The 544,743-nt window shown below is 41.4% G+C and overlaps 3 protein-coding genes and 1 long non-coding RNA gene across 5 annotated transcripts; 1 reads left to right on the plus strand and 3 right to left on the minus strand.

Annotated features, from left to right (window-relative positions):
* Nucleotides 1–80,815: 80,815 nt before the first annotated feature.
* TMEM80 (transmembrane protein 80) lies at nucleotides 80,816–102,949 on the minus strand. The gene is made up of 5 exons (XM_089653582.1): nucleotides 102,190–102,949; nucleotides 94,633–94,649; nucleotides 91,093–91,186; nucleotides 88,269–88,361; nucleotides 80,816–81,722 (listed from the first exon to the last, which is right to left on the minus strand). Exons 1-5 carry the CDS (start codon nucleotides 102,206–102,208, stop codon nucleotides 81,517–81,519), a joined length of 429 nt encoding a protein of 142 aa, XP_089509708.1. The 5' UTR covers nucleotides 102,209–102,949; the 3' UTR covers nucleotides 80,816–81,516.
* Nucleotides 102,549–161,378, plus strand: DEAF1 (DEAF1 transcription factor). Of its 2 annotated transcripts, none has more exons than XM_089653580.1 (12): nucleotides 102,549–102,951; nucleotides 113,582–113,670; nucleotides 113,776–113,905; nucleotides 115,582–115,728; nucleotides 117,574–117,713; nucleotides 119,287–119,352; nucleotides 126,847–126,973; nucleotides 128,212–128,340; nucleotides 134,214–134,428; nucleotides 143,950–144,012; nucleotides 151,240–151,329; nucleotides 158,878–161,378. In XM_089653580.1, exons 1-12 carry the CDS (start codon nucleotides 102,795–102,797, stop codon nucleotides 158,968–158,970), a joined length of 1,446 nt encoding a protein of 481 aa, XP_089509706.1. In that variant the 5' UTR covers nucleotides 102,549–102,794; the 3' UTR covers nucleotides 158,971–161,378. The 2 variants fall into 2 exon arrangements, with proteins under 2 accessions (XP_089509706.1, XP_089509707.1); XM_089653581.1 differs by having other exon boundaries at nucleotides 151,243–151,329.
* Nucleotides 161,379–169,007: 7,629 nt separating this feature from the next.
* Nucleotides 169,008–305,506, minus strand: DRD4 (dopamine receptor D4). The gene is made up of 4 exons (XM_089653583.1): nucleotides 304,613–305,506; nucleotides 282,574–282,686; nucleotides 246,988–247,559; nucleotides 169,008–169,930 (listed from the first exon to the last, which is right to left on the minus strand). Exons 1-4 carry the CDS (start codon nucleotides 304,850–304,852, stop codon nucleotides 169,728–169,730), a joined length of 1,128 nt encoding a protein of 375 aa, XP_089509709.1. The 5' UTR covers nucleotides 304,853–305,506; the 3' UTR covers nucleotides 169,008–169,727.
* A 53,752-nt stretch (nucleotides 305,507–359,258) lies between these two features.
* On the minus strand, nucleotides 359,259–367,933 carry LOC149445657 (uncharacterized). The gene is made up of 2 exons (XR_016306360.1): nucleotides 367,677–367,933; nucleotides 359,259–360,456 (listed from the first exon to the last, which is right to left on the minus strand). It is a non-coding gene; the product is annotated as an uncharacterized LOC149445657 (long non-coding RNA).
* Between the last annotated feature and the right edge of the window lie 176,810 nt (nucleotides 367,934–544,743).

Below are 544,743 nucleotides of genomic sequence, written 5' to 3' on the forward strand. Positions count from 1 at the left end.
ACACTGTTCCTCCCACTGACACCAGGGATGGGGAACTAATTCTCCCACTGACACCAAGTATGGGGCACTAAATTCTCCCACTGATCCCAGTGATGCAATTTTATTTACACTCAATAACCACCAAGACTATGGTGTTTACTCCAAGGCCAGATCTAGGGGGGTGCTGGGGGGTGCCCCACCCTAGATTTTAGCTGTGCCCCCCCAGTTCTCTGAGAGTGCATGAGCCAGTCTTATACAGACAGTTGATTTAAGGGGGACTCTGATGGGGACCTTGATGTAATGGGGCACTCTGATGGAGGCAGTTGTGTAAGGAGGACTCTGATGGGGGTAACTGGTCATATGTAAGGGGAACTCTGATGGAAACATCTGATTTAAGGGGGCACTCTGATGGGGACCCTGATGTAAGGGGGAAAACTGATGGGAACCCAATATAAAGGGATTCTGATGAGGACTCCTGATGTTAGGGGGCTATTAAGGGGGACTCTGACAGGGGCATCTGATATAAAGGGGAATATGTTCTGTTTAATCATCCTATTCTACTGAGGCTAATACATACTAGTGTTTCCCAGGTGATGGTACAGTAACAGACAGTCAGAGACTCACACGTTGACATTCTGCCCCCTGCTTTTTTTTACTGCACCCCCTGGGGCCTGGGGAACTTTTATTTAACTGCTGGGAGTTACAGCCCATGGGATTATTATGTATGCACCCAAAAGTATTTAAAGTGATTTTTTTTTTACTGAAATAAAAAAAAAGATGTTAGACTTACTTGCTCTGTACAATGATATTGCACAAAGAGGCCCCTCACTAGTGGTCCCCCACCGGTGCTATCCACTTCTTCTTGAAGGTGCCCCCATAGTAAACATGTGCTATGGGGCAGCCATTGGATGTGGTTGCATAGTGGTTGGGGTGTGGTGAGACATGCTGTATACATTTTGCTGCAATGTGATTGCTACAATGTATATAGACTTGTCTGCTTCCAATGTTAACTTGCCGACGGACAGTCAGGGGGGGAGTAAAACTGCAGATCAATTGCCTTAAACTTTTCACCATCAGTCCTTCAAAAGGTGAAGCCTTGCTTAGGCTGTATAATATGGGCTACTTTGCCACTGCTGACACTTCTCCAGCGGCATAATCATGCAGGAGAGCCTTCCACTTACCTCTATGGAATTGCTCCCTCGCTGCCCCTGAATTCTGTCAATCCTTGCCCGCTAGCAAAAGGCCAGTGGGGGAGTGAGAACCTATTGGCTGCCCAGCTAGCAATATGCTGTTTTCATATAGACTGGTGAATGGGCTCTTGGCAATCCTGACCCTGGCAAGTTGTTTCCAGTGTCAGGATCGCCTTTGTGACATCATCCTTAGATGTTACTTACAAATTAATGAATAAGGCAACTCCTTGCGGCATGCTGTATGCCCACATATTTTAGAATTTGATTATTGCTGTTATTATTATTTCTATATGAATGATGGAGTAAAGAAATATGTCATTCACATGTAAACATGGAAGTCAGTTGGCAATGCACTTAACTTACTGTAAGGTTTTTGTTTGTCCTTGCATACCCAAAAACTGAGTCCATATGCAAATGTCTCATCCACACACCAATCTGTTACTGGTCATATGAACACAATTCAAGTTGCAGCATTTTATGTAATGCACTATAAATGAATAGAAGGTGAATCAGAGAGAGCAATAGAGTGAATGGACCCGGTGGGAACTCAAGTGCAGAAACTCACTGCCAAGTCATTGAGTGCAATAAGAGGCAGCAATTCAATGTTCAGGCATTTATCCAAAAGAGAAATATTAGTTCTGGATGAACTTAAAGTATATCTATACCCAAGAACAAAAATGTAATATATTGCAGCTCTCCAGTCATTAGATGTGCTGGCTGCATTTGTTCTCTTATATCACTCTTTTTGTCATTTATTATCATCTGTGGTCCTGTCAATAACACATTTCATGTCCTAGGATGACAGCACTGACTGTATCTATGCAAGAGCAGCTTTGTCACACTAGGAACAGACAACAGAACACACATGGGGGAGGTGTTTTGTAGTCCAGTGTTAATGATAAGGGTCAGAACAGGCAGAGAACAGAGGAAGGTGTCAGCTCACATGATTTCTGGCATGTATTTCCTTCACTTTCTATGGTATATTTAACAAAAGGGAGCAAATAAGAGAAATTCCTTGTTAGGGTTTACATACAATGTAAATATAAATCCTAATTGGATGACATTTTTTTGCATCACATAAACAATTGGCATGCTTTCTCATAAAACGTTTTTTTTTTTTATTCTTTATTTAGTGGTATGACACAGGTAGAATAAAAATGGTAACTTCGCAAAACTGACAGACAACAATAAACATCAGTTACAGCATCCAAGAGTACGTACAATGCTCTATAAACAGGACTGCCCAAAATAACTGACCAAGGTTCAGGTAGTAAATGGACCATTGTCCATAAAGCGGGACTACGGTCTTTAAGGGCCTTTTACAGCATGTCCCAGTGGCTACAACTGGAAAGGACTTGTCCCATTAATGGTCATGTCTAAACCTTTTGTTTTCACCTTTTTTTTATCTCGGTTCTGTTAATCTCCTCCAACCTTTTTCCACCACTTCCCATGTACATGCATTCACTCCAAAAGGCTGCACAATTATTTCTGTGGGCCAGCTTCCAGATGGTGACAGTGGTGGAAGAAACCCATGCAATATGTGTCAGCTGCTTGTAGTCTCCATTGGGGCACATGTGACAGGGTGACAATGCAGGAATACAGTTTGGAGACAGTTCTTAGCTCATAGCAGTATGTGTCTGAACAAGGACTTTCATAGTAGATCACCTAGTAATATGTTGAAGCTCAGCTCTGGGCTTCTGTGAATGAGAAACTACAAATGCTGATAGCCTTTGCGGTTGTCGACTTGTAGTTCTCAATGAATGGTGCTGTGAAAGCTGTGATAGTTCATTGATCCTTCCTATCGGTAAGTATTGACTTGCCCGTATGAGGTACAAGAGTAATAAAGAGAATATTCTGGTGGATAGAGAATAAGTGACTACTTTGCACATCAATACACTGGGGGTAAAAAACAGTTAACCTAAAACGTCCATAATATTCAATAGTCCGTAGTCATTAAATGACAGATTATTGTGCACAGGTGGCTGCTATCCTCAGAGTTTGGCCAGTTCTGTTAAAAGATATGAGGAAAGAAGAAAGAAGCGCCACCTAAGGGCAGTAATAAAATCAACAGTTTAGTCATAGGGATTAAAAACACTCACAAGATGTGAAGTAAGAAGGTTGCTCATCATAATGTCAGCAGCATTGGCCCCTCATCTCTGTCCTGCAGGCACCACCAGAGGATCCTATCAGCTGTGGATAGCACACAAATGCTTGGATGCCTTGTGGAAACCAGAAAGTCTGGACAAACTAGCATGGAGTGCACGGGCGGGTGGGGCGTCACCAGGAGAGAGAGAAGACAGGTGTTTGGTTGACCTGCTAGGATAATGCATCTGAGAAGGTTTGGTTAAGTCTGCTGGTTGGATTTTCCCATTCTTTCTCAAAAGGTTACTACCCACTGCAGGTCATACCATATAAAAGTAGCTCACTTGTGAGCCAGGACCAGCGGCGGACTGACCATTTGGAAACTCGGGCACTGCCCGAGGGCCCGGGGTCAGTAGGAGGCCCCATGAGATGCCCTTGGTACCTTTTTCATAGGCTTTTTTGAGTTTGGGCAAGGACACAGGGGCCCCATGATCTCCTATTGCCCGGGGGCCCCATGAGTTGTCAGTCCGCCCCTGGCCAGGACTTAGGCTGTGGAGAGTTCTGTCATTCAAGATATAGCCATTATTCTGTCAGTCTGAGCCCTCATCTGGGGACCCAGTTGGGGTTCCCTATGGTTTGTGGAACCTGAGGACCTACATGGACTTATAGTTGCAAATTATGGGCTTACCTTTTGTGGATGATCACCAGATTATGGACTCTAAGGGATTACTTACTGCCTTTTGTGGATTTACTGCCCAAATAGACTCTTGCCTTAAAAGAATTGTTTTCATGAACTTGCCATCTGCCTAACGTACAGTCACTTTACAGGGAGCTCTGCACAGTAAAGTGTGTGGAAGACATCTTTGAGAACTGTTTGTGTGTTACCTGCGACTATCTCAGTAAAGGATCTTTGTTGTTTATTTGAATTGCCTGGTCTGAAGTGTCTCTAAAGATGTACAACGCATGGTGTATCAAAGAACATTTGTGTTACTTGCATATTCAGTCAACCAGCCAGGGAATGGGTGACAGGCACTGGTGAAAGAAAATCTAGTAGTGAAGAGGTGTTATGCTTGGCCTCTTCACTGGCAATTTGCATACTGGGACCATCCTAGCTGCACAGTGTGCCTAGGGATCTAGACAGAAGTCACGAGAGAAAGAGATGCATAGGGCCTGAGGAGAGAGGACGAGCATAGAGTAGTACAGTTATGAACAATTGCATTTCCTGTATCCAATAGCAACAGCTGGACATGTCACTGGGAATGAGGTGACAGGATTGCTGAGTTGCTGAAGTCCGGTACATGCTCTGCAGTACCGACTCAGAAATGCTGCACACCTGGGGTAGTAGTGTTCTCTAACAGAGAACAGTGTTCTCAGGACCTCCTTCTATCCTGCTCCCTGGTCTCCTCCTCCCATGCACGACTGCAGGACTTCTCCAGGTCCTCCCCCATCCTCTGGAACTCACTGCCCCAATCCATCAGACTGTCGCCTTCCCTATTCACATTCAGGCGCTCCCTCAAAACCCATCTCTTCAGGGAAGCCTACCCCACCCTCACCTAATGGCCATCCTCCCTCATTCCTCCCACCACTTCATCCCCCTCAGCCACTTCCTACTGTACCTTTACCCCCTCCCTCCTAGATTGTAAGCTCGTAAGAGTAGGGCCCTCTTACCCCTCGTACGTTGTTTGTTGTTGTTGTACTGTGCCATGTATTGTCCCCCCTATTGTACAGCGCTGAGCAAACCCTTTGGCGCTATATAAACTCGTAGTAATAATAATAATAATAACAGTAGCTGTGTCCAGAGTTCTTAGTGTTAACAGTGTGAGGTGTTTGGCCACAGGTTACAAAAGAGTTAACTGTGCCAGTTGGCGCTCGCTGCTGAGTTGGGAGATCTGCCTTAATGCTGATTTCACATTACCATAGCTCCCTGCCTATGGTTTAGTCATTAGTGACTGCAGTTCCACAGTGTCCCAACTGGGTGCCTTGAGTCCCACCCATAACCAGAACAGTAATATAGGAGTAATCTTCCAATGAGGAGTTGGGTAAGCAGCCATCTTGAGTAAGGGAAGATGATGGTGTAGCATTTATTTCCTGGAATCTATCTGACCTTAGCTCAGGCGTGCAGGCAGGAGGGTGTGCTTATCCAAGAAAGCCCTTCCTCCCCTCTTCCAGATGAAAGGAAAAAAAAATGACTCTTGAGATGTATGACAATTTTGGCCAGAAACCAGGAAGCAAGTGGAGAATTGTAAAAAAAAACAAAAAAACAAAAGAATTGTAAAAAAACAAACAAACAAAAAAAGTTTAAATCAAGTAATTATAATGTGCCTTCCTACCTATTTACAGAAGCTGACAGCATAAGGATTAAAACAATGTTGACTGAGAGAGCTTAGTTCTGCATTAATGATTAGGATCTGCTAGGAAGCCCAACTCCACTCAAATCTAATATTTCTGTTTTTGGCAAGTTTTATGGGGATATATTACCAACCACTTTCTTAAAGTGACACTAAACTCTGGTTTGAAAAAATATATCTTATATTCAAGTATGTATTCTTAGCTTTAAAAAGTACATTCTATTGCTCTGAGCCTCCTGCAAATCTCCAAATTATTTATTTTTTGTTTTTGCTGTTGTCATGTGACTTCCTATTAGAGGGTGGCTATGTTCATTCTCCATGAAAGTAAGAGAGACACTCTTTAACCACTTCCTACCTGGCCACTGCACATAAACGGCCAGGTGGGAGCTTCGCCGTTCTGAGTGGATGTTCAGGAACGTCCTTCAGAACATGCGCACAAGTCTGGCCTCGTGGCCGTGCAGCTACGCACTCTCAGTGTGCCTGTGTCCCCTGGATACAGCATAACACTGCTCGGCAGAAGGGCCCTCTGATTGGCTCTTTTGATCAGGTGTGTTCAATTTTCAATGATTGGTACCATAGCTTGTAGACTCTATAACGTCCAAACAGACCAAATAATACACACTGATTGGGATTATTTTTGCCAAAGCAATGTAGCAGTATACATTTTGGCCCAAATTTATGAAGAAAAATTACTTATTTGCAAAATTTTATAACAGAAATGAAGAAAAATGCATGTTTTTTTTTTTGGCCTTTTTTAATTTAGAGCGCAAACCCAGTGCTAATTAAATATTACAAAAAGAAAGCTCTATTTGTGTGAAAAAAAGGACACAAATTTAGTTTGGGTAAAGTGTTGCATGACTGAGTAATTATCATTTAAAGTGTGAGAGCGCTGAAAGCTGAAAATTGGTCTGGGCAGGAAGGGGGTAAAAGTACCCGGTATTGAGGTGGTTAATCTCACTCTCAAGATGGAATAGGGGCTATGGGATGTGTAGTCTGCATGGAGCAGTGCACATGACCACAACTGGGGTGCACTGCTCATTCTAAACAAATGGAAGTGAGAGAGAAAAGGAGAGGTTCTGGAGCTCACAGAGGATGTTATAAGGAGGCAGATAAACACAGTAAGAAACAATTTAGAAAAAATAAATTACAGGTCCAATAAGTAGATAATAAAATAATAGAATATTGTTTACTGTCACTTTAAAAGAGAAGTATGGCTAAAGCTCTTTTGGACATACTTCTCTTGTGTCACATTGGTGAACTTGGTTGTACTCTCCTGTAAACCGAGTTCAGCAGCCACAGAGCCACTCCAGTCTCTGGCTGTATCCCAACAATAACGCTGGGATCCATCCAGATGCCTGACTGGCACCTGGCTCAGCTTCTCAGCACACCTTTGAGAGCCTGAGCATGATACATCTGCCCCCTCCACAGCCCCGCTCCAGTGAGCGCTGGAATGGCAACCAGTGGTCACATGAATGTTCAGTTCTCAGGCTTAAAGCCAGCAGGGCACAGCTACAGCATTGGACTGATACTGCAGCCATATGAGTGAGTATGTGTTTTTTCCTGCACTTCTCCTTTAAATCTCCTGGGGCTTTAGTGATGGTATTTTCCAATGTAGTATGCTTCTGTTCTGTTTCAAATGTGGCCCTGTGCATTGACATACCTCCTTAGGCCCAGTCCGTCTGGACAGTATGGTCACCTTCTGACTTGGCACCATTCACAGGCAGCCTAACTCTTCAAAAAGATACTAAAGTTTAATCCAACACAATTTTAACTCATCTGATTGTAGTACATAGGGTGTTTTTCATTCTTTTGAAGTGTAAGATGGCAATTACTTTCCTAACCCTGCCTCTTTGAATAACTAACACTGACTGAGGGAACATGGAAAAATGGGGAGGGTCTAGCTAGGACTAAACAAACCAGCATTAAATAGAAGGGGAGGGTAGAGGAAGATACCAAAATGACAATAGTAAACAAGTTGTAATGGTTCAAAACTGTCAGTAGATGTCAGCATACTACAAAACAATACACATCCTAATGCAGTTCAACACAGAAATATTTATGAAAGTGGGGCAGAACATCATCTCTCCTTTCTAACATGGTGCCATAGCTAATCTGACCTTCAGTCAAACTTGGACTTTGGAATTATTATTCAAGATTCCATTGGAAGAGTTTGCTTTGTAATAACTGGTGAAATATAGAACAAACAATAGTCCACCACAGAACTCCCTAACAGATATTTCATCTGGATTGAACTTGCTCACAAATGAGCAAAGCTGATCAGTTTTGTGGATGGAGTTGATGTCAACATAGAGAACAATTCTCCCAACACATGATTAATAACTAAAGGGGTACATAACAAGCTCTATCAGTCCTCGAATGGTGAATTGTCAAAACTTCCAAAAGGGCTCTGAACTGTCCTGTATGAATAAAACAGAACACTCACTCCCTTTTCAAGTTTACTTATTAAAATTAAGAGCAAGGTACAGAGAGCCGAGCAATCAGCACTCACGTTTCCTTGCTCTCACTGCAGTAAATGAAAAAAACCCTCAAATTTACTGTATCTTAAAACGGAACTACACTGCATCTGAGCACCACATATCAAAAAGCTATTTAATTCATTTTTATTATTCAAAGCAAAATCACCCATCTATTCATGTCTCCATGCTTTATTTTTCTGAGAAACCCTTTGAAAAACACCACGTAGCTTTTCTAGATGTGGCCATCTTTAGTAAGGGCAGATGATTCATGTAGCATTGACTTCCTGGAATCCATCCACCCTTCATTCAGGCATACAAGCAGGAGGGTGTACTTAGCTGAGAAAACCCCTCCTCCCCTCCAGAAGACTCCTGAGATGCATGACATCATTTGCCTAAGCAAGGAACCAGGAAGTAACTACAGAAATGACAAGAAATATAGCTTTAAAAAAGTAAATATGATATACTTTCCTATCTATTTACTAATGCTAGCAGCATAAGGGTTAAGAAAGTCAATGTTGATTGGGAGAGTGAAGTTCCACTTTAAAGAAGAATTCCAGGCACAGATTGTTTTCGTAGTTACATATATAATAGTGTGCATATGCCATACCTGTAGGATCCCTCTAGAAGCTGGAAATCAATTGGCACCTCTACTCCACTAGCTTCTGGATCCCATGCCAAGTAGGATTCGACGAGGTGGAGAATGTGACATCATCAACCCACCACTTCACCTCATTCAATCAGAAAGCGCATTGCAGTTATTGAGAATATACAAAACATTCTTTGAACAGTGCCTGTTCTGAGGGGCTGACCATCCTTGTTCACAATGCAGTAGGGCAGCCACTTGGCATAGGACCTTGAAGCTAGTGGAGATCCCTGTACAGTGATTTCCAGCTTCTAGAGGGAACATACAGGTTTAGTATACGTATAGTTCAAATGGTTCAGGATGGACCAATATCTATGTCAAAAATGCCATACCTGGAATTCTTCTTGAAGCTGGCCTACACGGTTAGATTTTTGCTCAAACATACGTAAAAAAGAAATCATACTTCAGAACATTCGTCCTTGCCTTCATTGAGTCAACTAATTAAGTGTTCTTGCATGGCAAGACCACTTACTGTTATCTCACATATATATTCTTATTATTATAGCCAAATTTACCACCCTAACTCCTCCCACAGTTTTTACACTACATAGACAGTAATATACCGAAACGTGTGGATTGTTCCCGATTGGTGTGCTATTACTTTGTGGAACGTTTCGCCGAATGATTCACGAAATATCGGCGTTTTTGTGGTGAAATTGGTCCCATAGGAATGAATGGCGGAATGTTCAAAACTAGAGTGGGAGCTGACAAAACCTTTTCACAGTTACTCCAGCCACTCCAACCACACAACAGTTACTCAAGCCACTCCACCCAGTTACTCCGCCCACTCCAGTTGTAGACTACTTCACTACTTGTGTGAACACTTCACACAATTTCCCCAGAAATTGTAGCTTTTCTAGTTTCATTTGAAATCTCTCAAAGGGTAAGTTTATCTTTTTACAAAAATTAAAAAGGTGGCCCAACTCCAAATATTCTCTCTAGACCTCACTCCACATAAAGGCTGTGATGACCCATGCTGTTGGTGTAGTGTTCCATATACTGCAATACATGGCCATGGGGAGAATATCCATGTTACCAATGAGAAGCGCTTCTTTCTTCTAGAACACCCTATCAGAAGAAAAAGCCTCAGATTGGTCAGCATGGTCATGTTGCTGCACTGACAAATGAGCACTTGCCAATGCGAGCATTATGATATATACTCACTCCTGGACTGTTTATTGCAGTATGTAGTATCTGGACCGCTACACAAGCAGCACAGAGCACCATGGGAATGGCCAGCATACATGGAATTAGTTTACCTTTTCATTTTTTATTAAAAGGTGACCCTACTCCTGTTTTTTTTAAATTGTGACAGCAAGTGGGGAGGAGAAGATTTCCCGCTAGCTGTCACAACGAGGATTGGGGTGGGGGGTGGAGGGGTGCAGAGGCCGGTCTATTTGTAACATGTTAAACCCTGAATATGGGTGTAACATGTTACGAAAGGTGAACTTATCATTTAAACAAGCTTTCATTACAATATATCCAAATTTAATTATTCACAGTTACAAATTTGTTCATTTTAGAAGAATCCTTTACATTTGTAGAAATGGACATCGATTTGACCCCATTAACCATTGTAAAATGAAATAAACTTTCCTAAAAGAAAACATGTTTAACTACAGGTAATCTGATTCCTGTAAAAAAAACTGTGTTAGAGAATGCTATTTCTGTGGAGACTGCTTTTTCAGTCCCAGTCCAGCAGTCTATGAGTATGACGCAGCTAATAACAAATCTGTTTAACTTAGTTACTTGGAAGAGTAGTTGACTTTAGCTGACATTCACAGCCTCTCTGACTTTTCCTCTGACATCCCCACGCATTCAGTGGTATAAGGACAGACACAAGCAATTTATGTCCAGATAAAAATAACATGACCATAAAACCAGCACAAATCCACACAGGTGAATGTTCCTAATTCTGTATACTAAACACACCCATTAATGCTCATTTGGCATAGTCTATTGTGTTTTACTGGTATGTATATTTAGAGTACACTACATTCCACATAAAGGTCTAGTTGTATATAAAAAACTGCATTGAAGAAGCTCACTGCTGGACCTTTCAATAATGTCAGCATTGCATAAATAATTCCCAAAATAAAGAAATTCCATTATACCATTAAATATACAAAAAATAGCCCCATAAAATACCATAAATTCCAGGATAACATTTTATTAAAAAAAAAGGCTTTGAGCAACTTTGCCTGGTCTGGAATGATGTCAAGCATTTCTTCTGGCCTACTTCAGACATTTACATGGTTGTGTCATTTCTGAGCCACAATGACAGTACAAGAAGTGGATGCTGACTGTGGCCTTAACAAAGATTCCAATGTATTTAATGAATGAAGAGCAGATAATGTGATCTCTGTGAAGGGTTCCGACCTTCCAGAATGTCCTATGAGCTGTTAAATCAGGGGCACTCATCTGCAAATGTCTGCTTTTAGCTCTAAAGGTGGAGCTTTGGTTCATTCTCTACTAAAGTGCAATTTTTGATCAGTGAGGCCAAAAAAGCCAACATTGTAGGACTGAGTTTTTCTATGGACTGGCAAAGTACAGCGTAGTGTTAAGCCTGAGTACAATTATTTAAACAAATATTCTTGTATATTTTGTCTGTAGGCAAGTGTCTACTTTATATTATGAGTATTTGTGTTAAACCAGACCTGGGCAAATTGCAGCCCTCAGGCCACATCTGGGCCATGATACCTCCACTGTCAGCATGCTTCTCTGAGCCTGTCAGCTTAGAAGATCTGGAGGAACTGATTGGCACAGTGGGGATGCTTGTTCCTTGCGGGATAGTGCTGCGTAGGAGACCGCCTGACGATCTCCCATCACTCTGCTACTGGCCAACGCATTTCTTACTGTGTTAGCGCCTGTTCTTCACTTTGAAGTGTGGTGGAACATACAGACTTCCTTCCCTCTGTGACAGCGGTGATCCTGTACACAGCCAATCAGCACTCACCCAGCTACCCTATGCTTGCAGCTGCAGTCTTTGTCCCCCAGGATGGCAGTGATTCATCCCACTCTCCCACAGCAGGTGCCAGTTAGCTACTTGATCCTCCTCCCTCTGTGACAGCTGACCCAATCATCTTCCCTGTATAGTTGCCAGGTGACCTGTATTTGGAAGACAAAATCAAAAATCGGTGTTCAAATACACTACATAAAATATGCAAAAAACAATAACCCTAAAGATTGACACTTAAAAAGTCACACTTTCACCCTTGAAAGACCAAAATGAATACTTAAACCCTCTTAGTGTCAGTGAGTCTTCTCAATTCTTTTTTTTCTTCAATATAATTATTCAAAAGTATGGTCGATTTCCACTGTGTACCTCCAAAAAAAATATAAGAGACTGGATAGTGTATTATCCTCAATATTCAAATGGTCATAACATATATGCATAAATTGCCAATATGTGAAAAACTGTGAAACACGTGGCAAAGTGAAAACCCCCCGTGAGCATTTCTATGTGGCTAGAGTAAATACTCTTACCCTAAATAAAATAACCAAAAGCCTTTAGGATAATAATCCAATATGCAATCTCCAAAAATTTCTCCAAGATTATTCCATAATCGCTATGCAAGATATTGGACTATCCCATGTTCTCAAGCATGATATAAGGAAACACTTCACAGGGCCGTCCATAGATTACCTCTTAGAAAGAAAGAAAGAACTATATAGTGTAGTGTTCAGATTAAATAAATCAAGGCTTTAATAAAATATGCTTACATCAGTATATAAATAAAATCGCATGTATTCTCATATGACAGGATCTCCAAGCAGCTTCCAAGAACGCTTGTATTAATATCACATTAGTAAAGATGGGCGCTCCGCTACTACCGGTCAATGTGTAACGTCCGACGTCACGTCCCTTGACGCATTTGTCACTTCCTGACTTCCTCATTGCTTATGAGGAAGTCAGGAAGTGATGAAACGCGTCAAGGGACGTGACGTCGGACATTACACATTGACTGGAACTAGCGGAGCGCCCATCTTTACTAACATGATATCAATACAAGCGTTCTTGGAAGCTGCTTGGAGATCTTCTCATATGAAAATACATGCGATTTTATTTATATACTGATGTAAGCATATTTTATTAAAGCCTTGATTTATTTAATCTGAATACTACACTATATAGTCCTTTCTTTCCTTCTGAGTGGTAATCTATGGACGGCCCTGTGAAGTGTTTCCTTATATCATGCTTGAGAAAATGGGATAGTCTGGTAACTTGCATAGTGATTATAGAATAATCTTGGAGAAATTTTTGGAGATTGCATATTTGTATTTGGAAGACAGCCTTGATATGTTCATATGTGTAAACATCCACAAACTATAAAAAGGCAGGACAGTGGGAAAGCCAACAGCACCACATACCCAAATACAGATTGATCAAAATTCAACAAGGTGCTGGATTTTTTAAAGCCTACATATGGGGATCTGTGGGTTTTTTTTTAGCCACCTGTGTCGCTTTTATGGGTGACCCCTGATTTGGGGAGTACACAACTTGGAATTTGTATGGAGACCCCTCTGGTGTTTTACTGCTGATAGTAATGTCCTTCCTGACTGATAGGATCAATTTCTTTCTATGTAACCAACCTGTCCTCGCTTATCTCACCACCAGATCCAGGGAAATAAAGCTCTCCACACAGAAGTGTAAAAGCAGTATTTCTAAAAGTTTAATACAAAGCAAGAGATGATATACAAAAACGCAAAAGGTGTTTCTAAGTCAGGATAAGAACAGAAACTGCAAATGGCTGAGGGGTACCACCATATAAGGTGCATCCGTTTAGAGATAAAAAAAAACTTACCGCTTACATGTAAGCTGTTACATATCTGAAATGGAGGCATTATACACAATGGATGCCAGTTTAAAGATATATCTCATTATAGTTCCTCCCTTCTGTAAAGAAAAGGGATGGAATGGATGGAGGAAAGAAGGAATGAAGGAAGCGGTGGGAGGAAGAAAGGAAGGAAGGAAGGAAGGAAGGAAGGAAAGGAGGGGAGGAAGCAAGGAAGGAAGGAAGGTGACCTACTTCTGGGATCTGAGACTACCTCCTCCTTCTCTCCCTATACTGTCAGCCGACAGGGAGACTTTCACGGGGCCCCCTACTGACCCCGGGCCCACGGGCAATGTCAGAATGGTCAGTCTGCCCCTGTATATATCCATGTACAACACTCATAATCAGTAATAGACTCACACAGCCCGGTCAATGCTTCACTCATTTGTTCTATTTTTGATTAATTTATGAGCACCTGTTAAATCAATGCAACATTCAAAAGGCCCACCTTATGTTTCATTTCATTTTTTTCATCTATTCTTAGTGGTATTTACTTGTACAAAGTTACCACTTTGTACAAGTAAATACAAACTTACTTACTACAAACTTACTACAAAACTCCTCCCCTTCATTTAATTTGTTGCCTAAATGTAAGCACCACTCAGGTTCCATTATAACTCCCAACACTTCAAATTTAGGCCTTGTAGTAACATTTGCAAGGATAATACTCAGATTACCAATAAACATTAATGTCACATTTTTATGAGCAGCATACAAAGGAATGTTCATGGTTTCAGGGTGGAGCATGCTGCAAACCCAAAAGCTCTCGAATCCTAAGAGCTTGGCATTCCTGTACTTAAATTTCAGCACTGATATATTTTCAATCAATTATATTTTCTGCTCCTTTTTTATTAGTTCAGTGTCATTCACAGTCTCACTGTTATGGCCACAAATTGGCAGCCATTCTTCTGGGACATAATAGCAGTGGCTAGCCCAGTAAGTCCCTGAAAAAGTTATCACTGAGAGACAACCAATCAAAAGAAAGTTCTTCCAAGCCATCTCTGGATGAAGCAGCATCCTAAAGGTTGGAGGGCTTTGATAGGTTTGTCTCCTTTCCTTGTTCTGTCTGTTGCTCCTGGTTCTTTGGTGGTTCTGGGATCTTCTTTACTGATGAACCACGTATCCAGACGTTGGAATAAGCAGTCAGAACAGCGGTTCTTGTCACAGCCGTCACTATGGTGGGTTCCCCATACAATGGATCTATGGTCTTGTGTCTGTGAAGTTCTTTAACCACCACCCGATCTTCTGGCTTGTATGGATGGGTTAGATCATCTGTGGGAAGAGGAAACGAGAGAGACATCACCGTATACATCATTCAACACCCTAATTAATTCTTGGACATATCTCTCCTTGATTAATTCTAAATCACCTGGCATAACTACCAAAGGGCCTCTTGTCCAGGGAGTGGGGAATGGCCTGCCCATAAGAAATTGAAAAGGGAAAAGTTTAGTGACATTATTAGGTGTCATCTTCATCTCAGCCAGAACAGCTGGCAGGTACACCTGCCATCCCTTAAATGTCCCACCTGTTGGATTCATTCATTTTTCCTTAAGGGTCCTATTTGCCTGTTCTACCTGAGCAAATCTCTGTGGGTGGTAGGGTATGTGAAACTTCCAGTCAATGCTCATCAGTTTGGCTACCTGTTGTGTGACCTTTCAGGTAAATGCTAGTCCTTTGAGTCTATACTCACTGGACATCTCCATCGAGGGATGACTTCCTTGCAAAGAATCTGTTCTTTATTTCATCTCTCAATACCTGCCAACCCCAATGTCCTATGCCATGGAACTGTGCTATGATAAGAGGAGCACTGTGACGTGGGAGTCCTATTATACCTTCCTTTGACATTAGACCATTTGCCTCTAATGTCAACCCTTTTTGCTGCCAGTGTTTTACATCCTTCTCAGTTGCTGTATATTGTAGTTCTTTAAGGAGAGAATGTTCTGGTAGCATAGGTGGTTCTAGATTGGCCACAGACATTTGTGAGTTTTGTAAGAGTTGTTGCTGTAGTGTGGCATTCTTAGCAGTGTAGTGCATTGGCTTTGGCTACAAAATCAGATAGATGTGTATGCCTTACATTTGATTACCGCTATGGACCTAGGTTTATGAATGGCGTATAAAAGTTTATTTATTAGGTCCGCATGTCATATTCCTTTTCCATCTGCAGTAGTGAATCCCCATCTCTGCCATATTTTCCAAAGTTATGAACAACCCCAAAAGCATAACTAGAATCTGTGTAAACATTTACATCCTGATTCTCAAAAAGTTCACACGCTCTGGTTAAGGCTATCAGCTCTGCTGCTTGTGATGACCTGTAAGGGAGGGGTAGTGCCTCATGAACAATATCGGGTAACTGAACCACTTTATCCCGAACAAACAATTTAGCATAGCTAATGGACCTGAGTTAGAACCTGCATACAGTTGCAAGAAAAAGTATGTGAACCCCTTGGGATTACGTGGAGTTTTGCATGAATGGGGCATAAAATGTGCTCTGAACGTCATCTAAGTCACAACAATAGAAGAACACAGTCTGCTGAACATAATACTACACAAACGTTAGATGTTGCCATGGTTTAATTGCACATAACATGTAAACATTCACAGTGCAGGGAGGAAAAAGTATGTGAACTTTTGGACTTAATAACTGGTTGACCCTCCTTTGGCAGCAATAACCTCAACCAAACGTTTCCTGTAGTTGCAGACCAGACCTGGACAACGATCTGGAGTAATTTTGGACCACTCCTCTTCACAAAACTGTTTCAGTGTAGCAATATTCTTGGGATGTCTGGTGTGAATCGCTCTCTTAAGGTCATGCCACAGCATTTCAATCGGGTTGAGGTCAGGACTCTGACTGGACCACTCCAGAAGGTGTATTCTGTGCTGTTGCAGCCATTGTTTTGTTGAATTACTTATATGCTTTGGGTCATTGTCCTGTTGCATCACCCATCCTCTGCGGAGCTTCAGTTGGCGGAGAGATGGTCGTACGTTTTCCTGCAAAATGTCTTGATAAACTCTGGAATTCATTTTCCCATCAATGACAACAATCCGTCCAGGCCCTGAGGCAGCAAAGCAGCCCAAACCATGATGCTCCCTCCCCCATGTTTTAAAGTGGGGATGAGGTTTTGATGTTGGTGTGCTGTGCCTTTTCTTCTCCACACATAGTGTTGTGTGTTCTTCCCAAACAACTCAATCTTGGTTTCATCCGTCCACAGTATATTTTGCCAGTAGTGCTGTGGAACATCCAGGTGCTCTTTTGCAAACTTCAAACGTGCTGCAATATTCTTTTTGGACAGCAATGGCTTCCTCCGTGGTGTCCTCCCATGTACTCCATTCTTGTTTAATGTTTTCCTTATTGTAGATGTGTCAACAAAAATGTTAGCATGTGCCAGAGATTTCTGTAGGTCTTTAGCTGACACTCTGGGATTCTTCTTTACCTCATGCAGCATTCTGCGCTGTGCTCTTGCAGTCATTTTTACAGGATGACCACGCCTAGGGAGAGTATCAACAGTGCTAAACTTTCTCCATTTGTAGACAGTCTTTCTTACCATGGACACATGAACATCAAGGCTTTTGGAGATACTTTTGTAACCCTTTCCAGCTTCATGCAAGTCAACAATTCTTGATCGTAGGTCTTCTGAGAGCTCTTTTCTGCGAGGCATGGTTCACATCAGACAGTGTTTCTTGAAACCAGTAAACCCAAAACAGGTGTGTGTTTTTTAAGGGCAGGACAGCTGTCAGCAACACATCCAATATCATCACACTGATTGGAGTCAAGGTTGGCTCACTCCTGGCTCCAATTAGCTCTGGGAGAAGTCATTAAACTAGGGCCTCACATACTTTTTCCTCCCTGCACTGTGAATGTTTACATGTTATGTGCAATTAAACCATGGCAACATCTAATGTTTGTGTAGTATTATGTTCAGCAGACTGTGTTCTTCTATTGTTGTGACTTAGATGACGTTCAGAGCACATTTTATGCCCAATTCATGCAAAACTTCACGTAATCCCAAGGGGTTCACATACTTTTTCTTGCAACTGTATTTCACTTCCAAATTAGCAGTTGATGTCACAATTATCTCATAACCACTTGCCCTTTGTGCTGTCATGTGCTGCGTAGTAAGATTCTTAAGGACATGCAGTACATGATGGGATGTGTGAAGGATGGTTTGATGTCCCAGAGTCCCACTCATTGAGTCCTCCACCGCCATGGCACAGACGGCCAGGGCTCTCAGACATGCTGGCATTCCCTGTACCAAACCAGTAGCCTACTTTTGAAAAATATTCTACTGGCCTTATGTGTCCTCCATGATCCTGAGCGACCACAGCCACCATGGTTTTAGAATTGTCATGAGCATACACATGAAAATCAACATTGTAATTTGCTAAACCCAGAGCTGGAGAGGAAACTAGTGTGAACTTCAAGGTTTGGTAGGCATTGGTGGATTCTTGGTCCCACTTAAAGAGGTTTGGAGCCTCAGTTCTAGTGTGCTTAAAATGCTTATGGTAGGCACCTTTGTCCAGTCAAACCCTGAGCCCATTTCATATCCCCAAAGTCCGTCAATTATTAATTTAATGTCCTGTTGTGAGCACTGTCTGCCCTGTGTGGCTCTCTTTAAATCATTCATGTAGGCAGTTACATTCTTTCTGAGATCTGGACTTCATATCCCATTTAGGGTCCCCTAAAAATCATGGGAAAGCTTCCTTATCTCCCAAACAAAGTCCCCTTATTATGTCCATAGGAAACATATCCTTAGACCCATCTCTAGGAAAGGGACTACTGCTTTTCATGCCCAGGGACCACTTGGCAATATTCTGTATGAAAGGGACCATACAAAAATCATCCCATGGCGATACCCTTATCAAATATTCCTTACAAGTTAACCTGGACAATTCATGATTTTCTTTTTTTTCTTTTTTTCTCTTAGAAATCTCACTTAACACTTTATGCGGAGGTTTAGGAATGTTGGGCAGAGGTCCCTTACCGTGGAGTATACCCATCTTGAAGCAAAACAGCAGTTAGGCAAAGCACTAAATATTACAGTGTCAGTTTTTATTCTCTTCACTGGAGAGGCTGTACTGCACTCACATAGAACACCGACAAAACCTCTCCACAGTTCAGGAGCTTAACACTTAAAAGCACAGACACTGCAATAACCCTATTCTGTTACTTTCAAGCACCTCTTGCTTTCACCAGGTCCCGGTCACAGGGTGTTAAACCCCGCAAGGTGGCAATGCAACTGGCACTTTTGCAGCAACACAAATTTTCTACATAACAGTTTTTTAACATGCAGTAATTAAGCACTTATACTTCTAAAATGGCAAAGATAAGGACTCCTGTGAATTCACAATATTATTATTCCTGCCTAGGCAATTTTTCCAGAGGTTCATGACCTCTGACAATTTCCTTTGAGGTTCCAAATCTCAAGTAATCCCCGTGAAACCCAGCAGTCTCAAATGGTTAATTTCGCTACTATATACCTGGGTTTCAAGGGGGTACAATCAAGGTAAAGTCTAAGACTTATTGCTCAGCTTACTTAATAGGCCATGCCTTTGTCCCAACTTCTGACACCAAATTGATAGGATCAATTTCTGTCTATGTAGCCAACCTGTCCTTGCTTATCTCACCACCAAATCCAGGGAAATAAAGCTCTCCACACAGAAGTGTAAAAGCAGTATTTCTAAAAGGTTAATACAAAGCAACAGATGATATACAGAAACTCGACACACATTTCTAATTCAGGATAACCACTGAAACATTACACTCTTATCAGTATAGATACGTGAAGAACAGAAACTGCAAATGGCTGAGGGGTACCATATAAGGTGCATCCGTTTACAGAGAAATGAGAGTACTGTTGAGCAATAAAACTTACTACTTACATGTAAACTGTTACATATCTGAGTTGGAGGCATTATACAAAATGGATGCCAGGTTAAAGATATATCTCCTTACACTGGCAAAGCCTTTTAAGGAGAAACATATTGAAGTCACTACCTGAGGCTGTTTATTCACATTGGACTATTCTGTGTATATCTCCAACTATTTAGGTATGACTGTTCTTGATTTTATGGTGTTTTATATATTGTTTCAATAATATTTAGTATTTTTTATATTTTAATGCTTGGGCACCTTACAAATCCTGCTCCTGCTCCTGCTTTTATGTGTAAAATACAGTGAATGTGTATTTTGCTGTTTTTCATGCTATTCCTAAAGGCTGATAACTTTTACATATGGGCATTGCATAGTACTGCTTTTGTTATATGCAACGCATATAATTCTCTGCTTTTGTTCTTTGTATGTAAACACTACTCAGGTCTGCTTCTCGTCTTCTGTATGCTGGGTATAATTTTTGTGTTCATTCTTTTTTTTATATGTATTGATGCTGTACCACTTCTTTTGCTCTGTATGTTGGATGTAAATCTTAGTATATGTTATTATACCTGTATGGATATTGCATGGTACTTCCATCCTAGAAGTGATTCTTGGCATCTGTTCTGTCTTTGTAGTCTTCCATGAATTATGTTCCGTTCTAGTAGGGCTAGAGACCTCTGTGATGTGTGACAAGAGGAGTGGGTTTAACTACCATGATATCACTTAAGTCTTAACATAACCATGACTTCTAAACCTTGCTACTAGATCTCAAACTGAACTCATTATTAGCTTGGACTGTGAAAACCCTCTAGTTCAACCCAACTGCTGTTGAAGAAACAATAGTGCTATCTAGTTTTGACAGGCAGAAAGTGATCACTCAGGCTTGTAGTAGGATAAGCCATAGTTTCATCTCGAAACAGCTAGGTTTACCTGTTTACCTTGCAGCATGTAGGCTAGTTTTATTCTCAAGCTGGTTCCTTTCTAAGTTGGGTGGACCTATAAAGGTTACCAAAGTTAAGGAATGCCATAGCTGGCCATGGCTACTGCTGGCATTATTGATTTTGAATGCTTATTGCAACTCTATAAAAAAAAATTCACCTTGTGGAAAAATAGAATTAATCATTTCCTATCCCACCATCCATGCCTCCAATTTCTCTTGCAGAGCTACGCTAATACATTTTTTGGGAGTGTCAAATGCCTAGTCCACCACCAGATGATGTGGTTCTGCTCATCAACTATTACATCTTTACACCTCTGCAGAGACACAGCGACCTTGGGAGTATGCTAGAGACACGGAAATAACCGAGTTTCCCCATGGGGCTTGTCACCCCCTACAACCAACCCCTCCTTTCCTTCCTGTATTGTCTTTCATGGTTCACAGTCTTAATTTAATTAGTACAATAAAAGGTACAGAATCTTTCTGCTGGCCATATTTAACTACACTTCAGTTTCATGATTTTCTTCACTATCATGTTTGATCAGATGGTTATGATGGGGTGGAATCAGGGTGGCTGTTTGTGGGGTTGTACAGTCCCATGGCCGTCTAGTGGAATCACAGGCATCTGGTGTTCCCAGAATTGTTTTGGATACCGAATGTCATTCAGCCAGCATAGAACTACAAGTGAGTGAAGACTAAAGGTAGAGATGGTGAAGCAGGCAAGTATTAAGTCTTTACTTTCACAAAGTGCCTTTTTCTATGCTTTTTTTTCTGGGGGGTCAAAGTTGTTTTTAACATTACAGGCTAGTATGGTTTATTCTGACTTTATTAATGCAAAAAAGGAACTATTTCCTAACAACATTAACTGTGCAGCAAACACCTGCTTCTGTGGGATGGTATAATTCTGACAATTTCATGTATGCAAGCTTGGAGCAAATAAAAAGCTTTTATTTTTATGTCTGTCTTGCAGTGCCCAAGTAACCAAGAAAACACAATTCATGCAGTGACACGCTGCCTTTTGATCTTCTATAGGCTGCTATAATTTATTGCAAAGTTATCCAATGCAGACAGGAGTTATAGGATAACTTCAGTTTTTGTACTTTTTCTGGGGTATGTGATGCCCAGGTAACAAAAAATAAAAACTGCAAGAAGAGACAGAACCTGTTAAGTGGTATAGGCTGGTTTCATTTACTGTGAAATTTTAAAAAGGTGGAGAGGAATTATGGAACTATTTTCCAAATAAAAAAAGAATGCTGAAAAGCTGCAGACTAAAGTGATACTTTTAAATGGCCACCTTAAAGCGGTAGTAAAGTCTGGGAAAAAAACCTTCCCCCTACAAGTTAAGGATAGTATGCCACCCATTCAGAGCACAGTGCACATGTGCCTGTGACGTCACCGACTGCTACAAATGTGAATATCTCCTACACAGTGTACATTTAGGAGATATTCTTTTACCTACAAGCAAGCTTTAATATAAGCTTACCTGTAAGTAAAAGTGACCAAGCAGTGTTTGCTACCACACTAAGTCCCCACACACAGCTAATGGGTAAGGTAAAATCTACATGCTTGGAAAGCCAGTTTGTAAATGGATAGAAAACCGGCTAAAAGGCCTTATTCAGAGAGTAGCGATTAATGATTCATACTCTGAATGATCTAAGGCAGTGTTTTTCAACCTTTTTTGTGCAAAGGCACACTTTTTTCATGAAAAAAATCACGAGGCACACCACCATTAGAAAATGTTAAAAAAATTTATTGAAAAACTTTTTGACTTGAGGGCCGCAATGGGTTCATATATTGGACCCGGGGGCCGGACCAAGAGTAGATGAATGATGTGTATGTGTCATCCATAGTAAATATAGTAATATTCCCCCATAGTAAGCATAGTAATTAATCCCCCATATAGTAATTCATCCCCCATAGTAATTCATCCCCCATATAGTAATTCATCCCCCATAGTAATTCATCCCCCATAGTAATTAATCCCCCATATAGTAATTCATCCCCCATAGTAATTCATCCCCCATAGTAATTAATCCCCCATATAGTAATTCATCCCCCATAGTAATTCATCCCCCATATAGTAATTCATCCCCCATAGTAATTCATCCCCCATAGTAATTAATCCCCCATATAGTAATTCATCCCCCATAGTAATTCTTCCCCCATAGTAATTAATCCCCCATATAGTAATTCATCCCCCATAGTAATTAATCCCCCATATAGTAATTCATCCCCCATAGTAATTCATCCCCCATATAGTAATTCATCCCCCATAGTAATTCATCCCCCATAGTAATTCATCCCCCATATAGTAATTAATCCCCCATAGTAATTCATCCCCCATATAGTAATTCATCCCCCATAGTAATTCATCCCCCATAGTAATTCACCCCCCATATAGTAATTCATCCCCCCTATAGTAATTCATCCCCCATATAGTAATTCATCCCCCATATAGTAATTCATCCCCCATAGTAATTCATCCCCACTATAGTAATTCATCCCCCATATAGTAATTCATCCTCCATAGTAATTCATCCCCCATAGTAATTCATCCCCCTATAGTAATTCATCCCCCATAGTAATTCATCCCCATAGTAATTCATCCCCCATATAGTAATTCATCCCCCATAGTAATTCATCCCCCATAGTAATTCATCCCCCATATTAATTCATCCCCCATATTAAGTACCCAAGCCCCCCCTGTGTCAATTCACTTACCTTTGCTCCGCGCGTTCCTCTCTCCGTTCCGGTGTAGCATGAAAATCTGTCTCCTATGAGGATCTGTCCCCCTCGAAGTATCTGCGCATGTGCCAGTTTCAGGCATTAGCAGCCGATCGGCGATCTCCGGCACATGCGCAGATACGTCGAGGGGGACAGATCATCCTGACAGTATCACGCTCCGCGGGCCGGATTAAAAGGTCCGCCGGGCCGTATACGGCCCGCGGGCCGTAGTTTGCCCATTGCTGTTCTAATGATTGGTCTATTTGTGAGCCGAGGCCACATGTTACGGATGAAATTGCAATTTTTCCCACGGCACACCAGACAATATCTCACGGCACACTAGTGTGCCGCGGCACAGTGGTTGAAAAACGCTGATCTAAGGTTATTAGTGGTGTACCCAAAGGTTCAGTATTGGGACCCTTACTTTTAATATATTTTTAAATTATAAAGAGTCTGGAATTAAAAGTACCATTTCAGTCTTTGCAAATGACACCAAGCTATAACATCCTTACAGGATGTCTCCAACTTACACGCCGATTTCAATGCACTGTTTAATTGGGCAACTATGTGGCAAATGGGGTGTAATGTTGATAAATGTAAGGTTATGCACTTGGGGGCTAAAAATATGGTATGCATGCATCATACATACTAGGGGGGGGTACAACTGGGGGAGTAAATGGTGAAGACGGCTGTGGGTGCTCTGGTAGATCATAGGCTTAATAATAGCATGCAATGCCAAGCTTCGGTTTCCAAAGCGAGCAAAATCCTTTCTTGTATAGAGAGATATGGACTCCAGAGAGAGAGAGATCATTTTGCCCCTGTACAAATCATTAGTAGCACCTCATCTGGAATATGCAGTTCAGTTTTGGACACCAATTCACAAAAAAAATATTGGGGAACTGGAGAAAGAGCAGAGAAAGGCAACCAAACTGATAAGTGGCATGGAGGACTCAGAGCTCAGAAGGAGTTCAGGAAAAGAGATTTAATCTCCAAATACAGAAAGGCTTCTTCATAGTAAGAGCTGTGAAAATGTGGAATATACTCCCTCAGAGCTGGTTCTGGCCAGTTCAGTAGATTGTTTTAAAAAAACCCTGTATTATCCCAAATGCACAAAATATAACTAGATACTAATATTTATAGCTAAAGTTGATCCAGGGAATATTTGATTGCCTGTTGATGGATCTAGCTGGTTTCTGGAGTTCACGGGGACCTCTGGAGCTTCAGGTACAGTTGCATACTTGAGATACAATACATTATTGCTTTTGAGGCTAAAAATGTTTTAGCCTTATAAGGAAGGGTGTGTTTTTAACCGTATATCCATAAACTGGGATGAGTTACATTTGTGTCTGTCTGTGGGTACGCTGGGGAGAATTTCATTCACTTCCTGGTTCTGTGATGACCAAACAAGACATGTAGGGTGTCTGCGTGACTGGGATATAAAAGCATGGTCAAAAATAAAAACATTGCCAGAAGTTCTAACTCTTCCTCATACTGATGTATTTGTCTTTTTGTATGTGTCTTGATTGGAGAGATGATTCATTCCCATGGCTTCCTATCCTGACAGGAAGCAAAGGGAAGAGCAGCACCATTCATTCCACTGGGGCAGTCAAGGTGCAGGGATATGATTTTGATGTCCTTCCTGACTCACAGTGTGGGTTGAACAACCACCATCTAATATAAAACCTACAGTCAGGTGCAGATTCCTACTTTCTTTTTTCCAGGCTAATTGCTATGTTTCTCCCATCTCCTACCTCTGTCAGATGACTAGCCTTAGTACCACACTGACAGGATCAGCTGTCATACACTTACAAGTTACACAATGGCTAGAGGTAGAGACCAAAGAGAATGTGTGCATATTTTGTATTAGTACATCTAGAACTAACAGAGCAGGGCAAGCCATTCTCCTATTCTACAAGCAGTTTGGCTGTAGATGTACAGACCCAGTAAGCAACATGATGTGTGGTTGACTATGTACCACCACTGGAAGTCCTAACATCTTAGGCCATTGCCTAGTATTGTCAAGAATTTATGGCCTACAGCAGTTGCTGCTCTTTGGTCCAGCTCCACCAAAATAAGTTGTATGATATCTCTGGCCCAATAGCAATACAATTTCTGAGCCATTGTCCAATCATAAACTCCAATTACATAAAAGTACTGGGTAAGGAGGAAAGTGTACTGTCTAGGCATGATGGCAACTGAGAGTATATTGTATTCAAAGTGCTGCATGATGTAGACTTTTACATGTATAAAGCATGTATTGACTTTGTATATGCTTCAAATGTTCACAGAAGAGATACGAGCGGCTGATCATTATAGTGTTCTGATCACACGTCCTCTTTTTCCAGTTTGTAGATGCTAGACCAAAGAACTAACTATGTGTACTTTGAGTGCTGCCATCTCTGCATAGATTGTTGAGGATGGGGCCTGGCTATCCTTCAACTTCCACACGCAGTGGCCACATGCATGGCTTGTGCTATGCCATGGTGCAGTATTTTTAGTGGTTAGGGAAGTGAGGTTTAAGTCAAAGAACAAGGCTGGAGTACTATCAACTTATACAGCAAAAGTAAAATTCACTTAAAACACAATAACGACGTAGCAATTATTAGAAATATTGATCATATTGAAAGGGATAGTCAATCAAAACTGATATTTTAGCTTTTGGTAGGTGGTGGAGAATTGACCTAGCGGAAATCTTACATCCTTTGGAGACTCTATTGGTGAGATGCTTGTGCTTGGGTTCCTGGATCTGTAGATCTACTATGACCTTCTTCGGAAGTCTCACAATCTTAAAACATATTTACTTATTTTATATTATGTAGAAAGCAACAAGAATTTCTGGAATACACAGAGGTGGATCGGAGCATCTAAAGCTCAAACCAAAAGCACCATTTACAAGAATTATAGCTCAGAGATCTTACTGTTGGAGCATCAGACATATAAGAATCCAATAGCTGATTCAACCCACCGGGTATTAACTTAGGGTGAATTGGTCCTATAAAGCTATGCACTACTTAACCTATCTCAACCCTGGCGTCCCCCCAGAGGCTGCTAAAAGTTTCTTGAGCTTTGAGAAACTTCTGCCTCTCAAATAAGTAATCTTTGATACCAATTATCTTTCTTTTCAATGACTACCAGTGTGGGCGGGTCTTTCTCCCAATGACCACCAGTGTCCTTCTTCTGTCACTGAGCACCAATATAAAGGAGCATTTTACTGATCAGCAATGTAAGAGGGCACCATAACCTGAACTGTCTATGTTTTTTTTATGGTTATTAACTTATTTTGTTACATTTCATTATTAATATTGAAAATAAAAGGTTTGTATAGAGTATCTATTGGATAAACCAGTACATCACATTCCTTAATTGTAGATAATTATTAGCCGGGGTTCCCTGAGACCTGAAAAGTATTTCAAGGATTCCTCTATAGCCATGTGAAGACCACACTATATATATATACATTACGGCTTTCAAGTGGTACACTGAGATGATGCTTGCAGCTACAGACATCATCCTGGTATTGTTTTTTTCAGTAGGTAATCCGATTTTTTTGTAAAAGCCATCCTAGCAGCTAATTAGCTGTAGGATTACTTTTACAGGTGGCAAGAGCGGTTGCTCCCCCCTCTGTGCCACCCACTTGGGCCTCTCCGGCCTCTCCTTCCCCTGGAGAACCTGGAACTGAAGCCAGCAGTTCCACTAGCTTGCCATAGAGCTTTTTGAGGACCGGAAGGGCCCTGATAAGCTCTATGGTATAGGAAACTGGAAATGACCTGTACTTTGCCACTTCTAGTTTCCCCGGATGTAAACAGTGCCATTTTTAAATTGGGAAAGCATTTGGTCACACCGATCTTGGTGTGATAAGATGCTTTTAAAGGCAGGGGAGGCCATAAAGAGTACCTGTCACTTCCTATTGCTGTCACAAGGGATGTTTATATTCCTTGTGACAACACTAAAGGTGATCAGAAAATTTAAAGAAATATTGTAAAAACAAAAAATAAAATAAATAATAATAAAAAAAAAAATGACAGCTCCTGCACAAAGGTGAATGCATCTGTTGGTCCCACATGCATGCATAAATGGTGATTGCAACACTTATGTGAGGTATTTTTGCAAATGTCAGAGCGAGAGCAATAATTCTAGCACCAGACTTCCTGTGTAACACTTCACTGGTAACCTGTAAAGGATTTTAAATCGCCGGCTATGGAGATTTTTAAATACCGTTGGCGCCATTCTGCAAGCGTGCGCAATTTTAAAGCATGATATGTTAGGTATCTGTTTACTCGGTGTAACACCATTTTTTATATTTTACCAAAAAAATTTGATATTATTGTGCTTTTGTGCATTAAAATTAATTAAAGTGTATTTTTCTCAAAAAATTTTACTTTAGAAATTTCAAAACCCACCATGTTATTCACTAGGGCCCTTGCTAAAAAATATATGTTTGGGGGTTCTTAGTAATTTTCTAGCAAAAAAAAAGATTTTTAAATGTAAATAAAAAGTGTCAGAAAAGGCCAGGTCTTAAAGTAGATATTTTTAAAAAGTTGAAACCGGACGCTCTAAATTCGGCTCAGGGCCAGGTGAGATGTTGTAAAGTATAATACATGAAAACAAAAGTAGCTAATGTGCTAAAGGTGAACAGGGCCAAACAGTTATGAGCTCCTTTTCTGCTGGCAAAGAAAGACACAAAAATTAAAGGCACAAAGACCTACATGGAATATTTTTTGCACTGTATAATAAATGCATCTTTGTATCACGAGCAGGAAACACAACACTAATGACAGAGCTGCAGGAAAATAACCGATACAGTAGAAGATACACAGTGGGTACAGAAACAGTAAGTCCTTTGTATGCAACGTGAGAAGAGAAAACTGGGCCATCTTTCTCATGGCTGGAATGTCCTATTTCACTTGTCAGATCAGTAGGAATTTACATTTTCACTCACTTGAAAAACATCTTTACTCTATTTACTAAAAAGGATTTTTTTTTCTAAATTGTAAGACTGACAGTAGTTTGAACTGCACCGGTTTGTGACATTGTGCAAAAATATTGTTGTGGCTGATCTTTGAAAACTGGTACAAAAATTAAACTGTGTCAGTTTTCATAATAGCCAATCAGATTTAATACTTTATATTTGTAGTGAAGATTTCTGGATAAAAGGTCAGGCCTGATAGGATGGTAGTGGGAAAATTAAGCATTTACTCTTTTCTTTTTCTGGAAGAGCTTTGTGGCCAGATTGATTTGCCTGACAGTGTCGCTTTAAGAAAAACTGACAAGTACAGGTATTTTTGGAGGAGACGATGCTTTAAATGCCTGAATCCCCTACTTATGCCTGTAAAACATACTGTAAGTATTATGTGTTTTGTAACTCCTTAACAACTGTTCATTTATTAAAAATAGTATTAGCAATCAGACTATGACAACAAAATTCAAGTAACAGAGGCCAATGTAGGCAGAGAACCAGGGGCAGACTGACAACTCATGGGGCCCCCCGGGCAATAGGGGATCATGGGCCCCTGTGTCCTTGCCCAAACTCAAAAAAGCCTATGAAAAAGGTACCAAGGGCATATCATGGGGCCCCCTACTGACCCCGAGCCCTCGGGCAGTGCCTGAGTTTCCAAATGGTCAGTCCGCCCCTGCAGAGGACATGTTGTGTATCTTTACAGAAGAAACACAGTCATCTAACCACCTGACCTCCAGCTTTATCTATAGTCTTGCACAGTTGCACAGGTTCCACTCTTGTGCTAAAATGGCTTGCTCTCATTTTACTGCACAATTCTCAGTGTGCATTACAAGCTGCAGAAAATCAGATAGAGCTTCCTTGTGTCATGGCCGTAGGATGTCCAGCATCATCTAGCTATTTCCTCCCAAGCCTTAAACAGTTGCTGCCCGGCCTATAGCCAGACGGTTGCCGGGCGAACAGCTCGTCCCTTCGGGTGGAAGCCATATGGATGGCTTCCTTTCATGCCATCCATTGTATACAAGTGTGTCTAGCTGTGAATGGTCACAGTGATCACATGCACAAGCTGGGCCAAACACAGCCCAGCTGTGTCATGTGATTAGCCGCGGCCAAATCACAGCTAAGCACAAAAAACCCCCCTGAATGAATCGATTTCATTCAGGTAAATGCTTGCTTATAGCAAAGTAATTCTTTGCTATAAGCAAATTGTGTAAAAAAAATAAAATAATACTGATCACTTCCCCAAAGTAGTACAATATTACTATGGTAACATTATACTACTTTGGTCATAGTGAAATCTGAAAAAAAATCTTAAAAATAGAGAAAAAAATGTAATAAAAAATAAAAAAAAATAAAAATTATCAATTTTTTTTTTCCATACTGTCACCAGTCAGTGTTCGTGATCACCGCCACACCAGTTATATGATGATGCTGTACTGCACTGGTGACAGTATGTAAAAAAAAATAGTGAAAATAATTTTTTTAATTTCTTAATTTTCCAAAAAATTATGACAAAAAAATGACAACTTCAAAAACTCGCAATGCCTCTTATGAAATACGTCAGACTGTCTACTTTGCAAAAAGGGGTCATTTGGGGGATATCTGTACTGTTTTGACATTCTTGGACCTCATGAAATTAGATTGGCCGTCAGTACTTCAGGAATGATCAATTTTCAGATATATACCATAGTTTGTGAACTCTATAACTTTCCTTCAGACTAAATAATAAATACTGATTTGGGTTATTTTCACCAAAGACATGTAGTAGAATACATCTCGGCCTAAATTTATGAAGAACAATTATTTATTTGTAAACTTTTATAACAGAAACAACGAAAAACGTGTTTTTTTCAAAGTTTTTGGTCTTTTTTTGTTAATTTAGCAAAAAATAAAAACCCCAGCGGTGTTTAAATACCACTAAAAGAAAGCTCTAGTTGTGTGAAGAAAATGATAAAATTTTAGTTTGGGTACAATGTTGTATGACCGCGCAATTGTCATTCAAAGTGTGAGAGCGCTGAAACCTGAAAATTGGGCTGGGCAGGAAGGGGGTAAAAGTGCCCGGTATTGAAGTGGTTAAACCTTCTACACACGGGCATATTCCGCAGGAACCGGCTGACTTTCAGCCTGTGTGTACAACTGTCCATCCTACAGAAGTCCGTCTAACGACTGGCTTCTGTCAAACAGACATGCTGAAAAACCTGCATCCGACTGTTTGTACAACCCACTAGGTTGAACAAAAAAAAACCTTTCTATTGTAAACTGGCTTTACTGCCCCTTGTCCACCCCTTCCAGTTGCAGTTCTCTCAATAATGGTGGCTCAGCATCACATGTGTGCATTACCTAGAGAAATCTGCATGCAAAGGAGAGGAATGACAACTTTTCCAGGTTGACATCCACCCATCAAAGCATTTTGATATCTGCATAACTCCTCCCAAGAGCTAACCCACTGTTTGCATCAGGTTGAGGGCTCTTAAGAGGAGTACAGAAGTAGGGTGCTGTGATGTTCTCAGGAAGCTATGTACAGCGCCTTACTGGCTCCTCCCACAAACCATCATTACCGCATTGCATAGAGGCCCAGTGATGACATCCGTTGGTTTAAAATAAGGTATGTAATAAAAATGGAAACATTTTATTTAAAAATTTTATTAATATGTTTTTGGGGAGGAGAAAGAAGGCAAACTGTAAGAGAAAACTTCAATTTCCATTGTGTTTTTCAGCGTGTTTGCACTAGTGTGAATGTCAGAAATGCAGGTACAGTTTGATGGACCCTTGGCATCTGTATTTGCTAGCATATCTCTAACCATAGATGGTTGCATACGATGACTATTTAAGACTAGGTCTGTGGTAGGAAAGGGGGACGTGATACAATCTGAGATGCCTTTCCTTTATTAAAACAATATCAAGGTGTCTATTCAAGGTATTTTATCTGTTTTTGTTATCTACAGGTGCCCCATAGACAGGATCCTTGCCCAGCCCAGTCAACAAATGCTGCATCTGATATCTGTGGCCATCTTATAGAGCACAAAGGAGAGACAAAGGATATTATTCTAGAGCAACAACCAGACTTCAGATGATTAGAATTGGATCGGTCAAGACATTTTCTTTTGATCTGGTGCAGTGCTCATAGAAATAGAAATATTAATGAATCACAGAAAGATATACTAATAAAATGAGTGACAATGGTGAAAGTACGCAGAAACAATTGTTATAAGTGAAGCGCTCTAAAAGTGGAGCTAAGGTGAATCTTAATAACTGATAAAAAGTGTTGCTCTGAATAACAGCAAAAGGTGGACAAAATAACACTGTAATAGTGACAATAGTGAAAAATATAAATAAAATCATCGGACAAGGAGGCATGTCTGCATTGGTTGGGCAGCGAGATGCGAGCTGAGGAGTACTGAGCTATTCCCTTCAAGGTGGGGCTGTGCTTGTTTGGTGATGGTGGAAAGATCTGCTGGAGTCATCCCTTAAGTCTGTGTGAGGCCAGTGGTGTTTTATTCACATACTGTGAGCATCACGGTGGACGAGCCTGACCTGTGGAGGAGCTTTTTAATTATAATGCGCATTTCATATGCACTTCTGGTGAGTGCATTCAATAGAAGTAATTTATCAGGGATACATTTTGGTCTATTTATTGATATATTTACTTGGATGATTTTATTTGTATTGGACATTGCACTATTGTGACTATTACAGTGTTGTTTGACCACCTTTCGCAGTTATTCAGCGCAATACTTTTTATCAGTTATTATGGTTCACCTTAGCGCCACTTTTAGAGCGCTTCAATTATAACAATTTTTTCTGCGTACTTTCACCATTGTCACTCATTTTATTACTATAACATGCTTTACTTGTCAAACACTCTTCTCCAGTGCACTTTTTATTGCCTTACAGAATCAGTAAAGTAAGTATGAAACCTGTCATTGGGTCGCTGAATGGGGCTTGTACTGTATACACTGTACAGATAATGATTCTACAATGTACTGAACTGAAACCTGTTCATCAGATTACTGAATGGGGCTCGTACTGTATACAGTGTGGTAGTAATGATTCTTTAATGTCCTCATGGACCACCCTTCACCACTGATATCAGGAACTTGTCTATATATGCATTAGTTTTTTTTTACTAGAGTTCCAAATCTGATGCAGCTCTGCTCAGTAACCAATCACCATGCAGGTTTTTTTTGTCAAAGTCTAAAATGACATTAAACCCACATAATTGAAAACACTTGTAGCGCTACCCTCTAGTGAGGCACTGTGTTTTTAGGTCCCCCTAAGCTCCACACAGCCAGGCAACATGCATTTTCCACACTTGTATCCACAGTCAGTGAACAGTCCATGAGCCTGGTTTATGTTATTTTAATAAAGGAAATAACTTGGATAGGGATTATGGGATGCCCAACTTGACTGAATCAATGCATGGGGACAACTGCCTTCCTATTTACAGAAACAGATCCTGGACTGTTGTTTTTTTTTTAAAGCATCCATTGTTCACGAATCAGTAGCAACTGCCCCTTACAGGCGAGAGACTCTCAGCCCCTTTGAGAGTTAGCTTAGAGTGTTGCAAACTACATGCAGAGATGTCTCCTCTTCCCTGTAGAACTGCTCCCAGCTCCACAGCCTGCAGGCACAACCTGCCCTCCTGGCTGATCTGAAGATCTCCCAGGACAAGGATAAAGGATTAAGCAAAGAACTGTCCTTTGAAATCTTGCTATACGTGGCAGCTTCTCCCCATGATGCTGAATGGATCCTCCTGAGCCAGCCCAAGCCCAGCCTGGAGGCCAGCCCCCCTAGATCTAGGGAACCCTTCCCAGGCCACTGACAGCCACCTGTCAGGGCAGGAGCTGAGGAACGGACAGGCAGGCCTAACAATGTAACGCACTGGCTGACGACAACCACCACCCACAGACCGAAGTCCCTCAGGGCGCGGAGTCTAAGTCCCAGGCTGCCCTTCACCAGGGCCCCTGATGGTGGGGATGGACTTGACGCAGCCAGGAACCAGGTCGCGGCCCCCGAGACACCTCAGCTGCGGTAATGGCCGCCGCCAATGGCGTGTAGCTGGTGGAAGAGACAAAAGAGTAGTCAGACAAGCCGGGGTCAACAACAACAGGACAGAACAGTACAGGACAGCAGACGAGAATCACAGGTCACGAGCCGGGTTCAGCAACAGAGGGTCAGATCAAAGGAGAATACAAAGAATAGTCAAGACAAGCCGAATCAGATACCAGGAGAGTCACGAGAGTCAGAACAGAGTAACAGCAACACAAAGACACAAGACACAAGTGCAAAGAGCATGTGCGGGCCACAGGCTTATATGTCATCAGCCACACCCCTCTGGAGGATGGACCACAGAAACCTGAAGGCATAAAAGGGCTCCCATCATGCACAGCAGAATCCAAGATGGACACCAGCACATGAAGTAACATAACCACAGGGAAAAGGTAGGACCTTGACACCACCTCAGCACTCCATCTTCCACAGACTCTCACACTAGCCTGACTCTCCCATATTTATGGGTTGGCCTCACCACTCTACCATGGCCTCCAAATCTGGGATTGGTTAGATTCCCATAAACATGCAGATTAGGTCCCCACCCCTTTCACCCCCTGGTGGAGGCAATAGAATCCTAACCTGTTAAGCCATCCAGCCTGACCTGCAGTAAACCAACCTAATTACAGACTCACACAGTTACCGTAAGTCATACGCAATATATACCTACACTACCCTACTAGCACACTATAGGGTGCTACACTATCAATACATGCTATATTACAGCTGTTCATATTCACTCAGTCACTATGGTATTCATTTTCTGTATTCTGTACAGAAACAATTGAGTACTGTCCGTGATACTATTTTTATTTGCACTAACATACAATTTTGAGGACAAGCTTTCGGGGAGTGTCCCCTTCTTCAAGGTCCAAGCAGTGCTTGTCCTCAAAATTGTATGTTAGTGCAAATAAAAAAAGTATCACGGACAGTACTCAATTGTTTCTGTCGCAAATGCACTAATACGGCTACAATCACCTCAAGCAAAATGGAAGATACTGTATTCTGTAAAAACCTGCTGTTCTCTATCTCCCTCTCCTGTCCATGTCCTCAGTGCAGCTGTAGTGTTGGCAGCTAGTGCACATGCACAGTTTTCAGTGTATTTTCTATCCTGAGCATTTCCTCTCTATCACATATAAGCATCCCCTGTTACTATAGAGTCACACATGTATACACAGTGGTAAATAACAGCCCACTCCCTCCCTCCTCCTCCATGCCCACTAACCAGCTAAACACAATGGGATGGGATATAACATCTTGATTGATGGAGGCTTCTCCTCCCTATAATTCTAAGACATAGGCTGGAGGGGCGTGACACAGCCTGTGATTGGCAGACATCCACCCACACCATGTTATTGCCAAAAATAATAAAGATTTGGTTTCAAATATATATTTGTATGGCAATTTATAACAGTTTATTGATAATAATTATTTATTCTTACTCTGTATCCCAAAGGCTGTTTTTTTTTTATTTTGAACATGTGACCAGCAGCAGAGGACTAGAGCTCCTCCTGCCACTGTTTTCCTGCACACAGGCTGTGAAAGAGCTGGGTCATCTGACAGCTGTAGACTCACCAGCCACTATATTAGGTACACCTGTTCAATTGCTTGGCAACACAAATTGATAATCAGCCAATCACATGGCAGCAACTTAATGCATATAGGCAGGTAAACATGGTGAAGACAACTTGCCAAAGTTCAAACTGAGCATCAGAATGGGGAAGAAAGGGGATTTCGGTGACTTTGAACGTGGCACGGTTGTTGGAGCCAGATCGGCTGGTTTGATTATTTAAAAAAATCTACTGAGATTTTCACACACAACCATCTCTAGCGTTTACAGAGAATGATCCGAAAAAGAGAAAATATTCAGTGAGTGGCAGTTGTGTGGACAAAAATGCCTTGTTGATATCAGAGGTCAGAGGAGAATGGGCAGACTGGTTGCTGCAACATTCAGATGGTAGGGTCAGAATTTGGCGTAGACAATATGAAAGCATGGATCCATCCTGCCTTGTATCAATGGTTCAGGCTGGTGGTGGTGTAATGATGTGGGGGATGTTTTCTTAGCACTAGCAAGGTGTACCTAATAAAGTGGCCGGTGAGTATCAATTAGGAAACAGGTACATAATATATTTTTTTAAAAACAATTACAATGCCATCATCCACGTACACAAAGAGAATGGATAGTGCAAATTAACCACTTCAAGTCCGGACACTTTCACCCCCTTCCAGTCCAGGCCAATTTTCAGCTTCAGTGCTATCACACTTTGAATGACAATTGCGCGATCATGCAACACTGTACCCATATGAATATTTTAGCATTTTTTTGAGACAGATAAAACTTTATTTTGGTGGTATTTATTCACCACTGGGATTTTTATTTTTTTTTGCTATATAAATGAAAAAGTCCAACATTTTTTAAAAAAAGTGTTTTTCCTATAAAATTTTGCAAATAAATAATCTTTCTTCACAAATTCTGGCCATAATGTATTCATCTATCTTTTTAATAAAAAAATTACCAAAATTAGTTTATAACCAAAAATGATAATTTTTCAAATTTTGTTTTACATTTTTATTTTATTTTTTTCTATTATTATTTGTTTTTTTTTTAACATACTGTCACCCTAGCAGTATAGTGTCACCTTAGTGACACTGTACTACTTGCGGGGGGTGATGAAGATTTTTTTCTTTTTTTATACTGATGCTTTTACACCCATAAAGGCTCATTTCTCCTTCTCTCTGGCTGCATTGCAGCCATTGAGAAATACTGTGAGAGCTGTGATGGTCACAGCTTGTCATATGGTACAAGGCTGTTGTTAATAGCCTTGTACCATGTGACCTCTGTGATCATTCACAGATTTCACAAGTAATAAGCAATGATGTCAGGAAGTGACATCTTGCTTACTACTATTCATGTGATCACTGATTAGCCAATCAGTGATCACATGAATCAGGAGCTCACACAGAGGTCTCATACAGCGATCGGTGTCAGGTCGCGGTGCCGTGCGCTCCCAATGAGTGCACACAGGCAAATTAATGCGGGTGACATTTAGAAACATCAACCCGCTTTGACAGTGCTCCTGTCTGACTGTTTATGTACATGGGCCAGGCGGGAAGTGGTTAAACAGTGTGAGTTTAGTATCACTTTAACTGAACAAGTGGAAGTTAGAAGTTGATTGGCTGCCATGCACATGCACAATTTTGCACACAAGTAAATCAACCCCTATGTCTTCATAACAGAATCTCAGTGGTTGCCTAGAATGAAGGTTCCTGAGGATAATTGTAAATACCCACACATACAGAAAGTTTGGAGTTTTAGGTAAATACCCACATATAAAGAAAGTTTGGAGTTTTAGGTAAATACCCATATATGCAGAAAGTTTGTAATTGTACATAAATACCCGTATAGAAAGCATAATTAGTTCCAGCGCTATTTTTACCACTGAAATCCTGAGACATCACTTGCCTTAAACACGTGGAGATATTGTTTTATCAAGACAACAGGATGACATACGCAATCTCTAATTAGAAGTGCCAGAGGTGTGTGTTGTCTAATACACATTTTATTGCTGCCTGAGAAATAGAATGTAACTTATGTGAGGGTGTTACTGATTACTCATATGTACGACATCGGAGTTCACCTGTAAAGTAGTCACATGACACCCAGTAGTCATCTGAAATTTTACGAACAATTGTGGGTGAGTTGTGCATTACTTAAAGCTGAACTCCAGCCATACCTTTAGTCTTGCACCAGTCACAGCTGTATAATATTCTCTCCCGTACTGAAATTGCTTATTCTGATTTTACTGAACACTGTAAGATGCTCATAGTATGCATTCGCAGCTTCAACAAGTCAGATAGAGCCCACTACATTTCCTGGCAGGAGGACATCCAGCCGCATCTAGCACTTTTGTCCCGAGTCTGTCTCTGGCCCACCCCTTTTATTCACTGGATTTCAGTTCTTTCAATCATGAAGGCTCAGCAGCACATGTGATTGTTATCTAGGGAAGTCTGCATGCTGCCAGAAAACTGTCATTTGTACGGGTCATATCTGTGTTTGGGGTATTCCCTGCCCTGCGTTTACACAGCCCTTGAATATGTGGTGGACTTGCACACATGGGTTCAGGTACCAGTCTGACCATGCCCAAGTTCATTACTAATGGTGAGCTTTAGAGGGTTCCTAAGGGTTCAGCTGTATACTTCTACGTCTTCTAAACTGGTGCTTTCTTAACGGAGGTGCATATCTTCTCTTGCTACAGTTTTCATAGCGTAAATAGGATAATTTCTTGCTTCTGTTTTGGCAGTGACAACAGTAAGGGGAAAAGGAAGTCTATCAATTGTATTTCACACTTTTCTTCAATGAAATTGCATAGTAAATCATATTTGGAATAGCATGGAGGAAACAAAATGACTTCTGATATCACATATCGTTCCAGGTTCGGATGGGTTAACATGGGACAAGAAGGCAACCCTAGATAGAATGTTACATGGTTGGCTGCACTCGTTGTGCTTCTTCCTTCCTTACCGGTGAGGTATCGGCTTTTGTAATCAGCTCGCGATGACAGACTACAGAGGACACCTTCAGAGAGGAAGCTGATTAACTCCAGCGGGTAACACCTGAGCCTTGACATAAGCCTCTTCAAATATGTCTCTTTTAAATATTTTAAAGCAATGCTGGCCAGTCCAGCTTCTTGAGTTGCGGATGATTACATCCCTGTTCACCCCAGCCCCTGTGCCATGGCCATCTACAAACTACAGACTACATGTCCCTGATAGTGTGTGGTTAGGATGGCATTAATTCAGCAAGTTTTAAGAGGTAAAGTGCATGTCTGGGCAAAATAAAAACATCTCTGCAGTACATGCATTTTTCTCCATGTTTCATCTCTTTAAAAAAGTTGCAGGTACAGAAATTTGCCTTTTTATCCTACCAGAATTTCAGTGAGCTCCTAACTTTTTGTATTGAGCTGACAATGCTGCCTCTGCTGCACTGAAATCCCAAGAAGTATTGTAAGGCAAGGCGCTCTGTAGTCCAGTAGTGGAAAACTCATATGAGGCTGACTTAGATTATTTTTAAAGGGTCAAAACGCTGAGCATGTACTGGATAATCTTACGGAATAGGAATTTTTTTATGCTGCCCAGACATACACTTTAATTCAACCACATTTGCTATTTTATCTAATAATAGTTTTCCTCAACAATATACAGTACTGTGCTGCTGCATTTGTAGTATTTTGCTGAATTTATTTTTGTATTTTTGGGAATTCTGTAGCCAACGGTTGTTTCTAGGTAGACTAACTGTACCTCAAGCTTTTCCATTTTGGACTTCAGGCTGGATGGTATTCTGAGTAATTTCTTCCCTGTTGATTGTCCAAACCACTCACTGGGCTCCCTGGGATCAAGTCATCATCTGAAGTGTGGGTTGGTCAATATTTCAAGGACATCTTGTACTATCCCAAGCAATACCCATATAGAAGAAGTGGAGTCTTGGGTCCTGCCGAGGGAGCCACTCCTTGGAGTTTAACTGGGGGGTTTGCCAGGTGGCTTTTCAGCCCAGCAATGTTGTTGGCCATATGTTTACCATGATCAATTGGGTCACTTACAGATTCTTGTTCCCCTGAGGAAGAAATACAGTCTTTTCGAAACACGTTGGGAGTTAAGAGAATTGTACTCAACTTGCTCTGATAAATATCAAGGCCAGATATATTGTTTTTGTTTTTATCTATGTTATTTTAACATGTTTCTAATAAATGACATTTTATAGATTTACAGCAAAATGCCTAAAATGTCCAATTTAAAATAGTAAAGTATATTTAAAGGTTCAGGGATGTTGGCATTCATAATTGAGGTTTGGACATTTGGTTATTGTTTTTGTACCTCAACAGAAGTGATCATATGAGCATAAAGTGCATTATCTCTACCACATATTTTTGAAGCTTACTCCAGCAGAATGTGCTACAGAGGCATCATTCTGTGTTAAGGATGTTTCATACCCTGGCCAATAAGTGGGCCTGGGGAACTTGCTGTTATATGCTGGAAGAACTATTAAATATCTGATTCAATTCCTGTTCTGACTCTTCTCTTCTGAGATTTTGCCCTGTGACAATGCCAGGTTCGTCAAGTCAGTTTCTTCCATGTCTAGGCCTAGTACATAAAAGGATGCAGGGGTCTCCTCTCCTGGTAAGAACACTTGAATGTGTGGGTGTGGGAGAAAAGAGCCTACTGCCTAAAGAAAGCAAAGCTGCAACTGTTCCCCATATGGACTTTTGGAGTGGGAAGTTAAACACAGGAACCTTTAGATGGTGTCCTGTCTTGGGAGTGAATATTAAGATACCACTTGATACCAGAGCTCTGCAGGTACCCAGACAGGACAGTCTGTGATTCTGAAGGAAAACATGAGAGACTGACAAAATAAAGACATGGTCTAATGTTTGAAAACCAGTGTTCTTGGAGATGTCCCTAGGATTCATCAACCTAGTGACATATCATTCAGGTGTGTAATGTGTGCAGCACACACGGGCCCCAAGCGATGCGGGGCTCACTGCCCTCACACATTGCACAGCCAATGCATGGAAATGCTGTTCTGTTTCCTGTTCTGTGTCTCCACAGTCCCATGCCCCTTCTCCATGCAACAGCCTTTAGCATCTGGTTCATCCCCAGCATAGACAAACTCCAAAGTCAGTTGAAGATGTCTGATATTTTTCAGTATGATTTGCTTAAAGTAAGGAAAAGATGCTTTCTTACTCAAAATAAATTTGTGATTTGTAGTGCTGATATGTACCCCAGTGTTTCATGGGAATTCTAATTTTAGGGCTAGGTGCAGCTGAAGAAACAACCTTGCTTGATTATAGAAAGGAAGAAGGAAGGTGGTGGTTGTGTGATTTGAATACTACAGATAAAAATACAGGAAAATGTACCTAACCTAAAATAAGCAATCTATACAGAAACCAGAGTAAAATTATAATGCATGTGTAAATTATTATTATTATTATTATACAGTATTTATATAGCGCCAAAAAGTTTGCTCAGCGCTGTACATTGTAGTAGGGGACAGTACATGAGACAATACAGTAACAATACAATACACGAGGGGTTCGAGGGCCCTGCTCTTTGGAGCTTACAATCTAGGAGGGTAAATAATGGTAAATAATATTTACCATTAGTAAACATGTGCTTTGTACACATTTACTTATCCAGTGGTATTAGTAGCAATCACTATACAATATTATCCTATATAACAGTCTCCTCCTGACTTGTTCTACTGATGAGCCTCAAGAAATACCCAATGCTTCTGGATATGGGGCTTGTGTTACATTCACCGTCTACAGTTCAGGTACCTGAGGCACCTATTACAAGGCCTCAGCACAGTCACAGAAGGGTAAGATCATGCTTAGCCCTGTGCAAGTTTCAGCTTTCAGAAAGGCAGTACTTAAGCTGGCCATACACTGATCAAAACTTGGCCCGTTCAGTATTGTTTGATTGGATTCTGTCAAAGTGATATATTGGAAAGTTTTTCTCTATCACTCAGCTGGTGCAGCTGCCAGAATACAATGGGGATTCCTCCATTCACCTTGTTTGTGTGTATGGCCATCTTTACACAGGAATTTTGGAAGGCTTTAGAGGCAGTGTCAGGGAACAGAGGTATGGGAAACAGCAGGTCTTTTTTATGTCTGCCAAACGTGGGGTCATTTAGATAAGGTCACCCAGAGAGATTTACTGTAAGGATGGCGCTGAACCTAAAACTTCTCCGTGTATATCAAAGGATTTGAAGACATTTCAAGTCTTTCCACAATGCGGCCAAGTAAGTGTTTATGACTCTTATCGTAAGCTCCTGGATTCTGTAATTCCTCCAAACTCCTTCAAGTGTTCCACAGCTCATACCTATTCACAAGACAGCATGGTGGTTAAGTCATTAGCTTAGTAGCTCTGTGGTCCTGGACAGTGGCATAACTACAACCATAGCAACTCGTGAGGCTATGGGGGTTTGGGTTCAGGGGAGAGAAATCCCATTAGCAAGGCTGCTGAAACTATTTAAACTGTAAAGTCTCCAGTCTAGAAAAGCTAAAGTCAGTGGTACTCATCAGGATCAATATGAGTCACAGATATCTGGCTACTGCCGAGCTACTCTCAAATTAACCCTGTATGCCTTATGAAGTTAAAAAACCTAATAATGTCTCCTCATCAAAAACCCGATAAGATAGCTGAGGTTTGTAGTCCTGCAAAAAAAAAATTTAGTGATGGTTTTTATTAATGTTACTTCAACTTTTGTTACAATCCAAAAGATAAGGTGGCACTCAGGGGGTTTGAAAGGTGAACACTCATGGATATGATTTATTTTGGCATTTCAATGAGGCAAGTTCATCTTCCTCAGAAATTTCAAAATAAACAGTAATTTGACTTTCAGGCCCTGTGATTGCCTCCTTGTCTTTTGGATTATATGTATCTTATGCTTTTGCTGAGCACCCAGGCCCATTTCCTCTCAGATATTTGTGCAGTGGCAACCACTGGATTATACAAAACTCGTGGTATAGGTATATTGTACAGTATGTTAACTAACACACGTCACAGTTGACCAAAGTGAAATGTTTCTGAAGGGATCCATCAATTTTGTTCTTTGGATCATTAGCTACACCCTTTGTTCTGGATTCAAGTTTCTATCCTATACCTTCACAAAAATCAAGGTATGTCTGTGTTTCTGTAGCATTTCCTCAAGGTGTTCTGGTCTCCCCCACCCAGTAAAACACTGGTTGGTAGATTGGTATGTGTTTTAGCCTGTATGAGTGATAAAGACCTAAGAGTATAAGCTTTTCTAGGATTAATATGATTCACTCTATGATCTATATAGTTTAAAACACTGGACAATGTCGGAATTATGTGATTGTAGGAAATTAACAGCATTAGAGGTGATTATTATGGAGCCTAGCACTATAGGTATAAGTTACCTTAAGTATGCATCATTGATTATACCATGTGGTAATTAGCAACAATATTTAGGAAAATTATAATGAAAAAATCCTACTATGAATGAAAAGGCGTTTGCAATTGTGATTTAACCAATTAACAAATGAAGCCTGTTTACATATAAATAGCTTTCTTGCTAAATACAATAAATGTAGATCCTGTTCCCCTGTGTTTTATGAGGATTCATGTACATTTTACAATATTCCCATTGCACATAATATATTTAAATTCCAATCCACATATTTGTAAATTGTGACCTGAAAAAAAGAGAATAATGGCTTTAAAATAGTTACATTAAAACCTAAGTATATACAGTAATGTTAAAGTATATGACAACTGAAGTATATGACACTTTTAATCATGAATAATCATGTAATATCTTATATAGGAATTGTCAGATTTGGACTTTAATTTTTTCCTACAGTCTTTATAACCACTGACAGTTACATCAATAAATGTGCAGGGAACTTATTTCTAACCTCTATGTTAAGCCCATATTATTTCACTGATCACCCAACACAAAGACCATATTCTAAAATACTTTGATTTACCATCATTAACTGATTCTGAAAATGCTAAATGTTTCATTGATTGTTTTAACCTGCAATAAGGGAAACAAAAACTGACATCCTGCCTTGAGCTGCCATTTCAAGTTTCCAAGTGTTTTTTTTTCATAAAACAAAGAAGAGGAATGGGATATATATTTTAAACTGAAAGGTAATCATTGGTTAAAAGGGATGAAAATCTAGATGTCCCCTCATGTCGCCACAAGATGTTGAATACATTAAATATTGTATAACTTATTAAATATTTTATCATCATGTAATGTACAACAAAAAAATCAGCTGTGCTGTGTTTCTTAAGTACAAATTAAGAAAAAACAAACACATACCACCGACATTTACTGTGTTTCTAAACCAACATATGGAGATGGTATCGATTTTAGTAGATCATTAGTGATAAAAGAGTGAAACTTTGGAATATGAATTAAAATATATTTTAGAAGAAGATACTTTTTTTCAGAGATAAATAATATGTATTAGAAATGACACTATGAATCATGCACACTAAGTTAATATGTACAGTATGATAAATATGCGAGATAATTGGTGTATGACTACTGTGTAAAGAAACATAATTGTGTAAGAATTATGTATTTGTCGGCTTTTATACTTATTATCTGGAGAAGTTTTACACAAAAGAAAACTCTTACCATGTATTACGTAGGAAACATAACCACAAACTCCCTATTTTTAGTATACTTGAGTTTTGCCTGTGGCTATCTTATGAAAGAACACCACTGCACCTGTTCTTACAGTTTAATTGGTGATAGCTTTTTAAATTCTAGTGATCAACTGACATGTCTAACCTAAAACTGCAATTATAGTATATTTGTATTGTAGGTATCTTAATATTTCTTTTTTTCTTGGTGTATACTGTCTACAGAGGAAGTTTCCATAGATCACATATCTCCTCATCAGCTAAATGCCACTATATCCTTTTTATTCTGTGACCTAAGTCTCTCATTACCTTGTCATTCTGATCTTTGTTTGTCTGACTTATATAGATAAAAGTGTCTCAATCTCTTCACTCAGATTTTTTCAAGATAAATCTATGCTTACTACCCATATGAAAGATTCACTCAAAGTTGCTCATCATGTTTCTCTAAAGACACTTTTAGAATATATACAGTTGTCTATTTGAGAATTAACCTAAAAATTGAGTACCATTTTCAGCTTTTTAAAATGTATCAAATATTATAAAAAATGCAGCGCTCCAAGACATCTAATTTACTGCATCAATACCTCCAATTTGTCATACTATGTACTGCAGTTATGTTCTTTGGTCTTTATTTTGACTATTTGATATTTATCACTTGATGTGATTTGGTTCACTTATACATCATCCATTCACCTATTTATTCGTCACTCACTGACGACACTTGTGTTACACTATTTAGCGCATTTATTTGCGCCTTTTTCTTATGCACTTGTCACTTTCTCAATACTTAGTGCTGCATTTTTTATATTATTTGTTTATACGAGGATACAGGGGTTCATCCTTTCTGCCAGCAGCTGATTTTATTTGAGCGCTCGCTTTTCTTATGATTTTAGTTCTTAAATGTATCACTATCCCACTTGGGGATCCAATTAGCTCACATTCTCAGGAAGGACAACTTCCAAGTTATAAAAATAGCCATGCTTGGGGCTTCTGACTGTTTTAACAGGAATGGTCCGAGCTTACTGATATGGACAGTCACTAGATGGTCCTTGATAAGTCAATACATACAATAAAGCTGAACTCTAATCAGCACATAAAAATAAGGTCCCCCTTTCTCCCAACAGCAAGGGTTAATTGTATGTTTTGCCTAGGGATGGAGGAATAAGTAGGACTGGTCCCGTCAAGCCACTACTCTTTGCTAACCATCTGGTCATGTCCTCCCCAACATCCTCATGTACAATGCAATACCAACAGTGCCACGTGTTATGGCTTGTCCTATCACGCCACTCGTCTTTGATAACCATCTTGTTATGGCCTCTCCAACATCCTTGTACCTTTTGTCACCACATTCAGGGTGCTTGGACCACAGCTGCAAGGGAAGCCCTCTCGTCAACTCGGCCTCCAAGCAAGGCACGTGACAGTTTAGCTGCCTCTTAACACAATAGCCCATCTGCCCTCATTTGTCTGTCTGAATGAGGCCTAAGAGTTGTGAAACAGACTTCCACAGGAGTTAGTTGTGGCAAACCTTTTAGATTGTTTTACAGAGGCTGTATGGAGTTTATTTAATAAAATTGGAGAGTGCAAAATCGGGTGCAGCTCTGAAACCAATCAGTTTCCAGGTTTTATTGTCAAAGCCTAATTGAACACGCAGAAGTTAGAAGCTGATTGGCTACCATGCCCAGCTGCACCAGATTTTGTACTCTCCAGTTATAGTAAATAAACCCCTAAGTGTTTCTAAATTCACAAAATACAGCCGGCTATTGATATTTTAAGTAATGACACTGTAGATTGTTAATCCTATGACTATTTTATTGCCTTATTGAATCAGGAAGGAAATGATTTCCCTGTTGAATCAAACTGGACCATACCTTATAAGGATATTTTGCCTTCCTCTGCAACAACAGTGGGTTTAGAGTTCTGAGTATACAGGTTTTTATTGTTCTTGTCTTTTCCTTGAACACAAAATGCCTTTTTTCAACCTGGCAAACTATGTAACTATATTTGTGTTGTATTTGAGAGACACACATCAGGACATGGACCCACTATGCCATGTGGTCTTTTTCGAAACATAGGAGTGCCAGCACTGTGACATACTGTATACAGTATGACCTATTCCCCCATGTACTGCAGAAGAGACTAAGACTCACCTAAAGTAGCACATCTCTCATGTGTGCATTATACATAGCAAACAAGTTGTAAACTGATCAAAGTATTTATAACTAGCTAGGCATCTGCACAGTTGGAGTGGTAGTTCACTAAAAGCACAATGTAAAATACTAAAATTCCCAAGTATTCGGCCCTACTAGTCAGCAAAGAGGACCCACTAAACCTGTTTCTAATTTATAATAAAACTCACTTGCATGTATTCGCAAATACAGTGTAGATGCAAGTAACGCATTGTGTTAGGGTACTTCTGTGCTATCTAGTTCTGCTCTACGTTATGGGAACCCAACGCTGGAACAATAGGTACCTAAAGATCAGCATCAATAGCTATCAAAAGATGTCTAGACGCACAAATACATAACAGTAACGCAGCATATCCATTTTTGTTGTCTGGCTGAGCCAGTACAACAGTCTTACTTTTCCTGAATACCTGTTATATCCAGTCTGTCATCACATTGCAGGGTCATATGTCAAGCAAGAGTATTGTTCCATACAGAATAAACTTTCAGAAAAATCCTTTTTTGTATTATTTTCTTTTTTTTATTTCCTGGCTGCCTTTGTTTGTTAAAGCTGTAAATCACTGCTCACTTTTGTTTCAGGAGAATATACCAGAAGAAATAAAATAATCACTTGTATAGAACTGCAAGTAGGCAAGAGCAGGGGCGGACTAACCATTTGGGAACTCGGGCACTGCCCGAGGGCCTGGGGTCAGAAGGGGGCCCCATGAGATGCCCCTGGTACCTTTCTTAGGCTTTTTTTGGTGTGGTTTGAGTGTGGGCAAGGACACAGGGGCCCCATGATCCCCTATTGCCCGGGGGCCCCATGAGTTGTCAGTCCGCCCCTGGGCAAGAGGCTACAGTATATTAAATAAAATGTATGTAAAGCCAAAAGCAGTTTACTAATGCCTTTGTTTGTACTCAAAATTGGTGTGTGCTGTAAATTACCTCCAGCATTGTTCCTGCTTCTATTTGCTGGAGGCTGCCATTTTGCTAAAGTCCAGAGCCCCTGAGCAGCAGTAAATCTTTAGCCAGCAGATCGGCCTCTAGTGGCTCTGATTTTAGGCACAGTGCGAAAAAATAAAGAGCAACTGAGCAAGTGCAGAGCAGAGCGAGACAGTGTAGGTACTTACTTAATGTTTTACATTAACTATAACTGCAAAAGGGGCCAGCTTAAAGTGATCTAGCATGATTTAATTCTCTGACAAAAATTCCACTTTCATGCAGCTCCGTATTTATTAACACATCATAAAATAATTTTGTTTTCAAATGCAAGCAATGTATGTGCTCGAATTTGACTTAGTATCAGCCTCCAACAGTCCAAGTAAAGCAGAGCTCAGACTGCCAGAGGGAGAGGTAGCACATCAGCTGTGCTGCATTGCAAGAAGCATGCTAGTAGGATAAGAGAGCAGAGTAATAGAGAAATGAGCTCATCGATGTGCTGCTTCTTCTTTTACTGTCCAGTCGCAGGATAAGGAGGAGGCCTGTAATTGAATGTAAACCTGCAGCAGATAGGTCCTTGACAGGCAGGGTTGTGATGTGTAGCAGAGCTCTGTTGCAGAAGTGAATGGACAGAATCCTTTGCAACATTAAACAGCTCCCTTACATGTAATTCATCTTTGTATTTATCTTTCTCCTGGAGTTTAGTTTAAAGGATGTTTTTTGATTAATACATAACTAAGTTTATATGGTTATTTTATGTCTGCTGTACTTTTGCATTCTGAACTGCAGTGTGCTGGACCACCTCTCTATTATTCGTTATCATTGAACAATATACAAGTGCGTAACACGGTTGTCGGTAACCCGCGGCTCCAGAGCCGCATGCAGCTCTTTTTCACCTTGGCTGCGGCTCTGGAACACACTGCCCACCAGGTGACAGGCAATAGGGCAGCAAAGGGCAAACTACGGCCCGGCGGACCTTTTAATCCGGCCCGCGGAGCTAGGCTCCTCTCACAGTCCGCCCTGAAGACCGGTGTAGCATGAAAATCTGTCTCCTATGAGGATCTGTCCCCCTCGATGTATCTGCGCATGTGCCGGAGATCGCCGATTGGCTGCTAATGCCTGAAACTGGCACATGCGCAGATACGTCGAGGGGGACAGATCCTCATAAGAGACAGATTTTCATGCTACACCGGAACGGCGCGGGAACACGGCGAGAGGAACGCGCGGAGCAAAGGTAAGTGAATTGACACAGGGGGGACTTGGGGACTTAATATGGGGGATGAATTAATATGGGGGATGAATTACTATAGGGGGGATGAATTAATATGGGGGATGAATTACTATGGGGGATGAATTACTATATGGGGGATGAATAACTATATGGGGGATGAATTACTATATGGGGGATGAATTACTATGGGGGATCAATTACTATATGGGGGATGAATTACTATATGGGGGATGAATTACTATGGGGGATGAATTACTATATGGGGGATTAATTACTATGCTTACTATGGGGGAATATTACTATACTTACTATGGATGACACATACACATCATTCATCTACTCTTGGTCCGGCCCCCGGGTCCAATATATGAACCCATTGCGGCCCTCAAGTCAAAAAGTTTGCCCACCCCTGCAATAGGGTCTTCTGTGTGCCAGGCGCCCGCTCCCCTCCCTCCTCTCGGGCGGCCGCCCCAAAAGTCGGGACTCTGCAGCTAGCCCAGCAATGGGCAAACTACGGCCTGGCGGACCTCTTAATCCGGCCCACGGAGCGTGGCAAACATTGGCTGTCAGGATGTAGGCGGGGCAGCGTGACGAACTCCTCTCCTCTCACAGTCCGCCCTGAAGGCCGGAATGGCGCGGGAACGCGGCGAGAGGAACGCGTGGAGCAAAGGTAAGTGAATTGACACAATATGTGGAATGAATTACTATAGGGGGGATGAATTACTATATGGGGGATGAATTACTATGGGGGATGAATTACTATATGGGAGATGAATTACTATGGGGGATGAATTACTATGGGGGATGAATTACTATGGGGGATGAATTACTATATGGGGGATGAATTACTATGGGGGATGAATTACTATATGGGGGATGTATTTTCAGTTTTAAAAATGTGGCTCTCAAAATAAATTTCAATCGTGGTTTTGGCGAGATTTGGCTCAGTTGAAAAAAAAGGTTGCCCACCACTGACCTAAGGCTATGATTGTGATTATGACGATACACTGTGGCCCTGATTAACCCTTTGCTTACTGGGCCCTTAAACCCCCTTCATGACCAGAGCGCTTTTTTGCAATATATGCAGTGTCGGATTTGTTTTAAATGTTGCAATGGTTTTGTGGCTCCCAGTCTTTTTTTCCCTCTCGGAAACGGGTCCAAGTGGCTCTTTATGTCTTAAAGGTTGCAGACCCCTGGCGTAACAGAACAAAAACTGCATTAAGAACATTTACTGCTTTGTGGTTTTAGCATTTGGCTTGCCCTTTAAAATCTGGAGTGAGTGTTAGGGCAGTGAGTCAGGTGCAGGCCGCACACTACAGGATCTTGTTTTGATAGGCGTTTGGCTGACAACGCTCATTTTTCTGCTGCTTGCTGTTAACTCCCTAGTTGGGTGTGAAGCATACCACTTACAAGTCAATGTCCTGTATCGTCACTGTTATTAAACATCTTTATTTATCATGGCAGAAAATCTGCAGGGCACAATATAAGGTTTCATAAGATTTCCCAGTTATTAAAAAAAAGTGTATTAACTTTATTTCCTAGGGAAGAGGAGTGGACAGGGGCTGACAGGGCATGCTGGAAATTGTAGTGTGCACAGGTTCTGTCCTATGTGATGTACATGCTTGCAGCAACCTAAATAAAGAACTTATTACACAACACTGGAAAGTAAACCTCAGCTCCTACTGTCAAATACAGTAGGGCTTTTGTTCCAAATCATTTCAAGATCTGGCTGTTTTAGCTAATTAAAGTTGCTGTAGACATTTAGCCAAATAAAAGCTAAAAAACTGCACGTAGTAAGTACAAGGTATTTTTTGGTCAAGTCTAGAAAGCAGACAGCAGGGGTCTTCATCAATTATTAGAGTAAACCTGTTGGGGGGAGAATGTAGGAACTACCCCTGCAAACCTTATTCTAGAACTTCTAGTTGCTTGGCTGTTATGATGACCCTCTAGAGTTCATATTTTCTGAGTCACTGACACTGACCCAAAATTAGCTTGCAGACCAGGAATGTAAGAAAACAGTTGGAAGTCCTTCCCTACAGACAGTCCTACTCAAAGTAATGGAAAAAAGGATCATAATGAGAACCAGGCAATTTGCATTGTCAAAAGGAGTGGGTAACAAATTAAGTATCCATGTGTCCCTCATGACTGGTTTCCTAAAATATATCTAAAGCCCAAACTTTTTCTTCAGTTTTGGATAAAGGGGAATATATAACCCTGATGTAGGTTTTTACCTTCTAGCGCACGTGTGAAACACAAGGTCTGTGGGCTAAATCTGGCTCCCCAGACCATTTCATGTGGCCCTCGCACTTCTCCTGCAGCTATGGCTTAAAACTCCTTCACCAGCTCCTGCGCTTTTCCATACAGCCGCAGAGAGGCTTGTCTCTGACTGTCCCCCCCATCTCACCAGTTGGCAGAGAGGAGGAGAAGGACAGAACTCCCCCTACAGATCCTGTGCCTCTCTGTGCAGTTGCAGTACACCCTCACCTCTGCCTCCCCTGGTCCCAGCATTCAGCAGACTCCAACAGCTGACTCCAGCCCTCCTCTGGTTTTCCTCCAGACCCTGCACTTTATGCTTTCCATCTCCACCGCCAGCTTCTTCCTGGCAGCAGCTCAAATTAAGTGGGGTGCACTGTGATGTAAAGGAGGGCGGGGGACTCTTGACGTCTGATGTGGGGGGGTTGTCTAGACATCTGCTTATAATTATTATGAGAATATTGCAATTGTATGCCAGTTAAAAAGGAGGGTCGCAGACTTTAACCACTTGGCAACCGCGCTATAGCTGAATGAAGGCTACAGCGCAGTTGTCCAGTTCTGGGAGGGTGTTATATGATGTCCGCCCAGAACACACCATCCCGCGCTGCCCAAGTGGCGTGCACCCAGCGATCTCTGTGATTGCTGTGTCCATAGGATCATAACAGCCTTTTACCACATGATCAGCTGTGTCCAATGACACAGCAGATCACCGGGTAAATGCAGTTGCTGGTTATCAGCTGCACTTTCCTCAAGCTGTCACAACATGAGGAAAGTACTGCCGATTACTGGCAATTGTCAGAAAACAGATCGGCACTGATCATCATGGCACTGATGATCAGTGCCCAGCAGTGCCACCCACCTGTGCCCAGCAGCACCACCCACAAGTGCCAAGCAGTGCCACCCACCTGTGCCCAGCAGTGCCACCTACCTGTGCCCATCAGTGCCTAGCAGTGCCAACCACCAGTGCCCAGCAGCGCCCCCCATCAGTTCTGCCCAGCAGTGCCAGCCAGCAGTGCCCAGCAGTGCAGCCAGTCAGTGCCCAGCAGTTCCATCAGTCAGTGCCACTCATCAGTGCCCATCAGTGCCGCCTATCAGTGCCCATCATTGCTGCATATCAGTGCCAGTCCATCGGGGCCGCCTATCAGTGCTGCCTATCAGTGCCCATCAGTGCTGCCTATCCGTGCCACCACATCAGTGCCACCTATTAGTGTCCATCAGTGCTGCCTATCAGTACCCATCAGTGCTACCTATCAGTGTAGCTTCATCAATGTACATCAGTGAAGGAGAAAAATTACCTGTTTGCAAAATATTATAATAGAAACAAAGACAATTATTTTTTTCACATTTTTTGCTATTTTTGTTTATAGCACAAAAAATAGAAACACCCAGTGGCGATTAAATACCACCAAAAGAAAACTCTATATGTGTGAAAAAAATAACAAAAATTTCATATGGGTACAGTGTTGCATGACCTCGCAATTGTCATTCAAAGTGCGACAGCGCTGAAAGCTGAAAATTGGCCTGGGCACGAAGGGGGTATAAGTGCCCGGTAGGCAAGTGGTTAATGGAGAACACCAGGGCAGAATCATGTTCTGTCTGAGCAGTCTCCAGTAAAGTTTCTTGTGGATGATACCAGTGGTGTGCAACCCTCCATTTCAGACTTTTATTGTCTGCTACAGGATTGTGAGTAGGCTCTGGGTCGGTCTTCACCTGCCCTTCATAGCTTAAGGTGTCCATTTATGAACCAGCGGTAATAGATCGCTGCTCAGTTCTCTGGCATTCTCGGAGAACACAGTTCTCCTGTGAATGCAGTTTATGAAGCAGTTCTCCAAACGAAGGGAGAACGATCTCCAAACGCTGGAGAACGGTCTACAAACTCTGGAAAACGGCTGATTTTACTATAATCTCGCGAGATTATAGTAACAGATCAGTTTACTAAGCAGAGGTAAATTATCTCTGCTTAGTTTGCGGTCCCTCTGATTCTCCAGCTCTAGGCTGGAGAATCTGGAGGGAGAACACAGATCTCCAGCGAAGGGCTGACATGATCTCCTGAGTGTCATAAACTGTGAATGACCAGAGAATAGCTGAGATCCGTTGAATCGCAGCTATTCTCTGTGTCATAAAAGGACACCTAAGTCTTAAAGAGGAACTCCAGTCTCCTGTGTAAAAATGTAAAGTCAGCAGCTACAAAAAGTGTAGCTGCTGACTTTTAATAAACAACCACTCACCTGCCCTACGATCCAATGATGTGTTCACACCAGCTGTTGTCACTTCTCATCTTCTGTCTGTAGCATGGCATCTTGACTGTGGGCAATCGGCTGTGACAGCTTGAGGCTTCACAGCTGGGTGTCCACTGCACGAGCCGCACTGCGCATTGTGAATGGTCCTGCAGGTGTCAAGGACCTGTGTCCCAGAAGACTGCGGGGAGAGGGGAGGAGAATTTCCACTTCTGATCACCTTGGATTCTGTGTATTATATAAATAATATGCAAAGGATGACTGCAAAATATAGGAATCTATTTATCAATGTTTTCATCCAAGATTTACACAACTTTCAACCATGTATCACCCATTTTTACATTAGCTTCAATTAGAAAAATGTGTTCATCTTGGGTGAAAGTAGTGTGGATTTTAAGTGGAAACAATACACAGATATAATCTCAGAACTGGAAATTTTTACTAAATTTTGATTGTGAGAGTTGGAAACGTTCAGCACATTGGAATGCCCTCTAGTTTAATAGACTTACTGCCATGGTGCTCAGCTTATGGGATGCAGTATATATGCAGGCTGTTCTTAAGATAAATCTTTTATTTTTAATTCTCTAATCAATATTATTATTTATTATTATTATAAATACTGTATAATAATAATAATAATAATAATAAATAATAATATTGATTAGAGAATTTTAGAAAAATTAACCAAAAAGCACTGCTCAAATATCCTTTGCACAAATACATTGAGAAAAAACAGTGTCCAGGCCCTGTTTGCATCTGGCTGTGTTCGCTACAGTACAGGGCAATGGAGCTGAACTGACATTGCTAGGAAGATTCAATGAACCCTAAGAACAGCTTGGCTGCTGTGTACTCAGGTGTTGTGCACCACAGATGAAGCCAACAAGACATACTCTATAAATATAAGTTCTAATGTAGCTTGTACACAGGATTCTTCACACTGTAAGGAATGTCCAAGTATCTCCTTTTGCCATGCATCAAATTGGTTTTGAAGAAGCTTTGGTGTTCCATTAATGTGTATGTATACATAAGTCATGGCAATGCCACTACATAACAAAGATAAGTGCTCAAAGACAGTTATGTATTTCCAAAAACACCTGCAATTGTTATTATTGTTCTGATACTATTATGACATAATGCACCATGCAGTATTATGAGGACTAAAAATTTACATCACTATTTGCCCCAGTGGAAGTTAAATGAATACTAATGAACAAGCAGTCAGTAGAAACCTCACTGGTAAGTTTTGAACATAAAAATGTGTGGTAGGGTGGCTCCAAAATTGCATAGTTATGCTAAGGGTTTCAGATTTGTTCAACTGACCTTGAAAAGACTGAACATGTGTGTAAGAGGAGCTCTGTACACATTGGAAACAGAAGGCTATTACATGCACATGCTCATAATTCTGAGCAAAGGCTTACTGCAAGACGGGTACTGGCATGCACGCGCAAACAAATTAGCATGCGAGCAAAAAAAAGTAATTGGCATATGTGTACACCCACATCAGGTATTGGCACTGACACCAAATGGCCTAATCAAGCTGGACTATGACATGAACAGATTACTGAGTGGTCTACAGCTGCTTCCTGCTTACCTGAGCCTTGACTTGCTATACCTGTATACCTGTGTTTGACCCTGCTTGCCCCTGACCTCTGTTCCTGTCTAGCGCTCCTTTACCTAGCTGCCTGGCTGTGTACCAATCACAGCTTGTATCTTGACTCTGCCTCTGCCGGATGTTCCTGTACCTTGCTGCTCAGCTGGTGATGACCTTCTGGCATCCGTACTGGCTACGTCATCACTATTAGGGGTGTTGGATAAGAGATGAAGGAGAAGCCCCCTCTCCCACTAGATATCCACCAGGTATGTGACAATATACAATATGTGGTGACCCAATGGCTCAGAGCAGGGATGAAGGAGCTACATGAGCCAGTGCCATGGTCCATACAGGAGGTAGCCTGTTGATCTTGGGTCCGTAGTGACGCCCTGAGCAATATATATACAGTATCTCATGGAAGTGAGTACACCCCTGACATTTTTGTAAATATTTTATTATATCTTTTCATGTGACAACACTGAAGAAATGACACTTTGCTACAATCTAAAGTAGTGAGTGTACAGCTTGTATAACAGTGTAAAGTTGCTGTCTCCTCAAGATAACTCAACACACAGCCATTAATGTCTAAACCGCTGGCAACAAAAATGAGTACACCCCTAAGTGAAAATGTCCAAATTGGGCCCAAAGTGTCAATATTTTGTGTGGCCACCATTATTTTCCAGCACTGCCTTAACCCTCTTGGGCATGGAGTTCACCAGAGCTTCACAGGTTGCCACTGGAGTTCTCTTTCACTCCTCCATGATGACATCATGGAGCTGGTGGATGTCAGAGATCTTGCGCTCCTCCACCTTCCATTTTGAGGATGCCCCACAGATGCTCAATAGGGTTTAGGTCTGGAGACATGTTTGGCCAGTCCATCACCTTTACCATCAGCTTCTTTAGCAAGGCTGTGGTCGTCTTGGAGGTGTGTTTGGTGTCGTTATCATGTTGCAATACTGCCCTGCTGCCTAGTCTCCGAAGGGAGGGGATTATGCTCTGCTTCAGTATGTCACAGTACATGTTGGCATTCATGATTCCCTCAATGAACTGTAGCTCCCCAGTGCCGGCAGCACTCATGCAGCCCCAGACCATGACACTCTCACCACCACTATAGGCAAGACACACTTGTCTTTGTGCTCCTCACCTGGTTGCCACAACACACGCTTGACACCATCTGAACCAAATATAGTAATACCTCGGTTTAAGAACACCTCGGTTAAAGTAATTTTCGGTTTACAAGTTCAGTAAATCCACTGAAAATAATGCCTCGGTTTACAAGTTTTGTATGAATTTTTTTCGCAATACGAAGTGTATGTCAGTGCTGATTTTTAAATGCAATTGCTGGCTTTTTTTTTTCTTCACTATAGCTCACAGAATTAGCTGTCATTGAAACTAAAAAGAAACATTGTTTGCCCCCCCCCTTTCCTGACCTGCCAGGCTGCATGCTCTGAAAATGTCTGGTATGGATTTTGGGGAGGACCCCCACGCCATTTTGTTTTAAATTTTGGCTTGGGAGTTCCCCTCAAAATCCATACCAGACACGAAGGGCTTGGTATGGGTGGGAAGGGGGACCCCACGCAGTTTTTTAAATAATTTTTTTAATTGCCGGCAATTCTTCTACATTCAGCTGTCAGTGGGGAACCCCGCAGACAGCTGAAATATTAACACATGGTTGTCACTACTAAAATGCCGTATGACTTGATAAAATAACTCATGCAGTATTTATTAGTGTTTACTTTTTTCTGATCTCCGGAACAGATTAATTGGTTTTCAATGCATTCCTATGGGAAACAGCGTTTCGGTTTAAGAATTTTTCGCTATAAGAAAAGTCCTGCAGAACGAATTAAATTCTTAAACCGAAGTAATACTGTAAGTTTATCTTGGTCTCATCAGACCACAAGACATGGTTCCAGTAATCCATGTCCTTAGTCTGCTTGTCTTCAGCAAACTGCGGGCTTTCTTGTGCATCATCTTTAGAAGAGGCTTTTTTCTGGGATGACAGCCATGCAGACCAATTTGATGCAGTGTGCGGTGTATGGTCTGAGCACTGACAGGCTTACCCCCATCCCTTCAACCTCTGCAGCAATGCTGCCAGCACTCATACCTCTATTTCCCAAAGACAACCTGTGGATATGACGTTGAGCATGTACACTCAACTTCTTTGGTCAACCATGGCGAGGCCTGTTCTGAGTGGAACCTGTCCTGTTGAAGCGCTGTATGGTCTTGGCCACCGTGCTGCAGCTCAGTTTCAGGGTCTTGGCAATTATAGTCTAGGCCATTTTTATGTAGCGCAACAATTCTTTTTTTTCGGATCCTCAGAGAGTTCTTTGCCATGAGGTTCCATGTTGAACTTCCAGTGACCAGTATGAGAGAGTGAGAGCAATAACACCAAATTCAACACACCTGCTCCCCATTTACACCTGAGACCTTGTAACACTAACGAGTCACATGACACCGGGGAGGGAAAATGGCTAATTGGGCCCAATTTGGACATTTTCACTTAGGGGTGTACTCACTTTTGTTGCCAGTGGTTTAGACATTAATGGCCGTGTGTTGAGTTATTTTGAAGGGACAGCAAATTTACACTTTATACAAGCTGTACACTCACTACTTTACATTGTAGCAAAGTGTCATTTATTCAGTGTTGTCACATGAAAAGATATAATAAAATATTTACAAACATTTGAGGGGTGTACTCACTTCTGTGAGATACTGTATATATATATATATATATATATATATATATATATATATACACATACGGGAAGTTAGTCCCAACATAATTTATAGCATTGCCATCTTCTAATGTTGAGAAACACTGGTGTAATATTTCTACTACTGTCACAGAAATGCATGCATACACTAAAGAGGGTAGGGAAATGTTGCCTTATAAGACCGTCTCTTTCAGGACTTTATTTACAGGCAGTAGAGATAGCATTGAGTGTATTCTCATATTACAATTATGCATTTACACATTTAGGCCCCATGTACACGGGACATTTCTGAATGATGGAAATTGACTGCTGGAAAACGTAGGTTAAAAAACGTCTCTTTAGCCGTGTTTGCATAATGCGTTTATACGCGTTTGCGTTTAGAAGCGTTTTTTAAAGATAAGCACAGGAGAACCTCCCAAATGCCCAGAATGCACTGAAAAGTGGTAAATTATTAACTATTTCAGACTGTTTCAGAGAAATACAGAGAGTAGAAGCAGAGACAGCAGTTTATGTTGAGATAATTAGGTGTGAGTTGCTCATTAACATTTATTTTGTTTCCAAGGATGAGAAAGGTGTCTGGTGGAGTGAGTCATTAAGGTCAACTGGCAGGAGGTCTTCATGAGGATTTTGAGGTGAGAATGGGCAATAACATATCAGAGAGGTGTGAATTGGTCATTACAATGTGAGACAAGCTTGGTAGGAACATCCTGTTAAGTGTTTTGTCCATCTGAGCACCTTGAAAACTCTTTGCATGCATTTTCATGATGAAAAAAGGCTCTGGACAGCATTGGGAACTGGAAGAGTTAAAAAAAAAATCAAACGCTTACAAATGCGATTTGCCACGTTTAGACGCATTTACAAGCATTTTGCATTTGAAACGCTGATAAAATCGACATCTGAACGCAAGTTTGTTGCTTTCAAAAAAACGACTGTAAACTCAACTGCCTGTAAATGACTGTAAACGATGATGTGTACATGGACACATGGGAAAACATTAGGGAGAGTTCAGGGCATGCTGAAAAAAACACTGAACAGCTCCTGAACGTGAGTTTATCAGCTGCAGTGTACATGAGCCCTTACACACATTATCTACACCCTGTTCCAAATTATTATGCAAATTCTATTTAAGTGTCACAAAGATTAAATATTTTGTTTTCCAGTTTAACTCATGGATGGCATTGTGTGTCAGGGTTCTTTTGATCACTGAAAACAATCTCGGACACCTGTGATAATTAGATTGGCCGGTGAGCCCAATTTAAGGAAAAACTACTAAAGGAGGGTGTTCCACATTATTAAGCAGAGCACCATTTTCAAGCAATATGGGGAAGAAAAAGGATCTCTCTGCTGCCGAAAAGAGTGAAATAGTTCAATGCCTTGGACGAGGTATGAAAACTTAAGCGTGATCATCGCACTATTAAGAGATTTTTGGCTGATTCAGAGCACAGATGGGCTCGTGCAGATAAAGGCACATTGAGGAAGATTTCTGCCAGATCCATGCATCGGATCAAGAGAGCAGCTGCTAAAATACCATTACAAAGCAGCAAACAGATATTTGAAGCTGCTGGTGCCTCTGGAGTCCCACGGACATCAAGGTGTCGAGTCCTCCAGAGTCTTGCAACTGTGCATAAACCTTCTATTCAGCCACCACTAACCAATGCTCACAAGCAGAAATGGCTGCATTGGGCAGAAAAATACATGAAGACTAATTTTCAAACAGTCCTGTTCACTGATGAGTGCCATGCAACCCTGGATGGTCCGGATAGATGGAGTAGTGGATGATTGGTGGACAGCCACCCTGTTCAAACAAGGCTGCAACGTCAGCAAGTCGGTGGTGGAGTCATGTTTTGGGCCGGAATCATGGTAACAGAGCTGCTCGGCCCCTTTAGGGTCCCCGAAGGTGTAAAGATGACCTCTGCAAAGTTTGTGGAGTTTATGACTGACCGCTTTCTTCCCTGGTACAGGAGGAAGAACTATGCTTTCCGTAATAAAATCATCTTCATGCATGACAATGCACCATCTCATGCTGCAAAGAATACCTCTGCATCAATGGCTGTTATGGGGATAAAAGGAGAGAAAGCCATGGTGTGGCCTCCATCCTCCCCTGACCGCAATCCTATTGAGAAGCTTTGGAGCATCCTCAAGCAAAAGATCTATGAGGGTGGGAGGCAGTTTACATCCAAACAGCAGCTCTGGGAGGCTATTCTGACATCTTGCAAACAAATTCAAGCAGAAACTGTCCAAAAACTCAGAAGTTCAAGGGAAGCAAGACTTGTGAAGCTGCTATCAAATAACGGGTCCTATGTTACAATGTAACGTGACCTGTTAAAATGTTTAAAAAGTTAAAATGTTGTTAAAAGATTGATTGAAATAGCTTTTGATTTCAGTAAATATGCTGCAAACACAACAAATGACAATTTTCAGTTCTTTACAACCTATAAAGTGTTTTGAAACTTACTGTGCGTAATAATTTGGAACAGGGCATTGTAAGTGTTACATCAATTATTTAGGTAAATGAGAAAAATATCATTTGCATAATAATTTGGAACAGGGTGTACTACAGTAACCATGCTAGACATATAGCAACAGTGGGTTGGACTTCTCAGACTCAACCAGCAAACATATTTTAAGAATTCATATCACAACGAGAAACACGAGGATGAATTACTAAAGGATTTGAGATAAATACCTGTGTAAGAATTCACTTATGCCATTGTAGCGGTAACCCTGCAGGGGCCGCTTGATGATGCTTGTCCCCAGTGGTTATATACACACACACATACACACTATATTGCCAAAAGTATTGGGACACCCCTTCAAATCATTGGATTCAGGTGTTCCAATCACCTCCATGGCCGCAGGTATATAAAATCAAGCACCTAGGCATGCAGACTGCTTCTCCAAACATTTGTGAAAGAACGGGTCGCTCTCAGGAGCTCAGTGAATTCAAGCATGGTGATAGGTTGTCACCTGTGCAATAAGTCCATCGTGAAATTTCCTTGCTACTAAATATTTCATAGTCAACTGTAAGTGGCATTATAACAAAGTGGAAGCAACTTGGAACAATAATAACTCAGCCACAAAGTGGTAGGCCACGTAAAATGACAGAGCGGGGTCAGCACATGCTCTAGAGCACAGCGAGCAGAAGTCACCAACTGTCTGCAGAGTCAATAGCTAAAGACTTCAAACTTTGTGTGGCCTTCAGATTAGCACAACAATGTGTGGAGAATGGGTTTCCATGGCTGAGCAGCTGCAAACAAGTGTTACATCACCAAGTGCAATGCAAAGTGTCAGATGCAGTGGTGTAAAGCACTCAGCCACTGGACGCTAGAGCAGTGGAGACGTGTTCTCTGGAGTGACGAATCATGCTTCTTTATATGGATGTGTCTGATTTTGGTGGTCGCCAGAAAAACAGTACTTGCCTGACTGCATTGTGTCAAGTGTAAAGTTTGGTGGAGGAGGATTACAGTGTAGGGTTGGGTTGGGCTTGGCCCCCTAGTTCCAGTGAAGGGAACTCTTAAGGCGTCAGCATACCAAGACATTTTGAACAATTACATGCTCCCAACTTTTGTGGGAACAGTTTGGGGATGGCTCCTTCCTGTTGCAACATGACTGCGCACCAGTGCACACACCAAGGTCCATAAAGACATTGATGAGTAAGTTTGGGGTGGAGGAACTTGACTGGCCTGCACAGAGTCCTGACCTCAACCCGAAAGAACACCTTTGGGATGAATTAGAGCGGAGACTGCAAGCCAGGCCTTCTCGTCCGACATCAGTGCCTGACCTCACAATGCACTTCTGGAAGAATGGTCAAACATTCCCATAGACACACTCCTAAACCTTGTGGACAGCTTTCCCAGAAGAGTTGAAGCTGTTATACCTGCAAAGGGTGGGCCAACTCAATATTGAACCCTACGGACTAAGACTGGGATGCCATTAAAGTTCATGTGTGTGTAAAGGCAGGCGTCCCAATACTTTTGGCAATATAGTGTATAAATATATATATATATACACTCTGGTGTGAATAGGAATAGACACCCTAATTGAATAACAATGGCTTAGATGTGAAGAGGTCCCTTTAAATAGAAATAGCAATTTGAGTCCTGAGATGTTTAAAGTTCCTGATGTGATAGTAGCTGTTGTCTTCTGCTAGCAATGGTGAGACACATATACAGGAGTGAGCAATGGTAATTCAACGAAGATAACAGATAGGCTGTGGTAAATGCTCACAGCAAAGATCTCTTGGTACTGAGGTGTAAAGGTGGCTGCATGCAGTGTCTCTAGAGTGTTGTCAGAAAGAGGTTGGGCATCCACCCGCTCATCAATCCCATGGATAGCACGACCTCCTAGAACAGGGTTCTTGCAAAGGTTCTTGGCTGTTCGCAGGGAAGTGCAGAGTTACTTCCAGACAGCCTGTCAGTGTGGCAAGCAGAGATGACTTGTTGAAGACTGGATAGAGACCGTCCCGATAAAGAGAAGCTGATGCGATCCCGGTGTGGTGAACGGCATCACTGCTCTACTGAACTGGCATGCAGAGTTTTGCAGTAGTAGCCAGTAATCTGTGTCGGGCGGAGAACAGCAGTTCCCCTATGGTCAGTTCTGAATTTTGCTCCAAGAGAGCAAGCCAGTTCCTTGTTGTTGAATATATCTGCAACCTTCTGGTTCCCTAGCTTTCTGGTAGTTGTAATACTCAGAAATACAGGATGTATTGGCTACACGACTACAGGTCCCATGATCCTCTGCTGTCAGAAGAACTGGATCCACTCTGCTAACAGGAAGTGATGTAGCAGTCCCAGTACCGGGTACTGGGGGAAAATGATTACCATAGTCACATCTGTAAATGTCCCTGAATGGAATAATGATATATCCAGCACCTGGCTACACAATCATATGCAGTTTTGATATAAGCATTTTCTCATCACAAGATTGGTTAAATTAAGTGAATAGTAACACAATTTATTGTGTGACAATTCTCAAATCCTCTGTTAAATCAGTCTCAGTGTTTTAAGCTCAGCTTTCTAATTATAGGGTGGGCAAAACATTTCACCCTTAAAGTACATGAACAGCATAAGCAATAATATCCAGGACTTCTCCAGAGCCTCTCCCATCCTCTGGAACTCTCTACCTCAGTCTACCAGCTATCTCCTATTCTGGCTACTTTAGGTAATCCCTGAAACTCATCTCTTCAGGGAAGCCTATCCAACCTCCACCTAACAATTGAAATGTTAAGTCTTCCATCAGCTCATCCCTTACAGATATTACCTTTTGTACCACTTTCCCCTCCCTATTAAATTGTAAGCTCTAATGAGCAGGCCTCTCTTAACCCTCTTGTATTTTATTGTATTGTAACTGTGCTGTATTGTAAAGTGCTGCACAAACTATTGGCACTATATAAATCCTGTATAATAATATGGAATCACACAATATGTTGAAAGCTAAAATCATCAGCCCACGGGTTTCATTGTACCCAGTTTTCTGTGTAATATTTTCTCATGACCCATACTTCCTCAAAATCAACCACCTAACTTTCCAGAACATTATATATTCAATCTATGTTTTCATAGTGGGATTTTCTTGGTTTTGTCTTCTCCTCCTGTCTCTGTTCTCCACACCTTTTTTCCTGGAATAAGTGTTTGATAGGTGATTCCTATATTGGTCTGATGCTCATTCAAATCTAAAAAAAACTACAATCCATGCACATATTAGTGCCTCCTGAGTGTATTATGTAATCTTCCTGAATAAGGGTAGATCAAGTTTAACTGTTTCAGATTGATGAGCACTGAAACTGTTGAGAAATATCCTTCAGTCCAGCAAATGTTCCTACAAATCTTGGTGTACACCAATGTGTCTCCAGTGCTTAATCTTCTACAGATAAAGTATGGCAGAGAAAAGCCACCAATCTTTTGTAAGCTCAGTGCTGGATAGTGTCAGAACCTACAGTGTTGATTACACTGTTCTGGGATCATGGGAGGAGGTCACATGCTCTGCCATTCTCAGAACACTGGGTGTTTCTGGAAGTAAAAGTTGGTTAGGGACAGGGGCGGACTGACCATTTGGAAACTCTGGCACTGCCCGAGGGCCGTAGGGGGCCCCATGAGATGCCCCTGGTACCTTTTTCATAGGCTTTTTTGAGTTTGGGCAAGGACACAGGGGCCCCATAATCCCCTATTGCCCGGGGGCCCCATGAGTTGTCAGTCTGCCCCTGGTTAGGGATGAACACTTTTCAACAAACGAAAGGTTTAAACCATGAGTCAAAAAAAAAAGTCAAAGTAGCAAAAGAACTGCACGTAGTAACGATCTGCCTTTATTTTGATGAACCCTTGGAAGAGAATTTGTGCAGGACCCCTCTCCAAGACAGATGAAATAAATCATTCAGTCTTATACTTACATTTTATCTTGTATTAAAACTGGACTCAATTTCTTATAGTGTAAGGTTAGCTGAAGTGTTTTCGGTTGATTTACTAAAGGCAAACAGGGTGTTTACTTTGCAAGGGATGTTGCATTTTGTAAGGGAATTTGCCCCAGAGCTTAGTGAATAAAGTGAAGATCTACTGACTTCATCATCTAATCATGCGCAAACCCAATGGCTGCTTTTTTTATCTTCCTTTCAGAGGATTGGGTATTCCTTGAAAAGTTAAACTACACCACATTCATTAAACTCTGCAGAAAATTCTCTTGCAAAGTGTACAACCGACTTGCCTTTAGTAAATCAACCCCTTTATCTCAAACATTCACTCGTGAAGAAGTAAATGTTTTTTTTACATTACCCTTAATATGACTGAATATTTGAAGTAAACAGACTATACCACATTGCACTATGCCACCAACTTAATATGTTTTCAAGCACTGGAAGCGTGTTTAGGCGACTTGCAGGAGGAATAGAGTACAATCAGACAGGTAACAAGGGAAGCTGCAGCTATTAGCCTTAGGGTTACACACACATACGACTGTTTACTTGTGTTCTACCAATTTAGTTGGAGGTCTGCTTTAGTTCTGTGTCTCTGCGACACATTCAACAATGCAACCATGGATAGAAAACTGGCTAAAAGATTGTATTCAGAGAGTAGTGATTAATGATTCATACTCTGAATGGTCTAGGGCTAGATCCCCAAGGTTCAGTGTTAGGACCCTTACTTTTTAATGTATTTATAAACGATATAGGGTCTGGGATTAAAAATACCATTTCAGTCTTTGCAGATGACACCAAGCTGTGCAGTGGAATAATGTCCTTACAGGATGTCTCCAATTTACAAGCCGACCTCAATGCACTGTTTAATTGGGCAACTATGTGACAAATGAGGTTTAATGTAGACAAATGTAAGGTTATGCACTTGGGGGCTAAGAATATGCACGCATCATACATACTAGGGGGAGTACAACTGGAGGAATCAATGGTGGAGAAGGATGTGGGGGTTCTGGTAGATCACAAGCTTAATAATGGCATGCAATGCCAAGCTGCGGTTTCTTAAGTGAGCAAAATCTTCTCTTGTATTAAAAGAGGTATAGACTCCAGAGAGAGATATATCATATTACCCCGGTACAAGTCATTAGTAAGACCTCATCTGGAATATGCAGTTCAGTTTTGGGCACCAATTCACCAAAAGAACATTGGGGAACTGGAGAGAAGGGCAACCAGACTGATACAAGGCATGGAGGAGATCAGCTATGCGGAAAGATTAGAGGAACTGAATTTATTCTCTCTTGAGAAGAGGAGATTAAGGGGGGATATTATCACCATGTATAAATACATCAGTGGTTCATATAGTGAACTTGTTGTAGAGGTCATCAAAGAGGACAAGGGGGCTCTCCTTACGTCTGGAGGAAAATAAATTTAATCTCCAAACACGGAAAGGTTTCTTCACAGTAAGAGCTGTAAAAATGTGCAATAGACTCCCTCAAGAGTTGGTTCTGGCCAGCTCAGTGGATTACTTTACAAAAGGCCTGGATTCTTTCTTGGATACACAGAATATAACTGGTTATTAACATTTATAGGTAAAGTTGATCCAGGGAATATCTGATTGCCTCTTGGGGGATCAGGAAGGAATTTTTTCCCCTGCAGGAGCAAATTGGATCATGCTTTGCTGGGTTTTTGCCTTCCTCTGGATCAACTGTGGGTGTAGGATTATAACTTTTTTTTTTTTAACTGGATGGACCTTTGTCTTTCTTCAGCCAGACTAACTACGTAACTATGTAACATTCAAAGACAAGTTATATCTATTTAGAGCAGAGTATATATTTGCAAAACAATATTTTGGTTGAAAGTTCCTAATACAAGTCTCACTCTTTCTAGTTTTACAGTACAAGTAGAAGTATTCTTATGTTGGCATACATGTGTGAATCCCAAGCCCTGAAGCCCACACCAAGTCTATGACTAAGCGCTGCCAGCATGAGGAAACTCGTTAGCTTGTTTCACAGTCTATGATCCTTGTCCAGACGCCAGCTTCCTTCGCTGTTCCAACCTGTATAAACTTTAAACTTCAAGTTACCAGTTTTTTCTGTCTTGTTCCCTCTTAAAAATTATATTTACCCTTCCCATACTTTTCAACATTTCATCATGAAACTAATATTAGTTATAGTACAAGAGTACAAGTGTTTTAAGATAAAAAGACTGTTTTGTATGGATGTCCCTTTAATTACATTGTGTAATCATGAATTCTGAAATAAGGTAGGCTAACAAGCTTAAATGGTTTCCCACCACAGCAAATCTAAGCAATTTGCCTCAACACACTGCTATATTTCCTATACAAAGATTTGCATTCATGTGACAAGTTTAGAATTTCCTAGTTTAGCAGGACATAAGCTATGAACATCTGGTCCCTAGATTTGTATATCATTGCAGATCACCTCTGCCTGCTTACAGAGAAAGATGAAGGTGTCTCCATAAAAACAAAGCTGGGGTTCTGCAACAACTAAAGCAGGCTGGTAGCAGAGGATTACCAGATATCTGGTATTATTTCTTAGACCTTAAACTCGAATGGAGGTCTTTTGAGTAGTCTCTCTAAAGCTGCATTCAGATTTGTGCGACTTTTCATGCCACTTTGAACATTAAAGTCGCATGACAAGTCGCAGCCCATTCTTCTCAATTGCAACTGTTCAAATCAGTTCAACTTAAAGTCGCAGTGACTTTGAAAAGGTGCCTGCACTGCTTTGATGCAACTTTGATACAGAGAGTGTAATGTCAGATCAAATTCGCACTAGAAATTGTGTGACTTTGAAGATGCACACGTGTGAATAAAGCCTAAAGAGGACCTTCTCTAGCTTCACTACTACAGCTCTGTCTCCATAGTCATCCACTTTCTTTGAAAGAACTTCCTTACAGTACTTTGAAAAAGTATTCATACCCCTTGAAATTTTCCACATTTTGTCATGTTACAACCAAAAACGTAAATATATTTTATTGGAATTTTATATGATAGACCAACACAAAGTGGCACTTCATTGTGGAGTGGAAGGAAAATGATAAATGGTTTTCAAAATTTTTTACAAATATATATCTGAAAAGTGTGGCGTGCATTTTTATTCAGCCCCCTTTACTCTGATACCCCTAACTAAAATCTAGTGGAACCAATTGCCTTCAGAAGTCACCTAATTAGTAAACAAGTCCACTGTCCACCTGTATGTAATTTAATCTCAGTATAAATACAGCTGTTCCTTGAAGCCCTCAGAGGTTTGTTAGAGAACATTAGTGAGCAAACAGCCTCATGAAGGCCAAGGAACACACCAGACAAGTCAGGGATACAATTGTGCAGAAGTTTAAAGTAGGGTTAGGTTATTAAAAAATTGGTTTAGATCAAAGCATATTCATGTGTTAGAATGGCCTAGTCAAAGTCCAGACCTAAATCCAATTGAGAATCTGTGGCAAGACTTGCTGTTCACAAACGCTCCCCACATCAAATTTAACAGAGCTTGAGCTATTTTTCAAAGAAGAATGGGCAAAAATGTCCCTCTCTAAATGTGCAAAGCTGGCAGAGACATCCCCAAAAAGACTTGCAGCTGTAATTGCAGCCAAAAGTGGTTCTACAAAGTATTGACTCAGGGGGGCTGAATACAAATGCACGCCACACTTTTCAGAGATTTATTTGTAAAAATGTTGCAAACCATTTATCATTTTCCTTCCACTTCACAATTATGTGCCACTTTGTGTTGGTCTATCATATAAAATCCCAATAAAATGCATTTACGATTTTGGTTGTAACATGACAAAATGTGGAAAATTTCAATAGGTATGAACACTTTTTCAAGGCACTGAATATTCTAAACTCCTTTCAGATTTAGGATGGTTGCTGTAACAAATTTAAAATGAAAGGTTTCTTTATTCTACCTTTGATCATCTGTACCTCCTGGGCCTGGAGCTGAGCAAGTACAGTCTGTTGTAAAACAAGAAAAATTCCCAGCTCACTTACCAACCAGCCTGCAGCAAACTGAATTGTCCTGTCTAACAGTTCACATTAAAACCAGGGGTTTAGTTTGCATGCATTTACAAATATATGCGTAAGCTGAAGGGCCATTTCATGGCACACAAGTGTACTGCAGTCCAAACACTATACATTTTGAGAGTATCCAAAGTTGGCGCAGATATATATTAATGGATGGATTAAAGGCAAGTATGCATAGAGGGAGTCTACCCCTCCCTAAAGGTACAGGGACACACTGTACACCCAGCAATAGCACAATGACAGCGCAGGTATCTAATACGTCCCTTCACCAATTAACCAACAGTACAAACAAATGGCAACCACACCAACCTATAACTGGCCTTTGCAGCAAGGAGGACATGGAAGGGCGACACATGTCAAAAACAACAGAGAAAAATTCCTAGCTCACTTACTACTTACCAGCCAGCCTGCAACAAACCGAATTGTCCTAACATTTCAAATTAAAACAAGGGGTTTAGTTTGCACACATTTGCAAATATATGCGGAAGCTGCAGGGCCACTTCACAGCACCATAGTGTACTGCAGTCCTAAATTTTGAAAATCTCTGAAGTTGGAGCATATATATAATAATAGGTAGGGGTGGGCTCCCACCAGGCATACCTTCCCTTAATCTATCCATTATTAAATATGTGCTCTGACTTTGGAGACTCTCAAAATTTAGTTAGAACTGCAGATAATACTGGGGCGCCATGAAGTGGCCCTGCTGCTTATGCATATATTTGCAAATGTGTGCAATTTGAACTGTTAGACAGGACAATTTGGCTTGTTGCTTGCTGGCAGGTAAGTGAGCTGGGAATTTTTCTTTGTTGTTTTTTGACATGCTTCGCCCTTCCATGTGCTCCTTCCTGCAAAGGCCATAGGTTGGGTGGTTACCATTTGTGTGTACAGGCTGTTCTAAACTTTTACCTTTTGGCAGATTCCATGAAAGGACTATAGGACACTGCTGTTTCCTGCTCTTCTCAAAAGAAGTATCAAAGTTTCCCACGGGCTATACTGTATTTTTGTATCTCCAAGCTGTTCACGTTTATAGTCTCCTCAAATCCTGCTCTTTTTCAAGCCTTACACATTTTATAGGACATTTGCTGAAGGAGATATTCATTTGCTTCCCTGTTCACCTGCAGAATCTTGAGTCCAATCCTTTTGTAAGCTTACACATGGTTTATATCCTTCTCATTCCCTTCACACAAAAAAGTGTTTGGGCAAGACAATGGGTTGCTCAGGCCTAAGCACAGCTCCCTGGAAGGAAGATGAGAAGATCACATGCTTCCCCATATCCAAGCGTTTCTGAGGGGGTGCGGGACCATATGACCACTCCGATGCTCAATGAACAGATGTTAAGTATCTGTAATGACTCCCAATGGAAATTTTTTAAAATATGGGAGCCATGGTTGACATATGCTTTTCCCACGCTCCCCCCCCCCGCCTAGTCTGGGTTTGTGATGTTGTTCGGTATTGGCGTTCCCGGACCACTTCTGGTTTTGTCTTCTTCCTTTTCTACTCATTTTTCCTTTCTATTATTGCTTGCCTTTTTTGAGGGGGTGAATAGCTGCCTTTGGGTTGAGCTACTGTCAGTGTTATATCACTGTTTTTGTAATTTATGTGCCATTGATAGCCCCTGCGTGGGCGCACCTTCTGCTCTGTTGGTGTTAGAGCACCGTTTTCTTTACTTTTTAAGTGCCGTTGATAGCCCCTGCATGAGCGTGTTTTGTTACTTAAGTCTTGTTGAAATGTTTCCAAATTAATAAAAAACCATTGAACTACAAAAAAGTGTTTCTCTGGTCTCAGATAGATGAATGAAAGGAGGGAAAACATGGTGAAGGAGAGGCAAAGATTGTTACTAAGGGAATTGAATAGGCAAAGCGATATATTCTCTTTAATTGACTGTAGACATACAAATGCAAACTTTGCTTTATATGCCCCAATCATTGGCTGTGTTAGATGGTTCAAGAGAAGTTTCCCAGTGCAGCCAGTCAGATTCTGTGCGTTACAGAAGACACAAAACCTATGTGACTGCTCTCGGATTTTTGCTTCTGGGAAATTGCTACTTTTCAGCTAATGTTTTCTTTGCAATGCAAAACTAACCCTAAGTATCAAGAACTGCTGCTTTAAGAGCACAGAAACATGATTATGTATACAGTCATATGTCCAAGTTGATTGTCACTGTTTTACCATGTACCTGCAATTATATAATATTAAAACGGAGGCGAGACAAATAGCAAAACACATAGATGAAATGTCTAGACGTTAGCAGGTTTACCTGTCAGAAGATCTGTATTGCTGTCCAGCCAGTTCCGAAATGTATTTAGCCCAGCCAGACAACACAGCCGGCTTGATGATCTCACCTACAGTTGCAAGAAAAAGTATGTGAACCCCTTGGGATTACGTGGAGTTTTGCATGAACTGGGCATAAAATGTGCTCTGAACGTCATCTAAGTCACAACAATAGAAGAACACAGTCTGCTGAACATAATACTACACAAAGATTAGATGTTGCCATGGTTTAATTGCACATAACATGTAAACATTCACAGTGCAGGGAGGAAAAAGTATGTGAGGCCCTAGCTTAATGACTTCTCCCAGAGCTAATTGGAACCAGGAGTGAGCCAACCTTGACTCCAATCAGTGTGATGATATTGGATGTGTTGCTGACAGCTGTCCTGCCCTTAAAAAATACACACCTGTTTTGGGTTTACTGGTTTCAAGAAGCACTGTCTGATGTGAACCATGCCTTGCAGAAAAGAGCTCTCAGAAGACCTACGATCAAGAATTGTTGACTTGCATGAAGCTGGAAAGGGTTACAAAAGTATCTCCAAAAGCCTTGATGTTCATGTGTCCACGGTAAGACAAACTGTCTACAAATGGAGAAAGTTTAGCACTGTTGCTACTCTCCCTAGGCGTGGTGGTCCTGTAAAAATGACTGCAAGAGCACAGCACAGAATACTGCATGAGGTAAAGAAGAATCCCAGAGTGTCAGCTAAAGACCTACAGAAATCTCTGGCACATGCTAACATTTTTGTTGACACATCTACAATAAGGAAAACATTAAACAAGAATGGAGTACATGGGAGGACACCACGGAGGAAGCCATTGCTGTCCAAAAAGAATATTGCAGCACGTTTGAAGTTTGCAAAAGAGCACCTGGATGTTCCACAGCACTACTGGCAAAATATACTGTGGACAGATGAAACCAAGATTGAGTTGTTTGGGAAGAACACACAACACTATGTGTGGAGAAAAAAAGGCACAGCACACCAACATCAAAACCTCATCCCCACTGTAAAACATGGCGGAGGGAGCATCATGGTTTGGGGCTGCTTTGCTGCCTCAGGGCCTGGACGGATTGTTGTCATTGATGGGAAAATGAATTCCAGAGTTTATCAAGACATTTTGCAGGAAAACGTACGACCATCTGTACGCCAACTGAAGCTCTGCAGAGGATGGGTGATGCAACAGGACAATGACCCAAAGCATACAAGTAATTCAACAAAACAATGGCTGCAACAGCACAGAATACGCCTTCTGGAGTGGCACAGTCAGAGTCCTGACCTCAACCCGATTGAAATGCTGTGACATGACCTTAAGAGAGCGATTCACACCAGACATCCCAAGAATATTGCTACACTGAAACAGTTTTGTGAAGAGGAGTGGTCCAAAATGACTCCAGATCGTTGTGCAGGTCTGATCTGCAACTGCAGGAAACGTTTGGTTAAGGTTATTGCTGCCAAAGGAGGGTCAACCAGTTATTAAGTCCAAAGGTTCACATACTTTTTCCTCCCTGCACTGTGAATGTTTACATGTTATATGCAATTAAACCATGGCAACATCTAATGTTTGTGTAGTATTATGTCCAGCAGACTGTGTTCTTCTATTGTTGTGACTTAGATGAGGTTCAGAGCACATTTTATGCCCAATTCATGCAAAACTCCTCGTAATCCCAAGGGGTTCACATACTTTTTCTTGCAACTGTATCTCTACTACAGTTATGCTGTACAACTATCTTCCCTTCTAGCAGTTTGAATATTAAAGAAGCAACAGCAGATGTTCTTCCTTCTGCTCACTCTGCTCTCTCCTCCACTTAGCACATGTGCAGGCTAAGTCCGAGAACTGAGCGATCACATAACTGCTGATCGCTCAGTTCTAGGAGATCGCTCATTTCTAGGACTGCTCTGAGCATAGAATTCATTGCAGCGTTGGGTTGTGGAGGGGTGGAAGCAGCTCGTGCATCTGGTGTGGTCAGGCAGCTGGGTGGATCCCAACATTATAATTGGGATCCCTCCAGAGCCTGGACAAGCACTGTAACGTCAGCCAACAGCAGGTTTTTACCCACTTTCAGCTGATTCTGGGTCACAGGAGTGCAAAAGTAAAAACTCCTTATTTCTTTATTTGTCCTAAGTCAGTGAAACCTAAGCATAAGAATGAAAGCCAGGCCATGATCATTTAAAAAAAAAAAAAAAAGATCACAGTAGCAGCCCACATACTTATTTTGTGAATCAAGAAAGAGGAAAGAGTAATGAGAACAGTCAGTAAATAAAGGGAAAGAGATCTGTTTTTATTTTAGGATCAGGGAAATGTGATTTTGGTGGATTATGATGAGTGACTGCACACTGCATATTATTATTATTACACCAAGCCTGCCTTAATGAACAAGACCCATGATGGTGTCTTCTTTGTTTCATTGCTGACCTTATAATAAACTGATAATATTAGTAAAACCTTGCCAATACTTACAACATAGATAATCCAGGGACATGCTGAATAATGCAGGAAAGAGTAAAGATGGTGCAGAGTGAAAAGCCTACGCATGCCACCTGGTGGTTCCAAAGAATAAATAAGACCAAGTTTTTTATAGCAATATTAAAGTGGTTCCTAAGCCTAAACATTTTTTCACGTAATGCATTCCCTGCATTAAGGTAAAAACATGTTTTAAGTACTAGTATCACCCCCTCACCCAACCCCTCATACTTACTTGAGTCCTCACTTGATCCAGCGCTGTGCCTGTCTGTAACAGCTCTCCCCACTCTCACAGGCTTTGCTGAGGCAGCGGGAGCCATTGGTTCCCACTGCTGTCAGTCAAATCCTGTGGTGAGGGAGCGGGGGACCAGGCCACGCTGTGCTGTCTGTCTTTGAAGCCGGCAGCACGGCTCAGGATCAAGCCCGCAAGTGCGACACAGTAGGAAGTGGTACACTGAGAAGAGGAATAGCCAGGAGAACCCCAGAAAAGGAGGATTGGGGCTGCTTTGTGCAATTCTAAAAAATAAAACTGAGACTTTACAAACACTTTAACATGAATGAATATATATATATATATATATATATATAGGATGTGGAATACCCCAATTATGCATTGATTAACAAATCCTTTGGACCCCCTTCACACCTCAGCTTTTCATAGTGGTGTATTTACACAAGTGCTATAGCGCACAGTCCTCTTGCAGACTGAAGTATATGAACATGTTGGTATTAGCTCCACTCTCTGCAGTAATACATTGTGAATGCAGGGTTCCAGGCTTAAAGCGTGGTGCCATGACGCCCTGTATTCACAGTCCTTCCTTGGAAGAGTGAGGACGTCTTGTGATGGAGAAGAAGTATGTGTGGGTACAGCTCTGGATTCATGGGTGAGTATTGCAGCTCGAGCTTTTTAATTTTTTTTTAGAGCGGGGAAGATACTCACTTTACCAACGCTCCCCCGCCGGTGCCAGTTTTCAATTATTTTTACTGGTCTGCGCGAGATGAAGTCACTGTTCCACATGCCCAGAAGCTAGTCATCCAAGCACACAGGATCAGGCCGGTCACCTTAAACTGAGCTGTGCATGTGCAGCTCAGTTTACAGGCTGGGGGTCACTGTGAACAGGCAGGAAGGTATGTTTTATTGTAGAAGAGACATTGTATGCCTCTTCTGCAATAAAATGCATGCGTGCTCACATTGTATCATAGCAGAACTTTAGTTCCGCTGTAACCTCTGCCTGGGGTCCTTTAAAAAAAACAGCCCAGAGTTTGGCTTTAATCAATTCTACAGTTTCTGTATACAATTACTAAGCAGTAATAATGAATCTACACCTAGGGTATTATTTCAAAATGTAATTAGGTAATTTAATTATAGAAAAATTCATTACACATTTGTAAAACATAAAGTAGAACACACATTTGGTATAAAAATAAATTTCAAAATATTTCCATATATTTTAAAGTTTTTTAAAGACACATAAATAATGTTAAAGACAACTAGTGTAGGACATGTCTAAAGGTAACCATTGGTGTTGGTTTACTGTAGGCAAATAGACTGTGCACTTTGCAAGTGCAGTTGCACTCATTTTCACCAAAATTTAGTGACTGGGTGAAGTTTCACTTTGTAAAGAATACCCTATCAGGTGCAAGGAAAATAGAAAAAGCATTTTGCTTTCACGTGATTGGAAGATGGAATCAGCAGAGCCTTATCGCATTGGAAGACTGATATATTATAGATGGAAAAGTAAAAATCCTTGTCTGTATAGAACTTAGAAACATGAAACATCAAAGTGCCAGATTTCAGGCACAAAGCCTTTTGCTGTTAATGCGATATTCCTGTGCTAGGACCACCACCTTTGCATAGAACATTTTCTTGTTTCAATGATCCTGCCTAAGTTTGGCATAGTGTGACAGTGTGTAAACAACCTTATATGAGATGGCTATTTCTTATGGTGATGAGAAAATATGTGGGAGATATCTATACAGGTAAGAACTGTCTATACACAGGACATTAGATATACAGTGCACCTAGAAAGTATTCACAGCGCTTAACTTTTGCCACATATTGTTATGTTACAGCCTTATTCCAAAATGGATTAAATTCATTTTTTCCTCAACATTCTACAAACAATACCCCATAATGACAACATGAAAGAAGTTTGTTTTGAAATCTTTGCAATTTATTAAAAATAAAAACCACAACCACCGAAGTATTGAGCAAAGGCTGGGAATATTTATGCACATCGGGGTTTTTTTAGTTTTTTATTTTGAATAAATTGCAAAGATTTCAAAACAAACTTCTTTCACATTGTCATTATGGGGTATCAGAGTTTATCTGTGGAGAGAGGAGAACCTTCCAGAAGAACAACCATCTCTGCAGCACCCCACCAATCAGGCCTGTATGGTAGAGTGGCCAGACGGAAGCCACTCCTCAGTAAAAGGCAAATGGCAGTCCACCTGGAGTTGGCCAAAAGGCACCTGAGGGACTCTCAGAAGAACAACCATCTCTGCAGCACCCCACCAATCAGGCCTGTATGGTAGAGTGGCCAGACGGAAGCTACTCCTCAGTAAAGGGCAAATGGCAGAGTTGGCCAAAAGGCACCTGAGGGACTCTCAGACCATGAGAAACAAAACTCTCTGTTCTGATGAAACAAACATTGAACTCTTTGGCCTGCATACCAAGCGTCATGTCTGGAGGAAACAGGCACCGCTCACTGCCTGGCCAATACCATCCCTACAGTAAAGCATGGTGGTGGCAACATCATGCTGTGGGATGTTTTTGAGTGGAAGAAAATGGGAAGCTAGTAAGGATCGAAGGAAAGATGAATGCAGCAATGTATAAAGACATCCTTGATGAAAACCTGTTCCAGAGCGCTCTGGACCTTAGACTGGGGCTACTCATTGGCCTGAATGCCAAGCATCATGTCTGGAGGAAACCAGGCACCGCTCACCACCTGGCCAATACCATCCCTACAATGAAGAATGGTGGTGGCAGCATCATGCTGTGGGGATGTTTTTCAGTAGTAGAAACTGGGAGACTAGTAAGGATCAAAGAAAAGATGAATACAGCAATGTACAGAGACATCCTTGATGAAAACCTGTTCCAGTGCGCTCTGGACCTTAGACTGGTGTGACGATTCATCTTTCAACATGACACCGACCCTAAGCACACAGCCCACAAAACAAAGGAGTGGTTATGGGCCAACTCTGTGAATATCCTGGAATGGCCAGCCAGAGCCCAGACTTGAACATCTCTGGAGAGATCTGAAAATGGCTGTGCATCAACGCTCCCCATCCAACCTGTTGGAGCTTGAGAGGTACTGCAAAGAAGAATGAGAGACATTGCCCAAAAATAGGTGTGCCAAACTTGTAGCATCATACTCAAAATGACTTGAGGCTGTATTTGGTGCTAAAGGTGCTTCAACAAAGTATTGAGCAAAGGCTGGGAATACTTATGTACATAGGGTTTTTTTTAATTTTTTATTTTGAATAAATTGCAAAGATTTCAAAATGAACTTCTTTCACATTGTCATTATGGGGTATTGTTTGTAGAATGTTGAGGGAAAAAATGAATTTAATCTATTTTGGAATAAGGCTGTAACATAAAAAAATGTGGCAAAAGTTAAGCGTTGTGAATACTTTCTGGATGCACTGTAAACAGTGCTCACTTCTTAACACGTTCTAAAACTTAATGTATTACTAAACCCACAACAGTAAAATCAATCTGTATATGCAGCAACACATGCTCGCTATACTCACTAAGGGGTTAATCCTCTGCATTGTGTAAGAAGGATGTTTGATCCTGTCTTCTCTGATCCTTCCCTTCTTCAACTGTCCCCAATCCATCTGCTGACAGACCAGAGCCTTGGGGGCAAGCTGCATATGCTCAGTTTGGTGCCAAATCAGCCCTGTCCAGACAGAGGGTCAGGGATTATGCAGTCTCATAGGACAATCAGGGGAGAATGAAAGCTCCTCCTACAAGCTTTAACTAGTGCTCTGCTGGACACTGATAGAAGTCACAAGACTTCTCTAACTGCTGATTAAAAAAGGTATTTAGCAGTTTATATTTACTAAAATAATTGCACTTCTGTGGTTTGTGTACTGTGGTTGACAAGATTTAGTAAATGCAGGTTTATGGGTTTAGTAACTGTTGTAAGGCAACATGTTTTTTATTTCAGACATTTATGGATTCTTACTGCCTGGTTGTCAAATAACTATTTGGCCTATTGAATGTTATCCTGGAGTGTCAAGAAAAAAAAGTATTTACAACAGGATGTACTTATAGAAATAATACAGCACAAATAATACAAATAATCAAAATGTGAAAAATATATTAAAGTCCACAAAAAGTCCCAAATTAAAGTCCAATATCCCAAAAATTTGTGAAAAAAATATTTTATAGAATTGTAACTCAAACTTCATAAATTTTCTAGCATGATCACATCTTCTATGAAAAGCATTTTTTTTGATCCACACTCACCAAATACTATGAATTCCCAAGCTAGTATAGCTTAAAGATGCAAAAAAAAGCCTGCAGGTGGGGTGTGGTATCCTCAGAAGTGGTAATACTCTTTAAGCGATTTCTCACTGACTCTCCTTCCCAGATATTTACACATATAGCAATAAAACAGAAAAGAAAAGATGCCAATGATATATTACTATATACCGCTAAACTTTTTATATATATATACAGTCATGGCCGAAATTGTTGGCACCCTTGATATTTCTCCAGGAAATCATGTATTTCTCACGAAACGTATTGCATTAACACATGTTTTGCTATACACATGTTTATTCCCTTTGTGTGTATTGGGACAAAACAAAAAAAGGGAGGAAAGAAAGCAAATTCGACATAATGTCACACAAACCTCCAAAAATGGGCTGGACAAAAGTATTGGCACCCTTTCACAACTGCGGATAAATAAGAATGTTACAAGCATGTGATGCTCCTGTAAACTCACCTGGGGCAAGTAACAGGTGTGGGCAATATAGAAATCACACCTGAAAGCAGATAAAAAGGAGAGACGTTCACTTAACCTTTGCATTGTGTGTCTGTCTGTGCCACACTAAGCATGGACAACAGAAAGAGGAGACGAGAACTGTCTGAGGACCTGAGAACCAAAATTGTGGCAAAATATCAACAATCTCAAGGTTACAAGTCCATCTCCAGAGAACTAGATTTGCCTTTGTCCACAGTGCGCAACATTATCAAGAAGTTTGCAACCCATGGCACTGTAGCTAATCTCCCTGGTCGTGGACGGATGAGGAAAATTGATGAAAGATTGCAACGCAGAATAGTCCGGATGGTGGATAAGCAGCCCCAAACATGTTCCAAAGACATTCAAGCTGTCCTGCAGGCTCAGGGAGCATCAGTGTCAGCGCGAACTATCCGTCGACATTTAAATGAAATGAAACGCTATGGCAGGAGACCCAGGAGGACCCCACTGCTGACACAGAGACATAAAAAAGCAAGACTACAGTTTGCCAAAATGTACTTGAGTAAGCCAAAAGCCTTCTGGGAAAACGTCTTGTGGACAGATGAGACCAAGATAGAGCTTTTCGGTAAAGCACATCATTCTACTGTTTACCGAAAACGGAATGAGGCCTACAAAGAACAAAACACAGTACCTACGGTAAAATATGGTGGAGGTTCAATGATGTTTTGGGGTTGTTTTGCTGCCTCTGGCACTGGGTGCCTTGACTGTGTGCAAGGCATCATGAAATCTGAGGATTACCAAAGGATTTTGGGTCGCACTGTAGGGCCCAGTGTCAGAAAGCTGGGTTTGCGTCCAAGATCCTGGGTCTTCCAGCAGGACAATGACCCCAAACATACGTCAAAAAGCACTCAGAAATGGATGGCAAAGAAGCGCTGGAGAGTTCTGAAGTGGCCAGCAATGAGCCCAGATCTAAATCCCATTGAACACCTGTGGAGAGATCTTAAAATTGCTGTTGGGAAAAGGTGTCCTTCCAATAAGAGAGACCTGGAGCTGTTTGCAAAGGAAGAGTGGTCCAAAATTCCGGGTGAGAGGTGTCAGAAGCTTATTGATGGTTATAGGAAGCGACTGATTTCAGTTATGTTTTCCAAAGGGTGTGCAACCAAATATTAAGTTAAGGGTGCCAATACTTTTGTCCAGCCCATTTTTGGGGTTTTGTGTGACATTATGTCATATTTGCTTTTCTGCCTCTGTTTTATATTTGTTCCAATACATACAAAGGGAATAAACATGTGTATAGCAAAACATGTGTTAATGCAATACCTTTTTTGTGTGAAATACTTGATTTTCAGGAAAAATATCAAGGGTGCCAACAATTTCGGCCATGACTGTATATATATATAAAGTGCCAAAAAAAACCTTTCTTACACTCACATAAGGTGGTTAGACACCAATTTTCATGGAATTTTGTGTTTCCCAAATCACAGATGATAATCCACCCTTAACTTCCTCCAAGCTCTCACTTCTGGATGGATGGATGGATGGATGGATGCATGGATGGATAGGGGTACTTTATGACCAGCTTGTTACTCTCAAGCCTAGGCCCATGATTCCTCCTTAGTTTACCCCGAATTCATTCTCACGGATGGATGGATGAAAAATGAAAAAAAAAAAAAAATACCAAAATAGCGTAATACTATTAAAAAACTTTTAATACTCAAGTGATGCTCCAAATGCACTCACATTTTAAAACTGAATATAAAGCCTTTTTGTAAATAAATCAGGATTCCTCAAACTTGTTCCAATAGCCCCTCTGACAATTCCAGCTAGGCAGACACAATTGATCAGCTTTGGCAATGAAGAACTGGCAAAACTGTGGAATCAGACCTCTTTGCCCACACTACAGATGGCTGTGGAGCGCCGCATCAGCGTGCGTTCCACTCACCAGATGTGACGTCACATGTACAGGGTCGGAACCAGAAGTGACGTCTAAGTTACGTCTAAGTATTGCCAAAGCTGATCAATTGTGTCTGCCTAGCTGGAATTGTCAGAGGGGCTATTGGAAAAAGTTTGAGGAATCCTGAAACACAAAATTCCATGAAAATTGGTGTCTAACCACCTTATGTGAGTGTAAGGAAGGTTTTTTGGCACATTATATATATATATATATATATATATATATATACACACACACACTTTTTTTTTTATTGGTATATAGTAATATATCATTGACATCTTTTCTTTTATGTTTCATCGCTTTATGTGGAAATATCTGGGAAGGAGAGTCAGTGAGAAATCGCTTAAAGAGTATTACCACTTCTGAGGATACCGCACCCCACCTGCAGGCTTGTCTTTTTGCATCTTAAAGCTATACTAGCTTGGGAATTCACAGCATTTGGTGAGTGTGGATCAACAAAAAAAATTTGGGACTTTTTTTGGACTTATATAATATATTATTCACATTTTGATTACTTGTATTATTTGCGCCGTATTATTTCTATAAGTATATTTTAATGTTTAGTCAATTTTGAACAGCAACATTCAATTTTTCACATTCCTTTGGCGCAAGTTTTTATATTTACAACAGGATGTGTGTAACAAAAGGCTGCATACCAAGATCCTTGTCCTGGGAGTACACACATACCCGCTAGCGGTGGGGCATATAAGAGAGTCTCAGCCCGGACTGCCTGGTGCCACGAATATTAAAAAGGACAGACTACATGGCTTCTAGCCAGAAGGAAGAAGCCAGATGTGATTTACCTGGGTCCGAGCATTGTTGGCAATACAGCAGTACCCCCTGGTGGAGACAACCTACTTCCGGGATGATGGCTGGGGTAATACTATACTTCCTAATGAATAGGGAGGACAGCCCCTTATGAGTTATGGATGTTATTATAACTAATATTGCAGTATATTACATCCTTCAATATTGTCAAAGCTTATATATATTTACTAATTAATTATAGGAACCGACAAATAGTGCATAATTGACTAACAAATAGGGAAATTCCAGGAACCCCCCCCCCCTTATTATTGATTTCAGTAACACTTTAACTTCTAACACTTCAGTGGAATGGAAGGTGGTTTGGTACATATATTCTTTGTATATAATGGTCAGGACTTAAAAAGTAAAATAAACAAATCAAAGTAATTTGCCTCAACACACTGGTATACCTTCTATACACAGATACGCATTTTGGGACAGATACAGAGCTTCCTAGTTTGTCAGGCTTTAAGCTATGAAGATCTGGTTTCTAGATTTGCATACCTTTGCAGATCACTCCTGCTTGCTTTTCCTCACCAGAAATTAGTTAAATTACACCAAAAGGCAGAAACCCTTTAAAAGCTTAAATTCTAACACTTTATTCATGCGTGTAAAAATTAAAAGTCAGCAGCTACAAAAACAGTAGTTGCTGACTTTTAATAAAACACTTACTTGTCCAAGGATCCAGCGCTGTCCTCACGCAAAAACTGGTTTCATCACCAGTCTTTGGGCCCCTGCATCTTAATTGTGGGCAGCCAGCTGTGAGCAGAAGTGGAAGCGAGTACCCATCAAAACCAGGTATCTGTTCCCCCCCAAAACCAATATTTGCCAAATGTGTCTGAGGAGGGGGGGAGGAGGAGGATGAGCAGAACTTCCCTTTTGGGTGAAGTTCTGCTTTAAACTTACACTAGCTTCAAAAGCAGGCATTTCATGAGTGTTTTTGAAGCTTCATGAACATCTGTCAAAATTGTGTCCATTGAGTGCCCAGTGTTGTTTACATGGTCCCATTAGCATTGCATCAAAATTGACCCGAAATGTGTCATCTGTTAGGCTTTACAGCTCCCCAAATGCTTCATTGATGTCAATGTAAACACACTGCAAATGTGCCACAAATGCCCCTATGGCGTTGCAACTTGTTTGAGATGCATTTAGAAAGAGATACTAGCTAAGATGATAACACAAAACACAACAGAAAACCAATGCAGAGGGAGGGGTGTGCCAAGAATTTTTAGCACAATGAAGATGCGTCAAAAACATCTTGAAAATGTGTTATTAATGCATCTTAATGCATTAGGTGCGTTAATGAGCACCCAAAATTCTTTGCACATCTAGGATCCTGTTCACACTGGCATTAGAAACAGGCGCTTGGTATGCAATTTTGCCACTCTCCAAATATGTAGCGAAGCAACCTACAATGGATAATATGGGCAGCAGGCAGAGCTGTTCACATTTGAAAAACGTAGCTTTTCACACATCGCTGTGCAGCAAAAATTATATGTTGAGTTTGGGAGGAGTTGAAGCTTGTCAACTTCCATTCTAGTCTATGACAACAAAGAACAAATGCGCCTGTAGCAGCTACATGCATTTATGGTGCATTTACAGAGAATTTGACAAGCATTTATCAAACATCAGTGAGTGCAAAAAACACTTCCCCCTCAGTGAGAAACAAAAATAACTTGCAATGCGTCAAAGACACATGTTAACGTTGCGTTGATTCCCATTAGTGTCAGAGCTAGAATTTTGTGAACTTAGCCTAAAAGAGCTGTAGTATAGTATCTTCTGTGTTTACAATGTCAAAAATGACTTCGAAAGTAAAATAATTTTTTTGGTCAGGGGTATGGTCTATGAGCATTATGTAGTCTGCTGTGCAGCCAGTAGGTGGCGCTCCTCATGTTTTGCCTCACTTGCTAACTGCTACTGCCCTGAGAATTCATAGCTTAAAATCATATATATGTAAAAAAAAGGAATAACGTTTCCCCCAAACTATTGTTTCTGCTAGCTTTTATACCTTACCAAGTCTTAACCCTACATCTCCCCTAAACCTTTAACACATCGCTAAATTTAAACTGGATGCTTAAATTATTGGTGCTGTAATCTTCACTAAGTCCCTGTACGGAGGTCTTACAGTGCTTTATTAGGCTTTCTCTGTAAAACATGCCATTTACTACTTGCCAAATATTTTTTTGTTCATCTTTTGACCATAATGTTATTTAAAATTCTTCACTGAACATCAGAGCCTTAAATGTCAATACTATGACGCGCTGTCAATGTTAACGGAAAAAAGTGGCAATGGTGAAAATTTCTAGGATTGCTTCCAGACCATAAAGAACCAACAGAATGCCATTTATGATGAGATCTGCTCTCAGGATGTATGTCTCCCACACCAGGAAATATATAGACAGAAAGACATTGCCAATAGTCAATAACAGACTGGATCCTAACGGAAGCTCTTCTTCTGTTAAATTTCCCATTGTACCTGTAATTAAAAAATTGAGTGACAATTATAAAATAACCCATTATTTTGCTGCATCAGTTACTAGAGTCCTAAACCCAAGCTTTCCAGACAAAGACAGGGCTAAATTATACAAAACAGGGAATGAGAAAGGCAGAGGCTCCCCACAACAGCCAATCAGATTTCAGCAGTTTTCCAAAGCAGGTTGAATAATGAAAAATGGAACCTCATCCTGTAGGAAACATGGATATGTTTCATCTCCCCAAATTTGTATATTTCAGCCCCAATGTATCTGGAGTTTAGATGAACATGGATTGGGAACTAAGGCTACTTTCACACTGATCCACGGCAAAAACTCATGCATTTTTACCGTATTTGTGGTGCGTTTTTTACATGATCACACATTTTTCTTCTGCTTTTTTAACGCAAAAGTGGAAGAAAACTGGATCAGTGTGAAAGTAGCCTAAGCTAGCTGCAAACTGGAATGTAAAGAAAATGTCTAATAACTTTTAATTACAAAATGGCTTGTGGGATAGTTTTCTATATTTTACAATATTCTTGTCAAAATCAGAGTTTTCCTGTAAACAATATTTGATCCTCATAACTACTATGTAGAGAAGGTATAATATATGCTTAAAATGACAAAAGTAGATTACTATAATGGATGATATCCTGCCTCAATACAACAGATCTAATTTTGCCATAGATGCAACAGTATTTTTTATTGGATCACAGAACTGCCCAAAAGCCAAGTGTGTCAATTAGTGAGAGAGGGTGATTCCTGGGAATTCCAATTCCTGGCAACAGATAACATATCAGAATGCTAACAAGTGCAGCCAACAGATGTCTGGATTTTGATTAATTAAGTCTCTTGTGTGTTTGGCTACATTAGAACATCATCATATCCTACGCTTTCTCTATTTACTGGATACATTATTTTATTGGCGCCATTAAAGGGAAACCATAGCGTATTGACCACTTCAACACTGGGCCATCTCGGACACTTTTCACATATATGTAAAAAAAAAAAAATCGAAATTTTTTTGCTAGATGATTACTTAAAACCCCATCATTACATATTTTTTAAGCAGGGGTTCTAGAGAATAAAATGATGGGTGATGCAGTCTTTTAGGTCATGCAGTATTTGCGCAGCAGTTTTTCAAACACAATTTAAAAAAAACAACATTTTAGTGAATTTTAATGCACAAAAACACAATATAATACCAAATTGTGTGGTAAAATATAAAATTTGATGTTACATCAAGCAAATAAATATCTAATATGTCATGCTTTAAAATTGCATACGTTTGTGGAACAGCGCAAAACTATGATACGTAACTTTATACGTCTTTACAGGTTACCAGTTCAGAGTTACATAGGAGGTCTGGTGCTAGAATTATTGCTCTCACTATAACGTAGGTGCCTTAAACATTTTTTTATTCATATTTTTTATTTTTACACTGTCTCTCATTTTTTTTGTCATCTACTTTATTTCTATCACAACGGATGAGCAATATTCCTTGTGATAGCATGGGCAGTGACAGGTACTCTTTACTGAGATATCTGGGGTCTATTAGACCCCAGATATTTCCTTTGCCCTTAAAAGCATCTGATCAATCCGAGATTGATTTGATCAGATGTTTTCCCAAGCCAGTAATGACTTGTTTACTTCCTGGTTAAACCGGAAGTAACAAAATACTTGCTGCTTTCAGTTTCTTATACTATAGAGATAATCGGGGACATTCTGGTCCTTGTTTATCTCTATGGCAATCCCAGGTACCCGATGGGAAGGGACAGCCCAGGAAAGCGGCGGGGCGACCCGCTTCCACCACATGTAAATACAATCCAGCGGCTTTTTAGTTGCTTAGATTACTTTGACATTGTTCAGCATCGCCAGCTGTACAAACAATACTGGGGTCATGACTGTAGCTGCAGACTTGGCTCTGATATACCTGCTTCAACCAGAGGATGTATGGGTACTTTGGGGGAAGGGGTTAAAAAAGTATTAATTTTAGGTTGTTATACATTTATTTAGCAGCAGAGTGTTGTACTATGTTAGCTATCAACACTGCAGTCTAAACCCAAGACTTCGACATTTATATGAAAACAATTTAGGGTGTCTTTTCCATTATCTTCTTGACATTTCCCATTTTGATCATTGTTTTTCGTATAAAGATATCTAAATGCTCCATCTAGTGGTCATATACATATCATAGAATGTGATTAGCAAGGAAATGTGACATTAGAAAAATATGTAGTCTACTGCTGCTGAGAATGCATAGCTGCCAGGGTAATCATTTGGCTTCAACAGATAGAGCCAATGAGTATTATGACAATACCAACAATAATATGACAATTCGATGACTTTCATTTGATGGACACTTACTCTGGGTCATTGATTTAGAAGTATTGAAGCTGGATGCAGTCAGTAATTAGCATTTACAGAAGTAGATGCTCAACTGCAACCTCCATATTCTTTTTTAACCACTTTACTTTAACTATTTGCAGACCTTGGGTGTGCTACACATGCCCAAAACACATCCTCATTGTATACAGGGCGCGTGTAGCACGTCCAGTCTCTCTGCCATACTTCTGGGATCCCCCCTCCCAGTATACCGACATCCTCTCTGAGTATATTGTAATGCTAGTATTCCAAAACCCAGAGAAGAAGTCGCAGCTCTAGCTGTCAAAAAAGCTGTCTGAATCAGTGTTTAGAAACCACACTGCATCACAATGTTACATATTGTTACATTTGTATCTTTTTGTTCATTGCAAAATAAAGGATAATCTGCAGATTATGTCAGTTAAAGCAACCTGACAAGTAAAAAAAAAAGAAAAAGTTTTTGTTTTCTTTTTTATAAAATGTTCCCCGGTTGAACACCTTATTAACCTTTAGTTTACACTAACCAGCCCTAATTACCTTCTTAGTTTCCATGTTTCTTCAACTGTTATTTTCCTGCTTTTTGTTTCTTTTATTAACTATTAATATTTAAACTTTTGTTGTTTGTTTTTGTTTTGTTTGTTGATAATTCTACATTTAAAAGTGCAAATATTAAAAAAAAATACTTTATTTTGTTTGTAAATAACTTTGAAAAGTTTTGTATCGGAATCATAATTTTAGTGTCTTTTTAACCACCTACCGCCCGCCATATAGTACAATGACGGGCGCAAGGCGGTTCTCTTGTTCTGGGAGGACGTCATATGATGTCCTCCCATTCTAACCGCGCATGCGAGGCTGCGGGAGCGCACAGCGCGGTGATCGGCAGTGCGCTGTGTCCCTCGGACACAGCAGATCACCGATCAATGGAAAGAGCCGAAGATGTCGGCTCGGTCATGTGATCAGCTGTGTCCAATCACAGCTGATCGCATGTAAATAGGGAAATGCCGGTTATCGGCATATTTCTCCTCACGAGCAATCATGCTGACATCTCGAGAGGAGAGGAGAGGAGAGCTGGTAATCGGCATCCCTCAGAGGGGACATGTACACTGATCATCAGGGCACTGATGTTTAGTTTTGCTGCGTTCTATTGTCTAATGATTGCAAAAAAAAAGCCCCATTGTTACAAGACAATATCATGTAAAGAAAGCCTTTTTTAAATTAAAAAAAAAGCAATATATGTATTACCTTGTTAACTTTAGTAATGACAAAGTTATTACTGAATAAACAGGCCCATAACAAAAATATAAAAATTTCCATGGTCCATAGGGGTTAAAATACATCTAAAGTCAAAGCTTTCCTGGTCATTTTGGATAGAGTAGAGAATGGTTAGAATTTCTATTTCCATTTCTAGTCCCATTCGGGAGACTTCCCTGTCCTGTAGACACGATAGAAAGTGTAAGGAACTCTCTGTACAGCGACGGAAATAGTTTTTTGCACTGTTTTTACTGGAACAATATTACTATTGGAAGATGACCCCTCTATTCCTCTATCTATTGAAGCCAGCTCAGTAATTCTTGACTGCACTATTATGTACTGTGAAATACTGCCATGTTTGTGGCCAGCCTTAGAGCCTATAGGGTCCATAGGCCATTAGCCTATAGAGGCCTATGTTTTCAGCAAAGTCATACAAACTCCACAGATTTACCCTGAGAGTGAGGGACAGTAAACCACAGTCACTGTGCAGTAGTGCTAAGCAAGAAGTATACATCTGTGGGATTTTTGAAAAACTAAAGCAGACAGAATCTGGAAGCTGTGCATGGCAACCAATCAGATTCTGTCTTCAGCTTGTTCAGCAAAACTTTGAAAATGAAAAATTAGTTCCCATGCAAAGTTACTCCAGATTCTGGCTTCCCCGGTTGTGATAACTTCCCCCCAATGTATATTTAATGTGGCAGCCTCAGTACACATATACAGTGGGGTAAAAAAGTATTTAGTCAGCCACCAATTGTGCAAGTTCTCCCACTTAAAAAGATGAGAGAGGCCTGTAATTGGCATCATAGGTAGACCTCAACTATGAGAGACAAAATGAGAAACAAAATCCAGACAATCACATTGGCTGATTTGGAAAGAATTTATTTGCAAATTATGGTGGAAAATAAGTATTTGGTCAATTTCAAACGTTCATCTCAATACTTTTTTTATATATCCTTTGTTGGCAATGACAGAGGTCAAACGTTTCCTGTAAGTCTTCACAAGGTTGGCACACACTGTTGCTGGTATGTTGGCCCATTCCTCCATGCAGATCTCCTCTAGTGCAGTGTTGTTTTGGGGCTGTCGCTGGGCAACACGGACTTTCAACTCCTTCCAAAGGTTTTCTATGGGGTTGAGATCCGGAGACTGGCTAGGCCACTCCAGGACCTTGAATAGCTTCTTATGAAGCCACTCCTTCGTTGCCCGGGCGGTATGTTTGGGATCATTGTCATGTTGGAAGACCCAGCCACGTTTCATCTTCAATGCCCTTGCTGATGGAAGGAGGTTTGCACTCAAAATCTCATGATACATGGCCCCATTCATTCTGTCCTGTACATGGATCAGTCGTCCTGGTCCCTTTGTGGAGAAACAGCCCCAAAGCATGATGTTGCCACCCCCATGCTTCACAGTAGGTATGGTGTTCTTTGGATGCAACTCAGCATTCTCTCTCCTCCGAACATGACGAGTTGTGTTTCTACCAAACAGTTCTATTTTGGTTTCATCTGACCATATGACATTCTCCCAATCCTCCTCTGGATCATCAAAATGCTCTCTAGCAAACTTCAGATGGGCCCGGACATGTACTGGCTTAAGCAGGGGGACACACCTGGTAATGCAGGATCTGGCGGCGGCGTAGTGTGTTACTGATGGTAGCCTTTGTTACGTTGGTCCCAGCTCTCTGCAGGTCATTCACTAGGTCCCCCCGTGTGGTCCTGGGATTTTTGCTCACTGTTCTTGTGATCATTTTGACCCCACGGGGTGAGATCTTGCGTGGAGCCCCAGATCGAGGGAGATTATCAGTGGTCTTGTATGTCTTCCATTTTCTAATTATTGCTCCCACAGTTGATTTATTCACACCAAGCTGCTTGCCTATTGCAGATTCAGTCTTCCCAGCCTGGTGCAGGTCTACAATTTTGTTTCTGGTGTCCTTGGACAGCTCTTTGGTCTTCACCATAGTGGAGTTTGGAGTGTGACTGTTTGAGGTTGTGGACAGGTGTCTTTTATACTGATAACAAGTTCAAACAGGTGCCATTGATACAGGTAATGAGTGCAGGACAGAGGAGCCTCTTAAAGAAGAAGGTACAGGTCTGTGAGAGCCAGAAATCTTGCTTGTTTGTAGGTGACCAAATACTTATTTTCCACCATAAATTGCAAATAAATTCTTTCTAAATCAGCCAATGTGATTGTCTGGATTTTTTTTTTCTCATTTTGTCTCTCATAGTTGAGGTCTACCTATGATGCCAATTACAGGCCTCTCTCATCTTTTTAAGTGGGAGAACTTGCACAATTGGTGGCTGACTAAATACTTTTTTGCCCCACTGTGTATATATATATATATATATATATATATATATATATACACACACATACACAAACACACTATAAACACACACACTGATCAGCCATACCATTATGACCACCCATCTAATACTGAGTAGGTCCCCCTTTTGCTGCCAAAACAGCCCTGACCCATTGAGGCATGGATGCACCAAACCTCTGAAGGTATGCTGGGGTATCCAACACCAAGCCGTCAGTAGCATGATCCTTTAAGTCCTGTAAATTGCAAGCTGGGGCCTCTGTGGATCAGACTTGTTTTTTCAGCACATCCCACATTGCTGCCTAAAATATCCCACTGGCTTTCAGATGCCATTGTAATGAGATAATCAGTGCTACTTGCTTAACCTGTCAGTGGACATAAAATTATGGCTGATTGGTGTATATTACAGACTATACATAGAAACAAAATATTAAAGCTGCCCTTAGGGGCATGCAGAAAAAGAACTGGTTTCACAGGTAGGTTATGGGAAGAGGGTCCTTTTAAAAGTACAACACACATGGATTGCAATCATCTGTGGGATTTTCATTTTTATGAAGCTTTTTTGATTGCTTAGCCTTGTCCCAGAAAATAAGTTTCAAGAGTAAGATGCATTTTTACTTACCCAAGTACAACCGCACAAACTCAAGGATTACCATGAGGAAGAGAAGACCAAGATCTAAAGCCAAGTTAGAGTCTGGATAACTAAACACCTGGCCTGAAAATAAGACATAAAGGGGAAAAGGTGGTAAATATGAAGCATGTTGTCAATTTGGCACTCATTAGAGCATAAATCTAGCACATCTAAAATGGAAAAGTTTTTGCTCTGAGATACTTAGAAAGGGCTGTCTCTGAGTCTGACCGACCTCTAACAACTAGTTAGTGCCCCTGCCTCACAGAGAACCTGCCCTGTGCCAGGACGAAGAAGTGAGATTACCACAGAGGTCAGTCAGAGCAAGAGGCCGAGGCCCACTCCTGGATAGTAATAAGATAAGATAGAATATTAATAATAATAAAAATAAAATATTAATAAAAACATTTACTTTAAAAAACAAAACATATTGTGGCTGAATTACTGAAGCATGTTCACTTTGCAAGAGATTTTTTTTTTACTAAGCCTAATCAGCAAGGTGAGCTCTGTTGTCTTCCATCATCCAATCATGTATGAGAAAAAAAAAAAATTTTTGTACTCACTGTAAAATTCTTTTCTACTGAGTCTACTGAGACACACGAGACATAATTCACCTTTTGGTTACACTGCCGCTTACAGGAGGAATAGATACTGGCAAACAAACAACAAATTGTAGGCAAACTTAGGATAACCCCTCCTACTACAACTACCAGCATGCTTCAGTTTTGTAGGAATGCAGTACTGACAGCATGATTATACACAGAGTGTGGGATCTGTGTCTCTCAATGGACTCCAAAAAGGATTTTAAAGTGAATTAAAAAAATCCTATTCTCTTTCTCTTCCAATTTGGGACAAAAGAAGTGCACTCAATCTGCATCCTGTGAGCAGACAAGAAAGAAGCTTCTGGGGACGAAGGGCATAGATCAGGATGCACTGAGCCACCAGAACATCTACTGCTTCCACTAGAGCACCTTTTCTCAACCAGAGTTCCGTGGAACCCTAGTGTTTCTCCAGAGGTTGCCAGTGGTTCCTCAAGCAATTAGTAATTTATGCCTCTCACCCAGGTCACCACTGATCTTTTTAGCAATCTGTGGCTTTCTCTCCTCTCCTTGCAGGGATGACAGTATAGGCTAAACAACCTTTGACTGGTCAGCACTGTCACGATGCTGACCAATCAGAAGTCGTCCAGTTTGTACTGTCATCCCTGCAAGGAGAGGAGAGAAAGCCACAAGGATTTTTTAATTCCCCACGGCCTTCTCGCCTCTCCTACAGCTGAGAATCCGGAGCATCTGCCTCCATCCTCTGCCTGATAGCCGACACCAGTATATACATCCCCACATGCCCTTCTCTCCCACTCTCTGCTCAGCATGGGATTGGTGCAGGGAGGTTTCCCGCACCACTCCTATGTGAACTCAGGCTATGACAAGCGGTATCAGTGCATCCCTAACTGAGTCAATTTTACCACCATCCAACTGCTCCCCCTTAAGGCTGCAAAGTCAGTGGACACAAGTGTACACGTGCGACGGCCAGAAAGGAGTTAATCCCCTGTCATGTTCTGTGGGCAGTATTGCCCACCAAATTTGACCCACTCACCTAAATGGAGCTGCACTGCTCTATCCTGCAACCAAACCAGGGCACACGTTTGCAGTGCAGTGGTGCAGATTTGTATGGGTTAAAACAAGACATGACTCCTCCTCATGTTCCACCCAGCTGATGATGTTGGGGCTCAGTCCCACAAAGTGAAACCCTTCCGCAATAAAAACTGACAGGTAAGAGGGAGTTTAAAGGTGTCCAGTAACCAATGTAAATGAGGTAGCTCCCAGTACTCTGCCCAACCAGCCTACTCATTGAGTGTTCAGGGATGGGGCAAGTGCTGAGGCAATGTCAATGGCTCTGGACCTGAAAAGCGCTCTGCAGCTAACTTGTTACCAGTATAGAAACCCAGGGCCTGAAGGTCATTTCCAGGCCCTGCAATTTCCAGCTCAACATGGTCCAGATGTGGAACTCCAAAAGTCAGGCTGAGGATGACTGCACCAGAAAGCTGCAATCAAAAAGACTAGCTCTACCAAGTATGTAGAGAGGAGTCCTAAGTGAACAAAAAAATTTTGAAATGTAAGAAAAAAGGTGTTAGTAAAATAGGTTAGTCTTTAACACAGCAGAGCTGAAGAAAAAACATCCATCGTCCTACAACACTAGCAAAAAAACAAAGACATGCTGATAGTAGAAAGGGTTTTACAGGGCTGACAATTCTTTTTTGTACTCCAGTGTCCAATGTACAGTCATTTTGCAGTTGGTGGTTTAACCCAAATTAGAAAGACTTAATGGGGTTTATTTACTAAAGCTGGAGAGTGCAAAATCAGACTCACTTCTGCATAGAAACCAATCAGCTTCCAGGTTTCATTGCCAAAGCTTCATTGAACAAGCTGAGGTTAGAAGCTGATTGGTTTCTATGCAGAAGGGAGTCTGATTTTGGACTCTCCAGCTTTAGTAAATAAACCCCAATGTGTCCCTCAAAGGATGAAAAACAAATCCTGTTTTATTAAATTTTCCAAGCACAATTGGGTATTCTTTGCAAAGTGACTTTTTAACACATTTACAAAGCTCAGTAAAAATGTCCTTTTAAAGTGAAAACTAATTTGCAAAGAGAATATGTTCTGCCCCTTCGGTTACTCAAATGCCTTGTGTAGAATATAGAATTTAAAACATATCTGAATATTTATTTGATACTTGTCCAGTTGTTTTACACGTTACACCATGGTAACGCTAATTTTACTTGGAATTGGCTAGGTAATTTTCATGTGACCAAAAGTTTACTTACTTTTATAAATAATCATTAGTACTGTAGCAAGAAAATAAAACACATAATACACAACATTGACATAAAATAGGATCTGGAGAGGAACAGATGACAGCTGATTAAAAAGGTGTTAAGGAACTCTGAAATTTGCAAATATGAACATTTTGTACTTGAAACGTGATGGGTTTTTCACTGAGAAACTTACTTTATAACTTCACATGAACACTGTGAAGTTGTAAACTAGATATCTGTTTCCAAGCATATTTAGGGCTCGTGTTGATGGGCGTTCTAGTAAAAAGCCATGTTTGTAATTCAAATGCACATAACTGTGTTCAGAGAGCTGAACATTTTACAAGAAAAGGCTGCATTAGACCTGCTTTTCCTGCAGTTTACACACACTGTAATAGGACAAGCTGCGTCCAAAGAAACACAAATCGAGTCAAATTCAGCCTCTGAACTGCTATGTGTATTGCTCAATGAAAATCAATTGGATTTTGCTGACCTGAATCTGAGGTGTGATCCAAATGTATGTCAAACACAGGAAAACAATGCCTCCTGAGTAAAGACATACTGTAATTATGGCCAAGAGGTAGTGGTAAAGGTATGCTGGACATGGATCCTCACAGGTTATCAAAATGTGTATAAAGTAATTACTTGAGCCCAACAGGCCTGCATTCAGCAGTTCACCTTGAAGACAGGGACCCCTGGAAAGGAGATTCACCTGAATTGAGAAACAAGTGTCACAGATCAAAACAGAGCCAAATGAAAAATCCTTAGGAGTCCAAAATCTTTATTCTTCAACTGGTTATGACAAGCAGGGCAAAAGACAGCCAGTGCATTTCTGCGACCCAGCCCCAGTGAAGGGGGATTGTGTTGGCTGTCTTTAGCCCAGTTTATTGTAACCTGTTGAACAATAAGGCCTTTAGACTCCTAATGATTTTTCATTTCGAGCCCTCTTTAACCTATTACGCTTACATTATACCATGTGTCTTCTATGGAATACAGGGTAGGAGGAGGGGGTAATGTCTGCTAAAATAATTATCTTTCAAAGTTGCAATGAAATCTGGAAAGCAAGTTTTGGATAACATACGCTATATTGCCAAAAGTGTTAGGATGCCTGCCTTTACACGCACATGAACTTTAATGGCATCCCAGTCTTAGCCCGTAGGGTTCAATATTGGAGTTGGCCCACCCTTTGCAGCTATAACATCTTCACATCTTCTGGGAAGGCTGTCCACAAAGATAAGGAGTGTGTCTTTGGGAATGTTTGACCATTCTTCCAGAAGTACATTTGTGAGGTCAGGCACTGATGTCAGACTAGAAGGTCTGGCTCGCAGTCTCCACTCTAATTCATACCAAAGGTGTTCTATTAGGTTGAGCTCAAGACTCTGTGCAGGCCAGTCAAGTTCCTGCACCCCAAACTTGTTCATCCATGTCTTTATGGACCTTGCTTTGCGCACTGGTGCGCAGTCACATTGGAAAAGGAAGGGACCATCCCCAAATTGTTCCCACAAAGTTGGAAGCATGACATAGTCCAAAATGTCTTGGTATGCTGATGACTTAAGAGTTCCCTTCACTGGAACTAAGGGGCGAAGCCCAACCCCTGAAACACAACCCCACACCATAATCCCCCTCCACCAAACTTTACACTTGGCACAATGCAGTCAGGTAAGTATCATTCTCCTGGCAACCGCCAACCCCAGACACGTCCATCGGATTTCCAGACAGAGAAACGTGATTTGTCACCCCAGAGAACACATCTCTACTGCTATAGAACCCAGTGGTGACGTGCTTTACACCACTGCATCCACCGCTTTGCATTGCACTTGGTAATGTAAGGCTTAGATGCAGCTGCACGGCCATGGAAACCCATTCCATGAAGCTCTCACTGTTGCTGTGCTAATCTGAAGGCCACACAAAGTTTGGAGATCTTTAGCTATTGACTCTGCAGACTTTGCTCTTTAGCATGCGCTGGCCCCGCTCTGTCATTTTATGTGGCCTACCACTTAACCCCTTCACGCCGGCGCCTCCCGGCCCTTTAGGGTTTCAGAAGCCGGGAGGCAGGGCAGGGTTTAGGGTCATGTGACCGCTGTGACACGCTGTCACATGATCGGGAAAGGTCCCGATTGAAAGAGGAGATCGGGACCTTTCCGTGAGTACTGGACATGTGTGATGGAAATGCGCAGGGCACGTTCTCTCAGCACATATGTTCTGTTTTAATAGAAAGCAAATGTGCGGCCGCTCGGCATCTGGGCCCAGACGCCGGGAGGCTGCACATTTGTGTTCGGCCGGTGTGAAGAGGTTAATTGCTGAGTTGCTGTTGTTCCCAGTTGCTTCCACTTTGTAACAATACCAGTAATAGTTGAGCGTGGAATATTTAGTAGCAAGGAAATGTCACGGATGGACTTATTGCACAGGTGGCAACCTATCACGGTACCACACTTGAATTCACTGAGCTCCTGAGAGCGACCCATTCTTTCACAAATGTTTGTAGAAGCAGTCTGCATGCCTAGGTGCTTACACCTGTGGCCATGGAGGTGATTGGAACACCTAAATCCAATGATTTGGAGGGGTGTCCCAATACTTTTGGCAACGTACACGTATAATACATATCAGGATTGATTAACATATGAATGATTACTTTGTTGCTGTGATACTTGGATTAGAAAAGGCACAGGATTGCTGTTAAGAAGGAAGATGTAGGCAATCTAATGATTTTGCTAAAGAGCCCTGCAATATAATGCTATAGCACTGAAACTAAGCCTAACACCCAAGTTACATGGGCTGGGGATGCATCATGACCTCATAACCACTATTCAGACAAGATTAACAATTTTTTCCTACTTACACATTGGGACAAAATGGGGAGAATACAGCAGGTCCACTGTTGTACATCAGCAGACTGCATTCAGATTACTTTAGGTATTCCTAATGCCTAGTACAGACAATCAGAAAATATGACGAAAAAATACTGTTTTTAAGCGATCATATAATAATCTGATTGTTAGTACACAGATTTCAAGAGCCGATCATGACAGTTCAAAATTATCCAAAGGAACAAGCACAAACATTCTTCTCATACAATACCAGAACATATGGTTGTAATTTAACCGAATAAAACAAACAAAAAACAAAATCGCAACACGATTCGGTAATCGGTAACACCACACATGCTCAGAAATGAAAGAATACATTACATCACTTCCAAAGTAGTATTCTGTTGTACGAGGATTTTTTTAACTTTAGTAACCTTTCAATTTTCAGTATGAGACTAGCATGCAAAAAAAAACCAGACGATCATTCGTCTGATATTCTCATCGTGTTTATGAGGCTAACTTAGCACTGAATGAACTTTTAATGTCAGATCTTTCACTTTAAAAGGTGCATGAAATGTGCACCACTGCTACCATCTTGGTACAGTCAGGTATCAAAACTGTAGATGTGTGTGGAGGAAAAAAAGTGCATCAAGACAAAACAAAAGTAAAGTGGTTTTCAAAAAAATACAAACTGCAAACAAAATAAAACTGAATAAAATTATGATATACGAAGTATGAAGGATACAACCAAGGAGCTCTTTCCTGTAAAAAGAAAAAAGAAAAACACCAGTTAAAAAAAATTGTATGTGACAGGTAAACCGTTAAAAATGGTAATCCAATAATTCAGTTATTAGCTGATTGCTCATGTGCACTTTGCAAAAGCTGATCTATAAACCCACCTTCCTTGTACCAAAAGCAGGTGTTTTATTGGATCACCATATTTTGTTTGTTTCAGAGATATGTCAGTTATAAACTAGACAGCTTCTTGATTTTGTAATTTACTTATAGTAGGTATTTTTGGACAGATAGAGCTTTTTACAGTTAGCCCTGTTTAAACTGACATTTCAATTTTGGTAAATTTTGGAGAGTTAAACTGCCTGATGATTTGTTATACATCTAGGGGACTCTACTGATGAGATAACTGTTTTTGGGTTCCAGAGTCTGTAGACTTGTAGTAACTATTATAAGGGGTTCCAAATCTCCCTATTGCTTTTTTTTTTCTTTCTTTACTTATTTATATCAAAAACGAAAAATCTGGTACTGGAACATGGAAATGTGGTACTGGAATATGTAAAGTTGTAGCTATAACATGGAAAGTTGGTACTGGAACATGGAAATGTGGTACTGGAATATGTAAAGTTGTAGCTATAACATGGAAAGTTGGTACTGGAAAATGGAAAGGTGTTAAAAGAACATGGAAGTGTAATGCTGGAACATGGAAAGGTGGTGTTAGAATATGGAAAGATTGTATTCGAACATAAAAAGGTCATTGTGGAGAATAAAAAGGTCATGCTGGAACATGGGAAAGTGGTGCTGGCACTTGGAATAGGTGCTAGAAAAAGGAAAAGTTCTCCTGGAACATGAAAAGGTGGTGCTGGAACATGGAAAGCTCCTGCTATGACATAGAAAGGTGGTGCAATCCACTTCCAGTTCTCTGTTGAGTTTTATGTGTATGTGCAGGTTCAAAATTTTTTCCTGGGGTGGGGTTTAAGTGCTTGGGTGTACCTTTAATGTTTACTCTTTTTTTAACCTAACTTTATTGCATTCACATAGGGAACCAATAGCCCCCTATGTGATAACATATACGTAGTGACAGGTTCTCTTCAATAAGATCTGTGGTTCATTAGCTTTAAAGTGACACTTCACTCATGCCTCCGCACAACGTGATGTTTTGCACTGCTATGCAGTTGTTTTGGCCACACCTAATGTTTTTGCTATCTCTCTGATGGTTTGTTTTGTTATTTCAGCCTAATGATGGCTTGCTTCACTGATAGTGACAGCTCTTTGGATCTCATCTTGAGAGTTGACAGCAACAGATTCCAAATGCAAATAGCACACTTGAAATGAACTCTGGACCTTTTATCTGCTCATTGTAATTGGGATAATGAGGGAATAACACACACCTGGCCATGGAACAGCTGAGAAGCCAATTGTCCCATTACTTTTGGTCCCTTAACAAGTGGGAGGCACATATGCAAACTGTTGTAATTCCTACACCGTTCACCTGATTTGGATGTAAATACCCTCAAATTAAAGCTGACGGTCTGCAGTTAAAGTACATCTTGTTCGTTTCATTTCAAATCCATTGTGGTGGTGTATAGAGCCAAAAATGTTAGAATTGTGTTGATGTCCCAATATTTATGGACCTGATTGTATATTAACAAATGGTTACAGCCACCTGTAAATGCTATTGTCTCAAGCCCTGGGATGTAATTAGCAGATAGTAAATTAGATACAGTCCACCCTTGAGGATTCTTTACATAGTCCTAGTCCTATAAACATCCCTACCATAGGGCTGTGGCTAACATGAGCCAGCCATGAACAGTCCCAGTCAGTAGGCCAATAATCAGGCTACAACAGGCTAGCAGTTAGCAACAGGGCAGAAAGGAGTAAAAGACAGCAATAATGACAGACAGCTTGCAGCACCAAGCAGCAGTAAGTAGATGCGCATAGACAGGGGACAGCAGACAGTAATCCATCCATGTCTGCGAACAGAGCTCACTCTGCGAGAGTTGTCCAGCAGGACCTGCTGGTTCCAAGAGTTTCAGTTCCAAAAGGTACAGTGCTACATGGAGCTCCTCCAGTCACTTGTTAAATACCAAGCTCACCGCTCCTGTTATCATCCAATATTCTGTATACACTCAGCTGTCATAGTCTCCTCAGAGATGTAATAAGGTCCATCCTGGCTCATATCAGCCCTACTGCGGTCGCAGCGGCTTGTGGTGGAGCGGCATGATAGAGAGGTTACCATAGGTGCCTGAATACAGGAAGAGTGATGTAATCATGCCTAAATGTTTTGCTCACTAATCACGTGAGCTTCCTCAGGACGAAGCAATGGTAATTCTGAAGGAATATATAGGGCTCTCAGTCACAATACCACTACTTTTCACCAGAGGCCACCATCTCATTAATTACCATCACCAGCAACAAGCAACAATCTAAGCTGAGAAATTTGGCAGGTACTTCTAGACCAGCTGGTCTAATACACTGCTCGAAAAAATTAAAGGAACATTTTGAAAACACATCAGATCTCAATGGGAAAAAATGTCATGCTGGATATCTATACTGATATGGACTGGGTAATGTGTTAGGAACGTAAGGATGCCCCATCGTTTGATGGAAATGAAAATTATCAACCTACAGAGGACTGAATTCAAAGACACTCCGAAAATGAAAAAGAAAAAATGATGCGGCAGGCTAGTCCATTTTGCTGAAATGTCATTGCAGCAACTCAAAATGGTACTCAGTAGTTTGTATGGCCCCCACGTGGTTGTATGCATGCCTGACAACATCGGGGCATGCTCCTAATGAGACGATGGATGGTGTCCTGGGGTATTTCCTCCCAGATCTGGACCAGGGCACCACTGAGCTCCTGGACAGTCTGAGGTGCAGAATGAGGAAAGAAAAAACAGAGGGCGCACAGTGCTCTGAGGAAGAGGCAAGTCCTCGAAACGTGTCAGCCTTTTGGATGTCTAAACTCCCTATTGCGGACTGTTACTCAGCGCGGTGTTGACCCAGCTGTTCTTTATGATGTACCTTGACTATATTGTCGTTTGTGAGTACAACACCTACTTTATTTTTTATTAAACATTTTTTATGGTAATGCACTAGGCCTGTACGCCCTCTGTTTTTTCTTTCCTCATTCACTATATTTGGATTCCCCCGCTCTATGTGAGGGCAGCAAGGTGTGCATGTTCCAGGACATTCTTAATGTGGTTGTAACCTGCATCGAGTCCATCCCCAAGCGCAGGAGCATTTGTGTTTGCTGGTTCTTTACAGTCTGAGATACAACCTGGCAGCATCAGATGGACCGAAACATGATATCCCAGAGGTGTTCTATTGGATTTAGGTCAGGCGAGTGTGGGGGCCATTCAATGGTATCAATTCCTTCATCCTCCAGGGACTGCCTACATACTCTTACCACAGGAGGCTGGGCATTGTCGTTCACCATGAGGAACCCAGAACCCATTGCACCAGTGTAGGGTCTGACAATGGGTCCAAGGATTTCATCCTGATACCTAATGGCAGTCAGGGTGTCATTGTCTAGCCTGTAGAGGTGTGTGTGTCCCTCCATGAATATGCCTCCCCAGACCATCAATGACCCACCACCAACATGGTCATGCTGAACAATGTTACAGGCAGCATAACGTTCTCCACAGCTTCCGCAGACCCTTTAATGTCTGTCACATGTGCTCAGGGTGAACCTGCTCTCATCTGTGAGAAGCACAGGGCACCAGTGGAGGACCTGCCAATTCTGATGTTCAATGGCAAATACAAATTGAGCTCTATGGTGCGGGGCAATGAGCACAGGGTCCACTAGTGGATGTCAGGCCCTCAGGTCACCCTCATGAAGTCTGTTTCTGATTGTTTGGTCAGAGACATTCACACCAGTGGCCTGCTGGAGGTCATTTTGTAAGGCTCTGGCAGTGCTCATCCTGTTCCTCCTTGCACAAAGGAGCAGATACCGGTCCTGCTGATGGGTTAAGGGCCTTCTATGGCCCTGTCCAGTTCTCCTAGAGTAACTGCCTGTCTCCTGGAATCTCCACCATGCTCTTGAGACTGTGCTGGGAGACACAGCAAACTTTCTGGCAATGGCATGTACTGATGTGCCATCCTGGAGGAGTTGGACTGTCTGTGCAACCTCTGTAGGGTCCAGGTATTGCCTCATGCTACAAGTAGTGACAATGACCCTAGCCAAATGCAAAACTAGTGGAAAACAGTCAGAAAAAATGAGTAGGAGAAAAAATGTCAGTGGCCTCCACCTGTAAAACCATTCCTGTTTTGGGGGTCGTCTCAATGTTCCCCATCTAGTACACCTGTTGTTAATTTCATTAACATCAAAGCAGCGGAAACTTATTAGCAACCCCCTCTGCTACTTAACTGACCAGATCAATATCCCAGGAGTTTAACCACTTCCCCGCCCGGCCTATGGTAATATGACAGCCGGGCGAACCTCTCTTCCCTCCGGGAGGGTGTCATATGATGTCCTTCCCGGATTGTGCATTGTACGTGCCCGCAGAGCTGCGCTGTGGTGAGATCTGTCACCAGCCGTGTACCTCGGACATGGCTGATGACAGATCTGTGTACCGGCCCCGTTGCCAATACCATGTGACCTGCTGTGACCAATCACAGCAGGTCACATGAGAGTTGTATACAATGGATGGCTTCCTTTCATGTCATTCATTGCATACAAATGTGTCTACAGTTGCAAGAAAAAGTATGTGAACCCCTTGGGATTACGTGGAGTTTTGCATGAATTGGGCATAAAATGTGCTCTGAACGTCATCTAAGTCACAGCAATAGAAGAACACAGTCTGCTGAACATAATACTACACAAACATTAGATGTTGCCATGGTTTAATTGCACATAACATGTAAACATTCACAGTGCAGGGAGGAAAAAGTATGTGAGGCCCTAGCTTAATGACTTCTCCCAGAGCTAATTGGAGCCAGGAGTGAGCCAACCTTGACTCCAATCAGTGTAATGATATTGGATGTGTTGCTGACAGCTGTCCTGCCCTTAAAAAACACACCCCTGTTTTGGGTTTACTGGTGTCAAGAAGCACTGTCTGATGTGAACCATGCCTCGCAGAAAAGAGCTCTCAGAAGACCTACGATCAAGAATTGTTGACTTGCATGAAGCTGGAAAGGGTTACAAAAGTATCTCCAAAAGCCTTGATGTTCATGTGTCCACGGTAAGACAGACTGTCTACAAATGGAGAAAGTTTAGCACTGTTGCTACTCTCCCTAGGCGTGGTCGTCCTGTAAAAATGACTGCAAGAGCACAGCGCAGAATGCTGCATGAGGTAAAGAAGAATCCCAGAGTGTCAGCTAAACACCTACAGAAATCTCTGGCACATGCTAACATTTTTGTTGACACATCTACAATAAGGGAAACATTAAACAAGAATGGAGTACATGGGAGGACACCACGGAAAAAGCCATTGCTGTCCAAAAAGAATATTGCAGCACGTTTGAAGTTTGCAAAAGAGCACCTGGATGTTCCACAGCACTACTGGCAAAATATACTGTGGACAGATGAAACCAAGATTGAGTTGTTTGGGAAGAACACACAACACTATGTGTGGAGAAAAAAAAGGCCCAGCGCACCAACATCAAAACCTCATCCCCACTGTGAAACATGGCGGAGGGAGCATCATGGTTTGGGGCTGCTTTGCTGCCTCAGGGCCTGGACGGATTGTTGTCATTGATGGGAAAATGAATTCCAGAGTTTATAAAGACATTTTGCAGGAAAACGTACGATCATCTGTACGCCAACTGAAGCTCCGCAGAGGATGGGTAATGCAACAGGACAATGACCCAAAGCATACAAGTAATTCAACAAAACAATGGCTGCAACAGCACAGAATACGCCTTCTGGAGTGGCCCAGTCAGAGTCCTGACCTCAACCCGATTGAAATGCTGTGGCATGACCTAAAGAGAGCGATTCACACCAGACATCCCAAGAATATTGCTACACTGAAACAGTTTTGTGAAGAGGAGTGGTCCAAAATTACTCCAGATCGTTGTGCAGGTCTGATCTGCAACTACAGAAAAAGGTTGGTTGAGGTTATTGCTGCCAAAGGAGGGTCAACAAAATATTAAGTCCAAAGGTTCACATACTTTTTCCTCCCTGCACTGTGAATGTTTACATGTTATGTGCAATTAAACCATGGCAACATCTAATGTTTGTGTAGTATTATGTTCAGCAGACTGTGTTCTTCTATTGTTGTGACTTAGATGACGTTCAGAGCACATTTTATGCCCAATTCATGCAAAACTCCACGTAATCCCAAGGGGTTCACATACTTTTTCTTACAACTGTAGCTGTGAAAGGTCACAGTGATCACATGCACAGGCTGGGCCAGTCACAGCAATCTGTGTCATGTGATTAGCCTTGACCAATCACAGCTAATCACAACAAAAAAAGCTAAATGAATTGATTTCATTCAATTAAATGCTTGCTTATAGCAAATAAATTATTTGCTATAAGCAATCAATTTGTGTAAAAAAAAAATACTGATCACTTCCCCAAAATAGTACAATGTTACTATGTTAGCATTATTCTACTTATAGTGTAATATGAAAAAAAAAATCTTAAAAAAAGAAGAGAAAAAAATGTAATAAAAAAATATTTTTTTTTTAAATAAAATCAATTGTTGTTGTCCTGTCACCAGTCAGTTTCCCTGATCACCGCCACACCAGTTGTATGATGATGCTGTACTGCACTGGTGACAGTATGTAAAAAAAACTGTGAAAATAATTTTTTTAATTTCTTCATTTTCCAAAAAATTATGACAAAAAAATGACAACTTCAAAAAACTTGCCATGCCTGTTATGAAATATGTTGGACTGTCTACGTTGCAAAAAGGGGACATTTGGGGGATATCTGTACTGTTTTGACATTCTTGGACCTCAAGAAATTAGATTGGCTGTCAGTACTTCAGGATTGATCAATATTCAGATCTGTACCATAGTTTGTGAACTCTATAACTTTCCTACAAACTAAAAAATAAACTCTGATTTTGGTTATTTTCACCAAAGACATGTAGCAGAATACATCTCGGCCTAAATTTATGAAGAACAATTATTTATTTGCAAACTTTTATAACAGAAACAAAGAAAGTGTTTTTTCAATTTTTGGTATTTTTTTGTTAATTTAGCAAAAAATAAAAACCCCAGCGGTGATTAAATACCACCAAATTAAAGCTCTAGTTGTGTGAAGAAAATGATAAAATTTTAGTTTGGGTACAATGTTGTATGACCGTGCAATTGTCATTCAAAGTGTGAGAGCGCTGAAACCTGAACATTGGCCTGGGCAGGAAGGGGTAAAAGTGCCCTGTATGGAAGTGGTTAATTGACTTGATGATATACTGATTAAAAAGTGTTCCTATCATTTCTTTGAGCAGTGTATTATGAAGTGTGGACATTTGACTCTCCAATGCAGCCATACACACACCCTCTCCCTCTCCTATCATGGAGTTGAATTGTCTATCCTGCCTTCAGCACCTCTCCAGAAAAGGGGTTCTCGGCCAGGTTTTGGGGGTTCTGCCGTCACTATGGTAACGCGTCCTGCACATACCTCTCCTGTACAGCGCCATCTTCCAGCTGAGATCGGGGATTCTCGGCTATTTCCGCCACTAAGGCGCCAGGACTCACTGAGATTAATTAACTCGAGAGTAGCCATCTTTGTTAAGGGCAAACTCGGTTTTCTTTTTCGATTCGTAGTTCTGTTCGTGCACATAATGCTGCACCTGTGTCGGTATAAAAGTTTCTATAGTATCTTGGTGGAATACGCCGACATAATAGGATACATTTTACATTGAGAGTGCAATACAGTATGGCAAAGAGAATGTATAGAAGGCTGGTATTAAAAAATGTGCTATTACGGAAGCAAGAAGTCCTCCAATTGGAAATGGGAATCTCACGCATGCGCACAGTTCCTTGGCGCTCGGGTGTGCACACTCGGCCCCGGAGCCATCTTCGGTGACAATCGGCTTTTCTCGGTGGTTTCCGTGAGCGGGCCAAGGCCGCAGGAAATCGCGGAGAGCTCGGGAATTTCCGTAGCCCGTCGGGTCTTTCCGCGTTATCCCATTCATTCCTTGTACTTTCCGAAGAGGTTGATCGGGTGTTGTCGAGGTCCACTTTCGTGTGTTTCCGGAAGTGTGTTCGGCTGTTTCCGGAGAGATGGACGAGGCTCAAGCATCCCGGCTCGGGTTATCAGAGGCAGCGGCAGCAGTGGCTGCGGTGGCTGCCGCTGCTGTACGGGACGGGCCAGAAGTTGCCTCGGTCACTGTCATGACTGGGCCTGATGGAAGAAGCGCTGCGGGAAGTGGCTATACAGGTAAGGTGTCATGTAATACTGCAATGTGGCCGCTAGGTGGATCTATGTACTTGCAATTTTAAGTGTAATGCCCTATGATGACCACTAGATGGGGATGTTGGCATTCGTGTTAGAAATTGGAACTAGTTCTTTGTATTGCCTTCTGGTTTTCCTGCTAGTCCCTAAATGGGACCGTATGTGCTGTATTCTTGTTATACACCGATCAGTCATAACTTTATGACCACTCAGACAGGTTAAGTGAATAACACTGATTATCTGTTTACAATGACATCTGAAATTAGATGGGATGGATATACTGTATTAGGCAGCAAGTGAACATGTTGTCCCTGAAGTGGAGGTGTTGAAAACTGTTGTATATAGGGCAGCCAGGGGCAGACTGACCATTTGGAAACCCGGGACCTGCCCAAGGCCCCGGGGTCAGTAGGGGGCCCCATGAGATGCCCCTGGTACCTTTTTCATAGGCTTTTTTGAGTTTGGACAAGGACACAGGGGTACCATGATCCCCTATTGCCCGGGGGCCCCATGAGTTGTCAGTCCACCCCTGAGGGCAGCATAGCAGTCAGGGTGCCCATACTGACCCGTGCCCACAGCCAAAAGGACCTGCAATGGTCACGTCAGCATCAGAACTGGACCACAGAGCAATGGAAGAAGGTGGCCTGGTCTGATGAATCATGTTTCCTGTTACATCATGTGGATGGCCGTGTGTGTAAGTCACTTACCTGGGGATGCGGAAGCACCAAGATGAAGTATGGGAAGAAGGTAAGTCAGTGGAGCCAGTGTGATGCTTTGGGCAATGTTCTGCTGAGAAACCTTGTCTCCCACCATTCATGTGAATGTTACTTGACATGTACCGCCTAACTAATCATTGTTGCTGGCCAAGTACACCCCTTCATGGAAGCAGTATTACCTGATGGCAGTGGTCTCTTTCAGCAGGATAATGCGCCCTGCCAAAAATGGTTCAAGAATGGATTGAGGAACACAAGCATAATTTTGAGGTGTAGACTTGGCCTCCAACACCGAACAACATCACAAACCCAGACTAGCCGGGAGGAGCATGGGAAAAGCATATGTAAACCACGGCTCCCATATTTTCAAAAATTTACGTTGTGAGTCATTACAGATACTCGACATCTGTTCATGGAGCATCAGAGTGGTCTTACGGTCCCACACCCCCTGAAGAGGCACAGACGGGCTCTTCCATGCCTGAGCAATTGTTCTAGTTGCCAACAAGAACAAACGGGAAGTTAACTTCTGCTTGTGAGCCAAGAGGCCTGGTATGGGACAATGAAGCAAACCACACCGAGCCTCCTGGCGTATGGAGAGATGGAACAAGGTGAAAAGGGGGCCAAATACACGAGACCAAAAACAAATCAGTATTGGGCATGACCACCATACAGTGAAGGAAATAAGTATTTGATCCCCTGCTAATTTTGAATGTTTGCCCACTCACAAAGAAATGATCAGTCTGAAAATCGAATGGTAGGTATATTGTAACACTGAGAGACAGAACAGCAACAACAAATTCAAAAGAAATGCATGTCTAACAAATTATGCTCTGATTTGCATGTTCATGAGGGAAATAAGTATTTGATCCCCTATCATTCAGCAGGATTTCTGGCAACCAGGTGTCTTTTATACAGGTAACAAGCTGAGATTAGAAGCGGTCTGCTAATCTCAGCAGTGATGCTAATCTCATTTTTGTACCTGTATAAAAGACACTTGTCCACAGGAGCAATCAAACAATCAGATTCCAAACTCTCCACCATGGCAAAGACCAAAGAGCTGTCCAAGGATGTCAGGGACAAGATTGTAGACCTACACAAGGCTAGACTGGGCTACAAAAATATTGCCAAGCAGCTTGGTGAGAAGGTGACAACCATTGGTGCAATCATTCACAAATGGAAGAAATACAAAACAACTGTCAGTCTCCCTAGGTCTGGTGCACCATGCAAGATCTCTCCTCGTGGAGTGTCAATGATCATGAGAACAGTGAGGAATCATCCCAGAACTACACGTGAGGATCTTGTCAATGATCTCCAGGCACCTGGGACCACAGTCACCTAGAAAACAATTGGTAACACACTACGCTGGCAGTGTGTTGAAATCCTGCAGTGCCCGCAAGGTCCCTCTGCTCAAGAAAGCACATGTGGAGGCCCATCTGAAGTTTGTCACTGAACATCTGAATGATGCAGAGGAGGACTGGTTGAAAGTGTTGTGGTCAGATGAGACCAAAATCAAGCTCTTTGGCATCAACTCAACTCACCGTGTTTGGTGGAGGAGGAATGCTGCCTATGACCCCAAGAAAACCATCCCAACTGTCAAACATGGTGGTGGAAACATTCTGCTTTGGGGGTGTTTTTCTGCTAAGGGAACAGAACAACTGCACTGCGTCAAAGGGACGATGGACGGTGCAATGTACTTTCAAATCTTGGGTGAAAGCTGAAAGTTCGAGTTGCCAAACATCAGCCACCAAACCTTAATGACTTGGAGAGGATCTGCCAAGAGGAGTGGGCCAAAATCCCTCCTAAGATGTGTGCAAACTTGGTGGCCAACCACAGGAAACTTCTGACCTCTGTGATTGCCAACAAGGGATTTACCACCAAGTACTAAGTCAAGTTTTGTAAAGGGGATCAAATACTTTTTTCCCTTATGAACATGCAAATCAGTGCATAATTTGTTAGACATGCATTTCTTTTTAATTTTGTGTTGCTATTCTGTCTCTGTGTTACAATACACCTACCATTCGATTTTTAGACTGATAATTTCTTTGTGAGTGGGCAAACATTCAAAATCAGCAGGGGATCAAATACTTACTTCCTTCACTGTATATGCAGCACATCTCCATGATGACCACAACCCCGAAAGCAGCGATCACTGCAGGCAGGGTTTGCCTGGGCCAAACGGGCAGGGACCCAATACCAACGAAACAATACTTTGTATGCCGCCTCTAGCGTGGCTTTATTAGATGAACATTTAGCTATAAACGACCAGGCCCTATTCCAGTCCGCCAGATCCATGACCACCCCCAGGTTGCGCTCCCACTGAGCAACATATGAGAGAGAGGTACACATCGAGCGTCTATTCAAAGATGCATAAAGAAGGGAAATAAGGCCTGGGGCACCCGGATGCTGTTGGCAAAGCTGTTCAAAAGCAGATTTCTGATACGGGAAAGCATTAGTGCCCCGCAGTGTGGTCAGCCAATGCCGCCATCAAAGGTAACGAAAAAATTCCGCCTGAGGGACATCCCATGACTCCTGAAGAAAATACCAGGTGGGGAAGGACTGAGAAGTCAAAAAGTGTCGTACTTGCGAAAAAGCATTGGCCACCCACCAAGAGAACACCCTTCGTTGATCTAAACCCGGTGGGAAAAGAGGATTGTTAATAATTGGGAGTAAGGGTAGGAAAGGTGACATCAAGCCACTGGAGTAGTGTACCGAGTCCCACACTTGTAGTGGAGCAAAATCAGACTCAGTGTCATAGGCTGTAGTGCAGGAGGGAGCCATAGAAGCATCAGTCGCAATAGGGGCACAATTAGGTAATTCCAGCAGGACCCAGAGAGGAACATCACAGGAAGTGTGCAACATAGACTGTAGGGCAATCTGGCTCTCCTGATAATACTTAGTTACATTATGCACCCCAAGACCTCCCTGAAGTCTATGGGAAAGAGCGTATTTGTGGAGACTCTGGTACACTTTTCGGCGGAGAAAAATTGCATAATCCTCACCTGAATTAACCAAAGAAAATGAGGAGGAAAAAAATAGTACAACAATGTAGGCAGGATGGTCATTTTCACTGAACTAACCGGTCCTATCCAAGACAGGTGCGGAAATTGCCAGGAGTACATATGAGAGGACATAGAGCGAAGCAATGGATAATAATTTTCAGCGTCCCTCGTCCCTCGCCAAATAGGAAAGGGATCTGAGAAATACCCAGCATATTTAACCAAAACCAAAGGGGAAGAATACATAGTCCCCAAAGCCCCAATGAGACAGTACGAACCGCAGATATTCCCAGGATAGAGAATCAAAAGCTTTATATATGTCTAAGGACAGTAAAAATCCCGGGATTTTACGCTGTTGTAGAAGGTGTATAAGGTGGACCACCTTACGAACGTTATCACTTGCCTGCCTCCCAGGGACGAAACCTACTTGATCCCTTTGGACCAGACTACGCAAATATTTATTGATACGAAGAATGAGGATCTTGCCCAATATCTTCAGATCTTCATTAAGAATAGAAATGGGCTTAAAGGCTTGCGGTTCCTGCACATCATCTGTTGTCTTAAAAATCATTGAGATATGAGCCCTGAGTGCGTCTGGAGAGGGCAAAGAGCCCTGTCATAACTCATTGAAATAATCAGCCAAAAAGGGCGCCAACAGGGTCACAAACATCTTATAATAGAGACCAGAAAAGCCATCAGGACCCGTGGCCGCGGTGGACCGTAGAGATTTGATAGCCTGAAGCACTTCCGATACGATTACATCAGTGTTGAGGGCCATCTGTGCTGCTTCGGACAATCCAGGAAGTCGGAGATCTTGAAAAAACGCCTCTGCCTGAGCTACAGGGAAGGGATCTGATGTCGCATAAAGGTGTGAAAGGAAGTCTGCAAAACGGGAAACAATCTGCTAGGGATTGGAAGTACAGCCACCCGCAGGAAGTCACAACCGGATCGGTTTGTGGGGTTTCCCCACAGAATTGAGTTTCCTGGCCAGCATTGGACCCGGCTTATTAGCACAGAAATAAGATTTATGTTTGGTCCAGTGCAGGGCCTGTTCAGCCTCCAAAGAAGCAAGTAGGTTCAACTCTGCAGCCAGAGCGTCCCATGTGCAATTATGGGCCGCAGATGGGATCAACTTCCAACGAGCAGAGAGTGAAGATCCAAAAGTAGAGAGTGAAGATCCAAAAGACAGCGCTCCCGCTCCTGCTTCCGAGACACCGCCAGATGTATAATGTGACCCCACGCCGTGGCTTTATGCGCCTCCCACAGGGGCACTGCCGAAGAGACAGATCCCGAGTTTTCAACAAAGTATGTACGTAAGAAAGATTCTATTTGTTGGCAGGTAAACTGAGTGGTCAGTAAAGATTCGTTAATGCGCCAGTGAAAGGGGCACCGTACTGAGAAGGCAAGGAATAGAACCAGGGGATCGTGGTTTGACCAGGGCAAAAAGGGGATAGATATCTGCCTGACCAAGGGAAGCAGTTGGACATGCATAAATAAGTGGTCAATTCTGTAAAAACTGTCATGGGGATTTGAGTAGAACGTAAAGTCGTGCTCAGTTGGGTGAAGTTCCCTGCAAACGTCCGCCAGCCCCACCAACCGCAAGAGAGAGTGCATGCATAAGGGTCCGCCCCCCAGGCATAGCGCCTTTCTAAGGCAGAATCCAAGGTGACATTCGAATTTCCCAAAAGAAGAAGACCCTTGGAGTGTCGGGAAATGACAGTGCAAAGATGAGAAAAAAATGTATGCTCAAAGCGATTAGGGGCGTAGTAAGAGATAAAAGTAACCTCCTGGTCCCAGAGGATGCCCTGCAGGAGCAAGTATCTGCCTGTGGGGTACGCTATATTCTGAGCACAGATGAAGGGGAGATTGCGTTTGAAAGCTATCAACACACCCTGGCGTTTCTCAGGAGCCGAGGCCCTGTAAAGAGTGGGAAAATAAGATGAAAGATACCGTGGGGCAGAGGATTGAGAAAACCTGGTGTCCTGCAAACACATCACTTTAATTTGTTGCAATTTGAGGTGATGTAAAACTTTAGACCGCTTCTGAGGTGAATTGAAGCCTTGAATATTTTGTGAATGTACTTTCAAGAGGGGTGAGGCCATGGCGGGATCAGAGTAGCACACTCAGCAGAAAAAGCATAAGTCAGCCAACATTTTCCACTCCCAAGGACGGTCGGACCATGGCATCCCGAAACCCTGCATAAAACAAAAACAGAAGAACCAGAAAATAAAAGAAGACAAGGAAAAAAAAGAAGACACAAGGAATATGTACAATAGCACAGTCTTATCACACCAATCCTGAAGTGCATCCTACACTTGAAGAATACCAGTTGGGGGTGGCTCTACAACCAGACACATGGCTGCAAATGGATACATCAAAAACATAAGCCCTCGGGGGACAAAAAGGCAATAAACACAACATAATGGAGTCCCACAGTAATGGAGGTATGAGTCTGCGGAAACTTCCCCATTAGAAACCCAGCTAGGCTTGGGGGCCCAACCCCCTCCAGGGGGATGACTACTGGCCGCCATGGTACCCAAACAACGCAGCCCAGGTAGTCCCCAGCCTCCCAATAGGACCAACATCCTTGCACCTAACTAGGGCCTACCGGAGCCAACCTCCCTCCCTGGAGCCCGAAGGAACTATCAGCCCATTCCACTAACGGGAACCCAACCAGTGTCGCCTGGACCCATGGCAGTCTGCAATGGCAAAAAGTCATAGACCTCAAGTCCAGGAGTGACACCCCCCACTCAAAGACGGAACCCAAGGGAGCTGGCTGGACCAGGCCCAATCCTGGAACACTATCAAACTGGGAATGCAGTGACCAAAAGTCAGATACCTCATGTCCAGGAGGAGACCGCCCACTTGTGGACGGAGCCCAAGGTAGCAGGCTGGGTGGAGCCCAATCATGAAATGCAAGCAAACTGGGAAAGCCTAAAAGGCCAAACTCATGGTCCCGTCAAAAGGATCCAATGGTGAAACCCAACGGAGGAAGTCCTGGAAATGACATCAGCCCAGGGAAGAGCAGGATGGACTGGATTGTAGAGGGGTCCGAGGTAGGGCCTGTTGGATGTGTTCTCCCAGAGGTGGCCCAGAGGAAGTGGCCCGCCAGAGATCCAGATGAATGCGCCGGACTCTGCGCAGCGCCTCCTGGCAGAAGAAGGTGTAGGGATTCCAGGAAAGAGTGTGCCTCCTCTGGCGTGGCAACCAAGTGGCTGCGGCCCTGGTAGGCAAAAGTGAGGCAGAATGGAAAGCCCCATGCATATTTAATTCTGCGATTCACCAGGACCAAAGTAAAGGGCTTCAACTGGCGGCGCTTCTGAAGAGTGATCTGGGAGAGCTCCACGAAGAGCTAGTAGCGATGCCCCTGGAACCTGGTCTGATCTGGGTTGTTTCTGGCTGCCAAGAGGATGGTTTCCTTAGTGCGATAGAAAGTAAATTTGATGATAATGTCTCTTGGGGGCCCATCCGGTCATCTGGGGCCTAATGCACGTTGTATGCAGTCAAATTCGAGCCGGTCAATGGGGATGGCAGGCGTCAGCTCCTGAAACAAGGCAGTAGCGGTTCAGGTGAGATCCGTAACGGTTTTCAGGATACCCCTTAAGTGTAAATTGCCGCCGTGGGAACGGTTCTTGAAATCCTCAAGCTGGAGCAATGCGTCCGCCAATTCTTTCTTTAGGTCACACAGATCCTGCTCGTGGCTTTCAATGACCGTGGCCGCAGCTTCTAAATCCAGTTGTGGGCTGACACAAAGATTTTGCCTTTCATTTATATTTTAAACTGCATGTGTTGTTTTACAAGGTGAGGGTTCACATATTCTTTGAGATATCTTCTCTTAATTGTTACTGCTACACATGTCCCTACTGAAGAATACGATTTTGAATGATCCCTACTGAAGAAGCGTCAGTATCCAGTCCAAGGAATATGATTTTGTGTCTCAGTATACAGATTGAAGAATTTGATTTTGTGTGTCTGTATCCAGTCTGAAGACTTTGATTTTGTGTGTCAGTATACAGCCCAAAGAATTATGATTTTTCTTGTGTGTCTATATCAAGTCTGAAGAATATGATTTTGTCCTCTGCATCCAGTTTGAATAGAATTCTATCTGTTTTTTTTATCATCCCTGTGGGGATAGGAGTACAGGGAGCCAACTGAGAGATACCCACCACCTTTCTTATGATGCAGCACAGGTTTCAAAAGTTCCATAAGTGAACAAAAAGCGCAGTAAACCTATAATAGGCTAATAAGGAGTTGACCGGCGGCCATCTTGGATGAGAGAAACGATCATCTGATTTCCCCTGGGCACTTCCTGGATAACAGTAAACCACTTCTGAGTACTTTTAAGCGTTTTTTAAGCTGATAAAATGTGAGCATCCTAATTAAAGTTTATTTTAAGATTGATTCTGGCGGTATTACACTATTGTGTTTCCTATATATTCATATTTATATGAAACAAGCTTGATGTGGATATATGGAGTCTCAAGGCTGTTGGATCCTGATGTTAATATGAAGGCAGACTATACTGGGTAAAGATCAATAGGAGGACTGTCTCCCACCTTCCGTTTGGAAAGATATAAAAAAGCGTCTGTTTTTCTGAATATTGGTAAGGGTATGCATTCCTTACTGCACTTAGAAGTGTCACAGTGCTGGTTGGAATAGAGCACTGAAGAGTGATTCACATTCACAGGGGTTTTTATTGTTTTGGCTTCACAGTTTTTTTCACTTTGTTCACTTTTTCACGGATTATTAATGTGATTGGGTATTCACTTGAATGAAGTCACTATTATTTATTTAGCTATAAAAAAATATAATGCACTATGTGAATATTTTTTTCTTTTTGAGGTACATTATCAGAGGAATTTTTTGAAAGGTTCTTTGAACACGAGAAGAATTTGATTTAAAGTTTGGACTTATAGGGTTTGGACTGCACATAGTTTTTGAGGATTTATTGTATAGCATCTTCTGTTTGTTGATTAAAAAAAATCTAGTTTGCATGGAGCCTAACTGAAATTAGTACCATGGAGCAGCAACGCTTCCTAGATACTTGTCGACCAGTCATTCCTGGTGCCAGGCGGACCCTGCAGTCAGTGAGTGCATTACTTTTTATTGTTGATAGTTATAACTAATAAACATATTGCACCATGACAATGTCCCTGGTCTTCTGTCTGAATACGATTTGTGAGAGTTGGGTGGAACCCAGTCCTTGGGATTCCTTGGTGGTTAAACCAACAATGGAGAGCAGAGTTTACAAGTGGAAAGGAATTGTACACTGGTGCAGATTAACCTTCTTATACTATATAAGGGGTCAGGAATTTTTGATGAGTGAGCACCCCTAAAGGGTCACTCCGAGTAGCACAAGAGTTTGTTGGATCACAGAGAGTGAGGATGGGTGATGTTGATCACATGGCACTTTATGGATTGATTCCAGCACTTTACGTTTAACGTTTTGATTGCACGGTCTTCACTTTTCACAAGGCACATTATAAATATAGTTTGAGTTTACACTCACCGGCCACTTTATTAGGTAAACCTTGCTAGGACTGGGGTTGGACCCCCTTTGCCTTCAAAACGGCCTTCATTCTTCATGGAATAGATTTAACAAGGTGTTGGAAACATTCCTCAGATATTTTGGTCCATTTGACATGATGGCATCACACAATTGCTACAGATTTGTTGGCTGCACATCTGTGAACCATTGATACAAGGCAGGATGGATCCATGCTTTCATGTTGTTTACATCAAGTTCTGACCCTACCATCTGAATGTCACAGCTGTAATCCAAACTCATCAGACCAGGCAATGTTTTTCCAATCTTCTACTGTCCAATTTTGGTGAGCCTGTGCGAATTGTAGCCTCTGTTTTCTGATCTTAACTGACAGGAGTGGCACCTGGTGTGGTCTTCTGCTGCTGTAGCCCATCTGCTTCAAGATTCGACGTATCGTACATTCAGACATAATATTCTGCATACCTTGGCTGTAATGAGTGGTTATTTGAGTTACTGTTACTTTTCTATAATCTTGAACCAGTCTGCCCATTGTCCTCTGACTTCTGATATCAACAATGCATTTTCATCCACACAACTGCTGCTCACTGGATATTTTCTCTTTTTCGGACCATTCTCTGTAATCTCTAGAGATGGTTATGAGTGAAAATCCCAGTAGATCAGCAGTTTTTAAAATACTCAGACCATCACGTCTGGCACCAACAACCATGTCTCGTTCAAAGTCACTTAAATGCCCTTTCTTCCCCATTATGATGCTTGGTTTGAACTTCAGCAAGTCTTTTTCACCAAGTCTAGATGCCTAAATGCACTGAGTTGCTGCCATATGATTGGCTGATTAGCAATTTGTGTTACCAAGCAATTGAACAGGTATAACTAAAAAAGTGACCGGTGAGTGTATATATTTGGTTTGATTTGTACATTTATATTTATTTCATTATTTATATTGAAACACACATTATACTGCAGTTGCACTGTAGGTTTTGATGAACCACCAGTAATGGTGATAGCGCTGTTCTTTGGAAATAATTATTGAAATATCCGAGATACTACATGCTGTCATTTACCTTTAAGACATTTGAATCCTAACTGTTATTACTGCACACTACAAATGAACAGCAAGCTGCTGGTTATTCTAGTTATCCACAGAGCACCTTTACCTAATGAACTCGAACCTCAATAGTCGGGCAATCAGAGGTCCGCTAATGATGGGGTAATATTACAGTTGAATGTAGTAGGCATTTTTTGATCTTCTTGATCTTGATCTTTCATTGATCTTCTTACTAAAAATGAAAAGTTACCTTCTTCATATTAGATGTCTGCATTTTATTAAGTGCCGTGGCTTTCTGGCTCATCCACTTTGATGTGTCTAGAATCAAGTTTTATAATAGCTTGTTTCCATCTTTCAGAGGTCACAGTTTCGAGTGTTGGAGCACCAGGAGAGAATGTCTTCACCACTTCAGTGGCCAGCACTGCCTCCCTCTCTGATCATGTCCTGGTCAGTATGTTATTTTGTAACATTTCTGATGATCACGTCTAGTACACTTTGAGATGTCACAATGTTTCACCTACTTTATACTGTATGTATCATTTGTAACTGCAGGCCGAGAGAGCTTCCCTACAGATTGGAGACAGCCTCAGCACTGAGAAAGCCACTTTGATAGTCGTACATACTGATGGCAGCATTATGGAAACGCAGAACATCAAAGTACCAGCAGCCTCCATGACTCCTGGTGAGACTTGTACACCTCTAACACGTGGTGTACACTACAACATAGTTTCTTTCAAGTTATTAAAGTAGAACTATAGGCAATTTTTAAAAACATTTTGGATACAGCAAAGGACAGTTAATTTTTTGCTATCTGTGTCCCACTGGGGAGATTTGCCTTCACTTCCTGTCCCATAGCCAAACATGAGAGAGGAAATCCCTTCAAATTAAGGGAATCCTTTGGGGATCCCCAGGTCACCAGAAATCGTGTCCCCATTGGAAGATTTCTCCTCTATTAATTTTCTGGGGACAACCCAAAAGTTGGGGTTTCTTTTTCTTTCACTTTCAATGATAATGGTAAACAAATAGGGTGAATCTTCTAAATGAGGACACAAATGGCAATAAAAACTGACAGATATTCTAATCCCTCTCCACTCTGTCCAAAACTAAAACAAAAAACGTTTTGCTTTTAGTTGTACTTTAAAACAAAAAGAGTTTTTTTGTATGGAAATGGCTGAGAATAATTCTCAAAATGGAAACTTGACATGGAAAATGCTGTACATAAAATGGCTCTTGGCACCTCCCTCATTCTGAATGCCCTTTGCTAGGGGGGGCATTCATTCAAGATCAATCCCGAGCTGTGCTGTGTGTGTCCAGTGACTCACACAGTGCAGCTTGGCCGCGCACCCCCCTGTGGCAGGAGCCAAATGTTTCCTGCGGCTGCCTTCATCCGAATGAGCAGAGAGAGAGGAAAGAGGGGGGCACAGTACTGAACTGAGAGAATTAGTTGAATACAGAAGGTTTTTTGCCTTAAAGTATGTGTAAACCATCACCTTATAAAACAACCCATTCAGTGTAAAATATAAATGAAAAGCAAAACATTTGTGTATAAATATAAAATAAAAGTGTATATATACTGTATATAATTTTTTTTCTCCCTTTTTTAAAAGTTATCACAATCTGTCTATTCTCAGCTTCTTAAAAGCTGGGGGAGAAGAAACAGCCATACACTGTGGGGGAGGGGGGTCTGATTATTGGAGGAGAGCACACAGAGTTCCCATCACAGCTAGATACTGATACTATGCTTAGTGTGGTCAGTTTTTAATAGGAAAGCCAAGGGACTGGCAGGAACACCAGAGATTTCACACAAAGGAAGCAAAACAAAGAGAACAGGGTACATTTTTATACAAGTCATGGTACAGCACAGTGGCGGACTGACAACTCATGGGGCCCCTGGGCAATAGGGGATCATGGGGCCCCTGTGTCCTTGTTCAAACTCAAAAAAGCCTATGAAAAAGGTACCAGGGGCATCTCATGGGGCCCCCTACTGACCCCGGGCCCTCGGGCAGTGCCCGAGTTTCCAAATGGTCAGTCTGCCCCTGGTACAGCAGGCACATATCAGGAATATGACATGTTGCTTTACATACTTTTTAATTGCAGAGAATGCATGAAAAAACATTCTGTCTTTACAACCACTTTAGGTTTAGCATCTCAGTTTATTTACACACAGTGTAGTCACCATCCTAATATGAACGTTTATTTAGTAGGGTAGTAAACCATGACCGTATGTGAGATTTAGTAACCCTGAGCGTTGAGTTCGATTGGTTGAAATAGGTTATTGCACTTTGTGTATTGCTCTTTGCCTTACTAAATGAGACCATTAGTTTCTATCTGCTTACCTCATCTTTGCATTGTATGTAGGATCTGAAAGGTCACCAAACTCTCAGTCCCCAGGACCAGAGAAAGACGGCACAAAATTCAACTGGGATCAGTCTGCTTATGATACTGAACTACCTGTGCGGTGTCGTAATATCAGTGGCATCTTGTACAAGAACCGACTTGGATCAGGTAAGCTATGATACAAGGCTTTCTTAAGGTGTTACTAAACCCACAACAGTAAAATCAGTCTGTACGGTATATGCAGTAAAGCATGATTGTTATACTCACTGTGGAACCTAAGGGGTTAATCCTCTGCATTGTGTAAAAAGGCTGTTTGATCCTGTCTTCTCTGCCCCTCCTCTTGTTGAAATAACCACCTGATACAGACTGAACCCATAGTCACATGCACATGGTCAGTTTGGTGTATATTGCTAGAGGGTTTTTTTTGTCTTGGGAGAGTGCATGTGATCAGCACAGGGCCAATCAGCACTGTCCAGACAGAGGTCAGAGGATTTCCTTCCTCCTAGAGAAAACTCCTCCTACAAGCTTTATCTAGTGCTCGCCTGGACACTGATAGATGTCACAAGACTGCTCTAACTGCTGATGAGAAAAGGTATTTAGCAGTTTATATTTACTAAAATAATTGCATTTCCATGTTGTGTGTACTGTGGGAGACCAGATATAGTGAATGCAGGGTCCTGGGTTTAGTAACACTTCAAGGTGTTACTAAACACAGGACCCTGCATTCACTATATCTGGTCTCCCACAGTACACAGGACACGGAAGTGCAATTATTTTAGTAAATATAAACTGCTAAATACCTTTTCTGATCAACCATTAGAGCAGTCTTGTGACATCTATCAGTGTCCAGCAGAGTACATATTAAAGCTTGTAGGAGGAGTTTTTATTCTGTTTTAGGAGGATGTAGAACCTCTGACCTCTGTTTGGACAGTGCTGATTGGCCCTGTGTTGATCACATGCACTCTCCCAAGAAGGGGGGCACTGGGAGAAGGGGAGGATCAGAGAAGTCAGGATCAAACAGTTTTTACACAATGCAGAGGAGTAACCTCTTAGGTTCCACAGTGAGTATAACAAGCATGCTTTACTGCCTATACAGACTGATTTTACTGTTGTGGGTTTAGTAACACTTTAAATCTGAACTCCATGCAGATATAAAAGGCACACGTATATGCTACTCTATAATCATTAGTACATTATATGTATTTTTTTTTCAAATGCAGGCAGTGTATTAGACCTGATATCAGCCTCCTGCAGTCTACTGTGCAGCAGAGTTTAGAGAAGAGGAAGGAAAAGCAGTACAAGGAGCCATTCAGGTGTGATGCTGTACAGCTAGCATGCTGAAAGAAGGAGAGATCAGAGTGACATAGATATGAGCTTATCAGTGTGCTGCTTCTCCTTTAGCCCTGGTTCATACCATTGCGACTTCAGGTGTGATATGCGATTTACAAATCGCAACCTGAAGTCGTATGTAATGTATTTCTATAGCACTGTCTTACTAGGTGTGATTTCAAGTAGTGTGATTGGAAAAATACTTCTTGCATTACTTTTTCACCACTTCAGTGCGATTTAACTCTCACAGACTATAAGGTAAATGGAAATGAAATCGCACCTGTGTCTATATCGGCACCACTTTGAAGCCACACTTTAAATGGGACCAAATTGTACCACTTTGAAATCACATTTGCTGTGAACCAGGGCTTAATGTCCAGTCACAAGGTTAGGGTGAGCAAGGGACCTGTAAGTGAAAGTGTAACTGCAGTAGAGAAATATCAGGCCATCTCCATTTCTGGAGAGGGTTTTGTAAAATAATACAGTTGATAGTTTTGGATTTTTTTTTACTATGACTAAGCTAAATTCTGTTTTATATCTGCCTGGACACAAACTGGATTGACAGTGTGCAAAGTGCTGTAGCTATCAGTAACTGTTAGCTTTCGGTTTACTTTCATGTTTTACTGGAATCTCAGCTAAACAATATATTGCTGATTTTCTGCTATTGGCATTGTACTCTGATAGGAGGTCGTGGGCGCTGTGTGAAGCATGGAGATGGGTGGTACACTCCAACTGAGTTTGAAGCCATGGCAGGCAGAGCCAGCAGCAAAGACTGGAAAAGAAGTATCCGATATGCAGGAAGACCCCTACAGTGCCTTATACAAGTGAGCCCAGAGAACATAGCCAAAATAATCGGGAGGAAAAAATATACATGTTGCTCCAAGCAGCCAATCATTTTCCTTTCATTATCTAGTCTGCACTACAAACAAGCTTCTCAGATCTGATTAATCAAGGAAGGCAATAGAGTTTCTGTTCTTATATGGTGGCTGCCACTGTTGTCTTCCTCTTTTAAAAATGCTAGTTTCTTGGCTGCTATTCTGATCCTGTTTCTTCATTGTTTGAAGTCACTAACCCAGAAAAAGTATGCAAATAAGTCTGACTTTCCTGATCTGAATAATTGTGGGTTTGGTAAATTTAGAAAGTAATGAGGCCATAGCTTCGGCCAGGCAATTAGCATTTTCTAAAAGAATTAATCTGTCATGACAGGTGTGTGTTGATGGTTTTGTAGTGTAGCTGCTGATTCTTGTTCACATACAGGCTTTACACTGTGCTGGATGTCTCAGTGCTGAGCATTAACACTTCTGGGTATAGTGTATAAAGGCCCGTTCACACTCACTCTTCGCAGTAATGCTTGTTATACTGCACATACAGTACCTGCAGTGAAGGTCAGTTCAATGCCGCATGTGCAATTCATTGCAAGTAGATTTACACTTTTACAGTAGTAGACAATGTAGGAAACCCAACTATACATGCTCTGTGTTGTGGGTCAGGTCTGTTTTTCATTTATTAAAGTATATGTAAACCTTCACCTTGTGAAACAACCCTTTCAGCTTAAAATAGAAATGAAAGGCAAAACATTTGTGTATAAAACTATATAAACACCTTTTCGACCTTTTTTTTTTTTTTAAGTGATCCCATACCCTCTGTTCACAGCTGCATAAGGAGCTCAGAGAGCTAGGAGGAGGAGAAACAGCAGGACACTGAACTTCCCAGTGAAAGACTGTGCAGGGGGAGCAAGTCAGGGCGAGTCTGATTATTGGAAAAAAGCAGGTTCAGTTCTCAGCACAGCTAGAAAACTGACCACGCTGTGCTCACTCTCCCAGTGTGGCCAGTTTTTTTAATAGGAAGCAGAGTGATTGTCAGGAACACCAGGGATTCACGCAAAGGAAGCAATACAAAGAGAACAGGATACTTTTTCATAGAAGCACATGGTACAGCAGGCACATATCAGGAATATGAAATGTTTGGTTTACATATTCTTTAGGGGTGATGCTAGCCCTTCCAAAATCCTTGACTCAAGGCATAATGTGAATTGGCCCTAAAAGAATATCCTTCTCAGCAGCAGGTAGAAGAATCTGTTAACTTTCCAAGACTGAGGAATGAACGCACAAAATATCAATGGCTGTGATCATTGCACAGAACACTCAGTAGATATCTTTACACAATGCACCATTGAGTGTTAAACATCGACATCCTATAATAGGCCCAGGCACAATATAATGTGCTCATGTTTGCAAACCCTAATTGCACTAACCAGCATAATCAGTCTAGGACCTCTCCCTCTGCTGTAATATAGGCTGTAAATGGCGTCACCAGTGCTGTAATCTGATTGCCATAAGGATTGTACATTTGAGTATGTTGTAATCCTACTGCTGAACTGTGTCTTTGTATTTGTAGGATGGTCTGCTGACCCCTCATGCTGCATCCTGTACATGTGCAGCCTGCTGTGATGACCTCAGTCTTGTAAGTGGCATTATATTGCATCAGTCATTTTCATGTGTTTAAAGGGCCACATTAATTAAAAACAACACACGCAAATAGGTGTCCATTTTTCTATGTTTAAATATGTAAAATTATTATTTAAAGGGTAAGTTCACCTTGTGAAAAAAAAATGCTCCTGCAGACTCTCAATATAGCTGTCTGCCCAGATCTTGTACAGGCAGGCAGTTACTTAAAGCAGCGTTCCACCCAAAAGTGGAAACTCTGCTTGTTTGTCTCCTCCCCCCCTACCCCCTCCACTGCTATATTTGGCACTTTTTGAGGGGGAGGGGGGAGCGGATACCAGGTACCCGCTCCCACTTCCGGCTCAGTTCGCCACGGTGAAGTGAGCCGGAAGTTCGGCCCCCCTTCTTCCTCCACTTCACAGGTCCCAGAAGACTGCTGGACCAATCAGGATGCGCAGCACAACTCGCGCATGCGCAGTGGGCACCCAGCTGTGAAGCCGCAAGCTGTCACAACCTGATGCCCACAGTTGATGTCGGTGCCAGGGAGAGAAGAAGGGACAGTGCGGGTGAGAACATCTCTGGACTCCAGGACAGGTGAGTGTGTATTTATTAAAGGTCAGGAGCTACAGTTTTTGTAGCTGCTGACTTTTAATAAACACAAAACTGACTGGAACTCTGCTGTAAGAGCAGGAAGATCAATAAACTACAAGCGACACTTGTGTCCAGTGTCCCCAGTGTTTATTGAGAACTACAAGCCGCCAGCTGCAATGGCTGATGGTACTTGTAGGCATTCATTCACAGGAAACTGTGAATGAAGGAAACTGTTGTGTAGACAGAGCCCCACATGGCTATACTGTTTTAAAATTTTGACAACAGGTGCAGGGAAAAGATCCCCCGCCCTGCTGTCACAGTGAGGGAGGATTGGGGGGAGAGGCTGCAGATGCTGGAACATATTATGTGTTCCACCCTAAAACGGGTTAATTATGTAACATGTTCAAAAGATGAACCTATCCTTTAAAATTGCTTTCAAGAGAACCTTCTCTGTTTTGCAGTATTTGTTAAACCTGAAGTTTAATCTGCTTATATATTGTCTTTATTGCCTTTCCTGGTCACCCCCCCTCATCAACATGCTAATTACCTTTTTAATAAAACCTTTCTGTATTCATTACATAACTGGGTCTCTGTGCAAGGCTGCAGATCATGGCTGGTGGGAGGGGCTTTCTAGAAACATCACATCACCCTGCCTCAGTATGTCTTTATGGGTGGATGTCAGTCTGGCAGAGTGGGAGTTGCTAGGCGGACTGCATTTGGCTGAAGAACAGGTAATGCCCACATGTGATGCTGAACATCCATAGTTAACCACTTCCCGACCGTCCTATAGCAAAGTACTACTACAGGATGGCAGGGATGCACAAAATCAAATGTAAATATATGTGATTTTGCATTTCCGAGTAGGAGGTGCACCCGCCATTACTACTGGGCTATATGCGGCTCTTGTCAGGCAACTGGGCACTGGCAAAAAGAGAGCTTCACGGGTATCTCCTATATGACCCTTTCCACTGCCAGGTAGCCACAGCTTTTTTCTAGTGTCCTTATGTGATGGACATCTTCTCTCTGCTAATAGTTTACCTTCTTAATATGGAAGGTTCTCTCTCTCTCTCTCTCTCCCTCTCCCTCTCCCTCTCGATCTCTCTCGAAGAAAGCCATAGCCACTGTGGCCTCTTATGCAGCTTCTGGATCGGTACACCTGTATATAATCCAGTTGTAATGATTAAAAGAGCCGGGGTGATGTTCTGTACTCCAAGAAACCGTTGAATCAAAAATCCTATTATTCTACACCTAAGCAATATTTCAGTTTTTGAGCTGAACAGTTTTTGCAGAAAGTTATCCTGATACCAGATACAGCAATGACGTAACTCTTCTTAGGGAATGGAATCTATTGTAATTAACAGCACTGGGACATATGTACAGTTAGCTAGAGAGAAAAGCCAAAAGCTTCCCCTATCCTGCCTTGCATCTTTGGCAGGTTACCCCATGGCCTTTGGCATTTGTAGCTTTCCCAGTTTATGTACAGCAGTCTATTATGACCTATTTGGAATAAATTATATCAAAAGTAGAACTTTGGCCTCCCATTGAAAAAAATATGTGCTACAGCATTTAAAGTGATTGTAAAGGCTGTTATTTTTTTGTTGTTAAAAAACAAGCATGTTATACTCACCTGCTCTGTGCAATAGTTTTGCACAGAGCAGCCTGGAGCCTCCTCTTGTGGGGTCCCCCACCAGCGCTTTGGGCTGCACCCATACAAAGCGCTTATCTGGGAGCAGATGTAAAGGCTGTGTGTGTAGCACCCTATAGTGTGCTACTTTAATAGTGTAGTGTGTTATAGGCAAAATCATTGTGTGTGACTCATGGTAGTTGTGTGAGTCATGTGATTAAGGTTGGGTTATTGCAGGTGAGCTGGATTACTCAACAGGTTGTGGCTCTAGCGCCTCCTCCTGACTCTGGAGGACCATAGAACCTTCAAGAGGTTAGTAAGCAGACAGTGGTGGAGACCTAATCTGCATATTCATGGTGGGTCTGGCAAATCCCAGGTTTGGAGGCCCTGGTAGAGTGGTAGACTTGCTGATAAATATGGGAGAGTCAGGCTGACAGATGAGTTGGGTGGAAGATGGAGTGCTGAGAAGACTGTCAGTGTCTAGGAGGGATCTCCTAGGTCTGGGGGGGCCGGCCTCCAGGCTGGGCTCGGGCTGGCTCAGGAGGATACATTCAGTGGAGAGGCGCTAATGGGATCAAGGCCTGGAGCAGCAGGGAGCAAAGAGAACAGTGTGAGTACAGCAACACACTCTGGGATCTACAAAGGGAAAGAGTACCACACGTAGCAAGCTTTCTAAGGACAGCACTGGGCTCAATCCTTAATCCTTGTCACGGGAGATCTTCCGAGAAGCTAGCAGGGCTGGTAGTGCTTGCAGGCTATAGAGCTTGGGGCAGTTCTACAGGGGGAGAGAAGACATCTCTGCATGTAGTTAAGAGAATTAAAGTGATTTTTGAGGGGCTGCTAGTTCCTCACGCATAAAGGGCAGCTGCTACTGATGTGCAACAATGGATGGCTTTCAGGATAAGAACAGTCCAAGATCTGCCTTTGTACTTAGGAGGGAAGTGTCCATCTTCTATTGTTTCAAGCCAAACTTGGCATCCCATAATCCCTATTCCCCATCCAATTTGATTTCCCCTAATAAAATAACAAAACCAACCTAATGGACTGGTCGTTGTCTCTGGATGCAAGTTGGTGTCAGAAATACCTGTTGCCTGGCTGTGCGGGGAGAGGCTTAGGGATACCCACAACACAGTGGCCCTCACAAGGGTAGCGCTACATGTGCATCCATTGATACACACAGCGTGGCGTGGCCCCGCCCCTCTCTCTCTGCACACATTTGATTGACAGCCAAGCCTGTGAAAGCGAAGAGAGAGTATAGAAGACTGGCAGATGGGCACAGTGCTGGATTGATACAGACCTCAGGTAAGTATTTGGGGGATGTTGGGGGCACAGCAAATGGCATGAAAACGTTTTTCACCCTAGTACAGAAAATGCATTAAGGTGAAAAAGGTTTTACCTTTAGAACCACTTTAATTGAGAGTGCATCTGCCCTTGCAGTTTACTCTTATGGCTTGTTCACACTTGACTAAATTTTTAACTCTTAAAGAAAGTTCCTATAGCTTTAGTTTGGGCATTAGACAGGCGTTAATGAGCTTTAGTATGGGCGTTAGACTGGTGTTTTACAAGCGTTAAAAACGCTCTCCAAATGCCCTATGCGAGTGTTTGAAGAATGTTATAAGCATTTTTCAAGAGTTAAAACTGCACTACAAATGCCTATAATAAACTGTAATGTTATTAATGTTCCGCAACCACCCTGCAAACGCCTGCCAGTGCATTTGCAGGCCATCACCATAGACTTGAATGGGAGGCATTGGTAGGCTTCAAACTCCTCCAGAGTTGACATGAGGCTTCAATTTTGAAGTGGCACGATGCTAGAGCTTCATGTTTTGATAATGTGAACAGCACTGTGTGCTGTCCATAGTATCATTTGCATAGGTGTTGGAGGAGCATTAAAAACGCCTCTCAAATGCCTGCTTTCAATGCCAGTGTGAAGTAGGCCTAAGTCACCCTGAAAGTCACACAAATATCTGTTGATCTTGCCAGTGAAGTCCACCTAATGCAGCTTCATGTGATGGTGTGGCAACAATGCTGCACTGCTGCTGAGTTCAGAGCAGAGTTTAGGCTTCTGCTGCACTTTAGAAAGGAGAATGGTGCACTTTAGGTTCAAGGTCCATTTTTAACACTGAATTTATTCCACTCCAGTATTGCTAGTTGTTGGGGATGGGAGCTTTTTAATTATGTTCATCATACTGGAATTGTTGTCCATCATTCTGGAGTCATTAGTCTGTGATTTTCAGACTTTTTTTCTCTTTCTGCAATGAAGAGACCAGCTTCTGTTCCAGTCTTCCTTGGTTATTTATTCCCTAGTAACAAGGAATGACTTGTGATCACTGCAGATTTTTTCAGTTAGGACATGGAATACATAAACTTTTTAATGCCCCCTTGGGACTCTGCTTTGCTGATTTGTCAGGTTTTCTATCTCTGCAGTCCCGGAGGACTACAATGCACTTACAGATCTTAGCACCAGAAACCTTTTTCAGGATATGTGCCAATCTTGTCTGTAGTTTCAGATCTCACAGGCGTTTGATGTTGTGCTGATTCTGCCACCCCGGCTTGTCATCCATTGCTCCTTATTATCTATGCAAGTACTTGAAGGAGAAGTCTACTTAAATGTCCTGTGGCACTTCATTTTAATCAGGTGAAATGAAACACTTGATAGCCAGTTGCTGCTATGCCGGAGGATTTTTCCTTTCCTGTCACCCACTGACATTCAAATAGTCCTTGGCATAAAATAATTGCAGAACTCCACAATGCAGTCTGATTTCACTATGAGCTTGTAAAGTATATGTATTTTTAGTGATCGTATATATTGTTTCATTATAGAAGTGTTTATCTTTTTAAAGTATTTTAAAAGGGATGACAAAATTGTTGCTCACATTGTCATGCCAGTTCATCCATATTGTTGTTGTATTAAAACTGATCTCAGATAGAAATATATTTTTACAGTGCCCCCACCCTGCAAAAGTTGCATGCTTGTTATGTCTAGCGGTTGACTAATAGGCTGTAATACTTCCCTTATTTCTCACTCCAGCAGGCTTCTGGCACTCACCTCTTCTCTATTGGTCTTGCATTGTACATGGTGGTGTCAAAGTGCAATTGCCTACTAAAGTGTGTTAGAGAGAGGCTTTGGGGGCCCAGTTGTACATTGTGTAGGAAGCCTGCTGAAGCTTCCTAGGCTCCCTGACTTAACCTTGCAGTGTGTGGAAACCCCACTACAAAGTTGTTGTATTTTTGTGTTTCGGATGAGCTATTAGAGAATAGCCACTAGCGTGAGAAGACACTTAATTTGGCACTCTGCCTTTGGCACTCTGCTTTGTTAGAATGGGGCAGTGCCTGTCTCCAAAGGAATGTTCTGTACCAGGACATACTGTATTTGTGAGGGTGTGGCTGAGCGGCAGATGTAGCCGGATTCTTCCTTCATCTTCTCCGCTGGGGATCCATGCAATTACCCTGCCTGATCGTCTTAAATCCTGCACCAGAGGCTTCTTGCATAGCTGGGATATCACCTAAATGACTACAGTCCACCCTCCGCTATGGCTTGAGGCTTAAAGACGCCCGCTCTTCCTCTGACTCCGGGGGCCAAGATCGTGCCTTACCGCAGCGTTCTACTAAGGAGAAATACACACACAAGCTCTTCTCTCGGGCCTCAGTCAAAGACTCTCCCACTCCTTCCATCGCACCAGAGGATTCGTCTGGTGGCCAATCTGAAGCGGATTACACAGTTCCTTTGGAGGATGCGGCTGGATCCTTGCTTGACTGGGACACAGTGCTGGCAGACATCTTTGCCATGCCCTCTGTACCCTCCGTGGAACTGGAGGAAACGGAGCCTACCCTCTGAGATATCCTGTCTACTGTTACCTCCTGTAATTCCGCCATTACAGCTCTTACCAGGGGCGGAATGACCATTTGGAAACTCGGGCACTGCCCGAGGGCCCAGGGTCAGTAGGGGGCCCCATGAGATGCCCCTGGTACCTTTTTCTTCATAGGCTTTTTTGAGTTTGGGCAAGGACACAGGGGCCCCATGATATTGCCCGGGGTCCCCATGAGTTGTCAGTCCGCCCCTGGCTCTTACTAATGAAATTAGGGGGGTGAAGGCAGAAATTACTTTTATTTGGCAGAACCTGCAGAAGCTGAGGCAGAGAACATCAGCCCTGGAGTGGCATGTCAGCACTATTGATGATGACATAGCGTCATTACAGAGGGATGTTAAACATAATGTACACCTAACTGCCCAAAATGCTGCTTGTCTTGGTGATATGGAAAACAGATTGCGGCGCAATCATGTGTGTGTCATAAGTATACCTGAACATAATGAAGGCAAGAACCCTGTGGCTTTTATTGGGAACTAGATACTCAACACCTGATGGCTACCTGACCCTCTGCATCCCCTGCTTTCCTGTTTATATATCTTCTATGGCTCAGTCTTCTGTGCTAATGCATAACCCAGATGGTGACCTTGTTGAGTTCTTTGTACTTCTGACATAAGTTACTTGCAGCTGTGAAGCTCTATGTCATCTCCTCAAGTTTCCACTGTTCCCCCACAAAAGTCCTATGTGGACAGGTTGTTACATTGTTTCCATGTTTGGGGACCCTTTTGGGTTTTTTTTTTTTCTTGGATCCTTCTCATTATGAGCACACTTCAAGTTTGGGTCATTACACTGAGTCACCTGGATCTACCTACTATGGCCTTGTCTCTGTTTTTTTCCATGATGGAGGCCCCCTGGCACTTTCTCAGCCTTGCTTCTGCGCGCACTCTTCAGGTGGTGCAGGCTTGTTCTGGTAATGGCTGATGTTGTTGCTTTTTACCGTCTCATCTATGGCTTATGCACTTTGCGTCTGTCGGCTTGTAGTTCTTAATGAACTTCCACGGTGCTGTTGAGTACATTGATTCTTCATGTCAGTGTAAAACTGTCTGCCCATACATTGTACAAGCAGAAACATTACACTGACAGTCTGCAGACATACATTGCTAGTGTAATGCTTTCCAGGCTCCTAAAACAAAAATCAGTAAATGCACATTTTTTTTTACTTGCAAAAAAAATTAGCATTTATTATTTTTTGTTAAAAGGTGAGCTTATCCTTTAAATATTAACACAACTTGAATAAAATTTAAAATGGCTATACATTTACCTTGATGGGTAATGATTTTTGATTGCTTGTTATTTGCTGGTCCAAAGTAATAAATATTCATGTTCCTGCAAAAATAAAAACAAAACCTGCGCACTACCCTGCACTCATTCACAAGATACATAAGATGTCCATATTGTACTAATCATCATTATTTTTTTTCATTATTAGAGTGGTCCGATCCGTCTGTTCATTCCTTACAAACGCCGTAAGAAGGAGGTTGAGATGTCTACAGTTTCAGACAAAAAAGAACTAGGAAAGGATATCAGCCTTCTGCCGGCATCAGCCGAAACCACCTGTAAGAGCCAAAGCATTAGAACCATGGGATGCAGAGCAACATTTATTGGAAATGAATTATGATATATGGGGTTTGGTAAATTTAGATAATACATTATTTATATGTTGATTGCCAAACTGAAATTTCTGAGAAAGAGAAGCCTTTGTATATCATGTCTCATGTCTGTTTCAGTAGAGGCTTTTTCTGTGGATATACAGACATTTTGAAAGAAGAAAACAGCAGAGTTCAAAAGTAAACTTCAATGAGAATTATATAGTTTCTTTTTTGTGTTCTTGGATAGTTTGCTGGAACATCATTTTGATGTGATTCTTCCATTTTACGTGCGTATTTCACATTTTCCTGACAGTGGCTGGCCTTATGCCAGACAATGCAGTTTGTATTATTGCTGAAAAGCTGCTGTAAGATAATCAGTTGCATGATAAATCACTCAAAAAATAAGTTTTCCATACAGTCTGAGCTGAAAGGTTAGTCAGTAATTTAAAACCTGTCAAGAGATAGACGTACAATACCAATTTTTGAGCAATAGTCTTTGAGCAATACAATATCTCTTGGGGAAAAATTACTGATAGTATATCTGAGTATGAGGATGCACATTCCCAAATTGTCCGTACACTGAGAGAATTTGGGCTGGTTCGGATGAACTGGAAAAAATTGGCTTTATAGGCCCTGTTGGCAGCTTCCTACCTGACATTGTTCAACTGAAAAATAAAAGGAATCAGGCAGAAAATTGTCTGCCAACCAGCAGCTGTATCCAATAAGATGCAGCCACTGTTGGGGTATTTGGACAACCGCCACTGCTGGCCGGTCAAAATACAATAGCTGACACTACAGGTTCGTCCATCCCTACTGTATAGCATGGATGGTGCTATCTGTTCGATTTATTTTTGTGGAACGTTTCTTTGAAATGTCCATGTGTATATTACCTTGTGATGACAGAGTGATAATGCTGGAGCACAATTGGGAGAAAGAGACAGAGTGTTGTCATCCTATAGAGAAAGTGCCTGCACAGGGACCTTCATGAAGGGATCACCAGGCATTAGTTTAACAAAAGCTGCTGATTTAAAAACATTGAAAATTGATTTAAAGGTTACATATTAAAGTTTTATGAAATTTTGGTGATGACATTTATATGTTTAGATGAGAGTAGCGTGGCAACCTTCATATGTTAATGTTGAGCGGCTTGACTGCACCTCCATTTAAATTCTAATGAAAGTATTATAATGGTCTCCCCACTGCAGTCACTGTGTCTTCATCTGGGCAGATCACAGCTACAGATTCGCTGACCTTTGAGAGAGAAGCCGCTGCAGAAGGAACTACTATTCTCACTGATAGCCCTACACAGGGAGATGTGTACACTGGAGCTACAGGTGAGACACAACTTACAGTAAATGTGTGTGGTGCAAGAAAGCCTAATCTATTACACCCTGCCCTGCCATATGTTCTGTAGTCAAATTGTTTGTATTGTACGCACCTATCATGTTTAAAACAGGTCTTCTACATGTATTGCAATGATTTGCAAATATAATACCCCTTTCCTTTTGGCCTGATGATTTTTTTTAAATGAAAAACCAAATGGAAAATTGGGAAGTGTGGGCGAAAAACTTTATTTGGGGCATTTGCTAGGAACCAATAAGGTTCCTCTAATGATGTGTGCCCCACTGGGGGCCTCTATTTCTTTATTGAAAGATATGTCACTTACATGCAGCTTCTGATGGTAATGTCACCAGTGAAGTTTTGATGGTGAAACTTGCAGTTGGGGCTGGAGCACACTGATCGCGGGTCACTGGCTGTGCAGCTCCTCTATTCGGAAGACATCTTGTACAGTATTCTTTTTCAAACAGTAGGAAATGAAGAGCGAACAACACTGTGTGATCGCTGTCCTCCAGCCCCAATGGTCAGTGTCACCACCAGAACTTCAGCAGTGACTTCACTGTCAGAGGTTGCATATAGTTAACATTTGTCAACTAATTCCAATACATGCCTGGGTCAAACCTAGCCATGATAATGCATGTACAGTGACAGAGGAAGTGATTCTGTTTTCATTTGGATCCCTACAGAGAGGGAGGGGACAGAGGCTCGGCTCGTCAGGCAGCAGTATAGTGTAGCAGTTGATTTTATTATAGGATTAAACACAAAGTTTACTCACAAGCCTTCAGTATGCATGGGCATGTCTCAGTGAGTAGGTGCTGACCCTGAAAGATGCCTGAACAAAGATGGTTCCATCTTTCTGGTGCACTTCGCTAGGAGGCTGGCTGCTTAAACTGGGAAGAGACAACTGACTCTTAAGGATGTCAGAAACAAAGATTTCTTCTTTTTTTTTAAAGATGACCCTAGCGAAAGGTAATAGAGAAGCTAAAGAAGAAAAAAAACACATGAGGGGTGAAGTTCCTCCTTGGTTTCATTAGTTTCAGTTTGTAGTTTGCAGATCTCTGTTCCAATGTCTGTGTCTCTCCTATTACCTTTCATCGCTGGGGTAATCTTTGATATTAAAAACAAAAAATCCATCACATACCCAGTGAATCCAGTTTTGTTCTGCACTCCAGCCCCCTGCCACCATCTTTGTTTCTGACGTCATCAAGAGGCGTCTGTCTCTTCCCAGTTTAGGCAGCCAGCCTCCGAATGAAGTGCACCAGGAGGATGGAGCCATCTTTGTTCAGGCATCGTTCAGGGTCAGCATCTACTCACTGCAACGTGGCTATGCATGTTGAATGCTTGTGAGTGCAACTTTTTGTTTTCAATCCCATAATAAAATCAATTGCTACAATATACCGGTGCCTGGCGCCCCTCTCTCTCCCCTCCCTCTCTCCATAGCTAATAGGTTTCCAGCCTGGATGAGTTGGAGACAATTAGGAGTTAGCTGATTTCTTTGATTAGACTAAGCCCATTCCTCTGGGTCTTTTGCCATTTTTTTTTCTATAGTACATTTTATTTTAATTTATTACCAAGTGTATTTTCACTGCTGTTATGCTCAGTTTGGCTCTGTTTACACTAGTACGGCTTGCCATGTGACTTTGGGCACATAGGGGCAGATTTACTAAAACTGGTTCACTCAGAATCTGGTGCAGCTGTGCAAGGTAGCCAATCAGCTTCTAATCTCAGCTTGTTTAATTAAGCTTTGACAATAAAAACTGGAAGCTGATTGGTTTTGCTGCAGAAGTGCACCTGAATTTACACTCTCCAGCTTTTGTAAATAAACCCCATAAAGTCGCATGGCAAGTCACAACCCATTTATTTCAATGGCACCTGTTCCAATATATGTGACTTTAGGCTCCTGCACTACTTTGATGCGACTTTCTTGTGACTTGAGTGCCATAGAATGTAAAAATCACATGAAAGTCGCACTGAAAATCACACATCTTTTGAGTTGCACTAGTGTGAACCGAGCCTTTCTCTGGTTGTCTGGACAGATCAGCTGCAGCATTTCCATCATTTAAGCAAAATATTTATATTTCAGGATACAGATACAGTAAACAAGACTATTAGGGTGATGGATGAGCGCCAGATACAATTTATTGCCAAACTACTGGGTCCACATTCAGGGGCGTATTTACCGCAAGGCAAACAAGGCATTTGCCTAGGGCGGCATTTTTTCAGGGGGGGGGCAGTGGCATTTTTCAGGGGGGCAACGCTGCTCCCCTAAAGAAGGGATGGAAGAAAGGACACACGCAGCATGGGGACCATGTGGGATCTGAGAGAGGCTGCAGGCTGTTTGATGGTGTATGCAGAGCATGACTTTTGTTCCCAGGGATGTCCGGAGCTGTAAAGGTAAGTGTCTTCTCTCTTGCCGGGGTTGGGTGGGGGATTGCCAGTGTATGGGAGGTGGTAGTGGAAGGCTCTCTCGGGTAGGGTGGGATGTTGTTGGTCAATGTCAGGCTCTTTTCGTGGGGGAGGGGGGTGTTTGTCAGGGTCTCTCCATGGGGGGGAGACAATTTTTGTGTTGCCTAGGGCAGTGGTGGGCAACCTTTTTTTTCAACTGAGCCAAATCTCGCCAAAACCACGATTGAAATTTATTTTGAGAGCCACATTTTTAAAACTGAAAATACATCCCCCATATAGTAATTCATCCCCCATATAGTAATTCATCCCCCATATAGTAATTCATCCCCCATAGTAATTAATCCCCCATAGTAATTCATCCCCCATATAGTAATTCATCCCCCATATAGTAATTCATCCCCCATAGTAATTCATCCCCCATATAGTAATTCATCCCCCATATAGTAATTCATCCCCCATAGTAATTCATCCCCCATATAGTAATTCATCCCCCCATATAGTAATTCATCCCCCATATAGTAATTCATCCCCCATAGTAATTCATCCCCCATATAGTAATTCATCCCCCATAGTAATTAATCCCCCATATAGTAATTCATCCCCCATAGTAATTCATCCCCCATATAGTAATTCATCCCCCATATAGTAATTCATCCCCCATATAGTAATTCATCCCCCATATAGTAATTCATCCCCCCTATAGTAATTCATTCCTCATATTGTGTCAATTCACTTACCTTTGCTCCGCGCGTTCCTCTCGCTGTGTTCCCGCGCCGTTCCGGTCTTCAGGGCGGACTGTGAGAGGAGAGGAGTTCGTCACGCTGCCCCGCCTACATCCTGACAGCCAATGTTTGCCACGCTCCGCAGGCCAGATTAAAAGGTCCGCCAGGCCGTATACGGCCCGCGGGCCGTAGTTCGCCCATTGCTGGGCTAGCTGCAGAGTCCTGACTTTTGGGGCGGCCGCCCGAGAGGAGGGAGGGGAGCGGGCGCCCGGCACACAGAAGAGCCGCATTAAAGTGTGCAAAGAGCCGCATGTGGCTCGCGAGCCGCGGCTTGCCGACCACTGGACTAGGGCAGCATGAAACCTAAATACACCACTGTCCACATTGGGTGCCACCATTAAAAAAAAAGTCACCCTTAAGACCCTCTAATATATTAATTCAGTAATTTGTTCCACTAATTGGAGCTCTTCCCTTAATAACCCCATCTGGGGTAATTCTTTACTCCCTGAGTTGCTCACAGTACCCAGTGCAAGATTTCGGTCCTTCAAAGGCTTCATATTCCAACATCAACTGTTCCAGCCACTCACTGATGACTTGGCTGTTTAGCATAGGCAGAGGTCGGAGAAATCTTCAATACAGATTCTGCTGCAGACAGTTTCCAATAAAGCGTCCATCACGATTTATAGCTACTATTCAGATGACAGGAAATTTGACATGGAAACGCACACATTTCTCCAGACAAGGTATATATTTGTTGATTTATTCATATCCTGTTTGTGATTTGCAGCATGCTTTTTGCCAAAAGTGTGCATTCTTTGACATTATTATCTTTTTTTCCCTTCTAATGTTTGCTGTCACTGTACTCGCTCATGTTCCCTAGTTTCTTTTGTTTTTGGCACGCTGTCTGAATCTTAACGTTTGGTTTATTTCATTAGGTGACATCACCCTGGCAGTACATAACCCCTGATGTGAGATCTCACTGGGCTAAATATATATCCTCAATATAGTGCTTGGAGCTCTGCCACCCAGAGGTGCAAATTGGCATGAAATGTATCAGAGACTTGGCAGGATAAAGTTCTCTGCTCTGTCACCCTTGGATGCTTATCCTTGAACATCAGCGTGACTGCTTTAAAACTTCTTTCTGTCTCCCATGTGTCCTTGCTCCGGTTTAATATCCTCTGTGCTTTAGAAATAAGAACTTTGGTCTAAGCAGAAAGTTTTCTGCAGTTTCTATTGACACTCATTTAAATGTATTATATTGCAGCCTACAAGTTTTTAGGTGTGATGGCTGCATTTGTTGAATTTTGTAGGCTTTGTTTCTACTATTTTCATCTAATGATCTGGCCAGAAAGTCTGTTATTTTTCAACAAAGCAGGCTCTCTTGCAGTTATCAGAATGAGACAAACCATTTACCACTGGCTTGGGTGCTTAGAATGATCAGGGTTTTTTTTTATTTATGTGAAACCTTTATCCCAAAAGGAAAAAAAAACTGTTTGCTGTAACTGAATATAAAGTATTATGTGGGGTTTGGCCTCAATTTGTTAGTGTATCTAAATCTGTTAGTACATCTAACAATCCCCTCCCCCCAGACTGACAATGCTGCTGCTCAAAGGTGCCCCTGTCTTGTGGAGGCATTCTAATACAGGAGGTGTTACTGGTCAGATCACCAGGTGAAAACTGTGAAAAAAAGAAAACTAATGCAGTCACCACATCTAATGATTCATAAGCTGCAATGTATTACATTTTTGGTTTGGGGTCTAATGCCACTTTAAATAAACTGTTAACAGTTTCTGTTGTCTGAATGTGTAAACCTGGGAGCTGATACTATGCATAATAATTCATTTTTAAACTAGACAGAATGATTTGCTGTCTCTACTTGTGATACTGTGACAACTTACAATCAGGCTTTTCTGTGTGTCCCTCATCCCTGCATTATCATGGCTAATACCTGAAACACAAGAAGGAAAGCTCATATTGTTTCAAAGATGCAAAGCATTTTTCTTTTGTTCCCGATTCAGATCTGATCAGCTATGGTTTGAGCAGGGTCCATGTATTATTCCTCACAATTCCTGATTCTATTGAATGTGCATGTCTATTAGATTCATATAAACAGTAGCCAGATACATTTTAAGTAATTGTTTTTACAAAAAAAGAGTAGTTGATTTTCTTAGTTTGCATTGGGATTGTGTAATGTGGTTGGTTTAGATTCAAACTGTGCTCACGGCGCCGCTAATGCACAAAAAAAGGCCTGACCTCGCCATTTTTGTATATAGTGCACCACAATGCATTTCAGTTTGAGTGCATTATGTGTTGGGGGAGCCATTCAAAGTGAAGGGCACTGCGGTTTGTGCACTGACGTGTTGCAGTAATTCGCACATTTCTGCAACAAGAACATTGAATGGGCTATCAGAGACTATTTCAGTAAAAATTAAGCTCCTATTTCGAGGGGGTGCCTCTAATTTGAGTTGTAGCTTCTAGAAAAAGCAGTGAGCCAATTACACAAGCAGGATATGACATACATATACATGTCACGTGTATATCATAAACTGCATACAGTGTAAACAATACCACCAGGTTGGTATATGGCACTGAAATTATCTTGAATATTTTGACATTTCTAAAATCACAACAGTTGTAAACTGATACGTAACGTTTTTTATAACATTCAATTACAATAGAGCTTGTAGATGTTGTTTTTTAAGTTTGATTTTTTATTTAAGCTCTCTCTTGTTTTCCGGCAGTGTTATCTTCTCTCCCAGCACTCGCTCTTGCTCCCAGTACTCCCACTAAGGAGTCCTCTCCTGCTGTGGTGAATGGATTGGAGGTATCTGAGCAGCAAAGATCTTGGCTGTATCTGGAAGAAATGGTGAATTCTTTGCTCAGCACTGCACAGCAGTTGAAGAACTATGTGGAACAAGCCAAAAATGAGGTAGCAACTGCCTCCGAGAGAAAGGAGGTAAGACTGAAATACTCGAATTGCTGATCTCAATATTTAATTTTCCATGTGTGACCAGATTATGTGCCTTCATGGGTGTAATGGTTCAAGTTAGAAGGCTCTAGTCTGGAGACTGGAGGGTATGTTTTCTTTTCCAACAGCTCTCCAAGGAGGGATAACTGTAAACCGGCAGGCATGTTGTGTAGACATGTGTGTGGAAAGCACCAGACATGTTTTGTGAAGTCCAGAATTAGATTTGTTTTTTTAATTATACAAAAAAAAAAATGTTTCACCATGCAGTGGGGCTGTACCCCCACTATATAGATCAGCTGCTCGTTTTTTCTAGGGATGAGCACAAAGCACATACTTGCCTGACCCACCGATGCTCCATAAAACCATGCTCCCTTACTGTCCAGTGGTGGATTGTCTCTGTCTATGGAACATGCTTTGAGTGTGTTGACATCATGAACAGTCCACTTACAAGGCCGCTTGACCATTGGGCTGGCAGGAGCCGAAGGGACCGTCCCTTTGCGGGGAGGATTGGTGAGTCAGGTGAGTATATCTCTACTGTTCCCTCTCCTAGAGAAAAATGAGCAGTTAACCTATGCAGTATGGATACAGCCCCACTGCACAGGCAAAAGAAAAATGCCTGGAATTCGGCGTAAAAGAAGTTATTGGTTGCACTGGCAAATGTATGTAAACCTAAAAGCAAAAAATTAAAATATAGCAGTCTACCAATCCTTAAATGTTCTTGCTGCATTAGTCTTCTCTGTTAGGGTTTTTTCCCATTACCTGGTGATCTGGCCAGTACATCTGTTCTTTGAACTTCCTGTAACAGGCCTAGCTGTCCAGTCAAAGTGACAGTTGGAGGGCTGAATCAAATCATCTGGTAGGGGTGCTTACAGTTCAGATTTCATTCATTTATTTAAAACCTTAATCCCAAAAGGAAAACAAAAAAAAACTGTTGCTGTAACTGCTTAAAATGTTTTGAAACAAGTTCAGCTTTAATATTTGTAAGTCCATCTTGGGGCTAGTTCACACCTTCTGCATAGACTTGCGCTTTTCTGAAGGAGAAAACCGCAGGTCTCTGTAAGACTTACAGGAAACAATGGTTTCTTATGTGTCTCATTCATACCAAAATGCAGGTGTGATGTCCGGTGCGGAGCTGTGCGGATTATGCCGCATGTCTGCAGTTTCCCTCACAGCTCCGCACTGGAACGTAGGCAAAATGGACAGCACCACTCTGCATTGATCCTGTGTGGCAGGAAGTGGGAGAAGCAGAGCTGTGTTTTGTGTCTGTACTGCTCACCTACCTTCCCTGTTGGATGCCGGCTGAGATCATGCTGCTGCTCAGTTCAGTGATGGTGGAAGGGAGGGTGTTTCTGACACTGATGGTGGGGGACAGATGAGCGGTCACTGATGGTAGAGGACAAATAACTCGACACTAATGGTGGGGGACACTGATGGTTGGGGACACTAATGGGGGACAGATGAGGAGGACACTGATCGCAGGGGACAGATAAGGGGGCACTGATGGTGGGGGACACTAATGGCAGGAGACAGATGAGGAGAATACTGATGGGGGGGTCAGATGAGGGGACACTAATAGTTGGAGACAGATGAGGGGGATACTGATGGTGGGGGACAGATAGGGGGACACTGATGGTGGGGATCCCTGATGAGGAGGTCACTGTTGAGGGAGTCTATGATGGGGGGGGGGGCTGATGAGGGGATCCTGATGTGGAGTCTCTGATGTGGGGATCACCAATGAGGGGGGCAGTGATGACAGAGGATTTGGTGTCATTCTGTGCATAACAGAATCGCATGAAAACTGATGTCACCATGAATGAAAACCGATGTCAACATGTATGAAAACTGAGGGAAACTGATGTGAAACTGATGTCTCTGCAAGTAAAATCTGCAGTTTTCCTATTAGCTTTCATGCATGTATGTATGGTCTGAATGAACCCTAAGGGCTTGTTCACACCATGGCGCAAAGATGTCAGTATTTCTGCATGCGTTCTGCCAGGGCACAACAAAATAAATTGTTCTCTATGTGCCCTGTTCACACCATAACACTAGTATCACATGCAGATTTTTTTCTGCACAGGAATCTGCAACGTGTATAAAATTAATTGAAGTGCGCATGAAAATTGATGTAAACTGATGGCTGTGCAAGTGAATCCTGCTTGTCAGTTCCATCAGTTTTTCTGCACATATGGTGTGAACGAGGCCTTAATCAGCGAATGTGTCTAACACTAACCTACCTGCAGATTGACAACTGCTGTCCAGTTTTATTTATTTATTTTTTTGTTCTTTTTAATACTGTCCTAATTATTTTTACTGGGTCTACTGAAGTTTAGGGGAAAAAAAAGCTTTAATAACATCAATTACCAGTAATGAAGTATGCCACATGCTGTGCAGGCAACAGGATCTTATAGAAATCTTCTGCGCAGGGTTGCCGGCCCTCTTCTTATCTCTGATCCAGCACTGTAATAGTTAATTACTTTGGGTATAGCATGAAGATTGTGTGATGGGGACTTGCTTCCTCCACCCTCCTCCTGCACCCAGAAAAGTCTGTGCTAGTCTACACTGCATGTGACCCAATCTTTAAATGTAGGAGAGTTTCCTGTTATTCATCCAAATCTCCCCCATTCAGAGATTGTGTTACATGCAGTATAAGTTATAAAGAAACTTTTCTCAATGGAGGCAGAGGGTGCAGGTCCTCATCGGACCATCTTCACTGCAAATTAACAATTTCAGCACTGGAGGTTCAAAGACAGAAGGAGGACTGGCAACTTTGCTGCCTGCAAAACTTGATATATAGTTCATTACAGGTAAGTAAAGTCAATAATAATTTAGCTTTAAGCACTATTTTAATGGCATTTCCTTTGGGCTTCATTTTACCTTCTTGAAATAAAATAAATGAAATATCATAAAGAATGTAATTTGAGTAATAAACAAATGTAAAGTGAAACATAAAAAGATCCTTTTCATATGTTTCTTTGTGAATAAAAGCCAATTGTTAAAAAAAAAAAAAAAAAAATTAGATCCTGTGCTCGAACACCGTCATTATGAATTAAGAGTCTGACCTGCAATATATTATTTATTTTGCCTGTACATAATAAGGGTCAGAGGTTGTAACCCTGTTTCAGAGCAGCTCTCTCCACAGCAACACCCTCCCTCTGGTATGCCCATGACACAGGTCAGGGAGATGATCTGTAATTAAATCTGTAATCCTCTTATGGGACAGACAGGTCCCATTGAGACTGAGACCTGCTTTAAATCCTTGGTGTCTGAAGAGATTGTTTCCTGCGCTCTGGCTTTTTTCAAAGCCTGAGTTTTCTTTTATTATGGATATCAGATGTTCTGTATTATTAGGATAGACTACACTGGCTTAAAAACCTTAGGGTGATCATACATATTTCAATGTGGTCTTTAGAAATTGATGACCTTTAAATGACAATCTAACATCTGTTGGTATTTATGTTTGTAGTGTATATGTTTTGTGTATCAATTATTTCTCCTTTTGGTTGATGTTTTCCTGCATGCAGAGTAGAGATTTGTGTGTGTGTGTGTGTGTGTGTGTGTGTGTGTGTCCGTGTGTGTGTGTGTCCGTGTGTGTCCGGATTCAGCCAACAGTAGTAGAATAGATATGTGAGTAGTGGAGTTTTGCCTTTATGTGTAAGAATCAATACACATTAAGGGGTGATGGCATTGCGAATATCATGCTGCTACATCCCTTGTTTAGTACTGCAAGACAACAGAAATGTCTCCCCTGTGACTTATTAGCAGAAAAAACAGTATTCACAATCAAAGGATCTTATGTGTAAAAATCTGACAAGACCCTTGTTGGGTGTCTGATGGAAAAGATCCGGAGGTTGTGCAGCTGCTACAACCTTTACACACACCCAGTAACTGATGCCCCCCCAAGTGCACCCGCCATGTCCAATTGCTGATCTCCCCTTCCTGCTGCTGACCCAGAAGCTACATGTAAAACATCACTTCCGGGTCCTGGTGTCATCTGCACTCCATTAGTTTCATTGGAGGGCAAGTGAGGTATCAAGGGTCTTTTAGACCTCTGATGTTTCATTTAAGAGAACTGGTCGCCAAAAAATGCATCACATAGCAGACTTAATGCCCCTATGTGATTATTTATATACAGTATTTATAAAGCGCCAATAGTTCGCTCAGCGCTGTACATTACAAAGGGGGACAGAACATGTGACAGAACAATACCAATACAGTGCAAAACATGAGGGGATCGAGGGCCCTGCTCTTTCAAGCTTACAATCTAGGAGGGAGGGGATGGTGGCACAGGAGGAGATAGCTGTGGGGGATGGAGTGGTAGGAAGAGTGGAGGAGGTCGGCAAGTTAGCAGGGGGCGGGGTAGGCTTCCCTGAAGAGATGGGTTTTCAGGGTGCGCCTAAAGGAGAGGAGAGTAGGTGATAATCTGATGGGTTGGGGCAGGGAGTTCCAGAGGATGGGTGACACCCTGGAGAAGTCCTGGAGGCGGGCATGGGAGGAGGAGACCAGGGAACTAGAGAGAAGGAGGTCTTGTGAGGAGCGGAGTGTGCGTGCTGGGTGGTACTTGGATATTAGGTCAGTGATGTAGTTCGGGGCAGTATGGTGGACAGCTTTGTACGTCAGCGTTAGGATTTTGAATTTGATCCGTTGTGCAATCGGAAGCCAGTGGAGGGATTGGCAGAGGGGGGTGGCGGAAACGGAGCGGTTGGAAAGGTGAATGAGTCTGGCAGCCGTATTCAGGATGGACTGAAGCGGGGATAGCCAGCGGCGAGGCAGGCCAGTGAGGAGGGAGTTGCAGTAGTCGAGTCGTGATATGATGAGGGAGTGGATGAGCTGTTTAGTGGTTTCTGGAGTTAGGAACGTGCGGATTTTGGCGATGTTGCGGAGGTGGAGTCTGCACCAGTTTGTTAAAGATTGGACTTGGGGCTGGAAGGATAGGTTGGAGTCCAAAATGACACCAAGTACTCTGGCCTGCGGGGCGGGTTTGATGGTGGCGTTGTTGGACATGATGGAGAAGTCAATGGGGGGTGGTGTCCGGGCTGGAGGGAAGACAAGAAACTCGGTTTTGGAGAGGTTCAGTTTAAGGAAGTGGAGCGACATCCAGTCTGATATGTCGCTCAACAGGTGTGTGATTCGGGCGGAGACCGAGGGGGTGAGGTGGGGGGTTGAGAGATAGATTTGTGTGTCGTCGGCATAGAGGTGGTAGTTGAAGCCGTGAGAGTGTATGAGTTGGCCAAGGGAGGAGGTGTAGATGGAGAAGAGAAGGGGCCCGAGGACAGAGCCTTGAGGGACCCCAACAGAGAGGGGGAGTGAGAGGGAGGTGGTGGCATTATAGGTAACGCTGAAAGAGCGTTGTGACAGGTAGGATGAGAGCCAGGAGAGAGCAGAATCTCTGAGGCCGAGGGAGTGTAGTTTTTTGAGGAGGAGGGGGTGGTCGACTGTGTCAAAGGCCGCAGAGAGGTCAAGGAGTAGGAGCACTGAATAGTGGCCATTAGCTTTGGCGGTTAGCAGGTCGTTGGAGAGTTTGAGTAAGGCAGTTTCGGTGGAGTGTAGGGGACGGAAGCCGGACTGTAGGGGATCGAGGAGGTTGTTGTCGTTGAGGTGAGAGCATAGGCGGGCGTAGACTAGGCGCTCGAGGAGTTTAGATGTAAATGGGAGCAGGGAGATGGGTCTGAGGTTGTTCGGGTCATTGGGGTCCAGGGAAGGCTTTTTAAGTATGGGGGTGATGTGTGCATGTTTTAGAGGGGAAGGGAAAGTGCCGGAGGAGAGGGAGAGATTGAAGATGTGGGTGAGGGAGCGTAGGATGGAGGGGAAGGGAGGTTGTAGGAGTTGTGAGGGGATAGGGTCAAGGGGGCAGCTGGTGAGGCAGGCATCAGAGAGGATCTTGGAGACTTCTTCGATGGTAGTAAGGTCAAAGGTGCGGAGTGTTGGGGGAGCTTCAGTATGAGGAATGTAGGGTGGGGTAGGAGAGGAGGTCAGAGCAGTGGTGGGGCCGTGGGAGAGGGGTGTAGAGGGGGTAGCTGAGTGAGGGGGAAGGGGGTTGGAGGGAGTTTGAGCAGTGACGAAGTCCCTGTGGGTTATGTCGAGGGGGAGGGGGGATGAGGGGGTAGCTGTGTGAGAGGGGACGGGTTGAGAAGGCGTGTGAGTTGCGGCAATGTCCTTGCGAATTGTGTCAATCTTGTTTTTGAAGTGATTGGCAATCTCAAGGGCAGTGAGTGAGGTGCTGGGTGGAGGTGGGGGTGGCGAGAGTAGAGAGTTGAAGGTGGAGAAGAGTCGGCGAGGATTGGAGGAGAGGGCCTTGATGAGGGTCAGGAAGTAGGCTTGTTTGGCAGTATGGAGGGAGGAGGTGTAGGTGCGGAAGGCAGATTTGTATCGGGTGAAGGCTTGTTGGGATTTGGTTTTGCGCCATAGTCGCTCCAGGGCACGACTGTGTCGTTTGAGGGTTTTGGTGTGATCAGTCTGCCAGGGCTGGAGCGGTCGGGGTCTGATGTTGCGTGTGGTTAAAGGCGCTAGTGAGTCAAGGGCTGTTGACAGCGCATTGTTGTAGGCGGTCATAGCCAAGTCGGGGCAGGACAGGGGGAGGATGCGGTCATGGAGTTGATCAACTGCGGAGTGGAGGGAGGCAGGGTTAAGGTTGCGAAGGTTACGGCTGGTAGTAGTGTGACATTTGGAGGGGTAGGCGTTGGAGGATGAGGAGATAGAGAAGGTAATCAGGTTGTGGTCAGAGAGAGGGAAGGGGGTGTTAGTGAGGTTGTGGGGAGCGCAGCGGTTGGAGAAGACAAGATCAAGGATATTACCGTCGGAGTGGGTGGTGGATTGTATGCACTGTGCAAGTGCAAAGGAGGAGGTTAAGTGGAGGAGACGGGCTGTGTCCGGGTTGTCGAGGTTGACAGGGATGTTGAAATCCCCAAGGATGATAGTGGGTAGCTCAGAGGAGAGGAAGAAGGGTAGCCAGGAGGAGAAGTCTTCCAGGAAGCGGGGTATGGATCCAGGAGGCCGGTATATCACAGCAATCTTCAGGGGGGTTGGGGAGAATAGTCGGACGCAGTGGGCCTCGAAGGAGGAGAAGGATAGGGAGGGGGGGTTTGGGAGGACTCGGAAGGTGCTCAGCGGTGACAGGAGCAGGCCAACCCCACCACCTTTACGACCGTTGGGCCTGGGTGAGTGGGTCCAGGTGAGACCGCCGTAGGAGAGTGCAGCAGGGGAGGTAGAGTCAGTGGGCTGGATCCAGGTTTCCGTGATCGCTAGGAGGTTGAGGGAGCGGGAAACAAAGAGGTCGTGGATGGCGGTAAGCTTGTTGCACACCGATCGGGCGTTCAGGAGTGCACATGAAAACGGGGGGGAGATTTTAGGGAGCAGGGGGACAGATACTAAGTTGCGGGGGTTGCGGCAGGACGTGGAGGCGGGAGGGTTTTGTGTGGGTGAGGGAGGTGGTGGAGGGCCAGGATTCGGGGAGATGTCCCCCGCGGTTATGAGGAGGAGAAGGGTGAGAAAGGTGGCATGGGAGCGGGATGTGCAGGAGCGTGAGAAACTACTAGTGGAGGTGTTCGGGTCAGTGGGAGAGTGGAGTAATAGGAGGAGGTGGTAGGTGCCATAGAGGGGTGAGGGAAGCAGTGAGGGCACAATATACAAATGTTTGGGAGGAGCAGAGGGATATAGTGAATGGATTTTGGGAACAGAGGAGAGGAAAATGAGAAGGAGGAGTGGAAGAGGCATTTTGGGGAGGTGATGAAAGCAATAGTAGGGAGATGATAGCAATGAGGGGTAGATGTACAAGTTTTGGGGTGGAGCAGAGGGGTAAAGAAATGAGATTTGGGAACAGAGGATAGTAATATGAAGAGGAGAAGAGGGGCGTATTATATAAAAGGTACACTGAGTGGGACTCAGGTATGTAAAAGATATTTCCCAGGGTGTTTCCTTGCAGTCTGTCCAGCATGCAGTAGAGTTTCTTGCTGTTGTTGTGTCTTCCTGCTGCTTAAGTTCTCCTGCTTTAGTTCAACTGCTGTGTTTAACTGCTCTGCACTCATTCAAAGCCGCACTCACTGCTGTGTTTAACTGCTCTGCACTCATTCAAAGCCGCACTCACTGCTGTGTTTAACTGCTCTGCACTCATTCAAAGCCACACTCCATCGTAAGCAGCACCCCCATCAGAGACTGTGCCCCCCATCAGAGATCTCCCCCATGAGCTGAACTAAATTTATAGGGAGATGCTCAAATGAGCATTCAACTCCGCCCCAATTAGAAGCTGATAAGGCTCACATGAATAGGGGGGGATGTTTCTTAGGAACCAGGCCACAGTCATAAACCTGAGTGCACCTAGAGGTGAGGACAAGTCAACAGATACACAGATATAATTACAACATTTGTTGAGAATTTAACAGGAGTCAATGCGTTTGTCTGGTTAAGAGTGGAGGTAGCAGATAAATGCAGTTACCCAGAGAAGAACATGTGATTAAAAAAAAAGTTTAAAAAGAGGTAAAAACAAAAAAAGTGTAATAAATTAAAGTTACACCCAAGCAGTTAAAATCCCCCTCACCCCCCCCCCACCCCCCAAATGTTTGAGTTTGCAAAAATGGCTCTGGCAGTGACTCATGTCCCTTATTGAAAAAAAAAACAACTGGATACGCACATATAGGTTTGTCTATTCTCTCACCCAAATTAATCTCAATAAAAGCCCTCAACAGGTCCTACTGAAAAGCCCAGTGGAGGGGACGCTGAGACCAGTGCGACAATGATAACTTTTATTTTTACGGCAGCTAGAATTTCCATTGCACGGTCTTGGAAGTCTCCTGTGATTCCATTTTATCTTTTGAGGGCCAAGTTGACATGGATCATGACAAATGAACACCTGTCAGGGATCCTACAAGATAAGATGACCCTCTTTGAAAGGACCTGGGACCCATGGATCAGATATCTGTCGGAATCCCTGTGATTCAGACAGTCAGACAGTCTACTTGTCTGAGATTAGATGAGAGCACACTTCCTCCCCCCCCCCTTTTTTTCTTTCTTTTCTTTTTTCTTTTCTCTTTACCCCCCTTTTTTTTTCCTTTTTCTTTTCTTTTGTTGAGTTTATTGGCTGAATGTGCTGGGCCTTTTATGCTATGTCAGGACTTTATTGATGTGCCTTTTCTTCTGCTTGTTACACTGGTGTGTGCCTAGAAGCCTCTGTTGTTGGAATTGTTATATGTTCTTTTCTCCTCCCTTCTGCTTAGGTGAGGTATTTGTACTTTACTAAAAAAATAATAAAAAACCTATGGAAAGTGAAAAAAAATACACAACCTGCAATAGAAAAGTGTTTATACTGTCCTGTCTCACCACCCATTCTTCTGCTCTCCTCTTTGATCTCCAATGGCAAAACATAGATGCAAAGCATAGGTGCAATCATAATTGCATTTAGCTAAGTAACTGAAGGTAGAATTCAAATATTTCATAGTGGTAAAAGATTCTGTAGGGCAGTATCTAATGTGCTATACCATTTAACCTTATTTATTATATTAACATTTATTTCCATGCAGTTTCCAAGTCATTTGTTTCAGCAGACGGAAGAAATTGATGGGAAGCATGAGATATTACTTAGGGTAAGGCCTATATTTCACTTTTCTACCCTCCGCCCTGTTCTTCCTCCGCTGTCTCTAGAGAATGGCATGTTCTGCAGTAAAAAAATTAAATTGTGACATTTTATTCTCTAGTAGGACCCCTGGGTTCTACACCATGACGTCTGCCTGTTCTATATATGTGAAAATTGTATTTCCACAGAAAAATTACACGTGAAAACACACGTTTTTGAATATTAATGCACAGTACTATCTTTAGAATGCGTGTGTCCTATATATATTATACATTCACACAGGAAAACACTTGAAGTGTGACAGGTTTATGAATGTATCTTCACACAGAGTCACACATCCCTCCTCTCTCACTCTGCATATCATTAAGTCTTGCTATTTTGAGGAATTTTTACTTCCACATCTTCACACTCTTTCCTCCACCCTTAGTCTTCTGCCTGCTCTATTCATTTTATTCATTAGTGTTGTTTTATACATTGTTTGTTTGTCTCATTTTGCTTACTTTTCTAGTTATGCACTTTTAATGGATAGTACAAGTACTATTCTTGTGTACCTTGTGAACCTTTTCCTAACTGATAAATGTATAAACGTCTGTAAATTATTATTAGAGTATTTGACTATGTCAGCTTATATACATCTATTGTCACTGACTCCAGGAAGGGGGATGGAAAAGTTTATTCCCAGTATGAGAGTTTCAGTGCATTAAGCATTAGGTTTTACACAGGAGTAGCTCAAGAGACAAAGAGCTACAGGTGACAAATGCGGCATCAGCTTCTCTCAAATTTCTTTCACCCATAGTTACAGTACATGTGTCTAACTGGATAAAAACTGTGTCAACTCAGCTATCTTTACCTGAACTGCCAAACCAATGATTACACAAGATAGGGAAAGAGCTAAACAGGACATGTGGATGTGAGCACAGGTAATGGATTGGAGGACAAAGAGAAACACCAGAAGATACTGGAAGGTTCAGAGGAGAAACTGGACATTTAGGATAACCATGGGTGATTGTGAGAGAGGAAATATGGATAGAACAGGGAAGAACATTGGTGTTTGGCTGGTGACAGATGTATAGAGTGTAGAGAGCAAACATCAGTGCCTTCTGGGGGCCAGAGCAGTGGTCAGAAAGCCATAGTAGAAATGGAATAACTAGAAAAGCGCATAACTAGAAACTTTGGTCTCTGATAGATGCCAGAGATGTTAGAGGGAAAAGGTTGAAGCACTGTTAAAGCAGGACCAGATCAAGGGGTTGATAGGATGGGCTGTGAGCCCCCCCCAGATTTCAGATCTACACCTCCAGGCTGCCATTGACACTGTGCTTGATGCTGCAAGCTACTTCTCTCTCCCCTGCCACACTAGGCCCCCCAAGTCCTCCCAGATACAACCTGCTTTGCACACTTCTCCTAACTCCCAGCACAGAGCTGTCTATTGTAGCTGCACTATTGTTGCTGTGAGGCAGAAAATAAGGGTGGGCTGAAATGTGGGGAGACAGAAAATGTTGGGAGCCTGGACTTTGGAGAGACAGAAAATAGGGGGAAGGGGGCTGGACTTTGGAGAGACAGAAAATAGGGGGAAGGGGGCTGGACTTTGGAGAGACACAAAAATAGGGGCAGGGGGCTGGACTTTGGAGAGACACAAAAATAGGGGCAGGGGGCTGGACTTTGGAGAGACAGAAAATAGGGGGAAGGGGGCTGGACTTTGGAGAGACACAAAAATAGGGGCAGGGGGCTGGACTTTGGAGAGACAGAAAATAGGGGGAAGGGGGCTGGACTTTGGAGAGACACAAAAATAGGGGGAAGGGGGCTGGACTTTGGAGAGACACAAAAATAGGGGGAAGGGGGCTGGACTTTGGAGAGACACAAAAATAGGGGGAAGGGGGCTGGACTTTGGAGAGACACAAAAATAGGGGGAAGGGGGCTGGACTTTGAAGCGACAGAAAAATAGGGGCAGGGGGCTGGACTTTGGAGAGACAGAAAATAGGGGGAAGGGGGCTGGACTTTGGAGAGACAGAAAATAGGGGGAAGGGGGCTGGACTTTGGAGAGACACAAAAATAGGGGGAAGGGGGCTGGACTTTGGAGAGACACAAAAATAGGGGGAAGGGGGCTGGACTTTGGAGAGACAGAAAATAGGGGGAAGGGGGCTGGACTTTGGAGCGACAGAAAAATAGGGGCAGGGGGCTGGACTTTGGAGAGACACAAAAATAGGGGCAGGGGGCTGGACTTTGGAGCGACAGAAAAATAGGGGCAGGGGGCTGGACTTTGGAGAGACAGAAAATAGGGGGAAGGGGGCTGGACTTTGGAGAGACACAAAAATAGGGGCAGGGGGCTGGACTTTGGAGAGACACAAAAATAGGGGCAGGGGGCTGGACTTTGGAGCGACAGAAAAATAGGGGCAGGGGGCTGGACTTTGGAGAGACAGAAAATAGGGGGAAGGGGGCTGGACTTTGGAGAGACACAAAAATAGGGGGAAGGGGGCTGGACTTTGAAGCGACAGAAAAATAGGGGCAGGGGGCTGGACTTTGGAGAGACAGAAAATAGGGGGAAGGGGGCTGGACTTTGGAGAGACAGAAAATAGGGGGAAGGGGGCTGGACTTTGGAGAGACACAAAAATAGGGGGAAGGGGGCTGGACTTTGGAGAGACAGAAAATAGGGGGAAGGGGGCTGGACTTTGGAGCGACAGAAAAATAGGGGCAGGGGGCTGGACTTTGGAGAGACACAAAAATAGGGGCAGGGGGCTGGACTTTGGAGCGACAGAAAAATAGGGGCAGGGGGCTGGACTTTGGAGAGACAGAAAATAGGGGGAAGGGGGCTGGACTTTGGAGAGACACAAAAATAGGGGCAGGGGGCTGGACTTTGGAGAGACACAAAAATAGGGGCAGGGGGCTGGACTTTGGAGCGACAGAAAAATAGGGGCAGGGGGCTGGACTTTGGAGAGACAGAAAATAGGGGGAAGGGGGCTGGACTTTGGAGAGACAGAAAATAGGGGGAAGGGGGCTGGACTTTGGAGCGACAGAAAAATAGGGGCAGGGGGCTGGACTTTGGAGAGACACAAAAATAGGGGCAGGGGGCTGGACTTTGGAGCGACAGAAAAATAGGGGGAAGGGGGCTGGACTTTGGAGAGACACAAAAATAGGGGCAGGGGGCTGGACTTTGGAGAGACAGAAAATAGGGGGAAGGGGGCTGGACTTTGGAGAGACAGAAAATAGGGGGAAGGGGGCTGGACTTTGGAGAGACACAAAAATAGGGGGAAGGGGGCTGGACTTTGGAGAGACAGAAAATAGGGGGAAGGGGGCTGGACTTTGGAGCGACAGAAAAATAGGGGCAGGGGGCTGGACTTTGGAGAGACACAAAAATAGGGGCAGGGGGCTGGACTTTGGAGCGACAGAAAAATAGGGGCAGGGGGCTGGACTTTGGAGAGACAGAAAATAGGGGGAAGGGGGCTGGACTTTGGAGAGACACAAAAATAGGGGCAGGGGGCAGGACTTTGGAGAGACACAAAAATAGGGGCAGGGGGCTGGACTTTGGAGCGACAGAAAAATAGGGGCAGGGGGCTGGACTTTGGAGAGACAGAAAATAGGGGGAAGGGGGCTGGACTTTGGAGAGACAGAAAATAGGGGGAAGGGGGCTGGACTTTGGAGCGACAGAAAAATAGGGGCAGGGGGCTGGACTTTGGAGAGACACAAAAATAGGGGCAGGGGGCTGGACTTTGGAGCGACAGAAAAATAGGGGGAAGGGGGCTGGACTTTGGAGAGACAGAAAATAGGGGGAAGGGGGCTGGACTTTGGAGAGACACAAAAATAGGGGCAGGGGGCTGGACTTTGGAGAGACACAAAAATAGGGGCAGGGGGCTGGACTTTGGAGCGACAGAAAAATAGGGGCAGGGGGCTGGACTTTGGAGAGACAGAAAATAGGGGGAAGGGGGCTGGACTTTGGAGAGACACAAAAATAGGGGGAAGGGGGCTGGACTTTGGAGCAACAGAAAAATAGGGGCAGGGGGCTGGACTTTGGAGAGACAGAAAATAGGGGCAGGGGGCTGGACTTTGGAGAGACAGAAAATAGGGGGAAGGGGGCTAGACTTTGGAGAGACACAAAAATAGGGGGAAGGGGGCTGGACTTTGGAGAGACACAAAAATAGGGGGAGGGGGCTGGACTTTGGAAAGACAGAAAAACAGGGAAGCTGTTTTGGACTTGGAAGAAACAAAAAAAATAGGTGGGCTGGATTCGTAGAGACAGAAAAACAGGTGGAGGCCAAACTGTGGAGAAACGTAAAAATGGGGCTGGACCTTGGAAATACAGAAAAACAAGGGAGGGCTGGATTTTAAGGCTAGAGTCAAAAATAGGGGGCTAGACTTTGGAGAGACAAAAAAATAGGGGGAAGAGGACTGGACTTTGGAGAGACAAAAACACAGGGAAGCTGGATATGGACTTTGGAGAGACAAAAAAATGGGGGGGGAGGGATTGATTTGGAGAGTTTGGAGAGACAGAAAAACAGGTGGGGGTCGAACTGTGGAGAAACAGAAAAATGGGGACTGGACTTTGGAAAGGCAGAAAAACAGGGGAGGACTGGATATTGGGGCTACAGTAAAAAATAGGGGCTAGACTTTGAAGAGAAAGAAAAATAGGGAGAGGGGACTGGACTTTGTAGAGACTGAAAAACAGGGGAGGGCTGGACTTTAAGGCTAGAGTCAAAAATAGGTGGCTGGACTTTGCTGAGACAGAAATACAAGGATGCTGGATATGGACTTTGAAGAGACAAAAAAATGGGGGGGGGGGGGCTGGATTTGGAGAGACAGAAAAACAAGTGGGAGCCGAGCTGTGGAAAAACAGAAAATTGGGTCTGGACTTTGAAGAGCCAGAAAAACAGGGAAGGGCTGGATTTTGAGTAGACAAAATGGGGGGGAAGGGGGTGTTGATTTGAGGCTGTACCTTGGAGCAACAGAAGAATGGGGGGTGGGGATTTTGATTTAATAGGGCTGTACTTTGGTGGAGACAGAAAAATAGTGAAGGGAGGCTGCAGAGGCTATAGAGAGGTGGAAAATGGAAGGGACAAGGACTGGACTCTGGAGAGACATCAAAAGTCTCTGCACACATAGAAGTGTGCTTTCTTTGGCTAACGTTGCAATTTTGCAAAGCAGGCACTGCTGCCCCTGACCCACGGGCTGATATGAGCTCCCAATCCATTGGTTCTCCACCAAATAATGCACCGAAGCTCCTATGCACCAATTGACAGTATGACCCCCCTGACTTTTCTTCTTTATTACTGCACCCTCAGATCAGACAGGCTAGATCCTGCCCTGGGCTGAAGTATCAGTGGAGCCTAATCCAGGGAATTGCAAGATAACAGGTTTGAGGTGTAAGAAGGAGAGGTGAGAAAGAATTTCAGTACCTGAAATTAGAAGATAAACCTCTACAGCCAACATTCCTAACCAGGATTAGGTGAAAGCCTAAGGTTCCTCCACAGGTTACCAGGGGTTCCCTGGGCTATGGCTGATGTTGCCTGCATTCTTAACCTCTTCGTGCCAGCCGTACGCAAATGTGCGGCCTCCTGGCTTCTGGGCCTTGACGTTGAGCGGCTGCACATTTGCGTGCAATTAAGAAAAACATATGTGTTGAGAGCGCGCACCCTGCGTGCTCCTAGCACACATGTCCGGTACTCATGGAAAGGTCCCGATCTCCTCTATCAATCAGGACCTTTCCCGATCATATGACTGCCATGTCGGCGAATCACGGCGGTCACGTGACCTTAAAACCCTGCCCCGCCTCACAGCTTCTGAAACCCTTAAAGGGCCGGGAGGCGCCGGCCCCAAGGGGTTAATGAGTGAGATCTTGTGAGCTACTATGGTATGAAAATAAGTCTCTTAATGTGTTAAACCAATCATGTGCTGTGAATATTAATAAATTAAAATAAAATTAGTAGGTTGCCTACACATTACACATACTCATACCAACATGTGATAGCATATCCAAAAATATATAATAGCGTCATGCTCCACTGACAATCAAAATATGTGATGACAAAACCAAAGTTCAATCCAAAACAAATTCTGTGTAAAATTACAATAACACTATTGCAGCAAAAAATGTCCTTATTCAATCCGTGACTTCACACTCCTTCTGGTGATGTAACAGAAATGATTTGTGTGCAATCCACCAATAATAAGTTGTGATATCAATGAAATCTGCACCTTCACAGGCTGTGCTCTCACCTGGTATATAGGACCAAACCGTTAAGTGAGGTCATATAAGGCTTGTGTCCCTTTAATTGGATTCAGAGCTGGATGGGAATGTCACTCTTCAAAGTTAGGGATCCCCCTCACTCCCTTAGGACTCTACTTTTGTGTATTTCTTCATACCTTCCATAAGGGTATTCTTGATTTTCTTTCCTGCAAAGCAGAAGGACTTTTTCTCAAAGCAAAACACTTGGGTGAGGCGGTCCTGATGGAAGCAGCTATTATGATTGATGTTGCCTGCATAGTTTCAGGACCAGTGCCACTTGGCAAAGCCAGCTGCAGGACACCAATGATCTTTCTGCTGTCTGTATGGCCATCGACCCCTAAGACATGAAAATTATTTTAGGGTCTGCTCTGTAGTCTTCTCCTTACTATTTGAAATGTTGGCTTGTGTTGATTTATTTATTTAGATTAGCGGGAAGACAGATCGCCAACTATTAACCCTCCCTCCTAGATTGTAAGCTTGAAAGAGCAGGGCCCTCGATCCCCTCATGTTTTGCATTGTATTGGTATTGTTCTGTCACATGGTCTGTCCCCCTTTATAATGTACAGCGCTGAGCGAACTATTGGCGCTTTATAAATACTGTATAATAATAATAATAATTAACCTACAGACATAACTATAGTATGCAGATAAAAGACAAGACTATGTTGTCCACCTGATGGGATTGGTTTAGAGTCTATGAGACTATGGGTTGTATTTACTAAAACTGGTGAGTACAAAATTTGGTGCAACTTTGCATAGAAACCAAACACCTTCCAAGTTTTATTGCCAAAGCTTAATTGAACAAGCTGAAATTAGAAGCTGATTGGCTACCATGCACAGCTGCAACAGATTCTGAAAGCCCCAGTTTTAGTAAATCTCCCCCTATGAAACCTACTGTCCATAGCTGGGCTACTGGGTGGTTTTTGTAACTTATTAAATCAGGCATAGGTATGATGGTTTTAGGATGCCCATATAACATTGTATCTCTGGCATTCTAACTCTTTTGGCTTGCTCTGCATTTAGCAGTCCTGTGTTAACTGTGGAAGAGAAGCCCTTAATGAATGTACTGGATGCCACAAAGTAAATTACTGCTCCATCTTCTGCCAGCGCAAGGTAAGATAAATCTTGCATACATCTATGAGCCTAGCTGCTTGATATAGTATGTGTGCCACTGTGTGGGACATTTACCTGATAAAAGAATTACAAGACGTCTAATTGAGCTGATATAGGGATGCAATGCAAAGAGCACTGATGAATTATGAAGTGCAAAAACACTTAGCAATATATTTTACATTGAATGATATACTGGGGAAGATGGGTGTGTATAGTGTACCAGAGTCATGTGCATTTAGCTAGTTTTGAAAAACGAAATCAAATGAGTATTCATTTTGCAAGACTAAGCATTTTATCTCTTCTACATTAAACCTTTAAAAATCTAAGACCCACAATGCGATTAATTTCAGTAAGACTGTTTGACATTACATTATACAACTGTCATTCTGTTTCCTACAAAGGTGCTTTTGGATAATGGTGGTGCAAATGTCAGGACCAGTTCAACTTTTTGTTCTGAGAGAGTATTTTTGGCAGATGAGCAACTGCAGCCAGTCATAAACAAGGAAAGAGGGGAGGTGTTTGAAAGTCTAACGTGGTGGTTTTTGTGGTGGGTGGAAAATACATCTGTTTCACGATATAGCAAAAGAAACCTTACATGCCTTAGTACTAACATATGTAGCACCCTCTAGCTTAGCTAGTTAGAGGCTTGGTAGAAGCCTGGGATAAGTCAGCTTGGGGGTGAGGTAACAGGTTCACCTCAGAACAGGCTGGGAGGCTCTACGGTCAGGGCTTCTGGAGCCCTCCCACCCTTCCAGAAACCTCTGGCCCTTTTTGGGAGGGGACAGAGGAGGGGAGGAGGCCCATGTTTGCATGTTTAGGGGAACTTGGACGATCCACAAGCAAGAGGCCAAGAATGGTGGCCAAGGGTAACCCTTAAATATGACAGAGCCTGTGCAGCAAGGAGAGTCGGGTGGAAGATAGACTGAAGGAAGGTGCTGGAGAGTGGATACTAAGAGGGGGGGCCCAGGGATTGGGGGCCTACCTACAGGTTGGTTGCTGGACAAAAGGATCTCCACTGTGCCAAGTCTCCTAGGGAGGACAATCCTATTAGCAGGGAAGGAGCCAGCCCAGCGTAAGACCTGAAAGCAACTGCAACCCACCAAGCTAATAGGACAGGACAGTGTGAGTACTTCTGCACCCCTTGGGTAAGATAAAGGGTGCAATCAGGTGCAAGACCCAACTAGTTTTCATCCAGGACTACTTAAGTGGCAGATCTTGGAATTCTTTGCCCAGGGATACCCTCAGTGCAGCTGGGTGAAGGAAGAAAGATTCATCTGGGATCTGAGGCGGTACATCAAGGGGACTTCAGTGCTTCTTAATGAGATAGTGCTGTTTTGTTGATCCACATTTTTGTATGGTGTACAGTTTGCTAAGAAGTTTGTCTTCACGTTTGCAGCTCCTTGGGCATCCCATATACCCCTAGACCCCATCCAAGTTGTTAACCCCTCAATAAAAACAACAAAAAACAGCTCAAGGACTGTTTTACTGACTCTTTGTGTGAAAATGTGGGAAATGTGTGTTGTCTTGCCTTGCAGAGCTTAGGGGGACCCAATCAAACTCAGCGACCTCTAAAGGAGTGAGTGCTACACGTGATTTTTAAAAGGGTTAGTTCAGCTTTAAAAAAAAAACTGTCTATGCAGGTAAGGGGTGTTTGTAGATAAAAAAAAACCTGCAGCTTTGACTTAAGTTGAATAATGCCCTTGCTATAGGCATAGGTTATTTACATACATCCTGAAGACTGACTGGAATACCCTCAGGACATTGCTAGCACTTTGCTAAGCGAGGCTTAGTCATTACTGCTCACCTCTGCTATGAAAGAAGAGAGTTTTTTCTCCGATTCAAACCCCCTCACATCACATCATCTTTAATATGGATTGGACCCTGGGCAAACATTTTTGGGCCCCCTACCCCCAATGCAATTTTGCTCTCCACCCCAACATCCCAAGAAACAAACACACACACGTTGTGAAGCACCGTGGTAGTTAACCAGTTCCCAACCGCGCTATAGCCCAGGGACGGCTACAGCGCGTTTGTGTAGTTCTGGGACGACGTCCATGGACATCATTCCAGAACACGTCCCCCTGTGTGCCCCCGATGATCGCCACGGACACAGCTGATCACGTGATATGGTAAACGGCCAATCACGGCAGCCTTTTTACCACGTGATCAGCTGTGTCCAATGACATAGCAATCACTGGGTAAATACAGCTGCCGCTTGTCAGCTGCACTTTCCTCACGCTGTCACAGTGTGAGGAAAGTACTGCCAAGAACCAGCAATTGTCAGCGAAGGGATCGACACTGATCATCAGGGCACTGATGTTCAGTGCCCTGATGATCAGTGCCCATCAGTGCCGTCCACCTGTGCCCTGCAGTGCCACCCATCAGTGCTACCCATCAGTGCTGCCCATCAGTGCCGTCTATCAGTGTCACCTATCAATGCCGCCTATCACTGCCTCCTATCAATGCCCATCAGTGCTGATTATTCATGCCACCTCATCAGTGCCCATCAGTGCTGCCTATCAGTGCCCATCAGTGCTGCCTATCAGTACAGCCTCATCAACGCACATCAGTGATGGAGAAAACTTACCTGTTTGCAAAATTTTATAATAGAAACAAAGAAAATCTTTTATTTTTTCAAATGTTTTGCTTTGTTTTTGTTTATAGTGCAAACAATAAAACACCCAGTGGCGATTAAATACCACCAAAAGAAAGCTCTATTTGTGTGAAAAAAAATTATAACAATTTCATATGGGTACAATGTTGCATTACCGCGCAATTGTCATTCAAACTGCGATAGCGCTGAAAGCTGAAAATTGGCCTGGGCAAGAAGGGGGTAAAAGTGTCTGGACATGAAGTGGTTAAGTACTAGTATCACCCCCTCACCCAACCCCTCATACTTACTTGAGTCCTCACTTGATCCAGCACTGTGCCTGTCTGTAACAGCTCTCCCCACTCTCACAGGCTTTGCTGAGGCAGCGGGAGCCATTGGTTCCCACTGCTGTCAGTCAAATCCTGTGGCGAGGGAGCGGGGGACCAGGCCACGCTGTGCTGTCTGTCTTTGAAGCCAGCAGCACAGCTCAGGATCAAGCCCACAAGTGCACCACAATAGGAAGTGGTACACTGAGAAGAGGAATAGCCAGGAAAGCCGGTGGGGGACCCCAGAAAAGGAGGATTGGGGCTGCTCTGTGCAATTCTAAAAAATAAAATTGAGACTTTACAAACACTTTAACATGAATGAATACATATATATATATATTGGATGTGAAATTCAATTAGCACGTAGGTTTAAAGTGAAGGGAGATATAAAATACCCCAATTATGCATTGATTAACAAATCCTTTGGGCCCCCTTCACACCTCAGCTTTTCATAGTGGTGTATTTACACAAGTGCTATAGCTCACAGTCCTCTTGCAGACTGAAGTATTAACATGTTGGCATTAGCTCCACTCTCTGCAGCAATACATTGTGAATGCAGGGTGCCATGCTTAAAGGGTGGTGCCATGACGCCCTGTATTCACAGTCCTTCCTTGGAAGAGTGAGTACGTCTTGTGATGGAGAAGAAATACGTGTGGAGTACAGCTCTGGATTCATGGGTGAGTATTGCAGCTCAAGCTTTTTATTTTTTTTTTCGGGTGGGAAGATACTCACCTTACCAACGCTCCCCCACCGGTGCCAGGTTTCAACTATCTTTACTGGTCTGCGCGAGATGAAGTCACTGTTCTACATGCCATACAAGCACACAGGATCAGGATGGTCACCTTAAGCTGAGCTGTGCATATGCAGCTCAGTTTACAGGCTGGGGGTCACTGTGAACAGGCAGGAAGGTATGTTTTATTGTAGAAGAGACATTGTATGCCTCTTCTGCAATAAAATGCATGCGTGCTCACATTGTATAATAGCAGAACTTTAGTTCCGCTGTAACCTCTGCCTGGGGTCCTTTAAAAAACAAAAGCCCAGAGTTTGGCTTTAATCAATTCTACAGTTTCTGTTTACAACTACTAAGCAGTAATAATGAATCTACACCTAATGTGTCCTCAAAATGTAATTAGGTAATTTAATTATAAAATTTCATTACACAGGAAGGGGATAGAAGTGCCCAGTAGGCAAGTGGCTAATTGATTCTTTCTGTTAGCAAATCTGCTTGCCTGTACATCCCATATGGGCAAGCAGATATACTGACAGGTCTGCAGGAGACGTGCATGGCACCAGTGATCTACTGATGGTTGGTGCAATGCTTTACAGGCTCCTGCAACAAAATATAATAAATGCACATTTTTTTTACCTGCTAAAAAATGTGCATTTATTATTTTATGACAAGAGGTGAACTTATCCTGTAATAACATAAACATAAAGAACAGGTCCACACTCACTGATTGGTTGCTAAAGTTTACTGCCCATCCTTACTGCTCACAGATTGGTTGCTGAAGGTTACAGCACATCATCTCCTCACTATATGCACACCATGGACTGTGGTGGTGAGGAGACCCACCAATTTTCTGCGTTGCTGGGAAGATGGCGGGCCAGTGAAAAGTCTGAGAGTCCGATATGGCAAGCTTCTGGCTTATGTTGCCCCATGTCTGAAAATACTTCAGCAGTGGCAGGTGACAGTGGAGGATATCAGGTCCCTTCCCAGGAAGCTTCTGGGTGAGAGGATTTTGGCTTATGCTTTCAGTGTGTCACTGACCTTAAAGGATTGCTTGGCTCTGTAATGAGGGAGGGATTGCGTTTAATTAACCTGGAGAGAATCCCTTTGAAGTTTAGGGATCAAGCCTGGCTCGCTTTCCATGGAAGGCTCTATGTAAAAGGGAACCTGAAGCCCCGCCCTGTGGATGATTGGGATTGTCCTAGAGCAGAGTGTGTTGGTAAAGTGGAGTCTATGGACCACTTTCTGCTTCAGTGTCCCTTTAACATAGAGGTGTATAAAAGGGTGGGGAGGGTTCTGGGCATCCCCTTTCTCTATTGCATGAGTTATGCAGAGTGGGTGTACGGGGCATTCCCAGCTCGCTGGGACTTTGATTTGGATACACTTTTTTTAGTTAGTATAATTGTTCGTTACTTCACATGGAATGCACGGTGTCAGATTACCCTGCGGAAGAAAGTCCTCCCTATAGAGGTGGTGGTGCACGATATTCTGGGTGAGGTTGGGAAGAATCAGGGTCTTGAGAAGGGCAGGGAGTTCGGGCGTCTGGATAAGGGCGTGGAGGTATATCAGACCTGCCTTTGGTGAACTGTCCATCTCTGGGTGAGGGGAGCTTTTCTTATGCTGTTCTTTTCACTCCCTTAGTTTTTGTTGGTTAAGATCTTCTTTTTGAAGAAGGGCTGCATGCATAATGGGGGCGGGGTTGTTTTTTGACCTCTCAGGTTTGATGTCTGGTGTAGTGATGTGAATTGTAGTAAGATTTATTTCCCCCAGTAATGACATGTTAATTTCAGAGAGTTTTGCTTTTGTCTGACAGCAGATTTTGCTATATTTATTTTCATTTTGTGTAAATATTTATATAATTACTTATTTAGGTATATTATTTTATGTTTATTGATTGCAAGACTTTTAACCTCCCTGGCGGTATTCCCGAGTGTAGCTCGGGGTAAAGTTTCAGTACCACAAGCGGTAACCCCGAGCTAAACTGGGGAATACCCTGCAGCATTGCTCTCGGGATCTCTTCTGCACTTACCTTGTCCTGCGCTCCCACGATGTCCCTCCTGCAATATACTCCAGCGGATGCCGGCGTCTGTCTTCTGGGTTCTGTCCCCTGCGACGTCTGGGGACGGAACGGCGGGAAATTTAAAAATGACAAAAAGTGACATTCACTAAATTCACTAAAATCACACAGTATAACATTACTGTATTAAAGCATTTCACATACATTTTGTCCCGAGTGCTTTGTCCTGTGCCCTGCCTGCATTTTTACTGTTCTTTCTGCCTGGAAACTGAGAAATGTCCATGGCATCCAAAAAGTGTCCCTTTAGGTCAAAAGCGGTTTTAGACCAGCTAGAGAACAGCGATAGTAAATTAGAACTACTTGCAGAATTGAGTGATAATGATTCGTGGGGAAATTCGTCATCCGACACTGAAAACGATTTTGCGACTTTGCTCAGTGATGTGCAAACTTGACGCTATATTTCAAATTTCAGTGTTTTTGGTTTGATTATATTATTTAATTACATTTATTATTATTACTATATTATTTTTTATGATTATTTATTAAATTATAATTTATGATTTCGTGTTTCAGATTTTAACATACCTGGGATGTTTACTAGATTCCTAAAAATTACAGGCCTACAATAAAAAAAATACATATTTCCATGCAAAAAAATGTAGCGTTTTGAGCACAGAAATATGGACATAATCAGACCGCTAGGGAGGCTACTAAAGAAAAATTGGGACCCACCAATAGACTGAATACTCCTAGAATGCAGTGAGCAGAGCACACACAGCTATGAAGGTGGGAACAGAGCCCAGTGTGAGCAGAATTCCCAAGGACTGCAGAAGAATCGGCCTGGAATAGAGAAGTCATACAGGACAAGTGAGATTTACACAAAGTTTGTCCTTCTGCTGCAGTTCGTTGTCAGGTATCCAGAGGCAGCCAGCACATCCCCCTCCTGTGCTGTCACCTTCCTTCCCCAATGCCAGCTCAACCCACACAAGTCAGCACAGCCCCAGCCAGGCACAGCAGCATTCCGGAGCCCCGCCCTCTGTTCCCCCAACAATTGCTGCGGCCACCCTGCTATCTGAAACAGGACACTACTTTCATTGGCCTTTTGCACTGTCCATCTACCATCGGCCCACTGCTGATAGGGCAGGACGCTGCATGTGTTGTGTGTCCACACCCTGAGGAGTGTGCAAGCTGTAAAGCAAAAGGAAAACAATTTCCGGGCAGCACAGACTCAAGGGGCAGCTGCTTTGGGTTCCACAACAATGACTGGGCCTGGGACAGCTGCCCTTTTGCCCCACGTTAAAGACAGCCCTACCCCACATGCTCTTTCTCTTCCCTGATGCAGTGGCTCTGAGCTCAGCATTGAGAGAACTCCTACGATGAAGGAGGTGAGCAGTAATGACTAGACCTCACTTATCAATGTCGTGGGAGTGTAGGTTAATTGGCTCCTATCTAAATTGGCCCTATTTATATGAATGTGAGTTAGGGACCTTAGATTGTAAGCTCCTTAGGGCAGAGACTGTTGTGAATGTGTAGTAAATATGTAAAGCACTGTCTAAATTGACGGCGCTATATAAGTACCTGGAATAAATATTAAAATAAAAAAATATTCCTATCAGGCTTCTTGAGGTATGTATATGGACTAAATCTATAGCAAGAACATTATTCAACTTTAGTCGGAACTGCATGGTTTGTATTTATCTTCAGTTGCCCCTTATCTGCATAGGCAGTTTTCTGGTAAAGATGAACTATCCCTTTATTGTTACCTAAATTTTAAGTTTCATTTGGTTGATTGTACTACTGATTTACAGTGCAAATGTTCATGTTCATTTTATTTCATTTAGTTTGACGTTTGACTTTGGAATAAGTCAGTGTTTTTTGTTTGCTTAAGGACTGGAAGGATCACCAGCATCTTTGTGGCCAGACCCCCACCCTGTCTGTCCATTCTGAGGATGTACATGTCACAGAGAAGGATCCGGTCTGATCATCTTCAAGCAATATGTCCTGATAAGAACTCTATGAAATCCTGCCAGGCAGACATTGATAGGAAGTTTTAGGCATCAGCATAGGGCCAAGATGCGGTCTCAGTGATTGCAGGATCGAACACCAGCTGAATGTTTTTCAAAAATGTTTTCATGGTACATGGAGCCCAATTCAATGGATCTTACCCTACTGAAGAAAACATTGTACTGTATCTGTGCTCAGATTACACCTAAAGTTTTGTTATGACTGTACCAGCAGTATCGTTGCAATATACAATGTCATGCAGTGTTGGCTATAGCTGATATTAAGAAGTGTGGCACTGCCTATATCTGACTTTATGCTAGCTATTAAGGATGAAAGTAGTCTAAAATGGTTTTCTCAGTGAAATATGGATACGTTTGATCCTGCTGAGTCTAACTTGTTTGGAGGTCTCCTTCCATCCTTGGTATGGCCAAGGCAAGCTGAAAGTTTGTGTGCTCTCCATCAATTTTAATGGAGAATATACGAGATACTATAGTGGAAAATGTTGCTTCCAACTTTTTAAAATTGCTGAATGATCTAAATATCTATAGGAGACAACTGATTACTTCTCAGAAGCTGTATAAAAGCGCACAGCAAATATTATAAGGGCATCCCTTTTTTTAAACCAAATTATGGATATACAGTGAAAATATTTTTTAGGACTTTTTCTCTCTTGAGCTTCACCTGTGGCTAAATTGAATGAGTATGGTCAATCTGTTTCTTTAACTGTGGTGCAATTAAAAGAGTCAGTGTTCCCTGACAAAGTATAAAAGAAGTTATATCAGAGTAAAGATTTGTAGGTAAGCCATGTAGGTCAGGGCCAGAGGAGGAATACCAACTGAATGTTACCCACTGAGATCTCCAGCTGTTTGGGTGATACCACCATTCACTTCCTATTGTAATCACATTTGTTAAAAGAATTGCTGATTCTGGAGGCTAGACACCATGGACCTCCAGGCACAAAGAAAATCCTTCTTGTTACATTACACCAAGGGTGTCAAACTGGTGGCCCTCCAGCTGTTGTGAAACTACAAGTCCCATCATGCCTCTGCCTTTGAGAGTCATGCTTGTAACTGTCAATCTTGCAATGCCTCATGGGAATTGTAGTTTGGCAACAGCTGAAGGGCTGCCAGTTTGACACCTGTGCTTTACACCATGGTACTGTCTGGTTCTGCTGACAATATGCCATGGATTTATGTTACCCTTGCTGTGTGTAGCTCCTTATGTTTATTCTGTGCTTTGCTAAATTCATACCTGAGCATCAACAGCTATATTCTTTATGGCAACATCACTTATCTACTATTGATGCTTCGTTGATAGTGAGTGTTCAGATTCAGGTGTGATTTTTAAATATACAGGTACTTTAGTATTTCATCTATCTGTAGTAGAGGATATGATGGCTCCAGAACTTTCCACTGTCTAGCACTGAACATTTTCTTTTGCAGTACGATAGTATTATGTGCCATGCCATGTCCCTTTAGCCTTCAATACCAGCAGCCTGTTTCCAACAGAAGTACTGTAGGAGGCAAGTGGTGGTCATCAATGGCATATTTACCACAAGGAAAACAAGGCATTTGCCTAGGGCGTCATTTTTCAGGGGGGCAGCACCTCCCCCCAGAAGAAGGGATGAAAGAAGGGACAAGCACGCCATGGGAACCAGGTGGGATCCGAGAGAGGCTGCAGGCTTATTGATGGTGTATGTAAAGCCTGACTCTCGTTCCTGCGGCTGTGGCTGTGAAGACGAGTGTCTTTTTCTCTATCACCGGGTAAGGGGGGGTAGTGGAAGACTCTTTGGGTGGGGGGCAGGGGTGTTGTTGATCAATGTCAGGCTCTCTCCCCGGAAGGGGGATGGGGGTGTGTGGGTCAGTGGCAGTGAGGGCAGACGATTTCTGTTTTGTCTAGGGCAGCACAAAACCTAAATACACCACTGGTGGTCATATAGCAAGAGATATGTTTTGTTCTCAGGTACTCATGCTGTGCACAGTGATAAAAACAGGCCTGTCAATATCCAGCTTTGATTATGTGGCTTAAGGAGGCTTCTTTCAACTTTTCTATTTGGTACAGTCACTTCCCAGGGAGGAATGTTTGCTGTCATAGGAATCTAATCACAAAAGCATTTTTCTTCATAACAGAATTCCTTTAATATCATATCTGTGGGGACATGCAAACAATCTGGTGAGGGGACAGGTAAACTAGAATACTACATTTAGCCCAGTATACAGCTCTTCAGTAGCCGGAGGGTAAAAGGTTCTCCATGTCTGATCTACAATTTATTTTCTCTCTTTAGCAACTATGGTTTGATACAGTGTTTACAATGCTATGCAGGGTTTCGTTTTAAATTATATACTGGTTGTACTTGACTTAATAAATACAGAGTATTACTTTTTACACCTTTTTTATGCTCTTTTTAGTTCGTTGTACATTAACTATTCCAACAACAGTTATACATTTCTTTTTTTACTAATGATTACCACTTTGGAAAAAATTTGTTCATAAAATATGTTACCGTATTCATAACTTCCTGGTTCACATCAGTGGGACTTGTCATGCAACTTGAAAGTTCAAAGTAGCATGCCAAGTCGCACCCTATTAGTGGCAATCGAACTGTTCAAAGCGATGCAACTCTGGTTAAGTGATTTTGAAAAAAGTTCCTGCACTGTTTTTGTGCAACTTCATTGCAACTTCCATTGACATTTCTTAAATGAATTCACACTGAATAGTCAGCTTTGAAATTGCACTAAGTAGCGCGATTTCAAAGCTGCACTGGTGTGAACCAGGGATTCCTTGGTCGGATATCAGGGTTTGAGCTCATTTTCGAATATTTAGTTATTTTTAAGAATTATTTTATAAGAAATAATTTTTTTCCCTTCTGCCACATGATCTTTGACACGGTCACACCATTAGAGATTTTAGATGAAACAGCTTGTCATTTGCTAGCACGAGCAGGATGATCAATGGTTTTCTCTTCACAAAAAAACTTCCTAGCAATGACCTCCATGAAGTCTAGGCTGCCAGTTATGTTTGATCTCACATTTGGTTGTAATGATTGAATGTTCTGGAACTGATGCCATTTGTGGTTCTAATAATATAATATAATATAATATATAATATATAATATATGTGGATATAATATCTTGTCTTACCTACCTTTAAAGTGTTACTAAACCCAGGACCCTGCGTTCACTATATCTGGTCTCCTACAGTAAACAGAACATGGAAGTGCAAATATTTTAGTAAATATTAACTGCTAAATACCTTTTCTCATCAGTGTATAGCAATCTTGTGACTTCTATCAGTGTCCGGCCGAGCATTTTCATTCTCTTCTTAATGTCCTATGAGGCTGAATGACCCCTGACCCTCTGTCCTGACTGATTGACCCACATGCACCCCCCCCCCAAAATAATGTCTAGCAATACACACCAAATAGAGCATGTGCAGACTTGCTACTACTACTCTGTACTATGGCAGACGGATTGGGACAGTAGAAGATTCGGAGTATCAGAGAAGACAGGATCAAGCAGAGTTTTTACACAATGCAGAGGATTAACCCCTTAGGTTCCACAGTGAGTATAACAAGCACACTTTCCTGCATATACAGACTGATTTTACTGTTGTTGATTAAATAATGCTTTAACAACTTTAAGACCATGCCTATTCCGACACTTTTTGTTTATATGTAAAAATCATGTTTTTTTGCAAGAAAATTAATTAAAAATACCAAACATTATATATTTATATAGCAGAGGGCCTAGAGAATAAAATGGGGGCTGTTGCAATTTTTTATGTCGCATGGTATTTGCACAGCGGTTTTTCAAACACAATGTTTTTCAGAAAAAATACAATTGAATTAATTTTAGTGCACAAAAACACAATATAACACCCAATTGTGTGGTAAAATATAAAAGATGTTACGCTGAGTAAATAAATACCTAACCTTAAAATTGCTCACTCTCATGGAATGGCGATAAACTACTGTACTTAAAAATTTCCATAGGTGACACTTTAAAAGCCTTTACAGGTTACCACTTTAGAGTTACACAGGAGATCTGGTGTTAGAATGATTCCTTTTGCTATAACATTTGTGGTGATACCTCACATGTGGTGCGATCACCACGTTTATGTATGTGTGCGCAACCTACGTGTGCCTTCACCTTTGCGGGGGGGATGGGGGTGTTTTACATTTTTTTATTATTATTTAAAGAAATTTTCTTTTTACATTGTCCCTCTAATTTTTTTTTAATCATGTTTATTGCTATCACAAGGAATGAAAACATTCCTTGTAATAACAATAACAAGCAGTGACAAGTCCTCTTTACTGAGATATTTGGGATCTCAGATCTCTCCTCTGCCCTTGAAAGCTTCGGATCAAACTCAGATCAGTTTGACCCAAAGCTTTCCCAAACCAGTAATGGCCGGTAACTGATAATGATGAAATACTTGTCACTTCCAGTTTTGTATACCATAGAAATGACCAGGGACATTCCAGTCCCTGATCACTTCTATGGTAAGCCAATGGAACTGGGTTCCCCGGTGCGACCAGAGAGCCTGTAGACATGCTGGGGAGGTGGGACAGGGGGACCACCTTCTGCTGCCTTTAAAACAATCCAGCAGCTAATTAGCAGATAGGATGGTTTTAACAAAAAACTGCATCTCAGGATGAAAAGAAACCAGTACTGTGATGATGCATGTAGCTGCAGGCATCAACCTGGTATACCACTTTATATTGGCAACATCTTGTAGTGGTGAAATGATACAAATCTTGAGCAACAGCATCCTGGTTTTTGAAGTTCTTATTTGCCCATTTACCCATCTGCTTCCTGCTTATGAACACATTTAAACAATGCTTGCAGTGATTCAAAACCTTCCCAAATGTCTACAACAAGTATTACCATGCTTCTTGTATTGGTAAAACATAAACCATGAAGGTGGAGCTTATCTCCGAGATTGGGAGGATGAGGAGCTAATTTGTTATTCCATTGATTAGATAAGATAAGGAGATGCTTACAAAGATTGGCTCCATACCTCCTCCATAGTATTGTAAATGAGGTCTCATTCTTTGATTGGAGGGTGTTCTGCTCTGATCAGATAAAGAGATGTCTGTTGTGGGAAGGTCAAGGTCATTCCGCAGAGGCAAGAGAAGAAGCAGGTGTATTCCACATACAGTAGGTACAGACTGGACATTGGGAGCTGGAAAAAGATTTAGAGGGTGTTGAAAAAAAACTATCATTCTGCTTGGCTGTGTTTTGTGCTTTGTTGCAGAGCAAATTGTGTTGCAGCAGGATGGCCTGTAAGGTTTGAAAATATATTTCTATTTCAAAAAATAAAATACATACTGGGGTAGATTTAGTAAAATTGGAGTGCTAGGAATCTGGTGCAGCTGTGCATGGTAGCCAATCAGCTTCTAACTTCAGCTTGTTCAATTTATGTGGTTGTAAAGCTTCAAAGTTTTTACCTTCGTGCATTCTATGCATGAAGGTACAAAACCTTCTATGTGCAGCAGCCCCCCCTAATACTCACCTAAGCCTCCTCTCGATCCAGCGTTGTGCGCTGGAGTTCCGGCTATCCCGGGACACCCTCTCCTCATTGACTGAAAGCAGCCAATGGCTCCTGATGCTGTCTCAATCACAGCCAATGAGCCAATAAGAAAAGAGAGGGGGCAGGGCCAAGCCACAGTTCCGTGTGTAGATGGACACACGGAGCAGCGGGTGCCCCATAGCAAGCTGCTTACTGTGAGGGCACCCGACAGGAGGGAGGGGCCAGGAGAGCCTGTGGGGGACCCGAGAAAAGAAGAATCCAGGCTGCTCTGTGCAAAACCACTTCACACAGCAGGTAAGTATAGACATGTTTGTTAGTTTTAGACAAAAACAAATTAGTCTTTAGCATCGCTTTAAGCTTTGGCAATAAAACTTTTTGCACTCTCCAGTTTTACTAAATAAACGCAACTGTATCCATTAGAGAATTTTTTTTAGCTGCTTCAGCTATGCCCCATAGCAGAAATACTGCTACAGGGCGGCAGTATATATGAGTGATTTTGCATACCCGGGTAGGCAGCGCACGCACCCTACCCGCACCGCCGTTCGCGGCTGTCAATCACTGGGTCCCGTCCGGTGATTACTCGCTGATTGCCGAGTATCTCCAACGGGGGGGAGAACTGTTAGTAAACAAAACAGTTCTCCTCCCTGTCAGCTCTGGCACACTTCTTTGCATGGCTCTGCATAGCACAGCCATGCAAAGCAGTGTGCTTACAGTGAAGCACAAACACAGAACATCTTTAAAAACAGCACACGGTTAACCCTTTGATCTCCCCAGATATTAACCCCTACATGCCCTGTGCCATTAGTACAGTGTCAGTAATTTTTATTAGCACTAATCACTGTATTGATGTCATTGGGGATGTCAGTGACACCAAGTCAGTTCCCTCCAGTGTCAGAATGCCCGCCGCAGTCCCGCTATAAGTCGCAAATTGTCGCCATTACTAGTAAAAATTAAAAAAAAGCCCAGTATATATATATATATATATATATATATATATATATATATATATATATATATATATATCGCCCTTTGTAAACGCTATAACTTTCATGTAAGCTAATTAATTTACACATATTGGGATTTTTTTAGCAAAGACATGTAGCAGAATACATTTTGGCCTAAATTTATGATGAAATTTGATTTTTAAATTTTTTTTACTGGACATGTTTAATAGCAAAAAGTCAAAAATATTTTTTTTCTCTCAAAATTGTCGGTCTTTTTTTTTATAGCACAAAAAATAAAAAACTCACAGATGATTAAATACCACCGAAAGAAGGTTCTATTCGTGGGGGAAAAGGATGTAAATTTCATTTGGGTGCAGCCTTGCATGACTGTGCAATTGTCAGTTATAGTAACGCGGTGCCGTAACGCAAAAAATGGCCTGGTCAGGAAAGGGGATAAATCCTCTGGCGGGCAAGTGGTTAAGTGAATTATGGCTACACGCATACATTGATTACCTTTCGTGTCCAGACACATGACGCAAAAAAATGTGCTGGTCTCTCAGTGTGTTTGTTGTCATGAGACCTCACAGTATGCATGTTGCGGAAAAACAGGAGTTACATTAAACCTCCTCCAGGACATAAATACATCACCCCCAGTTGAAACTAAAGAATGTATTTTTCACCGGAGCCATTATTCCTGTACTTTAGTAAAAGCAAAACACTTTTCTAGTCCATGGTTTCTGCTATTTTTCCAGAGGAGTATATAGACATGTTGAGAAATTTCAACCGAGTGCCTCAATTTGACTTGAATATTATTTTATTACCTGTCCTGGAGAACAGACTTGTGTTAGTAGTTTTCTACATCTTCCACTTTATACCTACAGAGCTGCAGGTACATATGTCAAATTTATTTGTTACTTTTTTTTTTTTAAATAAAGGCACTTAATTTTAGAAGGATTATATCATCTTTTGGGTTTTTATTCTGTGTACTACAAGCCTTGATTTGGTGAAATGGGTTTGAATGGTGGTCCTAAGGCGAGGATTGTCTTTGCCAAGTTTGTGGATGATTTGTGCAATAAACGTTGACGCTTGTGATCGATCCAGTGTTCAGTGGCTCTTCACTCTATCCCTGATTGACCCCTTAGTGTTGAGCTTACCCATATACTGTATGCGGTCTCGTGGAAGTGGATCCATGGGGCCGCATGTATGCGTATGTGTGTTTGTGCTGAGAGTGCGATGCACATTGTCTTTCCAGAACAGAGACTGAGCTATCACCAACAGCCCCGTTTCTCATACTATTATATGAGACTGAGAACTATAAGAATCCTAGGTCCTGATAACATGATCGCTGTGATAAGCCATGAATGGCTATCACAGTGATCAGTCACTATACAGCCTGCTCCTGCGTTTTTTTTCTCCTCGTGAATGGATAAAAAGATGCAATGGGGTTGATTTACTAAAACGAGAGTGCAATATCTGCAGGTGTGCATGGTAACCAATCGGGTTCTAACTTTAGCCTGTTCAATTAAGTTTTCACAAAAAAAAAAAGCTGAAAGCTGATTGGTTTCTATGCAGAGTTGCAGCAGATTTTGCACTCTCCAGCTTTAATAAATCAACCCCAATCCTCGCTAGAGAAGAAAATTGTAAATAAAAAAAAAGTTATTACAAAAAAGTACAATAGCAAGATCAGGATTTGATCTAAGTCATAGTGGGGGTTATATAACAAATGAGTGCGCTGTACACTAAATAATCAAATAAATGCTGCTACATAAAAATGTGCATAAATTAATTGAAATTATAGAAGTCCACATTCATATATTAAATAATTAAAAGTCCCAAAATCCAATAACACAGTGCTGTGTGCTAAAGAAATCCTCCAACGGAAAGTGCATAGGTGTCCACAAATGCTTGACACAAACGAATTTCTGTGACATCACCTCGCACCTGGCACTGTGGGAATTTTAAATGTTTACACTGCCTTTATGCACCTTATCTATGTAAGTGCAATACTTTAATAAATTCTTTGCTGGTTTATCGGGTTGCACTATGAAGTTTTCTTCTTCTGTTTTAAACCTTACCTTGCATGATGTGGAGAGCTGTCTGATGTGATGGATTCGTTCAAGTGAACTTGCAGTTGTCCATTCATCTCCTATTCATCTCCTTGATACGGCTAACTAGGGTGTCAGTATGAGATCTGAACACCATCTGCTCGTTTGATCTCTTGATTGGAGATCAAAGTGTCTGGTAAGAGGCTGATTTTTTTCTTTTGTGTCAAGCATTTGGGGACACCTATGCACTTTCCGTTGGAGGATTTCTTTAGCACACAGCACTGTGTTATTGGATTTTGGGACTTTTAATTATTTAATATATGAATGTGGACTTATATAATTTCAATTAATTTATGCACATGTTTTAAGTAAAAGCATTTGATTATTGTTTATGATTATTTAGTGTACAGCACACTCATTTTTTATATAATTTGCATTTTCTGGTGTTCAGGGAAAGAGTAGCATCAGTTCACTATTGTTTCAGAATAAATATTTTTTCACACATTTATTTACATATTTTATTGTCTGGGGTGTAGCGCAGGTTTTTTTCCCCTTTTATAGTCAGGGTTAGGCTTAGGGACAAAGAGCAGTGCCAATTTGTTTTAGGTAGGATTGAAAAACATAATATTTTATAGTATTAGTGACAGTGTATTTTAGGTTGGATATAAAAAGTACACTAATTTCTAGGCCCTACTATGGGTACAAACAACAAATAATATATGGATATGTGGTATTGCTGCAAATATCAGAAGTAGGTCTTTGGTGGTAGGTCATGGTAATGGCAAGAAATATACAGATAAATTGAAAAAAAATATTTTCTATTGTGGGCAAGTTTTCATTTGATAATTAAAAAAATAGGAGATATCCATTACCATTTACCACCAAATGAAAATCAAATTTGTCCTGAAAAAATACAGTATAATTCACCTAGATCTGCTATGTAGTTGCGATGAGATATGCAATTTCACTTACACATGCAAAATTGCAAAACTGTTCTGGTGTTAAGATTCGTTTTACTTTCCATCATGAAGGGGTTAAAGAGCCTGGAAGGCTCAGCTTGCCTCATGCAGTTGTTTGGAGCAGAGAGTTCCTTCAGTTTGATGCTATCCAGATGCACTTACTAGAACAGGAAAGGATTGAAGCCTCTGCAAGGTTTTTGCTTCTGTGGGGAGATTTCAGCACGCGTTCTGTCCAGGTAACTGGTTTTACCTGGGTCGTGAAGTGAGTTAGATCTCCCCAATGAAGACCCAGACAGCAATGAAAACATGAAGCAGGTACTATACATTCAGTACTTCAAAACTAGGAAAAAAAAGTTTTGTCTAGAATTCTCCTTTGAGATGATATTGTGAACTACATGATATTTCAATAAAATTATATTTCTGGCTAAGGACAGAACTTTTAAGGGTCTTAAAACAATTATTTCAGTATGGAATATATTGATGACTTCTTCTTTAGGGTGTGGATTATGTTACAAAGAAATACACCAAAACATGTTTATACCAAATATTCTGTTTATTGAGCTATACAAAATCTCCTGATCTGCATCATGGGAAGTCATTACAGGAAGATATCTCAGCAGCACCATTTGTGGACACTGCATGGTAAAGATGTTAATGTTTCTCATGAACCACCCCTTAAGTGGTTAAAACATTAGTACAAGGTGGCTGCTGTGGACAGCTATGACTGCTCCCTGTTTCTGCACGGCAGAAAGGGGTTATGCCTGTAGAGATAGTAACATCAGTAATTACTCCCACTTACCAAAAGCTCTTCATAACAGACTCTACTGGTTGAGCGGCATGTTCTTCTTTTTTTTTTTCGTTTTAAACCCAGCAAGGAACCTGGAGTAGTTGATCTCATGTAGAAATACTTGTTCCCAGAAACAATTACTTGGAATAGAGCAGCAAGAGAGAACTGAAGTTGACCATTTCTACTGTATATCTGTGTTATATTCCAGCATATGAAGTAAACATTCATAGTCAGTAGACTGATAGCAGTTCCACAGAAATAAATCAAAAACTATACCAGATCTGCCTCAGGACCACTCATGCATTGTGGTCACACATTACTATTATTTCCATGTATAGTTGCTCAACTCATTGACTTGACAGGCCAGTTTTGCAATTTAGGTGAGACCAACACTCAGAAGAGTTGAGTTCTCTAGCTTGTACAAGATCAGGACACACTGCCCACATGTTGTCCAACATTCAAAGAGGTCAGCAGCACATTCGAAGCACTTTACGGAAATAGTTTCTAAACTCAGTGTTGAAGATAGTGTAGATAACAGGATTCAAGGCGCTGTTTACATATCCCAACCATGTGACAGTGCTGAACAGAGGCTCAGGGATGTAACAAGTCTCACACAGCGCGCGTGTAATGTGCACCACGAAAAACGGTGTCCAGCAGAAAAGAAAAGCACCTGGAAAAGAATTACAGAAGATTTCTGTGAGTAAGATGATTAAAAAAGTCAATAAAAGTAATTAAATAAATAACAAGATCAGAATTAAAAATAACATGCAGGAATACATTTGGATGAAGGCAAAAAATGTATAATTTACAGTACAGTATATATGGCTAATAACAACTGTTCCTACATAATTATCCATTTGCATGTTGTTCAGGTAGCATGGAAGAAATGTCAGATACTTGTCCAAGTAATAACTACGTTAACTCATCTATAATTTTTCTTTTGCCTTTAAGTGATCCAGTAGTTCATTGGGATGGAGAACAACCAGCACATAAAGAGCAGTCTATGCGCATTTATCGCCAAACCTGCTAAAGCTTGGGCTATTCAACAGTTACGCCTACAGTAAGTAGCCCTTAGACATTACTCCTTTTTGTGTCTAATTAGCTTTAAAAGAATATTTGAAATCACATAAAGACCCTTTATCACGCCCCAAAATTGAATCAGTTAAAACAAGTATTAAAACAGGTATTAAACAGGTATTAAAGTTGGCCTGTTTTAAACAAGTATTGCAATGTATGTGAAAGATAAATCCCCATTGGAAGATGTCCCCTTGCCACTTACTTTGGTGAGAACCAAAAATATTTTGGATTTTCCCACATACTCTTTAATTGGGCATAAACCAATAAAGGTGATAGTCCAATGACGGAGGCATAAGAAAAAGCCTTAAATCTGGAATTAATCTGTTACTTTTAAATTATTAGAGCTCATAGTTCACATGGACTTGCCAAAGCCAAGGCATGAAGTAAAAACATCCACCACATGGAACGGTCAAAACTAGTACATAACCAGCTGCTGGGTGCTGTGTATGGTACTCATGTTCACAGGATGGAGCAATGGAAAGAATGATGAAAGGGAAAACAATAAAGGATTTGTGTTCTCAAGCAAGCCAATCGCTGTACAGTAACATGAACCAAGACCCCCAAGGAGCACTCATTGTTTTTTTCTTTGTTTTACAAATCTCAAATTGAATTTAAAACCTGTAATATAAAATTGAAAGGATGAGTTTTCTTAAGAGTATTGATGCTTGTCTAGTATTCATTACTTGGATGTTGGATATTTCTTGAATATGTTCAACATTTTCACCTTATTATGGAGGAATCAGAGTGATGTTTTTTTTTACCTTCATGCATTCTATTCTTGAAGGTAAAAAAACCCTTCTGTGTGCTGTTCCCCCCACAGCCCGCCAAATACTTACCTGAGCCTGATCTCCATCCAGCGGCGTGCACAGGAGCCTCCCGGGTCTCTCTTTCCTCTCTCCTCATTGGTTGAGACACAGCAGCTGGAGCCATTCACAGCCACTGAGGAGGGAGTGGGGGAGCGTGCTTAGATGTTTTTTAGACACATGGAGGCTCAAGAGCGAGCACGAACGATTACCTGCAGAGAAAGCATCTTGCTTTGGGGGCACTCAGGGGAGGGGCCTGGAGCACTGGATGGGGACCCAAGAAGTGGAGGATTGAAGCTGCTTTGTGCAAAACTATTGCACAGAGCAGGTAAGTATGACGTTTGTTATAGAAAAAAAAACACTTAAGCCTTTAATAGCACTTTATCTTCTTCCCGACTGCGCTGTAGCCATCTTTTGGATAGTTCTGGGAGGGCATCCATGGATGTTCTCCCAGGACCACACCCCCCGCCATGTGCAGTCTGTGGTCACTGTGTCCAATCACAGCTGATCACGTGTAAACAGGAAATGCCGGTTATCTGCAGTCCTCTCCTTATGCTGACAGTGCGTGAGGAGGAGAGCTGGTAATTGGCATTTCTTAGGGGGACATACACACTGATCATCAGGGCACTAGTCTAATCTGGCTTTGCTATTCATCAGGCTTATGAATGTTTTGCACCTTGTGGTGAACCCTCTGTATTTGCTCTTGTGAAGTCTTCTCTTGATTGCAGACTTTGACAATGATATGCCCACCTCCTGGAGAGTGTCCTTCACTTGTCTGGATTGTGTGAATGGGTTTTTCTTTACCATAGAGAGGATCCTCTGATCATCCACCACTGTTGTCTTCCGTGGACATTCATGCCTTTTTTATGTTGCTGAGCTCACTAGTGCATTCTACTAAACTGTGGATTTGACGACTCCTAATGTTGCTGCTATCTCTTTGGTGGATTTGTTTTGTTTTTGAAGCCTTACAATGGCCTGTTTCACTTGCATCGACAGCTCCTTTGAACTCATGATGTAGGTTCACAGCAATAGATTCCAAATGCAAATACCATACTTAGAATCAACTCCAGACCTTTTACCTGCTTAATTGATGAAGAAATAATGAAGGCGTAGCCCACACCTGGCCATGAAGCAGCTTTTGATTCAATTGTCCAATTACTTTTGGTCCCTTAAAAAAAGGGGGTGGCTACTCTTAAGAGCTGTAATTCCTAAACCCTTCCTTCAATTTGGATGTACATTCCCTCAAATTAAACCTGAGAGTGTGCACTTTCAGCCCATATCAATTATATAACTATAGCTCAATTATATTTTGGTAAATACTTGAAAAAAGCTAAAATTGTTCTTGTGTCCAAATATATATGGACCTAGCTGTATATCCAAAGCTATTTTGGCTATACTTCTCCTATGGATCACAGGGGTGCAGTCAGTTTTGCTCTCCTATCACTTGTTCTCTGCAGAGGACAGATGCAGCATAGGTGATTATATTTATATATATATATATATTTTTTTTTTATAAAGTCCATACTTCTCTTTTAAGTTGGTTTCAATTGACATTAACACATTCAAATAGACACACTATTCCATGTTTACTATAGTTCCTTAACAGTTGCAAGCAAAATCTCAACCTTTTCCAAAACTTCACGATGAACATGTTAAGAGTGCTTAAAAGAGCTTACAGTCATGGCCGAAATTGTTGGCACCCTTGATATTTTTCCTGAAAATCAAGTATTTCACACAAAAAAGGTATTGCATTAACACATGTTTTGCTATACACATGTTTATTCCCTTTGTATGTATTGGAACAAATATAAAACAGAGGCAGAAAAGCAAATATGACATAATGTCACACAAAACCCCAAAAATGGGCTGGACAAAAGTATTGGCACCCTTAACTTAATATTTGGTTGCACACCCTTTGGAAAACATAACTGAAATCAGTCGCTTCCTATAACCATCAATAAGCTTCTGACACCTCTCACCCGGAATTTTGGACCACTCTTCCTTTGCAAACAGCTCCAGGTCTCTCTTATTGGAAGGACACCTTTTCCCAACAGCAATTTTAAGATCTCTCCACAGGTGTTCAATGGGATTTAGATCTGGGCTCATTGCTGGCCACTTCAGAACTCTCCAGCGCTTCTTTGCCATCCATTTCTGAGTGCTTTTTGACGTATGTTTGGGGTCATTGTCCTGCTGGAAGACCCAGGATCTTGGACGCAAACCCAGCTTTCTGACACTGGGCCCTACAGTGCGACCCAAAATCCTTTGGTAATCCTCAGATTTCATGATGCCTTGCACACAGTCAAGGCACCCAGTGCCAGAGGCAGCAAAACAACCCCAAAACATCATTGAACCTCCACCATATTTTACCGTAGGTACTGTGTTTTGTTCTTTGTAGGCCTCATTCCGTTTTCGGTAAACAGTAGAATGATGTGCTTTACCGAAAAGCTCTATCTTGGTCTCATCTGTCCACAAGACGTTTTCCCAGAAGGCTTTTGGCTTACTCAAGTACATTTTGGCAAACTGTAGTCTTGCTTTTTTATGTCTCTGTGTCAGCAGTGGGGTCCTCCTGGGTCTCCTGCCATAGCGTTTCATTTCATTTAAATGTCGACGGATAGTTCGCGCTGACACTGATGCTCCCTGAGCCTGCAGGACAGCTTGAATGTCTTTGGAACATGTTTGGGGCTGCTTATCCACCATCCGGACTATTCTGCGTTGCAATCTTTCATCAATTTTCCTCATCCGTCCACGACCAGGGAGATTAGCTACAGTGCCATGGGTTGCAAACTTCTTGATAATGTTGCGCACTGTGGACAAAGGCAAATCTAGTTCTCTGGAGATGGACTTGTAACCTTGAGATTGTTGATATTTTGCCACAATTTTGGTTCTCAGGTCCTCAGACAGTTCTCGTCTCCTCTTTCTGTTGTCCATGCTTAGTGTGGCACAGACAGACACACAATGCAAAGGTTAAGTGAACGTCTCTCCTTTTTATCTGCTTTCAGGTGTGATTTCTATATTGCCCACACCTGTTACTTGCCCCAGGTGAGTTTACAGGAGCATCACATGCTTGTAACATTCTTATTTATCCGCAGTTGTGAAAGGGTGCCAATACTTTTGTCCAGCCCATTTTTGGAGGTTTGTGTGACATTATGTCGAATTTGCTTTCTTTCCTCCCTTTTTTTGTTTTGTCCCAATACACACAAAGGGAATAAACATGTGTATAGCAAAACATGTGTTAATGCAATACGTTTCGTGAGAAATACATGATTTCCTGGAGAAATATCAAGGGTGCCAACAATTTCGGCCATGACTGTATATAGTAAGAACCATGATGTTCATTTACTAGAAATGGAGCTTGCAAAATCTGGTGCAGCTCTGCATTGAAACCAGTCAGCTTCCAGGTTTTTTTTGTCAAAGCTTAGCTGAACAAGCTGGAGTTAAAAGCTGATTGGCTACCATGCACAGCTGCACCAAGTTTTGCACTCTCCATTTTTAGTAAATCAACAATATCTTTCAACAACAGTTCCTACTATACAAGATCTTTTAAGCGCTCTTAACGTATTCATTGTGAGCTTTTGAAAAATGCTGAGATTTTGCTTGCTATTGTTCAGATGTTCAGTACATGCAAAGAATAGGACATTAAAGAAATGTGCAAATCAAGTATTTTCTTATGAAGAATTGTCTAGCGCATTATGCAGGATTTATTGGTAAAATGTACAAAACCGGTAACATATTCACAAACGACAGAAGAATAAAAGCCACTAAAGATCATCTCAGAGCTGTGGGGAAGGGGACATGTCCCCAAAACGCGGCTGTGTGCTGACTCCACTATTACTCAGGAACTCTGCTACCACGTTGGATGATCTTTAGTGGATTTTACAGGCTTTTATTCTTATGTCGTTTGTGAGTATGTTATCGGTTTTATACATTTTTTTTTATACATTTTTAACAATAAATCTTGGATAATGCACTAGGTGTTTATGCCCCCTGTGTGTTCTCTTCCAGTTTGCGGGTTGGTCTCCCAGTCTGAGGAGGGCTGTACCACCAAGATCATGTTCCAAGAAAAGTTGAATTTCTGACATCTTTACCATTGGACTGGTGACTAGTCCTTTGGAGCACTGGAGATGTGGTTTCTCGTTGTCTTTTGAAGAATTGTCCCTGTTATAAGCCCCACCAATAAACAGGCCCCATCTCAAGCCACACCCCTTTTTCACCACTTATCTTTTTATCTCATATATGTAATATTTGATCCAGAGGTACCAGGGGCTGCAGCAGGTTTTTGTTACGTGTTCTTTTTTCCATTTCAATATGTTTATTGATTTTCCATAAGAATATAACAGATAGTACAATCTTAACAATGTCCATGCACCTGAAAAAATGTATTCAATCAATAAAAGAGATAGAATGCAATACAGTGTTGTGTCATTATTCATGTGAAATGAAACAGTGAAGATATGGAGCATAAGCAACACCACCCTCCAGAACAAGGTTCCTGCAAAAAAATCAGTGCATATGGGGGTTGATTTACTAAAACTGGAGAGTGCAAAATCTGGTGCACCTCTGCACAGAAACCAATCAGCTTCCAGGTTTTATTGTCAAAGCTTAGTTGAACAAGATGAAGTTAGAAGCTGATTGGTTACCATGCACAACTGCACCAGATTTTGAGTGCACCATTTATAATCAATTCCCCCATTGTGTTGACACTTAATCCAAAAATTAGGTAAGAAGAGAGTAAAGACAGAAGCAGGAGAAGAAAAATAAAGTGAGGAAAAGAGAGTAGGTTAGGAGCCATGGGCAGGAAGGAAGGGAGATATGAGGGAAGGCATGATCCAGAAGAACCCCAGTTACCACCCATGTGCAGCAAATGTGTGAGTTTTTTTTTAATATATTGTCACAAAGCAGGGCAACTAAAAAAAGTGAAAATAAAGAAACGTTTAAACCACTTATGTACCAGCCTGTAATACCCCTACCACTGAACAATTTTTTCATTTTCAGGGATGTGATAGTTTGACCAACAATTACTCTGTTACTCAACGCTGTACACTAATGAGTTTTATACCATTTTTTTTTAGACAGAGCTTTCTTTTGGGGGTATTTAATAACTTCTGGAGGGGCTTATTTTTTTTACTATAAAAAGGAAAAAATATAAAAAAGTTTGAGGAAAAATATTTTCCTTAGATTCTTTTCAAATAAAAATGGCAGAATAGTATGAAAATCCCCCAAATTACCATTTTTTTGGAAAGTTTACACCCCATGGTGATCTCATTTTTTGCCACAGTTTTTTGAAATTGAAGAAAAATGCCAATACCAAGGAAGTCAAACACAGAGCTTGGTAAAGGTGCACATAAATACATTATTGTACATTTCACACAGAGTGCAGTGAAGGGGTTAATCTACTGGTGACATCTGGTGGGAGGGTGGAGCTGAAGGGGTTAATGCTCAGATGAGTAGGATAAGGGAAGTGAGGGGCAATATGCAGGCCATACAGAGACAGCATTATCGCTAGTATGTGTAGAATAGGAGGGGGCAAGAAAGAGTAAAAAAAAAAGATTTCTGTGTCAATGCAACTGTAGCTGCCGATCCATTCATTCTGTGTCCATTGAGAATGACTGATCTATCTCCTTTCCTTGTAGTAAGGGGAAGGGGAGGGATCAGCACAGTAAACAATACCATGTGATCATTTTAATGGCCAATCACAGCAATCGCATGGTAGCCAACTGCTCAGATCCATTAGGTACAGTGTCTCTGCGTACCCAGCTATCTAATGATGGCTTGGTACACAGCGATTACCTGGCAGAAATGCTGCCTGAGGTGTATTTATCCCGTGCAGTTCATAAAAGGCACTGGGTAAATAAAAGGCCACTGATCCAATGTTGATAAACATACAATAGTTGATAAGATGTGAAACATGTGTAGCCTGGTGTACCGGCTATATCATTATGCCATTCTTAGACATTTACGGATGAGACAAAGATTAATCTTTTTCTACCAAGTTCCCAATACTGGGACTGCTACATCACTTTCTGTTAGCAGAATGGATTCAGTTTTCAGGACAGTAGAGGATTTTTGGACCTGTAGTCCTATAGCCAATAAATCCTGTATTCCTGAGTACTGGCTGAACTACAATCACCACAGAGCTGGCGGAAAAGAGGGATGCTGGGAAGGCAGATATATTCTACAGCAAGGGACTGGCTCTCGCTCTCTCGGCACAGCATTCAGAGCTGAACACAGAGGGACTGCCATTCTCCTCCAGAAACCGATTGCTGGCCGACTACTGCACATCAGTTCAGTACAGCAGTGACACCGATTGCCACTGGGATCACATCATCACCTCTGCATTGGGACTTCACACGGATATCTCTGCTCACCATGCTGACAGGCTGTCAGTCAGTCACTCCACACATCCCTGCAACCAGCCAAGAGCCTGAGCAAGAAATCTGTTCCTAGGAGGCCGTGCTGTCCATAAGATTGGTGAGCAGGTGGATGCCCAACCCCTTTCTGTCATCACTTTAGAGAGACTGCATGTAAACGCCTCTACACCTCAGTACCAGAAGATCTTTGCTTTGAGCAGTACCACAGTTTATCTGTTTAATTTAATTGAATAACCAGTATTCACTAATGTTTATGGGCCCCTACCACTGCTAGCAGAAGACAACGGAGGCCACCTTATCGAGAACTTTACACATCACAGGACTCTCTTTTAAGGCCATTGCTTTTTAAATTGGGGTACTTATATCTATTTATAGCAAAGTATACATTTGCATAACTCTCTGCATTCCCCATTGTGGCGCTGGTGATCAGGAGGGAGCTAATAAGTTAACAAGCCTTTTCTTCCCTCTCTTGCTGCTGGTGTTGCAATTAAATAGTTGAAGCTTAATACTCATGACTGTATAATTTGTTAAACGTTGTTAATTGATTATTTCTATTTTACCACTGTTCTGCTTTTATGTGTTAACTGGAGTTGTATATCCTAAACCCATTATTTCTGTGGTCTACTCTTTTGAACAAGTTTAATATAGAGATGTTACTAAAGAATTGTGTCTCTTGCACTAATATTCTATATTGTTGAAATATGCCTGAACCCAAAGTGTCAGAGGTGTCGGGAGACTTGCAAGGTCAGAGCAACTACCGGAGACCAGCATTATCAAGCGGCCCTTGTAAGGGTAGTGCTACACATGAATAACAATAAATAAAAAAAATAAGAAAAGCAACAGCTAAGGGGAAAAGGAGAGAAAAAAAGTCAATTACGACTGATTAAGTTTAACTATGGTTTAATATTGTGATAAAAAAACAATATAAAAACAACCTCCTGCACTAAAAAAACAAAACATAGGAACTCAAAAAGGGTGTGAGCTATGCCAACACTTTATGTGCTATTCTAACACGTACAAATCAACCAAACAAACAATAATTAAGTGCAGCATTCACTAGTGTTAAAAACAATATTAACTCAATAAACCAATAAACGCCTTAGTGAAAAACATACATCAATGCCATCATACCACAATAATAAATGAAAAACATGAGTCCTCCTCTTCAGATTTATACAATACTGTCCCTTTAAAATGTGACCCAAAGGTATGCACTCTGCTGTACACTGCTCAGTCTTGCTATGTTGTGCCATGTGAATCCCATATGGGAAATATTGAAACACCACCACTTTGTGCTCCTTTCCCAATATACTGTATACATCAGATGGCTTCTCACTTTAAATGGTGCTACCTGGTAAAAACAAGAGACCTGGTTACCATAGGACCACTGCACATATACCCTGTAATAACACCACCTGGTCTCCTCCACTGTACAACAGGTCCTATTAGAGCCCCTTCCCTTTAAAGGCTGCAATAATACCACTTCATCTCCTCCCTACTGCAGATATATATTATTCTCCAAAGATAAAATTAAAACCAATAGCGGGCTCTGTTTAAAATGTTTATCGAAGATAAAAATATAGCAGATCTATTTACATTGCAAGGTTTTTTAATGGATGCATTTCTATCCTTCTTCGCAGATCTTGTGTTTTAACATGAGTGTATCTTCTATATTTTTATCTTAAATAAACATTTTAAACAGAGAGCACTGTTAGCTTTCGTTTAATCTTTGGAGAATATATCTGCTGTGTGGAGGAGACCAGGTGGTGTTATTACATACAGTATATCATCTTTTTCAAAGTGGTGGTGTGTGTCAATATTTTACATACAGGATCCATGTGGAACAGCATATCAAGATTGAGCACTGCAGAGCACATTGCATACTCTTAGGTGACATTTTAAGTGGTGGTAAACTTTTTTTTTTTTACCTTCAGGTAAACTTATAATAAAGCTTACCTGTAGGTAAAATGAATATCTCCTAAACGTGAACCATTTAGGAGATATTCGCTCTTTTTTGGAGCTGGTGCTTGTGCTCTGATGGAACCGTATTCCCATGCGCAGGAGTGACGTCATAGCGGCTCAGCCAGTCAGACGGCTGGAGCTTGTGAACCCGGAAGGGTTTTACCTGCACTTTACTACCACTTTAACATTATACAGGATTTATATAGCGCCAACCAGTGCCAGGACAAGGTCATGTAGAGCCCATGGCAAACAAACCATACTGCATCCCCCCCAAGATGTATGAGCATTTGTGTGTCAGCAAAAAATCCCCCCCCCCAAAAAAATTAGCATTAATCCCCCCCCCACCAAAATTTCCCCTCCTAGCACAAATACCCTCCAATCATCTCTACTAGCACAAATACCACCCCCCCCCAAAAAAAAACATTCCCCTTCTAACACAAATCCCCTCCCCCCTCTATTATATACCCTCTTCCAGCACAAACCCTCCCACATCTCCCCTCTTAGCATAAGTCAACTTCCCCCATCCCCCCTCCCAACACAAATCCCCCCAAATCACCACTTCTAGCACACACCCTGAAATTTACCCTCCTAAAATCATTCTTAACCACCACTGCCTCCAAATTCACCCTCACAATATAAATCCCCTCCCCCACAATCTCACTGCATACCACAGTGCCCAGGGCAGCCGCCCCTCCTGCCCACCCCTTGTCTGGGCCCTGGCGCCAACAGTTTGCACAGTGCTTTACAATATAAATGGAGACTACACAGTTACAATAAAATTCAGAAGGATACAGAAGGATTAGAAGGGCTCTGTTTGTAGATCTTACAATCTAAGAAATATATAAAATGAGATATCTACATATTTCATGTAATCTATAAAAAGCAGCTTTCTAGTCAAAACATACAAGAATCTCAACTCGCAGATACGTATAGAGAGAAAATGAGTTGAAAGGGGAAAGTGAAATGCACAAAATGTAAAGTGAGCAGTCTGTTTATAAATTAGGTAAAAGAGGAGTTATACTTGGATCTCAAGTTTGCTACTATTCATAGTTTTCCCCCAATATCATGTCTCCTAACCTTCTAAGATGGGAAGAAGGGGTACTGTTCAGTACCAGAGTGTTTAGGTAAATTATGTTCCTGGCCATACCCTTGGTCATGCTGCCACCAATTAAGGCCCATTCACACCGTTCAGTGCATGTTGCAGCAATGTGTATGGTATAAAGCAGGGGTCTCCAAACGTTTTAAACAAAGGGCCAGGTTACTGTCCTTCAAACTTTTGGGGGGCCAGATTGTGGCCAGTGGGGGTATAAAATGTCCTGGGCCCAGTACCGGTGAAAATAAACATGGCCTCGGGATTGGTGGTCAGAAACAGGAGGAGTAGTGCCCCATCACTGGTGTTAGTGGGATGAATAATTCCTCATCATTGATGTCAGCGCAGGAACTATGCCCCACTGTTGATGTCTGAGGAATAGTTCCCCAAGGGCCAGATAAAGACTAGCAAAGGGCCACATTTGGCCCTCGGGCTGCAGTCTGGAGACCACTGGTATAATGTATTGGGTGAATATTTAGTAATTTCTCCTAGACTCCAATGTGGATGCGACCTTACCCTTGGGGCACCACAAAACATGCAACAGTACACACCTGTGTTGCTTTGATGTAAATGGGTCCTCAGACATACAGTATATTTGTGTATTCATGGGTGTCTAAGCTAGCAGCAGAAGTACTACAAAAATTAGGAAAAAATACCAATAAATTACAAAAAGACAACGGTATTCAATTGCTATGCTGGTGATGGCAATCAAATTCCATTAGATTTCTGAAGCTTGAAGAAAAAACACTGTCCACTTACTATGAGCAACAACCTTTTTGGGAGCAATTATGAACAGGTACATGATTCATTTAAACATAATGAGTGATTAAACTCTTACAATAGTTAGAAATTATACTATATTTTACTCCTATCAGCCTTTACATCAGAGCTATAAAATTTAAAGTTGCATTAGGAAGAGGGACACAAAGACTCATGAAATTTGGGTCATTCAAAAAACTAATGTTATGAAGGAAGCAGGACGTTGTGACTGTAGCCCAGCAATGTCTTGAGCAATGGTTACAGTCACACCATGTGACAAAATCCAAGTTGTGCGTCACGCAAGTTAAGCAAACATTAGTGACAGTTATCTATTTTTAAAAAGAAGCTTTACTAAACTTGGATCTGGGGATTGAATGACGCTCACAGTCACTAGTGATTTAGAAGCTCAGTGATGTCAGCAGCCCTTACTAATCGTGAAATGATGGCGGACAAAGCCTGCAGAGTGCAGTTGAACACAGGCGGGCTTATTTCACCTCTTTGAATCCTTATAAGCTTACCATGGGTTTAAACAACAGAAGAGAAAAGGAAAACCACATAGAGCTTTATACAGTAAAACACTTTATACTCTGAGCACACCGCTGATAAATACTTTATGTGGCCAAAAATATGAGACACCACTCCAAATTACAGAGTTCAAGTGCTTCATCCTGACTCATTGTTGACAGGTGTAACTGGTGTAGGTGGGGAGTGCTCATGGATGAACTCCAGAGCAGTTCCGTCCTCCGATACTCCCTATAGTTTCACTCTAGCTACACAGTTCTTTGCATTATAATACCAAACCTCAATGAACTGCAGTTAATTCTAGGTATGAATATTTTTCTACATAAGTACAATGGTCCAGCCTAAACAAATGTAATTATGCATAGAACATACCTGTGGGATCCATATGGAAGCTGGAAAAAACTACAAAGTAGTGAGAGGACATGAGTGAGAGGACATCATTAGCTCAGGTTAGGTTGAACACAAGAGTGGGTACCCCAGTAGGTTACCAGAAAAAAAAAGCATGCACTAATGGAAGGAGTGTCAGATCAAAAGATAAAAGAGTTCAAATGAAATAAAGGACGAGCTGGGGAGACGTTGAAAGGGAGGAGCCTCCTGGATAGGTCGTAAAAACTTGGTAAAGATGGTGATAGTACCAAAAATCCTGTATAAGTTTCATATGCTCCCAGTGCATCTACAGGGTCTTTCTTTGGGATAATAAAGAAGATGATACTCAGGTTTATATTGGCAAATAAGAAACCGAGAATTAGTTATGAGGTATTGAGTAGGACAAAAGGGAATTGGGGTTTGGGTTTGCCTAATTTTAGGAAATATTATATAGCTGTAATATTATCACGAATAGTGGATTGGACATATAATGCACAAGGGAAAGGCTGGGTAAATATGGAAGGGACTTTGAGTAAGGAACAGTTAGGGAAGATTGTCCGGATACCAAATAAATTTCATATTTTGGAAGTGAATACTAGTCCACTGACAAAGAAAGTTTTAAGTGTTTATGATATAATATATAAGCAAAAGGAATGGAAATATAATTCAGTATTGTAGTAATAAATCCTCCTGCACTGCTGTGTCTACTAAGTAAATGAGAAAGCAGCTTACATCCAATCCTCACCTTTAGATGGAAAAATGAATAGAACTAATATAAAAATGATGTAGCGCTGTGTTAACTGTTTTAACCCTTAGGCAATAGAGATATCAATATGCTGTCAACCAAGTATATACTGTGATACTAATAAGTGATACATGCAGTATAAGACAAACATATACTTATACAAGTGATCGTATAATCATAATCATGGCACACAGTGATTCCCTACACAGGGATATGCATCACCTTAAAAGGGTGATCTATATAAGTAGTAAAGCAGTCCACAATATTCAGTGTTTAGCTTGCGTAACAATAGCCCACACAACAAATGACAAACTGCATGCTCCTGTGCCAGTGCAGGTAGTGAGTGATGCTCCTATATGGCAGGCGTGCCCGCTCACCTTCCCCCTGCGACCCACAGGGGCCAAACAGCCTTATGGATCATTCAGGATCCTACACGATTTCTCCAAACACGGATTGGCTCCACCGCCTTTAATGAGCTTTCCTCCACCTTTCACTATTCCTCCATGGCCAGGTAACAATGTGAATGCTCATATATAGATATGATGTTTGGTAATCATACAACAGAAAAACAGAGATGCTCCATAGTGAAATACTATATATAAAGCTTTAATATGTGAAAAACGACAAGCACAAACTCACATTTCAGTTGCAGTACAAAACGCCTGTGTCACCTCACATGGGTGTACTAAGAACTTGCTGGTGTACAAAGATGGAGCTGGACCGGAAATACGTTGTGCGTCATACGTCACCACGTCGCGTCTACGCTTTACACCACGCCCCTCGTAGCTTCATCAGCGCTACATCATTATTATATTAGTTATAATTCAGAATTGACCCCCTTGGTGGGAACAGAGTACTTCCTCCAGGGAAGGACAATATTTCAGGGAAATGGATTAAAGATAAAAATGCAAGTTTGAAGGAAATATTAAATAAAGGGAAATTGAACACTTTTCAAGATTTAAAGAAGAAAAAAGATTTATTTTTTACATTAGATGAGTGGCGGTATTGTCGATTAGGTCATTTTGTTATTCAAAGCAAACTCCCCCAATCCATTCATGTCTCCAAGCAAAATCGCTTTGTCCATCTTGGATAAGGGCAGATGATTCATGTAGCATTTACTTCCTGGAATACATCTGCCTATAGCTCACGCATGCAAGCAGGAGGGTGTGCTTAGCTCAGCAAACCTCTCCTTCCTTCCTGAAGACTCTTAGAATGTATGACATAATTTGCCTAGGCAGGAAAACAGGAAGTAACTGAATAAATGTAAAAAAAAAGTTTAAAACAAGTAAATGTGAGAATGAAGTTCCCCTTTAAGCTTATATTGATGTAGCTTCCCTACACAGATTCACATAGGAAAGCTCTATTTTGAGTCTATTCAAGGTCTTTATTTTAGCTGAAGCACTGATGAAGGAGGAGTTTTTTCTGACCCTCAAAATGTATTGGATGTTTTTTAGTATAAATACATTAATTTGGACTATTTTATACTTTGGTCTTGTGCTCCACTAGCTTTGGGGAAGCACTGTTGCTTACTGGACACAGGAGGTTGCCTACTTGGCACGTGTTCGATTCAGAGATCCCTTTGCATTTTCTCAGTTAATGCGAGTTATTATCTGATTAGATGAGGCTGGCATAGTGAAGCCAGATAGTGTCTTGGCATCAGAAAAATCCATCATTTTCTTTCCTTTATTGTTATGCATTATTAGGATGTGGTGCCTTTAAGCAACCCACACATAAACTGTGTCTGTTATGATTTTCGAAAGCTTACACATGCAGGCCAGCACATTGGCCTTAGCAGATACACAAACTGAGTCCTCGCAGTATTATGTACCTTCAGAGAGAGTGAATATGTGTGCACACACTACCGTATACATAACGTTGAATTTACTAAGAAGTATGTTTTGCATGCTCTGGCATCCCAATGTATTCTGGCTATACAGTGGGGTGCCTAAAACACAAGCATACTCTAGCAATCTATCCCTATTCTATTATTTTTCCCTTTAGTAAATCAGGCCAGCTTTTTGAAATAATACACTTCCTGTGTGGCTGATATCTTATCACAACCACTGACAAAAATATGGGAGAGAAGGTTGCAAATGCAATGATAAGTCAGACTATTCACTAACTTAAAGGACACTATAATTTGCCTTTAGTTTTATTTATTTTAGGTACTTATATTGCACCATCAATTTATGCAGCGCTTCAGAAATACAGTATATTGTACATTCACATCAGTCCCTGCCCTCAAGGAGCTTACAATCTAAGGTCCATATCTCATATGCACACATACACTTACTAGGGACAATTAATCTGCCAGCATGTCTTTGGAGTATGGGAGGAAACCAGAGTAATAAGAGGAAACCCACGCAGGAACACGAAGAACTTGCAAACTCCAGGCAGGTAGTGCCATGGTTAGGATTCAAACTGATGACCCTAGCGCTGGGTGAAAGTGCTAACCACTTAGCCACTGTGTTTGGGGGTATGCTTCTTGATGTTCTTCACATGGCAACCACTAAACTACATTAGCTTGGTATGAGGGAGCAATGCAAGCAATCACTATCCACACATTCCCACGTTTTTCTACATTTATGTGTTTTACTCCTGATCATGCAAGAGCTTAAAGCAGAAGTCCGAGGAAAAACTTATTTACATGTCCTTGTTGCTGATTTCCTACCTTCACTGAATATGTCATACATCTTCTGATTCACTCAGTAGTTGCTCTGAAATAGCCTAATCATTTTCCAATCAAACCGTTAATTCTCTTTGGTTTCCTGTTTGTAAGATCAGTGGCTACTATGTCTCCTATTCCCCCGGCCACTACTCTTGGCACATCCCTTCTGTAGTTCTTTCTCCAGGAAGCAGAGAAGTAAATCAGCCCCACTTGCAGTGATAGGTGGACCGAGACTCTCAGACACATTCATCATGTAAAGGTCTAGTGTACTCGCCCACATTCACTACAATTCCCTGTGGTTGATGGGGACTGTAGTTTCCTTTTACTGCAGAGAGAGAGGAGAGGATATGATGTAATCCCGGCTGATGAAGTCATGAAAAAACAGAATTTTCTCCTAAGGTAAGGATTTTCCAAATATTATTAACTGTTTAGTGTTTTGTGTAGGGGGGTGTACTAATAGGTGATTTTTATTACTATTCCAGAGTTCTTCTTTACTTAACCCTGAGGTCCAATACCTGGAATTAATAAACGTGTTATATAAGACCACAAGAAATGCATTGGGTGACTATGGTATACAATGAATGATCTGTATACTGTACATTTCAAGTCTTTTCACTTTTGACATCTGTACTGAATGGAACAGATGATGCCATGGACTTTCTGGTCTAAGTGTATCATTATCAATGAACCTAATTGGCATCAAGAGATAAATCTTATCTGTGGGTACAAGATGTATCTGTATATATTAATTCTTAGTAGCCTCAGACCCAGCTATGATATAAAAGCTATGTAGTTTTTATTCAAACAGCTTTATGGTGTGTAAGATTAAAGGGTGACACCACCCAGAACTGGAGTAACTGAAAAGTCATATGGGTGGAAGTCAGTAGGCTGAATTCCTCATACATAACTCAAGGATACATTTGTTTTCAGTGTTTTTGTGTTCTTGGCACTAAGAGCACATTAAAACTCAGCAGCTCAGTAAAAAAAAACACCAAACAAACACCCAGACCCTCCAACACATAACCCTCCCCTATTGGAACATTTAACCACCCTCTAAGATGAACTTATATCAAAACCCACGAACAAAAATGTAATTTCTCTGCAGTTTACCAGTCATGAGGTGGAAATCGTGACGTCACCACACCACCTCTCCACCTCATGCAATCAGAGAATGCTATGCATTGATTAAGAAAATGCAATGCAGCTCTGAATGGCGCCTGTGCCAGGCAAACAACTTCCTGTGTTCACAATGCAGCAGGGCAGCTGTGGAGCACAGGACCTCAAAGCTACTATAGATCACTGGAGTAGCAGTGCCTACTACAGTGATTTCCAGCTTCCATGGGGATCCCACAGGTATGCTATATTTATAGTTACATTGGCCAAAGATAGACCAATATAACTATGTAATTATTCATACCTGGAATTCTTCTTTAAGGCCAGGAAAGAATTACAGTCTAGTTTCTTTGACATACAGCCGCCATCATTATCAGAAGGGTAAGTGGTGATTAAAAATAGAATTTATTTTTCCAGTACGACAGGGAAAACATTTAAGCAAAAAAATACTTATCTTTTCTCCAGATTCTGCTGCTACAGATAGGTGCAGGTGCTGTCACCATGACTTCTGGTAGTGGTGAGCACTCAAAATTTCACAAGAATGCACTCCAGCCCATTGCATTGTATTTTTTTTTTTATTCATTTTCGGAGGTAACTGTTCCTTGATTAATGGTTTTTGTTATGCAATTTGTGATTGGCGGTAGGAGTAGGCAAAAAAGTAGAGGTTATAGTTAAAGTTAAAATGAGTGCCCTATGTGTTAGGTTACCATTGGAGTGTTAACTTTAAAAAGAGCTCTTACCCTTACCTGGGAAACAACGTGACCCCATCTTTGGAGACATTCTACACAGAAAACTACCCACCTATCTTTAAACAACTTAAAGCAGACCTGGATAGACAATCCAGTTTCCCACTTTCATGGTTTGGCAGAATCCACTTGATTAAAATGAACTTACTACCTAGACTACTCTGTTTTTTTTTAGGACACTCGCTATAGCAGTCCTTAGACAAGAGATACTATGATTACAAAACAATCTCAACCAATTTATCTGGGCCCATAAACATCCTTGGTTAAACAGGCTGACACTATACACTGCAAAGAGGCTTGGGTCTATCTAATCTTTTGGTATACCAAATCATCCAGTTGGAATATATTACTACAACAGGACCCTCTCCCCCCAGTGGATGCCTAGAGAAGTTCTCTCATGCCCCCTAGACAAAGAGCTAAGAGACCACTATCTTCTCCCCACCCACATCCTAAACAACCCAGAAATTGCTCCAGGCTTAAATTCACACCAACTTTACTAGTGGCAAAATAAAATCCTTTTAGGAATAGGGGTTTTTCTGAAAGGCAATAAACTACACACCCAGAAACATTACCATAACAAGTTACAATTCCCCCAACTGAGTTGTTCAGGTACAATCAAATTATATCCCATATTAAACCTAAACTTAAACTTTCAGATGGTCATCCAACACTGACTTTGTTTGACTCGTCGTGCAAATCCAACGATTTAACTAAAGATCATATCTCTATCTTACAAAATCCATTAATGAATCCAAATCGCAAGCTCCAGTATATGCAACAATGGGAACGGGACATTGGCACCTCACTTGAGATATCTGATTAGCAGGAAATTGCTAACAACCTATTCAAAATGTATATTAGCAACACTCTAATAAAATTGAATTACAAACCTTAGTTGAGATTGTACCTGGTGCCTACCAGAGTGGCAAATATACACCCGTCAATGTCCTCTAACTGATTTAGATGGTGAAATTGGCACCATGTACTATATATGGTGGCAATGCCCCAAAGTTTCAATATTTTGAATTAGAATCTCCAATTTAATTAGATCAGTAACAGCCATATGGGTTCCATGATCACCAGAAATTGCTTTATTCCAAAAACTGAACCTCGAAATCCTAAAGAAAGCCAAACGACTAATCCCTTATATAATACCTGCAGCAAGAATTACTATTGCAAGATGCTGGAATCAGACCAGTGGGACTCCACTATGTTAAGCAAAAAAATTAACTGGATCATGATCGATGGCAAACTTACCTTAGATTGTAAGCTCCTTGAGGGCAGGGACTGATGTGAATGTACAACATACTGTATTTCTGTAGCGCTGCATGAATTGATGGTGCAGCTTTATGGTGTGTAGGATTAAAGGGTGACACCACCCATAACTGGAGTAACTAGAGTCTTATGGGTGGAGGTCAGTAAGCTGAATTCCTCACTGTTTTCATACATTGCATTAAGAAAATGCAATGCAATCTCTGAATGGTGCCTGTGCCAGGCAAACAACTTCCTGTGTTCACAATGCAGCAGGGCAGCTGTCAAACACAGGACCTCAAAGCTACTATAGATCACTGGAGTAGCAGTGCCTACTACAGTGATTTCCAGCTTCCATGGGGATCCCACAGGTATGCTATATTTATAGTTACATTGGCCAAAGATAGACCAATATAACTATGTAATTATTCATAGCTGGAATTCTTCTTTAAGGCCAGGAAAGAAGTACAGCCTAGTTTCTTTGACACACAGCCGCCATCATTATCAGAAGGGTTAGTGGTGATTAAAAATAGAATTTATTTTTCCAGTACAACAGGGCAAAACTTTTAAGCAAAAAAAATACTTATGTTTTCTCCAGCTTCTGCTGCTACAGATAGGTGCAGGTGCTGTCACCATGACTTCTGGTAGTGCTGAGCACTCAAAATTTCACAAGAATGCACTCCAGCCCATTGCATTTAATTTTTTTTAAATTCATTTTTGGAGGTAACTGTTCCTTGATTAATTGTTTTTGTTATGCAATTTGTGATTGGCGGTAGGAGTAGGCAAAAAAGTAGAGGTTATAGTTAAAGTTAAAATGAGTGCCTTATGTGTTAGGTTACCATTAGAGTGTTAACTTTAAAAATAGCTCTTACCCTTACCTGCAGCAAGAATTACTATTGCAAGATGCTGGAATCAGACCAGTGGGACTCGACTATGTTAACTGGATTATGATCGATGACAAACGTACGTATAGGCAGGTGCAATCCACTTCCTCCACTGTAGGTGGTATTTGACCAGAGCAGTACTACAGTTGAAGAGGAAGTCAGAAGAAGCCTGGCTTCTCTATGACTTCCTAGTCCATGGAGTCAGAATTCTGGTTGGCTATGCTGCAGCAAGGTGACCCCCCGGTAGCCATCCTAGGTCAGCTTTAGACTCTGCTCCCAGGTTTTGGCGTGACTGTGAAGTGGATAGACGAGGGAAAGAGCACACGTCTGATAAGGAAAGTGACTAGCAGCAGGAAGAGGTGAGTAGAGGGACAGGTTAAGGGACAAGCTATCCTTCTGCGGAAGCCTCCTCATTGGGTCCAGACCAGCCAGGCTGCACTCCTCCCTCCAAGACAGTGAGTGTTTCACTGGCATGGTATTCTCCCGCTGGGTCTGTTGAGTTGCTACTTTCCTTCAATACAAGTTCTTGCTCCTGCAGCTGTACTGTGCCATTACTTCAAGCACCACGCTGCACCCTCCACAATTTCCAAACTAGGTTTGACAAGATGTGGGATCCTTAGATCTAATATGTATCAGTAGACTATCGAGGCCTGGGGAACATCCTCCACACCGTCTAAGAACATCTTTTCCCTCTCTATCCCTCTTCCCCCTTTCTTCTTTTCTACCCTCTGACCTACTTGAATTATACTGTGCAATTGAACAGTAAATGAGGTGCTGGCTCATATCAAGGCCACCTGACTACTGGGAAAAAAAGGTTAAGGGTGTTTACAAAGAATACAATATGCCCTTTTTCAGAATAGGAATGAATATAACAAGTATACGTTGGCTGCAAATGGGCTCCAGGTTTTCCATTTTTCTCTATGCTATCCCTCTAGGAGCCTGTTAATTTACTAAATTCACACCTGATGTTAATAGATCTTGGTATGACTGGTTTAAATGTGACTTGCATAACAACAAAAGTGTTTGTGCCAAAACTGTGCCTTCTGCAGTGAATATACTGCACACTCTGTATTCTGATCTTTGTTATACTTTTTCTAAAAGAAAAAAACTGCATAAAAAGACTTGTAGTGCCCTCTAGGTTTAGCTAGATAGGATTTGTTTTTTAGTCAGAGACTTGTTAGAAACCTGGGATGAGTCAGCCTGCGAGTTAGGTAGAGAGGTTACCTCAGAACAGGTTGGGAGGCCCTACAGGTCAGGGCTTCTGGAGCCCTTCCACCCTTCTAGCAACTGGAGGAACTTTCTAGAAGAGGGGCAGTGGAGGGGAGGAGGCCTAGATTTGCATGTTTAAGGGGACTTGGTCAGTCCCCGGGCAAAAGGGCATGGTGGCTAAGAGTAACCCTTAAATGAGGAAGAGCCAGTGCAGCAGGGATAGAGTGTGTTTGGGTGGAACATGGATTGAAGGAAGGTGCTGGAGTGTGGAGCCTAGATGAGGGCCCAGGAAGGGTGGCCTACCTACAGGCAGGTTCTGAATAGGAGGATCTCAATGTACCACTAGGGACGACATCCTGTCATCAGGGAAGGAGCCAGCCCAGCACAAGGCCTGAGAGCAGCTGCAACCTACCAAGCTACAGAAAAAGACAGTGTGAGTACTTCTACACCCCCCGGGCCAGAGAAGGGAGAGTGTGGTCAAGTGCAATACTCAACTAGTTCATCCAGGGCTACTTAGCTGCAGATCTTGGATTCCCTTGCCCAGGGATAGCCTCAGGACTGCTGGGTGAAAGAGGAGGGATTCATCTGGGGTCTAATGTACACCAAAGGGGACATCAGTGCTCCTTAAAGAGACAGTTGTAACTTTTTTTGGTCCATATTTTTGTACAGTGTACTATGTTTGCTGAGAAGTTGTCCTCAAGTTTTACAGTTCCTTGGGCATCCCATATAACCCTAGACCCCATCCAAGTTGTTAACTCCTAATAAAACAAAAAAAAAAAGCTCAAGGACCATTTTACTGACTTTGTGAGAAAAAGTGTGGAAAATACATGTTGCCTGTCCGTGCAGAGCTTAGGGGGACCTAGCAAAATCCACTGGCCCTCAAGGTGGTAGTGCTGGATTGGCGTGAGGCCAATGTGGTGCCCATATTTAAAAAGGGATCAAAATCTTTCCCAAGTAATTATAAACTTGTTAGTTTAACTTCTATAGTTGGGACGATACTGGAGAGTTTAATAAAAGACCACATAGATGAGTTCTTGCTGGAAAAAAATATTTTAAGCAACAGACAGCATGGATTTATGAGAGATAGAAGCTGTCAAACAAATCTGATTTTTTTTTATGAGGAGGTGAGCAAAACCTTGGACAGAGGGGTGGTGGTGGACGTGGTATACTTGGATTTTGCAAAGGCGTTTGACACAGTTCCCCAAACACAGCTAATGTGTAAGGTAAAGTCTACAGGCTTACAAAAACATGTATGTAAATTGATAGAAAACTGGCTAAAAAATCGTATTCAGAGAGTAGTGGTTAATGATTCATACTCTGAATGGTCTAGGGTTGTCAGTGGTGTACTCCAAGGTTCAGTGTTGGGACCCTTACTTTTTAATATATTTATAAACAATATAGGGTCTGGGATTAAAAATACCATTTCAGTCTTTGCAGATGACACCAAGTTTACAGGATGTCTTCAATTTACAAGCCAACTTCAATGCACTGTTTAATTGGGCAACTATGTGGCAAATGAGGTTTAATCTCCAAATACGGAAAGGTTTCATCACAGTAAGAACTGTGAAAATGTGGAATAGACTCCCTCAAGAGTTGGTTCTGGCCAGCTCAGTGGATTGCTATATAAAAAGCCTGGATTATTTCTTAGATACACAGAATATAAGTGGATATTAACATTTATAGGTAAAGTTGATTCAGGGAATACCCGATTGCCTCTCGGGGGATCAGGAAGGAATATGTTTCCCCTGCACGAGCAAATTGGATCATGCTTTGCTGGGTTTTTTTTATTTCCTCTTGATCAATTGTGGGAATAGGATTATAACATTTATTTTGGGTTGAACTGGATGGACTTTTGTCTTTTTTTCAGCCAGACTAACTATGTAGCTATGTAGTTACAGACTGAAATATAAAATAGCTCCTAACCCTAACTGGGTGACATTTAGTTGGCTTGAGCACTGTGGATCATAAACGTTGCTATTTTCATTTTACCAAAACACAATTTCCTCCTTCTATTCACCCTTTAAACACCCTTGAAGTGGTTGGAAACCCTTACATATGCCCAGTGAAGTGACTGGCCTCAGGTGATACATAGAGATGAAACAAATCCTCCTACATAAGTTGTATTTGTTTATCTACAGTCTTCTCTTCTCTACATCCATAGATGTTCACAAAAAAGGGGGTGGAGAGCTGAAGTTACACTCCGCAGAGCTCAGTGAGGAGAGCTCTAAGAACTGACAGGAGGGAAGGGACACCCCCCCTCCACACAGCTCACAGGAATACAGCTGAGGCTGTCAATCTGCTGGAGGTACCTCCCCTGCCACCATTTTGTCATGGAGTCAGGAAAACTTGTCAGAAGTGACTCATGCTGATAGAGTAACAAAGCAGCAGACAAAAATTACACTTAGTGCATTTAATTGAGGCAAGTACACAAAATAGAAGGGCATGCTTTGTTAATTTTTCATGTCTGAGGTTTACAACCACTTTACACTTTTTTCAGAGACTTCCAGTGTGTATGTACATTCTCTGGTATTGGCTGGTGTTCTAGTGTTGCTCTGGACTGGCTTTTTGACATTGACAACAGTGGACCATACTAATGCAATGTGTGTTAGCACAACAGCTTGTAGTCTCTTGACCGGTAAGTTAAAACCAAATTCCAGGAGCATGTGTGACAGGATAACAATGCAGGAGCACAACTGGGAGACAGCTGTCACTCCATAACAAGAAGTGCCTGAACAGAGACCTTGATGGCAGGATCAAAACATAGATTTTAGTGGTTGGGCTAAGGTATAATTTATGAGTAAATTGGTGATGCTCATGCATAGCGTGTACATGTGCATTGCGCTAACATGTGTTACCATGTGTTTCATTGCACTGAAAATAGAATGGGTTGCTCTACATTTTTTTTACTGCAAACCGGTGCATGTCAGCGCAAAGAACCCATATGAACTGCTCCCATTCACATACCATATTTTTTACAGGTCCTTGTGTCGGCTTGCATTGAAAATATGTGGCTATGCACCTGGTGTGAATGGACACTTATGCAGGCCATACCTGGGTCGAATTCCAAATGAATTGTCTTTAGCAAATTGCAAATTTTGTACATTTTGTAACCCAATGGTGCCATCAATGATTTAAAAATTTGACCAGTCAAGCCTTCAATTTCACCTAATGTTGCTACAGAGAAGTATTTTTGTGGCCAAGTTTCTTTTCTTTCCAGGTCACAGCTCATGCTCATTTCTTTTTCAATTACATTTCTTTCTCAACTCTCCCATCACGGATTAGAAATTTGCAACATACCCGATCACTCTAACTCGATGGTTGCATGAACATTGGCCGTTTCTGTGGCCCACTAATGATGCAAAATTTGAACAAAAATTCTTTGAAAAGATTTTTGAAAGAAAATTCTTTCGGAATTCGACCAATTTATGGCCGTCTTTTAATTCATTGACAGGTGTATTTGAACTACAGTTGACCTCCATCTGAACTGCATATGACCTGATTCAAGCAGGTTTTGCATTCCCATAGACTTGTATAGGAAAGTGAAACCTGTGTGGAGTAAAAAAAAAAAAAAGCCTGTCAACACAGGACCTTCATGTCATTAATAAAAAAATATGCATTACAAAAGATTCTTAAGAAAAGTATTTATATGCAGTTTGTGAATATATGGTTCCTCCAGGCACCAGACGAGTTCTGAGTATGAGACATCAAACAAATGTGCAGAACTGTGATATATTTATAGACAGAACCAAACGAAGCTGGGTACAAGGACCTTTACTGCTGACCTTTAATGTGACATTTGTTAAATAAAGCCAGGTATTGCTTGATGTTGGCACAGGTGAAAATTAAAATAAAAGATGTAAAAGGAACAGTTCAGACCACAGGGTCAGTAATATTGATTGTCAACTTCCCCCATAATTGCTATGAATAAGTCCAAGAAGAAAATAAACAACAATTGGGCTGGGCGCTAAATTGCACAATGGAGACAAAGCATTCTAATGCTGCTGTATAGTCCCCTTGGGAACGGAGGTACAATGTATGAAAACAGAAAAACAGCGCACTAGAAGATTTGCAAATGGTGTTTTGCTAATGAGAAATATGGATAATGCCCAAAAATAATCCAAACATGGTTCTGTCCAACAGTTAAAAATGTGATCCTTTTAATAAAAGCATGATAAAAAACATGTAACATCAGTGGGCATGACCACTAGAAATTTCTGCTTTTAGTTTGCAGTGGTTTTTATTAAGTAATTTTTATAACAACAACAGGTAGTACAATTAAATAGTGTATCATCATACACACAAACATAAGGCACTAGGAACAACAAATTGTACCATGAACAACTGACAGTTTAAGGCAAAACGCTTAGTTCAACCAAAACGACAGCAGGGAAGGAAAAGAGAAAGCAAAGAAAAGATTGGAAGAGAGGGTCAAGAAAGGAGACATGAAGGCACACATATGTATTGAATCCACGGGTTTCAAACGATATTACATTTCTTTGAAGCTTTTTGCAGGATACAGGTGAGCTTGTCATTGACCATAATCCAGTTTAGTTTTTTTTTTTAATCATAATCAAGTGGAATAGCCGATTGCTTCCAATGTCTAGCTATGGTGATTCTCGCTGCCAGAATCATGTAAGAGATCAGCTTATTGGATTTCTTGGGAACATTATCAGGGAATTTATGAAAGAGCGCTGTCTGCATGGATCTGCATATATTTACTCCTGTCACTGAATTTATCAAGTTAAACATGTGAATCCAAAATTGCAAGTGGACACTGCCACCAGATGTGATACATAGGCCATATACCTGGCCACAGCGCTGAAAACACATCGCAGAAGCAGACCGATGCATCCTCGCAATCCGAGTGGGAACCAAATAGCATCGTAACAAAGTTTTATAATTCGCTTCAATTAGGGTAGTATTGATAGAAATTTTTGCAAAAGCAATATCTTGCCAATCCGATAAATCATAATTGACAGATAAATCACTTTCCCAGTGCTCCATATACGGAAGTTTACAAAGCGGATCAGTGAGGAGAGCATATATTACGGAGATACGGCCTTTTGGTGAAGCCCTATTCTGGCAAGAAAGTTCAAAGGTGGTAAGCAAAGGCGTTTCATCCAATAAAGCAAGCTTCGAGTGGAGAAATGAGACAATCTGGTTATATCTAAAAATTTCAGAGGCAGGCATATGCAATTTGTCCTTAAAATATTGTAAAGAATATATGCAAGAACCGTTAAGATAGTCTCCTATCCGCAACAAGCCTTTATTGATCCACCATTGAAAAGGGGCCGGCACAAATTCAGAGTTACAAAAAACCGGAGCTACAGGCGTATGTGGAGATACCAAAGATTTACGATGGCGAACCCTGTTCTAAACTGCCAAAGAAAACAACAGAGTGGGGCACAGTATAGGGGGGCGTACGTGATTAGGAAGCCAAAGCAATGCCCCGACAGCGAGAGGGTGACAAGAGAGAGCTTCGACAGAGACCCAAAGGGGAATAGTTCCCCTAGCGGTGGTGTAAGCCAACTGGGTGATTTGTGTAGCCTGGAAGTGCATGTGGAGATTAGGGAGGCCAATACCCCCATGGTCTGGGAGCATACAGTGACTTCTGATTCATCCAAAGCCGTCTATTATTCCAAATAAAACGGAGGACCTCAGCTTGTAAATGCCGTAATTCTTGTCTTGGAATTGACATCGGTAAAGTCCGCAAATAATATAACAATCTGGGTTTGATGGAATTGACTCTGCCAAACCATGATAAAGAATATTCCGCCCAACGACTAAGATCGTCTTTGAGCATCTTAAAGAGGGGAGGGTAGTTAGCCTGATATAGCGTCTCGAGTTGTTGTTCTTCAAGCATGGATAAGGAAACATTAAGGGCTGTTGTTTTTCGGGAATTAAGAGAAAGCTCAGAAAGAGTGGAAAATTGACGTAATAGTGACAATAAATTAGGGATAGTTATCATAATAGAAGTAATATACATAAGAACATCATCGGCGAACAGGGTACATTTATGTTCTTGTTGTCTGCAATGAACGTCATAGATTTGGGGATGGAAGCGAATTGCCATAGCCAAAGGCTCAATTGCTAGCACAAATAGGAGTGGGGACAACGGACAGCCCTGTCTAGTACCTCTTTTGATTGGAAATACAGAAGATTTGTAGCCTTTAATGGAGACCTGAGCTGAGGGATGATATAACGAGCGCAGCAAAGCCATAAACGACAGGCCAAATCCAAAGGCCTTCAGGGTAGTAAACAAATATTCCCACATTAGACTATCAAAAGCCTTCTGAAGGTCCAGAGAAAGAAGCAAGAGAGCCACAGAAAGAGGAGCGTCCCAATTAGAACGGACAGCAGAGATCAGAGTAAAGAGGGGATCTGCAAATCTGGTCTAATGTTTGACGACCTAATTTGAACTCCGACTGGTCTGTAGCTTCCCTAGTGGTCTGATTATGTCAGTATTTCTGTGCTCAAAGCGGTACATTTTTTTGCATGGAAATATGTAGTTTTTTTATTGTAGGCCTGTAATTTTTAGGAATAACTCATTGAAATCTGTCAGAACAAGAGTCAAGTAAACATCCCGGGTATGTTAAAATTTGAAACACGAAATCATAAATTATAATTTAATAAATAATCATAAATAATAATAATATAATAATAATAAATTTAATTCAATAATATAATCAAACCAAAAACACTGAAATTTGAAATATAACACCAAGTTCGCACATCTCTGAGCAAAGTCGCAAAATTGTTTTCAGTGTCTGATGACGAATTTCCCCACAAATCATTATCACTCAATTCTGCAAGTAGTTCTAATTTATTATCGCTGTTCTAAAACCGCTTTTGACCTAAAGGGACACTTTTTGGACGCCATGGACATTTCTCAGTTTCCAGGCAGAAAGAACAGTAAAAATGCAGGCAGGGCACAGGGCAAAGCAGTAAGGACAAAATGTATGTGAAATGCTTTGATACAGTAATGTTTTACTATGTGATTTTAGTGTATTTAGTGAATGTCACTTTTTGACATTTTTAAATTTCCCACCAGTTCCGTCCCCGTACTTCCTGACGTCGCAGGCAACGGAACCCGAAAGACAGATGCCGGTATCGGCCGGAGGACATTGCTGGGGATGCTGCAGGGGGGACATCGCGGGAGCGCAGGACAAGGTAAGTGCAGAAGGGATCCTGGAGCAACGCTGCAAGGTATTCCCGAGTGTAGCTCGGGGTTACCGCTTGTGGTGCTGAAACTTTACCCTGAGCTACACTCGGGAATACCTCCAGGGAGGTTAACAATATATTGTGCCAGAAAGGAATTAAGACGTATGGCTAGGAGTTTTGTTAAAATTTTTAAATCAAAATTAATTAAGGAAATACGGCGATAATTGCGAACATCAGAAGAATCTTTATTGGGTTTGGGGAGAACACTAATATATGCCCTATTTTCATCTAACGGGACCCCGCCCTCTTCCTTCAAGGAACCGAAGTAAGTGTCATATGTGGAAGATGAGCAGAAAAAGTTTTATAGTATGTATTAGGAAGGTCATCGGGGCCCGGGGATTTATGGGACGATAGTATTTTAAGAACGTTTTGGAGTTCCTCAGAAGTAATAGGTTGTTCCATTAACTCTCTATGAGCTTCAGTAAGGGAGGGAACAGGCAAAGACTCTAGAATAGATCGAACAGAGGAAGGTTCCACTAGCCGAGGTGGGCCATACAGGGAGGCATAAAAATCATGAAATTCCCCAAGGATCTTCTGAAGATCTTGCGTGATAGTACCTCCCTTTAGCCTGAGTTTGGGCAGTGCTGAATGAGCGAATTTGGGGGTAAGCTTATGTGCTAGAAGGGAACCTGGCCTGTCCCGCTACGTGAAAAACGTATGGTTCATCCAGCTTAATTGCTTTTCCGCTTTTGTGGTGAGGCAGAGGTGAAGTTCCAACCGGGCTTGCTCCACCTTTGATAAGAGATTTGAGGTCGGGGTAAGTTTAACCTCCCTAACGGTATTCCCGAGTGTAGCTCGGGGTAAAATGTCTGTACCAAAAGCGGTAACCCCGAGCTACACTCGGGCTTACCATGCAGCGCTGCATAGGGAGTCCCTGCAGCACTTACCTTGTCCTTCGCTCCCGCGATGTGTCCCCTGCAGCGTCCCCGGCCATCTCCTCCGGCAGATGCCGGCATCTGGCTCCTGTGTTCCGGTCCCTGTAACGTCGGGATGTATGGGCGGCGGCGGCGGCGGCGGGAAATTTGAAAATTTAAAAAAAATGTCATTTTTTTCAAAACGATTTTTCATAGTAAAACATTGCTGTTTCAACCCATTGCACATACATTTTGTCCCTAGTGCTCTGTCCTGTCCCCTGTCTGCATTTTGAATGTTCTTTCTACCTGGAAACTTAGAAAAGTCCACGGCATTCAAAAAGTGTCCCTTTAGGTCAAAAGCGGGTTTAGATCAGCTAGAGAACAGCGATAGTAAATCAGAACCACTTGCAGAATTGAGTGATAATGATTCGTGGAGAAATTCGTCATCAGACACTGAAAACAATTTTGCGACTTTGCTCAGCAATGTGCGAACTTGGCGCTATATTTCAAATTTCAGTGTTTTTGGTTTGATTATATTATTGAATTAAATGTAATATTATTATTATTTTTTATGATTATTTATTAAATTATAATTTATGATTTCGTGTTTCAAATTTTATCATACCCGGGATGTTTAATAGACTCTTGTTCGGACAGATTTCAGTGAGTTATTCCTAAATATTACAGCCTACAATAAAAAAACTACATATTTCCATGCAGAATAATGGTACCGCTTTCAGCACCAAAAATCTGAAATAATCATACCGCTAGGGAGGTTAAGTTGGGAAACTAATGATTTATAATCTCTAGATTCGGCAGAGATCAATTCCTCAGGAGACTTTTTAATTCTGGAGGACAGCTGGATAAAGAAGCCTCTAACAGAGGCTTTGTGGGCTGCCCAATTAATAGAGGGATTCGTATCCTCCACCGTATTAATTGCAAAGTAGGACTTGAGATGGTCGCCCACTGCCAGGCAACATGACTCATCGCTCAGTAAAGACTCGTTCAGAAATTTCTGTTTTTAAAACTCACCTCCAGCCTGTTGTTATATAATTTTTGTTGAACTATTTCTAGAAACGGGAAAAAGAATGGGTGTAGAATGCAACTTTAAAGCAAGTTCTAGGCAACTTTTCAGACAGTATAGTGTTTATTGGATCCCAGAAACAGATGACAAGTCCAACAGAATAAATCCAAAATAATATAAAAATCAAAAGGTTTATAGAATATTTCAGAATACTAAATTCTTCATTTTATGCCTTTAGCATGTATATAGACACTATGGGGTTGATTTACTAAAGCTGGAGAGTGCAAAATCCAGAGCAGCTCTGCATAGAAACCAGTCAGCTTCCAGGTTTTTTTTTTTTGCCAAAGCTTAATTGAACAATTGGAAGTTAGATCCTGATTGGCTACCATGCTCAACTGCACCAGATTTTGTACTCACCAGGTTTATAAAACCAACTCCTATGAATGCAAAAAATCCAATCCATGTGCGCTACTATACACCCTGTTCCAAATTATTATGCAAATGATATTTTTCTCATTTATATAAATAATTGATGTAAATAACAGTCAGCATAATTCTCATGTTATCAACTATTAAGAGTACAATTCAAATTTTATTGAACAAACCTCCTAATGATAAAAGTATTTTTTTTAAACATAAAACACTTACAATGCACTGTTCCAAATTATTACGCACAGTAAGTTTCAAAACACTTTATAGGTTGTAAAGAACTGAAAATTGTCCTTTGTTGTGTTTGCAGCATATTTACTGAAATCAAAAGCAATTTCAATCAAACTTTTAACAACATTTTAACTTTTTAAACATTTTAACAGGTCACGTTACATTGTAACATAGGACCCCTTATTTGATAGCAGCTTCACAAGTCTTGCATCCATTGAACTTGTGAATTTTTGGACAGTTTCTGCTTAAATTTGTTTGCAAGATGTCAGAATAGCCTCCCAGAGCTGCTGTTTGGATGTAAACTGCCTCCCACCCTCATAGATCTTTTGCTTGAAGATGCTCCAAAGCTTCTCAATAGGATTGAGGTCAGGGGAGGATGGAGGCCACACCATGACTTTCTCTCCTTTTATCCCCATAGCAGACATTGATGCAGAGGTATTCTTTGCAGCATGAGATGGTGCATTGTCATGCATGAAGATGATTTTATTATGGAAAGCATAGTTCTTCCTTCTGTACCAGGGAAGAAAGTGGTCAGTCATAAACTCCACATACTTTGCAGAAGTCATCTTTACACCTTCGGGGACCCTAAAGGGGCCGACCAGCTCTGTTCCCATGATTCCGGCCTAAAACATGACTTCACCACCGCCTTGCTGATGTCACAGCCTTGTTGGAACAGGGTGGCCGTCCACCAACCATCCACTACTCCATCCATCTGGACCATCCAGGGTTGCACGGCACTCATCAGTGAACAGGACTGTTTGAAAATTAGTCATCATGTATTTTTCTGCCCAATGCAGCCATTTCTGCTTGTGAGCATTGGTTATTGGTGGCCGAATAGAAGGTTTATGCACAGTTGCAAGACTCTAAAGGACTCTACATCTTGATGTCCGTGGGACACCAGAGGCACCAGCAGCTTCAAATATCTGTTTCCTGCTATGTAATGGTATTTTAGCAGCTGTTCTCTTGATCCGATGCATGGATCTGGCAGAAATCGTCCTCAATGTGCCTTTATCTGCACAAACCCGTCTGTGCTCTGAATCAGTCACAAATCTCTTAATAGTGCAATGATCACTCTTAAGTTTTTGTGAAATATCTAATGTTTTCATACCTCGTCCAAGACATTGAACTATTTCACTCTTTTCGGCAGCAGAGAGATCCTTTTTCTTCCACATATTGCTTGAAAATGGTGCTCTGCTTAATAATGTGGAACACCTTCCTTTAGTAGTTTTTCCTTAAATTGGGCTCACCTGCCAATCTAATTATCACAGGTGTCCGAGATTGTTTTCAGTGATCAAAAGAGCCCTGGCACACAATGCCATCCATGAGTTAAACTGAAAAACAAAATATTTAACCTTTGTGACACTTAAATAGAGTTTGCATAATAATTTGGAACAGGGTGTAGATTTGTCCCAAACCCTTTGTGCTATACTCAAAATAAATAGATCTGGTTAAATAATTAACCAAAATATAATGTGAAATTGTAATATATCACCAGTCTACTCAGTGACCTCTCATACTAGTCGTAAAGAACTCCAATATATAAAAAATAGTGCTGTGCTAGTCAGACAATAATAAGTGTACATGTGATACTAAACTCCACAAAGATTAGGCTACACACAATATAACGTTTGTGATAATAACAAAATGCACTACTATGCATATAAATCAATACATGTACAGTGGGGATCGAAAGTTTGGGCACCCCAACTAAAAAGTTGTATTAATGTGCATAAAGAAGCCAAGGAAAGATGGAAAGATCTCCAAAAGGCATCAAATTACAGATTAGACATTCTTATAATATGTCAACAAAAGTTAGATTTTATTTCCATCATTTACACTTTAAAAATAACAGAAAACAAAAAAATGGCGTCTGCAAAAGTTTGGGCACCCTGCAGAATTTATATCTTGTACTGCCCCCTTTGCCAAGTATCACAGCTTGTAAACGCTTTTTGTAGCCAGCCAAGAGTCTTTCAATTCTTGTTTGAGGTATCTTTACCCATTCTTCCTTACAAAAGTCTTCCAGTTCTTTGAGATATCTGGGCTGTCTGTCACGCACTGCTCTTTTAAGGTCTATCCATAGATTTTCAATTATGTTGAGGTCAGGAGATTGTGAAGGCCATGGCAAAACCTTCAGTTTACGCCTCTTGATGTAATCCCCCATGGATTTCGAGGTGTGTTTAGGATCATTATCCATTTGTAAAAGCCATCCTCTCTTTAACGTCAGCTTTTTCACAGATGGCATCAAGTTACCATCCAAAATTTGCTGAAATTTTATTGAATCCATTTTTCCTTCTACTTGTGAGATGTTCCCTGTGCCACTGGCTGCAACACAACCCCAAAGCATGATTGATCCAACCCCACACTTAACAGTTGGACAGAGGTTCTTTTCATTAAATTCTGTGCCCCTTCTTCTACAAACGAACCTTTGCTCATTCCGGCCAAAAAGTTCAATTTTAACCTCATCGGTCCACAGAACTTGTTTCCAAAATGCATCAGGCTTGTCTATATGTTCATTTGCAAAGTTCAAACGATGATTTTTGTGGTGAGGACGTAGAAGAGGTTTTCTTCTGATGACTCTTCCATGAAGACCATATTTGTACAAGTATCTCTTTATAGTGGAATAGTGTACCACAACTCCAGTGTCTGCCAGATCTTTCTGGAGGGATCGTGCAGTCAAACGTGGGTTTTGAATTGTTTTTCTCACAATCCTGCGAGCTGTTCTGTTTGATATTTTTCTTGGTCTTCCAGATCTTGCTTTAACTTCCACTGTTCCTGATGACTGCCATTTCTTAATTACATTCCGAACAGAGGATATTGACATCTGAAAACGCTTTGCTATCTTCTTATAGCCTTCTCCAGCTTTGTGAGCGTCAACTATTTTCAGTTTCAGTTTTCTAGACAACTGCTTAGAAGAACCCTGGTGCTGATTGTTGGGGCAAGGTCAGATGAGTCTGGGCATTTAAAACCTTTGAGATTGACATAACCTGGTCTTCCCAGATGATGATTGAGAACAATCCATGACACTGGCAGGTCTCAGCTTTGCAAAGGGGGCAGTGCATGCTATAAATTCTGCAGGGTGCCCAAACTTTTGCAGACGCCATTTTTTTGTTTTCTGTTATTTTTAAAGTGTAAATGATGGAAATAAAATCTAACTTTTGTTGACATATTATAAGAATGTCTAATCTGTAATTTGATGCCTTTTGGAGATCTTTCCATCTTTCCTTGGCTTCTTTATGCACATTAATACAAATTTTTAGCTGGGGTGCCCAAACTTTCGATCCCCACTGTATATAAATACCATAATATAAATTATGTTATTATCACAGAAGTTATATTGTGTGTAGCCTAATTTTTGTGGGGTTTAGTATCACATGTACACTTATTATGGTGTGACTAGCGCAGCACTGTTTTTGACATATTGGAACTCCTATATATGCACTGCAAAAGAAAAGTCCGCCAATTCTACTCTTAATCAGTCTTGATGAATTTTCTTTTAATGTGAAAATGTAGATCCAGCTGTTATCAAATTGCTGTCTGTGCATGTACATTCACATATACTGTACATGTATACATCCAATCATCCAATACCCCATAAAGTACAACACAGCCCATGTTCAGCCTTAGGATTTTAGTGCTACTTTGCCCCTAGTGGGTAGATTTCCCTCATTTCCTTTTAGGCAAGAAGTAATGGAAAATCTTTCCAATGGGGACACAGACGTGAGCAATACTATTTGTTTACCACGAGGAAGGGAAAGAACTTTTATCTGCCTTCACTCTTGCATTTTAACTTCTGAAGGTGTTTTTATTGTGGTCTGTGCCTTCCTACCCCGGTGACAACCACTCCCCTAATATCTGTTATAGGCATCACAGGGAAATGAGGAAGAATACCATATACCTTTACCATTAGACAGAAAAAAAAAACACTAGATGGTGCAAACTGTAACACGTGCAAACTATCAATTAGCATCACTCAAAGGTGAACAAGATATTAGTTAAAACCTGGCAAATAGTCCAAAGGAATGAAAGATGCTGGGCATTCAAAACCATAGGGTCTGGAAAGGACAGGGTTAAATTGACATCCTTCTTTGAACACTTTCACTGCAGCTCCCCAGAGAGATCTGGGAGAACCTCCAACTGACAGCACATGAAACAAAAGCAGAGGGCGCAGATTCAAGTGTAGGAACTCTTTATTCAAGTAAAAAAACAGCCAAATGGACAGCTATATGATGAAGCAGTGGTCCAAGCCTGTCGGCCACAACATTCCAGGAAGCCATCTTGTCATCCAAATCTTACACACTGCACAGAACTGTGCACTAAAGGGAAGCCAAGTTGCAATGAGATGCAAGGTGAATGACAACTAGGGAATCCCAAGAGACATGTCATAACCTGTAGGAGTGAGTGGCAGGGGCATGGCAGCACGTTTCAAAGTCTATAGCTTCTTTCTCAAGCCAATAGCTTCTTTCTTATAGCCTCAAGGCTTAAGAAAGAAGCTATGGCTTTGAAATATGTCACCATGCCCCCTGCCCTCACTCCTCTAGTCCATGACGTGTATCTTAGGATTCACCAGCTGTCATCTGCCTGCTCTGAGATTCTGAGTGAAATCTGCTGTGGGGTGGTCAGTATACTGAGATAACAAAGGCCCTCTTTGTTGGCAAACTTTCATTTGCTGGCAAAGAAGGTCAAATGCAGCGTTTTGCTGTGGATTGTGTTTGAGCAGTGCTGTATTTGAATTTAAAAATAATATGTAAGCATGAAAGTGAAGTGCTTCTCTTAGGCTGGCCATACATTATACAAATTTCTTGAGATTTTTGGTTTAGACTGACCAAAAACCATATAATAGAAGGTCAAACCTAACATCACTTTCAATTGTATCCAATTACGCAGGCTCTTTCACTAGATAGTTGAAGGTATCTCTAAAGGAAATTGGGCAGAAATTGGACAGAAAATTGTATAGTGTATGGCCAGGCTTACTCTCCATTTAACCCACTGGGTCTTAAAGTGGTTGTAAACCCTTACATATACCCTGTGAAGTGACTGGTCTCAGGTGATACACAGATGAAACAATCCTCCAACATAAGTTGTACCTGTCTATCGGCAGTCTTCTCTTCTCCATTCATCCATTCAAAGTGCTGCATTTATAGAGCCTGTCTGAAAGTTCAGAAAGCAGGGTGCGGAGAGCTGAAATTACACTCTAGAACTTAGTGAGGAGATCTCTGAGAGGGGATTGGGGGGAAGGGACACACTGCCCTTCACACAGCTCCCAGGAACATAGCTGAGGCTGTCAAGCTACTGGAGGTCCCTCCCATGTCATTTCTTTTCTTGGTGTCAGGAAAACTTGTCAAAAGTGATTCATGCTGATAGAGGAACAGAGCAGAGAGAAGCAACACTTAGTGTTCTTAATTGAGACAAGTACACACTATAGGGGGATATGCTTTGATCACATTTAATATCTGAGGTTTACAACCACTTTAACTTTTATTAAACATGCAAATAAAGGTATTGCAACCAAAATTCATGTTTAGTAAAAGTTAAGTTTTAGCCTTGGTTCATACATATGCTGGTAAGGGAATGCTTGTAAATCGCAAGTGTTCCCACAAAAACAGACACCCGTAGGCAAAACTTGCTGCTCTTTAGCAGATACTAGTCAACATCACTGCTGCTGTCACTACTCCTGTCAGTCTTGTAAGAGAAGAAAGATGCCCCCATCCCTACCACTGTGCCCAGGGCAGCCGCCCCTCCCAACCAACCCTTGATCCCGCCCTGACAGCACCCCCACACATCAGAAAACGCAGTGCGTTTTTGGGTGTGGGAAACCACATATTGCTGCAGCACCATGCAGCTTTGTGCAGCTGCCCTGTGGGTGCATTTTGAGAGGAGTCGAAAGCAATATCCCCAATGCACATATTTCTGAAAGTGGCTGAAGAATAGCTGGGTGTTGTAGCGACCATCGTCAGGAAACCAGAACAACTCAGAGCAAGGAATATATTACCAGCACACCAAGAAATTCCCTAAAGGCTCTAATATTTTATTGAACAGTCACATCACAGCAAAGGATAGCAATGTTTCGGAGCCACGCAGGACCCCTTCATCAGGCATGTGATGCTGCGTGCCTGATGAAGGGTTCCTGCAGTGCCTTGAAACATTGCTATCATTTGCTCTAATGTAATTGTTCAGTGGCAGTACTAGGGTCATTGGTTCAAATCCTAGCCATGGCACTACCTGCCTGGAGTTTGCATGTTCTCCCTGTGCCTGTGTGGGTTTCCTCTGGGTACTCCGGTTTCCTCCGACACTCCAAAGACATGCTGGTAGGTTAATTGGTTCCTGTCTAAATTGGCCTTAATATGTGCATGTATGAATGTAGGTTAGGGACCTTAGATTGTGCACCCCTTGAGGCTTAGGGACTGATGTGAATGTACAATATATATATATATGTGTAAAGCGCTGCGTAAATTGATGGCACTATATAAGTACCTGAAATAAATGAATAATAAAATGTTGGAAAGTTTTATGGAGTTCCCTGGTGTGCTGGTGATATATTCCTAGCTCTCATTTCGGGAAAAGGGACACCTAGTGACAAAAGAATGCAAGTGTAGAACACACCCCTTGCCACACCCCCCTTAAAGGAGAATTATACAAAAAAAGATTGGATAAACCCAAAAGTGCTGTTTTTTACCACTACTATTCCTTTTTTATTGGCTTTTGAAATTTACAAATGCAGCAAATTAGAAATTGGATGAAAGGTTTAACACTGGGAAACAGTTTTTATTGACAAATAGTGCATTTTATATACAACTATATAGATCAAACCAAAATGAGGGACAAATGAGGAGGAAGGAGGGACAGAGGGACTTTGTTTCAAATGAGAGACAATCCCTCGAAATCAGGGACAGTTAGGAGCTATGCTGCTATGCCCGCACAAACGCACCCGTACAAACAGAGGAGATGTGAATCTAGTCTTAGGACTCAGTGGGTTAGATGTACAGTGAAAGGAAAGTGCCACTCTCGCATTTACAGATTATGAGCAATTCCCATAGTAGGGTCAAAATCATATAGATCTAAACAAATCAGGCTATCTCCTTTTTTTGTGAATTCACAAAGTAGTTTTATACAGTAACACAAATTGCTGTGCTTCTGTTCTTTACTGGTACTACATTTCATGGAAATAAAACTGACATTTCAGGTTACTTGAATATCATCTAGCTTACATTTTTTTGAGCCAGAGCTATCAGTGGAAAGAAACTGACTGATCCACAAAAGACACTCAATTTTGTTGCTCAGCAGACTGGGGAGCATGATAAAATAAATGTGCAGCAAAGGAAAAAAGTAGATAACTAAAAATGGTTACAGAACCTTTACCTCTGGAGTTTGTATGGCATAGTTTACATTTATGGTTGTGGGGGGGGGGGGGGGGGCAATTTTCAAATGCACATGCCACGGCCATTTGAACGGGCCAGAGCCTCAATGCATATGACAACAGAGGTGTGAACTTTTAGGGGTCAAACAGTCATGAGAAGGCGACATAATATAGAAAACACACACTTGCAAAGGGAATATGAAAATTATTATAAAGGCTGAGAGATGCAGAGAGAATGTTCTGTCTTTTTTCTAATCTATAGCAGAGCAGATTCTGATTAGGGATGAAAGGAGTCCTTTTGGTAAAACCCTGTTTGCCGCAAAATTACCGATTTTTGCCTTAAGCAGTTTTTTAATTTAAATTAGCCTCCAAGGCTTCATTTAGCTAGGCAGCAGGCTTTACTGCCTTATAAGCGACACATGGTAGAGCAGCAGCTGCCAGGCATTCAGGAGAAGAAACTTCTGCTTCCTGAACGCCTGTGGGTTTTTTTTGAGACTTTGAATAGGAATACTGCCATGTAACCACGAGCCAAGTGTTTGGTTTGTGGTTGTGGCGAAGCCCTATTCACCTAAATGAGTCAAGTTTGGTGGTTTTGTGCAGTATTGCACCTCACCGCTGTGATGTGATCTTCTCAAATAAGGGATTGCACATTAACTTTGATGATCCACGGTGTGCTGACAATATATACGTTGATCTTTGGCTTTTGCAAGTTTGGTAGTGCACGCAGTACAATTTTCAATGTGCCTCAACAGTGGTGATGAGTACTAACATAGACTCTGGCCATGTGTACTTGTGGCTCAGCGAAGGGGGGGGGGGGCAGCAGTGGCATAACTAAAACCTTCAGAGCCCTGGTGCAATAAACCATGAAGGGCCCCCCCTGACCCCTGACCCCAGTTGGCAGAACACCAGGGCCTGTTTGCAAGTGCGACCTTTATGACCCTGGTAGTTCTGCCACTGGTGTCAGTAGTTTTTTATATTATTTCATTTTTTTACAATTTTTTTTGTTTACAATATTTTTTTTTTTTTTACAATTTATTTAGGAGCCCCTTGGGGGGTCTTTGGTGAAATATCAGGGGTCTAAACAGACTCAGCTGTACAGAATGAATGGACAGGAATAGCTCTTTACAGAGCTTCCTGTTCATTCAGTTATGAATGGACAGTCAGTGATCGGTACAGATCACTAACTCTGCCAATTCCAAAAAGGAGGAGGCCAGTAAAAGACACTTTTACCAGCCCCTTTCCCTCTTTCCATCCTGACAGATCGCCTGCAGCAGCCGGCGGGAGAGGGGAGGGGGAAGCTGGCAGAGCTGTGGGGGGCAAGGGGGGCTGAGGAAGAGCACATGGGAGCTAGAGAACACCGGGGGATGACGACACTGGGAGGAAGCAGAAAGAATCTGGATAGGAGGAATAGTACTTCTGGAAATGGAGAGATTGATTCCTCTATATGCAACCAGTATACAACCCTTTTAGATACGCCCCTTTGCCATATGGTTTAAACAAGGCTTAACTGACTTCAAGTAATTTTGTTGAAATCTTTCCACTAATTTTTAATACCCAATGGACCTTTCAGTTTAAATCAGCCAAATACATCCCAGGTGCCTCAAAACAAAATGTGTTTAAAGTCTTACAGTTAATTTTCTACAGCCTGAGTAGAAAAGCCTGTCCCCTGTCAAAAGTTGTAATATGTTGTTTGCAGATGTATTGGTCTGGTAAAGCAATAAGGCACATCAGACTTCTGCTTACAATCAGAGAGCAAGGGTCCCATTTTAATCTGCTGTCAGAGAACAGGCTATACTATTAGGGTTGTAGCTGCTTTAGACAGAAAATTAACTGTAAGGCGCTGAGCACCTTTTGGTTTGATGCACCTGGAATGTATTTAGTTGATTTTATAAAGATTGGCCGATGCTATTTTGGTCATACTTCTCTTGTAGGCCACAGGAGTACACTTACTTTCACACTCCAGTGATCAGGGTTAATAGCCTGCTCTCAGCTGGCATAGCAAAACTGCTTCTGGATCTAGAAGTATCCTGACAATATTGTTGGGATCCACCCAGATGCCTGATTGACTGCTGTTTCCACCTCTTAGCACACTGCTGAGCGTCAGAGCCATACATTCCTGCCCCCTCTCCTGCCCGCTGCTCCAGTGAGCATTAGAGGAGCAAAGAGCAGTGACTGTCAGCCAGCGGTCATGTGATCTCTCAGCCGTTTGTCTTAGCGCTGACAAAGGATAACTGCAGCATCAGATCCTAATTGTAATCTCTAATGAGCAGGGCCCTCTGTTTCCTCTTGTACCAAATTGTATTGTAACTGTAATGTCTACCTTCATTTTGTAAAGCGCTGCGCAACCTGTTGGCGCTATATAAATCCTGTATAATAATAATAATCAGATTGATGCTGCAGCATAGAGGTGAGTATGTATATTTATTTTTTAACATACACAAAACTTCTCCTTTAAACTGAAAGTTCATTTGGGCTTTACATTTGTCATTTCATTCCATTTTATAAAAGAAATGATTTTATGAAAAGGGCTGTTGGAGGAGGCAGAAAGGCTGTGAAGGAGTCAGGAGTTTATTGTAGAACAAAATCATTAATACATACTATAACTGTAACCATGCCCTGTCTTATAAACATTTTCAGAAAGGTGAATATAAATTTGATTTCTGTGTCAAAGCACAATATCTATACTTTGCACACGAAGAAAGCCCTGTGTGTTTCAGATAAAATGTCCTCTTTTATAATGAGATATAACCTACATGTCAGATCATGTATTTCTATCTAGATAATACTCTGCTTGATATTTTAGTAAGCTTGTATAACATCCTCTTTATTATTTCTTTTGAGTCCTGGATCTGAAAAATTGTTTCATGTTTCTACATTGAGCAACATACTGATTCCCATTGTTCTGCACAATTTAAAAATCAATACTACAAATAATAAAAAAAAATATTAAATACTCCATTTATTTGTTTAAAGAATATATTTAGGCATTTTGTTAAATGGAAGAATTTTCTGGGAAAAATGTTTACAAATATTTTATCTAAATAATTTTTGATGAAGCATTATATTTTGCTTTCACTGCCAATGCTAAGGTCAGAAGAGAGGACTTTTCCTACTAAATTTAAACAAAATGAAATATATTCCATCTGAGCCGATAAGTACATGATCTGAGCCCGGATTTTAGCCTTCCCTGTTAGGTGATTTGGCTTTTCTCTGTAAAGCTCTACATATTGTTAGGGAAAAGTCAATCCGGAGTTATAACAAAGCAGCATACTTATAAGGTTGTCACTTTTGCTATTTGTTTTTTTTACTTGAGGCCAAGTATTGTACAGCGCTGAGCAAACCCTTTGGCGCTATATAAACTCGTAGTAATAATAATAATAATAACTCCTTGTTTTTTTGTTTAAATCATAGAAATAGAGGCATGATCACTTAGCTGAGCTAAATATTTCTATTATACGGTATTTATATAGCGCCAACAGTTTGCACAGCACTTTACAAAATAAAGGAAGACAGTACAGTTACAATACAATTCAAGACAAGAAAGTTAGAAGGGCCCTGGTCATGAGAGCTTACAATCTAAAGGGAAGCAGAAGTGATACAAAAGGTAGTAGCTGTGTGGGGATGAGTTGAAATACAAATACAGTAAGTCCCCATTTATATCTGTGTGACTCCTTGTGTTGCGTTAATATCATGCATTTTGTGAGGTCATTTACTGGTCCACAACAGAGCAGAAAACACATCTATACTACCACCACAATGCATGCCACAACGCAGGGGCATAGGGTGTGCATTCTTTTAGTGCACCTTGGCATAATTTTACATGAATAGCATAGAAATGCAGTTATGCATGCATGGTGTTCTACTGCATGCATTGAGTTACTGCATGTGTTACTGCAACACATATGTGAGAAGCTGGCCTAGAACTATGATCGCTCAATACCTACTCAATCATGTGCAGCAGAATTGTTTTTATTGATCAGAAGTTTACCTTCAATATTAGATTGACTGATTGAAGTGAACACAACTTCACTTTGTTCACAAAGCACTAGTGATGAGTGGATGATTTGCGCAAAATTGAGTTTACCAAAAGATCAACCAGTGCATTGAGTTACTGAGGCTAACTTTGTTTGAATAAAAAAAAAGAAGGGTTTGGATTTTTTTTGGGGGGGAGGGGGGATTGGGAGGAAGATAGTATTTAGTGCAGTTCAGTGATAGTATTTAGTGCAGTTGGGATCCCATTTGTGGATCTTATAACTATCTATGTTGGCACCATGTATGGTTATTAAGGATTTTCACCCATAGTCACCTATTTACCATTAATGGTGTACCTAGGTTACACCTTTTATATATACTTTTGGTTGTATTATCACTGTTTTCGATTATTTTGGATGATTTCATGTGTATTCAATTCTGCATTTATTTTTTGTGATTTAATTTTATATGTTTATGTTGTGAGGATTATTTTTCTTGACTATATTTTCTTGACTATTTTATATATATTTATTATTAGCGCAGCACCAATTATTTTTAACTTAGCATTGTTCCATTTGGTATATGGTAAGGTGTTAGCAGCTTTATATAAAGATTAGGTACTTAGAGCGCGGGAGGACTACATAGATATATTAGTGCAGTTCAGTTTATTTTATTTATTGTTCTTTGTATTTGATTTTGTTGTGTTTGATTTATTTGATTATTATTTGTGTACTAAAACGTTAAAGCTAAACTCAGAGGAAAAGAACATTCTCAAAAACACAAAAAAAACACTGCTCCAGGTCGGTTCCCTCTTCCACTACGATACACACTAATGTGTCCGTTTATGAACCAGCGGTAAATGATCGCTGCTCAGTTCTCCGGCATTCTCGGAGAACACAGTTCTCCTGTGAATGCCTTTTATGAAGCAGTGTAGATCAGTTCAAGAACAAAGGGAGAACGGTCTACAAACGCTGGAGAACGGTCTACAAACGCTGGAGAACGGTCTACAAACGCTGGAAAATGGCTGCTTTTACTATAATCTTGTGAGATTACAGTAAAAGATCAGTTTACTAAGCAGAGGTAAATTATCTCTGCTTAGTTTGTGGTCCCTCCGATTCTCCAGCTCTGGGCTGGAGAATCTGGAGGGAGAACACAGATCGCCAGTGAAGGGCTGAACATGTTCTCCGCTGATCTCCTGAGTGTCATAAACTGTGAATGACCAGAGAATAGCTGTGATCCTCTGAATCGCAGCTATTCTCTGTGTCATAAACGGACACCAATATCACAGGTGCTGGCTCTGTCCAAAGTAGACTCCACTATACAAACAAGCATCCGACGGCTGTGTAAGCCGTGTACCGGGGTGGGCTTCCCAGGATACAGTCACGAACGAGGAAAGCAACCCCAACACCAGCTTTTGAAACAGAATTTTACTTAGATGTGGCAAGTAAACACAACCACAAATGCTGGGAACATACAATTAATTTTCATACACCCAGCCCAAAGGCTGAGACCCTTGTGCTGCACACCACAGCGCCTTCTGATGGATGAAGGTAGAAGGTGTAGTAATTTACCTACTGGCGGGCACAAATAAGCTGCCACACCTTACCTGTTATTACCCTAAAAGAGCAGGAATCCGTGTATGGGTGTATGGTATGGGCTAGCCTGAGGTGCAGCAAAACAGTTTACAATCTTACACAAATCTACAGTATTCCCCCTCCCATAACTGGTCCTGTAGCACGTACCTGAGTATTCTTTCTGAGCAAAACACCAGTCTGGCTTGAGTTTGTAGGATTTTATCAGCTCTCCAATGTGAAATGTTACTTTAAGTGGTGGAGTCCTTCCAATGATCAGTAACAACACTTGTGGCCTGACACAAACAGAGACCCTAACTAACTAACTATCGGCCTGGACTCAGTCTCTGGGCGCCAACACTGAAATGAGGTGCGTGCACGATCTTATCGACCCAGGTCTGCTTTGCATCCGCTGGTGACTCTGAACAGAACAAATGTTGCTTAGTTCCTCTGCTCTCATCAGCCTTCCTGGCAGCAATCTCTGGTTAGTGAGGGACGCTTTCACACCTGGATGTCATCGGATTCTCAGCTCACACGGCCCCTGCATTCAGCATCGTCCAAAACATGGCTGCAGTCTCCTCTTCCTGTTCACTAAAACCCCAACTCCACCTCTTCATGAATATACAAATATCTATGCCAGGGGTCTGCAACCTTTAAGACATAAAGAGCCACTTGGACCCGTTTCCGAGAGGGAAAAAAAGACTGGGAGCCGCAAAACCATTGCAACATTTAAAACAAATCCGACACTGCATATATTGCAAAAAGCGCTCTGGTCATGAAGGGGGTTTAAGGGCCCAGTAAGCAAAGGGTTAATCAGGGCCACAGTGTATCGTCATAATCACAATCATAGCCTTAGGTCAGTGGTGGGCAACCTTTTTTTTCAACTGAGCCAAATCTCGCCAAAACCACGATTGAAATTTATTTTGAGAGCCACATTTTTAAAACTGAAAATACATCCCCCATATAGTAATTCATCCCCCATAGTAATTCATCCCCCATATAGTAATTCATCCCCCATAGTAATTCATCCCCCATAGTAATTCATCCCCCATATAGTAATTAATCCCCCATAGTAATTCATCCCCCATATAGTAATTCATCCCCCATAGTAATTCATCCCCCATATTAAGTCCCCAAGTCCCCCCTGTGTCAATTCACTTACCTTTGCTCCGCACGTTCCTCTCACCGTGTTCCCGCGCCGTTCCGGTGTAGCATGAAAATCTGTCTCCTATGAGGATCTGTCCCCCTCGACGTATCTGCGCATGTGCCAGTTTCAGGCATTAGCAGCCGATCGGCGATCTCCGGCACATGCGCAGATACGTCGAGGGGGACAGATCCTCATAGGAGACAGATTTTCATGCTACACCGGTCTTCAGGGCGGACTGTGAGAGGAGCCTAGCGGGAGCCTAGCTCCGCGGGCCAGATTAAAAGGTCTGCCGGACCGTAGTTTGCCCATTGCTGCCCTATTGCCTGTCACCTGGTGGGCAGTGTGCTCCGGAGCCGCAGCCAAGGTGAAAAAGAGCCGCATGAGGCTCTGGAGCCGCGGGTTGCCGACACCTGATCTATGCAGTCTGAGCCTGTGTTAGAAAAACAGTGACATCTTGTGGCTAAACCGCAGAATGTCAGTCAAAACATTAATTTACTCCACACAAAAATTTACTGCACACAAACAGTGTTCAAACAATGAGAGCTGTTTCCCCATCTCACAGCTGCACATCCAGTAAAATCACCTTTATTTCTTCTTATAGCATATTCCACAAACATGACAAGGATACAGGACTCCAGCTAATGCGTTCCATGCTCCACTAGCACTCAGTTATAGCTCTCTGGTACAGGATAGTTAAATGAAGCTTCTGCATCCCTCATTAGGCCATTGCACCCTTAAAGCACACTGCAAAATTTCTAGTAATTTTTTTTCTTAAACAGTAAATCCACTTTCGTTGAGAAAAAAAAAATATTCCCCTCTGCATGATATATGTACATTGCAAGGATTTTAACAAACTTTGTTACAGATTCCTATATTTTGTTATTCTATAGAGATAGCGGTTTGTTTATCTGTGTCCATGTGCAAAGTGAATGAGAGCAATTTTTCATTATTGATCAGCTGCTACACTTGCAGGGTTCTAATGAGGAAAGTGTCAGGGTCTGCATCCCTTTAGACATGATTTTCCCTCTGGAAGTATCTCACCATAAATGAAATGTTTGTTGCAGAGAATGCCCAAAATCAGATTTGTTTCTTGATGCAGACTTCTGAGAAAATTGGTGAGCCAATCACACAAGCGAAAATTAAATTTCTAGAAGGTGTTATATCTGTGTACAGAATGCCTCGAGGTTGCCATATTGCATTGCATTTTTCAGAAAACTACAGTGCTGTAGATATAATGCTATAAAACAAGACAGCTTGTGTCACAGTTGTATATGTTATAGTATTATTTAAAGGCAGAGCTGCACCAGATTTTGCACTCTCAAGTTTTGGTCAATCTCCCCCTACAGCAGGGGTGTCAAACTGGCGGCCCTGCAGCTGTTTCCCAGCTGTTTCAAAACTACAAGTCCCATCATGCCTCTACCTTTGGGAGTCATGCTTGTAACTGTCAATCTTGTAATGCCTCATGGGACTTGTAGTTTGCCAAAAGCTGGAGGGCCGCCAGTTTAACACCCATGACCTAGATAGTATTGGTTTGTTAGCCACAGACTGCTTTACAAGTCCAGGGCCGCAAAGCAACCTCTGATGTGATCCTGATCCCTAAAGGCTCCCTAGCAAATAGGCTGGTAGTAGCAGTGAAGACTGGAATATGACATGCTCACTGGATTCTTCATGTAGCACTTGTCTAGTTACTGTGTTAGCTGCAAATTGATTTCCATCACTGCGTCCCTGAATTCCCTTTTTTCTATGGAAGACCAGTGCATTTGAATTTGGAGGGGCACGCACAGTCCTCGCGCAGTGGATTGGAAAGCTATACAAGCATGTTAGACCCACAAGAAACAGGGGTCTAACTCTGCGGTGTGAGCAGTGTAAAAGGGGGAGCACGTGTGGAAGCACAAGTGTTTTTCCCATCACCAACAGCACACTGGGGTACAAGGAATGTGTCTAATGGACTATATTTGTTTTCGAATGTGGAATATGTGATTTTATGCACGGACACTTTATTCGTTATGTCTATTGTTTAGTGTTGACTGTATTATTTCATTTCCATTGCTTATTGTTCATTTGCATTTGTGAGCATTACTGTAGTTTATGTATGGTACTCCATGGGGCAGCTGCACTATAGTACCAAACCTAGGCACGTTCACCTAGGAGGGGGAGACATTGTTAAAGCTTTTTATATTTTAGCAAAGGAGGAAGGTGGTTTTGATTTCATTTCTATTCACATTTGTTGAATTAGGTAGGGGAGGTTTGCAGTTCCTGTTTGATTTACTTGGTCTACCCCAAAGTAAGAAGGTGTTCCGTAGGACGGAGGAATCCTCTAAAGGAGTCACACTTCAATATGTATCATTTCATATTATTTCATTTTGACACATTCATGGGCATAGGCAAGGGGGAGGTGTCTTGTAGTATGGAGTGGCTCTTCAATGTCAGATAGGATTTAGATTTATCACATTGAGCACTGAGCACTATTATCAACTCCCAGTGGGGGAGTTGCATCAACACTATATTTTAGGAGCAGCGCAACACCCTCATGTCTATATTATTATTTGTTTTTATTTGCAGTTACCCTTTAATTTTGAATATGGTTGAAAAAGAAATGGGGAGGTGACATTTGTATGACTTCAGGAAAAACTTGCCCAGATGAATTAAAGTAGATGGAAACACGAATTGAATGGCATTTAATTTGCCAAAGCACTGTGTATCATATACAACTGCCATTGTTTTTTGTAGCAAAATATTTGTGTGTACCCTTTTCTATCCTTTGTTACATCTCAATAGTACTGATCCCCTGCAGCCTCTTTTCAGCCATTTACTATCTACATGCATGCACTCCAGCAATGGCTGCATGCCACTTCTCAGGGCCCGTTTTCTGAAGGTGATCATAGTGGTCCAAAACTTGGTAATTTGCAATAAAAAAGGGCCATTTGTAGCCTCCATCAGAAAACAATATAGGAGCACAGCTGGGAGACATGGGCAGAGCGTTGTCACCCTATGACAGGAACTGCAAAAGAACCTTCGTAGCACAATCACCCAATTTTATTTTATTAAAAGCTGTAGACTGAAAAAGTGACTTTTCAAATTATATTAACATGTTAAAGCTTATATGATATTTTACTGAGTGAGTTTACATATAATTTAATGGGCTGATTTACTAAAGGCAAATAGACTGTGCACCATACAAGGTGCAGTTGCACTCTGCAAAGCTTTGTAAATGAGATAAAGATTCACTTTCCAAGGAATACTCAATCACGTGCAGGGAAAACTGAAAAAAAAATACTTTTGCTTGCACATGATTGGATGATGGAAGTCAGAAGAACTTTTGCTCATTTATTAAGCTCTGGAGCAACTGCTCTTGCAGAGTGCAGTCTATTTGACTTTAGTAAATCAACCCCTGTGATCATTAATATCTGAACAGCTAGGATAAGCATCATTAATATCTGAACAGCTGGATCTAGTGAACATAATGTATTGCTGGAACGATTATTGTGAATGAAATATAATTGGATGAATGAAGCTGCTGTACAACATCTGAAACAATTATTCAGACGCTGGAAGCAGGTTGTCATGAGACCGGTGATGTGAGGCAGGCACCGTACAGTGTACCATAGTATTTACAGTAACAGGATGTGTATCAATGATAGACCTACAGGAAGGCTTGTTTTTTTTAAAGTTATTCTGTATAAAAAGAGGGAGTCATTTGTTATACATATCAGCAATATGTTTTAGATTTATCATTTTAAAATTATGGATCTTCAGAGAACCTGCCATGAAATTTAAAAAAAAAAGCAAACATTTATAGGGGTAATATTTTATTTAGTTACCTCCCTTCTTTGCATGAGCAAACAGCATATTGTCTCAGGAATATTGAATGAAATAGTAAAAATAAATAAATAAATGGAAAAACTGTATATGTAAAAATAAAAAATGAGCAAAGTGTAGTAAACTTTATCAATATAGCCTATATAACCAATATATAACCATAATAACCAAAAATAACCTTTAACAAATCAAATGTATTGATTTCTGAGCAGTGAAATGAAATCTGTTATTGGTTGCAGTGAGTTGATGTACATTGCTCCTCACCCTATCAAGTAAGTTGTGAAGTAAGTACCTTAGATTGTATGCCCTGTGAGGGTTAGGGACGGATGTAAATGTACAATATATATATGGAAAGCGCTGCGTAAATTGACGACGCTATATAAGTACCTAAAATAAATAAAATAAGTAAGCATGTTAGAGTCCCAGCTTGGAAGCCAGGCAACCTAACTGAAGAAAAAAAGTAATTTATGTCACTTACCTTTGACTTTCTCAGGCAAAGTGCTAACTTGAAGATAAATATTTGAGAACAATAGCATGTACAGATCAGTTTTGGGTCAGGCCAATTGCAATCTCCTATGCATGCTGAAAAGAGCCATAACTAAAGGTGACAGAATCCAGACCAACTGGATAGCTGAATATGGAGGCTTCTTCTAACTTGTCATAAAGAGTACAAGATAAGAACTATACCTAGCCAGCTAATATATTGAAAATTCAGAACTGTTTTCAGTGCTTAAAGGATAAGAGCCCTTACGTTCTGCACCACGTTGTGCTTACCTAATCAATACTCTCTGCCCCTAGATGTATAGTTACCTTGCAATTGTGCCTGCAGCCTCCAGGGTTGTTTGTATTTTAGGCAGCCAATCTTATGCGTTCTGACCATGGATGTGTAGTGGTTTCCCATAAGGCTCTATTTGATCTTCATCCAAGCATTTCCTGCTCCAAGAGACAAAGCCATAACAGTGCTTAGACACTGTAGGCATGTAAAGGATCTGCCAGCCAGCATGTAAACAGACCCCCAAAGCTGCAAGCATGATTGCAAGTGTAGCACAGGAATATCGCCAATGTCCTTCCCAAATACTTTGCCCTGCAGCCAGGCACATAGGCTCATTCACACGTTTCTCCAATAACCAGTCTAGGGTGTTGTTTTTTTTTTCCATTTTTTGGAGAACTGGGACAGAGATGAGGGAGCTAAGTGGGATACTCCAAAAATAGAAACTATGTACATTGAGGACTTTGTCTAATCTTCAGGGCAAGCTATGTCAGAGTCTGTGCTTGACTCACCCAGTGGATAGTCTGTGCTTGACTCACCCAGTGGATAGTCTGTGCTTGACTCACCCAGTGGACTTCAGCTTAAGTCAGTAGCAACAAGTAGCAGTAACTGCAATGAGCTCTTTAGAGCCCCAGAGCAGTGTCCCTTTAAGCAGTAGTGGACAGGTGGACAAAAGCTTTGCTAGATCCACAGCTGACTTCCTAGCACCAGAGGGGGTTAAGCAGCACACAGTCTCTAAGGTCCTTAGGGATGTCTATAGTCACAAGGCCCAAGAGCAGCTGGACACCTTCCTCTGTGATACCAGAACAGATATTCAGGAGACAGCCCCTCAGTCAGCATAGCAGAACCCAGGTCTCAGCAATTCAGGCCCTCAGGTAGCCCACCTGAGGCCTACTGTAATAGCAACTTTGGGAACACCAGGAAAACTCCAGACATGAACTTGAGGAAAACAAGCTTTTTCATTAACAGCTGGTGACCTAGCCAGACTAATGTCTGCAAGCTAAGTGCCTTCAAAAACATCTTACATGGTGTATATACCAACAATTAAGTCACAATGCATATATTTCCTCTTTACTTTTTTTGTACCGTTAAAATACATTCTGAGCAGTTTAGCCTTTGTGGCTAAAGAGACATTGCAGCTGCTAGGCTAGAACATATTGTTTCTACAGGAAATGAGGGGGAGGAAATGAGCTGATGACCTGCTTCTGCAAATAAATGCGTTTAGAAATCTTAAAGCTTTAATGGGAACTCTGCAATATTTGGTTGCTGCCACACTACGACAGCAGCTACCTAGTATGGCAATGTGCCCTCTATCAGGCTTGGGCAATCATATCCAGGAAAAACCCAGAGCCCAGTGTGCTCACTGAATATATACAGTCACTGAACATACCTTAGAGCCGCTCCCTTTGGGTAGGCTGAGGAGGCTGTATTCCTGCTGCCATGTGCATAACTCCACACCTATCATCCAGAAACGTCTACAGTTTCCTGGATACAGAGGAAGCGAGTCAGATTACCAGCACCTGAGCACACAGAGCAGACCTGACTAATCCATCACAGCTCACCCAGTACAGTGAGCTACCTATGCTTTTTCTCAACACATATTTACAGCAACTCTGGCTAAAGAGTGACATCCGAATGCAAAAACACAACTAATCCTATCTATCTGATCCTAGCACCTATGTAGGAGGGTTCTACACAAGGTAAGTATACATCTAAGCATACTTCCAACCTTCTGTGAGGACAAAGAGGGAGAACTTTTAGTATAAAGTATTAGGGCAAAGGACACCTACCAGCAATTCCCCAAGTTACATGGTCCAAAAAGAGTTGATACTCAAAGAACCCACAAGTGATTTTTTTCTGAAGTACTTTATCTTTGTACTGACATTTTTAACAATCACATTCAATTACTTAGTGGTTGAATGTACAGTGTACTTCAGTATAAAATTTCTGGTAACAAAATACAGGCGTACCTCGGTTTAGGAACGCCTTGGTTAATGTAATTTTCGGTTTACAAATGAAAATCCAATGAAAATAATACCTCGGTTTACGAAATTTTTTTCGCAATACAAACGGTTTTCAATGCATGTATGAAATGTTTTTAAATCATGTCCCTGTACAGTACTATGCCTTTAAAGTGCACTTTATAAAGAGTTTTGAACAGATAAGACTTTTATTTATTTCTTTTTACCTCCGGAATGGTTTAATTGGTTTTCAATGCATTTACAAATTCATTTTTAATCATATCCCTGTACAGTATTTATGCCTTTAAAGTGCACTTTAGAAAGAGTTTTGAACAGATAAAAGACCTTTTTTAACTTTTTTCTGACCTCTAGAATGGATTAATTGGTTTTCAATGCATTCCTAAGGGAAACTGCAGTTCGGTTTAAGAATTTTTTGCAATACAAAAAGTCTAGCAGAACGCATTAAATTTGTAAACCAAGGTATGCCTGTTGTACATTTCTTTACATCTATATAGCAGAACAAGAAGAGGGACAAAAGAGGAAGAAAGAGAGAGTTGGATTGTGTTCTGTAAAAAGGACAGTTCTTCCAAACCAGCAACAGTTGGGATCTATGAGTGGGGCATCGTGCTAGGTTAGCACAGCAGCAAGGGGAGAACATAAAGGACAAGTGTACTTTGTTTGAAAGTGCGCTTATCCATTAAAGTGAACTCATACTTTGCCTGCAAAGGGAAAGAAATAGGTTTGTTTAACTGATGCTTACCCAAGCTGCACATATTTATTATTTGCTTCACCACATGGGTATATTTGTACACTTTACATCTTTCAGAACCCATGTCATTCTGTGCATTTACAGCTAAGGATTATAACTGTAGTTATAGTTCCTGGAGCAGTGCAAAGTGATCCTGTCTCTTTGCCCATTCAAGCTCAGCTTCTCCTCTACTAATACTTACCTTATTACTTATTTTCCCTGTGCTCTTCTGCCACTACATAAAAGCCCTGAGTTAAAAGCCATTTGTGATCTGTCAGTCTGTGCCAGAGTTCACCTAGGCCTAATGACCTTCCCTCTACTCCTGTATGACAGTGCTTGGGCCTGCTGATTTGTAGGAAGGGGAGAAAGTAATATGCTCCTCCATACCCAGAATTACTATTTTGCAGGGCTTTGTCTGGTGAACAGATTACCTGGGAAGTGAAGGGAAGGTACTGTAAGGATCTACAGAGGGATCAGGTGAACCTTTTACTTTGCCTTTGCAATAGTGACAGTTATTTTTTTACCAGAATCTAATAAAAATTACAATCATATGGCTGATAATAAGGATTCTTAACCTTGTGGTTAAAGCTTTGTGAGTCAAGCCTTTGTATCCTATAATCTAGTAGGAAATAGTTGTCAGTACTTGGATGCTTCTAGAAATACTTGTTTAATGAACCCACCTCTCGGGGAATGTTACTATACATGACAGTTTGGGGGCAGTTGCGCCATTTTAAAATATCATTATCATCCTTTCTTCTACAGCACCAGAATGTCACTCAGTGCTGTACTGCAAATAATACAATGAAAAAAATAAACTCCAAAAAAAGGTATGAAAACATGACACAACGCTGGAACAAAACCATTCACAAATAAACATACAATTGAGTGTGTACCTTATATAAGATGTACTTGCTTACATTCCAATGAATTTAAAACCTCATATACACCAGTGTAAAAATGGGGCACTGAGCCCTATCCTCTTCCAGGTGCCAGTAACTGACAGAACATATGGTGGCCCAATGCAAGAAGGTGCTTGGAAAAGCTTCCCTAGGCTATGGTCTAGTGACACCCCCTTTTGCTTCAGTGGGCTAGCCTTAAACTAACCAAAGCTGGTTCAAATTTCTTCTAGCAAAATCGTCCAAAATTCAAACTGTGGGTGGCCCTGCCAGCCCCACCTGGATTTGCAAAGGTCAGAAATTGTTGCCAAATCTGTATTCAGCCTGCCGTGGGTGCTGCAGCTGCCTGAATTACAATAGGTGTCAGTGGAGCTTTCTTCATCCATGCTGTATAGTATGGATGGGGAAATTAAATGAGTTTCTCTTGTTCAGCCTGCAGTCTGAAAGAGAGAAATATAGCCGTGTATGGCTGGAAATAGCATCACACTAACAGGATGAGACATCAGACAGTTTGCCTACTCTATGTTTGTACACCCAGAACATATAACTAGAAAGGTAGACTAAACTGACACCCTAGTTTGCTTACAATTTGGTTCTGGGAGACATAATGGGTAAGCACACAGCATAATATCCCACAAATAGAATAGCAGAAAACAATGACAATCCAAAAGGACTCCTGAGAGTGTGTTGATGTCAACAAAATGCTGTGTGTGCTGCCTCTGGCCGCCCTAGGTCAAGGCCCACGTTGGTTACACAGAAATCCAACCCTTCCTGCAGCATCTGACGATGTTTGACAATGCAGGTTCTATCATTTCTAGTGTTCCTTTAACCTCCTCAATACTGGACACTTTCACCCCCTTCCTGCTCAGGCCAATTTTCAGCTTTCAGCGCTCTCACACTTTGAATGACAGTTAGTCATGTAACACTGTACCCAAATTAAATTTTTATAATTTTTGAGACAATTATAGCTCTCTTTTGATGGTATTTAATCACCAGTGGGTTTTTGTAACTTTTTGCTGTGTAAACAAAAGAAGACATTTTGAAAAAAAATGCATTTTTCTTAGTTTCTGTTACAAAATGTTGCAAACAAATAATTGTTCTTCAGAAGTTTAGGCAATTTTTTGGTAAAAATAATCCAATTCAGTGTATATTATTCAGTCTGTGGGAAAGTTATAGGGGTTGATTTACTAAAGGCAAATAGACTGTGCACCATACAAGGTGCAGCTGCACTCTGCAAGTGTATGTGCTCCAGAGCTTTGTAAATGAGATAAAGATTCACTTTGCAAGGAATACCCAATCACGTGCAAGGAAAATTGAAAAAAGCACTTTTGCTTGCACATGATTGAATGATGGAAGTCAGCAGAGCATCTGCTCATTTATTAAAGCGATACTAAAGGCTTATTTTTTTTTTTTAAAAATAACAAACATGTCTATACTTACCTGCTATGTACAGTGGTTTTACACAGAGCAGCTCAAAGGGACCACCTCTTCTCGGGTCCCTTGCAGGTTTTCCTGGCCCCTCCCTCTTCTCGGGTGCCCCCACAGCAAGCAGCTTGCTATGGGGGGCACCCACTGCTCTGTGCGTCCATTCACACATAGAGCCACAGCTCGGACCCTCCCCCTCTCTTCTCATTGGCTCACTGGCTGTGATTGACAGCAGTGGGAGCCAGTGACTCCTGCTGCTGTCTCAACCAATGAGAAGAGGGAGTGCTGAGACTCCAGTGTACATCGCTGGATCGGGAGGGGGCTTAGATATTAGGGGGGATGGGGGGGATGCTGCACACAGAAGGTTTCTTTACCTTCATGTATAGAATGCATGAAGGTAAAAAAAACCTTTCAGCCTTTACAACCATTTTAAGCTCTGAAGCAACTGCCCTTTGCAAAGTGAACAGTCTATTTGCCTTTAGTAAATCAACCACATAGAGTCTACAAGCTGTGGTACACATATATGAAAATTGATCAATACTGATGTATTGACGGCCTATTAAATTTCCTGAAGTCTTAAAATGACAGGGCTGTACAAATACCCCCAAAATGACCCCTTTTTGTAAATCAGACACCCTGAGGGATTTAACAAGTGACATGGTGAATTGTTTAAATTGTAATGTTTTTGCACAATTCTTTGCAAACAAAAAAAAAATTCCGCAAAACTGTCATTTTAACAACTTCTTCCAAGTAAGGGGATACCTCATGTGTAAGATTTGTTCACAGCCTAGCCACCTAGAAGGGCCCAAAATCAAAGAAGCACCCTTGGGCTTTCAAGGAGAATAAATGACACATTTATAAGATATTTCTAACAAACAACATGGACATACTAAGAAATACACAATCTGCTTCTTCTCCTGAGTATGGCGATACCACATATGTAAGACGTTTTCACAGCCTAGTCACAAGGCTCCAAGGAGCATTATAGGGGCAAAACTTACACATCCAGTTTCCTGACTACCTGTCACATTTTTGGATGCCCACTGAGGACACCAACAGATGCTGACAGTCCACTATAGACACCTACAGATGTTGATGATCCACTGGGATACTGACAGATGTTGACGATCCACTAGGGGCACCAATAGATGTTGACAATCCACTGGGACAATGACAGATGTTGACAGTCCACTAGGGCCATCAACATATGTTGCCAATCGACTGAGACACTGACAGATGTTGACAGTTGACTAAGGACACCAACAGATGTTAATGGTCCACTGGGACACCGACAGATGTTGAAGGGCCAATAGGGACACTAGTGCAGATGTTGATGGGACACTGATACAATGTGACAGATGTTGATGGGACACTGGTACACTGCAAAAGATGTTGAAGGTCCACTAGGGACACTGACCGATGTTGATGTTGCAGTGGGACACTGACAGATGTTGATGTTGCAGTGGCAAACAATTGCAGATGTTGATGTGTACTGATACATTTTGACAGATGTTTTTATGCACTGGTACACTGTGACAGATGTTGATGGGACACTAGTACAGATGTTGATCTGCACTTGGACAGGGCAGATGGTGCTTGGTGCACTGGTGTGGAATGGCTGCACTTTGTGTGATCTGTGTGTAGCTGCATATTAAAATCAGCAGCTACAAACAGATCACTGACAGAGGTATGTGCCTCTGTTTATATTGTGTGATGGCTAGGATTAGACACAGCTATCATATTATCGGGAGGGCCAAGCAGAGGGACACAGCCATCAAAGGATTACGTCGCTGAACAGCTCCAGGTTTTGGTAGGATGTACAGGTATGTCCTGTCAGAACTGTACTTGTCCCGCACAGCCGTTTATGTACAGTGGGCAGGTGGGAAGTGGTTAAAGACCAATAAACTAAAAATAATCATTAAAATCATTTTCTTTTGGAATGAGTAGAAGCAGGATTTTGGGAAGATAAATTACACTGATACCAAAAGTTCAAGTATGTAAAGGCACCCACATTGATTTTTAAAAAAAGTGCACGTATTATTTTTTTCCATTTGAACCCACAGAGCAATGCAACCACTATCAATGGATCACGGCTGCTATGCTCAGGCACCTGCAGACTATTTATCCAGATGCAGGTCTGCACACACACCAATACACGCAAACATTTCATTATCAGGCTGGAGGAAGTATCAATGGACTACATGTATGGTGACATCGCTGAATCTGTACTCTATTGAGAACTACGAGTCCCTGTGCCACACAGGGAGATGAGACTTGTGGAGTCTCCATTCACACATTTTTTTCAGTGGATGATGTGACTGCTTGGGTGGAGCCATGCAGAGCTGTGTTGAATTAATCCTAAATCACATGTTTTTTTCAGGTTAGTAACTCAACAAATATAAGTCACAGGGTGAGCATGGCATGCAGGGAAATAAAAGCTATTAGTGCTTGAATGTTTATCAAGACAAGTTTATTTTAAAGTGACATTTTAGGCAAAAACAACTAAATATACTAATGAAATGTATACAGTGAATGTAAACTCTGATAACTGCCAAAGAATGTTTAATTATGTGTAGACTACTACACCTCGGCCACAATTTTCTATTTCCTGATTCACTTTTACAGATTTCTTGGTCACCTTCTGTTCTTTGGATAGAATTTTTCCAATGAATCAGCAGAGAAGTGACTACAGGTGCTATAAAGTTGAACCGGGAATTTGCAGTGTCACCATCCTGGCTATGTTTCATGGTAGAGGTCTGTGATTCACAAGACTTGCTGAACAGTGCTTCACAACACATAGTTTTAAAGGTTTTCTGCAATCAGTGTTCCAGGGATATTTTATAGATTTACTGGGTAAAATCATAACAACTGACTTATCTTTTGTAATCATTGATCTGATTTATCTTTCTTAATTTAATAATATGCCACTCTCTTTATCTAGTGATCACAAAATATTGGTACATTTTCCTGGTTTATAATAATTCTCGACTACACCCAGACAGATTTCAGTTTAGCACAGTTGGTAACAATAGGAATACTTTCTAATATCTCTCAGGTTGTAATGAGATATATCTTTAATCTGGCATCCATTTTGTGTAATACCTCCATTTTAGATATGTAACTGTTTACATGTAACAGCTCAAGTTTCGTTTCTCAAGAATTGGTTTTTATTTCTCTGTAAACAGATTCACCTTATATGGTATCCCTCAGCCATTTGTAGCTTCTGTTCTTCACGGAACTATCCTGATAAGAGTGGAATGTTTCATTGGTTATCCTGAATTAAGCAGCGCCTGTTGAGTTCAGTATAACAGTTCTTGCTTTGCATTATACTTTCAGAGATACAGCTTTTACACTTCGGTGTCTGGAGCTTTATTTCTCCGGGATCCAGAGGTAGAGATAATCAAGGATAAGTTGGGCTACAGACAGAAATTGATCCTATTAAGTGTCATGGCCAATACAAACCTAATCATGGTGTGACCACCGTCTGATCAATTCTCCATTATTGATTCTCTTATTAACAAATAATTAGGGAATCCAGTTAAAGAGTGACACAATCATAATGAATTTTTGGGAAAGAGTAGAACACTGTGTACCATGAGGAAAGATTGCCATTAGAATATTCAAAGAACAAACATGTCAGATAATGGTCTAAGCCAGCCTCTCTCAACCGGGGTGCCTTCTGAGGTCGTCAGGGGTCCCGTGGCATCCTGCTTGACAATGGCATTCAGATCCGACTGAGCTCCCACTGCTCTGCCGAAGTGTTGATCGGCATAATCGATCAGGGTAGGCAGAAGGTGCAGCTCCGCCAGAAGAAGGGTCCTGCTCCAATGAGGAAGAGACTGATCCCTGCTGGCAGCGGCGAAGGAGGCATCTGGCATCGGGAAATCTGAGCAGATGTGATTCTGGACACGTGGTACAATTTGAGTGGGGAGCAGAATTCCTGGTTGCTTGTACTGGAGGAGATCTGCTGAAGGCAGGGGGAGATGTAGAGCAAAGTCAGAAAGGTGCTCAGCACCAGTACCAACACAGACGGCATCTGTGGTCTGCACCAGGTGAGGCTGACAAGACTACACAACCCAGAGGTGATGGGCAGGGCCAGTGCCCAAGACAGCCTGCTCTGTACTTGGTTGCATGCAGGCTGCTGTTGCTGTGATCATGAAGTATAGGTGTCTCCAGGTCTGACAGGTGAGGTACTGGTGTCCAGGTATTCCTGGTGGCATGGCGGTGCCCAGGCTTGCATGGCAATGGTGAAAGTTGCAGAGAAGCTGTGTATTTGCTTACTGACAGGGACAGATTTATATGTTTGCCCCCCTTCCTCAGACAAGTGTCTTGTGTCACTCTTCTATTCCCTGCTCAGCAGTATACAGTATGTATTTATGTGAATGTACAGTATGTTTATATGCATGTACATTACATTTAATTTTGAGCCATAATCCTGTACAATCAGAATAGCTTTTTTAGGGCTCATTCAAAATGGCGGCAAGGACTGCCATTTCTCTGAAAAGCAATCCTTGATGGATCATTTTTCAGAGGAATTTGACAGATGGTGCCTCCTCAATTCCTGTTGTAACCCCTTAAATGCAGAATCACTGTGCCACAACTATGTGCAGTGCACATAGTTACAGGAAAGTTGCAGTGTAGTCCCCTTCACCTGGGGGTATACTTCTTGCTGCGGTCTAAGCATGTATATGACCATGAGTTCTAAGGGGGAGCAGATGGGGGTAGTAAAAATGCAGTTCAACCGCACCCTAATATCATGTGTGAATGAGCCTTTTGTTCACATCAGTGTGACAGCATATTGGGCAGCCTATTCATTTCAATGGACTGCCCAATCTACAAAAACACAGGGGAAGAAGTCACCAACACTTTATTTTTTTTAAATCACGCTACACCAAAAAAATCACCAGGTTTGCCAGTGCATGTGGGTACTATTAAGAATTAATGGCACCCCTGCGCATCTGCTAAAGAACAGCATGTTTGTGTGTTCTGGAACACGTGATTTTGCACACGGTCCCCGACACGCAGTAATGTAAACTGGGCTTTAGAATAGGATGCCTCGAGACCAAAAATTCTTTTCAAGGGTGCCCTTACTGGAAAAAGGTTGAGAAACACTGCTCTAAGCCACCAGTGTTGATTTAGGTTTAAAAACTTTTTACTCAGGATCCCGGTAGACCAATGCTTTTATGTCTGGAAAAAGGAAACAGCTAAGTTCAGGGAGTGGAACATCTGGAAGGCAATACTTTATACAGTATAGTATAGACCATATTGGAGAATTGGATTTTGGAAAAACATATAATAATACACATAGTGACCAATGCGACATTGGTGAATTCATGTACCTCCTGATCCATCAAGGGATCATTGTATCTTATGTATAATTAAACTTACTGAAAGTTTTGACATATATGACAATTGGTTCCATGGTGGGGCTTTTATACCCTAACTTATACTCACTCAATTTACCTAGATAAGCAATCATTAACATTAGTCTTTAATCAGCAGTTTTTAATTTCTTCATTTTCCAAAAATGATGACAAAACAAATTACAACTTCAAAAAACTTGCGATGCCTCATACTAAATATCTCGAACTGTCTACTTTGCAAAAATGGGTAATTTGGGGTAATTTGGAGGATATCTCTACTGTCCTGACATTTTTGGGCCTCAAGAAATTAGACTGGCCTTCAGTACTTCAGGATTGATCGATTTTCAGATATATAACATTGTTTGTGAGCCCTATAACTTTCATACAGACTAAATAATAAATACTGAGTTGGGTTATTTTCACCAAAGAAATACAGAATACATCTTGGTCTAAGTTTATGAAAAACAATTATCTATTTGCAAAATTTTATAACAGAACCAAAACAAAAGTGTTTTTGCCCAAATTTGTGGTCTTTTTTCGTTAATTTAGCAAAAAATAAAACCCCAGTGGTGATTAAATACCACCAAAAGAATACTATAGTTGTGTGAACAAAATGATAAAAATTTAGTTTGGGTACAGCATTGTAGGACCGTGCAATTGTTATTTAAAGTGTGAGAGCGCTGAAAGCTGAAAATTGGCCTGGGCAGGAAGGGAGTAAAAGTGCCTGGTATTGAAGTGGTTAAAAGTCATTGGTCATTACAAATGAAAAACATAATAATAATTGTAAGCAAAAAAAAAATGCATTTCCATAATGTGCATGTTAACACAGCTTTGGCGATTACCATAAATTCAACAATTATAAAATCAGTGTCTGTTATAGTGAGCAAAGGGTCATGATAATCCACTTTTACAAAGGCATCTGCACAGCATCATTGGCTTTAACAAGGTCTGGCATTTCACCCTTCATTGCCATCTGGAAGGACGTCTGTTTCCCAAAATGCACTGGATGTTCAGCAGGTGTTTGGTCATACAGCTGGTATCTGTGTTACAGAATTAACTGTGTCCGTACTGAGCCTTGCTGCTTTTCCTATTCATTTCACTCAATGGTTTGCATTCTTGATGCATTATAAATATTGTGTTAAGGATGAATAGAAGCATTGCTAAGAATCTTAGCGCGCAATAGAAAAAAAAAATGAAGTATTTATATGTATAATTATTTAACATCAAATGTATATTGTGCAGCAGCACAATCAAAGAGCAGTTTCATACACACCACAGCCACGGTTTTACCGCTTTAAGACCAGGTTTTTTCTGGCACTTGTTTGTTTACAGGTAACAATCAGTATTTTTTGCTAGAAAATTTTTTAGAACCCCTAAACATTATATATTTTTTTAAAGCAGAGGCAATACAGAATACATTGGTGGGTTTTGAAATTGTTTGTGTCACACGGTATTTGCACAGCTATTTTTCAAACGCAATTTTAAAAAAACACTTTTTGCATTTTAATGCACAACAACACAATATATTGCCAAATTATTTGGCAAAATATAAAAGATGATGTTACGCAAAGTAAATAGATACCAAACATGTCATGCCCATGCAATGGTAACAAGCAGCGAAAATTATACTATCCATAGGCGATGCTTTAAAAGCCTTTACAGGTTGCTACTTTAGGTTTACACAGGAGGTCTGGTACTAGAATTGGTGCTCACGATCTGACGTTTGCGATGATACCTCTCATGTGTGAGACGATTGTGGTTTGCTCGCATGTGGGACCGATGCATGAGTTCACCTTTGTGTGTATTTTAATTTTTTTAAATTATTTTTACACTGTCGCTTGTTTTATTTTTTTTATCACTTTTATTGTTATCAAAGGGCATGTAAATATCCCCTTTGATAGCAATAGGCAGTGCCAGGTACTCTTTATGGAGATCCCAGACCCCAGATGTCTCCGCTCCCCTATAAGCATTTGATCACACAAAGATTGGTGCAAATTGGATGCTTTTCCTTTTTAAAAATTGCGCTGTTTTCATTCGGGGAAATTGGAAGTGATGTATGCTCATTGCTTCCTGTTTCTGATATCATAGAGGCGATTAGAGCCACCCTGGTCTCTGATTACCTCTATGATCAGCCAACAGAAGCACTGGCTGGTTGCACCAGTCTCCCAGTGGGATGAGAGAGCCAGAGAAAGCTGCAGAAGGCGGCAGGAGGGGAGCGTCCCCTCCCACTGCTAGTGAAAGTAATCCAGCAGCTAATTAGCTGCTTGGATTGTTTTTACAAGAAAGCCAACCATTGGCTCCAAAAACGGATATCAAAATGATGCCTGCAGTATAACCACCACAAGACCAGCGATGTACAGGTACATCACTGGAGTTGAAGTGGTTACAGCCTGACAGAGCTATACACATGCCATGGCCACAATGCTTTGCAGCAATTTGAATGCATACTGCATTACTTTAACAGGCTGCACCTCCCGAAGGTTTGGAGAAGCCATACTGAATATTTTTTTTCTGCCTGTTCAACAGATATCCAGCTACGAGATACCATAGTTGCCAACTGTCATGAATTGCCTGGGACGGTCACAAATATTTGAATGAAGTCCCGCCAATGCTGTGTCCCGGCCAATGTCCCGGAAAACTGAGACCAGGGTGGCGGCAGCAGCAGACAGGGGTTCCTAATTCTGAAAGAGCCTAGTACAGCAGTTCAAAAAATTAAAAACTTTTCTGGTGCTATTTGCTCAGCTGGGAAGGGGGGGGGGCGCGGCACACTGGGGACTATTTTTCCATTTTCAGGAGCGGCGGAGTAATCCTCAGTGCCACTGTTTCTTATTAAAGCGGAGTTCCACCCAAAAGGGGAAATTCCCCTTTAAGCCTTTGTCCCCCGCTCCCCATTAAGGATTGGCACCTTTGGGAAGCGGGAGGGGGAGCGGGTACCCGAATTTGACAGGTACCCGCTCCCACTTCCGCTGCGATCACCTAGGCTATCAGATGTGGAAGTTGTCCTCCTCCCCTCCCTCCCCCCCGTAGTCTTCTGGGACACGTGACAGGTCCCAGAAGACTATGGGGCCATTCACAAAATGCAGCGCTTCTCGTGCATGCGCAGTGGGCATCCGGTTGTAAAGCCGCAAGCTATCACAGCCGGGTGCCCACACTGAAGATGCTGGTCCCAGGGAGAGAAGATGGCTGGTGAAACCAGCGATGGTGAGGACACTGCTGGACCGAGGGACAGGTAAGTGACTGTATTTTAAAAGTCAGCAGCTACAATTTTTGTAGCTGCTGACTTTTATTTTTTTTTCAGGTGGAACTCCGCTTTAATAAAGTAAATTCCCGGCCACTTTTGTATCAATCTGCCGGAACAATGCAGAGGAGGCTGAGATATTACCTGTCACTGGATTGCCTAAGCTGGTGGGCAGGGAACAACACAGAACAGGTCAAGTGACATAGAATGGTGTTGGAGACCCATCCCTCCCCCAGCAGCTCGGTCCAAGCACTGACAGTGAAGACTCCAGCATCCCCAGCATCCCCGAGGCAGTTTGAGTTGGTGGGAGGGCGTGCAGCCAGCTTCAGCCCCCATTCATTCTATTAGTGAAATTGTCAGCAATGGAGGTAAGCTCTGTGCGGGTGCTAGGGATTTTCAAAACTGCTGTGCTATTATAGAGTTGAATAAAGTCTGCAATGGGCATATCTCTCCTTTTTTCTTATCCCAATAGCAGTGACTGTGAGAAATTGGGTTTAAAGCTACACTGTCCAATTTCTCACAGTCAGGACAGTGTTACATGAAAATGGAGATTTTTTTTTACTTCTATTTAAAATTTTAGAAAAAAAAGTGCTGTTTGCTGACAAAGATGGCACCTCTGTTTTCATGTAGCATTGTTCCGATGACTGTGAGAAATTGGACAGTGTAGCTTTAAACCCAATTTCTCACAGTCACTGCTGACGCTATCACTAAGGCCCGGCTTTGCAAGTCACATTTTTTACAATTTATGTTGAGCTACACACACAATTGAATGCCCCGCCCCACATTAAAATGATACTACACCCACACTGCCTTTCTGGACATACAGTCAGGTCCATAAATATTGGGACATTGACACAATTCTAACATTTTTGGCTCTATACACCACCACAATGGATTTGAAATGAAACGAACAAAATGTGCTTTAACTGCAGACTGTCTGCTTTAATTTGAGAGTATTTACATCCAAATCAGGTGAACGGTGTAGGAATTACAACCGTTTTCATATGTGCCTCCCACTTGTTAAGGGACCAAAAGTAATGGGACAGAATAATAATCATAAATCAAACTTTCACTTTTTAATACTTGGTTGCAAATCCTTTGAAGTCAATTACGGCCTGAAGTCTGGAACGCATAGACATCACCAGACGCTGGGTTTCACCCCTGGTGATGCTCTTCCAGGCCTCTACTGCAACTGTCTTCAGTTCCTGCTTGTTCTTGGGGCATTTTCTCTTCAGTTTTGTCTTCAGCAAGTGAAATGCATGCTCAATCGGATTCAGGTCAGGTGATTGACTTGGCCATTGCATAACATTCCACTTCATTTCCTTAAAAAACTCTTTGGTTGCTTTTGCAGTATGCTTTGGGTCATTGTCCATCTGCACTGTGAAGCGGCATCCAATGAGTTCTGAAGCATTTGGCTGAATATAAACAGATAATATTGCCCAAAACACTTCAGAATTCATCCTTCTGTTTTTGTCAGCAGTCACATCATCAATAAATACAAGAGAACCAGTTCCATTGGCAGCCATACGTGCCCACGCCATGACACTACCACTACCATGCTTCACTGATGAGGTGGTATGCTTAGGATCATGAGCAGTTCCTTTCCTTCTCCATACTCTTCTCTTCCCATCACTCTGGTACAAGTTGATCTTGGTCTCATCTGTCCATAGGATGTTGTTCCAGAACTGTGAAGGCTTTTTTAGATGTCGTTTGGCAAACTCTAATCTGGCCTTCCTGTTTTTGAGGCTCACCAATGGTTTACATCTTGTGGGGAACCCTCTGTATTCACTCTGGTGAAGTCTTCTCTTGGTTGTTGACTTTGACACACATACACCTACCTCCTGGAGAGTGTTCTTGATCTGGCCAACTGTTGTGAAGGGGATTTTCTTCACCAGGGAAAGAATTCTTCGGTCATCCACCACAGTTGTTTTCCGTGGTCTTCCGGGTCTTTTGGTGTTGCTGAGCTCACTGGTGCGTTCCTTCTTTTTAAGAATGTTCCAAACAGTTGTTTTGGCCACGCCTAATGTTTTTGCTATCTCTCTGATGGGTTTGTTTTGTTTTTTCAGCCTAATGATGGCTTGCTTCACTGATAGTGACAGCTCTTTGGATCTCATCTTGAGAGTTGACAGCAACAGATTCCAAATGCAAATAGCACACTTGAATTGAACTCTGGACCTTTTATCTGCTCATTGTAATTGGGATAATGAGGGAATAACACACACCTGGCCATGGAACAGCTGAGAAGCCAATTGTCCCATTACTTTTGGGACCTTAACAAGTGGGAGGCACATATGCAAACTGTTGTAATTCCTACACCGTTCACCTGATTTGGATGTAAATGCCCTCAAATTAAAGCTGACAGTCTGCAGTTAAAGCACATTTTGTTTCATTTCAAATCCATTGTGGTGGTGTATAGAGCCAAAAATGTTAGAATTGTGTCGATGTCCCAATATTTATGGACCTGACTGTACAGAAAAAAAAGTGTCCCTAAATTTTTGGGAAATGTTGGCAACTATGGGATACCAGTTGTGCGACCAGAGTGCGCCAGTATGGCATTTGTCACTTTTATTATCACAAAATGAAAATCAGATAATACACAGAAAAGGGAGCAGGGGCACTGGAAACACACCTGAAGGACCTTCCTAGATGGATGGATAGTCATCTGTTTGCCAGATACAGGAAGTGATGTACTAATGGCTATATTTACCAAAATGGCACTCATGGCCCAGTACTCAGGGCAGCAGGGTTAGGAGGGGTTCAGCATCTAGCCTTAAAATATACTATTTGTGATGACTATGGCACATGTTTAGAGAAGCCGGGAGACTCACTGTAGTGAAGCATGAAGCAATCTTTTTTTCTCTTCTGTGATGGCTTGTACAGCTATACTGTAAGGTAGCTGTGAACATAAAACACACAGCCTGCATTCTTCTTTTAGCCATTAGCCATTTTAGCATTAGGTTATACTATGTTAATCATATGGCACGGCGTGGAGCTTGTCATTATTCAGAAGCAGACACAAATGCATCACCTCCTGCGCTCAGGGACCCAGGTCAGAAGAGGGCCGAAGGAACAAAATATGATAGGATATATATGAAAGTTCATCTGAAACCAATCAAAGGTTGTGTGGCTCTAACACGAAGCTGGGGAAGCTTGATACAAACTGTAGTGAAGAACAAAAACAAAGCGTGCCAACCTTATGCATTACCTCAATAAGCAATTGGTACATTTATTGATTTAAGAAATATACTCACAAAAGTAGCAATATACAAGGCAAATAGAATCCATAACCGGAGCACTGGATTAGGAGACATGTGTGAATCCCATCGAGAGGGGAGACTCTCAGGGTAAAGCTGACGCATTTTGAAGGGGGGGTCCCTTCTTCCTCAGAGCCTCTGGGTAGATCTGAGGAAGAAAGGACCCCCCCTTCGAAACGTGTCAGCTTTACCCTGAGAATATCCCCTCTCGATTGGGTTTGCACGTGTCTCCTAATTCAGTGCTTCGGTTATGGATTCTATATGCCTTTTATATTGCTACTTTTGTGAGTATATTTCTTAAATCAATACATTTACCAATTGCTTACTGAGGTAATGCGCAAGGTTGGTGCGCTTTGTTTTTGTTCTTCACTACATTATTCAAATGTGCCTATGGCAATACAATGCTTATATACAGTCTTATTGAGCTAGTCCAGCTTCAGAGATAGTTACATAGTTAGTCCGGTTGAAAAAAAGGCACATGTTTATCTAGTTCAACCATTAAAAGGGGAAAAAATTGAATATCCTATAAGCACAATCCTATACTCACAGTTGATGCAGAGGAAGGCAAAAAGACCAAAATAAAGCTTGATCCAATTTGCTCCAACAGGGGAAAAAATTCCTTCCTGATCCCCCAAGAGGCAATTTGATGGTCCCTGGATCAACGTTACCTGTTATCCAGTTATATTATGTACAGTTATGAAAGGATACAGGCCTTTTTTTAAAACAATCTACTGAGCTGGCCAGAACCAACTCTTGAGGGAGTCTATTAAACATTTCCACAGCTCTTACTGTGAGGAAGTCTTTCCATATTTGGATATTAAATCTCTTTTCCTTCAGAAGTGTTCCCCCTTATTCTCTTTGATGACCTTAAAATGAATAGCTCTACACCGAGTTCACTATATGAACCACTGATGTATTTATACATGTTGATCAGATCCCCCTTAATCTCCTCTTCTTAACCTCCTTAGTGGTATTCCCGAGTGTAGCTCGGGGTAGCATTTCCGTACCAAGAGCGGTAACCCCAAGCTACACTCGGGAATACCATGCAGCACTGCTCCGGCATGTGTTCTTTACTTACCTTACCCTGCGCTCCCACGATGTGTCCCCTGCAGCGTCCCCAGCCATCTCCTCCGGCCGATGCCGGCATCCGGCTTCTGTGTCCTGTCCCTGTGACGTCGGGACGTACGGGCGCCGCCGGCGGCGATAAATTTAAAAATTTTAAAAAATGTCATTTTTTTTTTTTTACATTTTACAAAGTAAAACATTGCTGTATCAACCAATTTCACATACATTTTGTCCCTACTGCTTTGTCCTGTGCCCTGCCTGCATTTTGTCTGTTCTTTCTGCCTGGAAACTGAGAAACGTCCATGGCGTCCAAAAAGTGTCCCTTTAGGTCAAAAGCGGTTTAGATCAGCTAGAGAACAGCGATAGTAAATCAGAACCACTTGCAGAATTGAGTGATAATGATTTGTGGGGAAATTTGTCATCAGACACTGAAAACGATTTTGCGACTTTGCTCAGCAATGTGCGAACTTATTGTGGCGCTATATTTCAAATTTCAGTGTTTTTGGTTTGATTATATTATTGAATTAAATGTATTATTATTATATTATTATTTTTTGTGATTATTTATTAAATTATAATTAATGATTTCGTGTTTCAAATTTTATCCTACCCGGGATGTTTACTAGACTTTTGTTCGGACAGATTTCAGTGAGTTATTCCTAAAAATTACAGCCTACAATAAAAAAACTACATATTTCCATGCAAAAAAATGGTACCGCTTTCAGCACCAAAAATCGGAAAGAATCATACCGCCAGGGAGGTTAAGAGAGAATAAATTCAGTTCCTCTAATCTTTCCTCATAGCTGATCTTCTCCATGCCTTGTATCACTTTGGTTGCCCTACTCTCGATATCCTTTTTGTGCCCAAAACTGAACTTCATATTCCAGATAAGGTATTACTAATGATTTGTACAGGGGAATTATGATATCTCTCTCTGGAGTCTATACCTCTTTTAATACAAGAGAGGATTTTGCTCCCTTTAGAAACCGCAGCTTGGCATTGCATGCCATTATTAAGCTTGTGATCTACCAGAACCCCCAGATCCTTCTCCACCATTGATTCCCCCAGTTGTACCCCCCTAGTATGTATGATGCATGCATATTCTTAGCCCCCAAGTGCATAACCTTACATTTATCAACATTAAACCTCATTTGCCACATAGTTGCCCAATTAAACAGTGCATTGAGGTCGGCTTGTAAATTGAAGATATCCTGTAAGGACGTTATTCCACTGCACAGCTTGGTGTCATCTGCAAAGAATGAAATGGTACTTTTAATCACAGACCCTATATCGTTTACAAATATATTAAAAAGTAAGGGCCCAATACTGAACCTTGGGGTACACCACAAACGATTTGACTTTTCATCTGTTGGAAAGGTAAGTATTAAAGCGGTTGTAAGGTAAACTTTTTTTAATATCGTAAACAAACATGTCATACTAACCTGCTCTGTGTAATGGTTTTGCACAGAGCAGCCCCAATGCTCATATTCTCGGAGGAGCTGCATGCAGAAAATTTTTTTTTATCTTCATGCATAAAATTCAGCATTTAGAAGCACTTTAAAGGTATTCTTGTAGGGGCTGTCCAGCTTTTATATTTTTCAGCAAGGCAACAGGGTCGCTTTGTGATAATGTTCATGACACTGCAATTAATTTTTTTGCTTTTGTAGACTAGCAGGTTACCATTACCAAGGCAGTGACAAGAGGGGTAGGGCACAAGGGACAGCTTCCCCAGGTGCTGTGTTTTCATATGGGAGGGGGGAGCTTCATGGAAAACAATGCCCTGCTTGTCACATGTATGGGAAACGATCCACAAAATACCCTGACTACAGGGGTGGACTGACCATTTGGAAACTCGGGCAGTGCCCGAGGGCCGGGGTCAGTAGGGGGCCCCATGAGATGCCCCTGGTACCATTTTCATAGGCTTTTTTGAGTTTGGGCAAGGACACAGGGGCCCCCATGATCCTCTATTGCCCGGGGGCCCCATGAGTTGTCAGTCCACCCCTGCCTGACTATCAATAGAAGTGCTGCAGTCTACAGCACTGATCACTGTCCCCCCTGTAGTCATCAGAGCTCACATCAATCATTGTTTCCATTCAGAGGATGGAGGGAGGGATGAATCTGCTCCACCTCTTGGGTCCTGACCTAGGCTGCCTCCCAACCATTCTGTGCTGTAAACCTGCCTTACACCTGGTGTCACAGGTTTACTGTGGCTGTGTGTAGATATGTATGTGAGTGAGTGAGTGTGTGTTTGTATATGTTTGTGTGTATGTATAGGGGAGATTGCTGTTCTATGAAAAAGGGTTGCAATGAATCATAGTGATTCTGTGCACTAGGGTGTATATATTTCTAAACCCTGCACTATGTACAGTGCCTTGAAAGAATATTCATACCCCTGGAAATTTTCCACATTTTGTCATGTTACACCAAAAACGTCAATGTATTTTATTGGGATTTTATGTGATAGACCAACACAAAGTTGCACATAATTGGAAGTGGAAGGAAAATGATAAATGGTTTTCAACATTTTTTACAAATAAATATCTGAAAAGTGTGGTATGCATTTGTATTCATCACCCCTTTGCGCCGATATTCCTAACTAAAAGCTAGTGGAACCAATAGCCTTCAGAAGTCACCTAATTGATAGAGTCCACCTGTGTGTAATTTAATCTCAGTATAAACACAGCTGTTCTGTGAAGCCCTCAGAGGTTTGTTAGAGAACAGTAATGAACAAACAGCATCATGAAGGCCAAGGAACACACCAGACAAGTCAGGGATAAAGTTGTGGAGAAGTTTAAAGTAGGGTTAGGGTATAAAAAAATATCCCAAGCTTTGAACATCTCACAGAGCACTGTTCAGTCCGTCATCGGAAAATGTAAAGAGTACAACAGCAAACCTACCAAGACATGACCGTCCACCTAAACTGACAGGCCAGGCAAGAACAGCATTTATCAGAGAAGCAGCCAAGTGGCCCATGGTGACTCTGGAGGAGCTGCAGAGATCCACAGCTCAGGTGTGTGAATCTGTCCACGGGACAACTATTAATCGTGCACTCCACAAATCTGGCCTTTATGGAAGAGTGGCAAGAAGAAAGCCATTGTTGGAAGAAAGCCATAAGAAGTCCCATTTGCAGTTTGCAAGAAGCCATGGGGAGGACACAGCAAACATGTGGAACAAGGTGCTCTGGTCAGATGAGACCAAAATTTAACTTTTTGGCCTAAAAGCAAAATGATACGTGTGTCAAAAAACTAACACTGCACATCACCCTGAACATGCTATGCCCACCGTGAAACATGGTGGTGGCAGCATCCTGTTGTGGGGATGCTTTTCTTCAGCAGGGACAGGGAATCTGGTCAGAGTTGATGGGAAGATGGATGGAGCCAAATACAGAGAAATCTTAGAAGAAACCTGTTAGAGTCTGCAAAAGACTTGAGACTGGGGCGGAGGTTCACCTTCCAGCAGGACAACAACCCTAAACATACAGCCAGAGCTACAATATAATGGTTTAGATCAAAACATATTCATGTGTTAGAATGGCCCAGTCAAAGTTCAGACCTAAATCCTAATGAGAATCTGTGGCAAGATTTGAAAATTGCTGTTCACAGACGCTCTCCATCCAATCTGACAGAGCTTGAGCTATTTTGTAAAGAAGAATGGGCAATAATTTCACTCTCTAGATGTGCAAAGCTGGTAGAGACATCCCCAAAAAGACTTACAGCTGTAATTGCAGCAAAAGGTGGTTCTACAAAGTATTGACTCAGGGGGCTGAATACAAATGCTGAAACACTTTTTGCAGATTTATTTGTAAAAAAAATTAAAAACTATTTATCATATTCCTTCCCTATGTGCCACTTTGTGTTGGTCTATCACATACAAACCCAATAAAATACATTTACGTTTTTGGTTGTAACATAACAAAATGTGGAAAATTTAAAGGGGTATGAATACTTTTTCAAGGTACATTACATACACCTGACACTTGCACAATGTTTTTTGGGCTGTTTGTTACTTTTACTAGTGACCCCTGAGCTCTGTATGTTACATATATGTTACTCCGGACCCTTGTACTCTTTGTTACATACTCCTGTCCTTTGCAAAATTAATTGCAGTGTTACGTACATTATCCACTCCTGACCCATGCAATCTGTATGTTACCCACTCCTGACTCCTGCACATTTATTATTGGGTTTTTTTTTTATTACTTTCATACAGAATAATATACATGTATTTTTATCTGATTTATTTTCATTGGCTATTACAGTACTAATATTTACAGGTTTACCTGGGCTGTGTATATTATAGATATCAGCTCATATACCAGGTGTCCTGGGCTAATATCTTTTAGGTAGGGGAAGATGGTCTATAGTTTAAAGCAGTATTAAACCCAAAAGCAAACATTTTTTATATTGCAGATTAAAAATTCTTAGATGTGATGGCTGCATTGGTTTTCTTATTTAGGCTTTTTTTTCCTTTATTTTTACATGACGATCACGCCAGAAAGTCTGTTCTTTTTCGACATTGCAAGCTGTCCTGCAGATGAAGTTAGAGGATTGAGGCAAACCAGTTACTATTGATGGGGGGGGGGGGGATTACAATGGTCAGCTTTTATTTATGTAAAACCTGCAAAACCTGAAAAAAACTGCTGTAACTGATTGTAAAGTATTAGTTGAATCTTGGCTTCAAATCTGCTAGTCTAGCTAACAGTTTCCTCCCCCCAGACTGACAATGCTTCTGTTGAAAGGTACCCCCTGTGCTCATTGATCCAGAGTGGGGGCAGTCTAATATAGAAGGTGTGTTACTGGCCATATATTACATTTTTGGTTTGGGGTTTATTACTGCTTTAATATGAAACACATGTTGGACCTAGCAAAAAGAAAATCAGGACCGATCCAGAGAACTACTGTTTTTGCAGATAATTATCAATTCACTTATCTCTACAAATGTATAATTCAAGGCAATGTGGAAATGTAGGAAATGACTTGCAATATATTAAACAGATCTACTATAAGATTGTAATTTGATTCACACCTTTCCTTCTCTGCTAGTCAGAAATAGCACCATGCCTAAACAAAGCAAATCTTGACAAGTTCCTTTACCTGCAACTGTTTTAAAGTGGTCCAATTATAGTTAATAAGTGACAAACCTGCAATAATAACAGCATTCACTATATGGTGCCACACATACCTGACCTTCTTTCATTAATTGTCTCTGCATTCCCTGAGACCAGGACACACTATTTGTGTTTGTGCAAATTGTGGTTTGAAGAGAACTTGAAAATTGGAACCTCTTTCTGCATCCTATAACACATGGACATACCATTTGTAGACTCTGTGCAGCCAGAAATGGCTCGCTTCTATCTAACTGAACATTGCTAAGTAGAGAAACGGTGTTATTACTTGGCCAGCAAGTTGCATGGGGCAGCTGAAAATTGTGTCTTGTCCAGAGACCTTTTGGTTGATCTGCCCATCCCCTCATCTTTCTATACATTAACAAGGTACATGCAGTGCAAAATAAGTGGAACTGGAATTCCAAAAGTGGTCCATGTAGACACACATGCTTTGGTGCCCAAAATAACACCATCTGCTGGGGTCGCCCTACTGCACAAAACATTTTTTTGATTTACTGATCCTAACCTGTCTTGGAATATTTTGAGATGAGTAAATCAACATTTGAGCTGGTTGTATTGCTATCAATAATAGTAAAAATTGTGGACAATAATAATGTAACCTATTTACCTTTGTCTTCTATTGGCTCAGGCCTACTGAGCCCAATAGTAAATCTGGCCCTGAATGTAAGTGTTGCAAAAGTAAAGGTAAATTTAGTTAAGAGGAATGCAAAACTGTGTCAGCCTTCTTCAAGTGATATGTGAGTGGCCTGCACTGGGGTGTTGGTGCTACATAAGCTCAATGTAAGGATCCATCAATGACTTTGTAGGCCAAAGCTGCATTGACCCTAATGTCTGGTGGATGGGCTTTGGATGTGTAGATGGGCAAATGCATGTGGCTTTCAGGTGCATTCCACTTCTATTTGACATCAGTTTGACATTTTTTGTAGATCATTCACACATCATTGACAAATGCATTTAACGTTCTTCTTACCTGAAGCTTACCTCCTTCCAAGCTGCATCAATTTGATTCAAGTTGCTTTTGTAATCCAATTGATTTGGGACAAAGGCCCTAATGGCACACATGCTCGCCTTTTGCACAGGGATCTCTACACTGAAATCACACAGCCCTGTATCAAAAGCATATAATGCCAACATCCTGCTGCCAGAAAAACCTGATTTACTTCCAAGATTTGCAGTATAAAATAACGGTGACTCTCTGATAGATTTCACGTAGCAGATTGTTGAACTGATTAGCATTTAAATAAATTTTCACTTTGCTTCCTATTTGACTCGGTCCATGTGCCAGCATAAAAGTACAATATATATATTAATCCCTATAAACATTTTACATACATATTGAATTGGGTATAAGCTCAGGCAATCTAAAAAAATAATGTTATCATTTATAAAAAGGAAATGTATTATTAAAGAGAGTTAATGACATAGTGATCATTATAGTGGCAACCACAAAGGGAAAGACCATTCCTTTTCCTAGGTAAAAAAATTATAAATAAAATAAAATAAAATCAACATTGCATCAAATGAATTTAAATTGGAAAGGTTTAGAACATCTGTACAGTTTTTACTGCTGTCCATGTTTCCTCTGTTACTCTATATACACTGGATGAATAAAAGTCAGGGGGGGGTATGTGCTAAAATTGGAGAGTGCAAAATCTGGTGCAACTCTGCATAGAAACCAATCAGGTTCCAGGTTTTATTGCCATAGCTTAATTGAACAAGCTGACGTTAGAAGCTGATTGACTAATATGCACAACTGCACCAGATTCTGAGTTCACCAATTGTAGTATATTTACCCTATTGCGACTTTGTGAAATGCCAACCCTATAAAAATGGTGGACTTATATTTGCTGCTATATTTCAGTGATGCTGTTGGTAAAGAAACATTATCAGCTCTGCTGATACTCAATGACCACTTTTATTTTCAAACAGTTTTTAGTTTGTTTGTTTTTTGGGGGGGAGGGGGGCAAAGATGAGCATTGGTAAAAAATGGTTATGTGGTTGTGGAGGTGAGCATTTATGAAAAATGAGTAGGGGGTTACAGAGGTGAGCATTGGTGAATGAGGAATACAGGGGGGCAGAGGTGAGGATTGGTGAAAGAGGGTTACAGGGGGTGAGGTAGGCATTGGTGAAAAAAAGGTGGGGGTGTGCAGAGGTGAGCACTGGTGAAAGACAGGTAAGGAGGGAGGTGCAGAGGTGAGCACTGGTAAAAGACAGGTAAGGAGGGAGGTGCAGAGGTGAGCACTGGTAAAAGACAGGTAAGGAGGGAGGTGCAGAGGTGAGCACTGGTGAAAGACAGGTAAGGAGGGAGGTGCAGAGGTGAGCACTGGCGAAAGAGGGGTACAGTGAGGTGGAGAGGTGAGCACTGGTGAAAGAGGAATACAGGAGGGGTGCAGAGATGAGTACTGGTGAGAGAGGTGTACAGGGAAGGCACAAAAGTGAACATTAATGAAAGAAGCACAAGGCACATTGCACTTTAATATTTATTTTAACACAAAAGTAAATTATTTTGTTGTGGATGGTGGGTTGCAGGGGTGAGCTTTAGACAGGAGTTCAGAGGTGAGCTTTGGACAAGGGTGCAAAGGTGAGCTTTGAATGGTGGGGTGCAGTATTGAGCTTTGGATGGTGGGTGCAGAATTGAACCTTGTATGGTGGTGTGCAGAGGTGAGTTTTAGAGAGGGGTGCAGAGATGAGTTGTGAATGGGAGGAAACATTGAGCTGTGTACGGGAGATGCAATGGTAAGTTGTAGATGGGAGGTGCAGAAGTGACCTGTGGATGAGGGTTGCAGAGGCGAGCTGTGGACAGGGTTTGCAGAGGTGAATGATGGGTGTTTTTTCACTGGGGAAGATTTTTACTTGGTGGGGAGGGACAGCACAGCATGTAGGGATCAGTGGTCAAGAGTATGTAATGCAGATCCCTCAATCTTAAAACATTGGGAGAATGACCTGGGAATAAAAATTTCTGACACTCAAAAAAACTGAATACTCCTTTTCATGGACAAAGCATCCATTGCCTGTAACTACCAGCGAAGTGGATACAAAATCCTAACTGTATAGTATAGGACTCCAAAAATCATTAATCATATGTTCCCTCTAGCCTCCAATTATTGCTAGAGATGTTTGGAGCCTGAAGGATCCTTCCTGGATATTTTTTGGGAATGCTTGAAACTACTGAAAGTTTGGGTGTCTGTAGAACAAATGGTAAACATTGTTATAGGTTTGTCTCTAAATAGGAACCCTGCTGCACAATTATTACATGATACAACACTTCTGATTAAAAAGTACTACAAATTAATTGCTTAAACACATTCTTAATGCTGCTAAAGCCTGCATTCCAATGATGTGGAAGCAAACTTCATCACCTACTATCTCCCAATAGTCTACTAGGAAAACAGATGGAGCAACTCAGCATGGCTCTAAAACACCAAGATGAGAAGCACTGGCAAATATGGACACAATGGTTCTTTTTCCAAGACCAAACTTCCTTGGCATATAGAGTATGTAATGCAATTGTTAGGATTGTACTGGGGGAATTTGGGGGGAGGGTTGTTTACTGGGGGAGGTTTTGGGAAGATTTTGAGGAAAGGTCATTTTCAGTTGTAAACTGGCCTGCGCGATATGCACTCCTGAACCTTGCACTCTCTGCATTATGTACCCCTGGTTTTATTTAAAATTTAAAAATGGCTCTTTGTGACCCTCTCACTCAATGCAATATGGCCACACCCACCTATGACATATGGTGCGCAGCACGCACATATGGACAGAATATGCATGGAACATGCTTCCTTCTATGTTGTGACTCATTACATATCCACCCTCTTCAGAAAAGATACTCATTCCCCCCCCCAATCATGTGACAGATAAAATAAAGTTATTAAAAAGGCAAAATATGGGATTTTATGAAAAACAGTGCCTACATAACTAGGTGTATATTAGAAATGTCTTGAAACTTGTGCTTGACAACTATTTTACATGTTGTGTATTCTTTAATCCATTTCTACAAAAATATACAAATAAGAAAACAAAAAAGATTAGCTAAAACATAATACAGTACTTAATGGAAGAAGGGGAGTTATAAGGTAATTTGAATTTATAAGAAATATAAAACTATGAAGGCAAAGTCTTTTTAAGCAAACTAATATCAAACAGCCAAACTTACAAAGTTTGGTCTGATTGGGGTCCAAACTTATGTCATTCCTTTACTATTGTCCCAGTAGGTAGACCTTCGGTCACCCTTCGCACAATGCTGACCCTGAGTTTTAAGATGATTTACCATTCTCACTAAACTAAGAAAGTTTTCATATAGTTTACTAAAAATTACTTTCATTTTAAGTGGATAGTTTTTAAAAGCATATTATTATGACACACAATAATAGGTTTCTTTCAAGACAATTTAATCTTTTCCTTTCCACTTCTGATGTCTAAGGAAATTAAAATGACCATAAACATAATTTGAATGTTGTTTGTAGAACAACTAGATGACTTGAAGATACTTGTAACCTCAAATGTACATCCACATGCTGGGAATCGAACCGTGTGACGTACATTTCTATATTATTAGCGGACAGCAATAGGGAATCATCCAAAAAATTTTAAACTCCCCCAAATACATTATTTTGTATTGTTGTGGTGCCTGCTATAGGTATTCCTTGTTATTCTTACAAATAATTGCAGTTTTAGTAAATTAAACTGGTAACTCACCAACAACAACTGGAAGAACTCTCATTGCTTTTCTCTCTCGCCCGTTGATCTTGGTGTGTTTTCGTTCTGGCACCATGCCTGATGAATATTTGAGATGAGGATAAGCTATAGTTTGTATCCCATGGCCATTGTCCACATATGCTTTGGAAAAAGGGCAATCCGACTGGTCATACAGCATTTCATCTAGCTTGCTGTCTGTAGGACTGCGTTCAATCCGATCAATCCTATCAAATATAAGTGTCTGGCTTGGTGGCTTCTGTCTTGGGGACATATGACTCCGTAATTTAGCCTTCCTGGTCTCTTCCCACTTGCGGAGTCCATGAAACATTGCACAGTAGAGAACTAACATTATTGGACATGGGATAAAAAAGGAGCAGACAGAAGAATACACCACATAATTATTGTCTTCCAGTTTACACTCAGTAGGATCCCTGTCTTTCACATTGTTAAGCCCAAAAATGACTGGGGAGGCCACAGCAAAGGCAAAAATCCATGTGGTGGAGATCAGGAAGAGTTGGCGGTTATCCACTTGTCGTCTGTTATAGTTCAGCGGAATGGAGACCGCTATGAACCTAAATATTAAAGAGCGATATTTTGTTAATCAGTAGAAAAATAAGCAACACCATCTAACCTGTTACAACTGCATGAAGAATGAGAATTAACTAATTAAATCTAAAACCACAACCTCTTTAGCTTTTAGAGTAGGTCGTCTGTTCACCTTCACTTCATGTTCCATCAAAGAAAGAGAAGTGAGATGAAATCTATTCAAAGTAAGCAAACTCCCCTGAATGTTCCCAAAATGTATCCAACCAAAGATTTCCATTTACTTCTTGTTCTGATAACAACTCAGAATTTTGGATTTTCCCGCAATTAGAGTCACTGTGATAGTGGCCACTAGGACAGTTAGGGAGAGTGAATCTCGCCAGCAGGGACTCGGCTAGCAATAAAAACCTAACAGAAGTTCTAACCCTTATACTTAGCAATTAGTCATTCATCAGGTTTAATCTGTAAAGTGCATGTTAGGCATTATTAGTCTGATTTGGATGCCACAGGCAATAAAGGCATTGCAATTTATCCACTAAAATAGTAGAGACCATTTAACGAGCAAAATAAATGTTCTGCGAACATAGTAAATATAGTGAAGCAGTAAAGCAATGTTCTTTTCAATTATCCAAATATGTGTAAGGAAAATTTCTCTATTGTTTCCTTGCACATGAGCATTTAAAGTGAACAGAACTTCGCCATATTCACTTGACTAAGAGAACATACAATTTGCAAAGTGAAAAGACTCTTTTCAGTATATCAACCCCTTCACTTACATTTTACAATGTACTTACCAGTTTGAAAAATATTTTTTGCAGGTAATATGGTAAATAATACAGGTTTCTAATTGTGGTTCAAAATGATGCAAAATAATATTCTTTCTAACATTCTTTACTAGGAAACAACATACTCTACTAAGTTGACAAAGTTAATTTTAGGCACCGCCACAGTGGACCTTACAAATAAATAGATTTGACAAAACTTGGGATCCATAGATACAAAATTCCTACATTTTTCCTCTTTTCCTGGTTACTACTTCTAGTTATACCTAGAATTCTTTCCTGTCTCTTTTCCTTTCATTGCTTTTCTTAGGTTGACCCTTGTCTGGAGTCCAATTTATGTTCTTTTATGTCTTTTTTTATGTTGCCTCATTTAGAATCCTGACTAACGTGTTTATTTTTATTTCCAAGATAGTTTTGAATTTCTATAGCAGATTCAGTGTATGATGCACAGAGATGGTTATTTGGCTTGTAATTCCTACAAATGTTGCCTCATAATGGATATGACACTAATATTTCAGAATATTTATTGTTCAAATGTTATATTTCTTTTACATGCATGGGGGTTGATTTACTAAAACTGGAGAGTGCAAAATCTAGTGCAGCTCTGGATAGAAACCAATTAGCTTCCAGGTTTTTTGTTAAAGCTTAATTGAACAATTTGAAGTTAGAAGCCGAATGGCTACCATGCACAGCTGCACCATATTTTGCACCCTCCAGTTTTAGTAAATCAACTTCCTTCTGTATGTAGCACTACCCCCTTAGGAGTTGCTGGAGATATGGGTCTCCCTATAGGCCTGCACAGCCAGGCAACATGCATTCTCTTCAGACTTGCACTCCAGCTTGCATATAGGAAACAGTAAACAGTCCTTGATTTAGTTTTTTTCGGATTATATTAGGGGTAATAAACTTGGATGGGGTTGAGGGATGCATGGGATGCCCAAGAAACTGTGAACTGAGGACAACTTCTTGCCAACTATACGCAAGTTTGTACATGGCAAAAAAACTTCTGGGAGAGCTCTCCAGCCTTTCCTTGTGTACCACCTCAGACCTCTGGGGATAAATCCTCTTCTCTACCCAGCTGTCTGAATGAATTCTTCTGCAAGGGGATCCAGTGTCTGTCACTTTGAGGATGGACAGTCCCGGTTAAGGAGCTAATCAGGTTTCTGCTCTTTTCCCCTTAGCTGGCCCAGGGGGTGTAGGATTACTGACTCAGTGTCTATCCTGTGTGCTGGTTTAGGTAGGCGGCTGACTTCAGGCCTTCTGCTGGGCTGGCTCCTTTCCTGGCTCCACAAGTAGTCCTCTCCCCGTGGGCTGGTGAGGCGGAGCAATCCTCCTGTCAAGGTCCCAATCCTGTAGGTAGAAAACTTCCCACTGGGCCCCCTCCCAGGCTCCCACATTTCTTCCTCTCACTCCATCTTATACACAAACTCTCTCCTCCTACTAAGCAGGCTCAGTCACTCTGAAGGGCTTTCCTTACCCCATGCCAAGCCTCCTACCTGGGGATTGGCCAGGATCCCTCATGAGTGCAGACCAGCTCCTCCTCACCCCCACCCACTGAGTTCTAGAGACTTCTCCAATCTCTAGATAAGGGGGAGGTATCAAGCTGATCTGCAGAGCCTCTTAACCCTGACCTGAATTTGACCCCTGTGACTATCACTCTGGCTGCTACTCAGCCGTCTAACTAAACAAATAATTAGCTAGCTCCCCTAGATAAATAGGAGGATGCTACATGTATTAATGCAACTGTTTTTTTTATATGCAAAAACTAATAAAGATTGAAATCTAAATAAATATTGGTAATACATTTATACGAGCCCACAAACTGTATACCCCAGTAATCCATTATCACTACAATACATTTTTGACTTCTTTTTATGACATAAAGTACCAGAATGAAAAGGTGGTTCTATCTGTTCTAGCTTATAACCAAGGAGAGTGTTAGTACATCACAGAGTATGTCAGTTGAGTCAATTATGTCAACTGTGATCAGCAGTACAAAGGTACATGGGTTGGCCAGCTGTAACCATGCTACTCCACCTACCCAGTGAAAAGGAATAACTATAAATCACAGTGATCTGTGGGTGCCATCAGGATTATAGTAGTAAAAAATGTTAGGTCCTTATATCATGCAAACAACATACAGTATTTCACACTTTTTGACTGAGAGAATGGAGGGAAGTGCAGAAATCTGACAAAGGAATGGGTAACAACCGTTTTAGCAGAAAGCTCATAATATAAGGATTAACATTATACATAGGCCATGTTATACCAATATCTTTCTCTTGAAAAGAATCAATGCCACAAGCAACTCAAGAAGCTAAGTTAAAGCCCAGTAGTGGAGGTAGTGTAAAAAACTGTAAATGCTGTAATTCTAAAGATTATTAGTAGGGTGGGATTCTGGGTAACTTACCCCCATGCATACATGGTTTTTCTACGGGGAAGGTGTGCTTTTACAGAGATGTGAGCACAAATGGAACACATGCACTTATTTGTATATTATATTCTTTCAAAAATGCAGACTAAAAAGATACATCTCTATATAAACTATGATTAGCCAGTCACTGAATTTCTCTAATTAGCCTGGCAGTGTGGGTAGGAAAAATAATGACTAAAAACAAAAGAAGGATGGAGGGAAAATATAAGGGCACTGATTATAATCACTTAATAAGTGTTGCTATCTAAACCATAAACTCATGATAAAACAAGAAAGGTCACACGGGTGGGTAAAGCCCACCCAGTGGGACAAGTGGTTAATTTGACAGCAAACAAGGCTTGCATGAGACTGCAATTTTTGAAAAAATATTTATTTATTCGTATCAAAAATAATTTTGCAGTACAACAAAATAGTGTTAGCACACAGTGCTCAGCAACCACAATATATATATGGACATACAAATAGTTAAATCCAGTGTCAAGGTAAGGGTGTCCGGATGTCAATTTACTTGCCTGTATGTAGTCACTGTGGAAAGCTGTCTAAGGGAAATGGGATAACTAACCTATCAATGGTGTGTGAATACAGCACCGCAGAGACTACATACAGACAAACTCCTGGGCCCATTTAGTAATAGCAATGTGGATGGTAGTCACCAGTGGATAATAAAGTCCTGGAGAGTAGGGTATCGTATTTACAAAATTGTAAATCCAAGTTCTCAAATTATTATCCTGTAGGTGGAAGGCCAAAGATCATGTATATCAGCAATGAGAACAATAAACTCAGTATACAGTCACATGTCCAACAGGTTCAGTGGCATTGAGCTGGACAGCATGACCACATAATTGGTCCCGGCTTGGGTATTAGAAGATAATTCAACAGACACTGAGTTAGCAGGTTGCTAATAAGTGCAGTATAGGTATCCCAAGACAAGGCAGTAAGTTCATCACCAATGTGTAACACCATAGGTAGGTTACCTCCACTTAGTGTCCATCCATAACTGAATCCAAGACCATATTGAAAAGTTTCCAAGTTTGCAGGCTTTTGGTTTTTCAGGAAACATAATGAACCTCTATATGTGTACAGACAAGTAGCAGAGCATCTTTACAGGTAATGGTGTAATGAGAGAGAGAGAACCCTGTAAGCAACTGGTGTGGTCAGAGCATCATTGAACGTGCTCCTTGGTGAGCTCAAAGCTAAGTAGAGAAACATCCTTGTCAAAACTCTGCAAAAAGATTTGCAGCAAGGTAAGTTTGTAAATACATTCTTTAATATTCCTTCGCACCAAAATTTTCTCCTTGCAAAAGACAGGCTCATGTGCAAGGAGTTTTGTAGTGGAGTAACCAGAGCCTGACAGGGACCTAAGAGACTAGTTCCCTGGGCCAGATTTCCCAATAGGCACTGTAGACATGTGCCTACAGGTGCTATTTCTAGAGGGGCGTTCATCTGTAGGGCCGCCATCAGGGAGGGACAGCCAATGATACACATGTATGGGGCCTGGGTGTCCTGAGGGGCCCGGGCACAGGGTTGGCCATTGGCTGCCAGCCCTGATCAGATGCTGGTCGAATGCTGGTTTTCCAGCAAGCCTGTTCCACAGAAATTGGTAATGAGACCAGCTTCTGTCAGACAGACAAATGTACACAGGAGCCAAAAATTTAAAAAAAGCATGATGCACATCTTTATTATAATTTTGCAAAGAAATACCCTTTCTTCATATATTTAGGCCAAAATGTATTCTGCCACATTTCTTTGTTAAAAATAACCCAAATCAGTGTATATTATTTAGTCTGTGTACAAGTTATAGAGTCTACAAACTATGGTATATATATATATATATATATATACATACACACACAGTAAATTGATCAGTCCTGATGTACTAACTGCCTATCTCATTTCATGAGGCCCTTAAATAAGAGGCAACCAAGTGACTGCTACTGTTATCTCCTTCACTTTCCCAAGCAGTTCTAAAACCTTTAAACTTGCCATGGTGGTCGCATGCTCACATTGTTTCTCCAGAGCTTCAGTCTCTGTTGTCTTGTGTGCAACCTCTGCTTCCACCGCTTTTTTGCATACAGCTTTTGCTTCCACCTTTGCTTCCATCAGTGCTTTCTTGTGTGCAGTTTCTGCTAAAGTTTTGATTTCTTTCAGGCAAAGATCACTTGAATTTTAGAAGCTTCAGTATCAACATGGACTTTATTAGGCTTTTGCCCGAGGGTGGAAGATCTTGATTGTAGAGACTTGACAGATCTAGAGCAATGTTTTGTAGATGCAGAGCGATGAGATTTAGATTCATTAAGTTGTGTGATTCTCACCTCTGCCTTTTCCTTTGTAGTACTAAACTGTCTCTGTCTCCAGATTAAGCTCACCAAATCACTTACATTCTTCCTGTGACTCTTTACTGTTCTGCCGCTTTAAGAGGTTAGCATATTTAAGGCACAGTCTTTGATAACTTTAAAGTGGTAGTAAACTCTCATTTTTTATTTTTACCTACAGGTATGCACTATTTAGGAGATATTCTAGCGAGCGGCAGCTCTGAAGGAATGGCATACCTGTGCCGTTCTTTCAAGAGCTGTGTGCTGTGGATGAGACTCCCATGCACATGCGTGGGAGTGATGTCATCGCAGCTCAGCCATTCAAGTGGCCACAGCCTGCGAACCCAGAAGAAGGACCGAGTGAAGATGGAAGCCTCTGCAGTGGTGACAGCGTGCCGCTGGAGAGCTTTGATTTTCGGTGCATACTAACGCATTATGATATTGCCATGCAGAAAGAAACTTTATTTTTTTTTCACTAGAGTTTACTACTGCTTTAATAGGTAACATTGAATAATTTGCAAGTGCCCTGTAGTTGCAGTGCCTCTTAAAAAGATTGAGAAAGGCATGATATGTAATCAGTAGTTTTGGACCATAATTGATAAGTTAGTCTGGTTGAAAAAAGACACAAGTCTATCCAGTTCAACCAACAGAAGGGAAAAAAAAAGTATATACAATAAAGCATGATCCAATTTGCTCCAGCAGGGGTAAAAATTCCTTCCTGATCACCTAAAAGGCAATCTGATAATACCCTGAATCAGCTTTACATATAAATATTAGTATCCAGTTATATTATGTGCATTTAGGAAATAATCCAGGCCTTCTTTAAAACAATCTGTTGAGCTGGCCAGAACCAGCTCTTGTCTATTCCACATTTTCACAGCTCTTACTGTGAAGAAGCCTTTCCGTAATTGGAGGTTAAATCTCTACCAGTTCTTCGTTATCATCTTCATAATTTTGTTGAACCTTCCAAGTTGTTTTAACTAAACTGAAACATATCAGTTGCTTAGCTCTGTGTGTGTGAACCCTGTAAGCAACTGGTGTGGTCAGAGCATCATTGAACGTGCTCCTTGGTGAGCTCAAAGCTAAGTAGAGAAACATCCTTGTCAAAACTCTGCAAAAAGATTTGCAGCAAGGTAAGTTTGTAAATACATTCTTTAATATTCCTTCGCACCAAAATTTTCTCCTTGCAAAAGACAGGCTCATGTGCAAGGAGTTTTGTAGTGGAGTAACCAGAGCCTGACAGGGATCTAAGAGACTAGTTCCCTGGGCCAGATTTCCCAATAGGCACTGTAGACATGTGCCTACAGGTGCTATTTCTAGAGGGGCGTTCATCTGTAGGGCCGCCATCAGGGAGGGACAGCCAATGATACACATGTATGGGGCCTGGGTGTCCTGAGGGGCCCGGGCACAGGGTTGGCCATTGGCTGCCAGCCCTGATCAGATGCTGGTCGAATGCTGGTTTTCCAGCAAGCCTGTTCCACAGAAATTGGTAATGAGACCAGCTTCTGTCAGACAGACAAATGTACACAGGAGCCAAAAATTTAAAAAAAGCATGATGCACATCTTTATTATAATTTTGCAAAGAAATACCCTTTCTTCATATATTTAGGCCAAAATGTATTCTGCCACATTTCTTTGTTAAAAATAACCCAAATCAGTGTATATTATTTAGTCTGTGTACAAGTTATAGAGTCTACAAACTATGGTATATATATATATATATATATATACATACACACACAGTAAATTGATCAGTCCTGATGTACTAACTGCCTATCTCATTTCATGAGGCCCTTAAATAAGAGGCAACCAAGTGACTGCTACTGTTATCTCCTTCACTTTCCCAAGCAGTTCTAAAACCTTTAAACTTGCCATGGTGGTCGCATGCTCACATTGTTTCTCCAGAGCTTCAGTCTCTGCTGTCTTGTGTGCAACCTCTGCTTCCACCGCTTTTTTGCATACAGCTTTTGCTTCCACCTTTGCTTCCATCAGTGCTTTCTTGTGTGCAGTTTCTGCTAAAGTTTTGATTTCTTTCAGGCAAAGATCACTTGAATTTTAGAAGCTTCAGTATCAACATGGACTTTATTAGGCTTTTGCCCGAGGGTGGAAGATCTTGATTGTAGAGACTTGACAGATCTAGAGCAATGTTTTGTAGATGCAGAGCGATGAGATTTAGATTCATTAAGTTGTGTGATTCTCACCTCTGCCTTTTCCTTTGTAGTACTAAACTGTCTCTGTCTCCAGATTAAGCTCACCAAATCACTTACATTCTTCCTGTGACTCTTTACTGTTCTGCCGCTTTAAGAGGTTAGCATATTTAAGGCACAGTCTTTGATAACTTTAAAGTGGTAGTAAACTCTCATTTTTTATTTTTACCTACAGGTATGCACTATTTAGGAGATATTCTAGCGAGCGGCAGCTCTGAAGGAATGGCATACCTGTGCCGTTCTTTCAAGAGCTGTGTGCTGTGGATGAGACTCCCATGCACATGCGTGGGAGTGATGTCATCGCAGCTCAGCCATTCAAGTGGCCACAGCCTGCGAACCCAGAAGAAGGACCGAGTGAAGATGGAAGCCTCTGCAGTGGTGACAGCGTGCCGCTGGAGAGCTTTGATTTTCGGTGCATACTAACGCATTATGATATTGCCATGCAGAAAGAAACTTTATTTTTTTTTCACTAGAGTTTACTACTGCTTTAATAGGTAACATTGAATAATTTGCAAGTGCCCTGTAGTTGCAGTGCCTCTTAAAAAGATTGAGAAAGGCATGATATGTAATCAGTAGTTTTGGACCATAATTGATAAGTTAGTCTGGTTGAAAAAAGACACAAGTCTATCCAGTTCAACCAACAGAAGGGAAAAAAAAAGTATATACAATAAAGCATGATCCAATTTGCTCCAGCAGGGGTAAAAATTCCTTCCTGATCACCTAAAAGGCAATCGGATAATACCCTGAATCAGCTTTACCTATAAATATTAGTATCCAGTTATATTATGTGCATTTAGGAAATAATCCAGGCCTTCTTTAAAACAATCTGTTGAGCTGGCCAGAACCAGCTCTTGTCTATTCCACATTTTCACAGCTCTTACTGTGAAGAAGCCTTTCCGTAATTGGAGGTTAAATCTCTACCAGTTCTTCGTTATCATCTTCATAATTTTGTTGAACCTTCCAAGTTGTTTTAACTAAACTGAAACATATCAGTTGCTTAGCTCTGTGTGTGTTTGTGGAACACAGACTGCCGCCTGTCTCACTTGTTTGAGAAGGTATTATAAGCAGATATCAGAATGGCATTCAGCAATTCAGGCAGCTTTTACTGAATACGTGTTTGATGTACCCATTGCCTTGTATAACAGTTTCATTAGAAAAACACTGGATTATTGCTCTCTTGTAGGCTGTAGGTTGTGAGTTGCCATGCTTAGCTTGCAGGCATGTACAGGCTTTCATGGCAATGACTGCACTGTTCTAAGCTGCCGTACATAACCAGGGGGATATAACATTTTAGAGTGCATTCCAGAGCTATAGATGATTTTCTGACTGGAGGCAGAAAATATTTTTGACTGTTCTGCTTCTGCAATCCAAGCACTGAAAATCTCTATAACTGATCCAGTTGTGGTGAGATAGCATAACTTAGTCTAGAAGCTTGACAGAAAGTGACTCGATCCAAATGAGATCATAGAAAGCTTTAATCGAAAATATATCTTCAAAGATGAACATCAGATAGGTCAAAAATCATGGTGTCTAGCTCCAGCAGAATAAAGCACATGTAACAAATGGAAACTAAAGCATGAAGAAGAAGAACAGTGGAACTAACTACACAGAGCATCCCCTGGCTACTGAGTGAGGTAAGGACAAAATGTTTTAAAGGCAAACAAACAATAATACATGTACAGTATAACATAATAGCCTCACTACACTATTTATCCATCTACTGTGTGCCCATCTCCCAGTTGATATTCAAAGTGATTAACCCAAGACTAAACATGTAATATATTGCAGCTTACAATCCTTAAATGCAGTGGCTGCATTCTTTTTTTTTTGGCAAGGAGGTGTTTGTAATCCAAATCAGGAGAGCAGCCTAGGAGAGCAACACTGATCTTCCATAAACACACAATAGTGAGTGAGTGTTGTGACTCTGGGACATGAAGGGGTTTATTTACTAAAGCTGGAGAGTCCAAAATCAGACTCCCTTCTGCATAGAAGCCAATCAGCTTCTAACCTCAGCTTGTTCAATGAAGCTTTGGCAATGAAACCTGGAAGCTGATTGGTTTCTATGCAGAAGGGAGTCTGATTTTGGACTCTCCAGCTTTAGTAAATAAACCCTGAAGTGTCTTGCTGAAAAGATCACTAGGTTAAAAATAAAGCAAACAAAAAAGACCAAAAATTAAAACTAATGCATCCATCACATCTAAAGACTGGAAAAACACAGTATTTTGTTTTTGGGTGCTTTGGAGTTTAGATACACTTTAATGATTAATGGTCCTACTATCTGCTTTTTCTGGTATATGCTATAATGGATTAGTTACGTAACAGAGAACAAAGAAACATTACATAGTTATCATTGATTAATGCCTAGTTTAGAACAAGTGCCATTCTATCACAGATGACATATATTTGTATTATCATGTATTGTGTTAGGTCATCTATACAGTAAAAACTTTGTAAATACGTTATCTGACTCATCCATTATGCATAGGTCATAATAGAATTGAATTGTGTTTTCATGGATTTGACTCCTTTCACCTTCACCACCACCACCGCTACCACCACCAAGTATTGCTGCAGATGTCCCATTTTCAAATACACTTACCGACCCTGGTGCTACATAATCCCTTCTACACTGCACTATGCACAGCCCCACTTGTGATACAACTATGGAGTACTGCTACATTATGTATATGTAATTCTGGGGTGCAACAGCAATAACCAATGTGGATGGAGGGCTGTTGGAGGTATATTTTACATGAACTGTAATGGTAGATCATACCCGACACACTTCCTCCTGCCAGTGGCAAACTCTAGAGATAGCAGTAGAGTGAATACGTACTATAGGTCTCTGTTAGTGGCACAAAGTTGGGGAATACAGAAAAAAAGCTATTTAATCAGTAGAAAGAGCACCTTGTGATGAATCTAAACACAAAGGGACAGTTGGAAGGTTGTTCAAACTGTAGATCAGAGCAGGATACATTAATGTACAGTGCATCCAGAAAGTATTCACACTTAACTTTTGCCACATTTTGTTATGTTACAGCCTTATTCCAAAATTTATTAAATTCATTTTTTTCCTCAACATTCTACAAACAATACCCCATAATGACAATGTGAAAGAAGTTTGTTTTGAAATCTTTGCAATTTATTAAAAAAAACAAAACAAAAAAAAACACATGTACATAAGTATTCACAGCCTTTGCCATGACACTCAAAATTGAGCACTGGTGCATCCTGTTCCCACTGATCATTGTTGATATGTTTCCACAACTTGAATGGAGTCCACCTGTGGGAAATTTGGTTGATTTAACATGATTAGGAAAGGCATAAACCTGTCTATATAAGGTCCCGCAGTTAACAATGCATATCAGAGCACAAACCAAGCCATGAAGTCCAAGGAATTGTCCGTAGACCTCTGAGACAGGATTTTATCAAAGCACAGATCTGGGGAAGGGCACAGAAAAATTTCTGCAGCATTGAAGGTCCCAATGAGCACAGTGGCTTCTATCATCTATAAATGGAAGAAGTTTGGAACCACCAAGAATCTTCCTAGAGCGGGCCGCCCGGCCAAAATGAGCGATTGAGGGAGAAGGGCCTTAGCCAGGGAGGTAACCAAGCACCCAATGGTCACTCTGAAAGAGCTCCAGCATTTCTCTGTGGAGAGAGGAGAATCTTCCAGAAGAATAACCATCTCTACAGCACTCCACCAATCAGGTCTGTATGGTAGAGTGGCCAGATGGAAGCCACTCCTTAGTAAAAGGCAAATGGCAGCCTGCCTGGAGTTTGCCAAAAGGCACCTGAAGGACTCTCAGACCATGAATAACAAAACTATCTGGTCTGATGAAACAAAGATTGAACTCTTTGGCCTGAATGCCAAGCGTCATGTCTGGAGGAAACCAGGCACCGCTCACCACCTGGCTAAAACCATCCCTACAGTGAAGCATGGTGGTGGCAGCATCATGCTGTGGGGATGTTTTTCAGCGGCAGGAACTGGGAGACTAGTCAGGATCGAAGGAAAGATGAATGCAGTAATGTACAGAGACATCCTTGATGAAAACCTGTTTCAGAGCGCTCTGGAACTTAGACTGGGGCGTCGGTTCATCTTTCAACAGGACAACAACCCTAAACACACAGCCCACATAACAAAGGAGTAGCTAAGGGCCAATGCTGTGAATGTCCTGGAGTGACCCAGCAGAGCCCAGACTTGAACCTGATTGAACATCTCTGGAAAGATTTTAAAATGCCTGCTAACCGACGCTCCTCATCCAACCTGATGGAGCTTGAGAGGTACTGCAAGAAAGAATGGGAGAAATTGCCCAAAAATAGGTGTGCCAAGCTTGTAGCATCATACTCAAAATGATTTGAGGCTGTATTTGGTGCTAAAGGTGCTTCAACAAAGTTTTGAGCAAAGGCTGTAAATACTTATGTACATGTGTTTTTTTGTTTTTTATTTTTAATAAATTGCAAAGATTTCAAAGCAAACTTCTTTCACATTGTCATTATGGGGTATTTTTTGTAAAATGTTGAGGAAAAAATGAATTTAATTCATATTGGAGTAAGACTGTAACATAACAAAATGTGGCAAAAGTTAAGCGCTGTGAATACTTTCTGGATGCACTGTATTTACCTTATCTATTTTATGCAACAGCCCTAACTACCAACTGTCATAAGAAGCATTCTGTTTATTCACTTTCTAAAGGTGGTAGTAAAGTCCGCTTTTTGATTTATGCATGTACGTACAGTCAATATCTGTTAGACGTGCACAGATTCTTCTTCTTCTGACCACTGGAAACTGACTGCTAGAAAACGTAGGTTAAAAACGTGAGTTTAGCTGCGTTTACCTGCTGCGTTTAGCCACGTTTATGCTTGTTTGCATTTAGAAGTGTTTAAAAGATAACCTCAGGAGACCCTCCTAAATGCCCAGAATGCACTGAAAAATAATAAATTCACTAAAAAAGGCTACTAAAACATTGCATGAGTTATTTTATCAAGTCATGCGGTATTTTAGTAGTGAAAACCATGTGGTAATGTCTCAGCCCACAGCATGGTTCCCACTAACAGCTGAATGTAAAAGAAAGAATTGCCCGGAAAGGGGGGGGGGGGGCGAGCGAGCGCAAGGGCTCCCCCCCCAACCCACCCTGAACCATACCAGGCCACATGCCCTCAACATGGGGGGGTGCTTTGGGGAGGAGGGGGCAGCGGCGTGCATCGTGATTGACGTTGGATCTATTTTGGGGGACATTCTTTTATTAAAGGACTTGTCAAAGAATGACTCCTGTCTTTTTTCACACTACAGCTTTTTTTTGTCAATGGGTAGCGGTACCATGTACCCCATACTCATTCATGTGGGGGGGGCCGGAATCTGGGGGCCCCCCTTTTGCTAAAGGGGGCTTCCAGACTCCGATAAGCCCCCTGTCTGCAGCCCACAGCCCAGGGTTGTGGGAAAGGGGCCCTAATCCCCATCAACCTGGGGACAAGGTGCTTTGGGGGGGAGCCCCCTCCGCCCCAAAGCACCCCCCGATGTTGAGGGCATGTGGCCTGGTATGGTTCAGTGAGGGGCGCTGGCTCACCCCCCCCTTTCCTGACCTGCCTGGATGTATACTAAGATAAGGGTCTGGTAAGGATTTTGGGGAGGGAACCCCACGCCATTTTTTTTTACATTTTGCTGTGGGGCTTCCCCTCAAAATCCATACCAGACCCGAAGGGCTTGGTATGGATGGGAGGGGGACCCCACACCGTTTTTTAAAATTATTTTTTAATTGCCAGCTCATACGGTATTTTAGTAGCCTTTTTTAGTGGATTCAAATGGTTTTTTTTTTCAAAAATGCTATGCGGTTTCTTACCGCATACTCGGAGGCAGTAGGATACAGCTTAGTGAATTGTGCCCTGGATATGGACCAGTGAAAAAATGCTTCTAAATGCAAACGTTTACAAATGTTTACACGTGTTTACAAGTTTTTGGCTTTTGAAACGCCTTTAAAATCTACTCCTGAACGCAATTTTGCTGCGGTCAAAAAAACGACTGTAAACTCAACTGCCTGTAAATGACTGTAAATGACTATGTGTACATGGACACATCGGAAAACATTAGGGAGAGTTCAGGGGCTGCTTAAAAAAAACCGCAGAACAGCTCCTGAACGTCAGTTTATCAGCTTCAGTGTAAGTGAGCCTTAAGATTATAAGTGTTATTTTCAGGTGGAATGTCTTTTGTCCAATTTTGGTTAATGAGTGATTTATACAGATGCTATAGTGTGTGTTTATATATATATATATATATATATATATATATAGTTCGGTATGTAAAAAACCATTTCAATACAAATACATTTGCATAAAAACCTTTATATTCAATATTTTCCCTTTCTTTTTTACTGCTATGATGTGCCTATTAGGTTAGGTTAGCATGACTAGTTCTTATTAATGTAATGTTTTACAAGTTCATTTTTGTATTTGTATAATTTTGATTTTGTATATAAGTATGGTAAATGTATTGCATTTATATGAGATTCTGCTAATAGAATAGATTTTTGCACTATAATGGGGTTCCGCTGGTTGTCCCAAGGCACCTGTTCCTATAAATAGCATTTTCTCTGACATGCACACTGGCTTGAGAAAGGAGTGTGAATGCTCCAAAATGCGTAGCCCACTACATCCTGCTGTTGTAACATCACCTCCACCAGCATGCATTCCAACGTGGTTCCCGGAACCTGGAAATATGAGGTGCCATCTTTCCACCATCTATCTGGATACACAGAACCAAGCCAGTGCACGGAGGGATGGAGACATCACACACGGAACAAACAGTCTTCTATATTGATGAGCCTGTTGACCTATTTAACCATGTGATTTGCCAATTTTGTGTTTTTATTAAACAGTCCTTATGCTACACTTAGTAGTAGGTGATTCACTCTTTCCCCTGTCTGGAGATTAGGAGGAGGCTAAAAGCAATAGAAGGTACTTTTTTGAGTTAAGAATACATACTTTAGTAACATTTTCTTTTTTCAAGTGAAAGTTTAGTGTGACTTTAATCTCTCTTGTGATGTAGAGCTCTTCTAGCAGTGGCCTTTGTTATACCGCTCCGTTATAAAATGAATGTAGGCCAGCATATGTATGACTTGGGAGGTGATAAGGAAAGTACCCATTTACACTTTACCTATTGAAGATTTTACATCAGTTCAGACTTTCAGCTCATTCTAAACTTTTCTGCTTTCAAAAATGTTTCTAAGCCACTGCCAGATTCCTTATTGCCGACACAAATCCTCTGATCACTGTAATCTCATTTTTAGGTACGCCTATGGTCATTTTATTTAAGAAAGTCTTCTAAGTAGTTCAGCTGAATTGTTCATTTTCCCAACAAATCCTTTTTATAGTGACTATAAGCTTGGTAAAGATTAAACTACAATGAACAGACTCAATATACAGCAGAACTCAAGCGGACCCCGGCTGAAACTTTTTCAGGTTTAAATAGTCTTAGCACATGAAACAAGTATTGTGCACAGGAGATTCTAGAACAAGAGGTCATGTTGTGAAATAAAATCCACCTAGAATGTGGTCAGACACTGTGACCTGCCTGTACTGTCATCTTTTTCTCCTGGTGTCCTTTGGTATCTTTATCTTCAATGTATTTGATTTAATGAAAAAAAAAAAATGAAGAAGATTGTATACGGGGCTTCAAAGTTTGACAATGGATCCAATACAAGATTGAAAAGGACATTACAGGACATTAAAGCTAAACTTCAGGCACAAAACACTTTCAAATATATTCTTCAAAAGGCACAAAGGATACAGATCTACTGTGTGTTTACCAAATGCCTTTGTAAATCCAGATATTACCTTGCAGAAGTAGCATTGACTTCATTATTGTGATGTACACGCATCACGTGCAGACAACAGAATTATGGGAGGGGTCCAGTTACCTGCAGAAAACTACAGGAGGGGGCGGAGACAAGACCAGTCATCCTGCTCAAGAAGGGAGATCAGCAGTGACCGGTCTTTATTACAGGAAGCTCCTCTACACAAAGGGTTACTGCACAAATATGTGCAAAATACACAAAACACACCAAGATTCAAGTAACAATACACATACTTCTTCTATTTCAACAAATATTTGCTTGTTCCAAAGTTCAGGGTAGAGTACAAGGCAAGTCTTAGGCAACAATTTCCCTAGTCCCCTCCATACAATCAGCTGTGTTGTCCCTACTGCCATTACCCTCTGCCGGTTCGTACTTACCTCCCCCAACGGCTGTGGATTCCCATGCTGCCTCCAAACTAGCAAGGGGGAAGGGGGCTTGGGGAGATTGTATGTACATCTGAACTTGTACTTATTTATAATGCTTGAGAATTTTGAAAATACACAAGTCATTTAATGTGGTTGCATATATCCAGTAAAGTTACTGGCTTCAGGCGATACAAAGAGATGAAACAATTCCTCCTACATAAGTTATACCTGTAATCTTCAGCCATCTCTTCTCTACAGCCTTTTAAAGTCCAGAATTTTTAATGCTTATTCGAGAGTTCAAAGCTGAAATTACACTCTGCAGAGCTCAGTTTGGTGAGCTCTGAGAGCTGATTGGAGGAAGAGACACACACCCCTCCACACAGCTCCCAGGAACAGAGCTGAAGTTGTTGGAGGTCCCTCCTCTGTCACCATATTTCTCTTGGTGTCAGGAAAACTTGTCAGAAGAGATTCACACTGATAGCACAGGAATGATGCAGCAGACAGAAATGAAACTTAAAGTGTTAGAATACCCGGGGCCCTGCATTCACTCTATCTGGTCTCCCACAGTACACAAAACATGGAAGTGCAATTATTTTAGTAAATATAAACTGCTAAATACCTTTTCTCATCAGCAGTTAGAGCAGTCTTGTGACCTCTATCAGTGTTCAGCTGAGCACTGGTTAAAGCTTGTAGGAGTTTTCTTTCTGCTCTAGGAGGATGCAAAACCCCTGACCTCTGTCTGGACAGTGTTGATTGATCACATGCACTCTCCCAAGAAAAGAAAAAAAACCTCTCTAGCAATACATACTAAATTGAGCATGTGCAGAAGGCTATGGTTCAGTCTGTCTTATCAGGAGATAATACGTGGACATTTGAACAAGTGGAGGATCAGAGAAGACAGGATCAAACATCCTTTATACACAATGAAGAGGATTAACCCCTTAGGTTCCACAGTGTATATAACAAGCATGCTTTACTGCATATACAGACTGATTTTACTGTTGTGGGTTTAGTAACACTTTAATGCTTTTGATTGAAACAAATACACACTATAGAGCAGTGATGGCGAACCTTTTTGAGCCCGAGTGCCCAAACTGCAACCCAAAACCAACTTATTTCTTTCAAAGTGCCAACACTGCAATGAAACCTGAATATCGAGCTTTTGGTTTAGAAAAAACAACTCGTACAGTAGTGCAAACTAATTAACAGTACAGGGATGACCAGAGACTGCGGACAGTACAGAGATGACCAGAGACTGCGGACACAGTACAGGGATGACCAGAGACTGCGGACACAGTACAGGGATGACCAGAGACTGCGGACACAGTACAGGGATGACCAGAGACTGCGGACACAGTACAGGGATGACCAGAGACTGCGGACACAGTACAGGGATGCCCAGAGACTGCGGACACAGTACAGGGATGACCAGAGACTGCGGACACAGTACAGGAGATGACCAGAGACTGCGGACAGTACAGGGATGACCAGAGACTGCGGACAGTACAGGGATGACCAGAGACTGCGGACACAGTACAGGGATGACCAGAGACTGCAGACACAGTACAGGGATGACCAGAGACTGCGGACAGTACAGGGATGACCAGAGACTGCGGACACAGTACAGGGATGACCAGAGACTGCGGACACAGTACAGGAGATGACCAGAGACAGCGGACACAGTACAGGAGATGACCAGAGACTGCGGACACAGTACAGGAGATGACCAGAGACTGCGGACACAGTACAGGAGATGACCAGAGACTGCGGACACAGTACAGGAGATGACCAGAGACTGCGAACAGTACAGGAGATAACCAGAGACTGTGGACAGTACAGGGATGACCAGAGACTGCGGACAGTACAGGGATGACCAGAGACTGCAGACACAGTACAGGGATGACCAGAGACTGCGGACAGTACAAGGATGACCAGAGACTGCGGACACAGTACAGGGATGACCAGAGACTGCGGACACAGTACAGGGATGACCAGAGACTGCGGACACAGTACAGGAGATGACCAGAGACTGCGGACAGTACAGGGATGACCAGAGACTGCGGACACAGTACAGGAGATGACCAGAGACTGCGGACACAGTACAGGGATGACCAGAGACTGCGGACAGTACAGGGATGACCAGAGACTGCGGACAGTACAGGAGATGACCAGAGACTGCGGACAGTACAGGAGATGACCAGAGACTGCGGACACAGTACAGGAGATGACCAGAGACTGCGGACACAGTACAGGAGATGACCAGAGACTGCGAACAGTACAGAAGATGACCAGAGACTGCGGACAGTACAGGAGATGACCAGAGACTGCGGACAGTACAGGGATGACCAGAGACTGCGGACACAGTACAGGGATGACCAGAGACTGCGGACAGTACAGGGATGACCAGAGACTGCGGACACAGTACAGGAGATGACCAGAGACTGCGGACACAGTACAGGGATGACCAGAGACTGCGGACACAGTACAGGAGATGACCAGAGACTGCGGACAGTACAGGGATGACCAGAGACTGCGGAAAGTACAGGAGATGACCAGAGACTGTGGACAGTACAGGGATGACCAGAGACTGCGGACATAGTACAGGGATGACCAGTGACTGCGGACAGTACAGGGATGACCAGAGACTGCGGACAGTACAGGGATGACCAGAGACTGCGGACACAGTACAGGGATGACCAGAGACTGCGGACACAGTACAGGGATGACCAGAGACTGCGGACAGTACAGGGATGACCAGAGACTGCGGACACAGTACAGGGATGACCAGAGACTGCGGACACAGTACAGGGATGACCAGAGACTGCGGACACAGTACAGGAGATGACCAGAGACTGCGGACACAGTACAGGAGATGACCAGAGACTGCTGACAGCACAGGGATGACCAGAGACTGCGGACACAGTACAGGGATGACCAGAGACTGCGGACAGTACAGGAGATGACCAGAGACTGCGGACAGTACAGGGGATGACCAGAGACTGCGGACAGCACAGGGGATGACCAGAGACTGCGGACAGCACAGGGATGACCAGAGACTGCGGACAGCACAGGGATGACCAGAGACTGCGGACAGTACAGAGATGACTGCTGACCTTTGGGGAGGGAGGGGGAGCGGGTACCTGAATTTGACAGGTACCCGCTCTTACTTCCGCAGAGTTTTTTTTTTATCTTACCTGTTCCTTTATCCAGCCGCGCGCTGTCTTCCCGGCTTCTGTAGTGTGGGCGCTCGTCGGACTGCCGGATGCCCAGTGCGCATGCGCGAGAAGCGCTGCGCTTTGTGATTGGTCCGGCGGCTTCTGGGATCTGTCATGTGTCCCAGGTACCGCCTTACCATTCACAAAGAGCACTGCTTCTTGTGCATGCGCACTTGGGACCCGGCTGTCACGCACACTACAGCCGGGAAGACAGCGCGCCTCTGGATTCTCCTAGCGTGCCCACAGATAAGGCTCGGCGTGCCGGCTGTGGCACGCGTGCCACGGGTTCGCCATCACTGCTATAGAGGGATATGCTTTGTTCATATTTCATCTCTGAGGTTTACAACCACTTTAAGTACAAAAAAAGTCATTTTTAATGAACAATATTCAATCACTTTGCTAGTGAAGGCGTGAACCCAGAACAGAATGTTCATCATGGGAGTCTGCATATGTACAACCCTGGAAGGTGGAGCCAATGTTATTTTATTTTTATTTCTTTTTATTATTTTTAATAGACTAGGAGGCTTTAAAACTTCTGTAATTTATTTCTGTCTGTTTGACATCTGAAAAGATCTACCCACACTGTTTGTTCTGGTGACCATAGTCAGCAAGACAGGAGATTGGGGAAATTTAAAATTCTGTAGTTGTCACCAGGAGGCGATCAGAACATTTGGTGTCTGGTGACAACTGTTTTGAAAAAAAGTGTCTCCAATGAAGACAAAAGCATTAATAAAAACCCGGCACAGGTTCTACCATTTCCCACACAATCCAAATCAAAAAAATGTTTTGCTCAAAGTTCATTTTGATTTTCTGTTGATGATGGAAGAAAACTATTTGGAATTGCAACTATGCAGATCAAAGCAAGGTTTGTCTCTGAAAGTCTATAGACACAGATTTGCTGTGCAGTGCAAGAACTGTAAATGCAAGGGAAAGCTCGCTGCAATACCAGAAGGTGAATGTGGCAGCAAATACAACCATCCAACATGAACTGGCTCAGTATAAACCATTCAGTATATTAGAAAAGGTTTGAATTTCTGACTTTTCTGTAGTCATGCAAATATGAATTACAGCATATTAGGCTGCGTACACATCTCTGCGTTCCAAAAATTTACGCAGAAGCATGTGTTCCTGTAATGCATGAAGAATGCGTATCCGCAATTGCAGTGCCATTTTTTATTAATGGCACCCCAATTGCAGTCAGCAAATGCGTGTTTTGTGTGCAGCAAAATGTGCTAAGCTCTATGCCCAAAAATGAAGCAGAATATTCTTTTGTCACTCATAGGGTAGCCCATTCAACTGAATGGCACACAAAAACACACACAAAAATAGGCATGGTCACTCTAAGTGGCAGTATGAATGGGGTCTTAATGTATAGCATTATTTTGAGCCACAGGGAACATTAAATTGGTATTAAAGGCAATTTTTATTTTTACATAACAAACATGTTATATTTACCGGTTCTGTGCAGTGGTTTTGCACAAAGCAGTCCTGATCCCCCTTTTCTCAGGTCCCCCGCTGCCGCTACTGGCCTTTCTCTCCTGCCGAGTGCCCAAGAGCAAGCAGATTGCTATGGGGGCACGCAAGCAGGTTTGCTTCACAGCCACTGCTCTGTGCATCCACTCAAAACACAGAGCCGTGGCTCTGCCCCACCACCTCTTTCTCCTCATTGGCTCGCTGGTTGTGATTGACAGCAGCGGGAGCCAATGGCTCAATCAATGAGGAGGGAGTGTCCTGAGGCTCTCGTGCACATCCCTGGATCACGATGGGGCTCAGGTAAGTAATAGGGGCTGCACACAGAAGATTTTTTACCTTTATGCACAGAGCACATGAAGGTAAAAAGTTGCAGCTTTTACAACCACTTTAAGATTTTTTTACGTATTTACAGTCATCTTTTGGCTCTGCTTACAGGACTCAATAGCTGGAGCTCAGACTAGCAGTGATTGCTAAGCTGTCTCTTTAGCTAACCTATTGTCTCTGGGAATTGGCTGAAGCAAAGATCATTATATATACACAGTATATATATATATTTATATAAACCAAGTTTTTGCGCTCAATAGCCCCCACTACTGCTGCACTATGGTCCCTATATTTTAATTACGTATGCCAGATGCTGGAGAGAAGGTGAAATAGAGCAGAGAATATCGTGGAGGCATTTTCTGTGCAGATTTATGATTGATGTTTGACAAGGTGCATGATCTGAAGGGGAAGTGAAGCACACTATTGGTGATTGGATTTATCATGAGTAGTGATATTAATATTTAAGTGAGTTTTACATCAAATATGATGCGATCTATTTAAAGATATACTACACTATGTACGTTTTTCTTTTTGGGGAGTGAACACTTTGAGAAGAAGACATTGATACTTTGGTTATATGAGAAGGTGTACACATATATATGGAGATATTGTGGCAATTCATTTTTCTAGTGAGGGTAAGACTATATAATGAAGGTGATTAATCGAATTGGTGATCGATTTGTGGCACAGTTTTTCACTCTAAATGTGAACACAATTTTTTACATTATTTTTACTTAATTTTGAACATACTACACTATCAATTTTTGTTGGCTTTGATTTTGGAGCAAATTGAGGTGTGTGGAGTCACAGAGAGAACAGAGGAAGGAAAGAGGAAGGAATGATGTACAAGGACTAACAAATAATCTGGTGAGAGTTTAAAAAGATTGGTACCAATATTGATACAGTATATGCAAGGTTGAGAAGATTGTTAGTATTCGAATGGACTGTTAACAGAGACTGGGGGCTATTGAGTGCAAAAACTTGGTATATATATATATATATATTCTGTATATATATAATTTAAAATGTATATAATATAAAATCATAATTTCTTCCCCTTAAAGCTAGGAGGAAAAAGAAAAATGCTCTAATTAGAAAGAAATGCAGGGACAACTGCAATGCACAAGGTGACATATCTGCAGAGGAGAGCAAGCAGCTCAAGAGAAAAGATACAATTATCATATGACCTTGAAAGCAAAGTAGTTCTTTTCTGGTATAAATTCCAGAGTGCAAGTGTAAGTAAATCAATTGTTTGTGTCATATCTAAAAATCAGCCGGAGACTGTGTGATTATTGATATAGATAAAAGTTTTACTAAAGTCAATTATTTTTTTTATTAAAATAAAAACATTGACATACTTACCTGTGCAATATTGTTGCACAGAGTGGTCCCTTACCTCTTCTTTGGTGGTCCCCACTGGTGCTCTCTGCTCCCCCTCTCTTCAGAGCAGGGGCAGACTGGACAACTCATGGGGCCCCCGGGCAATAGGGGATCATGGGGCCCCTGTATCCTTGCCCAAACTCAAAAAAGCCTATGAAAAAGGTACCAGGGGCATCTCATGGGGCCCCCTACTGACCCCGGGCCCTTGGGCAGTGCCCGAGTTTCCAAATGGTCAGTCCGCCCCTGCTTCAGAGTGTACTGTGGGAACACTTGTGCAGGCACACTCCAGAGCTGGGCTGTGTGTGTCCTTAGACACGCACATTGCAGCTCAACCACACTCCCTTCTCCCTCCTCAAAGTATCTAATTGACGGCAGCAGGAGCCTATGGCTTCTGATGCTCTCAGTGAAGCCTGTGAATCCAGGAAGACACATACTAAACAGCTGACTAACTCCTGAATAACTGAATTATACAAATGGCTGCAGACTGACCACAGGACCCTGCCAGCCTGGGGAGGAGCGGGGGAGGGGGGGAGAAGGAGGAAGCATGCAAAGCAGGACAGACAGGGGGTAGGGAGCACAGCTTTACACGCTTCACAACAAAATGTATTATTGGCAAGTACTCATCAGCCCCTATCTGAGTGTAGGCATGTGCCAGGACATGCGTACGAAGATGTGCGGCTCCAGAGCTGTGCAGGACATGGATTCTGCATCTAATGTTAATTCTATTAACTTATTCATTGCAAGTGGCATCCATTGCTAATAAACAAGCTGCCACTGGACTTATATTGACTTGCCGCTGCTGGCCACTATTGCTCCTGTTGTGTTTGGTGGGCAGTCATGGACTGAACGGGGAAGCACTGCAAATGCCCCAATGTGTGTTGGTGTGGCAGTTACAGGGTTAAAACAGGTGTCAAAGAGTTGTCACATCACCTCCTCATCGTCTGTCGAACACATCTGAAGCAATCTGAACAAGAATTGCTTTTCAGAGGCACAGCACTTAAAGTGGTTGTAAAGGCTGCAGGTGTTTTACCTTTATGCAATCTATGGATGCAATACCTTCTGTGTGCAGCAGCTCTCCCAGCCCCCTTTGTATTTACCCGAGTCTCATTGCAATCCAGCAATGTGAACAACAGCCTCGGCTGTCCTGCGTCTCTGCCTCCTCATTGGCTGAGACAGCAAGTGGGAGCCATTGGCTCCCACTGCTGTCAATCACAACCAGTCAACAAATGAGGAGAGAGAGGGGGCAGGGAAAAGCCGTGGCTCCGTGTGTGTGTGTGTGTGTGTGTGTGTGTGAATGGACACACGGAGCAGCAGGTGCCCCCATAGCAAGCTGCTCGCTGTGGGGGCACCTGACAGGAGGGAGGGGCCAGGAGAGCCTGCGGGGGACCCAAGAAGAGAAGGATCTGTGCAAAACCACTGCACACAGCAGGTAAGTATAGACATGTTTGTTATTTTCCAAAAAAAAAAATGAACCTTTAGAATCGCTTTAAGATACAAGTCTAAATGCAATAAAAAAGATCAACTTGACCTTGTTTTTACAGAAATTTTGGTGAAGTAAAAAGCAAACAGATCAATCAAAATGGACATTGAGGCACATGAGAATGATACCTTTCAGTGTATTTCAGAACCAGTTGTGTCGATAGGTACCAACTGTCCATATTTGGAGGGACTGTCCCTCTTTCCTCCTCATTTGTCCCTCATTTTGGTCTGATGTATAGACCTCTATACAAGTGCACTATCTATCATTCCAGAGCAACAATAGGCCTGTGGACTTGGGTGATTGTTCTTTGTAATGCAGTCTGGCTTTACATGCAAGTAGAGACTGTGGGGTTGATTTACTAAAGGCAAACAGACTGCACTTCGCAAAGTGCAGTTGTACTCTGCAAGAGCAGTTGCTCCAGGTCTTAGTAAATAAGGGGAAGCTCTGCTGACTATTATCATCTAATCATGTGCATGCAAAAATGCTGTTTTTAAATTTTCCCTGCATATGATTGGGTATTCTTAAGTGAAGCTTTACCTCATTTACTAAGCTCTTGAGCACTGCAAAGTGCACAGTCTATTTGCCTATATTAGCAAATCAACCCCTAAGGCTCTTTTCACACTGCTGCAGTGCAGTTTGCCCACACCGTGGGCGCAGTGCAGTATACTTGCGGGTTTGGTGCAGGTTAGCTGCACTTTCCCATTGACTTCTATTATGTCCCATGGTTTTGGTGTACTTTCTGAAAGCGCACCACAGTTCCTACATGCAGGAGTTGTGATGTGCTTTTCAGAAAGTGCACCAAAACCGCAAGACATATTAGAAGTCTATGGGAAACCGCAGCTAACCAGCAGGTTCACTGTGCAACACCCACATTACTCATCAGTCTGAAAGGGGCCTAAGCAGCATTTTCAGAGTGAATTGGAGGGTTGTAAATCAAATGTAACAATATAGCAACTGGACGAGCAGGCTTGTAAAATTGGTGAATTGTCAATTCACTAAGAGATATATACCTCATGAATTTTTGAGTTAACCTCCCTAGCGGTCTGATTATGTAGGTATTTCTGTGCTCAAAGCGTTACATTTTTTTGCATGGAAATATGTATTTTTTTTATTGTAGGCCTGTAGATTTTAGGAATAACTCACTGAAATCTGTCCGAACAAGAGTCTAGTAAACAACCCAGGTATGTTAAAATTTGAAACACAAAATCATAAATTAAAATTTAATAAATAATCATAAAAAATAATAATATAATAATAAATTTAATTCAATAATATAATCAAACCAAAAACACTGAAATTTGAAATAGAGCGCCAAGTTCGTACATTGCTGAGCAAAGTCACAAAATCGTTTTCAGTGTCTGATGACGAATTTCCCCACGAATCATTATCACTCAATTCTGCAAGTAGTTCCGATTTATTATCGCTGTTCTCTGGCTGGTCTAAAACCAATTTTGACCTAAAGGGACGCTTTTTGGACACCATGGACGTTTCTCAGTTTCCAGGCAGAAAGAACGATAAAAATGCAGGCAGGGCACAGGACAAAGCACTCGGGACAATATGTATGTGAAATGCTTTGCTACAGTAATGTTATACTATGTTATTTTAGTGAATTTTGTGAATGTCACTTTTTGTCATTTTCAAATTTCCCGCCGTTCGTCCCCATACGTCCCGACGCTCGCAGGGGACGGAACCCAGATGACAGATGCTGGCATCGGCTGGAGGACATTACAGGGGACACTGCAGGAGGGACATTGTGGGAGCGCAGGACAAGGTAAGAGAACAGATCGTGGAGCAGCGCCGCATGGTAAGCCCGAGTGTAGCTCAGGGTTACAGCTTGTGGTACTGAAACTTTACCCCAAACTACACTCGGGAATACCGCCAGGGAGGCTACAATAACTCATGCGGTATTTATCTCAAAAGTAGTCAATTCACTAAAAAAAATGCGCTATTTATAAAATACATTAAATAATTATGTTTTGCGATATTTAGTGCTTACATTGTGTTATTTTTGGTGTTTTTTCGCAATTTATTTTGCAGGCCAACGCTGCACCAGAATGCACACAGCAATATTATGAAATGATGAAAACATTGTAGTGTGCTTTCATTCATAAAATGATCTCCCTCTGATGAAATGTTACCATTTATTTTCATTCCTGAGCTCAGAGAATATTTTTTTTAACAGTTGTGTTTATTGAAATACAAAAGTATAACAAAGCAAGGTACATAAGAACAGGCAAACTTATGGCAATCAGTAGAAATACAACACACGTCATTCCAATGCCAAAGATCATAGAGTCAATTGGTCATCCTGAGTGAATGGGAGGGGGAAGGGAGAGAAAAGAGAAAAGGGAAGAGGAGGGAAACCCCCGAGGGGGGGGGGGGGGTAGAAGAAGAAGGGAGGAGAATTTTTTTACGCTGATACATTGTAGACTTTTTACTTCTTGGCCAGAGCAGAGTTCCTTGTAGGGTTCACACCCTAAGTTCACACCCTACATCTAGTGTGAACTAGCTGCTAGGTTGACCTATGCAATTTGTGTTTGATCCGTTTCTGCAGTGCTTTTTGCGGTGCGTTTTGCGTGCTTTGCACATGCGTTTTCTACGTGGTTTTGAGGCATTTTGCCTTTTTTTTTAACTTATGGCTGGGCAGACTAAATGGAAAAAGAATAAAAACATGTCAGAAACACATAAAAATGCACTACATGCTTTTCTGCAGCGTCTCCATTGAAGCTTATAGAACCAGAAACACGTTTTGCATTTAATAAAGTCCCTGACCTTTTCCAAAAATTGGGTGAAAATGCAGAGATGTGAACCTGTTCCATTGGAAATCATGTTAAATGGACTGCTGTGTGTATCTGAAAAATGCAGAACGCACCGCAAAATGCATAGGTGTGAACCTAGAGTAATTGTTATTTTGTACATTTCTAAAATATCGCCAGCAAACACCAGGTGATAAATAAGGTGTGTGTTTTTAGTGAACTGACTTGATGATTTATCTCATGTTTTTTTTTCAGTATTTAGCTCACCATTTTAACAAATATGCAGTATTTACCTCACATTTCATATTTTACTTTGATGCAATGGGTCAATTCACTAAGAGTTAAATAATGACTGAAAAAATGTGGTAAAAATGCATGTGGTAAGTCTTTTGTAAATGTGCAATTGACTAAGAATGTTCCAGCAAATAACTCATGCGGTAAAATATTGGTATTGTGGTAATTATCGCATCATTTATCACATTAATCAGAGGCACTTTAAACGATGGCAGGTGTGTACTGACTCCTATTTACCATGATTTAGAATGTGATTGCTTAATTCTGACCACAGCTACATCCCCAGTTATAAGAGGGTGTGCACACTTATGCAACCACATTATTTTAGTTTTTTTCATTTTTACTTCCCTCCACCTAGAATATTTCAGTTTGTTTTTCAACTGAGTTGTACAATTTATAGGTTACTTTAAAGGTGGAAAAAGTTCTGAAATGATTTATCTTTGTCTCGTTTTTTTACATCACAGAAACCTGACATTTTAATAGGGGTGTGCAGACTTTTTATATCCACTGTATTCAGTGGTTACAGTTTAAAAACACAGTGAAGTTTTGGATTTACCTAGATTGGAGAAACTTAAAGAATATGTAAACCCAACATTGCAAATTCCTGATGTGTGCCTGCTGTACCATGTACTTGCATGAAAACTGATCCTGTTTTCTTTGTATTGCTTGCTTTGTGTGAAATACCTGGTCAGGGGCAGACTGACAACTCATTGGGCCCCTGGGCAATAGTGGATCATGGGGCCCCTATGTCCTTGCCCAAACTCAAAAAAGCCTATGAAAAAAGGTACCAGGGACATCTCATGGGGCCCCCTACTGACCCTGGGCCCTCGGGCAGTTCCCGAGTTTCCAAATGGTCAGTCCGCCCCTGTACCTGGTGTCCCTGCCAGTCCCTCTGGTTCCTTTTAAAAAAAACTGACCACAATAGGCATGAGAGCACAGCGTGGTCAGTGTTCTGGCTGTGCTGGGAACTCCAAAGATCAGACTTTTGCTGACATGCCCCCCCCTCCCCCCCAGCACAGTCATTCCTTGGGAAGGCCAGTGTGATGCTATTTCTCCTCCCCTACATCTCTGAGCAGCTTAGGCAGCTGTGAACGGAGGCTATGTGATCACTTACTGAAAAGGGAAAAAAGGTATTTATAATATTTTTATATTTATACACAAATGTTTTGCCTTTCATTTCTACTTTAAACTGAATGGGTTGCGTTACAAGGTGAGGGTTTACATATACTGTACTTTAAAGGTGAACTCTAATATAATAGGAAAAAAGAAACCCTATAAATATTTAGGTCATAACAATAAAGGTTATCCTGTGCACATGCGACAAGCTAGTGTAGATCAGCCTCTCCGAGAGGAATGTTTGTGCTGCTCACAGAATGAGTTGTTTGGTCTTACAAAGTAATCCTTCTTAAAGGACTGTAATATAAGTTATCCAAGTTCATCTTGGAACTCTCCCCTGTATACAGATAAGCACACATGACAGTATACCGGGAGTCTAACTAGCAAGAACCTAACTTATTCAAAATGTTTAAAGAGGAAACAAATAGTAATAAGAAAAAAAAATCCAAACTGAATAACTTGCTTATTAATTACATACGTTGGACTAGGCCATTATTAGTACTTTATGTAGAAAATTTCAAAGTGACAGAGAACAATTAGCATTAACTTATGTTACATATGTTCTATTATATACCTTATATCATATTACATATGTTACTCTAACATTTCATATTCCTGATAAGTGTCTATTGTACCATGTAATTGTGTTAAAAAGTATCCTGTACTCTTTGTATTGCTTGTTTTGTGTGAAATACCTGGTGATCCTGCCAGTCCCTCCACTTTCTTATTTCAAACAGACCACACTAGGCATGAGAGCACATCTACCTCAGCATGATCAGTTTTCTGGCTGTGCTGGGATCACAGCCTGCCTGCCCTCCAATGATCAGACTTGTGTTGACAGGTCCCTGCAGAGCCATTCAATGGGAAGATCAGTAACCTGCTGTTTCTCCTTCGTTAGCTCTCCCTTATAAATATATATATATATATATATATATACATACAGTTGTGTTCAAAATAATAGCAGTCAGACATCACTAACCTGATCAATCACTGTTTTTGGTAGAAATGATATTTCTACATGGCAAATAATTTACCAGCAGGTGTAGTAGAGTAACCAGTCACTAGCTGAGCTGCAAGGTGTCTGCACAGTGTTTTTTTTTTTCCTGTGACCAATAATGCTGCTGAATTCTTCCTCCTGTGGAATTATCTGCTCACCATCGGTCTTTAGAGGACCAGGAATGTACTTTGGTATTTCTACCCATCACTTGAATCCATGGAACTTTGCTTTCTTACTGTCTTATACAGTGTATACAGTACTTATACAGTATATACAGTTGTGTTCAAAATAATAGCAGTCAGACATCACTAACCTGATCAATCACTGTTTTTGGTAGAAATGATATTTCTACATGGCAAATAATTTACTAGCAGGTGTAGTAGAGTAATAGAAATCCAACAGACCCAACAGTCATGACATGCATGCTGCTGATTCTGTGTAAATGAATCACTAATTGAAAGGGGCATGTTCAAAATAATAGCAGTGTGGAGTTCTATTAGTGAGGTCATTCATTCTTTGAAAAACAGGTGGCAATTATTGCCCTTATTTAAGGAAGGAGGGCAGCAAATGTTGTACATGCTGGTTACAGTGCATTTCTCTCTGAAATTCTGAGGAAAATGGGTCGTTCCAGACATTGTTCAGAACAGCGTACCTTGATTAAAAAGTTGATTGGAGAGGGGAAAACATATAAAGAAGTGCAGAAAATGATAGGCTGCTCAGCTAAAATGATTGCAAATGCTTTAAAATGGCAACCAAAACCTGAAAGACGTGGAAGAAAGCAAAAAACTACCATTCGAATGGATAGAAGAATAGCCAAAATGGCAAGGACTCAGCCAACAATCAGCTCCAGGAAGATCAAAGAAGGTGTAAAGTTACCTGTGAGTACTGTTACAATTAGAAGACGCCTATGTGAAGCCAAGCTATCTGCTAGAAGCCCCTGCAAAGTCCCACTGTTGAAAAAAAGACGTGCTGAAGAGGTTACAATTTGCCAAAGAGCACATTGACTGGCCTAAAGAGAAATGGCGCAACATTTTGTGGACTGATGAAAGTAAGATTGTTCTTTTTGGGTCTAGTGGCCGGAGACAGTTTGTCAGACGACCCCCAAACACTGAATTCAAGCCACAGTACACTGTGAAGACAGTGAAGCATGGTTGCGCAAGCATCATGATGTGGAGATGTTTCTCATACTACGGTGTTGGGCCTATTTATCGCATACCAGGGATCATGGATCGGTTTGAATACATCACAATACGTGAAGAGGTCATGCTGCCTTATGCTGAAGAGGAAATGCCCTTGAAATGGGTGTTCCAACAAGACAACAACCCAAAACACACCAGTAAACGTGCAACATCTTGGTTCCAGACCAACAAGATTGACGTTATGGAGTGGCCAGCCCAATCCCCGGATCTTAATCCAATAGAAAACTTGTGGGGTGACATAAAAAATGCAGTTTCTGAGGCAAAACCAAGAAATAGAGAAGAACTGTGGAATGTAGTCCAATCATCCTGGGCTGGAATACCTGTTCACAGGTGCCAGAAATTGGTTGACTCCATGCAACACAGATGTACAGCAGTTCTCAGAAACAGTGCTTATACAACTAAACATTAATTAAATGATTCAAAGGAAAGCAAAATCTTCAAACATTTTTCAGTTTATATAGTGAATGTTTGAGTTTGTAAAGAAGAATACAAACACTGCTATTTTTTTGAACAGTCTAATATTCACTTTTCTTCAATTTTTTTAGAGGAACAACACAAATTTGATATATTTTTCTTCATGTTTTGATTTGGAATAGAATGTGTAGTGTTCCCAATGCATTTGTGTGTATGGAAATAAAAGCTATTAGAAGGATTTTGAGCTTTATTCACTTTTTTCAACACACTGCTATTATTTTGAACACAACTGTATATATTTATATATGACGTTCAAGTCAAACCGGGACTTTTTCAAGGAGTAGAAACGGCATTTATTTTTCAACATACTCCCCAGCTACATTTATACACTTATCCCATTGTTTAACTAATGCCTGGAAAGCTTCAGCATAGAAAGATTTGTCAGTATGCCTGAACCATCCTAGGACAGCCTCCTCCACTTCATCATGATAGTGCTCACCTTTCCTACAGAAAGATTCATCTTGCAATTTCACAGGTTATGCGTCAGTTATCCAGGATCAGGTGTTACATGCGCGAACGTTCACAGAAATGACTGCTGTGGGCTTGGAACCACCACAGCTGGGATCGTCAATGATGGATGTACAGCCATCTTGGAAATGTTAACACCAATCAAATGTCTTACTGTGGCTGTGCGTGTCATCACTATACTGTGCTTGAAGTCTTTTGTAGATATCTGTGAGTTTTACGCCTTCATTCACAATTAACTTCATCACCTGCTGTTCCATGCAAGCACTAATACTGTTGTCTGCCATCTTAATTAATGTTCTGTAGACTGGCCCACGACATGTGCGCCACCTATCAGTATAAGGACACCCGGTTTGACTTGAACACCCCTTGTGTATATATAGATATATCTATATATATGTTTTGCCTTTTATAAACTGAATGGATTGTTTTACAAGGTTGGGTGTTCACATATAAGTTCAGTCAAACAGTCCTTCATGTATTGAATATCGCCCCTGTGCAATCCAAAACAGACCTATTCTGCAAACAAGAAGTGAGGCATGGTGATGGATAAGACGATATATTACATTAGGTATGCAGTATTCCAATGTGAGAATAGCATACCATACATAAAATCTGACAAAGGGGTGTTGACCCCAAATGCGGTTTATTCCACTTCTATGTGTTATCTGTCACTCTGAAATGTTGATTTTTGTATTTATTGATAAATTTGTTTTGGAACAGTGTGGGAATGTCCCTTTATTTGGTTTCTGCACCCACTTTGTTCCCCTTTACTGGAGTATTCAGTGGAGGACTAAGACACTGCACCGGTGGTATCCCTAGGGCTGGGCAGATGCTGCGGCCTTCCCCGGGGACAGCTAACTGCTGTAGGGTGCTCTGGGAGATAGGGTGCAAGTGAGATATTTGTTTCACTATATTTAAGTGGTTGTAAATCTCGGACATGAAATATGAACAAAGCATATCCCTCTATAGTGTGCATTTGTCTCTATCCAGAGCAGCGGCGGAACAAGCTCAATCATTGCCCAGAGCAAGGATGTCAAATTGCGCTCCCCCTTCCTGGACACAAGAATTACCCCCAGCATTGATGTCATTGGACGCATTAATAATCCACCATCATTGGTGTCAATGGACGCCTTAATAACTCTCACCATTGGTGTGAGTGGACGCATTACTAATCCCCAGCATTGGTGTCAGAGGATGCATTAATAACCCCCAGCATTGGTATCAGAGGATGCATTAATAATCACCAGCATTGGTGTCAGAGTACGCATTAATAACCCCCAGCATTAGTGTCAGAGGATGCATTATTAACTCCCAGCATTGTGTCAGAGGACGCCATAATAACTTCCAGCACAGGTGTCAGTATTATTAACCCCACTCTCCACATTGGTGGTCAGTGGCATTGAAATTTTTTTTTAATTAACCTCTTCCCGTCGCCCTATAGCAGATATACTGCTACAGGGTGGCAGGGTGCACAAAATTCCACATATGTGTGATTTTCCACTTCCGGGTAGGTGGCGCGCGAACTACCCATGCCGCCATTTGTGGTCGCGTCTGGCAATCACTGGGTTCTGGCCGGTGCTTACTTGCCAGCGCCCAGTGATTGCCGAGGATTTCTGATGGGGGGGGAGAACTGTTAGTAAACAAAACAGTTCTCCTCCCTCAGCTCGTGCACTCTGCTTTGGATGGCTGTGCACAGCTTAGCTGTGCACACAGACACAGCTCCATAGTAAAACACACACAGCACACAATTAACCCTTTGATAGCTCCAGATGTTAACCCTTTCCTGCCCAATGTCATTAGTACAGTGTCAGTGCTTTTTATTAGCATTGAACACTGTATTGGTGTCACTGAGGATGTCAGTGACACCAAGTCAGTTCCCCCCCAGTGTCAGAATGGCCGCTGCAGTCCCGCTATAAGTCGCTGATCCCTGCCATTACTAGCAAAAATTGTAAAATTAAAAAAAAATCTCAGTATATATACTACCATTTGTAAATGATATAACTTTCACATAAACCAATTAGTTTACACGTATTGGGATTTTTTTTTAGCAAAGAAATGTAGCAGAATACATTTTGTCCTAAATTTATGATGAAATTTGATTTTTTACATTTTTTTACTGGACACGTTTAATAGCAAAAAGTCAAAAATATTGTTTTTTTTCTCAAAATTGTCGCTCTTTTTTTTTCATAGCGCCAAAAATAAAAAACACACAGGCGATCAAATACCACCAAAAGAAAGCCCAATTCATGGGAAAAAAGGACGTAAATCTCATTTGGGTGCAGCGCTGCATGACTGTGCAATTGTCAGTTAAAGTAATGCAGCGCCATAATGCAAAAAATGGCCTGGTCAGGATGGGGGAGTAAATCCTCTGGAGGGCAAGTGGTTAACATAAGCTCTCCCATGACCACCAATGTGGGGGGAGGGGGTTAACTTTCACTGACATTACCACAAATGCAGAATGGGGGTGGTAGGTTAAAATTTCACTGCCATGAGGACCAATGCATTAGGGGGATGAGGGTTAACTTTCACTGCCACTGACCCCCCCCCCCCATCTGCATTGGTCTTCATTGTAATGGTAACCCCTTCCTCAATTCTAGTCTGCTTCCTGTCCCATTCCCCTAGTGTTCTACCATTAGACGGGGAGCAGGAGCTCCCTTTCCAAGAGTGCAGGCAGGCGGGCGGTTCAGGTAGACAGGCGGCTAGCTCACTCGGGTGGGCGGTTCAGGTAGACAGGCGGCCAGTTTACTCAGGTGGGCAGTTCAGGTGGACAGGTGGGTGGGTTCATTCAGGAGGGTGGGCAGTTCACTCAGGAGGGTAGGCGGGCAGTTCAGGTAGGTGGGCGGTCTGCTCAGGAGGATGGGAGGGCAGTTCAGGTAGGAGGGTGGTTCACTCAGGAGGGTGGGTGGGCAGTTCGGAGAGGCGGCGCACCCATGCAACAAGCAGCCTACACAAGGACCTGAAAGTGCTGGACGAGATCCAGTCACGCAGCTTGAGGTGGGGGAGCAAAATCCTTCTTCCAGCAGATATCGCAGCTTGCACTGTGCTCTGTTCTGAGTGACAGCAGTGGTAGCAGCATCACTTCTGTCAATTAGACAGCTGGAGAGCTGAGCACTCATCTGCTCTCAGCGCCCCTCTCCACGTGTCCACCTCCTGCCCAGAGCGCATGTTCCTTCCGCCCACCCCTTGTCCCGGCCCTGATCCAGAGCACTAATTTTCATTTCTGTCTGCTGCTTTGTTATCCTGCTATCAGCATCAATTACTTCTGATACGTTTTCCTGACACCAAGAGAAAAATGGTGACCAGGGACGGATCTCCAGTTGATTGACAGCCTCAGCTCTGTTCCTGTGAGGTGTGGAAGGGAGTGTCTCTTCCCTCCAATCAGCTGTCAGAGCTCTCCTCACTGAGCCCTGCAGTGTATAATTTCAACTCTTTGTCCCTTTTTTCTGAACTGTCAGACAAGCTTTATAAATTCAGAACTTTTAATGGATGTAGAGAAGAGGAGACTGCAAATAAACAGGTACAACTTATGTAAGATGATTTGTTTCAGCTCTGTGTATCATCTGAGGTCAGTCACTTCAGTGGGTATATGTATGGGTTTACAACTACTTTAAACAATGTAGGGATAAAAAACATTTTATGCTCTCTCTTTGTCTTTTCTTACGTATTAGTATATGTTTTTTTATTATTATTATTACTTGCATTTATTTTGACATCTAAAGAAAGGGGGAGGGTTTTTTTTTAAATAATCCGTCCTAGGGGTTATGTATGCTAGGTAGACCTCTGTACTGCATTATTGATTCTGAGTAGTAATGTAAGCTTGTGCTTTTTGTATTGTAGTACGTTTTGTCACTCTTTAATACATGTCATCTATAGCTCCTCTAACATTTTTTTACTTTGTACATGCTGGAATCACTTACCTGTCTACACTGATCGCACAGAGATTGAAGATGGAAGCTGTACAGAGCATGACATCCATGGTCATAAGGATATCACAAAGAACAAGGCTCAGGGTCCACACCCCTCCAAGAAACTGAAAAGTCAAAAAAAGCTGTTCAGAGTCATATAGGAGAGCAGTACAAGGTGGATTTCATTAAAACACAAATAAATATCTCAGTTCATAAAATAAGTGGCAGGCTTTTGCCCTCAATTCCTTTATTGTTCAGTTTTAGACCTTGATCTTTGTTTCTGTACTACAAATCCGAAGCAAGTCACTAAAGCTGTTTAAAGCATAAGTCATAGATTAGTATTCAGAGCTATAAAGACTGGCATCCTAATGAACCGCATTTTTAAGGCTCCTTCACAATGTAGATGAAGTGATCAACCATTAAATCAACAATCCAGACAAACAGCTAAATACACAACAATTGCTGTTTTATCTGGCAAAACATTAGGAATTCTGTTCAGCCAGTTATAAAATGTGCCCAATGCTGAAATATTGTATACCTAGGATGCTGGATATCATCGTTAATTATTGCACCTCTGCAGCTTTCTATGTCACCTGCTTGCTCTCCGGATTATGAAAGAACATCAGGCCCTCCCTTTGTTCTCCCCTCCTATAAGCTGCTTAAACACTTCCCCATCAAGCTCCCAGCACAGCATTTTTCAGTGTAATAGAGCCTGACTGATTTGCAGTGCATAACCTGTTGCAGTGTATTACGGTTTGGTTCTACCATCATAGTCTCTTACGCCACAAGAGCAGAAAAGAAATTTAATTTTAACAAAATTAATAGTCAGGATGACACTGGAGGGAATACTGTGGTACTGACTATTCAAGTGAATAAAAACTTGATACAACCAAGCACAAGCAACTGTGTTAATATTCCAAACACATTACCCTTTACAAAGATGAAGGTATACTGAAATGTATACACTAGCAGGTTTCTGAGCACTGGAAGTTGAAGTGGTAACAAACTCAAAAATAAAAATCCTATATATTTCAGCTTACAAATCCTTACAGGTGGTTCCTGCATTCATTTTCTTTCTTTAGGATTTTTAACTTTATTTTTACGTGGTGGTCTGGCCAGGAACACACTTTTTGCCTTAGGGTGGCCCCTCTATTTACGGAGAAGCAACAAAGTCACCCTTGGAGAGCAGCACTACCTGGAGAGGGTAGTGTTAAGCTGGTCATAAATTGATTGAATCTCAACCGGCAGCAGCCAGTCAGAGATTGGCCAAGATTCGATCCGTCAATGGACATGATGGTTGTACCCAAGTCAATCCATCGATCAACTTGAGTACAACCAGCCTATCTAGTTTTTTAAATGCAATTACTGCCAACAGCTATAGCTGTTAGCAGAAATCACTGTGTCCTGCTGGACAGGAAAGCTCCCTGCTAGCAGAACACAATACCGCTGCACGGAGGATTGCCCATCATCACTGACTGTATTGATGGGGGAATCAAACAGTTTTCTTTCCTTTCACTTGTTATGGAAGGAAATAAAATCTCATAATCTATGGGCTGCTTAAAGTGTTACTAAACCCAGGACCCTGCATTCACTATATCTGGTCTCCCACAGTAGATCAACTATTAAACTAAGCCTTAATCATCTTTGGCTAATAGTAAAAAATCGATACCAGATGAGGGTTGGTGTGTCTATGCACCAATTGGCCAATTAATGAATCTAAAATATAAGCTTTATTCAGATTTATATAAAAAATGTGTATACTAAACTATAATTAGTTCAAGACCTATTGGACTGGAATGTACTGCACTCAATCATATAACTGGATACTGAATGGATAGTATGATCTGTCTTGCTACAGATATGTAATACGAGTACACTCATCCACGGGCCTTAATTTCAGCTTCTAATGAACAAACCCCATATGTCACCATATCCAGTCAAAAATACCTCACGATCTTGAAGAATGAAAATAATGCACTAAAAAGCGCAGTTCAGACCACTCCCAAAAAAGGGTGACCGTAAATTCCATGTGCATTCGAAAAGTGCTCCCAAAAGGTCCCGGAGAAAAGAACTCTACATGTTTCACTCCAAATATAGAGCTTTGTCAGGAGTATGAAGAATTAAAATCAGATCACATGGTGGTAGGAAGCTATGCTCAGTATCACATGGTGGCAAGAAATGGCACCAATAGTTTGTTTTACCTCTATAAATATATAGGTATTGCCCAACAAAATGGCCGCCACGTGCGTGACATCATCGCACACACGCATCATCACGTACGCACGTCATCTTGGCGAATAATGTCCTAATATTAAAACCCCACTGATTGAGGACCTTGTTCACAGTTCATACTATTATATAACATTTGTGGGGCAGATTCAAGCACAAAACCATAGAGTCCCTAATCACACACAAAAGGGAGGAAGGTGAATCCTTCATTTAAGCCATAAGGTGCCCTTGAGCTGAAATGGAAAATCCATTTTGGTTCAAGTTTTAAGAGACAATTATCTAGATCTCCTTTTCTAGGACCTAGATTGTATTTATCAATAATCCAAAAATTTGGGAGGTCTGCCTTACCATCATGTTTTTGTATCATATCTCTAGCCACTGGTATATGCTTGTTTTGAGCATCATCATTCACATGTTCAAGGACTCGTCTCCTAAAAGGACAAATTGTTTTTCCTACATATATTAGGAGGCACAGGCATTTAAAAGCATAAATCACCCCCTCTATACTACAATTATAAAAATCTCTTTTTTTAATAACTTTTTTGGGGTTACCAAACTCCTTGGTGTTGCTCAAAAATGTACATGTCTTACAGTGACCACACCTAAAGCTACCTTTTAGTTTTTCAGATAGCCAGGTGTGTTTTATTGATGTCTTGGGGTTTTTTTCTATTTGACTATGTACTAACATATCTCTCAAATTTCTACCCCGTAAGTAGGTCATCTTAGGGTCTGTATGTACCTATGATTCGCATGCCTTTCTGGTCATCCACTTTTTTGGTCTTCTGACCCAACAGAGATTCCCTCAGAGCCCCTTTTACTTTCTCATAAGATTTAATCAAAACAGTCTTATGATAGCCATGTCTCATAAATCTGTCAAACAATTTTTGACTCTCAATTTGGAATGCCCCTTCTGTTGAACAATTTATTTTTGTTCTCATAAATTGGTCGGTGGGGATTCTTCTTTTCAAGGCTGCTGGGTGTAAAGTTCCCCAATGCAACAAGCTATACGTGGAGGTCAGTTTTCGTTAGATTGTTGTGTAAATATTGCCTCCTTCACCCCTCTTAATCTCCAAATCCAAGAAATTTATGCTATCATATTTAATTTTAGGTGGCTACAAATTCCATGAACAAATCCTTTTGACCCTGCCACAATATAAACACATCATCAATAAATTTTACCCACATTAGAATGTGCGTTTTAAAGCATTCTAGTTCCTCTACAAAAACCATGGTACGTCCCTACCTCCCAAGAAAAATATTTCCATATGTAGGTGCACATGACGAACCCACCGCAGTTCCTCTGCATTGTTAATATATTTTGCCATCAAATAGGAAAAAAATATGTTCCAAGATGAACTGCAGAAGTTGGAGAATGAATGCAGTATTGTTCTCAAATAACTTACCTCTAGTTTCCAGAAATGATTTACAAGCTTTTAGACCCAGATCATAACTGATATTACTGTATAAGGCCTCTCCATCCACACTAGCTAGCCAAACATTATCTTCCATTGTGATATCTATTAGCCTGTTTACAAAGTCTGATGTATCTTCGATATATGAAGGTAAACTATATACAAATGGATGCATGATATAGTCTAAATATTTGCTTGCTCCTTCTGTAAGATTATGATTACCTGAGATATTATTGTGGTCAGGAGGTTTTTCTTTATGTTTGTGTACTTTTGGTAGGGCAGAAAAAGTCGCAATATTTGGATGTTCATTCATAATAAAGGCACATTCATCTTTAGAGAGGATCCCCTCTTCAACAGCCCATTTCAAAGTAGAGTTTAATTCACTCACGAATTTGTGGGTTGCATCATTCTGAAGTATTTCATAGTTATTCTCATTACTTAATTACTCGTAACACATTTTCAAATACAATGCTCTGTCCATCAAGATTATATTTCCCCCATTATCAGCTGCCTGTATAACTACATCTTTGTTATTGCGCAAATCTTCCAATGCCTTCCATTCAAAATAAGTCATATTGCATGACATATTCTTTCTCTGCCTTCTTAAACATAAGTCATTCAAGTCTCTCTCAATCAATTTTACAAAGAGTTGAATACTGTTCCCCTGAGGAAAAGGCGGGATATAGTTATTCCTTGGTTTGAAAGTGAAAAACGGACCTTGTATTTCAGTATCCCCACTACTGTTTTCAGCTTGTAATGATTCCAATATTTGATGGTTTTTCCTTATATTCCTTCTTCAATGCCAGTTTCCTGGCGAACAGATTTATATCTTTAACCCATTCAAAGAGGTTAAAGTCCTGTGTAGGTACAAAGGACAGTCCCCTCCTCAATACTGTTAAATGGTCAGTTCTTAGTGACATCTTAGATAGGTTAAATATTTGCAAATCACTTTCTTGGGTGGTGGTCATGTCAGTGGGGCCTATCATTTCTTCCCTCTCCTCTAAATAGTGAGGTATTTTTGTCTGGATATGGTGACATATGGGGTTTGTTCATTAGAGGCTGACATTCAAACAGAGTTCCAGTCGCACTGTGAATAAATAAAAGTCAGCAGCTACAAAAACTGTAGCTGCTGTCTTTAAAAAACAGCCACTCACCTGTCCCATGATCCCATGGTATCCTCCCGACAGTCTGTTGTTCCAAGCACCGACATCTTCATGTGGGCACCAGGCAGTGACAGCTTGTGGCTTCATAGCTGGATGCCCACTGTACATGCGCGAAAAGCGATGCGCTTCCTGAATGGCCCCATAATCTTCTGGGACCTGTCATGTGTCCCAGTAGACAACGGGGAGGGAGGGTAGGAGGACAACTTCTGCTTCTGATCCCTTAGGCGATCACAACAGAAGTGGGAGGGGGTACCTGTCAATTTCGGGTACCAGTCTTTAAAGCGGAATTCCCCTTTTGGGTTGAGCTTCGCTTTAAGGCCCGTGGATGAGTGTACCCGTATTACATATCTGTAGCAAGACAGATCGTACTATCCATTCAGTCCTGTACATGTGGTAATTCTATCTCTTTCGTATATATTAGATCTGATAGGCTTATGATCAAACTACAGCGTTTTCTTGCCGCAACCTCATCCAGAATGGTATGTTATCTGACTTGGCTTGGGGTTGTTCACCATTCAGATGTTAAGGATAGGCCTACTGATAAATAATTGTAATTGTATCCAGTTATATGATTGAGCACATTACATTCCAGTCCAATAGGTCTTGAACTAATTACAGTTTAGTATACACATTTTTTATATAAATCTGAATAAAGGTTATATTTTAGATGCATTAATTGGCCAGTTGGTGCGTAGGGACATGCTCCCTTGTTCGGGATAGATTTTTTGGTCTCCTGCAGTACACAGAACATGGAAATGCATTTATTTTAGTAAATATAAACTGCTAAATACCTTTTTTCAGCAGTTAGAGCAGTCTTGTAATTTCTGTCAGTGTCCAGCAGAGCACTGGTTAAAGCTTGTAGGAAGAGTTTTCATTCTCCTCTGACTGTCCTAAGAGACTGCAGGACCCCTAACCCTTTCTCTGGACAGTGCTGATTGGCCCTGTACTGATCACATGCACCCTCCCAAGAAAAATACTCTCTGGCAAGACTGTGCATGTGCAGGCTGTGTTCTATCAGGAGATGAAATGGGAAACGTGGAAGAAGGGGAGGATCACAGAAGTCAGGATCAAACATCCTTTTTACACAATGCAGAGGATTAACCACTTAGGTACCACAGTGAGTATATCAATCATGCTTTACTGTATATACAGACTAATTTTACTGTTGTGGGTTTAGTAACACTTTAAAATGAACATTAGATGTGGATGGACTTTACATAAGTGTGTATGCAGGTCTAAGGTTCCTTTAATTTTGGCTCTTCCTCTGGCTGGAGTCGTTGGAATGCCCCTGTATAAAGGTGGGTGGAGTCTGGGTATGAGGGACTGCCTGGCACCACAGAAAAGAGGACACTTGAGGGGGTTCTGTGTGCTCGCTTTTTCAGGGGAGGGGTGAAGGAATAGGTGCTTGAAAGGCCTAAAAAAGGGAAATTGAATAACGACTATATCTCAAAGTATGAGGATCGCAATGTTCAGTCTTTCTGTACCGTTTTTTGACCTTCACATAATGCTCTGAAGATAATTTTTTTATCTGCAAAAATTTGTTACCAAGGTTATGGACGGTTCTGCTCATGTTTTGACTAGTAAAGAGTGTTTTTTCCATTTATAGATTTTACATAACTGAAATGAATACAATCTGATCATTGTAAGCACCCCTGTCAGTATTCAATGGTTTGTCTAAACCAGCAATGGGCAAACTACGGCCCGCGAGCCGTATACGGCCCGGCGGACCTTTTAATCCGGCCCGCGGATGTGGCTGTCAGGATGTGTGTAGGCGGGGCACCGTGACGAACGTGAGGGGAGGGGAGCTAGGCTCCTCTCACAGTCCGCCCTGAAGACCGGAACGGCGCGGGAACACGGCGTGAGGAACGCGCGGAGCAAAGGTAAGTGAATTGACACAGGGGGGACTTGGCTTACTACTTGGGGGGGAATAGTACTGTGGGGGATGAAATACTATATGAGGGATGAATTAATATGGGGGATGAATTAATATGGGGAATTAATTACTATAGGGGGGATGAATTACTATAGGGGGGGATGAATTACTATAGGGGGGATGAATTACTATATGGGGGATGAATTACTATATGGGGGATGAATTACTATGGGGGATGAATTACTATATGGGGGATGAATTACTATATGGGGGATCAATTACTATGCTTACTATGGGGGAATATTACTATACTTACTATGGATGACACATACACATCATTCATCTACTCTTGGTCCGGCCCCCGGGTCCAATATATGAACCCATTGCGGCCCTCAAGTCAAAAAGTTTGCCCACCCCTGGTCTAAACTCTCTAACTGCCAGTTTTATTGCACAACTTGGCATATTAAAAGGAAGCTGAAAAATAACAGCAGGATCAAAAGGTATAAAAAAAATAAGTTACAGGAGAATTCAGAAAAACAAAGATTGCTTAGTTAATGCTAGTAAGAGATTGAATCATACTGTATATGTCATTTTTTTTGTCTTTAACCACTTGCCCTCCAGAGGATTTACCCCCCTTCCTGACCTATCCATTTTTTGCAATACGGCGCTAGATTACTTTAACTGACAATTGCACGGTCAAGCAACACTGCACCTAAATGCAATTTATGTCTTTTTTTCCCACGAATAGAGCTTTCTTTCGGTGGCATTTGATCGCCTGTGTGTTTTTAATTTTTTGCGCTATAAAAAAAAAGTCTGAAAAAACAATATTTTTGACTTTTGCTATTAATCATGTCTAGTAAAAAATTTTAAAAATCAAATTTCATCATAAATTTTAGGCAAAAATGTATTCTGCTACATGTCTGCTGAAAAAAATTCCAGATACATTTAAATGAATTGGTTTACGTGAAAGGTATAGCATTTACAAATGGCGGTATATATACTGGAATTTTTTTATTTTTACTAGTAATGGCGGCGATCAGAGACTTATAGCGGGACTGTCGTGGGCATTCTGACACTGGGAGGAACTGACTTGGTGTCATTGACATCCCCAGTGACACTAATACACTGATCAATGCTAATAAAAAGCACTGACACTGTAAAAATGGCACTGGGCAGGAAGAGGTTAACATTGCGGGGCGATAAAAGGGTTAACTATGTGCTGTTTTACTATGGGGACTGTGTGTTTATTTCACTGTAAGCATATTGCTTTGTATGGCTCTGCTATACAGAGCCATACAAACAGTGTGCAGAAGCTGACAGGGAAAAGATCTGTATTGTTTACATACGGGTCTCTCCTCCGTTGGAAATCCTTGGAGATTGCCGGGTGCTGGCGGGGTGTGGCAGTGCATGTAGGGCGCACACGTGCTTGCACCCGCCCCCTACCTGGAACTGCAAAATCACATGTATATATACACATGATTTTGCACACCTGTGCTGCTCTGTAGCAGTATTTCTGCTATAAGGCAGCGTGGAAGCCGTTAATACCTCTTTAAAATCTATCTGCACAATTGCATGTCATTTTTTTGCCCTTGTGCATGAGCTAAATTGAAAGGTGAAACTCTAAGGCAGACTTGTTAATTTAAAAACACAAGGATTTTATTACACATACAGGGCATCTTAATCTAGTAAAAATGAAAAACATTTAGGATTCCCTTGCAGGAGATTGCATCAGATTCCATGTAGTCATACTAGCAACTAAACTCAAGGCCTGATGAAGGGTGATTCCTTGGCTCCTGAAACGCATTGGTCTCTTTTTTTTACCTATTGTTACCTCGTTGTCAAGGATAAAGCCATAAGGACTTTTGAACTGATAGTTTGGCACTGAATTTCTCTTGTTCATTGTGTTTATTTTCTATTTATTGTTTCATTTCATTATTATTAAAGAAAATAATGTTGTTGTATTGAGCAATCATTACTGAACATATTTTTATTGTATATTTCTTTATTTATCAACAATGTACTGTTTATGGAAAGGTCTTGGGAGTTGTTTGTATAATAATTGTTAGCAGGCGTTTCCTGAGATCTGAAAGTTTTTCCAGGTTTCCTCCATGTTAAAAAGATTGAGACAGTCCTACTACAAACAGTAGTATACAATCCATAACAATCAAAATTGAAACTCCTTTGAAGGAATGCTGAACCACCATTGGCCCTGAGAAGAGCTATAATTCTCTGCCTGTACTATGGCTGGACTTTCCCTGTCCTTGAAAGCACGCCAGGAGGGGTGAAACACATCAATGAAGGCTGGCTTTGGGTTGGAGACATTATTGTATGCAGTCAATGCAATTATTATTAAAAATACTACAAGAAGAGCTAATTGGAGTGCGGCTGCTTTTTTCCTATTTACTATGGCTGTAATGCCACAGTGGTTCTGTGATGCCCTGGCACTAAAGCCATTCAAGCTGATAGCAGTATACTGCACCACTCCTCAAGACTGATGATGAGTGGAGTCTCACTGTGACAGATGCTGCATTCCAAGTCACCTGATAGTGTTTCCCTACACCCTGAATTTATCATTATGTTGTGGCTAGAACTAGTTTTCATTAGAGAAGACAATGTTTTTTCTAGGCTTTGCCATATTGAGTGCTACCATGGACAGGAAAGTTATCTGGCATACTTATCTACTATCATATTCCAAACAGCAACTGTAACGGCTTGAGTCAACAAATGGCTCCCATGTTCTACAAGCACCATCCCCCCTAAGTAGACATGTATAAGATTTGCCTTGAATTTTGTTTCTAATAATTCAATGGTAGGGCACCTCAGCCTTCCAGCTGTGCTAAAACTACAAATCCCATCGTGCCTCTGCCTCAGGGAGCCATGCCAGTGGCTGCAGCTTTGCAATTCTGCTGATTACGGAGGTTGCCCACCCTTGGATTAATGGTACACCTTGATTGCCTCTGAAAACAATTGAAAGCTGTTGACAAAGCTCAGAATTGCCCTTTGGAAACTGGCAATATCCTTTTCAAAGGCTGTTTGGTCACAATTAGGTCCAATTAAGTCTTGGTGATCTGTTCACATGTAAACCAAGTTAAAGCAGAACCTCAACCCTCCTATCCTTTACAGTCAAGGAAGCCACATTCATAGCCTCTGTTTGATCTGCAGTTGCCATGTTGCACATGTGATCAGCTATGGCACCAGCCATTTGGTAGTGGTTTGACAGTTCAATTTAGAGCACAAGCAACTGTGCCAGTTATTTATTCACCACCAGGAAACAGTTATACTGGTGTGTTTTACTCCACTTTAAGTTGCTGTTACGTGCTTCTCTTGAAGTTCCGGATGTAAAATGTCAAGGGTAAGCATATGTCTACCAATGATCTGAGTTTCTAATTTCCTGCTAACATGTATTTATTTCATAAAATTAGAGAAAGCTATCTCTATAATAAACACAGAAGTGGACACATAAATCTCGGCACTCGCAGCTTTTTTCCATCTTTACTTTTTATGGTTGTAAATTCTACAAGTGCAATTTTCTGGGCTTAAGTATTCTCACATGAGCTGGGTCCATGCCCATTTCTAAGCTGAAATGGTGATAATAAGTAACCAAAATAAGTCTCATAGATGGGAAGGAATTAGTCACATTGTTGAGTGGAAGCTGCCCTAGGCTTTTCAAATGGATAGCCATAAATGGCTTAAAGCAGAACTCTGGCCAAACTTTTTTTTACTGTGCTTAGAGAGGGGAAAGGTTAGAACTTCTGCCTGTTTTATATTGCTGCTTCTGTTACAGTAAAGGAGATACACTCTGAATTACCATTTTCACTGAAAACGAAACACAGGAGAAAGCTCCCAATAGGGACACCTGTTTCAGTGAAAGCTCTCAAAGGGGGGATTTTCCTGTATGTCTTCGGGGCAGGAAATGCTGTCTCTGCCCTTGCTAGAAAGATTTCCCATCACTTTCTATTTCTACCCCACTAAATAGGAAAGTGGGAGGGATTTTCTGCAGTGGGGCACAGATGATAAAATCCCAACAGAGGTTCTAATTCTTCTGAATTCTATCCAAACTAGAAAAAAATATTTTTGCCACAGTAGAACCTATTTGCTTACTATAAAATGTACCTGTGAGCTCGCCAAAATGCGTAAGCTTTGCATCCAGCATTTGTTCCCTGTTTACATTAACATATGCATAGGCATACCCCCTGCCCCGACAGGACAAGGCCTGGACCTGCCAATGGGTTACTTAGGCACTGAGAGCTGGATTGTGTAATGAGGACTGGGGTATGTCAAATCCCAACAGCAGAAAATGGAAAGAATTTAAGTTACCATTGGACATCACTGAAAAATGACAGGCTGAAAGAAAATGTGGGTGCTGACAACTTATTCTATCAGCTATTTGCTAGTACTCTAAAGAGCTCATGTGTTTGATTTAATTTATTATAGTAGAAATAATTTTTTAACAGGTCACTGAGAAAGGAAATCTCTATAACAAGGTCACAGTCAGAAATGAACAAAAATCTGTTCTTTTATAATTAGAGCTGGGTTTCTCAACCAGGGTTGCATGGAACCCTAGGGTTCCTCCAGTGGTTGCTAGGGGTTCCTTGAGCCGTGAGCAATTTCTTGCTGTCAGATAAGTTCCCACTTGAACCAATGATCTTTTAAAGCAATCAATAAGGGGGTAATTATTCCCAATGGCCACACTTATAAGGAGCATTCTTCCCACTGTCCACCACACTAATGTATCATGAGTTGTAGGTATAGTAATTTTTAGCAGGGGTTCCCTGAGACTGGAAAGTTATTTCAAGGGTTCCTGTAATGTGGAAAAGATTGAGAAAGGATGAATTAGAGTGTAGATTAGTTAAAACCTCTATTTTTTGTTGTCTCTGTTGATGGGATTTCCCTCACTATAGCCCCCAGTGGTTGCTGGGAGAAAATTAAATGAAGAGTTTCTGACCTATGCCTACCTCATCCAAGTATTTCCCAAAGGGTGGAAAAAGTACCACTAGTTATATATATATATATATATATATATATATATATATATATCCTTGAGTCAGTTGGTGCATGGGAGGGCTGAGGATTTATATACAGGTCACCTTTGTGATAAAATATGACCACTCAGTGGCAGGCATTACATGGATTTTGTTGACTTGACCAGCATCTGACATGCTGCTTTGGGCTCCATAGTCAAGGTGGATAGCACAGTGTACTATGGAGTCTTTCTCAGAGTTTTGCAACAGAAATGAAGGGTATTTTCTCTAGAGTAGTCTCTCAATCTTTTTCCTCCAGAGGAACTCTTGAAAGAATTTCAGGTCTTGGGGAACCCTTGTTAATTTCAATAAACAGGGCGTCAGTGGGAAAAATGTGCCAATGACTTTGCCAAGTGGTACTGGCTTTGAAACTATGCAAACACCATCAAATAGGAGGTCAATCAGCTACAGCTCAAGGAACCCCTAGCAATCTCTAGAGGAACCCTGGTTGAAAATAGCTGCTCTACGGAGTCAAGAATGAATGGATGACTTTAAAAGAGTTCATAGTAAACACTTTTTAAATGATTACCGTACAAATAAGAGGACATTTAAATTAGATCAGTAGGAAATGCATTCATCAGGCACTGAATTTTTAAATATATTTTGGTGATTTTATACCATTTATAGCACCATACTCAAGTAACTGGAAAACCCACATTAATGAAGATAAAAATCATGTCTGGCGGATTCTTCCTAGCTACTGGACTACCATATTAAAGTAAATATGGTATTTGGTAATAGAAGAAAAAGGTGTGAGCCTTTTGTAACAGTTCATTGCAGACTGAATTAACAATATTTGCCAGCACGGCAGTTTGCACGTGATATAGAAGTAGAGGTGAGTGGCATACATAGTAACATTTAATAGTTCTGTGGGGGGGTTTTCTCGAAACAATGCCAGAAACAAAAATAGATTTCAGGTGTCTAAGCTATTAGAGCGTACATTGTGGATACTTACAACCAGTGGCTTAGATATAGTGTGGTTTCAAGAAGTATAACTGATTGCACCACTGCCAATAAGAAGAAACCCAGGGTCTCTACACTTTGCCTTATCAACATGTCTCAAAGAAGATCTGCCTATACCAGGGGTAGACAACCTTTGAGAAGCGGAGATCTATCCAGACAACATGGAAGAGGTCAAGGATCCCGGGGTGCGGCACCCTTTTTAGAAAAAAAAATAATTATCAAGCCCCCAATACAATGATGGCATGAAGAACACAGTGTATCACAGCAGTGTCCTCTGCCCCTCCTTCACATTACCCCCCACAGTAGTGTACTCTGCCAGCTTCCCCCCAACAGTAGTGTCCTCTGTCCCTCTTTCAAATCACTGTCCACATTGGTGTCCTCTGCCCTCCTTTTACATCACCCCTCACAGTAGTGTCCTTCTCCCTCCCACACACACAGTAGTGACCTCTGCCTCCCTTTCACATCATTCCCCACAGTAGTGTTCTCTTCCCCCTCACACACACAGTACTGTGCTCTGCCCCCTCACACACACAGTAGTGTCCTCTGCCCCCCCACACACACAGTAGTGTCCTCTGCCCCCCCACACACACAGTAGTGTCCTCTTCCCCCTCACACACACAGTAGTGTCCTCTGCCCCCTCACACACACAGTAGTGTCCTCTGCCCCCTCACACACACAGTAGTGTCCTCTGCCCCCCCACACACACAGTAGTGTCCTCTGCCCCCCCACACACACAGTAGTGTCCTCTTCCCCCTCACACACACAGTAGTGTCCTCTGCCCCCCCACACACACAGTAGTGTCCTCTTCCCCCTCACACACACAGTAGTGTCCCCTTCCCCCTCACACACACAGTAGTGTCCTCTTCCCCCTCACACACACACAGTAGTGTCCTCTTCCCCCTCACACACACACAGTAGTGTCCTCTTCCCCCTCACACACACAGTAGTGTCCTCTTCCCCCCCACACACACAGTAGTGTCCTCTTCCCCCTCACACACACAGTAGTGTCCTCTTCCCCCTCACACACACAGTAGTGTCCTCTTCCCCCTCACACACACAGTAGTGTCCTCTTCCCCCTCACACACACACAGTAGTGTCCTCTTCCCCCTCACACACACACAGTAGTGTCCTCTTCCCCCTCACACACACAGTAGTGTCCTCTGCCCTCCTTTCACATCAGCCCACACAGTAGTGTCCTCTTCCCCCTCACACACACAGTAGTGTCCTCTTCCCCCTCACACACACAGTAGTGTCCTCTTCCCCCTCACACACACACAGTAGTGTCCTCTTCCCCCTCACACACACAGTAGTGTCCTCTTCCCCCTCACACACACACAGTAGTGTCCTCTTCCCCCTCACACACACAGTAGTGTCCTCTTCCCCCTCACACACACACAGTAGTGTCCTCTTCCCCCTCACACACACAGTAGTGTCCTCTTCCCCCTCACACACACAGTAGTGTCCTCTGCCCTCCTTTCACATCAGCCCACACAGTAGTGTCCTCTTCCCCCTCACACACACAGTAGTGTCCTCTTCCCCCTCACACACACAGTAGTGTCCTCTTCCCCCTCACACACACAGTAGTGTCCTCTTCCCCCTCACACACAGTAGTGTCCTCTTCCCCCTCACACACACAGTAGTGTCCTCTTCCCCCTCACACACACAGTAGTGTCCTCTTCCCCCTCACACACACACAGTAGTGTCCTCTTCCCCCTCACACACACAGTAGTGTCCTCATACTAGTACAATATGCTTCTAACTTGCAGGTGGATTTTTTTTTTTTTACTACTGCTTTAAAGAGGAACTTCACTCCACCTTACCTTTATAGCTATATCTTCCACAAAAAACATACTCACATGCCCAGTGATCCAGTAATATTCTGTAGGGATCCACTATGTTGCTAAAAAGCACCGCGCCTTATGCTGACATCATCTTATATGACGTCATCAGGTGACCGGCTGTCTTTTCCAGGTTCATTTAGCTGGCCCCGGTATGAAAAAAACAGGAAAAGACAACTGGTCCCCCCAATGATGCATGGTGGTACATGCACAGTGAAATACCCTCCAGCCTACTGGGATGCATGCCATGGAGGCTGTGGGTATTGCATATGGCATTCTTTCCTTGGCAAGAATACAAGTGCAAGTGCAGGAATGCCTTCCCTGAATAAGGTAGAAAAAAAATTATAATAATTTTGAAGAGAAGGGGGAGGAGTGAAATAAAAGAAAGTGGGTGGAGAGAATGAAGTTTGTTTTAAGTATATGAATTACTCATACCTCTAGTGATACCATTCCCACATTTACATGTAGGCCAAGCTGTCCAGCAAAAGTGACACTTACAGGGGTTGGGAAAAAATGTGTAACACTTTTAAGAGTGCTTACAACAATCAGCTTTTATCCATATGGTTTAAACCTTTTTTCCCTGAAAAAAAAAAAAAGTTTGCTGTAAAGACTCAAAAAAGCAGCTAAAGTTAGGCTTTAGTTTGGTTCTCACTCTACTAAAGTCCATTTTAACTACATGTCCTTCTAAGACTACCCTGTCTACAGTGTAACAGCACTGTTGTCTGATTTCTCTGCAGCGCTAAGTGTTGTCACCCTCTTAAAGAAAGTGATAAAATAACAGATCTACCGACAGGATCAACAGATAATAAAACAATGTTACATGGGGACTCTGAAAAACAAAAACTGTTGTGTCAAGCTAGAGACTGATGACAGCATATACTGTATGTCATTTTAGATTTAGATTTAGTGTTTTTTTTCCTTTGGAAACATTTTTCAACCATATGAATAAAATCTGACCTGTCACTGACACTTGGACAGCTTGGCCTGCCTGGAAATGTAGTGAAAAATATAAAAATAAAGACCTGTGGAATACAAAGCATACCTTACATGCTGTATTAACCCCATACTGTTACCAGAATACAATATTTGTTACTATGGTGGTTTATTAGTTTAAAACTGGAAAATGACAGTTGGACAATGACAGTTAAAAAAAAATCTTCAATTGCTTCCTGCAGTTTCAATAACTCTCTATTATGCTCAAAAGATACATACTTATAGTATATGGAGGGCTGTGCAGTGGTTCCAAATTTATGTGTGTGGTAAGGTCACTGGGGAAAGGCAACCATATCTACACTGTACTGGGCCTTGTGGAAGGACAGATACACATTTGCACACAGTCATAAATAGTATGACAACAACAGAAAAAATATAAATGCTGGGAATTTATCAATCTTTTGTGTGTAAACAGTCTGTTTTGCCCCATAGCAGCAAATCTAATTCTTTAGAAATGCACACTGTCTGGTATACTGTCGGGTATTTTACCATTAAGATTTGTGCGCCAGCTCCAATTAAAGCTCTAATTAAAGGCTTCACTGCAGCTTTAGAAAACCTGCTGGTGGGATATTGGTGAATAATTGTAATGAAAAGCACAGAAAAAAGCTTCAAATGCACAGCATGCAAAGTACTCTTCTGATGGATTATATTACCAGTAGCCAAGAGCCAAAGATGACAAATTAAAACCATTAATTTGTAAAAGCGTAAATGAGACTTAGATCAGATATTAAACTGTATAAAACTATTTCTTTCCTTTTGGATAGCGTAGGGAAGGGTTAGAACCCCTGTCAGTTTATTTTTTGCTGTCTGCATTCCATAGAGGAAATTTTCCTACACCTTCCATGGATGCAGACGGAAGTGAGAAGCCATTCCCTCAAACAGTTGTCACCATTGGAAAGGTTAAGCTCCCTTCCTAACCTAGAGAAAAACTGTAAAATTTTAGATTTTCAGTCTCTTTAAAGTGAACCTTTCACTAAAAATCATATCAGCATGCAGCTCTGTATGCTAATATGAAATTACATTGCAGTTATTTGTTATATAAAAGATTTTTTCTGTCACCCTCCTTTGATGAGTTGGCACTTCCTGTTCCATGAAGGCACTGATCTTGTAGCCAGGGCCACATAGATGCACTCTAGGAAAGCTATGTCACTAGTGCCTTTCAGGGAGATCTCGTCTCTGAACTGCGAGATTTCTTGAAATTTCACAAGATCTTATGAACAATCCTTTTTTTCACCATTTTTATTGTTTATATGTTGCCATGGTAATAAAAGAAAACCGAAAGAAGTTCTAAAAACTTTCCCTATTCTATCCAAAACAAAAAAAAGTTTTCACAATACATACATTTTAACCACTTGCCTGCATGGCACTTATACCCCCTTCCTGCCCAGGCCAATTTCCAGCTTTCAGTGCTGTCACACTTTGAATGACAATTGCGTGGTCATGCAACACTGTACCCATATTAAATTTTTAGCATTTTTTTGAGACAGATAGAGCTTTATTTTGGTGGTATTTAATCACCTCTGGGATTTTTATTTTTTCGCAAACAAACCAAAAACCACTGAAAAGTTTGAAAAAAAACATGTTTTCTTAGTTTTTGTTATACAATTTTGTAAATAAGTGATTTTTCTCCTTCGCTGATGTGCGCTAATGAGGCTGCAGTGATGGGCACTGATAGGCTGCACTGATGGACACTGATAGGTGGCACTGATGGGCACTGATGAGGAGGCACTGGTAGGTTGCACTGATGGGCATTGACAGGCATCACTGATGGGCACTGAAAGGCAGCACTGATACATGACACTAATATATGGCACTCTTAGGCGGCACTGACTGGCACTGTTAGGCGGCACTGACTGGCACTGTGTAGGCGGCACTGACTGGCACTGATAGGCGGCACTGATAGGCGGCACTGATAGACGGCACTGACTGGCACTGATAGGCGACACTGACTGGCATTGATGGGTGACATTGAAAGGCAGCTCAGATGGGCACTGATATGAGGCATTGATGTGCACTGGTATGCACTGATATGTAGCATTGATGTGGCACTGATGGGCACTGGCATGTGGCATTGATGAGCACTGACTGCTGGCACTGATGGACACTGACAGGTGGCACTTCTGGGGCCACACTGATCATCAGGGCACACTGATCATCAGTGCCCTGATGATCAGTGTACATGTCCCCTCCGCGGAAAGCCGATTACCGGCTCTCCTCTCTCCTTTCCGTGTTTACATGTGATCAGCTGTGATTGGACACAGCTGATCACATGACCGAGCCGACATCTTCCCGTGATCCGCTGTGTCCGAGAGACACAGCCGCACCGGCGATCGCCACGCTGCGCGCTCCCTGAGCCGCGCATGCGCGGTGAGAATGGAAGGATGTAATATGACGTCCTATCAGAATGAGAGAAAAACCAAAAGAAATTTTCTCATACGATACCAGAACAAACGATTTTCGTTTAATCAGTACAGTATTGAGTGACCAATACCATGCCTGCTTGGAAACAAAAGAATACATTACAATACAATACATCACTTCTGAAGTTGTACTCTGTCATATGAGAATTTTCATAACTTTAGTAACATCTTTATTTTTGATATGAGACTAGCATACAAAAAATACGGATGATCATTTGTCCGATTTTCATATTGTGTGTATGGGGCTTAAGCAGTCTTTTATCTCCCTACTGACTCAGACATATAGTATGTTAGTATGCTGTGAGCATGCATGTCTATAGTTATAGCAAACATCCCTGGTATTACTCTGCAGTCTTTTTACTGATTCTTCAGCCTTTGTGTGATAAGCTTTAAGGTAGCCCAAAGGCATTTCTTCTCTACTGGGCAACGATCAGCCAATGGCTTTGGCCTGGAACACATTGCCAGCTTTTGCAAACCACAGTATTTCTTGATAGAAGATAAAATGAGAACCAATTTTAAGCAACACCCCAGGCCCTTAAAATAACAAACATGCACATGTTCATCCACACATGCAGTTTTTCTGATTACTAATCCATTCACCTGTGACGACCCAATGGCATTGGTTCTTCCAGGAAATTGCACAATCCTATACAGTAATAGTCTTAATAATTAAGCTATGAATTATTTATGACATCACTGTCACAAGATGAACACACATCTGAAGACCTGCCTTTGGGTCATATTTAGCCATCTACTTTCTGATTTAATTATAAAAACAGAACCTAGTGAAAAAATCCTATAATACGTGAAAGGTGTTTCCATTCATGCAGTGAATCTGCAGTGGTGTATTTAGGTTTTGTGCTGCCCTAGGCAACACAAAAATCGGCACCCCCTGCAGAGAGAGCCTGACATTGACCAACAACACTCCTGCCTCCCACTAACACTGCCCCCCATGCACCAGCCACCATTCCCCAAGGCAAGAGAGAGAGAAAGACACTCACCTTCGCAGCTCCGGAAATCCCCGGGAACGAGAGTCGGGCTGTGCATACACCGTCATGAAACCCGCAGCCTCATTCGGAACCCAGCAGGTCCCCATGACACGTGAGTCCCTTCTTCCATCCCTTCTTCCGAGGGGCAGTGCTGCCCCCCCCGAAAAATGCCGCCCTAGGCAAATGCCTTGTTTGCCTTGTGGTAAATACACCCCTGTGTATCTGTAGTATAAAAATGAAAAACAGACTGATTGCTGTAGGTGACTTATCTGATTTACCATCTCAAGTTTTTATAAATTAACCCCAAAGCTTTTTCTGTGCCAGGAAAATAACTTTTACCATTAGGTATTGAAGGGAAGCTATGGAGTATTTTTAGTAAGTGCAGAATTTGAGGTATCGTTACATTTATCTGAAAGTTTTTATTACATGATTGTCAGATGCTTGCTTGCTGTTCCATATTTTGATTAATTAATGTTCGCTCTGCTAGTCATCTGTATATCATAGTTTGTAATCCGCATCCCTAATTAAGGAGTGCTGAGATAAACTCACAAATCCTTATGAAGCTATTGTTTTCAGCCTGGTCAGATGTGACTTGCAATGAAACAAAGCAGTGATGCACTTTCACTGTGCAATATCACTAATAAGAAAGTAGAGCTTAAATATCTATAGTTACTACAATTGCTTCCATGTACATATATAATTTGCATCCATACATAGATATAATTTAGACGCATAAAGATCCAAAAGCCCCCTGTCCCCCTGCTGCAATAAAATAAATAGCATGCCAAATCTAATAATCAGTGATTGATTGATAGATATACAGTATTCCACTTTCTATGGTTAACAATTCACCATCTCTTCAGTCTGCTTTCTTCGGTACTGCATATGAGCTAACTTTTCCAACTGAATATAACAGAGTACATAGGTACATACGTACAGGCCTCAAAGGCTGGTTATTATAATCTGCACTTGACCCAGTAGTGTACAAATGCAGAATCCTGAGTGAAGTGTTACTCAACCGTGGGCAGGCCAGACAGGATCATTAGCAAACTCAGGTCCTCAAATGTAGTGTGCTATTTAATGTTATGCAATGGAGGGTAAGGTATGAGGATAGTTGAGGGCTTCCTGTTCCCTTAAAAACATTAAAGTGATATTAAAGTGGTAGTAAATGTATTTGCTTATCTTTTATCTACAGATTAGCCTATACTAGGTTTTTCTGTAGGTACTGTAAATATCTCCTAAGCATACACTGTTTAGGAGATATATACTTGTAAAGCCACTGGTGACGTCACCTGCATATGCGCTCTGAAGGAATGGTGCAGGCATGTGCTGTAAACAGTGACTCCCGCGCGCATGCGTGGGAGTGATGTCATTGTAGCTTGTGCATTCAAAGAACCAAAGCCCATGAACCCGGAAGGAAGATGAAAGTCCTGTCAGCGGTGACAGCGTGATGCTGGAAAGCTTAATTTTAAGGTATGTTTCACATAAAGTGCTAGTATGTGATGCATGCTAGCACATTATAACATGGCCTTGCAGGAGAAAAAGTTTTATTCTCTTTCTTTGAGTTTACCACCGCTTTAAAGACTCATATTTTTTTTTAAAGTAACAAACATGTCGTAGTTACCTGCTCTGCGCAATGGTTTTGGACACAGCAGCCCTTATCCTTCTCTTCACGGGTCCCCTGCTGGCTCTCCTGGCCCCTCCCCCCTGCTGAGTCCCCAGAGCGGATTGCTCTGCAGGAACTTGTGCATACCTGCTCCCAAGCTCTGCTCTCTGTGTTTATAAGATGCAGAGAGCAAGGCTCAGCCCCGCCCCCTGCTTGCTCCTAACTGGCTGAATGGCTCCCGCTGCTGTGTCTCAGCCAATAAGGAGACAGAGACCCAGGAGAGGCGAGGCTACCATTCACAGTGCTGGATCAATGGTTAGCATTTCCACCTGGCAGAACTAGCGTCGCTGGTTCGAATCCCAACCATGGCACCACCTGTCTGGAGTTTGCATGTTCTCCCTGTACCTGCGTGGGTTTCCTCTAGGTACGCCAGTTTCCTTCCACGCTCCAAAGACATGCTGGTAGGTTAATTGGTTCCTGTCTAAATTGGCCCTATTATGTGTATGTATGAATGTGAGATAGGGACTTAGATTGTAAGCTCCGTGAGGGTCAGGGGTGGACTGACAACTCATGGGGCCCCCGGGCAATAGGGGATCATGGGGCCCCTGTGTCCTTGGCCAAACTCAAAAAAGCCTATGAAAAAGGTACTAGGGGCATTTCATGGCCCCCTACTGACCCCTGTCCCTCGGGCAGTGCCCAAGTTTCCAAATGGTCAGTCTGCCCCTGTTGAGGGTTAGGGACTGATGTTAATGTACAATATATATGTAAAGTGCTGCGTAAATTGATGGCGCTATATAAGTAAGTACCTGTAATCAATCAATCAAGATCCCTTCAGCCTTCACAACCACTTTAATGTGGTATATTCCTCTTCCACATCATACTGGAATTAACCATGTGATTAAAAGGGTGCTACAACGAATTCCAACTGGTAACATGTACAACATACATGAAATATGTTGCCTGGACTTTAACAAGTGCAAACTTTTTATTCTTGAATGATCACAAAGGAAAGCAATGTTTCAGGACCATACAGAGACCCTCCCTCAGGCATGCCTTGGTGTGATAGTGACATCCTATCACTCTTGAATTGAACTGTATTGTTGCTGTATTGTCTCCCGTTATATTGTAAAGCGCCGAGCAAACTGTTGGCGCTATATAAATCCTGTATAATAATAATAATAATAATAATAATAATATTTCACCCTTTAAACATTGACACTCATATAAAAGATTGCTTTACCTAAACTGGAAAAATTTTTTTTATATATATATATATATATATATATATATAAATATATCAGAAGTACTAAAAAGATCATCAAACTAGTCATCCAGCAGAATATACCGATCCTCATCTAGGTCTAAACAGATAAAGCATAAATATGACTTACATTATAAATTCTCATTACATACATAAATAACACCGAAGCACACTGCAACATTGTTTCCTTTGGAGGTAGAATGTTTTGGCACCTCACATAATTTACAGGAAATATAAAAAGTACACAAACTAAATCTATGAAACCAACCTAAGACACACTTACCTCTGTATACACATATAATGGGAGAACAAGGACAGCCAGAAGAAGGTCAGCTACAGCCAGGCTAACTATGAAATAATTGGTGGTGGTTTTTAGGGCTTTCTCTGTACAGACACTAAGACACACTAGGACATTTCCACAGATGATAAATACAATCAGTATAAGCCCAAAGACCAAGGCCAGATAGTTATAGTGGGTATCTCCTGAAGTCTCAGAAGTTTGATTGGAGATATTCCTGTGCATGGCTTCCTTACTGCGCTAAGAGCCCACTGTCCCATCAAAGCAAACGAGCATACACCTAATAGGACTTCTTTCTTCTCCACTTTCCTTCTCTTTCCTTTGTCTTCTAGAAGGAGTAGCTTGTCCCATGGAGAATTCATCTATTTACTCTTCTTTTCTAGGGATGGTCTCCTTGATCAGATCAGAAGTTCCTCTTTCTCAAACACAGATCATCCAAATCCTGGTTTTCAGAACGATTTTCCATTTTTGTTTGGTTGTAATCAAGGGTTAACTTCCTCCAAAGTAAAAGACTGCCCCTACTAGAAGGTCAACGGGTAAAACTTTAAAAGTTGACCTCTAGATGAGGACCCTTGGTACTGCTGGAGGTTGTCCAAGTCTTCTCCCACATGTTGAGGACAGCACTCTATGGCTGGAGACTTGACAGCTCAGGTGACAGCTGCTGGTGGTCTCCCTCTGTCTAATGCAGGGGAGAAATTCCTTGCTTGTCTTCTCTGGGAAGAACTCAATGATCCCAAGGTGATTAATCTGCAAGTGGGTCGCGTACAGGAGAAGAAAGCCGATTAAGGTAGAGAGGGTTTGTCCAAGAGCTTCTCCAATCAGCAGAAAGATCTGGGAACTGCTCACATCCCAACACAAAGCCTGGCTTAGTAGAACTGTGAGCTTGTGATGTGACAGCAGTGCAGGGAGCAGCTAATGTGTGTCTGTGCTCTGTCACCTGGCTCCTACATATATACTGCAGACATTCACAATACCAGGACTGCATATGCTGGGTCATAGGAAAACACAGAGGAGGAATTAACATGAGTTTTATGTATATATTCTAGAGCATAAAATGCAAGCATGCATATCAAGAATATTGCCTTTCATCTGATTTTTCTAATTTGCATGCTTATTCTGAGTGAATGTCTTAGAAAGTAATGAGGACAGAGACAGAGAGATAACTTACATTTTTAGAATGTCAGTAGTGCCTTTAACTACTTTCTTCCTGTATAAATTTATTGCAGAGCATAGCATGCTAACATGCAAATCAGGAATATTGACTTTCATCTGATTTTCCTATTTTGCATGTTTTTTCTAGGTGAGTGTTTTACAAAGTAATGAGGCTAGAGACAGCCAGGCAGCTAGCATTTTCAGAAGGTTAGCAATGGCTTTAACTATTTTCTTCCCTGTAAGTATACATTCTAGATCACAAAATGTAAGCACACAGATCAGGAAAACTGATTTTATACTGATTGTACTAATTTGGATGCTTATTCTAGGCGAGCGTCTTGGAAAGTAATGAGGCCAGAGACAGCCAGGCAACTAGCATTTTCAGAAGGTCAGAAATGGTTTTAACTATTTTCTTCCCTATATTTACATATTCTAAAGCATAAAATACAATCATGCAGACTTTAACCACTTGCCGACTATGCAATAGCCAAAAGACATCTACAGCAAAGTCATCCAGTTTAGGGAGGGCATCCACGGATGTCCTCCCAGAACCTACGCTCCTTCAGACATGGCTGATCACAGATCGGGGTTAAGGGCCAAACACAGTGGTCCTTTACCATGTAATCAGTCTAATCACAGCTGATCACCATGTGTCCAATCACAGCTGATCACATGTTAGCAGACTTGCCGGTTATCATCAATCCCTTCCTCACACTCTGTCTGTGTGTGGTAAGGAGAGCCGATAACCGTCAAGGCTGCCAGTATATTGTTTACACTGATAATAAGGGCACTAATTATCAGTGCCTTTCAATGCTCATTGCTGCAGCCTCATCAGTGCCCATCAACATTTTCTGTCTTTTGTCATTTGTTTAGCAAAATAATAAATACACAGGGAGGGGGTGAGAGTGCCTGGTATTGAAGTGTTACTCTGATTTTCCTAATTTCTGTGCTTAGTCTGGGTGAATGTCTTCATAAATAAGTAATAATGCCAGAAACAGTCAATCAACTAGTAATAGTAATGAGGCCAGTGACAGCCAGGCAACTAGCATTTTTCAGGAGGTCAGCAATGATTTTAAAGCTGAACTCCGTAGAATATAAAACTCCTCTCTTGCACTGCAAGGGATAATTGCTTACTTAGGTCTAGGGGACTTTTACCTCTCTGATCAATGGCCCCTTCAATCTCCCTTCATGCTGCTAGACTGTTCACAGCCTCTTCTCCAGTGGTCGCAGGTCTTCTGGCACCATCAAGTACAAGGCAGAGCCTGTAGCCTTGCATTGGACCTGAGGACACTGAAGGAAAGTCACCACTAAAGCATAGCGGAGTAGAAAGGAGCACCATCTGCTTGGGCACTGATGATCGATTAGGTAAAAGTACTTTTCCACATCTCCTAAACATAAACAAGCATTTAACCCTTACAGCTTGGGGGCATAGGATTGTTACTTTCCCCCTAAGATTGGCGTCAACTATTTTCTTCCCTACATTTACTTACAAACCAGTTCATGTAATTTTACATGACCAATCTACAGAATCAATACTTTTGATTTTTAAAATAAACTCAAAATATCATTTTTAAAGGAAAATATGTACTAAAAAACACACAGGTTGCCATTATTGAGCTCTTCTTATAAAAATGCTGCTTTGCTGGCAGGTTTAATATTGCAAAGACTTTTTGAGTGATTGGCCAGGAAAAAGAGTTCTGATGGAGATTAGCCCCAAAGGGGCATTGTGTATGGTTGCTTTGAGTAAAGCAGGGATTATTAGAAAATAATTTAAATAAAACCTGTTTCCTCCAGCACAGTTGGTGTAAACTGAAAGCAGTCAAAGTCAAGGAGCTGGGGTTATGTATAGAAATGTAAGGGTTAATCTATAGACTGAGCATCTCTGACTAAGTGAACGGAGTTGAAGAGAAAATAGTTCATGTAGACTTGGTGGAAGAAGTGACCTTTGAAGTCTCACCTCCTTCCCCCCCCCCCCCCCTGCTCTATCACTTTGGACATTTTTAATTTTTGGGGGGAACTGGGAACCTGTTTCTTACATAGGAGATCAGAAAGAAAGTTCACACCCCCACCTTTTCTTAAAGCCTTCTGGGACACGTCACAGGTTCCAGAAGGCTGCGGGACCATTCACAAAGCTCAGCATGGCTCATGCATTCACGGTGTGAAATCCACAAGGAGTCACAGTCTGCTTCCCATAGTTAACCTGTCGGCACTGGGGACCCGGTGAAGAACTGGCCCAGGTGAGGACAGCAATTGATCCTTGGACTGGTAAGTGTCCTTTTATTTACAGTCTACTGCTACTGCATTTGTAGCTGCTGACTTTTTTTTTTTTTTTTCTGAACTGAAGATTCTCTATAGGAACAAGGTCAGAAGGTGACAATGTTCAATACTTGTGTCCATGGTCACGACACAATGTGATCTATGTAGAAAAAAAATTTGATATGTGAATGTCTTCCATGTTGCATAGGCACAACAAATTGTCACTGTATTATTTGTAATATAATTATCTCCTATGACCATTAGTTCCATCTAGTCCACAATGCATATTGTTAATGAGGTATTTCAGAAATATACTGCATTATGGTCACTTGATAGAGCTGATGATCATGTGAGATAGTTATATTACAAAGAATATGGTCATAATTCATTGTTCCCGTGTGAATGGTGAATCATTTTTACATAGAATCAATTGTTGCCCAAAGCCAAACCTTTTTTGTTTGTGTTGTGGATAGAGTAATGAGGTGGTAATTTTATTGCTGTCTGCTTTCTTTTTAGGAAGATCCATTCTATTTTTGTCCTCATGATCACTTTCATCAGAACTGAAAGCAAAGAAAAATCTAAAACCTGAGTTGTCGTCATAATAGGAATGGGAAGAGCAGAAATCTTTCAGTCTGGACACTCGTTCCTTTGATAACTGTCTAAAGCTCACCAAGCACATTTAAATTTTTTCAGCACAAGCCCCTTAGATCTACCAATAAGTATCTGAGTCCCTGGCGGCGTAGTGTGTTACTGATGGTAGCCTTTGTTACGTTGTCCCAGCTCTCTGCAGGTCATTCACTAGGTCCCCCCGTGTGGTCCTGGGATTTTTGCTCACCGTTCTTGTGATCATATTGACCCCACGGGGTGAGATCTTGCGTGGAGCCCCAGATCGAGGGAGATTATCAGTGGTCTTGTATGTCTTCCATTTTCTAATTATTGCTCCCACAGCTGATTTGTTCACACCAAGCTGCTTGCCTATTGCAGATTCAGTCTTCCCAGCCTGGTGCAGGTCTACAATTTTGTTTCTGGTGTCCTTTGACAGCTCTTTGGTCTTCACCATAGTGGAGTTTGGAGTGTGACTGTTTGAGGTTGTGGACAGGTGTCTTTTATACTGATAACAAGTTCAAACAGGTGCCATTGATACAGGTAATGAGTGCAGGACAGAGGAGCCTCTTAAAGAAGAAGGTACAGGTCTGTGAGAGCCAGAAATCTTGCTTGTTTGTAGGTGACCAAATACTTATTTTCCATAATTTGCAAATAAATTCTTTTCAAATCAGCCAATGTGATTGTCTGGATTTTTTTTCTCATTTTGTCTCTCATAGTTGAGGTCTACCTATGATGCCAATTACAGGCCTCTCTCATCTTTTTAAGTGGGAGAACTTGCACAATTGGTGGCTGACTAAATACGTTTTTGCCCCACTGTATGTGGAGCTGCCTGAATGGGTGGAGCTTGATTGGAAATTTTAATAGGTCCTCATATTGCATAGCTTGGTAAATCTAAATTTTATTTTACATTTGTACAGTCAGAATGCATGTAAGTTGACCTTAAAGTGTCATTAAACCCACATCATAAAAAAAAAACCTATCAATAAATGCTGTGTTACATGCTGTTCATACTCACATGATATAGAAATCGTTTTCTGTATTTTGCAAAAAACCGGTTTGATCCTGGTGTCCTCTGTCTCTTCCCTCCTGTCCATGTCCTCAATGCAGTTGGGGATTTTGCAGAGTACCGTTGGCAGTTACTGCACATGCTCAGTTTTCAGTGAGTTTCTATGCTGAGGATTTCCTCTGTCAGTTTCCCTGCAGACAGGCTGTAAAAGAGCTGGATCATGTGAGAGTTGTGTATCAATTAGAAAAATGGTACTTAGATGTTTTTCTTTTTATTAAAATAATTACAGTGCCATCAGCCGCATAAGGAAAGAAAAGGGATAATGTAAATTAAACAGTACTTGTTTAGTATCACTTTAAGGCTACATTCAAATTTGAACATTAGCATTATCAGACATTTTTATGCGATTGTACCTGCATTTTCTGTGCATTTTCAGGCTTGAGCATTTTTGTTTTAGCCGATGAAAAGCTAGTTGCTAGGAGTATTGGGAAACATTTGCTAGACATGAAAATATGCAAAACAAAACCCCACGTTATGTGCATTTTTGCATGTGCTTCTATTGCGTTCTATTGGGGTAAAAAAGTAGAATCATTAACCAAAGATTCCATTGTACTTTTTTCTGGACCTTGAGTGACAACACATTGCTCAGATGTGCATGGCCATCATAGAACAACATGAAAATCTGGTGTCAAACATTGAAGTGCTTCCGGAAACGTGCTCAGGTGTGAATGGGGGCTAATAGGGGATTTTTTTTTTTTTTACAGAACAAAAAGTAAAGGAAAGTCTATTGAACAAGATGCAGATCTGACAAACAATGAAGGAGTTTTAACGATTTTCTACTTTTAAAATTGAAAAGGTTTTGGCTTTACATAAACTTTGAAATATATTATGCACCCCATGTAACAAAACCCAATTAGGTGTTTTAAAAACCCAATCTACCATCCTTCTCCTACAAGGTCAGTGGATCAGCACTACTCAGTGACAAATAAATGTTAAAAGAAGTGGTGATATTTAAAATTGCGGCACAGAAAGAATCTGCCAGGTACCTGCTCATAGAAAGGCACATCACATAGGTCACAGTTTCTCAGGCAGCAGTACAGCACAGTTTCAGAAGAATATGTTTTGCTTCTTAAAATAATCTCATAGTTATAAAGAGCGTTCAGAGATGGCAGACTGTCATTGCTGAACTCTCCTTTTGAAAATGCTAGTTTCCTGGCTGTTATAGCTTAAATCGGCTGGAACAAATACGCAGATCAGAAGTTCTGATTTTATTCTGACATTCTTCTACTTTTGCTTACTGCATGCTTGTTCCAGAGACAGCATAAAGTGGAGAAAATAATAAACTCAATAAAGCTGCCCATGCATTGTAAGGTTTCCCTCATTCAGACCTGCAGGATGAACAGAAATCTGTTGATCTGAGCAGCATGATAGGAGGGACTTACCATGCAGCAATTTTTTTCTGACAGCTGACTCCCATGGCCGTCAGACAACAATAAAATACACCATTGACTGCAATAATTAATGATTCCCAAGAGGACAAAGAGGGCAGGGAGGGTGGATTCCATTTACAAGGGATTTCCTGTTCCGCCTAATATAGAAAATAGCAAATCAACAGCTTAGTATGGGGGGGCCTCTGAGAATCATCATGCAAGCCCATCAATGCCAGAACAGGGCACATAGGAAGAGACAGTTGAAGGCTGACACTGATTAAGTAAAAAATCTCTGTCTAAAATTGTTCCAATATGGGACAGTCCCAGAACAAATGAATATATATGCCAGAGGCCAGGGGTGGACTGACCATTTGGAAACTCGGGCACTGCCCGAGGGCCCGGGGTCAGTAGGGGGCCCCATGAGATGCCCCTGGTACCTTTTTCATAGTCTTTTTTGAGTTTGGGCAACGACACAGGGGCCCCATGATCCCCTATTGCCCGGGGGCCCCATGAGTTGTCAGTCCGCCCCTGCCAGGGGCTGCCAAACAGCATGGGCAGGTTGGTGACTGCTGGGAATAGATGCAATTATTGTGGGGTGAAATATGCCCTATGTAAATACTTTGTCTGAATTAGTTAGTTCCTAGATGAAATAACAAGTTTGGAAGCGATTTTAAGACAGTCCTTCCAGTCCTCTGAACTAATGTTGGAATATCAGCTATCCACTATTCCCACAATCTGTCAATGTTAAGAGAGTAGTGTGATGCTTTGTCAAATAACCTGGGTCACTGGCTGCCAGTGCCCACCAACCCCCCCCCCCACCCCACCAGTAGCACCACACAACATTAATAACTTGAATACGGTTGGATCATGCATGCACAGACATCCACTATCCTACGTCCATGTATACCTACAGACTGCATGACTCACCCATCTTTGAAAATTGCCATCCTCAATTTCCTGAGCTACCATTTTTGCCATTTTTGGTGTTGTGCTTGTGCAGCTGATCTAAATCTTTTCAACACAGGGAAATCCTTGAAATAACTTTCCAGTCTTAGGGGACCTCTGTTATTAATTACTATGTCCACAGCTCTAAGCACATTAGTGTGAAGGTCAATGGGAACAATGCCTTTAGGGTCCGTTCACAGGGCTTTGTTTGCTTCGTTCTGCAGAGTGTGAGCAAATACCCTGCTGAATCGGAGCAGAGCAGGATGGATGCCACTTTTGTGATATCCATGCCCATTCAGTTTTTGATCCCACTGGACAGTGGACCCTTACGGAGCAGTGTTGGATCAAAGGGCAGCCAGGTGAAACTGGACTTGAATCTGCTTGTATCAGGCTACCTATGATCCATTTGCTTAGATCCAAAAAAACAGAAAAGGACACGGATCCTTTTCAATTATTTTTTTCTTGTACCGTTTACATTTGACTTCTCATAAATTTGCATAGAGCTTCTGGTCAGGTCCACCTGAAAACCTGAAGGCCTGTGTAAATGGATGCTTGTTTGTGGTTAGTGAGAAGAATCCCCCCCCTTTATAAATAGCTAAAAAAAAATTGGTGTCACTGGTTACTTATCTAAGAGGCAGAAAATTCTAAATTCTTAAGGAACTCCCAGCAACCTCTGGAGGAACCTTAAGGTGTTACTAAACCCAGGACCCTGTATTCACTCTATCTGGTCTTCCACAGTACACAGAACATGGACATGCAATTATTTTAGTAAATATAAACTGCTAAATACCTTTTCTGATCAGCAGTTAGAGCTGTCTTGTGACTTCTATCAGTGTTCAGTCGAGCACTGATTAAAGTGTTACTAAACCCAGGACCCTGCATTCACTATACCTGGTCTCCCACAGCACACACAACATGGAAATGCAATTATTTTAGTAAATATAAACTGCTAAATACCTTTTCTCATCAGCAGTTAGAGCTGTCTTGTGACTTCAGCAGAGCACTGGTTAAAGCTTATAGGAGGAGATTTCTTTCTGATCTAGGAAGATGCAAAACCCCTGACCCTCTGACTGGACAGTGCCGGTTGGCCCTGTGCTGGTCACATGTACTCTCCCAAGAAAAAAAAACCTAGCAATACATACTAAACTGAGCATGTGCATGTGGCTACGGGTATTCCTCCCACTGACACCAATGTTGGGACACTATTCCCCTCTACTGACACCAATGACGGGGCACTATTCCCCTCCACTGACACCAATGAAGTACTATACCTCCCACTGACACGAAAGATGGGGCACTATTCTTCCCACTGACACCAATGATGGGACACTATTCCTCCCACTGACACCAATGATGGAGCACTATTCCCCCCCACTGACACCAATGACGTACTATTCCTCCCACTGACACCATTGATGGGGCACTATTCTTCCCACTGACACCAATGATGGGGCACTATTCTTCCCACTGACACCAATGATGGGACGCTATTCCTCCCACTGACACCAATGGTGGGACACTATCCCCTTCCCCCACTGACACCAAGGACGGGGCACTATTCCCCCCCCCACACTGACACCAACGATGGGGCACTATTCCTCCCTCTGACACCAATGATGGAGCACTATTCTTCCCACTGACACCAATGATGGGGCACTATTCCTCCCACTGACACCAATGATGGGGCACGATTCTTCCCACTGACACCAATGATGGGGCACAATTCCTCCCACTGACACCAATGATGGGGCACAATTCCTCCCACTGACACCAATGATGGGGCACTATTCCTCCCACTGACACCAATGATGGGGCACTATTTTGCTCCATAAGACACACTTGGGGGGGAAATGTCTGTGCGTCTTAAGGAGCGGCCGGCCCAGTATTCCCGCCGCCGTTGTATGTCCGCAGTCTCTGGTCATCTCCTGTACTGTCCGTATTTGTTCATAGTTTTTTTTTTTTTTAAACTATAGTCCGGCCCTCCAACGGTCTGAGGGACAGTGAACTGGCCCCCTGTTTAAAAAGTTTGAGTACCCCGGCTTTACTGCATATACACACTGATTTAATTGTTGTGGGTTTAGTAACACTTTAAGATTCCACAGACCCCGATTGGAAAAAGCTGTCGTAGGATGAAGACTTATGTGCTGCAGAAAAAAGTTTCCTTTCGTTCTGCAAAAACTTGGATGCACTCAGAGATAACTGTGCCTCTTCTTACAGTTTCCAATTACTGAAGAAAATGGTAACACCTCTAGCATAATACAAGCCATGCTAAACGTGTTCTAAGAAACCCTGGCTTTATCAAAACTGGAGCAAAGGAAAAAGTGTTAATCATGGAAAGAAAGGAGATGTCGGCTCTCACTTCCCACTTCCCTACAACTGAAAATGACAGCTGGAATCTGGCTGCCAGGAGTAACACAGGCATTTTTTTTTATAAATCAGCTTACAGAGTGCATGCAGTGTAAAAGGAGTTAATTAATGTTATAGTAAAAGAAGAATAGATTTCGGTGGAGTGTTAGATTTTAATAATTAGGGTGCTAGATTTTTTTGTACCCACCATGCAACATTGCTGATCACAAGTATAAGGTGTGAGCAAAGCTTGCTGAAAAGAAAAATGTAAATTGTCCGGGTGGGAGGGATGAGATAGCAATAACCTATATGAACTACATCCCTGAGCTGCAGATTACATTGACTTTTATTGTGGAAGGAGACTCACTTGACGGCTTTGGTCAGGATGAACTGTCATTAATGAAATTACAGAGAGGAGTTAAAGATATACTAACACTTTAAAATGATTATCTCATTAACATCAACAAAGGCACTCTTGTAATCTGGCATTAGCGTATTCTTTTCGTGAATGTGGTAAAAAGATGCCTGATGTTAGCCAGTCCAAGCTGAAGGGCTGAGCTTCACAGGGATATAGATCAGCCGACTGCTGGAATACCCCAGGCTGCCCAGTGTCTGTTCTAGAAGCCAAATATGCTTCAGCAGTCTGCCCCCAGGACTACATTGTGATTCTCTGATCGATTTATCCTTAGGGGTCATGTATACTGCAGATGATAAAATGAAGTTCAGGAGCTGTTCTGTGTTTTTTTCAGCAGCCCCTGAACTCTCCCTAATGTTTTCCTATGTGTCCATGTACACATCATCGTTTTCAGTCGTTTACAGGCAGTTGAGTTTACAGTCGATTTTTTTAACGCACCAAACTTGTGTTCATGAGTAGATTTTACCAGCGTTTCAAACGCCAAACGCTTGTAAATGTGGTTAACCACGTTTATAAGCGTTTGCATTTAGAAGCGTTTTTTAACTGTTCCATATCCAGATGCTATCCAGAGCCTTTTTTTTCATCATCAGAAATGCATGCAAAGCGTTTTCCAGGTACTCAAATGGACCCGGTACACCATTGCAGTCAGTTCCAGATTTTGCGTGAAGGAAAAAATGGTAGAACGTGCTGCATTATGCTCATGATGGGATCCATAGTGAAAACAACCAGAAAAGACAGGTTATCTCAACACATACTGCTCTCTCTGCTTCTGCTCTCTCTATTCCTCTCAAAGTGTCTGAAATAGTTAATTTTTTACTGTTTTTCTGGGCATTTGGGAAGGTCTCCTGAGGTTATCTTTTAAAAATGCTTCTAAACGCAAATGCTCATAAACGTGCAGAAATGCGGTATTGAAATGTGGATTAAACTGATGTTTTTTAACCTACGGTTTCCAGCAGTAAGTTTCCATTGTTCAGAAGAGTTTTCCAAATGCCCCGTGTATATGAGCCCTAATGGAAACCTTCAATGGCATGTCTGCCCTTATCTGAAAATGCGTATGTGAAAAAAGAAAGGTATGGGTCACTGCCTGCCTGGAGTTTCCATGTTCTCCCTGTGCCTGCATCGGTTTCCTCCCACACTCCAAAGACATGCTGGTAGGCTAATGGATTCCTGTCTAAATTGACTCTAGTATGTGTATGTATGAATGTGAGTTAGGGACCTTAGATTGTAAGCTCCTTGAGAGCAGGGACTGATGTGAATGTACAATGTACTGTATATGTAAAGTGCTGCTTACATTGACAGTGCTATATATGTACCTTGTTTCCCCAAAAATAAACCCTACTCTGGAAATAAGACCTAGTACTATTTTTGGGAATTGCTAAAGTATAAGACCTACCCCGAAAATAAGATCTAGTTGTGATCAGGGCTTTTTTCAGCGGAAACGTGGCGGAATGCCGTCCTACCACCTCCGGCACTGGCCTTGTGCACACCAATATTTACTGTCTCTTATAAACGCAGAAGCACGGCTTTTTGTATTTGCAAATGACAGTCCCTCTTGTATTTGACAGCACCATCCCCTCCCACAGAACCTCCCTACCTCTGTACTCACTGTGGGACAGGGAAGGAACAGATATCTGCGGGTGCAGTGCGCAGTGTGTTTAGGGGTGGGGCATCTCCTCCTGAAGTCTAGTGCATGGAAGCCGATGCTCCAAGGATGATCGTCGGTCAGTGGGGAAGAGGCGGAGCGGTCAGTAAGTGCACTTGGTGCACTGTGTGGGAAGATAGGACCTAAAACTGGAGTTACTATAGAAATGGGCCGGCTGCTGACAGCTGCGTTTTGCAAAGTCAACTAACCATATGAGGGCAGGGGAGGGGGAGGGGGAGATGTACAAAGATGAACTGCAGTCAGGTGCTGCAGAGGTGAATTGACAGGTGAGTTGCAAACAGGGTGCATAGGTGAGCTGCAGCTGGGGGGGGCAGAGGTGAGCTGAGTTGCAACCCTCCTCTGCACCCCCCAGCCACAGCTCAGCACTGCACCCCTCAGCTACAGCTCACCTCTGCATCCACCTCAGCTCTGTCTGCAACTCACCCCTGCATTGTGGCTCATCTCTGCACCCTGTCTGTGGCTCATCTCTGCACCTTGTCTGTGGCTCATCTCTGCACCATGTCTGAAACTCACCTTTCAATTCACCTCTGGAACACCTGACTGCAGCTCACAACTGTCATCAGCCGGCCCTCTCTATAGTAATCCCCATCCACCACTGCCTGCAGCTCACCTCTGCACCCCCTGTCCACACCTGTACATTCAGAAAATGAAACCTACCCTGAAAATAAGACCTAGTGTGTTTTTTTGAGTAAAAAAAAAAAAGTCAGCATCTTATTTTCGGGGAACCACGGTACCTGTAATAAAGATATACATACATTGGGAAAGTCATAGGGAAGTTGGGATGACTGATTCTGCATACTTGTTAAGAGTAAGTGACTCAGAAACTGCAGAAGCCACTGGATCAGCAGAATAGCCAGGGAACTAGCATATTAATGCCCAACTCCACATCCACTCCACATCCATTGCCCAGGACAAAGATACAAAACTGTTGTTATCTATGTACTTTGTCAACACCTCAATGCAGTTGTGATGTGTGGTGTGGAAATACTATATGTAGAAGGTTGCTGTGGCTTATTTCTTTGCACAGATGGAGGTTCATTCATATGCAAATCCTGCTGCAAATTGCATATGAATGCGTCTTTCTCCACATGAAAACACCACACCTAGGGCAGCTTCCCCTTCTGCCCTCCCCTTGTCCTGGCCCTGTGAGTGCCCCACTGCCTAGGAACACTGTGAGCCCTGGCCCATGTGATGATGTGCTCCCAGTGAGCATATCTATGATGACCAGGGCTCACGGGAAATGGGTTGGACAATGCTAGGCGTCATTCAACTCATTCAAGAGAAGAAGAGCGGGAACTGGGACCTGGAGCAGAGAATCTATGAGGGACAGCACTGAAAAAGAGGTCAGTACTTAAACACTACAGCTCTTTTTTTTATTTCTAAAAGGTCCAGGAACATAGATCTTTCATCTACTTCAAAAAGGTGGAGTGCTTCAAGAAAGTGGTAAACAATGGCAGACTCTATTTCCCTAGTGCCAGTTTATTTTAATTATAGAGGGCAAACAACATGGTAGACATGAGCACTTTTGTCTGAAGATTTATTTTTGCATTTTCAGTTTTTAAAGCGGTTCTAATAGATAAAGGTTTTCTACCTTAATACATTTTATCATTAAGGTAAAACACTCTCCAGTATCAGCTTCACCAGCCCCTTCCCCAACAAATACTTACCTGGCTCTTCTTTCAGGCCAGCACTGTGCCCCAGAGCACCATCATTGCTCTCTCTCCTCACAGGCACAGAGCTAGCACTGGAAGCCATTGGTACCTGCTGCTGTCAATCAAATCCTGTGAGGAAGGAACAGGGGGCGCACTGTGTGGGTCAATAGACACGCACAGCCTGACTTAGGATCAAGCCTGCATGCCTGCCCCCAAAGCAAGCACCTGCTATGGGGCAGACACAGAAAAGGAGGAACCAAGTGCACTTGTGGTGGACCCCAGAAGTGGAAGTTTAGGACCTTTGCTCAGAGCAGGTAAGTAGAGATGAGCGAATCGAACCAGGCGAACCGGAATTCGAGTCGAATTTCAGGAAATATTCGATTCGCGGCGAAACCGAAATTTTGCCTACTTCGGGTGCGCGAATCGAACATTTCCCGATCAGCCGGCAAAAGTGTCCCTGCAGTGAGCTCCGCTATTTCTGACAGTTCTCTGACAGAAGGAACACATGTTTAGCGGTTGAAACATTGTATCTATTAGTTTACATTTAGGATACAGATGTTTGAACCACTGTTCATGTGAAGAAGCTGTGAGAGAACTGTCAGAAATAGAGGAACTCTGCACATACACTTTTTGCCGGCTTGGAATTATTCTTCTTTTCATCCTACTTCTTCTTCTTCTTCATCTTCATCCTCAGAAGAAGAGGATGAGGATGAGGATGAAGAAGAAGAAGAAGAAGTAGGATGAAAAGAAGAATAATTCCAAGCCGGCAAAAAGTGTATGTGCAGAGTTCCTCTATTTCTGACAGTTCTCTCACAGCTTCTTCACATGTACAGCGGTTGAAACATCTGTATCCTAAATGGAAACTAATAGATACAATTAGTAAACTAATTTGTATCTATTAGTTTCCATTTAGGATACAGATGTTTCAACCGCTGTACATGTGAAGAAGCTGTGAGAGAACTGTCAGAAATAGAGGAACTCTGCACATACACTTTTTGCCGGCTTGGAATTATTCTTCTTTTCATCCTACTTCTTCTTCTTCTTCTTCATCCTCATCCTCATCCTCTTCTTCTGAGGATGAGGATGAGGATGAAGAAGAAGAAGAAGCAGTAGGATGAAAATAAGAATAATTCCAAGCCGGCAAAAAGTGTATGTGCAGAGTTCCTCTATTCTGCAGATACACTTAGAGGAGCTCTGCACATACACTTTTTGCCTGTTTGGAATTAATCTTATTTTCATCCTACTTCTTCTTCTTCTTCTTCTTCTTTATCCTCATCCTCAGAAGAAGAAGAAGAGGATGAAGAAGAAGAAGAAGAAGTAGGATGAAAATAAGAATAATTGCAAGCCGGCAAAAAGTGTATGTGCAGAGTTCCTCTATTCTGCAGATACACTTAGAGGAGCTCTGCACATACACTTTTTGCCGGCTTGGAATTAATCTTATTTTCATCCTACTTCTTCTTCTTCTTCTTCTTCTTCATCCTCATCCTCATCCTCAGAAGAAGAAGAAGAGGATGAGGATGAGGATGAAGAAGAAGAAGAAGAAGAAGAAGAAGTAGGATGAAAATAAGAATAATTCCAAGCCGGCAAAAAGTGTATGTGCAGAGCTCCTCTAAGTGTATCTGCAGAGCTCCTCTAAGTGTATCTGCAGAATAGAGGAACTCTGCACATACACTTTTTGCCGGAAACCGCTGTATGGAGGGAATGTCATGGAACTGTCAGAAATAGACTATTAATGACAGTTCTGGGACTGTCCTTCCATACAGCGGTTGAAACATTGTATGTATTTGTTTCCATAAATGGATCCATTTATGGAAACAAATACATACAATGTTTCAACCGCTGTATGGAAGGACAGTCCCAGAACTGTCATAAATAGTCTATTTCTGACAGTTCTATGACATTCCCTCCATACAGCGGTTGAAACAGCTGTATGGAGTGAATGTCCCAGAACTGTCAGAAATAGACTATTTATGACAGTTCTGGGACATTCACTCCATACAGCGGTTGAAACATTGTATCTATTTTTTTCCATAAATGACATTCTGCAGATACACTTAGAGGAGCGCTGCAGATACACTTTTTGCCGGCTTGGAATTATTCTTATTTTCATCCTACTTCTTCTTTTTCTTCTTATGAGGATGAAGAAGAAGAAGTAGGATGAAAATAAGATTAATTCCAAGCCGGCAAAAAGTGTATCTGCAGCGCTCCTCTAAGTGTATTTGCAGAATGTCATTTATGGAAAAAAATAGATACAATGTTTCAACCGCTGTATGGAAGGACAGTCCCAGAACTGTCATAAATAGTCTATTTCCGACAGTTCTGGGACATTCACTCCATACAGCTGTTTCAACCGCTGTATGGAGGGAATGTCATAGAACTGTCAGAAATAGACTATTAATGACAGTTCTGGGACTGTCCTTCCATACAGCGGTTGAAACATTGTATGTATTTGTTTCCATAAATGGATCCATTTATGGAAACAAATACATACAATGTTTCAACCGCTGTATGGAAGGACAGTCCCAGAACTGTCATTAATAGTCTATTTCTGACAGTTCCATGACATTCCCTCCATACAGCGGTTGAAACAGCTGTATGGAGTGAATGTCCCAGAACTGTCAGAAATAGACTATTTCTGACAGTTCTGGGACAATCACTCCATACAGCTGTTTCAACCGCTGTATGGAGGGAATGTCATGGAACTGTCAGAAATAGACTATTAATGACAGTTCTGGGACTGTCCTTCCATACAGCGGTTGAAACATTGTATGTATTTGTTTCCATAAATGGGTCCATTTATGGAAACAAATACATACAATGTTTCAACCGCTGTATGGAAGGACAGTCCCAGAACTGTCAGAAATAGTCTATTTCTGACAGTTCTGGGACATTCACTCCATACAGCTGTTTCAACCGCTGTATGGAGGGAATGTCATAGAACTGTCAGAAATAGACTATTAATGACAGTTCTGGGACTGTCCTTCCATAGAGCGGTTGAAACATTGTATCTATTTGTTTCCATAAATGGATCCATTTATGGAAACAAATAGATACAATGTTTCAACCGCTGTATGGAAGGACAGTCCCAGAACTGTCATTAATAGTCTATTTCTGACAGTTCTATGACATTCCCTCCATACAGCGGTTGAAACAGCTGTATGGAGTGAATGTCCCAGAACTGTCAGAAATAGACTATTTATGACAGTTCTGGGACATTCACTCCATACAGCGGTTGAAACATTGTATCTATTTTTTTCCATAAATGACATTCTGCAGATACACTTAGAGGAGCGCTGCAGATACACTTTTTGCCGGCTTGGAATTATTCTTATTTACATCCTACTTCTTCTTTTTCTTCTTATGAGGATGAGGATGAAGAAGAAGAAGTAGGATGAAAATAAGATTAATTCCAAGCCGGCAAAAAGTGTATCTGCAGCGCTCCTCTAAGTGTATTTGCAGAATGTCATTTATGGAAAAAAATAGATACAATGTTTCAACCGCTGTATGGAAGGACAGTCCCAGAACTGTCATAAATAGTCTATTTCTGACAGTTCTGGGACATTCACTCCATACAGCTGTTTCAACCGCTGTATGGAGGGAATGTCATAGAACTGTCAGAAATAGACTATTAATGACAGTTCTGGGACTGTCCTTCCATACAGCGGTTGAAACATTGTATGTATTTGTTTCCATAAATGGATCCATTTATGGAAACAAATACATACAAGTTCTGGGACTGTCCTTCCATAGAGCGGTTGAAACATTGTATGTATTTGTTTCCATAAATGGATCCATTTATGGAAACAAATACATACAATGTTTCAACCGCTGTATGGAAGGACAGTCCCAGAACTGTCATTAATAGTCTATTTCTGACAGTTCTATGACATTCCCTCCATACAGCGGTTGAAACAGCTGTATGGAGTGAATGTCCCAGAACTGTCGGAAATAGACTATTTATGACAGTTCTGGGACTGTCCTTCCATACAGCGGTTGAAACATTGTATCTATTTTTTTCCATAAATGACATTCTGCAAATACACTTAGAGGAGCGCTGCAGATACACTTTTTGCCGGCTTGGAATTAATCTTATTTTCATCCTACTTCTTCTTCTTCATCCTCATCCTCATAAGAAGAAAAAGAAGAAGTAGGATGAAAATAAGAATAATTCCAAGCCGGCAAAAAGTGTATCTGCAGCGCTCCTCTAAGTGTATCTGCAGAATGTCATTTATGGAAAAAAATAGATACAATGTTTCAACCGCTGTATGGAGTGAATGTCCCAGAACTGTCATAAATAGTCTATTTCTGACAGTTCTGGGACATTCACTCCATACAGCTGTTTCAACCGCTGTATGGAGGGAATGTCATAGAACTGTCAGAAATAGACTATTTATGACAGTTCTGGGACTGTCCTTCCATACAGCGGTTGAAACATTGTATGTATTTGTTTCCATAAATGGATCCATTTATGGAAACAAATACATACAATGTTTCAACCGCTGTATGGAAGGACAGTCCCAGAACTGTCATAAATAGTCTATTTCTGACAGTTCTATGACATTCCCTCCATACAGCGGTTGAAACAGCTGTATGGAGTGAATGTCCCAGAACTGTCAGAAATAGACTATTTATGACAGTTCTGGGACATTCACTCCATACAGCGGTTGAAACATTGTATCTATTTTTTTCCATAAATGACATTCTGCAGATACACTTAGAGGAGCGCTGCAGATACACTTTTTGCCGGCTTGGAATTATTCTTATTTTCATCCTACTTCTTCTTTTTCTTCTTATGAGGATGAGGATGAAGAAGAAGAAGTAGGATGAAAATAAGATTAATTCCAAGCCGGCAAAAAGTGTATCTGCAGCGCTCCTCTAAGTGTATTTGCAGAATGTCATTTATGGAAAAAAATAGATACAATGTTTCAACCGCTGTATGGAAGGACAGTCCCAGAACTGTCATAAATAGTCTATTTCCGACAGTTCTGGGACATTCACTCCATACAGCTGTTTCAACCGCTGTATGGAGGGAATGTCATAGAACTGTCAGAAATAGACTATTAATGACAGTTCTGGGACTGTCCTTCCATAGAGCGGTTGAAACATTGTATGTATTTGTTTCCATAAATGGATCCATTTATGGAAACAAATACATACAATGTTTCAACCGCTCTATGGAAGGACAGTCCCAGAACTGTCATTAATAGTCTATTTCTGACAGTTCTATGACATTCCCTCCATACAGCGGTTGAAACAGCTGTATGGAGTGAATGTCCCAGAATTGTCAGAAATAGACTATTTATGACAGTTCTGGGACATTCACTCCATACAGCGGTTGAAACATTGTATCTATTTTTTTCCATAAATGACATTCTGCAGATACACTTAGAGGAGCGCTGCAGATACACTTTTTGCCGGCTTGGAATTATTCTTATTTTCATCCTACTTCTTCTTTTTCTTCTTATGAGGATGAGGATGAAGAAGAAGAAGTAGGATGAAAATAAGATTAATTCCAAGCCGGCAAAAAGTGTATCTGCAGCGCTCCTCTAAGTGTATTTGCAGAATGTCATTTATGGAAAAAAATAGATACAATGTTTCAACCGCTGTATGGAAGGACAGTCCCAGAACTGTCATAAATAGTCTATTTCTGACAGTTCTGGGACATTCACTCCATACAGCTGTTTCAACCGCTGTATGGAGGGAATGTCATAGAACTGTCAGAAATAGACTATTAATGACAGTTCTGGGACTGTCCTTCCATACAGCGGTTGAAACATTGTATCTATTTGTTTCCATAAATGGATCCATTTATGGAAACAAATACATACAATGTTTCAACCGCTGCATGGAAGGACAGTCCCAGAACTGTCATTAATAGTCTATTTCTGACAGTTCCATGACATTCCCTCCATACAGCGGTTGAAACAGCTGTATGGAGTGAATGTCCCAGAACTGTCAGAAATAGACAGAAACTGTCACAGAACTGTCCTTCTTCTCATCCTTCTCCTTCTTCTCATCCTTCTTCTCATCCTTCTTCTCATCCTTCTCCTTCTTCTCATCCTTCTCCTTCTCCTTCTTCTCATCCTTCTCCTTCTCCTTCTTCTCATCCTTCTCCTTCTTCTCATCCTTCTCCTTCTCCTTCTTCTCATCCTTCTCCTTCTCCTTCTTCTCATCCTTCTCCTTCTCCTTCTTCTCATCCTTCTCCTTCTCCTTCTTCTCATCCTTCTCCTTCTCCTTCTTCTCATCCTTCTCCTTCTTCTCATCCTTCTCCTTCTCCATCTTCTCATCCTTCTCCTTCTTCTCATCCTTCTCCTTCTCCTTCTTCTCATCCTTCTCCTTCTCCATCTTCTCATCCTTCTCCTTTTCCTTCTTCTCATCCTTCTCCTTCTGCTTTTCCTTCTCCTTCTCCTTCTTCTTCTCATCCTTCTCCTTCTTCTCATCCTTCTCCTTCTTCTCATCCTTCTCCTTCTCCTTCTTCTCATCCTTCTCCTTCTTCTCATCCTTCTCCTTCTTCTCATCCTTCTCCTTCTTCTCATCCTTCTCCTTCTCCTCATCCTTCTCCTTCTTCTCATCCTTCTCCTTCTCCTTCTTCTCATCCTTATCCTTCTCCTTCTTCTCATCCTTCTCCTTCTCCATCTTCTCATCCTTCTCCTTCTCCATCTTCTCATCCTTCTCCTTCTCCTTCTTCTCATCCTTCTCCTTCTTCTCATCCTTCTCCTTCTCCTTCTTCTCATCCTTCTCCTTCTTCTCATCCTTCTCCTTCTCCTCATCCTTCTCCTTCTCCTTCTTCTCATCCTTCTCCTTCTCCTTCTTCTCATCCTTCTCCTTCTCCTTCTTCTCATCCTTCTCCTTCTTCTCATCCTTCTCCTTCTCCTTCTCCTTCTCTTTCCTCATCTCCAAGGGCATTTAAATTAAAGGTACAGTGTTCTGCACTAATTTAAAGGCTCTCTGAAGCCTAGAAACCCTTTTTATAAGTCATCTTCGTAGCGAAGAAATTCGCATCGAATCGAATTTCACACTGGAATTCGCCGAATCAGCCGAATCGAATTTTTGAGAAATTCGCTCATCTCTACAGGTAAGCATAAACCTGTTTATTACTTTAATTTAAAAAAAATCTGAGCCTTTTTGAACAGCTTTAAGTATTGTTTACGTATTTCACATATCTTACAGTTTAAATAGAACAGTCCTGATCACAGCAACACAAGTACACATCCAGCTGGGCCAATGATCAGCCTACCAGTGTGTACTTCTACTTTGGATGGAAGTCAGCGTATGCATTCCCCGAAGAGATAGGATCTTGGTGTGATCTGAACTGTGCTATTCACTGCACTGCCGCCCTGCTGCCAAAACATCACAATCAATAGTTTTATAATAAACCAGGATTCCATTAATATTATTGGCTAAAAAATATAATTTTAATATAGAAAATAATATCATGTATGAAAAGATTATGAAATGTTATTACTAGTTCATAATACTGTGCTCAAAAAAACTCCAACACAACAATGTACAGTCTTCTTCATTAGAAGGCTATCTGTACTGCAGCTGACACTTTATTTCCCACATATAGCAGACCAGTGTACCAAATTCAGAAAACAGTGCAGTGCAATATCCACCAATCAATCATCAATACCATACAAAGAATAAAATCAAATCAATATTTCATAACATGAATCCTTCAGTACATATTAGTGAGTCAATCATAAGTCTACCATAGTCCTTATTCTTTATTTTATTTATCTATTACACTTATTTCATTTTTCACTCTTAATCTTCAAAATTCATAGATATATGCTCCTAGACTGTAATCATTTCCAATGATAATCTTGTTCTGATTTCACCATAAATGTGCAGATCCCAAAACCGACACTCAGATGCCCTAACCTTCTTTACATGGTCTAGGGCAAATTAGGTCTGTTGCTCTTTCCACTTTAAATCAGGATCAGAATTACTGCAATCACTTCCAATGATAATTGTGCAGCAATTTCACTATATATGTGGAGATTCCAACACTCAAATGCCCTCACCTTCTTTATGCGACCTAATTATTTTATTAGGTCTCTTGTGTCTTCCCCTTTAAACTGGGGTCAGAATGGCTACAACTGGTGCTCCTCTCTGCAGGCTCCAGAAATTTCAACCCACATATTTCCTCCTCCTTCCAAAGGAGAATTGCATCCAAAAGCTCAAAAAAAGAATGAACAATCATAGTAACCAGAGTCCAGGTATGATCGACAAAGGTGCTGATGAGGATATGCCAAATCGGACAGCTGTCTAGTTTTGTAAAATTGCTTCTTAAGCCCAGCCATCAATATTCCTGCAAGTGTCCCACCGTATAACTCAGGATGTTCATCCAACTAGTACAACTCGAGAGCTTTTAAGGTGTTACTAAACCCAGGACCCTGCATTCACTATATCTGGTCTCTTACAGAACAAAGAACAGAAATGCAATTATTTTGGTAAATATAAACTGCTAAATACCTTTTTTGATCAGCGGTTAGAGCAGTCTTGTGACTTTTATCAGTGTCCAGCAGAGCACTGGTTAAAGGAGTTTTCATTCTCCCCTGACTGTCCTGTGAGATTGCTGGACCCCTAACCCTTTGTCTGGACAGAGCTGATTGGCCTTTATTGGCCCTGTGGTGATCACATGCACTCTCCCAAGAAAAAAAAAACTCTCTAGCAAAACACACCAAACTGAGCATGTGCAGCTTGCCCACAAGGCTCTGTTCTGTCAGGAGATGGATTGGGGACAGTAGAAGAAGGGGAGGATCAGAGAAGACACGATCAAACAGCCTTTTACACAATGTGAAGGATTACCCTTAGGTCCCACAGGGAGTATAAAAAGCATGCTTTACTGCATATACAGATTTTACTGTTGTAGGTTTAGTAACAATTTAACATTACCTGTCTATATATTCAGCAGAAAAGCAATGTCCATTCTTGCTAGGGATGTTTAATTAGTTTCATTGCGAATCATAATTCAGGCAAAAGGTTCATTATACATAGATTTGGATGTATTTGAATCTCCGAAACACTATAGCAACAAATTTCAATGCATCCGAAAAAAATTCTAATGAAAACAATGAATTCAATGTACATTTGTTTAATTCATTTGCAACTTCAGAGGGTTTTGTAAGTTCAATAATACACGTCACACTCTGTATTGGTATGATTGGCTAAAGCCAAAGTTGCAAAACATCAAAGTCGCATGCAAGTTGCAAGAAAGTTGTCGAAATGACATAACGAATGAACCTGGATCTTCCGAAACAACTTCCAAAAATACGATTAGCTTTGGAACAATGAATATACGAAAGGAATATGATTATACAAAACGTATTTCGAATACAAATCATTCTGACATAACAAATATGACAAAACAAATTGATTGACTTAACAAATTATTCTGAAATGAAAAAATGTTTTTGTTGTGCACATTTCTAGTACTTATTATGCATTCTGTTAATGTTCCTCTATTCCCTGACAGTGTCAAATCTTCCAGAATGTCCAATAGAGCACCTGTCACTCCCCATACTAATTCCATGCCTGGATAGGTCACTTTCAATGAGAAAGTCTTATGTGATGATGGGAATCAGCCTTGTTACAGGAGAAATAAATAAATGATGCCTCTCTAAAGTCGGCCATAGATGGATCAAATCTCTCGGCTGGCTCAGCAGGGATCGGACAATATTTGATCCATCTACGGGCAGGCTGGTTGTACCCAAGTCAATCCATCAATCAACTTTGGTACAACCAGGCTGCTGGATTTTTTTTACATGCACCCGATCCGGTGCCCGCTGTGTCCTCCAGACACAGTGAAACACAGATCGTCGGATGGGACCTTTGTACGAGGTCCCGGTCATGTGATCATTGATTGGCCAATCAGTGATCACATGCAAAGTAGTAAGCAAGATGTCACTTCTGACATCATTGCTTACTACGTGTGAAATCTGTGAATGATCACAGAGGTCACATGGTACAAGGCTATTCACAACAGCCTTGTACCATGTGACAAGCTGTGACCAATCACAGCTCACTCAGTAGTTCTCAATGGCTGCAAGAATGCAGACAAAGAGAAAGAGAAATGATTGCTTTTACATCCTATATGGGTGTAAAAGCAATCAGTGTAAAAAAAAAATATCACCCCCCACAAGTAGTACAGTGGTGACACTGTACTGCTAGGGTGACAGTATGTAAAAAAACAAAAAAAACAAATAATGATCTAAAAATGTAAAAAATTTTTTAACAATTATAATTGTTGGTTATAAAAAAATAAAAATCCCAGTCGTGAATAAATACCACCAAAATAAAGCTTTATCTGTCTCAAAAAAATGCTAAAAAATTCATATGGGTACAGTGTTACATGACCGCGTAATTGTCATTCAAAGTGTGATAGCACTGAAAATTGGCCTGGACAGGAAGGGGGTAAAAGTGTCCGGACAGGAAGTGGTTAAATACTTTCCTGGCCTATCTCCCCATCTGTATCTCCCACTTATCATTTTATTGAACACTTCTCTTATCTTCTTCCAGAAATGTATTTAAATCTTCTCTTTTATTTATTACCCTCTGCATAATCTCTTTCTAATGTCTATGTGCATTACAATCGAGCTATTACATTATGTGTTTAAATTGTAAGCTCGAAAGAGCAGGGCCCTCGAACCCCTCGTGTAGTGTATTGTTACTGTTTTGTCTCATGTTCTGTCCCCCTGCTATTGTACAGCGCTGAGCAAACCCTTTGGCACTATATAAATACTGTATAATAATAATAATGTGGGTACTGCCAGTGGCTATCACTGTGGGAGGGATTCACTGTCTGTGTTGATGGGGGAATTGAGCAATTTTCTTTCCTGCAACCCATGGTGGAAGAAAAGAAAATCAACTCATCTATGGCTTGCCTAACAAACTACTCCAGACTGAAAACCTCACTGTGAGCACTAGAGGGGTTATTTACTAAAACTAAAAATCTAGTGAAAACAAGAGAACAGAGCACATATGGTGAAAGCCAGAATGACAAGGCGATGACATATCCAACCCACAACCAATATTTCCAAAAACAAAGTGTTTAATAGTTCAATACAACCAACAATATAAAAACCATGCTCCAGGAAATCCAGTGTGGTAATATGGCACTATGTAAAAACTAACACAAGTCACATACTGGTGAAGAGTAATGAGAGCGAGGGGGGGGGGATATCCTCCTGCGCTTGATATGGGTACGTCCCTATTTTTCATGAATTTCATATTTGTTATTTTCCATCACAGATTAATTATGAGGCATTATTAATTGATATTAAGAGAGATGTTTATGTATTTTCACTAATAGATTTAGTTTTTATGTTTTTCATCACCTTATGGTATCGATTACTTTTAAGTTCAGTTGGTATTTATGGTATGTATAGAGGGATTTTTCTTAGGTAGTTTGGGAGCGCTTCACTATTTAATATAGAGTAATGAGAGCGGCTTACTGCAATGATGACATGGCTGTGGAGGGTCCTGATGATAAGTTCAATTGATGGAAAAGATGGAGAAGGGCAGTGGATGGTGATGTGTGAATCCACAAACAAACGCCGAGCATGGATCACTTTTTAGAGGCATTTGACAAGCAGTGAAATAGAGATTTGTTGCCTCTTCACCATCTGCATCACCGTGAAGTTGCAGTGAGGCCCCATTCACCTGGTGTATACTTCTAGCCTCAGCCACAGTATGTGTACATCCCTGGTTGTTGCAGCTAATGTGAGGCAATTGAGGGTGGTAAAAACGTGGCTCAACTGCATGGTTTTACTGTCCCCCAACCTAATGTGCGAACTAGCCCTTGGTTCACATCTGTGCAGCTGTATGCTGTGTGCAGGGAGCCCTTACTTTTCAATGAGCTTTCCTAACTGGGACACGCAGGGAAAGAAGCCCCCGAACCCTCAAGCCCCCACAAGACTGAAAATTCTTTTCAAAGGAGCCCCTACTGGAAAAAGGTTGAGAAACTGACATAAATCACTTAGACGGGAGGAGGAGTTCTTTTTTGCTATTGGATGTCCTTTGTTTTCCAGGTTGTATAAAACCCAGTATAGTTCAAATCAGAAAACTAAGGAACACAATGAATTCAATGGTGTCACTACCCTGACCCCTAAGGGGGCATCACCACAGAACCCTTCATTCATAGACGCAGAGAGCACGCTGACATCATTACATCAACTCTGCATTCTGCAACCTCAAAGGACCAACACAGGTCAGAAAACACTCGAAGAGTTCGAAGACTTGGTACCAACCTAAAGACATCTGAAAAAAAAACCTAACATGAAACTTCAACTCCGGGAGACCTTGGGGAGTTATTTATGAATAATAAAGCATTGCTCAATATAAAAAGAGTCATTAGAAAAATCAAAGAACTTTATTATTGAAAGTGAATCTGAATCTGATCCTGAAACTCAGTGTGGTATAGTGACACGTGAGATGGACTTGGGTACAAGAAAATCCCGTCCAGTATGACAGTGATGAATAGCTTGTTAATTATGTATGTTCATGGTGATCCTTTGGTACTGGCTGGGTCAGGGAGATTTACAGACAATACATGTTTACATGATTCCGTCCACGGCTCCCGGGGAGCAGTAACATGGATGTTCTGTATGTTATGAGAAAATCTTTGTGTCTTGCTGAGATGAGAGTGCTTGAAAATAGAGGGATTAGCTGGGTTTAGTGTGAAATGTGATGTTTTCTTAGGCCTGCTGTGTTAAGCTGCATGGTGTTTACAGCTTTCAAGGACCACAGGGAGTCATAAATGTGAATGAATAGGCATGAAATGTTTAAAGCTGAACTCCAGACAGACAGCTAAATCCACAACCTAAACACCTACAGTATATGTGCATCAGCTGCCAAAATGGATTGTTCTGTTAAGCCGCTCTTGTGATCTAAACACCAGTCAGACATCATAGCGAGGTCAGTGACTTCACCTCCTCCGTTGTAATTAAACAATATATTTTGGTCACCATTCTTCACCAGCCTGCTGACAATTAAAGCCCAACTCTGGGAAACTTGAAAACTATCCCTTGCAGTGGGGCTGGGCCTACATTGCAAAGGTTGATGGCTTGTTTAGTTTAGGGGAGAGTAAGGCCCCTTTCACTCGGGCGTTCCGTATGTCCGTTTTTCATCTGTCCATTTATGGATGAAAAACAGACCCCCATGTATTTCTATGGACTTGTGGATGTAAATGGATGAACATCTTTTTACATCCGTTAATGTCCGCATCCATTAACATCCATTTTTTGAATGAACAAAAACCCTATTTTTCTTCTGCAAAAAAAAATGGAATGGGCAAAAAAGGGATGTCAACAGATGTAAATGGACCAAAAACGGATGTAAATGGATGAAAATGGATTTAAACGGATGAAAACAGATGTAAACAGATCTAAACGGATGAAAACGGATGTAAACCAATGTAAACAGACCAAAAATGGATGTAAATGGATGAAAAACAGATTAAAACAGATGTAAAAGGATCTAAACAGATGAAAAACGGATGAAAAAACTGATGTAAACTCATTTGTTTTTTTCTTGTGAAAGGACCTTTAAAGCACTTTTACTTATCTGATCCTTGGCTCTCTCATTAGGTGGTGCTCCTCCATGCCCTGGCAGTTGATTGGCCCTTGATCATGTCAGGGTCTTAGACATCTAGAGCAGCCTTTCTCAACCTTTTCAATATAACTTTCTGGTCTCAGGGAACCCCTGCTAAAATGACTTTATCCACAATTCATGATACATTAGTGTGATAGTTAGAGGTAGGAATGCTCCTTACACTTGTGGTCATTGGGAAGAATTACCCCCTTACAGATTGCTAAAAAGATCAATGGTGTCAGTGGGAACTTACCTGAGAGGCAAAAACTGCTCGTTGTTCAAGGAACCCCTGGCAACCTCTGGGGGAACCCTAGGGTTCCATGGAACCTGGGTTGAGAAACCCTGGTCTAGGAGTATAGGTGAGAAGACATTGAGAGGACTGGTCTAGCAGGAGAAGAGGATCGGGTAAATGAATCTATAAAATGTAGAAAAAAAAAATCACCTATGGATCAGAATTGAGTATTTTTTTTCCTTTACTCTTTATTAGACATTATTTTTCATTTTTACAATTATACATAAGACACTTCACAACCACCAACAATTACTATTATAGTTTTGATTGTCTATGGCTATCATAATAATTACCATACACACCTAGGGCATTACAACAAAAAATACACTCTAAACAAAAAACAAATCCATATATAATAACTAAGTATAAACATTTCCTCAATCTTCCCGAGATCATGTCAGGGTCTTAGACATCTAGACCGTAGGTGAGAAGACATTGAGGGGACTGGTCTAGCAAGAGCAGGGAATCGGGTAAATTAATCTAGAAAATGTAAAAAAACCACCTACGGATCAGAGTGGACTATTGATATATGTCTTTTTTATTTCCTTTACTCTTTATTAGACATTATTTTTCTTTTTTCTTTTTACAACACAATTACACATAAGACACTTCACAACCACCAACAATTACAATTATAGTTTTGATTGTCTCCAGCTATCATAATAATTACCATACACACCTAGGGCATTATAAACAAAATATATATACTCAAGACAAAAAACTAATTAATATATAATAATTCACTGAGTATAAACATTCCCTAAATCTTCTTGTAATAATATTGATTTCTATGGATGTGACCAACATCATTTCCCCTATAACCTTTTTGACACTTTTGACCTAAATTACATTTTACGATTTATGCAGATATTACTAATATCCGTGTTTTATTATCCCACACATAGTAATATCTCAGTAACTAATTGTAACTAATCCCAACCTCGGCACCCCCTGCCTGGAGTTTGCATCTTCTCCCTGTGCCCGCGTGGGTTTCCTCCGGGTACTCCGGTTTCCTCCAGGTACTCCGGTTTCCTCCCACACTCCAAAAGAATACTGCTGGTAGGCTAATTGGATCCTGTGTAAATTGGCCCTAATATGTGTATGTATGAATGTGAGTTAGGGACCCTAAATTGTACACTCCTTGAGGGTTAGGGATTGATGTGAATGTACAATATATACTGCATATGTCAAGTGCTGCGTAAATTAATGGAGCTATATAAGTACCTGAAATGAATAAATAAATTGTAGAGGAACCACCTCTGAAATATTAAACCATTTGTCCTATATTTTTATAAATTTGCTTGGGTTGCCTCTATGTTGGCATACAATATGTTCTTTTAGTATGATTTTGTTTACTGCATTAACCCACATGAAGTGAGTTGGGGGGGCCTTAGATAACCATCTGTGTGCAGTACATTTTTGTGCTATAAACAACAGGTGAATAATCACTGTGCAAACCTGCACATACCTTGGGACCCCTCGGGATACTAATGCTAAATATCTTATTAATTGTATCCAAAGTCAATACCTGACCAATTTAGGGCACTTCCACATCATATGTATTAACCTCCCTAGCGGTCTGATTATGTCCATATTTCTGTGCTCAAAGCGGTACATTTTTTTGCATGGAAACATGTATTTTTTTTATTGTAGGCCTGTAATTTTCAGGAATAACTCTCTGAAATCTGTCCGAACAAGAGTCTAGTAAACATCCCGGGTATGATACAATTTGAAACACGAAATCATAAATTATAATTTAATAAATAATCATAAAAAATAATAATATAATAATAATACATTTAATTCAATAATATAATCAAACCAAAAACACTGAAATTTGAAATATAGCGCCAAGTTCGCACATCACTGAGCAAAGTCGCAAAATCGTTTTCAGTGTCTGATGACGAATTTCCCCACGAATCATTATCACTCAATTCTGCAAGTGGTTCTGATTTACTATCTCTGTTCTCTAGCTGGTCTAAAACTGATTTTGACCTAAAGGGACACTTTTTGGACGCCATGGACGTTTCTCAGTTTCCAGGCAGAAAGAACAGTAAAAATGCAGGCAGGGCACAGGACAAAGCACTCGGGACAAAATGTGTGTGAAATGGTTTGATACAGTAATGTTTTACTATGTGATTTTAGTGTATTTAGTGAATGTCACTTTTTGTCATTTTCAAATTTCCCGCCAGTTCCGTCTCCCATACGTCCCGACGCTCGCAGGGGACGGAACCCAGATGACAGATGTCGGCATCCACCGGATTACATTGCCGGGGACACTGCAGGAGGGACATTGCGGGAGCACAGGACAAGGTGAGTGATCGAGGGATCCAGGAGCAGCGCCGCATGGTAAGCCCAAGTGTAGCTCGGGGTCACCGCTTGTGGTACTGAAACTTTACCCCGAGCTACACTCGGGAATACCGCCAGGGAGGTTAATGTACCCTCTTCATGTGCACATTGTGGACATAGAGGAGTATCTTTCCTATGCCAATATATATATATATATATATATATATATATATATATATGGTACTTCGGATTGAAATATTTATGTGAATCTTGGTATGTATGATTCTGAGGAAGCAGGCGATCCTACGACCTCCGTCCTTTCACAGCCGGCACACTGTGACAGCTGCACAGGGGTGGAGAGGGTTGTCACACACTTGGAGGATGGTAAGCGCACTGAACCCCGATCCAGTGTTGCAGGCAGACAGTCCTGCTCTGTAGCGGTGATGTGGATCAGGATGTATCTTTGCTATTTGAGGATGTCCCTTTGCTGGATAGGGATGTCTCTTTGCTGAATGGTGATGTGCCTTTGCTGGATTGGACTGTCTCTTTGCTGGATTGGGAAGTCTCTTTGCTATATGGGGACTTTCTATTTGCTGGATTGGAATGTGTCTTTGCTAGATTGGGCTGTCTCTTTGCTATTTGGGGAATATCCCTTTGCTGGATGGATATGTCTCTTTTCTGGATTGGACTGTCTCTTTGCTATATGGGGATGTCTCTTTGCTGGATTGGGATGTCTCTTTGCTATATGGGGCTGTTTTTTATGGGATGAGGATGTCTCTTTGCTGGATTGGGCTGTCTCTTTGCTATATGGGGATGTCTCTTTGCTGGATAGGGTTGTTTCTTTACTGGATTGGGCTATCTCTTTGCTATTTGGGGATGTCTCTTTACTGGATTCGGATGTCTCTTTGCTATATGGGGATGTCTATTTGCTGGATTGGGCCATCTCTTTGCTGAATATATAGGAGACACTGTGATTAGAGAGAAACAGGGGGCAGGGCATGACTGCAAGGGGCGCTGTGACGGGGAGCTGTGATTGCTAGGTGCACTGAAATGTAAAGGGGCATTGGTGATATAAAGGGGACTGCACTGTAAAGGGGCACTGTAATCAATACATAATAACGTGAATATCCCATCACCAACTGCCCCCGCGAACGCCCAAGCCCCAATCTCCCTCCCTGGAAAAGATGACTGCTCAGCTGCTCAGTCTAAAATGCCCGGGTTTATTTTTTGTCCCAGTCTGGGCCTGCTCAGACACCAGTACATTTATAAAGTTCTTATTACCTTTTTGCCATACATATAGTGACAGCAATACCTGCTATTGCTGGTCATCTCTCCTAAAGAATTTCTATAAGCATGAAGGGATTTTGAGGGTACTGAACATAACCATATTATTAGTTTAAAAATATTTTCATATTTTATTATTATATATCCTCATTAAAGGATAAGTTCACCTTTACCCTAAAACACAGTATCTTCCCCATATGTTTATGGCAGCATACTGTAAGAAACCTACCCATATGGGACAACATAGTGTAATTTTTGGTAAAAATAAAAATACATTTTAAAGACATAAAAACTTGTATAAGAATCAAAAAATTAGAGATTTAGAAATTAATTTTAGTCTCAGTAAAGTTGTACATTTTAAGACTTCCAACCTTCATCCCTCATTGAACAAATATAATGACTTTTCATGGAGATTTACTGTGACATCCTCATAATTTGTTTCCTTCCTCAGTAAATCTGAGGAAATCAAAGGGAACAAAGAATTCTTTACATGTATTTCAGAAACAATGGAGTACTGTCCGTGATACTTTTTTTATTTGCGCTAACATACAATTTTGAGGACAAGCTTTCGGGGAATGTCCCCTTCTTCAAGGTCTAAGCAGGGGACATTCCCCGAAAGCTTGTCCTCAAATTTGTATGTTAGTGCAAATAAAAAAAGTATCACGGACAGTACTCAATTGTTTCTGTCGCAAATGCACTAATACGGCTACAATCAACACTTACATGTTTTTCAAACCTTTAGTCAGCATCCTCAAGAGATTATAGGAGATTTATATTATACATATACATAAGATTTATCAAGTGAAATCCAAACATTGTCACAGTATTGATTTCTTCCTAAGCAAATAGAGAAGGTATAAAGAAAAGAGCAGGCGATTGTGGAGGAACATGTATCCCTGGTGATGTCACCCAATCCCAATCTTAACTATTCTGTATATCTAAGGACAGGTCATTCAAAACTTGTCACCTGATTTCAGTAAAGGCAGTAAAGGTATTAATAATTAGGGCTTCTCACTGGGGCATGGCCAACTTCCAGAATGTGAATATGGGATCTCATGTAGTGTGTTATGAGTGTAATTTTCTGTTTGTGTGCATATACTGTATATATGAATATATATATATAACGGCAACACTGTCACTATATTCCCAGACTTTTCTGCTGCTAATTTTTTCAGTGAAGAAGAGGCTGCGAGATCTGAAACTACCCTACAGTATGCTTTACCCAGCATGGCTGTCAGTTGTTCACCAAGGCAAAGCCCATTTTTTCACTGATCCTCAGGATGCAGTTCAGTGGGAGGATGCCCAGGCCCATTACCTCCCTCCCATTCCAATTGACACACACCTCCCCATTAACTAGGGCTGCCATGCCTTATCGCTATAGATGTTTGTTACAAGAGGAACTCCTCAATGTGGCTACTCCATGGGTGCACTTGATGGTTGATGTGAACCCTTTAACTTTTTAGACGTCATTACTTAGTTCCCTGTGTGTTTTGTTATGGTTTTTGGAGTTGTATTTGAAATGTACAAAGAGAGATCACACAAATACTTGTAAGTATAATATTTATTAATAGTAATGACAGATACAGATGCAGATAAAGTAAATATAACAAGAATACTTAACTAAAGATGCTGTTTCGCCATGGAGTCCCCCATGATGGCGCATGTATAAAGCAGGTCTGAGACGAGAGTGAATGTTCCAAGTCATAACTATAGTATATAGACTTGTGTGTAAGGAACGGACAATTCCCAAGCCAATTCCCTATGCAAGCAACAATATGATCTTCTAAGGAAAATGGCACATTCCTGAAAGGAGACTATTGGGCTGGCTTGTCTATATAGTTAGTTTACAATCACAATCCTTTGGTAGAAGATCATCTAAAGTAACCAAACTTTATCCTGTATGGACCCTTAGCCAAGGCTTGGAGGCATCTTTAAAGCAAAAGTCCAGTCAAAATTAAAAAAAAATAAAAGTCAGCAGCTACAAAAACTGTACCTGCTGACTTTTAAAAAACAGCCACTTACCTGTCCCTCAATCTCGTGGTGTTCTCACAATGGCCAGGTTCACCAGCCATCCTGTGCCCCCGGTGCTGGCATCCTCAGTGTGGACAGATTGCGGCTTTACAGCCAGGTGCTCACTGCACATGTGCGAGTAGCACTGCAATTTGTGAATATTTCCATAGTATACCGAGATGTGTCACATGTCCCAGAAGACTATGGGAAGGGAGGAGGGAGGACAACTTCTGCTTCTGATCACCTAGGCGATCACAGCGGAAGTGGGAGCAGGTACCTGTCAAATTCGGGTACCTCCCCCCCTCCGGACTCCTTAAAGGTGCCAATCCTTAACCACTTCCTGTCCGGACACTTTTACCCCTTTCCTGTCCAGGCCAATTTTCAGCTTTCAGTGCTATCACATTTTGAATGACAATTGCGCGGTCATGCAACACTGTACCCATATGAATTTTTTAGCATTTTTTGAGACAGATAAAGCTTTATTTTGGTGGTATTTATTCACCACTGGGATTTTTTTTTTTTTTGCTATGTAAATGAAAATGTCAAAACATTTTGAAAAAAAGTGTTTTTCTTATAAAATTTGTCAAATAAATAGTATTTCATCATAAATCTTGGCCAGAATGTATTCCGTTATCTTTTTAGTAAAAAAAAAATAACCCAAATTAGTTTATAACCAAAAATTATAATTTTTAAACATTTTTGTTAAAAAAAATTTTATTTTTTTATATTATTATTTGATTGACTTTTTTTTTTTTTCATACTGTCACCCTAGCAGTACAGTGTCACCATGGTGACACTGTACTATTTGTCAGGGGTGATGAAGATTTTTTTTTTTTTTTTTACACTGATTGCTTTTACCCATAAAGGCTGTAAAGGCAATCATTTCTCCTTCTCTCTAGCTGCATTCTTGCAGCCATTGAGAACTACTGTGTGAGCTGTGATTGGACACAGCTTTTCACATGGTACAAGGCTGTTGTGAATAGCCTTGTACCATGTGACCTCTGTGATCATTCACAGATTTCACACGTAGTAAGCAATGATGTCAGAAGTGACATCTTGCTTACTACTCTGCATGGGATCACTGATTGGCCAATCAGTGATCACATAATCAGGACCTCACACAGAGGTCTCGTCTGACAATTGGTGTTCCACTGTGTCCGGAGGACACAGCAGGCTCCGGATCACGGTGCTGCATGCTCCCAGGGAGAGCGCACAAGCAGGGGGCGGGGAGGCCGTTTATAAATGGCCACCCGACCCTGCACTGCCACCATCCGGCCGTTTATATACTATGGCTGGACGGGAAGTGGTTAATGGGGAGCGGGTGAAGCATTAAAGCAGAACTTCCCCTTTTGGGTGGAGCTCCGCTTTAAATATTGTGAGCCATTTAGACAACATTAAAGAAGGAAATATGCAATTTTCTACCCTCTGGCTCACAAATATGTAATAATTCCTCCAAATATACTTAAAGGCTACGTGGCAACAGTGGAAGGAAAGCATTTTACATTCTTCCACTCCCATCCACAGTTAATTTTGACCTTAAATGAAAAATGGGGGATCTAAAGTGTATCTATCTAAAGTGTAGCTACCTACCTTCCCTATCTGATTTACCTACACAGAAAATCTAATTCGGCTATGTTAGGGCTGAAAAATATAAAAAAAAATCCAGAATTCAAAAAACATTAAAAAAACCAAAACTGCACGTTGGATTAACAAAAGAACTCCAAACTTCACTTTTCAAGAATTTGAAAGCACAGGAGTACGTATGAACATCAGACTTTGTTTTCCAAGAGTTTAGAAGCATAGAATCTTGTCACAGTCCTCCATATCTGGACAGCAGAGTCTTATACATCCGATGACCAGATCGCAGCTGCAGCACAGCAGTTGCAATGTTGAAGAACTCAAAGAACTGTAGAATACAAAGTCCATGTTTTCCTCCAGACTATTACAGTTCACAAGTCATAGATGTGCAGATACTTGACCACCATGATAGATGGAACTTTTGCTTATTTGTACAGACAGTTCCAGTACTTGATTATCAGAACAGATAGAATTTTTCATGTACTTGACCATCATAGCAGGTGGAACTTGCACAACCAGTTCAGCTGCTGATAAGTGGCAACTCATTAAAGACGGTTGCTGCTGTCAACAGCATTTGTCTCCTTTCCACAACATGCTTCTGGTTGATGTTAAGGTAGGTGTGTTAGCAAGATTGTCAGTTCATCATTGCCTAACTAACAGCTATGCCCATATAGCCCATTATAGATTTGTGAACAGGTAAATCCATGATCCCTAGTGACCTGACCTAATACTAAAAGAAAAACTCAGCTTTTTTTCATTAAGGGTGAAATATTGTTACAGGAACACCACCCATCTACCACCTGAACTCTACACTATTCTGTATCTAAACTAAACTGTCAAACTATAACCCCAACTTCAAACTACTTAATGTGTGTTTCCTCTGGTCTCCTTCCACACTCTAAAGACATTCTGGCAGGCTAACTAGCTCTTGCCTACACTGACCCCAGTATGTGTGTAAAAATTGCCCATGCATATGTGTCACCATACTCTACACCATGCAGTCTTACACAGAAAGCAATCGGGGAGGGTTGCGGAAAACCAAAAATGGGAATCTACTGTATTTCAATATGATTTACCAAGCAAATTTATGAACTCTAGCAAGTGTATCAAACATGGTGGTCAAAGGATCACTGAGTGTCAGATATAAAAATGTATATATACTAGAACATCTTATCAGGCAGGAAAATTGCATCCATTGCAATAACATGATTATCTCTAATTAAAACCAATAATTAAGAGTAATTTCATTAATGGACAAAATGATTAGCTGAAGTGATTTAAACTCTCAATCACGTACAGAAATCTACAAAATTAGACATCAGTTGTATGCAGGGGCGGACTGACAACTCATGGGGCCGCCGGGCAATAGGGGATCATGGGGCCCCCTGTGTCCTTGCCCACATTCCTTGCCCACATTCAAACCACACCCAATAAAGCCTCTGAAAGGTACCAGGGGCATCTTCTGGAGCCCCCTACTGACCCTGGGCCCCCCGGCAGTGCCAAAGTGTTTGAATGGTCAGTACGCCTGGTTGTATGTAGAAACCAAGTTAAAATGTTTATGTCACCCTTTCTCTCCCTGTACTGTGCACATCCTGTGGATTCTGTTTCTAAAACTTATGTGCACTTCACCAGTGGTTCTGTCTTACAGTTCCACTATAATGATTTTGGCAGAATATACCAAAGTACATGCCACCATGATCTATCTTAAAAGAGAAGTATGGGTTTTTTCCCCTCAGATATATCTACCTAGGTGGATGCAGCATAGGTCTGATGCTGCATCTGTCCCCCGCTGGCTCTAAGTGTTAGAACTCAGAGATTACATGACCGCTGATCGCTGAGTTCTCACAGCCCCTCTGAGCAGAGAGTGGTGTCTGTCAGTCGCCGCTGTCATCTCTTCCCCCCGTGCTTACTGGGCTGTGGAGTGGGGGGAGCAGCTGGCTCAGGCTCCCAGCAACTCGCTGAGAGGCTGAGCCAGGTTCCGCTCCAGACTCAGACGACTTTAAAGTTGGGATCTTTCCCCAGCCTGGACCGACTGAGTGACATCAGCAGACCGCAGGCTGGAGCCCTCTGTCAGCTGAAAACGGATCACAGGAGTGCGGAATGAACTGCAATCTTGTGATCCATAGAAGAAGTATAGCCAAAAGAGCTTAGGATGTACTTCTCCTTTAAATACACACAGGAAGGGACAATACAAAAAGATGTACAACCACGTTTTTAGGGTTAAATTTTTCAAAGCCCAAAAAAATAAGTAATACAATATTACTATTAATCAAACACTAATTTTCTCTATTGTTGTCTCAAATTTAACCTAATCAGAGAAAAACTGTTAAATAGCCGTCATGCAGCTTAAACATTATTAGCTGCTCTGTTTACAATCGGCTCTACAAAAGGCTCTCATTACAGTCATATATTTCACAGAAACATAAAAACATTAAAAAGGTGCAAATTATCCAGGCTGTGATTTTCTTCTGTTCAATCAACCATATACAACCCCTGGCAAAAAGTATGAAATCACAACACTTAGAAAATGTGCATTCAGTTGTTTAATTGTGTAGAAAAAAAACTAATCACAGGCATGCCTTAAAACAATTTTCATTCCAACCTTCTGGCTTTCAGAAACACTTAAAAACAAATTAAAAAGAAAGAAAACTGTAGTCAGTAGCAACTATTTTTGCAGATCAAGCAGAGGAAAAAATATGGAATCACTCAATTCTGAGGAAATTATTATGGAATCATGAAAAAAAACACTACAGTACACTACTAGTACTTTGTTGCACCACCTCTGGCTTTGAATTCTCTGAGGCATGAATTTAACTATCGACAAACAGTATTCTTCATCAATCCTGCTCCAAGTTTCTCTTTTTGCAGTTGCCAGATCAGCTTTGCAGGTTGGAGCCTTGTCATGGACCATTTTCTTTCATTTACACCACTGATTTGTTATTGGATTGAGGTCCGGACTATTTGCAGGCCATGCTATTGACATTATGGGGGAGATTCACTAAAGCTGCTTCACTCAGAATCTGGTGCACCCGGGCATGGCAGCCAATCAGCTTCTAACCTCAGCTTGTTCAATTAAGCTTTCGCAATAAAACCTGCAAGCTGATTGGTTTCCATGCAGAAGTGAACGAGATTCTGAGTGAAGCAGCTTTGGTAAATCAACCCCTATGGGGGAGATTCACTAAAGCTGCTTCATTCAGAATCTGGTGCACCCGGGCATGGCAGCCAATTAGATTCTAACCTCAGCTTGTTCAATTAAGCTTTCGCAATAAAACCTGCAAGCTGATTGGTTTCTATGCAGAAGTGAACAAGATTCTGAGTAAAGCAGCTTTAGTAAACAAACCCCTAAATGTCTTTCTTAAAGGAAAGTTTTCACAGCTTTTGCCCTATGGCAAGATGCATTATCATCCTGAAAAATTATGTCATCATCACCAAACATCCTTTCAAATATTGGAATAAGAAAAGTGTCCAAAATCTCAATATAAACGTGTGCATTTATTGAAGATTTAATGACTGTCATCTCCCCCTTACCTTTACCTGACATGCAACACCATATCGTCAATGATTGTGGAAATTTGCATGTTTTCTACAGTCAGTCGTCTTTCTACATTTCATTGGAACGGCACCAAACAAAATTCCAGCATCATCACCCTGCCCAATGCAGATTCATGATTCATAACTGAATATCACTTTCATCCAGTCATCCACAGTCCATGATTGCTTTTCTTTAGCCCACTGTAACCTTGTATTTTCTATTTAGGTGTTAATGATGGGTTTTGCTTGGCTTTTCTGTATGTAAATCCCATTTCCTTTAGTTCGGTCACAGACACTGACTCCAGTTTCTGCCCATTTGTTCCTCATTTGTTATGTTGTGCATTTTCTGTTTTCAAGGCATATTGCTTTAAGTGTTCTATCTTGACCCTGTGATGTTTTCCTTGGTCTACCAGTACGCTTCCCTTTTACAACCTTCCCATTTGATTTGTACTTGGTCCAAATTTTAGACACAGCTGACTGGGAACAACCAACATCTTTTGCAACATTCCATGATGATTTAACTTTTTGAAGAAGTTTTATAATCCTCTCTTTTGTTTCAACTGACATCTCTCATGTTGGGGGCCATGATTCATGTCAATCAGCTTGGTGCAACAGCTCGCCAAGGTGTGCAAGCACTCTTTTATAACTGCAGACTAATTAGCAGATGTAATCTGATGCAGATGTTTATTTTAGAACTGCACAATATATGGTGATTCCATAATATTTTCCTCAGAATTAAGTGATTCCATATTTTTTTCCTCTGCTTGATCTGCAAAAACAGTTGCAATTGACTACAGTTTTCTTTCTTTTTTATTTTTTGTAAGTGTTTTTTAAAGCCAGAAGGTTGGAGTGTTAAATGTAAATAGTTTGGAGGAATGTCTGTGATTGTTTTTTTTTCTACACAATTAAACAACTGAATGGACATTTTCCAAGAGTTGTGATTCCATACTTTTTGCCAAGGGTTGTATTAATGCTGTTTAGTATTAACTAGGAATGAAACAAAATAAAAGGTCTTAGTGAGGTATTCTTCCTAGAAACTAATAGTTAGCAACAAAATATAGATCACACAAAATACAAAACATATGGGCACTATATTGTTGATTCATGAGTGCACTCTATTACTCATATTTAACCAATTCAATACCTGGCAATTTTACACCTTCCTGCTCAGGCCAGTTTTCAGGTTTCAGCACTCTCACATTTTGAATGACAATTGCGCGGTCATACAACATTGTACCCAAACTAAAATTTTATAATTTTCTTCAAACAACTAGAGCTTTCTTTTGGTGGTATTTAGTCACCGCTGGGGTTTTTATTTTTTGCTAAATTAACAAAAAAAAGACCAAAAATTTTGAAAAAAAAAAAAGTTTTTCTTTGTTTCTGTTACAAAAGTTTGCAAATAAATAATTGTTCTTCATAAATTTAGGCCGAGATGTATTCTGCTACATGTCTTTGGTGAAAATAACCCAAATTAGGATGTATTTTTTAGTTTGTAGGAAAGTTAGAGTTCACAAACTATGGTATAGGTCTGAATATTGATCAATCCTGAAGTACTGACAGCCTCATTTCTTGAGGTCCAAGAATGTCAGAACAGTACATACAGTCAGGTCCATAAATATTGGGACATGGACACAATTCTAACATTTTTGGCCCTATACACCACCACAATGGATTTGAAATGAAACAAACAAGATGTGCTTTAACTGCAGACAGTCAATTACAGCCTGAAGTCTGTAACGCATAGACATCACCAGACGCTGGGTTTCATCCCTGGTGATGCTCTGCCAGGCCTCTACTGCAACTGTCTTCAGTCCCTGCTTGTTCTTGGGGCATTTTCCCTTCAGTTTTGTCTTCAGCAAGTGAAATGCATGCTCAATCAGATTCAGGTCAGTTGATTGACTTGGCCATTGCATAACATTCCACTTCTTTCCCTTAAAAAACTCTTTGGTTGCTTTTGCAGTCTGCTTTGGGTCATTGTCCATCTGCACTGTGAAGCGGTGTCCAATGAGTTCTGAAGCATTTGGCTGAATATGAGCAGATAATATTGCCCGAAACACTTCAGAATTCATCCTGCTGCTTTTGTCAGCAGTCACATCATCAATAAATACAAGAGAAGCAGTTCCATTGGCAGCCATACATGCCCACGCCATGACACTACCACCACCATGCTTCACTGATGAGGTGGTATGCTTAGAATCATGAGCAGTTCCTTTCCTTCTCCATACTTTTCTCTTCCCATCACTCTGGTACAAGTTGATCTTGGTCTCATCTGTCCATAGGATGTTGTTCCAGAACTGTGAAGGCTTTTTTAGATGTCGTTTGGCAAACTCTAATCTGGCCTTCCTGTTTTTGAGGCTCACCAATGGTTTACATCTTGTGGTGAACCCTCTGTATTCACTCTGGTGAAGTCTTCTCTTGATTGTTGACTTTGACACACATACATCTACCTCCTGGAGAGTGTTCTTGATCTGGCCAACTATTGTGAAGGGTGTTTTCTTCACCAGGCAAAGAATTCTTCGGTCATCCACCACAGTTGTTTTCTGTGGTCTTCCGGGTCTTTTGGTGTTGCTGAGCTCACCAGTGCGTTCCTTCTTTTTAAGAATGTTCCAAACAGTTGTTTTGGCCACGCCTAATGTTTTTGCTATCTCTCTGATGGGTTTGTTTTGTTTTTTCAGCCTAATGATGGCTTGCTTCACTGATAGTGACAGCTCTTTGGATCTCATCTTGAGAGTTGACAGCAACAGATTCCAAATGAAAATAGCACACTTGAAATGAACTCTGGACCTTTTATCTGCTCATTGTAATTGTGATAATGAGGGAATAACACACACCTGGCCATGGAACAGCTGAGAAGCCAATTGTCCCATTACTTTTGGTCCCTTAAGAAGTGGCAGGCACATATGCAAACTGTTGTAATTCCTACACCGTTCACCTGATTTGGATGTAAATACCCTCAAATTAAAGCTGTCAGTCTGCAATTAAAGCACATCTTGTTTGTTTCATTTCAAATCCATTGTGGTGGTGTATAGAGCCAAAAATGTTAGAATTGTGTTGATGTCCCAATATTTATGGACCTGACTGTATATCCTCCAAATGACCCCTTTTTGCAAAGTAGACAGTCCGACGTACTTCATAAGAGGTATGGCGAGTTTTTTGAAGTTGTATTTTTTTTGTCATAATTTTTCGGAAAATGAAAAAATTAAAAAAATTAGTTTCACTATTTTTTTTACATATTGTCACCAGTGCAGTACAGCGTCATCATATAATTGGCATGGCGGTGATTAGGGACACTGACTGGTGACAGTATGAAAAAAAAAAAATATTTTTTTTTTAAATTATTTTTTATTACATTTTTTTTCTTTTTTTAAAGATTTTTTTTTCATATTTCACTGTGACCAAAGTAGTACAATGTTACCATAGTAACATTGTACTACTTTGGGGAAGTGATCGGTCTTTTTTTTTTTACACAATTTGCTTATAGCAAAGAATTACTTTGCTATAAGCAAGTATTTACCTGAATGACATCGATTCATTCAGGGTTTGTTTTTTTTTTTTTGTGCTTAGCTGTAATTTGGCCACAGCTAATCACATGACATGTGCATGTGATTAGCTGTGACCATTCACAGCTAGACACTAGTATACAATGGATGGCATGAATGAAGCCATCCATTGTATACAACTGTCATGTGACCTGCTGTGATTGGTTACAGCAGGTCACATGGTACCGGCAACGGGGCCGATACTCAGATCTGTCATCGGCCGTGTCCGAGGTACACGGCCGGTGACAGATCGCGCCGCTCTGCAGGAGCGCAATATGGCGTCCACCCGGAACGCTGATGACATTTGCTGCCTGCCATTCGGCCATAGGGCGGGCAGCAAATGGTTAATGAGCTCATATCAATTAATTAATTAAATAATCAATTATCACCATGTGGATTTTCATTAAAGTTTGTCCATCAAAAGTTGTCATTAATTACCATGGTTGAAATGACATTCAAAATAACAGAGCGTGTTCATCACATTTGTGCACAAAGATTATACATCATCAAAATCAAAATATTGATTTTTCTATGAAGCGAAAACAAACAAAGAGTGCACCAACCTTGTGCATTACCTCAGTAAGCCAAAATGTATTAATTACAGAATAATACTCACAAACACTGAAGTATATCATGCATGTAAGTCCTCAAAGGGACTAAGGATAAAAGCAGCGCAAGTCCCATCAGAGGAGTGGACACTCAGGGAACAGTTGACGCATTTCGAAGGGCGAACCTTCTTCATCAAAGCGCAAGAGGGTTTGTTTTCTTTCTATTGATTTTTCTATTTTAGTCTCTTATCCAACTTGAACTCTACAGATATTTTAAACTCTTTAACTTTCAAGAACAGATCTGGTTCCTGTATTAATGTGAAAGCTTAAAAAAAAATAGCATTTTATTCTGACATATTATACTTCATTACAGTCCCCAATGAAGGACAATACAAAGTAGACATACATATTGATCTCCAGTGATAATTTACTATTGTCCTAACTTAACAACCTCCCGCGACCATATAAGCCAGGCATGTCCAAAGTCCGGCCCGCGGGCCAATTGCGGCCCGCGTTCCGGACTGAAACGGCCCCACAGGTGAGCTACCCAAATACATAACTTACGGCCCCCGGTAGTGATTCCCTGAAAGCTACTGAGGACTCCAGCGATCTCTTGACATCATCAGCTGGTGCAGGAAGGAGAGCCCAAATCTCGCGACGTCCGAGATCTCGTGAGATTTCTGCTTTCCTTCTCTGTGTGCCGGCTGATGACGTCAATTCCCGCTCGACAGATCCCTGGAGTCCTCAGTGGCGTTCGCAGAATCACTAGTGGAGGGCCGTAAGTTATATATTGGGCAGCTCATCTGTGGGGTCCGGAACGTGGGCCGAGTGATCCCAGGTGGTGCGCAGGGAATTACTACTGGGGCTACCATTTACCATTATTTACTATGTCTGCAGTCTCTGGTCATCTCCTGTACTGTGTCCGCAGTCTCTGGTCATCTCCTGTACTATGTCCGCAGTCTCTGGTCATCCCCTGTACTGTGTCCGCAGTCTCTGGTCATCTCCTGTACTGTGTCCGCAGACTCTGGTCATCCCCTGTACTGTGTCCGCAGTCTCTGGTCATCTCCTGTACTGTGTCCGCAGTCTCTGGTCATCCCCTGTACTGTGTCCGCAGTCTCTGGTCATCTCCTGTACTGTGTCCGCAGACTCTGGTCATCCCCTGTACTGTGTCCGCAGTCTCTGGTCATCTCCTGTACTGTGTCCGCAGTCTCTGGTCATCTCCTGTACTGTGTCCACAGTCTCTGGTCATCTCCTGTACTGTGTCCGCAGACTCTGGTCATCCCCTGTACTGTGTCCGCAGTCTCTGGTCATCTCCTGTACTGTGTCCGCAGTCTCTGGTCATCTCCTGTACTGTGTCCGCAGTCTCTGGTCATCTCCTGTACTGTGTCCGCAGTCTCTGGTCATCTCCTGTACTGTGTCCGCAGTCTCTGGTCATCTCCTGTACTGTGTCCGCAGTCTCTGGTCATCTCCTGTACTGTGTCCGCAGTCTCTGGCCATCTCCTGTACTGTGTCCGCAGTCTCTGGCCATCTCCTGTACTGTGTCCGCAGTCTCTGGCCATCTCCTGTACTATGTCCGCAGTCTCTGGCCATCTCCTGTACTGTGTCCGCAGTCTCTGGTCATCTCCTGTACTATGTCCGCAGTCTCTGGTCATCTCCTGTACTGTGTCCGCAGTCTCTGGTCATCCCCTGTACTGTGTCCTCAGTCTCTGGTCATCTCATGTACTGTGTCCGCAGTCTCTGGTCATCTCCTGTACTATGTCTGCAGTCCATTGGTTCAGAATTTTTTTTTCCTGTTTTTCGCCTCTAAAACCTAGGTGCGTCTTATGGTCAGGTGCGTCTTATGGAGCGAAAAATACGGTATCAATTTGGGCTATAATGGATTGGTGCTCAGGATCGCTTGACGTCATCAGACAGTGCAAGGAGAAACAAAGCCCAAATCTCGCGAGATTTGGGCTTTCCTTCTCCCTGTGCTGGCAGAGTGATTTAACACCTGTTTAGATTTGTCATCCAAGTCACAAAATGAAAAGTATGCCGTTTTCAATAAACTTTTGCATAAAATAGTTCATTTGCATTTAATGTTAATGGTTCATCAGAATGTCGGGCAAAATGGTCGGCCCTCGCACATGTTCACTTCATCAAATCTGGCACTCTTCCAAAAAAGTATGGACACCCCTGATATAAGCAAATGACGGGTGGGCGGCTGCTCTCTCATTCTGGGAGGATGTCACATGACGTCCTCCCACTCTAACCGCGCATGTGTGCCCCCAGGGGTGTGCGGCGATCGGTGGTGTGCTGTGTCCCTGGGACACAGTGGATCACCGAACACAATAAAGTGCCAATGACACAGTCTCTGTCATGTGATCAGCTATGTCCAATCACAGCTGATCACATGTAAACAGGAAATTCTGGTTAAATAAAAATAGTGCCGCGCTGTTAAAATCCAATAACTGTAGTTAGTCAATACAAATATGAATTAATCAAAACAAATATGCCACACGTGCTCTTAGTATATATAAACAGATGGATGGGTGACCTATATTGGTGTTCTAATAACAAAATAAATCACAGCACTTGTGGCCCCCTTCATTTTTTATCACTAATAAAGCACCTTACTTCTTATGAATACTACACTATGAGAGATTCTTCCTTTACTTGTTATGGTCTGGATGAGTGGCATACCTAGCTGAGACCAGGAGCCAGTGTACCTTGAATACTTACCTACCTAATGAGGGGTCCATGGAAGAACTGCTGAGGATACCCACCTTTGTTGGAATAAGATCCGGTAGTGATCGTAAAGGCGTATTGTCCCATTGGGTCGCAGAGTGGAGGTGAGGGGGCAATCTAGCCACAGGAGGAGTGTGTACACACCATCACTGGACGTTACCTGTGTGATCACTTGTTTTGCATGAGTTTATCCAGAGTGGAGCACCATCATCTACTATTTGCGAACTTTTGCATTTACCTTGGTTACTGACCATCATTTATTCACTTATCACAACCCTAGAGTGTGATTGAAGGGGGCCACAAGTGCTGTGATTTATTTTGTTATTAGAACACCAATATAGGTCACCCATCCATCTGTTTATATATACTAAGAGCACGTGTGGCATATATGTTTTCATTAATTCATATTTGTATTGACTAACTATGGTTATTGGATTTTAACACTGCTGCACTATTTTTATGTATTCATGTGTTACTGTGCAAGGTATCAGGTTGAGTGCTAGCAGCTTTTATAGTACAGGTACTCCATTAAGCACAGAAGGAATATTCATTCATTTAGGAAATTCTGGTTATCGGCAGTCCTTTCCTCACACTAACAGCACGTGAGGAGAGAAGAGCCGGTAAGCGGATTTCCTCAGAGGGGACATCTACACTGATCATCAGGGCACTAATGATCAGTGCCCTGATGATCAGTGAAGCCTCATCAGTGCCACCTGTCAGTGCCCATCAATGCCACGTACCAGTGCCCATCAATGCCAAATATCAGTGCCTATCAGTGTAAATCAATGCCACATATCAGTGCCCATCAGAACTGTCTTTCGGTGCCACCTATCAGTGCCAGTCAGTGCAGCTGATCAGTGCCAGTCAGTGACTACTATCAGTGTCCATCAGTGCCGCCTATCAGTGCCATATATGAATGCTGCATTTCAGTGCCAGTCAGTGCTGCCTAACAGTTCCAATCAGTGCCGCTTATCAATGCCAGTCAGCGCCGCCTATCAGTGCCCATCATTTCCGCCTATCAGTGCCATAGATGAGTGCTGCCGTTCAGTGCCCATCAGTGATGCCCATCAATGCCCACCAGTGATGCCTGTCAATGCCCATGAGTGCCACCTACCAGTGCCTCCTCATCAGTGCCGCCTATCAGTGCCCATCACTGAAGCCTCATTAGTGTACATAAGTGAAGGAGAAAAATGACTTCTTTACAAAATTTGTAACAGAAACTAAGAAAAAATTTTTTTTTCAAAATTTTCACCCTTTTTTAGCAAAAAAAATAAAAAACATAGTGGTGATTAAATAGCACCAAAAGAAAGCTATATATGTCTCAAAAAAAGGATAAACATTTTGTTTGGGTACAGTGTTGCATGACCGCACAATTGTCATTCAAAGTGCAAAAGTGCTGAAAGCTGAAAATTGGCTTGGGCAGGAAGGGGGTAAAAGTAGCCGGTAGGCAAGTGGTATAAGGAAATATGTAATATGCAATTTCCCCATTACCGTGGCAGCCAATCTTCTTCATTCTTCTGCATGACCAAATCGGCTGGCATGTAGGCCCTCTGTTCTGTTTTGATGTACAACATGGAACGATCCTGCTTTATGTTTCCTCCGCTGGTTTTGAGCCCTTTACTTGTTGATCTACTCTCCGGGTTCTAATCTCCTTGCAATAGTCTTGGTGCGGACTGTCAGCCTTTTTATTATGATGATGCTTTGGGAAGAACTTTGCAGATGGTTGCTGTTTTTGATGTATAGGGATAACTATGATCCTTACTAAATCACATATTTAGAATGATATAAGATGGCTGAATACTCCATTTTGTCTGTGTTTCATAATTTTATGTATTTCAAGTCATTTGTTGCAAATCACATATCTTGATTGGAATTGTGCCATTAGGCATGTGTGTTCTGTGTTAGAAGGGGAACAGTGTTCGCTTTGGTCCTTCCAAAAATGATCTGTTTCTGTTTGATAAGAAGTGCTATATAAGCAGGGAAGGACTTATTGCAAGACGGAATGCAGGAAGAGCGCACACTGTATTCCCCATATACGTATATGCAATAAATATAATTCAGAGCCCTATCTCATCTGAAGGTAATTATTCAAGCTTCGTTTAAAATAGAGGAACTTGAGCAGGAGTTTCTAACCTCCCTACACATTGCTTATCTTTTCAACTCTTGCAAACTGATGCTTGCTCTATCCTATGACGGGTTGATCTACGATCTCCCAAATGTGTTTTTTTAGGGAAAAGCTCTCAACAGTTGGTATTTGGGGGCCGGGTGGGTTAGGTAAGTTGTTTTTTGTGGGACTATGTTATTACAGTTTTATCACTGCTTTTCTGAATGTTCATTTAATGTACTGTATGTAATCTATTTATGCATCATCCCTTGGCCCTTACACTGCTTATCCTGGGTCCAGCCTTTAACAGTCATCCCTGGTCTGTGCTCTTACTGCTGTGGGTGCCTATCCAATAATTAGGGCTTCTCACTATTGCAGTGCTTAGCCTTGCCCATCAGGGCAGTCAAAATAATACAATGAATGATATGGACCTCTTATAATCTCTGATAATCTGAAGAAGCAGTCTGATTTTCTCATAGTGACTGAATCCCAAGAAAAAGGAACAAAGTATGAGAATTGTACAGTGAAACAAAATGAAAATATTTGTATTGAGATGAATGGCATAACAGGGTTGGAGGCCTTAAAAAAATACAACTTTATTGAGACTGAACTGCCTTTCTAAATGTCCACCTTTGTGGATTCCCATATATTGTATAGTTGCAGGGCTTTTTTTCTCAGAGTATAGGTGCAGATACTCCCCCCTCCCCTGAGTCATCCCTCCCTCTGAGCACTGTCTCGTGTCTCTGCCCTCTATCCACCTTCTAGTAGTGTCTCTATTTTGAGAATATAGAGCTATTTTGTGGTAATTTGTATGGAATTGGTTAATGATAATAGACTTCCCCCAGCAACAACAGATCCCCACAGCAACAATGGATCCTTCCTAGCAACAATAGAGCCTCCTACCGGGAACAAAATACATCCCCAGTAACAATATATCCCCCACTAGCCACAATAGATCTGCCCCAGTAACAATAGACCCCTGCTGGCAACAATTGATTCCCCAGCAGTCTGCACCAATAGACCCCCCCCAACAAGTATACCCCCCTGACAACATAAGATGCCCAGAGCAACAATAGATCCCTCAAGCAACAATAGACCACCAGCAACATTACACCCCCTCAGCTTAAACAGTTCCCAAGTAGCCAGCATCAATAGACCCTCCAGCACACCCCAACCCCATACTCCAGTACATACATTCTGTGCTGGAGGTGCTGGAACTCTGTTCCCTTGCGTTCCCACTGAAAAAAAAGTCTGGTTGTGTTTGTTTTAAATATGATGTATGATAATAGAAAGTATCTCACTTTTTCCCAACACTCCTAGACATTCTTACATTGATATATTGACAAGACCTATATAATATTGCAAGTGCATTTTAAATTTACACATCTGTCAGTACTAGCCTTCATTATATTTTCACTCCTCCTGAGGTGTTGTTGGTGGCCTAGGGCTTGTGTACATAGGCATTTGCTCTCATCAGATCTGCTATTCTGCCCATACAAACAGCAAAAAGGACCAGAAGAAAATGTTGTCTTTTACAGACTTTTAGTTCAACTTTGTAAGTGGCAGTGACAGTACACCACTGAAACAATGCAGTAACCACAGAAAAGGAAGTGGGAAGCTTAAACAGTTCCCAAGTAGCCAGCATCAATAGACCCTCCAGCACACCCCAACCCCATACTCCAGTACATACATTCTGTGCTGGAGGTGCTGGAACTCTGTTCCCTTGCGTTCCCACTGAAAAAAAAGTCTGGTTGTGTTTGTTTTAAATATGATGTATGATAATAGAAAGTATCTCACTTTTTCCCAACACTCCTAGACATTCTTACATTGATATATTGACAAGACCTATATAATATTGCAAGTGCATTTTAAATTTACACATCTGTCAGTACTAGCCTTCACTATATTTTCACTCCTCCTGAGGTGTTGTTGGTGGCCTAGGGCTTGTGTACATAGGCATTTGCTCTCATCAGATCTGCTATTCTGCCCATACAAACAGCAAAAAGGACCAGAAGAAAATGTTGTCTTTTACAGACTTTTAGTTCAACTTTGTAAGTGGCAGTGACAGTACACCACTGAAACAATGCAGTAACCACAGAAAAGGAAGTGGGATGGGTAAGATTTCCATACAGTACTGTTGTCCTTCAAAGAGGTAACCCATTTCTTCTGCAGTCGGGACTGTGACATTCACCATGCGATCGCCATTATTTTTCTATTAGTGCAACCAGTGATGTTGTAGGAAGATAGAAAACCATCTTCAAGGTCTGACTCACCAGTGTGTTGCCATCATTGAGCACTATTGAAGAAACTCTTTCAAGAGGAAAAGGAACATAGTCTTGATGTCAAAGAAATGGAAGAGAATCTAACTTGGGGATAAGGCTGACTCCCTTTCTAGTAGGTAAGTCAGAGGAACAGTATGTGTGAAGATGATGCCAATGCTGAAGTATTCCAACAGCAGGGTAGAGAAGAAACAATACGCTGGTAATTAAGGCAATCGGCATGTATATTTATATAGTGGCACATTTATCATTTGTGTCTTCTGTAAATAACTAAGCTTATGTAAGTAAGATTGGCAACAATTATATTGTTTGCATTGCTGATATTTTAGAATGAAAATGTATGCTGTGACTATAGGCATCCTTTCATAAACATGACTACTTGCAATACCTGGGTGTGCATGGCCATGGCAGAGGGAGACCAGAGAGCACAAAATTATTTCTAATTCCTGGAACACAGTACAGACTGTCTAAAATAATCAAAACCAACTGACTATTAGTCCCCTAATCAATCCATGTAGAACTGAAGTGATAGGGTGATGACCACCTAACGTCTACTAAAACTTTTTTATAGGAATACATAAAAAAAACTGTGAATTTCATTACTAAAATGTAAAATGATTTTACTTGTCTCACTGCGTGATCTTTGAGCAGTCTGAATTTCATAGCTTTTATTTAGAATAGATTCATTCCAGAAATCTGCTCAGTTCATAACACGTTCAAAAAAAGATTGATCAATTTTAACTATAAGTTCTATCCTAAAGTAATTGGTATTGCCTTAATCATATACAGAGCACTGAGCTTTCAAGAAGATAAATCCTTGTGAGGACAATTGCTATATTCCAGGAAAACTGTGCTAGGAGACAAACACAGGAATACATTTGATGAAATGAGTACATTAAATTTGACTGTAGTAGGTAATAAATATACTGTATTACCATAACAATTACAGCACAAGAGATTCAAAGTTAATTCCAGCTTCCACTATTCCACTAATGAGTGTTTATTAGAAATGATGAAACATGAAAAATAAAACATGTTTTGTTTAATAGAAATTACATGAATAACCAAACGTGTTAAATTATATATTAAAATACTATCAGCTATATTAGTTAAAGAAAAAAGCAACAATATAAAAAGGTAAGATATTCTGCAACAACATTAGAGATTTAGGCTGGCCATACATGGATCGAAATTTGGCCAGTTCAGCAGGGACCGGCTGAATTTCGATCCATGTCTGGGCAGACTAGTTGTATACAAGTCAATTTATCAATCGATACAGAAAATTACAGAGACTGCAGACTGAAAAGGAAAGGTCATTTTTTAGTAACATTAAATTACAACAACTCACGTGTAGTGACTTTATATGCTATATGTTTTTTAAATTGCTCTATTTTAGCCACAAAAGTGACTTTATGCAAGAAACAGTGAAAAATAAATACTGTTGGGGTCCTCTTGGGATTGAAGGTAGGTATTATGGCCTGAGCCATAATACCTACCTTTCTAAAATGAACCAGTAGTAAATGAGAATAAAGTTGTTATGTACGTGACCTAAAGTGGTTGTAAACCTCTGACATGAAATATGAACAAAGCATATCCCTCTACAGTGTGTACTTTTTTCAGTCCTGCGCACTAAGTGTAATTTCGCACTAAGTGTTATTTATGTCTGCTGCCTTGTTTCTCTGCTATCTGCTTGAGTCACACCTGTCAAGTTTTCCTGACACCAAGAGAAAATAGGTGACAGGAGAGAGAGCTCCACCATACAGCCTGTGATTGACAAACTCAGCTCTGTTCCTGAGTGCTGTGTGAAGGGGGTGTGTCCCTTCCCTCCAATCAGCTCCCAGAGCTCCCCTCACCGAGATCTGCAGAGTGCAATTTCAGCTCTCTGACTCCTGCTTTCTGAAATCTCAGACAACCTGTATGAATCCTACATTTTGAAAGACTGTAGAGAAGAAAGTGCTTCAGATAAACAGGTATAACTTATGTAGGAAGATTTATTTCACCTTTGTGTGAATAAATCCTGATGCTAGTCACTGGGTATATGTAAGGGTTTGTAACCACTTTCAAACATTAAAGTGGACTCAGCATCATATATGCTTTTATGTGAAGTGCAAGAATGCTAAGTAATGTGGAAGGGTAACACTTTAAGGTATTTTTTATTTCTCAAAGCACTCACCCTGACAACATCTTTATTTGCTTATCTCTCCAGAAAGACAGTGTCATTTTTGTTCAGGCATCATTCAGTCTACTTTATGGACTGAAATGCCAGTTCAGAAATGGCACAGTTACATAAAGCCTGGTGTCTGTGTAGTTCATGGTTGTATTCACTATTGTTTGATGCACATCAGCCCCAGTTGCAGCCTCTCACCTTGCAATGGGCTACAATGTTATAGGTGGGAAGACTGAGGAAATGAATCCTCCTGCCTGCAGCAAACTGATAACCTTATCTTAGCCTAAATCAATCCTCTTGACTGGAACTCAACAACTGCTTTTAATGTAAAACCCTCGTCAACTCTTCTCTACCCTTAATTCCTTACTCCACCCCCTACTGCCTCCACCCACCAACTTACTTACTGTACAGGAGATTGCCAGTCACTTCAAGAAGAAGATCAACACAATTTGTGATGAGATCTCCAGTGTCAAGCTTCCTCCTCTAACCAACATACCAGGCCCAACACCATACTCTACACTCTCCTCCTTTGACCCTGTTACCACCAAGGAAGTTACCGAACTCCTTTCCAAGGCCCACTTCACCACCTGTCCCCTGGATCCTGTCCCCTCACGACTGTTGCAGCCTCCTTCCTGCTCTATCCTAAACTCTCTAACCCACATCTTCAACCTCTCATTCTCCATGGGCACCTCTCCCTCCCCACTCAAACATGCACTGGTTACCCCCATCCTCAAAAAACCCTCGCTGGACCCCATCTGTTTGAATAACTTAAGACCCATCTCCCTGCTCCCGTTTGCCTCCAAGCTTCTCGAGCGCCTTGTTCACAACCGTATGAACTGCTACCTCACTGACAACAACTTTCTTGATCCCAGACAGTCTGGCTTCCGCCCACAACATTCCACAGAAACTGCCCTACTAAAACTTACTAATGACCTACTAACTGCTAAAACCAACGGCCATTACTCCATACTCATACTCCTTGACCTTTCCGCTGCCTTTGACACAGTTAACCACCCACTCCTCCTCAGTAAACTCCACTCCATCCGCCTCCGTGACTCTGTTCTCTCCTGGTTCTCTTACCTTTCTCGCGTACTTTCAGTGTCACATACAACTCCTCCTCTTCCGCTCCTCTTCCTCTTTCTGTTGGCGTACCCCAAGGTTCTGTTCTTGGGCCCCTCCTTTTCTCTCTCTATACCTCCTCCCTGGGCCAACTGATAACCTCCCATGGCTTCCAATACCACCTCTATGCTGATGACACCCAGATCTATCTGTCCACTCCCCAGCTCAACCCCTCAATCTCCTCACGTATCACAAATCTACTAAGCGACATATCAGCATGGATGTCACACCACTACCTTAAATTCAATCTTTCAAAAACTGTGCTTGTAATATTTCCTCCTCCCCAGTCCCCCACTCATGACTTTACCATTAACAGCACAACCACCAGTCCTTTCCCTCATGCCAGGGTGCTAGGCGTAATCTTAGACTCTGACCTCTCCTTTGGGCCCCACATCCACCCACTGGCTAAATCCTGCCGCCTCAACCTCGGGAACATTTCCAAAATCCGCCCCTTCCTGACCAATGACACCACAAAATAACTTATCCATGCCTTGGTTATATCCCGCCTAGATTACTGCAGCTCCCTCCTCACTGGTCTACCATTACACAGGCTATCCCCCCCTTCAGTCTAATCTGAATGCTGCTGCTAGACTCATACACCTTACCAACTGGTCAGCGACTGCTGCCCCTCTCTGCCAATCCCTTCACTGGCTTCCACTAACCCAACGTATAAAATTCAAAATACTAACCACAGCTTACAAAGCCATCCACAAGGCCCCTAGCTACATCGCCAACCTCATCCGCAGATACTGGCCAAATTGACCAATCCGCTCCTCCCATTATATCCTCCTCTCTAGCTCCCTCATCACCTCCTCCCAAGCTCTTTGTTTTCTATGTGCCCCTGTCAAGACCTTTGTTGATCAAGTGAAGAAATATGTAGGCCTCTGCACTTAGTGTGACTGAGCTCTGAGAAAGGAGTCAAAAGGCTTGCATGTACGTGGGACCGGGACACTGGAATCTGAGGTCAGGGTGGGTTGACACACATACTTAAGTACTGGGCCACCAATGTATTTAATAAATGCTTTTCCTGACTTCTCAGACTTGGTTTCCTCAGGGGCTTGCCTCAAATTACAACAACCCTGGATGTGACCAGCTGAACCATTTGAATGAGTAAAGTGGCCCTTCTGACAGGTGTGCCTAAATGCACAGCTCTGGACTCAACTTTCCAGGCCCCCTGTGCATGTTAGTGACCCCCTTTTGATAATGTCTTCTGCCTTTAATGATTTATTGTGTCTTCTGTATCAAATCCTAAAAGAAATTGGTAATCAATACTTATTTACTCATTCACAGTGAAGCCCTGCAGGGTTCATTGAAAAGTTGAAAATTATTGTTATTTAGATTAAAGATTCTCACCATAAACCATCTAATGCTTAGATTTTGCAAATGCTATTGCATTACAAGCCAGCTTGTTTTATCTTTCTGTTGCTCTCTATCATGTACATTATGTGGACCCAACTAATGTAGTCTTTCCTGCTAAAGTGGACAGTCTTTCCTGTTGAACACTAGAAAAACAAAAACAGATGGCGCATTAGCCTTGTGCATTACCTTAGAAAATAATTTTATTGAAGAAATAAAACAGATGTGTACTCACAAACAGCACGTGATATCAAGCTCATCAATATCCACAGTGACCTGCACACCCCACTGTGCCAATCCTAGCATAGGGAAGACACTTCCAGTGGCTTACACATTTCCCTCTTCTTCAGAGCCAAAAAAAAGAAGGGTAGATACCTGATGAAGAGGGTATCTACCCTTGAAATGTGTCAGCCATTGGCAGTGTCTTCCCTACACTGGGATTGGCGCAGTTGACCAGTGTGTGGGTCACTATATTGATGACCTTGATATCTTGTGCTGTTTGTAAGAACACATCTGTTTTATTTGTTCAATAAAAAGAGTCTTTAACCTCCCTAGCACTCTGATTATGTCAGTATTTCTGTGCTCAAAGCGGTACATTTTTTTGCATGGAAATATGTTGTTTTTTTATTGTAGGCCTGTAATTCTTAGGAATAACTCACTGAAATCTGTCCGAACAAGAGTCTAGTAAACATCCCGGGTAGGATAAAATTTGAAACACGAAATCATAAATTATAATATAAGAAATAATCATAAAAAATAATAATAATACATTTAATTCAATAATGTAATCAAACCAAAAACACAAAAATTTGAAACAGAACACCAAGTTCGCACATCGCTGAGCTCAGTCGCAAAATTGTTTTCAGTGTCTGATGACGAATTTCCCCACGAATCATCATCACTCAATTCTGCAAGTAGTTCTAATTTACTATCGCTGTTCTCTAGCTGGTCTAAAACCGCTTTTGACCTAAAGGGACGCTTTTTGGACGCCATGGACATTTCTCAGTTTCCAGGCAGAAAGAACAGTAAAAATGCAGGCAGGGCACAGGACAAAGCTATAGGGACAAAATGTATGTGAAATGGTTTGATACAGTAATATAATACTATCAGATTTTAGTGTATTGAGTGAATGTCACATTTTTACATTTTTTTAATTTCCTGCCGGTTCTATCCCCCGTACATCCTGACGCTCGCAGGGAACGCAACCCAGAAGACAGATGCCGGCATCGGCCGGAGGACATGGCCAGGGACGCTGCAGGGGGGACATCGCGGGAGCGAAGGCCAAGGTAAGTCCTGGAGGGAACCCTGAGCAACGCTGCAGGGTAATCCCGAGTGTAGCTCGGGGTTACCGCTTATGGTACTGAAAGTTAACCCCAAGCTACACTCGGGAATAACACCAGGGGGGTTATGGTAATGTGCAAGGTTGGTTCACCCTCTGTTTTTGTTTTTCTAGGGGGCTGCAAAGTCTTGCTCAGCTCCAAATTGTTGAAGACCAAAGGTCCTCCATTGCCAAGACATCAACATCGAACACAGAAGGTTGTTTGTTTTGCTTTTATATAGTCTTCCTCTTGAACTGGAATATTGGAGTAGTAGCACAGTTTACATTTTTGTGCAGAGAGGACTGTTGATGGTGGAGACAGGTAGTACAAAGGGGCAGTTGATGGTGGGGTACAGAAGGGGCAGTTAATGTTGAAGACAGGCAGTAATGAGTGGAGGAGACAGTGCACACGGGTTTTATCATCTCCTCCCCCAAATCTCAGTTGCCAATATAATTTCCTCCCCCCTCAGTCTTGTCCTCGCAATGACATTGTCCTTAAGCTCTGGACCCTCCAGCTGTCAGGCTCTTTCCCAGGCTTTGTAGCAGGTATTGGATAACAGCACGTTTTCTCACTTTCTCCATCTTTCAGACAATGATGACCTTCTGCGCTTCAGTCTTCAATAACTGAAACAGAGAAAAAACTATTTGTGAGAAATTTGGTATGGAACCTTGCAAAGATATGTACTATGAGTAGCAAAAATAAAATTAGGCTAAGACAAATGCTTCATGGGTAGGCTGAGAACTTTTCAGTCGCCCCTTGGAAGTAGCTCCCAAACCTTAAAAGGATCGCCAGCCAGGGAATCAGAGACACGGTCTACATCTAGGGACATATCATGGGACATGTTAAAAGCAGGGACAGCCTCCTGAAAGCAGGGACTGTCCCTGGAAACCAGAGACATCTGGTCACCTTATTGTAAAGGATTGATACTTGTCTTTAGCCTTGGGCATGTGCTAAGCTAAATATTCAAGAATTTAAACAGAAGCTGGAATAATTTCCTGAAGGAAGCTGGGCTCAGAAAGGATCTTGCTGATAGTGTCATTGAGGAACTGTGTTGAAATTACCATTTTGACATTGTAAGAAAGATTCAGAAGATTTTTCATGGCTGTTCCTAAACTTCAAGCATCTATTACAAGGCTTCTCTTAAAGGGCCTACTACTTCAGCATATTTGTCCTCAAATATGTGCTATTTTTTAGCATCCTTAAACCCAAGAACCAAACTGGGAGAACCAAGATGCTACCCCTCTAAACCACCTGGAGGTCACCTGCCAGTGCTCAGGGGTGCTACATATGAAAAGCTGTGTAAAATCTTATAGATCGTTTTATTTAGAAAGCAGCCACAGCTTGCGGTAGAGAAGGACTCTTTCTCTCTGTGTGGAAGCAGTCATCTCACTTCAGAGTTACAACATGCCACCTGCTGAGTTATCCTGGGTTCACACTGATGCAGAGTGGAATTTCAGCAGTTTCTGTGCAAATTCCGCACCGTATCACAATCGCACCCTGTTCATGCAAACTGCTGCGGGTGTGTATGTTAAGTTAACAACACCCCAAAATCAAAACGCGGTGCGATGTGCAGAATCGGATTGCATGAGTGTGAATACCCATGTGGTCTAATTCTAATGCAGACCAAAAAAGGGTCCTGCACCTTTTTGGTGAGGATATGGTGTGATTTGAGCCATACAAAATGTATGGTTGAAATCGCACCGCGCAGAATTTGCATGTGATTTGCACAGGAATGCGGTGCGGTTCCTGTGTGAATCACATGCGATATGCCGCACTGCATATGTGTGAACCCAGGCTTAGAGCTATAACAGTGCAATCAGCAAAACTCATGCTCCCCGTTGATTGGAGAAATCTGGCTCTGACTTAGCAGCGGGCGTTTGATCCTCTGCAGAGAGACCACTGCTTTCAAACTGAAAGAAAGGTTCCTTCTCTGCAGCATACTTGCACAGGACAGACTTTTATACTCAAGCTTTGGCTTCTTTCTATACAAAACAAGCTGTAAGACTTTCACAACATTTTTTTATCCACTTGGAAAGTTCAATCTGTAAAAACAAATCTCTGAGGCTTTCACAAATGTATTTAATCTGAGTATAACTTAAACTAACTAAATGAATCATTTTACTAAACCTCTATTACATTTGGTTAGGATATTGCTCAGTGTGCAGGCTGCCAGATGCAAGTAAGTTTTAGTTCCGCTGATAAATATCCATGGGGGAGGCATATCGAGGATAACAGCACACTGTGAATGCCTCTACCACCCTCTTCAATCTGATCTTGTTAAAAGAGGAAACAGTGGGGGCCTTATGAATATGCATTTCAGTAATATAAACTAGAATCTGTCTTTCTAACATTTTCATGATTTATAAATATCAGGAAGTAGAATATGGGTCATAAATTAATAAGAATAAACGTGTAAATATCAAGCATGTATGTAATAAAAACTCAGCTATAAGGAAGAGAGACAGAGTACTGTATATAGAGAGAGTATATAGAATTATGAATCCAAATATTTCCTTGCTGCCTTAAAGTTGCATCAAAATGCACAGCTGGAATGCATATGTGGGAAATGTTTCAACTGCCTAAGCATTTGTTATTCTGTGCAACCAGTGGTATGATCCAGACACTCCTGTACAGTCAGGTCTGTGACCTCCAATGCAGCAGCCTGCTGATTAGACAATGAATGAGCAGCAGTTGTCAGGTGAAATCATTCCTCTGCTCACTCAGCTATCTCCTACTGTCTGCAAGCTTGCTGCCACCACAGAACAGCCTACTTGAATTCTAGTTCTGGCCCTGCCTTACCAAGCCTGTTTATTGCTATGGGGAGGATTTTAAATATGTTGTGTTTATATATTTATTTTTTTACAATACTATTGATTTTAATTAGAACATACTGTATGTACATTTATTGGAGATCACATTTTGCAAGCCATGTTATATTTGTATGTACTGTATGTAATCTTTATAGATCTTGCTCTTGTCAGTTCATGGAGGAACAATGGAAACAGATAAACAGCATCTTAACTTCAGGACCTGATGGTCCTAAGAAAATGTCAATATGCCCTTCAGCTACGGTATACCATATACCAGAGTACAGACTAGGACATCTAATTAAACACATCCAAGTTTCAAGTCATGCTTAGTTAATTCTAAGATTTATTATAATTATTTACTTTAATTTTACGCTTAGTGTCAAGTTGTTAGAATGGGTTTGTGATTGTATGGTGTTGTTGAACTGCAAATATATCATTGATTTTTGCCAAACCATTCTTGCTTAGTATGTAGGCTGTCATGGATGCCCTTAGTATGTAGGCTGTCATGGATGCCCTTAGTATGTAGGCTGTCATGGATGCCCTTAGTATGTAGGCTGTCATCGATGCCCTTAGTATGTAGGCTGTCATTGATGCCCTTCCAATAAATATTTTAGGTGATTGGTTTCAATATTTGCTGCATCATTGTCCTTGGCAAGACTGCAGTAAGTGAAGTCAGGACTCCTGATCTTCATGCTTGTTCTTAAGAAACTGAATTCTAGAAACTGTGCTTCAGCAAGGAGAACAGTGATGTCATTAAATCTCGCCCCAAATCTCCTGAAAATAGCAGTCAGATGCAGCACTGCCTTAAATTCACACTATATATATATACAACCTATGAGGTTGTTGGCACAGAGTACCTAGAAACACTTGAATGGACTTCTGTTTTCAAGAGAAATCCCGAAATTTGAATTCCCTTGCACTCATGAAAAATGTCAGTGATGGCATCAGATTTAAGTGTCTCTCAGGAACAGTCACATGAATCTCTTGCATGGAGGGGGGCTGCACTTAGGCTGTGATATTGGAACCACAGACACTCTGTCATCTGTGGATGTACAGACCCTTGTTAGCTAGGACACTTTTGGCTGTGCAACCAACAGTGTCATTGCAACTGAGAGTAAACAAAGAGGCAGGGATGCTGGTGACATCACTGTCCAAATATGATCATTGCCATCTTTGGACATTGCCATATTTAAACAATGATGTCACCAGCATCCCCCTCCTTTGTTAACCTTCAGACTTCAGATAGGGAATCTCCCAGATGGCAGATGAATGGGGCTGGGAATGAGTCATTGGTTGCTGGGAAGCTGGAAATTGCCAGCATCCTAGCAACCACAAACCCTGAGCAGGAAGCTGTCACATTAATGACAGCATCCCCCACTCTTAAGCCCAAATCTGAGCACTGACTCCGCTCTTTTTGCCAATTTAAAGTTGGTATTAATTACCAGCAGTTTGCTTCTCTGTGACAGATTCTAAAAGTGGCTGCAATCAGAGCTATCTGAATCTGTATGTATGTACTGATACCTAAACTGGCATACAGCTTTCATGAAGTTGGCACAGGCCAAGTTAAAGGGACACATAGCTAGAAACATGTCCATATTAATTTATTGAATTCCCCCATTCCTCCCACTGTGTCTAAGATAATGGCTCTTGGGGAGATGCATTTCTGCAAGAATTTTACAAGCCTAGTGATCGTATGAGCTATTTATCACTTCAGGGACAACGAAAAGAAATAAATAATAACGTTGGGACATGCTGCGGGGGTGGATACCTTGATATACACTTTAAAGCCAAACTCCAGCCAGAAATAACAAGTTCATAACAAGCATCATTCAACCTACTTCCACTGAGCCCAGGTTATTCTGAACATGCCCCAGCCTGGACAGTAAAAAGAGAAGCAGCACAGCAATGAGCTCATCTCTCTGTCACTCTGCTCTCTCTTCCTATCAGCTTGCTTCTTGTCAGGACATGAACTCCTTCTACTGCTTCTTCCTTTCACACTTCAGTCCTGCTGAGGCTGATTCAAATTCAGGTACTTACACTGCCTGCATTTCAAAATACATTTAATGATGTGTTACTGATCACAGAGCTGGGTTAATTTGTGCCAGTAATAAGAGGTGTCTTAGTTCCATTTCAGAGATCACAATGTAAACTGTGATTGCCATTAATGCACAAAAGTATTGGCACTTCTCAGTTAATGATGTGACAATGTTAAATTAGATGAAAATGTCAGTATAACCCGATTCTTCTCTTGAAGTGGCCTTATTCTCAAAAAAAGTCTTTGAGCAGCTCTTTCCTGCAGATTTTGGTGTTGGAGTAAAGAAAGGTCAATATGACTGCATTTCACACTGCTTATAATTCCATTGACTTCATAATGACAGGCTGATATGATGAGATGTGTGTCCTTATATATTTCACAGTCCATTTTATGGCATGCATTAGCAGCCAAATTCTCAATGTGCCCATTCTTTTGTTGGTAATGGACTTAGCTATGTGCATTTCCACCCGTTATGACACCACATACTTGTAAGTTTACACCCTCCTACCTTTAAAGAAAAATTCCATTGCAACAGAAAAGCATATACCAGGGGTAGGCAACCTTTTGAGCATAGTGTGCCGAAAAATGTTCTCGAAGAAATTGAGAGTGCCAGTTATATTACAAAATGTCAACTTTACACGCTCAATCACGAAAAGGAATTTTTATGCAATGAATGCTGTATACTATTTAAATAATAGTAAGAAAACATTAAGCTTTTAAGGATGGTAAATGGCATCTTACCCTTTTTCCAGAACACATGGGCAGAACACATGTGCTGTGAGGCAAGTATGGTAAGGTTGAAATTAATACGTCATCCGAGGACTTCTGTGAAATATACAGTTGGAAATTAAGTGTGAGGTGATAGTGGTCACCCTAATAAAGTTCTCTCAGATCAAGCCCAATCTCTGCACCTTCAGACCCTAAATAAGCCCTCATTCTTGCACCTTCACACCTCAGATCACCCTAATTCCTGCACCTTTACACCTCAGATCACACAAATTCCTGCATCTTCACCCCCTCTGATCACCCCAATACCTCCAATTTCACACCCTAGATCAGTCCCGATTCTTGCAGCTTCACACCTTAGAATCCCTGCACCTTTACATCTCAGATCACCCCGATTCCTGCACCTTCACACCTCAGATCAGTCCCAGTTTCTGCACCGTCGCACCTCAGGTCAGTTCCAACATCTGCACCTTCACACCTCCAGTGTCCCCACTTTGTGCACCTCTGGGCCTCAGGCACCCCAACTCGTGCATTTTTACAACCCAGATCAGCCCTAATTCCCATTCTTTCGGGCCTCAGATTAGTCCCATTTCCAGCATTTTCACACCTCAACGCAAATGCCTGCATCCTTACACCTCTGATCATCTCCAATTCCTGCACTCTTATAGCTCATATCACCCCAATTCATGCAGCTTCACATTTCAGCTCATCCCAAATCCTGCACCTTCACGCGTCAGATCAGCCCCAATTCCTGCATCTTCACACCTCAGGTCGGTCCCAATTTCTGCACCTTCACACCTCAGTTCACCCCAATTCCTGCATTTTTAAAACCTAGATTAGCCCCAATTCCTGTTCCTTCAGGCCTCAGTTAGGCCCCAATTCTTGAAACTCCAGAACTCTGATCACAATTCCTGTACCTTCACACCTCAGATCACCCCAATTCCTGCATCTTCAAGCCTCAGATCAGCTCCAATTCCTACACCTACAGACCTCACATCAACCTCAATTCCTGCATCTCCAAGCCTCAGATCAGCTCCATTTCCTACACCTACAGACCTCACATCAACCTCAATTCCTGCATCTCCAAGCCTCAGATCAGCTTCAATTCCTGTACTTTCACACCTGAGATCAGTCCCAATTTCTGCACCTTCACACCTCAGGTCAGTCCAAATTTCTGCACCTTCACACCTCAGTTCACCCCAATTCCTGCATTTTTTCAACCCAGATCAGCCCCAATTCCTGTTCCTTCAGGCCTCAGATCAGTCCCAATTTCTGCACCATTCCACCTCTGATGATCTCCAATTCCTGCACCCTTACAGCTCATATCACCCAATTCCTGCACTTTCACACCCAAGATCAGCCCCAATTTCTGCACCGTCTGGCATAAATGGACTAAACGGTTTACACATAGATACTCCAGAAATGAACACCAGCCAATGCTCCAGTCAAGACAGCACAGTCTATACCATGCAGTAGAAATGGAGAATTGAATCCTAATTCCTGCAGTTCCTTATTCCTTTTTCTAAGGTGGTACTTACCAATATCTGTTCTAGTAGTAGTTACCAAACCTTGTTTTAAAGTAGTAGTTCCTTCTATCTGGACGCCACGGTGAATGGCAGCGGCATTCCTAATTCCTGCTGCTGTTTTTGACAGCTGTGAACTGTTAGCTGTAGCCACCGAGCCTGTACAGTAAACTTTTATGATAAGTTGCCAGCGGACTTAGCTATCAGTGGCTGTTCACACAACCGGCGATTACCTGTGGTGATTGCTGCTGAATGCACACAAAGTGTGTTCAGCAGCCTTCACCTTGGGTGATTACTGACTGTGTGAACAGTCATGAATAGCTGCATCACCCAGTAACCTGCAGTGTACTGTATGGGCTTGGCAGCTGCAGCTAACTGCTCAATGGTGTCAAAAACAGCAGAAGGAATCAGCAGATTCCTGCCGCTGTCATTCACACTGTAGCAAAATGTGAATGTAGCCTAAATTAGTAGTTCCCAACAGCTGTTATGACAGAAAAGCCTTTAAAACTCTTCTTCCTCCACATTAAATCCTTCTTTGCATTGAGAATTGCTGCGGAAGGGGTTAATAACCATTTGAAGATAAACTTCTCTGTCTGTATCTCTTCCAAGCTGAGCCAGGCGCATGGTGCTGAGGGAGAGAAATGTTCAGAAGGAGAACAGGTTCACCAATAGTAAGAGTCTGGCCATGAGCTGGCTCAGGTTAAAAGATTGCTGTACTACAGAGGAGGAAAAATATTGAATATAATTACCCTTTTAAAAGTGAGAACAAGCAGCTTGGGGAATCCGACTCGACACACCTTCAGTGTGGAGAGAGCAACACAGGATCCGACCCCAGCAGGAAAAGAGGTGGGCAGGCACCAGCCGCACTGCTTCTTTGTATGCAGCCACTGACCAGATTTATTGTTTGGGAGGTGGGTCTGCCAGGACTCCCCTTGGGTGCCATCCTTAATGCTGTCGTGTGCCACCTCTGGCATTAGTGCCGTGGGTTGCCTACCCCTGGCATATACTATAGTAATGTTTCTGCATTAACCATACATTACTAATGATCAATTTACCTATGTTCCTTGCAATAGAAGAAAAGCTACTTTACAGTCTGTGATCTAACATCCTAAAAAAAATTGTTGCCCATCTCATCCAGTTAAGTCCTCTATGGAAGTGAATGACCCCGCCAGATAGGAGGTTCTGTCTTTTCTATGTATAAATTAACTTGAGGGGAATTCCAAACAGTAAATCGTTAATAAGAGAAAGTCCATCAGAGTTGCTAACTGCTTCCATCAAGTGATATTTTGACCATTAGCTGTAGTGGTCTATCCTATCTGGAAATTCATTCACTTCAGGGGGAGCACATGTATAGTGGATATAACTTATCTTCTGAGCAAATTTGGGCACATTTTGCACTTCATATTATATGCTGTATTGAAAACGCTATTGGAGCAGAGTACATTTGATTTCATTAAGCAGATTACTGTGATTCGTATTGTTTGATTGGTTGTTTTTTATGGTTTTACACCATGAAAGCTTTTTGTCTCTTTTTATTAATGTGCTACTAAGAGATCCTAGGCGGAGGTACAGTAATGGTGTGAATTGATGCTATTAAGCACATATTACCTATTAAAGTGTCACTAAACCCACATCATAAAAAATTTTCAATAACTGCTGCCAGAGGCATCCCTAGGGTTGGTGTCACCCGGTGAGGTAACACTTGGTGACACCCCCTCCGACGATCCCCACAGAATGGATCGGATCTGCGGATTGAGCATAATGGATCGGACTCCGATCCATTATGCTCAATCCGCAGATCTGATCCATCCTGCGGTGATTGTTGGCTTTCTTTACAACTTACCTTTTCTTGGACCGGGGCCGGTGTCACCCCGTATACAGTGGGGCAAAGAAGTATTTAGTCAGCCACCAATTGTGCAAGTTCTCCCACTTAAAAAGATGAGAGAGGCCTGTAATTGGCATCATAGGTAGACCTCAACTATGAGAGACAAAATGAGAAAAAAAATCCAGACAATCACATTGGCTGATTTGGAAAGAATTTATTTGCAAATTATGGTGGAAAATAAGTATTTGGTCACCTACAAACAAGCAAGATTTCTGGCTCTCACAGACCTGTACCTTCTTCTTTAAGAGTTTCCTCTGTCCTGCACTCATTACCTGTATCAATGGCACCTGTTTGAACTTGTTATCAGTATAAAAGACACCTGTCCACAACCTCAAACAGTCACACTCCAAACTCCACTATGGTGAAGACCAAAGAGCTGTCGAAGGACACCAGAAACAAAATTCCTCCATGTCACACCTGAGCAGCCCATGTGACTAGAGAGTCACATGCCCACTAACCAGCTAAACACAATGGAGGTGGGATATTACATTTTGATTGATGGAGGCTTCACCTCCCTGTTATTCTAAGACACAAGTTTAAGAAAGCGTGATACAGCCTGTGACTGGCAGAAATCCACCCACACAGTGTTATTGCCAAAACATAATAAATAGAGATGAGCGAATTATTCAAAAATTCGATTCGGCTGATTCGCCGAATTTCAGGAAGAAATTCGATTCGATGCGAATTAATTCGCTACGAAGTTAACTTATAAAAAGGGTTTCTAGGCTTCAGAGAGCCTTTAAATTAGTGCAGAACACTGTACCTTTAATTTAAATGCCCTTGGAGATGAGGAAGGAGAAGGAGAAGGATGAGAAGAAGGAGAAGGAGAAGGATGAGAAGATGGAGAAGGATGAGAAGAAGGAGAAGGATGAGAAGAAGGAGAAGGATGAGAAGAAGGAGAAGGATGAGAAGAAGGAGAAGGAGAAGGATGAGAAGAAGGAGAAGGAGAAGGATGAGAAGATGGAGAAGGAGAAGGATGAGAAGAAGGAGAAGGATGAGAAGAAGGAGAAGGAGAAGGATGAGAAGAAGGAGAAGGAGAAGGATGAGAAGAAGGAGAAGGATGAGAAGAAGGAGAAGGAGAAGGATGAGAAGAAGGAGAAGGATGAGAAGAAGGAGAAGGATGAGAAGAAGGATGAGAAGAAGGATGAGAAGAAGGAGAAGGATGAGAAGAAGGATGAGAAGAAGGAGAAGGATGAGAAGAAGGAGAAGGATGAGAAGAAGGAGAAGGATGAGAAGAAGGATGAGAAGAAGGAGAAGGATGAGAAGAAGGAGAAGGAGAAGGATGAGAAGAAGGAGAAGGATGAGAAGAAGGAGAAGGAGAAGGATGAGAAGAAGGAGAAGGATGAGAAGAAGGAGAAGGAGAAGGATGAGAAGAAGGAGAAGGATGAGAAGAAGGAGAAGGAGAAGGAGAAGGAGAAGGAGAAGGAGAAGGATGAGAAGAAGGATGAGAAGAAGGAGAAGGATGAGAAGAAGAAGGATGAGAAGAAGGAGAAGGATGAGAAGAAGGAGAAGGAGAAGGATGAGAAGAAGGAGAAGGATGAGAAGAAGGACAGTTCTGTGACAGTTTCTGTCTATTTCTGACAGTTCTGTGACATTCACTCCATACAGCGGTTTCAACCGCTGTATGGAGTGAATGTCACAGAACTGTCAGAAATAGGCTATTTCTGACAGTTCTGGGACATCCACTCCATACAGCGGTTGAAACATTGTATCTATTTGTTTCCATAAATGGATCCATTTATGGAAACAAATAGATACAATGTTTCAACCGCTGTATGGAGTGAATGTCACAGAACTGTCAGAAATAGCGGAGCTCTGCAGATACACTTAGAGGAGCTCTGCAGATACACTTTTTGCCGGCTTGGAATTATTCTTATTTTCATCCTACTTCTTCTTCTTCTTCATCCTCATCCTCTTCTTCTTCTTCTGAGGATGAGGATGAAGAAGAAGAAGAAGAAGAAGAAGAAGTAGGATGAAAATAAGATTAATTCCAAACCGGCAAAAAGTGTATCTGCAGAGCTCCTCTAAGTGTATCTGCAGAGCCCCTCTAAGTGTATCTGCAGAATAGAGGAGCTCTGCAGATACACTTTTTGCCGGCTTGGAATTATTCTTATTTTCATCCTACTTCTTCTTCTTCTTCATCCTCATCCTCATCCTCTTCTTCTTCTTCTGAGGATGAGGATGAGGATGAAGAAGAAGAAGAAGTAGGATGAAAATAAGATTAATTCCAAGCCGGCAAAAAGTGTATCTGCAGAGCTCCTCTAAGTGTATCTGCAGAGCTCCTCTAAGTGTATCTGCAGAATAGAGGAGCTCTGCAGATACACTTTTTGCCTGCTTGGAATTATTCTTATTTTCATCCTACTTCTTCTTCTTCTTCATCCTCATCCTCTTCTTCTTCTTCTGAGGATGAGGATGAAGAAGAAGAAGAAGAAGCAGGATGAAAATAAGATTAATTCCAAGCCGGCAAAAAGTGTATCTGCAGAGCTCCTCTAAGTGTATCTGCAGAGCTCCTCTAAGTGTATCTGCAGAATAGAGGAGCTCTGCAGATACACTTTTTGCCGGCTTGGAATTATTCTTATTTTCATCCTACTTCTTCTTCTTCTTCTTCTTCTTCTTCATCCTCATCCTCATCCTCTTCTTCTTCTTCTGAGGATGAGGATGAAGAAGAAGAAGTAGGATGAAAATAAGAATTCCAAACCGGCAAAAAGTGTATGTGCAGAGTTCCTCTATTTCTGACAGTTCTCTGACAGCTTCTTCACATGTACAGCGGTTGAAACATCTGTATCCTAAATGGAAACTAATAGATACAATGTTTCAACCGCTGTACATGTGAAGGAACTGTCAGAGAAATGTCAGAAATAGCGGAGCTCTCTGCAGGGACACTTTTGCCGGCTGATCGGGAAAAATCCGATTCGCGCACCCGAAGTAGGCAAATATTCGGATTCGACGCGAATCGAATTTTTCCTGAAATTCGTATCGAATTCCGGTTCGCCTGGTTCGATTCGCTCATCTCTAATAATAAAGATTCAACTATATATTGGTATGATGATTTAAAACAGTTTATTGATATTATATTGTAAAGCGCTGAGCTAACTGTTGGCGCTATATAAACCCTGTATAATAATAATAATAATAATAATAAATATTAATTACTTGTTTTTATTCTGTATCCCAAAGGCTGTTTTTAGGGATTTTTTTTTAATATTTGACTGGTAGAGGACACTAGAAGCTCCTTCTGCCACTGCTTCCCTGCAGACAGGCTATGAAAGAGCTGGGTCATGTTGCAGCTATATATCAATTAGGAAAATAGGTATTTAGATTTTTTTTTAAATTAAAATAAGTACAGTGCCATTATCCACATACAGAAACAGAAAGCATAATGTCAATTAAACAATGTGTGTTTAGGATCACTTTAACTACAGTGGTCCACAGCATTTGGCAAGCCTATCAATTTCAGAGGGAAATCTCAACTGATTCATAAATACAACTGGAGTTTTTTTTTTTGCAGGACTGAGCAATTTTTTTAATATCATATCACTGAGTACATCATTGGACATTGATAACGTTAAACATTTAATTATTGGGATTTTGATATAGCTATTAAGGACTTCAATTGCATACTGATTTTTATTGTGTTAGTTTTATTTTATGAGTGCAGTTCACTTTAAGATTATAAATTTGCCTAATTTTGGACACCGGGATTTATTTACTAAAGTAGTAGAGCAGTTTTACTTTGCAAATTTAGTTTTCACGTATCTTGTGAATGTGGTTAAAAACAAAGTAAAAATATACTTTTGCAAGGAATAATACCTAACAAAATTTTTTTAAAAAGATTTTTTTTTTGTTTGCACATGACTGGATGATTGAAATCAAATCAGTACAACTTCGCCTTATTCACTAAGCTAAGCAAAAATTCAGTTTGCAAAGGGAAATCAGCAGTTTTTTTTAATTATTTTCCTTGCGCATGATTTGGTATTTGAGCCATTTCATCTCCTTTCCATCTCTACTAACAGCACAGCCATGCTTGCCCACTTCACCCTCCACTGACAACTCATCCCTCACTCACAGTGCATCTCTCCATGACTACCTCACTCTACACATCATATATCACCACAACCACCTTTCCACTTGCTCACAATGCATTTGCTTTGTTTATGCACCAAATTAAATCCTGTCTCTTTTACTGGTGTTGGCCATTCATTTTTTCATTTCATTATGTTGTATCATCATAAAAATGGGTAACTCTTCATGCAGGCTCTACCTTGCTTTTTGTATCGATTTTTGGTTGACCCTACTAGAGTACTCTGCCAGAATTCAGAATTATTTTGTATACATATTTTTTAAAGTAGTGTGGCCTAACTGATCTTTTAAGTAGAAATTACGCATTCTCATCTCCTAACTCCAAATTTTTTAGCCAAAAAAATATACTTTACATTTTGGCAGCTAATTTGTATATCTAAAATAGAACATGTAATTGAAATTCATGAGCTGAAATATTGCTCTACTTTCAAAATGTCCTCCTATTTGAAAGGGAGATATTCTGTGCCTGAAATTGTTACAATTTTTAACCTGTCTCTAGAAAACCTGTTACTGTGTGATTTTATTTTTTGCATGGCTGTATCAGGAATACTCTCGCTTATTTAAAAAAAGAGTTTCAGTACATCAGTCCCATTTTAATATAGCTCCTTTGAAAAATAACAATATCATTTATATTCATGGCTGAAATTTGACATCCTGCTTCTGAAATCTTCCTTGGATGTCTTTCTGTGCATCAAATCTGTTCAATTTTATATTTTTGAACTGTCTCCCAAATTATCTCCTATTAAAAATTATGATATTCTGTCTTAAATGCTTATAATGTTTACCTACTATTTATGGGTGAAATTTTCCTACTTTCTGCCTCCAAATCTCTATCACTTCATAAATAATGTGATGCAGGTCAACAAAAAAATAAATGTAATTAGAAAATAAACTTTTGAGAACAATACAGTTTTATTTAATATTTATGGGTGAAACATGCCAACTTCCTACCCCCAAAAATGTCTCTCATGGAAAAGAAAAAATATTATTTAATGCAAATATGTAAAAATTGCATGTAGTGTAGTAAAAAAAATAAATTCATTTTTTTTAATGCTGAAATAGGACTAATCTATCAAGAAGTTCACAGTGTCATTGTAGAAAATACTTTGTGTTTCTGGCTGAAACAAGCCTACTCTCTACCTCCAAATATGTCAATTATGAAAAAGGATGAGATTCTATTCTGCAAATATGTGCAAATCTGTGAAATTTTTTTAAAATCTGTCCTAAATAATGCATTTCAGGTTATGGCTGAAATAAACATAATTTCCATTCTCTGCAGCAAATCTGCAAAATATTTTGTCTCCTTGCTCAGAAATAGCAGTTTATCCAAAAATGCTTAAAAGGTATGAATTAAATCATTTAAATTCCATTTCAAATTCAAATATGTCCAAAAAGGTATAAAAGCTGTGCTGTAATTACATTGTTTTTCACTTCTGTCTAGGAAGATATAACCCCATTTTTTTTGGAAGATGCAATCTGGTTTATGTATAGGCTTAAAAGCTGTGCTGCTACTCTGTTAATATGTACTGTCTTAATTCATTATTGAAGAAATAAAATAATAGTTTTTTTTCTAGACTCAATCAACTCGATCTTTCCCTCTAAAAAAGATTCAAAGCTTACCAGCAAATCTATCAATCAAAACTCCTAGATTACACCCTTACCACAAATCACTACTTTCTCCCTAGAAAGTATATAGTCTATTGAATACTTTTTGTGATACACTTCCAAATCACCCAAATTATCTCCAAATATCACATAATCAAATAAAACCGCACATAATCTCAAATCAATAAAATAATAAATATATCTAAATATTAAATATTATTGAACCCCCAAAAAATATTGAATAAAATAAAAAATAAAAATAATAAATGAAAATCAAATGTCCAAGTCCCAAAAATTATTTCCAAAGTATTTCTTTATACGTCCAGTGAAGCAAAACGATTCAAAATACTCCTTGATACCCTCAAAGAAAAAGAAAAATTCATAGTGTATTACCCTAAAATATAAATTTATATACTTCACTCTGTGCACAACTCAAATCACATCAAATAAGTGCAAATCCAATTAATACAAAATAAAATAAAATTAAAATAAACGTGAAAAATCGTGATCACTCCAACCACAAGTGAATGGTGATACTAGGTACCAGTACCCTTTACACTCCAGCCAAAATTGATGCTAAATACCATTACCCTCTTTCAATATATTCAGGCATACACTGATATAAAAGAAAGGTATTTCTCCATCCTTCTTATCCAGGGGTGTTCCTCATATAGATAAAGAAAGGCTCTTTTAGGCAGATTCCATAAAAGGAACAAAATTTTAATCCAAACTTACATGTAAAATAGAGATGTCCAGCTCCCAGCATTAAACATTGCAATCTTGGGTTGAAAACCATATGTTTCCAACCTACAAAATGGCCGCGGCGACACTTCCGGTTAGCGTGCGTGCGTGATGACGTCACTCCGCTAACGCGTTTCATCACATCCGGACTTCATCTGAAGGGATCAGTGTATGCCTGAATATATTGAAAGAGGGTGATGGTATTTAGCATCAATTTTGGCTGGAGTGTAAAGGGTACTGGTACCTAGTATCACCATTCACTTGTGGTTGGAGTGATCACGATTTTTCACGTTTATTTTAATTTTATTTTATTTTGTATTAATTGGATTTGCACTTATTTGATGTGATTTGAGTTGTGCACAGAGTGAAGTATATAAATTTATATTTTAGGGTAATACACTATGAATTTTTCTTTTTCTTTGAGGGTATCAAGGAGTATTTTGAATCGTTTTGCTTCACTGGACGTATAAAGAAATACTTTGGAAATAATTTTTGGGACTTGGACATTTGATTTTCATTTATTATTTTTATTTTTTATTTTATTCAATATTTTTTTGGGGGTTCAATAATATTTAATATTTAGATATATTTATTATTTTATTGATTTGAGATTATGTGCGGTTTTATTTGATTATGTGATATTTGGAGATAATTTGGGTGATTTGGAAGTGTATCACAAAAAGTACTCAATTTACCAGCAAATCTGTCAATTTTTTCTTTATTCAGTTGGTGAAAAAGGAATCCAATTTTTTTGTTATGAGTGGTTAATCTCTTACTTTCAGAAACTGTAGCCTATCCAATAAAGGCTTCAAAGATGTGGTGTTTTTTATTTTTAATTTAACACAATAAAAGACCAGTTTTTTTTATTTCCAGATGCAGTATGCTCAGTATACTCGGTTGCTCTGAAATTGAAACCTGTGCAAACAGGCTTAAAGTGGAACTTCACTCTCTCAGTTAACTCTGACTATTTGTAAGCCTTATATTGCTAGCATTAGTAAATAGGAAAGTATATAATATTGATTTGTTTCAAATTAGTTTTTTCTTTACATTTCTTTAGTTACTTCCTGATTTCCAGGCCTAGCCAAATGATGTCATAGTTCCCAGGAGTCTTCAGAAGGAGAGGAGGGGCTTTTCTAGCTAAACACACCCTCCTGTCTGCATGCCTGAGCTAAAGGCAAATGGATTCCAGGAAGTAAATGTAACATGAACCAATTCCTTTATTCAAGATGGCCATGGCCAGGAATGCTAGGGGGTCCTTTTCAAAGTGATTTCTCAGCAAAATAAAGCATGGATACATGGATGAATGGCTGAGTTTGCTTTGAATATTAAATTGAATTAAATAACATCTTTGGTTCGTGGTGCTCAGATGCAGGGTAGTTGTGCTTTAATATCTGTGGTGCAAATATGTGACATTTTTCCATCTTTGGTTTGCAAAATATACATAATTCTTTCCACTTGCAGTGTGCTTGCACTCTCCCTCTTGACGCCTATCCAAGAAAAGCGTTAAAAGATGTGTTGCAAATATGTACACTTTTCAGTTTCCAATCCTAGAAAATAGACAATCATTTTTTCATTTTTGGACAGGAAATCTGCCTGCTCTCTTTCTCTCTGAAATAGCAGGTTATCAAAAAAGGTTTAAAAACCTGCTGCAAATATACACTATTTTTTGGTCTTTGGTCTCAAACAAATACACTGTTAGTTGCTTACTCAATATAAAATCTGTGTGCTCTCTCCCTCTGACATAGCATCTTAGCCCAAAATGAATACATACTGCCCAACAAATCAATTCTGTTTTTCTTGTTTGCAGCTAATTTCACTCTAATTTAGTTACACTCGCCAATTCTCTCATTTTGTCATTGTGACCTACTAATAACATTGACATGGTCTGCAGTGTACCCCATAACATAATCTTGACATAACAGATTTGTTTTCAGAATAGCATATGTCTCATTTCATCCTCTAGTATAGCATAATGTGAAGCAAGTCTATGCAATATTAATGGCTGCTGTCTTTGAAATATCATAGTCAGAAATACAGCGTTTAGGAGCGTTTAGCAGTTTTCTTGAAACATGTTACTTCTCACTCTTACATTGCTGCAATGGACCCCAATCAAACTGCTTACAAACTCCCCAGCTACTGCGCCATATGTTTGGCTGCTGTCTCTGAAATATGGCAACATTATTTTCTTAATTTGCTTTATCAACTGTCTCATCTTTGGAGTGTTTGTGGTTTTCAGGTGTTTTGGTTCATTCTGGACTGACATTTTGTTAAACTTTGTACATAATCCAGTGCGGTACTGAAAAAAAGATCCCAAGCTATTCTATGTGACTTGTTTTGACACTGTTTGACAATTTGTATGAAGTATATACCTGTATTCTGTGATAGATTTTTGCTATATTGTCCCTGCTACTTCCAGTGTTCAATTCTAGTCTATCACTGCTACACCAAACAACCTAACAAAGCTTTTTTTTTGTTTTGGAAACCAGTCATTAGATTGCTGCTGCTGTATGTCAGCCAATGAACAATTTAAAAGTAAGCTAAAATTATTACACATGCAATATATTTGATGCTGCAAACATTGGTGTAGTCCCTGAAAATCATACTGTTCTATGAAACCATGTACAGCATGTAATTTGAAGGATTTTTGTATTCTCAGTGTTGCCCTTTAAGCCACCTGAAAAGACTTTCTTCTTGCTGAACGACACAATTAAAAATATTTTTTCCATTAGTTCATGTTCCCAGGGCACTGCACAGCTCCCCATGCCCTTTGTTTGGCAATACCTTGCCTACTAGCCCTGAAAATGGCCTTTACTGATCTCTACGATTCAGCTCCCATTGATGTTAAGGTTGTGATTCAAAATCTGTACTACAGTTGTATTTGCTGACCCTGCTTTGACTCGAACCTGGGTACGTTTGGCTCATCCTTTCCATACAGCAGTAGGTAGATATGCTAGCAAGATTTTTAATGGAGGAGCCCCAAATCTCCCACTTTGATTTACCACTTTTAGGATGCCAAGAAATATCCACAATTCAAAGGAGAAATTCTTGCCAGGCTCAGGGTGACCATGGCCATCCAAGTGCAGCATGTGTTCAAAAAGGAATATGATCCTGGGAAACCAGCATGGTTCTGAATGTATGATTTGTTCCACTTTAAAAAAAAGTGGATACAGCCAGAGGGCCTACTTAAACCTGATCTGATTGCTAAACAAGGGGAATGTTGACCTTACATCAGAAGTACCTGACAGCTTCCCACTGATGGCCAGAGGGGACTGCAACATAGTCAGAAATAAAGCGTTTAGGAGCGTTTAGCGTTTTCTGCTCCTAGATGCTGAAGCTCAAAAAATGCTAATAGCCTAAAGTAGTGTGCAAAGACACATAGGATAACACTATTTAGCTTCTAGGAGCAGAAAAATGCTAATAACAGCTTCTAGGAGATTAAAAAATACTAGTGTACATGGAGCCTAAATATCTGTGAACAGCAGAGACAAATACTGAGGCTTAGCTACCAGGTGAGATATAGACCTAGGAATATAAGCTTTATCACCACCCAAAGATCCCACTCTAAAAGTCTACGGGCTCTTAGGCCCAGAACAAGACTTAACTAGATTCTGAAAAAAATAACAAATAGAGAGTATAAAGATATAAAGCATTTTTTAAATTGGAAATAAAATGGACCCCAAACCATTATAGATTCTTTTTACACTATGCGGTTAAGGTTGCTCCTAGTCTTTTGAGGTGGGATAGACTATAATTCCAAACCTCTACCCTCTTCCTGACCATGGCTCACAGTATCCATCTGTCTGCAGAGAAGTGTGCTGTTCCTGCCTATGAGTTCACAGTGCTGGGAGGACCTATGAGTTACTTCACAGGTAAGTCTTCAGCAGGAATACAGTTTAGTGTTATGTTGGTAAAAATCTTCTCACTGTTTGGTTTAGAATCAACATTTTGTACCAGGAATATTTTGCATAGGAATAATTTGTCTGCTCCAACTCTAGCAGCTTTTTTTTAAAAAAATGATGTGTGCTTACGGTGATATAAGTAATACGTTTTTAAGACAAATATCTATATCACTTTTAGATATACAATTATCCCCTGAGGAAGCGACTGTCATCGTGAAACATGTCGGACAAACTTTCCAGTTTTTGAATGTCCCTCACCCCTCTATAGGATCATCTTGGTGGTTTATGTCTACTCTACATCACTGGCTGTTATCCTTCAATATATGGTGGGCTCTGGGACATTCATTGCGGGAATATTGTACAACCAGCTTTTATCTTGAATGGTTTATGTGTGATGAAATGTCAAGAAATACTGATTTTACTATTTTGTGTATGTAGTTTCTGTGCCCATAAAGTCCATGCATATAACTCTCTTCATTAAATAGCAATTATTAGGACTTGGCACTGTTGTGTATATTGGGTGTGGCCCATTGCCTGAGGGTACCACATGCTTCCCTTTCAAATAACTATTGGTGTTAAAGTACACAGACAGAAGAAAGAGAAAACATTTGTCATTCAAATTTGTATAGATAATCAAGGGGTGACATATAGATAAACAGATGAGATGAAGACAGATTCTTCTTTCCAGGAAAATGATGCACTTGTTTGATGATAACCTTATTACCAGTGACCAGATGTGTTAGTAATATAATTATTGATGACTTCCGGTACTAATCACAATAGAAAAGGCAAAGAGGTCATACATGGCTTTTTAACAAGAGGAGTTTATAAGGGTTATTTACAGACAACTATAAAATGCCCCATGAAAGGACACTTACAAACAGACATGGATTTACCCAAGCTTGCGTGCACGCCTTTGGTTATACAGGTGTAGCCCTCTTTTGGAGAATTTTGAGGAAAGATGCTCTAAACCTGTAGGTATATAAGAGAAACAGAACCTTTGCCAGATGGAAATGTGAGTTTTATAATAAAGTAGGTAGTGCCTCCACCTATGACAGGGCCTCTGTGAACAGAGAGCATTCCTTTCCTGGGAAATTAACCAGTAATCTAGTAAAAGTAGAGGAACTACTGCAACCAGCATATAACATTAACCATAAGTATATAGATGCGTGCCAGTATGGAAATAATAAAAACTTTATAAAAGAAAAGATTAGTAATAGTATACAGTATATACCAATGTACAAACAGGTATTATCAGCAAAGGGCCCAACAAGAGTTTTGGTGAAATTGTGCATGTATACCTGGATATATATTTACAGTAGTTATTAATAAAAATACCTTCAGATGAATGTTGCAGTAAAGTTCAGTTGTAGGGGCCCCTGAGGATGATCGAGCCATGCATTTCACTCCTCGGACCTGCAGTGATGTCCTACCTGAATTAATTCAGCATTTTTTGGCTGCAACCTTAAAAATTCAGCAAGAAAAAATCAGGGCCAGGATTAGCCAGGGTTGACTTTAGTAACCAGTTCCAAGCCACCCTATAGCAGAAATACTGTGGCACGGGTGCACAAAATCACGTATATATACATGATTTTGCAGTTTAGGGGGCACGCGGCCCTACCCACGCTGCCATTCTTGGCCTCAGCTGTCAATCACCGGGTCCTGGCCAGTGATTACTCGTCGGCACCCAGTGATCACCAAGTATCTCTGACGATTGAGAGCCCTGTGTATAAAAAACACAGATCTCTCCCCTGTCAGCTCCTGCCCACTGCTTTGTATGGCTCTGCATAGCAGATAGTGCTTATAGTGAAGCACACACACAGCCAACATAGTGAAACAGCACACAGTTACAGTAAGCTACTTGGCACCTGCACTGTTGATTCTGAAGGTATAAAGTAGATTTCCATGACCCTGGAAACACATGATGCCTATCTTGGCTGAAACATGATTGGATAAAAACTATAACACTACTGGAAGCAGTGAAACCAACAGAAAAGCTATGAAATTAAGAGAATATACCATTGGGAATAACACATTCACGGACAAAATATATTAAAATGTCAGTCAGTTATTCTGATAGTTTAGGCAGTGTTTAGGCCAGCAGAGAAGGCCTTGCTGACCCTGATGTCCCACCACTGAGATCAGTGGTGATGGTTAGATCATCCAACCATTTTCCAACCAGCCTGGAAAGCAGATTCTCACTAGCAGAAATTGTGGTATGGCACTGGAACTCAGAGTTGGCCTACTCAGTGTCTAAGTGGCCATCAGATGCCTAACCTGGCTCTAGCCTGTGCTGGATATTGAGCCCTAAGCTAAAACTAGCTATAGAATCCCAGACCAGAAGGGACAGGGTCAACTAAAATGACAAGAGCTGCATTTAAACTCTGTTGCAATAAACTGGTTTACCTACTAAAAAACAGCACAGCGACCACTACACGCAGCTTCTTCTTCTTCTGGGGTTTCTTATCCAGCTATCAGGGACAGGGAGCACCTGTATATAACCAACTATGTGATAATTAACAAACAGCTATTTACAAATACGGATAGTAGAGGGCAGCAAACTTTTTTCTACCCAGGCTGTAGCTAACTAATGAAAACAAACTGAAAAACCTTGCACATCTTTTGTCTTGATGCACCTGAATGAATCAGGCTAATTTAAACTGAAAGCTCAAATGAGTGTTGACATTATTCCCAATATCTACAGTACAAGCATTACAATGCAGGGTGGATAGGATGAAAAGAAGTAAGGTAAGGAGGGAGCAGGCTCCCCAGCTGAATCTCAATGGGAATTGCTAGAAAAATCTTACAGGCATAGGTACTGCTCTTTTCTTTTTCTATTGCAACAAGCAGAAGGTATAACCAGATAGGTTATGGTGAGCAGAGCTAAATGTAACATGCCATCCACTAAACCTGTGTGGAGCGCAGTAGAGTTCTGGAAACATAAGATATTATCCACATGCAACTAAAATGTCATATCTCCCGAAATTACCCTATCCCTTCTGGGTACGCCCTATCTGAATTCCATCTTAAATTCTGCAAATTCTTAAATTCTTCAATGCCAAATTCTAAACTTTGTATGGGCCTCGGGATGACCTCGCCTGTCTTGACATCTACTTTTTCGAGGTGGCCTTGGACTTCCTAATGTTCATCATTATTACACCGCTGCCCGCATTACACCCCTCATTCAACTCCTCTCTGGTAGAGACTTACCTTTGTGAGCCCTATTAGATATTCTTGATACGCATCCATTACTACTCTGTTCTCTACTTTGGCTCCCCCCATCTTCTAGGCCTAAACCACTAACCCAATCCTGACCTATTCTCTACGGAAATATTCTGCAGGCTTACTGTCTCCCCATCCACCTCTTCTTCAACTATTTAACTATCCATTATTTCCCCCAGGAGATTTGGAGAAAGGAGCCTTTGATTGGTGGATTACACATGGCTTCATGACGATTTACTCAATGTTAACGGCTCAAGGCTTACGCACGTTTGCGCAACTCCATGAAAACTATTACATTCTGCCCAATGAGATCTTTAGGTGCCTACAAGTACTCCATTTCATTGAACCGCGTAATCAAGATTCCTCTAAAACCTTAACAGGATTTGAATCACTATGTAAGGCATCTACAACCGCTAGGGGCACTCTTTCCTGCATTTATTTGTCAATTCGAAATCATATAGCAGAACCTCTACCTACCTATTGTGTCCAATGGGGTTGAGAGCTCCAGGAAACTTTCTCTGTTGAAGACTGGGTACTCATATGGCAGGTGTCTAGATGCTCAGGTGCTAGAAAACTCATATCAGGTTTTGCCAAATGGTACTTTACACCGGCCTGAATAGCAAAATATGTTCTGAGCTATGATCCTTGTTGTTTTTGAGGTTGCAAAATGGATGGTAACATGCTTCACATATGGTGGACCTGCCGATAGCCCATCCGCTGGGGACCAGAGTCTATAACTTAATTTATTCAGTCACGCATGTCAACTTCAAAAAGAATCCCAGCAAGGCATTTCTTCCTAAACCACTCCATGATGTGCCCCGCAAAACCCGCACATTGATTACTTTCTTCTTCATGGCGACAATGCAAACTATAGCATATTCCTAGAAATCTCCTACTCTTCAATTCGAGAAATTCAAATCTAGAATTCAGGGCTTCTTTATTAATGAAAAACTAACAGCGGTGTTGGAAGACTGCCATGAAAGGTTCCTTTCAATCTGGCAACCTTGGCTGGACTACCGTCCTATTTCCTGTTTTACCACAAGGTTAACCCACCTTTAATCGATAATGCAACACTCCCTCTTATCCCTTTCCAGCGACCAAATAGATCCAACTCTTCTCAGGGTGAACTTTCCTCACTATTCCTGATCTACATTCTCTATTTTCCTACTGTCAGGGCAGGAGCGATGGAATGGACAGGCAGGCCTAATGGTAAGGTCACTCAGCGACTGACGACAGCCGCTACTCACAGACCAGAGTCTCTCAGGGCGCGGAGTCTAAGTCCCAGGCTACCCTTCACCAGGGCCCCTGATGGTGGGGATGGACTTGACACAACCTGTGACCAGGTCGCGACCCCCCGAGTAACCCCAGCTGCGGTAACGACTGCCGCCAATGGCGTACAGCTGGTGGGAGCCAGATGGAAAACGTATAGCGTGGTCGGACAGGCCGGGTCGATAACAACGGAGCAAACAGTACAAGACGATAGACAAGAATACTCAGGTCACGGGCCAGGTTCAGCAACGGGAGGTCAGGTAATGGGATAAAGCAGAGAATAGTCTTGTCCAAGCTGAGTCGGTTACCAGGAGAGCAACGAGAACAGAACAAGAGCTTGCTGCAAAGGAACATACAGGACACAAATGCAAAGAGCAACTGCAGACAGCAGGCTTAAATGTGTTCAGCCACACCCTTCTGGAGGAGGAGCCGCAGAGGCCTGAAAGCATAAAGGCTCCCACCATGCTTTGCAGGAACTTAAGATGGATGCCAGCACATGGAGCAACACAATCTCTGAGGAAAGGTAGGACCTTGACACCTACTTCCTCTTCTTTTCTATTTCTTTCCACCTCTTCTGTCCAGGACAGCGAAACTTTTCTCTATGGACTGACCATAAAGATGAAGGAGTTGCGTGTTGCTATGGACCGAACAAGCTGCACAAAAATGTGTTATTTTTTTTGTGCGCACCCCAACGCAGTGCATTGGTGTTAACTGAAGTCTTAGGACAGTGGTCTCCAAACTGCAGCCCGAGGGCCAGATGTGGCCCTTTGCTTTATTCTATCTGGCCCTTGGGGCATTATTCCCTCACTGTCAGCAACAGTGGGGCATAGTTTCTGCCACTGACACCAAGAATGGGACATTATTCCTCCAACTGACACAAATGATGGGGCACTATTTCTACCGCTGATACCAATGATGGAGCACTATTCCTGCCGCTGATACCAATGATGGGGCACTATTCCTCCCACTGATACCAATGATGGGGCACTATTCCTTCCGCTGACACCAATAGTGTGACACTATTCTGCCCACTTCCACCAGTCATGGGGCCTTTTTGTACTGCCACTGGTGGAAGGACTTTTGAAGGACAGCAAACTGGTCCTTTGTTTAGAAAGTTTGGAGATCCCTGCCTTAGGACATGAAACACACTGCCTTGTACCTGGGCAAGGTTGCCCAATGCTGTTGGTGTACTTGAATAGGTCCCACTCAGCAGACGCTAGGCCCGTCCAAGGCAACAGGGGTAGATTCCTGCAAAACATTACCACCACACCATGACTACACCCTTGGACACTGCCTCTGCAGCTACAGGGGAATGGGTTGGGAGAGCAGAAAAATGCAGCTCATTCATGAGGTTATGGTGCCCTTCAACCACTAGTGTGAACAAGCCCTTCTGAAGTGTGGGCTCTGTACTTCTATGGAACATCAGGGAAATGTACCGGTAAGGAGATCACAGCAGGTGAAAGTTCTACCAATTCCCCAGCATTCAGTCCAGCTATTCAGCTCTGAAGATCCAACTAGAAGGAGCCATTCACACTTGAGCATTGCTGTTATTTGTAGGAAAATGCATGGCCCCCGCATGTCAGCATAACACACAAAGCTGGGTACAGCACCACATGTGCCATGATATTTCACGTTGTCACCAGAACAGGAATTCAGAGGAAATGTTCCAATGGAGACACTAGTTCCGTTGACAACTGTCTGAAAGGAGATTTCCCTCACATTGGAAAGATGTCCTCTCACTTCCTGCTGAGTCTACAGGACAGGAACTGAAGAGAAATCTCCATAATGAGACACAGGCGGAAAAAAAATGGCCAGTTGAAGATGTCAGTGACTGGCAGGGAGCTCCGGGACAACACCAGGATGGAGGAAAGATGAATATACTTCCACTTTAAGAATAATTGAAAGATGAAAGCACAAGAGATGTTTCAGCAAGTCCAGTTTGTTTTTATTTGTCACAGTAAGGGCCAGTTCACCCCAGAAAGGTGCGTTCTGTTCATTTCCAGCACTGAGCTCACTTGTGCTGCTTTGGCGATCTGCTGCTGGTGTCAATACATTGTTGATGGCAACCAAAACACAGATCACAATGCAGTGCATTTGTGGGCACCAGATACCATAGTACCTTGCAATTTGGTGCAGCTCGTTTTGCACTTCCTGACCCCCCTTCCTGACCAGGCACTGCGTTACTTTAACTGAGAGTTGCTTGGTCATGCAACGCTGCACCCAAATGAAATTTATGTTCTTTTTGCCCCACAAATAGAGCTTTCTTTTGACCACCTATTTGATCACCTGTGAGTTTATTATTTTTTTGCGCTATAAGCAAAAAAAATAACAACAATTTTGAAAAAAAAAACAATATTTTTTCTTTTTGCTGTAAAACATATCCAGTAAAAAAAATAAAAAAATCAAATTTCATCATAAATTTAGGGCAAAATGTCTTTCCTAAGAAAAAAATCCCAGTACATGTAAATTATTTGGTTAACATGAAAGTTATAGCATCTACAAATGGCTGTATATATACTGGAATTTTTTTTCTTTTTAATACTAGTAATGGCGGCGATCAACGACTTATAGCGGGATTGCAGCGGGCATTCTGACACTGGGGGGAACTGACTAACTGCTACTGAAATCCTCAGTGACACCAATACAGTGATCTTTGCTAATAAAAAGCACTGACACTGTACTAATGACACCAGGCAGGAAGGGGTTAACATCTGGGGCAATAGGGGTTAACTGTGTGCTGTTTTACTATGTGTGCTGTTTGTTTTAATATATTAGCATGCTACTTTGTATTGCTCTGCTCTGCTGTGTTGTTATACAGACCTCTCCCCTGTCAGTGTTTCGCGGCCTGGACCCGGTGATCGACCCATCCCTACCTGGAAATTCAAAATCACTTATATTTATCATAGGTGTATTTTAAATGATAGAGACAGAATATCAACAAAAAATCCAGAAAAACACAGGATACAAATTATAAATTGAGTTGCAGTTCAGTGAGTAAAATAAGTATTTGATCCCCAAGCAAAACATGACTTAGTACTCTGTAGAGAAACCCTTGCTGGCAAGCACAGAGGTAAGACATTTCATGTAGTTGGTTACCAGGTTTGCACACATCTCAGAAGGGAGTTTGGTCCACTCTTCTTTACAGATCTTCTCTAAATCCTTAAGGTTTCTTGGCTGTCGCTTGGCAACTCGAAGTTTCAGCTCCATCCATGCATTTTCTATAGGATTAAGGTTTGGAGACTGGCTAGGCCACTCTAGGACCTTAATGTTCTTCTTCTTGAGCCACTCCTTTGTTGCCTTGGTGGTATTTTTTTGCTGTAGGACCCATCCATGACCCATCTTCAGTGTTCTGGCTGAGAAAAGAAGGTTCTCATCCAAGAATTTACAATACATGTCCTCGTCCATTGGCCCCTCAATGCGGCAAAGTCAGCCTGTACCTTTAGCAGAGAAAAATCCCCAAAACATAATGTTTCTACCTCTGTGCTTGACTGTAGGGATGGTATGCTTAGGGCCAAAGTCAGAATTGTTCTTCCTCCAAACACAGTGGGTCGAGTGAATGCCAAAGAGCTTAATTTTGGTCTCATCTGACCACAGCACTTTCTTCCAGTCCTTCTCTGAATCATGTAGATGTTCACTGACAAACTTCAGATGGGCCTGTACATTTGCCTTGTTGAGGAGCTACTGACTTTCAATCCATGGCGGCGTATTGTGTTACCAATGGTTTGTTTGATGACTGTGGTCTCAACTGCCTTGAGATTATTCACAAGCTCCTCCTGGGTAGTTCTGAGCTGATCCTTCATTTTTCTCATGATCGTCCTTACCCCATGAGGAGAAATCTTGCATGGAGCAACAGACTGAGGGTGATTGATGGTTATTTTGTATTTCTTCCATTTGTGAACAATCGCTTCAATAGTTGTCCCCTTCTCACCATGCTTCTTGCTAATGGTCTTGTAGCCCATTCTAGCCTTGTGCAGTTCTAAAATATTGTCCCTGATGTCCTTTGACAACTCTTTGGTTATTTGCTCATGATGTCGAGGTTTGAATGGAAGAAAGACATTCTGTGGATAGGTGTCTCTTGTACACATACAAGTTGTCGTTAGGAGCACCTTCTTAAATCGACAGGATTAATCTGTGTACCACATGAGCAGATAGTAAGTCTGTGGGAGCCAGAATTATTGTTGGTTGGTAGGGATCAAATACCTATTTTACTGGATTTTTGGTTGACATCCTGTCTCTATGATTTCAAATACATCTATGAAAAAATTATAGACCCTTCATTTCTTTGTAAGTGAGCAACCTTACAAAATCTGCAGGGGATCAAATAATTATTTTCCCCACTGTGTCCCACAGTATGTATGTATGTATGTGCTCTCACTCATTGGGGGGGGCGCACGATGCCTAGGGCAGCATAAAACCTATACACTGCTGTGTACAAGTACGTATAAATTCTAGGCCAGCCGGCCAGTAATGGTTATTACTTATTACCTTTACAGAAAGGTCAGTAATAAATATAAGAAAAGTCACAAATTTCACACTTTCTTTGAGTTCGCAGGGTGGCCCCCAGGCTGCTTTGCGGTAACGCGCATCTAATGTTACAGTTAGGCAAGAGTCAAATTCACAAATATGGTCACATTCAGGATCCTTAAAAAGCAATTATTGATCATAAAATAAAGAAATACAACTTTACAGCAGAGATGTGTTATTCATTGTAGGGATAAAATAAAATTCAAATGACCCCAGAGATCCCCTCCCTCCACCATCCCAGTATGTAGAAAACACTTCCAGAGGCTTTGCTTCCAGTACTTCAAATTAAAATCCAAGGATGGGCAGTAAAGGCAGTTGCACCTTCAACCATGGATTGCACTACATTTATTTAAGAGCCATTTACTGGAATATCCCATTTTTCATCAAATAAAATAAGAGTTAAAAGCCAAACGTTACCTCTGTCTTTTGACAGATATAACCAGTAAATGAAAATAATTTAACAATGCAGCACCTCTAGCCTCTCCCTGCCACTTTCATAAAGTCTATAACTCCTTTAGAGTCTCCCTGCCTGCTCCCGTCAGCTTATAGCCCATCTAGCATCTCCCTCCGTGCCACCTACACCCTCTATAGTCTCTCTAGTATCTCCTTGCCAACCCACCACCTTCAGGGAAGTTTGCCTATGAGTGTAGAACCGTGGCCACTCTGCACCTCCTGCCCACCACCACCTACAGGAGGTCACACAGAGGGTGGCTTGCTGATCCAATCTGCCATCGAGATTGCGCTGCAGAACCTATGCAAATACAGGCCTGCCAGGATTGCCTCCATGTGACAGGATTCAAGACTGGTGACTCACTCAGGACAGCAAGCAATGCATTGTAGGAAGGCAGGAGATATAGCCATGTGTTTCTATACCAGGAAGTACTGGGATTTTTACTGGTGTGGATATGGGAGGTGGACAGGATCAAGGAAGGTAATTAAAAGTCATCTGCCTGACTTTTACTATTTTAAACTAGGAAAAAGTGTTACTCCTGCCAAAACCTTTTTTCTAGTTTCAAATAAGGTGGGATGCAGTTAGGATCTCTGTCTGTGCCCCCTGCAGGGGAGATTCCTCCGCCCTGCGTAGTAAAAGGAACAGGAAGCGAGTGGAATCTCTCTAGGTACGCATCAGCAAATAAAACCACTTTATTTATAGAAGAAGTGTTAGAACCCCCATGATTTTTTTTTTGCTGTTCCTAGAGTTTTTTTCTTTTCATCCAAACTGGGGGATACAAACGTACTGAGATTTGGCCAGTTCCAGGATGAATTTCGATATGCATATAACCTGCTTTACCCTCCTCACTTCCTATGTGATTATGGGAACTTTGACAGTCGTCAATACAAACTTACCAGATATCTTAACACTTCCACAATAGAAAAAAATGATTTTGTTTGAAGATTTACCTAAAACCCCTCTCACTCATTACTGTGCCGGAACATACAGCCCACAGAGGATGCCCTGTAAATAATGAAGATGGGGACATGGAAGGATTGTGTACAATGTATTGCCTATAGCCAACACACAGCAAGGGTTTATGCAGCAATAAATGAAAAACAAGCGCTTACTTACCACTGGCACAGATCAGAATAATACCGTCAATAGAGCTGCAGTTACTCATGCACACATTCTTATAACCATTCAATGTCATCATCTTTCTCATCATTTTAAAATGTTTAGGGTTGGTTTCCTGCAAGAGACGCCTGGCAATTAGACCCCTGATGTCTCCCCTGCCCTTCACTGAAGCCAATGAAGCACAGACCAGTGTGAGTCTAAGGCTCACAGGTGGGACACTGGAGCCCGGGAAACATAGTGGGAGATGGTAAAAGAGTTGGTCAATACAGTAACGGGGGCCCGTGGAAGTGATCCATCAGCTGTACATCTGCCAGATCGTTTCCACCTGACAGCTGAAAGTTGGCTTGTCAGAGATACATGCGACAGCCACCGGGAGTGTGTGTGTAAAACCCCCTGCAGCTGCAGACATATGCCATACATCAGTGGCAGCAACACCATTCAATAAAGTCCTAAAAGACTAAGTTCACCTTTCTGACCATATTCTATATTACAACTATATTTAGGGTGTAACATAAGATATGGTCACCTTCTCCAAGCCCCCCATCCTGAAACTGCACTCCACATAACCGGAACCACAGGCTGCTTCTACCTGCACAAAAAAACAAACAAAGATAAAAATATCCAGTGATTGTGTTTCCAAGTGCAATAAATACAGTATTAAGCCCCTCACATATCTGATGCATGACCCCTTTTTTCAAGTCTTGGAAAAAAAAATAGACATGAAAAAAGGGGGCCACAACCCCCAAAACGCATTGTCCCAGAAATAGGCCTCAGTGATTCAACCATGGCCTCCGTCTTCTCTTCCACTTGCAGCGCCACCTTTGTCCATAGCCAGGGGCGGACTGACAACTCATGGGGCCCCCAGGCAATAGGGGATCATCGGGCCCCTGTGTCCTTGCCCAAACTCAAAAAAGCCTATGAAAAAGGTACCAGGGGCATCTCATGGGGCCCCCTACTGACCCAAGTTTCCAAATGGTCAGTCCGCCCCTGTCCATAGCTGTGCCAGAGGGTCTCTGGCACCTTGAGCAAGCCATTGCTGAGGAGTGAACTGGTAGTTCTGGTCTTTCCTCTGCCCCGCCAGTGTGGTACTTTGGATAGGACACTTCATGTGCCTGCATGGGTACCCCCAGACAAGTGTGGATGCATAAGGAGGACCAAGGCGTGAGAGTTCCTCACAGAAATCTGTGGTTTTGATATGCATGTACAGTATCTTCTAACATGTGACTGTACTGATTGTAATATGGATCATTATTAAAGGATTCATTGCACTAGGGCACATGTGCGCTTTGTATTTTTGTTGTTTATGATTCTACCTGCAGCCTACACACACACACACACACACACACACACACACACACACTATATTGCCAAAAGTATTTGGACGCCTGCCTGTACACGCACATGAACTTTAATGGCATCCCAGTCTTAGTCCGTAGGGTTCAATATTGAGTTTGCCCACCTTCTGCAGCTATAACAGCTTCAACTCTTCTGGGAAGGCTGTCCACAAGATTTAGGAGTGTCTATGGGAATGTTTGACCATTCTTCCAGAAGCGAATTTGTGAGGTCAGGCACTGATATCAGACGAGAAGGCCTGGCTCACAGTCTCCACTCTAATTCATCCCAACGGTGTTCTATAGGGTTGAGGTCAGGACTCTGTGCAGGCCAGTCAAGTTCCTCCACCCTAAACTTACTCATTCATGTCTTCATGGACCTTGCTTTGTGCACTGGTGTGGAGTCATGTTGGAACAGGAAGGGGCTGTGACGATCGCGGCGTCAGACCCCAGACCTTCTCACCAAACTCGTGACCGAAGGACTAGCCAATCTCAAACCGCGATGTCACGTGCGTAACAATGCCACACCCAGCTGCACCCTGCACAACGATTTTCCAGCTAATGAACCACAAATCGATGTACCGGCAGCCTGAATGCGATTGTTACTGGGTCAGGTTAAGTACGCAATTAACCCTTCACACTGCCATCACCTCCTTTTTGTACAGAGAAAGAGGAAACTTGGCAATATCAGCAATAACACTATGATGGTTGAGATAATCGTCTGTATAGCACTGTCACCGCAGACAGGTTATAGAGAGGGTTAAACAAACACGGTAACACTCTTTTAGAGGCAGGAATTTGTAAGTTGCAATAAGGAGCTTTAGAAACAGTTCAACGCTTTCAGAAAGAAAGATTTATTACTAAAAGGTCAAAAGGGTGCAATAAAAATATTTACATAAAAAAAGATGTAACCAATATATATATATCAATATACAGAGAACAATAGCACAGCAAAGAGATAACAGAACAAAGTTTAGGTAGATAAGTACTTGCCAAAAAGATGCCTGGGGTTAAGCAGTTTCAAGACTTATGAGCTCAAAAAGGATTTCTGGTCTCTCACTCAGTGTCGATGTTACAGCGAGACTCTGCTTTCTCTCTCTCTCACACACAAAGCATAACAGCCTCTTTTCTATCCAAACTCAGCTGGTGTCTTCTTACAACAACAGAACCTTATTTGCCTTATTTGGGAAGAGGATTGCATAGGCAGGGAGCTCAGGCTTCTTGAACTCAGCAACATACACTGATCGCATTCCTGAGGGAGGGAGAATGATGGGATAACATGAAGAATTCTTAACAAAATGAGGGCCGTGTCTGGCTCTTTTGTGCACGACTGCTACAGGTGCCATCCCCAAACTCTTCCCACAAGGTTGGGAGCATGAAATTGTCCAGAATGTCTTGGTATGCTGACGCCTTAAGAGTTCCCTTCACTGGAACTAAGGGGCCAAGCCCAACCCCTGAATAACAACCCCACACAATAATCCCCCCTCCACCAAACTTTACACTTGGCAAAATGCAGTCAGGCAAGTACCGTTCTCGTGGCAACCAATAAACCCAGACAGGTCCAATAGATTGCCAGACAGAGAAGCGTGATTGGTCACTCCAGAAAACTCTAGTGTCCAGTAGCGGCGTGCTTTACACCACTACATTCGATGCTTTGCATTGCACTTGGTGATGTAAGGCTTGGATGCAGCTGCTCAGCCATGGAAACCCATTCCAGGAAGCTCTCTACGCACTGTTCTGCTAATCTGAAGTTCACACGAAGTTTGCAGGTCTTTAGCTATTGACTCTGCAGACAGTTGGCGACTTCTGCACACTGTGCGCATCAGCATGCGCTGACCCCACTCTGTCATTCTACGTGTCCTACCACTTCATGGCTGAGTTGCTATTGTTCCCAGTTGCTTCCACTTGTTATAATTCCACTCACTGTTGGCTGTGGAATATTTAGTAGTAAGGAAATTTCACAGATGGACGTATTACACAGGTGGCATCCTATCACAGTACCACACTTGAATTCACTGAGCTCCTCAGAGCAACCCATTCTTTCACAAATGTTTGTAGAAGCAGTCTGCATGTCTAGGTGCTTGCTTTTGTACACCTGTGGCCATGGAGGTGATTGGAACACCTGAATCCAATCATTTGGAGGGGTGTCCCAATACTTTTGGCAATATAATATATACTCATGTATATACAGTATATATATATATATATATATATATATATATATACTGTATATATACACACACACCAATCAGCCATAACTTTATTACCCCCCTCCCCACCTAATATTGAATAGAGCCTTTTGCTACCAAAACAGCCCTGACTAATCAAGACATGGACACCACTGGACCTCTGAAGGTATGTTCTGGTATCTGGCACCGAGCAGTCAGTAGAAGATCCTGTAATTTGTGAGATGGGTCCTCCGTGGAGCTAACTTGTTTTTCCAGCACATCCTACAGATACTCGATTGGATTTAGATCTGGAGAAATGTAGGCCAAGTCAACACCTCAAACTCACTGTGCCCCTAAAACCATTTTTGCAGTGTGGCAGGGAGCATTCTCCTGCTGAAAGAGGCCACTGCCGTCAGGAATTACCATTTCCATGAGGGAGTGGACTCGGTCAGCAGCAATGTTTAGGTAGGCGGTACATGTAAAGTAACTTCCACATGAATGGCAGGAGCCAAGGCTTCCCAGAAGAACTTTGCCCAAAGCATCACCCTGCCTCCACCGACTTACCTTCTTCCCATACTGCATCCTGGTGTCATCTCTTCCCCAGGTAAGTGACACACACCCAACAATTCAAATAATGTAAGAATCCAACGTGATTCTTCAGACCGGTCACCTTCTTCCATTGCTCCATGCTCCACTTCTGAAGCTAATGTGACCATTTTAGGTGCATTTAGCTTTGGAGCTGGGTCAGCATGAGCACCTTGACCAATCTGCAGATACACGGACCCCCGTACACAACAAGCTGTGAAGCCTATTTTTTCTGCTTTCAAGACAGCAACTTCAGGGACAACATGTTCACTTGCTGCCTACTATATCCCACCCACTTTCAGATGTCATTGTTAGCAGATAATCGATGTCATTCCCTTCACCTGTCAGTGGTCTTATTGTTATGGCTGATCAGTGTCCTGTATACAGATCCCATTATACAGTATAATATGAAGGGAAAAAAAAAGTATATATATATATATATATATATACAGTATATATATATATATATATATATATATATATATATATACACTGAGCTGCCCATACACATAAATGGAGTGTTATTTTTTTTTTTTTTTTACAAAAGCAATGTTATATTGTATACAGATCCCAGTGGTGTATGTGGGCAGGGCATGGAGAGACCCGGAAGAACCAGGAGTACAGAGGAGTGCTGAATGCATGGAGTGTGCTGGGAGCAGGGGTGTGGAAATTTAAAAAAAAAAACTACTTGTCCAGGGACTAAATCTGGGCCCAAATCTACTTGTCCCTCATGACAATCTACTTGTCCTGATTAAAAATTTTTTTTTTAACCAAAACCGTATTTAAATCTGAGGTGATTTTAGGAATGTCTGGGGCTTTTAAAAACAAAAGGGGCTTTATGGCGACTTAAATGTGTAATATTTTTAACATTGTGCTGTTTATCTCCTCCTCCCCTCCCTGCCTGTCTCCCGGGGACTAGCAGGGAAGGGAGAGATATTGCAGTGTGATCAGCACCGATTGGCTGCTCCTCAGGAAAGGGTGGGTCAGGGCTTAGACTTTATCCTTTTCACTGCCAGAGCCATTTTTGCATTTTTTGCACAAGTTTAAAAAATCATTTTAGGTCAGTGGTAGTTCCAATTTTTATGTCTCATGAGTTAATTTTAGGGCACAAAAAAGCAATCAATTACCATATTTATTTGTAAAATATAAAAGATGAGGTTGCAGCGAGGAAATAGATATTTAACTTGTCAAACCTTAAATTTGTGCGCATTCGTGAAATGGCGACAAACTTCAGTACCCTATATTTTCTATAGGTCGACACTTTTAAAGCTCCTTATAGGTCACCAGTATAGTGTACGGAGGAGGTTTGGTGCTAGAAGTATTGCTTTCATTCTGGCGTGCGCGGCGATATGTGACATGATTATCTCAATTGACGGTTTCATGCGTAGGTGCCCCAGCGTGTTCTTTTACGTTTGTACATGCGTATATGTGGGGGCCTCAATATTTTTTTGGGGGGGATAGTATGTGCTTGGGTGTAATTTTCATTTTTTACAATAAAAAAAAAAGAAACTTTTTTTCACTTTTTTTTTTTTTCATCACATAGGGGACAAAGTCCTGTTTAGTAGGATGGGTTTTGTATCTGTCAAACCCAGCTCTGATGAAGAAGGGATCACCCTTCAAAACGCGTTAGATTTTATCTCCCCTTCGGATGGAATTTGCCCTGTACCCTGTGTGGTTATTTTATGCCTGTTTTATCATTACTCTTGTGAGTATATTTCTTTAATAAAATTATTCACTCAAATTATGTGGCAAAAAAATAAAAATCTTCCATGGACTCAACATGCATCTCAGCAAATTCCTTGAGGTGTCTACTTTCTAAAAAGGGGTAATTTGGGGGTGGGGGGGGGGGTCTCTATCGCCCTGGAATTTTAGCACCTCAAGAAATGTGATAGGTAATCAGAAAGTAAAAGCTGCATAAATTCCAGTATATATACCATATATTTATATATGTTATAGACTCTATAACTTTCTCACAAACCAATTAATATACACTTATTGGGATTTTTTTTTCACCAAAGACATGTAGCAGAATACATTTTGGCCTAAATTTATGACTAACTTTGAGTTTATTGGATATTTTTTGTAACCGAAAGTAGAAATATCTTTTTTTTTTCAAACTTTTCGGTCTTTTTTCGTTCATATCAGAAATAAAACCCAGTGGTGATCAAATACCACCAAAAGAAAGCTCTATTTGTGTTAAAAAAAGGACATAAAACTAATTTGGGAACAGTGTTGCATGACCGCGCAATTACCAGTTGAAATAGCGCAGTGCTGAATAGCAACAAATGGCCTGGTCAGGAAGGGGGGTAAATCCTCCAGAGGGCAAGTGGTTAGTGGACTTGTCAAAAATGTTTTGTTTTTTGTTCAATAAAGGGATTTTTGAAAATTCTGGCATGATTGTTTTCCAAATGTAACCCTTTAGTGAATGGGTAGGGATACAAGTACCCCTTACCCATTCACAAGGGGGGGGGGGGGCAGCATCAGGGTGCCTCCTTATTTCAAATACAGAAACCATGAGAACCTATAGGTTGGCAATATATTGCAGTAATATTCAGTATTTAAAAAAAAATACACATTGTTATTTCTATTAAAATATCAAACCACAAAATATACAAACTGTTTTGTTTCCTAACTTCTTATCCTGCTCTAGCCGCCTCTGGACATTTAATATCAAATTAAGCAAATTAACTATTGCAGTAAGTGGTGTAGGCAGGGGTGGACTGACAACTCGTGGGGCCCCGGGCAGTAGAAGATCATGGGGCCCCTGTGTCCTTGCCCACAATCAAACAACACCCAAAAAAGCCTATGAAAAGGTACCAGGGGCATCTCATGGGGCCCCCTACTAACCCAGGGCCCTCGGGCAGTGCCCGAGTTCCCAAATGGTCAGTCCGCCCCTGGGTGTAGGGGATGACTAGAGGAGTCAAAAGACTCACTGTAATTTAAAGTGTATATCTAGACAAAGCTTTTTTTCCAGATTTTGGTTAAAGGGGTCAGATTTTTCACTATCCCTGGCTGCGTTTGAGAGATTTCCCCTGATTATTTTCCTAGAAAATTAAGGGAATGCCTAAACCTAATCACTTTTTCATTGGTGTTTGTATACCTGTTGCAGATTTGTCCTCACTTCCTGTCTGATGGAACCTTTATTGCCATGAGAGTAAGTGAAGGGTAATCTCTATTGAAGCCCCTAAAAATGGCAGCAGTTTCTGAATAGAGACTCCATTGCTTATCTATGGAGTGTCTCCAGTGCAGGGGGCAGACATTTTTGCTGGGTTTGATTTGATCACAGAGGTAATTGGCTGTTGCAACAAAGCAATGATTAGGGGTTTGCACCTGAGAGAAAGCACAGCAAGGTTGCAGTGAAAGGGAACAGAGGTGTGTGACCAGAGTTTGCTGGAGCTATCTGATGCTGTGCTGCCCGAAGATGATCGGTGACCAGAGGCTGCTGCTACCATCATACCCTGAGAAATGTTACATGTGAGGGGACCTGGATCCTTAAAACCCACACTGGCGATTGATGTTCCACTTCCTGGATGTGGCAAGTGACGGTGGCCATCATCAGACCCCTTACTATTAGGAGAGGACCAATGCTAAGCACTGGTTTGTGAGGGAGGACCATTTCACAAGTTCAGAGTGTTACTGTGGTGAGAGGCCTATTGGTTATTACATTTTGTGTGTTCTGGTTTCCTGAAGTAGTTCTGCCCCAGTGGGATTGCCTTAACTCCCCTTTATTTTGGAACAATCCAATGCCCCTTTTGATTACAAAGACTGTACTGGATAGCACTCCTACCACTTGTTAAGAAGGAAAAGAGGGACTGTCTCAGTAGGACTGGAAGAGAGAGATCAACTTCTATCCCTGTCTGACTTTAACTTGATTTTTACTTAATCAGAGCATATGTCTGGAGACCCAGAAGAGGATGACCTGGGACTAGTAAGAGACTAGAGCTGACCATAAATAAATAGATTGAATCTTGGCTTGTTCAGCAGGGACCAGCCAGGATTCAATCCAACTATAAGCAGGCTAGTTGTACTGAAGTCGATCCATCAATCGACTTCAGTACAACCAGTCTATTAGATTTTTTTCATGTGATCACCGCTGGCACTGCAGGAAGTGATCATTGTGTTCAGCAGGGAAGGCTGCCCACCAGCAGAACAAAATAGCGCTGCTGGAGTGATTCCACCATCAACACTGACTTTGTTGATGGGGGAATCAAGCAATTTTCTTTTCTTCCATCCGTGGTAACTGGAAAGAAATTTGCACAATCTATGGGCTATTTACATCATAATATTACATCAGTTTTCTTGTGAGAACTGTTGTGCTTTCTTTGATGCCAAAGAGCTCGATATTGGTCTCATCTCACCACAACACTTTCAACCAGTCCTCCTCTGCATCATTGAAATGTTCAGTGGCAAACTTCAGATGGGCCTGGATATGTGCTTTCTTGAGCAGAGGGATCTTGCGGGCACTGCAGAATTTCAATCCTTGACAGCGTAGTGTGTTACCAATTGTTTTCTTGGTGACTGTGGTCCCAACGTGCAGGCTCCACCTCCGCAACATCTCCAAAATACGTACGTTCGTAACCCCAGACACTACTAAATAACTCGTTCACTCCCTTATTATCTCACGTCTGGACTACTGCAACTCCCTTCTCACTGGCCTACCTCATCACAGACTATCCACGCTTCAGTCTATCCTGAACTCAGCGGCCAGACTCATCCACCTTACCAACCACTCCGCTTCTGCCACCCCCCCCCTGCCATTCCCTCCACTGGCTCCCAATTGCCCAATGCATTAAATTCAAACTACTAACACAGACATACAAAGCCATTCATAACGCTGCCCCAAACTACCTCACCGACCTGATACCCAAATACCACCCAACCCGTACTCTTCACTCCTCACAAGACCTCCTACTTTCTAGCTCCCTGGTCTTCACCTCCCACGCCTGATTGCAGGACTTCTCCAGGACTTCCCTCATCCTCTGGAACTCACTACCCCAATCCATCAGACTGTCACCTACCCTCCTCACCTTTACGCGCACCCTGAAAACACATCTCTTCAGGGAAGCCTACCCCACCCTCACCTAACAGCCGATCTCCTCCACTCCTTCTACCACTCCATCCCCCACAGCCACTTCCTCCTGTACCTCTATCCCCTCCCTCCTAGATTGTAAGCTCGAAAGAGCAGGGTCCTCGAACCCCTCATGTATTGTTTTGTTACTGTATTGTCTCATGTTCTGTCCCCCACTATAATGCACTGTGCTGAGCAAACCTTTTAGCGCTATATAAATACTGTATAATAATAATAATAACTGCCTGGAGATCATTGACACTCCAGGAGGTGAGGTCTTGCATGGTGCACCAGACCTAGGGGGACTGACAGTTGTTTTGTGTTTCTTCCATTTGCAAATGATTGCACCAACTGTTGTCACCTTCTCACCATGCTGCTTGGTAATAGTTTGGTCCAGCCTTGTGTAGGTCTACAATCTTGTCCCTGACCTCCTTGGACAGCTCTTTGGTCTTTGCCATGGTGGAGAGTTTGGAATCTGATTTTTTGATTGCTCCTGTGGTCAGGTATCTTTTATACAGGTAACACAATGAGATTAGCAGCACTCCCTTTAACAGACTGCTTCTAATCTCAGCTTCTTACCTGTATGAAAGACACCTGGTAGCCATAAATCCTGCTGAATGATAGGGGATCAAATACTTATTTCCCTCATGAACATGCAAATCAGTGCATAATTTGTTAGACATGCATTTCTTTTGAATTTTTTTGTTACTATTCTGTCTCTCAGTGTTACAATACACCTACCATCCGATTTTTAGACTGATCATTTCTTTGTGAGTGGGCAAACATTCAAAATCAGCCGGGGATCAAATACTTATTTCCTTCACTGTATAAATTGTCCTATATGATGGAGTCCTTTATTTGGCCACCAGTGGAACTGACCAGGTGTCCCATCTTTTTCTATTAAGCACCGGCCAGTGGGATAAAACTGGGTCTGTTATGGCAAGTTATGACTGTTTTTATATACTATTGCTCGGTAAATGCAGTCCCATTAATTACTGTTAGTCAGAATGCTGCAGGTGTTTAACCATATCTCTCAGAGTAATGTTATTGCCTTATTGATTGCATAAGTACAGCTGCTAATCCTCTATTCTATAGGCTATGCTTGGACGGATAAATTCTTTAAAATATCTCAAGGTGTGTCAGTAAGTGCTAGGTGAGTGAGGTGTGTCATCTTCGGATGTGCAGAGAAATCACAAAACAATTCAGCAGCTCCTCTGGGGGTATCCCTACACATATAAGCACTTAGTAATGCCATTTTAATATACAATAAATTGCATGGTAAAATAGGTGACAATTATTTTACTTTATATATAGGAAATGCAGCGCTATATGGGGTTGCTATATTACAGGCAACTATCATGATAAAAAGGTGAAATCAGAACATAAATAAAGACATAAATAAATAAATCACAGTCCAGTAAAGGTGTTCGCTGATTCCCAGTGCAAATGGTAGAAATGCGCACTAACCAGAAGCGTATTGGTAATACGCATGAATATGAAATATCCTGAAGATTCCCCTCTCTTTTCTGGTCTGGTAATGGGTAGGAGCTGAAAAATGCAGAGAAGAAGCGCCCTTGTGCGGTGAAGATGCATGGTAAAATAGGTGACAATTATTTTACTTTATCAGTCCAATGGAGCCCTGGACCGTAGTAAAAACTGGACAATGGTTCTAATTATTTCCTACTTTATTTGAAAAAAAGTTTTGGCTGCACTTACACTTAAGATACCTGTTTCCCCCCTCTTTCTCTTCTCAAGGAGCAGAACTTGTGTAAAAGGGCATCATCGGTTGAGTGTGCTTTGGCAACATGTCTATATACAGCCAGGGACGGACTGACCATTCAAGCACTCGGGCACTGCCCGAGGGCCCAGGGTCAGTAGGGGGCCCCATGAAATGCCCATGTTACCTTTTTGTAGGCTTTTTTGGGTGTGCTTTGAGTGTGGGCAAGGACACAGGGGCCCCATAATCCCCTATTGTCCAGGGGCCCCATGAGTTGTCAGTCCGCCCCTGTGTACAGCCCTCAAAAAGGCAACAAGGAATGATTTCTGGATTCATAATGTCAACAGAAAAGACTGAATAGTGTTAGTTTGGAAATCATTTTGGTGGCATCAGGTGTACACACAATGGGACTGCAAAACCCTGCTGATCTTTAAATCTCCATTGTTATCATAATGTAATTTGTTATATTTTCTGGCAATTTTCCATTGAAACTCTTTCAGGGCACAGCTTGCTGCCCAGCAGGTAGACTGGCCTACGCAAAAAAGGCCAATATTTTGTATTTAAACATCAGGAACACAATTATTATTAATTTTATCTGAAATAAGGTAGCAGGTGGGAACCATTTTACCACTAATTATTTACCATTTGCAGTGTGGCAATTTCTAATCTTCTGTGAGTTAGGGGGTTTGACCTTATGCTCATAGGTAATTTAAAAAACATGTTCACACTGCAGTACTACATTCTCTGAAGTAGCTTGTGTTGACCAGTTTGTTAGTTATGTGAGCTGACCAAAAACGTTTTACTGAGAGAATATGCAGGTAGAAATGACTGACTACTACCTCCCACTGATAACTGTCTGGCCATCATGCTGATGGCTGACCTGGAAGCAAATATACAAATCAGGAGTTGGGGCTTCACTATTACTTTCTTGTTCTGAGTTGATTACTTAAAAAATAGTAAAGGCAGAGTCAGACAAGCAGCTAACATTGATATTCCCTTTAATATACAATTTACTAGTAAATGATATTGGCCGTGTATAGATTTTTTTGTTTGACCCTTTGTATGGAGCCAGTGTCTGGTCATCTGGTTTCTTCTATTTTACTTGAAGAGTGCAGTGTCAATTCTCCTTTGTTGGCAATAAGCTATTATCCACTGCACACTATCAAATCAGTACCTGCTGTGGGTGAATTCATATGAACCAGAAGGAATTCTTTAGATGACGTCAGCTTTAAATTAGACACTGAATTATTGTAAAGCATCTTACACAGAGATGGTATCCTAAGTGGTCTATGCACAGGGCTAGGAGTATGGTGAATTTTAAAAAAAGGAGGACGTTATGAAAAATCACTTTCAAAGAGAGACAAGGCTGTTATACTTACCCCTAATGCAGGTGGTCAGACACTATAGCTAACTTCCTTGTTATTCACTGGTAGCAAGGGCGGACTGACAACTCATGGGGCCCCCGGGCAATAGGGGATCATGGGGCCCCTGTGTCCTTGCCCAAACTCAAAAAAGCCTATGAAAAAGGTACCAGAGGCATCTCATGGGGCCCCTACTGACCCCAGGCCCTCGGACAGTGCCCGATTTTCCAAATGGTCAGTCCGCCCCTGACTGGTAGGCAAGCAGGCTTACCAGTATTTGGTTGCTCCCAGGGCCTATACATGTAGCACTATCCCCTAAGGAGCTGCTGAGTTTTTTTCGGGCTCCCTGTCGCTCTGAAAGCCCAACCCCTGCTGACACCACAGTACTCTTTTGACCAGAGTAATTTATCACCAGAAAATAGACTCATGCACTGATTAGAGTGAACTGATATGATGTTTATTCTATAAGCAAAGAAAACAACACATACAGCAAAATCTCAATCAGTGTTGGCAGGTCTGCTATTCAGAAGTTAACCCAAAGCCTCAAACCTGAGGTATTTCTAGTCCCCAGTGAGCAAGGAAAATTATCAAAGGTTGAACTAGCTCACTTTGGGCCCTCAGGATCTGATGGCAAGTTTTAAGTCTGAGATAGGATAGAGCTCTTTAGTTAGGGAAGTCAAAGTCCCTTTAAATGTAGTGAGGGATGCTGCGTGCTCTTTGGGGACCAGTTGGTGCACTACAATGATCCAGATTTTTTAAGTGGGAAGAGATGAAGGTGACAGTCCCTCATAGGATTAATACAAGAACAAGAAGAAGGAAGGACAAGTACTGTCCCTTTAAGTGGCACTTTACTTGGGTTGTGCCCCTTTAATGCACTAAGCAGGTTGCAAATGCTAGGCAAAAAGGTGTCAGAAGTTGGCAGAAGCACTTGCTGGCAATGGGCAACTCCTCTCTGGACTACAATAACTAATAACAATGGTGGTAGATGTTCCTATGAGAGGGTAGGCCGATGGTTAAGGGGAAATGATGTGGTCTGGCCTGCAAGAGGCATGTGCTGCGGTCAACTCTGATGGTTGAACTATGCTGCAAATCTGTTCAATAGTAGCAGCTGGGGGAACTAGGCCTCAACACGTGTGCAGGAAAAGTAGCAGATTTGACAGGAATGTCAGTATTGACTTGTTTGGCTGGTGTATGAGATTCTCTGACCTGTTCTGTGGCATCACTCTGGTCCTGGCGGTCTCTCTCACTCTCTGTAATGTGGGGCCCCCACAGGTTCTCCTGTCCCACTTGCAGCATTCTGGGTCACCTGCTGGCAGAATGTCTCACTGAACAGGGTGGCAAGGCTGGCGGTCAGCGTCTCCTCCTTGCCTCTCTACTCTCTAGCTCTCTGGTCCGGCACTCAGCACACTCTCTCTCCACTTCTGCTCTCCAGCTCTCTCACCTCTTACTTTCTGTCTAGTCTCCCAGTCTTTTGTATATAAATGCCCCTGCCCATATGCCATCCTCTGGGAAATGTAGTCCTCTGATACACTGCACCCCAGCAAAGTCCTACAGTTCAGCATGCAAGGTCTATGGTGCTGTCCTACAGAATGTGAGTGCCATTTAATTGCCACTTAATTGCAGGACACTGCCATCTTGGGTTTCTCTTAACATCCTGCAACTTGCATTAAAGCAGGGTTTTACATACACAATGCTATAGTGCCTGGGTACCACGCTGGGGCAGGCGCGAACTGAGCACAGCAAACAGGTACTTGCAATTGGCAGACAGGCAGAGTGGTTTAATGACAGTCCAGGTACAAGGCAGGCAAGGTTTAGAGTAGTCAGGGTCCAATCCATAGTCAAAAGGCAGGCAGAGTTCAGAAAATAGTCAATATTTGATCCAAGGTTATAAAGATGGGAATCTAAACAGCAGAGCGGGACAGACAGACAGGGAGTTTGAGCAGGTATTACGCACGCTATCACAAGCATAAGACTGCAGGCTTGGCTGGCTCAAATCAGCTTTGGTCTCCACCCAGGGACTGGCTACATCACTCACCTTGCAAGTTGACAGACAGGGAGAATGTATTATAGCCAAAACAAGGATATTGGAACCAGTAGATATGATAGAGCATGGGATACAAAGAAAAACCACCAGAGGGTGCAGCGGTGCACGGCTCTGAAGAAGAGGTTGAGACCTTGAAACATGTTAGCCTGTTGGAAGTCCAGGGTTCCATTTTTTTTGGACTTATATACTATGTGGACTGGACACTGCTGTGTAGTGTGATGTGCCTTTGACCTGTTTGCCTATTGTGAATACGATACTTACTTTTTATCCTTCCAATAACGTTTTTACGATAATACACTAGACCGGTGTGCTCTCTGTTTGTTTTTCTTTGTATCCAGTGACATTGGACTACCCTGTTCCATTGAGGGCAGCAAGGAGTGCATTTTTCAGGATATCTGTGATGTTACCATAACCCTAGCCGAGTCCATCCTGACACGCAGGAGTACAGAGTTTGCTGTGTTTTCGATATGATAGAGCATGTATGTGTGCCATATTTCATTAAAATTTTCTATGTAGAGTATGCAGAAATGTTGCAAGTTAAGGTATTTAACTTACACATACCCCACATGCTACTCAATACTTTACAGGGTGGCTGCCATTTTTTAAGTAGGAGGCCTCCAACTCTAGGGTCATTTTTGTCTCCCAGTCTTTTCAATAGCAATGGGAAATCTAGAATCTGGCTCAAGCTGCAAGGGTTATAAGTATGCACAGTAAAGTGCATATGAAAACGAAAACAGTAGAATTGTTCACCATAGGTAAAGCTTTTTCTATTCTTCAGTTTCTGAGTTGCAATACCAAAAATATTGTGTATATGTTATTACATGTTCCAAGAGTCAGATCCAGTATGTTGGCTGTACTTGGAAACCTCTGAATATCAGAATAGCTGAGCACTATTGTGCAGGGTAGTACTCCACCATTTCAAGACAGGTCAATGTGGATAAACATTTTTTAGAGTGTTCATAAGGGTGACAAGAGTTCTTTTTCTTTCCACAAGATTGAACTTGTAGATCGTACAACCACGTGGTGAAGACTTGCTGCATCTCCTACTCCATAGTAAATCTTTCTGGGTGTTTTTTAGCTGCAGACCAGAATTCCCCTGGGATTTAAAGTGTAACTAAAGGTAACTTATAAAAACTTAGAGCAGGTGGGTCTTTATTGCAGAAGAGACATGCAAAGTCTCTTCTACAATAACAAATACCTGCCTGCTTGCAGCCTTCTGTCAACAGCCAATCAAAAAGCACCTGGAAATAGGCAGGCAGAGGAGATGACAGCGGCCAGGGGGGAATTTAGTCCCCGGTAACATCAAAGCCGATTTTGAAATTGTGCGACTTACAGTGAAGTCACACAATATCAAAATCAGGTGACCTGCCAATTTCAGTTGCGATTTGCAAGACATCTGACACAGATGTCTATGCAAATCGCAACAAAAGTAGTGCATGCACTACTTTAGAAATGGGTGCGGCAAGTCGGAACCACACCGATATGACTGCTCTAATAGCGGATAATAGGGTGCAACTTGGCAGATGATTTGCAAGTCGCATGGAATGCAAATCACATGCCAAGTCGCTCCAGATGTGACCGGGGGCTTAACCACCACATTCCAGGAATGAGGAGGTATGCATTTCTTTCAGTTTATTTCCACTTTATTCACAGATGGGATTTTGACCATTTTTGACCCCTTAAGTTCCTGTTAGGCCCTTTTGGGTTATACACATTTACACAAATGTAAATTTTTTATTTATACTATGTTGCACTCCTATGAAGCAATTTGCTATTTGCCATTTGTTTGTATTACTTGATGATAGTTTTATCAATTGATGCTATTTTCTGTATTTAAGTCCCAGTTTTCCTTTGTACCTTCCTACCTGTTTGAAGGAGGGCAATTTAAAGCCCTCCTTTTTACATAAAACAGGCAGGTGTTTTATTGCAGATGAAACATTCTACGTCTCTTCTGCAATAAAGCATTCCAGCCTGACTGTTTTTGTATCTGCTGGTTGCCGAGTTAAATGAACTCTTGCATATGAGCAGGAGCTACCTTATACTGGAATGGTCAATCAAGATTGCAGAAGATACTGAACAAAGACCAGCTGAAGATGCCAGCACTGGCGAGGGAGCTTGTGGAAGTATCATCACTGGAGAGGAGGTGAGCATAGTTCAAGTTTAAGGAAAGGGTAATACATTCACATCCTGGTATGGTTACGGCCCAAACACATCAGTGTGAATCATGATGATTTTATATCTGTTGAGCTAAATTAAAGAGCTAAAAGTGGATTGACAAGAGTGCTGGCAATGATATATTCTCGAATAGTATTCTTGGAAGGAAGTCATTTATAGCAGTCACTATATACTGTACCTCTCAGTACAGGTTTCCATTATAGTGAATGTTTCCATTCTCTGATCATGTAAATACAGTAGTTTGTTAATAATCACCTCCATTACAAAAACTTCCAAATTGACAGGAATAGAGCCTGAAATAACATCAAGGGGATCTCAATGCTGGAGTATCAAAAACATAAAAGGAGTCAGAGGCTGATCTTCTGTTTCAGACTCCAATTAAAAGTTAGATATCACTTAATCATACATTACAGGACACAGGATGGTATTCAGGAACATACAGTTATGCTATGCCCTTCAGGAAATTGAACATTGGCAAAGCTGTTAGAATGGGCCTGCATAACCTCTCCTTTTCCCAGCAAGTCTCAAGTTTGTGGCTAGTGTTCTTAGGTGACAAAGATCTTCTCTCAGCTCTGAGAAAAGCAAAACCTTTAAAGTTTTTATCATGAACCTTTTTTAATTTGAGCAAGTTTCTTCATGTTGCTGTAAAGACACAGTGTTCATTTTGCAGCTTTCTAGATCAGCAGGATCCAGGCCCCACCCCTAGAGAAAAAAAACCCAAAATGGCCTGTAATGTGCCCTAGTACAGTGGATCCTGTGTTAGGAGACCAAACCTTGGCACCAGAAGTCTGACAAGCAAAATAGGTGAGTTGGAAGCTTTGTTGCATGAAGAGAACTATGATTTAATTGGTATTGCTGAATCTTGGCTTCATTCTTCGCATGACTGGGCCATTAACATTCCTGGCTATGTTCTCTTTCAGAGAGACAGGGTACATAGGAAAGGTGGTGGTGTCTGTCTCTATGTGAGAAGTGATCTCAGAGCGAGTGTGAAAGAGGACCTAGTTGATGGAGAGTGCGATGAGGCTGAAGTATTATAGTGGAACTGAACATGGGGGTGCGTACTACAAAGATAATCATTGGAGTTTGTTATAAGCCTCCCAGTGTTAATGAGGAGGTGGAAACTCAGCTCCTTGCACAGATCAAAAGGACTGGGACAGTGATAATAATGGGAGATTTTAACTACCCAGAAATAGACTGGAGTAATGGCACTGCAGGAACAGTTAAAGGGCAAACATTTTTAAACCTACTACAGGACAATTTTATGGTACAGTTCATAGAGGCCCCTACTAGGAATGATGCTCTGCTGGACCTGGTAATCTCAAACCATGCAGAGCTTATTAGGAATGTCCATATAAAAGAACATCTGGGTAGCAGTGACCATAACATGATTTAATTTATTGTTAGCTGTAAACAGTGAGCACATACGGGAAAAAACAATCAATTTCAAGAGAGCTAATTCTCCAAGGCTGAGAGCTGCTCTCCAAGACTTAGACTGGGAGGGAATATTGGCATTGATGAACACAACACAGAAATGGGAGTTCTTCAAAAAGACTGTGTGTGAACACACTGCAAAATATATTCCCATGGGCAACAATTTAAAAGGCTAAAAATCAAACCTATGTGGCTTGCGGCCAAAGTTAAAAAGGCTATAGATAATAAGAAAAGAGCTTTTATTAAATATAAAAATGAAGGAACACTATCATTGTTTAAACATCACAAAGAATATAACAGAACATGCAAAAAGGAGATAAAGGCTGCAAAAATTGAAAGCGAACGACAGATTGCAAAAGATAGCAGGACCAACCCCGAAAAATTCTTCAAATATATTAATAGTAAAAAGGTTCGGTCCGAGCATGTAGGCCCTTTACAAAATAATCTAGAGTGGGTGACTGGGGACAAAGAAAAGGAAAATTTATTTAATACCTTCTTCAGCTCTGTATATACAAAGGAGCATGGGGGAACTCTTGTCCATAATGGCCATGGTATTGACACAGCTCCAGATGATCCACATTGGCTCACAATTGATATGATTCAAACATATGTAGACAGTATAAAGGTGAATAAAGCACCTGGACCGGATGGCATACACCCACATGTCCTTAAAGAATTGAGCTCTGTCATTTCAAAGCCATTGTTTCTAATTTTTAGGGACTCTTTAATGACTGGCATAGTACCACTGGATTGGCCTAAGGCCAATGTGGTGCCAATATTTAAAAAGGGGTCAAAATCTTTACCAAGTAATTATAGACCTGTTAGTTTAACTTCTATTGTTGGGAAGATATTGGAGAGTTTAATAAAAGACCACATAGATGAATTCTTGCTGTGAAATTATATTTTAAGCAACAGACAGCATGGATTCATGAAAGACAGAAGCTGTCAAACAAATCTGATTTCTTTTTATGAGGAGGTGAGCAAAACCTTGGACAGAGGGGTGGCAGTGAACGTGGTATACTTGGATTTTGCAGAAGTGTTTGACACAGTTCCCCACACACGGCTAATGTGTAAGGTAAAGTCTACGGGCTTGGAAAAATCCATATGTAAATGGATAGACAACTGGCTAAAAGATCGTATTCAGAGAGTAGTGGTTAATGATTCATACTCTGAATGGTCTAGGGTCATCAGCGGTGTACCCCAAGGTTCAGTGTTGGGACCCTTACTTTTTAATATATTTATAAACCATATAGGGTCTGGGATTAAAAATTTCATTTCAGTCTTTGCAGATGACACCAAGCTGTGCAGTGGAATAACGTCCTTACAGGATGTCTTCAACTTACAAGCCGACCTCAATGCTCTGTTTAATTGGGCAACTATGTGGTAAATGAGGTTTAATGTAGACAAATGTAAGTTTATGCACTTAGGGGCTAAGAATATGCATGCATCATACATACTAGGGGGGGTACAACTGGGGGAATCAATGGTGGAGAAGGATCTGGGAGTTCTGGTAGATCACAAGCTTAATAATGGCATGCAATGCCAAGCTGCGGTTTGTAAAGAGAGCAAAATCCTCTCTTGTATTAAAAGAGGTATAGACTCCAGAGAGAGAGATATCATAATTCCCCTGTACAAAGCATTAGTAAGACCTCATCTGGAATATGCAGTTCAGTTTTGGGCACCAATTCACAAAAAGAACATTGGGGAACTTGAGAAAGTACAGAGAAGGGCAACCAAAGTGATACAAGGCATGGAGGAGATCAGCTATGAGGAAAGATTAGAGGAACTGAATTTATTCTCTCTTGAGAAGAGGAGATTAAGGGGGATATGATCAACATGTATAAATACATCAGTGGTTCATATAGTGAACTCGGTGTAGAGGTATTCACCATGAGGTCAACACAGAGGACAAGGGGCACTCTTTACATCTGGAGGAAAAGAAATGTAATCTCCAAACACGGAAAGGTTTCTTCACAGTGAGAGCTGTGAAAATGTGGAATAGACTCCATCAAGAGTTGGTTCTGGCCAGCTCAGTGGATTGCTTAAAAAAGGGGTCTGGATTCTTTCTAAGATAAACAGAATATAAATGGATACTAACATTTATAGGTAAAGTTGATCCAGGGAATATCCAATTGCCTCTCGGGGGATGAGGAAGGAATTTGTTTCTCAGCAGGAGCAACTTGGATCGTGCTTTGCTGGGTTTTTTTGCCTTCCTCTGGATCAACTGTGGGTATAGGATTATACCTTTTTTTTTTTCTATTGTTGAACTGGATGGACTTTTGTCTTTTTTCAGCCAGACTAACTATGTAACTATGTACCAAAGGTGTAGCATGGATGAAAGCTGCAGACAGGGCATTACATTAGAAATCATGGAGCCCCAACATACCTGGGTGATAGGACCCCCCCACCTCAGTGTTTCAACTATGTTGCACATGGCAATCATGCTGGCTAATCCACCCTACACAGAAAAGTCTTGTTGGGCTGTGGAGGGTTCTAGGCTTAATGGTGGCCTCCTTTGAGGCAATCCTATATACCCAGTTTCACTCGAGACCATTGCAATTCAACGTTCTGGTGGTATAGGGCAAGAAGGTATATGCTCTGGATTAACACATGTGTCTGCATCCTAACCTGACTTGCTCTGACATGGTGGGTCATGGTGGGAGGTTCATCCTGCCCCTTCACTGGAAGGTCATAATGATGGATGCCAGCTTAATGGGCTTGGGTGGAGTCTTGGATTCTCTCCATCTAAGGGACTTGGTTGAGGAAGACAGACCTCAAATAAACATTTTGGAGTTCAGAGCAATTCAGTTATTCCTTCAACAATGACTGCGGGGTCATCTGACCTGGATTCAGTTGGACAGTGGCTTAGCAGTGGCTTACATTTACCATTATGGGAGAACCAAAACTCTCACAGCTCATAGAGAGGCATAGAGAGGCAAATCAGATTCTGTCTTGGACTGAAAGTTATGTGCTACCCCTGTCTATCATCTAATTTCCAGAAGTGAAGATATTGGCAAACAGACTCCGGACTTCGTCAATCATAAATGTCTGCATTCCAGAGAGTGGTTTCTTCACCCGGAAATGTTTTAGGACCTCTGTTGCAGATGAAGGAAGCCAGACATGGACCACTTGGATTCCAGGTTAATCATCAAACTAAAAAAGTTTGTGTTCAGATCCAGGTTTCCCCAGGGCTTTGCAATGTACACCCTGGTGGCGCCATGTGATCAGTTTGGCCTCATCTAAGATTTCTTCCTTGTCTGCTAAACAGGATAGAATCACAGGACATTCCCATCACACCGAACTTGCCCAGGCTGATTTGGTTCTTGGACCTTGTCAGAGTTCTAGGGACACTCTGGTGGATGCTCCATGGGCCTTTTGGATTGTCTGGATCTTCTGTCCCAGGGACCAGTTCACTGTTTCATTGTAGTTGGTCATACCGGCCTGGCTGTTAAAGCCCAAGTCCTGAAGGATAGGGGTCTAAGCAATTTAGTTATTTATACATGTGTGAAGGCTACATCTCACTTGGAAGGTTAATTTCCCCTGGTGCAAGGCATGGCATTTCCACCCCAGGAAGTACTGTGTCAGAAAAATCCTGTTGTTTCTTCAACTAGGTCTGCTTTGGGTACCATCAAGGATCAGATTTCAGTCTTGCCAATCCTTTTCCAAGGACCGCTTGCTTCACACTTTACTTAGTGAAAGCATTCTTTTACGGTGTTGCTCACATTGTTCCCTCTGTTCATCAACCCATTGTCCCTGTGGGATCTTAACTTGGTTCTGTTGTCTCTCCAGAAACCACCCTTAGGCCTATCAAGTATATTCCTCTGCAGGGGCGGACTGACCATTTGAAAACTCGGGCACTGCCCGAGGGCACGGGGTCAGTAGGGGGCCCCATGAGATGCCCCTGGTACCTTTTTCATAGGCTTTTTTGAGTTTGGGCAAGGACACAGGGGCCCCATGATCCCCTATTGCCCGGGGGCCCCATGAGTTGTCAGTCCGCCCCTGTTCCTCTGTCAATTCCCTCTCACAAGGTTGCTTGTCTTGATCCAATCACTTTGGCATGCCGTGTCTATGATTTGGCAGCCTTAACCTGCAAGGTAACCTTCCTTGTACCAAATATAGACATTGTTTTGATGCCAAAAACCTATTTTTGTTATCAGCCTGCTACCTTTACATTGTCCTACCTTTTCTATGTCCTGCTGCTTGCCTTTCCAAGGAGGTCTCCCTCCATTGTCTGATTGTGGTGTGAGCTGTTTGAGCCTACCTTTCAGCTACAGCTTTATTTAGTCAAACTTACTCTCTTCTTGCCATTCCTTAAACCTGTGGCTTTGCCCTGAATGGCAATTGAAATAACACAACTTTGAAATGCGGAAATGTGATAGGTCGCCAAGTGGGGATTTCATTTCAGAAGCAAACTCAATTGGTTATACATGCAAGGTGTTTACATCCTGCTCTAGTCACCTTTTTAGAATACTTTGTATTTAGTATTTTCCTTCACAAGCACTGTTATAACATCTTGTGTGTACATTGTTGCAAATAACCGTGTATGACTTTTATTTGTAACATTTTTATTCATTTAATTTGTCTGTTACATTTATATGTAATTGACTTTAAGCAAATACATACTGCGCAAATAATAGTTGTCATACACCACCTTTTCCATAAGAACTTTAGCGCCACCTTGTGTTTATATCGTCTAACTTCATGTCAGAAAATGAAATTATGCATTTAAAAACAGGAACAATTGAGTACTGTCCGTGATACTTTTTTATTTGCACTAACATACAATTTTGAGGACAAGCTTAAAAAAAATGTTAGGGCTTTCACTTGAAAGCAAACGCAGAAACACTGACGTGTTTTGGTTTAAGCTGATTTATGAAGTAATAGTGTGACGTAAACATTTTCCCAAAACATTTTCTCGTACTTTCCCTTTTATTTTTTCTTTCTTCTTTTTTTCACCCTACCTGCTCCCCTATGACCCTCTATTTATTTCCTATTTTGTCCTGTTTATGTTTCACATTTCCTAATTGTATCATTATGGTTTCAAATCACCATTAATATACTCACTGAAATGGGGATATATGGGTGTGTAACAAGGAAGAAGGAATTAATATACTGCATATGATCCTTAACCTCCCTAGCGGTCTTCCCGAGTGTAGCTCGGGGTAAAATGTCAGTGCCAAAAGTGGTAACCCCGAGCTACACTCGGGCTTACCATGCGGCGCTGCATAGGGAGTCCCTGCAGCATTTACCTTGTCCTTCGCTCCTGCGATGTGTCCCCTGCAGCGTCCCCGGACATCTCCTCCGGCCGATGCCGGCATCCGGCTTCTGTGTTCCGGTCCCTGTCACGTCGGGACGTACGGGCGGCGGCGGCGGCGGGAAATTTGAAAATTTAAAAAAATTTCATTTTTTTCCAAACAAATTTTACATAGCAAAACATTGCTGTTTCAACCCAATTCAGATACATTTTGTCCCTAGCGCTTTGTCCTGTGCCCTGCCTGCATTTTGTCTGTTCTTTCTGCCTGGAAACTGAGAAACGTCCATGGCGCCCAAAAAGTGTCCCTTTAGGTCAAAAGCGGTTTTAGACCAGCTAGAGAACAGCGATAGTAAATTAGAACCACTTGCAGAATTGAGTGATAATGATTCGTGGGGAAATTTTTGGGTTTTTTTTATCTTTTATCAGTTGTAGAAGTTACATCACTGCTTTGCCAGGTTACAGTTTACCTCTGGGCCACCAGGAATATTGTGGCATTATATAGTAGTTCACCATTTGAACACTAGACATACTGATAACTTTTATACATTTTAACACTTTGTTGCCAGGGGCATTGCTGGGCATTTTAACCCTCATCTCTTTGTCACCAGTGTTTTAATGGATAACCACTGGATCACTAACACTTTGCTGGGCATTATAGATCATCAATAGGCCATTGGGATAATTAGTCAGCACCAAATCTTCAAGAACACGGGCATTATTGTTAGCCATTGGGTTGACAGTTTGCAATACAATTGCAGAAACTAAGGAAAACATGCAGGCCTCCAGGTCATATTGTTGAATATCTCAGATATTGCAGATTATACACAATCATTGATATACATACTGTATAATGATACTGATAATGAGCCCTCACAGGCTTGTTAGAGAACATTAGTGAACAAACAGCTTCATGAAGGCCAAGGAACACACCAGATATGTCAAGGATAAAATTGTGGAGAAGTTTAAAGCAGGGTTGGTTTATAGAAATATATCCCAAGCTTTGAAGCATGGAGCACTGTTCAATCCATCATCCAAAAATGGAAAGAGTATGGCACAACTGCAAACCTACCAAGACATGGCCGTCCACCTAAACTGACAGGCAGGAGAGCATTAATCAGAGAAGCAGCCAAGAGTTCCATTGTAACTCTGAAGGAGCCACAGAGATCCACAGCTCAGGTGGCAGAATCTGTCCACAGGATAACTATTAGTCGTGCATTCAACAAATCTGGCCTTTATGGAAGAGTGGCAAGAAGAAAGCCATTGTTGGAAGAAATCCATAAGAAGTCCCGTTTGCAGTTTGCGAGAAGCCATGTGGGGGACACAGCAAATATGTGGAAGAAGGTGCTCTGGTCAGATGAGACCAAAACTAACACTGCACATCACCCTGAACACAGCATTCCCACCGTGAAACATGGTGGTGGGAGCATCATACTGTGGGGATGCGTTTCCTCAGCAGGGACAGGGAAGCTGGTCAGAGTTGATGGGAAGATGGATGGAGCCAAATACAGGGCGACCTTAGAAGAAAACCTGTTAGAGTCTACAAAAGACTTGAGACTGGGGCGGAGGTTCACCTTCCAGCAGGACAATGACCATAAATATTGTAGCTAGAGCTGCAATGGAATGGTTTAGATCAAAGCATATTCATGTGCTGGAATGGCCCAGTCAAAGTCCAGACCTAAATCCAACTGAGAATGCTGTTCACAGACGCTCTCCATCCAACCTGACAGAGCTTGAGCTATTTTGCAAAGGAGAATGGGCAAAAATGTTTACTCTCCTCTCTAGATGTGCAAAGCTGGTAGAGACATACCCAAAAAGACTCGCAGCTGTAATTGCAGCAAAAGGTGGTTCTACAAAGTATTGACTCAGAGGGGCTGAATACAAATGCACGCCACACTTTTCACATATTTATTCATAAAAAATGTTGAAAAACGTTTATAATTTTTCTTCCACATCACAATTATGTGCCATTTTGTGTTGGTCTATCACATAAAATGCATTTATGTTTTTTTGGTTGTAACATGACAAAATGTTCAAAATTTCAAGGAGTATGAATACCTTTTCAAGGCACTGTATACAGTATATGTAACCCTGGTCCACAGCACTCTCTGGACTATAGTCATATGAACCAAACTGTCACAGCTGCTGGAGGAGAAGATAAAGAGGACACTATGATTGGCTGCAGTGTAGCCTCAGGAGGAACAGCCACACCCCTAGGAGAGAGGAGGACAAGGAGGCAGAGGGCTATGATTTAGGGCAGTCTCATGGGGGAAGTGAGAGGTGACCATCAGAGTGGACTGCTGGGTTGGAGAGATGCTTGCTGTGGTGTCAGAAAGAGAAAGAGATTGGACTGCCACATCTGCACAGATCATAGCTATCAAAGAGCATCACCAGTTCTGCGAGAGATCATCATTTCTGGCTCCTGAGTCACTGCCGACATCATGGGTTTCATGAGAGATTGTCATTGTCAGATACTAAGTCACCACTGACCTCACCAGTTCTAGACACTAGAGCAGTAAGAGGATTAATTACAGACTGCTTAGTAGTGAACTTTGGGCCCCAATGATTAAACCACACTGGCTAGGTGGAAGAGTTTGGAAAGACTGAAGGACCTTTAGCTTCCAGTACCACCCCCTTAGCTAGAACCTCAGGGTGCAGAGGCAGCTGAAAGTGAGCAGCCGCTGACCACAGCTTTCTTGCCCACTCTTTAAAGGGACAGTGTCACCATACCCTAGGATACAATTTGGGTACTTATGCCCTGTACTGTGGAATCCATTTAAATCTGAGTGCTCCAACACAGGAACGTTTGGCCCCAATGGTTAAACTACACTGGCCAGTGGAAGGAGTTTGGAAAGACTGAAGGACCTTTAGCTTCCAGTACCACCCCCTTTTTCAAGTACCTGATGGGAGACTGAATTGAAGAGGTCGGCCTCACTTGTGTCACTAGCCCTGACCCCACTGATGTTGGAACAGAGGGAGTCTAGGGACCAGGGGGACAAGAGCGCCAGTGGTTGTTGCTTGCAGCTCTTGCAGATGATGACCTTGGAAATCAGATGATCCTCTGATTTGGACACCGTAATAATAGACAGAGCAGGTTCTGTGGATTGCCAGACGTGCAGCAGAGCAAGGCAGGTAGTGAGGACAAGAGACAGGAGCAGTGTCATGGGAATAGCCAGGGTCATCAACAGTCGGGCAGTGCGGTACAGAATCAGAAGGAAAAGCCAAGGTCAGGAGCAGAGCCGAAGTCAGGAACTGGTAGCAGGAGTAATCGAAGTCGGGTCAGGAACAAGCTGGGTTGGTAATGGAGGAATTGTAGAGGAATAAGCAGGACACAGGGGGAGCTGAAGACCAGTCAGCACTGAACCTGAGCAGAGGCACTCCATAAATGGGCCTTCTGGCACCAATCTTCGGCGTGCGTGTGCACGTGCGTGTGCATGTGCGCGACCGCGCGTTCCTGCGCGCATGCGCATAACCGGCAATTCTGCTGCGGGAATTCCTATGCGCATTCACATTCCCGATCGTGATTATTCTTGCTGGAAATCCCTTACACCCTTAGTTAGAACCTCCCTAATTTCAGGGTGCAGAGACACTTGGTCTTCTTATTGTTTGTGATGTATTTCCCAATCTTCCTTATTTAGCCTTAGTGTGTCATTGCCAGAAAGGCCATTGTCATCTGGAACCAGGAGGACCACACATTAGCAGCTCCTTCTTGAGATAAGTATAAAAACAAATAAAACTGATACTGCGTAAATGCCCAAGTCTGTTATGCCAGCCCACTGGCCACATTGTTTGCAGGGGCTGGTCGGGTTGAATACTGGCTCGTCAGACACATCTAGGACTGCAACAAAAAAGTACCTGTCTGGCATATAGTGAACTGATCTTAGTAAACAATGGCTTCAGCTTGGTCTCCTATCAATGGGAGAACCCCGTCTAACAAGTTATGCCCAGCAGGGGCTTAACCGTATTAGCATATACCAAAGGGAGAGGGGGCTCTCACTTTGGTAGGAGACCAGGCTGAAGCCATTTTTTTACTGAGAGAAGTTTACTATATGCCAAGGCAGTGTGCGGACAAGTATCATTTTGTTATAGTCCTAGATGTGTCTGACGAGCCAGTATTCAACGCGAGCAGCACCTGCAAATATTGTGGCAAGTTGGCTGGGATAATAGACTGGGGCATTTACACAGCATCAGTTTTGTTTAGTTTTTTACTTAACTCAAGAAGGTCCCCCTGGTTCCAAATGACAATGTGTGTGGACATGTGCCATTTATTTGTAGTCCTTCATAGGTAAGTTCTACATACAGTACATATTTATGTAAATATATATGTAAAAATCCAAACAAGGTATAGAGCCATTCATGGGGCTTGCAGCAGAGATAAATCAAAACAACAGTGTTTTATTGTCCATCTAGTTTAGAGTTCTGTGGCTACCTATAGGACGATATAATGCAACAGATGAAAGACACATTATGCTTACTTCCCTTCAATATCAGAAGATCTCCAGCAGTGCCATCAGCTGCTGGAAACTGCTGGACACCAGTGGGACCCAGGTATACCCATCTACGGGACAAAAAGCCATACCTTCCTCATGGAAACAAGGCTAAGTGACTCAACTATGCACGAAAACATAACTTGGGTACAGAAAAATTACAGCAGGTGCTCTGGACTGATGAGTCAACATTTAAAATATTTGGCTGTAGCAGGAGGCAGTTTGTTCACTGAATGGCTAGAGAGGGGTATAATATTGCGTGTCTGCAAGAAACAGTGAGGTATGGTGGAGATTCCTTGCAAGGTTGGGGCTGCATTTCTGCAAATGGAGTTGGAGATTTGATCAGGATCAATGGTGTCCTCAATGCTGAGAGATACAGGCAGATACTTATCCATCATGCCATACCACCAGGGAGGAGTATGATTGGCCCCAAATGTATTATGCAGCGGGACAACGACCCCAAACATACAGTCAATATCTTCAGTGTAAAGAAGAACAAGGAGTCCTGGAAGTGATGGTTTGGTCCACACAGAGGCCTGATCCCAACATCACTGAGTCTGTCTGGGATTACATTAAGAGACAGAAGGATTTGGGACAGCCTAAATCCACAGATCTATGGTTAGTTCTCCAAGATGTTTGGAACAACCTACCTGCTGAGTTCCTTCAAAAACCATTTGCAAGTGTACCTAGAAGAACTGATGCTGTTTTGAAGGCAATGGGTAGTCAAATCAAATATTAATTGGATATGGATTTATTTATTATTTATTACAGGTACTTAGATAGCACCATCAATTTAGGCAGTGCATTACACATTTGTATTTTACATTTACATCAGTCCCTGCCCTGAAGGAGCTTGCAATCTTAAGTCCCTAACTCACATTGATACTGTACATACTAGGGCCAATTTAGACAGCGGTCAATTAACTTACCAGCATGTCTTTGGAGTGTGGGAGGAAACCGGAGTACCCAGAGGAAACCCACGCAAGCACAGGGAGAATATGAAAACTCCAGGCTGGCAGTGATGTGGTTGGGATTCAATTTCTCTTCTGTTAATTTACTTACCATTTTTTTAATTGATAAAAATAAACAATTAAGACTTCTATTTTTGAAAGCATTAATGAATTACATTATTAATTTACAGCATTTTTTTCATACCTGCCTATAACTTTTGCACAGTAAAAAAAAATGATTGAGATATATATATATATATATATATACACACACACACTGTGTATATTGGGAATACATATTGGGTAAAAAGACGTGAATGTACTTCTGATACAAGGCAATCAGTAAAAACATTTATAAAAACAACTTTTCAGGTGAAAGAACCTTCAGAGTAAGATTGATTGTCAATAATAGGGAAGTAATTGCCTATCATTTGTCTTTATTAATACAGGTTAATTGTTTCCTCAACTGCCCTCAGAGGATTCTGGTGTAAGTGTTCTTTTTATAAAACACCACATGGTGTACTTACCAGTCATTTGCATTATTAGGAAAGTGCTATCTAGCTATCATTTGTGTTCCCTGGCAACTCTGCACAGACACACACACATTACTAGTAATCTTCCTTCATTGATCTCATATGAGGTACATTTCCCTGAAATAGCTCTAATCCTATTATCTTTCACACTCAACTGTACCTTGGCTGCTGGCCTTCCTTTTTTTTGTGCTATGTAAAGGATACCTAAATATACAACACATAAATGATGTGCTGCCATTTACAGTATTTATAAAGTATATACAATATATAAAGTATGTATTGCATAAAGTATATTGTATAGAAGCAAAACAATTACAACTACAAATATAGTATTGTCAATTACAAGAATGCATTCCATGTTTTTTTAAAATTATTGTTAGTGTGGCAATTTTTTTTGTTTCCTATATTACAGAAATGACCACTGTTACCTTAACCACTTGCCCTCCCGAGGATTTACCCCCCTTCCTGACCAGGCCATTTTTTGCATTATGGCGCTACATTACTTTAACTGACAATTGTGTGGTCATGCAATACTGCACCCCAATTAAATTTACGTCCTTTTTTCCCCCACAAATAGAGCTTTCTTTTGGTGGTATTTGATTGCCTGTGCGTTTTTATTTTTAGCGCTATAAAAAAAGAATGACAATTTTGAGAAAAAAACTATATTTTTGACTATTTGCTATTAAACATGTCCAGTAAAAAAATTTAAAAAATCTAATTTTGTCATAAATTTAGGCCAAAATGTGTTCTGCTAAATGTCTTTGCTAAAAAAAATTACCAATACGTATAAAGTAATTGGTTTATGTTAAAGTTATAGCGTTTACAATTGGCAGTATATATACTGGAATGTTTTTTTTTACTAGTAATCAGCGACTTATAGTGGGACTGCGGTGGGCATTCTGACACGGGGGAGAACTGACTTGGTATCATTGACATCCCCAGTGACACCAATACAGTGATCAGTGCTAATAAAAAGTACTGACTCTGTACTAATCACACTGAGCAGGAAGGGGTTAACATGTGGGGCGATCAAAGGGTTAACTGTGTGCTGTTTCACAGTAAACTGTGTGTGTGCTTTCCACTGTAATTCACTGCATGTGCTTGGACTGCATTGACTAGAGAGAGATTCCAGTTCATTCAGAGAAAAATCTGAGACAAACCCTGTTTGTGATTTGCAACCCCCCTGAACAAATTTTAATAGACTAAATCTAGCCATACAGGGAGTGAATTTTGCACGGTTCTTGATGAACCAACTGAAATTTGCTCTGTGGGTGGCCCTCTCGGCACCATGCTGCCTAACGTCCGTTGATTGGAATATCCATGGAGGTACTTTGAATACAATAGCTGCAGCAGGAAATCCAGGATAGAGAAATATGTGAGATGATTTTGATCAGCTTAGCGGAGGATGATAATGAATGGGGGGAAAGAGAGTCGTGCAATAGCAGCATATATAGCAAGGTCCCAGCAGGATGCCCTATGTAGAACAAGCATTTTGACTTGGGTGGTCTTTTTCAGCACTGTGATGTAATTGATGCGCATGCAGGCTCTCACATATATGTGCTCCTTCAGTAATTTATGGCTAACGGTACAAGGCAGACATGGAACAAAGGAAGCTAGGAGGGCAACAAGCCAACATGGAGGAATCCTTCAGATTTCCCACTATTGTGATACAGGTGAACGGTTTTTGGTGCCATACTCCTTACAGACCACTAAAATTGTGCGGAATTCTCTTCTGCATTAAGAAAATAAATAATAAAAATTAAAGAATAAAGTAAACCAAATCCAATCTTGGTTGCAACATTGTGAACCTGCATTGTCAATTCACTTATGCATGGCGGTGATAAGTTTGGCCATACTAGAATTAGTTATCTCTCTTTAACAATAAATAGTTTATAGTCTAGAACAGGGGTGGGCAAACTTTTTGACTTGAGGGCCGCAATGGGTTCATATATTGGACCCGGGGGCCGGACCAAGAGTAGATGAATGATGTGTATGTGTCATCCATAGTAAGTATAGTAATATTCCCCCATAGTAAGCATAGTAATTAATCCCCCATATAGTAATTCATCCCCCATATAGTAATTAATCCCCCATATAGTAATTCATCTCCCATAGTAATTCATCCCCCATATAGTAATTCATCCCCCATAGTAATTCATCCCCCATAATAATTCATCCCCCATATAGTAATTCATCCCCCATAGTAATTCATCCCCCATATAGTAATTCATCCCCCATAGTAATTCATCCCCCAAATAGTAATTCATCCCCCATATAGTAATTCAGCCCCCATATAGTAATTCATCCCCCATAGTAATTCATCCCCCCTATAGTAATTCATCCCCCATAGTAATTCATCCCCCATATAGTAATTCATCCCCCATATAGTAATTCATCCCCCATAGTAATTCATCCCCCCTATAGTAATTCATCCCCCCTATAGTAATTCATTCCCCATATTAATTCATCCCCCATATTAATTCATCCCTCATATAGTATTTCATCCCCCACAGTACTATTCCCCCCCAAGTAGTAAGCCAAGTCCCCCCTGTGTCAATTCACTTACCTTTGCTCCGCGCGTTCCTCTCGCCGTGTTCCTGCGCCGTTCCGGTCTTCAGGGCGGACTGTGAGAGGAGCCTAGCTCCCCTCCCCTCACGTTCGTCACGCTGCCCTGCCTACACACATCCTGACAGCCACATTCGCGGGCCAGATTAAAAGGTCCGCCAAGCCGTATACGGCCCGCGGGCCGTAGTTTGCCCATTGCTGGTCTAGAAGGTCTAATGCCATTGTTTTGTGGCAAAGTAATAACTTGTTCTTGGTCAACTCATTTGTTTCATAGACAACCAATACAGTATATAGTATATGGACCCACAAAGTTTGCAGTCCTATGATCTTTTCTTTAAGGTCTTATGATCCTCACAGACAGAATCATTAATATTATGGAAACAAATTTGGATTTTAGGCTGCCTGGGACATGTAATCGCTGAAATAAACTTAGTTTCCCTTAGGGTATGTGTTGACTACAATTTAGAAGGTTGTATTAGCTCTGACTGCGTTTGGCTACACTCAGTGCAGCTGGAGAAGCTCCGTTGCCTAATGCCTTTAGGCTTTACTAAGTTCTATGAGCAGTAGTGCTGCATGTACTTTTTGCTGTTTTGCCAAGGGCAGTGCAAAGTTAAGCTTCTCAGTAGAATCATGTCCTTCTTGGGTGACTTGCACTGTGCTCAGCAAAGACGACAACCACAGCCTGAAGAGGCTCAGATGGGGCCTCTTATGTAATGATCTACATCTCCCCTTAAAGAGATGTCTATGAATGGGGGTAAGAATTGGCAACCAAGCCTAAAATAGTAACTATGTCCAGTTCTCAAGGGAACAAAACAACCAAGCATACATACATGCAGAATTCTAGATTGTCCAAAGTGGGGCTGAGAATTTCAATGGCAAATACACTTTTAGGCTTTTAGTGTTGGCTGTTGTTTTACCTGAAATGCCTCACTGAGTCAGGCAGGCTAGATTTAAAAAAAAAAAAAAGCCAATGTATGTTGATCAAACTATTTAATCTTTGTTAATCTCTAATGTGTGGTCAAAAAAGAACTTTCGAATCCAGTTGAAATGACTCATAACCAGTTAAGACTTTCACCTCCTTTCCATAATAAAAATTGTGTTGGTGCCCACTCTCTCTGTTATACTAATATAATTTTACAGTACTGAGCAGCATGGACCAGAATAGGGGAAATACTATCAATCCATTGTGGTAGTATTGCTTTTTTCCAAGTATGTAACTGAAATACAGAAGGAAACAGGAGCCACAAATAAAAAAATCAATTTTAGAAGGAGCTCAGCCATGGTAGCCCTAGATATTACGTCAATAACGGTTTACGTCCAATGTGAGTTAAAACCAAAGTAAATGTTGTTATGAAAAATCCCATTATGTTTTTTTTTAATTGATGATTAGGTTTGTTTTAATCCCACAACACTTTTACCTTCCTTATAACTAAATCATATTTTGACAGCTTATGGAAATTAAAGCCAAGTCAATATCATTTATCATTGGCATTACTTGTGAGGAGGCATTGTCAGCTTACCGTCATATTAAGAATTAAAAATGGTTTGATCTAGATTTAGAGATTAATGATGGGTTGTTTTCTGTATTTAGTGTTAAATATTTTACAAATGCTATTGCAGGAAGATATATTTGCTAAAGTGATTATATATTAGGACTGAATAATGAAGAAACCTGTATTATTTCCTGGATGCTGGCTATATAATGTAATTGAGGGAATGGTGGTAAAGGACTTTTTCCAGGACACCGAGGACCATCTCTTTTGCAAAGAGGTTTGTGAATTTTATGTTATCCTTGTATTTCATTTTAGCATACTATTATATGTATAAATCAGGAATTAAAGCTAAATACACAGCCAAATTACATATTTTGGAGCTATTCTTCTCACTTTCTTAGTCTGAGCTCTGCCCTATAGGGATTGCAAGAGCCTATTACGAGACCAAACTCAGACATTTACTCTGCATGCATTAAAATACATTTATTTTTTTTTAACACAAAGCTGCATTAATTTGTGCCTTTTATATTTGCTTAGAGTTCATCTTTACCAGATATATTACATATCAAGAAAAAGAATTAGAGACTCAAAGTCAACAACATTTTAAGTTAACCTCATCTCTAAGTATATCCATTGTATAGCAAACATTATTTTCTTACACATTATTAAACAACGTCTTATATAGTTGAACATATGCAACTGAAATCTTTATTATACACATATTTTGAAATACTAAAACATATTTGGACTGATTTACTAAAGAAGTTTAGAATCTCCAATCAATGAATAACTTATATATTCACTTCAATTATCCAGTCATGTGAAAAGCAAATTCCCATTTACTTATTACTTACCTTTTCTCACTGTAGAAGTGTGGAGCAAGCTTTATGTCTTTGCCACTCTTTGTTAGTTTCCTCCATTAAGATTTATTCTATATCATATATTTTAAAGTTGGAGTATTCATTCAAGTGCTTTAGTATTTTTAGTAGAGCTCTTACTAAACACATGCATCCCTATATAGAATTATTCTACTAGTTTGGCACTCATCCATTGTGTTGCAATGGCAGCTTCACCGAAAGCGACCCATTCAAGTGAGGGGGCGATACAACACCTCCTAAAAAAATGTTCTGTCAGCTGACAACTGGCTCAGGCTACCAAACCAATGGTTTTATATGAAGAATAGAAAGAGGTACTTCTTTAGCCCCCAAAATGCATTGGCTTTCCTTTGTTGCCTTAACATCTAATAAAGACCACTCTATCTCCTGATAAGTGAGTTGGTGCTTTCATCATTTGTCATCTTGGCAAAATTCCCAATTCCATCAGGCAGGTTAACTCTCCATCATCTGCTGTGAACTGAAATATCATTGTTGACCCTTTAACCAGTTTGTGCCAGTGATCTTTAGATTGCTATTGGTAAGTACATGCTGGGAGAATGCTAATCTGCACCAGATTCTGAGTGTTCCAGTTTTAGTAAATCCCAACCTATGTTTCCTTTCACAGATAGGAGCATATTATTGCAGTTCATGGCTTCTACTAATGATGTGAAGCCAATCAGATTGGTTCCTAATCAACTAGTCACCATTTCTGCTAAGAAATGTATTTTGGTATTGACCAGGCATTCTATGTGGCTGGGTTTTTGTCCCAGTCTAATCCCAGACCATAACTATATACAGCATACTTATAATATTTAATGTTACAGGTAGTTATCAGGTCTAACATATCATTGATGACACATTGGCTGTGAAGTAAAAAATCAATGTTTTTTTCCACAGGGTGTGAAAATATGACATTCTATCTAATTTGCTTTTTGGTGTTAACTATCTGCTTTCAATTTTCCTCTCCACTTCCGGATGGAGTGAGGTAAGAGTTTTTAATTTATAATGCATATAAACAAATGAGCTAGACATTAGTTTTGCCTATTTTTTAAGGATATTGGGAAAAGGATTGTCAAAACAAGGTACATGGTCAGCTAAGCACTGCAAGGAGAAACAAGCGAAAAAAAAAAAGTAATACAGTTTGGTGGGAGCAGCAATTTTAAAAAGTCTTAAAGGGCAACAATAAGGTCTCATTCATATGGGTGATCAGACCCATCCTCTGATTTGAACTGCTGTCTACTGAAGTGGCAGCACATGCTGCAGCTGCATGGACAAAATCTGACATGCGGGCAGGAGTATGTGCATGGATCTGAGCGCACAATGTCTACATTCAGATCCATGCACCTGTTTTTTTTGTGTGTGATTGTGTCCATTCAGTGGCTATGTGCGCATCCACTTCTATAGGCTGCCTGCACACAGCTCCAAGTGGATTCCCACGCAGCAGGCAGTGGCTTAGATTGGAGGAAGTGTCTGAATGAATCCTAAAAATGCACAATTCCTTCAAAACCATGCTTGAGGGATGCCATACAACCTGCTTAAAAAGTGCTGCACCTGTACGATATCTAAAGTAAAGTGGTATTTACAGAGAAAAAATGGCATTTAGGTTTCTAGGAAATGATCTTTCTGGGCTACCTTGTTCTGTTTCTAAATTAGCAGCTGGACATTCCCTTTACCATCTATAACAGACCCTTATCCAGGATAGTTGCCTGAAATGGATTTTAAGGAAACCCCCCCCCAAAAAAAGGCATAGGGAGCCCCCCAAAAGGCATACCACACCCTTATCCAAGCATGCAACCTGTCTGGCCAGGAAAGGAAGGGGCAAACAACCATGTCAGGCCACATGCCCTCAACATGAAAGCACCTTGCCCTATGTTGATGAGGACAAGTGCCTCATCCCCGCATTTTAGGACCAGTGGATGTGGGGGTCTATTTGATTCTGAAAACCCCATTTATAATAATGTCTCACAGTGTACAAAAAATAACGTTCCGCAAAGTTAATGTCCCTAGACAATCTTCTCCCACCATTCCTTTCACAGCAAATGACTGCAAAGCTTCAATGTGGTCATCCACCAGTGTCCTAGCAACTACAGACACATTCACTGTCACATGGAGGATTACTCAACCAGCAACTTAATATAAAAAAAAGGGGATGTGTGCTAGCTGCTGTCATTGACCAAATATGGCCTCATAGCCATATTTGATTAGTGACATCAGGTTGCAACCCAAGCCACATTCTTTACATTCAGCTGAAAGACTTTGACATTCTAGCAACAGCAGTGCTGAGCAGGAAGCGCTCATTCATCCAGTAGTAATACTGTAGAAACCACCAATGAATGACTACCAGCACAGCCAAAGGTTCGCTGAGGCAGGCAGGTGAACAGGCTATTTATTTTGTTAAAGGGTAAATGGCTAGAGTCTGGGGCAAACCCTGAATACCCCCAAACACGAACTTCATCCCTAATTAAAATTTATTCTATAATGTTAAAGGATAAGTTCACCTTTTGCACAAAAATAATAAATTGACATTTTTTTGCAGGTAAAAAAAATGTGCATTTATTATTTTTGTCTGCAGGAGCCTGGAAAGTATTGCACCAGTGATCAGTAGATTGCTGGTGCCATGTAGGTCTCCTGCAGACCTATCAGTATATCCTGTACGGGATGTAAGCAGATATACTAACAGGAAGATTCAATGAACTACCACGGTGCTCCACAGTGGCGTAGTAGTTCATTGAAAACTACAAGCCAACAGCCGCTAAGGCTGTTGGGACTTGTAGTGCATTCTTTCACGGAGCTCTGTGAATCAATGACGAGACCATGTGGGCAGAGCCCTGCATGGCCATGCGGTTTTCAAATCTGACAGATAGTATCGGGAACTTCTCCCTGTACTTCTGTACAGCGGGTGGCAGATGCAGCATTGGGAACATGCAGCAGTGGGTCCCTAAAAACAAGTGGAGCATGTACCATGTTCCCAAAGGTGAACTTATCCTTTAATTTCTAAAGTGCCATAATAATTTTCTAGTATTAAGTAGGTGTGACTTGCACTCAGCAGACATAATGTGGCCCTCCTGAAGATTTAGTCCTCTCAATTTGGCCCACAGTAGGTGTATTAACCCTAACTGGTATCTTAAAAGCTAAGTTCACCATTTGAGTAAAAGGCTATATAGAAAAGATTAAAATGCACTGTGCTGTTTTGTAAAATTGCTGCTTAAAGTAGTTCTAAAGGCTGAAGGTAGAAAACCTTCAGTGTACCCCCCCCCCCATCCCCCCTATACTTACCTGAGCCCGATCACTACCCAGCCCTGTGCACGAGAGCAGCAGCTTTCCCTGTTATCTCCCTCCTCATTGGCTCAGACACAGCAGCAGAAACCATTGGCGCCTGCTACTGTCAATTTCTGCCATTGGGAAGGGATCAGGGGGTGGGGCTCTGGAGCAAGCATGGACGAGTGTCCCCATAGCAAGCTGCTTGCTATGGGGGCATTCATCAGGGGGGAGAGCCAGGAGTGCAGGAGGGGAACCCAAGAAGAGGAGGACTGGGGCTGCTTTGTGCAAAACCACTGCACAGATCAGGTAGGTATGACGTTTATTTTAAAGAAAAAATAAATTGAACCTTTAGTGGCACTTTACTGTAGCTGGCATACCTGAAGGCCATTTAGGTCACCCCGGAAGCCTGGCACTCCTGTGTTCAAGTAGCATACATGTGCAATGTGCTGTCTCTTCTCCTATCCCAACAATGCTGAGCTCCTGTTTACATGAAGTCCCAGAATGATTTTGAATTGTGCCCACAGGAATCCCATGCAAACATGTAGAGTATATCCTTGGTGGGAGTTAAATTCTAGCCCCTAGCATTGCAAAGCCAGTTTGCCCACCATGCACGTATGTAAACTTTACCCACCATGCACGTATGTAATGCATACCCCAGTGCTAAACATGGAAACATGGAATTCAAAAAGGGAAAAAAATCAAAATAATAGGAAATAAATCCAAATAAAATAACAGCATTTCAAATCTTTACTTACTGAACTAAAAATAAGTTGGAAGCATTGGATGAATGTGAGTATTTCTGCATTTAATGAGTACTTGTGTAAGCATCTCCTGATCCCGCCACCCCGCTACTTTTCCTATCTGTTCTAAGCAGGGGCGTAGATAAAAGTGTCCTGCCCAAGTGCATTTTGCTCCGGTCTATAATTGTCCAGACTGGAGCTAGTGCCAATACAAACGGGAAATCATCATCTCACAATCAGAACACAGTGCTGTATTTGCTTTAAAAAAAAGTTATTTCTGATTTTCAGGATGTTTTGGTGCATTGGCAGCCCATTCATTTTAATGAGCTGCTTTACACATAAAACAATACAGGTTACCACACTGTAAAAATGTAAAAGGGCCCTAAGGCATTTTATAGAGCCAGTTCAGCCAGAACTGATATTTCAGTTTTGGGTGGATTGCTGTCAGAACTGAATAGTGGCCAGAGAATAATTTATCTACTGGCTTACTATATTTTAAAATGCACTGAACTTTGTTTTTTTATTATGAAAATGTAGCAGTAGAAGTGAGATTCTAGCTCATAACTTCCCTCCCTCTCTTCCATCCGTTATTCTCTCCCTTCTTTCTTTCTCTCTTTCCCTGGATCCCTTCTCCCTTTCTGCCTTCCTTCTCTCTCCTCCAACATTTTTCCTCCCACTAGGCCCATATTTCATCTTGCTGTGAAACACTTAGCATGCCTCAATTGTTGCCTCTATTTTGGAGTGGTGTATGCAGCCCGAGTAATACCCCTATATCAGAGTGTCTCGCTACACGCGTCACTGTTGCCTTTTGCAGCATCCCATTGCAGGCTCACTAATTTCTATAGGTTCCTAGGTATGATAACCTGGCAGAGTGGTCTGCACTGCAACTGGCCCATGCACACAGTGATATAATATGCCCAAGCCGGCACCTGCAGTGCTACTTAAGTCCAACCTACCTCACTCTCATGTTGGCCAATGGATCATATCAGCAATTATGGGGCAAAATCTTGTGTCACTCTTGCAATTTGAGAGATCTGAATTCCCCCTAGCCCTGTTTTTTGTTTTTTTATAATTTCTCTATTTAGCAAAGGTCAGGCAAGTTAAAAAAGCTGACTAAATAATAATAGTAACATTAGAGAGACAAAGCCATGTCAGATGAAATAACAGTACAGTCAACATCAAAAGTAACATAACTAAGCTTCACCAAACAGTACATTACCAGAGAGAGTAAAAAAAACAATCACTGGTAATGGTATATCTGATAGGATAAAATCCTATGGAAAACATTAATACAAAGAAAGCATTCACTATGGTATAATGTAAGCTCCACAACAGTCATTTCAAAAACTAGATGCTATAGGGGATTCAGAGAGGAGGGGGATAATGGACAATGAGAAACAGGGATGGACCTACAGGGGAGTGACTTACTTGTCTCCTGAGAGACAAAAGAGGGGTTGGGAGAAAAAAGGGATAAGGGGAGTGTAAGGTTAGGTGGAAAAAGAGGAGGCTGGAGAAAGAAAAGAAACCAGAAGTGCAAAATGCGGAGGAAGAAAGGTCAAAGGATACCCCTCTCCCAGGTGTGAAGCTGAGGGTGGTGAAGAATCAGAGTGGTAGGTAGCTCATTGAGATATGCATCACTGTATCCAAATAATGCCAGGGTCTCCGAGTTTCTGTGACCAATTCCTCTATGTTAGCGTAGACATGAGGTATTTACTTTTCCATACCACAGAGCCTTCGTTGGCAGGATAGCATCTCTTCAGCGGAGGGGAATACAGGCCTTAGCTGCATTTAGAAGTTGTATAGTAAGGGAAGCCTTATATTTTTTGACAGGTCTCTCTGTCAAGTGCAGCAGGCAAGCTGCTGGGTTGTCATGCAGGTCAACAGCAATATATTGTTTAATGGTATCTCTCCTTGCCAAAGGCTAGATTTTTGGATAGCTCCAAAAAATGTGAAGCATAGAGCAACCCTCCTCTCCACAGTGCCAACAGAAGCTAGGGACCTGAGGAGAGATACAGTGAAGAATTGTGGGGACCCTTTACCATCTGGTGAAGATTTTGTAAGTAGTCTCCTGAACCATTGTGGTGAAATACAGAATTTTCTCTCTTTGCTTAGCTGTGAGTTATAAGCCCAGATCAGATTCCCATTTGGTGAGAAGAGATGGCACAAATTCTGCTCCTGGGTGGATCATGAAGACATAGATCTGAGAGAGGGAATGACGTACAGGATCTCCCCTGTGGCACAAAGTCCCAAATTCCGTAATTGGCCGAAAAAAGCCTGAAGAGAGAGAAAGTCGGTGAACACAGTAGCGTAGCTGTAGCCAAGGCTGGCAAAGTTAGGGCCCTTAAAGAAAGCACAGCAGTTCCCAGCAGATAGCAAATTACTGTGTGCAATGTTATTCTCTTACCAGAGCCAGGGCGCCTTCTTCTGGGTTTCAGGACACGTGCTCTGAAGCAGTTCCAGGGCTCCAGACAGGGATAGAAATTGCTGGTGATGACTCTTTTTCAATTCTGCTGAGACAATCCCTCTTTCACTTCCTTACAAGCATTAGGAGTGCTCTCTACTACAGTTTGATCTCAGTGGGCATCCAATCACACCTCACACCATCCCAGGAAAAAGGTTCCCAGCCTCTGAGGCAAGGTCCTGTGCAATAAGCAGACTCTGCTTTTCTGAGGTCTCACCCAATTGCACTCAGCTATGATAGAATTCTGTTCAAACAGCAGCCCCATCTTTGTCTGATACCTTTGCTAATGTCCTCACCTTTCCTCTCAGCAGCCTACAGACACACTCTCCTTGCTCTGTTGTATCAGCCAATCTCTATCCTCCAAGATTGATCCAGACCCAAGCCAAGATGGCTGCCCTGCACTGGAGACACTCCGTAGACAAGTATTACAAAGTGGTCTCCTTGAAGATGGCTTCTGCAATTCTGCATTAATGTATATTCATCTCCTTGAAGATGGCTGCTGCACTTCTGCATTAATGAATATTCAATTTATTCTGTCCACACTGTAGAAAGATAATACAGCAGCAACAAAGGAAGACATGCTGTAGTAGTTATCAGCTACAGTTCAGGTTACATAAGTATAGGACAGAGGTAGCTTAAAGAGACCCTGGTGCCAGACCATTAATTTTAACAATAATCTTCCCATAATATATTATAAACATTTAATATTATTTAGGTTACTTACCTGTAAAACCTACCTCGTGTAGACATCCAAAGGTTTTGACAGCAACTGGGCACTGCCATCATGCATGTGATGTCAGCAGGGCCAGCAGTCTCAGAGCTATCACTCAAGTGACACTATACCATTCCCCTTCACTCCTGTTATGTAGGTCATGTAGGCAGGCAAAAAGAGGGACAGAGGAGTTTGGTCAGAACAAAGAGAATATATACAGCCCAAAAGAGGAGAGGGCTATCAGGAAACAGAAGGCATCCTAGAGAGCTGACTCTTCCTGAAGTAATCAAATTTGCTAGCAAGTTCAGAAGCACATTGGAAATCAATAAAAAAATGTATGGAAAGGGAAAACGCTGCAAGTAAGCATTTAAGGTATTTGATTTGACCTTAATTTTTTATGTTGAGACTGGCAATAACTTGTGCGTAAAAGGAACAGGAGGGATGGGGGTGAGTGCTATTGATTCACTACAATCGGTCATTTAATGGAGCTCTCGTTTGAGCGCAACTTAATGTAATGTATTTTTTCCTGTACTGTAGATTTAGGAGACATGCTGATGGCCTTTTTACCAGTGAGCTAAGCAAGATAAAGAATGATGTTGCCATGAGAAGTTATCTCAGATCATTGCTTATTTCCAAACGAAGGTAAGCAGGTTAAAGAGGGTGTGTCAGCTGTTCTAATCTTGTGAATGATAAAAAATACTCTGTTGCAGTGGTGTATTTAGGTTTTGTGCTGCCCTAGGCAACACAAAAATCACCCCCCCCCCTCCCCCGCCCGGCGGAGAGAGCCTGACACGGACCAACACCAGCCCCCACCCGAGACAGCCATCCACTAACACACACACATGCACACGTCTGGTGAAAGAGAGAAAGACACTCACCTTCACATCTCTGGACATCCCCAGGAGCGACAATCGGGCTCTGCATACACCATCAAACAGTCCGCAGTCTCTCTCAGATCCAACCTGGTCCGAAAGCTGCATATGTGCCTACTTCCAGGGGCAGTGCTGCCTCCCTAAAAAAATGCCTCCCTAGGCAAATGCCTTGTGGTAAATATGCCCCTGCTCTGTTGCTAGAAAAAAAATGAAAACCGTGTTCCCTATATAAAAGGAAGGTAATACTGTACTTCAAGTGTTTTAGATGATTGATCCCCTGCTGCACTGGCTCCTCCCACTGCCACTTTATCACTACAGAACAAAATAGTGATATGGAGGCTGGTGGATTAAAACACTAAAGCCGGTCATAGATGAATTGAATCATGGCCTGTTCAGCAGGGACCGTCTGAAATTTGATCCATCATGGGCAGGCTGGTTGTACTGAATTCGCTCCTTCGATTGACTTCAGTACAACCAGCCTGTCATATGTTTTGTATGCAATCACTGCTGGCAGCTATAGCTGCCAGCAGTGATCACTGTGTTCTACCGGCAGGGAAGGCAGAACACAATAGTGCTACGAGAGGGATTCCCCCATCAACACTGACTATGTTGATGGGGGAATTGAGTGATTTTCTTTCCTTCCACCCATGGTGGAAGGAAAGAAAGTAGTAAAATCTTTGAATTGCTTCCGTGCAGCTGGGAACCAATAATCTAACACAATAGAAGTGTTGGACACAGAAAATCCTTTAGGAAGTTATACAGCGCAGATCGGCAGCATGGTTAATGGCAGAGGTAAATGTGAACCCTATTCTGTGCAGTGGACACTTTATGTTTACGTATTTATGCTATAAATTATATCAGCGTTACCCTTTACACCTGAGTCTTCAGTGTTCCCCCTTACATCAAAGTTCTCAGTGTTCTTCCTTAAATCAGAGTCCCCGAGTTCTCCCTTACATCAGAGACTGCAGAGTACCCCCTTACAGTGTAAGGGAGCTTTGCTGATTAAGATATAAAGGGGAGCTCTGCAAGTTCAGATGCAAAGGGGAACTTGGTGAGTTCAGATGTAAATAAGAAATTTTGCATATTCAGATGTAAAGTGGGAACTCTGTAGACTCTGATAATAGGGGGGCTCTTGTGATTAAATCCATATAATTAGAATTGTTATTTAATCACAAAATATATGTATAGTGTATACTACAAAAAGATTTCTGTGCGCTGCTAAAGTCTTTGGGTTTGGCTTGAAGAAAAGTTGGCAACCCTACTTAAGACGGTAGGAAGGGGTCCCGCTTCAGGTCATAATAAAGGTCCCTGCAATGAGATTAAAGGACCCTGGGATCAGTGGGAAGGGCTCCAGGACCAGAAGTCAGGGGGTTTCTTGCATCGGGCCCTGAAAGTTCTAGTTACACCTCTGGATGTCTAGATAAGTCACTGGGCAGCCAGATCGCATGGGTTGCTGTAGCAACCTTTATGCTTCTGTTCTGCTTAGGAAGAAGCATAAAGGACACTGCTAGTGCCAGTCCTCTCCTCTAATGTTAATTCTAAATCACATGGAATCATTTATTTGCTCTACATTCATATTACTTTCTTTTAGGCTAAACCAGAACAGATTACCTTTTGCTTATGATGGACTAAACACTGCTGAGTCCAGATATATTTGATGATTTTTGTTTTATGTCACAGCATTTCAGAACTAAATTTTCCAAAAGACTCTGACGAATATGAGGCCAGATTTGAAGAAGCCTGCTTTAACTGGTTGTACCAAAATTTCCTCATTAAAAGGTTGGTGGAAAAACACACACATTTGATATAATCGTGATTACCTGGGGCTGCATTGTACATTAAAGGTAAACTCCAAATTCAACTAACTTGCGGTCCCTGTTCAGCTGGGCTCGAGTGTAAGAGGAAGAAGCAGAAGAGGAGAAAATCAATTCAGGTATGCTTCTCCTTTCACTGTCCAGTCACAGGCAAGGTTGAGTTCTGGACAACCTGATCACAGAGGAAGTAGGTTGAATCATGCTGGCTATCAGACTGAATACATCTTGGGGCAAAAAGAAGTACTATGGGGGAGAGCTCTGAATTAGAAACTAAATATTGCTTAAAAATCTGTATTTTTATTTTATCCTTTAGTGGGCTATTTATTTTTAACGCATTATTTTTGGCTGGTTTTGTGAATTAACTGTATTGCATATGTTGAATCTAATGCAAACAAAAGAACTAAACTGGTAATGGTATTTTAGTTCTTTTTTTTGTTTTTATTGTACTGGTGGACTTGCAAGGATTTGAGACCATATTTGAATTATTGCGTATTATAAAACATACAGCCTTTTATGCCATTTTGGAGCTGGCTGCTTGACTTGTGATTTGCATGTAGATAACCAAACATACAGCAGGACTGGTCTAGAAATGAAAAGCAACCCTGATGTTTAAAGCATGCCAGCCTTACTTGTGCATTTGATCACATTATGTCAAGCTTGGCAGAGCAGTAATATTATGGTGAAGGAATAATTCCCAACTGTTGGGGACTGTTGAGGGTTACTATAGCAGGGATATACTTTTTTTTTAGTAAAATCATGTTTTTCTGTACTGTTATTTTTCTGTACTTTCTATTCTCTAATACTGTAAACTATCGACCACCTAGTCTATGCAGGAATTATGTACAGTTGGTAGTTAACAGTAGTTTTTTCATTTTTGCTTGGTCAGTAAATTTCATTTTTGTCCCTTGTTTTAATTTTGATATTGGCAACTTAAGTTATAAGGGAAATTAAGGCCCTGTTCACATACAGGTGATTTGGAATAGTGTACAGGATTGCCATGATTCAGATATTCCAAAGACACAAACAATGGCAACTGTCCCAACCAATAACCAGCCTTAGCAGTAAGGTGCACATGGAGGGGCAATGCACATCGCCAACAAACAAAGGATTTCCCAGCAACACTTACCAGCCAGCCTGAGAAACAACCAATTCACCCTGTCTAACAGTTTGCGTTAAAAACAGGGTTTTGTTTGCTAACATTTGCAAATACATGCGTAAGCCGCAGTCTCACATCAAGGGTCGTCTGTATACTGTGGTCCTAACTAAAATATCCAAAGCCTCCATAGTAGGAGCACATGTATCAAAGAATAGGTTAAGGCCAGGTGTGTCTGGAGGAGCCCATCCTTCCTGAAAGGTACAGGGGCGCACGTTACACCCAGCTATATGAAAATGACAGCAAAGGCATCCAGTGCGTCCCTGCATCCAAATTAGCGAACTACACAAAACATGGTCACCATCCTAACCTATAACCAGCCTTAGTAGTAAGGTGTACATGGAAGGGAATGCACATCACCAACAAACAAAGGATTTCCCAGCAACACTTACCAGCCAGCCTGCAAAACAATCAATTTGGCCCTGTCTAACAGTGTGCATTAAAAGCAGAGGGTTTTGCTTGCACACATTTGCAAATACATGCATAAGCCACAGTCCCCTGTCAAGGGTTCTCTATATACTGTGGACCTAACTAAAATATCCAAATCCTTTGTTTGAGATATTCCAAATGGTGGTAAAATGCATAATGTGTATTTGGGTGCCATTGGTTTTGCCATGAATATCGCTCGGAAATACACGAATGTAGAATCACTCTTGGCTCAGAGCCGATATTTGCTCCCTGAACCACTTTGCAACAACAAATGCATATACAGTAGGTCTATTAAAGGGAATCGACTGTTCTGTGAGCGAATTGCATTTCCGAGTGAGAATTGTGCAAACAAAATTGAGAGCAGAAGGATCCTGCTATGTGTAGTGTGAACAGGGCCTAAAACTCAATTGAACAATTGTTTCCTTCAGAAAGCAACCTCAGCCTGAAAGAACCTTTGCTCTCTATGGAATTAGAGGTGCTTCTATATAGGTCTGACACATCCCCTGCCTAGTCAGATCTATAACTTCGAAAACAGCAAAGTTCATACTCCTCAATGATTGGAGAGCTCCAGCTCTGACTCAGCAGGGGGCATATCAGAGCACTGCAGAGAGACAATGGCTTCCACAAAGAGAGCAAGGGACCGTCTTTACAGCATGCTGGCAGAGGACAGGCTTTTCTATTCTGGATGTGGATGATTTTTAAAGAAAACAAACCACACAAATCTGAACACCTTTTCTTTTGGTGCATTGGAATGTATTTTGCTGATTTAATCAGAAAGTTAGGTTGAAAGTTTAAATGTGCTATGTAAACCACAGCTATGATGTGATAATGAGCAGTCCACACTAGCCCACAAATAGTAACAGTGAATACCAGGAGCGGACTGACAACTCATGGGGCCCCCGGGCAATAGGGGATCATGGGGCCCCTGTGTCCTTACCCAAACTCAAAAAAGCCTATGAAAAAGGTACCAGGGGCATCTCATGGGGCCCCCTACTGACCCTGGGACCTTGGGCAGTGCCCGAGTTTCCAAATGGTCAGTCCGCCCCTGGTGGATATTCCATACAGAGCTGTAAGATCTGACTCCTTCCACAGTGTGTTTTGTAAATAGAGATAAGTGTTATTGGATCAAATGACACCCATTTTCACAGCTTAGGAGTAATGTACTCCAGCAAATTTGACAGCAGCCACCATACAGAGAACAAGGAAACTTCTCTACTCTGCAGCATGCTAGCAGAGGACAGTCCTTTCTATTCAGGCTATGGCTGCTTTTATGAACGTCAGGAGACTCCAGAGCTCCATGTACTAATTGTGTGGTGGATGTGAAATATCCATATGCAAATATAACATTTACCTGAGTAAAAAGAAATCAAAAAGTTAAAATTTAAAGCAAGACTACAGGATGATGTATTCTGATCATAGAGCTGCTAAATTATTCTGACTCCAATTGTAATAGTGACTTATTACTTCCTTCTGAAACTTCTGAGCCAGACCTGAGACAATCACTGCAGACAATCTTCATCAGATAACGGAACTCACCAAAGACTTAATATGCACAAATATCTTTCTTAAATGAATAAAGCTGTAATACCAATGAAAAACTGTGCATGACTTAAAAAAAGGTGAAGGAATAGCTGCTAGCACCAAAATATAGGATACACTATATTGCTCAAATGAATATGAAAAACTGTGCAACGCTAAAAATATGTGGAAATAATAAAAAACACTATACACAAACTAATAAAAGACCATAGAATGTGAATAGCTGGCACCCAATGCGTGAATCAATGAGAAAAATGCACGCTCCTGCTTTTGGTGGATCGTTGACAAGCGAAGCCTGACAAAGCTTTATTTAGATTGCTTTACAAGACTGTCATGTGAGTTTTATACCTTTTTTTTATAAATAAATTTATCGGATTTACACTATTGGAGTCCTCTCTTCTCTCCTTTATATGTGCATTAAATTACTACTACCCATTCATGGGTGAAGAGGTGGAGTTGAAGTTTCTCACCTGTTGATGATCGATGGTGACTGTAGTTTCAGTCTCACAAAGTTTTTTGTTGACTTCTCTTATGAGGGTCACAGGGCTTCTGGTAAGCCTTTTCATTTATTCGTGTTCTGCACATGGTGTTTATCATCCACTTATGATTGGGGAAGAGGATCATAATTTTTCTCACTGATTCACGCGTTGGGTGCCAGCTATTCACATTCTATGAACTTTTATTAGTTTTGTGTACAGTGTTTTTTTTATTATTTCCACATATTTTTAGCGCTGCACAGTTTTTGACAAATATCTTTATTGCATGCAGAACGTTAAGGTGAACAATACGATGTGGAAAATGTGATATTGTAGTTTTTAAAGTGGTAGTAAACTCATTAAAAAAAGTTTCCTGCTGCAAGGTGATATCATAATGTGCTAATATGCACTGCATACTAGCACATTATGAAAGACTTACCTTAGAACGAGGCAGCCCAGCAGTGTGCTGTCACCACTGCAGGAGATTTCCATCATAACCCGGTCTTCCTTCCAGGTTCGCAGGCTGCAGCTACTTGAACGGCCATGCTGCTGATGATGCATGCATGCGGGAATTTTGACCATGGCACACAGCTCTGAAGGAACGGCACTGGTATGCACTACCTTCAGAGCGCATACACCAGTATTGTTATCAGCAGCTGCTCCGTAATATATCTCCTAAACAGTTTAAGAGATATTCATTTTACCTACAGGTCAGCTTTATTATAAGCTTACCTGTAGGTAAAAATATACCAAATGACTTTACTACCACTTTAAGGAGTTTTTCCTAGCTTCATTGTGTGCCTTGTAGGAAGGATACAAGAGCTCAGGAAAGAGGAAATTACATCACACAAAGGGAAGAAAATAAATGTAATAAAAACAATAGTACCAGGGTGGCAGTATAACAAAATAAATTAGCATGTGAACAGCATAGGCTATATAACCATATGGAACTGCCCTGCCCATACAAGTGCTGGAGGCAGCATATAAGTGTTGTGTTGTGTCATTTATTATTATTATTATTATTATACAGGATTTATATAGCGCCAACAGTTTGCTCAGAGCTTTACTTTCTTTCATACACTGTAATGGTACCTGCAGTCCCCCAATAGTATGCTACATAGTCTGGCTGAATAAAGACAAAAGTCCATCCAGTTTAACCATGAAAAAAAAAAGTTATAATCCTATACTCACAGTTGATCCAGAGGAAGGCAAGAAACCCAGCAAAGTATGATCCAATTTGCTCCTGCAGGGAAAAAATTCCTTCCTGATCCCCTGAGAGGCAATCGGATATTGCCTGGATAAACTTTACCTATAAATGTTAATAACCAGTTGCTGTATATTCTGTGTATCTGGGAAAGAATTCAGGCCTTTTCTAAAGCAATTCACTGAGCTGGCCAGAACCAACTCTTGAGGGAGTCTATTTCACATTTTCACAGCTCTTCCTGTGAAGAAACGTTTCCGTGTTTGGAGATTACATTTCTTTTCCTCCAGACCTAAAGAGCTTCCCCTTGTCCTCTGTGATGACCTCAAGGTTGATAACCAAGTTCACTATATGAACAACTGATGTATTGATGTTGCTATTACTAGGACAGAGATAACAGGATGGTGATCAATAGGTGTGGAAAGCTGGGAAGGATGAGAACCCTTATCAAGTTTTTAACTGATGTCTATATCCCCACTAGAGACAGAAAATGATGGGAAATTAAACATTTTACAGTGGTCATTGGAATAGGGGGACCGCCTTCTATGGTGAAAACTGTCTAAGAGAGTTCAAATAATTTCCAGTTGTGTCCCACAGAAAGAAAAGAAAAATCTTACCAATAGGACCCATACAAAAAAAACCCTTTCAATACACTGTAAATGAGACAGTAATGATTACAAAACACATCTTAAACCAGTGTTAACCCTTAGAACTATCTTTGTAGAATATTTACATGCATCTTGTATTAACAGCAAACAATTTTTGTATTTTAGGAGTTAATATTTTGAGTTATTATTGCAGTATTGTGTACATTTTTATGAGACTTCCACATTTTTCAATTTGTGCTCTTCAATATTTTCTTACTGTATTAAATCTTTGGAGATTTGGGGGATTTTCCACTAGAGGGAGCACTCACTGTTGAAATATAATATCTGCCACATAAAGTATATTGTTGTTTGACTCATAATGTGTAACACTGAAAAGAAGAAGAACAGTCTACATATGTTGTTCAGGAAGCCAAGGATAGGTCCTGTATGGGAGATATGTCTCCCCATTAAACACTGTGGAGCACTCTGGGATTCTCAGCAATGCAGGGTGAGAAGTTACAGGGTGATCTGATAGAGGGGGGAAGTGTCATGATCAGGGGTCAGGCTTGGAGACCTGTAGCTAAAGCAGTGGAGAGGCTCCCACTGACCAGTTGGAAAAGTACTCAAGCATGTCACCCTGGCGGATGATGTTGCCTCACCTGAGTTGTGGGGTCTAAGCACTGTATGGTTTTCCTGGACGTTATTGCCAAGTCATGGACCTCATGGTCACCCCACCAGGAGGTGAGCAAACTGGGGTCCAGTAGCAGATATAAGAGGTAGAGATCAAGCAGAAGCGTAGTCATTAAACAAGCCAAAGGTCAGTAACAAGTGGCTGCAGACAGGGATCGAGTGGAAGCGTAGCTGAGGAACAAGTTAAGTTGGTAACGTGCAGTAGTCGAGATAAGAACAGTTACAGGTACAAAAAGGAGCAAGATATTGGCTGGAGAGAACACAATAATCTGGCAAACAGAAAGTGCAGACACAATTCTTAAATCAGGAAGTTCATGGGAGAAGCAAAGAATTCAAGGTTCACCAGAGACAAGATACAAGGCAAGATTGTTCTAAGAGATCAGATAGGGAGATGCCCAGCATCTCAGGTGGCACAGCAAGAAAATCTACAGCTAGACACCACAGAGGTCGCAGGTTCAGATCCTGGTTCTGACAGAAAGCTGATTTTCAGCTATCTCAGAAATATTAGGTTCTCACATAGGACCTGGAATTCTGAGGCTCAGAGAGATTTTGGGCAGGAAAGAGCCTGGCTACAGGTGCTGTGGTCCTGAAAGGGTTAACCCACTGGCAAGAGAGGGCTAGAAGGAGCAAGAATCAGGAGATGTCTGTGAGGGGTTGATAGGATCAGGACACAGTTGTGTGAGAAGTGTGGACTGTCCTGATAATAAGACGCAGTTGCTGAGCTCTTGTGACATTTCTGGACCCCTGAAGCAGGCAGCAACTTTACAAATCTTGTGGCGGGACACACTTTTGATGGTGGTGAGCAGGAATCTTTTTTGCTTCAGAAGTATGAACTGTTTTGTTTATTTTTCATGCTCAAGCTGTTCTCATTTATCTGTTGGAAAAATAAAGAGCTTTTACCAACAGGCTGGTGGTGACCTGGGGGTCCCCAAATATCACAATGTATAGATCAAATATGGTTGTTCCCATGTATAATTACAATTATACATACTACAAAAAAGTCTCAATCTTTATATAACTACCCCTGCAAACACTAAAAGTGTGCGTGTATATTTGTGTGTATATATTTAGTACTGTATATTCAAGTTTGTAACACTGGATGGGGGTTATTACAGTGGGTTTTTGGTTCATAAAAACATTTTTCTTTACATAGTTGTTTGTTTATATAATAGCACAATAATATTAATTTTGGACACATTTTTGTCACAGTAATAATGTCTAGATTGCCACTGCAGAATAATATTTTTCTTAGAAATGATTTTTCAAACTTTTTTACATGCATATTGATAATTTTACATCAAACCAATCTCATGTAGATAGTTATTTAAAAGAGAAGTAGGGCCAGAGCTCTTTTGACCCTACTTCTGTGGATCACAGGAGTGAACTTCATCCTGCAATCCTGTGACCCATGTTCAGCCAACAGCAGGCTAAATTCTGCTGACAGCTAATGTCCCGGCGGCTGTCAGGATCCACCCAGATACCTAGTCAGGCAGCTGGCTCAGCCTCTCAGAGAACTACTGAAAGCCTGAGCCCTCCACTCCCACCTCCTCCATAGTGCAGAGCACCAGTGAGTGCTGGAGGGGCAGAGTAGAGAGCTGGTGACTAACAATGACTGGTTTTCAGCTCACTGAAGACTGATGTAGCACTACCGCCTTAGGAGTCGCTAAAGATTTGTGTACTGCCCCAGATCCCAGATAATCCTCTTCTATCAATCTGTCTGAAGGAATCCCTGGTCAGGGTATGCAGTGCCTGCCACTTTAACCACTTTCCGACCGCCCTATAGCAGACATACTGCTACAGGGCGGCACGAGTGCACAAAATCATGTATATATACGTGATTTTGCATTTCCGGGCCCTACCCGCACCGCCATTCGCGGCCACTGCTGTCAATCACTGGGTCCCAGCCAGTAATTACCCACCGGTGCACGGTGATTACCAAGCATCCAGAGCAGTGTGCTTACAGTGAAGCACACACCCCCTAGTAAGCCACTCCCTACACATAGTTAACCCTTTGATCACCTCTCATATTAACCCCTTCCTGCCCAGTGCCATTAGTAAAGCATCAGTGTTTTTTTTATATCACTAATCACTGCATTAGTGTCACTGGGGATGTCAGTGACACCAAGTCAGTCCCCCCCAGTGTCAGAATGTCTGCCATAGTCCTGCAGTCCCGCGGTCCCACTAAAAGTCGCTGATCGCCTCCATTACTAGTAGAAAAAAAATCCCAGTATCTATACCACCATTTGTAAATGCTATAACTTTCATGAAAACCATTTAATTTACACGTATTGGGATTTTTTTTTTAGCAAAAACATGTCAGAATACATTTTGGCCTAAATTTGTGACGAAATGTGATTTTTTAAATTTTTTTTACTGGACATGTTTAATAGCAAATGTCCAAAATATTGTTTTTTTCTCAAAATTGTCGGACTTTTTTTTATAGCACAAAAAATTTAAAACGCACAGGTGATCAAATATCACCAAAAGAAAGCTCAATTTGTGGGAAAAAAAGGACATAAATTTAATTTGGGTGCAGTGTTGCATGACCGCGCAATTGTCAGTTAAAGTGGTGCAGAGTTTAAAGCAAAAAATGGCCTGGTCAGGAAGGGGGGGTAAATCCTCAGGAGAGCAAGTGGTTAAATATAAGACAGTCCCGGATAGCAAGCTAATCCAATTTCCCACTAGAGTGCTTCTTCCCCTTTGTGGCCCAGGGGGTGTAGGTCTACTCACTCAGTCCTCTGTCTGTGAGCTGATGGGTTGATGGCTGCTCTCAGGCCTTCCGCTGGGCTGCTCCTTCCCTGCTGCACAGATGGTCTTCTCACTGGGGGCCGATGAGGTCCTGAGGTTCCCTTCCAGCACTACTGCCTGGAGGTGATCCCCTTCCCATCTGGGCCCCCTCCCAGGCTCCTGCTCTCCATCCTCTCACTTCCTCCCTCTCTTCCACCCAAATTCTCCTGCTGCTGAGCAGGCTCTCTCACATTTGAAGGCTGCCCTGGCTCCGTGCCAAGCCTCCTGCTTGGAGATTGGCCAAGATCCTCCAAGTGTGCAGGCCAGCTCCTCCTCACCCTCGCCCATTGCAAACAAAATCTTCTCCAAGATCTCTAGAGTAGGGAGAGGTATCAGGGAACTGGCCTGCAGAGCCTCTCATTATCGCCACAGGCTGCTACTCAGTCTCTGACTAACAATTGAACACTAGCTCCCCCTAGCTCTCTAGGAGGGTGCTACACTGAGAACTGAACAATCTGCGGTTTTTGATCTCTCAGTTCTTGCTGTTATAGGCAGGGGAGGAGAGATGCAGCATCAGACCAATGCTGCATCCACCTAGGTGAGTATGAATGTTTTTAACTCCCATATTTCTCTTTTAAACAAAATGAAAGACGTTTATACAATACCATCAACAGAAACCTATTTGTTTGTGTTTTACAGCTTATCAGAAAACGATGCTCTAAAGGCCACACAGGAGAGCTACAAACTGATTTGTCGACCTTTAGTCCATTTCATAGTAAAAAAAAAGGAATATATTCCGTCAGACCAACTGCTGAATATGACAGAATAAATACAGAACAGATACTGTATTTACCAATAATGAAAACCATAGTAATTGTGTGCCTATGTTCTGTATCATCTTAGATTAATTGCTTTTGTATTTCTAGGTAGTGTTAGTTTTAAAGGGATTGAAATAGTATGCCACGTTACAGTGATACCTAAATGTTCACAGTTTCCTTTCAATCATGTCATAACTCCATTAATGCAAAAATTCATCAAAATTGTCCAGTCTTAAATATATCATAAATTCCTATCCCTGCATACAGGACCTGGAGATCCAGGACTGTCAGGATCGTTTGAAATGTATGACAGGGTTTAGGTTCCACTGGGTTAAATTAAACACAAACAGAGAGGGAGCAAATGCCTAGAGCATTATCTTTAACAATTTATTAAAGGGTATAAGAAAACATAATATACTCACAAGCCAAGTGAGCTAAAGGCATGTAAATGTACAAAGCACAAAACCAGGAATATTATTATTATACAGGATTTATATAGCGCCAACAGTTTGCGCAGCGCTTTACAATACTAGAAAAGCTACAATTTCTGGGGAAATTGTGTGAAGTGTTCTTGCCTCCACCAGTAGTCTACAACTGGAGTGGGCGGAGTAACTGGGTGGAGTGGGTTCCTATGGCAACTCACTCTACAGCAAGGGCAGAGAATAGCGGTTAAAAACAAACTGCTCCAACTTGCTCACTTCACTGGCGGTTGCCATCTTCAAACGGTTGTAGTTTAAAATTATAAATCCTACACCGAAGAGCTTTATATTGTGAGAATCACAAGACCCAGACCTACATTTTGATGCATAGTATGTCTCTGAAATTTTAAAAATGAAGGCACAGTTGCAGTTTAGAAATTGCCCTTCAAATTTGAGGTGGCTAGAGTGCAGTTTCAATGAATGTCAATGGGCGGCGTGAGTTGCAAACAAATGGTCATATTGTGAAAACTATCAGGACTATGGCATAGCCGTGGACATTTTTAGTGGCAGCAGGGATAGCTGAACGTTTTGATATTTGTGTAGGTGGGCTTGAAAATGAGGGAGTGATGGCAGTTTAGAAATCATGTCCTGATTTTTCTGCTCACACTCTAGCTTTTGTCAGCTCCCACTCTAGTTTTGGACATTCTGCCATTCATTCCTATGGTACCAATTTCACCACAAAAACACCGATATTTCATGAACCATTCAGCGAAACGTTCCACAAAGTAATAGCACACCAATCGGGAACAATCCGCACGTTTCGGTATATTACTGTCTATGTAGTGTAAAAACTGTGGGAGGAGTTAGGGTGGTAAATTTGGCTATAATAATAAGAATATATATGTGAGATAACAGTAAGTGGTCTTGCCATGCAAGAACACTTAATAAGGGAGACATTACAATTACAATACTTTCAGTACAGAAGGAATGTGAGGGAGGATGACCGCTTTCCAACTCCAACTGGAGAAAGGATGACAATGTCAGCTAAGGCATTTCAGGGGACTGGCCTCCTTTTTTAGAGCTATGGCTATTGTTCTGAAGAAGGGGGCCAGTTCCCCCAAATTGGTTAGCTGACATTGTTATCCTTTCTCCAGTTGGAGTTGGAAAATGGTCATCTTGGTTTTGTGCTTTGTGCATTTACATGCCTTCAGCTCACTTGGCTTGTGAATATATTATGTTTTCCTATTCAGATTCAGAATACTTGATTAATCCCAAATAGAACATCTTAGGAAAGGGAAAGAAAGTGTTAAAGATAATGTGCTAGGCGTTTGCGCCCTCTCTGTTTGTGTTTTGTGCAGTGTTGGATTTCTCCGATCTGAGGAGGGCCGCACTGTCATCTCTTTCCTATTCCGGTTGCAAAATGCTTTTGGATTTGTGGTTTACATGATTGGTGCTTCTAGCACTTCTGAGCGCTGAAGTGTCAAGTTTGCATGTCCTTATTTCCACTGAGCTAAAGTTAAAGGAAATCAGAGAATGGTGGAATTATATAATTCCAAAGCAGGTCAGCCTCTGTGTAACATCAGTTGGTCCCTAAGAAAGTGAATGAGCTCATTGTGCTGTATGCTGTAGGAGCTGGTAGTCTGTATGATTCAATCTTTCCATTCTGAAGTGTGCCTTCATATGCATACTATTCCTGGATCATTCTGATAAAAAGAGAATGATTTACTAAAAACAATAAGGTTGTTTACTTTACTAAATAATTTTCCCTTAGTTTAGTGAATACGGTGAAGCTCTGTTGACTTGACATGTGCAAGCAAAAATACAGAATTTTCACCAAATTCACTGAGCTAAGGGAAAATTTCTTTGCAAAGTAAGCAGCCTATTTTCCTTTTGTAAATCAACCCCAGTGACAGACATCATATTCTCAGCAACCATTTTCTTTGTAATGAACATATCTTCTAAGCTTTATGTTATGTAAAATTTAGGTTTAAAGGCAAATCATTATAGTGCAAGGCCAGCGCTCTGGTTTAATTTTTTCAATGTCAGACAAATTTTGATTAATGCTGCACATGTGCTTTTAAGAGGCAAGTCCATTGAGATCATCTCCACTAAATCAATGGATCAGAGATTTTACTGCAAAGACGTTGTTCCGTAATACACCTGTAAATCATGATTGTAATGAACTCAGATAAACATAGATTGAGAGAAAAATGTTTTGATTTGATCTACTAATGTTTACATTAATATTTACTAAAAGAAAATGCAGGATGTGGATAGTATTTATATTTAGCATCTTAAAATGGCCACGTGTTACAACATGATTATACAATTTTCTTTAGATTTACCAAGAACTAATGTAAGGGTCTACCTTATTGGGTAAAAACTGAACAAATGTTATAGGTAGGTGATTTTACTATATGGGTAGTAAATGTGGTGGTTGTACATTAGTCATACACTCAGATTGTAATGTTTGTGGCCATGATTATAATCCCTTAAACTCTTTGAACAGTATTCATTTATTTTCCATTATGAGTTTGTAAAAGCATTTGCCTTGTTTTAAAGTGTTGAAATTCATTGTTCCCAATAAAATTTAGCAAAGATTCACATGTGAGATTTTTCTAATTTTGGATTTTGAATGACTTTATAGTATATTGTATGAAAGTGGTCATATACAGAAGAGGAGATGATTCAACCAGCCTTAGGCATCTTCTTCTTCTAGAAGGCCACTAAAGAAGAATTGTCACTTTTTTGTGCTGTTGGCATTTAACCTATAGGGCAGATCATGAGAGATCACTGGAGACACCTCTGGCCCTAGCATATAAACAAGAAAACAATAGTGATCAGATTTGAACCTTTGCTGACAGTGTTTGCAAATGCTTTATTAGGTGTTGAATTGAGCCAAAAATAGACTAATAGTCATCTAAGGTGTAAGGGCAATTTTAAAAATAAGTCATTTTGTTTTTTTCCTGAATATCTCCAGTTAAAAGGTAGATATAAGTAGCCTTATTAAGGCAAGTTAAACTCATTTGAAAGAGTAGACAGCATTAATTAAAATGATCTTTAAGGGACCTCATTATCTTTACTAAGGAAGACAATTAGTTAATTCCAGAGAGAAACAAAATGTAAAGTGATGTACAAACTGTAAGTGCTATAAAAATCCCATATAATTCTAATAATAATCTTTGCAAATAAGACCAAGGATAAAGATAGTAACCATGGGGCTACAATTGCTTATAGTTGAATGTAGACACGTATAGGTAGTAAATGTTACCTCCCAAATCCCTCTTTCCCTACTCATGTATAGCCAATTGTCAATCCTCCCCTATTTATTAACCAAGCATTAAGTAAAGCAATGAGTAAAGCATAAGATGTCATTACATCTACAAATATTGCTGTAGAACTAGTGTCAGACCTCCTTTTTCATTTTGAAGTAAGGGGGGGGGTCATAACTCTTGTCAGTTTATTAAGCATCTTTGTCCCATTGGGCAGCTTTCCCTTCACTACCTGTCCCAGATTTAAAACATAAAGTGAGGGAATCCCTAGTTGTCAGCAGAGTCACCAAAATTAGTGTCCCCATTTGAAGATTTCCCCTCTATTTAGTTTGTCCCTCTCCACTCCAGAACCAGAAAGATGTGTTTTTAGTTATACCTTAACTTTTGATAAGCTTCAAAATGGTGTTTTGTCAACTTATGATTACATAGAATTTCAAAAGATATACAATACAGTCTAATTTATTTACAACACTATTCAAAAACAGAAATACATTTGGAGAGGTGGGAGCATGGAGAATTTTGGATGGCATTAGGGTGGATAGTATTTGCCAGAAAGAAACACATCATTTGGTTTTATTTACAGTATATATCTTCACATTCACATCTTCCCATAACTCCATCAAGTCTTTCCATGATCTGTATTATTTCCTGGAAAGTTGTTGCCAGTCATCTTTCAAGTCTAGTAAAGTGCATCCTATGAATACTAAGATTTCTGGTTTATCCTCACTCTGACCAAGTGACAGTTCTGGCTTCCTTACCGCTAGTTACAACGTTTTGTTAAACTCAATAACCCACAAGGAAACATCTTGCATCTGCTTCTGGTCGCCTTGAGGACTTTATGATTGAGTGGAAAAAAGATTTGTGATTTTTCTCTACGGTAATTTGTATCTTCCAGAAAACACAGGAGAACTCTATTAATGGTATGTACCATTGGGTATGGGACAAGTTTGTCTCCACTGGCCACAAGTCTTTGGATCCCACCAACCTTTGAGTTTTTTTAGACATTAATATTTCTTCAATCATGTCTGGATTTCTTTTAAGTGTCAGCTATTCACAGATTAAAGGCTCTGTCATTTCTGCTCTAAACAGCTTTTGTTCTCCCAATAATCCCTTAGTGGAGCAATTTGTAAAAGCTGTTATGAAGACCAGACCTCTTAAAAGAAATCCTTTGCTTCATTTGGATCATCCTATATTCCTAAATTTGTTTTACTTTGCCACAGCAGTTTAGGGGTGAAGTTTTTTTTCAAATAAGGAAAATAAAATTGACTGAAAATATTACAGTTTTGTTTTGGAGATAAAGGAGAGCTTCCATCAAGTTTTTTTTCCTCAATTTTTATTAAAGAAATTAACTGTCCATCCATTTACACCAAACTGCCAATACAGGAGAGCAATTTGGATCTGTGACCTCTCTGCATAAATGGAGCAGACATGGACCTGTTATCACTGGACAGATTCCCCGCTGAGCAAGGCAGAGTTCGCCCCATGTAAGAGGGGCCTAAAATGAACTTAGTCGGGACAGAAATGTCAAAACCAATGTATAGTAAAGATGATCAGTCAAACAAAAAATGTAACATATTAAAATCACAGATAAATAAATGAGAGGAAAAAAATTCTAAGGTAAAGTACATAATAGGCACTCTATACAATTGCCATATAAAATTAATATATTTAATATACCACCTAAAATCTGGGAAATGAATCGTGATAAATAGAAAATAATGAAAAATAATCAGTAATAAAGAATAGGGGTACAAAACTTACATTTGTATAATGTAAATATGATTAAACAATGAATTCAATACAGAGTACATTATCATTCCCAGAGGTATCAGGATATAATGCACATATATAAATATGTTTAAATACATGTGACCTTGCATATCCTTGTGCGAAAGTACCCATACCCAAAAGTGCACAAAAAAAATGGTCCTTAAAGTGTAAATTATATGGTACAAGCACATAAAAAAAAAATATATAAATAAAACAGAAAATTAAATAAAAATGTAATTAAATACATTTTTTAACCACCTCCCACCCGCCATATAGTAATATGACGGGCGCAAGGTGGCTCTCTCGTTCTGGGAGGACATCATATGACGTCCTCCCATTCTCACTGCGCATGCACGGCTCAGGGAGCGTGCAGCGCGGCGATCGGCGGTGCGCTGTGTCCCTCGGACACAGCGGATCACCGATCACGGAAAGAGCCGAAGATGTCGGTTCGGTCATGTGATCATCTGTGTCCAATCACAGCTGATCACATGTAAACAGGGAAATGCCAGTTATCGGCATTTCTCTCCTCTCGAGCTGTCACGCTGACAGCTCGAGAGGAGAGGAGAGCCGGTAATCGGCTTTCCGCGGAGGGGACATGTACACTGATCATCAGGGCACTGATGATCAGTGTGGCCCCAGAAGTGCCACCTGTCAGTGTCCATCAGTGCCAGCAGTCAGTGCTCATCAGTGCCTCGTGCCAGTGCCCATCAGTGCCACATCAGTGCCACATATCAGTGCCTACCAGTGCACATCAATGCCACATATCAGTGCCCATCTGAGCTGCCTTTCAGTGTCACCCATCAGTGCCAGTCAGTGCCACCTATCAATGCCAAGCAGTGCCACCTATCAGTGCTGCCAATCAGTGCCACCTATCAGTGCCAGTCAGTGCTGCCTATCAGTGCCAGTCAGTGCTGCCTATCAGTGCCAGTCAGTGCTGCCTATCAGTGCGCATCAGTGCCACCTATCAGTGCCAGTCAGTGCCGCCTAACAGTGCCAGTCAGTCCCACCTAACAGTGCCAGTCAGTGCCGCCTAACAGTGCCAGCCAGTGCCGCCTAACGGTGCCAGTCAGTGCCGTCTATCAGTGCTGCCTATCAGTGCCATGTATTAGTGCTGCCTTTCAGTGCCCATCAGTGATGCCTGTCAATGTCCATCAGTGCCACCTACCAGTGCCTCCTCATTAGTGCCCATCAGTGCCACCTATCAGTGTCCATCAGTGCAGCCTATCAGTGCCCATCACTGCAGCTTCATTAGCGCACATCAGTGAAGGAGAAAAATCACTTTTAATATAAAGAATGCCTGGTTATTCTGCCATGATGGTCTTTGTTCAGGCAGTTCAGGTTACAGGGTGAAAACTGTCTCCCAATTGTGCTCTCCTGTGTTGTCACCCTGCCACAAGCAGTTTTACTGATATATATTGTGCAGACACTCTTCATTATTAGCACTGTTAGTAAACCGGTCCAGAACAATGATGTGATGCCGAATATGGTGCATGTAGGCCGGAAGTAGCTAAACAAGGCTGTAGAAGATCACCGGCACTGAAATGCAAAAAAGTGTAAAAAAAGATGTGAAAACAGTATTGGATAGGGAAATACAGTGGGGAAAATTATTATTTGATCCTCTGCAGATTTTGTAAGTTTGCCCACTTACAAAGAAATTAAGGGTCTATAATTTTACCATAGGTATATTTTAAATGGTAGAAACATAATATCAACCAAAAATCCAGAAAAAGACACATATAAAAAATGTTAAAAATTGAGTTGCAGTTCAGTGAGTGAAATAAGTACTTGATCCCCTACCAATCAACAATAATTCTGGCTCCCACAGACTGGCTCATGTGGTACACAAATTAGTCTTGTCAATTTAAGAAGGTGCTCCTAATGACAACTCGTTATGTGTATAAAAGACACCTGTCCACATATACTCTTTCTTCCATTCAAACATCACCATGGGCAAGACCAAAGAGCTGTCATAGGGTGTCAGGGATAAGATTATAGACCTGCACAAGGCTGAAATCGGCTACAAGACCATCAGCAAGAAGCTTGGTGAGAAGGAGGCAACTGTTGGAAGGATTATTCGCAATCATGCAATATTTTGCCTCATGGGGTAAGGATGATCATGAGAAAAGTGAGGGATCAGCCCGGAACTACACAGGAAGAGCTTATGAATGATCTCAAGGTAGTTGGGACCACAGTAACCAAACAATACATTGGTAACACAATACGCCGCCATGGATTAAAATCCTGCAGCGCTCACAAGGTCCCCCTCCTCAAGAAGGCACATGTACAGGCCCGTCTGAAGTTTGCCAATGAACATCTAAATGATTCAGAGAAGGATTGGGAAAAAGAGCTGTTGTCAGATTAGACCAAAAATGAGCTCTTTGGCATTAGCTCGACTCGCTGTGTTTGGAATAAGAAAACTGCTTACTATGACCCTAAAAACACCATCCCTGCAGTCAAGCACGGAGGTGGAAACATTATGTTTTGGGGCTGTTTCTCTGCCAAAGGTACAGGCTGACTTTGCCGCATTGAGGGCCAATGGACAGGGCCATGTATTGTAAAATCTTGGATGAGAATCTTCTTCCTTCAGCCAGAGCACTGAGGATGGGTCGTGGATGGGTTTTCCAGCATGACAATGACCCAAAACATACTGCCAAGGTAACAAAGGAGTGAATCAAGAAGAATCACATTAAGGTCATGGAGTGGCCTAGCCAGTCTCCAGACCTTAATCCTATAGAAAATTTATGGAGGGAGCTGAAACTTTGAGTTGCCAAGTGACAGCCAAGAAACCTTAAGGATTTAGAGAAGATCTGTAAACAAGAGAGGACCAAAATCCCTTCTGAGATGTGTGCAAACCTGGTAACCAACTACAAGAAACGACTTACCTCTGTGCCTGCTAACAAAGGTTTCTCCACCACGTACTAAGTCATGTTTAGGTTGATATTCTGTTTCTATCATTTTTTGGTAGATATTCTGTCTCTATCATTTAAAGTACACCTATGATAAAACATATACAGTCAGGTCCATAAATATTGGGACATCGACACAATTCTAACATTTTTGGCTCTATACACCACCACAATGGATTTGAAATGAAACTAATAAGATGTGCTTTAACTGCAGACTGTCAGCTTTAATTTGAGGGTATTTACATCCAAATCAGGTGAACGGTGTAGGAATTACAACAGTTTGCATATGTGCCTCCCACTTGTTAAGGGACCAAAAGTAATGGGACAATTGGCTTCTCAGCTGTTCCATGGCCAGGTGTATGTTATTCCCTCATTATCCCAATTACAATGAGCAGATAAAAGGTCCAGAGTTCATTTCAAGTGTGCTATTTGCATTTGGAATCTGTTGCTGTCAACTCTCAAGATGAGATCCAAAGAGCTGTCACTATCAGTGAAGCAAGCCATCATTAGGCTGAAAAAACAAAACAAACCCATCAGATAGATAGCAAAAACATTAGGCATGGCCAAAACAACTGTTTGGAACATTCTTAAAAAGAAGGAACGCACCGGTGAGCTCAGCAACACCAAAAGACCCGAAAGACCATGGAACACAACTGTGGTGGATGACCGAAGAATTCTTTCCCTGGTGAAGAAAACACCCTTCACAACAGTTGGCCAGATCAAGAACACTCTCCAGGAGGTAGGTGTATGTGTGTCAAAGTCAACAATCAAGAAAAGACTTCACCAGAGTGAATACAGAGGGTTCACCACAAGATGTAAACCATTGGTGAGCCTCAAAAACAGGAAGCCCAGATTAGAGTTTGCCAAACGATATCTAAAAAAGCCTTCACAGTTCTGGAACAACATCCTATGGACAGATGAGACCAAGATCAACTTGTACCAGAGTGATGGGAAGAGAAGAGTATGGAGAAGGAAAGGAACTGCTCATGATCCTAAGCATACCACCTCATCAGTGAAGCATGGTGGTGGTAGTGTCATGGCGTGGGCATGTATGGCTGCCAATGGAACTGGTTCTCTTGTATTTATTGATGATGTGACTGCTGACAAAAGCAGCAGGATGAATTCTGAAGTGTTTCGGGCAATATTATCTGCTCATATTCAGCCAAATGCTTCAGAACTCATTGGACTTTATCTTTAAACCATTTCCCCAAAATATTATCCTTCCCTGGGGGGAAATACTCTGTTCCATCCGGGGGAATCATAAGTGAGTTATATTTCCATCCTTTTTGCTTACATAACCTATCCCAAACATTTAATACTAACTTTGTCAGTGGACTAATATTCACATCTAATGTGCAAAAGTTATGTGGTATCCATACCATCTTCCCTAACTATGCCCTACTCAAAATCCCTTCCATATTCACCCAACATTTCCCTTGTGCATTATATATCCAATCTATTATCTCTTAAACTCATCCTTAATTTCATTTATTAATGGGATGAAATTCGCCTGATATAGGCCCTTTATTGAAGGGGTTAATTTTACTCCCAGATAACTTATTTCTTTACCCCTCCAAATAATTGGGAACTCTTTCTGAATACTCTGCTCCTCTGATTTTGATAAATTAATGTTTATTATCTCTGATTTTGTTGGATATATTTTCAGGTTTGACAACTCGCCACATTGCTTTAACAATCTCATTAAATTTGGCAACGTTATTCTAGGGTTTACGGTATAAAACAACATGTTGTCCGCATATGCAGCTACCTTATGTTCCACTTCCCCTATTTTTATTCCTGCTATATCTATGCACTTTCTTATCCTTCCAAGGATAATACAAATAACAAAGGAGAGAGTGGACATCCTTGTCTGGTAAAATTATACATTTTAAAGGACTGAGAGAGGTATCCATTAGCCTTAATCACCGCTGACGGACCATTATAAAGCCCTTTTATCCACCTTAACATTTTGGGCCCTATTCCTAAGACCTCCAATGTATCAAACATGAATCCCCAATAATTAACCCTGTCAAAAGCCTTTTCGGCATCTATCAACAGGAATATTATCGGCAATTTCTCTCTTTTAACTCTTTGTAGGAGGAACAATGATCTTAGACCATTGTCCCTACCTTCTCTTCCTGGAATGAATCCCACCTGGTCCAAATGTATCCAGTCCGACATCAGCTCCTTCACTCTAGTTGCCAATACTTTAGCATACAATTTGGTATCGTTGTTTAATAAGGATATGGGCCTATAGCTGGCACACTGTGTGCTGTCTTTCCCTTCTTTAAGTATAATCATTATATGTGCCTGTAAAGACTCCTCCCTCATTTCTAAGCCCTCCCCTATTACGCTTTATGTTCTTACCAAATCGTGGCCACCAAGACCTCTTCGGTCTCATTGCTCTCAAAAAATTGCTCTATTACCTGCCTTAGCCTATTCTCGATTTCTGGGTCCTGTAAAAGCATCTCATTCAGCCTCCACTTATTTATTTTATCCTGATTCCTCTCTTCCCGTAGTCTCATTGTGACAGGAACATGATCGAAGATAGACATAACCTCTATATTGGAACTCGCCAACACCTCCAGTTGTCTATGCTTGATCATAATGTAATCCAATCTTGAGTACGAACCATGTACCAGGGAGAAGAAGGCATGATCCCTTTTCACCTGGGTGTTTTACTCTCCAGGTATCACTCAATTGGCACTTATATAATACTCTCTTCAATAATTTAGACTTCTTACTCCTCTCTCTCCGCGTACATGCAGACGCATCTATCTGGGGATCCAAACACAGATTTAGATCTCCTGCCACAACCAGATAGCCTTTTTTAAATTCAGAAAGTTTCCCTAGTACACCTTCCAGGAACATCTCCAGGTTTTTATTTGGACCATAAATATTAGCTAATGTATATTCAACTGCTTGTAACTTTCCTCTCAAAAATAGGAACCGACCCTCCTGATCCTCCATTCTTTCCTCCAGGCTAAAATTAATTTTTTACCCTATTGCTACACATTTGGCTCTTTTAGCCGGAGAATCAGCATAATACCACATTGCGTAGTGCTTAGTATACAGCTTGACATTTGTATCCTGAGTTATATGTGTCTCTTGAAGAAACACCACATCTATGGAGTATTGGTGGATTTCCCTCAGTATCTTATGTCTTTTTGTTGGAGAGTTTAACCCTTTCACATTAGTCAAACTTTATCACACTCATTTCAAATATTAACCCGTTGCCCTACTGGCTTTCCCATCACGTGAAGATAGAAACCAGAAGCTTAAGTTGTGGACTTTCTCCCTTCCCTACCTACTACAATCCCCTTATTCTGCCCCCCCTCTCCACACCCCCCCATCTCTGCACCCCCATCTCCACCCCCCAAACACTCTTTTACACAAATCCATCCCCCATCCGCCCTTCCTGGCCTATATTTTGCCTTGGAATCTGACGTGGGGACTCCTCACTGATGATTCCTAATTTGGGGTAAAACTCGGAACACACACGCCCACCCCTCGCCTGAACAGATGACATTCTTAGGGCATGACCTCCAAACTACCCGCCTACTCCATACTCTCCACATCATGTCCCCCTTTATTCTGATCTTGGATGGAGGAGAGGGAATGAACGTGGGATTTGCGACCCGCGGAAGGGGACCACTGGGAGAGAGAAAGAAAAAAAAACTCCACTCTCCCTCCAGCCCACTCCCCGTTGCGTCACCCTACTTCTTCTTCTTAGAAACCCGCTTCACCCTCCAGAGCCCTGCCCGCCATTCTCTCTAAACCCCTCTGACCATCCTTCAAGGTCCACCTTCTGTAAATCTAATTTCTCACAAAAGTCATTAAATTTTTCTAGGGATCTCAATCTTGCCGACCTTCCATCGTTCCACCCAATTAGACATGCAGGAAAGCCCCAATTATATCGCACTTTTTTCTCTTTCAAATGGGCCACCAGCAGTTTCAGGAATCTCCTTCTAGCCAATGTCTCTGGGGAGATGCCCGCAAAAATATGTAGGGTTGTTTCTTCAAATTTTATCTCAGCACAATCCCGCAACCCTTTCCAAATTCGTTCCCTATCTGTAAGATAATGAAACCGGACAATCACATCTCTGGGGTTTTCTACTGATATTCCCTTTGGCCATCTGACCCTATGCACTCTTTCAATTTTTCTGCCACTGGTTTTCCCATAATTGGATTACAGATTCTCTCCACTTTCTCCTGAAGATCTTCTTCTTGTCCCGTTTCTTCTGGTAGGCCTCTGATTCTTAAATTATTTCTTCTAGTTCTATTCTCCTGGTCTTCTACCATAAATTATATATTTCTCTGTTCTTTCCACATCTCTTCTACCTGTGATTCCAATTCATTAATTTGTTGTGCATATCTCTCCATTTTCTCTTCCGCCTCTTCAATTCGTGTTAATATCTGACCCACATCAATGCGAAGTATCATGATCTCATTTTTCATGGACAACTTTTGTAAATAGTTGTGACATGTATCTTTGCTGTTCCGTATTCTCTTGTTCTATTCCACTTTCCCAGTTTGCAGATTCTTTATGTTGATTCTCTTCTGATGTCCCAATTGAAAGTCTGGATTGGTCACCCACAGGTTTTCTAAGACCTTCATGCTTATTCTTGGAACTCTGGGCTTTTATCTCGCAGGAGCATGTATTTTCTTATTGTACTTGTGTTTGCATTTGGTTGGGGTTTTCTTGGCCCCTCCACCCTTAATAGGCCTGTTCCTCATTTCAGAAATTTGCACTTAGACTTTCTTCTGTTTTTAAAGAGTTCTAGCCTCAAGATAGCCCTCCTTTTTTTTTTTTTTCCGCTAGAGACCCAAACGCCCCTTTTTATGTTATTTATAAATAAGTGTAGACCCGCCGATCCCCAAGGACCCCCTAGGATCCTTCAATACATTTTCCGCTTTCACATAATAGTCCTAACAGACTCTTTATAGCACAGGCAAAAAGTTCTTTTAAAACTTTTTTTACCGAAATCAGCGGCAACTCACTCTCACTTTTCGAGCCAGGGGTTCATTACTGCTGTGGCCAAGGGCAAAATCCAGGAGTAGGGTGCCTGCTCTGAAGGGTCCCGCCAATCAGGGGTCCTGCAGTCTCTCCACTTGCCAGAAGTGACCCATGGGGTCTCCCTTTAAGCTCCTCTGCTTCCTTGTCCTCTGTATCTCACAGCTCTCCCTCGATATCCAGGGCTTCAGCTACTGACATACCGTCAGTCTCAAGGGCACTCTCAAGGTGCTTCCAGGTTCAGAGGCCGCCGCCTCCACTGTCCGCTTGGCTCCACTCCACCTCCCCGCTAGCCACCCGCCGGCTCCACTACTCACTGGTGGACCACCAGAGCACACCATCTTCGCTGCCACACCACCCGAGGGAGACATGTGGAGACCGAGCCACAGCAGCAGCATGGGTAGACTCAAGGTAGGCTCAGGGTTTGTCCCTCTTGGAGCTCATCTTGGGCACTCGGAGCTCTAGCACTCTGCTGTTTCACAGCACCATGTTTCAGCCACTCCCGCCTTTCTGGTCCAGGCAGCCTTTCCCTCCTGTGTTCACACTTCTTCCTGGCTATTTTTGCATGTACTCTACAAGGACTAAAAGGAAATGAATTAAAATTTAATATGGTTGTTGGAAAAATATACTTAGTTTCCAGGAATTATGAGAACAGACTTGCTGTGCAGATTAAGCTTCTCCTAGTACAAAAACGTGTGCTTATCTTGTGCAGTAAGGGAGAATGTCACCTTATCTTGTACAGTACATGGGGCAAAAAGACATCTGAATTAAATTGTAGCAACATTACTTCATTACCACAAACTTATACCTCCAACTTCCCATAGGTGGTGATTATCTGTGGGCTACTAGTGTAATTTATGTACTTGTAATACATTAATATAGTTTTATAGCAGAGTGACATTATTATCTAACAGAACTGTAACGACAGAGCAAAGTCCTAATAGACCTACCAACTCCCTGTTCCCTGATTTTAGTAGTTGTCTTTTCTTAGTTTCCCTAACAACACCATAAAAACATTAAACTGCAATAAAAACTCCTCTGCCTCATCCCCCCTCTTTTTTATTACTTTTTTTTATTATTTTTATAATCACCAATACAATACATTATGTTTTGATGCTATCCAAATGCTACTGCATAAATTCAGATATCAGCTCTTTACATATGTTTATTAAATGTACTTATACAACACTGTCAGTTTGCTCAGCGCTTTACACAAATATTGTACATTCATATCAGTTCCTGCCTTCAAGAAGCTTACAATCTAAGGTCCCTAACTCACATTCATACATACACATACTAGGGCCAATTAACCTCCAGGCAGGTAGTGCTGTGGTTGGGATTCGATTTCTCTTCTGTTAATTTACTTTACATTTTGTTAATTGATAAAAATAAACAATTAATGCTTCTATTTCTGAAAGAATGACATTAATTAATTTATAGCATTTTTTCACACCTGCCTATAACTTTTGCACAATAAAATAAATTTTATATATATATATATATATATATATATACACACACACACATTGGGGTTGATTTATCCCACCTAAACCAAAAAAGGAAATTAGTTAAAATGCAATTTTAAAAAAGTCAGTGTCTTATCTATCATAAAGCATACTTGTGCCTTGTAGTATTTCTATTTTTCTGTTACAAATTACCCTATTAGATCCAAGATACAATACATAATGTCAGTTTGCCAGTGTACCACTACCCCCTTAGGAGTTGCTAATTTTTGGGTCCCCCTATAGTCCTGCACAGCCAGGCAACATGCATCTTCTTCAGACCTTGCACACTGGAGACAGTAGACAGTCCTTGAGCTTGTTTTTCTTTGGTTTTATGAAGGGGAATTGAACTTGGATAGGTTTGAGGGGTGTATGGGATGCCCAAGGAAACTGAAACTTGAGGATAACTCCTTAGCAACTATGTAAAAGTCCACAGACATAGATTTTCCTCTTGGAGAGCTCTCCAGCCCTCCCGGTATACCACCTCAGACACTAGATGAATCCTCCTCTTCACTCAGCTGCCTAAGAGAATCCCTGAGCAAGGGGACCCAGAAACTGCCACAGTAGTAGAGCAGCCCCAGATGAGGAGCTAGTTGGGTTTCCCACCTGACTGCCCTCTCCCCTTATCTGGCCCTTGGTGGTACATGATTACTCACTCCTCTCTCGGGGGATGGTTGAGACTGAGAGCTCTTGCCTGTAAGTAGGCCCTCTCCTGGGCTTCCTCCCAGGCTCCACACTCCTCCCTCTCCCCTTATCTGGCCCAGGGGGTGCAGGATTTTTCACTACTCTCTCGGGGGATGGTTGAGGTTGAGAGCTCCTGCCTGCAAGTAGGCCCCTCTCCTGAGCTTCCTCCCAGGCTCCACACTCCAGCTTTTACTCCATCTTCCACCCAACACTACTCCCCTACTTATCAGGCTCTTTCATATTTAAGGGCTGTACTGACCCCATGCCAAGCCTCCTGCTTGGGGACTGGCCAAGATCCCTTAAGTATGCAGACCAGCCCCTCCTCACCCCCACCCACTGCCTTCTAGAAACTTCTCAAGCTTTTAGAACAGGCGGAGGTATCAGAGAACTGACCTGCAGAGCCCTCAGCCTTGACCTAAAGTGAACCTGGCTGACTCATCCCATGCTGACTCACACCAGGCTGATATCCAGCCTCTAGCTGAAAACCTATCTAGCATCCCTTGGTGACTAGAAGGGGCGCTACACCAGTAAAAGGTTAATCATGTGAAATGGGTCAAAGAAGTGGATTTTATGGTGTACTCTCTGCTCTGTATGTGTGGGTGGGAGTTTTTCATATTTGATCTTGGTCTTCTAAACTATTGCATGCTGGTAAGTGACTTGGATCTAGACCTTATATTACTGGATCTTAAGTTACAGATCCTCTAAGAAACGCTTACAAGCAATCTATATATTGTATATACAAATGCTTTCCAATTCAGACCATTTAATTGATCACTTACTGTATATAATGCAGTTTAACAAAATACTGAACAGTTTTCAGTTGTCCCCCCCTTACATACATATACACAGAGATGTTAGATGGAAAAAATATTAGAGATGAAAAGAGAGTATCCAGAAAAAGAGATTCGGTAAAATCTCCATGATTGCCATCACCAACAAGACATATTTAGTGACAGCTGATGTCTCATCTTTATATAGTAATATTAAACATGAGGACAGCATGGAGGCTGTTCAATTTTATTTTGATACGGTCACCAACATACCTAGACATCAAAAACAGTTCATCCTGGATTTACTTGACTTCGCTATGCATTGCAACTACTTTTGGTTTGACCACGCATTCTACCTACAAACCACTCGTTTTGCGATGGGGACGAAGCTCGCCCCTAGCCTGGCTAATCTGTTCATGGCCAGATGGGAGGAGGACCTCATATATTCACGCGATTGGCCTTCTCTCATTTTTTATGTCATTATATTGACGACATTTTTCTATTATGGGAGGGTGATGCATTTTCTTTGAATAACTTTTTTATCACTCTCAACAACAACTATCTTAATATTAAGTTATCCTTTGAGTATGATTTTAAAGAAATCAACTTTCTCAATTTAGTTTTAATGAATAATGGCATGAGTATTGTAACAAAAACATACTTTAAGAGCACAGACAGGAATAGTTTTTTACCTACAGACAGCTGTCACCGTCCTGTGTGGTTAAATAACATACCAAAAGGACAGTTTCTTAGACTGAGGAGGAACTGTTCTAACCTGTTGGATTATCATGATCAAGCCATTACCCTCAGAGATAGTTTCATTGAAAAAGGTTAGAAAGGTGAAATTTTAAATCCAACTATTAAAAAAGTGGGTTCTTTGAACAGATCGGATTTATTAGCATCTGGAAAAATAAAGAGATTGGAACGCTTTTGCCCTTTTATAACGGACTTCTCCACCCAATACAAAGACGTGACAAGAATTATTAAAAAGAATTGGGTCATACTTAAAAATGATCCAGTGTTAAGAGAAGTATTACCTGAATGTCCTGAAATCACATTTAGGAGGGCCCCCCCACTGAGACTCACCCTGGCCCCTAATGTGATAGATCCTCCAAACAATATGTCCTCATCATTTAGTTTTAAGGAGTTCTACCCATGTAACAAGTGTGTTGCTTGCCAATATAATGGCCCCACAAAAATAAACTCAAGGGGTTTCAATCAAGTATCACGGGAAAAAGATACATTATCAACCCCCTTATCAAATGCAATAGCACATATACGGTTTATTTATTACAATGTCCCTATAAGTTACAGTATGTAGGGAGGACTACGAGGAGACTGAGAGACCGATTAAGGGAACACTATAATAACATCAAAAAAGGATACAAGGACCATTCGCTTTCTAAACATTTCCGTGACTGTCACCATAAGGATCCTACTCATTTGAAATTTACCACCATAGACCTCATTAAACCACAATGGAGAGGGGGGCATAAAAGAAGAGCAGTCTTGCAGCTTGAAACAAAATGGATAGTAGAATTGAAATCCTTGTCCCCCCACGGCCTCAATATAGATCTTGACATTAATTAATTTATCGATAACAGTTGATTTGTATTTTATTCTATTTCATACTATTTTATTCATTTTTTGATTCATATATTTTATACGTGTTTTTATATATTTAGATCCTGGTTGTTTTATTTATTACCCATACCTTGCATTGCCATAATTTTGAGATCTTACCTCCTGTTTTTATTATGAGTATTTTTTAACAGGTGTATTCTCAATATTTTAATCTATTTTACTTTCACAATAATTATTAATTTCCTTATTTTTAACATTATATATATTACATGTGGTTATGATGCTACTGTTTATTTAGTACTTACTTTAATTCTTCTATGCTTATTTGATTTTTATTTCCTTTTTAAATACCCATGTAATTTTTACTCACATAACGGTTGTTTGTATATATTTCATTTATTTAGCTGTCGATTATTAATTGAATATGGATAAAACAATTGATCACATGATTTTAATTTAGTTGGAATTAATACCCATTAATTTGTAATATGTGGCACTTACATGCTGAAATTTGGAGTACCTATACTGTAATGGTGCCTCTGTATGTCTATGAGAATCTACAACAAAATGGAGACCGTTTATTATTCTTTTATTTTCGGCATTAACATATGCTTGGTCTCCTATAAAATGGCGTTTTGTCCACAGCCATGTATAAGATTGCTTATCCCCTTTTGTTTAAAAATAAGCAGTGCCACTGATCAATCGTTTACCCATTTCTTCCTGATGGGCTTTATGAATCCTACACTTGCTTTTTGTTTTGATTGCCGTCCCCGTCACCCGTGTAGTGGCAAGAGGAGTTCCCCCATCAAGATGTGTGTCACTGACGCATCTGCGCATGTCCCAGTTTCAGTCACGATCAATCGATGACTTAACTGCTGCATCCAACCTTAATTAACCCCTTCGTGCCAATGTCTTACTTTTCTTAACTAATTAATTCATAATTATAAGAATTAATAATAATGATTAATTTCTTAACTGTGGCAGTTCTGTGCTAAGGATGGTGATTGGCGATCGTCTACTGCTGCCAAAAACTGTGACATGCGCAGATGCGTCAGGACACACATCTTGATGGGGGAACTCATCTTGCCACTACAGCGGCCGCTAGCGGTAGTCTGCGCCCGCGCATAGTGTATTTTTGACATAGCCACGCATGCGCACATCATTCTGAGTGACGTGGCTGGTGACGTGGCTAATGCCGTGTGCCGCACGTGCGCACACCGTTCTGCGTGACGCGGCTGGTGACGTGGTCGATGTTGTGTGCGCGCATGCACTCTGCCCTCCACGAAGCGCGCTCGAGTGTGCCTGCGAGTGCGCCCTGCGCATGAGCAATTAAGTATATATGTACCTGGCGTTTTCTGGGGGGCTTCACCCCTTTGACAAAGTGCTTCTTGCACGAAACGCGTCAGGGGGCCCTCCAGTTTGACGCCTAGCTGTACATGGCCACCAGGAAGGCCATCCTTTTATCACATGAAAGAAAGAAAGAGAGAGAGTGGAAAGAACTTACTGACTGCCCGACCTGCCACTCTGCCAAGCAGGCCACTCTGAGAGCAGAAGACAGAGTGGAAAGCCAAGTCTGAACCATAGAGCCCGTGGACTGTCCCTATCCATTGGGAAAGACAGATCACGGCAATCTGCCAAACCACATTGATCGGGTGAGGGAGACCCATGCATCCACTAACAAAGTGAACATTGATAGTTTGGCACCTCAGTCAGCTACCTGCACATAGTTGTGAACATTACATACAGTTGCCCTAGTTTGCGGTCTAGTTATACTAGCACCATCATTGGAATACATCTGCAGTACAGTTAACTGACCACAGGATATACAGTTACAGATCAAGATACAGCAGTGCCACCTGAATCAATCAGCCCCTTTCCCTTTCTGCAGAGCAGGATTCTTACCACTGTCTATCCTTTGCCTTTGTCCATAGACATTTATGCCAATCATTGCTATTTACTACATCAAGCTCAATTCATGGTTAGAACTCTTAAAGGGAACCTTACACTAGTTCTTTACCATCCACTCCTTGACGCAACTTCACATCAATTGGGCCCCAACAAGCGTGCAGAAGACATTATAGAGCTCTTAAAGGGGACACTGAGAATTCTCTTTATTTCACATCTAATCCTTATCTGTTATTGATAGTAATTCCTGCACACTGGGGATTCAACAGTCCCCTCAGATTGGAGGCAGTGGATTATTCCTGAAAGCTGGCCTGCTAATAGTCACTGTTGCTTCATTGAATGTCCTTACTTTTGCTCACAATTGCCAATTGTGTTTTTTTTGTTATTCTTGACTCAGTTACTTCCAATTCTAATATCAACTTCAATTTGGTTTATACTACTCTGTGTGTGAATCCATTTTACAGATGTGATTATTTGGGTCACTAGAGCACGGTGGTGTCAGCAGAGGTTGGGCTTTCAATGAGAGGTCCAGATTGACAGGGAACTCAAAAAGTTACTAAGCAACCCGTAAGGGGGCAGTGCCACACTTACAATGTGCTGTTGAACTTGCTATGAAAAATACCTGTTGATCTGCCAGAAATGCACTTAGCGCTTAAAGCTTTTTAAAGCCCAAAAGCAAACATTTATCATATATCAGTTTACCAGTTCTTGGATATAATGGCTGCATTCGTTTTTTAAAGGCTTTCTTTCTCTTATTTTCACCTGGTCACTAAGTCTGGCCAGTAAGTCTGTTGTTTTTCAAAAGAACAAGGTGTTATGTAAATGTGGTAGTTAGAGGGAAGAGACAAACCATTTACCACTGACAGGGGTGTTTACAATGATCAGAATTTATTTATGTAAGTATAAACTTTATCCCAAAAAGAAAAAAGTGTTAGCTGTAACCAGGGGCGGACTGACCATTTGGAAACCCGGGCACTGCCAGAGGGCCCGGAGTCAGTAGGAGGCCCCATGAGATGCCCCTGGTACCTTTTTCATAGGCTTTTTTGAGTTTTGGCAAGGACAGAGGGGCCCCATGATCCCCTATTGCCCGGGGGCCCCATGAGTTGTCAGTCCGCCCCTGGCTGTAACTGTTTATAAGCTGGAATTTGGCTACAATTTGTTAGTGTATCTAAATTGCTAGTACATCTAACACTCCACTCCGCCCACATTAACATTGCTGCTCTCCAAAGGTGCCCCTGTGCTCCTTCATTCAGAGTGGAGACAATCTTATACATGAGGTATGTTACTGGTCAGATCACCAGGTGAAAACAGAGGGAAGAAGGCCTATGAAAAGAAAACTAATGCAGCCACATCTAATGAATGGTTGGCTGCAATATTTTACATTTTTGGTTTTGGGTTTAATTCTGCTTTAAAGCAGGATTAAACTCAAAAGCAAACATTGATTGTATTGCAGGTTACCAATTCTTAGAAGTAATGGCTACATTTGTTTTCTTTTTTTTAGGCTTTCTTACTTTTTTCATCTGGTGATCCAGCTAGTAAGTCTGTTGTTTTTCCACAGAACACACTCTCCTGAAAAAATTATAAGTTTGTGTGTTGAGATAAACCATTTACCACTGACAGGGGTGATCAGCTTTTATTTATTCATGTAAAACTTTTATCCCAAAAGATAACAATGGTTGCTGCAATTGCTTGTGTAACTGCAGTGTGAGCTGGAGTTTGGCATCAACTTGTTAGTGTATCTAAATCTGCTAGTAAATCTAACATGCCCCTCCCCCCAGACTGACAATGCTGCTGTCCAAAGGCACCCCTGTGCTCCTTCTTTCAGAGTGGGAGCACTCTAATATAAGATGTGTGTTACTGACCAGATCACCAAGAGAAAAGGGCATTAAAAAAAGGAATGCAGCCACCACATCTAATGACTGTTAAGTTGCAATATTTAGCATTTTTTTGTTTTGGGTTTAATACTGCTTTAAGTTTGCGAGCTGACAACACACAACATTTTTGTGGACTGAGGGGTATAAGCCCGGCCCGATGTCTTTTACTTAAAGCGGAACTTCACTCTCTCAAACAACATTGAGTATTTTTAATCCTTATGCTGATAGCATTAGTAAATAGATAGGAAATCATATCATATTTACTTGTTTTAAACTTTTTTTTTTTACATTTCTTCAGTTACTTCCTGGTTTCCATGTCTAGGCAAATGATGCCATACATCCCAGGAGTCTTCAGGAGGGTAGGGAGGGAGGGTTCTAAGCTCAGCCAATGCCTGATCTAAGGGCAGATGGATTTTAGGATTTTAGTTTTTCAAAACTAATTCTCAGCAAAATAAAGCAAGGAAACATGAATGGATGGGTAACTTTGCTTCGAATATTAACCTCTTCACGCCGGCCGAACACAAATGTGCTGCCTCCCGGGCGTCTGGGCCTAGACGCCGAGCGGCCGCACATTTGCGTTCTATTAAAAAAGAACATATGTGCTGAGAGCGCGTGCCCTGCGCGCTCCCAGCACACATGTCCGGTACCTACGGAATGGTCCCGATCTCCTCTTTCGATCGGGACCTTTCCCGATCATGTGACCAAAAGGCGGGGCGGGGTTTAGGATCATGTGACCGCCGTGACAGGCCATCATGGCGGTCACATGATCCTAAACCCCGCCCCGCCTTTTGGCTTCTGAAAACCTTAAGGCGCCGGCACAAAGGGGTTAACAATGAATTAAATCGCACTTTGGTTTGTGGTGCTCAGATGCAGTGCAGTTCCACTTTAACTACTCAACCACACCTACTCTCAATTCTGCACAATACAAAGACAAATAATTCTATAGTCCAAGATAAGAGGAGGGTCTCTGAAATAATGCAGCAAGTCTGCAAAGGGCACAGGATGGTTTGAATTTCTGATGGGAACAATAACCAGATATAGCAAATAAGAGAAGTTCCTTGTTAGGGTTTTCATACGCATTAACCTAGATTTTAGAGCAATACACTTTCAATACATATTTCATTTTCTGTTGAAGGATGACAGATTTCACAGACAGATTATACATTTGAATATGGTATATTTGATTTTCTCACCAAATTCTACCTTGTTCTTCTTTGGTAAAGTCAATCACAGAAGTCTTACAATATGGTATTTAACCCCTTTTTAACCAGTTTTCTTACTCTTGTGTCACTGGTAGGAAACACTGCTGCCCATCTGCGTATATGTTTTCATAGTGTATACAAAACCAGAGGCGTAATCTTCACAGTCATAAATGAGTGAAAGAGTAACAGGGATGGAATCAAAGGTTAATTGTGACTATCAGCAGGAATAACGTCCATGTTCAGTCACTTACCAGGGAGGATCCAGCTAAGTCCGACATTCCAAACACGCAGGGGCCTGGACTATCTTGTATGACATGGGGCCCACCTTGGCCCTTATTTTGCTGTGCTTGATGCCAATAGGATGCTCATCTCAAGGTATGTGCACTAAAAAATAGGAAGTACTGCTTCTGGCTAATCAAATACTCTCTATATCAAAATGTCAGTGTTTTGTTTTCTAACTGTAATGTACAGTATACTGGATAGTAAAAGGAAATATTAGATACAATGTTTAGAAAACAGATATAGAATACTGTTTGGGTACAAACCAATCTAATACATGTAACCAGATTTAGCTGCTTAATTTATTTGGTATGTATTTTTAAAATATGCAAACAAGAAGAAAACATTCCATTACATTTTTTTTTTCAACATTGTCAGATGTTCTGTGTTACCAAAACGTTTAGAAAGCACCAGTAACCAAAAGGCATTTGTGATTGAATCTACTCATACAGCATAAAATACTATATACAGTACTTACTTCTCTGAGATTGTTTGTTTTTATTTATTATTTTCTTATGTTCTCTCCCTGTCTTAGCAGAACTGTCAGACTGAGTATAAAGTTATAGGGCCATCCTATCTTCTGCCTTTTCTCAGTAATGATAGTAGACATTCAAAAACCTGTTTAGTAAAGGCATTGTTGGTGTTGGGATTTCATGAAAGACAAATAAGAAAACCATTTTGTGACATTTGTGTTTTCTGTTAGCATGCAGCTTCATTCCTTTTAAGTGTCCTTCCTTTGGAGCTACATCTCCCTGTCACTCTTTCCTCTTTAGTTGTCCCTTTTCTTGTTCTGATACATACATACAATTTATAAAATATGAACTTTTAAGTATAGAAAGTGTTAAACTACACTAAACCCTACAAGCAACCTCTGTATTGCATTTATTAATTTGAAGCCCCGACATAAAGGCTAATAAACACAGGCTGAATATTGGTCAGTATTGGCCAACAAAAACTGGTTGACATTTGGCCAATGTGTACAGCAGCCTGTCCTATGGCTTCTGTAGGACTAGCATGCATGTTAGAAAACTAGGATTCGATCAGCCAATTGCTGCCAGTGTGTGTGTGTGGTGGGGGCAGTCCCCCTGTCAGAACACAATAGCTCAGTGGAGGAAATGGCCACACTAGCATTGCTTAGTTAGCCCACTGGGTTGAAAGAAGAAAAAATTCTAGTATGTATTTAGAATAAAGTAGAAGTAGTTGTTTAAAAAAAAGTAATTGTGTGTATAATCAATCACATTTTACATATTAATCATTGGGGTCCACGTAACTGGAGGCAGGACAGGGGTGTGTCCTTTGCCTGCATACGTAGTACTAAGCACAGTGGCTAAATGGTTAGCACTTCCGCCATCCCAACCATGGCACCACCTGCCTGGAGTTTGCATGTTCTCTCTGTGCCAGTGTGGTTTTCTTCCCTCACTCCAAAGACATGCTGGTAGGTTAATTAGTTCCTGTCTAAATTGGCCCTAGTATGTGTATGAATGTGAGTTAAGGACCTTAGATTGTACGCTCCTTGAGGGTTAGGGACTGATGTGAATGTACAATATATACAGTAAAGAGCCGTGTAAATTGATGGTGCTATATAAGTACCTGTAATAAAAGGAATCCCTTTTTCTCATCTCAGAACAGATGATAAATCAGAAAATTAGAACAGGGAAACACAATAAGGAGTAAGGTATTATTATATGTACAGGCGCACCTCAGTTTACACCTCGGTTAACGTAATTTTTGGTTTACGAATGAAAATCCATTGAAAATAATGTCTCAGTTTACACATTTTTTTTGCAATACGAATGGATTAATTGTTTTTCTATGCATTTACAATTTTTTTTTTAATCATGTCCCTGTATAGTACTATGCCTTTAAAGTGCACTTTATAAAGAGTTTTGAACAGATAAGACTTTTTTTACTTTTTTTCTGACCTCCTGAATGGATTAGATGGTTTTCAATGCATTCCTATGGGAAACCGTGTTTCAGTTTACAAATTTTTTGGAATACGAAAAGTCCCACAGAACACATTAAATTTGTAAACCGAGGTACGCCTGTACATTTTGAGGCTCAGTGCTTTGCTGTGCCATTACAGTAAATATAGGTCTGGCATTACCCTATGTTAAACTACTAGTGTAGATACTAATCTATGAATACCTTTTGTTAAATATGGCTCTGGTCCTTAGGTAGACTTAGACATCTTTCAGCATTTGAGATCCATCTAGATATTTTGAAGTTAAAACGGTAGACGCCCTGTAGACAGCATGATGAATAAAAACGATGGAATAAATGTGTTTTATGACTTTATAGATAAGTAGACTATTGTTTGTATAAGTGTGTCCGCCTGCTGTATCTGATCTTCTGCGTAGCTCCCCATGCTTCTCTGAAAGAAGAGCAGAAAAAACTTCCTAGTTCTTGATGCTGGCCCTATACTATGTATCTTAATTTTGAACCTATTGTGAAGGGTGACACCCACTGAATAGGGTAAGAGGATAGAATGCCAGGAAGCTGACTGTAATAGCGGCAATAGATGGTTCGAATCTTGGCCTGTTCAACAGGGAACGGCCCAGATCCGATCCACATGTGAGCAGGCTGATTGTACCCAAGTCAATACATCAATAGATTTGGATCTAACCAGCATGTTGGGTTTTTAGCATGTGATTATTGCTAGCAGCTATAGCCACTAGCAGTTATCACTATATTCTCCCAGCAGGGACAGCTCCCTGCGCCTCCCGCCAGGATAACACAATAGATCTGCTGAAGGAATTCCCCCATCAACACTTAGGGCTTGTTCACACTTGACTTCTTCCCAAACACCCCTATAGAGACAGGCCTTAGAAAACACTCCCCAAACGCCCTATGTGCAGATTTGAGGCATTATATAGGCGTTTTCTAAGCGTTAAAATCGCACCACAAATGCCTATAATGAAGTTAATGGTATTATTGCTCAGCAAACGCCTCACAAATGCCCCGGAAGCGCCTGCCAGGAATTTGAGGAGCATCACCATAGACTTGAATGGGAGGCGTTGAAAGGCTTCAACTCCTGACTCAAGAAGAGGCATCAATTTTGCCAAGATGCGACGCTAACGCCTCAGTGTGAACTACACTGTGTGCTGCCATGTGTATAATTTTCATAAGCGTTTGACGAGCGTTAAAAACACCCCTCAAATGTCTGCAAAACGCCTGCTTACAAAAGGTAGTGTGAACTGAGCCTTAATGATATTAACGACCTCCCCTGGTCTCAGCATTCAGCAGACTCCAGCTCTTTTCTGGTGCTCCTGCAGACCCTGCACTTTCTGCTTACCTGCTCTGCCTTCAGCTTCTTCCCAGTAGCTGGCAGACACAACTGGCCCTTTGAGGGCAACCACAATGCTGATATGGCCCACAATGAAATTCAGTTTGACATCCCTGCTCTAAAGTGATCAATAGCAATCCTGTGACAAACATCTCTCTTAATTTCAGTAGCAGCATTTCTGGATGTAACAGGGAACGGCCAGTATATCTAGGACCCTACAGCAGAAGTCCATATGCCACCTCTGGCACTTAGTTCCCTTCTCGCACTTGCACAACTAACAGTCCCCAACAAGGTCTTTACTCACAGTGTCCCGGGAGCCCAGGGGCAGACTGACCATTTGGAAACTCGGGCACTGCCCGAGGGCTCAGGGTCAGTAGGGGGCCCCAAGAGATGCCCCTGGTACCTTTTTCATAGGCTTTTTTGAGTTTGGGCAAGGACACAGGGGCCCCATGATCCCCTATTGCCCAGGGGTCCCATGAGTTGTCAGTACGCCCCTGCGGGAGCTGTCTGCCACCCAGCATCCACAGGTAGATCTGCAGTGAGGGATACAACAAGCACCTTCTCTGGACCCAGGACTTCAGTGCAGTACACTCCAAAAAATGTAATCCTCAGGCAATCTTCCCCAGGCCATGCTGAGGTCTAGACTGCAGCATCTAGTCTTTCTGCCTCTCTGGATATCTCTGGATAGTGTCAGGAATGGACTTGCCAATAGTGGTGGGACTCACCTGCCTTGTGGGCTGCAGTACCAGGGCTGGCCAGCGGGTGCTCTCAACAACCAGAGGTTCACTTCGGCAATTAGCCATCACCTGGGGCTGATTGCAGGTGTATTTAAGGGATGGCCAGACCTGCAGTCTGTGCCTTGGTGTGTGTTTTTCCATGGGCCCCTGTATCTTGTAACCTGCGTTCCTGTTCCTGCCTCTGCCTCTGCCTGACTTGTTGCTGACCCTGCCTGATCCTGACCTCTGCTGACTTCTCCTGTTTTGATCCCTGGCTTGTGACCCTGACCATTCTCTCCGCCTGCTCCTCCTGTACCTATCTGCCCTATAGTTATCAGCCTGACTATGTTGTGCTCTATATGTGTATGTACCTGTGTATCTGTATCAGTTTAGGTTTGGGTTTGTTTCACCTTGTTGTATGTATTTGTGTTAGCTTGGGGTTTGGTGCACTGCGTTTATGTTTGTATTGTTAGTCTTAATAAATTGTCTTATTATACCATATCTGAAGCTTGCGTTTCCCTGTGTCAGTCCACACACTTCTGGTCACACCTGCATCCCTGACAGATAATTAGTGAAATAAGGGAGGAAGATAGCTATGGACTGGGGAGGGCTTTCAGTGGCGGAACTACCAGGATCGCAAAAGTTCTACTTGTGACCAGGCCCTGAAGTTCTGCCACTGTGGGGGGTCCAAGAGCCCTGGTTGTATCTCCCCAGTGCTGCAATGTTGTTGGCTTCAGGGCTCTGAGGTGAGAGTTTTTCTCTCATAGGCAGCCCAGAACCAGCACTGACAGTTCCACCCTCCTTCCTCCCCCCCGCACAGAGTGAGCTGGCTCTGCTCCTCCTCCTGCTTTCTTCTGTGTCCGCCCCGCCCACACTCCCTGGCAGTGTCTCAGAGAAGGAGATGTGTGGGCTGGAAGTGGTTGGGGGCAGACATAGGAGGAGAGGACGGGAGAAGGAGGAGTAGAGTCGGGAAGTTTGAAGCCCAGCAGCAGGAAGAGTACAGGTGCCAACAGCCGATCTATCTATTCTGTGAGTGATGTCTCCCCCCTCCCCTCTCTTGCCTCCCAGTATAACAATGTAAAGGAGACTCTGATGTACAGTAAGGGGGGCTCTGTGGACTCTGATGGGGGGGGGCTCTGCATATTCTGATGGGGGGGGCTCTGTGGACTCTAATGGTGGGGGGGCTCTTTGGACTCTAATGGTGGGGGGCTCTGCGGGATCTGTTATTGGGAGGCTCTATGGACCCTGATGGTGGGGGGCGGGGAGCTCTGTGGAATCTGACATTGGGTGGCTTCTCAAAATATATGTATATTGTATACTACAAAAAATTTGCTGTACGCCGCTAAAGTGTTCAGGTTTGGATTGAAGTAAAAGTGCCAAGTCTACCCAAGATGGCAGGAAGGGGTCTGCTGCAGAACTTGTGGAATGGTCCTGCTGTGGGACTGTAATACAGGGACCATGATTGGAGTAAAGGGCCCCGGGCTCAGAGGGAAGGGGGGGGTTCAGTGGGTCTCTCATGGTTTCTTGCAGCAGGGCATTGAAGGTTCTGGTTATGCCTCTGGTTAGAGTCACAGAGATGACAGTGGATAGTGATTTAGAAAGTTGAAGTCCACATTTAGTCCATTATCTTTTGTGTCAAATAGAATCCTCATTCTTAGTTAAAACGTTTTCCTTTCTTGAGTAGTTTTGAAGTTCCCTAGAAGAAGTTAAACATTCATATCTTCCTTTTTACCAGAATGTATACTTGTATACAAATAGAAAGCAAGTGTTTCCACATCGGCAGCTACTGAAGGAGAATTTGCAAAAAGTAGTTTGGGATCATCTGCAAAAGCATATATTCCACACAAGTGATTACAGTCTTTTCAGGGAGCTCTTTGGTGGTCAGGAATTTACTAGGGACCTTTATGGAGCCCCTCTTGTGTTTTGAAAGTCCTCTGAACTACCATAGGCCACACAAACACTCTGCTCACAGCTGCCCTATAGGTATTTTTTTAATTGTGTGATATAATTGATTTAACACAATGTAGCACCCTCTAGTTTAGTTTGATTTTTCTTGTGAGCCAGAGGCTTCCTAGAAGCCTGGGATGAGTCAGCCTGGGAGTAAATCAGTGAGGTTACCTCAGGCAGGCTGGGAGGCCCTACAAGTCAGGGCTTCTGGAGCCCTCCCACCCTTCTAGAAACTACTGCAACTTTCTAGAAGAGGGGTGGAGGAGGGGAGGAGGCCTAGGTTTGCATTTTTGAGGGAATTTGGCCAATCCCCAGGTAGGAGGCATAGTGGCTAAGAGCAACCCTTAAATGTGTAAGAGCCTGAGCAGCAGGGGAGTTGGGTGGAAGTGTGGAGCCTGGGAGGGGACACCAATAGAGGAGGCCTACCTACGGGCAGAAGCTTGACAGAAAGTTCTCCACTGTACCACAGTCTCCTAGGGAGGACAGCCTGTCACCCAGGACGGAGTCACCCCAGCGTAAGACCTGTAAGCAGCTGCAACCCATTAAGTAACAGGACAGAACAATGTGAGTACGTCTGCATCCCCTAAGCTAGAGAAGGGATAGGGCTGTCAGGTGCAATATCCAACTCGTTCTCATCTAGGACTACTCAATGGTAGATCTTGGACTATCTTACCCAGGGATACTCTAAGGGCATGGATGAGGAGAGCTTCATCTGGGGTCTGAGGAGGTACACCAAAGGAGACTCAGTGCTGCTTAATAAGACTGTTGCTGATTTTTATCTGCATTTTTGTATAGACATTATCCTCAAGTTCAACAATTCCTTGGGCATCTTATATACCCCTAAACCCCATCCAAGTTGTTAATCCCTAATAAAGACAACAAAAATAAGCTCAGGGACTGACTTTACTGACTCTGGGAGAAAGTGAGAAAATATGTGTTGGCTGATTGTGCAGAGCTCAGGGAGACCTATCAAAATCCAGCGGCCCTGAAGAGGGTAGCGCTACAACAAAAATAATGTGTTCAGTTGGTATGAAAGTGATGTTAAAGGCTTAAACGTAATTTAAAAAAAAAACACATCATACTTACCTGCTCTCTGCAGTTGTTTTTCACAGAGCAGCCCAGATCCTCCTCTTTTCAGGTCCCCCGCCCTCCCTCCTGGACCCTCCCTCCTGTCGGGTGCCCCCAGTTTGCTTTGGAGGCACCCTCTACTCCATGTGTCCATTCACACATGGAATCTTGGCTTGGCCCCATCCCCTATTTCTTCTCATTGGCTCACTGGCTGTGATTGACAGCAGTGGGAGCCAACAGCTCCCGCTTCTGTCTCAGATAATGAAGAGAGGGAGTCCCAGGATTGTGTAAACTTCAGTGCACATCGCTGGATCAAGAGGGGACTTAAGTGAGTATTAGCGGGGCTGGGGGGGATGCTGCACAAAAGGTTTTTTACCTTCATGCATAGAATGTATGAAGGTAAAAAACCTTTCGCCTTTATAACCACTTTAAGTTTCTAGTTTCAGGGGTAATATTAAAGATAGCTAGTTAAAAGCACATTTTTTATTTTCTAACTTGCACTAGAAAATTATGAAAAAAAGCTTTTCTTTTTTTTTTCTTTACTGCATATTTATGGAAAAAGTATACTGGGCTATTTCGAGGGGTGTAATAAAATAAGAACTAATACACTGATAAGAACACAACCAGCAGTAGCTGTCTCATTCTGTGTTGTTATCAGTCACTGCTTGGCTCTTGTTCTTTACACAGCACAGAAGATTCCTAACCTTCCCCCAGGTTCTACAATTTGTTTTAAAAGCTGAATGGCAGCTACTAAAAAAATGGTGCCGCCATGCAAGAAAGTGGATACATCCTTCAGGATTATCAATATTGCAAAATATGAATTCTAACCACGGTCTAAGTCTACTGTGAAACCTAACTTCATCCAGAAAAGAAGAATGAAATGAATATGATATGAAGAAGTAGAAGTTTGACTGGATGATGTTCCCAAGTGCACTATGGGGTAAATTAAGTTAATGGTAAAAGCCCTATACTACTCCTGATCATTATTTTATTCTTTTGGCATCCTGGTCTCCTCAAAACAGTACACAAGTAGGTAAAAAATACACACGTACCATGCCTAGATTTTGAAAATAATGGCTGGTCAGAGCACAAGCAGTGAGATAAGTATATTCCTACCATTATATTCTATTACTAGACTTAATGCATGTAATGCATTGCATGTGTACCCCAAGGTTCAATTTTGGGACCCTTACATTTTAATATATTTATAAATGGTATAGGGTCTGGGTTTAAAGATACCATTTCAGTCTTTGCAGATAACACCAAGCTTTGCAATGGAATAACATCCCCACAGGCCGACCTCAACCGCTTCCAGTCCTATAGCAGAAATACTGCTACAGGGCGGCACAGGTGCGCAAAATCACGTATATATACATGATTTTGCAGTTCAGGGTAGGGGGCATGTGCGAGCCGCCATTCGCGGCCTCGGCTGTCAATCACCAGGTCCCAGCCGGTGATTACTTGCCGGAACCCGGTGATCACCAAGTATTACCGACGGGGGAAGAGAATTGTATGTAAACACTACAGTTCTCTCCTGTCAGCCCCTGCCAACCATGCAGAGCCATACAAAGAAGTGTGCTTACAGTGAAGCACACACATAGCATATAATGTGAAACAGCACACAGTAAACCCTTTGATCGCCCCAGATGGTAACCCCTTCCTGCTCAGTGCCATTAGTACAGTGTCAGTGCTTTTTATTAGCATTGATCACTGTATTGGTGTCACTGGGGATGTCAGTGACACCAAGTCAGTTCCCCCCAGTGTCAGAATGACTGCCACAGTCCCACTATAAGTCGCTGATCGCCGCCATCACTAGTAAAAACAAAATTCCAGTATATATACACCGCCATTTGTAAATGCTATAACTTTCACGTAAACCAACTAATTTACACATATTGGGATTTTTTTTAGCAAAGACATGTAGCAGAATACATTTTGGCCTAAATTTATGACAAAATTTTATTTTTTTAATATTTATGGGACATGTTTAACAGCAAAAAGTCAAAAATATTTTTTTTTCCTCAAAATTGTTGGTCTTTTTTTATAGTGCAAAAAATAAAAAAAAGTACAGGCGATCAAATACCACCAAAAGAAAGCTCTATTTGCATGACTGCGCAGTTGTCAGTTAAACTAACAAAGCACTATATCGTACAAAATGGCCTGGTCAGGAAGGGGGGTAAATCCTCTGGAGGGCAAGTGGTTAATTCGGCAACTGTGTGGCAAATGAGATTTAGTTTGCTTTCACACTGATCCGTTTTTGTGCAGTTGTTTAGTAAGAAAAAAAGAACAAGAAAAATGCATCCCTTTCAATCCTATGGAGCTCCTCAGACTGATCTATTGAGATTCAGCTGCATTTTTAAAAGTCTTTTTTGCATTTTTGGTGCATATATTTGTTCTGTTAAAAAAAAAATGCACCAAAAAAGCATCCCATCCCACTGAAATGAATAGAAACCGCATCAAAAATGCATTTAGATGCACCTGTGGGAAGTGCTTTGTCTAGTGGGGAAAAATGGTGGGGGCTAAGAATATGCACGCATCATAGATACTAGGGGGGCTACAACTGGGGGAACCAATGGTGGAGAAGGATGTGGGGGTTCTGGTAGATCACAAGCTTAATAATGGCATGCAATGCCAAGCTGCGGTTTCTAAAGCGAGCAAAATCCTCTCTTGTATTGAAAGAGGTATAGACTCCAGAGAGAGAGAGATATCATTTTACCCCTGTACAAATCATTAGTAACACCTCATCTGGAATATGCAGTTCAGTTTTGGGCACCAATTCACAAAAAGGATATCAAGGAACTGGAGAAAGTGCATAGAAGGGCTCAGAAAGGACTTTTCTCCCTGCTGGAGCAAATTGGTTCATGCTTTTATTGGGGTTTTTTTGTCTTCCTCTGGATCAACTGCAGATATAGGATAGTGTATATGTAGGTCTTCTATTTGTGTGTGTTGTGTGTGTGTTTTTTTCTGTTGGTTGAACTGGATGGACTTTTTTCTACCAGATTAACTACAGTATGTAACTTTGGGGGTTATTTATTAAAAGTGAAGAGTGCAAAATCTGGTGCAGCTCCATTCAGCATCCAGATTATATCCCAAAGGTTAATTGAACAAGTTAGAAGCTGATTAGCTACAATGCACAGCTGCACCAGATTCAGTAACTATACAGGTGAAACTCGAAAAATTAGAATATCGTGCAAAAGTTCATTTATTTCAGTAATGCAACTTAAAAGGTGAAACTAATATATGAGATAGACTCATTACATGCAAAGCAAGATAGTTCAAGCCGTGATTTGTCATAATTGTGATGATTATGGCTTACAGCTCATGCAAACCCCAAATCCACAATCTCAGAAAATTAGAATATTGTGAAAAGGTGCAATATTCTAGGCTCAAAGTGTCCCACTCTAATCACCTAATTAAGTCATAACACCTGCAAAGGGTTCCTGAGCCTTTAAATGGTCTCTCTGGTTCAGTAGGAATCACAATCATGGGAAAGACTTCTAACCAGACAGTTGTGCAGAAAACCATCTTTGACACCCTCCATAAGGAGGGAAAGCCTCAAAAGGTAATTGCAAAAGAAGTTGGATGTTCCCAAAGTGCTGTATCAAAGCACATTAATAGAAAGCTATGTGGAAGGGAAAAGTGTGGAAGAAAAAGGTGCACAAGCAGCAGGGATGATCGCAGCCTGGAGAGGATTGTCAGGAAAAGGCCATTCAAAAGTGTTGGGGACTTTCACAAGGAGTGGACTGAGGCTGGAGTCAGTGCATCAAGAGCCACCACACACACAGACGGATCCTGAACAACAAACAATGTCAGAATCGTCTTACCTGGGCTAAAGAAAAGCAGACCTGGTCTGTTGCTCAGTGTTCCAAAGTCCTCTTTTCTGATGAGAGCAACTTTTGCATCTCATTTGGAAGCCAAGGACCCCGAGTATGGAGGAAGAATGGAGAGGCACACACTGCAAGATGCTTGAAGTCCAATGTGAAGTTTCCACAGTCTGTGTTGATTTGGGGAGCCATGTCATCTGCTGGTGTTGGTCCACTGTGTTTCATTAAGTCCAGGGTCAACGCAGCCATCTACCAGGAGATTTTGGAGCACTTCATGCTTCCTTCCGCAGACGAGCTTTATGGGGATGCTGACTTCATTTTCCAGCAGGACTTGGCACCTGCCCACACTGCCAAAAGCACCAAAACCTGGTTCAATGACCATGGGATTACTGTACTTGATTGGCCAGCAAACTCGCCTGACCTGAACCCCATAGAGAATCTATGGGGCATTGCCAAGAGAAAGATGAGAGACATGAGACCGAACAATGCAGAAGAGCTGAAGGCCGCTATTGAAGCATCCTGGTCTTCCATAACACCTCAGCAGTGCCACAGGCTGATAGCTTCCATGCCATGCCGCATTGAGGCAGTAATTGCTGCAAAAGGGGCCCAAACCAAGTACTGAATACATATGCATGCTTATACTTTTCAGAGGTCCGATATTGTTCTATGTACAATCCTTGTTTTATTGATTGCATGTAATATTCTAATTTTCTTAGATTGGTGATTTGGGGTTTTCATGAGCTGTAAGCCACAATCATCACAATTATAACAAATCACGGCTTGAACTATCTTGCTTTGCATGTAATGAGTCTATCTCATATATTAGTTTTACCTTTTAAGTTGCATTACTGAAATAAATGAACTTTTGCACGATATTCTAATTTTTCGAGTTTCACCTGTATGTATTTGGGTGAATTACAGACTTGGAAAAAAAACAGGGTGCCACAACATAAAAGTGTTGCTCTGCTGTGGGTAGGCTAGGGATAAGATGATACAAGCATTTGTATCTGTTACGGCTCATACTTACAGGTGCTAGAAAATGCTTGTTATAGCTTGTCAACACCTACACTCACCGGCCACTTTATTAGGTACACCTGTTCAATTGCTTGGTAACACAAATTGCTAATCAGCCAATCACATGGCAGCAACTCAATGCATTTAGGCATCTAGACGTGGTGATGACAACTTGCTGAAGTTCAAACCGAGCATAAGAATGGGAAGAAAGGGGATTTAAGTGACTTTGAACGTGGCATGGTTGTTGGTGCCAGATGGGCTGCTCTGAGTATTCCAAAAACTGCTGATCTACTGGGATTTTTACACACATGATCACAATGACAGCAAAGCTGTTATGAATCACTCTGATTCATAACAGCTTTGCTTCTCTTCCTGGTGAGCTGTGATTGGCCCACAGCTCTCACATGATACATGGGCAAATTACAGCACCCTGTATCATGTGGTCAGCTCTAGCTATCTAGCAATCACAGCTAACTAGTATATTGAACTGTCACACAGCCGCACCAATCCACAAGCAGGAGATGCTGGAGGCGGTGGTGTTGATGCAACTTGTTACCTGGCAAATGGAAGAAGAGTGCCTGATCGCTGTGTAATTTCAGGAGGTTCGGATTATTCTTTCCCTTAGACAGTAACAAACTGTAATGAAGTTAACGCGAAAGCAAGTTCTATCCAGGGCAAAGGCTTCCGAGTTAGTTAGTGTGAGGAAACTGGACTGCTGGGGAAGCCGCCTTACAGATCGGGTGAATGCCATTTGAATCACATTTGGAGGTCATGGAGGAGGCTGGAGTGGTTGCTTTATGATTATTCTTGAGCCCATTTTGACCACTCTATAACATGATGGTCAAATATATCCGGTAAGCCTTCTTTGAGCACGAAGTGGGGTGATACGTGTTTCACATGGATAACATTTGATTATCTAGCAATTGAAGATTCATGATTGCACTTTTTGATATTTTTGAATGTTCTTTGGCACTGGGACTTATTATTTGTTCACTTTCACAGTGTTTCTCCTTTGTACTATTTTTATTGTTTTGGAAGTGTTGTCACATCTGGCTTAGCTAGGTCAGTAATATCATTGTTTTTACACTTTTAGCGCTACACTTTTATTTGTATGTCTTGCAAAATTCTTTGTATCAGAATTTAGTGTTGGCAGTTTACAATCTCCCTGAACCAGTGCAGATTTTGATGTTATATTTACAATTAAAAATGAACATAGTTTGTCGCCATTGCACAGGCATGCACAATTTTAAAGAGTGCCATGTTTGGTATCTATTTACTCGGTGTAACATCATCTTTTCTATTTAATCAAACAATTGGGCAATATATTGTGTTGTTATGCATTAAAATTTTACAAAAGTTATTTGCGTTTGAAAAATCGCTGCGCAAATACTGTGTAACATAAAAAATTGCAACACCCACCATTTTATTCTCAAAGGCCTCTGCTTTAAACAATATATAATGTTTGGGGGTTCAAAGTAATTTTCCATCAAAAAAAGTTTTTTCATCTAAACAAAATGTGTCAAAAAAGGCTTGGTCTTCAACTAGTTGGAAGAGTGGGTGATGTGTGGCATAGGCTTCTATTGTTTGCCCTAAAATTCCAGGATAGTAGAAGCACCCCTCCCCCCCCCCAAATTACTCCTTTTTGGAAAGCAGACGCTCCAGGGTACACTATATTGCCAAAAGTATGGGGACACCCCTCCAAATCATTGGATTCAGGTGTTCCAATCACCTGCATGGCCATAGGTGTATAAAATCTAGCAGCTAGGCATGCAGACTGCTTCTACAAATATTTGTGAAATTATGGGTTGCACTCAGGAGCTCAGTGAATTCAAGCATGGTAACGTGAAAGGTTGCCACCTGTGCAATAAGTCCATCCGAGAAATTTAGAAATTTCCTTGCTAATAAATATTCCACGGTCAACTGTTAGTGATATTATAACAAAATGGAAGCAACCGGGAACAACAGCAACTCAGCCATGAAGTGATAGGTCGGGTAAAAATGCAGAGCGGGGTCAGCACAAGCTGAAGCACACAGTGCACAGAAGTTGCCAACCGTCTGCAGGGTCAATAGCTAAAGACCTTCAAACTTTGCATGGCCTTCAGATTTGCACAACAACAGTGCATAGAGAGCTTCATGGAATGGGTTTCCATGGTCGAGCAGCTGCATCCAAGCCTTACATCACCAAGTGCAATTCAAAGCGTCGACTGCAGTGGTTTAAAGCATGCCACCACTGAACTCTATAGCAGTGGAGACAAGTTCTTTGGAGTGAAAAATCATGCTTGTCTGTCTGGCAATTCGATGGACGTGTTTGGGTTTGGCAGTTGCCAGAAGAATGGTACTTGCCTGCATTGTGCCAAGTGTAAAGTTTGGTGGATGGGGAATTATGGCGTGGGGTTGTTTTTCAGGGGTTGGGCATAGCCCCTTAGTTCCAGTGAAGGGACCTCTTAGGCTTCATGCACATGAGCCAACCCTAACCGCTAGCTGTGGGAAAACAGAAACCGCGGCAAAAAAATACCAAAAGCTCCTAAACTAGAGTATAGGAGCTGCTCGTGTACATGAAGCCTTAAGGCGTCAGCATACCAAGACATTTTGGACAATTTCATGCTTCCAACTTTGTGGGAACAGTTTGGGGATGGCCCCTTCCTCTTCCAACATGTGTACAAAGCAAGGTCCATAAAGACATGGATGACCGAGTTTGGGGTGGAGGAACTTGACTAGCATGCACAGAGTCCTGCCTTTGACCCAATAGAACACCTTTGGGATGAACTAGAGCAGAGAATACGAGCCAAGCCCTCTCCTTCATCAGTGCCTGACCTCACAAATGCACTTCTGGAAGAATGGTCAAACATGCCCATAGACACACTCCTAAACCTTAGGGACAGCCTTCCCAGAAGAGTTCAAGCTGTTATAAATGCAAAGGGTAGGCCAACTCAATATTGAACCTTACAGACTAAGACTAGGATGCCATCAAAATACATGTATGTGTAAAGGCAGGCGTCCCAATACTTTTGCTAAGGGGCATGGTGAGTATTTTCCATTTGTCGCCACAAGTTTTTGGAAAATGAAGAACGAAAACGAAAATTTTTATTTTGTTCTTTTTTTCTTTTTCAAAACCCTATGACAGAATTATCTGAAAAATACTCACCGTGTCTCTTATCAAATTCCTTGGGGTGTCTACTTTCCAAAAAGTGGTCATTTGGGGGCTGTTTGTACTACCTGGCATTTTAGAGCCTCCGAAAGTGTGATAGGTAGTGAGAAAGTGATATGAGGAAATATGGATTTTAGGGGCCTGTATGTGGCTTGGCTGCCAAAAAGTCTCTCAAATGTGGCATCCCCATACTCAGGAGAAGTAGCAGAATGTGTTTTGGGGTGTTATTCCGCATATACCCATGGCATGCATGAGCAATATATCATTTAAGTGACAAACAAAAAATTTAATTTTCCAAAAATTTGTGGCAAAAAATAAAATCTTCCATGGAATCAACATGTCTCTCAGCAAATTCCTTGGGGTGTCTACTTTTTAAAAAGGGCCATTTGGGGGGTTTTTGTACTGCAGGGTTTTGTATTTGAGGTGCTCATATTAGCACCTCAAGAAATGTGATGCAGTCAGAAAGTAAAAACTGCGTACATTCCAATATACTGTATATATCATAGTTTGTAGACGCTATAACTTTCACACAAACCTATTAATATACACGTATTGGGAATTTTTTACGACATGTAGCAGAATATATTTTGGCCTAAATTTATGACTAACTTTGAATTTATTGGATACTTTTTAGAAACAAAAGTAGAAAAAAGTAGAAAAAAAAATTGGTAATAAAATACCACCAAAAGAAAGCTATATTTTTATTATATTATTATATTATTATTATATTTGCAGTATCAGTGTTGCTGCCACTAGGATCCCAGAAAGTTGCGGTGGGCATTTTAATGCTACTGCTCCCTTAAGCATTCATGAGTATACACAACGGAAACATTTTTTTTTTGTTTTTCCAAACCTTGTTTTGTCACAATGTCCATATGTATAAGCCCTTAAAGACTTGAGCAAGAGGATGAGGGTGGATGGGTGGTGGCTTTTACTTATAACTGGGATCAGGGGCGGACTGACAACTCATGGGGCCCCCGGGCAATAGGGGATCATGGGGCCCCTGTGTCCTTGCCCAAACTCAAAAAAGCCTATGAAAAAGGTACCAGGGGCATCTCATGGGGCCCCCTACTGAACCCGGGCCCTCGGGCAGTGCCCGAGTTTCCAAATGGTCAGTCCGCCACTGACTGTGATTATCCTTTAAAGAAATGTAAGAAGAGACTGTGTGAAGTTAAAGCCCAACTCTGGGCAGAATTACCTTTACAGGTTTAGAGCAGGCAAATATTAAATATTATTTCCTAAATATTAAAATATGTAAACCCTCACCTTGTAAAACATCCCATTCAGCATTCAGTTTAAAATATAAACATTTGTGTATACATATAAAAACATTATAAATACTGTACCTTTTTTTCTCTGTTTTATAAGTGTGCACATACCCTCTAATCTCCTAAGGGAGCTGGTAACAGGGAGTTGGTGGAGGAGAAACAGCATCACATTGAACTTCCCAGCGGCTGTGCAGGGGTGATGTGAGCAGAAGTCTGATCATTGGAGGAGAGCAGGCCGAGTTCCCAGCACAGCTAGAGAACTGACCACACATTGCTTTCATGCCTAATGTGGTCAGCTTTTATTAGGAAAGGGATTGGCATGAACACCAGGGATTTCACACAAAGGAAGCAATACAAAGAGAACAGGATACTTTTAAATAAGTACCTGGCACAGCAGGCACATATCAATAAAATACGAAATGTTTGGTTTACATATTCTTCAACCGCTTCCCGACCACCCTATAGCAGAACTACTGCTACAGGGTGGCAGGCCTGCGCAAAAGCATGCATATATATGTGATTTTGTAGCTCCGGGTAGGGGGTGCACGCGTGCCGCCATTGGAAGCTACAGCTGTCGTTTACCAAGTCCTGGCCGGAGATTAAATTTCTTTTCCTCCAGATGTAAAGAGTGCCCCCTTGTCCTTTGTGATGACCTCAGGGTGAATAACTCTACACCGAGTTCACTATATGAATCACTGATGTATTTATACATGTTGATCATATCCCCCCTTAATCTCCTCTTCTCAAGAGAGAATAAATTCAATTCCTTTATTCTTTCCTCATAGCTGATCTCCTCCATGTCTCGTATCAGTTTAGTAGCCATTCTCTGAACCCTCAAATTCCCCAATATTCTTTTTGTGAATTGGTGCCAAAAACTGAACTGCATATTCCAGATGAGGTGTTACTAATGATTTGTACAGGGGGAATATGATATCTCACTCTCTGGAGTCTATACCTCTTTTAATACGAGAGGATTTTGCTCGCTTTAGAAACTGCAGCTTGGCATTGCATGCCATTATTAAGCTTGTGATCTACCAGAACCCCCAGATCCTTCTCCACCATTGATTCCCCCAGTTGCACCCCCCCTAGTATGTATGATGCGTGCATATTCTTAGTACCCAAGTGCAAAACCTTACATTTATCAACATTAAACCTCATTTGCCACAAAGTTGCCCAATTAGACATCCTGTAAGGACATTATTCCACTGCATAGCTTGGCGTCATCTGCAAAGACTGAAATGGTATTTATAATCCCAGACCCTATATCGTTTATAAGTATATGAAAAAGTAAGGGTCCCAACACTGAACCTTGGGGTACACCACTAACAACCCATTCAGAGTATGAATCATTAACCACTACTCTCTCGTTTCTGGTGTTGGTATAGCACTTCCCCCACAAGGCCCCTTGATAATGCTTGACCCCAGTGGTTGCCCTGACCTTGCAAGCCTCCCAACACCTCTGGCACTCTGGGTTCAGACACATTCCAACAGTATAGAACAGTATAGAATGCAAGAGACACAATTCTTTAGTAGTACCTCTATATTAGACGTGTTCAAAAGTGTAGGCTACAGGAAACGACGTCATAGTCTCATCTGTAAATATCCCTGGAAAATAATGATATAGCCGGAACCTGGCTACATTGGTTTCCTCTCTATGACGCTAGCACTTCATCAATTAATCTTACCCACACCTTGGAAATTATTCTGAAAAGCTTGCATATTACACTATATTTTCCTCCAACCAACCTAGTAAATTAAACATGACTACAAAGAGACGGCAAGCCTGTTGCAACATTTCTATTCAATAGGTTAGAGCCATTCTTATGTTAGGTACTTTTGGTAGTAAACTGAAACTGGGTATTGATAGATATTTCCTCTCCCACTCTCAAGTACTCCAATGTATTATCTGACAATTTTCCTTGTATATATCACTTTTTGAGTCAACCATTTTACCACATCTGTAGTAGGATCATAGATTAGATCAATGCTCTGCATTGTTCAGCGTTCTATGAATGTCTGCCATTAAGGCAGGCCACACATTATGCAATTTTCCTATCTACAAGTTGAATGAAAGTAAATTGTTAGATTCCTCCATCAATGCAGTCAGTGTTGATGGGGGATTCCCTCCTGTGGGGCTATTGTGTTCTGCCTGCAGGGAGTCTTCCCCACCAGCAGAATACAATGATCACTGCTGGTGGCTTCAACTGATCGGGTGTAAAAAAAAAAAAACTTAAGGCTGGTTGTACTGAAAGCAAATGATGGCTTGACTTCAGTACAACCAGCCTGCCCATAGCTGGATCGAAATTCAGCCGGTTCCTGCTGAATTTGCCAAATTTCAAACCGTCTATGGTAGTCTTTAGTCTTCCTTTTCAACCAACAAGGTTGCCAACAAGTTTACCTACATATATAGTAATAGTCACATAATCATAATTAAAGTGTATCTACCCCCCCCCCCCCAATAGATGTATATATTGCAGCTTGCCAGTGTTGTGGTTGCATACGTTCTCTGTTTTTAGTTGTTTTTTTCTATTACCTTTTATTTTCACCTGATGGTCCATCTAGTAACAACCTTTCTGTCTGAATGAACCAGATGAAACTCTCTTGCTACGTCAGCCATGTCCCACCTGATTTTCCTCACAATTGTCTGTTGAACAGCACCGGCATTCAGTCAGATGCAGGCAGTGTTTATGGTATTTTGACAGCTGGCAAGGTTCAAATGTCAAAATACAATAGCTGTAATGGGGGATTAATCTATCTGTTCTGTGTGGTGTGGGTAAAAGAAGTCTTTTAGAATCCTCCACAGATTTAAATCTATATGTGTATTGCCAACGTTTAAAGTGGCTCCTCTATCTATTGAGGGGCAAAGAAGACACCCTCAGACAGCAGCACTGTCTAGAGAGGGTAATGGTATATGAACTAGTAGATTTAGATGAACTTTACATAAGTGACTAATATATGAAAGCTGAACTGCAGCTAACACTTTTTAAAGTGATTGTAAAGAATCAAATTTTTTTTTTTTTAATAAAAAAAACACACCAGACTTACCTGCTCTGTACAATGGTTTTGCACAAAGCTGCTTCAATTCTCCTCTTTTGTGGGCCCCTGCTGGTGCTCCTGGCTAACCCCCCACTTAGTACCCACCATAGCAAGCCGCTTGCTATGGGGGCAATCGTGCGGGCTCACTCCTGAGTCGGCTCTGTGTATCTATAGACTGGGTTGCTCACCTCCTCCTATAAATATTATCATTTTTCCTGTAGCACAACATGCATATACGTATATCCACCAATCAAAGCATAAAGTGCCCCACTGCAAAAGAGATTTCAGGAAAAGTCTGAATTTTAGACAGTGTTTTCACTCTTTGTCACGGAATCTTCACCCACTCTTCAGAACAACGCTCACCTTTTTTATGCTCACCTTTTTTTTGTTGGACCTTTCTATTCGAAGTAAAGAGAAGCACTCTTTTTTTCAAAACAAGAGGGGGGAAATGTCTGATACTCACCACAGTCAAAAATCCCTCAGACAGTGATTCTGGAACATATTTCAACTAAGGGAAAACCGAATCACATACCGTTGTCCAGCTTGAGAAAATGTATTAAAATGTATGCACCTTTTATTGTAAGTAAGCTATTTCTAAAGAGGCAAAAAGCTTCCTTTTACCTTTTTTTTAAAAACATGAAACCCATTCGAAAATTGATTTCACCATAATAACACAATGACAGAAAATAAGTAACAAGTATAATACCAGTAAAACAAATCTATATGGGTTTATATAATTAAGGTGAAATAGCTTAAATGGAATAAAATGGTAATTATATTTGATTGAAAACCAATAAATATTTATAAAAAAAAAAAAAGAAATAAGAGGGAATTAGGGTTGTGAGAATTAAATAGATTATGAGAAATATAATGATCTTTTCATGAAGAAAATGTTTGTTAATTATATTTGATTTAAAACCAATAAATATTTATAAAAAAATGGAATAAAATGGCAGAAGAGACCATTGAAATTTGTCCTCAAACATTCTTCAACTAACACTACAAATGTAAATAATTATATTTGTCCTATATGCTGCAAGCTGAAACTGGAGAGTACAGAGTGAGTGTGGTAACCATGAAGCTAATGCTTAAAACTTTGTCCAACGTAAAAAAATATTTAAATCATATGCCAGTCATGGTTTTAAACACCTCCCTTTACATATTACATATTACACCCATGTTCAGGGTATAACACCCATGTTCAGGGTATAACATGTTATTATCAGTTCGGCCCCCGCTCCTCCTGCTCCCCCACTTTGACAGCTTTGAGTCATTGTTAATATTCAAAGCAAACTCACCCATCCATTCATGTCTCTATGCTTTAACATTCTGAAAAATCATTTTGAAAAACATCCCCTGGTAGTTCTTGCAGTGGCCATCTTGAATAAAGGCAGATGATTCATGTAACACTTACCTGGAATCCATCTGCCATTAGCTCAGGCAATGGCTCAGCTGAGAACTCTCCCCTCCTGAACACTGCTGGGATGTATGACATCATTTGCCTAGGCAGGAAACCAGGAAGTAACTGAAGAAATGCAAAAAAAAAAGGTTAAAACAAGTAAATATGATATACTTTCCTATCCATTTACTAATGCTAGCAGCGTAATGATTAAAAATAGTCCATGTTGATCGAGAGGGTTAAGTTCTGCTTTAGAGTAATGCAGCTCTGGGAATGTCTTTCTACTTTTCTCAACCCTCTTATACAGCCATAAACATGCATCCTTGGTTGATCCAAACATGAAAAGACTTTCTCAAGAAATATCTTTTAGTGGTTGAAATATGCCTACTTATCTGATAACAAGTAGCTAAAGTTATACAAAATGCTGTGTTTAATTGTATTCACTCAATCATTGTATTACCCTCACTTGAAGCCAAACTCTAGACAGATATTGTAACGGAACCGGTACCCGACCGCACTTGGGTATATTCCGTTATCCTGCAGCTTCCCCTGTCCGAACACCATCCACGAACCACACCCTGAAATCCCTCAGGAAAAAGACACCACCCAGCTCTTAAAACAGAAAGCCAACTCCTTTTATTGTACACAAACAACATGTTTTATACAGAGGGCGGGGAAAGACAACCAGGGACAGGAAACACATCATCAGCCCACCCTATCAGTGGGAAGGGCTACAGTATAGGCAGGAAACACCTCATCACCCCTCCCCATCCAACCAAGACACAGAACAATGGGATGCAGCCATGCGGCAAAGGATATTGACCAACTCCCACACCAATACACAAACAGTACATCCCATAATAGTTGGCTGGACAGGAAGACACAGCACAATGGGGGGTAGCACATGGCAAACAGACAATGGACAGCCATGTGGCCTAGACAAAGGAACACACACTATACACAAGACTCAGACATTCACATACACACCCTGTACCCCTTAACAGGCACAGGGTGGTTTAAACATAATGAGGGGGACATGAGCTGACCAAGCGGTCCCCCCACCCCCAAAAGTCACTCCCGTCACAGATATAAAACACAAATTATTGCAACTCTACAATTAATAATACACAATTAAATTATTATTTTCAAATACAAGAATTGTATCTGAATTTGAACTGGTATTAATATTGCAATCCCTGCACTGCAGTGCTCAGATTGAAAGGGGGCAAAAACAATCAGATGTGCTGTGTTGCTCCTGTGCTAACAAGAAGCATGCTAATAGGAGGAGAGAGCACAGTGATAGAGAAATATGTCCATCAGTCTGCTGCTCCTCCTTTTACTGTCACAGGCTTGGGAAGATTGGTGCCTGAAGCCTATTAGTTTAAGAATTATGGTGGTATCTTAAAAAAATGTTCAGATTCTCGGCTGGCACCTTTTCCACACCAAAGGACATGCTCAGTGTCAGGTCAGTCTGGATATGGTGAAACAGCCCTGATGAAGGGGCGTTTCTGAGGCCTCCAAAGTGCATTGTCTCCATATGTTATTCTAATTCAATTAGGAATAAATATATACACAGACGATCAATTCCTGATGTGACGATTAAGTGCCTTGTCATAATGGTGCGATTTCAAGTGCGATTTGGAAACTGAAATTGCACCTGAAATCGCATCTAATGAATGTGAATATCAGTGTCTTAATGTTACTTTTTTGTAGTTTTGTTGTGATTTCACATACATAGAATATAAAGAATTGCAAGAAATTGTTGAAAAACAAGTAGCAATAAAGTCTTCAGAAATCACACCTGAAATTGCGCTGAAATTGCACACAAATCGCGTGATTTTAAATCGCAACGATGTGACCGGTGACTTAATCTAAGTGTTGGGCAGGTGCAGCGTGGTGTAGCAGGCAGGAATCACACATTGAGAAATTTACTAAAGCTGGTTCACTCAAAACCTTGTATACATGTGCATGGTAGCCAATCAGCTTCTAATCTGTTTGTTCAATTACAGTATTACTAAACCCAGGACCCTGCATTCACTATATCTGGTCTCCCACAGTACACAGAACATGGAACTGCAATTATTTTAGTAAATATAAATGGCTAAATACCTTTTCTCATCAGCAGCTAGAGCAGTCTTGTGACTTCTATCAGTGTTTAGCTGAGCACTGGTTAAAGCTTGTAGGAGTTTTCTTTCTGCTCTAGGAGGATGTAGAACCCCTGACCTCTGTCTGGACAGTGCTGATTGGCCCTGTGCTTATCACATGCACTCTCCCAAGAAAGAAAAAAGACCTCTCTAGCAAAACACACCAAACTGAGCATGTGCATGCCTACGGTTTAGTCTGGAGATAAGAGTGGTCGCTTGAAAAAGGGGAGGTACAGAAAGGAAAGGATCAAACAGCCTTTTTACACAAAGCAGAGGATTAACCCCTTAGGTTCCACAGTGAGTATAACAAGCATGCTTTACTGCATATACAGAATGATTTTACTGGTGTGGGTTTAGTAACACTTTAAGCTTTAGCAATAAAACCTGGAAGCTGATTGATTTCCATGTAAAGTCCTTTCACATGGACGTTCCGATCACCCATTTTTCAGGCGAACCCGATCAGAACCTCCATTCTCCTCTATGGAGCTGCGGGTGTAAAGGGATACGTGTCTGTTTACACCCGCTGACATCCAATCCAATCCGACCCACAAAAAAGAGATGGATGGGGATCCAATTCCCCTTCCGTCCGTCAGATTGGGTTGGATGGAAACAGACAGGCAGTCTGTTTTCATCCAATCGCCCATTGAGGAGGCACAGACTTGTCATCCGCATTCTCGGCAGGGATCAGCAGAGAGATCCCCCACCGAGCAAGCGGATCCGCCAAACAGGTCCGCCCCATGTGAAAGGACCCTCTGAGTGAACCAGCTTTAGTAAATAAACCCCACAGAGTCCTGATTTGCTAAAGGCAATGTACTGTAAAAGCAATTCCACAGTACAACAGAGGCTCACCAGACCGGGAACACTCATAGGACTGCAGTGAAGAAACAATGGTAAGAAGACCCAGTAATGCGGGCAGCCTTTGCCACAAGGAGCGGAAGGCAGCCTGACCAATCCAACCCAAAAGGAGAAGCTTCCTGAGAAGGTAGACATCCCTGCTCTTTCCCTACTCCTCCGGAACATATCCCTATTGCTAGCACTGTCAGACAAGGAACCTGTCTGTACTCTAGTTACTTGCATGGAGCACACCAAGATTCTACTTTACACAAGATGGCCACCCAGGTCACATGGGACAAGAGAATTCAACCAGATAACTGACGTGTGTGACCGAGGAAGCCATAGAGAAACCTTGTTTCCCTCCACTTCCTCTTCCCTCTGCATTGCTGCTGCGGTCCAGCGCCACCTGCAGAGGAGAATCCAGACTGCACTGTCACAATCGCATGATCACCGCAACCAACATGCGACAATCTCACGACCGCGACCACCATTACGTCACAATCGCGGCGTCAGACCCCAGACCTTCTCACCAAAATCGTGACCGAAGGACCAGCCGATCCAGACCGCTATGTGACGTGCGTAACAATGCCACACTCAGCTGCGACCTGCACAACGAATGTCCAGCTAATGGAACGCAATCTACGCACCGGCAGCCTGAATGCGCTTGTTACTGGGTCGGGTTAATTACGCAACTAACCCTTCACACTGCCACCACCCCTTTTTGTACAGAGAAAGGAGAAATTCTCTTTATCAAATATACACTGTAATGGTTGAAAAGGCGCCTGTCCAATACGGTCACCGCAGGCCGATTGGGCAGAGGATTAAACAAACACAGTAGTGTCTCTTCAAAAGGCAGGGATTCATAAATTGCAATTAAGTGCTTTAGAAACAGTTTAACACTTTCAGAAAGAAAGATTTATTACTAAAAGAGTCAAACAGGTGCAATAAAATATTTACAGAAAAAAAGATGTAACTAAGATACAGTTGTGACCAAAATTATTCAACCCCCAATGCTGTAAAGGGGTTTAGGGACTATAGTGTACATTTGGAATTGTATTCAGAATCAAATCCTACAAGGACGTTGTAACTACCCAAATGCAACTAAAATGACATCAATTGTTTATGTAATACAGTAGTAAATGGTTCTTATGTGGTTTCTTCATTGCCACAATTATTCAACCCCTTAAAGACTACCACTCTGAAGAACAGAGGTTCATACAGGTGCTTTCCATCAGGTATTGAAAACACCTGTGGATGTCACCGAGCAGCAATCAAGCATAATAAGCACCAATTAGGCAGCTTTAAAATGACTGTGATACTCAGCTCCTTCTAGACATTTACTGGTGTGGTTACAAACATGGTGAAGGCAAGAGAATGGTCCAGGAAGACAAGAGAAGAGGTGATTTCTCTTCACAGGAAGGGCAATGGCTATAAGAAGATTGCAAAGATGTTAAACATACCAAGAGACACCTTAGGAAGCATCATTCGCAAATTCAAGGCAAAGGGCACTGTTGAAACGCTACCTGGTCGTGGCAGAAAGAAGATGCTGACTTCGACTGCTGTGCGCTACCTGAAGCGTAGAGTGGAGAGAAGTCCCCGTGTGACTGCTGAGGAACTGAGAAAAGATTTGTCAGATGTGGGTACAGAAGTTTCAGCCCAGACAATAAGACGCACACTGCGTAATGAAGGCCTCCGTGCCAGAACTCCCAGGCGTACCCCCTTGCTGTCTCCAAAGAATAAGAAGAGTCGACTGCAGTATGCCAAAAGCCATGTGGACAAACCACAAAAGTTGTGGGATAGTGTTCTGTGGACTGATGAAACAAAATTAGAACTGTTTGGGCCCATGGATCAACGCTATGTTTGGAGGAGGAAGAACAAGGCCTATGATGAAAAGAACACCTTGCCTACTGTGAAGCATGGTGGAGGGTCAATCATGCTTTGGGGCTGTTTTGCTTCTGCAGGTACAGGGAAGCTTCAGCGTGTGCAAGGTACCATGAATTCTCTTCAGTACCAGGAGATATTGGATGGAAACGTGATGCAGTCCGTCACACACCTGAGGCTTGGGAGACGTTGGACCTTTCAACAGGACAATGATCCCAAGCATACCTCCAAGTCCACTAGAGCATGGTTGCAGAGGAAAGGCTGGAACATTTTGGAGTGGCCATCGCAGTCACCAGACTTAAATCCGATTGAGAACCTCTGGTGGGACTTAAAGAAAGCAGTTGCAGTGCGCAAGCCTAAGAATGTGACTGAACTGGAGGCCTTTGCCCATGAAGAATGGGCGAAGATACCCGTAGATCGCTGCAAGACACTTGTGTCAAGCTATGCTTCACGTTTAAAAGCTGTTATAACTGTAAAAGGATGCTGTACTAAGTACTAAGATTGAATGTCACTTGGGGGTTGAATAAAACTGATAATGCTGTGAGCACAGAAAAGACATTTGTGGTTATTTCATTATAACTGTTATGTTATATTTGTCTGACCTACAAGTGCCTCTTTAATGTAAATGTAAGCAAGATGACTGAATGATCAAAAGCAATGTCAAACTGGCCAAAACACTCAATTTCAGTGGGGGTTGAATAATTTTGGTCACAACTGTATATATATATATATATATATATATATATACACAAAGAATCGTAGCACAGCAAGGAGATAACAGGGAGAAGTTAAAGGGTTAAGTTACTTGCCATTTAAGCCTTTGAGGTAAGCAGGTCCAAGTTGCAGAGCGAAATGGTCTTTGATCTCCCTATGTTACGATGGAAAGATAGGAGATGTCTTCAACTTACCTTCTAGGCCTGCTAGTCTGTGTTTTAAAGTCCCCCAGCAGGGGGGTGGCTCTGAGTAACTGGCCAATCTCTGTTTAGGGAGGAATTGGAAGGCGGAACCCAAAATCAGAACCAGCATCTTTTATAATTCATATTCTGGACTATAACTTTCCAGCTGCACAAGCGACAAACTTTCCGCGGGTATTTTATTCGGCACATAAGTCTAAGGATCATTTAGAGATGAATTATGAAATTGTACATTACACGGTGTACGAGTTCTATGTTTTGGCTTCCCTGAGCGTGCGAAACTAGTGGAGTGACCTACTAAATGATTCGCCGGCTCACCGCCCATCTGATGATAAGTCTGGTTTTTATGTATGTCTCTCATATTCCAAGATATGAAGCATAGGGGAAAACTGGATCTTTTAAAAATGTTAGCTGGTTTGTGCTTCTGGGGAATGCCTTGAACTCTTGAGAAGGCTCTTTTATCTTTCCCAGAGGTGTGAAGTTACACAGGTTCTTTGGACAGAGAGTCTCTGAGAGGCTGTGGGGGGGGGGGGCTTTGTAGCTCTGGGCCCCCTGCTGCTCTACCTGCCAGTGACTTTTAACACATACACATCTGTCACTGTGCCTCTCACTGAGGGTTGGGGAAGGAGGATAAAGGATTACTTTTAATAAAAAGGGGGACTCTGCGTCCATCTCTGATAAGCAAGTTTGCTACATGCACCTGCCTACATGCAGTAAGTACCAAGTCCTAGACTTGGGAAGGAACAACGCTTGTATGTATTAGTTAATTGCAACAAAGATGAATCAGGTCTTCTGCTCCACCAGGAAAAGCTGTGTGTCAGAGTGTGTAAATCTTGGGACTGGATGGACAGACATCTAAATCTTTTGGCAGGTATAAAGATGTATTATGTTGGTTTATTTACCTGTTTGTCAGGAGTTGAGCTTTAGGTTAGCTTCACACCTATATGTCACAGTAATCCATGCTACATCTACAAACGTCAACACACATTACGCCCTGTGTGTTGTGTGTGCTGCATCAGCAAAAAGAGCTCAGTCCAATTTTAGGTCAATTGTGTAGTGTTTGCAGCCCATTCATATGAATAGGCTGCCTTAATATAATGCATGTTACCATATGACATAATTTGCATTATTACAAGTATGTTCATTTACAGTTAGGTCCATATATATTTGGACACATTCAAGCTATAGTTCTATAATGGATATGGGCTGAAAGTGCACACTCTCAGGTTTAATTTGAGGGTATGTACATCCAAATTGGAGGAAGGGTTTAGGAATCACAGCTCTTAAGAGTAGCCATCCCCCCTTTTTCAAGGGTCCTAAAGTAATTGGACAATTGAATCAAAAGCTGTTTCATGGCCAGGTGTGGGCTACGCCTTCATTATTTCTTCATTAATTAAACAGGTAAAAGGTCTGGAGTTGATTCTAAGTGTGGTATTTGCATTTGGAATCTATTGCTGTGAACCTACATCATGCGTTCAAAGGAGCTGTCCATGCAAGTGAAACAGGCCATTGTAAGGCTTCAAAAACTAAGCATATAAATCAGAGAGATAGCAGCAACATTAGGAGTGGCCAAATCAACAGTTTGGTACATTCTGAAGAAATAAGAATGCACTGGTGAGCTCAGCAACATAAAAAGGCATGGACATCCACGGAAGACAACAGTGGTGGATGATCACAGGATCCTCTCTATGGTAAAGAAAAACCCATTCACAACATCCAGACAAGTGAAGGACACTCTCCAGGAGGTGGGCATATCATTGTCAAAGTCTACAATCAAGAGAAGACTTCACAAGAGCAAATACAGAGGGTTCACCACAAGGTGCAAACCATTCATAAGCCCGAAGAATAGCCAGACCAGTTCTGGAAAACATTAGATTTTGCCAAAAAACATCTAAAAAAAGCCAGAGTAGTTCTGGAAAAGCATTCTTTGGATGGATGAAAGATTAATCTGTACCAGAATGACGGGAAGATAAAAGTGTGGAGAAGGCTTGGAACAGGTCATGATCCAAAGCACACAATGTCATCTGTAAAACATGATGGAGGCAGTGTGATGGCATGGGCATCCATGGCTTCCAGTGGCACTGGGTCATTGGTGTTTATTGATGATGTGACAGAAGACAGAAGCAGCCGGATGAACTCTGCAGTGTTAAGCGGTATACTGTCAGCCCAGATTCAGCCAAATGCAGCAAAGTTGATTGGGCGGAGCTTCAAAGTACAGATGGACAATGATCCAAAACACACTGCAAAAGCAACCCAGAAGCTTTTGAAGGAAAATAAATGAAATATTCTGCAATGGCCGAGTCAGTCAACCCAATTGCCCAGAATTGGAAAAAATCCAGTGGGAGGATTTAAATGGAAGTTGGAGAAAATTGTGAACAGAGGGTTTGGACAGGGTATTTTGGATAAGAAAGAGAAAGCTTTTTTGATCCCATTGGCACCACGAACTCCAGTTATATATTATTTACTCAAGATACAGAAAGATACTGTTAACCCTCCAGGGCGTCCCATAGTAAATGGAATTGATTCTATCACTTCTAGGGTTGGGAAGTACATTGATAACTTCCTGCAACCCTTAGTAAAGAAAATTCCCTCATATCTTAAGGATACCAAACATGCTATCAATATATTAAGTAAACAGACTTTTAGTAGAGAGGGTTGGATGGTTACTGCGGATGTATCATCACCAGGGGCGAACTGACCATTTAGCCACTCGGGCACTGCCCGAGGGCCCGGGGTCAGTAGGGGGCCCCATGACATGCCCCTTGTACCTTTCATAGGCTTTTTTAGGTGTGGTTTGAGTGTGGGCAAGGACACAGGGGCCCCATGATTTCCTATTGCCTGGGGGCCCCATGAGTTGTCAGTCCGCCCCTGATCATCACTTTACACCATTATACCATATGATTTAGGACTGGAAGCGGTTGAATATTATTTAACCAATGGGTCGGAGCAGTACAATCTCCAAAAGAGAGGAGTAGCTATGGGAGCTAAATATGCTCACAGCTTGGCAAATTTGCTTATGGCCAGATGGGAGGAGGATGTCGTGGGTGTTGCTCGCCCTCAACAATTGGTGTTGTGGGCTAGGTACACCGACAACATCCTCCTCCTATGGAATGGAACTTATGAATCCCTACATGACTTTATGGCCTCTCTAAATAATAATGAACGGGACATTCAATTAGAATATGAGGACAGCTAAACTCAAATTCATTTTTAGATTTGAAAATATTCAGAAGGGATGATAGTTTTGTTACCTCGACCTTTTTCAAATCTACTGACCGAAATGCATATATTCCAATGGATAGTTGCCACTATAAACCATGGCTTAAATCGATTCCACTAAGTAAATTTTTACGTATAAGGAGGAACTGTACTAATATTGATAATTATTCATTATAGGCAATAATATTGAAAAACAGATTTTTAGAGAAGGGTTATGAACTGGATAGTCTTAATGCAGATATAGAACTAGTTAAGAGTATGGACAGACAGGATCTGTTGAAGGAAAAATCTGGTCATAATGAGGACAGTAATAAGTTTATCTGCCCGTTTGTTACTCCTTATTCAGTACATCACTACTCCATTAAACAGATTTTGAAAACACATTGGCATATTTTGTGTAATGATAGAGTATTGGGACCTTTACTGCCTGATAAACCACAAGTTATTTTTCATGGGATAACACCATTACATAATTTAATTGCCCCTAATGTTTATGACCCCCCCTTGTCAAACTCCCTTTTTTCAGCATTTAAAAGGTTTTTATAAATGTAAGAGGTGCACAGTGTCTCAAATCAATATGTGTGCACATAGAGGTATTACTTCTTTTGTGTCCACTGCCACCTCTAGGAGTCATCTCATTAAACCTTTTATTACTTGTACCACCTCCAATGTAGTTCATCTTTTCCAGTGCCCCTGTGCCCTCCAGTACATCAGAAGGACCACCCGTACTCTCCAAGTTCGATTGGGAGAGCACATAGGGAATATCAAGAGAGGCTTCAAAGGACATAGTGTCACTAGACATCACGCTATGAGACACAATAAGGATCCTAGAGGCACTCTTTTTTTGGGGATTGATAAATGTACCCCTCATTGGCGAGGGGGTGCTGTTAGGAGAGAAATCTCCAAACTTGAGACTAAATGGATTCATAGTGTCAAATGTTACGTACTGTATGGTTTGAACATTGATTGGGACATTAATGCCTTCATTAATAATGCCTAAACGCTTCCCTATGCCCCCATGATATTAGCCTTCCACTATGCATGATCTTCTTCTCCACCACTGTCAATTATTCTGAAGGGAATATGAATATGGGCTGTTAATACAGCCCTATTAGTCATATTTAATGGCTCTCTGGTGCCTTTAAGGTTTGATTTCTCATGCCATTATTAGGCTCTGCTATGGTGCTACCTTTTCCATCTTTGGGAATCATAGAGAAGTTATTTTTGATTTTGATACAGTTCTTTTTGTGATCATTCAAATAATTGCCTTGCAATTTTATATTTAGTCACCATAAAAAGGCTTGAATGGCATTGCCCTCCATTTGCTTAACTTCCTTTATTCCCGCGTGGGATCTTCCATCCGGTTTTTGCAATATTCTAAATTGGTTTACTCCAAATCAAGGCTTGGTTTTTGTCTATATCAACACAATGATGGAGGGCGGTCTCCTAGCCCTGGAAGACATCTGTTTATGATGAAATGCGTTGGGTGGAGCCTCCCTTCTGATGTTATTGCATTTTCCGCCAACTTGGAACACCTGTGTGTTATGATTGTTGCCTGTTACTTCAGCGTTGTTGTAAGTGTAACCTTGTTTGCCTTAATAAAGTGTTTGAACTTTCTGCACTATGAGAGGAAACTCTTTATTATTAAGTTTCATAAGCCAACCCTGATCTCTAATTCTGGAATAGCTAACCATATAGGAGCGGAACATTGGGTCCCAGTATAATCCACCTGTCTGACGGAGTTATATTTGTATTGAACCTAACCTGACCTCCTGTAGTTAAGAGGTCTGGGAATCTGGTAAGCCTTTGATTTGCCTAATAAGGTGGTGGCCATTCAAACTGGTGATTCTGGGATGGAATGAAGAATTTTCATCTTTAATAAAATAGTTTTTTGTGAGCCACCAGGAGTTAACTTACTCTATTATTAGTGTTAATTGTGTGCTTAAGTGAATATTTATTAAATATTAGATCGCTAGGCACTAATTACACCCTCTCTAGGTGTATAAATATAAACTATGAATTCTTATACTGTACCGCGCTCCAATGTCATCAACCTTTTGTGATTGACCTTTTTTGATTGTGTGAATTTCTTAATATACCACCTATAATCCAATCATTACTTACTTCTATGGTGCTTAAATATACAATTAACATAAATTAATTTATAAATGTGAATTAAAAAATTATATGTGATTATAACAAATATTAAAAAAATTAATGAAAAAATTGGAATGTCAATTCTATGTGAATAAAATTAAAAAAAAAAAAAAAAAAAAAATTAATAAAACATTAATAAAAAATGGGAATGTCAATTATTTTCTTTGAATTTGAGATGGTGTTGTTATTCAATTTAGTTTATGTGATAAGTCTGTGTTGGCAGCTTGAACCTCTCCCTCTTGTCTCCTCTCCTCTCTCCTCAGCTCAGCCTTCTCAATTGTGCTTTCTTCACTGGCTGCTTTGTTTATTCCTCCATATACGGAACATGCAGAGAAGGGAAAAGAAACATAGTGTCTTATCCGGGATATAAGTGATTTATTGCTCTTTGATCTCCCACTCACATTGTGTAAATGTAAATAACGCTTTGCATACAATGTATCCAGATCATGCTTCAGACAGCCTGGCTGATGTGTTTGTTTTCAGTAAATATACTCGCCATTCCTCTGTGGATGCGTGATAACGTCACCGCCCCTCCCCTACGCGTTACGCTACAGGGACTCCTAGCTTCCTCTGGGGGATGTGGATTTGCATTCCATCATTCACAGAGGCTATTTATATCCTGCCGGCTCCATTTTTGCTGTGATTTGTTAACTATTCGTTACCTCTCCATTGCTTTGGAGTCCAGACTATATCTCAATATTATTCATTGTATATATACAAAGTGCGCATCATCATCCTTCGGCTGTATACTTAATGCTTACATCCACACCCCTCACAATCTGGATTACAATCTTATATTTGATCATCTGTCCACAAAGTTTTTTAATATCTAAAATTTAACTTAAATATATTATTTACCATACTTTATTAATTAGGACTTTTAATTCTTAAAAATATATATATACACCCTACATTCAATTTAAATTTAATATGAAACAAATTTAAATAAATAAAATTACATATATATGTATAAAAAATAGAAAGTATAAAATTTATTGAAAATTTACTTATAATTCAAAATAAACAAAATTAAAATATATAAAATAAAATAAGAATAAATATTATAATGAAATAATGCAAAAAAATAAATAAATAAATAAAAAATATATATATATAAATATCAATAAAAATATCAATAAAATCGAAAAAAAAAAAAAAAAAAAAGAATAAAAAATAAAAAATAAATAAATAAAAATAAAAATTAAAAATGTTTATCTAAAATTCTTTAAGTTTAATATTCTGCGGACTTAATAGCTTAAATACTACTTTGAAATTCTTGTATATGCTATTGTATGCTTAATGTCTTTATCATTAATCCTTCTATTTTCCCCTTTATTATGTTCTATATTTAATAATCGCTCAAGAAACAAGCTAAATCAAATTCCTTGTTTAATCCCAACGGATGCAAGGAATTCATTTGATATATCCACTGGGATTCTTTCTTACTTATTTCTCTAATGAGATTATCTCCTCTCCAGTGTGCCTTAACTTCTCTATTCCCCAAAATTCTAGGCCTTCTGTTTTTTGTTCATGGTATAGTTTGAAATGTAATGATACATTATGGTATTTATAACCTTTTGAAATGTTCCGAACATGCTCCTTTATTCTCTCTTTTAGCCTGCGTTTTGTTCTTCCTATATAAATTTTATTGCACGGACATTTCAATGCATATACTACCCCCTTGGTGTCACATGATATGAATTGTTTTATCTTAAATGTTTTACCACTTATCAAATTAGTGAAATGCATTCTTTTTCTGGGGTTATTTTTTGTTCTGATACAACTATAACATCTTCCACACTTATAAAATCCAATTTCCTGAAAAAAAGTAAGTGTATTTTGTTTAGGTGGATTTAATACGTTCTTCACTATCTTGTCTCTGATATTGGGGGCTTTTTTATAAATAAATCTTGGATTTTCAGGGATACTGTCTTTTAAATCTTTATCTAACTTTAATATATCCCAATGTTTATTTATTATTCTTTGCACATCTTTATATTGCTTATTGTACGGCATTATAATAGTCATAACATTGTCCATACTATTGTTATTCTGACTTTTTGTTAGTAGTTTGTTTCTATCTAGTACTCCTACCCTTTCTCTTTCTTCTACTATGTATTCTTTTTTGTACCCTTTATTAATAAATCTCTTTATAAGGATGTCACTCTGTTCCTGGTAATCAATATCATGTGTACAATTTTGTCTCAGTCTCATAAACTGCCCTCTGGGTATGTTCTTTATCCATGCTTTATGATGGCAACTATGGGTGGGTATATATGAATTTCTGTCTGTATTTTTAAAGTAATTTTTTGTATAGATTTTTGATCCCTCTTTCACTAGCCATATATCCAAAAAATTAATGGTTTTATCGCTGCTATTCCAGCTAAGTGATATATTATGATTATTATTATTTAATTCCTTATAGAATTGCGCTAGTGACGTTTCATTACCTTTCCATACTAGAATTATGTCATCTATATATCTATAGTATGCTATGAGTTCTTGTTTGTGATTATTGAATATTGTATCCTCCTCCCATTGCGCCATATATAAATTTGCTATGCTGGGGGCAAAACGTGCCCCCATCGCTACTCCCTTGGTTTGCTGATAATACTTATTGTTATACCAGAAGAAGTTATGTTTGAGACAGAATATTAGGCACTTAATAAGGTATTTTTTCTGCTTTTTATTCAAATCAGAATACTTTTCTAATGCCCACTTTGCTGCTTCAATAGCCCCATCATGGTCTATATTTGTGTACAATGAGGTGACATCCGCTGTACTTAATGTGCTATCATCAGTGAGTGTTAGATTTTGCATTAATTGAATTATATGCCTGGTATCTTTCAGGTATGCCTTCGTTTGTACCACTAATGGTACAATATTTACAACCATTAGTGGTACAAACGAAGGCATACCTGAAAGATACCAGGCGTATAATTCAATTAATGCAAAATCTAACACTCACTGATGATAGCATATTAAGTACAGCGGATGTCACCTCATTGTACACAAATATAGACCATGATGGGGCTATTGAAGCAGCAAAGTGGGCATTAGAAAAGTATTCTGATTTGAATAAAAAGCAGAAAAAATACCTTATTAAGTGCCTAATATTCTGTCTCAAACATAACTTCTTCTGGTATAACAATAAGTATTATCAGCAAACCAAGAGAGTAGCGATGGGGGCACGTTTTGCCCCCAGCATAGCAAATTTATATATGGCGCAATGGGAGGAGGATACAATATTCAATAATCACAAACAAGAACTCATAGCATACTATAGATATATAGATGACATAATTCTAGTATGGAAAGGTAATGAAACGTCACTAGCGCAATTCTATAAGGAATTAAATAATAATAATCATAATATATCACTTAGCTGGAATAGCAGCGATAAAACCATTAATTTTTTGGATATATGGCTAGTGAAAGAGGGATCAAAAATCTATACAAAAAATTACTTTAAAAATACAGACAGAAATTCATATATACCCACCCATAGTTGCCATCATAAAGCATGGATAAAGAACATACCCAGAGGGCAGTTTATGAGACTGAGACGAAATTGTACACATGATATTGATTACCAGGAACAGAGTGACATCCTTATAAAGAGATTTATTAATAAAGGGTACAAAAAAGAATACATAGTAGAAGAAAGAGAAAGGGTAGGAGTACTAGATAGAAACAAACTACTAACAAAAAGTCAAAATAACAATAGTATGGACAATGTTATGACTATTATAATGCCGTACAATAAGCAATATAAAGATGTGCAAAGAATAATAAATAAACATTGGGATATATTAAAGTTAGATAAAGATTTAAAAGACAGTATCCCTGAAAATCCAAGATTTATTTATAAAAAAGCCCCCAATATCAGAGACAAGATAGTGAAGAACGTATTAAATCCACCTAAACAAAATACACTTACTTTTTTTCAGGAAATTGGATTTTATAAGTGTGGAAGATGTTATAGTTGTATCAGAACAAAAAATAACCCCAGAAAAAGAATGCATTTCACTAATTTGATAAGTGGTAAAACATTTAAGATAAAACAATTCATATCATGTGACACCAAGGGGGTAGTATATGCATTGAAATGTCCGTGCAATAAAATTTATATAGGAAGAACAAAACGCAGGCTAAAAGAGAGAATAAAGGAGCATGTTCGGAACATTTCAAAAGGTTATAAATACCATAATGTATCATTACATTTCAAACTATACCATGAACAAAAAACAGAAGGCCTAGAATTTTGGGGAATAGAGAAGCATAAGGCACACTGGAGAGGAGATAATCTCATTAGAGAAATAAGTAAGAAAGAATCCCAGTGGATATATCAAATGAATTCCTTGCATCCGTTGGGATTAAACAAGGAATTTGATTTAGCTTGTTTCTTGAGCGATTATTAAATATAGAACATAATAAAGGGGAAAATAGAAGGATTAATGATAAAGACATTAAGCATACAATAGCATATACAAGAATTTCAAAGTAGTATTTAAGCTATTAAGTCCGCAGAATATTAAACTTAAAGAATTTTAGATAAACATTTTTAATTTTTATTTTTATTTATTTATTTTTTATTTTTTATTCTTTTTTTTTTTTTTTTTTTTCGATTTTATTGATATTTTTATTGATATTTATATATATATATTTTTTATTTATTTATTTTTTTTTTTGCATTATTTCATTATAATATTTATTCTTATTTTATTTTATATATTTTAATTTTGTTTATTTTGAATTATAAGTAAATTTTCAATAAATTTTATAATTTCTATTTTTTATACATATATATGTAATTTTATTTATTTAAATTTGTTTCATATTAAATTTAAATTGAATGTAGGGTGTATATATATATTTTTAAGAATTAAAAGTCCTAATTAATAAAGTATGGTAAATAATATATTTAAGTTAAATTTTAGATATTAAAAAACTTTGTGGACAGATGATCAAATATAAGATTGTAATCCAGATTGTGAGGGGTGTGGATGTAAGCATTAAGTATACAGCCGAAGGATGATGATGCGCACTTTGTATATATACAATGAATAATATTGAGATATAGTCTGGACTCCAAAGCAATGGAGAGGTAACGAATAGTTAACAAATCACAGCAAAAATGGAGCCGGCAGGATATAAATAGCCTCTGTGAATGATGGAATGCAAATCCACATCCCCCAGAGGAAGCTAGGAGTCCCTGTAGCGTAACGCGTAGGGGAGGGGCGGTGACGTTATCACGCATCCACAGAGGAATGGCGAGTATATTTACTGAAAACAAACACATCAGCCAGGCTGTCTGAAGCATGATCTGGATACATTGTATGCAAAGCGTTATTTACATTTACACAATGTGAGTGGGAGATCAAAGAGCAATAAATCACTTATATCCTGGATAAGACACTATGTTTCTTTTCCCTTCTCTGCATGTTCCGTATATGGAGGAATAAACAAAGCAGCCAGTGAAGAAAGCACAATTGAGAAGGCTGAGCTGAGGAGAGAGGAGAGGAGACAAGAGGGAGAGGTTCAAGCTGCCAACACAGACTTATCACATAAACTAAATTGAATAACAACACCATCTCAAATTCAAAGAAAATAATTGACATTCCCATTTTTTATTAATGTTTTATTAATTTTTTTTTTTTTTTTTTTTTAATTTTATTCACATAGAATTGACATTCCAATTTTTTCATTAATTTTTTTAATATTTGTTATAATCACATATAATTTTTTAATTCACATTTATAAATTAATTTATGTTAATTGTATATTTAAGCACCATAGAAGTAAGTAATGATTGGATTATAGGTGGTATATTAAGAAATTCACACAATCAAAAAAGGTCAATCACAAAAGGTTGATAACATTGGAGCGCGGTACAGTATAAGAATTCGAAGAATTTTCAGCATTATTTGCACATTCAAGAATTTCTTCTTTTTCATTCACAATGACTGTTTTGGCATTATTTTTTTATATTGGGACTTTGCGCACCTTAGGGTCCTTCAAGGACTGTTATCAGTTGTTTGTATAGTGTACTTTATCCACTTGCCCTCTAGAGGATTTACCCCCCTTGATGACCAGGCCTCTTTTTGCTACTCGGCACTGCACTAATTCAACTGATAATTGCGCAGTCATGCAATGCTGTACCCAAACGAAATTTATGTCCTTTTTTTCACACAAATAGAGGTTTCTTTTGGTGGTATTTGATCACCTGTGCGCTTTTTATTTTTCACGCTATAAACAAAAAAGGACCAAAAATTTTGAAGAAAAACGATATTTTTTACTTTCAGCTATAAAAAATATATAGTAAACTCAAAGATAGTTATAAATTCAGGCAAAAATGTATTCTGCTACATGTTTTTGGTAAACAAAATCACAATAAGTGTATATTGATTGCTTTGTGTGAATGTTATAGCTTCTACAACTATGGTATAGATATTGCAATTTACGCCATTTTTATACTATACAGCACTGCACTAGTTTAACTGACAATTGCGCGGTCATGCAATACGGTACATAAATGAAATGTATGTCCTTTTTTTCACACAAATAGAGCTTTCTTTTGGTGGTATTTTATTACCTGTGCGCTTTTTATTTTTGGCGCTATAAACAAAAATTGTTTGAGATAAATAAAAAAAAACCAAAACAATATTTTCTCATTTCTGTCATAAAACATCTCCAAAAAAGCTAAAACTTTGTCATAAATTTAGCCCGAAATGTATTCTGCTACATGTTTTTGGTTAAAAAATCCCAATAAGTGTATATTTATTGCTTTGTGTGAAAGTTATAGCGTCTACAAACTATGGTATAGATAATGGAATTTACACAGCTTTTACTTTCTGACTGCTCATCACATTTCTTGAGGTGCTAAAATACCAGGATAGTACAAACACCCCCATATGACCCCGGAAAGTAGACACCCTAAGCTATCTGCTGAGAGGCATATTGAGTCCATGGAAGATTAATTTTTTTTCCACAAGTTTCTGGAATATGACAACATTTTTTTTTTTACACAAAGTTGTCATTTAAATTATATATTTCTCACACAAGCCATGGTTATATGTGGAATTGCACCCCAAAATACATTCTGCTACTTCTACCGAGTATGGAGATACCACATGTGTGAGACTTTTTGGGAGCCTAGCCACATACAGGAGCCTGAAATCCTCCCCCTGTCCTGCCCCGACTTGGCTTTGACCGCCTACAACAATGCGCTCTCAACAGCCCTCGACTCACTAGCGCCTTTAACCACACGCAACATCAGACCCCGACCGCTCCAGCCCTGGCAGACTGATCACACCAAAACCCTCAAACGACAAAGTCGTGCCCTGGAGCGACTATGGCGCAAAACCAAATCCCAACAAGCCTTCATCCGCTACAAATCTGCCTTCCGCACCTACACCTCCTCCCTCCATGCTGCCAAACAGGCCTACTTCTTGACCCTCATCAAGGCCCTCTCCTCCAATCCTCGCCGACTCTTCTCTGCCTTCAACTCTCTACTCTCTCCACCCCCACCTCCACCCAGCACCTCACTCACTGCCCTTGAGATTGCCAATCACTTCAAAAACAAAATTGACACAATTCGCAAGGACATTGCCGCAACTCACACACCCTCTCAACCCGTCCCCTCTCACACAGCTACCCCCTTATCCCCCCTCCCCCTCGACATAACCCGCAGGGACTTCGTCGCTGCTCAAACTCTCTCCAACCCCCTTCACCCTCACTCAGCTACCCCCTCATCACCCCTCTCCCAAAGCCCCACCACTGCTCTGACCTCCTCTTCCACCCCACCCTACATTCCTCATACTGAAGCTCCCCCAACACTCCACACCTTTGACCTTACTACCATCGAGGAAGTCTCCAAGATCCTCTCTGATGCCCGCCTCACCACCTGCCCCCTCGACCCTATCCCCTCACAACTCCTACGACCTTCCTCCTCCTCCATCCTACGCTCCCTCACCCACATCTTCAATCTCTCCCTCTCCTCAGGCACTTTCCCCTCCCCTCTGAAACATGCACACATCACCCCCATACTTAAAAAGCCCTCCCTGGACCCCAATGACCCGAACAACCTCAGACCCATCTCCCTGCTCCCATTTACATCTAAACTCCTCGAGCGCCTCGTCTACACCCGCCTATGCTCTCACCTCAATGACAACAACCTCCTCGATCCCCTACAGTCCGGCTTCCGTCCCCTACACTCCACCGAAACTGCCTTACTCAAACTCTCCAACGACCTGCTAACCGCCAAAGCTAATGGCCACTATTCAGTGCTCCTACTGCTTGACCTCTCTGCGGCCTTCGACACAGTCGACTACCCCCTCCTCCTCAAAAAACTACACTCCCTCGGCCTCAGAGATTCTGCTCTCTCCTGGCTCTCATCCTACCTGTCACAACGCTCCTTCAGCGTTACCTATAATGCTACCACCTCCCCCTCACTCCCCCTCTCTGTTGGGGTCCCTCAAGGCTCTGTCCTCGGGCCCCTTCTCTTCTCCATCTATACCTCCTCCCTTGGCCAACTCATACACTCTCACGGCTTCAACTACCACCTCTATGCCGACGATACACAAATCTATCTCTCAACCCCCCACCTCACCCCCTTGGTCTCAGCCCGAATCACACACCTACTGAGCGACATATCAGACTGGATGTCGCTCCACTTCCTTAAATTGAACCTCTCCAAAACCGAGTTTCTTGTCTTCCCCCCAGCCCGGACACCACCCCCCATTGATTTCTCCGTCACATCCAACAACGCTACCATCAAACCCGCCCTGCAGGCCAGAGTACTGGGTGTCATTCTGGACTCCAGCCTATGCTTCCAGCCCCAAGTCCAATCTTTAACAAACTCGTGCAGACTCCACCTCCGCAACATCGCCAAAATCCGCACGTTCCTAACCCCAGAAACCACTAAACAGCTCATCCACTCCCTCATCATATCACGACTCGACTACTGCAACTCCCTCCTCACTGGCCTGCCTCGCCGCTGGCTATCCCCTCTTCAGTCCATCCTGAACACGGCTGCCAGACTCATTCACCTTTCCAACCGCTCCGTTTCCACCACCCCCCTCTGCCAATCCCTCCACTGGCTTCCGATTGCGCAACGGATCAAATTCAAAATCCTAACACTGACGTACAAAGCTGTCCACCATACTGCCCCGTACTACATCTCTGACCTAATATCCAAGTACCGCCCAGCACGCACACTCCGCTCCTCACAAGACCTCCTTCTCTCTAGTTCCCTGGTCTCCTCCTCCCATGCCCGCCTCCAGGACTTCTCCAGGGTGTCACCCATCCTCTGGAACTCCCTGCCCCAACCCATCAGATTATCACCTACTCTCCTCTCCTTTAGGCGCACCCTGAAAACCCATCTCTTCAGGGAAGCCTACCCCACCCCCTGCTAACTTGCCGACCTCCTCCACTCTTCCTACCACTCCATCCCCCACAGCTATCTCCTCCTGTGCCACCACCCCCTCCCTCCTAGATTGTAAGCTCGAAAGAGCAGGGCCCTCAATCCCCTCATGTTTTGCATTGTATTGGTATTGTTCTGTCACATGTTCTGTCTCCCTTTGTAATGTACAGCGCTGAGCGAACTATTGGCGCTTTATAAATACTGTATAATAATAATAATAATAATAATACTATGTACCAGTCAGAGTGAAGCCCTAAAGTGAAAAGCTTGATGCATACCAAGAAAACTCCAACAAACATGGTCATACTACATTTTATTGTTAAACTGAAGTGTATCCAAAGCAAAAATGTGTTTTTGTTTAGGATATGTTCTGTCACCCTGTTTCCTCATTTGCCTTCTAACTGCAGCCTGCACAGCACTGGAAGGTTTAAGCCCCGTACACACGATGAGAATATCATGTTTTTTTTTTTTTGCATGCTAGTCTCATTTTGAAAGTGAAAGAGGCTACTAAAATTACAAAAATTCTTATATGACAGAATAAAAAGCCCTCCCTGGACCCCAATGACCCAAACAACCTCAGACCCATCGCCCTGCTCCCATTTACATCCAAACTCCTCGAGCGCCTAGTCTACACCCGCCTATGCTCTCACCTCAATGACAACAACCTCCTCGACCCCCTACAGTCCAGCTTCCATCCCCTACACTCCACCGAAACTGCCTTACTCAAACTCTCCAATGACTTGCTAACCGCCAAAGCTAATGGCCACTATTCAGTGCTCTTACTCCTTGACCTCTCTGCAGCCTTCGACACAGTCGACCACCCCCTCCTCCTCAAAAAACTACACTCCCTTGGCCTCAGAGATTCTGCTCTCTCCTGGCTCTCATCCTACCTGTCACAACGCTCTTTCAGCGTTACCTATAATGCTGCCACCTCCCCCTTACTCCCCCTCTCTGTTGGGGTCCCTCAAGGCTCCGTCCTCAGGCCCCTTCTCCTCTCCATCTACACCTCCTCCTTTGGCCAACTCATACACTCTCACGGCTTCAACTACCACCTATATGCCGACGACACACAAATCTATCTCTCAACCACCCACCTCACCCCCTCAGTCTCAGCCCGAATCACACACCTACTGAGTGACATATCTGACTGGATGTCGCTCCACTTCCTTAAACTGAACCTCTCCAAGACCGAGTATCTTGTCTTCCCCCCAGCCCGGACACCACCCCCCATTGACTTCTCCATCATGTCCAACAATGCCACCATCAAACCCGCCCCGCAGGCTAGAGTACTTGGTGTCATTCTGGACTCCAACCTATCCTTCCAGCCCCAAGTCCAATCTTTAACAAGCTCGTGCAGATTCCACCTTCGCAACATCGCCAAAATCCGCACGTTCATAACCCCAAAAACCACTAAAAAGCTCATCCACTCCCTCATCATATCACGACTCGATTACTGGAAATCCCTACTTACTGGCCTGCCTCGCCGCTGGCTATCCCCGCTTCAGTCGATCCTGAATACAGCAGCCAGACTCATTCACCTTTCCAACCGCTTCATCTCCGCCACCCCCCTCTGCCAATCCCTCCATTGGCTTCTGATTGCGCAACGGATCAAATTCAAAATCCTAACACTGACGTACAAAGCCGTCCACCACACTGCCCCGAACTACATCACTGACCTAATATCCAAGTACCACCCAGCACGCACACTCCGCTCCTCATAAGACCTCCTTCTCTCTAGTTCCCTGGTCTCCTCCTCCCATGCCCGCCTCCAGGACTTTTCCAGGGTGTCACCCATCCTCTGGAACTCCCTGCCCCAACCCATCAGATTATCACCTACTCTCCTCTCCTTTAGGCGCACCCTGAAAACCCATCTCTTCAGGGAAGCCTACCCCACCCCCTGCTAACTTGCCGACCTCCTCCACTCTTCCTACCACTCCATTCCCCACAGCTATCTCCTCTGTGCCACCATCCCCTCCCTCCTAGATTGTAAGCTTGAAAGAGCAGGGCCCTCAATCCCCTCATGTTTTGCATTGTATTGGTATTGTTCTGTCACATGTTCTGTCCCCCTTTGTAATGTACAGCGCTGAGTGAACTATCGGCGCTTTATAAATACTGTATAATAATAATAATAATAATAATGACCACTTTGAAAGCCTGAAGGTGCATAACTTCCTCATTTCACTTCCTCACTACCTATCACAGTTTCGAATGCCCTGAAATGCCAGGATAGCACCAAACCCCCCAAATTACCCCTTTTTGGAAAGTAGACACCCCAAAGAATTTAAAAAGAGGCATGGTGAGTATTTTGCAGATCACATTTTTTCTCACAAGGCTTTGAAATAAAAAAAAGAAATGAAAAAATACGTTTTAGTTTTTTTTCTTCCATTTTCAAAAACTTGTGGCAACAAACGAGATCTGCAAACTACTCACCATACTTCTTATCAAATTCCTTGGGGTGTCTACTTTCCAAAAAGGGGTCATTTGGAGGCGGGGTTTGGTGCTATCCTGGCATTTTGGGGAGTCCGAAACTGTGATAGGTAGTCAGGAAGTGTAATGTGGAAATAAAGCCCTTTAAAAGCATAATGGTGCTTATTGGATTTTGGGGTCCTGTACTTGGCTAGACTGCCAAAATGTCTCTCACATGTGGTACTCCCATACTCAGGGGAAGTAGCAGAATGTATTTTGGGGAGTATTCCACATATACCCATGGCATGTGTGAGCAATAAACCATTTAAGTGACAATTTTGTGTAAAAAAAAAAAAAAGAAAACATTTTTTGTTTGTCATTCTCCAAAAATGTGTGATAAAAAAATAAATTCCTCTATTGATTCAACATGCCTCTCAGCAAATAGTTTGGGGTGTCTACTTTCTAAAAATGGGTCGTTTTGGTTGGTGGGGGCATTTTATACACAGCATTAGAAGTTTATTCCACACATCATTCACCACCTGAAGATCAAGCCTTTTCTTGCACTTTTGTTCACATGAAAAAAATCAGTATTTTTTGCTAGGAAAATAATTTAAACCCCAAACACTATATATTTTTTTTTAAAGAAAACACCCTAGTGAATAAATTGGTGGGTGCTGCAATTTTTTATGTTACATAGTACTCGCGCAGCGATTTTTCAAACACAATTTAAAAAATACACGTTTTTTACTTTTAATGATGGTATGCCGAGTAAATAGATACCAAACGTGACATGCTTTAAAACTGTGCATGCCCTGTGCAATGGTGACAAACTGCATACGTTTTTAACATCCATAGGCAACGTTTTAAGAGTGTTTACAAGCTATTATTTAAGATTTACAGAGGAGGTCTAGTGTTAGAATTACTGCCCTTGATCTGACGTTGTGGCGATACCTCACATGCATGGTGCAGACGCTGTTTCCATACTGGCACAGGGTCAATGCTCACGAACGCAGATGCGCGTGCACAGGGGGGCGAGGGTACTTTTTTTTTTTAAGTTATTTCGATTTTTTTTATTATTTTTACACTATCTGCTTCATTTATTTTTTTAGCACTTTTAATGCTATCACAGGGAATGCAAATATCCCCTATAACTTGTCATATATTCTTTTTTGAGAAATATGGATTCTATCAGACTCTAGATATCTCCTCTTCCCTTACATTATCTAGTCAAACCAAGATCGGTCTGATCAGATGCTTTCCCAATTTACAAATGGCGCTGTTTATATCCTGTGAAACTGAAGTGATTAAATGCTCGTAGCTTCCGATTTCTTAGGCTATAGAGATGATTGGCACCATTCTGGTCTCCAATCAGCTCTATGGTCAGCTAGCAGAAACACTGGCTGCATTCTCCGGTTGCCCCGATGGCACGGGACTGTCCGAGAAGGCCGTGGAAGGAATAGGGAGGGGGGCATCATCTACTGCTGCTTGTAAAAGCAATCCTGCAGCTAATTAGCCACTAGGATTACTTTTACATGAAAGCTGATCGCCGGCTGAAAAAAACTATACCAGGATGATGCCTGCAGCTGTAGGCATCATCCTGGTATAACCATTCAAAGTCCAGTGCTGTACCAGTATTTCAGTTTACAAATTTAATTCGTTCTGCAGGACATTTCATATAGCAAAAAATTTGTAAACAGAAACACTGTTTCCCAAAGGAATGCATTAAAAACCAATTAATCCGTTCTGAAGGTCAGAAAAACAGTAAATGCTACTAAAATACTGCATGAGTTATTTTATTAACTCATGCTGTATTTTAGTAGTGACAACCATGTGTTAATGTTTCAGCTGTCACTGACAGATGAATGTAAAAGAATTTCTGGTAATTGAAAAAAAAATTTTAATTGCAGGCAATTCACTCAGCTGTCAGGTGCCAGTTTTAAAATGTAATTACAGGCTTTTGTTTTTTTTTTCCTTCACTACACAGTAGTTCAGAAATTCAGCAGTCACTTTCCCCCTCCAGCAAAAAGAGAGAAAGTTTCTTTTAGTTTATTTCCCCAAGTTAAAAGATACAATGTTTCCTTTCAGTTTCTTAAAAGATACAATGTTTCCTTTCAGTTTCTTAAAATATACAAAGTATCCTTTAGCTGGGAAACTGACAGTTAATGTTGTGAGCTATAGTGAAGAAAAAAAAAAGATGGCAAAATTGCATTTAAAATTTTTCACTGACATACACTTAGTATTGTGAAAAAAATTATTAAAACATTTGTAAACAGAGGCATTACTTTCAATGGATTTTCATTCGTAAACCGAAAATTACATTAACAGAGGCATTCATAAACCAAGGTATTACTGTATATGCTATGTTTTTTTTTTTTGTATGCAGCCTGTGGACTGAATGAAAAAAAAGAGAAGAAATCTCTGCCAGAAAAAGTGTGTGGTATGCCCACCATTAGAATATACTGCCCTGCATCCACCCACTTCTAATGGTGGGCACACATTAGGTCACACTTTGCCACATGCACCAGTTCCAAGATTGTACAAATGTCTAAATAGTGACACGCTTGAATAAAAATTGTCCACGTATAAGTGGTACCCCATATGGAAAAAGGATGACACCAAGTCCCAAACTATCTTGTCACTGCTCCCCATGTGATATAAAGTAGTAGTGCAGCGCTAAAAAATGTGAATGACAGACTAATAGCATAAAAAACGCACATACATGATGAGTCCGCTTCTGACTATAAGAGTTAAAAATTATAGTGGTAATTGCAAAATGACAATATAAAACTTATAAAACCATATAATGATAAAACCAACTTAAAATGTTAACATTGATGCCAAACACATAAACAAGAAGTGCGTCAAATATAAGTATGAAATAGATGCGTTGATAACATGTACAGAACACACTATACAACTACGTGCATAGTGACCATATATAATAGTGAGATTATATATTTATTGGCACACACACCTGTGGACTGTCTGTAAACTGGGATTCAATCACATCATCCAAAGATCAAATGAGAATATTTCATGATATCTTATGGCAGGGGTTAAAATTTCGAGTCCAGACCTACTAGCCGGTCACAAAACTTACTCGCCACCAGTTGCCCCACCCAACCTTGCCCAGGTCCGCCCCCCAACCCCACCCCCAGCCCGCCCGGCCCAACCACACCCCCTTAAAGCTTATGAAATTACATTTTTCTTTAGAATAAATAGTCTGAAATATAAAACTGTACACAGTAATGTATATCCCAGCTCCCCTGTACTCCATTATAGTGATATGACATGTAATCATAGTAATGTATATCCCAGCTTCCCTCTACTCCATTATAGTGATATGACATGTATACAGTATGTATATCCCAGCTCCCCTGTACTCCATTATAGTGATATGACATGTATACAGTAATGTATATCCCAGTTCCCCTGTACTCCATTATAGTGATATGACATGTATACAGTATGTATATCCCAGCTCCCCTGTACTCCATTATAGTGATATGACATGTATACAGTATGTATATCCCAGCTCCCCTGTACTCCATTATAGTGATATGACATGTATACAGTATGTATATCCCAGCTCCCCTGTACTCCATTATAGTGATATGACATGTATACAGTAATGTATATCCCAGCTCCCCTGTACTCCATTATAGTGATATGACATGTATACAGTATGTATATCCCAGCTCCCCTGTACTCCATTATAGTGATATGACATGTATACAGTAATGTATATCCCAGCTCCCCTGTACTCCGTTATAGTGATATGACATGTATACAGTAATCATAGTAATGTATATCCCAGCTCCCCTGTACTCCATTATAGTGATATGACATGTATACAGTAATCATAGTAATGTATATCCCAGCTTCCCTGTACTCCATTACAGTGATATCATTACTGTATACATGTCATCACTATAATGGAGTACAGGGGAGCTGGGATATACATTACTGTGTACATGTCATATCACTATAATGGAGTACAGGGGAGCTGGGATATACATTACTGAGTAATGTATATCCAAGCTCCCCTGTACTCCATTATAGTGATAGGACATGTTGTATACAGTACTTACTGTCCCCCCGAGTCCCCCCGCGGCGGTGGAGAGGGTGTCTCCTCTCAGCGGAGGAGAGCGGACCTCTCCTGCACTTGTCCCCTCGGCGGTGGTGCCACAGAAGCCAGAAACCGGAAGTTGTAAACCGGAACTCGGCTTCACAATGAGGCTTGGAGCGCAGGTGCAGTCACTCCATGCTTCATCTGTGCTCACTGCTCGCAGCCGCTCGCCACAGAGGAATTTCTCCTCGCATTTGGCGAGCGGCTTCTTCAAGCCCTGTCTTATAGTTTGAATGCATTTCACTCTCATGCATTTGGTATCAATATTAATATCCAGAATTGGACTTATTATCTCACTATTATATATGGTCACTATGCACTTAGTAGTATAGTGTGTGTTCTGTACATGTTATCAACGCATCTATTTCATACTTATATTTGACGTACTTCTTGTTTATGTGTTTGGCATCAATATTAACATTTTAAGTTGGTTTTATCATTATATGGTTTTATAAGTTTTATATAGTCCTTTTGCAATTACCACTATAGTTTTTAACTCTTATAGTCAGAAGTGCACTCATCATGTATGTGCGTTTTTTATGCTATTAGTTTGTCGTTCACATTTTTTAGCGCTGCACCACTACTTTATATCAGATTTTTTGAAGGCATATGGTTTACAGTGGCTTAGTGGTTAGCATGTCAGCCTTGCAGTAAATGGGTCATGGGTTCGATTCCTGACCATGATGCCTCCTCATGGGTTTCTTCTGGGTGCTCTGGTTTCCTCCCACACTCCAAAGACATGCTGGTAGGTTAATTGAATCCTGTCTAAATTGGCCCTAATATGTGTATGTATGAATGTGAGTTAGGGACCTTAGATTGTACACCCCTTGAGGGTTAGGGACTGATGTGAATGTACAATATATATATGTAAAGCGCTGTGTAAATTGACAGTGCTATATAAATACCTAAAAAAAATAAATAATATGGTTTACCTTTTCAGTGTTTCAGCTGCTTCAGGATTTATTAGCGCTCGCTTTCATCTCAATTTACTGCTCCACGTGACTATCTTTTCCCTCGTAAATTTGAAACTTATAAGTATAGCCTGTTGTCCGCTCACAGGTCTTCTACATCTTGACCCCATATCTGGCACACTTGCTGGGGAGAAATTCTTTGAATGCAAGGCGACCAGAAAAATTAAAGAGGGACTCATCAATGCAGATTTTTTGCTGGGGAGTATAGACATCTGCAAATTTTTGGTTAAAGTGATTTACGAGGGGCTGAATTTTGTGCAGCTGGTCAAATTCAGGGTCAGCCCGAGGACGACAGAGTGTATTGTTGTTGAAATGCATAAAACACATTATACTCTCATATCTATGCCTGGCCATGGCAGCAGAGAACACGGCATATGATAAATCGGGTCTGTGGACCAATACAACTGCAATGAATTTTTTTTAGTAATGCCCATGTTAAGGGTTTGGGCCAAAAAAAAATTTTAATTCGGAAACCGCAATGCGTTTCCATGTGAATGGTCTGGCAAGGTTTGAATTTGTGTTGGCGGCGATAAATTGTTGCGCATATAAATTGCTTTGATCCACAATCAATGCATACAGATCTTCCGTGAAAAACAGATGCAAAAAATCAAGGGGAGGAGTTAAATTTGCTGTTTCCACCTGAATTTAGGGTTGGACAGTGAATGGCGGAAGTACGGTTGCTGCAGAATTTGTGGGCTGCCAATCGGGATTTGCAAGCACATCCGGAAGGATACTAGGGGCTCTATGGGCCTGTGTGCAAATTATTGGTGGTTGCGGGAAAATACTTGTGCTCGCCACCGCCCCAGCTTGTACTACACTTATGGGACTCGCCACGTCGCCAAGTCATACTGCAGTACTGGTATTATTATTAATATACAGGATTTATATAGCGCCAACAGTTTGCTCAGCTCTTTAAAATATAACGGGAGACAATACAGCAACAATACAGTTCAATACAAGAGGGTTAGGGGGGCCTGATCCTTGGAGCTTACAATCTAAGAAGTATGTGAAGGACCAGGATGTACTAGACCGCTGGTGCTTGCCAGTTCACTAAAAGGTAGCACAGCACTAGTACTGGCACTCTGCTGCATATGAGAGTCATCAAAATTTACCGGCAAGTGCTAACAGAGATCAGGCCTGATTCTGCGAACACTGCGGTTTTGTGTGCAATGTGTCAAGTGACAGTGACCTACTGACACTGCACTTGCTGGGGGAGAAGGGGGGGTAAGCGTAGGGGCTAAACATAGGTGTTGGCAGGTGTCGGGGCTGATCCCGCTAATGCTGCATTTTTGGGAACACTATACTAATGTGAACGCTCCTATAGTGCTGATCTGATTAAAGATATTGATCCGTTCAGACACTATACTAGCAATGGAGGTTTATTGTGTATGAGTGTCTTTATGGCAATCAAGGGGTTAAATCTGATTACTGGGGTACTGACGGCTATTTGACGCCATCTGGGAGGGGCGTGCAAACCACAGGATCGTAAATCATGTGTATATATATATATATATGTATATATATATGTGTGATTTTGCGCACCTGTGCTGCCCTGTAGCATTTCTATAGGGCGGTCAGGAAGCGGTTACATAAGCGGTTTGTGTTACGGCGCTGTGTTACTTTAACTGACAATTGTGCGGTCATGCAATGCTGCACCAAAATGAAATTTACATCTTTTTTCCCCACGAATTGAGCTTTCTTTTGGTGGTATTTGATCGCCTGTGCGTTTTTTATTTTTTGAGCTATAAAAAAAATGAAAATTTTGACAAAAAAATTATATATTTTGGACTTTTTGCTATAAAACATGTCCAGTAAAAAAACAAATTTAAAAATCAAATTCTGTCATAAATTTCGGCCAAAATGTATTCATGTCTTTGCTAAAAAAAATTCCCATTATGTGTAAATTAATTGGTTTACGTGAAAGCTATAGCGTTTACAAATGGCGGTATACTGTATATACTGGAATTTGTATTTTTTTTTTATACTAATAATGATGGCGATCAGCGACTTATGGCGGCGATCAGCGACTTATGGTGGGACTGCAGGACTACGGCGGACATTCTGACACTGGGGGGGAACTGACTTGGTGTCACTGACATCCCCAGTGACACCAATACAGTGATCAGTGCTAAAAAAAACCCACTGACACTGTACTAATGGCACTGGGGAGAAAGGGGTTAACTTTTTTAGGCAATCAAATGGTTAACTGTGTGAAAGGAGTGTTTTACTAGTGGGCGGGGGGTGTGTACTTCACAGGAACACACTGATCCCCAGAGCTAAACTCGGCTCTCCGGAACAGTGTGCTGGAAACTGACAGGGAGCAGAGCTGCATTGAAAACAATGCAGCTGTGCTCTGTGTCACTGTTTGCCGGCAATCTCCAGGATCCGGCGGGTAATGACCGTCCAGAACCCTGTAATTGACAACCTCGGCCGCAATCTGCAAATATACATGCATGTGCAAAAACACAAAACACACTGCAGAAATAAATCAAATGCAAACTGCATGGGTGTGAACCCAGCCTAAAGGTATAACTTCTCAACCCTGGTGGGAGTTGCCATTGTTTTTGGGATCAACTGTCATTTTGGGAGCTAACATTCCAAACCTGATATAACAGTTATATATTTTTTTTCCTTTATCAGCTTGTGTTGTTCTTAACGATGCTCCAGAAATTGAGGAAAACAGTCCTGTGGGGACTCGGGTAACAGAGATAGAACTTGGAGTGGGCTACACAGTGGAAGTAGTACCATTGGACACATTTACAATGAATGGAACATTTTTGGTAATGAATCGAACAGTAGACTACGAGGTAAGCCTTGGATGAAATTATTATGTCTTAAAATAAATATTTTGCAGTCTTCTGCTTTGTGACCCTAACATACATTTAGTAGATTATCTTCCTTCAGTATTCATTATTCTTTAGTTTTGGATAGAAGGGGAAAGGGAAAAATATCTTGAGTGCAAAATCCGGTGCAACCGTGCATAGGAGCCAATCAGCTACTAACTTCTGCTTGTTCAATTAAGCTTTGGCAAAAAATACTGGAAGCTGATTGGCTTCTGTGCAGCTTTAATAAATCAACTCCACAAACACTTTACTCTTACCCTTCTCCATTTCATAGAAAAGTATTTTTGATGCTATTTTTGTTCTCATTGGAGAGGCTTTGCAGACCTGATCTACTGTCATTGTGACAAAAAGTGATAGGAAACCTCCCCAGTAAAAACATATTCTGTTCTTTTAGGAAATAATAGTGTAGCGCTAATCTAAATACCACATAACAATGACAAAGGAAATAAAATGCAAAAACATGCACATAAAATTTTAAATAACAAATCCAAAAGTGATCTGATCCGATCAGGATCCAATGGTGATATATGTACTAGTGAAACGTGAAATGCAATAAGGAGGTCCTGGAAGGGACCTGAGATGAGTAAGTGCCACCATTGATGGGATCTCTTATGGATACTATCCTGAGACGAGTTACTACCTGTTAAGGATCTTGGTGTGATCCTAAAAGCGAGCTGGCCCTTTGGGTCACATTAAGGAGGTGAGGGGGCAATTTAGCCATTTGAGGATTTTCACCATTGCTGTGATCGCACATTCACCTCAACACCTGCATGAATTTGGTCCTTTGGATCACGTTTTTATGTTTTACACCATTTGGACTTTTTATGTGTATTTATTGGGATTTTATGTTTGATATTTATCTCATTTTATTTATGCTGACTGGTACATTGTGTTTTGTGTATGTTTTTTATGGTTATCTATTGTATCATTAAGCACATACCACTTTATTAAGTTGTTTATCCCCCTGTTTGGGGATTCACTATTGTTTACAATCCATTTTATGCCTTTTTATCTTGATCCCACTAATAGGGATATAGGGGTTTGAAGGTTTTTGTTTGTTTGTTTTTTCACTACACAGGGTTCATACGGGACCTTTTTGTCATTTCACATTTCACTAATACATATATCACCATTGGATCCTGATCGGATCAGTTCACTTTTGGATTTGTTATTTAAAATTTTATGTGCATGTTTTTGTATTTTATTTCCTTTGTTATTGTTATGTGGTATTTAGATTAGCGCTACACTGTTATTTCCTATTTTTGCATATACACCTATTAGGTTTAGGTTTTTTTTTAGGGCAATCATTTAATGGAAGCACAGGAGGATTCAATATCACATATTCTATTCTTTTATTTTCTATTCTATTTTTTTCTGTTCTATTCCTTTTATCATCTATTTTATTATTTTCTATTCTATAATGTTTTATCCTATTTTTTTTTTTTTAATTTGAATTTCAGATGATGGCTATATTCTTTCTATTTTATTTGAAATTCGAATTTCGGAAGACAGATATATTCTATTTTATTCTATTCTATTCTATTTTTCTATTGTGTTCTATTCTTTTCCTTTATTTTCTATTCTGTTTTATTCCATTCTATTCTTTTTGAAATTTGAATTTTAGAAGATGGCTTTATTCTAATACACACTGGGATTTATTTTCTAAAGCTGGTTCACTCAGAATCTCATGCACCTGTACATGGTAGCCAATCAGCTTCTAACCTCAGCTTGTTCAATTAAGCTTTAGCAAGAAAACCTGGAAGCTTTGGTTTCTATGCAAAAGTGCTTGAGATTCTGAGTGAACCAGCTTTAGTAAATAAACCCCACAGTCTTTGATGGAAATCAGCAATAGTCAGCAATAGGTCTACTTTTCAAATTTGTTTTCTGAATCGATTCCGTTTTCAAATTTGTTTTGAATTCAATTAAAATTCGGATAATTTGTTATTTCAGATTCGTTTAAATTCCTTACTATTGTAATTTTGAAATTCGAATACATCGAAATCTCTGAATAACAAAAATTTTGTCTGGATTTTGATTTGGAATGAAATGAACCACACATGTCTAGACAGTATTATAGATACTGGAATGGCTTTGCACACAGCAGTCGCTTGTCCCTGCTCCTGTGTTTGATGCCGCAGCAAGGCCACAGCAGGGAGAAGCCCATGGCCACAAACCAAAAATGTATACACCATATATATAAATTCAAGCGCATTATAATGCCATACTGCCCCAATATAATGCACTTTATTAAAATATATAGTTAGATATACAACAATCATAGGTGTGCACAGCCTATTGCATTAGGGTGTTCACCCCAAACCAAAGTTCAAACACGTGTGTGTATATTTTTTTTACAGTACATCTCAGCATATGAAGATCTGTTGGTCCATTCCCCAACAGAACTGGTTTCAAAAAGCCATTTGCAAACAAACTCTTTGCCCCCCCCCCCCAAAAAAAAAAAACCTTACCTCAGACCCAGGCCTAAACACTTCTGGGAGCTCAAACTCACATAATGCATTACTTGTGGCTCCAAAGAATGTTGGAGGTTGGGGTTGAGTCTCTTTGGGACAACTGTTCGTTCATAAATTGTTGCCTTTTTTACATTATCTTTTTTTTATTTGTCACAGTCTGCTCACCTCCCACATTTGCTGCTGACTGGCCTGCTGCTGTACCCTGTTCCTCTCCTGTCCATGAACCCGCCTACTGTAAGGCCCCTTTCACACGGGTGTTCCGTATGTCCGTTTTTCATCTGTCCGTTTACGGATGAAAAAGGACACCCATGTATTTCTATTGACTAGCGGTGGTTTTTTTGAACACAAGAAAACCCTTTTTTTTCTTTCAAATAAAAGGTACCCGCTCTTACTTCCGCGGAGTTGTTCTTTGATCTTACCTGTTCCTCTATCCAGCCGCGCGCTGTCTTCCCGGCTTCTGTAGTGTTGGCGCTCGGCGTGACAGCCGGGTGCCCAGTGCGCATGAGCGAGAAGCGCTTTGTGATTGGTCCGGCGGCTTCTGGGATCTGTCATGTGTCCCAGGTACCGCCTTACCATTCACAAAAAGCACCGTTTCTTGCGCATGTGCACTTGGCACCCGGCTGTCAAGGCCAGCGCCCACACTACAGAAGCCGGGAAGACAGCTCGCCGCTGGATAGAGGAACAGGTAAGATCAAAGAACAACTCCGCGGAAGTAAGAGCGGGTACCTGTCAAATTCAGGTACCCGCTCCCCACCTCCCCAAAGGTCAGCAGTCATCTCCATAAGGTCCCGCTGCAGAGCTGAGCGGCCGGCCCGGTATTCTGACACGGCGGCGGTGGAAATACCGGACCGGCCGCTCCATATTCGCTCCATAAGACGCACTGACATTTTCCCCTCTTTTTTTGGGGGAAAAAAGTGCGTCTTATGGAGCGAAAAATACGGTAATTTGCAGTAGAGAAAATTCCGCTTTTTGGGAAATGTATGTAAGTTAATTGGCTCCTGTCTAAATTGGCCCTAGTATGTGTATGTATGAATGTAAGTTAGGGACCTCAGATTTCAAGCTCTTTGAGGGTTAGGGACTGATGTGAATGTACAAAATGTATATAAATGCTGTGTAAATTGACGGTGCTAAATAGGTACCTATAATAAATAAATAAAAAACCTTTCCTAAGAGAGAATTTATCAGTAAATTGCATAATGTTAAAAGCATAAAGTTAGCAGAACTCCCAAAAAAGTAGCCAGCTCTTTCACAAGCTCATCAGTCCTTTACCAGGGATAGGAAATATAATACCTAAGATATCTGTCAATGGATTACCAATTATGCTGTCACACAAAAATACCAATAGACAAGCACTGTTATGTTAGAATGTGAAATATACAAGTCATTTACATTTTATATATTAAAGTAAACAACATTAGGCTAGGTTCACATTATTGCGGGTCTTGCATGCAACAGTCTTTTAGTTTTGCCTTGCATCAGTTAACGTGATACATTTTTAACAGTTTTTCCTACCGCCAGTACTTCCCAGGACATAAGAGACTTTGATAGATTGTTTTGATAAATAAGCAGACAAATGTTTGGAAAAACACAGTAAGCTGTTGTTTTGCGCATGAGTATTTAATAAATTGTCATTCTTGCACATATTTACTACAAAATGTGTTCTGCTATTTTTTTGTGCTGAAGAGACCACAAATATATGTAGAGTTCTTCCATAAATATCACTGGCATATGGATTAATAGTGAGTCCTATTTTATTGTTTTAAATTTTTCCAATAACAAAGCTCTAAGGTACTGAGAATTTAAAAGAAAATCCCAATAGAAATTTTAGCAGTGAAGATAGCCTAAACTTTGCACATACAGTGGATATAAAAACACATCGCTGTTAAAATGTCAGGTTTCTGTGATGTAAAAAAATGAGACAAAGATAAATCACTTAAGAACTTTTTCCATCTTTAATGTAACCTATAAACTGTACAACTCAGTTGAACAACAAACTGAAATCATTTAGGTGGAGGAAAGTAAAAAAAAACAAAACAAAAACAATATGGTTGCATAAGTGTGCACGCCCTTAAACCAGTGTTTCTCAACTCCAGTCCTCATGGACCCCCAACAGGTCATGTTTTCAGGATTTCCATTATTTTGCACAGGTGATTTGATCAGTTTCACTGCCTTAGTAATTACCACAGCTGTTTCATCTAAGGGAAATCCTGAAAACATGCCCTGTTGGGGGTCCATGAGGACTGGAGTTGAGAAACACTGCCTTAAACTAATACTTTGTTGAAGCACCTTTTGATTTTATTACAGCACTCAGTCTTTTTGGGTATGAGTCTATCAGCATGGCACATCTTGACTTGGCAATATTTGCCCACTCTTCAGACTCAGATCTGGGCTCTGGCTGGGCCATTCCAAAACTTTAATCTTCTTCTGGTGAAGCCATTCCTTTGTTGATTTGGATGTATGCTTTGGGTCGTTGTCATGCTGAAAGATGTTCAGCTTTCTATCAGAAGCCTGAAGGTTTTGTGCCAATATTGAATGGTATTTGGAACTGTTCATAATTCCCTCTACCTTGACTAAGGCCCCAATTCCAGCGGAAGAAAAGCAGCCCCAAAGCATGATGTTGCCACCACCATGCTTCACTGTGGGTATGGTGTTCTTTTGGTGATGTGCAGTGTTGTTTTTGTACCAAACATATCTTTTGGAATTATGGCCACAAAGTTCAACCTTGGTTTCATCAAACCATAACACATTTTTCCACATGCTTTTGGGAGACTTCAGATGTGTTTGTGCAAATTTAGCCGGGCTTGGATGTTTTTCTTTGTAAGAAAAGCCTTCCGTCTTGCCACTCTACCCCATAGCCCAGACATATGAAGAATACAGGAGATTGTTGTCACATGTACCACACAGCCAGTACTTGCCGGATAATCCTGCAGCTCCTTTAATGTTGCTGTAGGCCTCTTGGCAGCCTCCCAGACCAGTTTTCTTCTCGCCCTTTCATCAATTTTGGAGGGCCGTCCAGTTCTTGGTAATCTCACTGTTATTTTCTCCACTTGATGATTGTCTTCACTGTGCATATCTAATGCCTTGCAAATTCTTTTGTACCTTTCTCCTGACTGATAGCTTTTAACAATGAGATCCCTCTGATGCTTTGAAAGCTCTCTGTGGACCATGGCTTTTGCTGTAGGATGCGACTAAGAAAATGTCAGGAAAGACCTACTAGAACAGCTGAACTTTATTTGAGGTTAATCAGAGGCACTTTAAATGATGGCAGGTGTGCACTGATTCTTATTTAACATTATTTTGAATGTGATTGCTTAATTCTGAACACAGCTACATCCCCAGTTATAAGAGGGTGTGCACACTTATGCAACCACATTATTTTAGTTTTTTATGTTTATTTCCCCCCTAAAAAATTTCAGTTTGTTTTTCAATTGAGTTGTACAGTTTATAGGTCACATTAAAGGTGGAAAAAGTTATGAAATTATTTATCTTTGTCTCATTTTGTTACGTCACAGAAACCTGACATTTTAACAGGGGTGTGTAGACTTTTTATATCCACTGAATAGGTGTTATAGGACTAATAAAATACATTTTTATTTTAGTTTTTCTTCGCAAGGCAAAAATTAAAGAGATTCATTTTCCACTATGGTTATAATTGTGTGTTAAAATGTTGTTTTGCAACCTATATTAATAATAATAATAATAATAATAATAAATAGTAAAATGTGTCTAATGAAATTCAGGATGGAGGGAAAAAAAAGGAGCAAAAATGTATTTTTAATCTTGAAACTTTGGCTGGTTGTAGGAGGGTTAAAGCGGAACTTTACTCATAACAATTGATAACAAAAATTATTCTATAGCAAGGAACATACATTCCACATTAATAATTGTGCTACCAAAATGAGTGTGTGCTGTAAATTGCCTCCACCATTGTTCCTCTTTTTTCTTACCGGAGGCTGCCATTTTGTTAAAAATTCATAGTCCTGAGCAGCAGTTAAAGCAGAACCAAGCCTTCCTATCATTTACAGCCAAGGATGCTGCCATCTGTTAGATCCACATCTGCAATGGTGCTGCACATATGATTAGTTATAACAGCAGCCATTTGATAGTTTGACAGTTTGGTTGAGAACACAAGCTAATGTGACAGTTACATTCCTGGCATGTAATGGGAATGTAACTGTTTTTTTAAACTGTTAAATCAATGTGTTTAGTTCCGCTTTAACTTTTAGACTATCAGCAGAAAAGTTCCACTTTAATTGTTTTACATATTTTTTGGCAAAAACTTTTATCAATAAAATGGAACATTAGTCATAAAATTAGGTCTTGTTAGATCACTTCAGGCTGGCCCCTTTTGCAGGTATAGCTATGTAAAACATTGAAAATAGGTACTTATACTGTTTAAAATTCAGTAATACACTGTCTCACCCTGCTCTGCTCGGTTGCTTTCCATTTTTAGGCATTTTTAGGCACTGCCAAGTTTGAAGAGTACGATCTTCTGACGGCCTTACAGCAGAATTAAACCCTCCTATTTACAGCCAATGAAGCTGCTTCTGATTGATCTGCAACTGCCATGGTGCTGCACATGTGATTAGTAAAGACACCAGCCATTTGATGGTTTAACAGTTTGGTTGAGGACACAAGCAAATGTGACAGTTAGCAATACCTGCATTCCAGGAACATAACTGGTTTTTGAAACCGTTAAATCAATGGGATTAGTTCCCCGTATTGATTTAGTGCTGCTCAGGGACTCTGGGCTTCAGCAAAATGGCAGCCCCGGAAAGCAGAAACAGGAGTAATGCTGGAGGCAATGTACAGCACACACTAATTTTGGTAGCATAATTATTAATGTGCAATGTATGTTCCTGGTTAAAGAACATTCTTTTTTATCAAGTTGTTATGGGTAAAGGTCCGCTTTAATGTGTATATTGCATATCAGAGATACCATATACAAACTCTCACATGTGATATCCACATACTCAGGAGGAGAAGCAGAAAGTAAGGCCCAAAGCAATCAAAAAAAAAAAATATATAGCAGGGGGCAGACATGACAGGGTGAAGAGGGGAGACAATCAAGAAAGGGTTAGGTAGGAGGCTTTTAGTAGGTAAGAAATATGAGGCTTACCTAATTGAGGGTCATGTGTGGCTGGTTGGGGTCTTGAGCATCTTAGGGAGTGCTGCAGAGTCACTTGCGCCAATTGGAGATAGGCGGACAAAGGAAGAAACTTCCACTGGGACCTCCTGCAGTGAGGAGGTCAGAGTTTGACCACCTGCTATGCCAGATCCTGGTGGCAGCTGTTTCCAGAGGCACTGCTTGGCTGCAGGAACAGGTGCTGGGGGACAGCAGCAGGGGGGCAGGAGTTTCTACGTGCTCGGAGGTCCAGGCCTCTGGAGTGCTTCAGCCCCAGATCCTCCCCCAGAGCTTTTTGCCATGATAGGAGCCCCCAACAGGGACCCTTTATGCCCACCGGTGTGGCATTCATCTGCCTCGGCTGGTGGTGTGCCTGGGAGGAATCCTCTTCACCGGCAGAGCTCAGTGAGTGGGGTGCCTCTGTCAGTCAATACCTCTCCCCCACCCACTTTGTGGCACTTGTGGGACCATGCAGACTCCTCCTCTGATGAGGTGCCTGTCAGGTAGAGGGTTCAGCATTCAAGGTCTGTTGCTACTGCCACCAGACTGTTGCCATCTACGGCCTCCCTGCATCTCTCAGTTCCCTTTTTGGAGTTGTGTGAGGAGGAGCAACTCTGGGCAGCACATGTTATGTGCCCAGTGCTCCACCAAGAGGAAAGCCAGGACATCGGTGGGCAGGTCTTGTGCGAAGAGGTGGAGTTGAACACAGGACAGATCCTCAGCATCTAGGTCTGCTGTGCCTGGGGTGCCTCCGGTCATGGTGCAGCGTGAGGAAAAGGGTCGAGCAAGCTTTCCAGTTCTGAGGATGAGGAGATGTGCGGCCGCCCATGGACGGTGGAGTCCGGAACTTCTGCTGTTGGGATTTCTCTGTGTTCTGCTCTGAGGGATTTGTCAGGGGGTGGAGCTTACCCCCTGACTGCAGGTGCTGTGCCTGGTTTAGGTGCGGGAATGGTCTCTACCACCTAGGTGGTGGGGCTTGGGTACCGCCACGGTGGGGTTAGAAGCCGGTTTGAGGGACTCGCTCTCCGGTTTGCAGGAGTTACAGTGTCTGTTTGAGCCTGGTGTTCGGACCACTCGACACCTGTGGACACATGGATCTTGCCTTGTGGTGGGGAGGGGGCTGGTGTGTAGGTGTCCAAGCCCACAGGGTATCAGGGAGTTGTAAGTGTCCCCCCACCTGCATCCGGGTCAGGCACGGGTGGCTGCCTGGCCTCAGCCTTGGTCTCCGCACAGCTGGTTCCAAGTTGGGGGATAAGTCTGAGATGTCGGAGGATGTCAGACTCTGTAGTCCTCACTGACTCCACAAAAGTGTGAGGTCTACATTTGTTTTGAGGGCCCACTAGGAGCTCACTTGAAGCTAAAAGCACAGGAGATAATTTGGAAGGCTGAGTATGTTATGTGGAGAAGTTCACTCTCCTACCCCTTAAAAAATGTAATTTGAACAGATTGAAACTGGAGGAAAACAAAAAGGAGAACTAGGAGAAGCAACAGTATAGACTCATCCTGCAAACTTTCTCTAATTGGCTGCAGGCATTTGCCATTAGGTGAGTGTCATTGGGGAGAATAATCCTGACCATTGCTCAGCGTTCTTTTGTTACCTTGATGCCATTAGTGAGGCTCACAAGGTTTACGGGGGCACAGCTTGGCTTCAAGCAGTTCAGGAAGAGGAGAGCCATCTGTCTGTCCTTACATTGGGACCACAAGGACAGTAGCCTGTGGATGAGGCTTATGACTTCTGGGTGGGCTACCGGGCAGCTTTCTAAGTCGGGGGGCAGTGCTTTATCTACCTCAGCACAACCGGCTGTAAAAAGATGTGGCTTCTGCTTGCATTAAAATGAGGGATCCTATAAGTTTGGCGTGGCCTGCCTTTTCAAACACAAATGCTCCAGCTGCGGTGGCTTCCATACGCTGTCTAGATGTTTAAAGCAGAAGAAGGGATATGCCGGCAATTCTGAAGGTAAGAGGGAGGACACCAGTGAGGGTGGAAAACATACGGCTTTTTCTAAATAAGTACCCTGACCGGGAGGCTGCTTTGTTGCTGGAGACTGTTTTTTCTGAGGGTTTTCGCATCCCTTGTTCTCTAGCTTCTATTCCTCCGATGGAGTAGAGTTTATGTTTGGCCTTCCAGAATGGTGGTTTATGAGAAGTTGCAGTATGAAGTGGCCTTGGGCCACATGGGCAGCCCTTTCATGTCCGTGCTTTTGGCGGATTTGGTGATCTCTCCCCTGGAGGTAGTACCCAAAAAAGAGCCTCATAAGTTTTGGCTGATTCACCACCTTTCCTTCCTGAAAGGTGGGGGGGGGGGGGTCAGTCATTGATGCCATTGATCTGGAGGGGTGTACTGTGTCTTACATGTCCTTCAATACAGCATTTGTTTTGGTATGCCACTATGGGCAAGGTGCTCTTATGGAAAAATCCAATAATGAATTAGCGTTCTGGCTGGTGCTGGTTCACCCAGGCAGCTTTCCCTTACTGGACTGTCGGTGGCAAGGGGCGTATTACGTGGACCAGTGCCTTTCCTTGGGCTGTTCTATTTCCTGTACATTGTTTGAAATGTTCAGCTACTTTGTTGAGTGGGTGGTGCAGGATGCAAAAGTGTTTGACACAGTTCCCCACACACGGCTAATTTGTAAGGTAAAGTCTATGGGCTTGGAAAAATTTGTATGTAAATGGATAGAAAACTGGCTAAAAGATCGCATTCAGAGAGTAGTGGTTAATGATTCATACTCTGAATGGTCTAGGGTTGTCAGTGGAGTACCCCAAGGTTCAGTGTTGGGACCCTTACTTTTTAATACATTTATAAACGATATAGGGTCTGGGATTAAAAATCCCATTTCAGTCTTTGCAGATGACACCAAGCTGTGCAGTGTGATAACATCCTTACAGGATGTCTTTAATTTACAAGCTGACCTCAATGCACTGTTTAATTGAGCAACTGTGTGGCAAATGAGGTTTAATGTTGATAAATGTAAGGTTGTGCACTTGGGGGCTAAGAATGTGTATGCATCATATATATTGGGGGGGGGGTACAACTGGGGGAATCAATGGTGGAGAAGGATCTGGGAGTTCTGGTAGATCACAAGCTCAATAATGGCATGCAATGCCAAGCTGCAGTTTCTAAAGCGAGCAAAATCCTCTCTATAGACTCCAGAGAGAGAGATATCATTTCACCCCTGTACAAATCATTAGTTGTACCTCATCTGGAATATGCAGTTCAGTTTTGAGCACCAATTCACAAAAAGAACTGGAGAAAGTACAGAGAATGGCAACCAATCTGATAAGAGGCATGGAGGAGCTCAGCTATGAGGAAAGATGAGAGGAACTGAATTTATTCTCTCTTGAGAAGAGGAGATTAAGGGGGGATATGATCAACATGTATAAATACATCAGTGGTTCATATAGTGAACTCGGTGTAGAGCTATTCACCCTGAGGTCATCATAGAGGACAAGGGGCACTCTTTAAGTCTGGAAGAAAAGAAATTTAATCTCCAAACACGGAAAGGTTTCTTCACAGTGAGAGCTGTGAAAATGTGGAATAGACTCTCTCAAGAGTTGGTTCTGGCCAGCTCAGTGGATTGCTTTAAAAAAGGCCTGGATTCTTTCCTAGATACACAGAATAGAACTGGTTACTAACATTTATAGGTAAAATTGATCCAGGGAATGTCTGATTGTCTCTTGGGGGATCAGAAAGGAATTTTGTTTCCTGCAGTAGAAAATTGGATCATCCTTTGCTGGGTTTTTTTTTTTGCTTTCCTACAGATCAACTGTGGGTATAGGATTATAACTTATTTTTTTTGTAATGGTTGAACTGGATGGACTTTTGTCTTTTTTCAGCCAGACTAACTATGTAACTATGTCTCTGAGCTTAATTCAGTCATTCACTATCTGGATGATTTCTCTGCACAGGACTGCCTTCCTCCAATATATGTGCCATTCTGCTTTAAACATTGCAGCACATTGCTGATGGGAGCAGGGTTGTTCTGGAAGTGCATAGTTTTGCATGCCTCGACAGACCACCTTGCTGCTCCATGTAGGTGGGAACGGCTTGTAAGTTAAGTCTATGAGGCAGCTGATTTGGGACATCATATTTGATTTCCTTTGGCTATGCATGGCATTTTCTGATCTACTGTTGCCCACATGACCTGGGATTTGGTCAGGTCTGTTGAGTGGGTTAACAAAGCTCGCATAAAAGTTAACAAAGAGGTAGGCAGGTTTGTAATTCGGAACAGGGGTTGGTGATTCAGCACTTGGAATTGGAGGTCAACACTTGGCGATATCTTTGTGGTGATGGCGTGCACCTCAATGCTGTGGGGATGGACATGTGATCCCCTGGGGTTACAGAATGAGATACAGCAAGCTCTGAGGGTATGGAGGGGCATGCTAGGTTAAGGACTTACCCTTGTGTGCTGTAGCAGTTGTTGGTCTTTGGAGGCGGTAAAAATTTAGGCTAAACGAATAGTTTGGGTCCCATCGAAGGTATGGTGTCCTCGAGTGCATACATGTTATAGAATGTGGAGATGGAGTGCACTGCGGATAGTGTTTTTTCTCCAACCCAGTGTGTTGCGGCTGAAGACCTAATATGGTCAAAGGTTCTGCAGTGAATAATGGAATGTGTTTTGTGCCTTCCAAGAGTAACAGGCTTATCTGTTCTCTGACTCTCTGGCTGCGGTGGCCATTTTTACTTCAATTGTAGTTTGGTCTCCTTTCATTTACATAAAATGACATCTATTCTATATTAGTCAAGTGTTTTGGGAGTAATTCTAAGTATGTCCATGGTGTGTGTTAAAAATATCTTATTAATTGACAGCTGTGTGTAAAGAAATACAATTTCATTTACTTTCTTCATTTTTATAAAACTTGTGGCAAAAAATATGATCTTCAAAAGACTCATCATGCCTCTAATGAAATACATTAAAGTGTTTCTTTTGCAAAATGTGGACATTTTGTGGGGTTTTCTACTGTTCTGGAACTTCAAGGACTCAAGAAATGTAATATGTAGTCAGGAAATCAGATGTATTAATTATGACCTTTGAAAGTCTAAAGATGCTCCTTGGATTTTGGGTGCCTCTATGCGTCTAGGCTGTGAAAACGTTTCACATGCATGGTATTCCCATACTAGGGAGGAGTAGAACAATGTGTTTTGGAGTGTAATTCTAAGTATGCCTATGCCGTGAATGAGAAGTAACTTGTAAAAATTGAATTTTTGTGAAAAAAAACATATTTTATTAAATTTCTTCATTTTCAAAAAAATTGTGGCCAAAATTAAAAAAAAAAAACTCATTGTGCACTGTTATAATTTTGTATTTTTTTCACATAGTCAACACACAAAAAACTTTGGAAATGAAAACACTCACCATGCTTCTTACTAAATACTTTGGAGCGTCTACTTTCCAAAAATTGGTAATTTTAGAGATATTTTACTGTCCTGGCATTTTAGCCTCAATTAAATTACATAGGCAGTCAGAACATCAGGGTTGATAAATTTCAAATAAATATACCATAGTTTGTAGACCCTATAACTTTCACAGTATATAAATAATAGATACTTTGGGGGTTTTTTAATAAAGAAATGTAGCAGAATCCCTAAATGTATGAAGAAAGATTATTTATTTGCAGTGTTATAGCAGAAACTAAGGTAAGCAGTTTTTTTTCTAAAATGTTACTTTGTTTCCTTTATATAATAATAATAATAATAAATGGTGATTAATTACCACCAAAAAAGCTATATCTGTCTAAAATACTGATATAAAATGTATTTTGGTATATTGTTTCATGACTGAGTAATTATAAAGTATCACAGTGCTGAAAACTGAAAAATAGCAGGAAGGGGGTTTACCATGGCAGTTTTCAAGTGGTTAGAGTAAAGCTAAGGGCTCCTGTATGACAGTCTAAAGAAGTACCATATCCAGTCACTATGTTATGCACAGGCCTTATAAATTACCAGAAAATGTGCTCTTCCTCCAGATACTGCATCTCACAGTGCTGTCAATCCAGATAGTAGTGGATGGGACTAGGTGTGGCAAGCTACTGACTGACAAGCTACAGGCTTATGAATCAGCAATGGCAATGCTGATAGTTACTCCTCCTGCAAAATTATTTTAATAAATCAACCCCGTTGAAATCATGAGTTTACAAAAGCGAGTTCTTGGTTCTAAGACTGTGTTCTTTTATTTTAGGTTGAACAAGTGGTAAAAGCTACACTGACATGCAAATTACATGGAAATTATGTGAGTATAAAAATATTTACTACTCTCTCAAAACATATAATAGCTTGTATACTGACCCTTATGAACAAAACATGGAAATGCCATTATTTTAGTAAATATCAATTGCTAAATACATTTCCTTATCAGAATATAACAGTCTTGTGACTTCTCTCAGTGTCCAGGTGAGCATCGGTTAAAGCTTGTAGGAAGAGTTTTTATTCTCCTCTGACTATCCTAGGAAGTTGCATAACCCCTGACCCTCTGTCTGGACAGTGCTGATTGGCCCTGTGCTGATCACATGCAGCCTCCCAAAAAAAAACTCCCTAGCCATTCACACTAAACTGAGCATGTGCAGAGTGACTCCTAGAGCTCTGTACTATCAACAGATGGATTGGGGACAGTAAAAGAAGGGGAGGATCAGAGAAAACAAGATCAATTAGCCTTTTCACACAAAGTGGAGGATTAACCCCTTAGGTTCCACAGTGAGTATAACAGTCATGCTTTACTACATATACATACTGATTTTACCATTGTGGGTTTAGTAACACTTTAACATTTATTTATAAAATTCATAGTTTATCGCATTGCTGTGTGAACCCACTTTTCTCCTTCTGGATATTGTATACTGTTCTAAAAATGATTTTGACCCTCTTGGGTTTATTTACTAAAGCTGGAGAGTGCAAAAATCAGGTTCACATCTGCATAGAAACCAATCAGCTTCTAACCTCAGCTTGTTCAATTAAGCTTTAGCAATAAAACCTGGAAGCTGACTGGTTTCTATACAGAAGTGAGCCTGATTTTGCACTCCCCAGCTTTAGTAAATAAACCCATCTGTGTCCTCCACTATTCAGGACCAGTCCCTCCTCCTCCCTGTTACTGTATTCTCATGTCTGTAAACTCAATGTATTGCCCCTGAACCTGCCACAGACCCCAAGATTCACTGTCATTTAATGCCCTTAGACTTGCTGTATTCACATGCAACCCTTTTAACTGTATTTATATATCCTATACCTACTGTATTCTCATGTTTATGAGTTGAAGTATACATTTTTTTTCAAGTCCACGATGGTTTGCGCAAAAACTAAACACCAAAGTGTACAAAAAAGCACAAAAAGTGCACTTAGAGTGTGCCCTCCTGAGAAGGAAGGACCCCTGGGGTGCAGGACTCCTGACTGGGGCAAGGCACACCTAGGTCCAGCTATCCAAAAGGCCCTGTGAACCCCTCTCATCATGGTCAGCCAATGTCAACCAATGAGTACTAGGTGAGGGGCTCTCCTGCAGAGAAGCCCCCCAAGGCAGGGGAGGAAGGAACCTAAGGGCCACACATTCTTCCCCTAGATTTCAGGGTAGAACCTTACAATTCAAGTGAAAAAAAGCACACATATAAGTGTAAAGAAAAATAAATACAGGAACATTTTAAAAAGTACCAGTGCAGGCGCATTTGCTAGCCCTTGTGGCCTGGTAACAAAAATTGCCATGGTCTCAGGCAAAAGGCCTAGCCCATGGGGTATAGCACAGAAAAAAGCTTTAGTGTTGTGGCCTAGTGCAGTTCAGTATAACTAAATGTAAAACTTTCTTTTTAGTTTTGGATAGAGTGGAGAGGGATTAGAACACCTGTCAGGTTTTTATTGCTTTGTTTTTGTTTTTAGTGCCTTCATTAGGAAGATTCACTTTCTCTATTTGTCCTGCTTATCATTATCACCAAGAGTATAAATGAAAGAAATCCAAAATTGTGGGTTGTCACCCCAATAGAGATAGAGGGGAAATCTTCCAATAGGAATACCAGTTCCGCGACCCTGGTAACAATTAAGAATTCTCTCACTTTCAAGGGATTTCATCTCACTTCCTGTTTTGGCTATGGGACATGAAGGGAAAGCTCCCCAATGGGACACAGAACAAACTGACAGGAGTTATAGCCCTCCCTTGCTTCATCTGGAATAGAAAAAGATTTTGCTTTTAATTCTACTTTAATTTTCTGAACTGCTGCCAGACTTACTATGCCCATAGAATCCAACTTACTGAGTCCACATTCTTTACATTGACTCTTCTAGCATGTATAAAGAGTTAGGAGGTATTGCTCTGTCACCTTCTAGCCCAGGGGTGGGCAAACTTTTTGACTTGAGGGCCGCAATGGGTTCATATATTGGACCCGGGGGCCGGACCAAGAGTAGATGAATGATGTGTATGTGTCATCCATAGTAAGTATAGTAATATTCCCCCATAGTAAGCATAGTAATTAATCCCCCATATAGTAATTCATCCCCCATAGTAATTCATCCCCCATAGTAATTCATCCCCCATATAGTAATTCATCCCCCATATAGTAATTCATCCCCCATAGTAATTCATCCCCCATAGTAATTCATCCCCCATATAGTAATTCATCCCCCATAGAGTAATTCATCCCCCATAGTAATTCATCCCCCATAGTAATTCATCCCCCATATAGTAATTCATCCCCCATATAGTAATTCATCCCCCATAGTAATTCATCCCCCATATAGTAATTCATTACCCATATTAATTCATCCCTCATATAGTATTTCATCCCCCCCACAGTACTATTCCCCCCCAAGTAGTAAGCCAAGTTCTCCCCTGTGTCAATTCACTTACCTTTGCTCCGCGCGTTCCTCTCGCCGTGTTCCCGCGCCGTTCCAGTCTTCAGGGCGGACTGTGAGAGGAGCCTAGCTCCCCTCACGTTCGTCACGCTGCCCCGCCTACACACATCCTGACAGCCAATGTATCACGCTCCGCGGGCCAGATTAAAAGGTCCGCCGGGACGTATACGGCCCGCGGGCCGTAGTTTGCCCATTGCTGTTCTAGCCTCATTTTACTGCATCCTCCATAAAACAGTCCTTAATTGGAAACACGGAGCTACTTGAGGTTTTTTTTTTCCAGTCATTTTGCAAAAGAATGTAGGTCAGACAGTTCTGCAGCTTATTTGGACATAAATCATTATGGCAACATCAAGCAGATAAACAAGATAAACAATAATACAGCCAATTCCTTACAAAGACTAGCTACACCACCATAAATACTAAATATTATGTGAGAATAAAGAAGGTATAAAAATGCATAATAACCAACAATTCAGAATTAAGCACAAATCAGCTAGCAAGGAACTCAAATGTAGTCTCATGCTGTTGTAATTGTAATTGTGTTAGCATGTAAAATTATATGACCAATACTTATAACTTAACCACTTACTCGCCACCGTATAGCAGATATACTGCCATACAGTGGCACGGGTGCACAAAATCATGTATATATACGTGATTTTGCATTCCCAGGAAGGGGGCGCGCATGGCCGGGGCGTGGCCCCGGATGTCAATCACCAGGTCCAGGCCTGTGATTACCCGCCGTCACCCGGTGATTACTGACAATCACCGACGGGGAGGAAGACTGTTTTGTTTACAGTCTTCCTCCCTGTCAGCTCGGGCACACTGCTTGGGATGGCTGTGCACAGCACAGCCATTCCGATCAGTATGCTTACAGTGATGCACACACTCCCCGCTCCCTAGTAAAACACACACAGCACACAGGTAACCCTTTGATGGCCCCTCAAATTAACCCCTTTCTGTCCAGTGTCATTAGTACAGTGTCACTGCTGTTTTTTAGCACTGATCACTGTATTGGTGTCATTGGGGATGTCAGTGATACCAAGTCAGTTCCCTCTCAGTGTCAGACTGCCCGCCGCAGTCCTGATAAAAGTTGTTGATTGCCGCCATTACTCGTAGGGGAAAACAAATTCCAGTATCTATACCGCCATTTGTAAATGCTATAACTTTCCCGTAAACCAATGAATTTACACGTATTGGGATTTTTTTTTAGCAAAGACATGTCAGAATACATTTTGGCCTAAATTTATGACAAAATGTGATTTTTAAAAATGTTTTACTTTTTTTAATAGCAAAAAGTCAAAAATATTGTTTTTTTTCTCAAAATTGTCAGGTTTCTTTTTGCTTATAGCACAAAAAAAATCGCACAGGCAATCAAATACCTCCAAAAGAAAGCTCAATTAGTGGGGAAAAAAGGACATAAATTTCATCTGGGTGCAGTGTTGCATGACAGCTCAATTGTCAGTTAAAATAACACAGCGCTGTACAGTACAAAATGGCCTGGTCAGGAAGGGGGGTAAATCCTCTGGAGGGCAAGAAAGATTACAGGTTAGCTGTTACTAAAAGTAACAGATACATTCTTTTACGTTTTATAGGTCACCTACATACCAATCAGCTTACTAGCACCTGATAGGTAATTTTAAAATCTGGTCCAGCTCTGCAGAGAAAGAGTCCAACATCTGGTGCAGCTCTGCAGAGAAAGAGTCCAAAATCTGATGCAGCTCTGCAAAGAAACCAATCAGCTTCCATGTCTTATTTTCAAAGCTTAATTGAACTAGCTGAAGTTAAAAGCTGATTGGCTCCCATGCACAACTGCACCACACTTTGCACTCTCCAGTTTTAGTAAATCAACCGCATAGTATTTAGCAATTATATTTTATCTTGTTATTTTCATTGTTTCACATAATAATCTTGCACTCTGTTGCAATATTATTATCCATAGCACCTCATGCTTGTATAAGGTGTATTTGTTAGTATTTTTAGATTGCTAAGTTAACCACTTGCCCTCCAGAGGATTTACCCCCCTTCCTGACCAGACCATTTTTTGCATTACAGCGCTGCTTTACTTGAAATGAAAATTGTGTGCTCATGCAACGCTGCACCCAAATTACATAATTACATTTATGTCCTTTTTTTCCCATGAATTGAGCTTTCTTTTGGTGGTATTTGATTGCCTCTGCATTTTTAATTTTTTGTGCTATAAAAAAAAGACTGACAATTTTGAGAAAAAAAAACAATATTTTTGACTTTTTGCTATTAAACATGTGCAGTAAAATGTATTCTGCTACATATCTTTGCTGAAAAAAAAATCCCAATATGTGTAAATTGGTTTACGTGAAAGTTATAGCGTTTACAAATGGCAGCATATCTACTAGGATTTTTTTTTTTATTAGTAATGGTGGTGATCAGTGACTTAAAGCGGGACTACGAGACTGCGGCGTGCATTCTGACACTGGGGAGGAACTGACTTGGTGTCACTGACATCCCCAGTGACACCAATACAGTGATCAGTGCTAATAAAAAGCACTGATACTGTACTAATGGCACTGGGCCAGAAGGGGTTAACATGTGGGGTGATCAAAGGGCTAACTGTGTGCTGGGTGTGTTTTACTAGGGGGCTGTGTCTGTCTGCTTCACTGTAAGCACACTGCTTTGCGTGGCTGTGCTGTGCACAGCCACGCAAAGCAGTGTGCCGGAGCTGACAGGGAGGAGAACTGTTTTGTTTACTAACAGTTCTCCCCCCATCGGAGATCCTCAGCAATCACCGGGTGCCGGTGAGTAATCACCAGCCAGGACCTGGTGATTAACAGCTGCAGCCGCAAATGGCAGCAGCTCTAGTACGCTTAGGTGCAGGTCTGTCTCTTCTCCCTACTGTGGGTGAACAGGCACAGCGCAGTTCCTCTTAGCTCCCCTCTAACAGCTCCAGTCCCTTAGATGTGAGGTGCACATTCCCTGGACTGCCCCTAATCAAGACCAGTTTGCCTGAGAAAATAATAAATCTCGCCTCCTCACAGATGCAGGGATTCATGGGAATTAAAGTCCACAGCCTTCCAGCATTTATTAGCAAGCATTGTCCAGTGCCCCTTTAAGAACTACACAGTTGTCCAGCCTGCTTTTGTCACTGCCAGTAGATAACAGGAGTCCCAGCGCTATAACTTCAGCCAGGAAGATAGGGGAATGAGCAGCTGCTTTAGTGAGTCTCCTTTTCCCTTGGCTAATATTGCAACCACGTATATGGTCCCCATGAAGCAGTCAGTGGATAGCTGGCTCCTGGTTCTCAACCTTCTGCCTGATATTCGGTGGGGCCCAGTCCTTAAGGTGGTGCACATAAATACTATCCCTTTAAGTAGATGATTAGTCCCTCTCTCTGGTAGCAGCGATAATTCAAACAAAGCAAGTGGGCGCTCACCAGTCCCCTGCACACAGCAGACCCTGATCTGGACACTTGGCTGTTAACGGTGGCTATGCACTCAGGCCAAATTGTCCCCTTGATTTCTCTGACTCCCAGCTGTCCAGTTCACAATCTCAGGCCTCATGATGCAACTAGAAAGTGCACACAGTGGAGCATAGGTGTGCACCACTCTGGTCCCCTCATAGCAAGAGAAAGTCCTTTCCCAACAGCCTGGGAAAACTGACTCACTCTCCTCTCCTCCCAAGGAGTCTTCTTCTGGGGGCTGTAGTCCATTACCCATTCACTCCCAAAGCAAGGTCTTTCCCCCAGACTACATTTCCCACAGTTCAGTGCCACCTGCTCCAAAGCCTCTCAAATTGTTCATGCCTGCTGGTATATACAGTAGCTGCAATACAGTATCCTTATAGTTGCTTTCTCTAGCACCTGGTTATGCAACGCTGAATGCTACTGGCTCCAGCTCTCTCATTGCTACTTCCAGTCTTCAAGGAAAGAGTAAACAGTGGATAGTGCAGTCTCCAGCCAATCTGTGAGCTGGAACATAGACAAGGATTAAAAACTGAAGAAGCTGCATACTCAGTAGGTGATTAAATCAGCATAAAAACTGAGGGTTTAAGATCACTTTAATTATATGATTATTATAGATACCTTATACTCACATATTTGTTATTTATAGCAAATCAGCTAGTATTTTGGTAAGGGATTGGTTGTGTAGCTGTTTAGATGGTTTTCTTTCTCTGATGAACGTTTAGTTTAATGGTTCTTTTTCTCTTGGGCCACATTCAGGCAGATGTTGTCAGGTACTGATCACCCAATTTATTTTGGCAATAATAAGAACACCCATATATTAGCTGATAAATATTAAACAATAGGACAATAGAAATGATATCCAAGAAGATAACCAGGCATAACAGGAAGTGGTAAAAATCCATCCACACTCCTATTATAGGTATAGAAGGTCTAACGTATGTCCTGACTACAGACAGAGCTCCCATACGTTGGCAACGACACCCACAAAATATGGCAAAAATATAGCCACACCATTTTTACACTAAGGGTGGCCATACATGCTACAATCTGATTGCACAATCCCTGTCCTTCTCATTTAAATGTAACAAAACTATGTATTATGAAGACAAACCTATACAATTAAATCAATTTCTATTCAATTGCACAGGCTCTGATATTGCATAGTTGTTGGTAGATCTAAAGGAGATTGTACAACCACACTGTGCAATTTATGGTAAACTTAACATTAGCATTGATTGCATCATAGCAAAGCTCTCAAGAAAGATACAGATTGTTAAAAAAATGTTGCCTATCTGAAGTCCCTTTCAGACAGGGTGGACTCCATCCCGATCAGCAGGGGATTAGCTCACAGATTCCCTGCTGATTAGAGCAGAGCGGGCGGATGACACATCCTTGTCTGCTCAGTTTCGGCAGATCATGGGCATAGCCCACTCTGCTCTATGGGCAGCCAAGAGTGAACAACCTCCACTGTCCATTTACACCCAATCCGCCTAAATGGAAGAGGATGGATTCCCTTCCTTTTTTGTTTTTTTAAACAGGCATACGTTATTAAACCTACCTTGTGAAACGTGCCTTAGTGTGTGTGTGTGTAATTGGGTATATATAGCCTGACTAAAGAAATCAACTGGATGCTATTTGCAACACAGTATTATCATTTAAGAATTAATGCTGCACTTGTATTGTTGATGAATCTGAAATGCTTTACTATTATATAAGTTGTAGAACCCATGTTAATACATATCATATTTGTTTGAATTGTAGGCCAACAGAACTACCCTTTTTGTGCAGATAATTAATATAAATGATAATCCACCAATATTCAAGCAGGATGTTTACAGTTTTCTCATCTCAGAGGTATGTAATTATAAATGTTCAAATTGTTTTATTAATAGCTTAAATTACAAAAAACTTTTGTAGTATAAGTAAACATATAAATAGACATTCATTTCAAAATGCAGTGTTATAGAATAAAATTATTTGAATACATAGTTTTATATAAAATGAGTACTTAGTGTTATGATTACCTTTTTTATGGTTATTCTCCATTCAGAACTGAAAATAATGCCTGGAGCAAAGCTTGTCTATTAAAGGATCAATATAAAATAACTGTATTCTAGTAATTGTATGGGGATAAAACATGTAATCATAGTACTAAGTACTGTATATGAATTTCTTTTTTTATTTCACATCTCTTTATTTCAAAGTGCTTTCATTTACATGCAGGCCAAGCAGTCCAGGAAAGCTGATTGTTACAGGGGTTGATACTAACTATATAACACTGGTGGGGGTTAGTGATAAGTGAACTGGGCAAAGTTCAATTCATGGGCCATTCCTTGCCTCCATCAAAAAAAGCAGAAAACTGTGAATTTAAGGAGTAACTCCACTTTTGTGGAAAACAAAATTTTAAATAATATGTGTAACACCCTGTCATAATACAGTTTGCAGGATGTTAAATGGACACAAGATGGCAGTGTCCTGCAGCCCAGTTATACAAACTCTATTGTAAAGCTCCATGGGATTCATAGGCTGATTACAGGATTTCACTATCTAACAGGAAGTTAAAGTGGTTGTAAAGGTTCAAGGTCTGGGGGGCGTGGCCTGGCGCGACATGGAGCAGGTCTCAAGCAAGCAGAGCTCTGCCGAAGATTTATCCTTTCAACTATCCTGTGCATCACACAGCAGCCTTTTTGACCAGATTTATCATCAAAAGGTCAGCCTAGTAGCACTAATCATGTCTCCCCCTCAGAAAATAGTGGATGCCTGTGCTAAGCTGGACAAATACAGACATAAAGAACGGGATGTGCCAGGGAAAGATGGCGGCTCCTCTACTGGTCAGGAATCCACATCAGCAGAGACAGCTAGGGTGTTGGAAGCTATCTCGAACTGCCAAACATCACTTACATCTAAAATAGAAGAAATTAAGGTGGATATTTCCCTTATTCAGCAGGATCTCCAGAAGCTCTCCGGGCCCATGTATCTGAAGCGCAGGATAGGGTGAGTCATGAGGAGGATGCCCTCCCCCCGCTGCAGGACTCCTCTGAACATGCACGCCATCATCTCTCCCAATTGCAGCAGAAGCAGGACGACCTTAAAAATAGGATGAGGCGTAATAACCTCCACTTTGTTGGCCTTCCTGAGGGCGCAGAGGGAAACAATCCGGCAGGATTCCTGGAAACCTTCTCATTTCCACCTATGGTAGAGAGACCTTCCCAGCTACGTTGGTAGTGGAGCGTGCCCACCGTATGCTGGCTAAACCATCTCCTCAGGGAGCCCCGCCATGGGTCTTCATTGCTAAATTTCTTAATTGCGCACATCGGGATGCTATATTACGCCTTTCCAGGGTGAATGGTAATATACCTTTTGATAACATGAAAATTGCTGTTTTTCCGTATTTCTCTGCGGAGATACACCATCACCGCAATAGATTTCTAACTGTTAAACAATACCTTAGAGTCCACCATCTTAAGTATGTTATGCTGTACCCAGCACATCTCTGTGTGGTTGGAGAAGACTGTGTACACTTTTTTGAGGAACCGGAGGCTGCCAATGCCTTTATGTGATGTAACTAAATGTACAGCCGGTCTAGACCCTTTCGGGGGCCAAAACTATTGAAACCTAGGAGGGAGAAAGGGGAGCAAAGGTTAAGGTTAAAGACTATACCCGAGCAAGTTAGAATAATCTATATTTTACATATGCATAGTGTAGTCAAGATAACTATAATAAGTGAGAACTAAATGCCATGTCTCAAAACTCTATCGTCCTGGAGGAAACATTTTTGCTCCTGTATGTAAGGAGAGTGTTGCAATAACATATGGCTTCCACTTTCAGAAGTACTGTCTGCTCTGTGGTTGGAGTATGATGAAACTAGGTGGAGTTTATCCAGATGTAGAAGAAAGTTGAGATCTTGTTTTAAGTCAGTTAGAGTTGGGGGTGGTTGGAGACCCATTTTTCAATATGGCCCTTCTTGCTACCAAGTGATAAGTAGATATCCATGGTTTGTTCCTTCTAAAAGCCAGGAGCCGAGAGGAGACAGAACCTGTACCTGGATGCTCCATATTGCCAAACAGAAGAAGTAGCGGATCTCTGGACAGTTGGAAGGTGGTGACGAAAGATATAAAGCTGATCACTTGTGTCCAAAAGACTGATATGGACAGGCAGAGCCAGAATCTGTGGTGTAAAGAAGGTTTGGGAGTATTGCAGAGCGGGCATTTGGACGCTGCAAGATTGGATTTCAAGTATCGACAAGGCATGTAGGCTCGGTGCAGGATCTTAAATTGTTGTTCGCGCCAAAACTCGTTGGTGTTGAAGGCGCATGTGGTGTTGAAAACTGATAGAATTTGATCTGCTGTAAAGGTATTATCAAATTCCTTAATCCAGGAGATCACTGAAGCTTAGGTTTCCAAGGGTTTCATATAGAGAAGATTTAGTGGTGTATAGATGCTCGAAATCTTGTACTTTCGGTGTTGTGCCAATACATCTATTATCGTGGTGGAAAATCTGGTGGACTTGATCGGTGCCACAGTGTTGACATAGTTCCTCACTTGTAGTATATAGAGGAAATGGTGGGAGGGTAAGTTGAAAGTATGTTGAATATAGTATAGAGGCTTTGGTGATCCGGTAGATGTGTCAAAGAAGTGCTGTACAAGAGTAAGGTCCTGTGTTACCCATGTTCCATAAGCTACATGCTGATGTGAAAGGGGAAAAGAGGGGTTGTTATGAATGGGAGGAAAGCATGAGATCCACAGAGAAACTCCCAACTTTCATCTGACTTCCCTCCATGTAATAAGAGTGTCACGGATGAGGGGGTTATGTTTTAGGTGAAGCGGAAGTGAGTTTACATTTCAGTGTAGGAGAGCCGTGAGGTTCAATGGATGAACCATAGTGGATTTGAGCTGGAAATTGGAGTATTTAGATGCTTGGGTAAGCCAGTCTAAGCAGACACGTAACAGGCATGAAAGATTATATATTCGTATATTGGGGAGTCCGGATCCCCCCTCACCCCTCGGAGGATACAATTTGTGTAGTGCAATGCGAGGACGTCTACCTTTCCACAGAAATTTGGATATTGCCTGGTTTAGTTTCGTGCAGTCTCTACAACTGCTGTTTCTAGAAGACATATACATAGCCACCACGGGACATCCTGCTGCACAACCTCTCTTGAATATTGGGGACAGCTCTTCATCTCTACTATTTTGGGTGCTATATATGTTTATAGGACATTTGTCATATGTCACCCACACACATGGAACTACCCTCTCATACCTCTCCCTCCTCTACACTTCCTAGAGGGGTGCTCCTGGACCACCTTTGCGCTATATTTCATGCCGTAAGCTCCTTCCATATGTTCTTCAGCAGTACCACATGACCAGTGTTTCCTCCCCTATGGGATGGATGCGTGCTTGCTGGCTCCTGAACCTACCACCTTGTCTCGTTTTTCAGAGATTATTCGTCTTCCTAGTTGTTTATTCTAGTTTGCACTTCCAGATTTTTGCTGCACTGTTTGGGAATAATGCTCGCACAAGTTGGAGTGTGTGCAGAGCTGGAAGGGCTAGGCTTTTTTACATTTTAGTGACAATGTATGAGATACATATGATCTGTTATTTTGTGTCTGAACGTCTGCAGTTGCGGGGATATCCCCCTATATGCTGGCCGCATTTAAATATCTGCTTAGCTCACTTTTGAGTGCCCTGACATGGATACACTGGCTCTTGAATATTTCTATGGCATCTTTATGGCCCAGCTAAAATGTCTCACTGGAATGTCCATGGTCTTTGTGATAAATTGAAACGAACTGCAGTGTTGACTTACCTTAACCCCTTCACGCCTAAGGGTAAAACAAATCTTAAAGCCTAAGCACAATTTTGCAACGTTGACATGTGTTAGTAAAACCGTACATATCATCACAACTACTTTGTACATCAGGTGAATTATACCTTGTTTTTTTTAGGACAAATTGAGCTTTCAGAGCTCTTCTTTTTCTCAGAATTAGACTCAGCCTTCAGCCACTGAGAGCCCAAAGTGAGTTGTGCAGGCCATAAATGGTTCGTTTATCGGCCAATTTTTCAACCGAAAAACGAAACATTGGTCCTTCTGTTGCCACCAATGATTGCAAAAATCGGCCTTTTTCACAAATTTTCCAGCATGACCGATAAATAAATGAGGACGAACCGTGAAAATCGGCCGATTCCATTGCCCCACTAACAGTGCGAAAATCCGCCGATTATTCTTTCGGACGAAAAATCGGCTGATAAACGAACCGTCTATGGCCTGCATTAGCCTCTCTGCTTGGTAGGTTTTTTTTTAATCACTGGGGAAGAAACATCTCAGGACTGGGGCTATCGTTTAAATTATGACTTGCAGGACATCTAGAAATGATTGAGATTGTGTTGTGTTGTGACCCTTACTTTATTATTATTAATATTATACAGGACTTATATAGCGCCAACAGTTTGCTCAGCGCTTTACATTATGGAGGGAGACAGTACAGTAACAATACAGTTCAATACAAGAGGGGATTAGAGGGCCCTGCTCCTTGAAGCTTACGATCTAGGAGGGAGGAGACAGTGGTACAAAAGGTAGCAATTAACTGTGGGGGATGGAGTGGTTGGAAGAGTAGAGGATTCCAGTATTAGCTGGGGGCGGGGGAAGGCTTCCCTGAAGAGATGGGTTTTCAGCGTGCGCCTAAAAGTGAGCAGAGTAGGCGATAGTCTGAATGATTGGGGTAGGGAGTTCCAGAGGATGGGAAAAGCCCTGGAGAAATCCTGGAGACAAGCATGGGAGGAGGAGACAAGGGAGCTAGAGAGTATGAGGTCTTTCGAGGAGCGAAGAGTATGGTTTGGGTG

The sequence above is a fragment of the Staurois parvus genome, unplaced genomic scaffold (genome assembly GCF_062004578.1).
Source record: "Staurois parvus isolate SC_StPar_1 unplaced genomic scaffold, SC_StPar_1.0 ptg000715l, whole genome shotgun sequence".
Lineage (NCBI taxonomy): Eukaryota > Metazoa > Chordata > Amphibia > Anura > Ranidae > Staurois > Staurois parvus.

What these genes read in the sequence shown, in the direction of transcription:
- DEAF1 (XM_089653580.1), top strand. Translation starts at nt 102,795, where the DNA reads ATGGACGAGGCTCAAGCATCCCGGCTCGGGTTATCAGAGGCAGCGGCA. An exon ending in TGCGGGAAGTGGCTATACAG is followed by an intron (nt 102,952 to 113,581) that starts GTAAGGTGTCAT and finishes TCCATCTTTCAG; the next exon opens with AGGTCACAGTTTCGAGTGTT. An exon ending in CTGCCTCCGAGAGAAAGGAG is followed by an intron (nt 134,429 to 143,949) that starts GTAAGACTGAAA and finishes ATTTCCATGCAG; the next exon opens with TTTCCAAGTCATTTGTTTCA.
- TMEM80 (XM_089653582.1), bottom strand. An exon ending in ACTAATGATTATTTATAAAA is followed by an intron (nt 88,362 to 91,092) that starts GTAAGTAAACTT and finishes TCTTATTTTCAG; the next exon opens with GCCAGGTGTTTAGTTATCCA. An exon ending in GTTTGTGCGGTTGTACTTGG is followed by an intron (nt 81,723 to 88,268) that starts GTAAGTAAAAAT and finishes TTTTAATTACAG; the next exon opens with GTACAATGGGAAATTTAACA.
- DRD4 (XM_089653583.1), bottom strand. Translation starts at nt 304,852, where the DNA reads ATGCACAGGAATATCTCCAATCAAACTTCTGAGACTTCAGGAGATACC. An exon ending in CATTATATGTGTATACAGAG is followed by an intron (nt 282,687 to 304,612) that starts GTAAGTGTGTCT and finishes TTGACTTTTCAG; the next exon opens with TTTCTTGGAGGGGTGTGGAC. An exon ending in TGTGCGATCAGTGTAGACAG is followed by an intron (nt 247,560 to 282,573) that starts GTAAGTGATTCC and finishes TTTAATATTTAG; the next exon opens with GTTCATAGCGGTCTCCATTC.